This window comes from Xiphophorus hellerii, chromosome 13, assembly GCF_003331165.1.
Source record: "Xiphophorus hellerii strain 12219 chromosome 13, Xiphophorus_hellerii-4.1, whole genome shotgun sequence".
Classification (NCBI taxonomy): Eukaryota; Metazoa; Chordata; class Actinopteri; order Cyprinodontiformes; family Poeciliidae; genus Xiphophorus; species Xiphophorus hellerii.
This window is the reverse complement of record NC_045684.1, coordinates 29169913-29618266: the sequence shown is the minus strand read 5'-3', so window position 1 is coordinate 29618266 and position 448354 is coordinate 29169913. Positions and strand designations below refer to the sequence as shown.

At 40.1% G+C, this 448354-nt stretch overlaps 6 protein-coding genes and 3 long non-coding RNA genes across 13 annotated transcripts; 4 read left to right on the top strand and 5 right to left on the bottom strand.

Annotated features, from left to right (window-relative positions):
- The first annotated feature begins 1213 nt into the window (after positions 1 to 1213).
- khdrbs3 (KH domain containing, RNA binding, signal transduction associated 3) lies at positions 1214 to 75565 on the top strand. The gene is made up of 8 exons (XM_032581507.1): positions 1214 to 1228; positions 1773 to 1889; positions 10940 to 11086; positions 13784 to 13923; positions 36544 to 36724; positions 54040 to 54122; positions 68985 to 69037; positions 74189 to 75565. The coding sequence occupies exons 1-8, from the start codon at positions 1214 to 1216 to the stop codon at positions 74278 to 74280; spliced, it is 828 nt and encodes a 275-aa protein (XP_032437398.1). The 3' UTR covers positions 74281 to 75565.
- Positions 75566 to 77062: 1497 nt separating this feature from the next.
- Positions 77063 to 82535, top strand: LOC116731342 (uncharacterized). The gene is made up of 3 exons (XR_004341578.1): positions 77063 to 77610; positions 78673 to 78727; positions 79625 to 82535. It is a non-coding gene; the product is annotated as an uncharacterized LOC116731342 (long non-coding RNA).
- An 85351-nt stretch (positions 82536 to 167886) lies between these two features.
- LOC116731845 (uncharacterized) lies at positions 167887 to 168325 on the top strand. The gene is made up of 2 exons (XR_004341642.1): positions 167887 to 167986; positions 168232 to 168325. It is a non-coding gene; the product is annotated as an uncharacterized LOC116731845 (long non-coding RNA).
- Positions 168326 to 194165: 25840 nt separating this feature from the next.
- fam135b (family with sequence similarity 135 member B) lies at positions 194166 to 259794 on the bottom strand. The gene is made up of 20 exons (XM_032581133.1): positions 259385 to 259794; positions 247371 to 247467; positions 241172 to 241251; positions 231929 to 232068; positions 229397 to 229467; positions 229099 to 229272; positions 227265 to 227391; positions 216846 to 217005; positions 215143 to 215192; positions 212898 to 213053; positions 211245 to 211318; positions 211010 to 211164; positions 209086 to 210934; positions 206688 to 206854; positions 206503 to 206594; positions 206305 to 206402; positions 203627 to 203778; positions 201301 to 201411; positions 200593 to 200706; positions 194166 to 199159 (listed from the first exon to the last, which is right to left on the bottom strand). Exons 2-20 carry the CDS (start codon positions 247445 to 247447, stop codon positions 198954 to 198956), a joined length of 4053 nt encoding a protein of 1350 aa, XP_032437024.1. The 5' UTR covers positions 247448 to 247467; positions 259385 to 259794; the 3' UTR covers positions 194166 to 198953.
- A 4702-nt stretch (positions 259795 to 264496) lies between these two features.
- On the top strand, positions 264497 to 297760 carry col9a1c (collagen, type IX, alpha 1c). Of its 2 annotated transcripts, XM_032581001.1 has the most exons (38): positions 264497 to 264694; positions 269965 to 270050; positions 271804 to 271875; positions 272293 to 272422; positions 275877 to 276273; positions 276686 to 276766; positions 278481 to 278498; positions 281746 to 281835; positions 281920 to 281955; positions 283121 to 283192; positions 283473 to 283517; positions 283619 to 283654; positions 283740 to 283763; positions 283871 to 283924; positions 286003 to 286074; positions 287539 to 287577; positions 287758 to 287814; positions 289364 to 289417; positions 289501 to 289554; positions 289652 to 289705; positions 289772 to 289825; positions 289904 to 289957; positions 290051 to 290104; positions 290188 to 290241; positions 291047 to 291100; positions 291693 to 291737; positions 291888 to 291941; positions 292038 to 292091; positions 292333 to 292386; positions 293158 to 293229; positions 293324 to 293359; positions 293443 to 293487; positions 293574 to 293606; positions 293852 to 293998; positions 295178 to 295232; positions 295323 to 295517; positions 296014 to 296100; positions 297074 to 297760. In XM_032581001.1, the coding sequence occupies exons 1-38, from the start codon at positions 264666 to 264668 to the stop codon at positions 297277 to 297279; spliced, it is 2853 nt and encodes a 950-aa protein (XP_032436892.1). In that variant the 5' UTR covers positions 264497 to 264665; the 3' UTR covers positions 297280 to 297760. The 2 variants fall into 2 exon arrangements, with proteins under 2 accessions (XP_032436892.1, XP_032436893.1); XM_032581002.1 differs by lacking the exon at positions 278481 to 278498.
- Positions 297761 to 298385: 625 nt separating this feature from the next.
- col22a1 (collagen, type XXII, alpha 1) lies at positions 298386 to 370624 on the bottom strand. 3 transcript variants are annotated; one of them, XM_032580998.1, is made up of 65 exons: positions 370303 to 370624; positions 363654 to 363795; positions 362992 to 363558; positions 356941 to 357021; positions 347240 to 347351; positions 345764 to 345887; positions 345351 to 345626; positions 345174 to 345254; positions 344236 to 344352; positions 344087 to 344131; positions 343922 to 343984; positions 343648 to 343686; positions 341586 to 341639; positions 341430 to 341483; positions 341278 to 341331; positions 339842 to 339895; positions 339712 to 339756; positions 337147 to 337200; positions 337000 to 337053; positions 336474 to 336509; positions 333845 to 333874; positions 332837 to 332890; positions 332674 to 332727; positions 330206 to 330259; positions 328020 to 328073; positions 327852 to 327905; positions 327687 to 327740; positions 327196 to 327249; positions 327018 to 327062; positions 326861 to 326923; positions 325524 to 325577; positions 325373 to 325414; positions 325251 to 325283; positions 325109 to 325162; positions 321772 to 321825; positions 321643 to 321696; positions 321501 to 321554; positions 321365 to 321418; positions 320820 to 320924; positions 317761 to 317805; positions 316138 to 316215; positions 316016 to 316051; positions 315886 to 315939; positions 315677 to 315721; positions 314537 to 314572; positions 314330 to 314443; positions 313376 to 313429; positions 313157 to 313210; positions 311722 to 311775; positions 311511 to 311564; positions 311297 to 311350; positions 311151 to 311204; positions 310972 to 311025; positions 310850 to 310894; positions 308813 to 308866; positions 307617 to 307670; positions 307427 to 307480; positions 305554 to 305625; positions 305431 to 305466; positions 305295 to 305339; positions 302752 to 302931; positions 302572 to 302638; positions 302276 to 302458; positions 301341 to 301418; positions 298386 to 301255 (listed from the first exon to the last, which is right to left on the bottom strand). In XM_032580998.1, exons 2-65 carry the CDS (start codon positions 363742 to 363744, stop codon positions 301065 to 301067), a joined length of 4866 nt encoding a protein of 1621 aa, XP_032436889.1. In that variant the 5' UTR covers positions 363745 to 363795; positions 370303 to 370624; the 3' UTR covers positions 298386 to 301064. The 3 variants fall into 3 exon arrangements, with proteins under 3 accessions (XP_032436889.1, XP_032436890.1, XP_032436891.1); XM_032580999.1 differs by lacking the exons at positions 343648 to 343686; positions 343922 to 343984; positions 344087 to 344131 and having other exon boundaries at positions 370303 to 370621; XM_032581000.1 differs by lacking the exons at positions 341586 to 341639; positions 343648 to 343686; positions 343922 to 343984; positions 344087 to 344131 and having other exon boundaries at positions 370303 to 370618.
- A 6409-nt stretch (positions 370625 to 377033) lies between these two features.
- LOC116730673 (uncharacterized) lies at positions 377034 to 382321 on the bottom strand. Its single transcript, XM_032580037.1, has 2 exons — positions 379516 to 382321; positions 377034 to 378566 (listed from the first exon to the last, which is right to left on the bottom strand). Exons 1-2 carry the CDS (start codon positions 379555 to 379557, stop codon positions 377472 to 377474), a joined length of 1137 nt encoding a protein of 378 aa, XP_032435928.1. The 5' UTR covers positions 379558 to 382321; the 3' UTR covers positions 377034 to 377471.
- An 11506-nt stretch (positions 382322 to 393827) lies between these two features.
- Positions 393828 to 441763, bottom strand: kcnk9 (potassium channel, subfamily K, member 9). Of its 2 annotated transcripts, XM_032581668.1 has the most exons (3): positions 440719 to 441763; positions 439988 to 440631; positions 393828 to 395027 (listed from the first exon to the last, which is right to left on the bottom strand). In XM_032581668.1, exons 2-3 carry the CDS (start codon positions 440547 to 440549, stop codon positions 394144 to 394146), a joined length of 1446 nt encoding a protein of 481 aa, XP_032437559.1. In that variant the 5' UTR covers positions 440550 to 440631; positions 440719 to 441763; the 3' UTR covers positions 393828 to 394143. The 2 variants fall into 2 exon arrangements, with proteins under 2 accessions (XP_032437559.1, XP_032437557.1); XM_032581666.1 differs by having other exon boundaries at positions 439988 to 441763.
- On the bottom strand, positions 398664 to 415570 carry LOC116731816 (uncharacterized). The gene is made up of 4 exons (XR_004341637.1): positions 414784 to 415570; positions 410699 to 410702; positions 409669 to 409674; positions 398664 to 398673 (listed from the first exon to the last, which is right to left on the bottom strand). It is a non-coding gene; the product is annotated as an uncharacterized LOC116731816 (long non-coding RNA).
- Positions 441764 to 448354: the final 6591 nt, after the last annotated feature.

Below are 448354 nucleotides of genomic sequence, written 5' to 3'. Positions count from 1 at the left end.
TTCACTTTCAACATCAAGTTTGAAGTATGAAAAAGCTTTTTCATAACATAGATATTTATGATCTTTTTTTTCATGTCATTACCCTCCTTGATAAGCAAGAATCAAGAAGAAAAATGTTCTTGTTTGTTGTACCGAAGTGAGAAAATGAAGCTGGAAGATATTAAGCAAAAGCTAAAAACAGGGAAAGTTACAATAATCAGTCTGCAGAGAGCTGGTAAAAGTTTCAAATAATATGTCGGTTTACGTCGGGCTTGGGTCGCTAGATTTAGTCGGGTTGGATTGGGGTCAGATGTTTGGTCAGGTTGGATTTATTTTAGGACCAATCAAAACTAATGTTTACAGCTGAGATGTTGCAGCATCTGGAAGTCACTATGACTGTGTCTCCGTTCTGTCCGTTGTAATAATTTGAAACATAGATTCAGTTTGAAGTTTCCTTGTAGCTGATGAGCTTCAGGTGGAGTTTGGCCGTACACAGAGGCAGGTCTGCTCATCAACCACCCGCCTAGGGAGCCCAACATCTTTTTACTCCAGGTTTCAACCGATAACAAAACGCTGACTCAGATTGTTTGCAGGAGCTGCTCTGAGACAGTCCTAAGAAAATGTTACTTTTTATCTAACCTCAAGAAAATGATCTTATTCATTGATTATCCTCAAAGAACAGTTTCTGACAACAAAATAATAGTAATTTTTAAAAAGTTAATTTCAAAACCTTTTAATATAAATTTGTTGCATTTACTTACTGACCAAAACTGGACCCAGTTATTCATGATTTTGATTTCTTTAGTCTCAAAATGTCCTGAAAGCTGTTATTAAATGTTGAATGTTTTCATATATGGAATAATTCATAATGAGCAAATGACAACAAAAGACGATGTTTTGAACTGTTTCTCACAAAAAAAAGTGATTGGACTACACATGCTACGTCTTCTACAACAAAAGACGGTTCTTACACAGATTGTTATTGCTTGTGTTGCAAAGTGCCGCTGGCATAAATTATAGATCCTGTAGAGACGTTTTAAAATGATTAGGTTTTTAAAACTAGTTTGAGTCGATGTATTAAAGTGGGTTAGACCAAAACAGGTGACTTGGTGCCTGTACTTAATTATGCTGCTGCAGTGCAAGTTATTTTCTCCGTGGGGAGATTTGTCTTGGATCCCCATAATTCCCAGGCCCCAAAACAAAATGGAGAAAAAAACAAGGAAACACAGGTAACATGGTCTCCAGTCAGGTTCATATTCAGTGTGTTTTTAACGTACTTTATCTCTCGGAACAATGTCCCCACACTCCTTGATGAGCCGTTTCCAAACGCTTTCCTTTTTTTTTTGTCCTGGTTTCTGCTTCCCAGGTAGCAGCCAGACTTCTTTGTAAGTGAGAAACACTGCTGGGAATATAACGAGCTGAAAATGTTTCAGTTTTCCTCACAGTGTCTTTTCACAGTCTTGGAAAGTCCTTTTTGAAAACCTAATGCAATCAATGATCTTCAGGAGTCATCGAATTAGTTTTTAATCTCCTAGAGCTTTAGTGAACAAACGTAGAAAGTCATAAGTAGTCCATTTGTCATGTTCGGAACACGCAAAACAGGACAAGCAGATGAAAAGTTTTCATTAGGATCAGTCTTTTTAAAAAATCTTTAGCCACATTTGACAGACAGAAGACAAATCTTTGCTTTGTTTTTATCTCAGACACACAGACTCTGATCCCAGTTCTCACTTCTTTCTTTTTCTCCCCTCCTTCTTTCTTTCTTCCTCTCTTTCTCTCTCTCTCTGTTGCAGTTTAACTTTGTCGGCAAGCTCCTTGGGCCACGCGGGAACTCGTTAAAGAGACTACAAGAGGACACCCTCACAAAGATGTCGATTCTCGGAAAAGGATCCATGAGAGACAAAGAGAAGGTAACCCTGAAGTGTGGTATTTCATTTTTGCTTTGACTCTTTCACCTGTACATTTCATTTCGTGCTCTGTTACCCACTTTTACCAAGGTTTGAAGGTGAGATGACTTTATGCTGTTAACTTGCTTTCCCTCAAGAGGTCTTTTTTTCTCCTTTCCAGTAAGATATAAGCTTTCCAGCACAGCTTTTTTTGGGTATATCATGCTTGTCTTCACCCTTGAAATTATACAGTAAAACATCAAGTTATGAATTCTAAAAGGTTAGATTTTGTCCTTTTCTCTGTAAAGAAATGCTCTTTGGGAAAAGACGACTGCTCATAAACCGTATGAACAATCATAGCATAATTTAAGGTTAGGTATGACATTTCTGTAAAGAGAGAGCCAATACTGATGTTTCTCAATAATATCCAACTCCAAACTTTAAATATGTTCAAAATATACCTTAAATACTCTTTATCCCACTGCACACGGACTTCACAAAGTGGAGCACATCAACAGGGCGTGATGTTCTACAAAAATGTCTAATAAACTGAAATATACAAGATAAGAAACGGTTTGACAGCAGCAAAGCAATTACCAAGTATTCACATCTGAACTGCTGAATTGGAAAATATAATTAGTTCAGAAATAAAACATCAAATTCAAGTCTGTTTCTCCAGACTCTCTCTCAAAAATATTGAGCTTATCAAAAGAACTCTCTCTAACTTACTTAGTCGGTAAATTTTTTTTAAATGAAGTCAAGTCCGGTTTATTTCTATATTAAATTTCAGCAGCAAGTGCTTTACATCATAAAAAGATGTTACCAATTATTAAACAAGCAAATAACATTACACTTTGTCAAATGTCATCATCAAAATCATCAAGCAAATACACATTAAATATGTTGACAAATTTTCCACTTTCTACTAATCGAAGAGTTTTAGCCTTGATTTAAAGCAACTCAGTGTTTCAGCTGTCTTACAGTTTTCTGGAAGTTTGTTCCAGATTTGTGGTACTTAGAAGCTGAATGCTGCTTCTGTGTGTTTGGTTCTGATTCTGGGTATGTAGAGTAAACTTACAGCAACAACAGCTAAAATGTCAACCAATCAACTCGTAGCAACTGTTACAAGTCAACTTTAATATTTTCTTAATTTGCAATTCTTAATGAGAAATTGGTCTCAAGTAAATTTTAGGTCAGTATCTTTTAAATTCTGACACAGAGCATAGTGAAAATGAGCCTAATTAAGTTCAAATTAGATACTACGAAAACTTTAATAAACTTCCCCCTTAATCTTCCTTATCTCTCAAGTCTGGGTTGTCTTTCATTTTCCCTCCGTAACTTGAAAGGAGCTGTTCTCAACGCGTCCTCCTCTCATCTCCACGTCGCCGGTCACCTCGGCGCCTCAGATTTTGCTTGATTGACGGCTCTCAGGATCCATCGGCTGCATGTTAAGAGTTTTGCCAAAAAACTGTTCCAGCTTAAAAACAACATTTCAAAAGTTTATGGAAATGAGAAGGATCCCGGGGATCACCAAACGCACTCGAGATCCTTCAAAGCCAAGCGCTCCATCACAGAGCAAAGCGCACGCAGTCAGCTCGGATACACAAAAACAACACATTACCTTGACTGATGTTTTTTTGTTGTTGTTGTTTTTATGTGAATTCAGACTGGGGAAGATCTTCTTTAGCACCGAGACGATAGATATTAGCCTGAAATTTCAAACCCAAACCAGCTGAGTGACTTCCATCATCTGCCATCATGTCGGCACATGAAGGAAAGATACAAACGGCGCCAACAGCGGATCTTTAGCTGCAAAATTGATTGCTCTTCAAACGATCTAACTGGGAATAAATCGACTTCCCTTTGCTTGTCGGCGTCTCCCCTCAATACCCGACGTTCTGTCAGGAGTGATTTGCCATCATACAGCGCATTCATTCTGATTATGCCTATCAATAGTCTGATAGCAGATGAGATGTGTGACGATGGTACATGGGCCCTTCTTTTTCGAGCTTTGCTTCTGCAAGATTTACGGCCGTCGTCAGCCACCCTCCCTCTGTGCAGTCGCCGTTTTTTTGGGTGGGGGGAAGCTGAGTGATGCCTCTGCTTTATGTTCGGCTGGTTTACACGCCGTCTGTTTTGCAGCGTCGCAGCGTGTGCCCTTGTAGTTTTCAGCTCATACCACTTCCAGCTGAGGTTAGGAAACTGGGCCACTGCAGAGCAAAGGAAGCACTCAAAGGCTTTTTTAGATGCAAGGCCGTCTGAAAGTGCAGAAAACCTAAGCAAGACTGTTGCTTTGTGAGCTTCTCCTGACTTAAATACTTTAATTATGAATTCTTAGAGTCTACCACTTTTCTGGGTTGTTATTGACTGGTTGAAAAGAGCTAAATGACAGTTTTCACCCTGTGAATCCCATTAGGAGGAAATATAATTGCAGTCTGACTCCTTAAAGGCACAGCACTGTATTGTTCTGCACATTCCCTTTTGAGCTCTTACATGCCAGAGACAATTGCTCGATATAATTGCGCAAATATTTACCGCTGAGAGACCTTGTTGGTGCGGTGGCACGCCGAGGTCTAACGGCTCGTAGATGCGGTCTCCCCGCCGCGTTATGGCGGCTCAATAGTCCTGCCACTTCCAGAGCAGGGTGATATAACGGCTCTCTTGTTAGAAACATGATTAACTCGTCCGTTTCCCCTTCCTCGGGAGCTGTGCTCCCTCTTTAATTTCTCCCGGAAAGATAAAACAACTTAATTTCTTTGTTTCATTTTCAGCAAGTCCTGTGTCTGGTTTAATTTGCAAGGTGTTTCTTTTGGAGAATTACCTCCTGCGTTTGGTAGAAGTGTCCCAGAAATCAGAGGGAGTCGTGCTGTGCGCCGTATGGTGTCAAATAAAAACTGAATTAGTTTATTATTTGACAACTCATGGGATTCTCCAGGTTAGAGTCATATGCAACAGGAAGACAGTTTCTTTGTTTTTTCTTTAGCAGAAATCTTGAATAAACACATACCACATGTAGTAGTAGTTTTTTAGACTGTTGTCAGTTCTACTTTTCAGACATTAACACAACAAGCTGAGGATTTTAAAATGACTTTAAAGGAATGACATGATGAACATATTTAACCTGTACCGTAGAAATTCTTAGTAACTTAACTTGATTTCAGACAAGCTATTAACTATACTATTACGAACACTGAACAGATATCTCATTGTTGTATGACATCATGTCACCGTGACACGTCTAAGCCCTGGGTGTGTTAGCCTTCAGACTTGTAATGGGAACTCATTACTGGTCCAAGCAAGTTAAAAGACTCACACTCGCATCATCCACTACATCAGGGGTGACTAGAGTGAGGCTGGATTTTTGTGGCCCTGACTGCAATTTGAGAATGAATGAAACAAATCCCCCAGCACCAGTATTTGATGCAAATGGAAACTTTATTTTATTTAAAGGCAAAATTATCACCGGAAACTTGGTCGTAGTAGGTGCAACAAACATTTACACACCTTTGTATCTCTTTTTAAGTTCATTGTAAATATTTTTTTTTACCTATTCACACCACAAAAACATAAAATCTTACCAAGTATTTTTGCCTAGTTTCTTGTGCAAATATCTCATTACACTGTAAATAAGACAATAACAAACTTACAAGTAACTTTTCTGTCAGGTATAGGAGCTTGTTTTGAGTCAGTAACTCTTGAATATTGATAAAAAATCTAGTTCCACTTGCAGACTATTTCACTTCTAACATGGGTAAAAAAAACTTTTTAGTGAAATTATCTGCAAGCGAAACACTTACTTTTTCATCAGTATTAAGGAATCACTGACTTAAACAAACTCTTACATCTTGCTGGAAAGTGACCTGTAGGTTTGTTTTCGTCTTACTTAAAGATATTTGCACTAGAAACTAGACAAAATACTTGGTAAGATTTTTTATTTGCAGTGCAGTGAGCTTTACTCAGAAACAGACCTTGATAAACTTTTAATTTATTTATTGAACTTGGCTTAATTTAGCCTTTTCAATGAAAGGTGCTGACCCAAATCCCATTTTAATTGCTGAAAATAAACACTTTTTTTTTTTTTCAAACAAAGGAAATTGGATGTCTGTCTTTTAATAAGAAAAATGTGGAAACCATTTTAACGTTTTAGGTCTGGCATAATTTGAATGAATTTGTTAAATTAAAAATTCACATGATTTGTTTATTGTAATTATGTATTTTCAACTCAGATTAAATTTTTCCATCTAAATCTGCATGTTTGGTTAACTTTTCTTTGATGTGATCACAAATCACTGGAGTCAAATATAAATGGCGCAGGCAGCATCTTATAAGTTGATGTTTTTTTTTTCTTTTCCTAGTAAATTAAATGTCGGATTTGAAGCTCTGAGTTACTTTGCTTAGGTTTGATGTGATTTTACGCTACAATTGAAGCTGAATTAAATTTGTAGACTTTAAAGCTGCTACCAGGTCTGTTGTGATTGAGAAAGACAATCAGTCGTCATATAAATGATTGCAGCTGAACATATCCGTCATTTGTCTGTTATTTCTTTTGCCATCGGTGCAAAATTACTTCTTCACGCCTGTCAAAGTTTCTCATCTGCATTTCTATTCGATAGATTTAAGAAAAGGTGAACTAGGTATTGGGCAGGGTGAATTACTGGAGGTAATGTCACATCTGTATTTTCAGTCCAACTTTTAGGTCCAGTGCAACGAAACAAATGCATGTTTTAATGCTTTGTTCTTTCACATATATTCCCCTCTGACCTGCGGCTAATTGTACAAACCAGAAATGTGTGTGGAGACTTTTTGTAACAAACCCATGTGGCTCTACGCTCTTGTTGGATCAGTTATAGCTGAAATCACTCTAACAAAAAGAATGCAGATGAAAAAGAGCACTTTAAAGTTTTCAAAGAAAGTCTGACAACATGGTGGCACAGCTGCACACTTCAAACTGGAGCCTATGAAAAGATCTGATGAGGGCAGTTTTGATTGATCTGGTTTTGAAGACTTTTAAATCTCCTCACAGTTTATTTTTTTGGTATTATTTTCATTTTTGTCATGTTACAGTTATAATAAATGTTCTTTTTTTACTGTAATTACATAAAAGACTGGTTCAACACAGTGCTTAATTGGAAGTCCTAGGAAAAGCAGGTTTTATGTCTTGCCATAGAGTCTGGATTTTGACCTGGACTGTGTTTGATGCCAACTCATTCCAGGCTAGGTGGAAAAAACCTTTATGCTTGGCACTATAGGTGTTAAGGCACATGCAATAAGAAGGCGAGAAACGTCACAGCTTTTACTATGCTTGATTATGGTCCCCAACGATCCCCTGTATTTACAGTTTTTTGGTCTTAAATTTTATTCAATTTAAGACCGAAAAGGTCTTAAAAAGTCTTCAATTTGACTTGCAATTACTCTGCTTTAAATGTTTTCATCAAACACATTTCAGTGGAGCTCGGGATGTGTGTAGAGTCAATAACTTCTTCCCAGTTTCCTGATAAAAGCGTTCCAGAAGTGGTCAGAACGGGGCTTATACTGTGCTGTGGTGTGTTAATTTTCTGCCACACTTTGTGTTTAACCTGACGGTTGAATTTGATTTTAGTCTTACCTGACCAGAGCACAATATCCTATTTGTTTGCCATGTCAACGACATGAAGCTTTGCAAGCTGCATATCACCTGTGGCTGGTCTATCTTCACTAGTAAACAGACAGGTTGCAAGGACATCCAATTAATGCCTTAGCACCAAGATAAAGAACCACTGATGTTGTACCAACCTTCCAGACCACTCAGATCTACTGGTTCTGGTTCTGCTCAGCATCCCCAGAACCAAACATGGAGAAGGAGCATTCAGCTTCTATGCACCACAAATCTGGAACAAACTTTCAGAAAAACCGCTGAAACACTGAGTTCCTTCATATCAAGGCTGAAAACCCACCTGCTTAGAGTTATCATTTATTCATAACTGGAGCATTTATCAATATATTTGATGTGTAGCTGCTTGATGATTTTGATGATAGGATTTGACAAAATGTAATGTTCACTGATTTATTGTTTCATAATTGGTTTTTGTGTTATGTGTTTATGACTTAAAGTATTTTGAACTGATTTCAACTTGAACTTGATTTGACTTGGCAAACTTTACCAGGACCAAAAAAAAAAAAAAACAGAAAAGAAATTGTATGTATTCTATGCACTTGATCTTGAATAACGTGGCTCAGTACAGTAGGTCTGCAGTAGAACCATCGTCTATCACGGATATGGTAATAAAAATATCCATCATTAAATTCCAGTTAAATCCTTAAAGCGTAACATGATTCATTTCCTCAAAGCTCTGGCTACAGGAGCTCTGCAGTGCATCCAGAGCGCTCTAGTGCCCCGTTTCCAGGGTGAACAGCTTTTCATAAGCAGATTTACAGGAAAAAAAGTAAGCAGAAGGAAGATGCTGCCAGTAGATAAGAAAAATAGACAGCTGTAATCCCTTCCCATAGGCTGCTTAGCTCTGGACACTAGATGATGGATCACTCTTATCAGAACCGAGAGAGTCCTCAGCATGTATGAAATCTTCTTACAGAATAACATGTAAATAATATTGGCACATTTTGTTTCATCCCCATTATTCCACTTTGCTGATCACTGATCCACACATTCAGACAATATCAACGAAGCATTGGGTGAAATAAAAAGCCGTTAAATTCCTCAATTGTCCTCATATGTATATTTTCTAGTTGAAAGAACTTGATAAAGATTGCTTTTCCTATATTTGTTCATGCAAATGCAGCACAGATTACATAAAAAAACATAAAAGGGAAGAGAGGAGACAGATTTCTGAGCAGTTGTCTCTTTCCAGCACCGCGCTCACACTCCCCATTCCACACCGACATGCACGGCTACAGCGCAGAGGAGCCCTGCATTCGTAAAAGCACTGATTTATGGGGGGAATTAACATATCATTAACATACCACTGGCTCTCTGAAAAGAAGGTTATTTATAATTAGGTGACATCAGAGATACGGGTTAGAATGCTGGTGGATGGGAGGGAGGGGGAAGGGGTCTTTGCTGCCACCGGAAAGACCCCAGAGAAGATTCGTTCCCTGTTTTTGTTAAAATTGAAAAACTGGGACAGCAAACCTGTTTCATTTGTGTAATGTAGGGCTTTTTGCTGTCCTATTTCTCACCATCAACAACATAACAAAGGACTGCATCTGGTGAGCATGAGTGACCTGTGGAGACCCACCGTGTTGCAGCCTAAATTCATCTCAAAGGATCAAGTCTGGATTTATTTGTGTTTTTTTTTTAGCCACACAAAATGACTTATTTACTTAATTTTACTTATTTTTTAAATTACATATATATTGCCTTATAATAAAACACAAATAAATTCTGCAGTACCTTGAGGGAGTACCGTTTGAAGTTTAACACTGTAAAAACACAAAATCTTACTAAGTATTTTTGGTCTGGTTTCTAGTGCAAATATGTTAATACACCTGAAATGAGACAAGACTAATTAACAAGTAACTTTTCAGCAATATATAAGAGCTTGTTTTAAGTGAATATTTCCTTAATATTGATCTTAAAAAGTACTAGTTCCACTGCAGATCATTTCACTTATAAGACTTAGGTGAAATGATTTGCCTGTGGTGTTTTTTCATTAATATTACAGAATTATTTACTTAAAACAAGCTCCTTTATTTTGCTCAAATGCTACTTGTAAATTAGTTTTGTCTTATTTAAAGTGTACTAAGATGTTTGCACTAGAAACCAGTCTAAAAATACTTGGTAAGATTTTAAGTTTTTGCAGTGACATTTTATCATGTTGCCACAAGAAATCAAACATTTTGCTTATTGGGGTTTTATTGTAATAGAGCAACACAAAGCAGTGGATTATTTTAAAATAGAAGGAAAATGAAAGGTTTCTAAAGGCGGCACAAATAAGTGTGTTTTGCACTTGTATTGAGTGAATACTTTGTAGAGCCACCTTTTACTGCAGACACAGATACAAGGCTTTTTGGATATGAGTCATAGTTTGAGAATTACATTTTTGTTCATGATATTTTCCAAAGCTCAATCAGATTTTATCTTCATCAAATCTTTTGCCAGAGACTTTATTTTCAGCTTCCGTATGTTTAGAGTTGTCTACATTTAACTCAGTCCATAAACTTTGAGCAGCGTTCCTGGGGGATGAACACTTGTCACACGTTGCATGTCACACTGTAAATAAACAAATATAGCCAGATTTCTATCTAATGTTGAAAACTATTTAAGGATTTTCTATCACTTTATAATTATACACTAATGGTTGTTATCTACCATACAAAATTCTAAAACATGCAGTATTTGTAGTAGTTATATGATGAAATCTATAAAAGACCCGAGATTACATCTGGAAGTCACTGTAAATAATGTAACCCTGTCTAACTTTAATTTAGGGCTCAATAAGCTACTTTTGACTGTTTTCAGCCAAACTCCTGTGAGACCGCATTCGTTCAAACTGTCTCAGGAAACAAAACAAAGAAGCGACAGCTCTTTCTTTTCCACGTTAAGGATTTTTTTTTAATGACTACCCTCTTAAGACACTGATTTTTGGGGGGTGAGAATCAATATTGTAGCCTAGTATATTTAAATCAGTGCATTCCTTTTCTCACAGAGCGACTTAATTTATTTTAATGAAGTTCGAGCGATTTCAAAGACAGATGGACTGAAATGCGGCAAACAGAGTAGATATCTTGGTGAAGGGTATGCAAGCATGTACTTTACCTCCTCACCACGATCCGTTGTGAGGTGAGGAGGCTTTGTGACGACGACAAGCAATCAGTTAAACATGACAGATGCAATTGAAAAGCTGTTAAGGTCTGCCTGTTTGCAGAAGTTTGCCACAACACACATCAGTATTTTTGCTGTCGCTCATGTAACTGCAACACATCAAGCCTCATTAGAGAAAACTGACCGTAGATCCTTTTTTATTATTAAATATTTCCGTGTGGCACTTTTTACATACTGTTTGTAAGTCCAAGAATTTGCTCCATTAAATCCTTTTTTAACATTACTTTTTACACTAAATAATGTCACGTTCCATCAGGAAGAAGAGCTACGGCAGAGCGGCGAGGCCAAATATCACCATCTGAACGAAGACTTACATGTCCTCATCGAGGTATTCGCCCCGCCAGCTGAGGCCTATGCCAGGATGGGCCACGCTCTAGAAGAGATCAAGAAGTTTCTCATTCCAGTATGTTCTCGTCACTATATCTAAAACACACACTTCTGTTTTAATTTTTCCTCTTCTCAACAATCTTATACCTAACTTCTTCCAATTAACTAATTTGCAGTTGATTGATTTGAATGATTTCTTTCAGTTAGTCCTTGTGTGTATATGTTATTGTTTTTATTCATGATGGGGACCAACCCCTGAGAGTGCATAACAGGGACCTCTCATAAAAATGGGGACAAAATGCCAGTCCTGATGTTTTCATAGTGACTTTTAAGTTTGGGTGTAACAAAATCTCACAGTACAAGATTTTATGATATTATGTGTCATCATATCTCTTGTTGAGGTGAAATCTGCCTCATGAAGAGCTGTCTAGTAGCTGTCAGCAAGTGACTTTGTCTTTTCAAATAAGGTTAAGCTGTTATTATGATTCCCTAGTAAATCCTTTGTCCCTATACAATGTGTCTATGTTTGAGCCTCTTGTTTAAAGTAAAACAGGAAGTAGTTCTTCAGCTGAATTGTTATGTTGACTAAAATCATCCTCTGTTCTGGCTAGATTACAATTCTCTGTCCACCACTTTTAATTGGTGTATCTGCATTTTGGTTACATGGAAGGAAAAAAACGATTGAATATTAATGGCTTGTAAACGCTGGCAGAGCACTAACGCCGAGTGATGGTCATTTTGTTCCTTTGCCATTTTGGTTTATTCATACCTAACTTCTTCCAGTACCAAGTGAACACCGTGGGGCATTTCACAGCTGTTGCTACTATTGGTTTTATAGTTATGTAATATTATTTATTCATGTTCTTCTGTAACAAAATAGGTTTTCATAGCTGCAATAAGTATCCCTGAACGAAAGAGCTATTTTGGTTTGGTTCTGGGCCATAACGATGTTTTTCGTCACAGTCAACTGACCCAAATATGGATCAAAGGCAAATGAATACAAATAGGCCATAATACATTCAGTTAAGTGATTTTTGTCCTTTCTATGATAAATTAATTCCGTAATTCATAAAAACCCTTGACCTACAAAGAAGAATTAGTACATGGATACAAAATGGTTCAACATGGCTGTAGAAAAGGACAAGATGGTAGTGAGTAGTAAATTGGCGTATAAAAAGATGATGGGGCACACTGACTTGGAACCACAGAGACTGGTGTGTCAATTCTCACAGTGCAAAGTTATTTTCCTGATGTATTAACACATTTATGAAATCAAGTTTTATAATATTTTTGTTTTGTTCATTAATCATTATTTGTTACCTGGTTGCCTTTGCCCTTTATTCCAGTCTATCTTTTGTCATTTTTGCCTCGTTATTGTTGTCATGGCCTGTCCTAATTGCTGCTTGCGTGGTTGTTAAGAAGTTAATTCTGCAGCAAAATGGATGAATATTACATTCCCCCACTTTTGGGTAGAGCAATTCTGCAACAAATACTGTAAAGTTAGGGACACACACACACATACACTAGGAGACTGCATTGATTTCCTTTCATTTAAGTTGCTTAATTTATGCCTATCCCTACAAGTTCCTTTACCCCAAGTCATTGGGGTATCAGTATCAGTTTATTGCTAACTCTAACCTAATCTTAAACTTAACTGAGCTCTTATACTCAACTCAAAAATGGGGACCGCATTGAAAGAGTACTTTGTCCCCGATAAGACATATTCATATTTAGAAGGTGTGTAAATTTATCAGAAAATGTCCTAAATACACAACATACGTACACACACGCACTGCAAAATATTTTATCATCTTTGGAACTTGCTACCTATGCCAAATGAATGCTAAGTAATCTTACCTGCATATAATTACATCAAATTCAAATCCGAAACACGCAAACTGTGTGCAGTTAAGGTTTGATCACCTTAACTGCACAGTTTGAAATTTCAAACCTGCAATCAAAATTTTTATTTATTTATACTTTTAAAAACATTGATTCAGACAGGCATGAGAACATGAAGATATGACCTAAGCGAACTTTCCATAGGCTGGATGTATTGTCACATTCCTAATTTTATGGTTTCAAGATCAGCTTATTGATTGATGATCATTAGGCATTCACTTAGTAAATTAGCCAAGTTAGCATAGGGAGCTAATAAACATGCTGTGTCACTTGAGGATTGCCATGAAGACAGAGAATTGTCATCAGGAAAGATTGACAGTAGAGTGCAGATGTAAGACTCGGAGAGCAGGAGGGAACCTCTTTTCCTGGGACAACCTCTCTTTGTCAGCCACCTCAGAATGGAACTTATTTACTCTTCCTCTATTTATTATTGATGATGTCTCTCATGCTCAGAGCTATAATAATTGGCATACCTTCATTTATTATCCTGCAGACCCCACCGACGACCTGTCCTCTGTTGCTACTTGTCTCTGTCCCCCCAAAAAACCCATCTATTGAAAAATGACAACTGTATTTTGTGATTAAAGACCTCTTTTAATGATAATTAATGTGTTCTAGTTTAGAGGGGCAAAACAACAGTGTGAAAAGATGAAGCTAAATGGGGTCCTAAGGTTTTATCAGCAGGAGATCTGAATGTTTTGCTGCTTCAGGAACAGCAGTCACGGCAGTACTGTAAAGTACATTAATTAGATATTCCCAGAGCTGTAGCCCTGGAGATAAAGGACGTAATTTAATACAGTGTAATTGAAAGCGAGTCTGTTGCCGTCACTGTGTGTGTGCGTGATTATGTGTGGCTCTCTTGTGTGTGCAGGACTACAATGATGAGATCAGACAAGCCCAGCTGCAGGAGCTCACATACCTGAACGGCGGCTCTGAGGATGCCAAGGTGCCATCGGTCAGGGGCAAGTCGGCAGCCCGTGGCAGGGGGACACCTGTTCCAGGGCCTCCAAGGTAACCTGTTCCAAATGTGCATCTGGATGCATGTTCTCCTGGCTTCTGCTGGGAAATGTGTTTTATTTACAATTAAGGAGCTACTGGGAAACACAAGTTGATGTGCTGAGCTTTATGCGAATGGATAATAGAACCACAGTTACATCCTTTGTTCTTCACAAAAATGTAAACACAATATAAAGTATCTGAAATGATCTGTACATATATTCTTTCATAAGTTGTGTATGAATCTATTATGCTGTAAATCTGAACATATATTAAATCATTTGATTGAATAATTTTTCACTTCCTGAGGACAGAAGCAGGAAAGCCATTAAAAGGTGAATCGGAAAGTGGAGTATTAATGGATGCCACACTTTTTTGATTATTTACTAAATGTTGTGAAAAAATACAAAATATTTTCCTCCCACTTTGTACTTATGTGTTACTTGCATTGTTGTGCCACAAGAAATCCCACTAAACTTACGTCATTGGAAGTGTAAATACATTTGCTGGGCACTAAAAGGCAATGTTGTACAAATGTTTTTCTGTTTTATTTGGATGTAAAATAAGTGCCAGACTTAGAAATAATCAAGATTATGAATTTTTTTTACAGAAATGTATAAATCCTGGATTTAAGCACATTTCTGTATCCTCACTCCCATACTTAAGTTCTAGCTGCACTAAATTTCTGGAATTGTTGCAATTGTTTGGTTATATTTCTTTTACCTAGGGCAGTAATAAAAGCAAAGGTACGGCTGTCATCCAGCCTTCCCTTGCATAAAATTTCCAAAATTTTACTCACAGATTTTTTTTCCCCAATTACATCTGATTTTGTTTATTTCTACAAAGGCACATTTACTTGTGTGTTTGGAGGGGGAAACGTTTCTTGAATAAGAGACAGTAAAAGTTTATATGTTAACTGCGGTCCTAATACTTACAGCATATATATATATATATATATATATATATATATATATATATATATATATATATATATTTACGTATATATTTTCAAGTCAAGTTTGAAAATGCAGTGGAATAGAACTACCTTTACTGCACAAATGAAATCCACTACAATCCAATCAATTTTCTTTAGAAGATGCCAATTTGTCAGTAGAGCCCTTAGTATTTCTCCATTCTCTCATGTTCCTTTTTCATGATGTTTCCAATATTGGCAACAATGTCCAGCTGGACATATATACATGTATATATTATAAATTACAAGAGAATGAGGAATGTTTATGCTCTCATATAGACAGTGTTGGGTTGTGAGTCTGTGATTCCCATAAACTGTTTTTGTGCTACAATTCATGTCTGAACATATCAATATTCATCAGTCTGACAGACAACACATTTAGTCTTTGTTTCACAAATTCATATGCATCATGTGGAGTCCCATCGTGAAAATACGCTCAAAATTCTTGTGTAAAATAATTATTCTGTCCATCTACGTTTCTGTTTTTCTGACATTTGACTTGCTGTGTTTCTGTGAATATGAAATAATTTGATCTCTGCAAGTTCATAATGGATATTTTAAAAATGACTCCATGATCCCTATACCAAGCCATCAATAATGCCAGTCTAAATTGAGAAAGAAGTGTCTTTAATTGAAAAAACCGGCTAAAAAAACATTGAGACAAAGGGTTGTCTGCAGTGTTGTATAGTAACGAAGTAAAAATACTTCACTACTTTACTTAAGTATATTTTGGAGTACTTCATACTTTCCTCGAGTATGAAAATTTTTGATGACTTTCACTTTTACTTCACTATATTTCCGAACTTAATTGCGTACTTTTACTCCGATACATTTTCAATGTGTGGTTTAGTTACTCGTTACAAAAAAGCGCGAGAGAGAAACGCAAGTGTTTTGACCCCACCTACTGATTAGCAAGTAGGCTACCGAACAAAGTCCGTAGCCTGGGCTTGTTCATCACCTCCAATAGGATACACCTGTTTCGCTTCTCCCATTGTTGGGGAAATCAGAAATCCTTACAGCGGGTGGGAGGGAGGGACGAACAGAGAAGGGTGCTGCCCGCACTGACGCGGCTCAGGGATTACGTGACACGCAGCGCCGTGCCCTATAATGCACTGTAAGCTATGTAATGTGTTTGAGGCAGTTGACCAAAATCCCGGACAATTTTTAAATTCCCCCCGGACATCTTTTTAGGTCTGAAAAGTAGGACATGTCCGGGAAAAAGAGGACGTCTGGTCACCCTAGTTCAATGGGGGACAGAAGCCATAGCGATAGCAATTTAGACTAAATTTAACGAATATAGGAAAGGCATGCAAGTTCAAAACCACAAACCATTAACATGTGCTACTCTTTAAAACTGGAACAATTTATTAGCAGGTTTCATTTTGCCTGCACTTGGTTGGGTACATTATTTTAAGTTTATTTGACAAGTTTACCAAAATATAAGAAATGTCATTCAAACTTGCCTTGTTTTACTTTTTACTTGTACTTTTCATTACATTACTTGAGTACATCCATTTTTACAGTAATTTCCATACTTAAGTACAAGAAGTTTCAGATACTTTAAGACTTTTACTCAAGTAACATTTCAGTCAGTGACTTCGACTTTTACCAAAGTCGTATTTTGGAGAGGTACTTGTACTTTTACTTGACTCTGAGATTTCAGTACTTTATACAACACTGGTTGTCTGTTTAGAGCAATGTCGGAAGCAGTTTCACATATATCACAATAATGAATGACATCAAACAGCTTTCTCTGAAAGGCAGAAAGATGAGCAGTGTTGTTTTAGACTGTGCTGACTGGGTGCAGATTTCAGCAGGATTCACAAAGAGGATGTAGGTGGCACAGATGATTGGCACGCATCAAAACAAAAACTCTGCTGCAAACATTTAAAACTGGACTGTGACGCTTTCGCATTGGTGCCACTTCATTAAATTTATTATTTAATAAATTCAGGCAATGAGTTCTGTTCTGAACAAACCCTGAACATATGGTTTTACATAAAAGTGAGAGTGAAAGCAAATTTCCTTAACAAGCTGTACGGGACCCTGAGATTATTAATTTTGGGTCCCTGCTGTGGTCAGCTGTTGAACACGCTACATCTAAGATATCTGCTGCTGATGATCTACTTTCAGTTGCTACACTAAAGAAAAATAAGAGAAGAGGCATTTATTAATGAGCTTACAGCAGAACTAGCCTACAAATACTTTTATTATCAAACTATTTCATAAGGCTGTTGCATTGACTTTCATGCAAATCACATTAATGACAAAAAATGATCAAATAATTGAACTTGGTCTCTGCTCATATCCAATATGTGTGCATAAACTTTAAAATATGGCAGTTGTATTAAAGTAAAACAATTAAAATGTTTTCCTCAAGTAAATAAAGATTCCTTATATTTCAAATTAATGGATAGCCATTTGCTTGTAGAAATGGTGACAGTCGTTTAAAAAAATCGTAGCCTACATATACATTTCAATGGACAAATAGACAATGCTAATTAAACATATTGAATACATACAATAATATAAAGGGATACATTTTGGCATTTCAACAGCTTGAGGCAGAAAGTTTTAAAGCATGCTGGTGGATCTGCTCCTAATGTTATGATGTTAGGCTTTATAGTTGTAGTTAAGAAAGTTCCTGGGTTGGATGTGATATTCAGAGTGATGCTCCTGGACTGTGGGGTAGCTCACTGCAATGACCCTTTCATTTCCCCTCATCATGCTCAGCAGGGCCCCTTTTCTCTGCCATATTAAAGTTGGCATTATTACATAAACACATTCTTAACAATAGATCTGTAAATCTTGTGTGGAGTTTGGAAGGGAATTTCAATTTCTCAGAAAGTGGTGTTCCCTGACCAGGTGCAGTTATCAGACATCTGCTGTTTGAGGAACTTAAGCCTGTCCACTCTCTCTCTTACACACAAGTACTTTGTGCTAAAGGACATCTGCTCTTAGCATCCAGAGTGTAATGCTCATCTAATGTGTTTTTTCCACACTGAGAGAGGACCATGTTGATGACTCCATGCCAGTTTTCTAACTGTTTAATTTCCTCCCTGTACATTGATTAATAATTTCCAGAAATGGTGCGTTCACATCAAACATGTTTTGAGCCTCTGGTTTACATTCAAAGTCTATGTGGAGGTGCGTTGAGGGCGTGTTGCGGCGCGATTTGAACCGTTTGGAGCGTTTGACACGTCAAGAGCGTCCAACGCATCTGACAAAACAACATCTAGAGCGTTTTTGACACATCTGACGCGCCTCCACGTAGACTTTGAATGCAAACCAGACGCGCCTGACTCTTGAAACGCTAGGTGTAGAGCAAAGTGGCAGAGCCTCACCTGTCATAATGGAAAAATATGGGATCACCTGGGATTGAGAAACCTCTGGCTAACTGCACTGACTGTCATTCTATGAGAGCATGTTCCTTCTTTCTGTATGTCGCCAATAAAATGGTTAAAAAACATTTAATATATGAACTGATTTTCCATAATTTAGCTTATATAATATAATGTACAGTGTTTTGTCACCAAATGTGTGTGTAACGCGTTTCGTGTGCTGAGGAGCGATCAGAAACGGCAGCGAACAGATTCCAGGTGAGGCAGGCAGTTCTCTTGCCTCATGGCAGGGGGCGCTCATGATCCCAGACATTGTGACCCCACAACTGCAGAGTAAGAGACAGTAACATGGAGCTAGCCATACAGTAAAGTCAAGTGCAGTGATATATTTATAGTTTTCTCCTATTTATAGTTCTCTCCACAGCAATCACTTATCAATAATCGCAAAATAAACATTAAGCCTAAAACCATACTACTGCAACAGACTGAATGTTCTGCTTGTCAGTTGCTATAGTAACGAGTTTGTGTGTAGCCTGGCCAATGCAGAGAGCAAGAAAGACGTGGTTTTGAGCTGCATGGTTTTTCCCTTTGCATTATTAACGAAATTAATAATGCCTAAATTTCCATGTTTTCATTGAGTTAACGGAATTATTCTACGGCGGCAGCGCGGCTAAGGATAGCATATAAAAGAATTGTCTTTTTGCCCTCCAACGTTGTCCGCAGGCGCGAAATTTCCTTATGTAAACAATAACATGCAGGTGGTCTACATTTGTATATCTGATTATGATTGTGTCAGTGCCTCATCAGCTTTGTACCTCACCGCACGTCACTGGAGTGAGTACGTGGTGATTTGCCTAGTCCACCTCTGATATTTCAATCTGGAGAGACTCACAAGGAGAAGAAAATAGCAGTTAAAAAGATTTAATGGTACAATTTCTTTGGCGCTCGGACCCGGCAGAAGACCGTGAGCCGAGGATCGCCGTGAGCAGGCGGTCTGCTCGGCGAGCTCGGGATAGTCTTCCCCCCCGGGACCGAAACTGGTGGTGGAGCGGAGCTTGGAGAGGAAGAGCACAAGGGATCCTGGAGGACGACCCTCATGGTAAAGGTGGAGAAGGGGAGGAGGTGGGTCGAAGCACGGCTGACGAGCAGGAAGACCCCAGGGTAGCTTGGACTTTTGAAGGTGTCTTTGGACGACGATTGGCTGGAGCGGCGTGAAGCTCCGGTCCGGATTGGCTGCGGTCGGGCGTAGTGATTAGATGATGTGGTGAAGCTGGTCGAGTCTCCCAGTTTGAATTTTCGCCAAGGCTCCATTTCAATCTGGAGAGACTCACACGGAGAAGAAAATAGCAGTTAAAAAGATTTAATGGTACAATTTCTTTGGCGCTCGGACCCGGCAGAAGACCGTGAGCCGAGGATCGCCGTGAGCAGGCGGTCTGCTCGGCGAGCTCGGGATAGTCTTCCCCCCAAAAGAGGGAGCCGGGCCGAGGCCTGGCTGGCCTGCAGTCGGATGACTGATAGGCGCACCACGTTGGTTGGGGCCTGCAGTCTGACGAGACTGATAGGCGTCGGTTGGGCCTGCAGTCTGACGAGACTGATAGGCGTCGGTTGGGGCCTGCAGCTCGGCGAGACTGATAGGCGTCAGTCGGGGCCTGCAGTCGACGGGACTGATAGGCGTCGGTAGGGCCTGCAGCTCGGCGAGACTGATAGGCGTCAGTCGGGGCCTGCAGTCGACGGGACTGATAGGCGTCGGTAGGGCCTGCAGCTTGGCGAGACTGATAGGCGTCGGTCGGGCCTGCAATCTGACAGGACTGATAGGTGTCGGTAGGGCCTGCAGTCTGACGGGACTGATAGGCGTCGGTAGGGCCTGCAGCCTGACGAGACTGATAGGCGTGGGTCGGGGCCTGCAGTCTGCCGAACTGATAGGCGTCAGTCGGGGCCTGCAGTCTGACGAGACTGATAGGCGTCGGTAGGGCCTGCAGCTTGGCGAGACTGATAGGCGTCGGTCGGGCCTGCAATCTGACAGGACTGATAGGTGTCGGTAGGGCCTGCAGTCTGACGGGACTGATAGGCGTCGGCAGGGCCTGCAGCCTGACGAGACTGATAGGCGTGGGTCGGGGCCTGCAGTCTGCCGAACTGATAGGCGTCAGTCGGGGCCTGCAGTCTGACGAGACTGATAGGCGATAGAGCCCGCACGCTGGCGGGACTGATGGCGAAGCAGCGTGATGGACTGCGAGGCCAAGCCGGCAGGGCTGAGGGCCTGTTGGGCCCTGCTAGCTTCCCTAGGTGTGAAATAAATGTTAGAGGTGACTAGGCCTGTCACGATAGCAAATTTTGCTGAGCGATTAATTGTCTCAAAAAATTATTGCGATAAACGATAATATTGTCTGAAGACCTTTTTACACTGATTTAATGGAAATGACGTAATAATGCATGCGATTTCCTGCCAAAGATAGATACACTTTATTTTCAAAAGAATATTTAACACTGGAGCTGATAAACTAAATAAACAAAACAACCAAAAATAAAATGGATTCTCAGTCTCCATTAACAAAAAATGTACTTGATAAAAACTAAACAACATAAAGCCAAAGTGGAAATAAATACTGCATTCAACCCAAAGAGTGCAGATTATGAAGTCTGTATATTATGTTGCCCTTCAGTAATAATTAGATTTAAATAGAGAAGATGGGCACATCGACTACCTGATGCAATAGTTCACACTACAAGGTTTTTTGCTCCTATTTTTCCCCTTATGACAATCTTAGAACGTTGGTCTTTCTAAGATTGTGTGGTGTGTTACGGTAGATCGTCGTTGCCGCTCCGATCTAAATCAGGGTTTTTCCCCGACTGGGATCTTAACGCAGCCTGTTGAATGTGACAGGCAGCCAATCAGAAAGCGCGGATTCTCCTCCGTGTTTTCTGAGGGGAAATTACGTCGGGGAATCCCAAACAGCTGACACGGCGAAACGAAGTCCAGCGGACATTGGAGATAATACGTGGAAACAACATTAATGTTTATTCAACATGCAAAGAATATAGAAATGACAAGGGGAGGAGTTGGAGCGAAATTGCTACTGCAGTTGATAAACCCGGTAACTTTTCAGCTGTTCTTCGTTAACGTGACGTAAATAGGTTCTAATGATTTTCATTCAGTCAGGACTTTACGCTGACACTAGCCACATGCATTGCAGGTAGATTGTAGTAAAGCATTGATTAATGCCTGGTTTTAAAATTAGTTCACTGAACTTGTAGCCATTATTTTGTGCCCATTGTTGGACACCACACGGCAGGAACGAACCCGATCGAACCGTTATAGCTAGGATTTCTGTCGGCTAATGTGTGGCCTGTCAGGTTTTGAAAATGGGCCGACAATCGGCCGACAGCTCTAAGATCGTGTAGTGTGCGCTGGGCTTTACACTAAGGAAATGAGGAAGGGAGGAGTCAGTGAGAGCACCGGAGTTGAGCCTTTTTTCATTCGGCGTCATCAACAGAAAGAGAAAAAGGTCGGGAGAGACGATAATGCCGATGATTGAAATGACGTTATTAAAAATGAGGATCATTAATGCTAGCTTTGGACAAAACGTTTGGCTCTTTTCCTCTTTAATCTTGCCCGGGATCTTCCGAGTCCTTGGCGAGTGACGCTCTCCGTGCAGCGACGTGCAGCGACCGCGTGCTGGTAAAACGAAACAACACAACGTGTTGACGTCACAGATCACAGAGTTTAATCTCATACAAAGCAATGAACAACAAAGCTGCAGAGGAACAGAGATATGCATTTTCTCATAAAAATAAGACACACAAGGGAAGACAAACGAACATAAAGACAGACAAAGGCGCCCAACTTGGAGAGAAAAAGATGGAAAAAAAAACTTCTCTCTTTTTCTTAACACGGAATCTTAAAGTAAAAAGGTGTTTCCCTATTTAATATATGCAGGCAAGGCGTTCCGTTCTTTGACCAATCAGAAACTCCCTCAACACCCAGAGATCCTGGGACTCCCCCTATCTCAGCTCCGATGTCTGGCTTTTATCTAAGTCAAAGGGCGGACGACTTCGTCCTGGGCCGCGCCAGGTACGGGGAGAGGCGCCAAAGAGTCTGTAACTCCTATCAGAGTGTAAATTTTATAGCTTTGTGTCTGTCAGCGGGGGAGGAAAAAAGGCCCTGCTTTGGCCTGCTTCTTCAGCTGAATTCCCAAATGTTCAACAGAAAACTATTCTAAATTAAAGTGTTGGCTATACCTTTACACATGTCGTGGATTAGCTATATTAAGCACCAAACAATAATTATTTTCTTTACAGTTCCCCCTTTTGAGGTCTTCAAAAAGACCTCAATAAAAATTGATTAAGCCTTCTAATGCAGAACCAAAACTATGTATTAAAAAAATAAAACAAAACAAAAAATAGAAAACAAAAGGTTGACGTAGCCTAATTATATACAGTTCCCCCTTTTCAAACAAAACCCAAGGGTAAAAACGACTTATCCTTACAGAAATATAAAATCATAAAACAAAAACACAGGATAAACAAAACCCAAAATGCACAATGAAAAATGAAAAAATAAAACAGGGACATACATAGTAAAATTAGTAAGAAATGCTCTGCAACTTAAAAGACAACATTCACCACCCAAGTCCAACCTGTCAAATGAGAAAGACACAAAATTACAATCTGTTGCTCGTCTTTTTCTGTTTTTTTTTTTTTTAAATGTCCATCGACAGTCTCTTAAAAAATATGAAGTCTTCGTCAGGAAATGTTCAAAAAAAATGCGCGCAAAAAACGAAACGAAAGTCCTTTTCAAAGTTCCCAACGAACGAAAAACACGCAATAAAAATTAATGTCGATGATGATCCTCTTGTAGCCTGATCTTCTTCGACTGGAAACCTCAAGAAACGACCTGTCACAGGTCATTAAACAGACATTTTGTGTTCAACATGAATTTCATTAGCATCAGAAACACAATTACCACATTCTTTAATATCATCTTCATTACAGTCAGCATAATCAAACGATGGTTTCACCTAAAAATGAATTTGTTTTGTTATTTTCCATCCAGGGAAATTATTTTAATCCTTTTTATCAAAGAACGCAGACTTTGAAGGAGACCACATCCGCAGGGCACCAGGAAACCAGCTGCAAAACTATAATGACAAAACAGAGATCAGATTTATCCAAAGGCATCATTCATTTGTGTAATTCAACACAAACATCTTCAATTCACTTTGTGTTCAAGTGAATCCTCCAACGCTCGTGGCTCTGTGGCTGTTATCTTCGAAATAAGTGTGAAGCCGCTTCTCCAAGCAGCCCCACCCCCGCCTCGCATGACACAGCTTGTATGACAGATTCCAGAGTCCTGGAGCTCCGAGCTCCAGGGCAGTCTGTGTGCAAAACCATGAGCAACACATCACGTGAAACCTTATCTCCTACTCTGTCCAGTTCTGTTCATAAAATGGTGGATGTGATCCCTTCAATTTACGTTTCTATTATAATATACTATAGCTCCTAACCGATGGAAAACACCAAAACCCTGTAATCATTTGCTTCAAAAGACATGTTTCCAAAGTAACATGTTCCCAGAATGTTAAACATATGCAGATCTTTTCTTAAACCAATCTTGTAAAAATAGGATTAAACAAACGAAACAAAACAATCACAAAAACTTAAAAATGTAGTTGTAAAGCTTACATGTACCACCAAAAAATGAATAACAATGTGAATTAAACAGTCCAGTTTAAATTACTTTCATAGAACAAACTAGATCTTATTGGTTATCTGTGTAAATCATTTTACATGCGTTCCTTAAACAAAATTCAAAAGTTAGACTTGGAGAAATTATAATGAAACAAATCCAGACATTTTCAAAATACACCAATTGTACCTAGGGTTATACTTGTCGTCGAATTTAAAGTTTTATTCAAAATCGTTTTAAATGGATGTAAATCAAAACAAAAATCAAGTTTAGAAAAATCATTATAATCCCACCTGTGTACGTTTCCTGATTAATGATAACTTTAATCAATGACAGATTCTTCAAAACATTTCTTAAAACATTCATGCTCCATTAAATTAATGCTCTGAAAATGGCTGACACAATAATATTTTAATTTCTATAATTATTTTCCCAAGTTAATTAACCAAAATATGCTTCATTTTCACTATAAATTTATCTATTTTCTCAAAATATGTTAGCCCATTGTCAGAAAATGTTTTAATGGAGAACAACTCAAATCCATTTAAAATAAGCACATATCAGACATATTCTTCAAAAGTTTTGTTTAAGTAATATAAGTGTTTCAGTAATCTAATTAAGTAATATAAAAATAACCCATAACATATTCTCCCTCTGTATGATACATTACTGGCTAATGTATCATCAGTACCTAATATGTTAACTAACGATGTTGATTAAACGGGGTCATTATTTTACTGAGAAATTCTACCCAATACCGCCCCGTCCTAACAGGCAAACTGTCAAAACAAACAGAACAATTTATTATAGCATGCTTTAAACCTTCAAGATTACTATTTTCAAAAAAAAAAAAAAAAAAAAACATTTCACATTACAGTTTTAAAGCTCAGTATTCAATTTCACTCTCATGTTATCAAATAATTCGTCGTAGAAACTTCTCAAAAATTTTCAGCAATGTTTGACAAAACGTGTATACCAATTAAAAACTCAGTGAAGGTTATGCATAAACCAGCCAGAGAGACGTTGAAAGAGAAAAAATATAGTCTTAGTTAAGAAAATGTAAAAATGATAAATTTCGAAAAATACTGGTCAGAATATAACCAAATCTACAAATGAAAGAAATTAAACTAAAGACCAAAGTTCCCTATCCCCTGGTGAACGGGTCCAGAGGAAACTGATAACTCAAAAAAAAAAAAAAAAAAAAGTAATTTGTTATATTTAACAAAATAGACAAAGAACTGACACAAATAGCCAAATAAAAAGTCAGACTAATGAAAAGAAATTTAAAGATAAAATCCTAAACTACTCACTACTACAATTGTAACTTATATTCAGACAGTTTATCAGGAGGTATTTTAAACAATGGGGGAGAAAATCACGTGCCTTACAGCTGCTCGTTCTCCCTTGCTGAACTTCTGTGAGCAGAGGTTGCTTTGTACTTAAAAACGTGGTTTGCAAAGAGGCTTCACATGTTAATTAGTTGAATCTAGTGGGGGTAGAAGTTACAGCACAGGTCTGTGCCCCCCCCTTTTTGCGGAGCTGCTGCAAGGGGGCTGCTGCAAGTCCCCTAATCTACATTATTCTCTAAAAAAGTTCCACCAAATCCTCTTTGATTAACCCATAAGTTATTTCTAACTTAATATTATCCTTCAACAACAAATTTCGTAAATTTTAGCAAAATTTTCTATATTAAATCAATTTCTATTTAACAAGAGAGTGACTTCTAATTTATTCTGTCTAATTATCAGTAAGTCCTGTAGATTCAACAATATTTTATCTATCGTAAAGTTTTGGTCAGTTTGAAAAAGACTGATTGTGAAAATATCTAGAGTCAGTTGTATATTGCAGTTTGTTGTTATCTGAACAATTACCTCTTACAGTTAGAGCCTGTTTCTCTAAAAATCTTCGTTTTTTTTTTTTCTTATCCTCAACTCATGAAAAAAATCCTATTTTACTCATTGTATGTTATTCCATTTTCCTACTACCTTCACAGCCTTAGAAGGAATAATTAACATTATATCCACTATTCAGTTCTCAAGTCTATATAAATTTTTATTTAATTTATTTCATAGCTGTACCTAATCAGTTATGTATTTATCTATTTATCCATTCAGCATATTTATGTATTTAACTATTAATTTGCCAAGACAGCATTTCTAGAATCCTCTGTGACCTAATTTTCTTGGCTTATTCTTTCTTTCGTTATTTATTTATTCATTTATTTAACCGTAGAACCCATATTGTAATTTCAATTCGTTCAGATAATGTATTTTATCAAGATTCTATCCTTTAATCACCTTCCAAACTGTACACTGCAGGTCACACTTACTGCTGTTATTGTTTAATTTTAAGAAGTTAGTTCAATTTAACACAGAGGATGTTTGTAAAAACTAGAAATTTTGCACCATCAAACAGCACTGAGAAAAATTCAGTATTTATATGACATAAAATACCAAATGGTATTTTATCTCCAATCACACACTCTGTCAAACCAACATGAATTATAACACAAACAAAAACACACAACACATTACAGAAAACACAAAACACACACATCTGGCCAGGTTTTATAGTCAGTCAAAATTTCATCAGTCCCCAAGTGTCAGTCTGTGGTCATTATTCTATCAAATTTAACTGTAATTTTTATCAAATTTACTGAAATTTATATCAAATTTACTGAAGCTTCAGGAATTGTCCAATGTTTTATTAACATATTTTCATGTGTCAATTTAATTAATTTTAAAGTCCAATCGTCAGGAACCTTTTAATTCCCCGTGCACGTTTAAAAAGAGAGACATCTCAAAGTTATGTAAAAATCAAACCACAACCAATAATTTTGTTTTCTGGTACCAGTGTTATGTACTGAACTCCTATTTATTTTATTTAGTTATTTATGTTTTAAACTAAACAACCACGTTTTCGCCATCGTTCTACTTTCCCCGTTAAGACGAACCCCGACCATAAAATAGCGTATAGCACGTGTCGCAACTCAGTGTCCATAATAACTTCACAATAAAACGCAGCAAAATCAACTCAAATTCACACAAGCAGCGCTTTTCAAACAGCTTAACACTCCGCTCAAACACACAGCCAGCCCGAACTCGCGCACGCGCACACACACGGCCACACACACACGCAGATACACACGCACAGACACATACAGAGACACACATACACAGTTACAAACAAACGTAAGAGACAAACGGGGGAATTAAAAATAAAATGCCGGCTTCAAAAACGCATCCATTTTCCAACTTGCAAAGTTAGTCCTCTGAGTGATACAACTCGAAACCCAATATAAGTCCAACAGAGCGATTCAGCTCGAGTCCAATATAAGTCCTATTTCAAGAGCGATTCAACCCCTTTTTCAATGTTTGACCAGAGAAAAATTAATTTAACATACTTTTCAAGATTTAACCGATGAATAGAGCGATTCAACGCGAAACCCAATATAAGTCCAATAAAGCGATTCAGCTTGATTCCAATATAAGTCCTATAGAGCGATTCAACTCCTTTTCAATGTTTCACCAGAGAAAAATTAATTTAACATACTTTTCTAGATTTAACCGATATAGGCCAATATAAGTCCGCTGGAGCTGAGTCAAATCTCCGGGCCGATTCAAGCCCACACTAAATTTCATGCACTTAAAAATTCATTATTTCAGAGGCACAAGAACGAATCCTCAGGGCTAAAGAAGACAATTAACAAACCCAGCAATTCCGACAGAGGCTACGTAAACTCCTACTGTCTCGACCAGCCACGATCACTTGTAGTGTGCACGTTCCGTCCAATTAGTAAACAACAGACTCTTTTAAAAACAATCTGTATTCTCCTGCAGCTGCGAGACTCTGCGTGGCTGCGCACAACAAAAGAGTAATTAAAAAACGTCTTACCGCACGAGCCGAACGGATCGATCGGGGAGAGACCGCCACCCGCCAAGATTCCAGAACCGGACGAAGCCCCCAAATATTAAAAATGAGGATCATTAATGCTAGCTTTGGACAAAACGTTTGGCTCTTTTCCTCTTTAATCTTGCCCGGGATCTTCCGAGTCCTTGGCGAGTGACGCTCTCCGTGCAGCGACGTGCAGCGACCGCGTGCTGGTAAAACGAAACAACACAACGTGTTGACGTCACAGATCACAGAGTTTAATCTCATACAAAGCAATGAACAACAAAGCTGCAGAGGAACAGAGATATGCATTTTCTCATAAAAATAAGACACACAAGGGAAGACAAACGAACATAAAGACAGACAAAGGCGCCCAACTTGGAGAGAAAAAGATGGAAAAAAAACTTCTCTCTTTTTCTTAACACGGAATCTTAAAGTAAAAAGGTGTTTCCCTATTTAATATATGCAGGCAAGGCGTTCCGTTCTTTGACCAATCAGAAACTCCCTCAACACCCAGAGATCCTGGGACTCCCCCTATCTCAGCTCCGATGTCTGGCTTTTATCTAAGTCAAAGGGCGGACGACTTCGTCCTGGGCCGCGCCAGGTACGGGGAGAGGCGCCAAAGAGTCTGTAACTCCTATCAGAGTGTAAATTTTATAGCTTTGTGTCTGTCAGCGGGGGAGGAAAAAAGGCCCTGCTTTGGCCTGCTTCTTCAGCTGAATTCCCAAATGTTCAACAGAAAACTATTCTAAATTAAAGTGTTGGCTATACCTTTACACATGTCGTGGATTAGCTATATTAAGCACCAAACAATAATTATTTTCTTTACAACGTCGATAGTTTTAATTTATCGTACGATTAATCGATTTATCGTTTATCGCGACAGGCCTAGAGGTGACTGTAGCGGCCTCTCGGAATGGACAGCCAGACGCAGGGAGTTCCGAACGGGTGCAGTTTAATCTTGACCTTTCTTGTCAGACACCGTGAAAACTGTAGCATAAATAAAGGATACGAAATGTATAAATAAACATAAATGTTCACAAAACACAATTGCGCACATTCCTACCTCATTCTGCTTTCCAAGAGCGCTATTTTACAAATTTTCTTTTCTTTTTCTTCAGGCTCTTCTGCGTGGTTAGCGAAACAGGAAGTGCCTAACGCAAAATACGCAAAGAAGAAATCTACCGCTCTTCAAAATAAAGCACAAATCAACCACTAAGTGTCGCTGTGGGACCAATGAACAAAAAGAAGAATTTCACCATTTAGTAGCTATTTACGGTGACTAGGGCTCCACCACCAGTTATTTGGAGAGATGCTCACCTGCAGACATTGCACGTGGAGCTTCGAGCACAGCTGAAAGATTTGGTAGGATATAGGATGAGAAGGCCGGGGATGACCAGCGGCCGAGCTGAAGGAGAGAAGCTGAAGGGACGCCTGACGATGGCGATGTGGCAACGCCTATTCTAAAAGAATGGCCCGAGAAGTGGCAAGGGGGAAGATCTCAGCTGAGATCAGTCTGAGGTGGCAGATGAACCAGGCAGCGGTTGTAGTGGTCAGGGAAGAATTTAGTATTGGAGTTAGATAGTCTCTAACAGATTGAATACTTTAGATGCAGATGTGAACTCACTCCGTATCAGAAATCCATAGAAGGCTAGGAGGAAAGCGCATGAGTGGAGCTCTGATGTAGGGGACGAAGGCACCGGATTGGTGTGCAGTGATGAGATTCCCAAGTGATGGGAATGAGATGGGTTTCCAGCTATCAGGATTAGAGGAGCTATGCTTAGAAATCCCTTGAGAAGGAATTCACAGCGGGGTTCGACTAGACTAGATGACCAGACTAGACTAGATGATGTGCTAGGTTGCTAAAGCTTAGCGTGAAAGTTGCTTCCAGCGAGCAGACTGCGGATGTAGGAAAGAACTGAAGAAGGGAAGCTGTAGGAATGCTTTGCATGGAGGCAGATGTGGGAGTTATAACTGGACCTGGAGGGGCAGACTGGCTGCCTGTGATCTGCTGTAATATGATTAAGTTGTACGGATATACGAATCCTGCTTAACTAATTAATTAATTAATGCAACTACGGATGAATGCATGGATGTAATTCTCGAAATCCTGGAGTGTTTTTATCTTATGCTGGGGGCAATGAGACGAAGTTGGATCGCTAAATAATAGCGGCCTGTAAATCCCCCAAAAGCTCTTTAGAGAACGCAAGGAAAAGGGTAGAATAAGTCAGGATTCCTACTGCGCGGTAGACTAGAGCACGTACACGAGACCGAGAGTCGACGTCGGGCCGGAGTTTAGTTTCCTGCCAATGAAGATCGCCATACGTCCTGCTCCAACGGGTGGTAGCGACCGACAGAAGGGGATTACCGAAACGCTTTTAGGTAATCGGCCACATAACAGGGAAGTTAGATCTTCGTAAGCTGTATTGCCAGCGACTGTCCGGCTTGGTGGTAAGCAGTCGGATTATCGGGGAACGGGAGGCTTGTTTTATACGAGCGAGCTTTGTGGTCGGCTACGACTAGCTCCAGCGGTAATTACTGACCATTCATTTACCAGAAGAACGTTGGCTGGTTTTATCCCGTCGCGTGTATCAAACTGACGGCTGTACAGATGACGCTGACCACCTAGCGCGCATGTCTGCGTACTTACAGTGTGTATGCCTCCTTGATATGGGTCGGAACCAATGGATGACGAGGAAAGAAAGCTGTCAGAGTGAGCGGCGTTGTGAACTATGAATCACTTGAAAAAGGACTCGTGAAGTTCGGATCGCTGTGCAGGTGAAGCTGACTGTTCGAGGGTGGAGGTTAAGATTGACGACTGGGAAGTACGCAGATGAGATCCGGTCTGCTGGCTGCAATGAAGCTGCAAAATTAGAGAGCCTACGAGCGGCTTCTGATGATCAGACTACTCGGGGTGCGACATTGGCCCGACTGAGGGGGAAGGAGAACCACCCTCCCCGCTTTGTGCACCAGGAGCGGCCCCGTGATTGATGGAGCTGCTAAGGTGTGTGTGCGTGACTGTTTCTCCCCGTGTATGTCGGCTGCCTGAGTGGCTTGTGTTCCTGACTGCTCAACTGAGATCGTCAAGCCATCTACGGTCAATGGCTGGGATTGCGGTTGTTGTGGATGCTGGACCTACTAATGAAGCCATTCGTGTGTTCCTGCAGCGTTGTTACGCTTCCACCTGGTTCACCAGATGATAAGCGCCGATCTAGGTAGGCTGCGTCTCTGCTCTCGGGTAATTTACCTGCTGGGTCCATAGTTAAGGTATTTTCTCTTTCAGACACCTGATGACTGCACCATTTTGGAGCTGCAGCGCTCGGACGCTCTGTGTGGATGGGCTGCTTGAATGGATCTGGAGTAGAAGGGGCAGTTGGGTGGGCGGCACAGCTTTTTTTTTTTTTTTTTTTTTTTAACCAGAAAAGAGGAATTGTAAATAAAAGATTGCCCATAACTCCGTTTGTTTTCAGGTGCGTTTTATATGGAACTTTAGGCAGATCCCCTCTACTAGTCATGAAAAGCTTAAAGAAAATGGTGCTGCGATTAGGAGACCAGCGGCCGCTGGGGCGGAGGCCAGAATGAGCTGAAATGCAAACTGGAACTACTGACAGAATTTGGAGCGATCTTAGCAACAGAGGGAAGAGAGGGCTACGGCGGCCTGAGCGGGGAACTAACGGAACGAGCTAGTCGCGACCCTGGAAATGCCAAGACCGACCGGTGATAGGAGGCGTGGTAAACGTGAGTTAAAGGCACTGGTACGCTGACAGAGACGTAAAGCGAAGGGAGAATGAACAAGTCAGGAGCAGATACGTCTTACCTAGACGACGCCCAATGGGCGCAGATGAAGCTGCGGGTTGATGAGGCTGACAAGCCAGCTGCGAGCCGAGATAGGTGGAGGTGGGCGTAGCGGTCTGATGCGACGTTCTGTCGGAGGTGAACTGGGAGAGACGATCGGGCAACGGATCGAGTCCATGGTGGGACGAGCAGGAAGAGCCGACGTGCGTCGGTGCAGCCACGGCGGATCGTGGAGACAACCAGCGCTTGCTGCGGGGGACAGCGCCAATGAGCCGCAGCAGCCTATGGTGAGCCGGAGCGGGGAACCGGGCAGATAGCGGAGGACTGCGACGTCAACGAGGGGAGGACGGAAAATTCCGGCTCGTCGTCGCCGATGGAGGCCGAAGGAAGGCGTGATGAGGGCGGTTAGATTGGTGAGGAGTAGCGGGGAGTCGACAGGAGCGCAGCCGGCCGGTGAGGGACACTCCCTGGATCTGGGCGGACGGAAGGCAGCTGAAACTTGTTGACTGAATGTCGGAGAGGTAGGAGAAGCGTTCACGTAGGTTCGAAGCACGGCTGACGAGCAGGAAGACCCCAGGGTAGCTCGGACTTTTGAAGGTGTCTTTGGACGACGATTGGCTGGAGCGGCGTGAAGCTCCGGTCCGGATTGGCTGCGGTCGGGCGTAGTGATTAGATGATGTGGTGAAGCTGGTCGAGTCTCCCAGTTTGAATTTTCGCCAAGGCTCCATATTATTCTGTGATGGAATGGTGACATGCTCTTTATCAGTGACAGCTAAGGAACAAAAATCACTCATTTATTGTGTAAATAAATGAAAAAATTGCATAGAAGGTTTCTCTCGTAAGTAGTATGAACAGCAGTTGACTGAGGACAAAACCATTAGGGACACCAATGCTCAGATTGACGGAGTTGGAGATGTTCTTTCCATTTGAGGTGACTTTGTGATCTCGTAGTCAGAAAGTTTCAAATCCAGAGCAAAGTGCCAATGTTCAGGTCCAGCTTGTCGTGTTTCTCTGTTGGTCCATGTGGAATGGTGGCTTTAGACATTTTCACACCCGTTGCTTTAGACAAAATCAAAGGAAATAAGGCACAATTGATCAAAAGAGTTTCACTAACCAAATTAAAGAAACTAAAACACTGAAATATAGATGTAATTGAGAAAAGAATTGCCAAAAAAAAGTCTAATTTTAAAATACTGAACAGTTTGCCAGGTGCTTGATTTTGTTTTTTGCTGTGATTCTTAACAGAGAGTTGGTATTTTCAAAATGAAGGATAGTATGTTTGACTTATTGATTGATTGCGTTCGCCTTTCTGTTGGGGATATCTGGTAATGTGTTTCCCCTCACCAAACACCACAATTTAATGATTTCTGTTTACCTACCTGCTGTATCAATTAATCATAGACGCAGCAACAAACAAAACACTGGCTTGTTAGCAACAGGAGCTGTAAAACCATAATCTGGAACAGAACTATGAACAGTCACACTGATATAGATGCTGCAAAGTTCTCGATGACTTGAGTGGGCAGATTAATTTAACAATCTTCCGTCATGTGGGAGGTTTTGTATGTGTGAGAAATGATTCACTCTTCCTATATGTTTTGGCATCCAACCGTCACCTCCTTCACCACTTGAGCTGAGACTCAATATAAAGTCAAAATGTTAACATTCCTGGAATGTCTTCCCAATTATGCCTATTTGCAAAAGTATCATTTTTTTCTATGCTGCGCATTATTGTATAGTGAAAGAATTTTTTTTTTTACAAATAATCTGAAAGGCATGAATTTTTATGTATGTTCAACCCTCTATACTTTGTTACCCTTAAAATATATTATGTAGCTCTTTCAGCCCACCGCACTGAACCCCATTGAAAACCTCCTGGTTGTTCCACCAAATACTGATTTCTGCAATTCTCATGTTTTAGTTAAAAAGAAACCTTAATAAACAGCTGATTATACTAAGTTAGAAAACTATCCTGCGTTTGCATGAATTTAAAACAGTTCTCTGTGGGTTTTGACCCTCTCACATCTTAATGTATCCATGGTAATTCCGGATTCTGTAAGCAGTCTCACAATTTTACTGTTGTCTGTGTTGCTGCTGTGCTTTGAAGAAGTAAAAAACTAATAATAAGGGTTTGTTTACTCTTCTTGGTTATGAAAGAAACTTCTCCCTCATACGATAGATTTAGAGATAAGCAAGGTCACTAAGACGGCCCGCTCTGAGTTACAGCACAAGTGGCAGTGTTTTGAATTATGCTGTAATTAGCATTCACCATGCCTAATTTAAGTGTTATAACTCTGTGGTCCTGCAGGCTCCCATGCAGGAAGTTTTCACGCTCACTAATGCACAATTTCGATCAAACGAGAGCTCGGAATGCAGACTTTGTCATCTCTGCCCTTCTTCCCTGGGCTGTGACTTGCTTTTAAAGAGGAGCTGCTACTTTTCTTAACCACATCTCCCGCCGTCCCCGTTAGACATTTCATCAGAGTTTTTCTCTATCTTGATGTAGCTCTTCCTAGCCCAAATCTGGGATCTTTCACCCCAGATGCATGGAGAGCAGCTGAAAACATAGAAAGCAATTTGTCTAGATGGCAACCTTGGTGGTTTTTTGCTGCTGCTTCAGATCAGATGATTGCTTTCAAAAGACAGCTGAGGCAAAGAGCTCATGCAACGTTTTAATAAACCACAAGGTCAGGAGTCCGAAAAGAGCAGTTTGCATTTGCTGTTCTCTTCCTTAAAAGTGCAGGCTAGTCTGGGCTGCTTAATTTGTTTAAGAGACTGTGCCCAGGAGTGACATTCTTTTGTTTACTAAAATAATGAAGACAGAAAAATACTGATGGTTATAAAAAAGAATTCACCCCCTTACAGATTTGTCTTTTGTTTTTCTTTTTTTTATACTTGGCTCGTCCAGGTCATCAAACAAATTAAACAAGTGTGCTGTGCTTGAGGCTACAAGCTGATAGCTGAAACAGCAGTACAGCAACAAACCATTATGCCATCGATCAAATGTCAGTTTTTCTCCAAATATAATGGAACAGTTCCTGTTATATCTCGTAAGTCCATAGAACACTTTTACAAAAGTCCTGTTTCACATGCATCATGTGGTGCATGATAACTTTATGTTATCATGCAGGTTCTACTTAAGAGGATTTCTTTATTCTCCAGGTCGGGCAGTAATCTGTGGGTTGTGAAATTGAACTCAATTTCCCCAAAAATTAGGTTAGTTGCAATTAATTAAGGATTTGACATACAGAAATTACTTTTTCACATAGAGCCAGGTTCATTATGTTGGATTTTTTAAAATTATTAATAAATGATATTATGTTAAACCTGCTCTCTATATTTACTCGATCTATCTTTGTTTGATATTTCTAATTTGTCTGATATTTTCAATTTAAGACAAAATGTCCACAAAAATACCGAAAATCAGCAAAAGAGGGAATGTAAAATAGGCCAAATTCTCATTTTTAGTATTGTATTTGAATATATGAAGCATTAATTAGTTCTGATATTGATGCCTTTTTAAATTACTTTCCAACACTGAAGGCTTTTTACATGAGATGCAGACAAAAAGGACCGAACATAAAGCATATAGAAATAACAGTTTTTTTCCCCCATCTACATTTTTCTTAATAGACAGGAGAGCAATTCAGCCACAAGACATGGCGGCTTTTGAGTAATGGATATGACTCACTTTTTCTCGACTGGAGGAACATGCCCTCCGCCTGCGCTGTTCCTTTCTCTCCTCCTACACCTATAACCTGCCTGCCGACCGTATCATATTCATCGCTTCTGGATTTAGTCGAGTCGTTCCGGCCAAAGCAGGAAATCACTAACATGAGTGGAAGTAGAAGAGGCAGCAAAGGCAGCAAAATGGATAAATTAGAGAATGTCCTTGAGAATATGTGGGACGCAGTGGGTATTTCATTTTGAAGATGTGCTAATTATAACTATAACTTTTAATGTCTTGGATACCATGTTAAGATCCCTTCGAATCATTGACATCTCTGGTAAAGACGTGTAAACAGTCTTGAAATAAATGTTTTCCTCAAGGCGGTAGTACATTCTGACAGAAAACACATTTTTTAACTTAGTATATTTATTTAGTGAGGGGGAAAAAAACACATGTCAAGAAATATTTGTTTTTCACACCCAAATATTGTGGTTATTGTGGTTCCAATAAACACTTAAAATTTAAAACTACTAAATTTAACATGTTTTATTCTAAATTTTTCCGTAGCTCTTCATTTGAAAGCCAAAGTAAGCATATATATGTACGGCTACTATGTAAAATGCTATTATTTCAATAATAATTTCCATTTCAAATGACTAATAAATATGTTTATATGTAGCTCACACCATTCATTTTTGTTTTCAGTTTTGCCCAAGTACCATGATTTTCTAACCTTTTCACAAGGTTATCATACCCCAAAAATGTCACACTCACCCATGGACTGTTCACACTCTAGATGTGGATATGTGTGGTTCATAGCTTTTATTCTTGTCAATTGTCTGTAGAATAAAATTATTGTTTTAAACAATATACACTGATGTGCTTCTTGGCCAAGTCTCCTTTGAAAAACAAACTTCATCTCAAGGGACTTGCTGGTTAAGGTTAATTAAGTAAAAAAATTTAAAACATATTGTTTCTGTTTCCTGGACTTGCTAGGATCTAAGATTAATTTCCCCACAGTCTTGTTAGGAACATTCATAGTTGTGCCACTTGTAATTTGTTAAAAACAATTAACTCCTAATATGAGATTATTTTTTCTGAGTAAAGGTTGAATTTTTGTGCCACTGCATTAAAAGAGGAATTCACCACGGTGCTGCAGATTAATGTGGAAGCTTCTGTTTGCTTCCTCCTCTCTCCAGTAGTTCAGAGTATATCATCTCTCTGATCTGACATCTTTAATTTCTTTATTCAAACACGGGAGGATTTCTGCCTGTCTTGTCAGGAGTCGTGGAGGAGTTCCACCGCTGCATGCAGCAGTTCCCCGAGGAGCGGCGCCCCGAGGATCTCCGCCCAGCCGGGCCCCATCCTCCAGAGGAAGAGGGGTCCAAAGAGCCAGAGGCGCCCCACCTGCTGCTGGCTACAGGGCAGCTCCACCCATAGTGCAGGACACATACGGTGAATATGTAAGTATTCTGACAGTCAAAATAATCTCTGATTTTGGATAATAGCTGCTAATTCTACTTTAGTGCTATCACTCATCACTAAAGTAGTGCATAGTAGTATCAGTTCTTATTTATGATGGTGAATTAAAGCCATTGTAGCCTTTAAAGCCATTAAAGCCTTTTTTTCATTGTAGATAGAAAAAAAGGAGTAAATTTCGGCCAAAAAACTCTGAAATTTCTGAGCTCCAAAAGTTTATAATTTCCAAGTAAAATCTCAGATGTTTTGAGATTAATCTCAGAAATTCTTTAGAAATATCTTGAAAATGTATGGATTTCAAAAGTTACAAACTTTTTAGAAAAGAAAATCTGAAATTTTAAGATTAACCTCAAAAACTTTCCAGAAAAATCTTGGAAACCTGTAAAGTCCTTGATTTTTCAAACTCAGAAATTTCCGAGTTTTTTTTTTTTCTGGAAAATTTTTGATATTAAAATAAGAAGTTTCAGAGTTTGTTTGTTTGTTTTCTCAGGAAAATTTTATCTTGTCAAACTCAGAACTTTTCAAATTTTTCTAGAAAATTTTTGAGTTTCTTGGCAGAAATTCACAGCTTTTTTTCTCTCTCTACAATGGCCCTAGTACACCGTCACACCTCTTCCATTGCTGTTAAAAATTTTTCCAAAAACTCTTTTTGGGTACCAACAGAGACCATGTTACAGTCAACATCATCATTTGCATATCCTACACATATGTAAAGATATGTTTAGCTTCTCTTTCTTGTCATAGCATCATTGCAGTGTCATGTAAGTGAACCAAAGCATTAGTTTGTTGCTCTGATACCTTGCTGATGATTTTGATGCTGGAGGTGATTTATTGTGGAAACTACCATACTACATACATCGCATTATGAGAAACCATGTCTGTGTAATGTGGGTGAAAGGTTTTCTGTAGGTTATCTATTATGAGCCAGACAGAGGTCAATTTAAAAGGCGCAGGCCCCCAAACGCATCACCATATTTCACTTATTGTCCTGTTGGGTAAAACGTGTTGCATAAAGAACGTGTCGGTGGTTTTTGTGGCCGCCGTGGCGATGCGGCCTTGCACCTTACCTGCCCTCTCCTGTGAACCCGTCAGCAACACAAACAGTCTGCACTGTCAGGACAAGTTCCCTGGAGAAGCTGGCACCAGCGCAGCACATTTAGCAGACAGGAGGGAGAGAGGAGGTGGCCGGCGCTGGGAAATTGCCCCGGCAGCCCAAACCTAACCACATGTGACAGGTTTATTCAAAGGGTTGTGATTCAAATGCGTAGAGGTCATAGGGAACGACTCCAGGACCAGCTGTTTGCCATCATTGTCACAGTTGTAAACTGCATCCCCCTGACACCTGCACCTGTGTGTCTGCTTGGGGGGGGACAGACCCCCGCCCTCCCCCAAAACATCTGCCACATGATAAATCTCACCACATCACTGCAAATTACTTGCTGAATGAGTTGTTTTGTGCTGTATGAATACATCACTGTCTGAGGACAAGGGCTCTCCATCATATGAAGACAAATAGACTCTTCCTGAGATGCTGCTTTATTCCCCTTCCATCCTTGATTTGTCAAAGCCTAATAGCTGCTCTCATACTTATTGCTCTCATTCTTTTTTTTTTGCTGCACAGTGTCATCAAATACAAATTCTCATAATCATGTGAAAGTGCCTTTTTCATCTTAAAGCTGCAGTATGTGACCTTTATTAAAAAAAAATGTTTCTTACGCACTTCTCACACCCTCCATCTTCCTCTCTGCTGGGCTGCAGCTGATTCACCACAACATAGAGTACCATGAAAGCTAAAGCTAGTTAGCATAGCCACCGGTGGCGGTGAATAAACTGTTTAAGCTGTTTCTCTACCATTAGCACATTGAGAAGCATACTCGAGCATAATTGACAACATTAAGACCCTCCTCCTCTCTCTGATTGGTTATTTCTGACTGAGAGATACATTCCTGCACTGGGAGGAGTGGGAGCAGCTCCTGCTTTTAGAAAGAAAGTGAGAACAGATATAGTTGTGTAATTTATTAAGTCATCTTGCTTGAGAAAAGAGATTTATTTATCTTGTGTTGGTAAAATTTAAATGAAATGTGGAGCATAAATGCAACAAAAAGCCTCATGTTGGGTGAATATTTTTGGTACGCATTCTAGATGGGTTTGAGTTTATTAATTCACTTAAATTCAGTCAGATGTTATTATGCTGTGATCCAGACTTGGAGGCTCCCATGAGTCTACAGTGGTTAACTGTGAGTGCAGCCAAATCTCATTTAATGTAATTCATTAGGTGCTTGAGATCTCTGTCTTACCTGCTGCTAATCCTGTTGAAGAAGGATTAAACATGATGTAATTCTCATTTTGGAAATTAGGCTGCATGACATATTACCTGTACAGCTGTCAATATAGGACACGATGTAAGGGAGCTTCATAGCAGGAGCAGAGGCTATCTGTAATAGAGTAGGTGTAATTTGTTTTTTGTTTGTTTGTTTGTTTGTTTGTTTTTGTTCACATGGAAGCTTAATTCCTCAGAGTGAGAAAACCGAGAAGTGTGTGACACATGTGGGCTGCGATTGTTTATGCTAAATCCTCCAGATATGGTAATCCTCTGTAAGAGTTACGAAAATTTGTTTGTCATTGGGGCATAAATCCATTACTCCCCCTGAAGCTCTTTCCACCAATGCTCCTGTTCTGCACAGATCCCAACATTGTTAATTGAATTCATCTCTCAGCGACATTGCTCTTGATGCCATTTTAATCTATATTGGAAGTAATGGTTAGGAAAATATGTTAGATAGTGTAATGAAGAAGCTGCAGCCAGTGGGTGTGGGAGCAAGACCAGCCAGTGAAGATAAGACTTAAACCTTTTTAAAATGGACAAAAGCTGGTGATTTGTAAAAACTGCTGAAAGGAAATAATTATTTTTTTAGCAAGAGTTTCTACTAGAGCTTAGCCACTTCAACAATTTCCTAATGCTTTCATTATAGATCTTTTTAGTACAAATTCATGTTGATGAATCAGCCATGAAATGTGAAAGGATATTCTCAGGATTTTCAGTTTCGCTCCAGGAGTGAGCAATGACAACCTAAATTGTAATAAAAAAACAAGTTGGAATATACATTTTCTTTATACATGTGATAAATCTTTACCCTTGTTGACCTAACCTTAGCCTCACTTTGGATGCGAGACAGCTTAATATTTATCTTGCCTGCCTCCAAATTGTATTTTACACTTTCTACCAATGTGACAGACTCATTGACCAGCCTGCTCTGCTGTTCCAAAGTGTCGAAACCATTGTAAACGGCTTTAGTTGGCCTAATACTTGTTCTCCTTAGGTCATAAGGCTTCTCTCTGTGATCCTGCTGGGGTAAGCCATTTCTTGATTGGACTCTTGGCCAGTTTTCTTGACCAAACACTTATTTATTCACTAGTGAAATGAAAGTTACTTGTTCATGATTAGAGACGGACTTGGAACCAACATGGTGGCTACCTAGTTCAGACTGTTGAAAGAAAGTCAAGGCTGAAGGCATTATGATCTTCTATAGAGATCTGTCTAACTTTGTTATGCTACATTTGGTGAGAAAAACTAAGAACTATGACAATCTTTGTCCAAAAAAAAGGACTTTGCTCTTCTACAGACTAATATAATCAAGAGTTTGATTCATGCAATCAACCACAATGTTAAATTACTTTCTTAATGCTAGAAAACTCTGGGCAGTCTGGACACTGACAGAGGATTTGTGGGGTGTCTTTGATTGCTTTGTGCTAAGTGGTTGCTATTAGGTCCTGTAGTTGAATTTGTGGTGTATTCTCTAAGTCAGGTTGACTTGTGGAGGGTTTTTTTTGCTGGTCGGAACATATTGTATAGCATAAGCAGTGTTATTGAGTGTACCTGTTAGGGATTAGACTGCTAAGGCTGCATATCAAAGGTCAGTTAGAGCCATCATAATGTTACGTGACTTACACGTGAGTTTTATCGGATTGCCTTAAAGTTATGGATTGTAATCCCAGTAGAAAACCAACTTTCCACCAAATTTTAGTTTTCTGTTAATACTTAGCAACACATTCTTTGCCAATAGAATAGGGATCTTTGCCCCTGATTGTTCCTCCTACAGTTTCTCTAGATGAGGTTTCTCTAACTCTAGTTCTCAAGAGTCAATGAACTGCAACTTTTAGACACACCTTTGCCCCAACAATCAGAATTAATAGACTCTCCTGCCATTAGGTTCTGCAGAAGTCTGAGTATTTTGCTAAAATACAAGAAAAGTTATCTGCCATTCTCAGCATGTTATTATCTGCATCAGGGTCTGGCAGATAACCTATTTCCCAGATTAGACCGACCCTGAAAGCTCATCAGGTGGTTCTGCTCTCCTTGCACCTGCGGACTGTGCTTCTGCTCCTGCTGTCTTTGCTGTGTATGTTCAGCAAATCCCTCCTTGCCCTTGGCTTTATGCTTGTTACGAGTGTGTATCTAGTGGCTGAGCAGGAATCAGAAAACTAAAAGGTCTTGCTAAACCCCCTCACTACCAATCAGTGTCGGCTCTATAAAGAATGTACTTCACAGATTGACAAGTATGATCCAAAGGACTTTTGATCTCATCACACCACAGTATAGTTCCAGATAAAGCTCCTAAATCTTGACAACCTACAGTTTCCGATTAGACACTACTTTTCTGGCAGGAACATGTCTAATGGCTGTCACAGAGACCCCAAAACCTTGGGTCCTACACTAGCTTTATTTGTAACAGTTAGACCCTTTTAAATTTTCTAATACTTCTTCCAACTGCCTAATTTAATCTATGCACAGGTGTTAGTAGGAATGCTCTTTCAGCATTGACTATGTCAGCTTGGCTAGCCCGCAGGCCTCCCTAAAGATTCACAACACAAGACAGAAGGTGATGATTGATGCCTTTCAGTGTGCAGATGCGTTTCCGCAGGGCTAATTCATTAATGACATGGATTAATACTTGGCAGACATCAGGAGACTTTATTTACAACGCAGCTAACATCAAAAGCAAAAGGCAGTAAAATAGCAGGAGGAAAGACATTTGTCAAGCATTATGCAAGGAAGCGATATTTCAGCTTGATGCATGGGCTTTTTGGCCTCCGCGGTCTCTTGGCGTGGGTATTATTTCTACCCTTACAGCAGGAAAGCTCAAGCAAATTCCAGCCTGTTCAGCTTTTTGAAATGCATTGCCAAGACGAGCCGAATAAATGACACGTAGATACTGTGGGGAAAATGTAGATCAAGATTGATGGCTGAGGCAAGAAACTGCTGGATTATTTGTTCTCCACAGAGCAGTATCTCATGGGGGTTGTCCTGCCCTTGTCCTTAAGTAGCTAAGAGCTCTGTTTAGCAGAGCTGTAGCGAGTTAAGACATTTCTCTTTGCGCAGATGGTGTCATTATTTAGTCATCTGGGACGTACAGCTCTCTCCTTCTCCTTTTCATTTGATTAATTTGCTCACTTTGTTTGCAATTGAACCCCCCCCGTCTTCCCTTTTTGAGCTTTTATCACCGACTACCAAGCATGTGCAGTTCATAATAATACATCTATGATGTGAGAACAGTGAGTTGCTGAACTCATTTGGATTTAGCACAGGCCACAGGGAGCAAATCCGGCGCCTGAAAAGCCTGCGCCGAGTGTCAGTGGCATCCTATCTGTTACAGCGGTATTGTAGCGCACAGTGGAGCGGCTGTGATACTGCTGTTGTAACATGCGGTGCCAGACCCTCTGCTAGTCTTCAGCGGCCTCAGAGGCCAGTCCTTATCTTTTAACAACACGCCTCTCAGCCATGCTCTGGCATACAAATGAAAGAGTCACTTAGGGGCTGCTCTCCTTCTCCCCTTTCCTTCTCATCAACCCCTTTCACTGTCACAATAATCCTCTTTAGTGCTGGAAACACTTTGCTGTTGCTCTGAGATATTTTGAGTAAATGGTGTCCAAATGCAAACACATCAGATGCTATAATAACTCGGCTCGCGCCGCGGCTGCTGTCTGCGCTCTATTTTAAAACGGGCTTTTTCCAAGCCGCGGATAGGCGAAGAAAAACTTTGAATGTGCCACTGTGATTTATAAACCAGCCATGTGTCTCTGCTCAGCTTGCTTGTAACTCAATTATAGAGTAGCTGCTCACACAAATGGCAATAACATGCCATTGTTAAAGTTTAATGTGGCACTTAATGCAAGCTACCCTCTTCCAATGCAACTGGACAGAATTCAGATTGAGTAACCAGTGAGATGAAAAGAGCGCTTGGATACCAGTAATGAACCTCGGCTTGCACTAAAAATTTATTAGGATGTCTACCTGCCTAACCAACACTTGAATAGCTTGTGTCGGCCATGTTTAAATGGCATATGCATTGAGGAATACGGCAATATCCTATTATACTACAATACAATATTGTTCAAATAAATCTTAATCCCTTATAGCCTGAAGTCATTTATGCTTTTATAAAAAAATAAAATGTAAGCATGTTAAAAATTGGCATATGGGCATAACGGTAAGTAAACAAACCTTACAGTCTCAAAGACATAGATTATTATTTTATTTATGATGACATGTTTATTTTCAGTCCATAACAGTTTATAATCACAGTATTTCAAATGCAACTTAATGGGCTCGACACATCGCTCCCTTTCCATGCATTTCCTGTGGAACTCGTGCGATGAGGCGACAATCGCTTGCCCTGCTCCAGCCAATCAACCAGCGAGATTCATTCATGTAAAATTTGTGCACATGCAGGCTAGCAACATGACAGAGAAGTTAAAAATTGTTCAGCTTTTGTTGCCATTGCGTCCCAAGTGTTGGGATAATAGTGGAATAATCCCAACCAAGAGTTGTTCACACTCTGGCCGCTAGATGGTGGCAGACTAATCCCGATCCAAACCTTGTTGTGTATATACTTCTGTGGACTCCCAGTATTTGCGGAGGTTAAGATCCACAAACACTCATAAATAGTTAAACTCTCAATACCTGAGATTTCCTCTAAAACCTGCCTGTTTTAATAGTTAAAACACCAAATACATTTTAATATGCATATATTCACACAGTGGAAACCATCTTAGCAACACCATAGATGCTAATTGAGGATCAGTGGCAAGACTAACAGAATGGCTTTCAGAGACACTCCAATCACTTAAACTCAGTTGTTTTTTTTTGTAGGCCAGTCGCAGGATAGTTGTGGTTGTGTCAACGTAAAAATAAATTCATGCAGTGTGAATTCTTTTGCAATGCGCCGTAGGATAGAATTCATGCATTCCTCTTCTTTAACAAGCATTAGTGAAACGGTGACCTGAGTTCAGCTGGCTTGTGGTTTTCTTATTTATTTCTTTTACTGCTTTTGAGTAAAATTGGACACATTTGTAAAAGCTGAGTAACCTCGCTTCAACATTGATATTAGAAGTTGACTGAATCCGGAGACTGGAGGTTCTATCACTCACATGTTGGCTGGGTAAGTCAATGACACGTATGGCCTCATTGACTTTTAAGGTGCTAACAACCCTACAGGAGGCAAATTAAACTATAAATCCCAACCAGACCTAAAAAGAAGGCCTTATAAACGACTGTAGGAATGTAAAGAATAGAAAACATTAAAGAACTTAAGTTAATATTGCCCAGTTTAGCTCAATGGGTTACGTCTACCAGTTGGAAATTCATTGTGGATGTCTTTAACTACCAAAATGCCTTGCTAATGTTGAGATAAAATTATATTCTCATCTCGTAATGTTAACTAAACTCATGTCAAAATTCTGGACTGTGGCTTGTTATGGAATATAAATCCACCCTGTAGCAGTAAAAACTTGTTTTTGTTGTGTCATGTGTAAGTGATTCTGATTTGCTCATGTTCTTATACCCAGCTATGAAGATGTGTGCTTGCACCTCTACGGTTGTTGATGTGAGACCCAGACTAACCTCATAAAACCTAGACGTACACATGAAAGCTGGCGGATGATGTTTGCTGTCTTAATCTTCACTCCTGTCCTCATGTCAAAGTGTCCTTGAGAAAAACGGCGAACCTCAATAACCCGGGGCTTCTGCAGTGTTGTGTGTGGCAGCTTGCCACCAAACACAGTAAGCGTGTCACTGAATGGATAAATGAAATGCTAATCTAAATGGTCTTTGTGTAAAAGCCCTACAGAAATACATTGCAGCTTATCCTGTATAGAAGAAATTCCCTAACTCTCACTTTTAAGGAGAAACATGTGTTTAATCAATTGTAGAACATGGCTATAAATTAAAAAAATAATTTTAAATGTCAAGATTAAGTTGCAAAAATCCCTTCAATATGAATTAAACCTTGTAAAAAGTATTTACACCCCTTGAACTTTCTCATTTTGTCACTTTTCAACCACATATTTCAATGTATCATGCATCTGGAAAGTATCTGGAAAGCTCTGTGGGTAGAGTAATCATCTTGTGATTGGAAGACTGTAGGTTCCATTCCATGTTCCACATGTTGATGTGCCCCTGAGCAAGGCACTTAACCTCAAACTGCCTACTGATCTGCATATCAGTGTGTAAATGTGTGAGTGTTTTTGAGTTTGAATGGGTGAATGTGACTCTAGTGTAAATCACTTCGAGTGGTCAAAATGATCGGAAAAGCGCTATATGAGTTCAGTCCATTTACTTCACTTTTTCCACATTTTGTAATGTTACAACCTTATTCCAAATTTTATTCAATTAACCTTTCCTCAAAATTCTACACACAAATACGTACTTCTGTATGACAATGTGGGAAAAGTTTGATTGCTTCAACATCAAGATGTTGTTTTAGGCAGTCATTTGAGTTTTAGTCTCAGTCTTAGTGTTTTGGATGACAAAATAACTATTAGTTTTAGTCAGTGTTAATCATTTCTAGATGGGATAGTTTTAGTACAATTTTGGTCGGCAAAAACTTCATAAAGTTGGTTCAGAAGCGAGTATTAAACTTTGCAACTTAAACTTAGAGTGGTTCTGAATCCACTCCTTTGAAATCTTGGTTATGTGTTCTGGGTCATTGTCCGGCTAAAAAATGAACCGTCGCCACACTTTGAGGTCAAGAATGTACCTCAACAGGTTTTAAACCAGGATGCTATTGCATCCAGCTTTCCTTCTATCCCAACTTGTCTGCCAGTTCCTGTAAAACATCCCCATAGCATGAACTGCCACCATCGTGCTTCACCATGGGGATGGTATTGGCCTGGCGATGAGCCATGCCTGGTCTCCTCCAAACATGACACCAAAGAATTCAATCTTTGTCTCATCAGACCAAAGTATCTTGTTTCTCCTGGCCTGAGAATCCTTCAAGACAAACTCCAGATGGTCTGCCATGTACCTTTTATTGGGGAGTGTCTTCCATCTGGCCACTCTATCACACAGGTAGATTGGTGCGTTGGTTGTCCTTCTGGAAGATTCTCCTCTCTCTGCAAAGGAAAGCCAGAGGTTGGACAGAGTGACCATTGGGTTCTTGGTCACCTCCCTGACTATGACCTGTATCCTTTTTCACCTTAAAGTTGTCTGCTACTTTGTGGTGGTCTGTAAAAAAAATCAAATTAAACTAAAATTTGTGGCTGTGATGTGTCATAATGGAAGAAAGGAACTATTCTATATAGTATATTATAGAAATCGAGTACCTAAAGGTTAACACAAATATGAACGAAAATGGTGTTTTTATTACCTTTCCTTTAAACATTTTCCTCTTAATGATGCTGTCATTATACGAAACAAGAAAAGTTTGTGTTGTGACAATACACACTATTTCAGTAAATTACAAAGACATTGCTCGCTGCACAGGAATGTAATAACGCACATATGAAACAGTCACATTTGATTAGGTTTGTGTGTTTTTTTCTGCTGCTGTAGGAAATTGATTTCATCGCGTCCAATTTAAAATCAAATGAAAGCCGGCAGTTTGAAGGCGTAGAAACTCTACCTTTGTTGCAGGACCCCTGCTGGATCCTCGCCGATGACCTGATACTCGGACCACAAACTTGAAATAGCGTGCCATTAGAGCTGAGATGAAGGTTCCTGATACGAGTAGCTCAGGTTGGTGGACTGACTTCAGCCCACGCAGCTCATTATTTTTAATTAGCCCCACCTTTTCAGCTCGTCCGTTTTTATGACAGAGCGTCATTAAGCACCCGAACGCTGACTTTTAAATACAATCAGACGTTTGATGTTGAGTTTAACACATCAACTGACGTACGTCTGCAGCCAAGAAGCACGGATGTTAAACTTTGAGATTGTCTTTGTAAAGTTTGCTCTCACTTATTGTTTGGACAGACTGGAAACTTCATATGTTGTCACTAATTGTCTGTCTTAAAGCCTTTTTATGTAAGGATAAGGTAATGAAGCAGAAAAACTTTTACATCTAATGAGCTGTAGAAACCTGACATTACTGCTGCATTTTTCTAAAGTAGACTATTTCCAAACAGAAGTTTGGCCACACAACAAACCTTTCAAGGCTCGCTGGTCAATTGTGAGTGATTTTTGTGCTAGTTATTCACTGACTTGCTTATTTAGCAGATACTAGAACTTTTATTATATTGATAATTTATATATAGGTGAGTATTTTACGCATATGTTGCCTATAAATAAATATAGAATAGCAATGGGCCTATTGTTTGATCCAAAATGTTTTGAAACAATGACTCATGGAAGTTTTAAAATTCAGATTTTTGGACTTCCTTCCTAAAATAATGCTATTGCTAAGATTAGCACTATTTTAGAAAGAGAGTTGTTTTTTGTTTGGTTGTTGATTATGTTTGTCCTCTGTAATATTGTCACAGCTAGAGACCCTAGTTTTTACATTTTTGTTTTTTTTGTTAAAGGCACACAGAGGTTCAGTATCGGCTTTGTTGTCTGGAAAATGTAATTAAAAAACAAAATATGCCTACAGTAACACAACCTTACTTCTTATTCAGCCTCTGTGATTCCTATCTTTCAGTATTCACAGCCACGCTTGTTGGTTCCAGGCTGCACAAGGTATTGTATAATAGAGCTGACTTTAAAACAGATTGAAACAAGGCACTTTTTAAAGGAGATAAATAACACCAGGCATACCTTTGACAAAAACACACATTTTAATTCCACATGGAATTACATTTCTGACATGAGACGACAGATTTGAACCATTTTTCAGTTTGATATTTTGTAGCATTTTGTTGTAATTTCTACATCAGAAATATCTGCTGTTACCTCTACTTAGAGAACATCTTCTGCAAACTTAATGCATCTGAAGCCGATTCCAGTGGATTGTTAATGGTTTTGATTTAACATGCATTTTGGCACATTTATGGTGTTGTTCTTCACAGCCTCAACTGTAGTTCATACTGTACAGTTAGAATCGAATACAAACACACAGCCACACACACACACACACAACACACATATAATGGAAGCGATTGAAGGTCATACAAAAACAGGTTATTATTACATCAATTTAGCCTGCCTACTTTGATTCTGGATTTAATAAAGTGAATCACAAAATCTCCAGATAGACTTTTTGTAGAGCAAATCTACACTGGCATATCTACCAACCATCTTGTCTATGTGGTATACCTGAAATTCCAAAAGGCAGGACATGTAAGAAAGGGAAAAAAAGCTGCATATGACAAATGTTCTTCACTTAGGTTATGTTTCTGCCACCAGTTGTTGAAAATAGTCAAATGATTCTGTAGACAACATCTTCCATGTTGATAACGCAAAGGCTCTCAAAAAGACCTACTATATGTGAAACCTCACGCCAGCCTTTATTTTGACCAATCCAACACTAAGCTCTTCTAAGACAACATGGTTAAAGTGTGGATTTTAATACTTCTGTCATGAAATGCGGTGGTGTTGGTGGTGAGGCAGATGCAGCGGACCCAGGTTAGATGAATGATGAAGATTTTAATAATAAATAAGTCCAACAACGAGCAGCAGGCACAGGGAAACACTGACGACGAACAGACTAGACATTGACGCAAAATTGACGAAACATAGACGAGGACCCGACGAGGAACAAGGAACACAGGTGGAGTTAAATACACGGGAGGGTAATCACAAAACGAGACACACCTGGGAACAATCAAGGGGAGGACAGGACAACGAAGAGACTCAAGGACACAAAAAACTCTAACTAAACACGGAAAAACACAGATCCTGACAGTACCCCCCCCTCAAGGGCGGCTACCAGACGCCCAAAAAAAAAAAAAAAAAAAAAAAAACCACAACAAGGGTGGGCGGAGGGGCGCCGGATGGGGGGCCAGAGTCCAGAAAAAACAAAAACACAACAAGGGTGGGCGGAGGGGCGCTGGACGGGGGGCCAGAGTCCAGAAAAACAAAAAACTACCCACAGGGTGGGCGGAGGCAAAGGAGGCAGGAACCACGGAGGTGGTCCGGCGGTCGTCCGCGGCGGCAGGAACCACGGAGGCGGTCCGGCGGCCGTCCGCGGCGCTGGAGGCGGGAACCACGGAGGCGGTCCGGCGGCCGTCCGCGGCGCTGGAGGCGGGAACCACGGAGGCGGTCCGGCGGCCGTCCGCGGCGCTGGAGGCGGGAACCACGGAGGCCGTCCGGCAGCCGTCCGCGGCGCTGGAGGCGGGAACTACGGAGGCAGTCCGGCGGCCGTCCGCGGCGCTGGAGGCGGGAACCACGGAGGCGGTCCGGCGGCCGTCCGCGGCGCTGGAGGCGGGAACCACGGAGGCCGTCCGGCGGCCGTCCGCGGCGCTGGAGGCGGGAACTACGGAGGCCGTCCAGAGACGGCGACGACGAGCCCCCCGAGGCAGGGTCTCTGGTGGAGCACAGGGGGTCTCGGTCGAAACGCTGGGGGTCTCGGTCTCGGGTGGAACGCAGGGAGTCTCGGTCTCGGGTGGAACGCAGGGAGTCTCGGTCTCGGGTGGAACGCAGGGAGTCTCGGTCTCGGGTGGAACGCAGGAGGTCAGGGTCTCAGGAGGAACGCAGGAGGTCAGGGTCTCAGGAGGAACGCAGGAGGTCAGGGTCTCAGGAGGAACGCAGGAGGTCAGGGTCTCAGGAGGAACGCAGGAGGTCAGGGTCTCAGGAGGAACGCAGGAGGTCAGGGTCTCAGGAGGAACGCAGAAGGTCAGGGTCTCAGGAGGAACGCAGAAGGTCAGGGTCTCAGGAGGAACGCAGAAGGTCAGGGTCTCAGGAGGAACGCAGAGGGTCTCGGGAGTCGGGGTCTCGGAGGGAACGTAGAGGGTCTCGGGAGTCGGGGTCTCGGTAGGAACACAGGGAGTCTCTGGAGGAACACAGGGAGTCTGAGTCGGAGCGCTGGGGGTCTGGGTCTCGGACGGAACACTGGGAGTCTCTGGAGGAACACAGGGAGTCTGAGTCGGAGCGCTGGGGGTCTGGGTCTCGGAAGGAACACTGGGAGTCTCGGAAGGAACACTGGGAGTCTCGGAAGGAACGCCGGCTGGAACGCCGGCTGATTCGGCCTCGGGTGCGCCGGCTGGAACGCCGGCTGATTCGGCCTCGGGTGCGCCGGCTGGAACGCCGGCTGATTCGGCCTCGGGTGCGCCGGCTGGAACGCCGGCTGACTCGGCCTCGGGTGCGCCGGAGCGAAGCCTTGGAACCGGCTGCGGAGGCGAGCCGCAGCGAAGCCTTGGAACCGGCCGCGGAGGCGAGCCGCAGCGAAGCCTTGGAACCGGCCGCGGAGGCGAGCCGCAGCGAAGCCTTGGAACCGGCCGCGGAGGCGAGCCGCAGCGAAGCCTTGGAACCGGCCGCGGGGGCGAGCCGCAGCGAAGCCTTGGAACCGGCCGCGGGGGCGAGCCGCAGCGAAGCCTTGGAACCGGCCGCGGGGGCGAGCCGCAGCGAAGCCTTGGAAACGGCTGCGGAGGTGAGCCGGAGCGAAGCCTGGGAAACGGCTGCGGGTCCGGAAAGCGACGAGGGGCCGGGTGCACCGGCGACTCACGTCGTTGTCTCCGAGCGGGCAGCGGAGGTGGCGGCTCCGGAAAGCGACGAGGGGCCGGGTGCACCGGCGGCTCACGTCGCTGTCTCCGATATGGCAGCGGAGGTGACGGATCCGGAAGGCGACGAGGGGCCGGGTCCACCGGCGGCTCACGTCGCTGTCTCCGGGCTGACCGTGGAGGTGGCGGCTCCGGAAAGCGACGAGGGACCGGGTCTGCCGGCGGCTCACGTCGCTGTCTCCGAGCGGGCAGCGGAGGTGGCGGCTCCGGAAAGCGACGAGGGGCCGGCTCCACCGGCGGCTCAGGTCGCTGGCTTCCCGGACGGAGGTATCGACGGGGGCCATATCCGGGGGGTGCCAACACCAGTCTTGTCCCCCGGAATAGCTCCCGCTGCAGGTCGGCGAGGGCTTCAGCCAGCTCCCTGTCCTCCCTGCCGGACCTCCGCCTCGGGCCGCTCTGCCCTTTAGGAGGTAACCTCCTGAATGCTGGGTCCATGTTAGCAGCCTCACCGATCGGTATGGTCGGGTCCTTCTGTCATGAAATGCGGTGGTGTTGGTGGTGAGGCAGATGCAGCGGACCCAGGTTAGATGAATGATGAAGATTTTAATAATAAATAAGTCCAACAACGAGCAGCAGGCACAGGGAAACACTGACGACGAACAGACTAGACATTGACGCAAAATTGACGAAACATAGACGAGGACCCGACGAGGAACAAGGAACACAGGTGGAGTTAAATACACGGGAGGGTAATCACAAAACGAGACACACCTGGGAACAATCAAGGGGAGGACAGGACAACGAAGAGACTCAAGGACACAAAAAACTCTAACTAAACACGGAAAAACACAGATCCTGACAACTTCAAAGTCATACTTGAATGGATAAGGTTCTGAACATAAAAATCAATCAGTTTTTAGAAAAATCTCCAATATCACCGTCGAGAAATTGAAAAAGGAAGTTCACAATCAACTTTAATACAGTTTAGAAGTATGACTTGTAAATGTTGACTTTATGACCAACTCTTGAGTCAAAATGAAAACTTTACATATAGCTAACACTAGCATAACAAACTACTTGGCATGTAAAAGGTGAAAGCTTGATTGAACAAAGTCATTCTCTAATGAGAACAAGCTTCATTAACACAACCTTTTGATATTGATATTGTTATACAGCATCATCTTATCATGTCTTCAGAGGAACAGATTCAGTAAACTCTGAAGAGGTTGTTTACTTCAAAATGGTGATCACGATATGTTGAAAGGAGGCTACATTTTTCACCAAATGTTTGATTAAACTACTTTTTTTTCTGAAAAAGACTCAGGCACACCTATTTGGTAACAATATTTGGAATTATGTACATTGTAAAAGTAAAAAAAAAGACATAAATAAATCATCTAGTGACTTCCCAAAGCAAACTACCCAGTACGACTGCCAAGTCATTTTAACTGGTTTCTAGGTAACAGACTACATGAGGAGAGCGGCCATCTTCCTCTCCAATTTGAAAAACAATATCTGAGCAACTGTTGAACCAAGTCAGACTACATCCGGGTTCCACACACTCAATTTTTAGAGGATTAAAGATAAAAGACTGGATTCAAATGCCTTCATTTGCCAAGTGCATGTTTCTAATCAGGAATTAGAACCTTTGTAATAAGTGAGTGATGAACAGTTTCTCCTTCTCGCTAAATCTTATAGATATTTGCTTTGAGGATACAAATAAGGGACAGATGGAATTAGCCTAGAAATGAGAGCGGGGTGGGGTATGAGAAATGTGTCGCTAGTATTCGACATCTTTTTGTGGAACATAAGTCCCATTTATCCCAAATTACAGCGGGCGCGTGGCTGGCTTACTTTGATGCTCTTTTTGTTTGAGTGCAAAGGGATGAGGGTGACTGTAAAAAACACAAGCAGATCTTTAAGACTTGTCTTTTGAGGTGTTGGTGTAACGTAGACCCAGGGACACTGGCAGCTTTTCTAACAATGCTTTATATATATATATATATATATATATATATATATATATATATATATATATATATATATATATATATATATATACCCCCAAACTGGACCAATGGCTACAACAGATCCCAGGAACAACATCAGACATCTCAGTCCAGAAATGTGCAGTCCTTGGCACAGCCAAGATACTGCGCAGAACCCTCAAGCTCCCAGGCCTCTGGTAGAGGACCCGAGCTCAGAGGATAAGAACCACCCGCGGTGGGTGAGAAGGGAATTTTTTTTATTTTTTTTATATATATATATACAGTACAGACCAAAAGTTTGGACACACCTTTTAATTCAATGAGTTTCCTTTATTTTCATGACTATTGACATTGTAGATTCACACTGAAGGCATCAAAACTATGAATAACACATGTGGAAATATGCACTAAACAAAAAAGTGTAAAACAACTGAAAATAGCCCTTATATTCTAGTTTCTTCAAAGTAGCAACCTTTTGCTGTGATTACTGCTTTGCACACACTCTGCATTTTCTTGATGAGCTTCAACAGGTAGTCACCTGAAATGGTTTTCACTTCATAGGTGTGCCCTGTCAGGTTAATAAGTGGGATTTCTTGCCTTATAAATAGTCATGAAAATAAAAAAACCCATTGAATTAGAAGGTGTGTCCAAACTTTTGATCTGTATTGTATATATATAGACTCATTCTTCCTTAATTCCCAGGTAATTAGCTCTAACAATCTTCCTATCAGCTATCTGAGTAGCAGTAATACCCCTGGTGAAGAAAAAGAAAAAGCATCCCCACAGCATGATGTTACCACCACCGTGTTTCACCAAGGTGTTGGCGTACAGTTACATTTCCACCACACACCAAATATTCAGAGCAAAAATAGAATTTTTTTAGCAGAGCTCCTTCTCCTGCATGTGTCACATTGTTTCACACACATAACCCTTGCCTTCAGATTCTCCACAACTTTATCCCTGATCTGTCTGCTGCGTTGCTTCATGATGTGTTTTGTTCACAAGTGTTCTCCAAAAAGCCTCCAACACCTTCACAGAACAGCTATGCTTATAATCAGCGTTACATTAAAAGTAGAATTAGATGGGGCGTGCTGTGGTGGCGCAGGGGGTTAGCACGCCCCACGTTTGGAGGCCTTAGTCCTCGATGCGGACGTCGCGGGTTCGACTCCCGGTCCCGACGACCTTTGCCGCATGTCTTCTCCTCGCCCTCCTTCCTGTCTGCCAACTGTCGAAAAAATACGAGCCACTAGTGCCGCAAAAACTCTTCGGAGAAAAAAAAAAAAAAGTAGAATTAGATGCTAAGTGACACAGCTGTTCATGTACCACCGCTGTCACTTCTTTTCACTCAGATGGTGATTTGAGCTTCTTTTCAAATCTTGGTTGCTGTTTTCTTCTTCTTTGCACTTCTTCTAACTAGATCAACGTTGTTTCTGTTAACTCAGGATTATGACGACGGCTACGGAACCGCTTACGATGACCAAGGGTACGAGTCTTACGACAACAGCTACAGTAATCAAGGACAAAAGTAAGTTGCTGCATTTTTTTAAATCAAATTATCTTCATTATAATTTGTTCTGAGGATGTACAGTTAAGTCAAAATTATTCACACTTCTGGTGGATTTTGATTTATTCAACAAAGAGGTTTGCATCTGAAAGAAAATTAGACAACAAAAAAAATTTGCAAAAGGGGCTTAAATTAAAAAAAGTTTATATTTTATTGAAAATGGCATACCAACAATCATTCTTACCCTTTTTAATACTTAATAGAAAACTCTACAGTTGTCAAACTTTTTCTGAATAGCTTGTATTCATGTTTTAAATGGTATATTAATGAATTTAGCTTTGGTGATCAGCTTTAGCTGGAAGGCCTCTTTGCCATCACCCTAATCAGGTTCAAGTAAATAATCCTACTGGGTCAGCTCCAAAATGTTAAAATTCCTTCCTTAGATCTCTGCATTTTTAAATAAATCCTGCATCAAATATCAGATAACTTGTTCGACCTCTATTCAGTCAACATGATTTCAACTATAGAACTTTTTACCTGCAAAGGCATTTTTGCAAAAGAAGAATTTTGGCTGCACAATGACAGATTGATGCAATTTCCGAGCAAAGAATGGAAATGAAAACTGGCTTTTATATGTTAGAAAGAAAACATAAGACATCTGGCAGCAAAACTATACAATAAAATAGTCAGTTCTGTCAAAGTTATGAAGCTGTTAAAAAGGATTTAAAATTGGAAATCTAAATTACGGTTTCTTCCAGTCGATGCTGAAGCACTTTATACCTGCCAGCCGCAGTGCAGATAAAAAAGGAAAGGTAAAAAAAACAACTTTAAAATCACCTGCCTCTTGACTTTCACCTAAAAAATATTTGGTTTTATTGAGACCCAAAGTTTCCCACTGCTGTTAATGTCATAGCATGTACCACATCTTGTGCTGCACTGCCAAATACAACAGTTACCTGAGGTATTCCAGCTAATAATAACAATAATAATAATGATAATAATTAATAATAATACATTTAACTTGTATAGCTTTCCTAAACACCTTACAAGAATCAAGTAAAATTACAAACAGAACACCAAATACACCAAACAGTCATAAATGGAGGACAGAAAAGTCGTTCTGTGTTTTTAGATGTGATTTGAATGTTGATAGGTTTTTTTTTTTTTTTTTTTTTTTTTTTTTGTTTTCAATTTTTTTCTCCGAAGAGTTTTTGCGGCGCTAGTGGCTCGTATTTTTTAGACAGTAGGCAGACAGGAAGAAGGGAAGAGGAGAGGGGGGAAGACATGCGGCAAAGGTCGTCGGGACCGGGAGTCGAACCCGCGACGTCTGCGTCTAGGACTAAGGCCTCCAAACGTGGGGCGTGCTAACCCCCTGCGCACCACAGCACGGCCCGTTGATAGGTTTGTACAGTCAAGGTCCCGGCCAAAATGTGAACCAGAAACCTTCTATCCTTCAGACAGCAGAGCCACCAAAACCTGACTTCTAACGCTAATTTTGTGTCATGGTCTGTATATTTGGCCTTTTAAAAGAAATGGCATTAACTTTTTCACATTTCTTCCACATTAAAGTCACAGACATTGTTCTATTTCCTTAAGAATTTACTGCATCGTTGTGAAATGGAAGAAACAAGATGGTTTTGAAATTCTTTTGCTTCTAAAAATGACAATTTAAATATGCCATCCATTTGTTTTAACCCTCCCTAAGTAAACATCGTTAAGTCCGGTTTCTTCTGGAAAACCACAAACATAACTTTTTATGGCCTCATTCATGCCACTCCTTTCTGAAATACACAAGCCACATCCAAACAGTTGTTAGCATACGTTGCTATACGTTTTGATTGTAGCCAGTAGACAGATTTAATCATCATCTTTAACCGTACCCAGAAGTCATATTTTGTCCTCTAAGCTGTCACATAAAACCCCAATTAAATGTATTGAAGTTTATGGTTGTAATGTGACAAAATGTGAAACATTAAAAGAACATAGCTAATTCTGCTAAGAACCACATAACCCCACGTCCAGCAGATTTGGATTTCCTAAATTCACGGTTGTTTTTTTTTCCCACTCTGATTTTATATGAGGTTATTTTTTTGTTTTGTTTTCTTTTCCTCTGTGCATTAACTTCTGTCTTAAGAGTTTCTAAACAGCCTAAAGGCACGCACTGAATCCTCATTTCGGTATACTTATGTGTCTCAAAGGATGAAGTGTTTTATTGCAGATCAGTTTAGGGCAGGGAGCTTTATTCATTCATGGCATTTAGCCTCGTGTGAATAACAATGATCACCTAACGTTGATATTTTAAATATAGTTTCAAGACTGTTAAAGAAAACCCAATAGAAGTCAGTTGGTGACATACAGGAACTACATATGTGTCGTTTTGGGTGAAGTTATTTGGAGTTTTAGTCATTTGTTTTCATCAGCTCACAAAATAGATGTTCACAAGTTCTTAAGTCTTTGAGAGATAAGTGCAAGTCAAGTCTTTTAAAAACATTCTAAAATTGGATTTATGACACTTAGTCAAGCTAAAACACTGAACTGCTGCTGAACACTTTTTTTTTCTTTAGCCTAAATTTGCAAATAAACACTGTAGATTTTTTTTTACTCTGGCTTTTTAAATAACTTCTCTAAATTATGTGTGAAAATTAATACAATATATCATTGAAACCACTAAAAACATCCATATTTATTTACCTTCAAAGAAAAATTATAGATTAACTTAAAATCAGTTAATCCTGTATGTTATTCTGAATGAATAAAACAGGAAGTGGTTTTATTTTCGGAGAACAGGGAGGATCCGTCGAGAAACTTTACGGAAAACCCATACTTTCATATTGTTACCGTGACAACCAGTCATTAGTATACCCTACAGTGACTTAAATAGGGAAACATTAATTATCTAGTCAGATGATCAACACTTAGCAGCTCACGTTCACCCCTGATTACGTGAGATAAAGACTGTTCATTGGACTCCCAGAGCCAAAGTCCTAGTCAAATCAGAAATCCTTGTTTTAGGAGCAAGTCAGAGTCACAGATTTTATCTCTCAATAAAAAGTGAAATCTCATATTGTCATCTCACACATCTGAGAAAGAAAGAGGTTCAAAAAGTTGAGCTTTGTTGCTACCAAGAAGCTAAACTTTGAATTAAAAAAAAAATCTAAGTCAGTGATGTAGTCACGGCTCGGCTCCTTCTCACTGCATCTCATTGTGATCAAAATATCTTAACTTGAATCACATTTAAATGATCTGACTTGAGTTGTATTGTGCTTACCGTGTTTGGCATGTCATTGTGAAATAAACTACCACAATGGGATGCGGTTGCTTTTAACACAGGGCCGTACGCTGCTAAAAGCAGAATATCGATCTGTCTTATAACCATGCAGCTATCACACTCTCCAAGCCGCACAAGGTCAGAGGCTTTTGTCTCTTACTGTATTCTATCAGCACACAATGTGCTGGACATTAACGCACGCCGGTCTATAGGACCCCAAAGAGAAGAATGCTCGTTGCCACATTTATAATGTAAAAAAATAAAATAAAAAATACACCTGAATTGGGAGCAGCTGGTTTAAAAGAAAAAAAAAAAGGCTCCAGGAGGAAAACGGCAACATCATTCTGTCGCTCTGGCTTTTGTTGAGGAGGGTGGTCGATGTTTGCTTTTGTAGAGGTGTCAGGTTGTATGTCACCCAGGCTTCATCCATCTTTTCTGCCATCTCTCTTTTTTTTCTTGTGGTCAATATCACAAACACACACACACACACACGCACCCATGCAGCCTTCCGCCTCCCCAATCAGCGAACTTTTTTTTTTTTATCTCAGAAGTGTCGTCGTTGGGTTGTGGTGAGGAGGGAGAACTCTGTTCCGCCTCGGGACTCGGCGGCTATTTTCCTTTTTAAAAACGAATAACGACGGGGGCTGCCTCGGTTGCCAGGTTGGGTGAGCATGCGGGAGGAAAAAAAAAAAGAGAGTCTGTCATGTAGATGCTGGAGGCTGGGTGGACTTAAAGAGATTTTCATGTCTGTTGTCTGGCGGGAGACGAAGCGACTAATAGGGCGCAGACATAGAGGCTTCTGCCTCCAGAGACGGCTGATTCACTTCCTTCTTCTCTTATTTGTGTCCTTTATCCTGGATTTGCTTGGAAAGCTACTGTTACTGCGGGCTGACATTGAGCATGTGCGCTTCGGAGGCTTCGTGCAGTTTTGATGAGTCGAGATGGAGTGATCACATTACCTTTGTTTACCCATGAACCCATGAACACAAGACATTTCTAAACCTATAAGCGGTGCCATTTATTAATATTGTAAAACATGCTAGTTGTGCCATACAGAGACGTTAAAAAGTATTTGCTCCCTGACAGGTTTCTTCTGATTTTGTATTTATATTTGATTAAAAAAAATACCCCAAAATCAATTTTAAAAAGCTGTTTTTGAATAATGATTTTATTTATTCAAAGCACAAACCTATCTAAACTAACTTTGATTTGTGTGAAAAAGGTAACTACAACACTACATAGTTCCCTCTGCGTTTTCTGAGCCGTTCACTTTCTGGAGTGAGTCAGATTGTTGCCCGACTGCATAACCTAACTGTGCCTAAGTTTGAGCTCACTAATTAATGGACAGATTTCCTTTCCCAAGGTTTTTCTGTACAGGGAATTATCAATTATCTCAAGTTGCGCCTGAAGGCGCAAAGTAGTTCACCATTACACCAAAACACCAAAACAGATTTGGTTTGACTGCTGATTTTATGTTTTTCGCCTCTCAAAAGTTCTACTTTTGTCTTGTCAACCCACTGAACATTTTCCTGAAATTCTTTAGAAATCATTAAGATGTTGACCTTTGTGTGCTGTTTGAACTGAAGTGATTTTCACATTTGAATTTTCACACATGCTCCACTTTTGCCTCCTATTTTTTTATTATTGTTGAATTAAAAATACTGAAGTCAGTTGCTATGTTTCTGTCCAATAGTCAGGCGAATTTTGAACAATCTTTTAAAATGGGGCAAGAAAAGAAAACGTGAACAAGGCGTGTTTGGAATATAAATGCACCAATCTGATATTAGTATCTGCATCTTAAATTTAGAATTCCTAATTGCATTTTCTGAACCATTTGAAAGAAGGTTTGTTGCAGTTTATTTTCATGTTTGACCATTCACGAAATGGTCAAACATTTCATGAATGTTCTAGTCAACATTATGTTTTTGTCAATTTCCTTATTATTGATTTAACATTGGCTGTTCTACTATTAATTGCACAGACTTAACAAATTAAAGTTGTTTTTACGTTTGACCAAGCTTGTGAAGCTATTGTTGTGTTGAAGTGCTGTACTGGTGCTGAGTTATCAAACTAATTTGTACTTCAATACAAGTCTCTGTAGCTTAAAAAAAATATCTAACTCTATCTGTTTTTCTGCATTGGATCAGTGTCGGCCGATGCTAAACCTCAGAAATCTGTATCAGAAGTGAAAAAAGTGGATCGGTGCATCCCTAGATAAAACATAGCACAATCTAAAAGTGGAAATATGCATTTTCATGGCAGTATACTTGATGGAAATAGTGTTTTTGTCTATAATTCTATTAAAGACTGAACTTTGAATCCCTATAGATACAGTTATATATTCACAGCTTTGTGACGGACAAAGATAGACGTCATTTTCTCTCCAAGCCCAAGCACAGTCATAGCAGGTCCCATCTGCAGCAGGGCCCAGAGGAGAGTATATATATATATATATAGATATATATATATATATATCTATATATATATATATATATGTATATATATGTGTGTATGTGGGGGTGTGTTGGGGTGTGTAGGTGAGAGTGTGTTTTGGTGTGTGTGTATATGTATGTGGACTTGAAGTCTCCTAACAATGTTTCTGGCAGCCTAAGGAGCTCCCAGTCACCAGCCTGAGCTCCTGACTGCGTGGCAGGATTTCACTTGCCGCAGGATAACAAGCTGAACAATTTACAGTCTCTCTGTCATGGTATTACCCTGGTGGCTCCCGCCAGGAGCAGGCCTGCCTTTTGTGAGCAGGAAGGAAAAAGGAGAAGGCTGAAGGCTCGCAGGCTCCCCAACTGGTTTTGATGCCGCACCAGATACGATAATTAACTGGAAAAACATTTGTGTTGATGTAAGGAAAGCAGCTGCAGAAGGGTGATGTGTCGTTCATTGCAGATCTTCAGTACAATCCTGCTGCATATGGTGAGGCATTATCTTACTTAGATCTATTGATTCAGCATAGCAGAAATGCATTTCATAGATTTTTATCCACTATTGTGCCTAAAAATGTCGACAACTGATTCCTTGTTTTCCACACACATTGTTGGTGCTCAGTGCTCATCTGACCGTTTTCACTCTGGGAATGAAATATACCTAATATATTCTATAATTACCTGAAAAATGGTCATTTATATTTTGTTTTGTGTATATATTAATTTTGTCTGATTAACAGATTACAAATTAAAAGCAAACTATCAGAGATATACAAAAATGCTATTTAGGGTTTGACAGCTTTGAAGAAACTTCCAGAAGTTTTGGCACCTATTTACTGATTTGTTACCACAATAATGTATACCACTTTTTCTGCATACAGTAATAGACTAATAACTTCTTCTGTTTGGATAGCAGATTTTGCTTTGCTCAATGTACATTAGAAATTTGAAGTACAGGTTTTGTTTTCTTGATCTCATTTAGTTCACTGGAAGATTTAACTTTCTCTTTCTTTTATATCAGAAAGGAGCTACTGTATATCCCTTTAACATGACCTATTCACAACTATAAAACATAATTTAACGTTGATATTTGCTCAATGTTTTTTTTTTCCAGTGGAAGAATAGAAGGTTCAATTGTCTACCATTGAACACACCGTTAAAAATTTTATATTAAAATATGCATGAAAGCAACTTTTTATTAGATTAGCTTCTGAATTAGCTGATTAGCTTCTAAATGGATGTTCATGCAATCAAGTTTAGAGTTTATGGAGTCAATCTATGAAATGAAAGTAACAACTGGGGTGTGGCTGTTGTTTTACCCACCAGCCATTGCATTGGAGTCAAAACTGTGTAAATGTTTATTATTATTATTATTCACTAAAAATACAGCTGAAATGAGAAGTTTAAGTACACCTTTTCAACTTTTGAAGCCCAATAAGTTTTGATTGTTCCCCCTGTCATTTGCTCATTTAGGACATATTTTTGTGTGTGGATTAGAATAAATCATAGGATCTTTGCATAACCTACAAAATCAGGTTATAAGTTGTTCAGCACTCTAATAAGATGCACTCTAAATGCCTAATATGAAGATCAGTCGTTTTCAGGGCAGTGGATATGATTTTGGTTTGGTGTTGTGATTGTTTTATTTGAGACAAAGTATTGCCATGAGCACATTTATGTTTTATGTACATTTTGTTGGGTTCTTTCAAAGCATGTGAAATGGTGTTTCAAGAAGACACCCACAGAAAGATGTCTACCGATGTACGAATGTATAAGCACAGGACCTGTTGACTAGCAACATCCAGTTTTTTATGGATTTTCTTGGGGGGGGGGATAAATAAAAGGACTGACCAGCCTTCAGACATTACAGTAAGACCTCAAGAAATTGAGTCGACGCCTTTAAAATATTCCATTTCCTTTCAAATACCTCCCATCAATATTTATATCTAGTGTCACACTCTTGTGAAATAAACATCCTATGAATTTTCCAATAAATAAACACTCCTGTCTGTAGAATCCCTTCTCACAACAGACCTGGAATGCATCGTGTATGCGATTCATCATCGGTGCACACAGTGTCATGTTATACAGCACGTCTATTGCACATTTTCCAACTGTGATAATGGTAAAATGATATCCTCTGCTTTTAACATTTAAAAAACGTTCTACGACACATCACTGTCTGAAGAGGCATGAGGAACAAACCCTGACAAATGAAACGAGACAAAGTATGCACTGCACTGTATACATGGTGTCAAACAGAACAGCCAAGCTTGAGTCATTTAGACGTAATTAAATCTGAAAGGCAAATAAGGCCCTCGCAACATTAAGACATGAGACTTGAGCTTACAGGCTCCTTTTAGACGCCCTAAAGACATTTCACGACATTTCCATTTTTCAGAAGAGCGCCGGCGCCTCGGGGAATCTCTCAGAACGTTACCGCGGCGTGACAGCCGTGGCAGGCAGACCAAGAGCTTCCACATCGCATCCTCATCTCACTGTGCTCATAGACGAAAGTCGTATATTTGGGAGAAGCAGCAGAGAGTTTCGGTTCGGCGTAACCAATCAGGTTCTAAGGTCAAGCAGGCTGGAGGGCGGTCTCTGGTGTAGAGAGCATCTTTAATTTTATTAGCAAAGATGAAGGGAGGATGCCTCTTCTGGGAGGCAGCGGCGGCAAAGGACACTTGAAGAGGTCAAGATGAGGGGACCTCTCAAAGCACAGGGGCGATCAAAGCATTATTTCATACTTCACGCTTTAAAAGATTCCTCATGGATCTTGCTTTGCGATGCTACCCTGCAGGCTGCATCTCAGAGGTCCACAGGCAATGTTTTATAAAAGAAAGATGAATCATGCAGAAACATTAGTAAACCCTGGTGCAGGAGACGTGCGCAGAGGGGAGTGGCATGGTTTCCTAACTTTCATCATGTAGCACATTGGAATCACCTCCAAAACAAGCAGCGCTGCCAAAACAAAGCTCCTGTAATGTCGTTTTTTCCTTCCTGCTGTTCCGAACAGGGCGGGTGATAATACGTTTTTCTGAAAGCAGAGGATCTGAGGTGAAGAGCATGATCCGTCTTGTATGCGTATTGCTTTCTTTGTTTTATAATGTTCAGCGGGAAATGCAGTTGTGTTGGTGGGTTTGCAGGTTTGTGGGATTTCTGCACTTTTTTATATTTTCAAAACGGTGTTAGTCATTTTGTTCCTTCGCCCTTTTGCTGTTTTGGCCATTTTGTACCTCAGTTTTCTTGGTACAGAAAGCACCCAAAAAGTAGGATGTTTTATAGCAACCAATTATTATCCACAAGGACAACATTTCATTAAAACGCATGGGTCATTTTTATTATTTTTTTGTACTTACAGTCTGCCTGGTCTTCTGAGAATGAGCACTGAAAATAGTGTTCAAAATAAAAGCTCACAGCTTTCTAAAGGTTGAAAATAAAGCTAGACCACAACTAATCATTTTAGTTTTTGTTTTGTTTTTTTGGTTGTCCAATGTTAAAGTTCAATTTCATTACACTCAAAAAAAACAACAAGAAGAAAGCACAAAGGAACAAACAGTCAACAAAATGCCAAACATAAAAAAGTAATAAAACAAATTAGAAGGCATTAGAATTCAAATAAAATCAAAAGAATTAAAGTAGAAATAAAACACTTATTATTATTTAAGTGTTTAAGTGAAATTATTTCAACTTAAGCCAAATTTCTTTGCTATGATACAAACATTTTGGCAGAAAAATGCTAGCTATAGAACGGTAGCACTTACTGATTTGACTGACCCAGATTCTAAAAGTTAATTATCTGTTTGTTTGACCTATTAATAAACTGATGTATTTTAAAGTTTATTCTCTCCTTTTGTTTTAATGTTGCATCAAAGGACCTCTCACTAATGTCTCCGGTTTGAGGCTTTTCCTGTCACTCAGGCGCAAAACAGAAATGTCAGTGATAAAACAACTGAAGTCTTTGTAGTGTTTTACTGCGGCATCAATAACACAGTTTAATCGTTTTGCTTTTTTTATTTCTTTCAATCTTGTCACTTTAGGATGGACCTTTTCAATCTTGCTTCTGACGCCCTCGTGGTGCCTTCACACACATTGTGTTTTCAAGGTGGACAGCTCCTAAGGATGAATGATGGGTGTTGTGTGTGGGGGTAATTAGCCAGTCTGAGGTGACGGAGTCAGATGTACATAACTCTGTAAATTACATCTGCATGGAGAACAAGACGAGTCCCCTGATCTCCCAGTTTCATTGGCAGAGGGAGTCTTTTTCCCCCTTTCAGAATGGATTTCATTAAGTTTCCAAAAAAAAACTTGAAATTACACAATTCTTCTAGACAAAGATGGAAGGGAGACTTATTTTGGAAAGTCAATTCATTTGCAATAGGCCATTTTGTCCCTCTTTGTGTCTCTCCAGTAGGGGGTCAGTGCTGGAGACAGCCCGGCAATCAGCCAGCACACCGAGCAATCACCAGTGTATCCATAACGAAGGTTTTCTTTGGAAATTACATGCGCTTCATTTCAGGCAAAATTGTGAGGGGAATAAACTGTAGCATTCTTTCTCTTTTTTTGCCTCTTTCTATTTCCCATTGTAATGTTATCTGTGGCAGAAATCACTGAGCTGGTATAATCAGAGCATTCAGTGTGGGGCAGTTTTCGTTAGCATTTTACTACTCCAACATTTCTGCCAAGAATGAATAGAGAAAAAAAATATATGATCACACAGGAAGCGTCAAGGAGATATTTTTGGCTTCAGGATTCATGGGGATGAAGAGTGTGTAAAAATGCAGAAAATGGGTTAACAGAATAGAAGCTGCTCTCGCTGTTTTAGACCAATCCTACATTACACCTGAAGCCTCCTGTAAATGTCCTGCTAGATTTCTTCAGATTTCTCACAGAGGACTGGAAGAGTAATGAGGATGTTAGAAAGCAAAGTCCATGAGGGATGTGCTCTACATCATTGAGATTTAATGCCGCCATCTGTTTCATGGCGCCCTCCAACAGCAACATCAGGGCTTCAGATGAAGCATTTACGCGGATGACAGATGCGTTACCTGAGGAAAAGTTGGCCTGGACTTAACACGTCTGACGCACATTTCTAATAGGTTTCAGCTTTTTATTCGTTGTGCTGGTTTTGACCAATCTTTTTTCCTTTTTCTTGGCCTGGGGAGACACAAAGCAGCGGACTCCTTCTGGTAATGAATGTCAAATCAAAAGCTGACATATTTAGAAAGGCAAAGCTCTTTCACACCTATCACAGGATGATATCTCTCCTGAGATCCACCACAGGCGTCTCTCCTTACACAAGTCCATGCTGCCGGCTGTACTCCCTTAACTTACATGTTGATTCATCTATACTGCATTGTGTAATGTATGAGAGCGAGACATTTAGGTGATCAAGACCATTTATTTCTTTAAATTTTTTGTGTTATTTGTGGGTATGCGCACATACAGTATTTGCTAGTTTGTTTTGCTTGTCGAGGTTATTTGTACCAGAGTATTTTTTGCCAGTGGATCGATGACGAGAGGTGGCCAGGTGTTCTGGCAGTAGTTTCTTTCAATAAAAAAACAGCAAAACTAAAAATGTATGCAAATGACTTTGAGTTTGCAAAGGAGAAACTCAGTATCACAAGTTCATTGTGAATGATGGAAGGACTGAGCAGGAAAATGAAGGACTGTCTTCTGTCACCGGGTCTAGCATGGTGAAGAGAAAACGGAATCAATTGGTGAAGTTCTTGATTTCCCAGTCTGTCTGTTTTACACCTCACATATGGAGCATAAGACATCATAAGTCATTGCCTTATGACTGAAAGAACAAGATCATTGATACAGGAGGGTTAATTGAGCTTTCGACATAGGGTAGCTGAACTCAAACATGTAGATAAAGAGTTCTTAAAGTGGAGAGGATAGCCCAGGTTTGTCTTGGGTTCTCAGACAAATAATGAAGCTGAGTTAGCTTGCTTCGCTATATTAGCTTGCTGTTTTGCTGTATTTCTCTGCGGCCTATCTCAAAGTAAGATGTATTTACATTTTTATCAACCATTTTAAAATTAGAATAGCATCAGACACAAAGTGAACGACAAAACATACTTTCCTAAGCAGAAACAACATCTGATATGGTTTGAGCAGCTAAGTGTACAGCAGGTTCTCAAATTAGACTGTAAGCTTTCAGCTTCCCAAAGCAGGATTTTCCAGGACTCCTTGACCTTCAGGATTCACCTCACAACTTCTAATTGAAAGGAGAAAGTGGCTACGGCGAGAAGTTATGTCGCAATATTGACAAAATGTCCCCTCAGAAATTAGAGGGGCCCAACAGCTTCTGCTGTTCACTTTCTTGATGGTTAGAATACGTCCACGCCTGACGCTCCCAGCACAGCCATTACTGACATTTCAACATGCAGGTGGAAAAAAATGATTTCCTCACAGGAAGTTAGGCTCTGTTTCTAAACACGGCAAAATAAATGATGTACAAATGGCAGTGTGGTGCAGCATTGTGGTTTGGATTGCAAAATCTGGATCTCTATATTATAGCTTTATAGAACGTGACAGAGCTGTAGTATAGAGGAAAGCTGAGAATTCTCCAATACGTGTGTGCAAGCACCTGTGAATTTCAACAAATTGATTTACTGTCGCTCATGAAGATGATGCTCATTTTAATGACTACTCTGGAATTTACTCCATTTTAGCTGAATGTGAGATCTAATTGTTGAGCATCCTGTCAGGTCTCGTCTCTGGGTGAGCAGTGTGATGAGCTGAAACACACATTTACATGTTTCTCCATCTCTACCTCTCCTGTCTCTTAAAGGAGCCTCGGGAGCTGGTCTTGTTTTTCACGATGATACCTTGGCAGGAGAACAGCACTCTGTTTTTACTTGATTCACATCGTTAGTCCTTGAGTTTAGTGACTTCGTACTTATGTAGGATCTTGCATTATAAGTTATTGAAAGATGACAAAAACCCCTGCTGTTTTATGGTGTTATTTGGTGCTGAGATTGTTTTTATTTAGCTAAACAAATGTTGGAACCAATGTGGTGATTTTGCCCTCATTTGGTTCCCACTGCTGCCATTTTGTTCCATCTTAATCCCTTTCGAACCTGTGAACTCATGTACTGAAGCATTGGGTGTACCTTTGTCTCTATTTCATGAATAAGGATGGTAGATTAAAATGAAATGCTCAAATCTCATATGTGATTTCACGAGGGAGCAGCATCAGAGCAAATGACTTAAAGAAGCTTCACAATCTGCTAATGAAGGCTGGTTTTGTTCTGGTTTTCTGCTCTGGACATTTTTTCCAAATGAAAAATATTACAGACAATCCAGAGCTCATCCTCTTCATGAGAATGTTATACAAAGACCGTGTGTCAGTCAGAGGCTTCTTCAGAACTTCTGTAACACTGGATGCTACAGGAAAGCTGTGATGCTGCCCACAGCCATGAGAGTCTACAAAAATTCAAAGAAAATGTTATGACTTAGTGCATGTTATGCTCTAATTCCCCTTTGGGATTAATAAAGTATTTCATATACTGTATGTGTTGAATTAAATTGTATATCATTATTTTATATTACATTTAGTTGATTGTGATTCTGATACCTGTTTGGACTAGTTAGCTCTTGACTAGTTTGAAAAAATGACCCCTGATTGCACAGAAATAACTCCTGTTGGTAGATTTGAGTTATTTGAGTCACATGACTGCATTTCAGTTCAACAGTCTGAAACAGAAACAAGAGACTGGCATTAAAAAGGTGAACAAAACGTCCCACAGTCAAGTAACAATGAACATTTAGCGAGCAAGAAATACTTAAATTACAAAAGTACAAAGTGTCCAGCACTTAGGTGTTTGTTCAACTGTAATTTTTAATACATAAACTTTAGATGAGTTAAATGTCGGTTCCAAAAAAATAACTCAATGGCATATTTCCGCAAATACCAACATGTGAAACACGGCTGTCATGAAAAATGCCTTCACTTTGTTGTTCGTTGGTTAGAAAATGTTAATTTGTTTTACAATAACTGATATTATGTTTTGTCAAATACTAGGAGTTCACCAATTGAAATTTTCTCGCTGATTGCCAATGATCGATCTGTAAAATGCCTGACCTGCTGATTCTGATTTTGGCCGACTCTAATTTCTTTTGTCTGAAACGTTGCTAACTCACCCACTGAGTCGCTAAAACTTGGGTGACTATTGTTAACCTTCAGCAGAGGAAAGTGGTTGATTTTTAGACATTTCTGATGTAGATAAGATCGCTGGAAAAGATCGGCTTTACGTGTAAGCATCGGCTTATCACCGATCTCCCAATATTAAGGAAATCTGGGTCGACAAATTGCCTAGTCAATAAACCAGTGCACCCCAATTTATTTAAAATTATTTCACCCCATTTATTTCACTTATGACGTTCAGATGACGTTCAATTCTCACACACGTATTTCCCAATTTAAAAAAAAAAAACTGCAGGAGAAAAGCAGCTTCTCTTCAGCCTCTTATTGCGGTTTGGCCTTTCAGGTTCACAGTCCTAAAAACAGCTACTTAACCGTGGAGGGAGGAGAAAAAACTAATAATTTGTTAGTTCTGCGGTGTCACAGCTGTCACCTCTTTGCCCTCAGCAGTCAGCCGGTGTCGACTTGGCGTTTGGGGGGTTTGAATGACGCTTTCAGCTCTCTAATCTGGGGAGCAGAGAGGTGCTGCTATCGCTGACAGTGTGACTGACAGGCAGGCGGAGAGGACCCAGCTGTGATGGCTGCTGTCGGCTCAGTGGCAGCCTTATGATGAATTGCCTCTCCTGAATGATAGCGCTGTTACCGAGTGATGTCGACGCAGGATTGTTCTGTCACCGCCTCACCGACGACCGCAAAAATGAAAAAATAAAATAAACAAGCAGAGAAATAAACCGCTATGCAACTCGTGCCCCATCTTTTTTTTTTTACTTTTATATAAATGTTGCCACGCCTCATACATCTCCATAAGTAGCAATATGGAAGTAGAAGCGTATGGGGGAGGAAATTGTCTTGTACGTTTACAAAGTTTTAAGTGATGTAAAGTATTTCTTTTTTTTTTTATACAGCCGCACAATTAATTATCCTCATAGTAAGAGAAGCTGAAAATTATTTGCAGAATAATGCAATATATTACATTTGTTCTGCGCCCTATTTCCTGCTATTCACCTTCATTTTCTGTCCGCTTCCAGCTCAGATGACTACTATGAATATGGACACAGCGGGGAGTCATATGAGTCGTACGGTGAGTCGCAGATCTCCTTTTCCACTGTATATACACATAACAAATATATATATAGTGTCAATTGTCAGAACAATATCTCTTTTTATTTCCTCACTCTAGTTTACTGGCTTTATCTCAGTTGCCATAGCACCTGGCTAATGGAGTGCTGTTTCAGACACATTCAGACTGAGCGTGTTTAAAAGTCATTTGTCACTAATCAGAACCTCTTCAGCTCATTTAGATAATTAGGTGGAAGCAGTGTTGCTCGAAATTAAAAACAATTACCAAGAGTGGAGGCTTAAGGTGCAGGAGTGTATATTTATAACCGCCGCGTTGTAAATATTGACTGACATTTCTTGCATCACTCCAGCGTCTCTTCTGAGAATTGTTTTGGGGGGAAACACGTGAGATAGGCCAAATCACTTCTCTTACCTGCAGAAGATTTCCAGGGGTTAAATGCTGATTCCCCCCCCCCCTCAGCTCTGTAGAGGAAAACGTCAAAACAAGACAAAAATAGAGGATAACCTTTACATCATCCCTAATCCTTCTGCAGCTACACAAGGAAATAAAGGAGCAGAGTTTACTGCTTTGTAGTAGGTGTTTATATTTCTTTGCAAAAGGATTTTTACCCATTGGGCTTTTTTATATTTTGTCTTGTTGGAGCATTTTCTTCTACGAGTAAAAAAATTGAAAAGTGTGGAGTGTAGAACTTTTATTCCTGAGTCAATGTTTTTGCAAAACTACTTCCACTGCAAATTCAACTTCAAGTGTTTATGTTTTTGTATAGGTCTGTATCAGTCTGGCAATTCTTAAGAAAATAAAGATTTCACCTGATTTTCTGTGTAAAACAAATCCAGCTCAGTTAGATTGGATAGAGAGTCTTATTAAATTCAAGCCTGTCTTCTGATTTAGGTCCGGTCTTTGATTGAACCATTTAAATACATGGATATATTTTGGTCTCCACCGTTCTGTTATACAGTTCCTATAGAAAATATTCACCTCTTTGGATGTTTTACCCTTTTTATTATTTTTATCATATCTTTTTTTCTTTGACAAAAGAAAAAAATTGTCAAAGTTAAGCTAATTTTTACCAACACAGTTACTGCACTCAGGTGATCTATGCTCATAATGAGACTAGTAGCACCAACTGACTGGACTGGACCTCTATTGAATTAAATCAGTCACTTTAAAGATGGAAAAAAAATATCTTGTTAGATATTTTTATTTAACTGTCATTACTGCAACATTTGTGGCAGGCTGTGTTGTGGTAAACCGGCTGTAGTGTAGCAGAGAACAAGTGGGACTCGGTGAGCACAAGAGTGGTTGGCAGAGCTAAGACCCGCCTCCTGGCTCTGATTGGTTGCTTCTGACTGAGCGATGGATTTATGTAGTTAGCGATGGGAGACGGCAGAGGAGTTTAATTGTTTTCACAGATTATCTGTCTTGTCATGTCCCAATGTGATGATAATTTTAACAAATATGTCAAAAATTTTATAAAAGCTGCATAATGTAGCTTTAATTACTATATTTGGATTCTGAATATTAGAATTTAACATGGTTTCAGGACAGTATTAACACTATATGCCTGTTTGGTACACAGTTTTGACATTGGCTGGTCAAACACAACTAAAGTGCCAGATTTGGCCTGTGGGTGGGCCAAAGGCCAATTTTTGTTTTATGTGGACGGCTTTTCTCCTTTATTTTATGCAAAGCTGCTTCTGCTTCACTGCCATTTACATTCCCCAATGTTCCCAGCCAAAAACCTGAATATCACTTCATTACCGCCACGCCGGTTTCAACCTAATTTTCTGGACAAAATGAATACTTTAATAAACTTCTTCTCGCTTCTGATTTGGAACGATCAACTCAGAGGCGAGTTTGGACCAGCTGCACTTTCTTCAAACTTCTGGCAGAGCACAGCCTCCCCGAGGCAGTGTTCAGCAAACCTATGTCAGCTTTCTGACATGATCGGTAAGATGCGGGCCAAGGTCAGATCTGCTGCCGACTGCATCCATATCACAGCGGAATTACAGCGCTGTAACCGCGCAGCTGTGGAGCAGCAGGTCGATGCATCTTTTATGTTGTGCTGTACATCTGGCCTTAGTGTGAACTTGACTTGTTTTGGAAGCTGCTTGTAGTGAGTGCAGCCTAATTCTCTAACACTGCATTATTGCAACGCCGTGTTGACGTTCCGTCCTGATCCAGCTCTTAAATTGGATTATTGAAATGTATTATTCATGATACGGGATGCAAAAAAAGACAAATGTTTCAATTAAACAGATGCCAAGGCTGAGGGATGCTTTCAGTGTCAGCAGGATTAGACAAAACCTACATGGCCAAGTTTAATTTAAAAAAAAGGTAGGATGGTGGAACATAATGTCTGCCAAAAGTATTCATACCCCTCCAATTTTATTCACATTACAACAAATTTTCAATATATGTTATTGAAACTTTATGTGACAGACCAACACAAAGCCACTCTTAGAATAAAATTGTCCCTCACTGGGGAAACCTGTCAGATGGGTAATCTGAAGCATGTAGATCTACACTAAAATTAAAGCACAAAAAAAACAAACGTAATTTACAGCACAAAATCTACTAGGTGTGCACAGACCTGTTATAACAAATTTTGTTGGATGATAAACAAAATTTGTTAGAACAGATGTGGGGAAAAACCCCAGCAGAGCAAGCAGTGAAAAAAAAACGGTGTAAACAGGGATGTTCATTAACAGCAAGAATGTTATTTAAATTTAAAAAATGGAGCAAATAACAGCAGGGATGTGAAGACTTAAAGAGTTTGTTGGGAGCCATGATGGTTGTAGTCCTTCGTCCCAGTTGCTGGGAGGAAGGACCTACGATGATGCTCCTTTGTACACTTAGGATGCAGCTCATGTTTGTGAAGTAAATTTAAAAAAGTTTTTCAATTAGATATTACAAATATGAAAAAGGCATTCCAGCATAAATACAGTTTGATCTAAAGTGTTTTGTTGTAGTTCTGACGGTGTGTTTAGGGTTGTTGAAGAAAAACTCATTCCACAGCAGGGTGCCGTCATGCTTCTGTCTGGCATGTAGAACAAAAAGCTTCCTGGCTAATGAGAGCACAGTTTCCTCCATGCTGCGTTCATTTAGCCGTCAGTTTATAACTAACGTTCCTGTACATTTGTAGTTGATACATCCATAAAACATCTCCGTGTTTCACAGTAGGAAAGGTTTGCTTTTTCTCAAATATCTTGTTGACTCATTATCGAATGTAGAGATTATAGTTGGTTATAATGTTTGACTTTGGTCTCCTTATTCAAAATAACTGTGTCCCTAAAGTTTGGAGTGTCTTCACGCTTTTTTTTTTCTGAAAAGTGTCCAAAACCAGATATTATGGCAGGTTATGTGATTTTCGTACTGAGAATGATGTACTCACAGATGGACTGTATTTACTAGTTACAAAGCAAATGTTGGAATCCAAGAAAAGAGAGACTAAATATCAGTACAAGTAGATTTTTTTTTAACTCTTAAAATAATACAGGAACATTTAATAAATTATTGAAAATGTAATTATTTCAGCAACTCCATCACTAAGTGAAACACAATCTATAGATGAATTAGACAAGCATGATGGTTTAGCACCTTTATTTCTCTTTATTATGATGATTTTCTACTTACATCTATTGAAAACACAGTTCAAAATTAGGATATTACATGAGACCAATAAAAATCTATTTTTGATAAAAGTATGTTTAATACTTGCTTTAAAGTGAATTTCAAAAAGTACTTTTAATCTGATAAATGAGACTGTTAGGGACATATATTCTAATTTATCAAATATGAATTTATAATTTTCTGTCCACCTACCAGTTACAGTCTTCTTTTTGTTGATTGTAACAGGACATGAATACATTAGAAATGTGTTGTATATAGCAACAAAGCGTACTGTATATATTTGGTTGTGAATTTGTTTAGATGAGAAGCTGGAATTGAATCCGGAGAGGACAGTGGAATTCACTTCAACTTTACAGAAACTCCTTTAATTGGGTCGAGCTTCTGCTGGAAGTTTGTTGAAATTCGCCCTTTGTATGTTTGGTTGTAAGCCTCCTGACAAACAGAGCAATGACACTAAAAGCCGACCTCCAACTTAGCTCAGCGTTAGCCGGGTAAAACCGCCAGTGATCCATGACGCGTATTCCTTTTTGCTTTTCACGCGTTTATTCCACGAACGTGCTTTCAGAGGCAAGTCAGAGCCATTAAAACTTTCTCAACTTTTCTGACTGTGCCAGTGAAAGAACTAAGCACCCTCTACTTATTAGACTGATGCCGACCTGCGAACATGAAACACTAATAATAATAATCATCATCATCATCATGCTGCGCGGGTCACACAGACAGGAAGGCAGCAGCTCAGAGAAAGCAGATAAACAACACTGACGGGCTTTCTTGTTCTCAAAACACAAGGTTACCTTGGTGTGTTTCTTCAAAGTGAGTGTCAGTGGAAGGGTGACAGGTTTAATTAAGGGGTATTGGCTATGTGCTGGCAACAGAGAGCCTCCACACTGGAAAAAAAAAAGAAAAAGAGAGAGAAGCAGCCTTTGTTAGCTCCAGCTCCGGGGAAGTCTCAGCGCTGGCTGGAGATCAGACAAAGGGTGCCGTCAATGGCAGCACTTTCACATTGATGCTAGCAGGGGGGGGCGAGCAAGACCTGATTTGAGCTAATGGTAATTGTGACCTTTTTCTCTGGGAGACACTAAACGGGCCCTTTTCAAGTAGCCATTTGATCCTCAAATTCAATTAATCTGGATGAATTCTTCCAGGGGAAAGCTCTGATAGAGCAGGAGCTTTTTGTTTTTACAGGCAGATCCAAATTCCTGCTTCAACGTCAGCAGGAGATCCTTTACTGAACACCTCCGATAGGTCAGGGAAAGTTTGGAAAAGCTTTTCATCTGATTTAACTATTTAGTAGGAGAAAGAATGGGATATTTGTCTTATTTCAAGTGTGTCACTAGAAAGTAGATACTTGGTTAGATCGTGTTTTTTTTGGGGGGGGGGGGGGTTTGCATTGTACGTAATTTTTACATGGAAAAATATTTAGGAAGTATTTGCTGCGTCTGCATGTGTCGCTTCAATTAAAGTGTGGCGCCTCTAATCGCTCTCCGTCTGTTTATCCTGTGTTCTCCCCCTGATCAGGTCAGGAAGAGTGGGCAAACAGTCGCGGCAAGGCTCCGTCGGTGCGGACGACCAAGGGAGCGTACAGGGATCAGCCATACTCCAGATACTGAACTGTTTTTACGAGCCGCACCTCCTTCCCCCCGATGCCCATGGCGGTTTCAACCCAAGTAATGGATTTTTTTATGGACGCTCCCATATTTTTAGAATTGAAAACCGAATCCGCGACGTAACACAAAAACAAAACGCTGAACTGAAAGTATTATAACATGAAAATCATGCTCTTGACTTGGAAAAGAAATAAACCATAAAGCAGTTTAGGTAAGCTATCTGCCCTCTCTGCAGTAGAATCGACAGAAAGTTAAGGCTAAAAAGAAAAAAAAGACTCCATAGTACATTAAGTTTCTCTCTCAGCTATGTGATTGTGAAGAATGACATTGTAACAGGCTATTTTACTTGGTAATGATTAGTGAGCCACTGTAAGCTGTTGGATACAATGCTTCCACACAGCTGCCAGCGCAACTTAATTTATCACCCTCTATTCTTTAGACCTCTGAAATGTTAGTAGATTAGTTTCTAGGAAAGTGCAGTAGATACTTTCTCCTGAAGGATAATTGGTGAACTTTGTGTCCCTTGTAAATGAAACATTTGCAAACTGAAAAAAAGAAGAGATAAGTCATTCTGTATACACATTGTATTGCTGTTTCTTCCTCTTTTTTTAATGTAAAACAACAGTCCAGTTAGTGTTAAAGGGCTTATAGAAGCATGGTGTGCAACTGTGGACGTTACCAGCTGTTTAAAGAAGCCTGTGTAGTTGTGATCATTGGTTTTGCCCCCAAACATCTCCTTAAGTCCATTCAGAAATAGCTGCGCCTGCTTTCTGTACGCTGATCCACCGTAGCTGCCAGACGCTTTGGGAGTTTTCAAATGTCTGCCTTTCTTTTTAGATGCTCCTGGTTTTTATGTTTTTTGAGAATATAAAACGTGATACGTGCTGGTAAAAAGTTTACATTCCCTCATCTTAGGCATGAATGTCCTCTAAACTATGATGAATTTGAATCAGTCTTTCTCTGGGGTGTAATGAGGATACAACATGATTTTGAGGATGCAAAAGTTTGAGTTTGTTAATGGATTTACTCCAAACTAGATCAAAAGTTATACATTCAGGCTCAGATGGTTACAGATACTTCCTGTAATTTGGTTACATTTAGATTTACAGGTGGTAAAGAACATATAGATATTCTGCCACGATTCTGCCTGGACTGGTAGGTTTCTGGCACGAGGTAGTGGTACACTGGGTGACCTTGTGACCTTTACTGCATGTCTTCTTCCCTTTCTCTCTCTGCCCATTTCCTGTTTGATTACTACAAGTAAAGATCATTAGTGCCACAAAAAAAAGAAAAGAAAAAATTTCATAGATTTCTTTGACTGACCTGGCTTTCAAGCACAGTCTGCAAATCATGAATAGGGAAAGGTCAGGGACATGTTAGCCTACTTTATCAGTTCCAAAATATGTTTTGATGTGTGTTTGGGTTCATTGACCTGCTGGAACATGATGTTGTGCAAGAAAAACACCACGTATATGGGTTTTAGAGCAGCTGCTAGATTATAAGATTTGTTTTCTTCACAAGACTCAAGAACATTCTCCTTATCTCAGCTAATGTTTAACACCTAAGTACAGGTCCTGACTCCTGACAACAGATATTTTCTATGTAGCAAACAAGAACAATTCAGACAATAGCTGATGTTCACAATACCAAGATTTGACTAGTAAACAGCAAAAATGTTTGTGTAATTTCCTGACTTTTGGAGATTTGTTCTGCTGTGCTGATTGACTCTGTGAGGTTTGGTTCAGCATAAAAAAGTGTTATCATGCATTTGTATGATTCACACCCAATAGTCTGGTAGATTTGTCTTGATTGGGGACCAAAGTTGCAACATTTGTTCCATTTTCAGCTGATGAACCACTGAGCCAAACGACATGAAAAGCTCTGAAGAAGACACTGAGCGCAACTGCTTGCTTCAAGAAATGTAAATAAAAATGGAGTGGCAGATTTTAATGGTCATAGGATTTCTCTTTTGTCTTTTAAAGAACACAAACTATTTCTCCCTCAAGCGTTAGACTCACACATTTGTTTTGGTGGTATTTGCCCAGAATGCCCTGTGTTATAGTCCGCTCCCTGCTTTTGGAGCAGTCTCTGGTCCACTTGGCGTTCGCATATGCATTCAAACCGAACAGAGACCTAGGTTTGTAGGTAGACCTGAGTTCATTTGCTTTTTTGATCCGCATCAGAGTTTGATTACGCATTCCCACCTCCTCAAATGAACCAGACTTTCTGGGCAAACAAACTAGAATTTGATTAATGCAGATTAATCAGAGGTAGTTTGAATGCACCCTATGTCTTAATAAGTAATACTGAACCAACAGCGTGTCTAATAAGTTTTAACCATCTGATCAAGCAGCTCCTGACAGATGGAAGAATGTTAATTTGGATGTTCAAGAACATTATGAAGCCAATAATGCATTATAATCTGATGGAACATTAATGTCCACAATGAAGGCTATTCTATCATGAACTTGTAACAGAAGATTCACTTCACAGTTGGCCATATGGACAAGACAAAGGCTGTCTGGAGAAATGTTTGATGGATAATAAGAAGTATGTTTGGAAGAGTCAATGTGATTCATTTAAAACAAAGAAAACTTCACTACTGGGTTAGGGTTAGGGTTCCCAAACTACTGTTGCTGTTGCGTTGTACAGATTATGTGGAATAATGACGACTAAACACTTCTGACAAGTTCTTCAGTTTCACCTCAGCTGCTACATACTTGAAACTTGGTTTCAAGTATGTATGAAACCAAGTTTCATACATAAGGAAAGTATCACCTTTCCACCTATTGGTTGTTGGAACAGGACAATAATCCAAACAGCTATTAAGCTTTGTTTTGGTCCCAACCTTTACCGCATTGAAGTTGATTTATGAAATGTGCTTAAAGGCCAGGGCAGGGCAGGGCAATGAGGGTAATCAGAATGAATTCAACCAATTTAGGCAGAATTAGGCCAGAAGCTTGGCCACGAAACTGTGTAGTTCCTCTTCCACTTGCTATGACACATTTAACCAAATCTAAAGGGAGTGTATGGATATAATTAAGCTTTTATGGGTAACTTTAATCACACGTGGATGAGGGAAATTTATATTTGTGTTCCCAATCCTTCCCAAAACTCAGTGAAGTTGCAATTATCCTCATTACAACCAGTCAAAAAGAGCAGGCAAAAGTAATCACAGTTACGACGTTCATGTACATAATCGGTGTGTGAAAACTTTTGACCAGAACCTTACCGTTACCTTTCTCCACACTTGTTTTTGAGTTTCAGTCTCATCATCCACCTTTCCACCTATCCTCCTGGAGATATGTTCAACTCTATGGATTGTGAGCTTATGTAAGCCCTTTAATAATTCTTTCTTTGTTGATGCTAATAAACATTTTGAAAGAAAACCCTGGTGTTGAGGAGAATAATTACGCACCGCTAAATGCGCTTTATAATTTAAACTAAACCCAACAAAAACCCCTGATGTTTGAAACATTTGCACCACAGAAAAGCTCAAAATGAACTAAATGGATCTTTTACGCCTTGATAACATTGCAAAAGCTTAAACCGTCACATGTTCCAGATTCTGAATTTAACACAAATATCAAGATGACATGACCAGAAGTCCAAAATGGCCGCTGGCGACCTTGCAGACGGTCTTGGTCATCTGATAACGTTTTGCACCGATTTGGATTCAAACATTTTCATAGCACCGTCTTCCACCGAGACGCAGAGGATTTAAGCGATAACAACTCTTGAAACCCGTATTTGCTGATACGATTTGATGCGCCTGATTGCGTCACGCATCATCAGTGAACGCACAATAACGTCTGAGTGTTTACTCCCCGACAGACACGGCTCATCTAAAGCCTGCACGACCTGCCACGCAAAAAAAAAAAAAAAATGGAGGATTGGTGGGGTAGATTTCTCTCTCTCTTTCTTGTCTTCCTGTTTTTGCTCTTCCTGCTTATGTGACCCTCTCCCAGTCGCTTTAAAGATCCTGCCTTTACCCCGCACGTTAAATTGAACCCCAGCTGACCTCCGCAGAGAGAGGACGGCAGTAGCTGTTTAAAAAGACCGCCGCCCCACAAGGTAAACACCCTAACCCGGTTTAACCTCACCCCCCTCAACATAGTTACTCATAAACAAATTCTAAACTTCAATGAAATGTTTTCCTGTAACTTTTTGAAGTTCGTAATCCAGTCACGAAGCTAGAATTAATTAGATTTCTGACAAAAACAAGCTAAAAGATGTTAAATACCTTTAATATCTCAACAAACTGTGAAATCATTTTGTTCTAAGATATTAATAAAACACACAATTGTTTTGTTAACTGGACTAAAAACATGGTTTGTGCTTTCTGATGTTGGCTGAAAACGATATTGCTCATGGCGTTTATGTTTTTCCTTCCAGGCTGAGGTCAGAGCTGAACACCGCTGTCTGTCCAAACACGTTCCTACTGCTGAAGGTGATTTGTTAGCTGCACTGTGCATCATTTGTGGGTTTGGGCTGGTAGAAACTTTGGTGATTTAACACCTTTTAGCTAATCTAGCACAGTGTTTCTGTGTTACAGTATGAAAAGGGAAAAATTTAATAAATCCAAACTATCCCTTTAAAGACATACTATGGAGAAAATTGAGGCAGTTCTTTGGAATTTAAACAGGATGTACGTCGGAGCGAGTCCACGGACATTTTGTTCCTGTGCACTTCATGTTAACTGCTTTTGATGATGTACTGGAAGTTAAATTGGTGTGAAATGAAGGTAAAAAATATCATGTTTTGATCTTCAAAGTAAGACTCCTTTAAAAGTTTCGGAGATGAAATGAGCTATAACTTCAACCGTCACCCAGAGATTTAATATAAACTATAGATTTTAATCAAGAAAAAAAGACAGGATTTGAATTTTTTTAAACAGTTTAAAGTATGTTTGTAAAAGATGGCAGATAAGGATCTAATACAGTGATACCTTCCATTTAGCAACCTTAAGAGTGCTAAATACAACAAATCAAATATTAATGTGACTTTGAGGCGACCTGGCTTTTTCCAAATGGATGTTTAAAGCTTAGAAATATTTTCCCACAACTTTTGAAATCCTTCCGAAGCTCGACCTTCATCCCCTCCATCCCCCACAGTAGCTTTCCACAATGTCCTCAGGGGGATTCTGGACTCTTTGCCTCTATGTGCAAATGCAATTACTGTGTGAGAACCTTCTGTGTTATCTGAACCACAACAGGGTCTCCAACATTGTGAAGATGACACCCTCCACTTGCATTAAGTGAAGAAATGCAATGCCTGACTGATTGCATTAGCTAAAAACATGAGAAAAAGTCTCACAGCGTTCTCTGTCTTTGTTTTGTCTTCACAGGATTAAAGAACAATGGACGCGTCTTTCCAGAAGCATTGTCCGAACGAATCGGCGTCCAAATTCACAGATCTTTGTTTGACCATTTGTTGCTTTTTTAAAAACATTTACAATGTGGACTGTGGTCATTATTTCATGGCTTCGGAAAAAGATGGAAAGTGACTTGTTTGGAGACACAGAAAACAGGGTTGGAAGCTACATCACATGCATCGCACCTCGTCGTTCTCCAGAGAAAAGAGCAAAAAAAAAGCCGTGAATGGGCTTCAGCGTCCGCCGGGACTCACAGAAGAAAAACTCTTTCAGAGCATCATTGACTCTCCGTAACTTCTTCACACACGCAGAACTGTTCTGGATCGACTGCGAGCCTGAACCCGTCTCTCCCGTTTGCGGTAGAGAAGATGTGTGAAACTTTTATGGTAGACGTCAACCATTGCCTGCCTGGATGGATGAGTTTGTGAATAATGCAGCATGCCAAGGGAGGAACGTCGTCATCCTAAAGGGATTTCTGTTTTTCTCTCATTGTTGTCAATAATTTCAATCCGGTGTGCCCGAATGAATTAACAACTCAAAAAGTGCCTTTCTGTGACAGTTTTAGACATTTTTGAGCTAAAATTCAGCTGCCAGACTAGCTAACTGTTTTCTTTTCTACTGTGTGTCACCACGATGTTAGAGACTCCTTTCCGTCCTCACAGACGACGGCGCCCCGTTGCAGATGCGTCGCTTAATCACGCTCCACTTCGGTGGATATTCCAATTCTGAAATAGCTTTTCCGCCGATGCAGAGCGTGCTCCGTAAGTCCAGATGGACTCATCCCTATTCCACACACTTGTAAGTTCTCAAAGGCAGACAATAGTTTTCCATTAGAGGAAGCGATTGTCGGCGGAGCCCCGGGCACAGCCTCAGACAATAACACGGCGACCCAAAGCTCACATGTCAGCCTGCCGGAGTCAACTCTCATCACCTCCAGGGACTGATTCCCACTCTGAAGTGGCTTAAAGACACAGGCTTATCTGAAAGTAAGCTTGTCCGAGTTAATAGAGAAAGAACAGCTTATTTGATTAAGAATGCATACAAAGGAGGATGTAGTGATCTGTGGCTAGGAGACGAGTCAATTTCAGCTCCAGAGTACAAATCAATGTGTCTCTAACAGACCATAAGACTGCTTAGCTCAGCAATGAAATTAGACTGAGGCGAAATACTAAAGCAGTGATGAACTTGTGAATAAGGGACAACTTTTGCTGAAGATGTTACATTGCCCTGTTGCGATGGTGTTTGCTTGTTTTCTTTACGATTGTGAGTCATATATGAACTCATCTTTACTTCACCATTGCCATGCTGTTTAGTCATGTTCATAAGGGCCATCTTCAGCTGGAATCATTGCTGTATAGCTAACAATTAATCTGACTTGACTTAACAGATACGTAATCCTCCGATTGCTAGGTTCCATTAGGTTCCTCTACTGCAGGGTTTCATTTTGGACCATATCTAGATCGCACATGTTTTCAAATTGATGAAAAATGTAAAGCAAACTGTTCAATCATTAAAGTGGTAGTATTATCTATTTTCCAGGCATATAATGCCATTTTATAGCACAATCAAATAACAATGTTAACTTCAGTTTTTATAAATATGCTGTATGTATCAAATATGACTTAAAAGAAATTTGACTTTGCATTTCAATGCGTTGAAGTTTCCAGTAGGAACGAATAATGAGAACAGACGGACAGATAAGACACGAACAATATATTAGCACTGCAAGTTATTCAGATACTGAAGGAAGCAGAAAGCAACACTGTAACAGCCAATGGTGGGACGTCTAGCAGTACGTGGAGATACGTCACGATCACAGAGAACTTTGTCAGTAGTAACTGGACCTGGTACTGCGGACCATGCAGTACAAGTTCTGAAGAGATAAAAAGAAATCCTAAAAAGACACATCTCGTCCTGTCTTGTTCTCTTGAACGCAATATCGTGTCTCATCTTGTGAGTTTTAGGTATCGTTACACCTCTAATGTTCGTAGATAAGTGTAATACTAAACTATAGGTGTAACCGATAGACCCAAACCGCCAGGAATACAAAGAAAGATTTCATTTTGGCACTTTCAGCTACAGAGTGCATTATAAGCATGGCGGCCATATTTGATTTATGATCAAATGTTCAAGTTTTTCTGACATGAATATTTTAAAGTTCCTACTTCCATGGGGAAATAACACTTCCATAAAAGTGCCAATTTTTCTGATTTTTGTTGTAAAAATGCATCATGTCATAAAGATAGAAAGTTGAGGCTCATCCAGGTTAACACCTCGCAAATCACACACACTCTCAAACCCATGGCAACAAACAGGATTATGTGGGTCACATTAATGTATGATTATTACATTAATCGATTTAGTAATTTGTTTTCAGATAATTCTTAATATGTACGGGGGAGACTGCAAATCACAGAGTGGATTTTGTTCCAGGATAAGACGAAAAGAAAACCACTGCTGTATTTTAATTCTCTGACTTTTCCTTTGAGTCAGGCTCTAAAGCAGACACCTCCTGCGTTTTGGGCTGTAATTAACCAGAAATCTGTTCATCAGGCTGAGATTCAAACGCGGGTAATCGATGGTGAATCCATGTTGAAAGCCGGCGCCAACGTGAGCGCAGGTCAGCATGTGCTGCCTCCAAAGTGGCAGCTGAGATTGAGAGGGATCGATCACTACTGGACTTCTAGTCAACAGGCCCGATCAATGGCAGCAGCACAGAACACGGGTATCTGTTCAGCTCATACTTGATACCATTGAACAATTCCTGATTTTTCTGGGAAATAAGTTGTTTTTTTCTCCACAGCTCAAATCAAAAAAGTGCAGAAAGTGAATACATATGTATCAGAATAGAGACATTACAATAAAGCTGTGTATGCCAAGTCTATGATTAGATATCTCTGAATCGTTCATATAATGTGCTGTCTAAGCTTTGAAAATATATTTTGCTTGTTGATGTGTTTTAGAAGTAATAAAGTTTTCATGCCCGCTGATTAAAAAGTAACATTGTTCTGATAGCGGTGTGTCACAATGGGGAGCAAATAATAATAATAATAATAATAATAATAAGGACTTTTCCTGTGTATTGAATTATTGGGCTCTGACACTTCTTAACGAAAGTCTGCACTAAATATAACAGCAGTTGATGTGTTTTCTCTCACTTCAAACCCCCTCTGCCGCATTGATATTATTTACCTTGATATGCCCTTGGAATAATAGTTGCAGATCAAATGAGTTTGTGTAGCTGAAGCTGCCTCCGTCTTCAACCTTTTAAATATTGCATGTTCTCCCTCCGCCCGCCGCCTTGGATGCGTTCCTCTCCTCATGTAAATGCTGCCGTTTCTTTACGGGCTTTTCTTCTTCTTCTTCTCTCTGGAGGCTTCCATCCTCCAGGCCGTTCCGCTTTGATGGGTTTTTTTTTCCTCGGCCGTGTGAAATTCAAGATTAAAGTCTGTCTGTCGGTGCCCCCGCTGCAGATATAAACAAAAACAGACACAAAAAGTGTTGTTTTGCTTTTGCTAGAGAAAGCAGTTATTACTGACTTAGAAATTAAGAATTTATTTACATCTTGAAGCCGCTGGATAACTTCATTTCACCAGTTTCGTGTCTTTAACGGCTCGGGAAACGGCACGGCTTCAGTCGGTTGCAGGCTTTTGTTCTCCAGCTCTTAAACAGTAAACAGTCCTCTGGGCTCATAAAGGCTTACCTTCGGATTGTAGATCTCAAGTGAGGGTATAACCTGCTATATACTTGTGCTAAAGCTACTCTCAGGCTCAAGAAGCACTTACGAGCCCAGTTGATGTTCTGATGTGTTAAGAAGAAAAGCTGGGTACAGTTTGCTCTTTATTCCAGTCATAAAAGCAGAGTTGTAGAGCTTTCTGTGGAACAGAGCCTGTCGGCTTTACGTCCTACCACTGAGGGTGTGCACATTAAAAAACTCAGCAGAACTGTTAACCATGATTTTGAACTAGTATGTGGGCATTTCTTCTGGTCGTCTTCCAGTAGCTACAGGCTAACGATTGTCCAGAAACAGCTGTAGCTTGATTCTCTTTACTGCGGTGGCCCTGAGGTGGAAACCCTTTCAGCAAATGGAAAGCACAACTACAAATTACAAAAGCACTACAACATTAACAAAATGAAAGAGGTATGTCCCTGTGGGAGACGTAAGAAATAGCTGATTGGACTGCAGCTCGTTTTAATTTTGAACCAGAAGTTACTCTGGTGTGCTTCGTTTTAATGAGAAGCAAAGCAAGCGGGACTACGGTCACGTCGCCATGTTTTGCCCAAACTGTGGGAAAGAGCTGGTTGAGCCGTCACCAAACTTTTGTAGCAGTTGTGGCAAGAGGCTTTGGATCACCGAGAACATTCATGTTTTTAAAAAACACGTTAAAGCCAGAATAACTTCTGGTTCAAAAGTAAAAAGGAGCTGTGGTCCAATCAGCGATTTCTTAGGTCTCTCACTGGGAAATACCTCTTCCGTTATGTTAATGTAGTGCTTTTGTAATTTGTAATTGTGCTTTCAATTTGCTGAAGTGGTTTACACCTCAGGGCCACCGTACTTTACCCTTGGTTAACTTCTTCATCTCACAATGATGTTTATTGGAAACAGAATCAAGAGTAAACGAGGCAAGTGTGAAATATAGAATAAAAAATGCCCTACAGTTGGTGTCAGCTTGTCCTAAATGGGCCTATAACCTGTCGAACCTTTTTTTTTTAAATATCTCCTGATATCCAGTTGGCATGTAAACACATTAACAGAGTTTCTTAAAAGATCTAAATTCATTTCACTAGATATTCTGACTGCATGTGGACACAAGGTGGAAATTCAAAAGAAAAATCTTAGTGTGGACATGAGCAAATTAAAGAACTGCCCATTTTTTAGGAAGTATTAAAGCTAATTCTGATTGAGATTCTTTTATTGATATTAGAAGATTAGCGACATGTGAGCATACGAACAAATCTGTTGCCACTCTACTTTCAGCACGCTACCATCCTTAAATGAAGAACACCGAAGTGTGAAGACTTACCGCTACAGTAATGTGCTTTGGCCAGATGGGGCTGAGAGCTTTTGGGCAACAAACACTCCAGGTAGATTTGGTTGGAAACAAACTAAAGATATCTGAGAAAAACACCTCATGTCGGCTTTTAAGCAGGGCATGAGGGCGCACCCTACTGAGAGCCTGAGCAGGCTAAAGAGAAGAGAGAATAAAAGCGCGATGCTGTTCTAACAGTGGCACCAGCAGCAGTGAATTACATGAATCACTCCAGCTAACAACCCAGAGCCTACCTATTACTGCCACTTACAATATCAACATAATGGCACACTTTGAATGGTCCAGCCTTAATGACTTGTTGTTGTGCCCAGTAGTAGCTCAGCGCAGACACACAACTTCAGTTCAATGTTAAAAGGCAATAAATAGTCGGGACAGTAGGTTTAAAGCCAGCCAAGGAGCTGAAGAGGGTCGACAGATCTCCGCTCCCAAGAAGGAGCGGTGTCATGTTCCGTGTTTTTCTGTGTGTTTATTTAGAGTTTCCTGTGTCTCCATGTTGTCCTGTTCTCCCTTTGATTACTCCCAGGTGTTTCTCATTCCCTGATTACCTCCTGTGTATTTAGTGTCACCTGTATGTCTGTGTGTTTGTCGGGTCCTCGTCTCATGTGCTCTCAGTCCTTCGTGTGTCCATTCAATAATCAGTTGCTACCGGCGTTGAGCCCTGGCTTCCGCTCAGTCGTGCTGCCTGTATTTTTGGACTTGTTTTGGACTGTTTAGACTTTATTCCACATTAAAAACCTTCATTATTCATCTTCCTGGGTCTACAGCGTCTGCCTCACCACCTCTACACCACACTTTCTGACAAGCGGCTCATATCGGATGAGGAGCGCATCGTCCGACCAGCACTGACGACTCCCATCAGAAAGCTGGACATTTACGATTTAGCCTCCGAGCTCTTCTAAATCTACCAGTGTTACAGTTAACGAGGAGCGCTGAGGAAATTGGGACTTTTGTCGTAAATTACTACATTTAAAAGGTCAGCCAAAGGCCATGGATAATGTCTGCATTAACACACCCCTCCTTCCATCAGTACAGAGGAAACATTTTATGGTTGGGGGGGCTTTTGGGATACTCTAGTTTGAGGAAAGCTGTGCTAGCAGTCATTGCTCCTGGATACCATCTAATTACAAGCTAGCGTAAATCATAAGCCATGCATGCACACACCTATTTAGACTTCATTACCCTAATTTATATAATGTTTAATTCAGAGATCTAGCTGCAGAATGTGTTTAAAAAAAAAACCATGTACAGTAGATGGTAAGAACATGCAACTTTTCTGAGAAAGACCCCAGCCGAGAGATCCAATGGAAGTCTGGCTGTGAGGCAACAAAGGTCAGTAAAATCACCTTTTCACAGCAATTACAGCAGCAATTCTTCGAGGGTACTGTACGTCCATACCAGCGTCGCACATCTAGAGACTGATATTTTTGCCATTCTTAGCTCAACTTAAGTCAGATTAGCAGGAGAGTATACTGTATATGAACAGTACATTTTTAAGTCTTGCCACCCTACTGGGTCATTCTGACATGAATATGCTTTGATTTACATGAACCGTTCCATTGAAACTCTGATTGCATGGTTGGACCTTGTCCTTCTGAAAAGTGAACCTCAACGTCACTCAAGTTTTGATTGGTTTACTTCCGGGATTGTTCTGTATTTACCTCCTTCTATCAACACCAATGGGAAGAAATCATCAGCACGCCAAACTTGGCCTTGAGAACTATTATTTTCCCCCATGTTCCTACAGCTGCATAGTTATTACTTTGTGTTGGTCAATATGATAACGGGGGTCAAACGGGACAGAATTGGACCTTCCAACAAAATCAAATTATGGTCAAGGTTTTACATTACTTTTTCAAAATAGGTCTGTTTGTGAATGAAAACATAGGCTTCATAATTTAGCATACAATTGTTTTTTATTTTGTTATTACTTGCCATTGTAATAGTGAGAAAACAAGACCTTGACCTTTCTATGGGTGCAAACATTTTTTGTTTTTCAAACGATGCTAGTTTTAAAACAATATATTTTAGTGAAACTATGCAGATCTTTTCCCAGCAGAGCGTTCTGTGAGTTAAAGCTCGGAGGGTCCAGTGGGATGAGGAGAAGTGCCGACCTGTTTCTTTTCTCTGTGCGGTCAGCCGTTTCTGCTGATCGGAGCGGCGGGTTCTGATTCTGTCTCAGGATTCGGGTTGATCCCCCTGGAGCCCAGCTGAACACGCCTCAGCGTTTCATCATCTCATCTTATACTGATTTAGCCGTTAGTGCTGCTCTCCTAGCTGGACCTCCTGACCTCTGGAGGTCACCTTCTTTTTTTTTGCAGTGACGACGAAAGGCTAACATCCCTGCTGTCTCCCGAACCTCATTCTTTTTTTTCTTTACTTTTTCCTTGTTATTTCTGCTCAGACTGATAATGCTGAGTAGATGATAAATTAAAACATAAAATAATGCAGCTGGTGTTTACTTTGACCTAAAAAAAAATCTGTCCAGTCAGACACAGTTTTGTTCCCCCAACAACACACCTGACCTACATTTAGGACCTTGACTGCTGCCTGGTGCTAAAACTGTTAGCAGTGCTGCTTTGTAGCAAGAAGGTCCTGGGTTCAATCCCCAACCTGGAGATTTCTGTGTGGTTTCTGCATGTGTGGCTTCGTTCTGGGTACTCCAGCTTCCTACTTGCTAAATTGCCCTGAGGAATGAGTTAAACCTTGGATGAGGTTTCTTTATAAGCCTTTATAAGCGTGCCGCGCTAACAAATCTAAAGTAACTTTAATCATCATTGTTACTATGGGAACGTGTTGTCACGTCACAACAAACCTGCGTATTTCATTGAGATTTTAAGTGCCAGACCCACAGAACGTAAGAACCTGTCTAAATTTTTTATTATAAAACCTATATCAATAACTATGAATGTTGTCACTTATTTAAGTATTACCATGTTGAATAAATTAGAATGTGTTGCAATTAGGATCATTTGTCAGATTATAAATGCCATGAACGTAACAACTTTTAAGCGGGTAAGCACACGTGGTTTTCATTAAACCCGTGTTTCTGAATTATTATGTACTAGTTTGATGTAATATTTAATGCTGGCTCTAAGCAGAAAATTCTCATAATTCATTCTTTAAATGTTCACGAGCAAAGGTTTACCACTGTCCCACTTTTAGAATGGAGTTGTTTTAAAATGTAGAAGTTCATTTTGTTCTCTGTTAGACGGATAGCCACCAATGAAGAGTGGATATAAACTTATTATATTCTGATAACACAACCTCATTCCAATACCTCGCACTGTCTCTTTAAGAACTCACTACAGTGTGATCTGGGTTACCTGGTAGGACATACTAGCCAGATTTCTTCCACTTCCAGGGTTCTGTTAGACTCTGGCATCAGCAGCCATAAAAACGCTGATATTCGCTGGGGGTTAACACGTAGTTCCAGCAGGTCACTTTTCATTCACAATTTCACTCCCACCTGACAGCAGAAACATGAACACATGCGAACGAGAGTAGCAAGTGAGAACTTGGTGTCGGGGCAGCTAACGTAGAAAAAACGCTGATTAAAGAATCAGATAATGAACCTGAGATTTTATGCCTGCATAATTCCTCCTTTAAAATGATCTTGCAGTGGATTAAAAGGTCGCAGTACAAATAAACTCCTTATAGATGATGAGATTCGTACAGGTCAGATTTAGGCCAAAACCAAAGCGGTCATTCAGTTTTAGTTTTAGTTTTAGCGGCCCCCTGTCCGTGGGAGTGAGGAAGTGACATTAACCAGCCTCCACCTGGAAACAACGCTGTGATGTTAATTTGTCACAAAGCTTTGTACACACGCGTCCCTGTGGGAAACGGTACCAGGCCTCCCCCGCCGCGCCGCGCTCTGCAGCCGTCACCGTTTAATAAATCACTCAGGGAAAAAAATAAACTAAACCATCACATCTCCAGGGTAACCTGAGACAAGAAATCTTCCTCCAGACTTGCAGGGAGGGTCACGTTCAAACACGAGCCTGTGAAATTAGCTTCTTTTTTTTTTTTCGGTTTTACCCAAACATTATTCACGGCGAACAAAAATAGTTTTTTTCCCACAGTGACATCCCTTAACAATACACCAGGGTGCCAGACGCCACACTTAGTGTCTCCAGGTACAACTCCCTGGTAATTTTACTCGGTTTGTTTTGTTTCTCGGATGCTTTGACAGCTCGGGGAATTAAGGCACAATTTTCCCCAACACCGTAGGCCTTTTCACTTCAAACAAGTCCGAACAACAAGAGGTACAATTTAACCACACCGCTGCGAAAAAAAAAAGAAAATCCAGCTTGCAAATGATGCAAAGTGTCAACAAAGTGGGTCTGCCATACTTTTTAAATCGGAGCGGTAATTTCTCTGAGCAAAAAGCAACTCTCACTTTCTCTGGTAGTTCTAGAACCTTCTGTCTGCCTGTCTTGGTCCAGTCAAATCAACGAAAAGGAGGAAAAAAGGAAAGAAAACCATTTGATTGTTTCATAAAGGCGATGTTTGTGTCGGGGCCAGCTCCGTGTCATGGTGGCAATCTGTGTAACATTTTCAACATGGCAGTGGTCAGAGCTCAGCGCTGTCACACATAAAGGTTAAACAGGAAGGAAGATGGACGTTCTCGCCTTCCTGGAATAAATATGTCAGATGATAAAACAGGAAATATGAGACAACCATTGATTTTTGTGACATTTATAATGTTTATTTAAATGTTTTGGGATAGAAAGGACATATTCAGCACAAAACAAACACAGTCAGACCATTAGTATTCATAGACATTAGGTACCACAGCTGCTGATTTTAACTGTTTAAATATTAAATATATTTATATACGGTAATACACACAATGAAATCCATATTAGCACTACTGCAGAAGCTAATATCTACAGTTTCCTTCATTTTGGCTCTTTGAGGTACAGCCAATCTGCATCAAGGAAAATAAGTGGTGCTCCTGGATTGGCTGCTTTGCAAACTCCAGCCTATAGTGTGTCTGGTAGCATTGCGCCGAGGTGATTCATCTTCCCAAGCTGCATTTTCTTTTGATTATTTTACATACAGTATGTTCTGTAAAAACATATGTATAGGTGAATTTTTCACAAATAATTTGGAGTTAAATTTTACAAAACAATCTGTGTAAAAGGTGGGAGTTCACTATGGTAAGGATGCATTCACACCAACCCTGTTTAATCCACTTTAATCGAACTCTGGTTCATTTGCATAGAAGGTTTTGATTGGGGAAGTGTGAGTTCGCAATCAAACTCCAGTGCAAATCAAAAAAGGAAACTCTTATCTGGATAAAAATGTAAGTCTGGGTTCGGTTGAAGTTGACTGTGGTGCGATTGAAATGCGTATGTGGATGGTAAGCAGATCACAGACAACTCCAAAAGCAGAAAGTGGACTATAGCGCAGGTCATTCTGGGTCAATGTGACCAAAACAAAGACATGACTATAGAGCAAGTGGGAGAAAAGACTTGTAGTCTTTTACCAAAGACAAAAGAAAAATCCTACAACCACTAAAATCTGATGCTACTTTATGTTTGTTTTCATTCCGAGGAGAAGGAATTTTCACTCAGCCCCTTTTTCAGAGGTTTTTATGTCGCTTCCTTCACTGGTTCTTGGTGCAGCGCCCCCACAGGCGAGGAGGTGAACACGTTTTTCAAAGGGACATTTGTTTTTGACAAAACCTCATTCAAAATATAAAAATGAAAACCAATCATTTAAAATCTAATTTACAGTATGTACAGAATGACATCTTGGAATTGCATCCAAAGCTTCTTGCATGTCTGTAAAATATGTACTACAGTATCAAACATTACAAAATCTGTTTCCGGAACATTCTGTTAATTAAAGGTATTCTCTAACAGGAGAAAAAATAGTGTGATAGAGAATGCAGTCAGAGATCAGATTGGTAATATTCTCCACTTGAACTCCAGCAGCAGAGTGCCAGGCTCTGAAATCATCTGAATAGTTTTCTGCTTTTCAGTGGAGAAAAACAGACAGTCGAGCACTAACTTTACAAAAGAGAGGAGAGAAAGAAAAAAAAAACTGAACTATGTTCCTTTATTCTTTGATATCAGCGGCTGTAGCCTGAAACTGGTTGGGAGTCAGTAGACGAGCGTTGAAGACGGCATGTCTGACTGAAGGCGCTTTCTGGGAGAGGCGGTTGTGTGAAGCGTAACCCGCAGGAGATGGGAGCTCTGGCAATATGTGATCTCGGAGCGAAGCGGGCCGAGTTCTGCTCTGCGGTGGTCCGACTTGATTCCAACACATTTATGATGGAACGGAGAGGAAAACCAAATGAGAAAACATGTAAATTCATCAGGGGGAGGAACTCCGAACCAGTCTTCCTCTCATTCTCCTCCGTAGCCGTTCATCAGGAGACACGGATGCTTTTTTCCTCTTCATTTTCTCTATGCACCAGAGGGTTAATGTTTTGGTCAAACAAAGAGGTTGCCACTTCAACATCATGACGCCCGAGTACAACATGTCTTCTCTCTCAGCCTCATCACCTGCAAACTGCTTCCTCTGCCAGGATGTTGCCTCTATCCTTCTCAAACTAAGGAATTGTTCTACAAGATGCACCTTTTTTCCAGTAATCTTTTCTCCAGCAGGAAGGTTCCTGTGCCTCGCGTGATCCCTACGAAATTGGATTCCACAAAAATGCAATTACTATTAATGCCAAAGAAACAATTGACTTCCCTCAGATCTAATTAGATATCACAAAAAGAGCAAAATTGCCGGCGAACAAAGACTGACGGGGGATCAGACCCACAGAGAGTCTATCCAAGGAGGTTTGTGTCCGGGCTGAATAAGAGCCAGTCGGAGGGATTTGATTGGACCGCTACCGTCTGTCGGTAATGAGAGCTTTGTCTTCTTCTCCATGTATGGGAAGTGGGCTTTAGAGCAGATCAAGTTCAATTCCCTCATCTTCTGTCAAACAAAAGGAAAATGAGCAAAGAGGATGGCCGAGGGTTTGAAAACGCCAATTAAAAGAAGTCAAAGTGATCCGATTCAAGGTTTGTTAGTGGCGGCGGGGTTCTGCTGGTGGGGGCTCACCATTGATAGATAGGATTGGACATCACGTCACATATTGCTTCGCATTGAGTCAGGAGTTTTTATGGTCAGGAAAATAACCCAAAGAATCTGACAAAGGAACAAAGTGGTTAATCGTCAACACTACGACCCCGAAGCGTCCACCGAATCGGCGCCTATGGCGGGAACTCTGACGCCAATGCCTCGTGTTTGGCAAAGCCCCCTTTCCCCCCCACTGCAGACTGGCCTGCTGGTTAATCACTACAGGACTCCAGCAGAAACGCGCCGTGAGACGGAAAGCGCTCTGCCAGGACAAACGCAGGAATAACAATGAAGCTTTCCCAGCATGTCGGCTCCGCTTTTAACCTTCATCGCTGAAATGTTTCGCGATGCCATTTGGCTGCCTTTAGTGCTGTCCTGCATCACTGAGTGAGTGCTTGAAAATGCCAATCGGGTTGAGGGTGGCATGGGGTCGGGGGGTGGGGGATGTGGCAGGTGTGTGTGCAGGTTGTGTGTGAGCGGCTGGGCTCGGAAGGCAGACACACAACCAGAGCTCCAGGCCAAGCAATTACAGAGCGGTTCTGTATTGATCGGAAACCTCTCGGACACATGATGACCGTCTCGTCTGGCCTCAAAACTCCAACCACGTTCCGCCTTTTTGACTCGCACTGTTCCTAACCTGACCTCCTAGCTGACTTTAGAAAGCATTAGCATGAGTCCTGAAGGGGCTGCCGGAGAGGCAGGCTGGTATCAGGCTGCCTATATTTGGTGGCGGAGCGACGAGGCCACAAGCTGTCCCTACCAGGATGCTTTCACACCGGATAATTGACAGCACAGATTCTCACTCCTTCGCGCTGCCAGACTGCTGGCCATAATTCAACTTGGGACTCGCTCATTAACATAGGTTGGGAAGGTGCTGTCAGCCAAGTGCCCTGCCATCATGGACATGATGTTACATATACTGTGAGCAGCATAAACTGTATTTTCAGTCGGTGCACCATAAATGAGCTGTCGAATGACGAGTTAAACAGCCAGAAGCAGACGGAGCCTCTAATTAGGCCACTGCGTGCTTCCTGTAATTATCCATACCTTAAAAGATCAGGTTTATGGCACAAAGTTACAATATCCATGTTTCTGTCGACAGTTTTTGCCGTGCTCGTTTTGAAGCATCATATTAGAAAAACTGCGAATGGCATTTTGAAGTCTTGCGTTAGGAAAGGCTGAACGGAGATGGCAGAAATTCAAAATACCTGCCTTATTTTTGCCACCGAGGTTTTACGCTCGCTTGAGGAGGTTTTATGGAGTTTCTGAAAAAGAAATAATGTGGCAAAGTGGAGATGAAAACACATTTGCAAATTGAGTTCTGGCGTAGCAAACGTTCCCCTCCAGCACAGAGGGGAGGACTGTAGCCTAGAGTGGCCAGGTGAGAGGCACCGCAGGCTGGGATGGGAGAAGTGGAACAGATCCATCGTCTGGAGAGTCTGTGTCTTATCACAAGCACCAAACTCAGAAACATTTTTTAAAGCCCAACCCTCCAGTCAAGAGGTTTAGAGGTCTCCATTTTCCTGAGATGTGTTGTAAGTGGTAGTTTGACGAAATGACAGTTTCCATGGCCTGGTGGATTCGCTCCAAAGCAGAAGACAGACACACGCCTGAATGTTTAGGGTTTTTTTTCCTTTTTTGCGACATTTTAAAAGTTTGCTCAAAATTCGTAAGACAATTGGATGTAAACATAACTAATGCCACATATTTTTGTAGAAGTGTCAGATTGTACTGTATGTGAAACTAATTTATTTGCTTTCATTTAGAAATAAGAGTAAAATTCTGTTTATTATTGTGCTTTAATATCAACTTCCCAATGGGACTATAGGTGGAAATTTGCCACTTGGTTATAATCTCATATGTACAATAATACATATGGTTCCATTTAAAAAATAATAATAATTAAACTATAGAGTTGTGTATATCACACACTGTGATATCATTGATCATTTAAAAAACCCAAAACAAAACATGCTCTTTCTTCCATATACAACTGTTTCATTTTGAAATTATCTTGCAACTTTTTGTCTTTCTACATTTTGAGGTGTGAATAACTGTAGAAACAATGATCCTGTAAAGCAGAACATTTGTAAATGTGCAAGTACATTTTCAACGTATGTAAAAAATTATTTTTAAAAAATCCAAATCACCGAAAATAGCAACAGGCAACTGAAAATAAGTTCCAGAATATCCGGTTGTTGCGTCGCTCGAGAAGTTTTGAAATAATTTCAAACAGAAAAATGTAAGCAAAATCTTTACAGTTATTTCTTAAGCATCACCTGTTGAGCGTTTACTTGGACGGGGCTTCCAGGCAACAAAGCAGCAGGCAGCATTTGGTTTTCTAATGCTCTGGGATTCTCTGGACCTAAAAATCCAGAATGAGGCGATCAGCAGTCTGGATTTGATCTGGATTGAAGCTTCAGATGATCTGACACCTGTTGTGTGGCTGGTGGGGGTTTTCTCCTGGAGAGAACAGGTGATAAGAATTAAAGGAGCTCAGGTGAGCATGGTTAGCTGATTGAGAAGTCTTGGGTAGGAAGAGCAGAGAGAAACTGAAAGCAATTCAGAGAAACTTAATCCATGTCTCTGGATATCTTTAGCCTCCTTTCTGCTGCTGCAGACCAAATCAGGAGCCCAAACGGAGTTTTTAATGTAAGGCAGCTGACACAGTTAGAAAAAAAGAAAAAAAATTAGATAAATCCTTGGTCTTTAACTTTTTTTTCACTTTTGTAAACAAATTCCCAAAATATCCTAATCCACTCCTTGTCTACAACCTTGTGCTAACAAGGTTTGTACACACGTTTATTAAAGCAGCAAAGCTAAGACTTGACTTCTGCTAGTGAGAAAATACTTTCCTGCTTACAGATTATTTCTTGTTACAAGAAATTAATAATGAGTCAAACTAACCAACCTGACCTTGTTGACAGTAGTAAGGGTTTGTCAACAAGGGACAAACCCTTGTTGAATTATAAATAAATTTTAGTTAACCCCACTTTTAGGAAAGTTTGACTTTAATTTGCACAGCCATGTCCTGGCAGCTCCCAGAGCTGCATGATACAAAAATCACATATGGAGCATTCACACCAGCTCCTTTTAGTTTGCTTTGACCAAACTCTTCAAAGTCCGGTTCGTTTGTGTGTGTGAATATGTAATCAAACTAAAACAAAATTGAACTCTGGTCTGCCTAGAACCCTCGTACTGCGTTCGGTAGACGTGAACGTGGTACAAATGCGTATGTGAACACCAAACTGACTGGAGACCACTCCAAAAGCAGGAAGTGAACTAAAGCGCAGGGCATTCTGGGTAAATACAACCAAAACAAACGTGCGTGTCTAGTGCCAGCTGGAGAAATCACTTTCGACCTTTTTACCAACAAGAGAAATCCTTTGACCACTAAAATCTGACACCACTCCATTTTTGTTTACATCTCATGAAGAAGGAAGTTGTGTTCTGTTTCTTCTTCAGAGTTCAGTTTTTGGGTCGTTTCCTTCAGTGGTTCTGGGCGCAGCGCCACCACAGGTGAGGAGAGGAACAGGTTTTTCAAAGGCTTTTTCTTGAGGAAACTTAAGGAGGTTGTGAGAAACAAAGTCAGTGGAATCTACCAGCATGTAGAGCATTTCTTTGAAAATCCTCCAATGTGCAATTAAACAATTACGCAAAGAGGATTATGGGTGAAAACTCCTCCACAGACTCATGACAGTTATTGTTGCCAAGGGTGACACAGCTGGTCAATAGCTTTGGGGGGGAAGCCAGTTTGACACACGGCCAGGTTGGGTTTGATAGATTAATATGTGAAAATTGTTATTTGATAAATGCTTTTCGTTTTGTACGTATTTGCAATCTTTAGCTTTTTAATTTTTAATGATTTGAAACTTATAGTCGTGACAAAAAAAAAGAACAACTTGTCACAGCAGTGGAGAAATAATTAACAAGTAAGACTGAGTCGAAATGCGACCTCCTTTTTCTCACCACCAACCACGCCACAAGCCCAAGTCTGTTGCTATGGCAGCATCAGATGAAAGTTTGACAAGGATGGCATACATTTTTAAAGCTCTTATTGGCAATGCCTCAAAGGTAGCACCTCCTGCTGCCCTCCCCTTCAGCTGCTGTTCAGACACATCAATGTCAGGCCGCCGGCTCCCTGGAGGAAGGCTGCGGCGGCAGGGGCCGGCTGCGACTCCAGAGCCTAATTGGGGCCCGAGGACGGCTCCCTCTGCTGCTGCAGCTGTGCTGCTGCTGGCTCGCAGTGCCATCACAACCTCTGTGACTAGCCAGAGGTCAGGGGGTCTGCGGGTGGCTGCCCCGCCAGAGGACGATCGGACCGGGATGGCAGCGCCGTCCTTCAGACCGCATGAAGGCTGACTGACGCCCTCAGCTGCTCAGTCAGCTTCTGGTGCAGAACATTTCAGCAGAACGGCAGCTGGTGGAGACCGGGCTCCCCGCTGGAACAGCGGAACCATGATACACCTCCTTGATGGAAGCAGATCAACTCGAGGCCAAGAGGCGAAAAGTCATCTCAGTTTTTGTTCAGACGGGATTTATAGGAATTATTCTGATCAAGTAAACTAAAGAAACTCAGGGGGTTTGGAGGCTGAACCTTTTTTTATATTTGGGATCATTTACATCAACCTTAGTCTGGTCACTAGCTTATGCAGCTCGGAAAAAAAGAGAGACTGAACCCCATTGAAAAGCTCCTGGTTATTTCACCAAGAATTGATTTCTGAACTCTGTTTGTTTGTTTCTAAATGAATATGAACTTGTTTTTTGTTTGTTTGTTTTTTTGCATTACTTGAAAACACTGCATCTTTTTCATTATTTTGACCGTTATTTTCATTATTTCTAATTTTCTGCAAATAAGTACAAAATATTTGCTTGGAATTTCAGAAACATGTTGGCAGTAGTTCATAGAATAAAAGAACAATGTTCATTTTACTCAAACATAAACATATAAAAAGTAAAATCAGAGAAACCGATCATTTTAAGTGCTCTCTTCATTTTTTCCAGAGCTGTATTTCAGAGTGTTTTGCATCACTTCAAATAACCAGAATGAGTGTAAACATAACAATTCAATAAATAATATACCATGTCATTAAACAGTTTCTAGTGGAGCCATAAAATGGATTTTATTTTGTTGTACAATAACTAATTTTTCTTTTTTTACAAATTACTTCTAGACAACTGTTCAGCAAAAACAAAAAAAAAACCAACTGTGTTTTCCAGTAACCTTGAAAAGAGAACGCTAATATTTACAGCAAAAGCTCTAGAACTGAATGTTTGTTCCAGAATCCATGTTTCTTTATTAATATTTTTTGGAAAATACTGAGAAAATTATTTTTTTGTCTTTTTATTTTAAATGCTGAAAATAGAAATGAAATAGTAATTTAAAAAAAAAATGATAACAAATTTCCTACAGTAAATATTTATCTAAATTTATAAGTTGCCTTCTTATCAAAGAATGGTGACATTAGAGACCTTCAATGACTTTTATTTGTGAATGCTGCAGACTCCTGCTCCAGATGCAACACATTTCTTGCAGTTCTAAGCAAAATGGGGGGAAAAAATTACTCAAGAACTGGAAGAATAAAACGAGCACGAATATAATTTATTTGTAATGTATTTGTGAATAACATAAATCTGACTAAAATGCATTAATATCTTTGATAGACTAATATTAGATAAAAAAAAAACAAACAAAAAACTCCATTTCTGTAGTTCAGAGTTTACTACTGAGAGCTTATTGTAGTGAGACTCTGGAGGCCATTGGCTGGTATCAATATGGATATATGATATTATATACTGTATATGACTCACTAAAACTGAAAACTCATCTTTCTTTGCTTGAGCTTCCGTTTTGTCTCCGTTTCCATTTGCTGTTCTTGAGTGTCGGTGAGTTTAAAGCGGGTCTAGATGTTCTGCTGGAAGCTGCAGCGTTGTGGCCAGAAGCAACAAGTTTACTTCTAAACCCTGCAGTTAAAATGACATTAGTCTGAAAACCGTATTTTTTTACTTTAAAACATGTCGGGGCTCCAGGCCTGCAGGGCAAACAAAACAAGTCTGCAGTCCTCTGCAGCGCCGACTCCCGTCTGCATTCACACACGTCAGCGTCCAACAGCAAACACTGAGCGCCGTGGTAACGACACTTCCGTCTCATTAGTCTTTCTGATTCAACAATTAACATTAATTCATGTCATGCCAATATGATAAGGTGGAGGAAATTGTTCTGGGAAGAGCTGCTGCTGATGTGTCAGTATGTGAATGTTGGTGGTTATGTTTTCATTACTCTTAGCTTCCTACGTTTCGCTCCTCTGATTCAGTCTAAGGGAGCAAAATGTGTTTTTATATTTGAATCTCCTGAAACATCAAGTCAACACAAATTAGTTTGGCTTCTTGATTTCTTGTTTTTTCTTAGATTTTTTATTTTTCTCTACAATTCTGATATTTAAATATCATGGCCGTCGATGGGCAGCCGTCACGACCAACTCTTGTTAGTCTATGTTTGGCTTTTATCTATTTCACAGAGAAAACCTCAAATGTTTAATAGCATGAAACATTACAGGAGCAGCATTCTGTATTTTTCAGCCACATACTGCTATTTTACAGCACAATCAAGTAACTATGTTAACTTCGGCTGTTAAAATATATCATATATCAGTTCAGCTGAGTTACAGTTCCATCAGATGTTTGCTAATTGCTGCTGGCTAGTCTGAAGGAGCTGAATGGGGGAATCTTAAGGGAGGGCTGCTCTGTGGGGTGAAAGCTTGGAAACTTGGAAACTGCAGCTCTGAGGAGGAGCTAGGTCCACCAAGCATTTTGCACAGCTGAATGGTTGCCATGGAGATTAAAGGATTTCTCAAACATGGATGAAAGAATCAAGGCAACACTCCAGGTATGTTTGTGATGACGGAATAACATTATAATATAATGTAACACTAAAAAAAGTCAATTTTACATAATAATGCCCCTTTACATGACTACAAACTGTTGTAATAAATTTTTTTTTTACCCCTCCAGCGGGTCTTTTTGTGGGCTCTAGTGTCCCTTAAGTGACAGTAGGCTGACAGGAAACAGGGAAGGAGAGGGGGGAAGACATGCAGCAAATGTCGTCGGGTCCGGGAGTCGAACCCCCGACGGCCACGTCGAGGACTCAAGGCCTCCAAATACGGGTCGCGCTAACCACTACGCCACCACGGCACGCCCCATAATAAATGTTTTTTGTATAGATATATAGACATAGATATGTAGATGAGAACATGTCATCTTGAACCAGAGTGTGATGTTCTATTGCTCTAAATGGAAAATGTGTTACTTTGACAAAGACATCCTGTTTCTCCAGAATATTCAGAATCACAGTGTGGCCACTTTTTGGCAACACAGAAAATGAAAGGAAGGCACACTTTTACTTGTTTTTTTTTCTTTTTTAAGTTTTGTAGATGTTGTGTTCCCTGTTTCCATCCCACTGCCTGTTTTTTGTAAGCTACATAACAACATGGGTCTGGGATCTGATTTTCTTCGGGTTCTGGTACAACCTGTGACGTCGGTTGTTAAGGTTCTCTCCTCCTGGCTGAATTCAGAGAAATGGATAAATTAAAGAAATTTCCTCAACAACAGCAAGAGTAAGCATTAGAAAAATCAACTACGAAACTTTTTTTTCTTAACTTTGTTCCCGTTTACGGACTCTCCTGAACACAGAGCCGCTGTGTGTTGCCTCTCTGTTTCCCTCAGATAAGGTCAGGTCCAGAGATCTGCGAGCCGTTTCTGCTCAGAGTTGATCCATGACGTCCTCCTGGGTAAACCGGCTTCAGGTTTCATGTCTGGGTGCAGAGCCAGAGAGTCGCCTGACCTCATCTGGCCTCACCTCTCTGAGATCCCAACAAATAACAGTCACAGTCCTGGTTTTCTTCTGTGAGCTTTAAACATTTCCCAGACACAATACGTTTGCACTTCAGGAGTTTAAAGGACCAAGGTTTTGTTTATTGAAATGTTTTTTTAATAGTCTGTGGTTTTTCCCAAACAGATGGAATGAGACTGAAATACAACCAGAGAGTTTAGGCCTCAACTTTTTAACAAAGATAAATAATATTGAAAAACAGAAAAAGGTCTGGGACTGATTCATTATTTAAAATATTTCCTTAGGTTGGGGTTTAGCAGATTTGTAATTATTAGAAAAATTATTTTAAAGGGGCAGTGTTATGTAAAATGTATTTTTTGTCAGCTTTACATCATGTTTTAACGTTATTCTCTCATCAAACACACACCTGGAGTGTTGCCTTCATCCTTTTATGCATGTTTGTTTATTAACACATACATTATATATTCATATTTGATGTATTGCAATATATGGAAAGCAGCAATCATTTGTACATTTTGCAACATATTTCAATTTATTACACAAATATATAATACATTGTGTAATACATGTATAATTCAATGTATTTACAACATATAATAGATTAGAAAATATGTTGGGAAAGTAATATATTAGAATAAATTACAATACATTTCCAGTAATACATTGGAATGTTTTCCTTTTGTAAAGGATGGAGAGGAAGAAGAAGACAGGTGAGGTGAGATCTGACTGAGGGGGAGGTTCAGTTAAGGGCCACATGAGAATTTTTTTTTTTTTTTTTGTCTACAACAGGAAAGTTTTTGGCCATTTTTGCCCCCTGGCATTATGGTTAGAATGGTTGCTAGGCAGCAGCATAGAGGAATCTGTTCAGGTAGAAAAGGCCTAGCTGTGAAAGTCACTCTTCACTGTTGGGTATAGATGGTGGATGATTTAATCTTTTCTTAGTCTCTCACATCTCACTGCAAATCAAAAACTTGAGTAAACTGCGGACCATCCTGTGGATTCTCCACTTTATGTGAAAATCTGTGAAGTTGATCCACCTGCTCAACATAATGGCTGTTTATCAGAAAACGCCACAGGTTTACGTCTCTGCTCGACTGGATGGAAAAGTTAAATAAAAGCGAGGGTCAGAGTCGTTTGGTGACAATTTAACGGTTCTTGCCGCATCGATCGCTGGGTTTACAGAGTCCATGAGCCAGATCAATGCGGGCTGGCGATCACATCCGTCATAATCCTCCGCGGCTCGCAGACACACAAATCTGCCGGCGTGCTAGGCGGTTGTAAACAACATGGATTCCCCTAAACAAAGTGTCAATAAGAAGATAAACCTGAAGACGACGCTTCGGCTGCTCATTTATTCCGGGGCTGGAAACCGAGCTGAGCCTTCCACTTACAGGCCGTGATTACTCCATTGACTGGGTGCAGGAGAGGGGCCGTGATTTATTTTTTGTTTATTCAAATAAACATTGTCACCGCAGCGGTCTATGACAAACAATCTATTGAACTGCTGTTATATTAAACAAGTTATTCCTCAGACACCTTTCTTTTCTGTTTGTTCAGATGAGGCTGGTGAAGCGAACACCAAATGCGTTCCACGGTTCCATGGATGAACTCAGCTTCACCCCAACAGCAAATGCTGGAATTATCAAACAAATGCTCTTTATTTGTTATTTCTGTATTCATTTACTTGAATGTGCAGTTTAGCTACAGACTCATCACTTAATGTGACATTTATGCCACAGCTAACATAGCAGGGATATTCGCCTTCAGGTAGGCAAAACACTCTTATCTGATGTTTTTGTGGTTCATCTTTTTATCTATAGGCCAATTTATTGTCGTAATTGGCCAATAAGTTTCAACATTTGTTCCATTTTCAGCTGGTGTGGTTCACTTTCACACTTCACTGTGTCAAACGAATCATAACATTTGAAAAGCTGTTCTGCTCCTCACCTGTGGAGGCGCTGCACCAGGAACCACTGAAGAAAACAGCACAAAAATCTGTGAAGAAGAGAGTGAGTGCCACTTGTTTCTTCGCGTCAGAGTTTAGTGGTTGTAGGACTTCTTCCTTTGTCTTTGGTAAAAACAACATTTTTCTCCCACCACTAAGACGCCTGTTTGTTTTGGTTATGTTTACCCAGAATCCCCTGCATTATACTATATTTCCTGCTTTTGGAGTGGTCTCTGACTCCTTTGGCATACACGTCTGAATTTGAACCGATACTTAGCTTTGTAGACGAACCAGAGTTTGCTCTCCAAATGAGTCTGACGTTTTAGGTAAACAAACTAGAGTTTGATTAAACAGGACTGGTGTGAATTCACCCATAAAGCCAGAAAAGATAAATACATTTTTGGGATGTTATGTTAAAATTGGGAAATATATTGTACTTATCTAGGATGCAGCATTAGCAGTGGGCTGGTTTAGATCATCTTTTTCTGGCAGGTTCCAGGTCAGCTTTGGTCAAGATCAATCTTCTCACACCGTCGTTAGTTGTGGAGTGCCACAAGGCTTAGGGTCACTTGGGTCACTAATACACACATTTCATCAGCTATAATGCCGACATGTACGCTTCAATGTGGCAGAATTAAGAGTTCTGCAAAGAGCAGGCCAGATTTTCTCCTTAACGATGCAAAAGACTCGTTCAGTTATCTCAAATCCATAGGGATTAGGTTTAAAGGCTGCTACCTTTTCATAAAGCGCAGGCATGTGTCAGACTTGTTCTGCATAAGGTCGGGTCCTGAAGACCCGAAATCAGAATCAGAAATCAGAATACCTGTCTCAACGTTTTCTGTTTTGAAAACAGCAGTATGTAACTTTTCTAAAAATAAAAATGTTTTTTAGATATTTGTTTAAACTGTCACCATGTTCTGACATTATGGTAAGAAACAGATAGTCTGCGACAAAAATCGAGCTCCTCTGCAGATTCTTCCTGATGGCAAACAACGTCATAAATGCTAATGCTAGTTAGCATGGCCTCCGATGATGGCAGATAAGCGGTTTTCCTGTAAGCGGTTTAGCTTCTCCTCTGTTAACTCATTTAGCAGCGCTTACAAGACTGATTGACAGCACTAAGCCCCACCTCCTGGCTCTGATTGGTTGTTTTTGATCGGGAGCGGTTCATTTATTCAGATGGCAATAACAGTACAGGCAAAAAAGGCGGAGGATATTATACTGTCACAACATAGTGACAGTTTCAATAAATATGTAAAAAAAAAAGAAACTAAAACATTTTTTTAACAAACGTTACATACTGCAGGTTTTATGTGAAAAAGTGGCTGTCGATGTGGGATGGATCTGAAAGCTGACAGTGAGAGTTCCTTCCTGGTTCCAAACGTTGGCAGGTAAGATATTTACGGCTAGCAACGAATCCTTTAACGTGAGTCTTAACTTTCACAGAAAACCACATAAAATTTTCTTGCAGATTTTATTTCCTCTGTTTTATGCTGTTTGTCTTTTTCCAAGTGAAAGTGTAATTCCCACAAAAAATGTATAAATATTAAAACCGCCTTCCTTCATGTGCGGCAAAGGGCTTAATGGCGGAGCAAGCAGGCATCTGAGAGGAGACATTATCATCCAGGAGGACGAAGGAACCATTAGAACCTGATTAGGTGGAGGAGAGCCGGACGGAAATCACTCCGGAATCGTTTTTTTAAACCGTTAATTAGCGGTTCTGTCGGTGCGCTTCATTCTGCGGGGATGACTAATGCGCCGCGCTCTCCCACTGCTCCTCATGACCAGTTGCTACATCGCTGTCACATTTGCATATGCAGCTCTGACGGCAAAGAAAAACCCAACCGCCTATTAACGCGCGCCGCGGCCTCCGTCTGAAACCAGACGACGTGAAGCTAACAAGATGGCCGGATAGAATCAGTAATTGGCTGATTGTGACACGACTTACAGTAAGTTATGCTGACATGCCAGTGAATACGGAAGGGGAGAATGTATCAGTTTGCACCTCTAATGCTGCTCTGAAACCTAACGGAGGTCGTATCAAACTACCAGCTCGGATTTAACTGAAGGCTGAAGAACAGCCTGTTTCACAACCTCTCTTCCAAATAAACAAATCCCCTCTGGGCGACAGCTAAGTCATGAGCCCAAGAAGGGTTTCTGAAGAGCTGCTCAGCAGCCTAGTTCCAGTGAAATTATAGTTTGACCTCAAATGCACCTCACTTTTACCGCTGCCCAAATATTTGATGGAGAATTTGTGGCAGATGGGATCCGGGCTGCCCTGGTGGGGCTCATTTCATGTCTGAAAAAGGTTCTCACTGATGTGTGTTTTGCTTCATCATTTTCTGTAATTTTTTTTTCCACAGTATGTTTCACTTTTATTAAATTCTATTAAAATTCCTTCCCATCTCTCCCTGCTGCAGCTTTCTTTAGCATTTTTTCCCCGAATACTGTGGAGTTGGTTTGGTAGCTATGTGGGAGATGAAGGAACTCCAAAGGAGGTGAACAGGATTACTGATGACATAAAGTGGAGATATGTGGAAAAACAAGGCAAATATGAACAAATTTACCAAGAGGTGAGTATTTTGTAATGGACAAGGACTTTTCCAAATATTATTCCAGCCAAATTACATAAGAGCGTCACACTGATGAGGAATTCTTACTGTAACTTTGCACTAAGTGTGGTTCCAAAGAAAAAAATGTTAATTGATACAATATCAAAGGTTTTAATAAACCACATCACAGTTTACCACAGGGTAAGTTAGGCTTGTTACAAAAGTCAATTCAACTGATCAATTTCAGTTTTTCTTTCATTTTGAATTGATAGATTACAACAATTGGTTACATTTAGTAATCTCTCTGCTAGACAGCTAATTAGCTACGCACAGCTAATAATGGGACTTTCTCCCTTTGAGTCCTGCTTTGCTTTGTTCTGACTGGCTCCTGCTTGACCGCTGGCGATAATAAGTCAGCAAACCCACAGCATATCGATTACTGACCAAATCAGACATGTGGGCAGTGATCTAACAGTCTGGAAGCCGGCTCTGATTTATCCTCCACAATTACACTGACTCAGAAACATGGAAATGTTTTTGTTATTATTACTGCTTAGCCATTGATATTGATACCTGTATGCAGATGTTTTTTGACAAAAATGACTTGGCCGCACATATTTTTTCAATAAATACAAAACAAGGAAACTTGAACACAGTTATAAAAAATTTTTGTGAAGTCAAAAAAATGCCAAAAAATATTGATTGTATGAAACCATGTTTTCACTCCAGTTATAGGGTGTAAAGGAAACTCAGAACAGATTTTGGACGCCATTCTCCTTAGAAGACTCATAAATACACAATGTAACCCTGAACTGTTCAGACTGAGTAATGTACAAAATGCGACGGCATTAAAATTTAGATTTCACATCAGATTACAGCAGATCTGACAGTAAAATCTAACTAAAAAAAACAAAAAACAATTCTAAGTGAGTATGTGTCTCCACTAGCCTGAAGCTGCATTTAAACTAAATTAAAATAACTATGATGATGAAAACCCCCCAGAATGTTGTTGGCTATGTGTGACAGCTAGCTCACAAATTGTTCTGAGTTTTCTCAAAACTTCCGTTGCTTTGTGTGTGTATGTGTGTTGCTGAGGGGAGAGGTAGAGGAGTCATGTTGGGCAAAATTACATAGATGTGGAGCGACGATAATATAAGCTTTTAAAGCCAGAAATGCTGCCTTGTACCACACACAGTATTCTGTAGAAGAAAAAAAGGATTTCAGAAGGACTTTCTTTAGTGCAGAGGAAAAAGGGCCGGTTCTCTAGCATCACATTTTCTTAAACATTTTTTGAAAATGTGCATTTTTATATTTTCGAGCTTACATCGTTAAGCATAGTGATTAATCATAATTAATCGCAGCGCTAGACTGTGATTAATCCGATTAAATCAACTAACATTATATTATATTATATTCATTTATGTGCCTGGATGTTGTCTGTTTTCTGTATGGGATCAATTACCGTACTGACATTTATTTAGTCATCTTAAGTACCTTAAATAAAGATTTAAAGGGGCAGTATCACATAAAAATTACCTTTTTGAGCATTACATCATGTAATAAGTTATTCCCTCATCAAAGCATACCTACAGTGTTGCCTTGATTATTCCATTCTTATTTGAGAAATACTTTAACCTCCATGGCAACCATTCAGCAGAGCAAAACACCTGTTTGGACATAGCTCCGCCTTCGATGACGAAGCTCCTCCTTGGAGTTGCATTTTCAAAACTTCCAATCTTCTGCCTCACAGAGCAGCCCTCCCCCACTCAGCTCCTTCAGACTAGCCAGCAGCAATTAGCAAACACCTGAGCTCATTATGCTTGCTACTTCTGACTGTATTGCTGGTAAAAACCTCAAAGGGTTAATAGAGGAGCCATTTTGTGATGACTTCCTGATTGTGGAGTTTCAGAAAGAGCAGGAGCTTTCAAAGAGACAGAGACCCAATTTCAAGGCATTAAGTTATGAAGTCGAATTTCTTTTAAGTCATATTTGATATTGAAAGTAACACATTCACTTGATTGTGTTATAAATTGGCGCTATGTGCCTGGAAAATACATTAATACTGCCCCTTTAAACACATTATACGCAGAATATGAACATATTTAGCTGTTCAGGGAATAAGCTCACTGTGACAATAGACAGACTGACCCCTGAACAAACCCTGCACAGCCACAATTGATCTCTCGTGTTTCGCCTCTGGGCTTGCATATCCGGCCCCACCTGTGAGGCTCCTCCCACACAGAGACAGCTTTATTATGACCCAGAGAGCCGTTGGAGAGAAGCCGGCTGCTTGCACACCCAGGCAGAGCCGGCGGCCCTGCAGACGAAACACGCAGCCTGAATACCTTCCATCGCCGCCTCAACAAAACCCTCTAATCCCAAACTCACCTCCCCCTTTAATATGGAAGGCATGCGCTACAATACGTTCGTGGTGCTATGACGGTAGCGAGAGATTTATGACACACAACAGGCTATTAAGGAGCTGTATGTGGTGAGGTAATCAGGGGGGGAAATGGGGTGGAAATTCTCTTCTTCATGCCACATTGATTCATCCTTCAGTGGGAGAAACCTCCCCATTATGCACACCTCATCGAAAAAAAAAGGGAAAAAAAAAAAGAGGGCCTGAGGATGATCACTGCAGACCTGCAGCGCAACTGATCCCAGGTTGCCTGGAAGGTCAACAAAGTTCCTCCCTGCAGCATGTGGGCTCTCAGGAGGATGACAGAGCGGCTTGATGCATGGACTGTTGGTAATAACGCTGCACTAGCAGAGGCTGCCAGACGCACCGAGGTGGATTTACACCCCATGTGTTCATGGAGAGCAGACCGGACTCGCAGCGAAACGTTGTGTTTACAGTTAACAGAGCAGACAGTAAGACCAGTGCTAGGTTCTGCTACGGAAGTAGAGAAATGTGTAAGTGTATTAATGACCACAGACCAGAAAATAAATTTAAACTGCCGGCTTATTATTTGTTGAAAAGAAACAGCAATATTACAAACAGTTGACGTACAATGACACAAAATTCAATCCAAAATAGTTTCCCTGTTTCTTTCAGAATATTTTATTTAATCCCTGTTTGAAATTTAAACCTAATGTTAGGTATTAAAGGATACTATTTATTTAAACCAAGGTTATAGTTCTATTTAAGTTCAAGATGATACTGTTGATCTATTTAATTTACAGTTTGTTTTCAATCTTTTTAAATCTATTTTAATTATTTAGTGTTCTTTATTAGAAGTTAAGGTTTTTTAATTTTCTGTTTTAACCATTTCTTGTTTCTATTATAACCCAACAGACAATTTTATATTCCACACACTAACAATGGATATTGAATGTGGTTTGAGAAGAAAAAAACCCCAATAAAACACAACAGAAACAATCCAGCAAAAGACTGAATAACTTGTGCTTCAAATCAGTGTCTTTCCTCTCTGATGATCCTGAAGGGTTAATTAATCCAGTTTCTCTGAATCCACGGCTTTTTTGTTGCAGGAAATCATGGGCAGGTCATACTAGTTTGGATGATTCGCAATGTCCAGCAGAGGGCGCAGCTCCTGCTAGACGGCAGTTACAGGGATCCTGGGTTACGGCTCGCCGTCTTGTTTCTCACTAGCCGAATCCAGCAGAACCTTAAAGGCCTGGCTTAATAACCAACAAAGCATAACAACAATTCTTTTAACTTTGCTTTGTACTGAATAAAGTAATATACTTTACCCACGTTTTATGGGGTTCCACTTGGTCTGGACGACACGGCTGAAAAACGTATCATGATATGAATGTTTTGTATCAGTTGATATTGATCATTTCTGATTAGTTTTTTACTTTTCAATATCTGACATACTGCCAAGCTAGTTGTGAGACCTTCCCTGTTTTATCTGCGCCATTTTTTTTATTTTTTATTTTTAAGCAGTTATGAGGCATGGCTGCAAAACATGAAACTGCTACTGCGCACTCAGCAGGTTGTTGCTAGGTAAGCAAGGAGTGAGTGAGTGAGTTGATGCCTCACACCTACTGTAGCTTAGCTAGGGGAGTGGTTACAGCCTTTCCTCTGCCTACATCTCCCAGAATGCTGTGTGGCTCTGGACGGGAGTTCAGTGAAATAATTGAATATTCTGTCTATCAGACGTATTATCTATTACCTATTATCTGTTGATATCAATCCCTTATCTATCACTGGTTTATTGTTTAGGTTCCACTGAAAAGGACTGAAATATCCAGAGAACCTGAAGGCAGAGATGTTTACATAAAGTCGATTTTAAAGGAAGGAGATCAACAACAGGAGAAAAATGTCTTGTAAATAAAAAAATTGGCCAGTGGAGCTAGTACTTTCTTTAAAAGAATCAATATTAAGGAAATACTGACTTAAAACAAGCTCCCATATCTTGCTGAAAAGCTGCTTGTGAGAGAATTTTGTGTTATTTCAAGAATACTAAGCCAGATCTTTAATGTGGTGTGAGTCCTAATTGGACAGGAACTGAACCTCCTCCTATCTTTTACTTGTTTGTCTAAATGTTTCCGGTACGCCATGCAGAGCGAAGGATAATGGCTCGGCGATGGCAGCGGACAGGTTTTGCTGCAGGAGATGATGTAAAAGGCTGTGCTGATTGGCCGAAGGTTACCCTGAGCCGACACCAAACACATTTCATCACAAAGTTTTAAGGTCAGAGGACGAATCTGTGAGAAGAAACACAGATTAAGAAAGTAAGAAATACAAAAATGAAGAAAATATTTCTACTGTCTGTTCACATTATGATGTTGGCAGAATGACAGATAGAGATCTGTCATTCACCTCACCATCCAGAGGTGAGGTGAAGTGAATGAATGATGACAGATTGATGGAAAGAAGTACAAGGACACATTTTGATTTTAAGGATTTTTCTTATTTTACAGTCATCTACTGTTTTGTTTCATTTTTCCCCTCAACATGTACAGACATTAATCCAGCAATTCACTTTCTCCCTTCCCAGGGTACAAAATGTTCTTTTCCATCAGTTATCTAAAAGTGCCCGAAGTCTTTCGTTCTGCCTTTGTACAGTATAGTGTTTAACAGAGACTGTCTGCAAGCTGGAGTCCTGTTAAATTACAGCCTGCAGAGAGTCGGGTCTCTAAACCACCGGGGAGCCTTACAGCTCCAGAGCAGCTTAGCCAGAGACATTCTGTGCTTTTTATTATTTACAAAAAAATAAAATAACATTTTTTTACCAATTCTCTGTACTGTTAAAATGACACAAAAAGAAAAACAGTATCTTCCCGATTTAAAATGACAGAATATCCAACAGCTTTAAGCAATTTGTTGCAAAGTAAGATGAGGAAAATAAATAAATACAATAAAAAAAAAAAAACAGTAGTAGACACGTGATTGTTTCTGGTAGCATAATTCTAATTAAGCTGTTGGGGGTAAAGGCGTAGCATCATGTAAAAATCAACTTTTTTTGCTATTTCCTCATCAAAGACATACCTGGAGTGTTGCTTTGGTTGTTTCATGAAATCCTTTAATCTCCATGGCAATCATTCAGCTGTGAAAACGCCTGGGTGGGCCTAGCCCCGCCTTTAAGGATGTAGCTCCTCCTCAGAGCTGCAGTTTCCAAGCTTTCGTCTCACAGAGCAGCCCTTCCCCCTGCGATTCCTCCACTCAGCTCCTTCAGACTAGCCAGCAGCAATTAGCAAACACCTGGTGGAACTGAGCATCTGCTGAGCTCATTATATGAGCTACTGCTCAGTGAAACTTTGGCAAAAACGTCATTAAAAGGTTAATAGAGGAGCCATGTTGTGATGACTTCCTGAAGGCGGAGTTTCAGAAAGAGCAGGGGTTTCTTAAAGAGACAGGGGCTCAATTTCAAGGCGTTACATTACGAAGTCAATTTTCTTTTAAGTCATATTTGATATAAACAATATTTTTTATAAAACCGAAGTTATCATAGTTACCTAATTGTGCTTTAAAATGGCAGTATATGACTGCAAAATATATAATTCTACCCCTTTGTAGTGGCTCTGTGTCAATAACAACCCACTCATGCAAAGAAATCAACTCAAATAAGATTATATAGTATTTGTAATAAAACTGCACATGGAACGAGCATTTGTCATGCTTCCTGAAATGTAATCAATAGCAGAGATTCCATTTTTGTTCCATATGGAGAAACCTGTGTATATGGCTGCACAGTGGCGCAGTTGGTAGCTCTGTTGCCTTGCAGCAAGAAGGTCCTGGGTTTGATTCCCGGCCTGGGGTCTTTCTGCACGGAGTTTGCATGTTCCCCCTGTGCATGCTGGGTTTTCTCCGGGTTCTCCGGCTCCCTCCCACAGTCCAAAAACATGACTGTCAGGTTAATTAGTCTCTCTAAATTCTCCCTAGGTGTCAGTGTGTGTCCATGGTGTCCTGTCCGTCTCTGTGTTGCCCTGAGACAGACTGGTGTCCTGTCCAGGGTGACCCCGCCTCTCGCCCGGAACGTAGCTGGAGATAGACACCAGCACTCCTCCCGACCCCATTGGGGACAAGGGTGTTAGAAAATGGTTGGATGGAGAAACAAATTTTTTAACGTCAGTTTCCACATAAACTGTTGTCAAGTTATCCAGGTTAGCACTGCTATACTCTCTGATTTCATCTTCTTCCTTTAGATTTTCAGCTGGATTCAAATCTTCTGATTGAAGAACTTTATTTTCTCCTTCCCTAGCTGATCTCTCCATCCTCGTTTCATCTTCAGACTTTAATCAAGATGTCCATGCTCATTTCTCAATTCATCATTTCTCCTGCTTTAAGTCTATAACTTCAGATTTGGCCGTGGTCTGTATTCTTGGAGTATTTTACAGGCTGTTCCAAGTGATTCACATTAAACTTTTAAAAAGCTTCAACATGCTTTTTCTGGCACAGTGATCTCTCCAGATCCGGGGCTTTTGGAAGGTCTCTGCGGGGGGTCCTTGATTTTGGACAACTGTTCTTATTATTCTTTTGACTCAGAAATCTCGTGCGGAGCTCGTGCTCATGGTGATTTACATTAAAATTCAACTTTCAAATTTCAACCTGTGGTACATAGCCCCAAACGTGTTCAGTGGAACCTTTAGAAGTTTGGAAAAAATATATATATCAGTAAATGGAACCTTGAACACGTTTCGCAGTTCAGTTCAGTTAAAAATACCTAATTTGTCCCAGAGTGACATTAAATGTTGTAACTCAAACTATCAAATTTTCTTTAAAGAGTTGCTGTAGATGGTGACTGCTGTAAGCAGTCTGTGTTACACTGCCTCTGACTGAAGACTCTCCTGTTTCTGCTGAATTCTAGTTGCTGCATTTCCATTACAAATGTGCTCAAAACTTTGTCCATATTGCAAGTTAACCATCGCAATTGCAAAATTGCGATGGTTCTGTTAAATAAAACTTGCAGTTAAATTCACAGGTGAATAAGTCTGTTCACACGGTGAGTCATTAAAAAAAACACACTGCGCCATCATCATCCTACCACTTCTTGTCGTTTTCTTCTTCTTCATGGTTTCTGCCAGTAGTAACATCCGGTTGTTGAGCGTGTGACAAAAAATGCGTGTGATGAGAAACAAATGTGTTTCCTTTGCTGTTTTGCAAAACAAACCAATTGTGATCCGGCCAAAATAACATCCACCTCGCCTTAGTGGCAAAACTTCTCATCAAAATTGCCGTGTTTCTGAAACGCTAATTTATTTTCAAAATGTCAAATTGGATGGAACTGATGGGTCTGATGGGAAACTGAACGGAAAACTCAAACCTCCTGGAGAATTACAGCCTGCTCAGTCCTTGGATGTGTTCAGGTTCACCTCCGAATCTCAAGTCCAACTTCTTGATTCTATATTTCTACTTTCACTTCTTCTCCCCCTGTTGAAAGTAATATTGGACATTTTTCTTCTGAAACCTAGATTCACCTGCTTTGTTTTGTTTGCATTCAAGATGACATGAGTTTTCTCACACCAAATCACTGCTGCTCCTGTCTGGCAACACCAGCAATAATGTTTGGGAACTTCTTGTTCTTTAGTTTGGTAATGAAAACTCCACTTATAGGGCATTAATATTAATATGGTGCTGTATTATTTTCTAAATATTGACAGATTTTTGCTCATCTTTTGGCCTCCCGAGCCATCTTCAGTAATCCTCAGCTGTGCAATTCCCCTTTAGTGCAAATAACTGAACTTATCAACTAATCTGTTTTGAGAATTTGTGAACTGCTTTGGTGGTTTACTGACATCTGGTGTGACTTTCATTTCAAAAGACCTCTTAGAAATGTATTTACTGTGACAAATGATGTGTTCAATCCTTAATTCCCCAGCTATATCTAATTACGTAGAAGTATGCGAGGAAAAAATATAGAACTTCTTTGGGAACTCTGAACTTTAAATTACCGTCTGGGAGATATGTCCTCATAACAAAATGAAATAATCCCAAAGTAACACGTGGAAAGTGGTAATATCTCATAATGATTCTGTTTGAAAATGTCACAATATAAATTGTGGCTCAGGTCTGATCTTGCTGTTTCCAAAAAGTTGGCTTGTTTTACAAGATTTGAAAGATAAAATGGAATGAATACAGCATTGACCTTACCACTGAGTTAATTAGAGCGCCGTCTGGTTCTGGTTAGTTATGATATAAATATATCATGGTTCTCTTTAAAGTATAATTGCATTAATGCAACAGTTTTTTTTAGATAAATAAAACAATCATGAAAATTATGTTTGTTTTTTACAAACATATCATATATACAGACACACTTTCTCATTGAATTCAATGAGAAGGTGTGTCCAAACTTTTGGTCTGTACTGTATATGGATATATACAGTATATATATATATATAGCAGTATATACTGTATACTGCTATAGGGATATATATATACACTGCTCAAAAAAATAAAGGGAACACTCAAATAACACATCCTAGATCTGAATGAAAGAAATATTCTCATTGAATACTTTGTTCTGTACAAAGTTGAATGTGCTGACAACAAAATCACACAAAAATCATCAATGGAAATCAAATTTATTAACCAATGGAGGCCTGGATTTGGAGCCACACACAAAATTAAAGTGAAATAACACTACACGCTGATCCAACTTTAATGTAATGTCCTTAAAACAAGTCAAAATGAGGCTCAGTATTGTGTGTGGCCTCCACGTGCCTGTATGACCTCCCTACAACGCCTGGGCATGCTCCTGATGAGGTGGCGGATGGTCTCCTGAGGGATCTCCTCCCAGACCTGGACTAAAGCATCCGCCAACTCCTGGACAGTCTGTGGTGCATCGTGACGTTGGTGGATGGAGCGAGACATGATGTCCCAGATGTGCTCAATCGGATTCAGGTCTGGGGAACGGGCTGGCCAGTCCATAGCTTCAATGCCTTCATCTTGCAGGAACTGCTGACACACTCCAGCCACATGAGGTCTAGCATTGTCCTGCATTAGGAGGAACCCAGGGCCAACCGCACCAGCATATGGTCTCACAAGGGGTCTGAGGATCTCATCTCGGTACCTAATGGCAGTCAGGCTACCTCTAGTGAGCACATGGAGGGCTGTGCGGCCCTCCAAAGAAATGCCACCCCACACCATTACTGACCCACTGCCAAACCGGTCATGCTGAAGGATGTTGCAGGCAGCAGACCGCTCTCCACGGCGTCTCCAGACTCTGTCACGTCTGTCACATGTGCTCAGTGTGAACCTGCTTTCATCTGTGAAGAGCACAAGGCGCCAGTGGCGAATTTGCCAATCCTGGTGTTCTCTGGCAAATGCCAAGCGTCCTGCACGGTGTTGGGCTGTGAGCACAACCCCCATCTGTGGACGTCGGGCCCTCATACCATCCTCATGGAGTTGGTTTCTAACCGTTTGTGCAGACACATGCACATTTGTGGCCTGCTGGAGGTCATTTTGCAGGGCTCTGGCAGTGTTCCTCCTGTTCCTTCTTGCACAAAGGCGGAGGTAGCGGTCCTGCTGCTGGGTTGTTGCCCTCCTACGGCCTCCTCCACGTCTCCTGGTGTACTGGCCTGTCTCCTGGTAGCGCCTCCAGCCTCTGGACACTACGCTGACAGACACAGCAAACCTTCTTGCCACAGCTCGCATTGTGCCATCCTGGATGAGCTGCACTACCTGAGCCACTTGTGTGGGTTGTGGAGTCCGTCTCATGCTACCACGAGTGTGAAAGCACCACCAACATTCAAAACTGACCAAAACATCAGCCAGACAGCATAGGTACTGAGAAGTGGTCTGTGGTCCCAACTGCAGAACCACTCCTTTATTGAGTGTGTCTTGCTAATTGCCAATAATTTCCACCTGTTGTCTATTCCATTTGCACAACAGCAGGTGAAATTGATTGTCAATCAGTGTTGCTTCCTAAGTGGACAGTTTGATTTCACAGAAGTTTGATTTACTTGGAGTTATATTGTGTTGTTTAAGTGTTCCCTTTATTTTTTTGAGCAGTGTATATATCCCTATAGCCTAAGAAAAATTACAAAACGTTTCAGAAGCTTTTAAAGGTTAGAGTTAATCTTCTTTTATGTTGTGTGATTTGAAAAAGTCTCAGGAAAAAGATAAATGACAGAAATTAAATAAAATATATTTTACATTCAAACTCTGCTGGTACTGAATCAGAAAGCTGAGCCTGACAGCATGGTTTACAGGTCTGAATATACAATAAAAAAAAATAACATTATTATAATCATAATACATTTTATTTGTTTGACGCTCTTTTAAACACTCCGATACTTTACGGGAATAAAGTAAAAATGCAAACAAGAGCAAATATATTACACAGAAATATAAAAGGAGACTAAACACAGAGCATGTAAAAATAAAATTTGAACAGGTCTGTATTGTTGAATGTACACAAATAATTTTAAGGTTAGTGTGATAAGATTTAGTTCTGCAGACATGAACTTAAATTATATGTCCATTTCTCCAGGCATGAACCTATAATGTCTGCAGGGCCAGCCTACGGAATAAGCAAACTAAGCAGCCGCTTAGGGCCCCAAAGTCACTAAGGGGCCCCCTCAGTGGAGCTGATTTTTTAATTTTTTTTTAGTAATAATTTCTATGTCATTATAATATTAAAAACACATAATTTCACTATGAAGTGATTTGTTTTTACAATAATATATATTTGATAATGTATGTAGAAATTATTTTATGGATAAAAAGAAAAACAAATGCTCTTGGTGGCCCCTGGTGGCCGCGGTAGGTACCGCATGCTTCACCGGTAACATGAGCATCTAAACGTCCAAAGCTCCGGTCAGAAGATTAATAAGCAAAACTATGTCTCAAAAAAGGACTGACCCTTCAGGGAGGGAGAAAAGAAAGAAGAATAGAAAAAAAGCCAAGATAAAGGTTTGTTTTAATTAGTAATGTAATGTGAAAGATTTGTAAAGCTGCTAATAGAAAATTAGCTTGATAGCGACCTGGACCGGTCCAGTTCAACAGCCAAACATTTATGCTAGGGTCTTTGTGTTTGTGTGAAACCGAGTTTAAACTTTAAATGAGTTGATTCTCATGGTGGCTCTGGATATTTCTGAGGTATTTTGGCTTCAAAACGGCGTTTGATAAAGTTTGATAACGATAATTAAAACTTCTCAATGTTTGACATTGTCTAGCAAAATGTTTTTACGTCAGGCTACATGGCTGCTACATCGACGAGCTGCTATGCTGTAGTTGGGGACATGTTTGCTGCTGAGTAAAATCATTTTGTGGCTCAAACAAACATTATTTTTACATCAACTTCTAAGTTATGTGAAACTTCTGTTAAAATCATTTGAAGGCTCAGAATCAGTCCAGTACCGGTACCGGTCCACATTCTCAGGGGAGAAAGACTCACCTGGTATAAATGACTTTTTTTAGCTATTGGAGTAATGCTGAAGAGACATTTATTTAATCAAAGAATGTCATGAATATGTGTGTAGGGCTGCACCACTTGCAGTTTTCTGGCCGATCCCTGGTTACCCATCTTTAAAGAGCCTGATCTGCCGATTTTGATTTTTTGTCTGAAATTTCGCTAAATATAGCAAGAAAGTCAGTGAGTTGGCAACAGTGGGGCGAATATTGTTAACTGTAAACTCAGACCTGACCTGGTGGGTCGGTCTGTCAGTCAAATCTCTCACTGCAGAGCAGAAGACGACAGAGGCTGATTTTTAAACCTTTGCTGACGAAGATAAGATTAGGGGATAAGTTGGGCTTCACATGTAAATATCGGCCGATCACGATCCCCCAAAATTAAGAAAATCGGCGCCCAGAAATCAACTGGTTGATAAATCAGTTGGCCAATAAATGTATCCTATATTATACATGTATATAATGTAAACAGCTCTGTCAGAGATGCAATAAGTTCATAGCAGGTGTGTGAATGATCTAATGATTGGACAGCTGACAGCAGCCAGTCACATTGTTAGTAGAACTAGAGGGCCCCAAAACCACATTTCGCTTAGGGCCCCATGGAGGCTTGGACCAGCCTTGAACTATAGGTTCATGTCTGCATGAACTAAATCATGTCTTCATATTTAGTTCTGCAGACATGAACCTAAATTATGCATCAACTCCGACAGTTAAGTCTGAAAAACATTTTAAAAACATGTTCTTTGAATTTAGCAAGTGAAGATTCGTTCTACAAGACGAACTTCCTGGGTTTTTTCCCTGGGTGCGATTTCAGCTCCTTCCATGTTTGACTGACTCCATTTGCAGCACATCCTCTCAGTGCAGAGCTGCAGCATTAAATCCACTTTTTTCCCCATTTCACTCAAACTCTCAGGCTACTGGTAAAAACCCTCCGGCCTCTCATACATTCTGTCCTCTCTTTGATTTGACATTTTCGTTTTATTATGTTTTGCCAGTGGGCCCCTCTGCGCTGCCATGACGGGGCCCGACGTGGAGCTCTAAGACTGGTGCAACGTGGCCCTCCAGCTCATCACTGGCCAACACTCAGAGCAGACTGGCCCCGCTGCGGTCAAGGTTACGATGCGGTGAAAACCACTGGCTCCACGCTCTGGGCCACCGCCGGGTAATTTCAGGGCAGCTCTGCTCTGTCCCAAATGCCTAACATGCCATTTAGAATCGGACTGAAAATCCCCAGATGGGTCAGAAAGTGAAACGCGATGCCAGCTGGGAACAAAAGTGACAGATTCCGACAAAAAAAGAAAAAGTTCCATCGTTGACGTTCTGGTTTAGATCAGCCAGCTTAATTTCAACGACCATTGTTTAGTTCGTGTGTAGTTGGAAGCCAAAGTGTCTAATTAATTAGACAGAAAAAAGAGCAAAAGCTCTCTTCAAAGCCAGTGTTTTTAATTAATACAGGAGAATTAGGAGAGAGGCACCGGGAGCATTATTGATCTTTTACCACTTTTAATTAACTGAGTGAGTTATTTAGGCTGCTGTTTTACTTTGCTTAAAGCTGATTATCTATGTAGTGCAACAGCTGATGCGCCTCAACCCCCTATGTGTTTTTATGACATAAAATGCTTTTTAAATTTTATTTAAGAAAAATAAAATTTAAAAACCACGTGTTGATACGCCTTTACATTAACCGGTTAAATTCATTCTTAGGATAAAATGTCTACGATCTGAACAACTTTAAATTAAACCATTTAGTGAATCAGGAATCTGAATCTGAACCAGGCGGATGCAGGACAAAAACATAAAAACGGTTTTCTGCAAAGTTACTTGAAAGACAAACTAATTCCAAGTTGAGCTTACAGAGTTCTTCTTCTGCTGCTGCTTGTTCTTCTTCTTGAGTTTTATTTCCGGTGGGCAAACAAACGTTAGGTAAAGCTACTGTCAGGATCTGTGTTTTTCCGTGTTTAGTTAGAGTTTTTTGTGTCCTTGAGTCTCTTCGTTGTCCTGTCCTCCCCTTGATTGTTCCCAGGTGTGTCTCGTTCTGTGATTACCCTCCCGTGTATTTAACTCCACCTGTGTTCCTTGTTCCTCGTCGGGTCCTCGTCAATGTTAGCGTCTATGTCAACGTCAATGTCCAGTCTAGTCGTCCTCAGTGTTTCCCTGTGCCTGCTGCTTGTTACTGGGCTTATTTACCATTAAAATAATCATTTTCATCATACCTGGGTCTACAGCGTCTGCCTCACCACTCCACCACACCGCTTCATGACAGAAGGACCCGACCAGAGAGAACGGTGAGGCACGCTATTTTTATTTTTCTTTCATCATGGACCCAACGGAGTTAAAGGAGCTAACAGATACCATCGGCGAGTATGAGGAGGCAATGGCCAAACCATACGCTGCCTGCAGACGGCTCGGTTTCGCCATCCGCTTGGGAATGCTGCTGGACTACTGGGTTCCTCGTTTTCCGCACCCGGGGTTGGTGGAGTTGCAGAGGGAGGCAGAATGGGAGCGTATGGCGGCTCTAGCCGTCATGGCTGGCGAACCTCTGCCTCCCAAGCCGCAAAGTTTCTCCGCCAGCCCAGATCCCGCTCCAGTTCCGGGACCAGCACCTCCTGCCGGCGTTCCAGCCGGCGCACCCGAGGCCGTTTCTGCCGGCGTTCCAGCCGGCGCACCCGAGGCCGTTTCTGCCGGCGTTCCAGCCGGCGCACCCGAGGCCGTTTCTGCCGGCGTTCCAGCCGGCGCACCCGAGGCCGTTTCTGCCGGCGTTCCAGCCGGCGCACCCGAGGCCGAATCAGCCGGCGTTCCAGCCGGCGCACCCGAGGCCGAATCAGCCGGCGTTCCAGCCGGCGCACCCGAGGCCGAATCAGCCGGCGTTCCAGCCGGCGCACCCGAGGCCGAATCAGCCGGCGTTCCAGCCGGCGCACCCGAGGCCGAATCAGCCGGCGTTTCAGCCGGCGCACCCGAGGCCGAATCAGCCGGCGTTCCAGCCGGCGCACCCGAGGCCGAATCAGCCGGCGTTCCAGCCGGCGCACCCGAGGCCGAAGCAGCCGGCGCACCGGCCGGCGCACCAGAGACTGAGACTCCCTGTGTTCCTAACGAGACTCCCTGCGTTCCTCCTGAGACCCTGACCTCCTGCGTTCCTCCTGAGACCCTGACCTCCTGCGTTCCTCCTGAGACCCTGACCTCCTGCGTTCCACCCGAGACCGAGACTCCCTGCGTTCCACCCGAGACCGAGACTCCCTGCGTTCCACCCGAGACCGAGACTCCCTGCGTTCCACCCGAGACCGAGACTCCCTGCGTTCCACCCGAGACCGAGACTCCCTGCGTTCCACCCGAGACCGAGACCCCCAGCGTTCCACCCGAGACCCCCTGTGCTCCACCAGAGACCCTGCCTCGGGGGGCTCGTCGTCGCCGTCTGTGGGCGGCCCCCGGGACTCATCGCCACCTCCAGCGCCGCGGACGGCCGCCGGACCGCCTCCGTGGTTCCCGCCTCCAGCGCCGCGGACGGCCGCCGGACCGCCTCCGTGGTTCCCGCCTCCAGCGCCGCGGACGGCCGCCGGACCGCCTCCGTGGTTCCCGCCTCCAGCGCCGCGGACGGCCGCCGGACCGCCTCCGTGGTTCCCGCCTCCAGCGCCGCGGACGGCCGCCGGACTGCCTCCGTGGTTCCCGCCTCCGGGGTTCCCGTCTCCGTGGTTCCCGCCTCCAGCGCCGCGGACGGCCGCCGGACCGCCTCCGTGGTTCCCGCCTCCAGCGCCGCGGACGGCCGCCGGACTGCCTCCGTGGTTCCCGCCTCCGGGGTTCCCGTCTCCGTGGTTCCCGCCTCCAGCGCCGCGGACGACCGCCGGACCACCTCCGTGGTTCCTGCCTCCTTTGCCTCCGCCCACCCTGTGGGTAGTTTTTTGTTTGTTTATGGACTCTTGGCCCTTCTTGTGTTTCCGCCCACGATGGTGGGTAGTTTTTTGTTTTTCTGGACTCTGGCCCCCCGTCCAGCGCCCCTCCGCCCACCCTTGTTGTGTTTTTGTTTTTTCTGGACTCTGGCCCCCCATCCGGCGCCCCTCCGCCCACCCTTGTTGTGGTTTTTTTTTTGGGCGTCTGGTAGCCGCCCTTGAGGGGGGGGTACTGTCAGGATCTGTGTTTTTCCGTGTTTAGTTAGAGTTTTTTGTGTCCTTGAGTCTCTTCGTTGTCCTGTCCTCCCCTTGATTGTTCCCAGGTGTGTCTCGTTCTGTGATTACCCTCCCGTGTATTTAACTCCACCTGTGTTCCTTGTTCCTCGTCGGGTCCTCGTCAATGTTAGCGTCTATGTCAACGTCAATGTCCAGTCTAGTCGTCCTCAGTGTTTCCCTGTGCCTGCTGCTTGTTACTGGGCTTATTTACCATTAAAATAATCATTTTCATCATACCTGGGTCTACAGCGTCTGCCTCACCACTCCACCACACCGCTTCATGACAGCTTCTTAGTGGAGTGACATGACATAACCAAAAATCTAACAAAAAAAAAGAAATTTGATCTTTTTATGCAGTTAAAAAGTGAACGGTAAATTTATGAAACTCATGTAACCCACGTGACTTGACCCTGTTTTTGTTACGTCCTACTTTGAAAGAAAATGATTTCGGCGGCACACCATATCACTTCCTCCTGCTCACCCTGGCTGTGCTCAGACTATGTTACTGTTTGCTAAACAACTTCGGCAAGATGAACAGTCATTGAAATTCAAAACTATTCAATCTTCTAATCGACGGTGAGTTGCCCATTTGTTTTAAAATACTGTCAGTTGCTGCGCTAACACCATAGCAACGATTACAGCATTTAAAATGCATAAATGCAAGACTTCATAGAGCTAACAGCTATTTTGGCTAGCGTTTTACCCTTGTCAATACGACCTTGTCAATCGTGTATTTATTTGGTATCTTAATAAATGTACTTGATAAGTAAGCCGAATTAAAGGTCATACATATTATAATTAGGACATTTTTGGTTTCATATATTTGTACTACTTTATGGTATTTTTCTTACTTTTTGACAAACTGCTTCAGCAGCAATGCGTTTTTTTTACTGATTGAATGAATCAGTAGCGACAATTTTTGGACCTGTTGCGCAACTATTATTTAAGTTGAATGTTTTATTCCTTTGTTAGCCTTAAAGCTAACTGACTTTGAGAAAACATTTTTGAAAATTCACCTTAGTTGACATAAGTCAAATGTTTATGAAATGTAGCATTTATTATAAGTTTTTTTTTTAATGGTTACAAACCATTGAAGCTAAAGCTAATCTACATACGGCCAACATTGTGGTAGGAAATCAACTTCTTTATTGGGTTTGCTCTGAATACTTTGAACAGTTTTCCCACTTGGTCGGACATTTTGGAACAGTTTCCCCATAGAACATTGATTACTGCTCATCTGACGGCACCGAATAACCAGCAATCACACAATAAAGACCAGTTGTGGTGCTTCTGTTGAAGAGAGCAGCATGATACTGCTGAACACGAAGCCCGATCTGCATTTGTAGTCATGCTCTTTGTGCCTCTCCTGCTGAGACTCGCCTCTGTTTTAGGAGCCAACAGTCAGTGTTGAACCAAAAGCATGAAAACAGCTGGACTCAGAGGGTGGGTTACTGCCAAGCTGGAGGGTGGGGGGGAAAGACATGACTGAATCGTTCATAGTCACTGACTTTTCTTCTGCTTACAAGGACTGGGAGAAATAAAAGACCATAAAGTGAAACCCCGCTTGCAGAACATATGCAGGCGTCGCTGCAAAAACAAAACGCTACGAAACTGTCATTGTCATGTGTAAGAGATATCATTTTATTATTCACAGTCCTTAAACTTTGTCATACTTGCCAAAAGAAGTGCTCACATGTGAATTCTTTGAAAGAAATTAATTCACCTGATTGTAAATGCATACAATTTTGCGAGAGTTGAGGACAAGGATATGTGATTAAAGTCAGATCAGAAATATCTGGTTATGGGTTTGGTGTTTGCAGTCTGCTGGTGATAGCGCGGAGGATATCGCAGGCAGCAGCAGCAGCAATAACCCAGGAGGAGACTTACACAGTTATTGCGATTATATGAGAACTTGAGAGGTAAATATTACGGCCTCATGCTAACAGCTAGCAGGTCAATGTCCTTACTGGAGATTGTTACAAGTTCACACAAGTTTGTAATTGCTGTGTTTCCATTAAATAAGAAATTAAATTTAAAATACATGTGAATAAGCTAGTTCAAGGCATTGGAAATCATGGAAGTGATGGATGTAAACAGTTACATGAGACATTTTCATAATTCAGCCATCAGAGGAGATGTTGACATCTTATTCAGGTATTGGAGCGACGGACTTCTTATACTTGGAAGCGACTACGTATTCGGCGCTTTGGGGCTGTTGTACACTGGAATTTTGCAGAAGAATTATGGATTCAACACGTTGGAATTACACACAACTTTTTACGAACTGTGATACGTCATCCTCCTACTACTTCCTGCCTTCTTTGTCCTCTTCGTCGGTAGTAACATCCGGCTGTTGATCACATGACTCGTGTGATGTAAAAATAGTGTTTTGATACGGCTGAAAACCTCCTCATCCCGGCACAAAAACAGCTCCTGATAGTTAAATGCCCGGTTCTCCTCGCCTCTCCTTTTCTCTCTCCCTGATTCTGTCGGCCGGGAGTCCAGATTTAGCGCAGTCAGCCATGTCTCAGTCAAGCAGATCAGGGGCACTCATGCTACTCTGCCTGTCGTCCGTTTGATGGCGGGTTAGAGCTGCCAACTCATCCAATCCGTTGGGAAGAGATCTCGCGTTTCCCTCCATGATGGACGGGATGACAGGTCTGTACATCTGGGGGATTGTGGTTTGCTAGGTGGGATTCGGCACAATGGAGGTTTTGTAGAGCATGGACAACAAGGAGAAGATTCTATGGCTCAGGTTATGCTGGAGGGACTACATGACCCCTTTAGGGTGGACAGCGCCTTGGGGGTCCCTCAGAATAAGCTAGAGAGTGTTGCATGTGAGAGGGATCTCACATGAACCTGATTCCCTCGTGAGAATATTTTAGATTAGTAAAAGAGAATGGATGGTAAACATTAGGAGTTTGTTTGAATGTGACAGCTCTGAATGTTTCATTAAAGTTGCAATAAAGAGACAAGTAGCAACTGCAGTAGAATCGCTTCTTAGAGACTCACATGGAAAAAGACATGGGTATAAATAAATTCTGAACAATAGTTTAGTGAAACTCAAATAAAATGCTGAAATATTCTGAAATGTTCAAATTATAGAGAACTAAGAGTTTTCTCTCAATATGCTACCCTACAACGACGAGAGAAATGTGTACTAAACGTATAGTAAACGGGGTGCACCGATAAATTGGGCTCGATTTTCTTAATTTTGGGAGATTGGTGATCGGCCAAGATTGGTATGTGAAGCCGATCTGATTTGCAGATCTTATCCATCTCAGCAAATGTCTAAAAATCAACCACTGTCCTCTTCTGCTCTGCCGTGAGTGCTTTGACCGTTGGCCCTGAACACCAGGTCACGACTGCACGTTCACAGTTAACAACAGTCACCCCACTGTTGCCAAGTCAGCAACTTTCTTGCTATTTTTAGCAGGATTTCAGACAGAAAAATTGAGAGTTGGCAGGTCAGGCTTTTTAAAGATCAGCTGGAAAACTACAATCATGCACCCCTGATAATGAACAGATTTTTGCTCATTTGTTTTATTTTTTACAAAGGAATTGTTTTAGGAGGAAAATGTTTTCTGACTCAGTTTTGATCAGTTAAAATAACCAAGTAAATACATAACATCATGGTGTTTTAAAACCGCTTATTAAAGCAAAACCCTTCCTGTTACGGACCACACTCAGTATACAACCCCTGTACATCTCTGTATAGCAACACTGCATCTTCTAAGCTGTCAGACTCACAGATGAGTTCTCAATTATACGCGGCGAGGAGCCATATATGGTAACCCGACATGCTCCTCCTGACCCTCTCAGCTCCGTAGATTGGTTATTGATCCTGCTCTTCGTACGCATATTGCCACATGCACTTTTTCCTCCACAGCCAAGCTTTTATGTGGAGACGGCCCGACCGTGGAGGAGTTTCTTGTTACGTGAAAAATGCTGAACGGCATGAGCGGTGTCACCTTCGACTGCCTGTCCCCTCCTATAAATAATGATTCTTCTTCAGAGGACCCGTCAGCTTAGTTTTGTGGGACAATATTTACGAAAGCATTTATTATTTATTTATTTTCCCAATTCAGTAGATGAACAATTTTCATCATCTGACGCAGCCTTTTGACTCCTCTCTGACGGTTAGAGTGGACGTGCGGCGCTAATCCTCTGCAAACAAAACGATCAATAAACAGGATAAAGGTGCTCTAATCAATCTATGCTGTTTCGTATCAGTCGTGTCACTGGAGAGACGTCTGTTGGATTTAAAGTACACTGTACACTGCCAAAATATGACATCTTACCAAGTCATTTTGGTCCAGTTTCTAGTGCAAATATCTCAGTTCACTTGAAATAAAACAAAACTAACTTATAAGTAGCTTTTCAGCAAGTAATAGGATGTTTTTTTAAGTCAATAATTCCTTAATATTAATGAAAAAGTATTCGTTCCACTGGCAGATTATTTCAATTATAACAGAGGAAATCTGCCAATTGAACTAATATTTTTTCATTAATATTACTTAAGAATTAGTTAGGTCTTATTTCAAGTGTGCTAAGGTGTTTGCACTAGGAACTGGACCAAAAATGACTTGGTAAGATTTTGTGTTTTTGCAGTGCAGAAACCAGTTTTTAGTTTATTGTCCTTTATTACATTTAAAATAACCCAAAATATGACATTTTAACACTAATACTTTCCTTCCAACTGCCCAGTCAATAGTATGAAAAAAACACTTTATAAAGCAGGAATGGAAGTCTTGCAAATTTACATCTGGACATAAATAATAAGAATGGGAAAGAAAATTTTTTCTTGTTTTTTTTTTTTTTTTTTTAAGTTTTTTACTCTCATAATAAACATTGTTTTCCAAAAAGAAAAGAAATTTAATCACAGCAAAAATAATTTCAATTAGCACTTTTAAGGGATTTATTTTAAGGGATTTAAAAAACCTTCTTAAAATAATTAATTGAACATTATTCGTTAACAACACGATTATAGAAACTGTTTTCACACACTTTGCCTGTTTTTGACACAAACCCATGAAAACATCAAAAAGGTCCGACTTCACAAAGGCAAGTGGCCCACATAATCATGACAGGTTCAGTTTTCTTGAGGAAGATTCGTTAGAATACCTTCAAGTTGTAATGTGACAAGATGTGGGAAGGTTTAACGCAGGTCCTTTTATTCGACTCAGTTTTAGTCTTCTACTTTGGTTTTTCATGTAGGAAAGAATCATTTAATCCCGATTTGTAATGCTTAGTTATTGCTTGTTCTTCTGTTTTGAGCCTTGATTCTGATACACTTGTTAATGCGACAGCAGTTTAATGGAGTGCAACTTTATTTCACTTTTCTTTTCTGACTGAACCCGACAGAAGCTGTAAGACTGCATGTGAGTTTATGTACTCTAACATTTTAATATTCTTCCTTTGAACTGCGCTCTCTGCATGCATTACATTAGAGGATGAAATGCATGGTGATTTTATCTAGAAGTGGCTCAAATGAAGATCTGAGTGAAACTTGTAAGTAGCTGGACTTTTTGATATGCATGAAATCGTATTAATATGGAAGTGTTGGGATCATGCTGAACAGCAGAGGGGCTTTCGCTTTCACCTCAGCTGCTCCAAAACAGGCTGAAGGGCAGAAATACAGTTTAAGTCTAATATTACATAAACTGTCAAAAATAAAATAAATAGACAGACTAAACTTTTCTTGCTATAGGTCTTCTATGATTACCAAAAATATTCCAGTTTGCTATAAAAACAACTTAAGAATTTCAAGAAAGCAACAAGTCCATCATTAAAAAAAAGTATATACTGTATATATACTGTATATATACTATATAATACCCACCTTGGTATATAATATATATATATATATATATATATATATATATATATACACTAAAATTATGCAACTTTGTAAAAATTAAAAACTATATATTTTTAACAAATAGACAACCAAAAAGAGTTTGTTTTTTTTGTCAGTGTGAGAAATAGATTAAATGGTGACCTTACCAGCATACAAATTATTAAAAAAGAGGATAATTTAATGCTAGCTTTGGACAAAACGTTTGGCTCCTTCTTCCTCTTTAATTTTTCCCGGGATCCTCGACGAGTGGCGGCGTCGTGCTAAAGTGAAACAACAACAAAGCGTGTTGACGTCACAGATCACAGAGTTTAATCTCATACAAAGCAATCGACAACAAAGCTGCAGAGGAACAGAGATATGCATTTTTCTCATAAAAATAAAGACACACAAGGGGAAGACAAACAAACATAAAACAAAGACAAAAAAAGGCAAAAATTAGCGGCCGCTCTCTCTCTATTTTCTTTCCTAACACGGAATCTTAAACTAAAGAGGTGTTTCCCTATTTAATATATGCAGTCAAGGCGTTCCGTTCTTTGACCAATTAGAAACTCCGTAGGGACTCAGAGAAACTTGGAACTCCCTGATTTACGGCAAAGATGTCTGGTTTTTGTCTAAGTAAAAGGGCGGACCACTTAGTGCTCATCTCTGTCTGATACGGGGAGATCCCTGGTGCCAAAAAGTCTCTTCCCCCATCGGAATGTTACTTTTATTGCTCTGTGTGTCAACGGGGGAGGAAAAGGGCCCTGCTTGTCTGATGCCTGCTTATTCAGCTCCTTACCGCACCTCAGACGAAACCTGTTCCAATAAGAGTGCTAAATATAACTTTACACATGTCGTAAGATTAACTGTATTAAGCACTAAAATTAATCATTTTTCCTTAACAAAATATAAACCAGTTTAAAAAACTGTACAAAAATGAGCTGACTGGAAAATATATTGTACAGGATAAGTGCCTCAAAGGGCAAAATTGCTACTTTTGATCTTAATAATGTAACTGTAATTGTATTTAACGATAAATAATTGTATAATCAAGGATCAGAATAGGAAGATTAAGAGTTATTTGTTGATGTGTATGACATGGGCAGGAGATCATAAGATCTTTTAATTTTTCTAAATGCTCCTTTTTGAGCAATTTGTGTAAAATTCCATGTCAGTCGTCAATTCTGCTTTACTTTTTTTTATCATCAGTTCGAAATAAATAAGTATCTCTCACTATACCAGCATTGATCAAATATAAATTTGTCGAGGGAAAAAAGAGGTTGTGTCATTTTATGCACCGAATGTAAATATGTGGCTCCAGCTGCATGTGAGTATAATCAACAGTCAGGAGACAAAAAACAAAAAACTGGTTCTTGGATATGCTTGATGCCCTCAGGTAATGAGTGAGCACAGATACAAAGGAAGTAGCTCTCTCACCTTGCCTATGTGGGTGTTTGGTTTTTGTTGCTTTGTTTTGAGCTCAGATGCTCATACATCATTCATCTCTCCTCCCTGACAGGCAGCCAGCTGTGTCCGTGTCAGTGTTCTGTCAGAACAGCCGCGCTCTTCAATCAATCATCTGATTACCCATTCCAGCGTTTTCAAAGATGAAAATGACGAGCGGAAATGAAAAAAAATTTAAAAATGCCAACGTAGGCGGGATTACCCGGCGATGAAGGTTTCCACTCCTCCCCACCCTCCCCAAGGAGACAGGGGGGTAAAACATCTCCTAGTTACCGACACATAATTGGGTTGATGTGACACCTCGCCGTGGACCCTGTGCTCTGTTTATCGGAGCCTCTCCAGGAGCGCCGGCGATGAGGCGAGGCATCGACTCGTGTCTTTCGCTGTTGTACAACAGAAATCAATGATTCGTAAACGGAGCTCGTTGACCCGGAACGCGCCGGTTGTCGCTGGGCTGCCAGATAGGCACCCGCTTGCCGCTGCCGCCGCCGCATTCGACATGATTATGCACAACCAGATGATCAGCGAAGCCATTTAGTTGAATGAAAAGAACGCCCGCTCAGGAGCCTTGACAGCATTCGGTAATTACTTGATCTCGCCGTCATGGCCTTTGGTAGCGCATGGGGCGGTGAATCCAGAGCTCTACATCCCCCGTGTGAAGTTTCATACTGAGCTGCTGCCCGTGCTTTGCAGAGCCCAACTCACTGTAACTGACAGACCTGTGCATTCACACAAACACACGGCTCCTTTCTTTCTGTCTCAGAAACCCTGAAGGAGCAGGGGTCTGGCAAACGCCGCTCCACGTTGAAAGGGATTAGAAAGATTTGTAAGTGCTCAAGCTGACTCCTTCATGTCAGGACTGTAGCAGCAGCTTGAGGGCTGCAGAAAGTTTGCTTTTTTTCTCTCTCTCCATTTCCAAATGTTGAAAGATTTTTCGTTTTTCCCCTTTTCCTTTGCTTTTTTATTTTATTTTATTTAGTGAAGCTTTTCTTAGCCATCCTGCTGAGGCTAATGTGCAGGACAGAAACATGGTTTTGAAACCCTCCCGGCCGTATCATTCTTCTGGAAGTGTAGAGCTGCATTTGCTCTCATTGGAGGATCATTTTCTCTGTGGGTTTATGATGGCGTTAAGGAGCCTCACCTGCTGTAAAGTGGCTGCGCTTTGAGAAAGAGAGTCTGTTTCATTCTGACTGTAATATCCCTCCCTGAGGAACCCGGGGTCAGTTACAGCTGAGGAGCGTTTTGCAGAGATCAGATGCAACGCTGGGATGTAACCAATAATTTGCATGCGTTTCATTTTTGATGGAAATTTTAAAATCTTGAACGTTTTCACAATATTTACGTTTTTTGCGATGAACCTTTTATAAAGATGTATTTTTTGATCAAATTACAGCATATCTCACGTTTAACACAGCAGATAGAAGCCATTTTATCCTCCATATGGAATCTGTTCAGAGAGGTGTGACAAAGGTCATTGTTGAAATGGCTTCTATGTTTTGAAAGACAACCAAAAAGCCAATAATTAACTTAGTTTTCTTTCCTTTGCTATGAAATATTAGCTCCTTTAAATTAGTAAAGAATTTTAATGGCTTATATTTGATACCCTCCGAAGTTCCTTTTCTAATGAACAGAACTTTGAATTTTTTCTTGCCGCTCTGACACTTAAATGCTTCGGATTATTAAACAAACTTTAACACAAGCAAAAAATAATTGCATTTTTAAATTGTGAAAATACTTACTGAAAGGTACTCAAACTTATACGCAAGTTTATATTGTATTTGACAGTTGATGAACCATAACAAGACGGTTTCTCAAGAAGGTTTGAGAAACCTTGTTATAATAAGTTTTATACGTCATTATGATGTGAAACTATCTTGTTTTATACTTCTCCTGAATTAATTGTTTCTGGCAGTTAAACGCTTCCGTAGAAACCAACTGGCACCAATGTGAAAATCACTTTTTGTAATGTGTCGTATTTAATTTGATGTACAAATATCAGCATCAAAGAAACATCATACTAACAGTAAAACATGGTGTTTTCAGGACTTTGACTTACTGTTGATAAAATTACGATGGAAAATTAAATTCTGCTCTAAACCATAAAATCTTGTTTGAGAATGTCTCCAGCTGCATTTTCATCACGAATGTCAAATGAGCGTAGAATTTTGTCAATATTCCACTAATGTTGAAAAAACACAATGTTGCAATTGCAGTATTCCCATTAAATGAGAAGCTAAATTAAAATCACTTGTGAATAACTTTGCTCATGCAGTAAGTCATCAAAAAACATGGCCGCTGTCATCTGTTAAAAAAGAGGATCAATTTAATGCTAGCTTTGGACAAAACGTTTGGCTCCTGCTTCCTCTTTTTTAATTTTGCCCGGGATCTTCGAGCGGGGTTCTCCGTGAGCGTCCTGCAACCGCGTGCTGCTAAAACGAAACAACAACAAAACGTGTTGACGTCACAGATCACGGAGTTTAATCTCATACAAAGCAATCGACAACAAAGCTGCAGAGGAACAGAGATATGCATTTTCTCATGAAAATAAAAACACACAAGGGAAGACAAACGAACACAGAGACAGACAAAGGCGCCCACGTGGAGTAAAAAGATGGAAAAAACTCTCTCACCCCTCTCCGGTGCTGCCCTGAAATTTTAACCAAAGAGGCGTTTCCCTATTTAATATATGCAAAGAAGGCGTTCTGCTCTTCGACCAATTAGAACTCCCTCAGGCCCCCAAAGAAAGTTGTGACTTCCTGATTTATAGCAAAGGTGTCTGTTTTTTATCTAAGCAAAGGCGGACCACTTCGTGCCCATCTCCATCCGACCCGGGCCGAGAGGCGCCAAGAAGTCTCTGACCCCTTTCGGACTGTAAATTTTATTGCTCTGTGTGTCAGCGGGGGAGGAAAAGGCCCTGCTTTATCTGCTATTGTCAGTTCCCACATGTTCCACAGAAAACTGTTCCAAAGTATTGGCTATACCTTTACACATGTCATATATTAGCTGTATTAAACACCAAAAATAATCATTTTCCTTTACACATCCTCGTACCACTTCCTGTCACCTTCTTCTTCATGGTTCGCGCCAGTGGCAACATCCTATTGTTGATCATGTGACTCGTGATGCGAAAAAAGTGTTTCATTGCAGTTTTGCAAGATAAAGCAATTTTGATCCAGCAATTTCGTGTTTCTATTAAGTGATTTTTTTTTCAAAATGTCATGCAATTAAATGCAATTATACAGTCAATGAAAACGCAGCTGCCGTCACGCTATCAGTTAGCAACCTTAATCTTAAATGCAAGTTCACCTTTAATTGAATCAAAAAGAGAATGTTTGGAATGACCTAATCAAAGTACTTCCCTTAATCTTATTGACGTGCTGTGGCATGACTTGAAATGAGTATCTGGTGCTTAAAGACACTCAACTGTGGTTAAATTTTAAATATTTTTAGAATGCGTGGCCCGAAATTTGTCCACAATGTGGTTGTTCTAGGAGAAAATCACATTTTCAGATAGGAACAAATTATTTTAGAAAGGGGTTTCCCTTAATAATACATTTTATTCATCATTATTTGTCTGACATTAAAATTTATTTGATGATCTGAAACATTTGAGCATGACAGAAAGAAAAAAGAAGTCCATAAGAGGGAAATAGTTTTTCGCAGAACTTAAGATACATTACAAAAACAAAATCTATGTTTTGTCTAGTTTCCAGTGCAAATATCTTTTTACACTTAGAATAAGACAAAACTAACTTACAAGTAACTTTTCAGCAAGATATTGGAGCTTGGTTTAGTTAACAACTTAATATTGATGAAAAAGTACTAGTTCCACTGGCAGATTATTTCACAGATAAAAACACATTTTTCCCATTGCTAAAAAGTTACTTGTAACTTAGTTTTGTCTTATTTCAAGTGTAAGATAGTTGTACTAGAAAAAAAACCAAGAATACTTGCTAAAATTGAGTGTTTTTGCAGCCTGAAGTTCTGTTTCAGGTTTTCTCTGGTTTTAAACTTTTCAAAAACACACATCCTGAAACTATTAGCATTGATCAAAAATATTTCTGAATTAAGAAAAAAAAAATTGTTACAGCACGAAAAGTGGGAGCGGGGCAGGGAATCAATCTCACAGAAGCAAAAAAAAATGCTACATTTATCCTGACTGAAAGCATTCTTCATCCTAAATAAAATGATTATATGTGCACCCAAGAAAAGCTATTTGTTTCCCCCCCTCCCCCTCCACCCTCTGTCCCTCTAATGGTTTATAGCCGTTGCTCTTTCCAGCCAGTGATCACAACCTTCAATTTCATACGGGGCACCGCGCGATGACACAAGCTGTATGAATAGCAGTGGTCAGGCACATCCCATCCACTGTTTCATTATTCATTGTTCTCATTTTCCTTCAGAGTTTCATTTCTTTTAGGAAGTCATCTAGAAAGCATTGAAAGCTTATTTCCTGCAGGACAGTGGAGCGAGGGGCTTGTGGATCCACAGGGGCGGGTGTGGAAATTGAGCAAATGGAGCAGGCGAAAACAAAAAAGAAAAGTAAGCAGCTACCATTCAACTTGCTTGAATGTTCCATTGATAGAAATCGCTGCATGTTTTTGTTGACCGTAGATGCTTATTTATTTCAGCCCCTTTTAACCTGTTTTATAACTATCTTTACGTTCCCGTCTGAAAATAATTCAGATTTTTTCTCTCTTATATTTTTTGAAAAGAATGAGAAATAGGATTGGTAATAATATGTAGGCTTGGTCAGCATGCTCTTTTTGTGATTGCCTTTGAATAGCTGCAGCGCGTTGTACACAAAGGCTGCTGCGAAGCGGGAAACTTCCTTCACTTTGCAAGGAAAGAATGCACCAGAAAACAGCACCTTACACGGGGCGCTGTAATATTTTTGTCATTTTGTGTGTTCCCTCAATTTACACCCAATACTGAATGCTTCGGAATTGATCAGGAACAGAAAAAAAAAGCGACTGTAACATTCAATTTAGTTAAGCATTCAGACCCCTTTGACATTTATGTCAGCTCTGGGGATTCATCGCTTCACAATTCTGTGCGTCTCTGCCTAATTTGAATTTATTGAGAGCAATTAAGTGCTTAGCACTGTCACCTTAAACCTCAGAGTTTTCATGTTCTTCTTCCTGTGCGGGTTTTACTACTTTCTCCTGGAGTCTCCTTGTTTCTTCCACCTGAACGACATTGCAAAGAGACGCATGATTTGTTAATCTGGGGTTCTGAACTGACAGCAGGTATTGCTCTGAATATACATAGGCTCTCTGTCAATCTGTTGGTGCAGTGGAAAGTTTATATTGTATCTTATCCACAGTACAACACCTGATGTTGACTCATAGATGGATATTCAAGGCGTCATGGATTATGGAGTGGTGTCAATCACCAGAAGTCATTGGGGAACCCTGGACATACTGAGTAGCAGCTGTCACTTTAAAGGCAGTATTATGTTTCCCAGACATATAGTGCCATTTTATAGCACAGACAGGTAACTATGTTAACTTCAGTTATGAAAGATTTGCTATATATAGCGAACGTGACAAAAGAAATCTTACTTCGTAATTTAACGCTCCTTAAATACTCCTGCTCTTTCTGAAACTCTGCCTTTAGGAATTCATCACAAAAATGGCTCCTCTATTAATCTTTTTTTTTTAAATTACCACCTTTTCCCTGAGAAGTAGCTCCTGTAATGAGCTCAGCAGATCAGCAGTTCCACCACATTTTTGCTAATTGCTGCTGGCTAGTCTGAAGGAGTGGAGGAATTGTGGGGAAGGGCTACTCTGTGATGTTGGAAACAGTAGCTCAGAAAAGGAGCTTCCTCCTCGTAGCAGCGCTAGGTTCATCCAGGTGTTTTGCACAGCTGAATGGTTGCCATGGAGATTAAAGGATTTCTCAAATATGCATAAAAGAATCATCAAAAACATACACTCAAAGTGTAGTTTTGATGAGGGAATAACATTATAACATGATGTAAAACTCAAACAAGTTTTATGTAACACCGTCCCTTTCAACCTGCTGTATGTAACTTTTTTATAAGAAATATTTTTCTATGTATTTGTTTACGTTGTCGCCATGTTGTGACAGTGTGGTACGAGCCAGCAGGAGGGTCTTAGAGCTGTGCAATCACCCTGAGATTGCTAAGGCTAGTTAGTATAGATGCCGATGATGGCGGATAAACTGTTTTTTTTGTGACTGAACTTTTGTTTTTCACCATTAGCACTTTTAACGGCGCGTACATGAGGTTAACTGACAGCACTAAGACCCTCCTCCTGGCTCTGATTGGTTGTTTTCGGTCAGGAGTGATGCGTTTCTTCAGACAGCAATAATAGCTGAGGGATTACATGAATGAGATTAATCTTTTCATGGATTATCTGTCTCATATTACACTGTCAGGACATCGAGGCAGCTTTAACAAAAACTTTTCTTTTTATTCTTTTTATAAAAGTTAAATACTGCTGCAAGCACAACTGCAGCCAAAAAGCTCCCGTATCATCACATCCTGTATGTTTTATTGCAGTCATGCACCATTCCACCATGAATGCTGATTTTACAAGTTTTCTGTATCTATTAAGTATATGTCCTCCCCTTTTTAAATCACCTTCCCTAACAGCCTTCACCATCAAGTCCCCGAAGCAAATCAAACCGCAAATCTGTGCTCAAAAAGGCAGAAGGGGGGAAATAAAAATAATGATAAAAAAAAGAATGATAGAGATACAAATAGCTGGAGCTGTCATATAGTAGGACATATTCCTAAGGAGTGTATTGATCTGTCAAAAACGAGTCAAACTTCACTGCGTTCAGATCTGCACCATCTGGCACATTCTAGATGGGTAGATGGATCCGATGCGTATTGTGGTGCCATCGCATGCATCAAAGTGATGCTGAAGCAAAGGCAGCACAGTGGCCGATACCCCCTCACATGCCAGCTTTTGGCTGGTGAACCAGGCAACGCCAAGGCTCTAATATCAATCAAAGTCACATTGAAAACAATCAACTGATACGATACACCCCGCACAGGCTGCAGGACTGAGATTGGAGGAAGAGGTCGCTAACTTGCACATGGAATCAGATCCATTATTACCCCTTCAGAGCATGTCACCTGCCATTCCACTCCACTTCCAATATTGATCATTTCACACCACATTTAGAGAAAATTCCACCCAAGGTGACACTGGAAAACACTCGGGAGAGAGAGAGAGAGAGAAACAGAGGGAAAGGAGGGGGAACAAATCCGGTCCTTTTTTGCAAATGAGCTCTTAGATGAGTTAATTTAATCCCCGGACAAAACAAATTAGAGCTAAGATGTATCATGTTCCGTGCCAAGTCCTAATGGCCTCATCGTTTCTGAGGTGCCATGCGAGAACGCGAGGGTCCCCTGGTGTTCACAAAAACCGGTACAGTGCTTTCTGATCCATTAGTCACACATCTCAATTTAATGGCTACCCCACAAACGGAAAGTTAAAAAAACAAAACAAAACAACTCTCTCGCTGTTTTTCCCTGGGCAATGTCAAACTGCACAAACTTCATTCTATTAAGCCGCGAGCTGTCACTGCCAATTGTGGAAATTGGACTTCTTTCGCTGGTCGGACGTCTTGTGCTGTCTGAACGCAAATGTGTTGGAGAGTCTGTCTTCTTGACAGAATTGATGTTGGTTAGCCCAATGGATCATCCAAGTAAAACAAGATCATAAACAGTATTTCCCACAGAAACATTTCAACTTGAAGCTTGCTTTTGCTTTGATGTTTAATACATCAGATTGACTTGGATAGCGCAACAATATGAAAATGTACAGTATGAATGAAACATAAAATCAATGCATTTCCAGTAAACTTAGGGTTCTGCTACTTTCTATTAAAGATGTCCTAGTGATGTACAGTAACTGTATTTATCAAAGCTGTCCACCCCAAGAAGTCTTTGTAGATAGGTACATCTGAAATTTCCTTTTTGTGTTCAAACTTGTTTTTTTCCCCTTTTTGTAGTAAACAAGTCAACAATCATCATGTGTTCATATTCTAATTTGCTCTCTTTTCAGAGGAGTCCAGTTCTTGAATCTTGTTCTGCCAGAAACCAAAGAAAAACCTCTCTCTCCATCCATGGTTTACTTGAAACTCGGTTATTCTACCAAACAGGTAGGAACCTCAGAGTTCTTGTTGTACCTGTACCTTAGGGACATAAATATCAGGTGTTGTTCCTGGTGTCTTTTCACAGTTTACAGGCCCAATGATCCAGTGACCACTCATACCTTGACTTTCCACAGCTTCTTTATTTCCTCCTTTAGCCCAATTTCAAGGCATCAGATTCAGCTACGATGCAAAGTCAACTTTCTTTTAAGATGTTGATAAACACATCTTCATATTGGCTGAAGGTAACAGTCACTTGATTGTGGTATAAAATGGCACTATGTGCCTGGAAAATACTAGGGTCAAGACTTGAAACATTTTTTCATATAAAGGTTCCGTTCAGAACATTTGTATTCACATGTTTAAAGTAAGTCTGTAAAGGTGACGCACAAAGCGACATCCACACACAGTGACGGACGACAAAGCCGCTTCTCTTGACCCACTGGGGGTTTGTTTTTGTTTCACAAAACGACTTTGGGGCAAAATGATGTGTTAATCAAGATAAACACATTAATTTTAGGCCTGAATTATATGCAAAATTTCTAAGAAGTGTACTTGAACATTGAGTCATGTATACATTTTATCTTTTTCAACTTTAGCATATTGAGGTTGGGTATTTTACAAAAAAAATTATTCAAGTACTCTATATTGCAAGTGTATATATATAATATAAACTATCAAACCTACAGCATGTATGGCCTTCATCTCCACCTTAAGCTTCAGGCGAGAATTCTCAAATAGATGCTTCACACCTCAGCCTTCTCAAAATGTCACCGTCTGACAACGTTAAGCAGCTTTCAGTATCCTTTTTCTGAACCGAGGTGACACCTGTCATCTTGATTAAAGACATAACTCAGTGTCTCATATTCTAAAAATATGCTGAATGAACGTAACTGCTGCTTCCCAGGATCTATAATTAATGTGGTCATATCCAGCGCTGGGAGAGGAAATCTGATGTCTCCTCCCCCACCGTCTCTCCCCAGCCTTGAATGATTCCTGAGAGAACGGCGAGCTGCAAAGGCATAAACATGACTGTGATATCAAAACTTCCCCATCTCTGTCATTAGTGTTCTGACAGCTGCCTGCACTAATTAGCTATCAAAGATCTCCTTCTTCTCCAGCAGCAGCTAACACCAGTTCAGTACCATCGCAGCTGTCAGAGTGCGTTCTTGTTGCTGGTTATGTCTGCTTGCAAAGGGTAAATATGTACTGCGGTTAAAGGCAAATGAGATCAAATTTTGAATTTTTCGGACAGGTTTTTTTTTTTGTGATATAGAGAAAAGTAAGTATGTATTCAAGTATAAAAATAAATGTGCGCATAAGGCAGCTGGATGGTGAAGAAATGTGCTAGTTAGCTCATTTCCTAAGCAAATAAGCTGACCGTGAGATCGCCTGAGTACACCACATACATGTGTAACACAGTTTCCACCAAAGGTAAAACTAGTGACTGCAAAGTCTTCAGCTATCCAGTGAGGATGAAGAGGTCAGGATGATTGTTGTCCATCTGCAGTGGTGTGGAGACTCAACAAACCAGCAACACACACAGGGATTTAAAGGATTTTCATTGTCATTGTTTGTGTTTCACCACAAATGACAGGGGCTGCGTTTACGTTACAAATGTGTGCAATACTTTGTCAATAATCAGCTTAAAAAATAAAAATAAAATAAAGAGAAACGCAATTTCGCAATTGTGGTGTTTCCAATAAATCGGAAACGCAATTAAAATCCCACGCAAATATGTCTGTTCATGCGATAGGTCATCAAAAAACATGCCATGTCGTGGACCTCCATCTACTTCCTGTCATCGTCCTCTTCTTCGTGGTTTGCGCCAGTGGCAGTGTCCGGTTGTTGATCATGTGAAAAAACTGTTACACAATGCAGCTTTAAAACCACATAATTAGCTCTCCCCAAAACACAGAGGACAGCTAACTCAGAATAACAGTCCAAGCCTTTCAAACAATGATAGGTTTACTTAAATATTGTCATTCCCTTTGCGGATCATCACCGTTCTTACCGGGGCTGTGAACTTTTCCAGAGAAGGTCCCTGTCTGGAACGTAGACCTTATCTTAGACATGATAGATACAGCTCATCGTTGCTCGGCGGGGACGAATGACGCCACTCAGTCTGAGTCTGAAATCATCTTGTTAGGTGGGCAACAGGTGGTGATTTACCTAACTTGATTTGCTTGTTTAAAGCCTGCAAGTGTCTCCTCACCATCCATCACTACAGGATGGGCTGGAGAGCTGAAGGATATTAAATCAGTGGCAACTCAGCTGCTTGGCTTCCTAGACCTTTGCTATTGCCTCCCATCTTAAGAACTGCCACTCTCCATAAAGCTAACCCGCAGATAATCCGATCAATTATGTAAACAGTGAATAATAGATATGCTTCGGCATAAATATCTTATAAGTGCACCACCCTGACAGAGAGGCTCCGTTGTAACCACTGTAGTCTGGTTTGCTGCTATCAAAGGCAGATATCAATCTTTGATTCCTCCAATCTTCCGGTCAATACAGCTGTAAGAATCTCAACGTTTACAGCTTTCCACATTTTCCACTAAGCACTATATAATGCACCTGTTGTAGCTAATGTGTTCTGTTTATGTTGTTTGCTGTCAAGATGCACACCACCCCTCTGTTTTATAATCTCAGGCTGCAAACAGGCATCAGTGCAATTATTAGATGGGAGACTTAATGTCCCCCTTGGTCCTCTATTATTATTATATGTTTCCTCCCAGGTTGAAATGCTTTTAGACTTGGCACATTGCAATGTGTTGACAAAAAAGCCCATGAGAGCTTAAGGGCACACAAATAGATAGTAAACCCATAAAGTATCGTACAACAAATAGTGTAAAATGCTCTTGCTAAGGATTTTTGGTGCATTTCTGCTGGTTTTCAGCAGGTGGTGATTAATAAATACATGCTAATAAACTGAAAGTGCATGTTAAAACACAATACAAGTCCCCTGGTTTTGTCTTTATGGTGTGTCCTTTATTTAATTCAGATGTATACTAAAAAATAAAACATGAGCTGCAAATATTTATTTATTAGATTTATTTGGACGTCATTACAATTTATGGCACAACAAAAGGTTCTATTACAACATTTATATTAGGAAACTAGATCTGGTGGACTCCTGAATTACCTGGGTCAATAATTCTGATCCTTGTAGTGACTTAAGAAACATAAGTCAGATGCTTCTTTAACGCCTCAACTCAAACTGTGTAGATGTAAAGAAACCCATATCTGAAAATGACTAAAGAATCTTATGTGATGTAGCTGAGGCCTTGTTCTGTAGGTGAATCTCAGTTGTTCCCTGTGATGAGAATCTGAGTAGTCAAAATTTTATTGGCAGCAGATAGCAGAGCAATCTCACTTTTGAGAAAAGAATTAACAGTTGTTGGTAAATGGCCTGTATTTGTTCATTGTTTATCAAGTCCAGAGGACTGTGAAGCACTTCACACCACATTCATTGAAATTGATTCAAAAAACTGCAATGGGAACACATTTTTTGTATCACAAGTGACGTGATCAACCTTTCAGAAGTTACTACTGGCGAAAATGACTAAGGCAGGAAGTGGTAGGAGGATTATGGTTTGTTTTTGGGGATTTTTCGGACAATGTGCAGCTGGCTCCATCAGAGCTCTCGCAGCATCATACAGTTCATAAAACGTTGTGTCATTAAACGTGTTGAATCCATAACTCTTCTGTAAAATCACTGACTACAGTTTCTGCAAAACGGCGCATACATAGCCACTCCCAAGTGTATGGGCTTGTCTCTCCAAAGCCCGATAAGTCGCCGACGTCTCCTCTGATGGCTGATAGCTGAGCTCTAACGCCATGGGTAATTTATGAATATATCTCATGCAACTGTTTACATCCATTGCTATCATGTTATTTATTTAGTTATTGTGTGAACAAGCTTATTCATGTGTGATTTTCACTTCATTTTTATTTAATGGAAACACAACTGTGGAATAGTTTTATTATTTTATTTTTATTTTTTTGTCATTAGCAAAATATAGACCAAGATTTGTGCACATTTGTAATGGAAATGCAGCTACTGACACACTGATGGTGGCAATCTACTGGACAGTAGCCATAACAGTCTGACACTAGTAGGCTCGGCAGGTGAAGTGTCTTTCCCAAGGACACAACAAAGGAGATGAACGGAGCAGGCAACCCACTGATTAAAGGACGAACTACTTCCATCGCCACCATTGTCTATACAGGGATGAGCAGTCCCAGTCCGCGAGGGCCGGTGTCCTGCAACTTTTTGGTGTGCCTGACCTCATTATTTGATTCAGTTGTGCTGAAGCACAGACTCCAGTCCTCAACGACTGGAGTGGATTGGAGTTGAAGACACCTGGTCTATACCATTGTCAATAGTCACTTGTCCTTGCAAAACTACGTAATCAGTCTTTGGTTAAGAGGCAAAGTGCGCCCTGGACTGGTGACTAGTCCATCACAGGGCTACATAGGGACACACAGGGCAAATATCAACACACTCATACTTAAGGACACTGTAGAGCAACCAATTGACTCAAGAGTCCTTTTTGTAGACTGTGGAAGGAAGCCGGAATACCCAAAGAGAACCTTTGCGTGCACAGGGAGAGCGTGCAAAGTCTATGCAGAAAGCTCTCAGGCCCGGAGTAAAACCCAAGACCTTCTTGCTGCATGGCAACAGTTCTACCAACTGCATCACTAATTAAGACAACAAAAACATTCAGCTTTTATCGCAGCTTACCTGAGATTGTGTTTAGTAAACGTAACCTGCATCTCTAACCTGTTACACATTATCCAAAAAAGTCATTTTTACAGAAGGGGAAATGTTTAAGGTACTCAGTCTGATGGAAAAGCATAATTTTTTAACGACAGCTTAAATCCACTTTGAGGAGAAAACATGTGCTTGGAGTAAATGCTGATCTTTTTTTTTTTGATACATTTCAGTTTTTTTTCCCCTCTGCAGCTGAGACTCGTATCAAGGCATTCTGCCATAAAAAGTTTCAGCCGACAGTTCTGGAGTCAAGACTTTGATATATGTGCTTTCACTCCAGCATTCCTCACCTCTAATGAGATTACTTAGCAGGCTTAGTGACTGGCAGAGGAGTTTAGCTGCAGGTAGATGATCAAGAATATGCATGTCTTGTTGTAATTAGACTGCGTATACCACACAGACCAGTTAGGTTTTATTAAGACTAATCTGTATCTAAACACATAGAAATGCCTTACCTTTCTGAACCTTTGATTTCCTGACCTGGAGACTTTCCTAATTAGTCCATTTTTTTTAACGTTTTGCCCTTTACTTAGTCAAAGAGATATTTGAATCTGTTTTCTATAGACAGTATCATTCCTATTGAGTGGTTAATATATTTGTAATACAGTTTCGAAAAGGCCACTCGTGTTATATTTGGCTTGTTCATCTTTACAAATCAGATAAACCTCAGTCAGATTAGCCAGAGAGCATCTGTGAACAGCAATTTTCAAGTCCTCCCATAGATTCTTCAGTCGTATTTAGGTCCAGACTATCACATAAATAACCTTTACCTTAATCATTCCATTGTAACTCTGATTGTATGTTTAGAGGTTGAACCTGTAGTGGCTAACCCTACCCTAATCATTTCAAAGTATGGTTAGTAGTGAATTTCATCATGTATACTTGTCGAGCAAACTGAAAGCAGCTTTAACAATAGATCCTACCCAACATTTTCTTTCTATAAAACAGCAGTACATGCTCCTCTAAGCATTGAACACGTGCTACAAATGTGTCTGGTCGTCTGCTACCCAGAGATTTGGCTCCAGTTGAACAGCAATCATGGATGAATGAGGAATGGGAAGCAATTTAGCCTTCAGTTACTGACGAGGAATGGTAGTCTAAAAGGAGCAGTGTTTTATTTTCTCTATGAAATTACAGGGTTATGTGGCATCTCCTTTATGTATGAAAATAATAAGCCAGATGCGTGTTTGACAACATCTTGCTACCCTACAGGTGAAATTTATTGCCATAGCATGTTCCAAGGGGAAATATATCAATTGCAAACAGTTTTTTTATTTTCCAAACTAATGTGAAAGAGATTCTGCTTTTACACACAGCCCCCCCCAAAGGCATCACTCAACTATTTTCTTTGAGAGCCAAAAAGAAAAGTCTATTGAAGTCTGTGAGGGCATTTTACTTCTCTCTACGTTCTAACACCAGATCCCGCAGATGTGCAGCTCTGCTTAACATGTGCAGTCGAATGGCATACCTTTTATTTATTTATTTTTGGGGGGTGAAACTAAAAGCCATCACACTCCGATGTAAGATGACACAGTCCTCATTTGCTTCAGAGGTGAGAAAATCTCAGGGCCACGGTGCTACGTGACCTTGGCAGTTTTCTCCCCAGGGTGAAGTGAATTAATAGCTGACCTTTAGATTCCATCCTCTGTTATATCCTCTAGTTTTTTTCCCCCTCTTTGCGTTGTACTCAGAAAATATGTTTGCTTTTTTATGCCATCATCCAAGTTAAAGAGGGTTTCCATGACAAGACAGATCTGTCCTGCCTAGCTAGCTGTAGGCTCACAAGCAGATTTGCTTGTGAAGAGAGAACTGACCAAAGATAAGAGCTTGCTTGTTAATTTGTGACCAAACCTTTGCTAGTGAGCATGAGCCTATTGGCAGAAAGAACAAGCAGCCAAAACTAGCTTTCTCCACAGCCATGCTTCCATCAACGTTTTTTATGTGCATATTACAGTATTGCATTAGAAAAGGTTGATGAAAATGGCAAAATTCAAAATAACTTCCTCAGTTTCGCAAATAAGTTTTTTTTGCTTGAGGTGGTTTTTGTCTTTTCTGAAAGGAAATTTTATTGTATTTGCTGAATAAATTCTGCAAATACATGGCGAACTTTCTGATCCATTGGTGGGTCTGTGTTTTACTAGAGGCAAATTTCAGCACAGAGGAGAGGACTGCAGTCTATAGAGTGGCCGGCCAGAGGCACTCTCTGCTGGGAAGGGATTGGTGGAATGCTCCCATCCACTCCAAAATATTTCAAAGTTCGAACGTCCTGCATGGACTGGTCCCTGCTAGTTCGCAACCTCTACATCTTGTTTATTCAAGTCATCTGTAACGTCAACATCTAGCGGAATTACGCTTTGCACAACCTGGATGATTCCCTCTAAAGCAGTAGATGGAAACACGCCTAGTTTCCATTTTCTTTCTGATAAACCCTAAGAAGTTCAGAGTAGGAGTCATTGATGGTGGTATGGGTATTTGGTAAGAATGCACTCTGGACTATTTCCATTACTATGGAGGATAATTTATGTTCCACTGGGAGGAAACCTCAGGGCAGTCTCTGATTTTTCCCTGCTAAGATTATGTCTCACAGCTGGTCTGGAAGCACCTTGTAGTCATCTGGAGAGGAAGCAGGAGGGATAGCTCTGCCAAAGCAGTTGCCTCTGCAACAGTCTATATTTTCTAATGGATTGATATTGCAGGTGAAACAAATTTTAAAACCAATCATGGATTTGTTTTTTTCCAAAACCAAATTGGTGATCAAGAACCTTAACTCAGTAGGTGTGGCTTGCAGCGCATGGCCTCCTGGATTAGGTGTTGATGCGTTCTTGGAGTTAATTAGTCTGACAGCGAGTGGCAGGAAAGTTTGCCATTGTTCCATATTTTCTTTCTTTGTGGATAATGCGTCTCACTTTTGTTTACTGGATTGCCGAAGCATTAGCGATGGCCTTTGTTACCAGATGTGTAGATGTCAAAGGCTTTGTTTCTCGTCCGTTGTTGAATTTCTGTACCTCGTACCAAGAGGTATTCCTCTTACGATCTTTTAGCCTATGTCAGGTTGTCAGACTAGTTCTACTTGGAGTAATTGGTTTGGATTTATTAAAATGGAACCATCATTTAGGAACAGCTCTCCATGACTACATAGTAGGGTCATTGTAGATTTTGCAGAGTAAATGTCTGACAAAAAACTAAGAAATTTGAGATTAACCTCTGTAATTTCCTACAAAAAAATGAGATTTTCAAGAGTTTCGAAAGTTGAAAAATATCCAACTTTTAAAAATCAGAAAATTTCCAAAAGCCACAAATTTTTTTTTACTTTTCAAGCTCAGAGATTTCCAAGTTTCTGCTAAAGAATTTCTGAGATTAATTTCAAAATGTTATTTCTTTTTTTTTTTTTTTTTACAAATTTGACTTTTCAAACTCAGAAAGTTTCAAGTTTTGTGGTGGAAATTTACTACATTTTTTTTTCTATCTGCAATGATCCTACAATACACCGTTGTAGCTTTCTGCTCACAAGTCACCTAATTCGACGATTTCTTTGGTCATCCGAAACCCTTGAGTGTTAGAAAAACCGCAAAAACAAAAGAAATCTATAAGAGGGGCAATTATGTTTTCACAACACTGTGTGGAAAGAACAAAAAAAAAGCAACAGAGATGATCAAGTCTGAGTGAGTTCACTGTAAAGAACCCTGCAGAGGTGCAGGAAATGGTGGGATTACAAATGTGTTGGCAAAAAAGAAATCTTTCTTACACAAGGACGTGAGCTGGGGCTCTGGGACGGCGACAAGGCGGCCTCGTTTTATCTATAATGCATGAACTCAGGTTTTATACCAGGTCTTAGTGTTTTACAGAGATGATTTATAAGGAACCTGATGTACGGTGTGAGCATGTTTCCCTTACAAACCGAAGGTCAGCTGTGCTTGAGCCAATGTCACCTCGTTCTGTCTCAAAAATATACGTCTATATGGAGCGTTTTAAAACCTTAGTGCAAGAGCAGCATTACCATGGAAACCATTGATGATACATGCATATAACCAACACAAGATTAGATTTAAAGATGGATGGGCGATATGTAATCAGAAAAATTTACCATTTTGCTGCTACCATTTTTATTTTTCACATCATATTTTGTGGCTTCTCTCTCCGACCATTAACATTTCATACCAGAAAAACATTTCTCTGAAAAAAAAACCAAACATGTTTATTGGTGTGAATAATGCATGCGGTGAGCATATTCTCAGTGCACACTGTTCCTCTCGTCAACATTCAACATCTGTTAAAGAAAAAGACATCTGAATTCTTCAAAAGTGGCATTTGACCTACCGAGACACCTCTCAACGCTGCTCATGTCCGACTGCTTGAACTGCGGGGGAGTCGACGTCAAAAACGCAGCGCAAGCTTGTTTCTGCTTCTTGTTTCATGAGAGTAGAGTCTGCTGCGGCTCCTATGGGCTGCAATGAATCCATGCTGTGGGCATCAATCATGGTTTGTTTCACATGGGCAAACGGTAAGGAGTGGGAAATTGCAACTTTCAACCTCAGCTAAATTCTATAAAACCCTTCACAACATGTTTCTCATTCACTCATTTATACAAGTCATTTACTGTGGATCTGCTGCACATGGTTCTGAGCCGCTGCTTGGTGAAATCTCAGCTTCGGTCTTGCCCGATGGCACTTCTGCACAGTAAAGGGGTAACATTTATAATGACTGTTTCAAACCCAGCGCTGGATCAGGGTATTATAAAATTATAAGGAGTCCCTGACTAAACTAAAGTCCATACATATTACTATTGTAATTTCCATAGCCAACTTGTATGCACATTGATGTATTGCTCAGCAATCAAAGTTTTTACCTTCACAATAATATTCACAGTAAAAGCTGCAGTAAGTAACTTTTTGTAAAACAAAAAAAAAAGTTTTTTACATATTTGTTAAAATTATAATTGTTGTTACAGTATAATATGACAATCTGTGAAAAAAATGGAGCTCCTCTGCCTTTCCCAGTGCTCCCAGTGCTAACTTCAGAAATACACCAGGACGAGGGTCTTAGCTCTCACCCCATCATGCTTGCTCTTCGCTGAGCTACAGCTGGTTCCCCACAACATAGCCTGCCATAAAATGCAAATGCTAGTAAGCATAGCCTCCCATGACGGTGGATAAACGGTTAGCTTTTTCTCTGTCATTAGCACATAGAGTAGTGTACAGCAGATTGATTGAGAGCATTCAGACCCTCCATGACTCTGTTTTTGTTTTTGTCCATTTAGATTGGTAATGTGGATCGTATTAAAAAAAAAAAGTTATAACTTAAAATCTTGATGTTTCATGTGGACTATAAGGTTAGAAACCAAATTCTAAGAGCTCTTTGAAAATCAATTAAAAGTTAATAAAAGCATCAGTCAAATAATTTTTTTGTTTTAGTTAACATTAATTGCATATATGTGGTTAAGTATGCAATTAAGTGTACTATATACTATTGTTTTTCTCTTACGCTATTTATACAGTACTTTGGTCAGGTGTTAGTCATTAGTGCTATAGAAAAAGAAAGTGGTATGGAATAGTATTGCATGGCATGCTATCTTATGCTGTAGCTATTTAGCAATATGTAGTGACTTTATTAGTGTAGAGGATGTAGCACCAGTGGACCAGTTCAACTGAAGTCAAAGTGCCACTTTAATGAACCAACAAAATGATTTTTTAAAAGGTTTTGTTCCAGCACGAGGAACTAAAACCACGATGAAACCCGTTACGAGCTGAATAAATCAACAAGTCGTATCAAAACACAGAGACAACATGCCAGCATTATTAGTAGACTGCTCTGAGTAAAACCAGGGTGCCCTGGAGCTAAAAGGGAGTTTATTGAAGGCTGTAACTATTTCTATAGCTTCACATATACGCTTAGAAACATAACACAGAAAATCTAAGGTAAGCAAGCTCAGTGCTACACAATCATAATGATAATGTGACTTGTGATACTGATATGTTGTGGGTTATTTCCTAGTAGATGCATTACGCTCATTTGGTGTGGTGTTAGACTGCAACTCTGTGTCAATAAACGGCTAATCACAAATGACTTTGTTTTGTTTCCATGACAACAAACTTTGGTCAGGTCATCCCTAGCATTTATAGCTTACAGCTTTTCATTTATATTTTTCTAGTCGTCACAACACGAGCTACAAGCAGTTTTCCATTTTCACACACCTGCAGTAATATCAATTCCACGTACGCCCATGCATGATGGGTCAATCAATAACATGCTCAAGTGTCAGTGCTCCAAAAAAAGCCTTTCAACACGTAGAGAGCAAAAAACAAAAGAAAACGTGCAATCGAACATGCAATCTCCTGAACCGCAGCCACCACGCTTACAGAGGGGGCGGGAATCAAACATCCAAACTTGCAATTATTTGACAACCTGCTCTACTACCTGATCATTAGTGCTCCAATGCCCACACTTCAGTATACTTGGATTCTTCCAAGAACCAAGAAACACCAAGAGGGGAAGGGGGGGAAAATCAATACGGACCCTTCACATTCTAGACATAACCTTTCTCAACTCCTCCCCTCAAGGAGCCACAGCAGAGCGCTGGGCGTAAAAGCCGACAGATAACCAGAGAAGTTCCTTTGCTCTTGATTTACATCAACCACATACCTGAATTTTAGGTCAGGAATATAGATTTTATAAAGTGGATATGAAAATTAAAATCAGTTAAGTAAATTATTAGAAACCATTAATAGGGATTTATAGTGTGTGATTAGAAAGAAGTTAAGTGACCACTGCCTTACCAAGGTTTCTTACAGGTTTTTATAACTGCTTGTCAATAGTCTCTTACATGTTACCAGCTTAATGAGAACATTTTTTATAAGTCCTTTTATCAGGTTTGTCTTGTAAGGGATATCAACATTTATTCCCTATACTGTCTCTGCATGTCCCAGCTTGACGACTACATTTATTAAGTTTATCTGTCTTTATAAGAACATAAATGTAGCTATGAACAAAAAGTACATACAGAACTGAGAACTCTTTACAGCTGTGCGGTTCAAAAATATTATTTGGTTTATTTTGGTAATCTAGCTCTGGAATCAGTTAAATAAGGACCAGCAAAACAGGATTGGTTTGTAAGTTTGACTAGGGATGTAAAAATACATCTAGCTAAAAATGACAAGATGGTACATAATGACTGAGTTATCTAAAACATGTACGGCCCCCCTGGGGACAGGATGAACTCCTGAGCCACCATCACCCATGATGGGTTAATTCAGTACAAATTAAAAAATACTTTCTTGATCCCAAAGGGAAATTAAATGTTGTTGTAACTCATTTAATTAGAGTTATTGTAGCTGGTGATGGCTGTCGGCAAGAAAGACCTCCAAAAGTGATCAATGTCACACTGAGGCTACTAAAAAGAGGATTGAAAGGGGGAAAGAAATCTTAATTGGGTTACTAAATATGTAATAATTGGGTTAAAGCTAATTTTATTTAAAGTTAAATTTGGCATTAAAATCATTCTGATTCAAATAAAAAAGGACTACAACCTCACAAAGTCTGAAGTCTTTCATTGATAAACAATGATTAATGCTAACTTTATGTCCAATTTTAACGTCGGCACTAAGTCTTGATAACTTGGTAGATAGAAAGCTGCTGTTGGCTTAAATGAATAACCTAATTTTCAACCTAAAGTCATTGACTTATCCCACTCGTGACATTATCATACAAAATCATTTTAAGTTTAAATATGCACTAGAAATTATTAGAAAAAACATGAAACAACCTGATCATCTCTGGAATGACCTGTATTCATAATTTAGGTTAGCCAACAAATCTATCAAGCACTAACTTGATTTAACTTGAAAAGATTACATTAAATTATGTTAAACAAACTTGTCACATAGTGTGTCTTTTAACTCAACCCACTGACAATAATACTATACAGAATCATTTTACCATCTCATACTATGCAAGAGTTTAATTGAAGTCCAGTTAGGTCACAGAGCAGTTCAAAATTAATGAATGCTAGCGCTCCACTTAGTCCTTTTTCTAACAACAACCTGGTCAAATTTTCTGACCCAACATCTGATTCATAAACAGCCCAGCTGCTTTTTGAGTGTCAAATTCTGAGTCCAATGTCTGTTTCAAATTGGTTGACAAGAGACAAAGAGGAGCATAATGTATTCACATTTGTTTACATCTCTGGCAAGCGTTTAGCTTAATGGCTCTGAGCGACAAAACCTCGGATTTGCTTCTTTTTTCTTTTTTTCCCCTTCCTTTCTTTCTCTTTGACAGTTGGGGCTCCTGTCGGCCAATTCTCGGGCCATAATGCTTCTGCCACTCACAACACCGATTCAATTTACTCTCATTTCCCGCTGTCTGCATGCCAGGGCCAATAAAAAGAATCGCATCAACCTGATGGGACGTGTTTCCCCGGCATAAAAGAAGCATCGCTAACTGACGCTGCGTCAGCTGGGAACAAAACGACACGCCGAAGCTGTCAGGTTTTATACGACGAGACATGAGAATACACGACAGGCTGCGGCATTTATGTTTGTGCGGTATCATGGAGTGGATGCCGTGGAAACACATTTCAGACATTTTTACAGCGCGCTGTGGTAGTTTCTGACGTCTCCTTCACGTTAACGACACACTGAGTCCACACTGTAAATATTTAACCTGTACGGTTTGCTTATTTTATTATTAATTTAAACCGACACCGAAGTGGTTAATGGTTTGTCAGAATTGATGTTAAATTGGGAAACCTGAGGTTAAACTGAGTTTACCCAAAGGAATAAATGGTGTTTTTTCCAAAGTAATATCTAATTTATTGTCTTTACTTAGCAGCTGTTATATAAAGTCATGCTTTATTACACCCTCTGAAATCCCACAGCTCTGTTTAATTCAACTTCTTTGTTTTTCACCTCTCCTTCCTGCCCTGCTGGAAGCTTCTCTTTTTTTTCCCCTCCCAGAAAAATTCGTACCCACTTTGCTAAAGATGTTTCAGAACGGTCTCACCTGGGAAATAGTTTGGCCTTTCAAAGAAAAACTAGTGCAGGGGTGTGTGTGTGTGTGTGTGTGTCCCCACGTTCACCACACCACAGGATCATTTGCATAACGCTCCCGAGAGCAGAGTGGGGTTCTGAATAGTCCGAGGTCCTGCTCAATAAAGAATACGGTAAGTGAAGTGTGAAATAAGGCAGCAGATGGGGGACCTTGTTCACTTGCGCTGGTGGAGACGGCGATAAAACTGGGGCAGGGATCTTGTTGCTGTCGTAGCCGAGGCACCAGGAGCACAAACAGAGCAAATATGAGAAATTCCTCTACAGCAAACAATTTAGACGGCAACTCAAATCTCAATAAAGGTACAGAAAAGGGGCTCTGTCACATAAACAGTACCTGGAAAGGTTACATTTAACAGGACATTGAATTGTAACAGTAACAGTACTAGTAATAGCTAGCTAGATAGATAGATAGATAGATAGACTCTTCGTTGAGATGGCAACTTTTTCTTTTTATAACCTGACGGAAATGAATCATGACTGTCGACGCAGTGTCAGCATGATTCACTGTTAATGAGCTCCATAATTATGTCTGCCGCTACAGGTAAACTGTCTGCTCTGACATGTTAATAGAAGCAAAAATGTACTCTAGTGTTTATGTGTGTGTTCCATAACTTGTAAATAAATGATTTAGTAAGCCTAGAAGTTAAGTGCTTTGATTTTCTGTGTAAAGAGTACAAGGAAAACATATTTTAGAGACCGTTGTCTTGGAAATGATCTATAGTAGCTAGATAGCAATTCTTGTGCTAGCTTTGTATGTTCTAGTAAACTAGCTTGTCACAGGCTTCTGCTCTGGTCTTCGTGTAGTCTCTGGATTTGATTTATGCTGGATTTAATGTTATTATGTCATTTGTTGGCTTTATTTTAAATGCATGTTGAAAATTTGATGTTTTAAAGTTTACCTTAGCATTCAGGCTAGTCTCCCAGGGTTAGCCTGAATGCTAAGAACAGTAAAAAAAGTGTCCAAATATGATTTAGATGGCAAGGGTGCTGTAACATAACCTGACAAAAAGCATGTAACATTGACCATCCTTTTTCTTCGGATGTCCTGACCGGAAACGATGGCAGCTGTGGGTAAGAGGCGTCGTGTCACTTCCTGTTTGACAGTTGTACACACAGTGGAATTGGTTGGTCTGGCTGATTCTCTCAATCTGATCCAGATTCTCTTTACTGTAATACTACACAGTTATTCTAACACTTCAGTAGGTTTTAAAGTTTTCTGTTGCTGTACGTCCTGATGGTACCGGACATACAATTTGAAACACCTTTGTGTTTCAAAATGTTTTTTTGCTAGTTTTAAAGGTTGCTAGCACAGCAGTAGATCAAGCACTACAATGACCATAGCTGCATTTCCATTACAATGTGCGCAAATCTTTCCTGCTGATGTCGACAAAACCATTTCACGACTGAAGCGTTTCCATTAAATAAGAGATTAAATTAAAAATTACACATAAACTCGTTCACGCGATAAGTCATTAAAAATCATGGTAGTGGCTGATGTACCGACGAGATTTTACAGAAGAGCTATAGATGCAACGCATTCAAATGACTCCTAACTTTTTAACTGCGATGCTGTGATAGCTCTGGTGAAGCCAGCTGCACATTGTCCAAAACACCAAAAACAAACCATCATTTTCCTGCCACTTCCTGTCGTCGTCTTCTTTGTGGTTTTTGCCAGTAATAGCATCCGACTCTTGATCATGTGAGACGTGATGCAAAAAAAAAGTGTTTCCATTGCAGTTTTGCAAAATACATCTATTTTAATACATCTGAAAAATACATGTTTTGTTAGCTTTGATATAGAAAAAAATATATAAAAATTTTAAACAATAAATGTGACAAGAAGTAAGAGTAGCAGTAGACATATGTAAAGGGGCAAACACTTTTCCACAACACTGCAGATGAGCCCTTATCCACAGCTTTCAATTCAGTAGATCTTTAGATTCACTGAAGAAATGAAGACCTTTTAGATATGTGTATAAATCTGATATCTCACTGAAAGATAACAAAAATCCAGTTTCTCTGACACAATGAGTTCAAATTAGGTGCCGTTATTAATAAAGAGAGGGGATGGGAAACAAAGGGACCTGAAAGTCTTAATAATGACTCAGGAGCCATTATATCATTAGACCACATACATACTCTATAAATGAAAATTAAGATCCCCCGTCATCTGGTCTTTGAGCGGAGAGAAAAAGAGGTGGATTTTTCCAACAATGCGGTAGTGCCAGGCACCACTCTGTAATTAGAGAGTCACTGGTATCAATCACCCTGCAGTGGCAGGCTAATTTTTCCATCATCAATTACCTTGGAACATTTTGGACGCCGATCAGACGAGACCCGTCTTAAACCCTCTGCCTGGCTGTCACCGACACTAATGGAATTTTAAATCTTCCCTCACAGTGGAGTTCTGCTTAAGTGCAAGTCCCAATTATGGGGAGAGTAATTTAGCTAATCTACTTGAAAAGACACGATAGGCTGCAATCAATATCAAAATATGTCCCCTGCTTAGTGGCATGCAATTTCCTTCAATTCCAACACACCGGGTTTCCATATCCGAGGTCTGTGTTTACTAAAGCACGGCGACTTACCGTTACCTCCCAAAAGAACAGGGGACGAATGCTATGTTATGGCTTTTGTTATGGTAGTTTTTGCCTTGACCTGTGGCGCAAATATGCAAATGGCTTCAAATGAATCAGCTTTATATTTGCTCATATCATGCATGGCAAGATGGACAGAAATATTTTTACGGTGCTTTATCTCAAATCCTGGTGGCTAACTCCCCATTCCTGGTTTAAAGTATGCAGGTACATTATGCATTTATTTATTTCAAAAAGGTTTTTGAAAACAAGAAACCAGTAGAACAAGAGAAAACATGCATACGTATCCAAAAACAAAAATAATTAGCTTACCGCTACTTTTCTGTCTGAAAAGGAGTAGAAAGAAGTGAACACATATTTAAGCCACACCTCGTATATCAATTTATTGAAGTAAATCACCTATCAACTCAGTTATTATCTATTTGTATTTAAAAATCATGTCGTAGTATTCTTGTGCCTGTTCAACCTACTATGCTAAAGAACCAACAAATAAGTTACATTACACAAAAACAAAAATGATTTCAATTTGACTCTCATAACAAGGCAAGAAAACCTACTGACTCATAATAATAATAGTAATAATGATGGTAAATAATAATCGGCTGTACAGCATCAGAATAATTACCAACTCCTTGCCAACAGATATCATATAATATACTTGCATAATCTGAGTTATATAGCAAATGTATCTTAAAAAAAATGACAGTAAAATAACAATAATAATTTATTAATAATGGTAATGGTAACCTAGAAACAAGGAAGGTTGTGAAAAAGTTTGCCACTTTTTTTCTGAAAGGTTTGGTAATATCAGATTGAAGAAAATAGAACTCATGATTAGAAGTGAAAGTAAGACGATTTTAAGTCAATAATTTTTTAATATCAATAAGATAAAGTATTAGTTCCACTGGCATATTATTTCACTTATAAGACAACAACTGATTCATGTTATAAGTGGAATAATCTGCCAGTATAACTAGTACTTTTTCATCCGTATTCAACGATTGACTTAAAACAAGCTCTTATATCTTGCTGAAAGTTACTTGTAAGTTAGTCTTTTTTGAATTGTGATAATATATTTGCACTAGAAAATATACAGAAAATACTCGGTAAGATTTTATGCTATTGCAGTGTGTGTGAAGAAATCTTTCTCTCAGAATTACATCAGTTTCTTGGGCACCTTATGGTTAATAATATGTTGTCTTTCTCCTTTGACTGGTTCGTTGTTTGGTCAGTTCATCCAAAGAATCGTTAGAAGTCACTTTAATGAATTTCTTCAGTTTCTTCAGCTTGAACTGCAAACAGAACAAGGTACGACTGCCTTAGGACAGTCTGGATTTAAGAGCATAACGAGACAGGGACAGGACCGAGAAAAAAGGAAGCAAGAAATTTCCACTTTTGAATGTTGCTTATGTTGCTCTTTTGGTAATGAATTCTGTGCACAGAAAATCAATAAGGTCCAACAAATGGTTCTTTAATAGTTGATAATATTTTTAATAAGTCATTATTGTAAACCGAAGACACGTAATTTAAGGTATTTTAGGCTTATGATTCAGATGATAATAAGAGACTTAAAAAAGACCAAGGAACAGGCATTCGAGAAACTGGAAAGTGTTGGTGATTTAAAGGACCACAGGAAAAACTGGCCTAGAGGAGATGGACAGTTAAAGAACTGCTGAGAAGGAAATGAATCTGACTGACTTTAAACTTCTGGGGAAGGTGGATGAGTGACATGCGGATCCAGCCGGACTAATTGGTCCAATGCAGTGCCGTTGGGAGAAAACCTGAAGAGAGAACCTGAGTGAAAATGACTAAACACAGAAGATGAACAAAGAAGGCACAAAAGAGTCAAACTGAATTAAAAGCTAAAGATTAAAAAGAAAATCAGGGGTGATTTTTTTAGTTTCCTAAAACAGAGTGGATTGAAGGAGGAGATTGATGGACTGATTAGAGCCTCATCTGCAGTAATGGTGACACAACCATGGCTCGTCATGGTGACCCCCCCCAGCTGAGTCAAAAACTAAACTGTTCATCAGTCTGTGACTGAGCTGACCTGTTTCCTCTGATCTCGAATAGGTGGAAGACAATGAGTGAATGGACTTCAACAATTTACTGACCTTACCAATATACGCTTAATTCATATTTTATGTGAATGGAAAATTGCATAATTTTTTTGTCCAGGAGATTATTGCTATAGATTTTACAATAAGAAACCATGACAACTTTAACAAAAACATATCCGACCTCTTAAATTCGTGTGTGTGTCCCAGGTAACTATTTTGAGAGAAATTAAATCGGTTGGTTGCACGTCTAAGTTGGCTGTGTGTCGTGTCATGAACTTTGCAACCTTACCCTCGTCTTGAGAAATTCCATTTCATATCATTGCATCCATAATTTACAACTCTTCACTGTGAAATATATAGGCTTCTATGTTGGGTAGCTATAATTTTCCCTATTTTTCAATATGCCAAGCTCCAGTAGAGCCTTTCCCTATGAATAGAAGCAGTCACATTATCTCTCATCTCTATTTCTGGTCTCTTTACAAATTTACCATCAGACCCTTTTGATTGAATGTGCGAGTGAATCTCTGTCTCCACTGGATTTTGACATTTGTGATCAATAACCTCAGATAATGACTTTATGTATTTATACATAAATGTTCTCAGCTGAGCCTCCAATTAATTACTCTTCTCTAATCTTTCTGCCTTGTGCCAGATTTGTAATCTTCTCTGAAGATGTAAAAAAAACAAACAAAAGAGAACTATAAAAATACTGCCTCGGGCAGCGCAAGTTAAAATGTGACCCGTCTGTTTGCTTTGTGGAGGGAGATGCCATTTACCTCTGTGGGGGAATCCTGAGCTGTGTTTACATGGGCCAAGTAAATTAGACTCTGGCTTCACTTCTGCTCAGGTCTTCAGGTTAAGTTTTTATTTGAATATTTAATCCTCTGTCAGAGGATATCTGTACCAGAATGAATAAAGAAGTAAAGTTGACATTTTTCTGGCTGTGTATTACAGTAATAAGACGTTTCTTACACCCTGTGAGTAGAAGTACACATGAAAGCAGATGTTTTACTTTTAGTATATTTTTCCAGCTTCATTAGAATATAACGGTCCAACAGAAACCTATTAGTTTTTATTAAGAAATGTTGTTTTTATTGAATATCTTCACCAAATGAAGATATTCATTTGGTGAATATCAAATGAATATTCATTTGATATTCAAATGAATATCAAATGAATATTTGCTACTTTATTGTCTACTTTGACTGATGTCAAAGTAGATCAGGGGTCTCAAACTCCAGTCCTGGAGGGCCACTGCCCTGCAACTTTTAGATGTGTCTCTGCTGCACCACCTGAATAGAATAATTAGGTCATTAAGGCTCTGGAGAACTGATCTACACAAGGAGGAGGTCATTAAGCCATTTCATTCCAGTGTTTTGTACCTGTGACACATCTAAAAACTGCAGGACTGGAGTTTGACACCTGTGAAGTAGATTCATGTATTGTGTGCCGAGAGAAAGCTAGCAAAAGACTGGATAGAAAACTAGCGATGGACGAGATGGCGAGCTAGCGATAAGACTAAATTGCTGGTTAGCTAGCGATAGACTAGATATATTATGTTGTGTGCAAGAAAAAGTAAAACTTCTTCAGAGCACCTATGTAGGTGGGCGAGAGGTATAAAGCTTTTATTAGTAAAAACGTTTAGAAAACCATAAACTATTTTTCCACCCCTTCACAAATATGCAATAACCTATCACATAAAAACCTACATTAAATGCATTTCAGTTGGTGCTTGCGACATAGCAAAATGTGGAAAAGATCAAGGGACATGAATCGTATTACAAGACATTGTTAATGTTTAATTCATTTACAAAGAAGTGGTGCTAAAGAAAATAATAGTTAAATTTGCCTGAGCAACACTTCCTGCTTTAATGGATTCTTCTGCCTGAGGGGGAATGCATAACAAGCTGTAAACAGTGAAGGAGTTTTATTTCTGGCCGCTTCATGAACACGACACACAATATCCTGTGCTCCAGCTGGCCAATAAATTGGCTGGACTGCTGCTTGGGTCTGTGCAGTGGATGTAGTGGAACAAAAAAAATTCACAAAAACATAGAGCTTGAGCTCTATCTTGCTAACTGGATTCCTTTTGAAAGAACTGATAATTTGGTCCAGACTTGACAAAAATAAGCTTAGAAATCAGGTAATTTATTCAATTCAATCATAAGAAAAAAAAACTTCAAACAAAACACTTTATTTATCCCAAAGGGACATTAAATGTTATAACTCATATCAAGAGTCGTTGTGTTTGGTGATAGGAAGAATGTCCAGTAGAAGTCAGTCTTGCAACGAATCTGAAGAGTCCTCTGACTGAAGACTGCTGCTGCTGTACGACAGCCTCATTGACCAACGCCATGCTAACGGTATGCAATGACAGAGTGACAACAATGCCTTGTTGCCACGGTTAAGTATCATAACAACGAAGTAAAAGATGAAGAGCAAAAATCCTTCCAGCTGTACAGCATCCAAAACTAAAAATAAGAAGTAATTGTCCAAACATGCAATTCCTCAATCAGAAAAATATGAATAAAAATCGACAAAAAGACAAATCACAACTACAATGACAAAGGTTCTCCAACGCGCTGCCACCATGAGCGGCCAATTATAGATTAGAAAGCCCACTAAAGGGGGCGCCATAGAACCTGAGGAGAGGGTGATCATAGAGGCATTAGGAAATAGACATATGTTTTATACTTTTACAAAATCATGCATGAAATGATCAAAAACCTTGGTGGAAAGTTTAGTCGAACAACATTGTTAGAAACAAAGCTGCCTTTAGTCCAAATTCACTGGTGCATTCTTTAGTAAAACAACCTGTAGTGAGTGTTGTGCAAATTCACCTCAACAAGGACTGGTCCTAAATTCATTCCAGCTGCTTAAGATAAAATAATTCATGTTCATTGTTTGCTGTCTGAATATGTTAAAGTACTAGCATATGTACTACCAGATGTGTCACTTATTAAAAACGGAAATAAATAGCAAATGACCCACATCTGTGTAATGCTTTATCAAGTCTGAGGACTCTACAGCACTTAACACTACATTCAATAGCTTAATAATCTCAGCAGGTGTTTGCCAATTGCTGCCGCTTCGTGCCATTCCCCTGGACAATAAATCAATAATATATATTGTGGTAGACATGTGATCAATATCAATCGTTAATACATCTGATAGAATATTCAATATATAGAATATTCACTGAGCTCCATAACGGCTTAAAAATAAGCAATGGTATGGAATGAAAACTGTGGATAAACAGGAAAGGTTTCTCAGTACTTCAGTTATTTAAAACAAGACTAAGAGTAATCAATAATTATCGCCATCGACAATTCAGTTAATATTGACTGATATGAAACGTTTATTGGGATAAGTCTTTCAGGCATATTGTCCAGCCTTAATTTCACATTTCAAGTAATATTTCCCGATCATAATCTGCTCGTACTGAAAACATGTATATTTACACTTCATACCAAATATGACATTCCTTTGTCAAGAAAAAAAAATGATTGTGAAGAAACGATCATATGTTCAAGGTCAGGGTAGTGACTGGAGAGACCCAAAATGCAGACCTTCACCTTTTTGATGATATCGCAGAAACACGGCAGATGTGGAAGGACAAGAACACCAAAACCATTCAAATGACACAAAAATGGTGCTTTCCATTAGAAACAAAGCAAACTGGCCGTGATAAGATTTCAGAGGACATGTAGAAAGGCGGCAGTCAGCTGGATGAGATAAGTATTCTGGGGTGGTTCAGGTAGGGGGGAACGTTGATTGGGCTCAGAGCAGCAGCACTCTAAAGGAACACATCTGCCCCTGGGGTTCCTGCTGGGATTAACCCGTCCTTGATAACAGGAATGAAATTTATTCTAATCTCCTTATCTTTTTCCAACTCCATTTGGATGTATGAAAGACACATTTTCTCCTTCATACACATGAGAGGAAATCCACAGAGTCAACAGCAGCATGTTTAACGTTGTGATTGAAAACACACATGTAGGAGTACATCAGCTTTACAAAGTGCATACATGGGGTGAAGATGAAAGACATTGTATGTTCTTCATGGTGGAGAACCTTATGGACTAAGCTTTGGAAGAGATTTTATAGGTAACTGAGTTAAGCTGTGCAAATGTGCAAGGATTTAATAAAAAAAAAAAAAAAAGTTGTACTGAAAAAGTTAATTCTGATTAAAAGTAAGAAGACCCTAGGGTGTGTTCCAATCAAGACACCAATATTTTTGCCATCTAAGGGCGTTAGGAAGAAGACTCAAAGTAGTTTGAGTTTCCAGTCAACATGGGGTTTTTTTATCTGGGGAAACATTGAACCATATTCCTAGAGACATTTCTTGGAAATGGGATGTTGTTGGGAATATGGGGAGCCATGGCTGTTTGTTAGGGTTACACAATAACAGAAGCAAGAGCTGTCTTTACATTCTTGACACAAAGTCAGGATTGTCCCTGTTGCCAGGTTATTTGGTCAGAGGTCAGTTTCTGCCTCAAATCAAATATTCAAGTATCTTGTGTAATTAGTGATGAAATAGTAGAGCAGGACACTGATAGATACAGAAATACAAGCGCCCGTCTCCCAGGAGTTCGCCTAGGAATCAGCGCCCGTCTCCGTTGTGTCCTTGGGCAAAACACTTCACTCGCCTTGCCTGCTGGTGGTGGTCCAAGGGCCCGGTGGCGCCGGTCTCGCTTCTGTCAGACTGCCCCAGGGCAGCTGTGGCTACAGGGTAGCTTATAACCATCTCCATTTGAATGTGTGTGAATATAGTGTGAAATGCTTTGGGGTTCCCTAGACTTGATTTGCTTTACAAGCAAATCTGCATCGTCAACAATATCGTACAGTTCTGGTCCAACCAAATAGCTCATCACACTGGATTGCTGGAATGTTGTCATGCTAGCCTTAGTCATTTCCTTTGAACCAGTTGAATGAGTAATGAATTGAAGTTATTACGAAGTGGGACTCAGCAAAGACTTTGCACAAGAGTCTTGTAATGTGTTGCATCATCCGACATGCTGCTCACAGAGGCTACTGAGTTGTCCAGTCAGAGGTAACAGGTATTCAGATCAAAGTGATACATTTGGGCTTGTTTTTTCCAGTTTAACTTCTTACAACTTCACATGTGAGTCAATAAAATTAAAGTTTCAAAATGTCTTCTTAATTTCCCCACTGAGAGACACTAACGTTGGGTTGCCACCGAGAACAATCGAAATGAAAATCTTTATTATATGTAAAAAGTCATTAATGCACAGTGCTTGCCGTCACCGTCTCCATTATTCCATTAACGAGACTTCTGCGGCCTTTCGCATTAAACCGTCAGCCGGCGCGAAGGCAGAACCTCGCCATGACCTCCCCGTATTAGAATTAATGAGATATTTAGACTGTGATTCTCGTTCCTCGCTGCCCTAAGGGGATACATGATTATCCCAAGTTTTGCGGTGCATCTGTGTCTATTAATTTCCCCCCTGACACTAAGTAGGCAGGCGCGTACTCAGCAGACATTCTGCTCACATGTAGCTTAGCTTTCAGCTGCGCGGTGTGGGTCAAGAGGTAGTTTGGTAAAACTGAAGGGATCCGCTGAACTGACAGGCCTTTTGACTTCCCTGCACCCGAATAATACGACTTCTAAATGGCTTAATTAGAAAACTCTCATCTCTCCCTTTGAGAAATGGGTCTTCTGGATGTCCTCCAGGCCTCCTTCCATCGTGACAGCACCACAGCAGGTTATGTTTTCAAGTTGCTCTGGAGAAAAACAGAGAAACTTATTCTCACTCTTTTACTTACAATCAAGAATGTAAAAGACACACTGATCAGGTCATTGTTCAGATCAAAATGGTGGACTGTGAAGAATGACGAACCTTAGTTTTGTTTCTTTTTTACCCCTAAGAAATGGGTAACAGTTTATTTTGCCCGACTTCTGCTTCCACAGCAGAAACATCATTTTGGTAAAAGCGCTTCTTTCGCATCATATGAGTCATGTGACTCATTTATACATTTATCGTGTGAACAAATGTATTCACATGTGATTTTAATTGCATTTCTTATTTAATGGAAACAACACAATTGCAAAATTGTATGTTTTTTTTTTAACTTGGCGAATAATCAACAAAGTTTTGCCATCATCTGCAATGAAAACACAGCTATAATTGTGTGACAAAACGACTCTATATCCTGGAAAATACACAATCCTGCCCCTTTAAGAGCCATTAAAGGAAAAGTTATCTCTGATTAATGTTTGAAAAGCCTCACTCTAATACCAACTGTAGCATTTTGCACATTTCGGTTATTAGGAAATATGTATATGTTTGCATTACATTTTTACAATATTTGTGTAAAAAATATATTAATAATACCCAATATATTAATCATTATTTATGCTTAATATATTTTATCTGACATCACCCTGTCAACTGTGTGTGTCTTTCTAAATATATTATTCAGCTTCCACTTTTATTAAAGAAGGCAAGAAATAATATTGAGAACTTGGTCGCTTTTTTGTTTGTCTAACAATATCTGGGTAAATAATAAGAAATATCTCTTTGGAGTTTTGGAGTTAAACAATCTCAGTGTGGATTTCCCTGTAGATTCAGTTCATTTGATAAAGCGGAGAAACACCACAGAGCTGAAAAACAGAACACCGAAAAAAATAATTAGAGAAAGAACTTCATGGTTGGCAGCTGCAGGTTCTTCAGTAATTTATTGTTTTTGATTTTAGTTTTTTTTTAATTGCATTTTGTTGTGGAAAGTGTGAAAGAGAACCACATATTTTCCAAACTGATACAAATACATCTAAAAATATAAAACTTGTGCTTTTTGGTCATTTTGTCAACATTTTCTGCAATTAAATCCATGACAAACGGCAGAAAATCTGCTTTTGTTTTTATCTTTATATGTAAAAACATTACTGTGGATTCTCTGGTTTTCACAGAGGCCTTTTTAAAATGATTACAACTGACTATTTTAATTTCTCAAACACCGCATATCTTATCTGGCATCACATTCCACTCAAATTTAGATCTAACTATACTTAACCACAAATAGGCAGGGATCAGCTGGTTTGGTATTTTCTATGCCTCTTTTTCATCAGAGACAATATAATATAATTGACCCAAATAAAACGGCTGTAAATCAGAGTCACAATGACCTCTGCTTTTGTTTTGTCACTAACATGCCATCCTACATGTTTTGGAAAAGCATTGGAAACGTGGATAGTCTGTTTATTAGACACAAAAGCCAAAAGCAAACAACAACGCTGGAGGCTGAAGCATGAAATCGGAGCGCGTCCGAAGCAAACAAGCAGTTCAATATTGTTCTGCGAGTGTCTGGCTCACAGCAGGACAGCCCAGAATCGAACAGCAACAAAAAGCTATTGAGTTTTGCATGAGTGGCATAAATTGTTCTGCGCATTATTCACCTCCTAAATATTCTCTCTTGCCCTCTGCGGATCTAAAAGCTGCTGGTGTTTCTGCTACAGAGTGACAAGTTAGACTAACAGGAGCAGGTTGGTACTTTCATTTTTGATATGTAAGTGTAACACAATTCAATTTGAATTCAATAAATGGTATTTTGGCTTCATGGCTCTAATTTGTCATTTGGTTTTATCTCTTTGTAAAATGTAGCCATTGTTGAAACTCTCCAAATCAGCGTTTATACACCTTAAAATGAAGGCATTATTACTCTACAAGTCCCAAATATCAGAAAGTGTGAATCAGCAATCCAGAATCTTGACATGAATGATTCATAATTTTTTATTTATTTCTTTTAATTTTCTCAGGAAAGCCCCTTAAATCTGACTAAAGCCTACCACCAGAGACACTTGGCTAGTTTTAAGAAAACTGGCAGGTTAGCTCTCACAAAGGAGAATTAGGGCCACGGCAAGAAAATTGTAAAAAAAAATATATAATTACAGAAATAAAGTCATAAAAGTAAGACAATAAAGTCAATATTACGAGAATAAAATCAAGATATTGAGATTTTATTCTGATTATTTCGCCTTTATTATTGTAGTATTACAAATTTATAATCATTATTTTGAATTTACTCTCATACAACTTTATTCTAGTAATGAATTATTCTCACATCATAACTATTTTCATTATTTCAACGTTATCCTATTGACTTTATTTTTATTTCGACTTTATTCTCGTATGGGTTTATTCTTGTAATTTTATAACGTTATTTTTGCAATTTTATCTAATTATTAATTTTTGTTCTTATTATGGCCCTAATACATTGCCATATCAACAATTCTCAACCCAACAAACTTAAATCTTCATCCCTTGGATGCACCTACGATCAAGAATGAGTCAACAACCAATCGGTGCTTTTGTTGACAGATTTCACTTTGATAAGTTTCAGGGCATTCAGCAAAAAAAAAAAAAAGTCTTATTGGGAATAAGAGCTGAATCCATAATTTAATTATTTAATGTACCTTGAAACCTTATAATCTCAATTTGGTCCATGGTGTTAAGAAATATAGACTTTTGACGTTGTGCCACTAAAGTTGGGAAAGAGGAAATAAATACTACATCAATACATACAGACATAAGATAATGTTAGTATGTGCAATGGGGGAACCAGTTCTAAATCTTCTAACAGGGAGAAGCAAAGGCCACACAAAGTACAGCGACTGTGATCACTAAACACAGCTGTGACAAATAGCTCTGACAGTCCTGAACCAACCGCATGGCAACCCGCCAGGTCCGAGTGTCAAATCGTCTCGGACTGATAGCCAGTCTGAGACGTAACGTTGTCAAAAAAAAAGAAGAGAGTCCGGGTTCAGAGGCTGTAGGATAAATACCACCTTTCTTCTTTTAATTGAGTTCAAATACATTCCAGCTGACTGACCAAAGTGTTTCCAGTAATTTAACAGTCTCACAAAGTCCAACATCATTGTACAATAGTAGCAAGACTTAGAGGAAATATTGTTCGGTACTGATTTTAAAAACTGGCTTAATATATTGAGCAAAACATCATGTGAATTAGACTTGATTGAGTTACACTAAATAGTTTTACTGCAGGTAGCTCTTCTGTTGAAAGCACTCAGTCACAGTAGATTAAGAACCCTGTAATTTCTAGGACCTCTAGATTATCCTTTTAGAAAGACACCAGAATTCAGCAAATTTGAAAATCTAATTGCCAAATTGTTGTTGTTTTTTTCTGTCCCAACATTGTTTTCAACACTAATCTGGACCCTCGGCTTTGGAGGACCGATTGATTCCTGGAGGCGCAGACTCTATTAAAGTTTTAAATCTTACCCAGTTTCAAACGTTTAGCTGTGACGCATGTAATGCACCAGGTCGACTCTATGAAGCTTACCGGAAACCTTAGCAACAGTACACTGTAAGCAACCATCATCTATCGCGAAGATAGAAGTGCTGAGCAGAACGAGGAGTTTGTTGATGTTGATTCGGTTTTTTCATGCCGTTCAGAACTGTTCAAAACAATTGAATCGTTCGTGAATCTCACTCTCTGAATTGCACTTAGAAGTGAGTGCGTGCATGCGCGTTGGCATATGGGTGTGTGTGTGTGTGTGTGTGGGTGTGTGTTTGTGTGTGTGTGTGTGTTTGTCCCGTGCGTCTTTGTCTTGTCCTGGGACAGACTGGCGACCTGTCCAGACTTTACCCCAAACCTCCTCAACTGCAGTTGGATAAAGGAGAGACTGTTAAAGCTCACAAGCAGTAAAAATAATTGGCAAGGTTAATGAATGAAAACATGGTGTACATTTGGCCCATACAGCTAGTCATTACTGGCTTCATTAGTTACCTTTACGGTAATTGCGTCTCACGTAAGTCTGATTTACTCATTCAACTGTTTTAAATTGCAAGCATTAAAAGTCCACTACCATTCTCATACTTTCCACTTCACACACCCAGCTTCATCTCAAGTAGAATCAAAGAAAATTATGTCATGCATTATGAAAATAGTCACCCTTCCTTTGCAGCAAAGTGATTTTAAAAGCTACCTTTCCCTTTTGCATTGTCACAGTACGACGGCAATGACTTCAAAATCTGCAGTGGAACGGAAGATGCCAAGTCCATTAAGTGTTTGCAGCTTCTTTTAAGAAGAGACAAAATCCAGCAGTGTTTGATGTCTAAATGTGTTCATTTTAAAGCTGGATTTTCCCATTTTGATACAGAAATATCACTGATATTTCATTCAAACTAATCAGGAGATGTGGGTTCACCAAGAACCCACAGAATAAAAAAGAGACAGTATACCTTTCACAAGGACCTTGATACCTAGAAAAAAATGTCAGTTACTCTAAACGTTAACTAAAAGTGCAAAAAGGTTAACTGGTTAAAAAAAACTGACATAAGATTTTACTCTCTTGTTCTTGGATGTTCCACCCCTAACAAAACGGCAAAGGAGAAGGGTTAAGAAAGGTACAGACCGTCTGAACTAACAAAAACGTGGTAGACCAAAGGGACCACAACAAACTTCCATGTTTTTTCCCAAGGTGTCAGCCGACATTGTGCGATGTGAACTTCCCGTCATTACTACCAGGACATTCTAAAATTTGGCGTAAACACCTTAGAATAGCGTGGTACAATGCACTGATGTTCTTGACTAAGCATGTTGCATGTCCGTGTTTATTGGATTGACCCGTTTCTAGCAAGTCTGGCAACCAACCAGTTGAACATTTTACTGCGAAAACACCTGCAGCTACAGATTCTAACATCCGAGTTAATCTGAGAGGTGAAAACCTGACACGCTAAATATCCGCCGCATGACTAAGCTTCAGCTCCCAGAGGGAAGCAAGCGTTTGAGGTCAAGCTTTACCTACCTGGCTGATTTTTCCGGGGGATTTTTTTGTTGTTTATTTTTCCCTAGCTTGGATTAGACTCGGCTGCAGACATCACTCACAGGCACTTTGAAAAGACAACTGCCAAGATGTGAATATTGCATCCCACACTTTGCTTTCTGGGCCGATTTCTCTGCTGACATTATCAGCAGAGAAGACAAGAACACACAGCAGTTCTTTCTAACAGGCACTTAGAGCGCTCACCTAAAATGACACTGTAGGGGTCAAAGGCAGTAAGAAAGGCAGCAGAAAGTGTTCTGGCTATCGGTAAGTGATGCCGTTATGTGGACATTCACAGAGTGCAGCAGGCGGAACCTTCATCGGCCGAAGCAACAGTTAGAGAAGTGAGCACACACAGACAAGGGTACCTTACAAGCGTAACAGAAGCTGGAGTCGATGCAAGTCGCTGTGTGGAGTCATTCATGAAAAAGGCTTCTTTCAGCCAATACTGTTTTGGCCTCTGTACACACTCAGCATGCTGAACAGAAGAGCATTAAAGTCTCATCAAAGACAAAAACAATTACTTCAAATCCACATATTACATGGTTTTCAAAACAACAACATATAGGCCAACATACCAGCTGTGTTTCCATTACAAATTTGTGCAAAACTTTGCTGATATTGCGCCAGTTTCTAACAACCATTCACAGAGTGCATGGCTGCAGCGTTTCCTCTAATTGAGAAACACAATTAAAATCACACGTGAATAAGTTTGTTCACCTCACTAGTCATTGAAAAAACATGCTGCTCCATTATCCTCCAACTACTTCCTTTCTTCTTCGTGGTTTGCACCAGCGGCAACGTCACTCATGCAACTCGTGGGATGCGAAAACCAGTATTTCTGTTGCAATTTTGCGAAATAAACCAAAAAAATACAAAAACCCATCTTGTCCTAACTTTTTATTGAACAACTTGAGTTTTTTCGAAATTGCTGTTTTTCCATTGAGTGAATGTATTTATTCAAAATGTCAAATTGTGCAATCATATACCGTGACAGCAGCTGGTTGGAAAAAAACCAATCTTAAATATTTTATAGCTCTGTTCCTCTGCCTGGTATTCCTAAGGATGAAAGAATGAAAAGCTTAGAGGGGCAGTACTATGTGTTATCCACTCACATAGTGAACTATCAAGTAATTATGTCGAGTTATGGAGATGCTGTAGAAATGTAACATAACTTAAAAGGGTCAACTTACATATTTATAATTGGTTGTTTATTTGAGCAAATGACAGGTGATTATGACCTTGTTTTAGTTAAGTAAGGTTAGAAAATGTATATTTTGGGCTAATTACACGTTCAACCAATCGACTATTGTTTGCTATTGTAGTGGCAGTTTTCTTTCTTTAGCATAAAATGCTTGAATTCCTCTTAATCCTCCATCAACAGATATTCGTTTGGTGTGAAGTTTGAGGTACGCAATTTATCTACCGTATCATCAGTGAATCTGTAGTCAGTCTCATGGTCTCTATAAAAAGGCAGTGGACACACAATAATCTGAATTACTGAAGCCTGACTCAACATAGCTGCACCTCAGGAGCCTCAGGTTTGGCCTTTGTGAATCTGATAAAGCCAGGATGAAGTGATGGTGCTATGTCAAGTCTGGCTTTATCTCTTTCTGGATTTCTGAGTCCTACTTTTGTGAACCAGCCCTCTGGCAAATCAAATCTAAAGACAAGAAATAAACCTAATCTAAACTAAACCTGGACAGAACTAAAAGTGCAACAGAAACAAGGCTGATCTAATAAAACAATAACTGGGTTTCTAAAACCCAGAAAAAACTACAAGACAACAAGATCCTGACACCAACAGCTTTTTGCTTTGTTTCTAATTCTCCCACATATGTACAACTTAAGTTGTTTATTGTCTAAAAGGCGAAGCAGTTATTGGGTTGGATAGAAAAAAACTAAACAAATTGCAGCAAAATGGCCAACTTAAGAGAAGGTCACATTAGCATACGGTTTCCTTCAGTTGACTCTTAAAGTAGGAATCTATTCCCACAGATGACAGAAACATACTGGGCTGCTGCTAACATCTGACCAGTTCCAATTAAGCTAATCATACATTCCAGCCATTGTACTTATTGGGGAGGATCATGTCCCATTATAAATATTCTCTTCTCTATCCAGGCACTCAGAGATTCCCTGTAGGGTTAAAGAGTAAGTGATTAATTTGATTGGCTTTCCCCTCTGGCAGTACAGCCACAGACTTGGCGCGAGCGTTCTCATTGTGCCGAACAGATGGGAGCTGTCGTTGAACTACTGATGAAATATTATGCAAGTACAATCTCGCCTCCAAGCAGAAGCCCAAAAACATCATACACTTTTTTTTTCTTGTTCCTTTCTTTCGAGCATCAGCTCTAAATGCTGTCATTTTCCTAATGACCAAATATTTTAATTACTTTACATCATCTTAATCCCTGCTGTGCATTCAGAAACAGCTGGATGAATACAAGATAAGGGTAACGCGAGAACCTTAACGATGTAGTGATAGCGAAGCAAACAGAGTTATATAGTGAAGTAAATAAACTACTTTTTTTTTCTTTTACTTAAATTTGTGGTCAAACAAAAAATAAGTACCTTCCAAGAAGTTGCATAGTTATTTCAGCAGGACTATCTGTCATATTTCATAAATCCATATAAATATCAGAAACTAAAGTAAGTGAAAATAGGCTGCAATTCAATGTTTTTATATAGAAAGTAAACTGCAAATTGAATCGAAGCATTTTTATCTTTATATATTATTGAAATACTTCATCTTGAGACAAAAAAACCCCTGTAACCCAAACTGTTTGGAGAGACAAAATGGCAGAATGTTGGTACAGAATGGAGATAGGAATTGGAAACCAGGATTGGTAAAATCCAAATTAAAGTCTGGTGTGAACACCGACTGGACCAAGCCACCTTCAGTTGTACGTTTTACCTGATAGACTTAGATACACTACCTGAATCTATTAGACATTAAACCACTGTTTTTATTGGCTTGTTAAAATCCAGTAACACTTTAATTTGTAGGTTGTGTGTTTTTTTTCTGATTGGTTTATCTTGTATGATTTGTTTGGTTTCCACTTTGTTGCTCTCCGCCTCGTTTGTGTTTCCTGGGCTTCCGTAGTCTATTCCAGCCCTCGTAGCTCCTCCCCTTTTCCCTCAGAGCGTTGTTCCGCGCTGCTGTGGGTCAGTCAGAGGAAAGTTCGCTGCTGAGATATGTTTGTTTTTCTGTATGGATGTTGTTCATGTTGAGGGCTTTACCATATGTTGTTTATTATTGTTTGTTAGTGTGTTATTTTGCAGTTTTGACCGTCATTGTGGGTTTTTTTTATAAACAGTTTTATTATAATTTCCTTTTCATTTTGGTGCGAACGACCGGTGCTAGTCCAGCACAGCTCGGTTGAACATTGTTTTTATTTCCACATTTTTAGAGCCGGAGTGCAGGGAGAAGGAGTTGAGGAGGTTGTTCATTTGTTTTTCCTTCTTCCCCCAGAATAAAAAAATAAAATATCTGGTTGAGACCCACCTGAACGACTTCTGAGACTCATTGATGCCACCTGTTACATGTGCTCTCCGAACATAGGAATTGTTCATGTGGAGACATTTCTTTTAATGAGAAATATTATGCCATCTTGATATTCTAAAATCTTAGAGTTACATCCATGGTATCCATGCCTCTCACTTCCTGGTAAAAGTTTGTCATTTACCAAGAACAACATGTTACATTCACTATTTTTATTCTCGCTGAAGCAGATTGCATAACTAATTCACAATGAAGCACATAAACTGAACAGAAATCTTAACGTATTATTTTGTTTTATTTAGTAAAGACACAGAAAGGCTTTATAGTGAAGTTTTATTGAGTATAAATGTAGGACATCCTCAAATAAATGTTTGATTTGTGCTTTTAAATATTAAATAGGGAGACACTACATCTACTTAGAACTTGATTTGGTTGCCTTTACTACATCCTCATGTTTACCATTTTGTGCTTTATATTTTCACTAAATATAGTATGCAAATTAGCAACATGACAACTTCAATGTAAAGCAGCGATGGCGAGAAAGAGAGACACCTTCGTCTGTGCGTATCCCATTAATCTTATTTTAGCCCTGTTCTCGTTCATACTGTTAAATATGCATTAAGAAAGAATGGAGTCATTGAGTATATTTGGCGTATAAAAGATATGGGCTCATCATTAAAAATCCATGTAAGCCCTTTAAAGCTGAGGAGAGGTGATTTCATGCTTGGCTAGGTGCTACCCTCGACTGCCACAATACAAAAAAAAAAACCCGGCACCCACCGGAGAACACGGTCCGCATCAGACAGTGACGTCCTTGGTTGTTCCCCCTCCCGTCCGTCCGCCGGGCCGCCAGCCCCCTCTCCCCTCCTCCCCGCCATCCCCACGCGTGGCTCGCCCGGCGATGGATGCGGTGTCTGAACTAATGGAGCAGGGAGAACAGGCGCTGCCTCTGACTGGGAGGAGGTGGAGGAGAGATCAGGGTGCTCTTGAAGCACCGCTTGAGCCGTGTGCGCTCCAACCGCGGTTCTCTGTCGTCCCGCTACTTTTGGACGATGGAGTAAAATTCACCGGGGAGGGATAGGTGTCGGAACCCGGAGAGGCTCCTCTTGGGGGAGTGTTTGAGCGGAAGTTTTTAAAAGCACCCCCACTCCCTTTGCCTCTTTTGTTTACATGCGACTTCGCTGCTCATTCATCAAGCCGTTGCTGGAAATATGCTGCTAAATCCACCTAATGATACAAATGTGCCAAAAGAGTCCCCCTAAAGAGCATCTGCAGCTCCGGAACCATAAAAACATTTTCCCTCTGATTAATGTGGTATTCTTAGACTCATGGCTCTCCTTAGCAGACCACCAGACGAGATGTTCAATCAAGTATGCATGACTTGACCTTAATGGATTTTTCACTGGGAGGCTTGGGTTGGTTATTAGAGAACCAGCTCATGTGGAACAACCTTGTCCCCCTGGGAGGGGAATTACACCAGTTCAGAGGAAACCCACATTATGGCATGAGGAGGGAAAAAAAGGGGGGAAAGTGCCATTTTCTCTGCTCTCATACATCGTTTTAGTTTAAAATGTGCCAACCGGGTGATCTAGTAAGAAAACATACCCCCTCCTGCTTGAATCTACATTCCTTGTCCTTTCTGTTTACTTAAGAGTTCCAGCTGTTCCTACTTATTACTTTCAAACTCATCCGTTTCTCACAATAAAATCTCCAGTTTTGGACGAGCTTGTGCTCGCCTTGATTGACAGGAACAGTGCTGGAAGGAGCTGGATCACAATCACTTTCTCGAATCAAATCAGTTTCATCCCACGCTTCGCTAAATTGATGACCATCCCCGCAACGCCAAGCTAGAGCTCTGATCATCAGGCTCTGTTTACCCCCTTCCAATTCGTGCTCATCAGTAAATAAGCAAACAAAGTGGTCCGGTGTTGAATTAATTTCCTCCTCCAGCTGTGTGCTCTAATTGGGATAATAAGCCCAAAGGTTATCAGCGCTCCGCCAGCCATTATTCAAGCACCTTGCAAACGCTCCGCCCTCCCTCCCCTTGGTTTGATCTGCATGGAAGCACGTCTGTGTTAGCATGTGGAAGTCTTTGAAGGCACACAGTGCCAATTTATAGCACAATCAAGTAACTATGTTGACCTCAGTTGTTAAAAAATGCTGTTTATATCAAATATGGACTACATTGTAATTTAAAGCATTAAAATTGGGCCTCTGTCTCTTTAAAAACTCCTACTCTTTCTGGAACTTTGCTTTCAGGAAGTCATCACAACATGGCTTCTGTTTAAAGCCTTTCACAACATTTTTACCAGAGTTGCCCTGAGAAGTAACTCCTGACATGAGCTTTGCAGATGTGCGGTTCTGTCAGGTGTTTGCTAATTGCTGCTGGCTAGTCTGAAGGAGCTGAATGGGGGAGTCACAGGGGAGGGCTGCTCTGTGAGGTAGAAGATTGTAAGCTTGAAAACTGCAACTTTGAGGAGGAGCTTCATCCTCGAAGGCGGGGCTAGGTCCACCAAGGCGTTTTGCACAGCTGAATGGTTGCCATCGGAGACAAGGATTTCTCAAACCTGCATGAAACAATCAAAGCAACATTACATTATTTATGTTTTTAAAGAGGGAATAACATTATAACATGATGTAAAGGTCAAAAATTTACATTTTTGGGGGCGTGCTGTGGTGGTGTAGGGGTTAGCGCGACCCACATTTGGAGGCCTTGAGTCCTCGACGCGGCCGTCGCAGGTTTGATTCCTGGACCCGGCGACATTTGCCGCATGTCTTCCCCCCTCTCCTTCCCCCTTTCCTGTCAGCCTACTGTCATATAAGGGACACTAGAGCCCACAAAAGACCCCCTGGAGGGGGGAAAAAAAGTAAATTTGACATAATACTGCCCCATTAAAACAATGCAAGAACAAAATCTTTGAATTAGCTTAGGTGAAAACCAGCCGGACGTTAGTGAAATCAGTTAAGCTCACTTTATAAACAGTTTGTCACCCAAAGAAGGTGCAGCAGTCACTTCAATTTGTTGAGCGACATGTAAGAAATCATGGATATCCAGTTCATTGTGTGACACCTGGATTCCAAGAAAAGGAATTTCCAAATTCATCCTTCATGCAGCGAGGCTTGTCATTATGCTAAAATGTTTCAAACCCAGTACAGACCCACTCATTGAATTAGAATATTATTGAAAAGTTAATTTATTTCAGTAGTTCAGTTCATTAAGTGAAACACATTATGTAGATTAATTAGACTGATGTTTTCAAGCCTTTATTTCTGGTAATTATCTGGAACAAAATGTTTAAGATTAAAATATTACATCAGACCAAATGAATAAAAGCCTTGCATTTTTACAGAAGCATGTAGACTTTTTTCATATACCTGCATTTTCAGCCTGGTGTATAGAAATTAGGCAGATCGTCTTAAAAACATCTTAAAGGTGCATCTTAAAGGCAGGGTTACGTAAAAGCTACTTTTTTTTTAGTTTAGTTTCCCTCAAGGAAAATATACCTGGAGTGTTGTCTTGATTAGTTCATACATGTGGTTCACAGAGTAGCTCCTTCAGACTAGCAATTAGCAAACACCTGGCAGAATTGCACATCTGCTGAGCTCCTTATAGGAGCCGCTTCTCAGAGCAACACTGGTAAAAACGTTGTTAAAGGGTTAATAGAGGAGAAATGTTGTGATGACTTCCTGAAGGCGGAGTTTCAGAGAGCAGGAGTTTCTTTAAGAGACAGAGACCCAATTTCAAGAAATTAAAGTACAAAGTTACATTTCTTTTTAGACATGTTTGCTATCGACGGTATTTTTGTCCCATTTTAAAAAGTAAACAGGAGATTTTACAGTTTTCTATGAAGTGTAGTAGAACTTTTGTTTGTGTTGGGAAGAGTTTAGATCAAGTGCAGAGTAAACTTTTTATTTTTGTTTTTCCAAAATTTTGGAGTTCACCTATCTAAATTGAATTTGAAATAAATTCTCTAACCCCAAACTAAGCAATTCTTTGTTATGAACATGTTAGCCGTGTCTCATGTTGTACTTGCTGTTTCTCAGAAGCGCTAACGACAGCACATCTGTTTTCCGCTAACAGGATAAGAGACCACCCAGAATGAGGTGCATGATTTATGAAAAGAATATGAGCTCGCTCACATTACATGATCCAGATCAGAGACATGGCATCCCCCCCCCCCTCCTCGTGTCACTGTAATTATGCACCACAGTGGTGCCAATGCATTTAAAGCAGCCGCATTATTACAGCAGACACCAGACTCGTCTCTTCATCTCTTATTCCACACGAGGCAATTTTCCAAGGCTTCCCCGGACGGTTGTCGATTCGAAGCAAAATGGAAATTAGATTCAGTCGGGCCGGTTCTCAAATTAATATCTGCATGTCGCGTATGCCGGACAGCTGTTTGAAAGCCTCGAAATAAAGTACGGGGGTCTTGGTCTCATCTGTCCGACAAAAGTGGAGGGAAAAATACATGTTGCACAGAATTCTTTTCTCTTTTTTTTTTCTCTCCTCAGACGGACAACAAAAACATCCTGGATGGCTTTTACGGAGCCATTTATTCCACTTTAACATCTCCCACACTTTCAGGGGTCACCGAGGTCGCGTTAAAAGCGGCCATTAGCGCGGCTTTCAGAGACGAGGACCTCTTGTGCGGAGAGCTTTCTTCATCTGATCCCGCTGTCTGAATGCGGAGGCCTCAAACCCAGAACCAAACGTGTCATTATAGGGTTCAATGAGAATGCCTCCAAATAAGTGTCCTCAACCTTTTAGAAACGCATTAACGCCACAAACACCAAGCGCATTTGCTTTGTTTACGTTCTGCTCCGTGTAATTTCTGTTTTTATTATCGTTTTGCCGTCGTGATAAGCAACGGCACGTGCGTCGCGTTCTTGCCGCGACACTTGAGCGTACCTTCTGCACGCGGTCGTTCCTCTTCCTTCTTTTTGCCTCGGTTTTCTTGTTTGTTGTGTTGGAGTCCATTTGTGGTCAATGTCTTTGCTTAAAAGCCTGTGATGAATAGGAGGGACTGATGGTGACCGACGTGTAGTAATGGGATCTTCAATAGCTTCGTGGATATATAATTGTTGCTCCAAGTGATGTTTGTGGTACAACATCACATTTACTTAAAAGAAAACGAACTATATATACACTAAAAGCTGCCCTGTGTTCCACAACTCTGGCTCAGGCTTCAGCTACTAAAGCGTTGCTAAATTTCCACGGTGTCATTTTACACAGGGTGTCAGAGCATTCTTAAAAAGTCTTTAAATGAATGTATCTAAAATTAAGAATTTAAAATGTCTTACATTTATTTTAAAATGATGGGGCGGTATTATGTTTTCCACACAATTTAGAAAACATAATACTGTGCTAACTCTTATTTGATAGCAAAATCAAGTAACTGTTAACTTCAGTGGTTAAACAAAATGTCAGTGGTTAAAAAAAAAAAATCATACTTATGTAAAGTATGACTTAAAAGAAGTTTTATTTAATAATTTATCACCTTGAAATTGAGCCTCTGTCGCTTTAAAAACTCCAGCTTTTTCTGAAACGCTGCCTTCAGGAAGTCATCAGCCATCAGAATGTTTCTCTTTCTCCAGGACTTTTCAGTCAGGTAAAAGTTTGAGTTGTGCTCAGACATCTTCATGGCGTTCTGTGACTCAGGCGGTTAGTTACTGCTATCATACCCTTGCTAGCTAGCTTGTTTGTCATCTACTATGTGTAAGTGCAATTTATAGCCAGTTGGCTGGACAACGCTTGTCTTCGCCTCAGGCACATTTCTGTTACTATCCCATATGTCACTTGTGTTCATAAAAGCCTGGCGCTACGGGAGTTAAAAATGTTTACGCAGTGTGAGATGCACAGAACTGCTGCCAAAAGCCAGAAACTACATAGTTTTGATCCACTGATGTGGCTAAAGCTCTGCGGGTAATGGTTGGTCTTGCTACTAGCATTGCTAGCACTGATCTAAGAGCAACACAAACTGAAGTTGGAGGTTTAATGTATTTTAAAAAATGGTGGTCAAGCTCCAGTTTGACTTATTGAAGAAATTATGTTTCAACAAAGCAACGCATTAGACAGCAGCCTGGTAATGCACCATGCCTATATGAAAAGCAAATCAAGAACACACAGAAAACAAAGTTACTGACATCAACATCAATCTGCCAAGGGTATGAGTAATTTTGGGCTTAACTGTATCAGTGTTGAGAGGGTACAAAAAAGTATTTCTAGGGCAATGAGACTCCATTTAAGCACAGCGAGAGTCCTTATCCACAAGTGGAGAAATCATGAACCAGTGGTAAACCTTTGCAGAAGTGGCCAAGCTACCAGAATTACTCCAAAAGTGCTTCATTCCTCAACCAAGGGTCACAAAACAACAACATCTGAGTCACTGCCGTTTCTCGTTGTTCATGACTGAACAACGAGAAAGTAACTGGGTAGAAGAGAGTTGTAAAGCAGAAAAATAAATAAATAAATCACTGCTGACCAAAAACACAAAATATCTCACATTAAGCCTCTAAAAAAATGGGTTTCTTCAAATCATAAAGTTTGAATCCACAAATTCAATTCTCAAGACGATAACCCTGAAGGAGAATGTTCCTCCATCCGTTTGCAACCTTGAGCTGAGGCACACTTGGCTTGTCCACCGTGAAGTCCACCTCTAAACGGCTGCTAAGAACATTACAAAAACTCCCCAACTAAATGAGGGTTTTGAAGTGGCCTATTCAAACCATAATCTTATTTAATCTGACTTTAAAGCAAGAGTATGTAAGTTTTTTGAAAAAATACACATTTGTTAAGGCCATCACTGTTGTGACGATATGTTATGAGACAAATAATCTGAGAGAAAATATCTGCCAAAATTCTACCACAGCGACATCAATGACAGCCAGGTGTATGAAACATTAATGGCAGCTGTTGTACAACTAGGTGTTACGTTTAGAGGGCAATTACTTTTCCACATATGGCCATGTTGGTTTGGATAGCTTTTTTTCCACGATAGATGAAATTCTCATTTGAAACTTTCTTAGGTATTATTTGATAATAGAATTTATTTGATGATGTGAAACATTTAAAGTACAGCGTAAGTCTGTAAAAAGGGCACCAATACTTTTCCAGGGTTCTGTATATTATCTGTCAGCTTGGGTTTACTGTTGTGCCTCTGGTTTTGCAGTGATGAAAGACTCTTCGACACAATCACTGGAAAAGATTTGATACCTTTTAGCTTTGATTTATTATCTACCGTCCCGCGTAACTGTACCTACATTTGAAAGGTACATATTGTTCACGGCCCCACCTATCGATTTTTCTGCAGTTTAATGGATGGCTTTGTTTAGCAGTGAGAAAGTGAACAATTTTGCCCCCAGTAGCGAGCTGTTTAACCATCCCAAATCTATATTTCATTAAAACGATGACACGTCGCACCCCTCGCTCCTCTCCTAACTCCTGTTCTATTGATCTCCATGAGCTTGGGCCTGGCAGAGAGCAATAAATCCTCTCAGGATTGGTCTTTTAAAAAAGAAAAAAAAGTCACCTTTCATTATACATGTAATGAAGCGCCAGCATTACTCTGACAAGCATTGTGCCATGAATCTCTACCACAAAAAACAAGTATTATAGGGCAATTTTATCTGTATATAATTGGAATGTAAAGCGTGTGGACGGTAAATACAGCCTGTTCTCTCCTGACATAATGCATGTGCTCAAGCTGAAGTATCAATCTCACTTAACTGTTCATAGCTTTCCTATTTTTTTTTCTTTCTGTTGACAAAAGCAAGGAGTTGATTTTCTTAATGTCTCTCCACTTGCACACTTTCTCTTTTACTGCGGTGAATAAATACAGATTAAGTTTGCGCCCAATAAGCTCTCGCTGTTCGATAATTCATGAAAGAGATTACCTTTATCGTCCCGAAGCACCCGAAGAAGGCGCCGGATGATTTCAGTGTCTTAATTCGTCTGGATTTCCATCTCACAAACAAACCAGATGAGTGTATCTGAGCAGTTCAAAACGGAGCAAAGGGAATGATTCAATCATGGAAACCTGTTGGGTTCCCATCTGTCTGTGTCTGGAGGGTAAACACACATGACATTCGGTGATGACCTTATCCCTTCTATTAGGCTGCCTGTTCACTGACAGAGATGGATAAGTGGAGGTTTTCTCATTTCATCATGTACAGCAGAGCTGGTTAACAAGGTGTCCTTGTTACTGTAGATCAGAGCCTAAACTCTCATCTACATGTTCCACTGGGACTGACGTATGCAAGAGGAACTGGTTTGTTTGCTCAAATAAAGAGCGCTTATTATCTGCCCACTAAATGTGTCAAGTAAATGCCGCAATCATTTCCTAATGTGGAGTTGGTCTGACCACTTCTCTCTGAGCAGCATCTTTTCTCCATCCCTCATCCTGGTCTCCTGGTTCTAATCACATCCGTTGAAGTGAACACTTAGTTCACACCTAGTTTATACTTGCTGTTGCCTGCCCTTGTGAATTGAGACTTGCTCCAGAAGAGCATCCACTTTGGGCCGTTTCAGAGTGGCGTGACTTGGCTTGTCGCTTCAGCCATTCGTACACACAGAGTCTGGTAGAGTCGGTTCAATTGGGGACCAAAGTTGCAACATTTGTTATATTTTCAACTGGACTGCTTACGTTGCACTGTCAACTGAACCAAACCCTTTGAAAAGCTTGTTTACCCCGTCGTCTGTGGAAGAACTGCTAAAGGAAACGACACGAAAATCTCTGAAGAAGACACTGAGATAAACTTCCTTAATTATGTAATGTAAACAACAATGGAGTGGCGTGAGATTTTTGCGGTTGTAGGATTTCTCTTGTTGTTGATAAGACCACAAGTTTTTTTCCCTTTTGCATTAGACACAGGCATTTGTTTTGGTTATATTTACCCAGAATGCCCTGCGCTATTGTCTGTCTCCTGCTTGTGGAGTGGTTCTTAGTCCCCTCCGCATTCACTTTAACCAAATCAAGCAGATCAGAGTTTGATGATGCCAGTGGATCCCAAAGATTTTCTGGCCCCCCCTTTTTATTATAATAAAATCCCCTCCCCGCGATTATGCATTCACATCTCCTCTCAACAAAAAAAAAGAACCAGACTTGTAACAAAATGGTTTAGATCAAAGCAAAGCCAGGTGTTATATATATATATACATATATATATATATACAGACATAGCCCAGTCAAAGCACAGATCTCAATCTAGTTGAAGACTTGAATAAGACCAAAAATGTCTGGGCCAACTTTTTGTCACAGTCCAGCTCTAGATGAAGACAGTTTTGTGGCAGAACAACATACGACAGTGAACTGTTACGCACTGAAAGTCTCTGAGTAATTAAGAAAACTCTGAAGACGGAACTTGATGGATGGGTGACCTCTAGGAAGTGCTATGCATAAATGTCTCAGCTACATGCTAATCAGGATTAGCAACTACGGTTTTTGGTTTTGAGTGGCACACTAATGAAATAAACAACCGTACATAACAGAACATTTACACAAGGAGCCACCCAGACTTACGGATCATCCATCACTCGTCGGTCCGGGCAGATGGCAGCTCATACCCAGCTGGGTTCTGTTGGAGGTTTCTTTCTGTTAAAAGCTCCTTTCCATTGTTGTAATGTATTGATGCTTTAAGATTTGCGTCTTCGGCCACAAGCCAGTTGAATTCCTCTGCTTGAAGGCCCCAACATACTTCATCCAAAGCCAGTCAAAGCTCAGTCATGTGGGGGCGTGCCGTGGTGGCGTAGCGGTTGGCGTGACCCGTATTTGGAGGTCTTCAGTTCTCGACGCGGCCGTCACGGGTTCGACTCCCGGACCCGACAACATTTGCCGCATGTCTTCCTCCCTCTCCTTCCCCGTTTCCTGTCAGCCTATTATCATATAAGGGACACTAGAGCCCACAAAAAGACCCCCTGGAGGGGTAAAAAAAAAAAAAAAAAAGCTCAGTCATGTGGTTCCGGTCATCCCAGATCACCTGGGGTAACCCCTCCCACTTCAGTATATTTCATGCCGCTACCTGCTGGGTTTCCCCCTCCCTCACTGCATCCTCAGTTTTGCTTTTAGGAGACGATCAGGTAGCTAGTGCCACACATTTCTGCCCTCTTCTGTGATAATGTTACAATTTCCACCCAGGAGTTTTTAGCCATTTTCCAGTCGCTGAAGAATGCAGACAAAATGTATATATTTCATCACTGCATCAAATAAGAAGTATCCAGGTCTCCTGCATAAAGCAGAATAGTGGAAGTGGACTAGCTGAAGAGAAGTATCAACATTACTGTCTAACCTCATTTCCACATAAAACACAACAACAAACTTCTGGCCAATCACACAACACTTCGCACAGAGCTAGTTTGACCTGGTTGTGATATCGATGCTTCTCTCATCGGGCAGCTGCGTCTCTGTGAACAAAATCACGTCATTTTCATCCCACCTCCACGTCAAGGAGAGTCGATTTCGGCACTTCTGATGAAGTACGTCGGGACCTAAAGGCAACAACTGAACCGACAGGCGATAGGAGTCCAACTATTACACTGCAGTCTGATGTAGTGTTAACACCATTGCTGTGATGTAACATGAAAAACATCATGTGCATGTGGCGGTTTTTACTTGCAGCAGACTTTGATGTATAGATAAACAAGGCATTGTTGCTCTCAACCCGAGTTCGGTTTTCTAGAGATTAGATTTTTCTTTATTCTGCTCATTTTCTCTGCAGGCACAACCCAGCCGCAGTCTTTTCAGCCATGTTCAGTGTCCTGCCCAAGGACGTATTGACAGACGGAGGAACTGAGTATTCACACACTGACCTTCTGATCGCCAAACACCTGAGCCAACACAACCCCACCCCCAGCTCCGTTGTGTGATGGCCAAGGTTACCGTGACTGATTCTCTTCTTCTTCTTCTTCTTCTTCTTCTTCTGCAGGCTCCTTAAGCTCCCTGAATGATAAATATCCCTCTGATGTCAGTTCATAGACTCCCGGCCCCCGGGAGAAATCGCAGCAGTGCCCGCGCCTCCACCTGAAACCCTGGCTTTGATTACAGGAAAGAGCAGGTGTGAATTAAGCGACAGCTACTGGACGACTTCCTGTGCATAAATGCATTTTGATTCTGGGCAAACATTGCCCTCCTTTGGCCCTCATTATGCAAACGAGGGGATTGTATTGTAGGGGAAGGCTAGGTATGGAGGGTGATGGAGATCTGTTTGCAGGAGGATTTTGTGCAGCCTGGCAGTCATATGCTGTTGATTAATGGACTAATGGACAGGCAGCCGGGTGGGGTGAAGTAATTTCATACCAATCACTATTCATTACTTAATGAGAGTTGATGACTTGGGGCTCTCTCTCCAGCTCAAACGGGAAGCAAAAGGCAAAGTTGATGAATCATAATAAAAGAATCATATCATTATTTGCCTCTTTAAATTCATCGGGTCCTAGGGAGCGTAATTAAAAGGCACAGAGGAGAAACATGGGCTTTTTTCTCCCTCAGATAAATAATCATTTTTAACAAAATAACAGGAGTTTTGTTTACAGCTGGGTTTGTCTCAAAGCTGTAGACCTTTGAGACAAACCCCACATTTCACTCACGAGCTGCTTCTTCACCAACTTTAATGTAGATGAACCAGAAAGAGAGGTTTTAATGATTTTTGCTTAATTAAATTTTGAAGAATTTGATTTTAATGAGAAGTTAATTCTACGGTTTGTGCAGTTGCTAATGAGAGGACTGTAACCTTAAAATAACCATACGAGGCGACATTTATTTAAGCTACAAGAACTAGCAGCTTGGAAGACAAGTGGAGTCCAAACAATATTCTGCTGCATAATGGTCCAATCAGAAGTATGGTGGCATATTAGGGCCGATGTAGGTAGAAAGAAAGAGGAGTACAATTCTGACAAAAAACTGAGATTTTCTAGAAACACTAAAAAAAAATACAGAAAAGTTTTTCTAGCAAAAATTCAATCTCCGACATTTTCAAGTTTTCTTCCAGATTTTTTTTTTAGATTAATCTAAAAATGTCTGAGTTTTTTAAGGAAAACTTACCCCTCCATTATTTTTCTATCTGCAGTTAGATAGAAAGCAGTTCTATCTAACTGCAGATAGAACAAGCTAAATTTGCCCCTTAGCAGGCAAATTTAGCCTGCTAAGGGGCAAATGTAGCCTTAGTTTGCCCAGGACGTTTGATCTTAGGAACTTTTTAGAAAAGTTCACATCCAGCTTTTTTGCTTTTTCTGTGATATCATAAGCAGAAATCTCAACAATTTTTTTATCAGGATTTTGCATAACATACCAACATAAAGCATGTAATAACGGTACAGTGGACGGAAATGAATATATTTTATTTGGGCTTTTTAAAAATAAAAATCAGTGGTTGTTGACTTATCGCATGTATTGAAGTGCATTTAGTTAGTATGAATATGGTTGGATTTTTATTTCTCTTCTCTGTTATACATATATCTTGTTTTTTATCTTGTGCTGTATGATATTTTTTTGTATGACTTTTTAGTTTTCTGAACAGGCCGTTATTGAAAACTTTAACTTAGCAGGTTAGTAAGGGTTAAAATAAAAAGAAAAAGGATCAAGATGTATGAGTTATTTTGAAAGGCTTATTTACTCACTATTAATATTTCTACCATATCACTACATTGTTACTGGAGGAGTAAACAGTTCTCACTTTGACATTAAAGTGTTTTTGTTTTTCTTGGCAAAAAAGCCACATTCTGTTGATTATGATTGATTTGTTAAAGCAAATCCAGGGGAGTGAATACTTTTTATAGGCACCATTATATAACATTCCATAGTCCATATAAATGAACTAATTTTAAGCTTGTCTTGCTCCTCAACAATGTGTTTTAGTTTATTGACTTACCTGACATGTCATCACCAGGTGAAGCAGTTTGTTTTGGGGGTTTTTTCCTCTGCTGACTTTCCTTGATGAGTTGTCAAAAGTGTTTGAGCCCAAAGTTGTGATCCATGTCTGGAGATATTCCTCTGGTAAACATCTAATTAAACATGCTCTCTCCTTTTCTTCAGTGTTGATCTATTAACACTGAGCAGGTGCTGTTGGAGATGTGAGACGCGTGCAGTGATGAAAACTGGTTAAAGAAAGAGAAGGGTGCTGGGCTTATTCCTGTTTTTTAAGAGGTTCTGAGCTGAATAGTGCATTTTGCATTCAGTAGATTGCTTTGTCTTTACACAGGTTAGTGTTCAACAAATATTAAAGCTAACAATGCCAGAGTAATTTAGTAAAAGTATAAACTCTCAAATATAACAATATATTCTGAGAATTTTTTCTCTCGCTTCCGAAAACCAGATTTTTCTTTTTATTTCAAATGATTTTATTGATTGCCATTCGGGCGGAAGTGCTGTGCTCAGCATGAACCAGTCAAATTCTTTATAGAAAGTCATGAATTACTGCTTTTTAAAACCGCAGTAAAAGCCGTTTACGTCAAAAGAAAACGTTTAAAACGGTGTCCGATCCAAATGGAATGGAAATTTGGTAAACAGAACCATTGAGCTCAAAGCACCACTTGCTACTATTTCTCAGTGCGAGTTTTTTTTGTTTAACATTTAGTCTTCATTTTGTTCTTTATGTGGCTGCGGCCAAATCGCTGAGCCGCATCTGAACGCAGCAAAAGTTTGCAGACTGCCTCGAACACACATTTTCAAACACTTCCAGCTTGACTCGCCTTCAGAGTTTCACTCCTTAAGAAAATAATCTGTCAGATTGAATCAAAACGCTTCAGAACTCACATCAGAATCCGGTGATCCTTCTGCTCAGCTTGGTGTTTATGCTGTTGACTGCTAATTTCCTTTCAGTTCCTCTCTCCAAAATCTTGCAGAATGTGGTCAAACTCAATTTGCTGGAAAGTTTAAAAATCCAACTCCATTGATCTGCGCCCGTGGTCTGGTTAAAACCAGACCCTTTTCTACACTTCACTTTGTCCAGACTCCCTGGGCCATCGGCTATTGTTGAAGTTTAAAATTTTACCCAACTGCTAACGTTTGCCCATGACCTTTGATGTTAGGAAGTTTTTCGGAAATGGCCTGCAGCGTGAACAACCGTCCTTCACTGCGAAGAAAGAAGATCCAAGCCGAACCAGTCGGCTGTTAATGTTAGTTCAATATTTGGAGGCGTGGCCAAAACAGACTGAACAACTTCCTTCACTTTCTCCGCTGCCATTGCTAAAACAACAGAGAAACTACAATTGTAAAATGACGCAGAAAATTTGTATCGTCGTTCACAACTTCTGTTCCCGTACCCTGATTGGTAGAAATGCTACCAGAGGAATCCAAGTCAATGGAAGAAATTCTACATAGCGCACTAGCAGGAGATGCATAGGAAAGCGCTGGCAAGACTACTGCCCACCATGTTCCAGGCTCTGCTGAATCCTGACTCAATCTTCCAAGATGAACACTTTTATTTCCCGTACTTTGTTTTGCTCTGGTTGACATTAAAATGTAATCCCGTCAGTCAGAAAGCCTCGCAGCTCCTTTTTATTAAAACCATTTCCAACCAAAACCAACGTCAGCGTTTGGCGTCCTGTGTTGAAATTTTCACGAACACTCTGGATCACTTTTCTGACCTGCCTAACAGTTTTCACTTTCATCCTCTGCTGTTCTCTCACTTCGCGCTATCTCACGTGGCTATGCATAATGAAGCTGGGAGTGGTCGCTGCAGGCTGCCGTACCCGCTCCCTGTCAGACTGCATGATGTGGGCTCACACCAGATTTCGGCGAGTCGCTGCGCTCTGTGAGGGGGTTCAACGAGGCGTGGGCTCTACAGGCCGATGCAGCGGAACGCCACCATCATGTCTTTCCTCTTTTTTGCATTCATGGAAGATGCCTGCTACTCTGTCCATGCTGGAATCCCGGCTGGATGTCTGCATGGAAACGAACTCTGGCCTCATGTTTCCACAAACGAAAAATAACATCTACATTTTGACCCAATATTTCAATTTGATGGCTCAGTAAGGCATTTCCCTCTGGAAATGGACACAGAATTCAACAGTTCTCCTCTCAGTCCGGAGGCGTTGCACCGTTTTCAGTTTCTACCCTTACTCCACATGGGCCATCGATGAAACGGCACGGTGGCTTTTAAAAATGAGCTCAGAATCATATTACTTCTTTATTTTCATTAACAGGCTTCTTCTCCCTCGCAGTCTGCAACAGAGAAAACTACGTCTTCACTAAATGAGAAGGGTGAATAGCCAACTCCTCAATTCAATTCTAAAATTTAATCAAGTTGCCAATTAACTGTACCGTCTTGGGAGACTACATGTTTAGAATTGATGGGTCCCAGTTGCTCCTCTTCCTCGTTAATGAGACTGCAAGGCGGGCGAACTCTTCAGAGGATGACCTTCAGCTACTAATCTGCTAATTAACTTTGAATTAGACTTCAATGATTAGATATTTACCTGCACATGCTAAACTAAATATTTGCAGATTGATGTTGAAAGCATAAATAAAGATGAGCGAGTCTGTGTCCTGTGTCCTGTTGTTGCAGCTGTCGGCCCTGAAACACCGGGAGAACTTCTGCTCACCCGTCTGATTTGTCTCTCAATCCAACAGTCTACCTGCGATCTCTGATTGGTCTGAAACCAAATCTAGAGAGAGAATTAAAATCTTCATAAAAATGTTTTGAAGATGTTCTGTGATCCATCCATCGTGTTCCTCGCGCTCAAAATCCGATCGCAGCGACAAGTCAGCACACACAGACATGAGTACGGTATTAAAGGGGCAGTATCATGTATTTTCCAGGCATATACTATCATTTTATAAAAAAATATCAAGTAACTATGCCACCTTAAGTTTTTATAATAATGTTCTATATGTAAAATATGACTTAAAAAAATTTTACTTTGCAATTTAATGTCTTGAAATTGGGCCTCTGTCTCTTTAAGAAACTCCTGCTTTTTCTTAACCTCTGCCTTCAGGAAGTCACAACACGGCTCCTCCATTAACCATTTAACAACATTTTTACCAGCGTTTCACTGAGAAGTAGCTCCTATATTGAGCTCAGCAGGCGTTTGCTAATTGCTCCTGGCTAGTCTGAAGGAGCTGAGTGGAGGTGCAGTGGGGGAGTGGTGTTCTGTGAGGTTGCCACGGGAGATGTAAGGATTTTTTTAAACATGCATTTTAATGAGGGAATAATGTCATAACATGATGTAAAGCTCAAAAACGTCGATTATACTCAATACCGGCCCTTTAAGAAAAAAATGTGTGGCACAGGATGCAGCACCACGGAAAGTGCTGTACTAAGTATGCCGGGCCAGAGACGATGTGATCCGGTAAGCAGATACAGTCGGGTTACACTTAACTTTCGGCCCTGTGACGGACTGGGCCCTTCTAATGTTGCTTCTGAGACCAGAAGCAACATTAGAGGGTAAAATCTTTGGCATTTTCATTTTAATCTTCAGTCATACATGATCTTTTTCAGCTAGAGACAAGTTTGAACTCTGAGATAAGTTTCACTTATTTGTTATCCTCATCCTGTAACACAGCCCTCAAAGAAAACAGTCCTACGTTGTGTTTGTTCATACCTTTGAAATTCAAATCTCCTCCCCTTCTCTCTTGTCTTCCTTGCATTATTATGAATTCTTCTGAACCAATGAATCGACTGACGCCTCATGATCGTGACTTGTGCATTCTTTGTTTGCAGGTGGAGCAGACCTGATCTACTGACACGCACTACCTTTATGGATTTCATGCCATGTCTGGCACCGGGCAGTAACGCCAGATGCTTCGGGGGTTTTGATGAGGTGTGTGAATGAGACGGAGAGTTTAAAGGTGACTCAGCGCCTCGGGCTGGAAGTCGTGTTTGCCAAACTATTTCAAGGGTTTCCAAAGAAATTCATTGTCCTGAAGGGAAAGGATGCTGCTGCCTGCGAGGCGCAGGGATTCCTAGAAAGGTGCATTTACTTTGACTTCCCCAGCACCACTCATGAAGAAAGGCTAGATTTAAACCAGGGCTGTTTTATACATTTATAACTAAAGCATTTTACCTTCTTAGTCTAAATGTGCAGCAGGTATCACAGCTTTACTTTGTCACGTAGCAAAAACCACAAACCAAAACCTGAAGGAACAAGAATCACGACAGACATGGCACCACAAATCACCACTGACTGTGGAAAATTCACACACTGGACACCAAGCAACATGGATTCTGCATCTTTCACTCTGTTCTCATTTTCCAAGACCTTGAGTTCTGGATTTTTGCTATTCATAAGCTACAATCATCAAAATGACAAGAAACAAAGGCTTGCAGTCAATCTATGCAACACAGTTGTCCCGGTATTCTATATATTTTTTTATTATTTTGTATGAACTTGAGTTAAGTTCTTCTCATAATCTATCGGGGTAAATGTCCCTGTTTTGGAGCTGTAACAGGTTCAGATCTGTTTACAGGAATCACATTTGTGTGGACAGTGACGGATGTAGCAAGCAGTGGAAACTTCCTCTGTCCAAAGAGGTCAGGACTCTCTGCGGGGAAGGTAAATTCTTCCTTACCAAATTTGCTCATGCATATCTTTATGGACCTTGCTACGTACATTGTGTTACAGTCATCTTACAACCGCATGGGCCCATCCCTAAAACTGCTCCCTCAAAACTTATTGGCATGAAAGCCTCCAGAGTCTTTGGGCAGGCTTAGGCATACAGACGTCCTTTGCCAAGTCTACTGCCTGGAAAACGACCTCACGCCACAACGATTCCCTCTGTACCGAACGTTGCACTTGACACGTTCCACAAATGTCGGCCAAACATTTGTGGGGTTCCAAATGTTTGGCCGAATATTTTGCTCTTACTTTGTGACTTTAGGATGTTTATGGATGGAGAGCAGGACCAAAGAGCAGAGAGAAAAACAGGACATCAAACCATCTCTTCTGTCATCATACCCAAGGATCATACTGCTCCTTACTCCAACGTCTTTCTAACCAAACAGCCAGACAGAAATTTAAAGAGGAACGGCAAACGCAAACGGAAACCATCTGATTTGATGGCTAGAGGACAGTCAGACACCATCATATGTAAAGATGCCTTATCTTATCCTGATCTGGAATATGAATGAATGCAGCAGTGATAACAGATTGGGATGCATTTCGGAAAAGCACACCATATGCACTTGTCAGTGAGTGGATAATCCTGAGATACGGGGGGGGGGGGGGGGGGGGGGGGGGATCAAGGTTAATCTGTAGTTATAAATGAGACGGATTGGGAACATATCAAGAAGTCTCTCTCGCTTCAGCATGTTTGCGCTTTTTGCTAGTGCAGCACATTTAAAGTTGAAGGGCGAAAGTCACGATGACTTACTCGGGAAGCACTGACATTCTTTTCCCTTCACCTTTGCTTCACGGCTTCTCCCGTCCGTGATAGAGTGGACCTCTGCCAGGATCATCTATCATTACGCGGGATTACCATTTCTTTGCATGCAGAGATCTCGTGGGATTACAACGGAGATTACTTAACATTTTTAAAACCCACTCCGTCAGATCTGGCTTTATCTCTCCCGTCCGGCGGTTTGCGGTAATGTGCTGAGTCTCCATTCTCCGTGCTCCCGCCTGGGTCGAGCCGAACGCGTGCGTGCCCTTCGCTTCCCCAGCTACATTTGTTCAGCCAAATGAGCAATACGTTCTTCACTCTTTACGTTTTCTGATACCAATTAGCTAAACAGGCTTTAAATTTCCCCAAAGACTCGCTTGTTCTCTGCTCGAAAGGCTTTGAAGAGCTGAGGGCGCTGCGGCGCGCAGGAAACGGCAGGGTTTTTTTTTTTTAAAAAAAACACTGCTGGGAGCCCAAATGAGTAACTGTGGAATCCACGTTCTGACTGTATCGCCACTAGAGGATTAGAAATTAAAATATACAATACAAATAGAAAGAAGTTCATCAGCTGGACCCACTTACCCATACGGGCCGTGAAGGGGGTTAGGATCCAGAACACAGACAGAAGAACGAAATGAGATATGCGAATCTTTTCAGAATATGTAAAGCTACTTCAGTGGATATTTGTACAATAGCTATTTGTTATTTCAACTGCATCATGTTGCTTATTTTTAAGTGGCTTCTGAAGGTTACAATCAATTTGGCAAATCTACAAAGGGCCCAAGTATTTCAGGAATTTTGAAAACCAGGAGTCATTTATTTTCCACTTCACAATTTCATGCTACTTTGTTCGTGTGAAATACAAATGAAACACAAGGGAAGGAGGAATAAAGTTACTTCCTGTCCACCTGTAACCCCACCATGTTTTCCACTTTCTCTCAAGACTGCAGTGAGTTATCACTTCCATCTACATGTAACGTCATGTGGGTGAAAATGGACAATTGTCATGTTACAGCATGATCACCAGCATCACTTGTATCATCCCGAAAATGACCAGCTGGAAGACATCAACAAGAAGCAGAACTTACTGGAAAAAACAGAGATAAGGATGGGATTTCAATGGGAGCCAGATGTTTCTGCATTTAACATCTTTAAAATCGGTTTTGACTGAGCTTCGTCTTGTGACGCTGCAGGAGATTCTGGCCGTAACGTAGTTTGTGATTGTCATCAACTTCACGTGTTGGTTGTTTCTGAGAATGACTGGAGGAACTACCGCACAACGAGATGCAGACGAAGCAAATGTCCTGCATTTTTTTTATTCCTTTGAAAAAAGATGGAGCCTGGTTCTGTGTTGTTGACGTGTTGGAGGCGTGAGCAGCCTCACATGTTGCCTCAGCAGTCAGAGTCTCCAGATCAATAGCCACGCAGACCTCCGGACACTTTGGTGGATTATTCCTGCACGGCTCTTCTCGTTACGGCGCCTCTGACCTGCAGCTTTACATCAGATTAATTCACCACTGCACATTATGCAGTATAACAGCTGAATCGTAATTTAAAGAGCACTGCAGGGTTCTCATATTGACAAAATGGCCTCGTTGCGGAGTCTTTAAGTAAGGATGGTGTGTGTCGAGAGAGCAGAGTGTGGCAGCACCATCTGCTGGACAAAGACAAAAACACGTGCATTTGAAGAATCTTTTTGTTTAGAATACAGTTCCTTAAACATATTCATCCCACATGAAGTTTTCCATATTCTACCGCTTTATGAAACACAATCTTCACTGTATTATGCTTTGATTTGCTGTATTAGACCAAAACAAGGTCTTTTATGATTGTGATGTGGATGCACGTCATTTGACTCATGAACAAGTCTGACTTGAACCACCTGCATGTGTATACATATTGCATATTTTTCTACTTTTGTTGTGTTTTCTTAGTTTTATTTCTTTATTTCCGCACCTTTATATCAAAGCAATTTCCTAACCTGTAAACTTGTTCACTGCCAAGGACAATAAAGTGAATCTGATTCTGATATGTCAGATAAAAATCTGCTTTTATTTTATGCCTTGTTTACTTTGATATCTTGTGATAATATCCAAAAACTCTAAATTCAATCCTAAAGTATATTATTAATAAATGCATTGTAGTCTAGTGTTTCTCATCTTGTCATGATTTCCCTCCTGCCATATTTCCTTCTTCGTCTCTGTTCTCTCTGCTGCCTATATAAATTCTCTCTCTGTCGTCTCTGTCGTCTTTCCTCCACATTGTTGCAGTTCTTGTCTGAGTTCCTGATCGTCTACCTGACCCGTTTCTACCGCCAGCCCACCTGTCTGCTCCTTCACCTTCACCTGGACGTTGATTACCTCCTCACATTCTGGATTTGTTCCTTCCGGTCAACCCTCGTTGTTGTTGACTTGGACCGTTCACTAGAACCACTGAGCTTTTGGACAAAGCAACCTCTCTGCCTCCCAATGGGGAAACCTCAACATTTGATTTTTGCGACCAGGGTTACCCGGCCAGTACCCGGGTTACAGGGTAACCAACTGACCCGGCTACCAGAGTGTCTGCTCTCGGTGACATCGTTGTCCCCAGTTTAAAGTTTGTAGAGTGTTCACCTCTACACTGTCCTGTGGGTGAAACAATCCCTGGTAAACAGAAACCTTCCACTCCTAATCCGTTACGTCTCCACGGAGTCAAGATTGTCGAAGTTTGAGAGGATTTCCTGAGGAATCACCTCTGCCGGGTAAACCACCACTTCCTGTTTCCGCAACACTTCCTGTTTCTTATTCCAGCCACTTACCTTCCTGGACTTTTCACAGACGTTGACCTCACAGCTAAACTGAAGAAGAAAAGCTGCCGTTCTTCCAGCACATTCTAGCTTTTGTAAATGAACTTGCTTGACCTTTTCTTGGTTTTGGACAACTGATGGCTCATTAACAGGCTTTTGCTAAACTACAATCTGAAGCAGGGAAGCATCAGATTATTGATTGCATGAAGCAGTAATCAATAGTCCGGCGTGCAGAATGTAATGGACGCCTTGTTTATTCAGTACAGCTCATTGCAAAAATGATTTATGCATAACAGAAACCTGCTATGCTAACATGAGTTTGTAGACCTTTATTGTTACACCCTGGACCAGACTTAAGAAAACAGCATACAGGGGCAATTGCTCAGGGACATCTACTGTAAGAATGTTTTGTGGGTACGGCAACAAAACTGGCTCAAACACTCCTAAATCTATCCTTGTTGCATCCTTCTTCATCATCCTTCATTAGTATTATCTGTTATGTTGGACAATGAAACTGAAACACCTGGTTTTAGACCACAATAACTTATTAGTATGGTGTAGGGCCTCCTTTTGCGGCCAATACAGCGTCAATTCGTCTTGGGAATGACATATACAAGTCCTGCACAGTGGTCAGAGGGATTTTAAGCCATTCTTCTTGCAGGATAGTGGCCAGGTCACGACGTGATGCTGGTGGAGGAAAATGTTTCCTGACTCGCTCCTCCAAAACACCCCAAAGTGGCTCAATAATATTTAGATCTGGTGACTGTGCAGGACATGGGAGATGTTCAACTTCACTTTCATGTTCATCAAACCAATCTTTCACCAGTCTTGCTGTGTGTATTGGTGCATTGTCATCCTGATACACGGCACCTCCTTCAGGATACAATGTTTGAACCATTGGATGCACATGGTCCTCCAGAATGGTTCGGTAGTCCTTGGCAGTGACGCGCCCATCTAGCACAAGTATGGGGTCAAGGGAATGCCATGATATGGCAGCCCAAACCATCACTGATCCACCCCCATGCTTCACTCTGGGCATGCAACAGTCTGGGTGGTACGCTTCTTTGGGGCTTCTCCACACCGTAACTCTCCCGGATGTGGGGAAAACAGTAAAGGTGGACTCATCAGAGAACAATACATGTTTCACATTGTCCACAGCCCAAGATTTGCGCTCCTTGCACCATTGAAACCGACGTTTGGCATTGGCACGAGTGACCAAAGGTTTGGCTATAGCAGCCCGGCCGTGTATATTGACCCTGTGGAGCTCCCGACGGACAGTTTTGGTGGAAACAGGAGAATTGAGGTGCACATTTAATTCTGCCGTGATTTGGGCAGCCGTGGTTTTATGTTTTTTGGATACAATCCGGGTTAGCACCCGAACATCCCTTTCAGACAGCTTCCTCTTGCGTCCACAGTTAATCCTGTTGGATGTGGTTCGTCCTTCTTGGTGGTATGCTGACATTACCCTGGATACCGTGGCTCTTGATACATCACAAAGACTTGCTGTCTTGGTCACAGATGCGCCAGCAAGACGTGCACCAACAATTTGTCCTCTTTTGAACTCTGGTATGTCACCCATAATGTTGTGTGCATTGCAATATTTTGAGCAAAACTGGGCTCTTACCCTGCTAATTGGACCTTCACACTCTGCTCTTATTGGTTCAATGTGCAATTAATGAAGATTGGCCACCAGGCTGGTCCAATTTAGACATGAAACCTCCCACACTAAAATGAGAGGTGTTTCAGTTTCATTGTCCAACCCCTGTATCATTACCTGGACTGTTGCCTGAATTGTTCTTGGCTGTTTGAGAAATCCTTAAGCTTCACATGCAACTTCCCCTCTCAGCTCCTTCAGACTAGCCAGCAGCAATTAGCAACACTTGACATCAACACTGCATATCAGCTGAGCTCATTATAGCAGCTACTTCTCAGAGCAACGCTGGTAAAAACATTGTTAAAGTGTTAATAGAGGAGCCATGCTGTGATGACGGAGTTTCAGAGAGAGCAAGAGCTTTTAAAGAGACAGGCCAAATTTCAAGGCATTAAATCAGGAACTAAAAATTCTTTAAAGTCATATTTGATATATATGTGGCATTTTTACAACATCTGAAGGTAACATATAGTTACTGGATTGTGCTATAAATTACTATATTCTGAAAAATGCATAATACATCCTCTTTAAAGCAATGAATTAGGTTAATTAGCTTCATAAAAGTTTTGTTCTAATTTTGAAAACGCATAATAGATTTTTTTTTTTCTGCTGGAAATGAAGCGTGCTATATAAGCAAGAGCCATCAGTGCCAATGAAGTGAGCCTATTTTTAGATGTCTGCTTTGTATTTGATTGACAGGAAATTGGACAGACGCTTATTGAAGCCTTTTGGTTCCTATTTCCACCTCCCTCTTTCTCTTTCTCTCTCTCTTTCTCTCTCCGTCTCTATCAAGGCCACTCTGTTTTGGAGCTTGAAGTTAAAAGGACTCCTTTCCTCTGCTGTCTGCTCTACATAATAACACACCACACTTGTTTTATTTTTTTTATTTTTGAAAGCATGTACTTTGCGCAAACCATTAGCGTTCTCGTCTCGAATACGCCGCTTCAAAGAAACACCTTTTAAAGTAAAAATGGCCGCAACAAAAACCACTCTTCCCCCTCGCCCCTCCTTTGCAGGAACAACTAAACAGACGCAGACAGATATGACTCAAAGAAGTTCAGCTCCGAGCTCCTTTGTCTTCCCCGATGTTTAGGTGTGAAATCCTGCGTCATGGGAGATAATGAGACCATGAGAGATCCTATTACCTTCCAGCAGCAGACAGTTTCACGGCGGCAATAATTACTCCCAGTGGCGGCAAGCTTATTGACGGCGCCTGCCCAGAGCATCACTCTGGGACTAATGGTTTCCATCCCTCACAAGGCAAACAGAAGAACGAACACCGCCTCAATCAGCGGCGAGAGACTTAATGACAAAATGCATTTTTCCTACCAAAGCGGAGCGACACTTGTAGAACAAAGATGCACTCTTGTTTGACCTGCAAACAAGACTGCGCTTTTCTTTTTTATATATGTATTTCAGCTAGGATTTCACTGCATTTGACGATAACCGGATGTGACCGAGCGACTCGCTGTTAACTTGAAGTGAATAAAAGCCAGCTCTCTGCTGAGGTCGGTGGTGACAAAGTGATGTCTGGAGGCTCAGGGCGTAGGAAAAAATGAGCGCCATTGATTTCAGGTAAAGGAAGGAAGGAGGGAGGAAAAACACAAGGAGAGGGACTCTGACAAACCCCGGTTGGCTCGTGTGTTCAACATGTGGTGACAAATCGGCCACAGAATGAGAAAGAACACCCAGAAATCAAATTGAGTATGGATTGTTTGAGGGCTTGGATTTATGGCTCCTGAGTATAACGAACATGGAAGTCATAATACGATGCAGTTCAGATTGGGTGTCGGTGGAGAACTGCCACTAGGTTTCGTGTGACTGGCGACTGAAGGACGACACAAAAGACAAGTCGCTGTTGTCCCACAACAGTAGAATATTACAGCTGAGAAAAATCTGGCCTCTGAAGGGCAGGGAAAAGTCACATACTGTGTCAACTAAAAGGGTCGTATTATGTAAAATTAACACCAAGTTATGTTATTCTCTCATCAAAACACTACCTGGAGTGTTGCTTTGATTCTTTTACGCATGTTTGAGGAATCCTATAATCTCCCATGGCAACCATTCAGCTGTGCAAAAATGCATTGGTGGAATCTAGCGCAACATTCGCGACACATCTCCTCCTCTGAGCTGCAGTATTCAATTTTCCAAGCTTTCACCTCACAGAGCAGCCTTCCCCCATCCTGCTCCTTCAGACTAGCCAGCAGCAATTAGCAAACACCTGGAAACACTTCAGCATCTGTGGAGCTCATGATACAAGCTACTTCTCAGTAGCTGCGTTTCCTGCAGCAGACATTTGTGAAATCTTGTCAATATTCCGCGGATGTTGAAAAAAACAATTTTACAATTGCGGTGTTTCTATCAAATATGAAACACAATTAAAATCACTCAATAAGTTTGTTCACATAAGTCATTAAAAAAACAAGCCATGCCATGTCCGGTGGTCGTCTTTGTGGTTGGTGACAGTCACATTTGATCGTGTGACTTATATAATGTGAAAACATTTTCTATTGTAATTTTGCAAAATAAGCCAAAACTTTATCAAAAAACAATAGTTTTTCAAAACTGGCATGTTCTCACCGAGTGAATTTCTTTTCAAAATGTCAACTTATGCAATTATATGGTCAAAAGAAGCACTGCTGAAAAGCGAGGATGTTAACGGGTTATAGAGGAGTCATGTTGTGATGACTTCCTGAAGGCGGAGTTTGAGGAAGAGCAGGAGTTTCTTAAAGAGACAGAGACCCAATTTCAAGGCGTTAAAGAAATGCGATATATGTGTGAGAAATGAAGAAAATGCTATTTCATTAATGAAATGAAGAAAATTGAAAACATAAGCTCACTGTTACATTCTGGACTGTGTTGCCAGAGACATGAACATTGATTTTCCCATGATGCCACACTAGCAAGTCATCTGAGATGTGTACAATCCACACAAGACCTCAGACGTTGTTACGTAGCCATTCACATATTAAAAGGTAATTATTGGCTGATTAATTTTTTTAATTTACCATCACTTGTGGTAATTTTGCTCAAAATTGTAGAATTACATGCGTTATAAAGGGAAGTTAAATGAAGACTCAGGAAGGCAAAAATAAACGGAATGCAAAAGGAATACTTTTTATTTCTAACTTCATTGGATAATACTATGATATATATACATATATATAGTATTTTTAATTTGATACATAGAACACAAGCTACTTCAGAGTACATACAGTATGGTCAGCAACATATAAAAATATTTCAGTAATATTGGCACAGATGTAGTACTAGTTAAGGTACAATACATGTATGTAAGTAAGAGGAAATCAATGGAAGTTCCTCAAAGTGACTTCAAACTTTTTTACATTCAGTTCAAACACAGGAAAGGTAGCCGAGCAACGGTGTAGAGAACACATAAATAATTCACGCACTCCAGTAAAGGGCGACTGAATACAGAGAGGCTCAAGTCACATAGTTCTGAAGGTTGACAGAGAAACTAAAAAGGACGAGCTGGGTTTGGGGAACCCCTCAAAATGTACCATTAGCAACATCAGCACACTCTTTTACAGCTACTGAGCTGTACGTAACAAACACTGTTTTCCACTGTCTGATCGGACTTCAAAACTATAAATGTCATTTTGTAATTCTTGTGACAATTCACCCTTCCAACAGAGCAGGAAACCATTTTGTAGCTAACTTTGAAGGGCACACTCAACCCTTTTTTTCTCTGCATTTATTCTTAGTGGCCAAACACGGGAGACCTGTAACACACACAGGCTCGAGCCTCATCCAGACAAAGCGTGTGTATCGGGGTGTGTGAGTAGCAAAATGAGGCGTGGCAGCTTTGCGTTGTGGCGTTTTGAAGACAGTCTCTGCTTCAAAACTACGGCCATGTGACCAGCTGCGTTTCCATTGACAGTAAAATTGCTCAAATTGGAATTACGCAAATAAATTTGCTTAATAGAAACATGGCAATTCAGAAAAACTTGTGTTCCTCAATAAGTTTTTGCGCTAAGATCAGGTGGTTTTTTTCTGTTGTATCAAAATTTTTCGGATCACACGAGTCACGTGATCAACAACCAGATGTTACAAAGATAACGACAGAACAGAGGAGGAGGATGATGCTTAACTTTTGTTTTTTTCAGACATCCGTGTCATTCTGCAACATGTCGACTACAATTTCCCCAAAACGCCTCACACATACCCGCTCCCAAGTAGGCGGGGTTTGTTGCTCCAGCACCTGAATAAGACGTCTCCTCTGATTGGCTGATCAGCGCTGAATTATGAATACATCTCATGTAAATGTTTACATCTGTCGCAGCCAAGATTTTTGAAAACTTGTCGTGTGAACACGTGTGATTTTGATTTCATTTATTATTTAATGGAAACGCCAATTGTGGAATTGTGTTTTCGACATTATTGTAGACACAGATTTGCGCACATTTGTAATGGAAACACAGCTAGTGACCATCACTGCTTACAATGTAACAGCTTTCCCAACAAAAAAAAAACACTCTGTCAAGTTATCAGTTGTTCTGCAAGACAGCGAACATTTTGATAACGAGACGACGGCCGAACAGATGAGACCAGACTTTACCTCTCACAATAAGCCCACGACACGACCTTCAGACCAAAAGAAGCAAGTGCAATTTTCTAACAGTAACCACACACACAAAAAGCTGTTTGTATTTTTTTTAAGCTAGTAGAGGTTGATTCAAGGTTGTCACTAAAGTGCACTTGCCAACAAACCAGTGCAAAGGTTAAAATATAGCTCTCTGTATGTACAGAAATACATTACGCAGCAGATCCATGTCACGCAGCGCTGCTGGATATGAAATGCCTAAGGAAACGTTTCCAGTTTCGGAAAATGTAAACGCAACAAGATGGACGGGAGTTTTCACAAAACCCCTTGAAAACCACATCATGCAGTGTGCATGTAGCAAAGAAATCAAAAAAAATATCTCTCATTATGCTGATGACATTTTGATACGCATCATGATGATTTCGAAAACAACGGAGGTAAATCGTGGCAGTTCATTCAAAATCATTTAAATTTCCTGAAAAATGACAGCACTGAAATGCTAATCTACCCTTATTAAAAATCTGTGGCTGTCAAAGGAGGATTTTAATCGAGACATTAAAAAATGGCTCATTAGGAAAACGATGGCTATTGGACCACAATGTTGTAGTAATTTGTCATGTTTCTGTCTCTCATTATATAAGCTTGATTATATTAGTGAGCCTGTTTACTGTTTGTCTCATAACTAATAGAGATCCTTCACAATAGGTTGATCTCATAGCTTGGGGTAGTCATGCTTCCACAAATAATTGGACTAAATAATCAGCTCAACTGCCTGACCGAGCCTCAGTAGCTACCAGATGGACAAAATCATTTAGATAAATACTGGAAGAGTAAATGCACAAAGCAGCATATTTTTGATAAAAGTATTTCAGAACCAAACCGAAAAACTGTCAAAAGTTTTTCTGATTTTTGGTTTTTAAGTGAAGCCGCCAGCATGTTGATCATAGTGAATCTTATGGTGCCATATTAGGGCGGAAAAAATAATTTACAAAAAAAATAAAATTAAATTTTTAGAAAAAAAAAAGGAAATATCTGAGTTTAAAAAGTCAAATATTTCCAAACGTATAAAGTTTTAGGCTTTTGAACATCCAATTTTTTTTTTCTAGAAAATGTCTGAAATTGTCTTCCAAATTTCTGAGGTTTTTTTATCCACAGTGACCCCAATATGTTGTCATTGAATCTAGCTAAAGATCACATATTGGCTGGTCGGAAAAATGTAATCATTTAGAATTTTACAAGACATGAAAACACTTTCTGGGCTAACAAGTAACACTAGTGGGTGCCAGTAGCATTGGACTCTAATGGTATGTCCTGACACTTGGGTTGTACCCAGCCTTTTTTTGTAGAAACGTGTTTCTAGACTTCTTGCCCTATGACTACAGGGAATGTTCTGTTGTTGGTGTAGGTTTCTGTACAAAAAACAAGTGGTACAAGCTAAACCCAAAGCTGCAGGGTAGAATCTGAAAGCTGGTTTGTTTTTACAAGCATATTCATTGTTTAATATAAACACAGAGGGAACATTTATTGCAAAATGTTACGCTTTCAAAACAGCCTAAAAGTCACACTTCTGAGGTCAACACCTGTTGTTGGAGTTGTACAGTAACTCATAACTAAAATACCTCTAGAATGCAGTCTGTTCAGATTTAATACTTCTTCATGTATTACCTTCCTATATCTAATGTTTTGTTTTTTCTCATCCAGAATTCTTGAAGTAATCTGATGGATGCATTCAATCTGTGTTATAAGCTTCAGTTTGTTCATGTCGATGACAAACCGTCCACATGCACCAGGATGGAGTACCACAGAGTTTAGAGTTTGGATCACTTGCACATATAAATAATCCACATGGTCAAAGTATCACAACATGGGATAAGGTCCCATCGTTATGCTGATGATACTCAGCTATACATATCTATAAATCCTGATTAATCCAACCAGATGGACTACAGGCATATCCTCATGATGTAAAACCCTGAATTATTTTCACCACCTGCTTTTAGATTAATCTGTCTGAAGTTGTCGTCATCGGACCAGAGCTATAGAAAGACAAAGTCACTTAATATGGATGGTGTTTAAGAAGCATAAATCCCATATTGTAACAGACTTTCTTTCATCTCTGGATAGACTCAGAAATATCCTGCTTCAGAGTGGAGAAAAATTAAGTCCCTGCATTTACTGGATGCTTCACTTACTTTGAGGAAGTGCAAAAATTTAGTAAAAAAAATAAATAAATAAATACTCCAAGCTTATCCAAAAACAGATCAAGTTCAGGTTCTTTTGTTTGTGTTACCCAAAACTTTTTTGGGCCTTTGTTTCTAAAATGTTGAGTGTAACACCTGCACACCGTCGCTAAATGATTATGTCGCTAAGCAAGGACGTCATCATCTAGCCAAACCTGGAAACTTTGTATTATGTTACTCCTTTGTAATTTTGTTTTAAACATTTTTAAATGGGCAGCTATTTATAAATGTGACTTCGAGAAAGGTTGCTAGTACTTCGTTATTAGTGCTTAGTGTTTTCAGTGGCTTTGTTGGCTGGTGTGGGTTTTGATAGCTAATTAGAATCAGCTGATTGCAGATGCTGATTAGAAAATGCAAAAAGTCTTTAGAAATATAAAATAATTCACTTTTCACTTAATATTTAGACAACTGAGCTAAATGGATATGAATGAAGTCAATTTTCAGCTACACCCCGTTCCACCTCTCCCCACATGGGACAACGTCAGTGGAGTTCACACAAAGACACAGAAGTTCACATTTAGAAGAACTACTTACACCGTAGATACGTAAAAATAAATCATCTTAAACAATATATCTCTTTTGTATAAAGGAAGAACTGTTTCCTGTACAACAATATACTCCATGTACAATCATAGGGTTAAATGCCGCACATCTATTGCATTGGTTCTACAGACGGTGTGAAGAATAACATCGGTGTGACTCCTACTGAAAGAATTCATCAACCAGCAAATGCAGAATGTTCTAAATGAGGTCTAAAGGGAAAGCAGGGAACACCGTTAGCTTCTGCTTGTGTTTCTGGCTGAGAGCGTACTCATAAGGCAGACAAAACATCCTCCGTTTTTCTCTTCATCGCCCTCAGATGTTTCGTGTTGGATAAGCTACAAATCACACTCATCTGAGTTTTCAACAGGAACAGTCATGACACACTAATTCTTTCAGGACGATGGCTAACGAGCCTAAAAGGTAGGATTTACAGAGCTGACTTTTTTTTTTTACATTCGTAACATGGACTGTACAGAGTAATGAGAAAACTTAGACTCTCCACTCGGTTCTGGTGAGCTGTGGCTGCACTGCCTCTATTTGAAGTAGTTGAGCCCCGCCACCAGGAAGAACTTCTCCAGGAAGAGCTCAGAGTCCAGGACGGCGATGTGGGCAGCGCGGCCGATCAGGGTGTTGGCCGTGTTTGGCAGGGCGTGGAACACGTTCTGCCGGATCAGGCGGCACTCCGTGGCCTCCACCACTGGCTGCAGGAGGTTGTTGATCATCTCGGTGTAAACGGGCCCTTCAGGACAAAATGAGGGAAGATACAGTGAGACAGTATGAAAGAATAAGAGATTGTCTTAAAAAAAAAGTGTGTTATGGACTTAATGGTATTTTTTTGGTTGTGAAAAGTAAATCACACCAGTCCGGTTTACAAATTCTAGTTTGTTTGTCTAGAGAGTCTGGTTCGTTTAGGGAGGTGTGAATGTGAAATCGAACTGTGATACAGAGCAAGAAAAGCTCATTCTAGTCTGAAAAAACCTCAGTCTTGGTTTGACTGAAATGAACTCTGGTGAGTTATGAATGCATATGTGAAAGCAGGAAGCATTCTGGGTAACGTTTGTGTCTAGCCTGGCCAGGGCCTTCATGTGCTTTTCCACTGTCTTCATATCTCGCTTGCAGCTCAGTCTTAGTCTCAGTCTCTCTTTGACTTGAATTCCTCCAGTAGTTTTTCTTTTCTTTTTTAAAGAGCTCCACAGTTGTGAGACACAAAAGTGGGTTGTGAGAGGGGGGAGACATGCAGCAAAGGTCATCAGGTCAGGACGCGAACCAGTGACAGCCGCGTTGAGGACAAAGGTCTCCACACATGGGTCAGCTTTACCCCTGCACAACCGCCACGCCCCTTCTGGTAAAATGTCTACCGGGCCAATCAGAGAATAGAAAGAGAAGCTGTGAACGATGAAGTGGATTTTCTGTTTTCTGTCTGTAAGTTTTGTGATGGCAGTGGAGGAAGCGAAGGAAGCCTTTCAGTCCGTGTTGGCCGCGCCTCCAACATTAACATTATCAGCCGACTGGTTCGGCTCAGCACTTCTCTCTGCAGGGGAGGACGTAACGAGAAAATTGTTCAATTTCCGGTAAGCACCGGTAATTTTCCAGTAATGAACCAGTTCAACGCTTCGTAGCGTTGAACTGGTTCATTACATACGTCACGGACAAACATCAGGGATTGGGTAAAATTTAAACCTTCAACAAGGTCCAAGCCTCCGGGAAGCAATTGTTTGTCACAGCCGAGAACCCGGGACAACAGGCTGATTTTTTTTTTTTGCATGTCTGGTGCCAGTGGGAGAAACGGCTCATGGTCTTTCACCAAAGACTAAAGAGAGACCCTAAAAGCACGAAGATCTGACGCCACTCCATTTTTGTTTTTATTTCGTGAAGAAGGAAGTTGCACTCAGTGTCTTCTTCAGACACTTCCTTTTGATTTTTTTTTTTTTTAGTTTACAGTGTTTGGCCCAAGATAAAATTCTGGATTTATAACCCTATGTTAGCAAAATTAGACAAAATGACAACACGTTTGTAATGTTGCCTCTGGTGTTCCAAAGGTGCCCTTCTGTTCCACTTGAGGACCTGACCTCAAAATGTCAGCATCCACCACTGAGCTGCAGAATATCATAAAAGACACAACCGTTGATAATTCCAAGTTTTTTGGAATCCCCCAAAATCTACAGTCCTGACCTGTGGTCCTGTCTTTCAGGGCAGTCGTGCACATCTCTATCCTGGCTGAGTGGAACGGAACGTATCGGTCCTGCGGAGACGCCACCAACACCACATTCTTGAAGTACTGCAGCCCTAAAAGCCCACCAAAAAACCAAAACAACAAAAGACCGAAAACAGAACAAACCGAATGAGACTGCTGCTTGTTTGAGAGAAAGAGAGGCAGGAGATGGAGGAAGGGGAAGAAATCAGTTGTAAAACACAGAGTACAATCATCAAACACAATGACAGGCTTGATATGATAAAGCTGTGTGTTGTTGGGGTTTTTTTCCCTTTGGTCTCCTGTTGGCGTGCTTTTAAGAGAGTTCACTGCTGAGTTACCAATGACAGGGTTTTGGATCATTTTGTCAGCCTGCTGCAGCTCTAGTGGAGAAGTGAAAGAGAGGGGAGTGGAGTGGAGTGGGGGTTCAGTGTTTCAGGCTCATCTTCTTCATGCCTGTGTGACAAACGGCTGCTTTGTTCCGCGCTCACAGTAGGGAGGCCTCTCTCAGTTTGCTGGTGGAGGGTTTTCGGGCGTGCGTGTATGTGTGACCGAGCTGACACATGGAAATTTGACAAACAAAAAAGACGAGATGACAACTCCCCCCCATGAATATTTGAACAGAGGGCCTTTCAAGTCGCAGCCTGTAAAGCGAGGCCGTCGGCTTGCTGCCTTTGTTCACGTCGTACCTGGTTTCTGACTCAGGAGGTAGAGGAAGGTTTTCCGCGGATCAACATGATCTCTGAAAGTGAGCTGCAGCAAGGATCCCGACTTCTTCAGCTTCTGCATTAACCACAGACCTAAGAAATACACACACACACACACACGCACACACACCCCCCCGCCCACACAGAAAGAGAGAAAGAGTTGGGGGAAAATCATTTTTGCAATTTTAGAAATGACAATGTCAAACTTACGCAATATGTAGTCATTTCCATTTTGTGTGTACATGAGTATGATTGACAGCGCTAAGACCCTCCCCCTGGCTCTGATTGGTTGTTTATGACCACAGGTTGGAGGCTGAGGATCTCAGGTTTTTTGGGGTTTTTTTACAGATTACATTTTTCATGATGATGATACTGTCAGAACATAGTGACAGTTTTAGTAGCAAATATATATAAAAAAATAAATAAATAGAGAAACATTGGTATGTGCAATGTACCAATGCATATACCATTGGTACATTGGTACTTTCCCGTTGGTACCAATGTGCCAATGGTACCGGGAAATAAAAGTTCTTTTTTTTTTTCCTGGAATAGATTAAATTCAGCTCAATGTGAACCAGATTTATTCAGAAACTTGGAAAAGCCAAAACCGGTTTGTATCCAAGCACCAGAGCTGTCCGGTCTGGAAAATATACGTTTTTAAATGTGATTCTGTTGCTAAAAATGTTGACATTTCCGTTAACCCATACTGTTCAAATTGTTGTTTTTTCCAGTAAAACAAATCTCTACCATTCTCTCACCTGCTTAACAAACATGTCAGGTTTGAACATCCTAAGCAGTCAGAGTTCACCCAACCGGATAAATACTATCAATACTGCGTCCAATCAGGCCAAAGCCATTATGGTATTACCATGACGATTGCAATACCATCCATTTATTGTGACAATGAATGAACTTATGAAACCTTGTATTTTTTTGTTGTTGTTTTCTAACAGTATTGGTCAAAAACAATACATGTTTTGCCCATATGGACCAGTATGATTGAGAAGAAGACAAACAAGTGATCTCATGAAGACAAAGTGTTTTTCCAACCATCAGTCGATCATTAATGAAGGAACATCTTGTGACGGATTTAGTTTGTTCTGCTGTAAACAGGTGGTCACATAAAAGGTTAGTACGCATAAAATATCCTAAAATGCATCATTAAGCAGATTTATTTAGTTGCTTTTTCAAAACGTCTTGGTTCAGCCCTCTCTGCTGTTATAAGTTAGACTCGCACCCACATTTCAAGGTCAAGCATCAAAACCACAACTTCCAGAGAAAAAAGGTTTTAGATTGGTCTTAGAGTAGAGAAAGCAATCAATCAGAAAATCAGAGTTGGCCGAAAAACCAAAACCAGGGCTGGCCGAGGCAAAAGTTAACTTTTGCTGCGTTGGAAAATCTAAAAGGCCTCGAGAGTGCAATTTTCCGATCTTACGGAAAAGATCCTTGTGATGCCACATAATGAGGAGGTTGTGTTCGAGATGTTGCCACAGGTGAACCTGTTTAACTCACATGATGTGAATTTTAATGAATACAGAAGATAACATTAATTGGGATTTTAAGCTGATTAAAGTGTATGTCAACTTCTAAATTTGAAAAAAAAGAGTAAAAAATAATTTATTTAATCAGTAATATATTGTGTCATTTAGCGAACAAATGTAACTTTGATAATCTAATCTTACCAAGTATTCTGGTCTAGTTAGCAACCTTGAAATAAGAGAAAACTTAAGTAACTTATCGTCAAGATATAGGAGCTTGTCATGAGTCAATATTTATTTAATATTGTCAAAAAAAAGTGGTACATTATTCCATTTATAAAATAAAGAGAATGCCTTGTAAGTACAATAATCTGCGAGAGGAACTAGTACTTGTTATCAATATTAAGAAATTATTTGCTGAAAACAAGCACCTACATCTTGCTGAAACGTTACTTCTGAATTGGTTTTGTCTTATTTCAAGTGCACTAAGATGTTTTCACCAGAAACTAGACCAAAAATACTTTGTAAGATTTTGTGTTTTAGCAGTGAACTGACCTAAAACAGGACAAGTTTGGTCTGATTGATAGTGAGACCGTGGGAAAGAAAATGATTGTCCTTTTAAATGGAGATTGTAAACATAGTTTTACATTTGAAATTGGTTCACTTTTTCTTTTAGTTAACTGACATATATATATATATATATATATATATATATATATATATATATATATATATATATATATATTAATAGTTGAAATATGAAAAATATTTGAAAAATGGTCATGGTTCTTGGAACGTAGGTTTCTCCCAGAGCAGATTGGTGGCCTGACCTGTGCTGACCAAGGCGCTGTTGTTGTACAGCGTTCCCAGGTGTGGACCAGACAGAGAGAGGAAGGTGTGCAGCCTGGGCAGGTAGCAGCGGAAGCGAGGCCTGGTCAGCACTGACCGGATGATGACGTTGCCCAGGGAGTGGCCGATGAAGCTGCAAGTAAAAGTTGCTTGGTCAAACGTTTACTCAAAGTACTGAAGTACTTACTTTTGAAACACTTGAGTATCAAAGGTGTAACTGAAACCACCAGAGGTATTCATGGATAGAACCACTCTGCTACAAAAAAAGTCTACACCACCGATAAAAACTTCAGCATAGAAATGCAATTAAAAAATAATAGCTATTTTCATTACTAAAGAAAAGAAAGAAAAAAACACACAGCCGCCCCAAAAAAAGACACAGGAGAGACGTGTTTTCCTCCCCACAAACAGCAACACTGGTAACTAAAAGTAATACCATAGCACAGCAAGTGGCCAATCGCGTTTCCAACAGCAGACGACGACAGCAATTATAGATAGAAAAAATGAAGTCAATTTCCTCCTAACAGCTCGGAAATCTCTAGATTCATTTCTGAATCTCTGAAGAAAAAAAATCTCCAGTTTTTTTCTACAAAATTTGAGATTAATCTAAAAACGTCTGAGATTTTTTGGTGAAAATGTACTCCTCCACTGATCTGCAATGGCCCTGGTACGCCGTGGTACTATGCTGAGCCAAAAGGAACGAGTAACAAAACGCTTCCTAGAAAGTCAAAAGTCCAGAATTCATCTGTGAAATGTAGCGGAGGGAAAGTCTCAAGTTCCCCTAAAAGTGAATACTCAAGTAAAGATACTCAAAACATGTACGTTAAGTACTACAGTACTCCGTCACCGTCCGCCACTGCTTCAGTGGAGTCAGAGGATTTATTTTCCGCAGCTCACTTTCACGAGTCGGTTTTTCATGTTTAGCCGCAGCGCTAGCACCGTTCTGAGAACCATGAGGAATCTGATCCATTTTTATTCTAAAAACGTAATGAAACTTTGACCAAAGAAAAAATAAAGATTTAAGTGAAGTTCATGGTTCTGTGAACCCGCTCCAGGAGCTCGACACGTCAGCAACTGGTAACGCAGAACGTTCTCAAAGCGACTGACAACTTAACCGTTCTCAGCCAGAGGACATGCGAGCCAACAGCAGTGGGAAGCGTTAGCTTCATCAAGCTGTTTCTGTTGCTTAGTTTAATTAGTGTATTGCCGCGGCTCAGCCCACCATCCCTCATCGAGACGCCAGCTCGCTCTCATCTGTCTCCCTGCTAACTGAACACAGAGGTATAACGCTGAAAGAAGCAGATGCTGTTGAGGCAGTCCGCTGCTTTTTTGGCTTTGATGCTCGCTCTCAGGAGAATACGTCACAATGAAGGAGAGTTGGAGAAACTTGGGTGGAAACTCGCAACAAAGAAACAAATTGGCACATTGGGGGCAATTAAGTGAGAAGATGAATAGCTTAATTTGATTAGAGCTCGGCAGCAACGTGCTGCATAGAGGAACGCGGCCTATCACGTGAAAGTCAGAGGCTTATTGGCAACGTATGATAAGAGCTTGTCATCCTTTTTCTGTCATGTCCTCATGCCATGGCAATACATTATCACAAATTCAACAATTCTGTTCGTTTTAAGGTCTTGTTGAGAGTCAAAGTAGGACTCTGCTGCCATCTGCTGGCCAAACTGTGTGCTGCGGTGGGCTGGGTTAAGTTATCGAGGGATTTTGTTAGTAATGTGGTTTACAGATGCAGTCCTATGTGGTCGAGTGAAGTGAAGGGAAAATAATAAACGGTTGTTTTAATTTACCAATAGAAATCTGAATAATGCTCTTAAATCTTTACTCTAAAATCCAGTTCAACCAAATACCTTGAGAAGTCACCTAAAGACAGATTTCTCTAGCAGTCGAAGTAGAGTTGTTCAGAATTAATACGAAGTGAGAGCCAGCCTAATGCAGGAAAAAAAACCCACATATTTCTCACACTATGTAGATGACTGAGCAAAGAAGGTATACTAGACTGCAAAAACACAAAACCTTACTGAGTATTTTTGGTTCAGTTTCTAGTGAAAATACCTTAGGACAGTAGAAATAAGAGACAACTAACTTAGAAGTAGCTTTTCAGCAAGAATTACAAACTCATTTTAAGTCAATAATTTCTTAATGTTGATAAAAAAAGTAGTTCTATTGGCAAATTATTTCACCTATAACAAGACATTTTTCCAGTGTTATAAGAGAAACAGTCTACCAATGGAACTTGTGCTTAATATTCATCAATATTAAGAAATTACTGATTGATTAATCAATAATTGTGGATGATGATGATCTCCCATATCAGTTAGTCTTAAAACGAATCTGAAGAAGCCTTTGCCTGTAGACACTGTTGCTCTATGACAGCTTTATGACTGTCTCGACATGCTAACAGTTCAATATCCACTTAGCATAAACAATATTTCAAAGTAACATGTCCAGGATGACCAGGATGACAATTTTTAGCAAGAAGTGCTAATCCTCCTCATTTGCTTTTGCTGCCCCTTGGAATTAGAAGGTGGTGACTCTACCACTGAAAAAAATGTACCTTTTACAGTTTTTTAAGTGTAAAAAAGTATTTAAAAACCACATAAAAGACATAATCTCTCATTTCCTTGTCACACTCCTTTAAGCCACTGACCTTATCCTGCCAATAGTGAGATTGTACAGCTGGATGTGCTGAATGATCTCATCCAGGAGTCGATCTGTCATGGTGTCGAAATCTGCAAACGTGTCGGCCTGTGGCAAAAGACATGGCAGAATAAACCGATCTGCAAATCGGCTTGAGGAGCTTTCACGTGCGACATCCGGTTTGCTTCCCTCATTGTCTAAAACGCACCTGATTCCGTTCAGACATTAGGAAGTCGAGCCTGGATCCCGGCAGGCCCAGTTCAATGAACGTCTTGACCAGTCGGAGGTCCGCGCTGTTGCCTGCAGGGAAAGAAATTCAGCTCAGGGACTTGAAGAGGGCTGTCTGCTAGTGAGGTACATGTTCTCAGAAAATGAAGGAGAAAGATGTCTCACCGTCAAGACCGTGGACACACACCACGAGATGTATCCCGTCTTCAAACTCCTCGTCGTCCTCCTCAGGAGGGAAGTAGGGCAGATCTGACGCCAGGAGAGGAAGATCGCTGTACAAGCTGGCCTGGAACTTCAACTCTTTCAGAAGCTCCTCTTTGGCTTTGTAGAAACTGGAGAAAAGGGGGATGGAATTTGGTAGGAGAAAAAGGAGTCGCCCCAAGAAGTTGCGATACTGCGATCACAACTATTAACGCAAATTCACCAATCATTCGCAAGTTTTTGCGGTCGTGCAGTCATTGCGACTTTTCCACAAATCTAACCAATCACCTTTAAGTCTGTTTCCTTGTTCTTCTGACCAATCCCTGCCACTCAGCTGAATTTTGACCAATCCCTTATGCCCCCTTCTAATTGAACTTTCTGTTAACTGAATATGCAATTCTTCTTTTGCACTTTGACCCCTCCTCAAAGGGCAATGCTTCTCAGGGCAACCCTTAATATAAAGCGCCCCTTTATGTAAAGGGTGCTTGAAATTATATTATTTCAAGTATATTAAAATCTTTTTGCAGCAATTTCAACTTTTTACATAAGACAAAAGGAAAGCTTAAAGAAATTTTCTACTTTGACCACAATGTTTTGAAAAAGGTGTTGCGAAATCAGTAAAATTAGGTTGCAATGATCACAAAAAGCCATCATAATATTCTGGAGGGACTGATTATTTCTATTCTCTAAGCAAATTTAAAAGTAAAAACAATGTTAGCTTCTAACTAAACTTCTTGAATTTAAGTTTTAAAAGTGGAAGGTACAAGCTCTGACATGAAACTATTGGTTATTAGAGCTGATCAAAACCAAGCCTTGTTTTCATCGTCTCTGTTTAGGCTCACATTGAGCAGAAGAAGCTGTAGACTGTGAAAGCCCAGCTTTCAAATAATGATTGGAGACAAAATGAAGACAGGAATTTTCAAACCTATAAAACTGTCACAAGATGGTGTTTGGAGGAAACGTTTTTTTAAACTTTCTCTCAAACTGCGAGAGAAAACCGCTCTAAATTTTGCTACTGAACTGGCAGCACAGTCGTATTGCCCACAAAGCAAAGCTTCTAAGCAAAATTCTCACATTCCCAAGTAAGCTCCTTGAAGTTTGGCCCTGTCATCCCGCCAGGTTACAGACTTTAGCCGAGCGAGAGTCAAAACAAATCCGATTGCTCTTCCTAAACTCCTCGCTAATCATGGAGGATTGGCCTGCGCACTCTTTGATGTGATTTAATACACTCAGAAGGCATTCCTCCCAACCGCCATCTTCAAATTTGGCCTCACTTCCTTCTGTTGTGTTAGACTTTCCAGGTGGGCGTAACTGTCAGCTGCTGTAAGCGGATGCCAGCCTCCTTCTGCTGCACATCTTATGAATTCAGTTCTGGTCTTTGAAGTCAGACATTCTGAATTTCCTTCTGGACAACAAATTAGCAATGCAATGAGAGAAACACTAGCCACAACAATATCTTGTAGAAAAACCAATTGTCTATGCAATTACAGCTACAAGTCTTTTGGAGTATGTCTACATTTAAATTGCACATTGAGAGTCATTTTTGTCTATTGTTCCTTGCAAAATAGCTTATGTGGTTCATCCTTGTCACTCCATAGATTGTAAATGGACATAAATATTTCTTTAAATATTGTTCGTGGCTGGCTTCATAGCAAGTGAATTAATTTCCATTCTGACACATGATGTTTCAACTAAGGCAGGTTATAGTATTCTGACCATTAACAGTATAAACTGTTGAGCTTCCATCACAAATTGCAAAAAAAGAAAAAAAAGAAGCTGATATTGAATTGATAAGGTTTGTAAAATCCAATTGGTTAAAATGATGTATTGCATATAATATGAAGAAATTAACGGTTAAAGTATGTCAGGTTTGAAGAACATCAAATAATCTGGCATTGATATGACAGATTTGGGCAGATGGAAGATTTGTTTCTTCGTAGTTTAAAATGTAAATGTTGCATTAAAGTGAGAAAACGTGTACATTTGTTATGCTAATATACATATTTTGCTTGGAATTTTGTACTTTATAGGAATGAGGCAGACACTATGCTGATCTAGTCTGTACACAGTTCAGAGAGTTATCTACCGACAACACATTTATATAGAAAAATTTATTTATTTATTTTTTTATTTGTAAACTAGTTAAACAGCAATACATGATTTATTCTAGATAAAAAATAAGAATATCTGCAAAACGCCCACCAGGTTTAAAAAGGCTTAATGTGGGTAAAGGTTTGAACATTGTATTGTTTTCCAGCTACCTAAATAAAACAACTCTGAACTATCATGTTGTGTTCCACATCTGCTCTTTTGGTAAGATTCAAAATTCAAATTTCTAACACCGTCAGAGATGAAAACTCACCTCAGCATCCGTTCATTGGTCTCCTCATCCGTGGCCAAGGGGCTGAGCGAAGATGAGGAGATGATACCGAAGGAGCCCAGAGGCTGATGGGTAATAGGCGAGGAAGCCTGGCGAGCAGATATGCCGCTGACGGAGGGGGAGTCTCTAAGGACGGATGAAAACGGCAGGCAAGTCGGGGCGCAGGACACAGACATGTTCACCACCTCCACCATCTTCTTATTCACAAAGGCCAGCCCGGAGTTAGGAATTTTTGAGGCCTTGGTCTGGCTTTCCAAAGGGTCTTTGTCACTGATTGATGTGCCGCTGAGGTTAGGGGGCGACGTTATTTCCATGGCCCTCAGCCCTGTGAGGTCACTGGGCCTGACGGCGATCCTGTTGGTAAGATCGTTGGACTGTGAGCTTTTCAGGGGCATGTGTGGGGAATCCAGATGTCTATCCTCGACGCCTCTCTGCTCACTCTGGTGGAAACTCTGGCAATCATCTCCGCAGCTACTGCTGCCCTGCTCTGCTGCACTTTTACACACACATGGTTTGCTTCCACATCTATAGGGAGCTACTTCCGATTCGAGGAGATGCACATCTTCCACTGAAGCGCTCTCTCCATTCATGTGTGTTTGACGGTTCTTTTCATCCCCCCGGTTGCCACTTGCCGCTACGAAAAGCCTCTCTATGGAGTTTTGGGAAAGTAACACGTCAGACACGCCACTTAAGACCAACTTTCTTCCACAGGTCTCTGACAAATCCTGCTGAGAGTTTGAATTTTCTGAGCCCACGCTCCTACCAGTCTGGTCAGTGTTTAGGCTTAGCTGAGACAACTCAGATTGTTCTGAATCCATGTTCAAAATGCCCAAATCCTGCTGACACACTGAGCTTGTCCTGTCTTTTTCCAAACCGATTAAAATATGATCTTCCTCCACATCTTCTGGGCTGCTTATTTGTGGTGCAGAGACAGACTTAGTCAGTTTGCTGAGTTTCCGATTTTGCTGGTCCTCCTCGTAGGGCAGGGAGCTAATCGAGGTGAGAGAGGCCTCTATGCCTCCACTTGGAAGGCTGCCATTGCTCCCCATCCGCAGGCCTTCCAGACAGCTGCGATGGACTGGGTGGTCCAACACGATTTGTTTCGGGATCTCCCGCTCACTAGAGAAATCTAGAGAAGGTCGTCCCCGAAGCACAACTTCCATGGGCCACGCCACCGAGCTAGGCTCGCTCTCGATACCCGAGTCTGAGATTACGGACGACGAGCGCTTCATGATCTTTGAGCTTACCAAGCCTCCACGATGAGTCGTTTCTTTCCTGAGGTCTCCAGGGAATGGAGGCAAAGCAGGACTCACGCTGTTGGGGGGAACATCTTCGCTGTCGTCATCCATCGAGTGATTTAAAGGCATAGCGACATCACTGTCCTCTTCTGTGTTTTCTTGTTCAGTGGTTGTGCTAAGGTTGTTACCATCACAAGGTACAGAGAAGTTTTCTCTTCCATTGAGAACAGGAGACTCTTTACCACTGTTGGTACAATCAGAGGAAAGAACAAGAGCTCCCTCTCCAGTAGATGGATCTGTAGGAAAGGGTTCATCAGCAATGCCAAGACTTTCTGCTGGTTCCTTCAACTTCTGATCGTCAACCATGGAATCTTCTGTATCGTGCTCAGTCTGGATGATGTTCTGGGTATCTGTTACATCATTTTGCCTTTGATCCGCTTTAACTGCGACATGCATGGGAGTGTCCATGCATTCTTCACTGTCCAAGGAATGCCGGGATAATGCTGGTGATTTGGCTTCCTGGCTGCTATGAAGAATCCGTTTGGTGGAGAATTCTTTGGTGGTTTCAAGTATTGGCACATGCGATACCGTTTCTGGGAGAACAAGCAAAGTGCAGTTATGACAGAATCAGCAACAAGGCTGGCGTACGTCTGCAGAGCTTTTGCTACCTGTCTGCAGAAACTCTGCATATCTGTCCTCAAAGATGATGGGCAGGCTGTTCCAGTCTCCATCGATGTCCAGGCACTCGACGGGCAAAGGAGGCATTTTGGTCAAGTAGTCAGAGCTCCGCACTTCTGCAGCTATCTGGCCGTGTCTGTTGATTCTAAATGAGGAGGAATAATACTATAAATTCAACACTTTTCAACTGAAACGTAGTAACTTTCTAAAAGGACAGAGACTCACAGTTCTTCCTGAAACGTCAAACAGATCTCTTTCGGGTGTTCGGTGAAGAAATATGCCTCTGAGAATCTTCTCACCTGACATTTCCAAACACATGGGAAAAAAAAGAAAAAGAAACATTTTCACCTCAGTAAGACTCCGCTTTACCGTAATTAGCACAAGAGCTGGTAAAAATAGAAAGCTGAGTAAAATTCAAGCCCTGACAGCCAGCGCATTGGAGCAAATCAACACTTTCTCCAATTAGAAATGCGTCAGCCCAAACAATAAGTGAGCATGACATGCAGATCACCGGGAACACAGTTTCTTGTGTATTTCCTTCGACAGTAATTAGAAAATACTGTAAGTGTTAATTGAAACCCTACCTCTCCCAGAGAGAAGAGGCATGACAGTGTTTTTTCTCAGGGTAATTTAATACAGAGGAAAACGTGTTCATTATTTTCAGTTAAATGAGACAAAACAGTGCAGCAAAATCAAGTCCTGAGAGCTACCCTACAGTGAAGAGCATAGTGTTCATATTATACAGACCAGCTATCGGATAGAAATGACTCTGGAAACCAAATTAGCCTGCTCACATGGGCTTATGCTCCTGGGTACCAGCTGGTTTTGGATTTTCCACTTCCACAGAAATAGCAGTAGTTGAACCTTTTCCACTGCAACCAAGAGCTTTCTGTTACATCAGGCTTTCAAGAACAACTCTTGCTTTTTATTTTACATTACATCTCACTATATTGTTGTAGCATGGAGTTGTTTCTGTGACCAAGGAATGCCTTAGTTTTGGTCAAGAACTCAAACCTGTTTAATTTTCTGTTAAACTGATCCTTAAGTCCCGTTACTTGAGAACTAACCTGGGAATTTAATCTTACTGTAGAGTAGCGCTCCGCCTGCCCCACCTGTTGCTGTACACTGCCAACATTTCCCATACCATCACACTGGCTTCCATTTACACATTGAAGGAGGACATGTTGCTATAGAAACATACGGCTCTCTCATCGCCTTGCATCAATGAATCTGTCGATTATTCTGATTAATCGGATAAAAAAAATGCCACATTCTACAAATGTTTTTAGTTAATCACTTAAGCATTTTTATACAATATTAGAAGTACATTAAAAGATACTGTGAAAAAAATAATTCAATTCCTTTTTCAAATAAGAAAATAAAAATTTGAATGCCTAAAATAGCAATCCTTTAGTGAATTTGAACCGGGTGAAGCTAAAATTATGCCACTTGCAGAGTTTTAGCCAAAACATATTTACTGAAAAAAAAATCCTCATATATGAAATGCAAAATATATATATATTTTTTACAGATTTAGCTTATTCGCTACTTTGAATATGTCGGGGGGGCTTTTTTTTTCACCAGAAAATTTACTATTTTTGAGTCAGTATAATACAGACTCCAGTTAACAATAATCGATTACTAAATTAGTTGATGACTATTTCAATAATTCATTAATCATGACTAATACGATTAATCGTTTCAGCCATAATATTGCAACACATTTCACACAGTAGCATACACAATTTGGGATCCAGATTACCCAGGCTGGGTAGTTTTTACTTTCTCAAACGGAAACTGCATCTGACACTTCATGTATACCAAACAAATTCAATAAATGTTAATATTATTGACTATTTCTCTTTGCTTGTGACTCACCCTAAGTGTGTGATGTTCCTGAGTCAGATAGGACAGGATGTAGGGGTTGAGCACAGCTGTCTCCAGGAAACGGCTCCACAGCGCAGCCAGCTGGGAGCAGAGCTGGCTCACGTCCCTGCTGATCTGTTCGGCTACCTTCTCATGGCCTTCCTGCAGCTGAGAAACGCACATTCAGCTAATGAGAAACGGAATGAGCAGGGAATTCACAAGCAACACAGCTTGAACCACTTCATTTCAAGAGCTCACACCTACCACCGCTGTACTTCCTTTAATAAAACTTGCTAAAGACATTATGTTGTTCCAGAAGTTTGTAGTTGGGTCAAAGAGATTATGATGTAAATTATAGCACTTTATGTTCTTCAGAGCATGAAGTGAACTCAAGAAACGTCTTTAAAGTCAAAGTCCTGTGGCTTTAAGTGTATATATGGTGCACCATATTACTGTAAAAATATTTCAAGTCTAGATACAAGCTTACAAATGTGCAAAATTTCCCCTCAGGTTGCATGTTTTCAATATTTCCCATACCCACTTGAATTTCAGGACTCTTTTACAACTCTTTTAAACCTTTTAAACCAATTATTCTCAAAATGTTACCCATTTTCAAGACTTGAATGAACACACCATATGTTTTGTTTTCATATGTCACATCATATGTTTTCGACTTTGGACTTCCCATTTGTACAACAAAGAAACAATATGTAGCAAAATCAGAGACTGAGGCGTTTGCTGTTTGTGAGTCTCAAACCAACTAGAGGGAAATGAAGATGTGTGACACAGACTGAGCGACAGTCGTCAATGATTAACGTTAGCTTCAGCAAGTTTTTCACGTGTTTAGCGGTTTAGTGTTAGCACCTGCTATATTTTTTAAAGATGTTAAGCTGTTGAGATTTAGTTTCTGCTCATTTTTGGTTATGTGCTTAGAGGTTTAGCGCTAGCGAGGCTAAGACTAGTGGTTTATTTAGCTAACTGTTTAGCTGTCCATCTGGCAATAAATATATTCTCCAATACCGCCATGGTGGCTGTGATGGACCGAGTTAAAAACAGGAGGAGTCAAAGGACATATTAGAAAAATAGGGTTTTTTATTTTAACCCAAAGATTATAAATAACAAAAGATAAACTGAGCTCATAAAAGAGGTCAAAGAAACAAAACTGAACTCAGGCAAAACATGTAAACAAACTGGCTGCACAAACAAACATAACTGACCTAACAAAGAAATGACACACAGGGGTTTATATACTGGCTGATCAGACCAATTAAGACACAATAGGGTAACTAAACAGAATACAATTACAAATAACACAAAACAAATAATAGTACAGCTAAGTTTGGCTAAACTAAAGACCCAAAACTGAAAATCAAAAATATTAAACTTTAAATACTAATATTTACTTAAATACAAAACTTATCTAAAGAAAGAAACTACAAATTCCCCCTGCCAGCAGGAACTAGTGGTGCAGTCCAATCAGCATGTAAGCCTGCTGAGCCCTGGCCCCCATCCTTTGTCTGGCAACTCCAAGGCAGGTAAGTACCGGTGGGAAACAAACAGAATTAATCTTAAGCAAACAAAATTAACTTTAAGTTGATATAAATACATATGCTAACTAAATGTGCGCGCTAACAAATAGAACAAATGCATTCAAATCAACTAATAAATGTTTTTATTGAAACTAAAATGTTGTTGTGTTTATATGAAAAAATAAACTGTGCATAAAAAAAGAGTTACCGACATCAGAGTGTGGCCATGGATTTGGCCATCACAGTGGCCATTTTGAAAAATAGCAGCCAGAAAAAGGATACAGACGATCAAGAAAATTTGCATGATTTCTATGGTTCAACTACAGTATGTAAGCTATGATTTGACAGTAAACACAATCTAATTGGCAATTTTAGAGTAAAAATAAATTTTTTCATGGCAGCCATTTTTTGCCATCAAAAGTATTCAACTGTGATACATACTGGCAGTTTTAGTGCAAAATGTATTTATTTATTTCTTTCTTCAGTGGCTAATGTTGTTTTTTTTTAAAGGCAAGCTTCTGGAAACACCTGCTCCCAGTTAGGTTGTTGATTCACATGTAAAAGATTTTGCTGAAATATTCAATCATCTGCCGCACTATTATACCAAAATCTAAATGAAAACCAGAGGGTTAATGCTATTCGTAATAAGATGACTTACACTTGCAAATACCATCAAAATTAAATATGTCTGAAAATGTAAATGTATTTTTTTTTCTCCACAAACTTACCTGTAACTCTATGGAGAGCTGGTTTAGAATTTCATCTACAGGCAGCAACTCTGTGGAGGAGAAGATATTTGCACAGCTTAGTGCAAAGACTATTTGTCTGTGTGCCACAAAGTAAGACAGATTTACTTGACATTTCTCTATAGAAAGGCATTAAGCTATTTTAATATAAGCCAAATAACTTCTATTTCACTTTTGTTATAGTGGCTGTTTCAACATCTTAATGTCTGGTTTCTAGTTTAATAAAGTTCATTATTGTGTCATTTGAACACAGTTCCTGTATTTTCTCCTAAAGCTTCAGACTGACAATGTTCCTGAACTATCCGAAGTGTTGAAGCAGCTGGTGAACTCTAACCATCGTCCAAAACTGATGATCCACATGAAGTGTTTGTAAATCATATGGTATCATACAATCAAGGCAGTTTTCTTATTTTAATTCCAGAGCACTACCACAAAAATACAACGCAAGGTCAGGAAACCAAAATACTGCAAATTACAGAAAACATATTCAACATTTACTTCCACTTTTGTTTCACCACAAACCACAAACTCAGGATCTTTTCTCTTCATTTATTGTTATTATGCAATAATTTCTGAAATACACTGCAAAAAAAAAAAAAAAAGGTTTTGGGACCAGAACATGAATGATCGAATTAAAAAGGTTCAATAAACATACTTCTACCCAGAACATGAGGAGTTCTGGGTAGAAAATGAAGAAAAAGAAGGTTTTTTTTTTTTATATCTTAAACACAAAATGTATATATACAGTATATATATTTTTTGGGGGGGTAAATTCGAATAACTAAAAACGAATAGAATTGTAATAACTGTAATAACACAACAAACATGTTAAACATTTACTTTAAAGAGGCAGTATTATGTAAAATTGACTTTTATGAGCTTTGCATCATGTTATATAGTTATTCCCTCATCAAAAACAAACCTGGAGTGTTGCCTTGATTCTTTCATGCATGTTTGAGGAATGTACTCTAGGGAGATCCCATAGCAACCACTCAGCTGTGCCAAACGGCTGGGTGGGCCTAGTACTGCCTTCGAGGCAGTGCTGAGTTTCCAGTTTCCCAGGTTTTGCTTCACAGAGCAGCCCTCCCCCTCTCAGCTCCTTCAGACTAGCCAGCGGTAATTAGCAACACCTGATGGAACTCAGCATCTGCTGAGCTCATTACAGAAGCTACTGCTGTGTGCAATGCTGGTAAAAATGTTAAAAGGTTAATAGAGGAGCCATGTTCTGATGACATACTGAAGGAGGCATTTCAGAAGTTTCTTAAAGAGTCAGAGGCTCAACTTCATGGCGTTAACTTTGGAAGTAAAAATTCTTTTAAGTCAGTGTTTCTCAACTCTGGTCCTCAAGGCACACTGTCCTACATGTTTTAGAGGTTTCCCTGCTTTAATGTGCCTGATTCAACTGATTGCAGTTCAATAAACGCCTGTTAGTCAGTCATCAATTGAAATCAGCTGGACTGCAGCAAGGAAATACCTAAGACATGCAGGGCAGTGTGCCTTGAGGACCAGGGTTGGGAAACACTGTTTAAAGTTATATTTGATATATGTAGCATTTTTATAACAACTGCAGGTAACATAGTTACTTGATTATTAAATGGCGCTACGTGCCAGGAAAACACATAACACTGCCCCTTTAAAAGAAAGCAACAAACCTGGGTAAGCTCTGATTATAGTCAAAGCATCACCTGACTCCAGTGGAACCAGCTGCAGCTGCGGGATCTCCTGCCTCAGCGAGCTGCAGTAGGCATGCAGCCCTCTGTGCGCGGCCAGCAGGAGGCGACAGAGCCTCCGGTGCCACGTATGAGCTCTCTGCAGGCAGTTTTCACTGGGCACATAAAAGCTTCCCTGGGGATATAAAGCACAGCACAGAAAATGTGAGCCGCTGCGCGTTCAGCATTCACCTCCTAACGACGGACACGTTCACAGCCTTACAAGCTCCGCTGCAGCGTCCTGCAGTCAGCAGTTACCACCATCCTGTTTTCGGCACCAAGCGCAGTCACATTCATTGTTTGGAGCACAAATGGAAACAAATGGGCCTTAAACACTCGGTGTGCCGTAAAAGCAGATCGATACATTTACATTTCAGTGGCATGTCTCCTCAGAGAGTTCCCTTTGTTGCTTTTAAAAGGTTGCCGGCATGACGACTCCAAGTCACTGCTTGTTTAAGGGAAGAGGAATAATAGTAGTGGGTACAGCTGGTAAAAAGAAAAAAAATACAATTTAAAATAATATTAGCTAAAACTGAGAAATTTTGTTTGTAACAAGGAGAGAAATCCAGAGATTTCTCCTAGATTTTCTCTCTGACCTGTAGTGTAGACTTTATTCCACCAGATGGCGACCTAACAGAGCAATAAAACTGCTCTGTGTGCCTCACCAGAGGAATTCACAGCATGTATTGACTGTCGATGAGTTTTGATACATCAGAGCCTGACGGGCAAAATTGCTTTATTATTTTTTACATTTTACTTGCAGCCCGACTACAAAAGCTTTCATACTTTATTTTACAAACACAAAATTTAATGTACGTCACTGAGATTTAATGTGACTGACCCTTCAGCAGCTCCTTTTCCTCCCAGCATCTCAATAAGTACACCGTAGTTGCAAAGGTGTTTTTTAAATTTTTATTTTTACATATTTACACCTAAAAATAACAGCATACGTCTGTATTATGTCCCTTTAACTCTGTAATTCTTAAATAATTTCAACTGAAACCAAAGTTAGTGATCACCTAACGGGTGACTAGAGTCAACCTGCATATAATGCAAACTCAGAATAACTTCCACCAGGTCTGTGAAGGCCTCAGAGGTGGCCAGTGAAAGTACTTAAGTAGATATTCAGGTATCTGTACTTTACTTGGGTATTTATTTTTCTAAGAAATTTTTACTTATTCTCCTTATATTTCAAGAGAAATATCTGAACCTACTACTCCTTAAAATCTTGGAAATGCCTCGTTATTTCCATGATGAAAACATTATAACGTAAAGGTTGAAGCAAAAGAGGAAAAATATACCAGCGCGGACAGAAAGCATTTTGCATCATTGAAAGTAAAAGTTATTTTATTTTTATTTTGTACTCAAGTGCAGTTAAAAGCCCATATTTTTACCTTTACTTAAAAAAAATTGGTACAATCTGTACTTCTACCAGAATTTTTTTTTCATACAAGTACAGTATCTGTACTTCTGCTTAAGTAGAGAATGTGAATACTTTTGACTCCTTTGGTTAGACAACACTGGTGAACAAACATCATCCACTCTCTTCCTGAAGGCCAAGGAACAGAGTGGGCAGGAGTTTTAGCAGAGGTAGGTTATAAAACAACCCAAACTTTAAACACAGTTACATTCATCATCAGAAAAGGGGAAGTGTATTGAACAGTTGTAAGCCTACTGAGGCATGTCCACTGAATCTGTCTGGTCAAGTAAGGAGAGCAATAATCAGAGAAGCAGCCAAGAGGCCAATGGATGCAGAATCCATCATCTGCATCCATAAATCATGTGGACGCAGGAGTTCGATGACTTTGCTCTGTACCATCAGGATTTCTTGAATCGCTATTAAAGGTGACCTCCATAGAATAGCAGTAGGTAATTTGGGGTAATGTAGAACTGCTGCAATCAATCAATCAATCAATCAAATTTTATTTGTATAGCACATTTCAGCAGCAGGGCATTTCAAAGTGCTTTACATCATTACAAACACAGAAACACAATGCAACATAGAATCAATAATCAAAACACAGCATTAAGTCAAGTTCCATCAATAAATTTGTAATTGATTACGTTTCAAATACAATCCTAAACAGGTGGGTTTTTAGTTGAGATTTGTTTGTTCCAAATTTGTGGTGCATAGATGCTGAAAGCTGCTTCTCCTCATTTGGTTCTGGTTCTGGGGATGCAGAGCAGAACCAGAACCTGAGAGGTCTGGAAGGTTGATACAACAACAGCAGATCTTTAATGTATTGTGGTGCTAAGCCATTCAGTGATTTATAAACTAACAACAGTATTTTAAAGTCTATTCTTTGAGCTACAGGGAGCCAGTGGAGGGACTTTAAAACTGGTGTTATGTGCTCTATCTTCCTGGTTTTAGTGAGAACGCCAGCAGCAGCATTCTGGATCAGCTGCAGCTGTTTGATTGATTTGTTGGACAGACCTGTGAAGACGCTGTTGCAATAATCAATACGACTGAAGATGAAGGCATGGATGAGTTTCTCTAGATCTGGCTGAGACATTAGTCCTTTAATCCTGGAAATGTTCTTCAGGTGATAGAAGGCCGACTTTGTAACTGTCTTTATGTGGCTCTGGAGGTTCAGGTCAGAGTCCATCACTACTCCCAGGTTTCGGGCTGATCGCTGGTTTTTAGTTGTAATAACTGAAGCTGTGCGTTGACTCTAGATCTATAACTCTAGATCTATAACTCTAGATCCATAGCTCTAGATTGTTCCTCTTTAGGTCCAAAAATAATAACTTCAGTTTTGTTTCTGTTCAGCTGGAGAAAGTTTTGGCACATCCACACATTTATCTGCTCTAAGCATCTGTTCAGTGATTGGATGGGGTCAAAGGTCACCTGGTGACATCGTAATGTAGAGCTGTGTGTCATCTGCATAGTTATGGTAGCTAATATTTCCTGTTATAACCTGAGCTAGTGGGAGCATATAAATATTGAATAAGAGGGGTCCTAGGATTGAACCTTGGTGTACCCCACATGTGACCTTTGACCTCTTTGATGAAAAGTTTTCAATTGAAACAAATAAATCCCTGTTCTTTATGTAGGATTCAAACCAGTAAAGAACTGGATCGGAGAGTCCGACCCAACTCTCCAGTCGATTCAGTAATATGTCATGGTCAACACTGAGGTCCAACAGAACCAGCACTGTGGTTCTGCCACAGTCCGTATTTATATGGATGTCATTGAACACTTTTACGAGGGCGGTCTCTGTGCTGTGGTGAGCATGAAAACCAGACTGGAAGGAGTCAAAGCGGTTGGTTATAGTTAGGAAGCTAGTTAATTGTTTACACACAGCTTTTCTATAACTTTGCTGATGAATGGGAGGTCAGAGGTCAAAGGTCGGCCTGTAATTCTGCAGTAGTAATTTGTCCAGATTGTTCTTTTTTATCAGTGGTTTGATTACTGCTGTTTTCAAAGCCTGGGGGAAAACGCCTGAAGAGAGCCATGAGTTACTATTTGGATCAGATCATTAGCAATAACAGGCAGGACTTTCTTAAAGAAATGTGTGGGTAAGAGCGACCCAAAGTTCAGGTTGGAGAAGATATTAATGTATTTGTGTTGAATTCTACAAATCTGACCTTTATGGGAGAGTGGGCAGAAGGTCATTGCTCAAACAAAGCCATAAGGAGTCTTGTTTGCTCTTCGCCATAAACCATGTAGGAGACACAACAAAAATGTGTGACATGAGATAAAAGCTGAACTTCTGGGCCTACATGCAAAGCATTTTGTGTGGTCGAAACCTAACAATGATCAGATCATCTCAAAAGCAAAATATAGTTTTATTTATGTGGAACATTTCAGCAACAAGTCAGTTCAAAGTGTTTTACATGACAAAACCATAACAATAAACAAACACAAAGCATTACACCATTACACCGTAGTGTCAAAATAAAGAGAAGTAAACAAAAAGTTGTAATCCAGATTAGAATTTGTTTCTAAAAGTGTTTTTAGCCTCGATTTAAAGGAACTTCATGTTTCAGTGGTTTTGTAGTTTTCTGGAGGTTTGTTCCTGATTAGAAGAACAAAAATTAAATGCTGCTTTCCCAAGTTTAGTTCTAATTCTGTGGATGCAGAAAAGACTAGAAGATTTGAGTGGTTGGAAGTTTGACATGAAATCTTCCATTTAATGTAGGGTCGGATAGCAGCCTAAGCAGAGAAACCCAGGCTCCCGAAACATAGTCCCTCCAATGGAAGACTCAGTGTGTGCTGGGTTTGGACATTTGGGTTTCCTGCTGGTGGGAAACCCAACCTCACCTGGTGAGGTCCAGAACATCCAGGAGATGTCATAACAAGATGCCACCTACTGAGATTCTCACCTAATTCTACGGAAGAGCCCAGACAACCTGAGGAGGAGTCTCATTTCGGCTGCTTGTGTCCGTGATATCGCTCTTTCAGTCACTACCCAGAACTCATGACCACAGATGAGTCTAAGAATGTAGACAACACAGCTTGAAGAAAACCTGTCAGAGGCTGTGCAACACTGAAGACTGGGGTAGAAGTTAACCTTTCATGTTGGAAGAAGCTGGTCTGGTCTAATGAGACCAAAATGGTCTCAGTCTGGCCAACATGCATAATACTAATTGAGGAGGCAAAAACAAACCACATTGTCCATAAAGTGAAACATGGTCATGCTTTTACTGCCCTCCAGCCACCTTGATTGCTCTAAATGTATTTTACAGAGTATAATGAGCAAGTGTTTCAGTGTCCAGAGGTAGAAAACGTCACCAAAAGAGTTGCATAGACTGATTTGAAAACAAATCAGCACCACACTTCATTTTAACTTCAGTTTCTATTTTGAAACCATACTCTATTCTTCCACTTATGAGCCACTTCATGGCAAAAACACAAACTCTTACCAAGAAATTTTGGTCTAGTTTGAAGTGCAAATATCTTGGTACACTAGAAATAAGACAAACAAACCTACTACTACAACTTTTTAGAAAGATGTAGTCATTTGTTTTAAGCCAATAATTCATTAATATTGATGAAAAAGTACTAGTTCCCCACTGGAAGAGCATTTGACTTAAACAGTGGGGCAAAAAAGTATTTAGTCAGCCACCAATTGTGCAAGTTCTCCCACTTAAAAAGATGAGAGAGGCCTGTAATGTTCATCATAGATATACCTCAACTATGAGAGACAAAAGGAGAAAAAAAGATCCAGAAAATCACATTGTCTGATTTTTAAAGAATTTACTTGCAAAATATGGTGGAAAATAAGTATTTAGTCAGCTACAAACAAGCAAGATTTCTGGCTCTCACAGACCTGTAACTTCTTCTGTAAGAGGCTCCTCTGTCCTCCACTCGTTACCTGTATTAATGGCACCTGTTTGAACCCATTATCAGTCCACAACCTCAAACAGTCACACTCTAAACTCCACCATGGCCAAAACTAGAGAGCTGTCAAAGGACACCCGAAACAAAATTATAGACCTGCACCAGGCTGGGAAGACTGAATCTGCAATAGGTAAACAGCTTGGTGTGAAGAAATCAACTGTGGGATCAATTATTAGAAAATGGAACACATACAAGACCACTAATAATCTCCTTTGATCTGGGGCTCCACGCAAGATCTCACCCCGTGGGGTCAAAATGATCACAAGAACGGTGAGCAAAAATCCCAGAACCACACGGGGGAACCTAGTGAATGACCTGCAGAGAGCTGGGACCAAAGTAACAAAGGCTACCATCAGTAACACACTACGCCGCCGGGGACTCAAATCCTGCAGTGCCAGACGTGTCCCCCTGCTTAAGCCAGTACATGTCAAGGCCCGTCTCAAGTTTGCTAGAGAGCATTTGGATGATCCAGAAGATGACTGGGAGAATATCATATGGTCAGATGAAACCAAAATAGAACTTTTTGGTACAAACTCTACTCGTCGTGTTTGGAGGAGAGAGAATGCTGAGTTGCATCCAAAGAACACCATACCTACTGTGAAGCATGGGGGTGGAAACATCATGCTTTGGGGCTGTTTTTCTGCTAAGGGACCAGGACGACTGATCCATGTAAAGGAAAGAATGAATGGGGCCATGTATCGTCAAAGTTTGAGTGAAAACCTCCTTCCATCAGCAAGGTCTTTGAAGATGAAACGTGGCTGGGTCTTTCAGCATGACAATGATCCCAAACACACCGAAGGAGTGGCTTCGTAAGAAGCATTTCAAGGTCCTGGAGTGGCCTAGCCAGTCTCCAGATCTCAACCCCATAGAAAATCTTAGGAGGGAGTTGAAAGTCCGTGTTGCCCAGCGACAGCCCCAGAACATCACTGCTCTAGAGGAGATCTACATGGAGGAATGGGCCAAAATACCAGCAACAGTGTGTGAAAACCTTGTGAAGACTTACAGAAAACGTTTGATCTCTGTCATTGCCAACAAAGGGTATATAACAAAATATTGAGATGAACTTTTGTTATTGACCAAATACTTATTTTCCACCATATTTTGCAAATAAATTCTTTAAAAATCAGACAATGTGATTTTCTGGATTTTTTTTTCTCCTTTTGTCATAGTTGAGGTACAAGGGTTGGACAATGAAACTGAAACACCTGGTTTTAGACCACAATAACTTATTAGTATGGTGTAGGGCCTCCTTTTGCGGCCAATACAGCGTCAATTCGTCTTGGGAATGACATATACAAGTCCTGCACAGTGGTCAGAGGGATTTTAAGCCATTCTTCTTGCAGGATAGTGGCCAGGTCACGACGTGATGCTGGTGGAGGAAAATGTTTCCTGACTCGCTCCTCCAAAACACCCCAAAGTGGCTCAATAATATTTAGATCTGGTGACTGTGCAGGCCATGGGAGATGTTCAACTTCACTTTCATGTTCATCAAACCAATCTTTCACCAGTCTTGCTGTGTGTATTGGTGCATTGTCATCCTGATACACAGCACCTCCTTCAGGATACAATGTTTGAACCAGAATGGTTCGGTAGTCCTTGGCAGTGACGCGCCCATCTAGCACAAGTATGGGGCCAAGGGAATGCCATGATATGGCAGCCCAAACCATCACTGATCCACCCCCATGCTTCACTCTGGGCATGCAACAGTCTGGGTGGTACGCTTCTTTGGGGCTTCTCCACACCGTAACTCTCCCGGATGTGGGGAAAACAGTAAAGGTGGACTCATCAGAGAACAATACATGTTTCACATTGTCCACAGCCCAAGATTTGCGCTCCTTGCACCATTGAAACCGACGTTTGGCATTGGCACGAGTGACCAAAGGTTTGGCTATAGCAGCCCGGCCGTGTATATTGACCCTGTGGAGCTCCCGACGGACAGTTTTGGTGGAAACAGGAGAATTGAGGTGCACATTTAATTCTGCCGTGATTTGGGCAGCCGTGGTTTTATGTTTTTTGGATACAATCCGGGTTAGCACCCGAACATCCCTTTCAGACAGCTTCCTCTTGCGTCCACAGTTAATCCTGTTGGATGTGGTTCGTCCTTCTTGGTGGTATGCTGACATTACCCTGGATACCGTGGCTCTTGATACATCACAAAGACTTGCTGTCTTGGTCACAGATGCGCCAGCAAGACGTGCACCAACAATTTGTCCTCTTTTGAACTCTGGTATGTCACCCATAATGTTGTGTGCATTGCAATATTTTGAGCAAAACTGGGCTCTTACCCTGCTAATTGGACCTTCACACTCTGCTCTTATTGGTTCAATGTGCAATTAATGAAGATTGGCCACCAGGCTGGTCCAATTTAGACATGAAACCTCCCACACTAAAATGAGAGGTGTTTCAGTTTCATTGTCCAACCCCTGTATATCTATGATGAACATTACAGGCCTCTCTCATCTTTTTAAGTGGGAGAACTTGCACAATTGGTGGCTGACTAAATACTTTTTTACCCCACTGTAGTAAGATATTTTCCCTCATGTTATAAGAGAAATAATCTACCAATGGAATAAGTACTTTTTCATCAATGTTAAGGAATTATTGGCTTAAAACAAGCGCCTTCATCTTGCTGACACATTACTTTTAAGTTAATTTTGTCTTATTTCAAGTCTACTAAGATATTTGACTGGAAACTAGAGCAAAAATACTTCAAATTAAATGTTTTTGCAGTGAATTTGCGTTGATAAAATTTCAATAAAAAGTTTCTGGTTGTAAGTGTAAAAAAGCTCAGTGGATTTCAATGGACAGTCCCAGGTTCTCCCTTAAAAGCTAATGGATCAACACAACAGCCACCATAATGCAAAGCCGGGAGATCGGTGTCTTCCATTTGTGGAGTTCTTCCCAAGGCCGTAATGTTTTGACAGCGCCGCTGCGGCTCGGCTCTGGGACTGACGGAGGATGTACTGTAATTTGCCCCGAGCGAGTCAACTCACCCGCCCTGTCATCATACATGTGTGTGCTCTGTAATTCCAGCTGCGCATCACACCCGAACCAGGAAGGAACATCTGTATGTTTACTTTCATATTTCTTTGTAGCTTTCTAAATGCCTGCTAGGATCAGATGGAGAATGAGAGACAAAGAAAAACAGCCACTTTTTTTCAGATGAACTAGTCATATTACAAGCGTAAGATGCACCACATGTCCCTTGATATTTCAGTTTTGGCTTTATTCTTCTTACTTTACTTTAATAATATAAATGATTATTTCAGATACAGAAATCCGCTGTTTCCAAGCCCATTTGGTACTTTGGTTCATGTTTTTAGCATTGTATGTAAAAAAGAGCTGCTGAAATTCTGATGACATTATGGTTTAATTTTATTCAGCCAAAGAAATCTGAAACACATGACGGTTTCCTCCAGAAAGAGCAGGGAATAATTACAGGACAGAGCCCGTGTTAAGAGGGAAAGTGATAAAAATCGTGGCTGCGGGTTAAAGAGCTCAAAAATAAATAAAGGATGAGGGAGGAGCCAAAGTTCTGAACACATTTCACCTGCAGGTATGTGGTACGTGGCGCTTGTGAGCATAACTCGCTGCTTTGATCAAACCAAACCCCCCAGTGTGGCTTAACCAGACCTTATTAAAGCGCCCAGCTGGAGGTGGGGGCGGGGGGTTAATAGGGTGAGGCGGGGGGCTAGCTCTGGTGCTCATTAGGATTTACAGTGCAGGCTGTGATGTCCGCATGGGGGAAAAAAATGCTACCTGTAGCTTTACAACTGTACTTTGGAATAATTAGAGAACATGCAACATACTAAGAAAACTACAATATGATTTCATATCTGAGCTTGTTGCATGTTCTCGTTTCTAAATTCTGCTAACAAGAGCAGAACGGCTTGATGAGCATTACCGTAGGAACCAGAAAGTCATTTGATAATGTCTAATTATTGATCAAACTCGAAGTTTGCCGATATATGCAATGAAAATCAACAACAACTAAACAAAAAAATGTAACAAGTATCTGTTTACATAATTATTTGTCACTTGTGACCAAGAGACGTTTTCAATTTGTTAAATTACAGCAATCTCTGCAAGTCCTGAAGAGGCCATGCAAAGATGCCGTCCTAAAATACCCAAGTGACGAAAAGAACGTGGTTTCATATTAAGTTAACAATAAGAAAGTAACTGTAACCCTACCCATTTAAAATTTAGTTTTGTTTTCTTGCACAACACAAAAAAAATTCTAATTCTTCTATTGTTTCGAAAATCTCCAAATCCCATCACATTAAAGTGGATGCACTGCACCAGTTACATTTTCTAATGAAAATCTAACTGATAATGCCTCTTGACAATAGATGACAAGTATAGTGGAATAAGGTATTCTTTTGTCATTACTTTTGCCTTGGTAGTCTTTAATGCCATCGACGTTTTTTAGCAAATCTTGTGGGCCAATGAGTGAAACACCATTAAACGTCCGGAGAACAACGCTGCTTCTGCCATGTGGCTTGACAACACAATGTATGACCAAACCTGTTATACCTAAGGTTTTTTTATTGCCATAGTGTGTGGTCTGTCCAGTTACCAACCAGGAAGTAGGCAACTAGACTGCATAATTGCTATAGATACAGCAAGTGTATAAAAATTTTAAATATTCACAGCAGACATGTGCCACAGAAGCCTGTCACACTACTGCATGCTCCCCGTTGATGGCTACCATCAGTTTCAGATGGCCATGCATGCATGCTGAGACATGTGGGTTACTCTAACATTATGCTCAGACACATTGCTCCACAGTGGTAATCACTCAGTCGAACTTCAGAGCCCAAGCAATAGCAGATTCAGAGGAGGAAACCGGAGCAGAATATGTAATCTAAATCAGGATGATGCACTCAAGTCAGAAACCAAGTTCCAAAACTGTCACGTTTATGTCATTGTTAGGCATTTTGTTTAATGCCTTTAAAAGAGACAGGCAGTGGAATACCTAGCAGACTGGGGACGACATGTTGTGTTGAGTGAGACAAAATTAGCTTTGACTTTTCTGCGAAAGGTAAACATACCTCAGAGATGACAGGCTTGCAGTAGCCAGCTCCGAACACCAGGTTCTCCACAGACACAGCAGACGGGTCGCTCACGCTCTCAGGCGAGCCTTTCCCCAGCCAGGTGCCCTTCCCCGTGCGCGCAAAGCTGGGGAGGGAAGGGAGCGGACACATGAATGGACCGGCAGTGGGTGTGTACGTGTGTGTGTGTTTGTTTGTAATACATTGTGGGGACCATTTTCCTGACACATACTACATTGAGGGGACCCACTGCTCCTTGTAGGGACCCACAAGGAGAAACACTGTTTTTTCAGGGGTTAGATTTAGGACTAAGGTGTGAATTGAGTTTTGATTAGAGTTAGGTATGTAATGGTTAGGGTTAGGTTAAGGGTAAAGTTTAGACTGTAGAAATGAATGGAAGTCAATGGAAAGTCCCCACAAAGATAGCCACGTAAACATGTAAGTGTTTGTGCGCGCGTGTGTGTGTGTGTGTTTTGGAAGAAGCAAACATAATGATATTGTTTCTGATTAGATAAACTTCAAATTCAGTACCCTGCCATCTGCATTTTAAGCATTTCACTTCTAAAATCATCTTGTGCCAGCATGCCTGCTTCCATTATCAATTCCTCTATTGGTTGGCACAAGAAATCTGAATTTTAACTCCTTTAAACCCCCGAATGTCATTTCTGTTAAGAACTTATTAGTTTTTTTATAGCTGTCATACAGGAATCCTGTTTGGGTTCTCAAACCCAATTTCTTTGGTGTCTTTAACAGAAAATACAAAGAAACATAGCATAATTCTACAATTTACAAGGTCGGCTGCCCATTACTAACTCACTGTTTACATCCAAAAGGAGACAGATTGTGACCACTTGACATCACACTGCTGAGTGGTACTTATCTCACTGCTCATGTGTAGCTTTCTGTCTAGCAGCTGTACCTTCAAAAACAGATACAGTAGGTGACAGGAGACTTCATCACATTAAAACATACGCAGTGACCAAAATGACTGAAGCACTCGACCAAATGTGATCTGAATGTATTTGAGTGATGAGGAGTAAACAAGCAATGGAGCTGGCAGTACGGATGAACTGGTGTTCTCTTGTCGGTGGCGTGTGACGATCCTTTGAGAAAGGGTGTGAGCAGTAATTTGGTGAGGAACGGACTGAGACAGTGGTTGCTGGTTGGTCCACACTTGGTTAAAACTAGGCTGAAATGAGGTCACTGAAATATTAAACTTGTGAAAGATGGGGGTGGCTGGCCAAGCAACACCTTAAAACCCATCAGAACTCCTAAAATCACTACAAGAGGTGACCTCCAGGTTTGCTAATGATGCTCTTTTGTATTAATTTAGAACTATGATTTGTGGTTGAACCTGGAACACCTGCTTCCTGTGCGGCGCATCGTTCCAAAAGCAGCCATCCCTTCCTTGGCGTTAATGACACCGTATGCTGTAGTCTGGCAAGAACCAAACACTAAGACTAAGACTGACAATACTATTGGTGTGGTCTCTCCTGTCTTCCTGGTTTCCAGACATTCCAACTGGTTCCAATGTTAAACCAACCCACATGCTGAGCAATTGTCCAAACCCAAAATGCTGCTCGCTTCAGACTCCATCAGGCAGTGCAGGCTGACGCCTTTTTATGAGGGAACCCCAACGCCCAGTCACCTTCACTTCCTGCTTAGACTAACTGTTGGATGCTTGGTCACGACCTCTGGTGATGGCTCCACTGAAATAACACCTCTGTGCTTATGAAATCATTTACATACCCACTGTCGGCTCAAATCGTGAGAGTCCATTTTTGCTTTTGTTGCACTTTTTGTAAAATGTTTGCAAACCGTAATTAAACTCTACCTGATTAGCGGTTGGTGTAAGGCAACCAGTGAGGCGTGCACGGAGACAGAAATGACAGACAAGTGGAAGTAGTCAAACATGACGGGGACGTGATGGTGAAGGCCTCGCCGCGGATGGAAGTGGAGCCTCAGAGTCCGACTGCTGATCAACGGGACTGTCACTATCTCTGCCAACCTGGAGAGATTATAGATGGTGGACGGAGTAGAAGGGAACAAAAAATATTTCAGTATTTAATACTTTTCTTAGCCCGCTATCACCAAAAACCACAAGTTTTAACCAAGTAAACAGAAAAACCTACTGTTGCTCATTGTCTGTGAAGTGAAGATCCAACTTCAACTGGAAGTCCACCTCACTCAAGGCTTCCTCCAACTGCAAAACCCACAAAATGATATTCATGCATGATGTCACTCAATCATGAGACATAATGAATAAATTATTTGTTATCAAGTTGACCACCATGATTGCACCTTTTTTACTTAACACAAAGAAACGTGCCTTTCTGGTTGGCCAAACTTGCTTTGTCACATCAGGTGAAGGCATTTATTGTTTCATTTATCATTTATTGTGATGAATTTCATACAGAGGCTGATGTTTTCAGCTTTTTTTTCTAAAAATTATGATTTTCCGCTAGATTATAAAAACACATTTAAGATTAGAATATTACATTAGACCAATAAAAAAATATATTTTTAATACAGAAATGTGGGTTTAATTAAATATAAGTTTAGTACGTGACTAAAGGTTAATATTTTCAAAACGCATCAATTTCAATTGGAACGCCTATTCTAATTCATTAAATATGACTGTATTTAGAGGTAACACAGTAAATACACTCCTTCACAATTACATTGTGTTGGCCTAATATATAAAATGTTAAATAAAAAACTGTTTCTACAGTGAACAAACTATTATAGTATAGTATCAACTATGGAAGTAGCACTACTTTAAAGAAAAAAAAGGTTTTTCTTGTTTGTATCTCAGCACAGTAAAAGTACAAATGTTTTCCGTTGTGCCTAACATCGAAGGTTAGATTGATCAAGCGTACGTTCGTGTGTCCGCAGGGGAAATGAAGGGCTATTTGTGTCTGTGCTCTCTGTGGCTGTGAGCAGCAGATGACCCCCGGAAGGTTAATGAGTGGGAAGCTCTCAGGAGGTCCCTTACACGTATCTGAACCTCCACTTAAACTTCCACATTTGATGAAATCTCCTAAAATTAGAAGTGTTTCAAGAGAACCAGGGAAGCTGTATCAATCATGGAAGGAAAGGGTTAATGCGCCAGCAGCGGGGGATCTAACGGATGATTAGATCTAAGTAGCACCTAGCTGCCCTGGCTGTCACAGAAGATGGCTACCTTCTCTCAAACGCGGGCCGGGTTCGATCCTCCAGGATGAACCCCCGGTGAAAACGGAAAGGACAGCACATCGATAGCTGTCGGCCAGGTTTACACAGATGGTCATTTGAGCCGTATCGGCCATTCTGGGACACGGACAATTAACATGCATGTCAGCTGAAGGGTATCACTTCCAGGAGGCAGATCGCTGAACCCACTGATCCTCGAAGTGGGTGATGGGTCTCTTAGTAATAATAAAGGGCAGCGCTCATTTAGACAGCAGATTAGCTTTGATAGCCTGCAGCTTTGCTGTGCTTTTCCCCAGTATTGACTTCCTCCCTCTAATTTCATCATCATAACAATTAAAGTCAAAATATTTTGAAGGATTTTATGTTTGACAATTAATCACTATGATAGTAGGTTCAGATCCAACCTTAAGTATGTCATGATAATCACATTAATTATTACTGCACATCACTTTTTAAAAAGATAACCCACCAATCAGTTTGCTGATCTTAATCCAGTACAAGGACCTTCATTTCTATTTACACAACAAGAAGCTATTTATCTTTAGTGATGCTTTCATTGCCACATCAATAACTAATCACATTTTTTAACGGCATTCTCTTTTTTCAGTGTATCTCTATAGTGCTGTGCTTTGTTGTTGTATTTCTCTGTTTGTTACATTTAGCACATTTTAATATTGGACAAATATACTTACAATACAGAAATCTGTTTTCAAAATAATAATTTTTTTTCAATGGACATAAGCTATTCAGACCAATTAATTGTCCCCCTTATTAAATAATTTAACTATCGCTGGCCACACTCATTCCCGAGTACTTGCTGCTACAAAAACTCACACAGGAGCTGATCTGACATCATGAAGCGAGTCAAATGAGCTCAAATATGAAAAAAAACACACAAATCTAAAGAAATCCAGAAACAGATACGAAACGAAGTCACTGGCAAAGTGTTTAAATGCAGTTCTGAGAAATACACTAATATAAAAAATAAACCTTTCCATTGAAAAATGTGAGTTTTTACGAAATTGCTGAGTTTCTATTAAAATAATTTATTTTCGTAAAGCCGATTTGAACAATTTTAAGGTGAATGGAAACGCAGATTGTGATAAAATCCTGTAATTAGTGTGTCAGGCTGAAAGACATTTCTATTGTAACATTTACTGCTACACCCTAAGTGGAATGTAAACGGAAGAAAGCCTTTGTGGCCTAATGAGGACACAGTAGAAAGCACCGTTAGTGAATACTAACTGTATTTGTTCCTTCATCACAATGTTAAGCAGGAGTCCACTGAAAGCTGAAGAACATTTAATAATGACTTTTTAATGTTTTCTCAGGACCACAGGGTCCGACTGAGGAAGAAAACTACGATGTAATTGTTTTAACTGCTGTGCTGTATATATTCACCATTTAAAATTCTACTTTAACTGGAAAATTAAGTGGTTTTTGTACAGATAATATCACCCAGTGTGACTCACCCTTTCTCCATCCAGTAGTAGGTGGACTTTGAAGATCATGCAGTCGTTGACATCAATCTCCTCGTTTCTGTAGAGGATCTGAACTATCCGGCTGAAGACGCTGCCGTCGTACACCCCCGTGGAGCTGAAGCTGCACTCTCCTGGTGTAGGACACAACCAAACGGCACAATAATTAGCAGCTTACTGCTGCAGGATAATTGTTAGCTCGCTCAAGGGCAACTGTCAGTGTGCACAGTTCACATTTTACATATTAGAAATGTACCGATCAGCCCTGTTACAACTAACTAGTTGTAAAAAAGATGGCAGAATATTTCATTTATAATCTGCCAAAGTTTATTGAAAGGTCATTTTGTACAAAATACTGTCCAAATGGTGTCTCCTTTTGCTTTAAACTAGAAGTCTTATGTGTTTTCCAGGCACATAGCGCCGTTTTATAGAACAATTATGTCACTATGGTATTATCAGTTGTTCTAAAAATATGCTCTATATATCAAATAAGTCTTAAAATAAATATGACTTTGCAATTTAACGCCTTGAAATTGGCAAACATTTTGGGAGTCAGAAATTTAACACGCATGTCAATTAAAGCACATCAATTCCAGGAGGCAGATCGTTGAACCCGGTTGAAATTGGGCCTCAGTCTCTTTAAAATTCCTGCTCTTTCTGAATCTCCGCCTTCAGGAAGTCATCACAACCCTTTAACAACGTTTTTACCAGCGTTGCACTGAGCAGTAGCTCCTATAATGAGCTCAGCAGATGCCCAGATTCACCAGGTGTTTGCTAATAGCTGCTGGCTAGTCTGAAGGAGCTGAAAGGGGGAGTTGCGGGGGAGGGCTGCTCTGTGAGGCGGAAACTTGTAAACTGCAGCTCTGAGGAGGAGCTTTGTCCTCGAAGGCGAAGCTAGGTCCACCAAGTTGTTTTGCCATGGAGATTAAAGGATTTCTCAAAAAAAATCAAAGCAGCACTCCAGGTCGGTTTTTGATGAGGGGATACAATTATAACATACCGTCCCTTTAAACTGATCTTATATTTGACATTTCTGATAACACTGTTGCTGTTTACATCTTTTCCTTCTCAACTCCAGCTGAAGAAAGAAAAAAAAACCTTGCTTCCAGCTGTGAGTCTCAGTAATCCCCCCGCTGAGCTTTTGCCCTTTTCCGTCCCGTTCTCACTCTGCCCCTCTCCGCAGGCCTCCTCTCCACAAAGCCTGTCGCTTTACCTGCAGCATCAAGCAGCGCGAGTCAGGAGCATTGATGTGCAGCAGCGCCGCATGTCAAAGACTCTGTGGTCGTGTCAAAGCTGAGAATTCAGCTCTGTCACTGCAGTGGAGATTTTCTGAAATGTCTTCTTTTTTTCAGAATCTATGACTTTTTTTTCCCCTAGTGCTTCTTCTGTGCACTTGATGAAATTCTTTTCATTAATGCACTAAATGCTAATCTCACACATTCCATTCGCTGAGGGGTGAGTGAGTCTTGATCTACATTATCTGCTGAGGAAAAAAGCAGATTTTCTCTTGATACAAGAGAACATGGAGGACCTTAGCACAGAGACCAAGTGGAAAAATGACACTTTAATGTGTGAAAAAAATTTACAGCATACAGCTGTAAGAAATAAAGGAGCCAGTGAGAAATAAAGCAACCTAAAGACGTTAAATACTGCGAAAGAGGGACCAGAGGAGCTAATTACAGGTGAGTAGGTGCAGCTGAGGAAGGGAGCAGGTAGAGGCAACATACCTGCTCCCTTCTGATTGACAGAGGGAAAACGAGGAATGAGTCTGGAACTGAAATCTAAACAATAAAAACAGGAAGCAACAAAACTAAAACACAAATAATGAGACTGACGGAACTAACACGAGGACAAAGCTAAGTTTTAGAACCACAAAATACTGAAAAAACTAAACTAAACAAAAAAAACCCCAAAAAACTAATAAAGAAATTGATTTTATTTACAAAAGCCCATAAAGGTCAAGAAAAAAACATTTCTGATGGGAAAATACTGAGGAATTTTAATTCCACTTCAAAAAAAAAACTATCCCTTTAACCGTTTCCCTCAAAAGAAATTATTAGGTATTAAATAAATAAATGTATTAGTATTGAGAGAGCAAAAGAGACACTGTACTCCGTTACTATGTATGCTTAAGTTAATAGGAAGTGAAGCTAGTGACTTCATGCTTATTTTATCTGGAGCTGGTGTGGTTTTACTTTAGCAGAAAATACGTCTATATTCACTGCAAAAAGACAAAATCTTATCATTATTTTATTGTTTTTGGCCTGGTTTCTAATGCAGATATCTCAGTACACTTGAAATAAGACAAAACTTTAAGTTACAAGTAACTTGTCAGCAACTTTAATATTGATGAAAAAGTGTCAGATAACTTCACTTATATCGAGACATTTTCCTCATGTAATAAGTGAAATAATCGGACACTTTTTTCATCAATGTCAAGGATTTACCTAAAACAAGCACATGTGTGTTGCTGAAAAGTCACTTGTAAGTTTTTTTTGTCTTATTTCAAGTTTACCAATATATGTGAACTAAAAACTAGAGCAAAAAATTTTACTTTGTAATATTTTGTGTTTTTGCAGTGCGACTCTTCGGTTACTCAACGAATTGGACTCCTGCAGATGTGGATCCTGGAACGCGTCAGGCAGCACTTGACAGGGCTGATGGGGGTCACACTGGGGGCTTCCATGAGGCTGAGTGGTAGGATTACGCAAGAGGCGGCCATGTTGGGCCGACAGATGGCCCGATTCTGAAACCAACGGGTAAGCCAGGACACCCACACACACTCGGTTGGAGCCTTTGATCATCCGAAGCGAAGCGAGGGTCGACGCATCGTGTGCCAAGCGTGACAGGAAGCCGTGACATCAGTGGACGTGTTCCAGAGACAAGGATCACAATCCTACTGTCAAAATAAATGCGTAGGCTCGCTGTCGGCTGCGCCATCAGCCGGAGCATGATGGAGCTGCTACTTCAGCTGGGTGGGCTTGATTTGGTTTTATCACGATATTTTGTGGTGTTATTGTGATAACAATAAAAATGTTCATAAGAACTATCTATTACCTCTTTTTTCCTGTAACTGTATGGATGTGACTGTATGAAACGGCAATCAAAGGCCCACAAGGACAAACACTGCTCTTGAAAAAACAACTTGAAATACGCTTCTTTAGCATGTCAGTCACATGAAGAAGTATGATTTGTATCACCAAACTGCACAGTGTTTCTGTATTTAACCATATTTTTAAAGTTTATTGATATTCTCACTGTGGAAATATAAGTAAAACAATCCCAACAGCAGAGCCAATTCTGATGGGTTTTAAACAAACATATTTGGAATTTATCATGACAACGACAAATCAGAAATTCTTGTCATGGTAAGAAATTTATCTTAATAAATGATAAATGATAAACGATAAACGATGCAATAAATAATCAGGCCTTGACCAAAATAAACATCGTCATGGCAATTTCCACCTTCAATGTGATCCATTACCTGTTCAGCTTAATTGTAAAACCAAAAAAGTAAAGAAAAACTTTCTCTTTTTGAAAGACTAAGGGAGAGTTAGGTATTTTTTCATTGATCTGATGTAATATTCCAATCTTACATGTTGTGTTTTCAAGTGAAAAAGCCTCATAATTAAGAGAAATGAAGACTTGAAAACATTGATTTGTGTGCAATTCATTTATATGATATGTTAGTGAGTTACTGAAATAAAAGGATTTAAAGTTTAAGAGTGTAAACAACTTTCCAAACACATGGGTTCAGGTTATTATTTTTTATTTATCTTAATTTGTCTCACATTTGTGTTTGAAAAATAACTTAAATTTTAACGGGGATGAGTGAAGATTTTATATCCACTCTACCTTCCCTTCAATGCTCTGCAAATCCTGATCCCATCAAACCATGATTCTGGTTCTGAGTACTGCGTTGTGATTTATTTTTACAGCAGTTGGAAATGTTGGCACGTTTGTTTCCGCGCTACCATCAAACCCGGCCGGGTTCTGACGGTTCAGCTTCCCACTGCTCTAAAAGGCTCCGAGGACGCGGCGCGCGACGTTAAAAACCAGTCAGCGATTCTCCACTGGAAATAATCTCCTTACAGCCGCCGGCAGACTCTTCACCTACAGCCGCTCTTTATTACGCCAATGCAAGGAAAACACCCAGTCCGTCCTAGGAGAGGTAGCGCATCACTTACTATTTAAACACTCGATACCCTGGTGAACACAAATCAAATGACTCGGTAGTGGAAAAAAATAAATCCTTCACACAAAATCCCTCTTTTTTCTTTTTACCCCCCAGAAACATCACGCTGGATTATTTCCGGTGTGAGTGTGGATGCTTAATCCATTTCCGTGGCTGGAGAGCCGATTGGTGCATTTAAGTTCAGAATTCAGCGTGAGAGGCGTGCGCTGCCTAATGCGTGACCTTGTGTGGGGATCTGTGGAGGAGAGGACGGCTGCAGCCTTCCCTCTGATCCTTACTGGAACACAAGCTGCTGTAGTGGATGTGAAAAACATGCTGATTTAAGAGAAATAAAAAAAACCTTAGTCCATTTACTCAGACCTACTTGATTTTGCGACCAGATGACGATCGATTTTTTTTTTTTTTACACCAACAATATGTCAGGATGACTTATTACCTGAATGTGCAGCTTCCCCTGAGTGCCAGCTCATTCTGTAGCTGTTCTTTCTGCTACTACTGCCACGTTTCGGCAGAAGGAAATGCAGCTTTCAGATAAACATAAACAGGATTTCAGGTTTATTAAAATAGATTTATTGCTATAATGATTTTTGTCGAAATGAGGGTAGGTGGAATTTTTCAAATTTACAATCATCAGTTATGATGTAATTAGTAGTTTTAAGATCTTATTTATTGTGTCGGATTTCAGAAAGGAGAAATCAATTACATATTACATATTGATACTTGTAATAAAATCATCTGCCTGCATTGTAAATTGTAACATTGTATTTAGTTGAAAAAGATGAGTGAATATAACTTGACTTTGATCAAGGCTTTGCTAGCATTCTATGAAACTAAGTCCAGTGAATTTTTGGGTATATTGTGAATCACAATGTTGACTTAGAAAAAAATAATGAAGTGGATTAAACTTGTTGGGTTGTTTGTGTGTGTGTGTGTGGGTGTGTGTGTGTGTGTTTTTTACATAGTTATACTAAGGACTTGATTTCAATAAGTTGAAGGCCTTTTGAGGTAAAAACATTTTAAAAATTACCTTTGATAATTTGAAGAAATGTGAAAGTATGTGTGAGAGTGCATTGTGTCACCAGTAGCAGCAATTAATTAAACCACTTTTTTATTTGTCAGAAAGTTTGTTTTAAAGGTAGACTCAAAAGCTTCATCTATGTCGGGTGTCAAACTCATTTTCATTTTGAGCCATATTAAAAATCTGAATGCTCTTAAAGGGCCGGTTACGCCAGAATATATTGATAAAACCCATTAAACTCTTAAAATATTAATAAACAGCTCTTTGTTTCTGCATTCAATAAGTGTTTCTTAAAATTAAATTATATTTAACATCTTTCCACACTGATCAGTCTCTCCAGGATTTTGTGAATGTTTTTTGTAATTTTTGCTTTAAAAATTACAGATTTTATGGTGCTGATTTAGAAATGTTTGCAAGGAACTTTTACAATACTTGCGCTAATGTATGATATTAAAAGTCACATTTTACTACTTGCTGTATTGATCACACCCTATAACTTGACATCAAGTAAAGGTGAGGCAGCACTGACTTAAACCCAATGTTTTTGTATTAATTTTGAGAAACATTTGCAGTAAAATCAGAAAAAATATTGATTTTGTGTGAATTTTGCTTATTTGCGAACAACTGGAGGAACCTCTTGATGTAATTTGCAGTATAGAGGACCCCATAAAAGCTGCAGAGGGCCAGATTTGGCCCACGGGCCTTCTGTTTGATACATTGTTTTACAAGATTTGAAGTTTACATTTTTGAAAAACCTGGATTTATTTTTCACCTGCTATCTTGTTTGACAAATGTGTCACGTCTTCTATTTATTTATTTCAACGTTAAGATGAAATATTATAGCCAGACCATTATTTTTTGTTTTATTACGAGAAAGCAGTCCCAGTATTAGGAGAACTCGGTAATACTTTTATGAAAACTCAACGCAAAAAATAACTAAAACTTATGATGGGGAATGTTGAGCATGTTGTGAAGTTTTATAAATAAGAAAATACTTCATCTTTTAACACATTAGTGTCAAATTAACTCTTTATCAGTAGAGTGTATTTTTGAAAGTCACATCAGAAGCTTTTTCCTCATTAAAATTACTTAATTTTAAGGCGTTATGGTAAAATTGCATCTTTTTTGTGCTAATATTATGGCAATATTCTTGTAATGAAATACAAATTCTTATGTAAAGGATGACTGAAATAAACTGAACAAAAAAAACAAGAATTTAATATGGAGTAAATTAACTTTATTATTGTTTTCAGCGTTCCTCCTCCTGTTGAATCGTTCCCTCATTCTCTACATGGAGTACTTTCTTTTTTCTCTACATCTTCGCTGCAGATCCTCTCCTTCCTGTTTGCCTTCTGTCTCGCAATAGTGCGAGAAAATTTGTGCCGCTTGTTAAAGATGCTGCGCCTTGTTGTGCAATTTATCTCAGAGGATTTCAGATTTAGTTGTAATTTTTAACATTTTTTTGAGTGATATTTCTCCAGTAAAAGTCTTTTTCTGCAAAATGAACATTTTGTTGATTAAACTATAATAACCCTAACCTTCCTTGTGTTTACAAACTAGACGACAACCCAACAAATAAATCCTTTGAAATTTAAAATATTTCATGATAGCATCCTTTCTAGAGAGATTAGAGAGATTTCCACATCTCCAAAAATGCCAATATTGTAAAATTTAAATGATTTATTTGTTGTAGTACAGTGTAAATTACATCTATTTCATGGTAATTGTAAACCGTTTTAATTATAAATCTGATTTAAAAAATTTGTTCTTTTCTATTAAACTGTCACTTATACATTCAAAAAGACCAGGAGTTAATCTATTTCATTAGATCAACCTTATTTATACCAGAGACACAGAATATGGGTTTATTTTTTTAATATACTTATTAATCACACATCACACACACACAGGAGTTCGGAGAGGCCATGGAGAAAGACTTCCGTACGGCTTCGAGGCGATTCTGGTCCACCATCCGGCGTCTCAGGGGGGGAAGCAGTACGGCACCAACACTGTTTATAGTGGGGATGGTGTGCTGCTGACCTCTACTCGGGACGTTGTGGGCCGGTGGGCAGAGTACTTCGAAGACCTCCTCAATCCCACCAACATGCCTTCCATTGAAGAAGCTGAGTCTGGGGACTCTGGGTTGGGCTCTCCAATCTCTGGGGACGAGGTCGCCGAGGTGGTTAAGAAGCTCCTCGGTGGCAAGGCTCCGGCGGTGGATGAGATCCGCCCGGAGTTCCTTAAGGCTCTGGATGTTGTAGGGTTGTGTTGGCTGACCCGACTCTGCAATATTGCATGGACATCGGGGGCAGTTCTCCTGGATTGGCAGACTGGGGTGGTGGTCCCCCTGTTCAAAGAGGGGGACCGGAGGGTGTGCTCCAATTATAGAGGGGTCACACTCTTAAGCCTCCCTGGCAAGGTCTATTCAGGGGTCCTGGAGAGGAGGGTCCGTCAGATAGTCGAACCTCGGATTCAGGAAGAGCAGTGTGGTTTTCGTCCTGGTCGTGGAACACTGGACCAGCTCTACACCCGCAGCAGTGTCCTGGAGGGTGCATGGGAGTTCGCCCAACCAGTCTACATGTGTTTTGTGGACTTGGAGAAGGCGTTCGACCGTGTCCCTCGGGGAGCCCTGTGGGGGGTTCTCCGGGAGTATGGGGTACCGGGCCCTTTGATACGGGCTGTCAGGTCCCTGTATGACCGGTGTCAGAGTCTGGTCCGCATTGCCGGCAGTAAGTCGGGCTCGTTTCCAGTGAGAGTTGGACTCCGCCAGGGCTGCCCTTTGTCAACGATTCTGTTCATCACTTTCATGGACAGAATTTCTAGGCGCAGCCAAGGTGTTGAGGGGATCCGATTTGGTGGCCTTAGGATCTCATCTCTGCTTTTTGCAGACGATGTGGTCCTTCTGGCTTCATCGGGTCGTGATCTGCAGCTCTCGCTGGAGCGGTTCGCAGCCGAGTGTGAAGCGGCCGGGATGAGGATCAGTGCCTCCAAATCCGAGGCCATCATGATCTTGAGCCGGAAAAGGGTAGAGTGCCTTCTCCGGGTCAGGGGGGTGTCCTGCCCCAGGTGGAGGAGTTCAAGTATCTCGGGATCTTGTTCACAAATGGGGGAAGAAGGGAGCGGGAGATCGACAGGCGGATTGGTGCAGCGTCTGCCGGCAAGCGGGCGCTGTACCGGTCCGTCGTGGTGAAGAGAGAGCTGAGCCAAAAAGCGAAGCTCTCGATTTACCGGTCGATCTACGTTCCCACCCTCATCTATGGTCATGAGCTTTGGGTCATGACCGAAAGAACGAGATCGCAGATAGCGGCCGAAATGGGTTTTCTCCGCAGGGTGGCTGGGCTCTCCCTTAGAGATAGGGTGAGAAGCTCAGAGCCACAGACCAAAAGTTTGGACACACAGTTGTGTCCAAACTTTTGGTCTGTACTGTACATATATACACACACACACATATATGTGTGTGTGATTATCTATCTATCTATCTATCTATCTATCTATCTATCTATCTATCTATCTATCTATCTATCTATGTAGTCAGTTCAACAAAAATGAGCCTATATTTCAAAGCTGACAGCTTGTCAGCTTTTTTTCCACACAAATCTGTACCATGAGTAAGTTGTATGTTCATTTCCATAACAACCCCACTGAAAAGTCACTTTAGAAAATGCCAACCAAACACAAAATTAAACCAGGAAGAGAGAATGTCAACTCAAAGGCAGCTAGCATTACTGCCATGCAGTACAAAGCTATGTTAGTTAGCTAAATACCCAAAATGAGACACAGAACACTAAAGAACCTTAAAAATGTTCAAAACAACTCACAAGTAATATACAATTATCAGCACCAACAGGTTCAAACCAGCTTAATCCTTTTTGTTGTCTCTATTAAGCAAAACTATTACAAATATCAAACTGGGAGCTAACTCAGAGAGCATCCCTCATGTGTGTGAGGGAGGGTGTGTGTGCGTGCAGGGGTGCGCACGCATGTGTGCATGTGAAGAGAAAAGTACAAAATGTTGGCTCACCTGCATTGTCAGTTGTTGTCACGGTCAACCTGTGGGGAACTCGAGGTGAGACTTTCAGTGCTGCTCGTATCTGGTAGAAGCTGAGAAGACACAAAAACCCGACAGTTAAAAATACATTAAAAACAGACCTAGACGCTTCCTTTTGATAAGGAACACCAAGAATTGTCCCAGTTTTCAACTAACATTTTACATACAAATTTATGTAGATTTTGGTAGTAAAAAAAAGCTGAAAACTACCTTTGCTTTTTTTTTTTTGGCTAGAGTGGCATTTAGCTGAATGCTAACCCTCTGGCCCTCTGAAATGCTGGATTCAGCCATATTCCAGCTTCAAAATGTGAAGTAGTACCAATAATGTGGAGTGTGATATACTTCTCCATTTTTGATACTGGATTTAGAATATTTCAGTATCAAAAATGTGAAATTTGGTGAGAATGTGGGTTATTGAAGTGGGACACTGTAGCATCTAAGACACAATCAAGCTAAGACATGGATTGGAGAAATAGACTAATACATTAGCTTACTTTACTTTTTTTCTTTTCTACAGAGAGCTTAAATTCAACTTAAAAATTGAATTATATTATTATATTATATTATTATTATATTAGACATGTCATTATGTACCATTTCTCTTACATCCAGAAATCTGAATGTAAGAGAAAGCCTGTTATTTCATTTAATGTTTCATTTGTGTGCTAACTGCTAAAAAAAAAAAAAAAAAAGTTAATGCTTTTAATTATAGACACCCTGATAAGTGTTTAAAAGGGCTGAATGTAACATTTAGATTTTGTTTACATGATATTATGAAAATATAAAAAATTCAACTGCAGTCAACCTAATATTACCCTAACCCTACTCCTTAAACACTTCCACGGTTTGATAGATTACAATTCCAAAGTTTTATATATTTCATTTGATTTTATGAGACATATCAGTAGGAAGTAATAGAATAATTCTGAAGAGGAAGAATGAAGACACTTTTTTGTTTTACAAATAGAAATCTTTTGAACATTTGTATCCAGCCCCATGAGTCAACACTAACTATACTGCAAGTACAGTCTTTTGAGTGCGTCTCTGCACATGTACACTGTGTGCTCACTAATTAGGGAAGTAAATACCTGAACATTCTCTGTTAGATTGTAATTTGGGCCCCATCCACGAAGCGTTAATTATTTGCAGGCTAAATACAAACATCTACAGATAACAGTGTAACAGGAATATGTACCGATGATTACTTATGAACCTTTAGTTCACCAGAAACACAGATGGAATACTATTGTTGCTGTTCCAGCAACAAAAGACAAACAAAAAATAAATCTGACGATGGTGGATGTTTTGCCAATTTTTAATTTAGTTGCATGGAAATGCAATTTGTAATTTACTTTCGCAAAAAAAAGAAGAAAAAGAAAGTTAAAAATGAAAGCCCTTGTAAAACATTTTCTGTTTCTTAAACAAAACCTTCACCAAACACTGATTATGACTCCATGCCTTGTCTATAATTAACATATATTGATTGATTTTTTCACAGTTCTTTATGATATGGACACACTAATCATGTGATCTTGCAATGATGATAAACCTGCAACATGTTATGTTGGGATGATTGACATCAAGCTCATCTAAACCCTGTTTCAGTTGGATTTGCTCTTTGACCTGGTGCATGCTAATTACTGTTCCTAATAAAGGTTAATGACAATTTATGTTGGATTATATATATTTCAGGACTACAACACCAGTGTAGTCCTGCAATGTGAAAGAATTAACAGGTGGCAATTTATCAGATGCATACTTTTTAAATTATTATTCTGCAGCCATAACAAAGTTTTATTTGCAAAGCAGCTGTACTAGATATTTAGGTCAATGTTTGGAAGAAACCTCTGAAACTCTGTCATAGTATTCAAACTTCTTAGAACCACGGTAGATTTTTTTTTTCAACTTTAAGCCTGGAAATGTGAACTTAGCGCTTAATTACATAACCAATTCAACCAGTCTCCTGTGTTTATGACAAAATCTGTTCTTATGTTTACGTCAAAAAACAAGAAAGTGAAAAAAAAAAAATAATCCAAGCCCTGATGTGGCACTAAAAAAATCATGGTAATACTTTGTATTTACTGTTGTGGTGCTTGTTAGGCCAGTTACAGTAAGCAACAAATCAATTAATCGCATGATAAAATAAAGTGAACGATAATTTCCAGGTGCACTCTGGTTTGATTTTGTCACGTCGCTCTGTTTCTATCAAAGAAACAGAGCAAATTTGTAAGTTTTGTATTGCTCACATTACTAACATGCTATTTAAGTAGCCTGATTTTACGAGCCAGCTCAGTGAAAGATATTTCTCTGGTATTTTAAATGAATGTAGGTGTGGCAGTATGTATTTTCTTTACAGAGTTAATATCTGCTTTAATTCAAACTCCAACAATCGATGCTTGGAACTAACTGAAATATGAAAACTTGTATTTTTCAGACAGGTCGGGTGAGGTCGGTCTGTCTCTGGACACAGACATGGCTTCACTGTTTGGTAGAGCAGTAGAGAATGTCAGTCTGGAATAAATTTGGACAGATTTTCATGGCCACGTCAATTCACTGTCTGCTGCACTAAATTTCATTGAATTCTATTATCATTCAGTCAACTCAATTATAATTTATAGGTGTCAGTTTCCCTTTTATCAGTGCAATTCTGAACTGTAAATTCTGAAAGATCTGCAATAATGTCTTCTGATAGGTATTTTCCTTTCGAACCTAAATAAAAGAAAGAATCTCTAACATCTTCCTATCATTTTTTACTAACCAGGTGAAATTTTGTTTTACCAGGATTTTAAAAACAACCAGCATAAAGGCACAACATTAACTGAACATCTTCAATGCCCTTCAGTCCTGAAGAGGGATTAGGATTAATGCTGTAATTTCTGTTCCACAGTACAAAGACTCGAAACATCTGAGACTCAAACATTACTATTCTGCAACCCACCAGAGCTCAGCCTTGCTGACACTCTTCTCTGCTATCTGAGGGAAGGAGGCAGACTGTGGGAGCAGAAATATTAGTTCACTAAATCGTGACGAGCTTGAAGCTTGAGCATTTTTAATTTGGACTTGAAAAATCTACTTCGCTGAAGCCACAAGCCAGTGGAACTTTTTTTTTTAATCTTCTTACAGATGCGTCGTGCTGCGATTAACAATGCCTTTTTTTATCTAATAAAATACCAGAGAAAGAAAATGAAAACTTGCTCTGTTGTCATTTCGTTTGCTTTCACCTGAACCAGTTTGTATGTAATTTTTTTTGTTGGATGTGCTGTAAATTAAAGAGCTGCTCCGATTAACTGACTATAAGGAAGTTCAAGGATGCATTCATATGCACATTTAAAATACTTTCTCAATGCTTGATGTAAACGCAACATGCAGAAATTGACAGGTTTTAGATGTTTAGAAGGTCAAAGGTCAACCTAACATCCTGGTTGTCAACAGAAAACCGCTTATGCAGAGGATTTGTGCTCTGAGCGATGTCATGCATTATTTTTTTATTTTACATTATATTTGGAGTCCCTAGTTGCACTTTGTGAACCATTTGAAGGAGGTTTTGTTGCAGTTTATGTTTACATGTTTAACCAAAGTAGTTAACCTATAGTTTGTCAGTTTCAGCTTTTTAACTATTTATTTTACATTGATTGTTTTACTCCTAACTGCACTGACTGAATAAATTAAAGCTGTGTTGTTTTTACATGTTTGACAAAGCATGTGAAGCTACTGGTGGATTTAAATGTACAAGTTCAGCATTATTAAATAAATGTATAATTTACTACATTTATGTTCGTTTAAAGAAAAGAATCATTTTAAGTCTATTCAGCAGTTTTTCTGCAGCGTATCAGTATCAGCTGATACCAAACCTCAGCTATCGGTATCAGAAGAGAGAGAAAGTGAATCGGTGCAGCCATAGTTTGAACAGAAGCCATTAAGTTTTCCATATTTAAAGAACAAGAATGTTAGTTGACAGATTTTCCTATATCAATAATGTTTCACCTGACATTCCTTTATTTTATTTGTATTCTCTTCATTAACAGATCCACAGAAAATTCTGTTGTTGACATGAGTTTGGCAGTTTACAGCCAAATCAGCCCGGATCAGCAACAATGTTTCAAACTGGAAAATCTTTTCTTTTTATGATCAATAAACACATCATACTAAGTATAGATACACATTTGCTTTAACATCTGTTATCAGACATTAATACTGTCATTTTCAACATATCATAATAATCAAAATTTTTGGTTCAAATTTTCACAATTGTCCCAGCAGCAACAAGCTGCCCTAAAAGTTGCTGTCAGTATCTACTGCTATATGACTCACACAGGTACGCAGACATTGAGAAGGTGATCCATTCGTTTATATAAGCTAGAGCAGATGGTGGGCAGATGGTAGATGTTTAATGCATGAATACCTCAGTCATATCTGGAGCTGCTGCAAACCCATGTTTGATATCTTCCATACATAACTCAACACAATTCAGCTACATTTCATTAAGTCTGCAAATTCAGAAAGAGAGAATCCGCTTCCCCTGTGTGGAGGTTCCTCCATCTTTTCCCCAGTGTTAGTATTTATTTAAATGTTTTCACATAATATATTTAGAATTTCTCACACAATACATTTATAATTTCACTCTTTTTGTGGTGGTTATGGCATTAGGTTGTTTACTATTATGGGTGCACACATTTAGTAAACACCTTGTTTATTTCAATCATCTACTTTTTTTTTTTTTTGCAGAGTTTGAAGGACTGGCTGGGGGAGAGGACTGGTTGAAAGGCAAACCAGGAAGTGGAACAAACCATCAGGCTGCTGGAAGCAGGACCTGATGTCGAATAATCTGCCTCTCTCTACTAATAGCATAACTAACTGTTAAAACATTTCTGGTGATAGGTTGTTTTGTTTTTTACAGTTGTGTTGTAGTCAGAATTAGTTGTTTGTGTTTATGCATTGTTTGTGTTTGTTCTCTCCCACCCCTCCTGGTTTGTGTAGGCCAGCCTTTGTGTATAAATTCCCCTGTGTGTTCATTGTGTGGGTCAGTTTTGGTTCGTTATCCTGAGTGAGGTATGCTTTAGTTGATTTCTTTTGGGCCCATTTTGCTATATTTTTTTAGATTTGGTGTTGGAAGTCTTTTGTGAAGAATTTTTGGAAAAATAAATAGAAAATATTTTTTTATATATGCCTTTGTCCTTGTGCCTTACCGGTCGGACCGTAACACCCTGGAATTCAACAAATCTGCTTTTAGTTAGAAATTTTTCTCTTTCTTGGCACAAGCCATCTAACTTATTAGCGTGTTTCTCTTGCAGAGCAGCTCAGACATGGCCATGAAGTGCAGCACGTTTGTGACATCAGACACACAGTTCTACCTTGAAACGGTGGAATTTGATTCTAAGAAATCAGACCAGAAGAATCTCATTGTGACTCATACCGATTTAATAAATACAGACATGGAGCCACTAAGAATTACTCATCCAAATCTTTACATACAAATACAATTTATTTGTGTTTTCGTCATTAGCAGAGTTATAGAAGAGTTATAGAAATAAAAGCAAAACACTGCTTATAAATGACCAATGCATCCAAAAGGTTTTTAAGTTTTTATTCCTTTGGTTCCCATTAGACAGAAAACTGAAGCATTCTGTGTTGCTAAGCCAACTAGCCACCAATAAATAACTACTGTATGTTTATTAGTGAGACATGCTGATGGTGTTCTAATTAAATCCACACATTTTCACCTAAACATGCTGGCAGCCGAATGTTCAGAGACTCCCTTGAAGAAACATTATGTTGTGCCTATTTAAAGCAAAAAAGAAAATTGAAATACACAGAAAAAATGAGCAGGTTATCCATAATGTCCATGAAATCTTGTTTACATGTGGCCAAAGCCAGTTGCTATTAGGTTCGCAGTGGAACAAAGGAGTCTTTGCGAGGTCTTTGTAGGCAAGAACCTCTTGCAATTTTTGGTTTCTTCTTATTCGGCAGAACTAAAACCCTCAAACCTAATCTTAAACCGCAAGCCACGTTAATCACCTCCATTATGTGAGTTATAGCCATTTGACCAGCCAGTTGGTAACTTTTACCACTGTAGAAATGAAAATAAACTGTTAGCATTCTTGTAGTGTGTGTCGTTTCACAACTAGTTAGGTGTTCTGACACATTTAAAAGGCAACAGCCAGAATCCACTCACCCCCTCTGAAACAGATCCACATTGTGAAACTTGTGCAGTTCTACAGAAAACTCCAGCGTTCCCTGTACTTCAGACATGATACAGTCCCACTCATCACCTGAGAAGAGAAGAACGGGACACAGATCAGACAAACAGCAAAAGTAGAGAATGACTGACGGCACTTCTAAAATTAGTTTGCTTCATTACGTCTTCAGTCATCTGAGGTGGTGTGACTCAGACCATCCATCGCGGGGGAATGAGAAGAACTACGTGAGCCCAAGATAGACACCTTGCTCTTAATGTAGCACTGATTATTACTTCTGGGATGAGATTTAATTATTTCTGTCAGGAAGAACGGATGTGTGTGCTTGGCAGCTTCTCTGTGTTGTGTTCATAATGGAAGATAGGCATCAAAGAACGTCAGCCGTTTGCAAATGTGGTAATGACATCGCTTTCTTTTCTAGATATGACTAAACAAATGAGTGACTGAAAGAAGGACTTATTCATAAAGCCTTATTCGCAGACACAGAAAAGTGGAGGGATTTGTTGGTTCATTTCCATCTTGCTGAAATAGTGCCTCATTTCTTTGGAAAAGTAATTCAGTTAAAAGCAGTTGTGTATCTGCATGCAGGCTGTATCCGATGCTTTTGACACAGAGCTGTAAAGCCTGAATGCAGCTGCTCAGAAAACGGAAACCCTAACCCTGGTGTTAAGGTAAGGCCACATCAAATTTGGAGACTCTGATCCCAATAACATCCACTTTATTATAAAACATGTTGATTGTTTAGTAACAAGAAAGTTTTACATCTGGACCAGTGGCATCGTGTCATGTTGCCATGCTGTGCCCCGGAGAGCGACCCATTCGTTTAAATTCCAGAGCATGGCATGGTTTCTGCGGGAAAAAAATAAGACTATTGTGGCTACTTCCTTGTCGCTATCTCCATTCTGGAGCTAGCTCCTGATTGGACTAGACATCGGCCACTGAGCGAGCGGCGCTGGCAAATGAGAAGTAGGCTACTCAGTTGCGTTAGCTGTGGAGAGGCTGGTCCCCCACTGGATTGCCTTCGTCCTCTTCAGGTCATTAGAATGGCTAGGCTAGCATTAGCCTGCTGAATGGGAAGCTTCAATTGGAAGCCATATTTAGCTCTGTATAATACAGTATGTTTACACTTGGTGTCACCTTGGATTACAGTAAACTCGATCAAAAGAACGCATGTCAATGGATCTAATATATGTAGCATATACATGTCATACGCAGTTGATATATGTAGCATTAGTATAGGCATGCCAATACTAATGCTAGCCTATCCAACACTAAAGATAGCCTAACAAATGCTAAACCTAGCCTATATGAAGCTAATGCCAGCCTATACAACTCTAATGGCCAGCAGAGGAAGAAGGCACTCCAGTGGATGAAGCCAGTTGCTTCACCTTAACAAAAATAGGTGAAGCAACCAATCAAATGCTAATGCTAGCCAACTTGTGCTAATGGCCAGCAGAGGAAGAAGGCAATTCAGTGGGTGACTAGTCAAGGAATCACAGACACTAGCCTCTCCAAAGCTAACACAAGAGGGAGTTTTTTCCATTTGCTATCATTAATCAAATCAGTAACTAACTTTGGAATGGATATAGGAAGGGATTGGAGTAGCTGAATTCAATCAATTTTAGAGGTAAGAACATACAGACATGTAGCACGTCACATTCTGAAGCGCAGCTGATTCATATTAATCCCTTAATAGCCCTTGAATTTGTAGATTTACATCATCTGACTGAGAGAAATAACGACAAACACTCAATGTGCTTAACAGAATGACGCCACTGAGAAGTCAGTGTACTTGGGATCATTACTCCCTGTGGAAAACTAACCACAATTTTGTTTAGCAGTACACCTTGTCTTCAACTCTTATACCTCACACACAACAGCATCTAGAGAACGTACACACTGAAAGCTGAGCTCCAACCAGCCTACGCTGACAGTGTTTACAACAAAGACTATCAAATAACCTCTCATTGAACGCTGTGAAATGCAATCCACACAAATACGGTAGGATGGGGTTAGCGTTCCTGCATCAGGCTACGAAAACAGACAAGGGGAGTCATAAGTCGAAAGGAAGCGGCACATAATAACATACCAATAAAGATAAATATAGTCCCGGCAGTGGAATACCTCACTAAAGTATAGCTGTGCTCAGAGAGCTGATCTTCAGATGAGACGATTTGTTTTACTTCACCAGAGATTTGTCATAATGAAGGGGCTTTACTGTACAACAGCATCAACACCTGGCTTTTTCAGCATCAACGAGGTGCTTCACAAAACACTTTACACCAGCGCTAACAGCTAGTCAAAATATTAAAGCCTACATTAAGATCATTCAGTGATTTCATTCGCACAGCAAAAATCTTATGAGATAAGTAACGGGAGAGACGACAGATCTATTGCCTTGAAGGTTTGGAGCAGGATGACAACGTCACTGTTTCACAAAATATGTACAAGAATGATGTTTTTGAACTTGTCTGCAGTTCTGTTCTTTAAAGAGTAAAAGAAGTTTAACAACAAGCATATCTGTCTTAAAGAGACTCTTGTGCAGCAACAGATGTGGGAGGAGGCACACTGTATCGTTGTACAATTCACACAGCAGAAGCCAACTCCAATTTATGGTGGAAGATATTAGCATGAAATTGCAGACAAAAGTCCTTCTGCAGCATTAATTCAAAGTTTTCTTAGATGATATTGACCCGTCTTGTTCTCAGTTTTGTGTATCATTAAACTCCTAGTCAGGGTCATCGTTACGATTCACAGAGAATTATTTCTATTTTCGTTCTCAGATGTAAATTTAATTTTGTCCTACAAGATAACCTGACCTAACCTGGTTTTTATGTCTTTCTTGGTTAACCCAATACCAACTCAACCCAATGCCTCAAAATATTATATTACTCAAACCACAGCGTGTAAGCTTTGATGTTTCTATTGCAAGTTAGATGATTGTAAGCAAAATCTGAAAATGTGCCTATTGCACAGAGGCTGTTTTTGCACAACACGCAGAACACAATATCTCTAAATGACCAATTTAATTAATCTGTGGTTGATACTAACGTCTGCTAGTTATTTTCAATTCTCACTTTAGAGTATGAACACACCTTAGGGTAAGCTCTGCTAGGTCACAAAGGAAGATGCAAGATTAGCTTTTACAGTGTTTAAAAATTAATTAAAGGACAAAAAACCTGTTGTCGGTCATTTGCAAGGAAACTGTATCACCTACATGTCAAGATATACTGTATGTGGTTCAATCAGGCTGCGAGAGAAAAAGAGAAATAAACTTTCAGTAGAAAACAAGGCTGAAAAGATTACAGTCAAATTGCTTTTGTTTACCATTTTGAAACTTCAACTTTGGTTAAGGAGTACGTTTGATTTGAAAAGGCATTTGGAAATCTCAGTCCATGTAAGAATCTATGTTCTCAATGAAATACACATGCAGACTGTTGTTTTAGTAATGCTACTCCTGCTAACTACGCTGGAATTAAAAGATACTCTATCTTTTTTTCTTTGGTTTTGAAATGGTAAAAACAATTTTTACACTAATCAGCTACAACATAGAATGATGTAATGTCATCTATTCACCAAAAAACACTAGTTTACTGCTTTTATATTTTCTCCTCACATAATTAATATATAGAAATTGACCATGACCAGTTAGGCAGAAGCTTTACAAAAAATAGAGACACTATAAATTGATAAAAAAAATACTGATTTCTGCATCTCCAAATTAAATAGGTAATATACGTAGGTAAAACACCAGGTTTCACAGCGGTCATCGACCACAACCATCTACAAATAGCTAAAATACATAATTACTTGAAACTCCCAATAAAAAGCCTTATAACTACCTACTTCAATAGTTTAAACACCAAACATATCTTATAATCCATCAACACGCAGTGAAAACCGCACAACCGCAGAAGTTAATCTCTAAGGTCTTTCTTATTTCCTCTCTTGGAGTGTACATTCAATCTGTGCCAAGGAGAATATGGTGCTCAATGATTGGCTGATTTGTCAACACCAACCAATAGCATGTCAGGTAGCATTGTGGCGAGGTATTTCAGCTTCCCAACCTGTACTTCCTTTTAAAAGATATGCTCTATGAGCATGTCTTTGTGAATAGGCAATCGTTTGGAGTTACACAGACAAACACAGAATACCACAGAACGGAGGAATCCACGAACACTGAACTGCATAGGCCAGAGTCAACGGTAGACAACTAGAGGCACGAAGGGCAAACTGCAACCATTTCCCTTTCTCTAAAATATAGGATGGCTAAATCGCAAGAGGTGCATCCTACGACGTTGACTGTGGGTTTTTTCTCTTCCTTTTGCCAAAAGATTACCATATGTATCATTGTGATGTCTTGACAAACAGGTTAAGAATCTTCATAAACACCACACAGACATCTTGGAAATTACGTCTGAAAGTCAAACCTTCACCCAAGACCCAGAGTCGGCATCAGAGAGCACTGCATCATTGAAGCACAAACAGTCCCGTTCTCGCAAAACATAAAACAACATAAAACATTTTATGTTGAAGCCGGTCACCGCTAGGTTTGGCCGGAGGCCAGAGCTGTGCTCCCTGCTTCTGCTGAGTCAGCAGGCTGCTTGTGACAGCTGTAATGTCCCCAACCGTCACCAGATTGTTTAACGAGGGTATGTTTCCTCGTTGTTGATTTGATGTAGGCCTCCCTAATTGCTTTCCCGATCCACTGAGCTACACTGTAAACTAGCAGCCGGGGTTATCAGCTAGCTGCAGACACCAATTCATTATAAGGAGGGCCTCACTTCTGTCGCAGTATGTTAGCTTGGCAGTAAAGAAGGAGAATGTACCCTGTGTACTTTGTTGAATATTGAGGCTTACAGCCCTGGGGACCAACGGCAAGATAGTGTCGTCCCCCCAAACCGAAGAAAGGACAAGAGGACATAGGCGGATATAATAATTGAAGGGAGGAAATATGTTGGGAATATATCTATAAATTAATCAAATCAAATCATGCACAGCTCAAGCAGCCTCCAGAGAATATGTTTATCATTCCAGGAGGACACACTGTGCTTCCTTTCATGCTGGATGAAGATGGCAGCGGTAAAACTCATCAAACTGAACCGTGGCGCAAGACCTTTGTCTTTACATGTGTCATATTTGCGATACATTTAACAAATCTATAGGTCTATAGAAATATATAGAGAAAATGTATCAATACTGCAACAATGTGCTAGCAGCACCTTCTTTGTGAAACATGGTTGAACTTTTAAAGTTTGTTTTATTCAAAAGAAAATGCAGTATTTCCTTTTTTTTTCCTTTTTTGAATACTTAATTCATTTTTGATGTACTAAACAGAACATTCATAAAGGATAACCTGAACTTTTACACCTCTTTTGTAAGGCAGGTTGGGAAGAAAGCAAAAAACAAAAAAGGAAAAAAACCCAACAACAATGATACTTTTTACAGTGTAGCTCAGTGGATCAACTTTAAACTGCATATAAAGTCCATCTGAATAGACAATCAAGCATAAATAGGATGGTGAGGTGTCATGAGAGTCCTTTCTGCAGATTGATGTGATCCAGAAATGGCTGCCAAATCTGATGGAATCTATTTAATGTCCCTGATATTGCTAAAGATTTTGGAAGTACAAGTTATTATTTGTAACTGTTATCACACCTTTAATTTATTCTTAAATCTACTTTTAAATAATAGCTTGTTTTAGTTCAGTTATGCATGCACTCTCTATATCTATATCTATATCTCTATATCTATGACGACTTTCTTCTGGGGAATCCAAAGAAAGTCAATCGAAAGTTTGAGGGGAACTTTAGGGTTTTTCCCTCAAAAACTCTAAAGTTTGCATGAATAGTGTCTTTAAGAAGTTTTCACATCCCAATTTCTGAGGTATGTGTACCTCACATAATGTAATTGAGCCCCTTTGACTCTAAAACTGCCAAATAAAATTCAGAAATCCAAGCATAACACGTACGGTAACTCTTAGGGAGCTCTGGAGATGGAATCTGCTAACAGGATCATTATCAGTTCTGCACTGCATAAATTATGGGAACTCCCCCCCAAGAAATGTCATTAGTAGTTTGCATGGAAATAATAAACCTGTGGTAGAGAGTGTTATGGTTTAGTGAAACCAAAATGAAACTTTTTGATGAGATGCAGCTAACTGCATTGAACCTGAACCCGCCACCCCAACTGATGAAATAAGGTGGTGGCATCATAATTACTGTAAATATAATGTCACTAGACTTAGAGTTTTACATTTTCTAATGAGTCTGGATTGTATTTAGTTGACTGATCAAAGCCTAACTAAATGCCTTTACGCTGAAGCAGGTTGAGATTTATGAAGTGTTTATTTTATTTATAAAAAAAAACAAAGTCCCATCCAGCGATTCTAGTCACATGGTCCTGAGCTGCAGGAAGTCATGTCTTGTCCAAACTGTACACTACTAAAATGTAGTGTGCAGTAAATAATGATTAAAAAATACATAATACAATACTCGAAACCAGTGACGTACGATCAGGGGAGGCAGAGCCTCACCTGTCATCATGGAAGAATAATATAATAAGATCATTTATATTGCTATTTTCATCCTGTGTTTTGTACTGTGAAGTATTTATTTTTCATTTAGCTTTACCAATTTTGATTATTTTTTCTTCAAAATCGCTGAATCTTTGCATTTTACCATTCACATGCTCAGAAGCGCAGCAGGTGAGGCAGCAGCGAGCTGAGCCTCACCTGGGATTGATCAACCTCTTGCTAACTGCGCTAACAGCACTAAAAAAAAAAAAGCTAACCAGAACACATCAAATTAGCTTCATTACCTTTTAGCCTCTCTTTGTCATTGAATATATTTAACAGTAAAACAATAATGTCAGCCTTTTGACACAAAATTGGAAATATTTCAAGTTTAAATAAATACACTTCTTTCACAGATAGTAATGCCAAATGCTAAATGTACTAACTGTGCTAACACTTCTAGTAGTGCTAATAACTGATAAAAGCAGTTAAACACAGTTTCAGAAAAGGCACTACCATGTTTTAGGCTTCATTTTACTGAAATAGAAAAACTGCTAATTAATTGATGGCATATTAGATATGAGATATTAATAAATAAATAAAAATACATCTTTCTCTTTTATGATGTTAGATTGGGGATTTGCCTTCCCTTTGCAGTAACAAAGGGAAGACACCTAATGTCCTAATGACTTCAATTCAATTCAATTCAAAATTCAAAAATACTTTATTAATTCTAAAGTGAAATTAAATTTAATTCCAAAGGGAAATTAAATAATAGGACCTGGTTGGGGCCTTCAGCTATTTAACACAATTAGTATCAGTTTAGTCAAAAGCCATATATCGACAAAATAAGCAACATTTTCGATTTAAAAACCTATTAATTAAATAAATAGACATATGAGCTCAACAACAAAGATATTATTTGTTTTTAATTTGTTAGTTATGTTATTCCACCAGCAGATTGGCTTGGCCAGGGAAGTGACATTAGTATTGGGGACATTTGTGCTGCTGAAACATGTTTAGCATTGAGATGCTATTTTAGGTTTGAATAGCTTTGGCGACAGGCACAGTGTTCACACAACAATAGTCCTTTTCAGTGTCCTATCAGATTGTTTTTGAATCAAAAATGAACCCCCAGTGGCCGAAGGGAAGTGGCTCTGTCGTCCATCGTGGTTGTTAGAGGACATTGCTGGTGCGTCAGATTTACGGGAGTACCAGAAACACGGTAATACAAAAGTTCCGATCAGAATGTGAAAAGATAAAAACTGATTACATTGTTAACACATTATTATCTATGTAATTAATTAATCAAAACTTCAGTTCTTGATGGATGTACCAATATCAATGGTGGAAATGGAAATCCTGTGTGAGTTTTTTTTTAGAACATGTTTGCATCACAAGAACAAAATTTATGCTAAACATGCATTCTAGATCTGAAATCGTCAGTAGTGGCAGGTGTACATTAGATTTCAGGTTCAGATAGGAACCTTTTAGAGGATTGTTTCACCTGTAATGAATGCTAATTATAGATTTATGATAGAAGTAATACTACTTCTATCATAAATGAGACCTGCTTCAGCAGCATGCTGTCCCATAAAATCCCTCTCCACTTTGAGCATGAGCAACCCTTTCTGCAGAAATCCAAGTTGTTTTGTAGCTCCGACACAAAATCTGCACAACCTGCAGCCTGACTAATGCTCCCATTCTGCTTTTTGTGCACTTTTAAAAGCTCAATCTTTCTGTTTTTCTTCTCCTTGCAGCAAATCATTAAACAGTAATCATTACAAAACAGCCATCTGGTGTCTGATTACTTTTTAACGCATGCCACACACACAGACACATGCGGCCGCAGACAACCCGGCATTCCTGTGGGTCTCGAGGTCGCAGCAACTCTTAATTCCACCACTTTAGAGGAAATAAAAAATAAAACAAAGAAACAATTCTGGCTGCCCTCCACCTCCAACGGTGGCATCGGCTCAGCTGGAAATGTCTGGACGCGCTGAAGGATGGGGATGTGACGTGTGTTTCCAGCGGTCGAACTGGGGAACAGCTACATTTCGCGGCCATTATCACTTGAAGCAGCCGAACGTGAACGCAGCTCAGAGAGGCCAGAAATTAATCTGCGGCAGCATTAATCCATTCATTAACGTCCCAAACCCTCTGCCAGCACGGCTAAACAGACAGAGGGCCGTCGCTAAAAATAGCACGAATCGGCAGAGGCCACCGGCTCCTCTCTCAAAACGAGACCTTTTTTTACATTTTCTCCGTTTAATTTTAACACGACGACAAGGAGGAGGAGACCGACAGAGGATGTGCTGGAAGCAGAGAGAGAGGGAGAGAGAGAGAGAGAGAGAGAGAGGCCTCAATAGAAACCTTGTGAGCCCGGCCCCTGCAATCATGTGATGGCATAATCTAGCACTTTCTGAAATCCTCTGCGGTGTGTGTTATGCTGTGTGTTGGTAAATTACAACCAAATCCCCGCGACCGGAGCTGGGCTGGAGTTGAACTGAGAGGTCGAGTTAGAGGAGGATGTGACCCGGGTCTTTACGGTCTCCACTAGAAATTAAAACATGATCAAAAGAGTTTATCGTGCAACAACAAAAAAAGAAAAAAGAAGGGCTTTGTAAAAATAGAGAGCTACATTTGTTAGCTCGGAGGCATGTTGTGTTCCCTGGGGAGCTGCATGTGATCGCCGTTTATTTTCACAACTCTGAGTCACTAGGAACTTATTTGTGCAAGAAAAAAAAATCAAAGTGTCTTCCATCTGTGTGTGCACTCTTCCAAGAAGATTTTTTTTTTCTTTCTTGCATTACCTGCTTTATAATGATTCAGCACAATACTCAACAACAACAACAAAAAAAGAGTCAATAACGTTACGCCGCTCCAATGCTCTTTAAAAGGACTGCCCAGCAAATTCTGCCTTGACTGCATTTCAGCTGATGACGTCCAAAGATTAGCTTGTTTTAGTAAACAGTATGGCGGCAGAGCGACTTCGGCCATCTGAGTTGGATATGGAGTTGAACAGAAATGCTGGACGTATTTGGAGCTTTTTTTTCTGCTCAACACCAGATTGGTGCCCCTCTTGTAAATACCGTAATCTGCTTGCATCACCTCAAATAGCTATGTGACTTGCCATTACACTGGTGCTTTGTGCAGTCTGAAATCATAATGCTTTAGCAAGGAACGTCTGTGTTTCTGGACGCCAGGCAATCCAATTTCTTTCCTTACTAACTGGTTGGACTGGAATCATCAAGTCTGACTGGTTACAGTGGAAGTAGTGGTCGATGCACCAGTTCTGCAGGAATTATTACTGAGACCTAAACATTTATCCATCCATTGTCTTTACTAAGGTTGATATGGCAGAAAAACGTATCACAATATAAGCACTTCAAAACTATCGATATCCATAATTATTGATTAGTCTTTTGTCTTAAATATCCAAGATATTACCAATCAAGTGATGTGACCTTTCCTCTTTTATCCACAATTTTCTCTTGAGATGTTGTACTCATTTTCTCCTTCCACTCCTGTGAACTGCAAAGACTCAGCACGCACTATCTGTGGACAGTTGATAGTTCACAGTCAAGTGTACCGATTGGCTAAATTTCCCATGATAAATTAGTTCATTTCCCACAATTCAAATGGATACTAGGAAATTTGATGAGCTAGTTTGGCAATAAGCCCGGTTTCTTAAACATCCACCGCACAACTGTCAGTGTGGCATAGAGAGCGGCAGTCACACTACGCAGTCTTGAGACTGATTGTGTTGATTCTCAACATTCTCAGTGTCACAAGAAAAAAAACTCAACGTGTCTTCCATCCGTTCCAAGTCAGTGAGCTACCGAGTACGCGTCCACAGTCACAAAAACCTTCCTTTGTACGGACGTGTGCGGTGGATGTCCACCTTGAGTACGCCTGGATCTCCAAGGAGGGAAATACACCTGAAAATGTTGGGGCAACATGAAACTGTAACTGCGTATTTTAGAGAACAAATTTTCACATGCTAGCTAAAGAGTAAGTGAGTTAACTGAATCCTCCAACCTTTCTTAGCTGGCCGTGAGAGATTGAGACTTTGATGTTGATATTTTTCTCTGCCTACATCCCCTAGAATGCCGTGCAGTTCAGAATTCAGTGAAATGATCAAAATTCAACCTGACATATTTTTAATTGATAGCTGATCACTTATCGTCATAGATACAGTTATTGTTTTAACGCTCTGCCCTGGTTTATGCCCATTTAACCCAAAAGGGTCGCGTGAGGCCTAGTGCACCTATCGCCTATGTCACTGGGCGAGAGGCAGGGTAGACCCTGGATACGTTGCTAGTTCAAAGCGCACCAGTCTTCTAACATTGTGTTTCCAGCCTGACTCAGTACGTTTGGAACCCCAGCAAAGTAAGTTCTAAAAAAAAAAAAGGACTGATGACATTTAACCATTTCTGGTGGAAAACCTTTTACTAATGGAAAACCACCATCACCCTCCCAGCAGAGCAATGCTGGACCAACAGAAACACACAACTTGTAGATAGACCAGTTAACCTAATAGTCATGTTTTTGTTTTGGACTGTGGGAAAACGGTAAAGAACCCATGGACACACAGAGAACATGCAAACTCAATGAGGAAAACCCCCAAGTGAGGTTTTGAACCCAGGACCTTCTTGCTTTAAGGCAACAGTGCTACCACCTATTCCACCGTTGAGCCTGAGTTCAAAGTAATCTTAAGACTTACAGGGCAGAACAGCATGGACTTGTCAAGGTCTTGAGTATCAAACTGGGAATGCCTTCCTTCATCCAGATGACCAGCTTTGCCAGGCTACAAGTAATTGGAAAAGGAGCAATTTGATTGTAAATATCTCAAATGAATGAGAAACAAGAAAAATACAAAACATCATATTTATATGAATTCTGATCAGTTGCCTTTTGTGGTGTAATTAGAACCATGTTTACAGAGAGGAGATATTATCTTTATTTTTTTTTTAAAGTAGAGCAAAACAGACAAAGAATAGACAAATTGACCAAGACATATTACAAGACAAGCGATATCTAACATGACTTTGACCGAGTTCCCAGAAAGGTCTGGCCTGTCCTTTAACAGGAATCAGCCCGTCTTCGGCTGTGTTGACAGACTGGAACAAAGATACAGCTCCTGACCTTTGTCTTTGTTTGCAGTAGTCACCACGGTTCTGTTTTATATGACAGCATCAGAGGGAGAAAGTCAAAGTGGACAGTACACACACTGTGCTGAACTCTGACCCATACTTTCACTTCTTTACAATCAAATTACAGTCCCTTGCTGCACTTTATCACCTCAATAACACAGCTTTTACTTTCAAACTTATGCATATATATTCCATAACATCTCCCTTCGTTTTGATAATGAAACATGTTCCCTAAACGTCCAGGCAGGAAGCATCCTGCAAGGACAGCAGGAAGAACAGCGAGAGGAGGACGAGGGTGTCACAGAGAAAGAGGCAGCCTCACCTTAGCAGCGATGTGGTGTGATGTCCGCAGAGGGTTCGGCTCCAGCTCCGATCCTTAAACGGAGTAAAAATCGGTCTGTTTGCGGGCGGACGGACGGATGCAATGTTTATATCCCAGCTTCTCGTGCTTCTGATGCTGCTGCTGCTGTTGCCATGGTTATACATTCACCCAGACCCTGTGTGTTCTGCCGCCCCTCTCTGCCGCGCTTCAACTCTCTCTCTCTCTCTCTCTCTCTCTCAATTTGGGAAAGTGCGGCAACGTCGCTGCGCGCGCGCGCTCACTCCCTGCGTTCATCGCCAGCTTTTCTTCTCCCTCTCATTCCAAACGGAGCGCGTGCTGGTCGGGGAACCTCATCGTTAGTAGCGCGCGAGGCTCCCTCTGATTGAGAGTCCCTCTTGATGCTCGAGGATGTGCGCGTCCGGCAGGTCTGCGAGCTGACGTGACGTCAGAGCCTCCCCCACCACCACCTTTGAAGCACAAGCGAAGCGTGCACGCGGAAATGACCACGCCACAATCAGAAACAAAAGGAGGAGCGTTGCACAAACGAAATCGAGGGTGTCACGTGACTTGGATGCTGTGACAGGTTGAAGGGAAGCAATTAAGAAGGAAAGTTGTGAAAAGAGAAAAGTCATGATCAGTGGATGAAGACATTGCTGAGAAGAAAGTTGCTAAACTCGCAGAGGTTAGCAAAATTATCCAGGGTCCAGGACTAGCATTCCCCCCGCAGTAGTACATTAATTATAATTTAAAACAACTTTTATAAATTCACTCAGCTTATCTTTATTTATTCATTTATCTAAATATTTACTTAGCTCTTTGCATATTGACTTTTTACTTATTTACAAAGCGGCTCCTATAAAAGTACTGAAGACATATCTTTTATTTATTTAGTTAGCTATTCACTTAGTTACATACCTAAACTATTTATATATCTATTTACTAGCTGCTTACTTAGCTAAGCTATTTGCTTATCTATTTACTATCTATCTAGTATGTTATTTACTTAGCTATTGACTTACTTAGCTAGTTACTTATTTGCTTACTTTTTCACTAATTTACTTATTTACTTTACTTACTAGTTAACTACCAATTTATTTAGGGATTCTACTAGGATCTATCCATGTGGGTCAATTTATTTGGACATAATAAAAGCAACATAGCCGCTATTTGTTTCTGACAATCAGGTAGCAGTGCATTCAAGATGCCATCTGTCATGCTTAAATGACTCCTCTCAGACGAATCACTTGTCACATAAATGGGAAAAAGGAGGATTATGTAATAAATGAATATAAATGTTCATGACATTTATGAAGCTGCTGGCTGTGGCTACAGTGGGTCTGTTTCCGGCGCTGCTTTTTCCCCCCTCATCGAGGTCTTTTTCATCTCTCGTTCTGCTGAATAATGCTCCTCTTTGTTTGTTCTCAGACTCTCCTTCTGCTTAAACACACAAAGTCAACAGCTGCTTTTCTCTCATGGCACTTTTGAGAGATTTTGTTTTGTTTTGTTTTCTCCTCTCAGCTGCCAAGATCAGAACAACTACCGTATGTAGTCTGAGGTGCAAGCTGGCAGAAACTTCAGGCGTTGCACAGAAAGGTCGCTAATGAAACCCCAGTTCCATTAGTGACACTGCAACCTACACTGCTGCTTCATGCAAAACTCAGTTTTGTTGGGTTTCAAAGTTTGCTTTTTTAAATTTTATTTCTTCATTGTGCTTATTTATTCTTTAAAAATAAATCAATGCTTACCTTTCAAATAAATAAAATTTTATTGTTAAGTTTAATGCAAACTAAGTTCTTTCTTACAATGCATTTCTTTATTAATTCAATCATTGATTAAGTGCATTAATTTATTTTTTGTTAAATGTAATTATTTAGGGCTGAACAGCAGCGCACCAACAGTTGCCTAGCAGCAAGAGATTCTTGGGTCTGGGTCAGGAGTGGACTGGTATGGTGTCTTAGTTACTAGGACTTTCCCCGGTGGGCTGGTGGTTTAACCCGTGGATGAGCTGTTGTGCTCACTCAAAGTGAACGGAAAGAAGGTAGAGTTGTTTGAAAGGTAAAAGTTTGTTGTTGTTTTTTAGGCTACGGACACCGTGTTAGCTAGCACTCACTAGCACTGAGTTATCTGGGCAAACTCTGAGAAACGAAGAAAAAAAAATCTAATTAACTTTGTATTTTTTTTATTATTATAACTACTCATTCACTACTCAGGCTTACAGCTCTTGTTTGTCCAAAACTAAAGTGGCTGCTACGCGCTGTTCTAAATTTAGTGGTTTGTCGTCATGTGCGATCAGTACCATGACCGCGGGGAGATGGGCTCCAGCCCCACTGTGACCCCGCATGGTCAAGAAGGTACACCGGTGGATGGTTGTAATTATTTATGAATGTCTTTCTCAAACATATTCATTGTTACAGTATGTTGTACACCACACAACATGAGCTGTGCTGTCGTTGAAGCCATTTATATGCTCCGTAGTTCAACACAGTTTGAAAGTAAACATTTCTCTTCAGGTTCCTGTACCTCCTCAACCATTTGTACTGCATCCTTAAGACCATAACTCACATTTCCACATTTTTACTTCGCCTGGAGGGTTGACCGTGGGTCACAAGAGTTTGAATCATGGGGGAAGCCTCGTGAAGGAACATTCGCAAACTGTTTTCTCCCCGTCTCAGTGAGAGAGATGCAGGCGCTCTTAATTATCTGGGTTAGAAACATGAGCTCACTCTCTGACTGTATCAGCTTTCCCGTTGGGGTGTACCTTTACAAACGGCCCACTCTCACTCTGTAACATGATTTTGACATTCACCGGTTAAAACTGCAGGATGAAACTTTTATTTTTAAAAAATATATATATAATTTTTTTTTTTTTTACATGTTTGTCAAAAGTGTCACAATGTTGTGACAGTATGGTAGGAGACAGACAATCTGTGAAAGGATGGATCTCCTCCACCTCCTCCCTGATTTTCATTTGAAGAGATTCACCTCGACCCCAATGATGAATGAAAACCTTGGACTTCGTGTTCCCTCGCCCGGATGCGGGTCACCGGGGCCCCACTCTGGAGCCAGGCCTGGAGGGGGGGCACGATGGCGAGCGCCTAGTGGCCGGGCTTTTACCCATGGAGCCCGGCCGGGCTCAGCCCGAAGAGGAAACATGGGCCCCCCCTCCCATGGGCCCACCACCCGTGGGAGGGGCCAAAGGGGTCGGGTGCATTGTGTGATGAGTGGCGGCCAATGGAGGGGACCCTGGCGGTCCGATCCTCGGTTGCAGAAGCTGGCTCTTGGGACGTGGAATGTCACCTCTCTGGTGGGGAAGGAGCCGGAGCTAGTGTGTGAGGTCGAGAGGTTCCGGCTAGAAATAGTCGGTCTCACCTCGACGCATGGCTCTGGTTCTGGAACCAGTCTCCTTGAGAGAGGCTGGACATACTTCCACTCTGGAGTTGCCCAAGGTGAGAGGCGTCGGGCAGGAGTGGGCATACTTGTTGCTCCCCATCTCGGCGCCTGTAGGTTGGGGTTTACCCCGGTGAACGAGAGGGTAGCCTCCCTCCGCCTACGGGTGGGGGAACGGGTCCTGACTGTCGTTTGTGCTTACGGGCCGAACGACAGTTCAGATTACCCACCCTTTTTGGAGTCCTTAGAGGGGGTACTGGAGAGTGCTCCTCCTGGGGACTCCCTTGTTCTGCTGGGGGACTTCAACGCTCACGTGGGCAATGACAGTGAGACCTGGAGGGGCGTGGTTGGGGGGAACGGTCCGCCCGATCTGAACTAGAGCGGTGTTCTGTTGTTGGACTTCTGTGCTCGTCATGGACACGCTGGAGGGACTATGTCTCTCGGCTGGCCTGGGAACGCCTCGGGATTCCCCCGGAAGAGCTGGAAGAAGTGGCCGGGGAGAGGGAAGTCTGGGCCTCCCTTCTGAAGCTGCTACCCCCGACCCCGGATAAGCGGAAGAAGATGGATGGATGGATGGAGATTCACCTCTCCTGTCCAAAATCAACCAATCAAAGCCAGGAGGAGGGCCTTAGCGCTGTCAATCACCTTTGTGTACACACTGCTAAATGTGCAAATGGTGGAAAAACAACTTCCCGATCCAGGAAAACCATGGCCATACTAACTAGCCTTATCATTTCTGGCAAACTCTTCAATGGGGAATATGCTGTAGCGTAGCAGACAGCAAGGGGAAGGAGTGAATGGGGGTTGTGAGCAGTGGTTATGCAAGGGTGACCCACCTCCTGGCTCTGATTGGTTGTTCCTACTTATTACTGGTCGGCAGAGGAGCTTGATTTTTTCACAGATCATATTTCTCACATCATACTGTCACAACATAGTGACAGTTTCAACAAATACTTGAAAAAAAACATGTTTTTTTAATAAAAGTTACATACTGCAGCATTAATATGAGCATCAAGGTCTCAGTTGATTTTGATGTCATTTGATTCCTACTAGAATTCATTTCCCTCCCTTTCAAGCAAAAAACAACGTCAGAGAAATTAATATCTGAATGCGGTTCCCGCTCTTCAACGCGGCTTCTGTAGAAGTACTGACATATCTTTAAAAAGAAAGAAAAAACAAAACACGGAAGATTTTCTTGCGAGAATTGTCAGAATGGCTGTAAATGCCGGAGAAATATCATAGCATTAAGGAATCTCACAGAACATTTTCCGTTAGGACGTGACGTTCCTCTTAGAAGCCTGCCTGTGGTCGTCGTTTCACGTTCTCAGATCTTCTAGAGAGCAGATCAAACGCCGCAGGATCAATTACACGACCTGCAGCGTACAGAAGCAGCGTGTCTTGTCTCCTCTAGGCATCTTCAGATAATAACAAGGCTTTCCTTGTGCCAACACCACCAGCTAACATTCTTCTGCTTCACTGTTCAGCATACGTGATTATGAAATCCGCTCCTTCCTTACGGAGAGGACTATTATCTAGATAATTATGCATGTGGGGGATGTGTTATTAGGAGAAACTTAATGGCGCTCCTATAAAAAGTCTTTGGGGCTTCTGCAACTTTTTTACGTGTTGGTAATAAAACCCAAGTCGCCACCTCCTAAAGAGCTCCTGGCCAATGGGAAACCACTGAACAAACTTTTATGTGGCCTCTAAAAATGCTTGAACATCCCCTGCACCACTTCTGTCAGCCAGTCCTCATCATGCGCAGGTAGGACCAGCTTCAGGGAGGGGGATTTTATTTTTTTTGACATCTGCAGCTCCTTCAGTTCCTCGCACCTTACATCCCAGAGAGCGTCCGTGCCAAGACCGACCATCCCTGTTTCAGAAAATTGGAAGCATGGCCTTCCGCTGCTCTGCTTCGAAGAGGTAAGTATCTCATGCTGAACTTCTACCTCACAATCTCTTCTAGTAACAACTCCTGGTTCTAGAAATTGTCTGGTAGCAACAGTTACTCTTCTGTTGTTGCCAAAACTAAAAAAAGATTCAGCTAACATCTTAGAATATCTGTCCATACCTTTTTATTGTAATCATTGCTAAGCAGTGTCATGTCTGACTCCATAAGGAATTCTAAATATTGGTTAAGGTTGGACAGAAATTATGCCTGGGGGGTTGGGTTGTTCTCAAACTTGAAGGAGCAACAAAGGGGCATCCCAGAGTTGGTGTCAGTAAGTGGAAAGTACCTCACACTTTCAGTGATGCCAGGAAATTATGTAAAGGGTAAATGTTAGGCAGTAGAGGTGTAACTAATTTCTCCTGATAAGGTGAGACAAGACACTTCCACAAATCAAGCAAAGGCTTCACTAATGATAAACTGTTTTAAAGAATCTGTAAACAGTGCTATTACACAAGAGTTTTTGCAAATTCTTTCTGTTCTCCATTAATGCAGTTAGCTGTATGAATTAATAAAATGATTTTTTATAAAAGCATCTCTCTATAGTATCTTAAGTCTGAATAGTTCAATTAAACAACCAGATGACAACTGTAGCATGATTCTATTTCCTGTCTTTTTTAAGGATAACAGGCCAGCTATGGCCAAATGTACAACATTATTGCTCTCCACAGCAGTTGTACAGTAAAAAAAGGGACAAATCATGAAAGAGAAACAAACTTCAATTTTGCTAGTAATCCAAACAGAAGTAAATCTCTGGAAGATGCTGATAATTGATTACAAATAGGTTTCTTGGAGACATTAGTGATGATCCAGTGTCATGCTGACCTGGGATGAGATGGTGAATATTGGTTCCATGGAGGTCTACTTGTTTCTGCTTCTTTAAGACCGTGTCATAGGGCAACGAGTCTGAGACAGAAACCTTGACATCCTTCATAACAGCAACACTTTCCTGCTCAATCTGGATTGTCAAACTGACAACAGTAGGGACATTAAGTCCCCACAGCAATTTCTGGGTCTCCTTTGGGATTGCCTGTTATTGAGGAACGCCTCCTGGGTGCCTCCCGTTGGAGATGTCTAGATGAGGAGGTGGAGCAGCTGCTCCCATTAGACTACAGAGCTTCTCACCTCATCTTAAAGCTCATTGACAAAGGTCAGGTCAGCTTCTTGTAACAATCCCATCCCATAAAGCCATAGGTGAGGGTCAGAAGGTCAAACAAAAACTTCACTTTCTGGTTCAGGTCTTTCATCACCACAATAGACTAAAGTAGCACCCACTACTGCAGACTCGATCTGTCTACTGTTTCATCCAACCATCATTTGAGAGAAAGACACCAAGATAATTAAGATACTTAAACTCCTCTGCTGTTGGCAGAGATTGACCCCCAATCTGAACGGAGCATTCCAACGTTTTTGGGTCACTATAAAGGCAGTTGGGATGATATGTCAGGTACAGTGCCTCCTGTTGGTGGTGTGTACACAGGTTGCTGGACCCCATAGTTGAAGACCTGGCCCTGTAACCAAGGCTTGCCGCTACAAAGAGGTCCTGATATCTCTACTTATAGTCTTGGCACCTCTGGGGTTAATCTTGAAGTCACCACATCCATACCTAATAGGTTCATCCAATGTTCTGGATGAATGCTGGCTGAAAATCAATGTTCCAAGTTCCCCGGATAACTTGTTTTGTAGAGTTATTGGAAAACCTCCACCAAAGGAATGTAGCTAACTAACAATAGCTGCACTTCTATTACAAATGTGCGTAATACTTTGTCAATATTCCAATCTTGAAAAAACACAATGTCACAAGTGTGGTGATTCCATTAAACAACAAATGCCACACAATCACATGTAAATAAGTTTGTTCACGTGTTGTCATTGGAAAAACATGCCGCATCATCAACATCAACTTCCTACTACTTCGTCTTTGTATTTTCCACCACCAGTACTAACATCCGATTGGTGATCACGTGACTTGTGTGATACAAAAAAGTGTTTCCACTTCAGTTTTGTGAAATATACCAATTTTGACATGGCCGAAAAACCATCTCATCCACGTGCAAAAACGTTTCATTGAAAAAGGTGTTTTTTGTTTTTGTTTTTTTTCAAAACTGGTGCATTTCCATTTAGTAAATTTATTTTCGTAATTCCAATTTGCGCAATTTTATGGTAAATGGAAACCCAGTCATTATTCAAGGGGTTAGGTTAGATATGTACAGTATGTATGTATGTCAATATGTCTACTTGTGCAACTGATCAGCAAATATATTCAGGATAACTTTTTGGTCAACTAGATTTTCTTTTCAGTTTATTTGAATTCCAAATTCCCACACCAAAAACTCTTAGTATCAAATAAATGCCACAATTACGGTAATTAGATTTTTGACCTGCAAAAAATAGGATTTACATGGAAATGCCTGATAATAAACAACCGATACAGTAAATGGGCCAGCTTTGTCACATTTAAAAAATAATGTGACAAAGCTGTACCTGCTATACCTGATTTATTACTGTTTGTACTTTGAGGTCATTAGACATTTCAAAAGTTGAATACCAATAAAACTCTGCCAGATTCAAGAATCGAGCTCTTTAGTGATTATCATATGGCAATTAAGTAAAATAAATTTGTTAAAACTTAATTACATTAAGTAAGATATGTAAACACTAATATAAAATGTATTTTTATGCTTTACCTGTAGCAAAACTTAAGCATATTCTTGCTGAACTATACATTTTTGAGAGCATAGGAGACGGGTCCATATAAGAAGCTGGACAGTCTTGCAAGCTTAAGATGTGTTCTTGTTACATCACACCTCATTGAAATAACTAAATCATTTCCTCAGCCTGTTCCCCTGGCTCGGCAGTAGCCTGCTAACGACCAATTTATTTAAATTGGCTGGATTCAAGCAAGGAAATATCTTAAACATGTACAACACTGGCCCTTGAGGACCCAAATTACCAGACTTACACTTATATATATTGTGCTTTGAAGAAAGATTGGGATTGAAGGCAGACAGCCCTCCCACTGGGTTTCTGAAGATGTTCTTTTAAGGTGTACAGCAAAACAACTCCACCTCTCAAGAGACCCCAGTGACTTACCCTTTAGTCATTCTGATGACACTTCACTCACACACCATTCACATCTCTTCTTTTCCTCAAGCAAACATGAAGCTAATGTTTCATACTGTGGAGATGGGCTGCACCCACTACAACACCTCCCTACTTCTTCTATTTCTCACACTGACAAGCTGCAATTTCAGCCTTTGGAAAGGAGTTGTCGCTATTAAAGTCGGCCTTCCTGATGATGGGTTCGGATGAGTGCAGAGAGCTGTCAAAAATCAAGACAGAAAGGCTGAAAGGAAGCTAAAGCAAGACGGTGTCGGAGTGATGATCGAATGCTACACAAACATATGTTTATTGCCAAGAAAAATTACACAGGAAAGCCGTGTGACTATTCCTGTTTTTTTTGCCCCCCATTCACCCTTACCTATATATCGACTTACTTGTCTCAAACTATTTTCAACTTAAACGATGAAGTACAATATTGTTGATTATGTAAGGGATTGGTTAAAGTAAGAAAAGTCAGTGTTAACCCTTTAACATTTGAAATGTTTAGGTTAGATTTTTAACCCGTGGAATTCAAGAATAACAACTGTATTGGACAGAATTATTTCTTTAACAAAACATGAAAGGACCGAGACGTCATGGACTGAAATTGACTTGCCACTGTTACTTTGAGCCACCAAGCAAGCTGGTCAAAGTCCTTAACGGCTGGCCAATGTGCAGGCTAAAATGCTTTGCTGTTTGAGTGAATGATGTAGCCGGCCAAGCAAAATAAGGCAGACCACAGCATCCTCCATTTTTATTTTGTAACCAGGTTGCTGTGTATTGCAGACTTCTGCCCAGGTCCCTCTTGAAAACGAGATCTAGATCTCAACGGGGTTTACCTGGTTAAACAAAGGACCAGGTAAACCCTTTGTTTAACCATTTATGTTTAAATAAAAATAAATAATTAATAAATAAAACTCGCTGGACAGATCCTGTGTTGATCTGCCACAAGACAGATCATGAGGAAGTTTTTGACTTTCTTGAAAAGTCAAGAAATGACTCAGAGCATACCAAATTTGGTTGATCTAACTGTAGTGCTGTCACATGTAGTAGAGCCCTCTTTGGGTCTTCACAACAGTATTTGTGCAGTCTTCATTGCTCCCCATCAAAATGCCATATAAATCCTTGTGGTTTTCTGAAGTACTGCTGCTGTAAAAGTCTTCCTCACTATCTTGACCGCAAAAGTCATTATGCGGCCATGTTTCCCTTAATATGCTGGCCGTCACACAGGAGAGTGTCATTTCCATGTCTCTTTCATATTTTTGTACTTTTTCTTCAAAAAACAGGAGTTCTAACTGTTCTGCTTTCTAAATACTCAAAACATCAACATGAGATGCATGGTGGCCTAAATGTAATGTATTTTCCTCACAGACAACCTGTTAGAGCAATATATTTTTTAATCTAATAAGTGGTGTAATGCTTGAAACTGTTATTGTACTATTACTAACTACTGCTGATATTTGTGCTGTCTCCATTTTGAGTTTCAGTTGTACAACACAAACATCTCTAGCAGCTAACGCTAGCTTACTTTTTAGGAGCAATAATCTTGTCGATGATTCTTTCATTGTGAGTTTGTTTACGTTCCGTCATTTTTTAAGCTAGCAAGGATGGCTAAAGTAATGACGCTGGCTTAAAGAAAGCTAGCATCCTCGCTAGCTGAAGTTAAGGTAATGTTGTTAGGTTAAAGAAAGAAAGGAGTGAAAGAAAAACACAACTACAGAAACGGGTGATCGATACATCCAAGTTTATTTTAGTTCAAATTATACAAATAACTGGCATGCCTTTCATTTTTATAACTAACCTGTTAAAAATGCAGTTTGCTCTTTGTTTCTTGTCCAAATCTCTAGCTAGGCTCATTTTCATAACGCTTAGTTAACCGATTTTTAAAAATGATATCTTCATGTGACATTTAATGTTTCAATAACATTTGTTTGATTTCTTTCCATTTCCTGGAGTCAAAGGCAGCACAGTTTAAGCAATGGTAGGAATTCTTTCTTTTACGTGCCAAGACTGAGTACCAAGGTCACTGGCTAAGTGCTGCGTGACACTCCTGCGGAGTTTTATCGATTCAGATAAAAGGGAAAATGTCAAACAGAGTGAGACACATGACCGAATACTGATTTTCACTACCGTTCCTCAACAGAAAGCAACAATGCCATCCATCAGTGTCGACACACTCCCTCCTGTGTGTGGCTCTTCTTTCCCACCTCGCTGCACCAGCTCTTGGACGTGAGTACAGCCTCCTTCTCTGAAAATCCTCCTGAAGTGCACATCATGCAAACTCCAGAGTTTCTGTGAGCAAAAACCCAACAGGGAAAGGTAAAACCAGCATCCGCGCAGAGCAGCACTGCTAGGTCTATCTCATTATTCGAGGACGCAAGGGCCAGAAATAGCAGACAGTGTGCTGCTCTGTGTCACAGCATTAAATCAGATTAATCCTCCACTCTGATAATCACAGCATTCCCTTTCTCTGCTCTCGTTTCGAGGCTTGACAAATCCAACATGGACGCGACTAGAGCGCCACGCGCGGCAATGCATTGCGGAATCCGCCTCATTATTCCGGCACGCACACGAAACACGCGCACACGCCGACGCATGTGCAGTCCCAGCCGCGGTTCATCTCCACCTCATTGCGCTAATGACTGGTTCTCTGCGCGTAATGTTGCGGCAGGCAGTAACTTTTAACAACTTGAGGCTAACATGCTCAGTCAGTTTTAAGTGTTTTGCGGTGGTAAATATGGGATTATAAATACCGCTTCACCGGTTTATCTCGTTTCTCAGCAGTTTGTGTGGGACGTAGGAAGGGCTTCCAGATGTGTTGTTTTCATGCTGATAGTTGTTAACGAGCTGACTCAGAGTGCTGACTTGATGAGCCCCTCTGGCTGCTCCCGTCCTCGGGTTATACCCCGCTCCCCTCCCCACAACAGGCCTTCATTCAAAAAAAAAAAAAAAGCCAATCTGCACCAGAAAAGGTTTAAAGAGAAAGACAGAGATAGGACTAGAGGAGAGACAGGATGGAGTCAACATCCCAAAAGTCTGTTCCTATACAGAAAGAGGAAAAAAAACAAAACCAGGAAACCATAGCAACAAACAAAATATGCAACAATTATAACATCAATAAAAAACAGCTGATTATAAGCATGCGGGCATATTCAATCAGGAAGGTTTTAATGATTCTTGCTTTTCTCTTAAAGTCAATGCTAGGCAGACATAATGAACCCAGTCTCACCAGTTAGCTTCACCATTATAGCATCTACCATCATCATCATTTCACTCAACTCCAGAGAAGGCAGGTAAGGCAGAAATCCCACTGATCAGTAGTTAGCATAGTTTGAGGACAGGATACAAGCAACAAACTGTGATAGCAAATAGGTGACACAAACAGAGTACTACATTTTCTTGATTTATAAGTGGAGAAAAGGCTTGGAAACCCAACCAGATGGAAAAGCCAAACAGGAATATTAACAGATTCAAGTTCTTAAGATGATTCTTGTGATCTTGTTTGCTTCACCTCCCCCATCTATAGCTTTACCCACAGCTTGGGAATGATTGGACTCAAACTTTGGTCTCACGTAAATTTGAAGCCGTTGCAACTCAAAAGGAGCCGTAATACTTCAGTATGTCTACTGAAATGTTGAAAAAGTGGCTTCTGTTTGCTAATACCAGCTTGCTTCCTGTTCAACTTGTACATCCACAGAAGCAGAATCAGTCGTCTTTTTTTTTATTCAGTATGCTTTTGTGAAATTTTCCAGATTTGTTAGTGAAAAACACCCAAAAAAGAAAAAAAAATTTTTTTTTTTTTAAAGTTCTGTAACAGAGCCTTGCATTAAAATTGCAAACCAGTGCATTTTGATGGGAATCCCCTTTGACATGAAAGACTTTGCCTTTCATTTAGCTGTCTCCTGGAATCAAATGTGATATTTGTCAAACTCATTTATGAACAAGACCAATGTCCTCACTGTCTTCCTGTTTGTGCCGTCAGAATTAGACCTGAGCCGACTGGATGGCGACACCGTCTGCCCACCGATAAGAAACGGACAAGATGACCTTCCAGGTAAAAAAAAAAGAAAAAACAAGAAGGAATGCAGTAGGCAAAGAAAAAGCAGGTAATTTAATCACTGAGCGATGGATGGCTGGGTTGCATTCAAGGGAATCTAAACTTTCCACTTGAGTTTTACAGAATCTTTGTGAACAGCTCAGCAAGCCTGCAACTGCTCACTGCAGCAGTAATGACTTTTCCAAAACATCTGTACGCAATTGCTTGGTGGTTTCATTAAGGAGCTTAGTAAGGCCACGCTTTCTGGATATAACAGGAAACATAAGCCGTTTTTTACACACCATCTCCACTTTTGAACTGAAAACCAAAAATAACGCAAATGCGGAGATAGCATCTTCGCTCTCTCCGGCAGCAAAGACATCTCAAATTCCTGACATACCCCTTCCCTCCCTGGCCCCCTTCTCCTCTCGACAGGTTTCGATCTGATAACCCAGTTCCAGCTGGACGCGATTCCCCTGAAAGGTGTGAGGAAGGTGGACGGCTCCACGCCCCTCCAGGTGGCCTACCGTCTCGACCGGGAGGCTAACTTTCAAATTCCGACCCTGTAAGTACAGTACGGGAGGCTTCGGAGGAAGACATGAAACCGCACGAAACGTGGAGCGCGCCGCAGCGGCCTCCTGATGCAGGTGGTGCATTATTACAGGCGCAGATGTTACAGTGTGCCGAGCAGCATGTAATTGGTGGGGGCCACAAAAAAAAAAACATGCCCAGACGTTTCTTGGCCTTCCTCACACACATGCACAGCAACGCAGAATGGTTGTGTGTGTGTGTGTGTGTGTGTTCTCCTTGCTTGCCTTTGCGGTGATAAATTAGCTTATGGCGCTTGCTGAAGGTTTTGGAATAAAAAATGAAATAAATCTGGTTTCCTCTGCAGGCTGTAATTAAAGGTTTGCTTTGCCATCCTGAGTGAGCCTGCTCTGCTATCCTAAGGCCAAGTTGAAGGGAGAAGCTGTTATTCAGAAGATTTGTCATTCTCATATATATATACTGTATATACTCAATTTAAAAGAAAAATTAATAATAAATGTACAATTTCCTCTCTATGAAGTTAGACGACATTCAAACTTTTCATCATTTTAAGCATTGAAGTTTTTACACTATTGTGTATTGTGTAATTCTTGCATCTTTCAAAGTTCCTATTCCTCTTAGTTCCTCAAAGTTCCTCTTAATTTGATACCCCTAAATGAAATTTAAGGCAATTTGCTTGTACATAATTTCATTTCTGAATAAAGATTCTCAGAGAACGTTGCTAATCAAACAATGTCGAAAACACAACAAAACAGAGCCGATAAGTCAGAGAGAAAGTTAGCAAGAAGACTAAAGCCGGGTTAGGTAATGAACACATACTAACAAATGAAAATGGAACGACAACTCCAAACGTATCAAGATACAATTGTCCCACTCAACTAGTCAGGAAAGGAAAATTAAGGTTAGGTTTAGGGAAAACTAATGAGAAACGAGGCCCTTGGTAAATCTGGAGGAACTTCAGAGATCCGGTGGAAGATTCTGCCAACAGAATTAGTATTAGTACTGTTAGTAAATGGTATGTGGACTGAATTTATGAACAACTTGTTTATTCATACCGTCCATTTAAAGTGTTTTCCACTAGCCAATCTGGGGTTCAGTGCCTTGCCTGGGGGAACGCCCCCATGTGGCAGGTGGAAGCTGGGACTGCGAGACGACCACTCTTCCCGCAGAGGCCTTGTACTTTGCAGTCCACAAAACCAGCCTAAATTATATAGAACAAGTTATACTATTTGGACAAAAGAACTTTACTGACAACCCTGGTTAAGTTGTGAAATCAAGATTTTTTTTTCCAGATAAAATCTTGTTTCCATTACAAAGACTGTGAAAATCATTCATGCTTTTATTACAACACTCTTAGATTACTGCAATTCATTGTATGAACCATGGATCAATCTTCCCTACAGCATCTCCAAAGTGATTCAAAATACTGTAGTCCGACTTTTAACAGGAACACGGAAACAAGAAAATATAACGGCAGTTATAAGGGCTGCTTGTATATTATCGGACTGATTCTTTTAATAGTTTTAAAAGGTTTAGCCCCGGCTTATCTTCAGGCTCTTCTCTATGTCTGTTCGTGATCCAAATAAATAACAGTTTTTATAGGTTCCAAGAACCAGACTTACGAGTAGAGGTGATCGTACCTTCGCTCTTGCTACTTCTAACTTATGGAAAAACCTACATTTTCACATTAGAGCGTCTTAAAATCCATTTCTATTCAATGACCCGACATTGTAACTTATATTTTTCAACTGTTGTGTTTTATTGTTGAGTCTTATTTTATTGTGGTTTTGTGATCCTTGGTGCAGTCACAAGCTGTTTTATATAGTGCTTTATTACTAAATTGACAATATATTGTGGGGTGGAAGATGCCCCAGAAAACACTAAAATTAAAATCTGGTCAATCTGGTAAATATGCAAAACACCATACAGCGCTCGTGCTCTTCATCCAATCTGACTGAGCTTGAACTATGTAGCAGAGAGAAACTGGTAAAAACTTGTGTCCCTAAATGTCAAGAGGCTATGACACACTTTTCAAAAATAAGAGTACTTTCTGTTCTACGTACTTTGAAACAATGCAGTACTTTCCGATGCCTCATCTATTAAAACCCCAAAAACATACACTGAAATTTGGGCTGTAATGTAGCAAAAAGGCAAAATTCAAGGGGTGCCAATACTTTTACATACCTATGCAAATTTTTAGCTTGCGGTTTTTGTGCTCCATTTAGTTTCAACTAGCTGATTTCTGAACATAGACCTGCTTCCTGGACCGAGTATACATCGAAGGGTTTAGCAACGTTACATAACCAAGGTTGCCTTCGGTGTTTCCCAGAGTGCCTGTGCCGCTCTGTTTGGACTAATGTTAGTTTCTGTATGCCAGCTTTACTTAACAGGCTGTTACGCAAGTCACTGGCACCCCTCACCAATGCCACTCAGGCCCGGTGCCTTGAATGCAAATACCTCATCGTTATTCGCCGCAAAGTGTAGTGGTACAGGCAATGCCTCCTTAGCTTAGACTGTTCTCCTTCTCTCATCGACTGCGGGGTAAGAAGCCCCGTATGCTTCCAGACTTTCTGACCTGAGGCAACAGTTGGTAGAGAAGTTTTCATTCATTTTATTAGGCTACAGGAAACCCCTTCTTTTATTGCCTCGCCTCGTTCATTTATGACTCAGCAGAAGTTCAGTTGCAGTGGCCATTCATAAATTTACCACCTTCTGAGAAGTTGGCTTGTCAAAAACACAAGAGTTCCTGACTGTTAACCAGGTCTGCATGATGTGACTGATTTAAACACCAACGCTCTATTTCTAACTTTTCTTTGAATCTCAAAGACAGAGATGACAGGGCTCAAAGTTATTTGGATCAAAGTCTTGTGCTTGGTAGTTTTGCTGAGATGTACTCGTTTTGAGGTCATGAATTTATGCTGACATTAAAGACTTTGTGAGTTGTGACACCACCGGGTACCTTTGAGTACCATTCATTAAAAAAAGTCTCCAGGTGCATTTCCATTACAAATGTGTGCAAAACTTTGTAAATATTCTGCTAATGTCAAACTATTTTGCAATTGTAGTGTACCCATTTAATAAGAAACACAATTAAAAACATGTGAATATGTGTGTTACCTCGAAAAGTCATTAAAAATCATGCAGCGCCATCATCCTCCTACTACTTCCTGTCATTTTGTTCTTTGTGGTTTCCACCAGAGGCAACATCTGGTTGTTGATCACCAGATGTTGCCTCGTGTGATGCAAAAAAAGTGTTTCTATTGCAGCTTTGCAAAATAAATCAATTTTGGTATGGTCAAAAAATAGTCCCCCCTCATCATAGCGCCAAAACTTCTGATTGAAAAACAAGTTTTATTTGAAATTGGCTTGTTCCCATTAACCAAATTTATTTTCAAAATGTCAAATTGCGCAATTACATGGTTAAGGGAAACCCAGCGACTGTCTCTTGATCTCTTCACCTCGATCTGCAGGCTTAACTTTCCTCGGGGTTTCCCGGATGAGTACTCCTTCATGACCACCTTTCGCATGATCAAGAACACGGTCAGCAAGGTGTGGAACGTCTGGCAAATAGTGGACGAAGACGGCCACAAGCAGGCTGGCCTCAGGCTAAACGGTGACCAGCAGGCCCTGGAGTACTTCCTGATGGGCGCGGATGGGAACCTGCAGACCGTCACCTTCCCCGGCCTGTCCGTCCTCTTCAACACCAAGTGGCACAAGGTGATGATCGGCGTCGAGCGCGACCAGGTCACGCTGTATGTGGACTGCCAACCTGTGGATCAGAAACCCATCAAGGGCAAAGGACCCATCAACACAGAAGGAGACACGCTTATTGGCAGGCTGGATGCTGACCCTGATGCCTCTGTTGTGGTAAGCCCCAGACGGAGACCAATGCGCGCTGCGTCTAATCGAGTGCCCTGGCTCCGCTCTCAAGCATTGTCAGGAAAACGGCTCTTTCTGTGAACAAATGCATTCAGCTTTATGTGCAAGCTGAGCTGTGCTATAATTTCTAAAGTGCTGCTGTCACAGCAAAACTGCTCAGCTGGGTTCCAGACAGTAGAAATGGAGGGAAATAACTTAATCCCTGCCAAGAACTGCATGAGTAGGAAATCAGGAGTCCCTCAACAAAAGACTACCGATTCTGAACTGAAAAGAAATAACCATCATTATGAATGATCTCATTACCCTTCTTTATCGTTACAAAATTACCTGTCATCTAACTTTGGACATTCTGTAACATTAACATCTTTGGTTTTTGTTTTTTTGTTGTTGTTTTTTTCAGTTTGAGCTCCAGTGGATGTTAATCCACTGCGATCCAAAGAGAGCCCAGAGAGAGAGCTGCAATGAGCTTCCTGCCGCCGAGGTACGGTAACAAGGACTCAGGTCTGCTCAGCTCCACACTCACACAGGCAGCACCGGCAACAGTCAGGTGGAGATAAAGATTCTCAGTTCTACAAGATGCAGAGGTTGAAAGTGATCGCGTAGAGACTTGTGACACAATGCTAGTTGTAAAGTTCAAACCTGACTCTGGGACATAGTCAGAAGTAAAGATGTATCTTTATGGATGAGTACAAGATCACCCTTTCAATATCAGTAAAGAAAACTTTTTGCATCTCATTATTTTTGAAAAGTGGACCTAAGCTGACCTGCCAAGAACAAATTTAGCTCTAATCCAAATGTCAGCGTTAGCTTACTAGCATTGTGCTGCTTTTCATTCGACCACAAAGTCAAAATTTGAATCCAAGATAGATGACCACTTCTGGTTAAAAAAGGTAGAGCTTACTCAAACTGGATGTTTTTTTTTTTTCTGGAATGCCTGGACTACTGTAACTAAACCTTACATTTAGCTATATAGATTGGAGAAATTCCACAATTATTCCAAAACTTATACAACCAATTATAGTTTCTAAAATTTAATGAAGTTATTTCATGTTTCATTATTTTGACCCAAAACACATAATTCAAATCCAGTTCAAGTCCAAAATCATTGTCATTCATGTTATTTTTCATTCTAATAAGTGTATGCACTGTAATTCCATTCCAGTTACAATTCAGAAAACCAGTAAGATTTACAAGTTGTAAATCTTACAGCTAAGATTTGCTAACAGTGATTAGAAACACAAGCTAATATTAAAATCGCCCTCCTCATTGTGCTTTCAAGCACTATAGCAACATGTAAAGTTTAGAAAATTAGATGTGTATCCCTGATTTATTGGGATACAAGTAGACAGCAATTCAAATAAAAATACTTTAGCTCTAGCAAATACATCTACTATATTATGACATTGCATTGAAAGACTAGGTTTGTTAAAAACCTCCGTCTTTGAGGGTCGTTGTGTTTAATTATTATCAAACAAGAAATTCCGACTTGAGATTACGACCCTCAGGATGCCGATCTGATGAATTACACTTCATCTCTTAAGGATCACAAATCAGATGAACAACTTGAAAATGCAATAATTTGCTGCTCCACCTCTCTCTCCCCTCCATCATCTCGATCATAGATGAAGATAAATGTCATCATAAATATAGTTTCAATTATGTACCATTTGAGAATTTCATTTTTTTATTTCAGTAGCGTCCTCAAAAGACACAAACACACACATGTGCGGACACCCACACCCACACACACACACACAAAGCAATATAGCGTTTATGACATTTATGATTAAATAATGATATCTTTTATTTCTCTGTGGATAAAGAACAGCTATTAAGATGTCTGCTTCCTATACACTGACGTAGCTCGCAGTGAAAATGCCACTCTGCCGTCTCACATTTCATCACGTCTGCGGCATTATGAATCAGGACGGCCATAAATCCATTTTATTCTGTCACACATAAATGTAAATGACTGCAGCCTTAATAGACCAAAACGACCAGTCCAGACGCGCTCTGCTAGCTTTCAGGCTAACATGGGGATTGTAGATGTAGCCTTTGGTGTTTTTAAACGACAGCATGATAATTATTACTCACCACTATGAATATGAACACATGCGCTTCTGCTGACACTTTGGTGAAGGTGATGGACTTCTTCGACTAACTTTCCTTTTATCTGATTTCTCTTGCTTCTGCAGATGTTTGCCAATGCTGAGGTATTTATTTTTTCTACACTTCCTTCTTTTTGCTTGGGATTTAAAACCGGTCAGCTGTTTTGTTTTGTTTTTGTTTTCTTTTTGGTGCTATGGTTGCCTAATCGCCTTGTTTTTTCAATTTGGTGCCTCTCTGTTTCAGCATTACTCACCTTTAATATAATCTGATGATAGCATAACTTGTAAATATTTTTAATGAGCTGACATAAGGTGGAAGCAGCTCTTAAAGGTATACACACCCCTGTTAAAGTGGCAGGTAAAAACGAGACCATAATGAGATATTTCTGTTTTACACATTTATAGAAGAAAAAATAATAAAAATGCAACAACCTGGTTGGAAAAGTGTTTCTGGAGCACCTTTTGACTCAATTTTAGCATTCAGTCTTATTTAATGGGAATCTATCAGTATCATACATTGTCACTTTCCTAAAACAATGGCCTACGTCATTTTTTTGCCAAAAGTGATTTTTTTGCAAGACATCACCCCTTTTTTATTGCCATAAAATAACTGGGGGGGGGGATCACTTTTGAAAAGGCAAAAAAATGGCCATTATTTTAGGAAGGTGACAATATGTTGACTTAAGTTCTATCAGGGTCTTAAAAGTTCCCCACATCTATCAGTTATAGTGAGGAAATCTCCAGTCCACAAAATTCTTAAAGGTCCACTACTACGCTTTCTTTAAGCTATGGCATAGGTCTGTGAGTTGTACAAAACACATTCGTTACATTTACTACACAAAATTATTCTCAGATATTTAAATTTCACTCATTCAGTTCCGTCTGTTTTGAGCTCATTTAGTAATGCGAAGTTTTAGGGCTACGTCACCATTATGCAAATAAGATGCTGCTGGCCACGCCCTCCTAGCTCAGCGTTTCCGTTAGCATCTCTCTTGTCAAGTCTCCCGTTTTGGCCGGGAGACGACCGTCCCTTTCCCACCGTAAATTCCCTGTATTCTCCAATCCAAAGCCTGACAGCTATGCACGTCAGACACGTGAAAATAGCTACAAACAGAAGCTCAGTGGTACAAACATACATCTGCGACCCCAAAGCGGACACAGAAGAAGAAGTGGAGCCTCCTGAACAACCATCAAGCCAGCAATAACCAGCAAAGGATTAAAAAACACTGCGGATCTGACTCATGTTTATATCGTTATTAATTCAAAATCTGGAGATTCTGCTTCTCTTCTGGGCTGCGTGCCGTGCTGTGATGTCCAGCAGGATATCGGGAGAAAACTATTTTTTGTTTTGTTTTTGGCAAATACGGCCCTTTTTTAAAATGTATATTTGCGAGGTTAGACGAGAAACACCTCTTTCGACATTAAAAACTAAAAATATAACAATAAATGCGCAGACATTGTAGATAACAGCTCAGACAGAGGACTAGTGGTTAGCAGCTATTGTTCAGCGTTAGCTTATGCTAAATGACGAATCAGGTTCAGCTGAACGACACATAAAACATAAAACATGAATATGTACTTCCATGGCCATTATCTGCAGATTTGTGACAAACAGTAGCAGCAGAACCTTCTTTCAGTCCAAGTCTTTTAGTAAATCCTGCCATGTTCTGTTTTCAGAGGACTCCTTTCTAAACTGCAACTTTCTGTGGCTGTATTGCAAAGACACTGCAAGCAAAAATAAAAGGAAGCCACGGCACTCAGCTGTGTTCTCTGTGATTGGGAGAAAATGCCGACAGCAAAACATTTTCCTTTTCCAGTATCCATAGCGGAACATATTTAGCTTATTTTGTAACAAAGTGGGAGGAGCTCCACTTGGGTTGCCAGGTGAGGGCCTGGCCATGGCTAGGGGTTGCTAGTTAGCACGAGGTAGCTAAATGGAAGCACAGAAACATGGAAAAAGTGAATTTTGCATAACAGTGGACCTTTAAGAAATCACAGATTTAATTTTAAACTTAAATATGGCACAAGTAGGTTTTGGATGTACGCTTGGACTCACTGTGTTTCTGTAATCCCTATTTATCTTAAGTTTTCCTCTCAAAGGTTTGTGACAAAGTCAACTAATATTTGGAGCAATCCTTAAACCACAACTTTTTTTCGTTGGAAGAAAAGAATTTTATCTAGCAACCCTAAACTTTAGTCCAAACATGTGGATAGGACACCTGAGTGAAGTCTGACTCCCCCACCCCGTCCAGCTGCTTCAACTGAAACGAAATTGGTGTCAAACATTTTCCTTTGTGTTGCTATCATTTTGAAGACGTTGATAGTTGTTTCCAGGGGTCACCAAAGGTCAACCAGCGAGCCCACCTTTACAACATAAAAATAAAAATACCGTGCCAGTCAACTGTTTTTTTGTGTGTGTGTGCCGCTAGCAATTTAAAGATAATAATAAATCTTTATTGATGGCGGCACAAACAAAAAGAAATGTAGCACGATGTCGATTGACGCCATGTTTTGTTTGATTTTGTAAATGTGAACTGGCTGATTGACCTTTGGTGACCTCTGGGAACATTTGCTAATATCTTTCAAAATGAAAGGGGCACAAAGGAAAGTTTTTGCTGCACAAAAACGAAATCATTTGACACCAGTTTCACAAATCGCTGGAGCTCCTTTCCTCCCAGTGTTAGTCCGTCTCTCCAGCTACCAGTTGGTTGAACTCAGGGGGAAAATGTCGGCGTAGAAGACGAAGCAACATGGTGGATGCTTGTTTTTAACGCTGTATTGTGGACTGTACTAAACTCTTCCTTAAACCTAACAAGGTAGCTCTACTAAACCTAACAAAGAACCTAAAACTCAAAGCAGATATTAATAATGACCTAAACCATAATTGATGAGCTTTAACAAAACAGCAACATTTGATTCCCTAACAATGGAGCTATTTAATACATTTCTAAGAGTTTCATACAATTCAATCATTTCTTTCTATTAGATTTAATAAATATTTTATTTTATTTATTTATTTCCTTTATTTAACCAGGTAAACCCCGTTGAGATCTAGATCTCATTTTCAAGAGGGACCTGGGCAGAAGTCTGCAATACACAGCAACCTGGTTACAAAATAAAACTAATTAATACATGTAAAACAATAGAAAGCAATTTAAAAGCAGTGAAATATGGCACACGGTTAGTAAAAACTACCCAATTGTTTCTCGTTTATTGATCACTTCAAACTGATTTGAGACACACACATACATATATATATTTTTTTTTTTATTATTTTTTTTTTTTAACTTAATAACTAAAGTAACAGTTGCCCTTGTGACACATTTTCAGACTATTCTTTTTTTCCTCTCAGCCTGACAAATCTCTTCAAGGTCCACCAGGTCCCTCTGGCCCCGAGGGGCCCCGAGGGGCCCCAGGAGAAAGTGGCAGGGATGGAAGAGATGTAAGCATGTCTTCCTTGTGTCGAGACATTATTCAGAGGACATGTCCTCCCATGTTTTTTCTGACCATGTCTTTGTCCCTCCAGGGTTTTCCAGGGACTCCAGGGATTCCAGGTGCTGCTGTAAGTCCAGAGTATAAAATTGTTTATTGACAAAATTCTTTTCTTGAGGGCTATTCACGCATCTTTGCGTATGTTTGACAAAACACCTCAGAAAAACTGTTCACATTGCATTTTTTCCCCTAAGCTATTAGAACGTTCGTGAGCATATTTTTCAAGCAGAAATTTTTTCATCAGGTGGTTTCCTTGTCAGGCTAGCCATGATGCTACTCTCCTAAAAGATCTCTTTTTGTATGTCCATGGAATATATTTAGGATAAAAATTATTGTTTATGCAGACACAAATACAAACCAAACACCTTGTCACTACTAAATGAGTTCCTAACCGAAGTAGCTCATTATAGGAGCAAAGCTGGTAAAAATGTTGCTAAAGTTAATAGAGGAGCCATGTCGCGATGACTTCCTCTTTTAGAAAGAGCAGGAGTTTCTTAAAGATACAGAGACCCAATTTCAAGGTGTTAAATTAACAAAGTCAGATTTCTTTTAAGTCTTTCTTTTTATTTTATATATACAGTATTTTTATAACAACTCAAGTTACTTGATTGTGCTATAAAATGATACTATGTGCCTAGAAAACATAATACTGCCCTTTGAGTTCAAAAGTTGACTTAGACTTAGTACTGTTTGATCTATGCAGACAACATGTCTACTGAGATTATTAAGTTTCACTGAAGTGAACGCTGAATGTGTTTGTTTCCACTTATTTTGAACAAAAATGGATGCAACATGGGAAAATGTCTTATAAGTGGGAAAAAAAATCTGTAGATTTTATTCACATTAAGGCATTATTGACTTAGAACAAGCTCCTATGTCTTACTGAAAAGTTATGTTTTAAGTTAGTTTAGTCTCATCTCAAGTGTCCTAAGATATTTGCATGTAGAAATTTGACCAAAAATACTTGGTAAGATTGTGTGTTTATGCTGTGTGTGTTTGCCTGGATGCACATTTTCATAGCTTCTCTTATTTCAAATTCAGCGTGTGTGAATAAAAATAACCGGTACTGTTATCAGCATAAGACTCCATCAGCATGAGCTCCTACAAACCGAGCACACCCCACCTTCCATTGATTAAATGTTTACCAGCTCTGCCTTTCTGTATCTTAGCAACGGTGCCGGCAGATGCAGGAAGCAGATAGCGCTGTTTTTATCCTTGTTCTCTCTGTTTGCCAGGGCAGCAAAGGGGAGAAGGGGGAGATCGGTCTTCCAGGACAGAGAGGCCTCCCCGGTCTTCCAGGATCTCCTGTAAGAAACACACACACTCCACACTCACACACACACCCCCTCACTTCATGTACCTGTCTGGATTCTTCTCTCTGTGTGGGATCAAATGAAAGTAGTGAAACTCAGCAGTAAAGAAGTTTCTTACTTTAGACTCCAGATCACGTTTGTCTAAAACTCGGGAGGAGTGGAACGTCTTTTTCTGGTTTTTGCGTGTGCAGAATGTGTGAGTGAGAGTGTGTGGTACGGCGCAGTGAAAGGAACAGCAATATTGATGTGTGTGTTTTCTTTTTGCCGTCTGCAGGGCCCTATTGGTCCACTGGGTCCCAGAGGAGCTGTAGGAGAAAGAGTGAGTCAGCAATTAAATCATCTAAACATCAATTAGAAGAAAAACATTGAGTTTAATTTTTTTTGTACAGAGTTGCTGATTCCTCATTGGTTTATTTGTAGGGTCTGCCTGGCTTTCCCGGACCCCCAGGTCCTCCTGTAAGTGGGAAACACTTGACCCGTGTTCAGAGCTTACACACTGTGGATCTCCATTATGACTTCTTTGTGTTCTCATCTTCCACAGGGCCCAGCAAGCGAAGGACCCGCCGTACGTATTCAGTTTATCATTTCAGTCCAGTCATGAAACCTAATTTGAGATTACATCTTCGTATCTTTCTAGTAGCGGTTCCTTTGCGTTACCTGATGTGTTTTCAGGGTCAACCAGGAAAGCCAGGAACCCCAGGAGATGAAGGAAACATCGGACCTGAGGTCAGATTTTCACTCTAATTGTATCTTGTGAACAAAATCCATGTTAGTCCTAACCTGACTGTTTCATCCTCAGACTTTACTCTGTCTGACCAAGTGACCAAGTTGTAGGTTTACAAACCTGACAAAGTCGTTTCAGGCCTAACCCTAACAGAGTAGACATAGAAACATTAGGGTTATGGTCCAGACTGCCGGTTTGGACTACATCTCAAAGGAATGACCAGGGAAATGCTTAATTTAATATTTACCCATTTTTTTTAACCATATAAATCCACTTGCAGTTCACTGGGATAGATTTAAAAAAAATAAAGAAAGACAGAACAGTTAGAGACACCATACAAACTTTTTCTATTATACACTGCCTGGCCAAAAAAAAAGTCGCCACCAAAAAATGGTCACACTCTCTAATATTTTGTTGGACCGCCTTTAGCTTTGATTACAGCCTGCATTCGCTGTGGCATTGTTTCAATAAGCTTCTGCAGTGTCACAAGATTTATTTCCATCCAGTGTTGCATTAATCTTTCACCAAGATCTTGTATTGATGATGGGAGAGTCTGACCACTGCGCAAAGCCTTCTCCAGCACATCCCAAAGATTCTCAATGGGGTTAAGGTCTGGACTCTGTGGTGGCCAATCCATGTGTGAAAAAGATGTCTCATGCTCCCTGAACCACTCTTTCACAATGTGAGCCCCATGAATCCTGGCATTGTCATCTTGGAATATGCCCGTTCCATTTGGGAAGACAAAATCCATTGATGGAATAACCTGGTCATTCAGTATATTCAGGTAGTCAGCTGACCTCATTCTTTGGGCACACAATGTTGCTGAACCTAGACCTGACCAACTGCAGCAACCCCAGATCATAGCACTGCCCCCACAGGCTTGTACAGTAGGCACTAGGCATGATGGGTGCATCACTTCACCTGCCTCTCTTCTTACCCTGATGCGCCCATCACTCTGGAACAGGGTAAATCTGGACTCATCAGACCACATGACCCTCTTCCATTCCTCCAGAGTCCAATCTTTATGCTCCCTAGCAAACTGAAGCCTTTTTTTCTGGTTAGCCTTACTGATTAGAGGTTTTCTTACGGCTACACAGCTGTTCAATCCCAACCCCTTGAGTTCCCTTCGCATTGTGCGTGTGGAAATGCTTTTGCGTTCACAATTAAACATACTCCTGAGTTCTGCTGTTGCTTTTCTTCGATTTGATTTGACCAAACGTTTAAGTAATCGCCGATCACGATCATTCAGGATTTTTTTCCGACCACATTTCTTCCTGGAAGACGATGGTTCCCCACCATCCTTCCAGTTTTTAATGATGCGTTGGACAGTTCTTAACCCAATTCTAGTAGTTTCTGCAATCTCCTTAGATGTTTTCTCTGCTTGATGCATGCCAATGATTTGACCCTTCTTAAACAGACTAACGTCTTTTCCACGACCACAGGATGTGTCTTTTGCCATGGTTGTTTAAGAAATGAGGAGTTACTCATTGCATCAGCTGGGGTTAAATAACTTGTTGCCAGCTGAAAGATAATCGCCTATGCAGTACTTATCCAATAGGAGGCTTGTACCTATTTGCTTAGTTAAATCCAGGTGGCGACTTTTTTTTTGGCCAGGCAGTGTATTTGTCACCTGTCGGTAGAATATAAAACAAGTTAAAACTGTTCAAGTCGGGGCCTGCCGTGGTGGCGTAGTGGTTAGCGCGACCCATGTTTGGAGGCCTCGAGTCCTCAACGCAGCCGTCGGGGGTTCGACTCCCGGACCCGACGACATTTGCCGCATGTCTTTCCCCGTTTCCTGTCAGCCTACTATCATATAAAGGACACTAGAGCCCACAAAAAGACCCCTGGAGGGGTAAAAAACAAAACAAAAAACTGTTCAAGTTAATTTATGCAGCACATTTCAGCTGCATGGCAAATAAGAAAAAAAGAAACAAAAAGTCAGACCAGTTCAGTTGGTCAGATTAACTTCTGACCAGAATTTGCGACATTATCTTGTTGACAGTACAGCAAAAAAAGTTTTTTGTTGTTGTTGACATGTTATGATTTTTTTTTCCTCACCATGTTTGGTTGGAAACTGCAGGGCCCACCTGGACCCAGAGGGGGCATTGGCACTCCAGGGCTTCCTGGGCCCCCTGGTCCACCGGGGCCTGTGGTAAGAACCAAATCTAACCCATGTCGGGTTTTGCATCAAATAATCCTGTTTTCCAGCTGACATATTTTAGATTTATTGTGTTGGATTTTTCTTTTCAACCTTCCTTACTTCTAATTTGGGATTATAAATGCTGATTGTCAACCTTGGCTGACTGTGTAGGGCAATCGGGCTGCTAAAGTTGCTAAAAACAACAACAACAACAACAACGGTTTAATTAGGAGATTTTGAGAGAGAGTACATGTTGTTTGTGTTCTGTGAAAAGTCAAAAGTACGGAGCCCTGTAAGGGACATGGGGAATTTTTTTTTTCTTTTGCGTTACCTCACAAAGGTATCACACTCACTGGCAGTAAAAACTATGTTCTCAACTATGTTCAAATACACCTGGTCTGTTTTACAGTCGCAGTGACAAATGTACATTTAAAATTGGACACGTGTGTACAACTTTAAACAGCCTCAGTGAAAACGGGCAAAAGTATTGTGAGGGACGACAAAACATAGGGCAAGAGAACACATAGAACAGTAAGCTAACAAAAGTATTGCAAGGAAACAGATGTTTTGTGAGGGAATGTACACACACTGGATGTACACACACAGGATGTACACACACTGGATGTACACACACTGAATGTACACACACTGAATGTACACACACTGGATGTACACACACTGGATGTACACACACTGGATGTACACACACTGAATGTACACACACAGGATGTACACACACAGGATGTACACACACTGAATGTACACACACTGGATGTACACACACAGGATGTACACACACTGAATGTACACGCACAGGATGTACACACACTGAATGTACACACACTGAATGTACACACACTGGATGTACACACACTGGATGTACACACACTGAATGTACACGCACAGGATGTACACACACTGGATGTACACACACTGAATGTACACACACTGAATGTACACACACTGAATGTACACACAGTGAGGGAATGCAAACTTATTGCGAAGGAACGCAGAAGAAAACAAATTGCCATGTCCCTTAAAAGGCTCCGTAGAAAAGGCCATGCATTTTCATTCATAGCCTATTGCAAGCATAATAAGGCAGTCACAAATAAATATGTCCAGTTATTAAAATCCCTACCTGATCTGAAATGTTTTGGTTTGGTGAAAGTTTTAGCCTGAAACTTAGCATCACAAATACAAACCAACTCATTCTGTACTGTAGGAAGTTCTTTACCCAGCCAAGGTTGACAGACCGTTTACCTTTAACTGGTGCTCTAATAATAATAATAAATAATAATCTGTCTTCCTTCTTTAAATAATTGGTTCACGTCTTTAGGAAGACGTGAACCGTCTTTGTGTGTCAGGATGTTAGGATGTTGCATGCAGTGTTTCCTTTTCACACGTTCCCGTTGGGGTTTCATGTGGTGTGCTCATGAGAACTGAGGCCGCTCTAGATGTCGCTCTGCTGTCTTCTAGGGACCGCCCGGTGCCAACAGTGAGGGGAGTGGGGAAGCTGTGAGTGTCTCACTGTCTAACACACAGCCAAATGGTTCCTGGATGCATGACAATTAGAGTGGTGGCAGCATATCTTCCATCAGGATGAGTCACTGCAGTGGAAGTGGATGTGCAGCTTTGTGACAGAAACCCGTCTCTCTCTCTCTCTCTCTCTCTCTCTCTCTCTCTCTGTGTTTACAGTGTCCTGCCGCCTGTCCTGCTGGACCTCAGGGACTGCATGGAGTGCCAGGGATGAAGGTGAGGAAGGTTAAGAAGGTCAAACAGGACGGAAGCATTTAAAATGGTTTCCTTCTCAGAAATGATGCAGTGATTTTGTGCAGCACAACTCAATTCAGTTTAATACAGTTTTAGTCAAAACGATCCAGTGCGATTCAGCTTGTTTATGCAGTTTCATCAATTTACAACAAATGATCACTTTACCAACTAATGAGTCCAGTTCACAAGGTCAAACTAAGTCCACATCCGATTCAGATCAGATCGTTTGGTCACAAGCGCCCCCGCCAGGCCAGAGGTTTATTCCATGTAGTATATTGTATGTAGCTGCATTTCCAGTAACCATAAAATTGCACAAATTAGAAATACGAAAAATAAATTTGCCTAATGGAAACATTTAGAAAAAAAACCGGACATTTTTTCAATAAAAAGTTTTTGTGCTAAGCTGAGGTGTTCTTCCAGCCGCATGGAAACACTTTGTTCTCATCACGAGAGTCACAATATCAACAGCCGGATGTTACTACTGACAGAAACAACGAAGAAGACGATAGGAAGTGGTTGGGGTTTTTTTCCAACTAAAAAAGAAAAAAAAAGACAATATAGAAAATAAAAAAAAAGGTGAAGCAGACATTCCCACTTTAAACATGGTGTGAAACTGTATGTATACTTTATTCCATAATTGAACTTGAAATGCTATGTGGCCAAAAAAACGATAAAGTGAGACCAGCCAATTATTTGGCTAGGAGGATTATGGTTTGTTCCAGCAGATCTGTCACAGCATCACAGTTCATCAAAAGTTGTGTTGAATCCAAAACTCTTCTGTAAAATCACCGACTACTGTTTCCCCAAAGCGGCGCATACGTAGCCACTCCAAAGTAGGCAGGGCTTGTCGCCTCAATAAGAAGCTGACGTCTCCTCTGATTGGCTGATAGATGATTAGTGTATGAATACATCTCATGTAACTGTTTACATCCGACTCTGCCATGACTTGTAATGACTTAAACAAGCTAATTCATGTTATTTTAATTTTGTTTCTTATATAATGGAAATCATGAAATTGTATGTCCCCCCCCCCCACATTAGCAGAACATAGACGAGGATTTGTAACAGAAATTCAGCTTATTTTGGCACACAAATATTTATTTTCCTCCAATGCCTTGTAGGATGGTATCAGAAACTGACCCGGCTTCTACTCACCCAAACATCTAATCATTGGTCCGCCTATTTCATTTGTACAACTATCAATCAGTTGGTGACAGATGACTGAAGTGAAGAGTCAACTGCACACTGTTTTAGAAGGATGGTCCTAGCGCCGCTAATCAAGCCCATGTATGCGCCGGTCAATAAATCCTCATGATTTTGATGATTCCTGCACTCTCTTTGATCAGTCGGTCCACCAGTAGACAGTTTTAGATTGATGGGTGATCCATAAGGAAATCATTTCTACCTTATTGGACTTTTTCAAGAATCATCGACATGACTGCAGCCTCGTGGGCATTTCGTTCTTCAGGTTGATTTAAAAAAACGTATTTTCTTAATAAATAATTCTGCCTTTCCTTTTTTTTTCCTTTAGGGACACAAAGGACTCCCAGGTGAGCCTGGAAAAGACGGAGAGCCTGGAGAGAAGGTACGACGTGAATAACTGTTTGTATAAACGACTTCATGTAAGTCTAGTGCTGTTGTAGTTTAATTATCATTTTATTTTTAAAGGGTCAAACTGGAGAAACAGGTCCTCAGGGTCCGCCAGGTCGCATGGGAGATGATGTAGGGAAAAAATATTGAAAAATATATCATGATATAATGTAATAATATCATGAAATTATACACAGCAGACTAACGATGTAACTATTTGTTGTTTTAGGGGCAAAGAGGACCATTTGGAGCCCCAGGGACCCCCGGAGAAAAAGGAGACAGAGTGGGTTTGTAGCTGATGACTCAGATTTGTCTCCATCGATGTGACCTGACTCCCATCTTTTCACAGGGTGCTCCTGGCTACAACGGTGTCCCCGGACCCACCGGCCCACCCGGAGCTCCTGTAGGCATTCTGACCTCCTGTCACCTCCTGTAAGACGTGAAAGGTCAACATCTGTAGCTGACGGGTCTCTGTTTTCAGGGTGTGGAAGGGGTCCGAGGGCGGCAGGGGGTGCCAGGGCCGAAGGGCGACAATGTGAGTCCTGAAGTTTAGCTCAGAGAAAAAGAAAAAAAAAACTGTCTGAAAGGGTAAAAAAAAAAAAGTTTGATATTTAAATATTTCATTAAGGGAGCTGTGGGACCTCAAGGACAGGCTGGTGTCAAAGGAGAAAAGGGAGAAGTTGTAAGTATGTTAATATTTGAGTCTATTTGTTCAGCTTGGTCATTTTAATTCATATTTCTTACTGACCTGTCATGGCACCACAGGGCGAGCCTGGTGGAGACGGGATGGATGGACTTCCTGGAGATAACGGCACCAAGGTATCTGAAGTCTAGATACCTGTTTTGCATACGCTGAAGCAGAACTATCGTTGGTGTAATCCATGCATCACATTTTGACCCCCCGCCCAAAAAAAGACTTTCATTTTAGGAGATACAGCCACCTTTTCCTCAGTCGTAAACATTTACTTTTCCACTTTCTTTCCAAAAGGTTTCATTTTAGAGGGAAATCAGTGTTTCATGTTTGAGGACGAACCAGTGAACTCATCAGACCCTTTTAGTTGTTAAATCTCCCCGTCACACAAATTGTTTATTCAATTTCTACGCAGCTTAAACCAGATGTTTACATACCGCAAATAAAAACACACAACCACCATTGTGTTCATATGTACATGTGATATTGCTACAAAATTTGAGTTTTATCCAAATACTGTAAAAAATTACAGCATAAATATGATACTTAATATTACTTAGATAGATGCTTTGTCTGCACCAGTTATGATTCACTCACCTTTGCATTCCAAATGCTTGAAGAAACTCACATGGGCGGAAGGAGTCTTTTGAGTAATTCAGCTGACTGAGCCTTGAACATATTGGAAAACGTTCATAAAAGTAAAAAAAAGACTCAGCAGGACTTTAGCATAATATAACTCTTAAAGTTTTGCTCCTTTGATCCCAATAAACATATACATAGGTCTGACCTACATACCAAAATAAGAGACAGCAACTGTTAAGCAATTCTGAAACTCGAAATGATACGATTCAAACATTTCAATAGAGATGTCCAGAGCCTTCATGTAAAGTGATCGACTAAATGCTCATTGGTACTTGCTGATGTTTTCAACAGGGAGAGCCTGGCGCACCAGGAGACGTTGGTCTTAGAGGGATTGTTGGTATACCAGTGAGTAAACATTCATTACATTTTGTTTTCATCGCCATATAGTTTCTGATTTTAATCCAACGTTTGAGGATGGTGTTACTTTCAAAGCTCGTGGTAATTATGAATAGGTTCTATATGCGTTTCTTCACTGCAGTGTTTTTTCGGCATCATTTCATAACCCTGCCATTTTATGGGCACAGGCATTATAATAGATGTAATTATCTGCTTGTAAACATATGCCAGAGGGTAAAAACCTACACTCCAACCACTTCCTGTCATTTTTGTCGTCTTTTCTGCCGGTTGTGACCACGTGATTCGTCTGATGTTAAAAAAAAAAAAAAAGTGTCTCCGTTAGCTTTTTATGAAATACAGCGATTTACACGGTGCTGAAAATTCACTTTCATCATGACCTATCATGTGAACAAACTTATTAATGTGTGATTTTAGTTGCTCACTTAATGGAAACGCTGCAATTGCAAAATTGTGCTTGTTCCACATTAGTGGAATATCAAAGTTTTGTGCACATTTGTAATGGAAATGCAGCTGATGTTTGTTCCCATCGAGACAAGACTAAACAAGTGAAATTTCTTTTTGTACAATGTCTTGATCTTAGGGGTTGCCAGGGAAACAGGGAGTAGCTGGACCCTCTGGAGAAAAGGTAAATGAATTAATCATCTTTTTCATAAAGCGTGTTATCGCAACCAGAATTTCATACTTACCACGCCATCCAAACTCGTCCTTGAGGTTTTAGCTAACAGAAGAGAGAGTATGTCAGGCTAACTCGGAGTCATTTCTACTGTGGACTTAGGGCGAGACCGGTTCTGAGGGACCCATGGGGCCAGTTGGACTTCCAGGAAAAACTGTGAGAAACAGTGTTAATTATAACAGACTAAATATGGAAACAGATTTATTCATCTATTATTTTATGTCTGCAAACTGATTCTTTGTTTTGTTGCAGGGGGGGCCTGGAAAAGACGGAGCGGATGGGAAACCAGGAGACAAAGGATCCACTGTGGGTTTTCTTTCTCCCCTGTTCATTTCATGTTTTTCAGTTTCCCCAATAGGTTAAAATTGCTCATTTTTATGCATACTTCAAGTTTATTAAGTTTTTGAGCCAAAAGCAATTGTCCAGTGTGTTGGACAATAGGGATTTATTCTGTTCCACACAATTCCATTCTGTTCTATTTCCTATCAGTAATGCTAAAAGGATTTGTGAAGTGCAGATAACAGTTGAGTTGTGTTTCGAAACGCAGGGCGAAACAGGAAAACAAGGGCCAGTGGGGGTTGCAGGTCCACAAGGAATTCAGGTGAGACGGGTGTCATTTCAGACCATCTCTTTAGGTGACGGTGTGTTTTTGCTGCTACATTGTGTAGACATCAACACAATGATAACAGTTTGAACGCTGGTCATTTTCACCCCTTCCCCATACCTTAGTTTTCAGAATTAGCTTTTGGAGGTATGAAATGGAACTGTTTGTAATATTGTACCAAATGTCAATTCGTATCTGCCTGTAACAATACTGCCAGTCTTCAGAATATTATAAAGTAAAATGATCTATCTATCTATCTATCTATCTATCTATCTATCTATCTATCTATCTATCTATCTATCTATCTATCTATCTATCTATCTATCTAGTTAGTTAGTTCCCTAGCTAACTAGCTCAATAGCTAGCTCACTATCTCGACTAGCTAGTTAATTCACTATCTTGGCTAGCTAGCTAGCTCACTACCTAGCTAGCTAGATAGTGGGAGACTATCTAGCTAGCTAGCTCAATATCTAGCTAGGCTAGCTCACTATACACCTAGCTAGCTCATTACTATCTATCAAGCTAGTTCTCTGTAAATACATATCTTGATACAGTATACATTCCAAATAGTGAATTGAGTTGAAGAAACAAACATTGTAATAATTTTCTAATTTGTTTAATAGAACTGTGCTGTGTGTGAAATACTGGTAATGTAGCTTAGTTACACTTTTAATTAGTACGAAAGCACTATTGTCTTCTAAATGGATCCTATCACTCATCCCATACCGTATGTTTCCTGTACAGTTATTCTGAATTTTAATTTACCAGGGTGTCAAAGGAGATAAAGGTGCCACTGGAGCCAAAGGGTTCAAAGGTCATACGGGGTACAAAGGTGACCAGGTAGGAGAAACAACAATCTTTCTTTGAGGTACTCCAAAAATCCTGAACAGAAGCGCATTCAGCTGCACATTATCACTTGGATTTTATTTTCTAGGGACCAACTGGGCCAGTAGGGCCAAAAGGAAGTCAGGTAAGGGCCATTACGATATAGTCTCTGTGAATGCTCTTTCTGGTATTTAGTTTCACGTTCATCATGTGGCCTTTTCAAAACAGGGTGACCCAGGTACAGCAGGAGACCCTGGTGTAAAGGGAGATCAGGTATTATCCAGATACATTTTTAATAGATGTTCACTGTAGATGCTGTTGGGAACTAAAAGAAGACTTTGTGTTTGGGTGTGTTTCAGGGCCCTCCGGGTGTTACTGGCATCAAAGGAGAGGTGAGTAGAATTAATGTTTAATGAAAATGTTACCTGGTGAGCTTTTGATATGGAATGAATTTACCCAATAATTGCAATGTTTAACAGTCAAACATTTACAACATTCCAAAGTCCTTTTACTGATGTTATACCGTCTATGGAAAGCAGACTGGTTTATAGTAAAAGGAACAATCTTACCTTAAAGGCAATAACATTTACTGCTTTCAGAAGTACAGCTGACTTACGGCTTTATGTTTCCACACCAGCGCGGGGAAAAAGGTCAAAGAGGCGCCACAGGAGCCGAGGGGAGACCCGGTCAGCCGGGACATGAGGGTGTTACGGGTCCTATGGGAGCACGAGGACTGGAGGGAGATCCGGGCATTCCAGGACCGCCAGGTCCCAGAGGGTTACCTGTAAGTCATTTATACAACTTATAGTTACTGATTTTTTAATCTTCAAGAGCTAAGTTCTTTCATACATTTTTAAATAAATAGATAAATAAAGGGACAAGATATTCCAATCAAACAGCGCGTTTGATGGCGGATAGATGTTGCTGTAGGTATTGTAAAGTTTTCTACAAGTGCATTGCTTGTCATATATTTGTGATTCTCTACACTAAAGAGAGATTTTTAAATCAAATACAAGCTGATAAAATAACAGCTGGTAAAGAGAAGGTGGTAAACTAACAGGTAATAAAATAAAATGTAGTAAAATGAAAGGTGAGGACAGGAGTTTGAGGCCACTGCCAGGTCAGAACGTACCTAGATCAATAAATTGAGAATGTAGCTTTTTAACTTTCTCAAACAGCAAACACACTACTAGGCCCCAAACCTCCTATCCGTGGACTTGGAAAAGGTCATCTCCAGGTCCATGGTCCTGCAAGGAGCTTTGATCCAAGACTTGCAGGAGCTAACTGGCTCTGGGCCACTCCAGTGCATGAATGGTCTCCTATGTGTTTTCAGACACCAACATAAACTCATCGTCTGCTATAAAGCAAACCCTGAGAAGTTGAAGTTCTTAACCCGACACTCTTCTCTCGATGAGTACGGCCTGAAATCATGTTAAAGAGCACCCCAAAGAGGAACCGACCAGACCCCGGTAGATTCCAACTCTCAACAGGGACTGGTTGATTTTGTGAGAATGCAAATAAAACTCTAGTTTTGTATATGCAAGGATCGGATAGCCCTTAAAACCAAATCAGGAGTTCCATACATCTTCGGCTGCAACCCTTAAAAATGACTCAAGGTACTTGGACGTATGTCACCAGAACCAAAAAACTCCCATGATCCCCTCAGCAGTTCAGTGAGGGAAATTATCTGGTCCATAGTTCAATGGCCAGAACAGAACTGACCCTGTGCTTCCATGACAGGTTGGAGCTTCCTGTCTAACACCCTGTCCTTAGCAGAGGGTGGTACCAATGTACCAATGTCTGGTATTCTGACCCAAGAGCATCTTCTCAAATTAGAATTTAGACTTACCTCTGAATTGGGGCAAAAGACTTGAAACCTGACTTGTGAATGTCTCTGCAACACAAACATAAGGTTAATTGAAAATCTTTGGTTAAACTCACCACTGGTCGCTTCATTTCACAGGGCCCGAAAGTGGGTGATGAAAAGCTTCGAGAAATGTGCTCAGCAGTCGTTGAAGGTGGGATTTGTTCATTTCTTACCTGCATAAAATAAATATCCTGTAATTAACAGATGAAGAAGGTGAACCATTTATTCTTTGTCCGTGTAGAACAATTAGAGGAGTTTATGAAAGAGCTCTTGAGGAGGCCAGCAGCCCTCAGTGCTCCTGGTGCACCCGGACCAGCTGGACCTGCAGGACCGCCGGGACCAGCTGGGGCTGCGGGGGCAGCAGGCGTTCCAGGTCCGACGGGTCCAAAAGGTCACCCAGGCTTCTTTGGCCTTCCAGGTGCACCTGGAACGAAAGGTCAGTGCAGAATTCACAACCCATCCTTCTCATCTTGTACAATGAACTACTAAGACACATTCAGGTCTCTTACCGTTTACCAGCACAGTTCCTGCTGTGGTAAATCCACATTCTCCTCAATTCTCTTTCTTTCCATCTTTGCTTCTAATGCTCTGGTTACCTTTGAGAACTACACCAAATGGGAATTTCTTAAAAAGACCCCTTGTACTTTGATAAAGCAAAACATAATAAGCTACATAAAGATGTAGCTTATTATATAGTTAATAAGCTACATAAAGAAATCTTGTTCAGAGGAAATACAACAAAGAGTAATAGTAGAGTTTTTCCATGTCTGTCCTCCAGCCCAGGTCAAGTCTCCATAGTACGGACCTTAAACTCAAACAGTGTTTTGTCGTCCAATGGGTGCTGGTTGACTTCATCAAAGTCAGCTACCCGTCCACTTGATCAACTTAGGCTTTTTTGTGTCATCTAATCTAAGTGTTGCTCCACTCTGCAGGTGAAGCTGGGCAAAAGGGAGACAAAGGAGACAAGGGAGAGGATGGAGTGGGAACCAAAGGAAGTCCAGGAGTACCAGGTGTACCAGGTGAGACTGGTTTCTTGACAGAAAACTGTGTCACTCAATGAAACAGTGCTGCTGAGATGGTGCAAGATGTTTAAAAATGTTAAACCTTATTTTTGAAATAAGGTTTAAACAGAGTCCAGCTTTGTGTAATTTACCTGTCAAAGGTACTAAAACATACTCATTGCATATTGATTGTGTTTTTGTTGTTGGTAGATCAGCAGTATGAAGGTGCATAAAGTAACGTGGAACTGAAACAATGCCTGGGTTTCAACGTTTTTTAAATTGAAACCCTCTGTACTGTGATGCCCTAAATAAAGTCCAGTACAACCAAATGGTTTCGGAAGTCACCCAAATATTAAGCAGAGTCCAACTTTGTGTAATTTAACTCCAGACATGGAACAGACTAAACTAGAGATATTCTCTTCAAAGATGTACAAAGCTGTCACCCCAAAAGTGGAGGTGGTTCTAGACCAGATTTACTGAGGCGGGGGGCCGGAGTGTTTGAGGCCCCTGCCACAGATAGAGGTCAGAGAGAAAACAAAAAAAAAAACAAAGGTAATATTTTATGAATATAATATAGCTGCAGTTCATTCATATAATAAAGTAGCAAATATATAAAAATATTTTTATAAAAATATAAATTAAAAAATGATAAACATTCTTTTACAAACGTTTTTATATAGTTAGCACAGGGAGCTCCATTTTTTTTCATAGATTGTCTGCCTCATACTATATTGTCACAACGTAATGACAGCTTCAACAAATATGTAAAAACATATTTTTCAATAAGTAAAATCACACACTGCACCTTTAAATGAGCCAAAGAGTCACGTATGGCTCTGGAGATGCAGGCAGCAGAGTGTTGCTTTGTTTTGGTCTAGAATCTACACCGTTTTAACGCTTCTGGTTGTAATGTGACATTTTTGCAAAGTATCCATTGCATCGAAAATCATAGATTCCACATTGCTCAATTATTTATTTTTTTTATGTCCAGGTGCACCGGGTCTTCCTGGCGTTGGAAAAGATGGCAAAAATGGCGAGCGTGGTGAAGCAGGAAGTCCAGGCGTCCCAGGACCCGCCGGTCCGAGGGGACCCTCAGGACCGCCCGGTCTGTGCGACCCATCTACTTGTTTAAGCAGACTTCCACCTCTCTACATGGTCAGTGGAAAGAAATCGTCCTCCTCACACAAAACCCATTGAGACGCCCAAAGCTCAGTGGTCCGGACCTCATCCAGACAGCGGCCATGTGTCGGGACTCCTCACAAACCCAGGCTGTGCGCTTTGTTTTTTGGGAGTCTCGGCCATGACTCAAAGAGACACGGAGAAAAACAGAGGTGGGAGTGGGAGGGGGATAACTGCACAAAAACTGTAAAGACAACCTAGTTTTAATGTTTTCAGAGGGTGATAAATCCTTCCACAGTTGCTGAGCAGCTTCTGGGTCTGACTGCCGGCCTGAAGGCCTGTGGCACAAACACCAGCAATAACTATCGACCTCTGACATTCAGCCATTCAGTAAAGACTTGTCGAGACATTTAAAAATCTATTATTTCCACTCCTTCATGTGCGTTGGCCCGTTCAGAAGCTCTGGAAAAGATATTCCTCAACTCTGTGCTCCCATTGATTTGTTTGGCCAGCTGTGTCGTCTTTTTGAAACGTCGGAATAAAAGTGTTACGTTCTGAGTGTTTGCACAGTAACAAATTCAAACAGCCAACCTGTGTGCTTTGCAGGATTGTGCTCTCTTAGACGGAGCCGGTTATGATCCGTTTAGGATGAACATGCCCCCACAATCTCAACATTAAAATGGTTTTGTGTTAAAAAAAACAAAAAAAAACGAGGTCTCTGGATTGTTATAGATATGCTGTCAGTTCAGGATGGGATTAGATAGTTGCCTGGTTACAAAGCAGAGCTGACATCATCTTCTCTTCCCTCTTGTTTGCACATGAAGAATACATTTACTGATCAAATATGACCTTTAAGGAGTCTGCTGGAGGGAAGCAAGCTTGGCAGCCGTTCCAAGGACATCCCTTCAAAGTTTAACAGTTGGCAGTGTGACTCAGCAACAATGAATTCAACATGGAAGCTCAGATTGGGAGGAGTGATAGGGCTCAGCATTAAAAAGAAAAAATAACAAACAGGTGCTCGATTTCCATCTCTGACATGATGAACAATTAAAGAACTTTTGAAAAGAGATATAATAGCGATAGCGATGTAATCTATCGCTATTATATCTCAAAAGTACATGGAGCTTTTGACCATGTACAAGAAAAAAAAGAGAACCACTCAAAAACCACAGCAGAAGCTCATGTTACAAAATGAATTATGTTCCAGTCTTTATTATACACTACAGTACAGTTTACAGCTGTCTTCTGATAATTACATTATGCTACTATTTCAAAATATCTTAGCACCAGTTTATAAGGAGAATGGGAAAATGTAATGCAATAGAACACAAAAATATATTTTTCCAAATTAGGAATAATTTAACAGTATAACTTAAAGTTTTGCTTTTGGGAAATGCCGATGTTAGCATCTAGAAAGTGGTAATACTTTGTGGTTTTCTACTGTTTACAGCTGCTTCTCTGTAAACAGTAGACAGAGAAGCAGCTGTTGATATCTAATTGAAATAGCAAGTCACTGCAAACTCATGTACTGTATGTCTGACTTCTCCTATATTTAAAACGTCTTTATTACCTTTCATAGAAGAAAGACTTTATCCACATCAGCTAGCTAGCATTTACAGCTGCTATCCATGAGCTACTCTGAAGGCAACATCAATCTCATTTATTAGTTAAAAAAAAAACATCAAATGAAACTAACCATTAAAATGTAAAGACAAAGATAAATCTTGGTATCATAGTTTGCTTAGGTTAACAAACTATGATAGTTTGCTAAGGAAGCTAAACCTGCTACCTTAGCCTGGTGCAGTAGTAGGTTTAAAGCAAGCTACTTTAAGCTAATACTGTGAGCTAGCTGAACTCCAAACCTTGTTAAGAAAAGCTTATAAAAATGAAAGTCTGAATAAATGTTTGATGAAGCCTTTGAGAGTAAAATTTTTTTTTGATCAAACTTTGGTATTTGGCTAGCAACCTAGCTTTCATTGCAGAAGAAACCATATGGAGAAAATACAGAAACATGAGAATCACTTTTTAAAACTGGCAAGATAACGGTAGTTTCGTTAGGATACAAATTAAAAGGAAAACTGTACAAAGTAAGTTGGTGAAGTAAGACTGACATTTCTTGCCTCAGTTATTCCTATTTTGGAACAATTCAGTATTTAAAAGATGACTAACATTTAAACTCAGTTTATTCAGTCAAGGTTAACAATTAACTTTGACTGAATAAACGGAGACAAACAGTTTATTCAGTCCTGGCTGTTTTTGTGTTAGGGGTTTGTTATGTGATGACTCGGCCGGGTTAGGCTGTAGAAAATGAATAGAAGTCAATGTAAAGGCCCCACAAGACACAGAAACTTGACTGTGTGTGCGTGTGTTTGTATATGTGTGTGTGTCCTTTCTGACATGTCATTTGAGTCTGGGAGCATTTCATAGGCTGGGCGTTCAGTCAGTCCAACTGCATGTACAGGCAAAAATCACACTTTTCTGTGTGACATACAGTTCAGCCACTTCCTCTCAAAAAACAGTTTGGGAACATTTTTATGCATTGACATCTGTGGTGTCGCATAGCACCTTCTGTTCTGCGCCACCAAACCACTCAAAATGCAAAGGAGGGAGATTCTGAACGGTTAATTGGCAGGTTAATGTTTCCAGGTTGTACTGATGCAGTGATGGAATGTACTGCTAATGGTGTTTCATTTCAAAAATCCTCAGATTCTTGTTCCCATGTGTGGCATATTTTTAGCTTAGAGGGACACTTCAGAAACATGCTATATCACTTCTGCTGCCATCGTCAGGAAAAGTCGCAATGTAACACCAGACTGCAGACGTATCCTGTGAAATCCGGGGGCCTCGGAGCTGCGTTTTTACATTCTTAAGTCTCTACTTCTTTACATCTCAGGCTAGATTTACATATATTCAAAAGGTGTGACGCGCAATGAGTCATTTTGCTAAAACTATTCATTACGTTTTAAATGAGATGTTCACCAGGAGCAGAAAGCTCTTACGGCAAAAGTGTTTCTTCAAACTACTGGAGCAAGGCTTGAGGGAAATTGAGCTTTCACTAAAGACATTAAAAAGTGAAACAGCTCTTCAATTCTGAATTCTGAATAATCAAAGCACCAAGTTGAGACACCTGATAGGTTTCAGCTAAACTCACCCACAGCCCACAGATTGAGAAACGGGGAACGTGAGTCAAGAAACCTTTTAAGAAAAGCAAACACCTCCATAAATCTGCATGCCAGACAGGTCAACAGACACTTCTAGGGCGAGTAAAAGTAAAACACAATCATTCCGATCAAATGGCTGTATGTGCAGCTGTGAAGGTTTCTAGAATACACACGAGGAGACTTAATAACGCTGCTGCTGGCATCGAGACGAGGAGCGTACAAGTCACTCTCCGCCCACGCACGATTGCTTCTGGTGTTTGCTTCATACCGTCTGCACCCACCTTCAGCAGCAGAAAGAGACAGAACTTCCATGTCTGAGTAAGCACCATCTGACTGGTGGAAGACCCATGGCAAGAGATATACATAGCAAGCAGTGAGTGACGCGGCGTAGCGTGGGCTGCGGACAGAAAAACCCTGAAAAAAAGCGTGAAGCGTCAACTTTATCGTCCCCTATATGTTACAGAGAGAGAGAAAAAATTGGTTAGTTGCCCTCTTTGCCCCTGATTTGAAGTGTTCCATGTTGCCCCTCCTCCCCTTCCAATCCCGAAGCCTGAAGGAAATGAAGAATCTGACCGGCAGCACCTGTTGCTTCAGTCCTCTGTAGCGAGGTTGATTTGAATGGAAAAATAAAATGTTCTTGATTTCATATGACTGAACAAAGTTCATAAGTACAGTCACATTCTGTGAGTCTCCATCTCCTTGTTACCCCTTTATGTTTTTGGTGTGGGGTCTCTGGGCCAGGCTGGCGTAGTAGGCGCATTGGCTGGGGTCGCATTGGCCGGGGGGCCCCGGAGGTCCAGGTTGACCGTGTGGCCCGGGGTTTCCTGGCTCTCCCTGGGCTCCAACCTGACCAGGGCTTCCGTCTTTGCCGTATCCCGGTAGACCGGCTGGACCTGGAGCAACGATAGGAGGAATTGTACTCAATACTGGAACAGAACTCCTGAGAATGAGATGAGAAGTTAGGGATCTGGACCTTACCTATGGGGCCGACAGGGCCCTGCTCCCCTCTCTCACCGACACCAGGTTCTCCTTTCTCTCCCCTTGCTCCTTTATCACCTAAAAAAAGGAATAACTTTTTCAATGACTGTGTTTAAATTACTAATATGCCCAAACTTTTTTTGTAGAAAAAAAACAATTTTCTAATTGTGGTGTTTCCGTTAACTCTCTTAAGAGACGAGGCAGATTGGACCCCACAAGATTTTTACCCAATGCGCGGTCCGGCAAGGTTTCACTGGCCCAACCTGCGATTTTACAAGGTTTTTTTGTGTGTGTGGTTTCGGGAACTGACAGCCGGACAGGTGGACAGCCCCGCTGCTTCTTTGATATCCGACCGTGACTTTTGCTGCACTCCTCCTGTGCATCACACTAAGACCGCAGAACACTTAAATAAGAAATGCATGTTAATAGGTTTGTTCACGCGATAAGTGGATAAAAAATTGTGCCGCGCCTTCGTCCTCTAATTTCTACCTGTTGTTTCCTTCTCTGTTGTTTGCAACGGTGTTTCCATTTGTGGTTTTATGAAATAAACTAATTTCAATATGGAAAACAAACAAGCCAAACTTCTCACCTCAGTGTCAAAACTGCTCATAGAAAAACAAGCTTTTTCTTTTTTAAATTGTCATGTTTCATTTAAGCAAATTTCTTTTAGAAATGTCACATTGCGCATTTATATGGTCAATGGAAACCCAGCTAATGTTGCGTAACGATTCCAAACTCATCAAGTGATTGCTGCTTTATGGAAATGAACAAAACCACAGGCAACGGCTGTGGCTTGAAAGCTTCAAAAGGTTGTTTATAAGGCGCCAGAGACTTCAGGCAGAGATTACCTCAGCGGTCAGCGTTACAAGTATTACTGTTTCGGACTGTGTGTATGTAGGAAGGCCGTAAATGCAATACTTATGGCACTTGCTTACCCTTAGGACCCATGGGTCCCCTGGGTCCTTCTCCACCATTTTGTCCAGGTATACCTGGCTCTCCAGGTGAACCTTGTCGTCCAGGGCTGCCTTCTTTACCTGGAGGGCCTGGAGGTCCAGGACGTCCTGCTGTGCTCTTTACATGTGCGGGCTGGATCTGAGCCATGAGGTAAGCCATTTTGGCTAAAGAGAAAAAGCAGAGTGAGCAATTTCCTAAATTCTACTAAAAGATAAAAAGTAAAAAGGCATTAATTAGCTCCCAATGTCTAACGTCGACAAAATAATTGCTTCCTTACCTTCTAATTGTTTGGCCAGTTCCTCCTGGACAAGCCTCCTCATCTGCTCCAGTGACACTGACTCGCCCTGAGGCAGCAGAGATGCTAATGAGTCACTCAGTTGTTAACGCAATTTGGGATTTTTACTTCCATTTCGCTTCCTGGTGAAATTCAGTATATATTTCTATAGACATGACTCACTCTGGGTCCTGGGAGACCAGGGTTTCCTGAAGGTCCCTGAGGCCCCGGGGCTCCGATTTCACCTGGTGGTCCTGACATTCCCATTATCCCTGTGTGGCCCTTTCTACCTGGGGGACCGGGATTTCCAGGCATGCCAGGATCTCCAGTCTGTCCTTTTTCTCCTTTTGTACCGGGGTCTCCCTGATTTATAAAATAACAGTTATTAGTAAGTGGTTCAAGTTCAAACACCTCTTAAAATTACATATTACAGAAGTGAAGGTAGAGAAATATGTCAGCGTTTGGTTTCAGAATCTGTGTTTGTAGAAAAAGTCTAGATAATGGATACTTAGGTTTCTTAAATTAGCTCCATGAAGCATTAGCCTTTATATTTGGTTATCATCCTACAGCTGATATTTTGGGGTCGGTCAGGAGGTTTGAAGTTATGAATATTTTACATAAAGTATATAGAAGTCTTTCAATAGCAAGCCTGCCACTTATTTCTATGTATCGCACTACGCAGCATGAGCAAGACTTTTTCTTGGTTTTATCCTTGAATGAAATCTCTGAATTTTGATAATTTTAGATCCCCCCAAGCCTTATGAGCAAACTCACCAAATTTCAAGTCAGTTGATCAAACCCTGTAGGAGGAGTTCGATCAAATCCATAGGTGATAAACATCAAAAAACGGGACCAAAATCCCACATGGCTAACTTCCTGTTTGTTGTGGAGCAACAAGAACAGTGGTGCAAGAGAGATTTGTTTAAATCTGGAGAAGTTCTGTAAGTGTACCAAATCTCATACCTCTACTATGACGTAAGCTAAGTGAGAAGGGTGCTATGAAAAATTACGGGCGGCACTGTTCAGCTATTTCTGTATCAAATTTCACAAAACCATTTAACATTTAACTACTGAAATGCCCACATAACTGATTTGTATTCAAAACTTGGTGTTTTTTTTGTATATGTTTAGAGCTTCATATATATTTTTCCTCCATTATTTTCAGGAATAATAATAAACACTCGAGTTATCAGAGGCTTTCGCACCACTTTTGCTGCTCAGGGCAAATTCATTTTCCAGTTAAGGGCTAGCTAGCTAGCTACAAACCCTCAATACTGCATTGTTTCTATTTAGATAGCAGTTCATGGTTATTAATGCTGATGACTTTAATGATATGTCTCTTTAACTAGCAATATGCTAGTGAAAAAGAGCATGTAGCTATAAACATTTTTCAATTTTCATAGCTACATTATGAAAATTTATGATTTATTGAAAAATAAATTGTATTTCCAAAGATTCTCATTACAACGGGTAATGAAAATAACACATAATATTAGGTTCACAAGGACCAAGAATTTAATATGTCTGAGAGAAATAGAAATCATAATTCAAATGGTTTTATAGAATCTGTATTCAAATTAGAATAATTCAGCCCAAGTTTGATGAGTTTATATACTGTGGTCTTCATGCTCATCTTAACCTCAGTTGGTGTATTAAAAGAGAATGTTTTGTGTCCCCTTCTGCTGACTGATACCTTTGAATAATGACATCACTTGATCTTTAGAAACCTCTGTGTCCAAAGCTAAAATCTGTTTTAACCTAGTTTCAGCTTGGATTTTAGAAGGTCTTCAATACAAAATGCATATTTTTACAAAGGTGTGCAGGCTTTTTCTTCCATCCAGTGTGTGATCTATGGCATTTGCTATTGTAATATATACACAAGTTACAAAAACAAGCCACGCCCACATAGCACACAGCATAAAGTTAGGCTATCCTCTAAATTCCATCGCTTATCATAATTTATTATTTGTTCAACACAAAAAAATAATGCTCCCAACTATTGTTTTCCCACTGAGGAGGCTTTGTGTGCTTTTTCTTCCACCGTGTATTCTTCTATATCTGGGCGATGCCTGAGTCAGGATTTTCAAAGCTGACTCAGAGTCAGCATCTTGGACCGATTCATCTCGTCTGTGCGTGGGGCGGTGTGGGAGTTTTGTCGTCCACTCTAAGAATGTCTTACGGTCGTTTTCACACAGAACTGCCTCTGATTTCCAGTCTGTGTCGGGGTAAATGTCCCTAAAAGTTTAGATCCTGTTTTACTCGCCCTTGCTCTCGTTAGCTGCTCCTCCATTACAGATGAGCGCAAAACTTTGTCAATACTTTACTAATGTTGAAAAAAAACACAGTTTTGCAAGTTTCCATTAAATAAGAACCACAATTAAAATCCCACATGTAATAAGTTTGCTCATGAGATAAGTCGTTAAATTAAAAAGACATGCTGCACCCTTGTCCTCCAACTACTTCCTATTATCCTTTTCTTCATGGTTTGCTCCAATGGCAACATCCGGTTGTTGATCATGTGACTTGTTGATCACACATCATGTGTGATGTGAAAAACGGCAGTTCTGGGAGATAATCCAATTTTGATACGACTAAAAAACCCCTCCTCATTCTAGCGCCAATTTTTTTTAGTTTTTTTTTAATTGTTGGGTTTCCATTAAGTGAATTTTTAAAAGAAATGTTAGATTGTACAATTATATGGTCAATGGAAACATAGCCGTTCTTACCTTATCTCCTCTAAGGCCTCGATCTCCAAGTCGACCTGGCATTCCCTGTAAAACACAGCAGACAAGCAGATATATGAGCGGACTATCCAGAGGACATTTTTCATTCTTTAATGTAGTTCTCATTAGGAATCCTGACCTGTTTTCCTTCAGGGCCAATGGGACCCGGTGGACCCTGATAATCAGAACAAAAAGTGTGATTAATCATAAATTGTTGGTTTCTGCCAACCTAAGATAAAGTCAATACTAATCCGGAACTCACCGCAGGTCCTTTGGGCCCGCTGAAACCTGGTAACCCGGGGTTACCTGGTTCTCCCTTGTCTCCTCTCTGACCCTGTTGAACAGCAGAGACGCGGCTGTCCGTCACATGGCTCACATGTACAATATTGTACTTGTGTTCAAAAAGGATTCAGTGAGATTACGCCTTAGCTACACTCAGCTATACCCCGGATAAAAAAAAAAAAAAATCTCAGGAGAAAATCCTCTGGCCAGCGCTCAGAGATTAAAACTCATATTTACAGACACCATGCAGAGCCGAGGACAAGCTAGTGGTCTTTCTATCCAGGGACAGTCACTCACTTTCTAGTCATTTCCCAGTCAGTAATGCTGGAGTGACTTAAAGGACCAGCACTATGTGTTTTCCAGCCACATAGTGCTGTTTTATAACACAATCAAGTAACTATGTTGGCTTCATTTGTTATAACAATGTCAAATATGACTTAAAAGAAATTTGACTTTGCAATTTAACACCTTGAAATTGGGTCTCTGCCTCTTTAAAAACTCCTGCTCTTTCTGAAACTCCACCTTCAGGAAGTCATTATGATTAATCAGGTTGTTTGTGGTTGTTTCAGGCCTTTCAGAAACAGAGACAAATGTGGAATTGTAAACCCCTTATGGACAGTTCTGTTTTACAAAGAATAAAAAATATTTGCAACTTTTATTTAAATCAAACTTTAGCAAACTGTGAAGAAAAGGAACAACAGAGTTGAATAATTAACCTTTGAAAACATCTTTTTTAAATATTCGTCCATGTGATGAGGTCTTAATAATAACTGTGTGAAATGTTTCCTGTTGCGATACACATACTGAGGTCTAAGGATTCCAAGTGAGAATTTTCATGTCTGTATCAAGACTTTATTTATGCTGCGACACACAAAATCCCACATGCATACATAGATTTCACCTTATCGAATGATTCTGACTAGATGCGCAACCCACACAACATGGCAACTCCTTCACAACTGTGTCTCATATTTCTTATTTTTTTCTAAGACATGTAGAGTATCTGCTGCAGCAGAGGTTGTGTTATTTCTGTTTTTCAGCTACTTTAAAGGGGTAGTAATATGTGCTCTCCAGGCCTGTAGTGTCATCTTATAGCACAATCAAGTAAGTATGGTACCTTCATTTGTTATAAAAATGCTGTTTATATCAAATATGACTTAAAAGAAATTTGACTTCCTAATTAACATCTTGAAATTTGGCCTCTGTCCCTTTAAGAAACTCCTGCTCTTTCTGAAACTTCAGGAAGTCATCACAACATGGCTCCTCCATTAACTCTTCAACATCGTTTTTACCAGCTGAGAAGTAGCAGAAGAAATTCAACCAAGTGTTTGCTAATTGCTGCTGGCTAGTCTGAAGGAGCTGAGCCGGGCTCTGTGAGGCAGAAACTCAAAAAGCTTGGAAACTGAATGGTTGCCATGGAGATGAGAGGATTTCTCAAACATGCATGAAAGGATCAGAGCAACACTCTGAATCAGAATATAGTTTATTGAGCCCAAAGGGGACATTGCTTATTTGTTGACAAGCTACTCCCATCCAAAGTGTTTAATATTGCCAAATATAAATATAACCATTAGTGATATCAAATTTAGAACATGCATACAATTATAAGTCATTTAAATACGACCTGAATATAAAAGAAATTCAAACAGCAACAACAACAAAAACAGGCATGTTGGTTTTTATCTGGCCTGATCAACATGAAGTAAACGTTTGATTTGTTGATAACATTTTGGATGATGGTTCAACTTTGTTCTGGATAACAAAGATTTTCTTGTCTTCTAAATTATTTGCAACGTTTATGAAGCGCACCAGAACACAAATGTCTGCCGCTGAAGCTGTAGGAAGTTACTCACCGGCGTTCCAGGGAGTCCTGATTTTCCAGACGGTCCCGGCTCGCCCGGCTTACCCTGGAGTGTAAAAATGAAAACACAAGTGAAGCCGACGGTGATGAAGAGCTGGAGAAATGACCTGAGTGTCAGTTGTTACGACCCTGATCTATCAGTCTGCTTGACTCTGTTGCCGTCGTCTGCATCAAACACTCACCGGCTCTCCTCTTGGTCCAAGAAGTCCCTCGGGGCCAGGAGGCCCTTTGGGGCCCTGCAAAACAACCATCAATGTTTTCAATATGTCCTGCTTTTTAATATCATCCTTTCATTAATGTGAAAACCTCTATGCTTCAAGTTTTAATGACATACTTGTCCAAAAGAATATTGCGTGTCTCCAGCCTAGGGGTTCTTGTGGAACCATGAACAATTGGTCTGTAGTGGGTTAAAATGATGTGATGCAGAAAATCCTCTGTACAGTTTAGATGGATAATAAAATGGGAAGTGTTCACCAGAGGTATTGTATCTTATGTTTTGAGATTTTTTTGTGTTCTCTTTCTGCTTTAAGTAATTGGGAGTCTGGAAGAGTTGGCGAACATTTCCCTTTGTTGTGTTCAGAATTTTGATGAGTTCTGATGATCCGCCCTCATCTTTGCTGGCCTGGCATTTGCTGTCCCAATTAGTTTCTTTCATTAGATTAAAGTGGATTGAAAAAGTATTCACATCCCTGAGGCTGTTTCACATTTTGGCAAATGTCAGTTTGTTTTTCTTTTCTTTTCTTTTTTTTTTGATGGGGGGGTTGGATGTTATTTATTGGACCAACACAACGTAGTGCATGTATGTACAATTCACTACGTTTCCAGAACCACCTTCACCTGCAGTTTCATCTATTTTGTCTTTTGATGTTTACCTCTACCGGTTTGCACAACTGGGCATTATTAGCTCATCCACACTCAAGTAGATTGGACGAGTAGTGCCTGGGAACATCAATTTTCAAGAGTGGTCACAGATTCAGGTCTGTACTTTGACTGGGCCACTGCATGATCGACATGAGGGGTCGATGTAACGACAGCGACATGAGCGATTGCCGATACATCTTCACCCAGGAGGAGTTGCTGCAGGTAAACAACTCGATGCAATGTGCTGGGTTTCCTGAGACAGAAACTTTTTAATTAATTTGAAAAACAAACTGAGTGTAATGCACTGATTGATAACTAGGATTAATTGCAATGGATTGAAATTACTTTTTTGTGTGTAAAATGCCTCGAGACGACATTTCCTGTGAATTGGCACTTTATAAATGAACTGAATTGAAAAGGTGTATTGATTTTTTTGTCTGCAGCACATTGTATACAAGTTCTGTGTGTGTATGTGAATAACTTTAACACCAGCTCTACTGAACAAAATTTTCCAAACCTCCTTTCCAGGTTTGCCGTCACGTCCTGCCGACCCGGGTTTCCCATCCTCTCCCTGTGCGGTACAGAAGGAAAAACACACAGTGAGGAACAAAAACTAGCTATAACAGTTACAGAACAGCAGCTATACAAAATAAATCATTATTTACCTGAAAGCTATAATGAAACCTCAAGCCAAGTCCACACTACTGAACATTACCTATTAAATTTTGCCTTCAGGGTGATAATGTGCAGAGATTTCACCTCACTGACGGTTAACGGCAGCAGCTAAGCAGTGCAGTGTCTATAACAACGCTTTGCACCGTCTCTAATAAGATATTTGCAGTGCGGCCTGGCGAGGCCCACTGTGGGGCCCACTGTGGGGCCCGCTGCGGGGCCCGCAGCCTGGCCGCCGCCCTGCCGCTCCCTGAGAATCTGTCAGTAATGAGCCATGCCATTGTTCATGTCTCTGTGGCTCCAAGCTTCCTGCTGGGGTGTGCTGAGCTGTGTTAGTGGCAAACCAGCAGGTGTGCTGCTCCTTCTAAAGGAGGGGTGTGTGCGTGTGTGTGTGTGTGTGTTGGGGGTGGGGGTGAGTGTGTGGGGGTGTGTGAAGAAAAAGAGCAGGTGTCTGACACAGTGTAGCCTGACATCACAGTGCTGCACAGGCTATTCCTGGCTTTAAAACTTTGAATAGGGGCGTGCCGTGGTGGCGTAGGGGTTAGCGTGACCCGTATTTAAAGGCCTTGAGTCCTCGACGTCCAGCCGTCGCGGGTTCGACTCCCGGACCCGGCGATATTTGTCGCATGTCTTCCCCCCTCTCCTTCCCTGTTTCCTGTGAGCCTACTGTCAGATAAGGGACACTAGAGCCCACAAAAGACCCCCTAGAGGGGTAAAAAAAAAAACTTTGAATAGGCTGTAATCTCCTGGGGACACAACTTTAACAATAGTGAGAAACAACAGAGACACTGTATTTCCATTACAAATGTGGGCAAATCTTCATCCATGTTCTGCTAATGTCGAAAAAAAAACAACAACACAACTTTGCAATTGCAATGTTTCCATTAATTAAGAAAGGAAATTAAAATCACATGTGATTTACGTGATAAGTCATTAAGAATCATGGCAGCGAAGGAGGTAAACGGTTACATATCAATATGGTGTTAGAGCGACAAACCCATTTAGAAGCGGTTACGTATGCTGTGGTTTGGGGAAGTTGTAATCAGTGATTTTACAGAGGAGTTATAGATTCAACACATTGGAATGATACACAACTTTTATTAAATGTATGATGCTGTGAAGGTTCTGGTGGAGCCAGCCGAATATTGTCTGAAAAATCAAACCACTTCCTGTCTTTTTTTCTTTGTGGTTTTCTCCAGTAGTAACATCCGGCTGTTGATCATGTGACTCGTGTGATGTAAAAAAAAGTGTTTCCATTGCAGTTTTGCAAAATATATCTGTTTTGGTATGGCCGAAAAACAACCTTATCCTAGCGCAAAAAGGTTTTTACCAAAAAATGTGCATGTTTTTTTTTAAATTGGTGTGTTTCCATGAAGAGTTTTTACTTTCAGAATTTTTATTTGCGCAGTTCGACAGTTATTGGAAACTGAGCTAGTGCTAACTACTGTTATAGTTCTAAAGTCATAAAGCTCATTTAAAAAGCTGGAATATCCAAACTAGCAGCTAAATGTGTTCCAAATATATTTTTTTACTACAAGTAATTTGGATAAACATGAAGCTTTATAAAGATAATATGACTAAGCAAGTTCTGCATTCTTTGTATTTTTCCAGTGGATCTTTAACCAAATATTATTTGGAGTATATGGACATATTTAGTCTTCATGGTTAAATAAAATTCACAACAAATCCATATTTAAAGCAAACCTCTACATCAAATTGTTGGTTTTACATTTAATTTCATTTGCTTATGGTGTAATTATGTTTGAACAAAAAAGAAAGGCTTGAGTGCTTCATCAAAAGGCCAAAAGTAATGTTCATAGTGCTGTCCTGTGCAGTATGTTCATTTTCATTTTAAGATCTGCACATGAAAAACAACTTTTACCTTTTCTCCTGGAGGTCCAGGCTCTCCTCTGTGGCCCTTGAAGCCCTGGGATGAAGCGGAGCGTTAGTCGTTTGGCACTCTGGAACTTCTTCTATCAAATCCGATTAGTGTTGCTTACTTACAGGGAGTCCCCGGACTCCAGGGTTTCCTGGAGGTCCAGGTTCACCTTGCTTCCCCTGGAAGGAAAGAAACAAATGATAGAAATGGTGTCAGTAGAGTTTTACGGCTGTGTACACAATCTAGGCCGTGTTTTATAGACGTATTATACCAGATGTTCGTTGGGTTAGTTTTGCCTACTTACAGGTTCTCCTGATTCACCTGGTCTGCCATCTTTTCCCATTTTTCCGGGCTGACCCTGCATGTTTACAAAAATGGTCATTTAGCATCTTCAACTAGTGCAAAATATTTTGTCAGAACACAACACATGAAAATGTTCTTTTCCCTTACTATCAAGCCGGGAAGACCCGGTGGTCCTTGGATTCCTTTGAGTCCCTCTTTGCCCTGGAGAAAACAAACACGCCGTGGTCACCAGAGAAAAACAAGACATGATTAATAGCTGCTATTACTGCGCGTGCTGGCTGACCTACATGCTAGAGGCTGCACAAAATGACATATGGGAAATGAACATTCTGAGAGGAGAGTACAGCAAATGCAGCCTGACCTTTTCTCCAGGAGGGCCTGGGGGTCCAACTTGGCCAGGTTGGCCGTCGTTACCCTAAAGAATAAAGATGTAGTGTCAGTGAAGATCAACAGAAATAGAAAACCACGCTGTAGCACAAAATAAATGTGGCCTATTTGCAAAAAAATCCCAAATGTGCATGTTCTGTAAATACTGATCACTATTTATAAAAAAAAAAAAAAAAGCTGCTTACAGGAGCACCCATTAATCCTGCAGGACCTGGATGGCCTGGCGGTCCTGGATGGCCCTGTGATGAAAGCAGCGATGGTTAAAACACAGCTACCCACTTCAGCTGTAGTGCCTTAGAAAAGTATTCACAACTTTCTAACTTTTCCACAATTTGCTACAATTACAAAACATCAAGGTCTTGGAATTTTACGTGAGAGATCAACTTCATGTAGAGCATGACTGTCAAGCAGAAAGGAAATGACAACATGATGTTTACCTTTTCATACAAATAAAATCCATAAATCCCATCTCACCAATCCAATCTGTCTTCAGAAGTCACCTAATTAGTAACACCTATGTGTTTAAGTTCATAACGGGCAAAGAACACACCATAAAAATCAAGGAACACATGGGGATTAGGTTACAAAACAATATGCCATTCTCCTGCATCTCTAAGATAAGTCTGTCTACTAAAGCTAACAGCCTTAGCTATTAGCTTTGGGATGTAGAGCTTCTCTAAACTTTAGTAGAAGCTTAGAGACGCAATCAAATGGTTCATGGTGCACTCCACAAATCTGGCATTTGTGAAAGATAAGCAGATTGTTGAAATTAATCCATTAAAAGGCCTGTTAATTATTGGTCAATACGGTCTGCTGTTATAGCTGCTCTGGTCAGATGAGATCAATGTAATTAAAAATGAGTACTTCACACAGTCTCCACTGTGGCACCATCATCCCTTAGGGATAGGTTTTATCAGGGAAAGATGGATGCATCTAAAACGTAAGAAATTCTACAAGAAAACCCATTAGAAGACTCGTCTAATTGAACAGTACCCCCAATTACAAGCAGAGCTACGGTATATATATTAGGACAAACATATTCATGTTTTAAAATGGCCCGGTCAAAGTCCAAACTAAAAACATATTGAGAATGAATACATCTACATGTACAGTACAAAGCTGATGGAGACTGTCAAAGATTTGATTTTAGATTGTTCTGTACTTATTCACTCACACTTCTGCACAGTTTGTCCTTGAATGAATTTCACATTGTCTTCTGTAAATCTCTCTACTGTAATACAGAACAAGCAACCCTTTGCGCTACACTTTACTTTCTCTGTGACAATCTGTGTTGCCACTACCTTGAAGTACAAGCAGGTGTTCATTCTCTACTCAGACAGAGCAAACTCACATGTCTGCCATATTGCCATGTGCAGTTTGGTCTGACATTGTTGTTTTCAATAAAGAGAAAGAAATATCACCCAAAAGTCTTTCAGCTTTGGTTGCAGCAAAATAGAGTTCAGACTCAGTGGAGTGAACACAAAGGCAGTCCGCATTTTATTATTGTAAAAAAAGAAGAAGCATGTTTTCTGTCCACTTCACAGTTATGCAATACTTTGCTTTGTTCTACCAGTTAACCCCCCCAAAAAGACAATATGTGAGAACTCATGACGAATATACCTTTTCTCCTTTGTCTCCAGGACCTCCAGGAGGTCCTTGATCCCCTTTTATGCCCTGTGGAGAAACAAAAAGGCTTAAAAATTGCTGAAAAAGGAATATGTTAAGTTTTGCTAGAGATCTTGACACCTAGTCACCTAGTATATGAATTTTCCGATTTATGATTAACTTGTTAGGTTCTCCCATTGGAGCAATAAGACTGAGGCCACTGAGTAAACTTACCTTCACGCCATCACCTCCAGGAGGCCCCTGAGGTCCGGATGGTCCAGGGGGCCCCTGTAATAGCACAGAAAGCCATCAGTCTCTACCCAGGCAGACATTGCAGAGCACCACTGGTGGGTTCTAATAGTTCACCGTTGCCCCCCACAGGAAGCGCGGCTAATGATGCAGACAGAGCCTTGCCATCCGTCACAGCTACGGTGACGAATGATGCCAAAGCTCGGACCTCATTCGTCACAAAGGGTGAATTTAGTGAAGACACATTTATAACACAACTCTTAAAGATGTGAAAAGGTACTATAATAGACTTTATAGTCAGCTATAAAGCTGACTATAAAGTCTCAGCTGCAGCTGATCCAGAATGCTGCTGCTGGCGTTCTCACTAAAACCAGGAAGATAGAGCACATAACACCAGTTTTAAAGTCCCTCCACTGGCTCCCTGTAGCTCAAAGAATAGACTTTAAAATACTGTTGTTAGTTTATAAATCACTGAACGGCTTAGCACCACAATACATTAAAGATCTGCTGTTGTTGTATCAACCTTCCAGACCTCTCAGGTTCTGGTTCTGGTTCTGCTCTGCATCCCCAGAACCAGAACCAAACGAGGAGAAGCAGCTTTCAGCATCTATGCACCACAAATCTGGAACAAACTTCCAGAAAACTGTAAAACAGCTGAAACACTGACTTCTTTTAAATCTCAACTAAAAACCCACCTGTTTAGGATTGTATTTGAAATGTAATCAATTACAAATTTATTGATGGAACTTGATTTAATGCTTTGTTTTGATTATTGATTCTATGTTGCATTGTGTTTCTGTGTTTGTAATGATGTAAAGCACTTTGAAATGTCTTGCTGCTGAAATGTGCTATACAAATAAAATTTGATTGATTGATTGACTTTAAATCGCCAGGGAGAACTTTAGAATAATGAGACCAGGGTAATGGCTTTGTTCTTACCGTATATCCATCTTGACCATTTTTTCCAGGAGGTCCCTGGTGTCCTTTATCTCCTGGGACTCCTGGTAGTCCGGGCGGTCCAGGTGGACCTGCGGGGCAGTCTGAGCAAATATCCTAAAGATGCCACAGACAGGTTTGTGATGAAGTGGTTGGCCAGGGAATCCATGTGAATTCTTTTCTCACTAATGTGGCAGAGAATCTCCTTACCTTCAGATTTAAGTCGGATAGATCTGCTGATTTTCCCTGAGAGGCAGCAAAAAGAAAACAGTCATCAACAAAACAAGATTAAAGGCTGAATTCAGTGGGAATATTTATACTTCTAATAATTGTTTAGGGATAAAAATTATGCTTTTATCAGTACTAACCAGAAAGATGCTTTAGCAATAAGCAAGTAAACTCAGTTTTTCTGTCTCAGATGATCATGCAAATGATTTTATAAAACAAAGTTTTGAAAAAAGGATTTTGTTCAAGGAGGAAAGAAAAGTTGGCCAAACAAACCTGGCCCCAAGTGGGAAAAGTAATCAATCGCCTTTTTAGATCATGAATCAATTGCAACACCATTTTTGAGAAAGTGTAAAGCTGACTTTAATTTCATTAATGTCAGCCTTCACAGTTGACAGTCCAGTAGACGTGGTTCTATTGGGAACCAAAATTACAACATTGTTAAATTTTCAGCTGGTGAGGTTTAGGGTTAGTTAGGATAATTTTGTAAAATGTTTTTGGTCTGATTGCGCATTCATACCTCCCCAAATAAACCGGCACCTGAACTATAGTTGGACTAAAACTGACTAAAGAGGGCTGGTGTGAATGCAGCCTAAATTGGACCACTTGAAGTAGGCCATGATATCTCCAAAAACAAAACATCATTCACCAGTCTAAAGAAATTCAACATTTACTTGTTCCTTTAACTTTGTGACAAACTGATTGACGGACAGACACAACTTTTAAACAATGGAATATAGAATAAAGTCTAGAAATATAATTTTTTTATATTATTGTTTTCTTTTTTGTCCCTATTTACAACCTTTAGAAAATACTTACATTTATTTCTATACTGTCCCGAATGTGTAGAAACCATGATTCAGAGTTGAACCACCCAAAATAAGGTTACATCATAGAGCTAACCAGCTAAAACAAGAGAATGTTACTCTGCTCAGCAAGGAAAGACCTGGGAGCCCAAAAAGGGCGAAATGGGAAATGCTGTACCGGTCTTCCCCGGATGATAGGAGTTTTACTCTCTCTAAAGAAAAAGCTAGATGATACTCGAGTCACAGCTCTTTGAGCTCTAAAATGAGAAAACCTACAGATTGAGTCATGAGTGCAAAAGCACTTAACATGCAAACTCACAGGCTCTCCTTGAGATCCCTTTTCTCCTGGCCTTCCTGGTAAACCCTTAGTTTGGAGCAAAAGCAAAAAGTTACATTTTTAATTAAGGGTTATCTGGAAATGACCAAAAAAAAGAAAAAATCATCCACCAAATTCAAAAAAACCAGACATGTTAGATCAAAACAAAATTTCTGCATTATTCTTTAGTTACTCATTAGAGTTAAACTTACATTGTGCCCTGCTGGACCTTGAGCACCTGCAACTCCTGGTTGGCCTCTCAACCCCTGAAAGACAGACGCACAAACTGAAGATAGACAGCAGAAAGACATATTCTGTAATCTTCATCTAGTGAATAACTACCGCATGTCCTGGTTCCCCATTTTTCCCTGGAGGCCCCTGCAGAGACAAACATAGTGACATATGGATCTCTGCGATTCAGTCCACTGAAGGTGAATCATTTCGGCCCAGAATCATGTTCTCACCGGAGGTCCCTCTTTCCCTTCCCCTGGAGAGCCCCTGTCCCCAGGTAATCCAGGGGGTCCGCGTTGCCCAGGTGGGCCCTAAGGAAAAAATAAATATTATATTTTATGTTTGGTTAGCAATGATAAAATACCACAGTACATTTAATGTGGACCTGAAGACCAACCCTTACTCACCAGAAGAGGAAATATACCTATGATTATTTGATAAGTTTACCAAAATAAGCTTTTCTTGCTGTAGACATGTAGGCTACTTGATTGTCCACCAGGTGGTGCTGTAAGCTACACCTTTGGTGTAGAAGTTGCTACTCCAGGAAAAACATTCAAAACGAACTTTTTCCGGTAAAAGATGGATGTTCAAATTACCATCGAACACCCACCGAGAGGCGGCACAGAGATGTAAAAAGATATTTCAGTTGAAAATATCTGTTTTCTACAACATATTGATAAATGTCGGATTCTTCAGGGCACCGAGTGAGAATGAAGCTTTCAGTGATACACAGGACGGCTAAGCTAAATTTAGCAAAGTAGTTTTGTTTGATCACTTTGAGCTGCTGAGCTCCATCCCTCATGGAAGATGCTGGATGAGGAAATGTTTGGAAGCCTCAGCGTTACTGTAGGTTTCTACTTTCACAAAAGAGTATGCATTTTTTTTAAATGCTAGCTAAGCTAACTGCTGAGATGCCAAATATGCTAGGTGCTAAACAAAGTTTAATATGAACCCTATATCTACATTGTTTCGAGATTAAATAAAGTACAACAAAATACTCTGGATGCTGTTCTTATGTAATAGTTTTGGCAAAAACTAGAATCACCAGGTGAAATATTTTATCAGTAAATCTCTATTTTTTTCCCACCCATGCTGGGTTTTTTTTTTTTATGTGAGGTTTAGTTTCTGCAAGTATTAAAATCAGACTTTTAATACTCTGCCAATAAAGTCATAATCTTATCAGAAGTTGTAAAATTACGAGAAAAAGTCATTTTAATGAGATCAAAACCGTTACTGATGATAATCTGGTGCTAAAGTCATTTGTAAAACCGACACCAAAGAATAATTACACAGCTACATTAACATTTTATTTTTAGTTATTTTCTATGGAAAATTTCCCATAAAGACACAAGTTCATTCTCCAAATATACATCTTTATTATGGTAATATTATGACTTTATTTTTGTAGTATAAATATTGCTTTATTATTACAACAACAGTGACATAATATGACTTTATTACTATGACTTTATTCTCGTAATATCACTTTGTTCTAATATTACTATCACCTTATTCTGGTAATATTGTGACTTTAATCTCACATAATTAAGACTGTTCTTGTATTATTTTGAGTTTACTGTCATACAACTTTAATTTCTTAATACTATGACTTTCCTCTCATATCACTTCATTCTCATTTTCTCATTCTTGTAATACTATCACTTTATTATTATTATTATTATTATTCTCATAATATTATGACTTTACTCTCCAAATGAGCCTGGCCCTAACGTTCAGTTGTACGTTTCCTCATTGAGACTAAATATTCAGTTTCCACATAGAAGGAATACGGGTGTGGGTGAAAAAGTTGCTGCTCTTGAAAACTTAATTAACAAAATGTTTTTAAATCACTATACCTTGACTCCAGGTAGCCCTTGATTCCCTGGTGGTCCCGGCTCTCCCTGTAGGGTCACAAATAAAAACAATCAAACTGTTTGCACTTACTAAATTACTTTTTCTTCTTTTTCTTTTTTTTTTTAAATCAATAACTTGAGCTTGTTGCCAAAATTTCGTCAGGCGTGTTGCTCCAGCGGGGCCTCCTGGCAGCGCCTGGCAACAGTAAAACAACAGAAGTGCTGCAGGCCGCAGTTGTTGTGCTCCTGCGCTGGTTTAATGCGATGCGTCCTTCCTGTTTGCGCCTTGTCAGCAGGACAGACGCATGTCTGAGGAACGTGTTGTGGTGTGCAACTAAATCTGCCACTTAGGCTCGTTTTCTGCAGAGACAGATGTTTGTGTTACTGTGTGGCTCGACAAGCAGAGCCGCAGATGTTTACAGGGAGGAAACATGTGGAACACAAAAGGTTCAGAAGTGCAGCATGAAACATTTTGACTTAATTTGACTGTGGATTAATGTTCAGATCTTAAACTTATTTAAAGAAATAGCTGAGTTGTTTGCCTTATTATTATTATTTATTATTTATTTTGAAAAATACTTTTTAACATTAAAAACTCAAAGTTAATACATTCCCTTGCAAAATTCTTCACATCCCTTCATATTTATCACACTTTTTTATTTCCACATGTTTTATTAGGATTTCCTAACGCAGACGAAAACAAGGTAGCATTTAATTGGTTTTCAATTTTTTGTATATACATGGTGGACCCAAAGTCTATTCGCAAAAGAAAATACGCGACTAAATTATTTGCGCAAAAATCCACCTAGTTGTGGATTTTTTTCTAAATATTCCAAAGAAAACGGAGCCGAAGCTGAAACACCTAGCCACAATGCTAACTGCCACACTTCTAGCTGGCATTTGCTAAGAGCCGATCCAGGAGTGCCATTTATTGACGCCAACTGGCCATTCATCCAAGATTGGAAATACAGAAGACTGTAGATGCTAGCTTCTGTGGTAGCACTAAGATTGTGCTACTATTGTGTGTATTATTAAATATTAAGATAAATTTGGTGTTTGAATTATGAAAATAGACAGCTACTGTATATGTCTTTAGAGGGGGTCTCAAGTTTTTTTTAGACTTAATTGTGGTTGACTGTGGTCAGCTTCCCTGTAATACCTTCAGGAAAGCATCTCTATATGATGGTGCTACCAATATGTGAACCATGTGCAGATGATGTGTTCAGGGACATGTGTAACGTTGGTTTTCTACCACACGACACTCTTCATATGGGCCAAAAAGTTTATTTTTCATCAGAACAACTAAGTCCTTGGACTGTAAGCTTGGACCTAATTTCATTTTATTTTATTATTGACTCTCTAAGTAGTAAACTACAATTATACTGAGATTCAGCCGAACACAGGTAAAGATGTCAGATTAACATCTGAACACAAACACTCGTCACACTTTTCTTTGCACAATAATACAATTTTACTAACTATCCTGTGTTGGTCTACCACAAAGAAAAAGCCCAATAAATGATATTAAAACTTTGTGGTTGTGATATGTTTATGACTGGGACCTTGACGCATTTAATTTTTAGGAATTGTTTGCATACATTATCAAATTTAACACAATTTCTCGCACTCCAGCCGGGAACTTTTGTGTTTTGTTTCCGGTACGGCTGTAAATCTGACGCACAAGCAACATCCGCTAACAACAACAATGGATGACAAAGCTGCTTCTCTTTAGCCCACTAGCAGCTCATTTATTCAATAATTTAGCAGCAACAGGGTTTTTGAATTGAACCTGATGCCTACTTTGTAAATATATGGTTTAATAATTACTGTTAACTCGATTTTAATCGGGTCCCACCACTAGATATGATGCGTGCAACTTCAAGGTGTGTGAATACTTTGCCAGAGAACCGTAACTGTGATAAGTCAGAATATTCACTTCAGAGATTTCAGCAAACAAAGATAAATATGTGAAGGCTGGATTTAAATAAAGTTTAATGGCCTTTTATAACCAAAAGCTTTTCATTTCTACACAAGCATGTCTGACTTCATGTCCATGCTTTCATTAAGGCATTATATATAAAACAGCAAATAAATGCTGGATGACTCAGCATAACTGAGGCAACACAAAAATAATAAACATCCACTGATATGTGTGAAGGTGGTGAAACCTGAGGATTAGAAGGACCTATAAAAATGTCAGTCATGACCAGCAACTTGACGTCAACGTGCTGGTGAAAACATGGTTTTTATTTTTCTAGTTTTTTATTGCACAGAGCAGCTGAACCCTCCCAGTCAGCTGACTGGTGAAAGAAATGAAATAGAGTTAATCACAGGGCTGTAATTAATCACAATATTGTAATCGAAAACCATACAAAATAAGCAAAATGTTCAATTTAAAAACTCTTTTTGCTACTAACTTATTGAATGAACAGACATATGAGCTAATGTAGAGTCGTGATAGTGAAGCAGAGGGGTGGGAATCGATTGACGTGGACCAGAGTACGGAAGTCAATTTTGCTCTTCACAAAAAAAACTTCCAGAAAAGTACAATGTAAGAAAAATTTAAAGAAAAGCAATTAATTGTACAAACATTTCTGTGAGCTCTAAAACGCATTTTTACCGTGATTTGACAGTTCATCATGTTTCATTTACTCACATTTCTGCTAATCTAAAACTGAAATTTAAGGTTCTTCGGAAGAGCTCCTGGAACACTCACAAACATTTCTATAGATTAAAAACTGAAATTTTATGTATTTTTACCATGTACCTCACATTGATATAAAGTAGAAAACTCGAAAAGCTGTAAACTGGAAAACCTGTTCAAACTTAACAGAAAATTACCTCACGTTTCTACGGTACATTCACCCTTTTTTTACAGTGTACATTTACTACACTGTATAAATATTGTTGGAGAAAAAGCACAGATATGCCAGGATATCTGCTGCAAAACACTCTTGAAACACTTGAAAGAGGAACATCTTGTTGTGATTATTATTAAAAGATTAGCAACTAAACAGATTTAAAGAGTGAAAAAAATGACATAAATGAATTAATAATCTTACGTTTTGGCCATCTTTGCCCTTCCCAGGTGCTCCAGGAGGTCCGATGATACCAGGCTCTCCTGGTGGGCCTCGGGAACCAGATTGTCCTGGTTTACCTTGCTCTCCCTATTCCAAACAGTTGAATCAAAAGAAGAAGCAAAGTTACTGTCTGCTGTGAGCTCTTACAGGGAATCAGGTGCTCCAGATCTATTTATTGCATTGCATTATGAATTCAGTGCGATTTCCACTCCTTTCCCAGCCGATTTCATCTCTGATGACTGATTTTCATTCCTGACTCAAAGTTTGAGAGCCAAACTGTGACATCCACTAAGGGATAACACACATCACAGCAGGTGAAATGAGAAACTGGAACATGATGTTGTAGTTTTAATGTCACAGAAGAACCCGGAGGGACAGTAAATGCTTTATAAAACAAAAAGAGAGCAAACTGTGGACGTGTTCTGCGTCGCTAACGTGAAAAATCCTCCCCGCTGCTGATGTGGTGAAACAAATTCAAGGACTGGCAGAGAAACAGAGGACATCCAGCCCAGACACAACACACTCACCTTATCTCCTCTCTGTCCGGCTGGACCCGGAGGCCCAATGATGCCTGGAATACCCTGTAAAAAAATGGGTTGTTTCAAACTGAATCGATTTTCATGTTGGAAAAGAGATTTGGAGTAAATGTAAAAAGCTATTTACCACACTTCCTGGTGCACCGCGTGGTCCCTGGGATCCTGCCGCACCAGGTGGACCCTGGGAATAAGCATAAAAGTGATGACTATATGATTAGAGCGCAGTTTATTTCTCAATGTAAGACTTATTTTAGAAAAAAACAGCTTACAGGGTCTCCTACACGGCCAATCTCCCCTGTGAGTCCGGTGTCACCCTTTGGACCCTAGAAAACCCCAAAAACTAATGAGAAACAATTCATACAAAATGATGGAGCTATATAAAAATACGGGGTTCTTACAGTTGGTCCTAGTTGTCCTTGGAAACCTTGTTCTCCAGGTAAGCCTCTTGGACCCTGAAGGGAAACATCGTATTTTAGCAGATCTGCATTGTAAGAATTACAGTAGCTCTAAATAAAAGGCATTCAGGGTCTTATATATGGAGAGAGAATGGTGCCAATTTTTTTTAACAAATGAATGACATTTAAATAACTATTTCATAAGTTATTTATTTATTGTACTTTGGCACTCTTCACTCTCCATACAGCAAAGGAACACGGAGTAATTGATTAAATCTTGAAATAAATATATGTCATTTTTAAACAAAATCCAAACATTTAATAGAGGCACATATAATTAATTCAAAATATAACAAATTAATTCTGCATTGTCATCTGTTTAAATTAGTAATGACCCGTTTAAATAATGATTTCACAAGTTATATTTTTGTAATTTGGCTATTTTGACCTGCCATACTCAAAAACTTTTGCTGCTTTTCATCCACACCTAAATACAAACTGTAATATCATACAAATATAACCAAATACAACACAATAATATGCTCTTTTCAAATGATGATTTTTTTTCCTTATTGAGAGAACAATCTAAACAAACAAAACTATCTGCAAAAGTTTTCACCCCCTACACCTGAAAACTGCCTGCGCCGCCCTGGGTGACGACTGCCGCCATCAGGTGTTGGGAAAACTGAAGTATCACACTGGGTCAATCTTCGCCTACTCTTTCTTCCAGAATTGGTTCATTTCTACCAAACTGGAGGGATTTTTCTGAGTGTGAAGGACGTGTTGAAGGTCATTCGACAAGACCTCAGTGGGATTAAAGTCCAGACTGACTAGTGGAGTCCAAAACCTTCGTCCAGGTCATTTTTGAGCCAGGTGCCATCTCATGACAAAAAGCGATTTGGTTGCTTCAGTCCGTGGGATATTTTCATCCAGATATGTTTTCAGGTAAATCTGAGAAGGACCTCTGTGTTCTTTCCAGTCAGCAGGGACTTTGGCCCTGGAACTTCCTCAGTAATATCGGATCTCCTTCTTGTTGAATCAAGATACCGACCTTACTGAGGACAGCTTTATTTTTCCACTTTTTGCATGACTGCATTTAAAATAAGTTAGGATACTGTGGGAAAGCCCAATATTTTTGGTCACTCATTTCAGCAAGTGAAACTCACTGACTCTATGGCTTTGTTACATAGAGAGTGAAATATTTAAAGCCGTTATTTCTTGTAATTTTGATGATTATAGGATTATAATCATGAAGAAAAGCCAAAATCCATGTCTCAGAAACTTTAAATATTAATATGAAGTTGAATATGGGCAGCTCATGGTGTCACACCTTAATCAGCTAATTGACTCAAAACACCTGCAAAGTTTCCTGAGTCTTTAAACTACATTTCCATTACAAATATCTTGCTGATATTACGCTAATGCTGAAAAAATAAAATTTTGCAGTTGTGGTTTTTCCATTGGATAAGAAAAACAATGAAAATCACACATGAATAAGTTTGATAAGTCATTAAAAAACACGCCTCGCCATGATCCTCCAACTACTTCTTTTTGCCAATAAAACACAAAGAAGTTTTATTGACAGTTTATTGGAAGTTTTATTTAGTCACATGTTGACCGTGTAACTTGTGTGAAGTGAAACAGGTTTTTCCATTGCAGTTTTGCGATATAAACCAATTTTTATAAAGCCAAAAAAAAAAATAAAATAAAATACCTCAACCTAGTGACAAAACTTTTTTTTTAAATTGCCATGTTTCCACTTAAATATATTTTCAAAATTGCACAATTATATGGTCAATGATTCAGTAGAACACGGTGTTACTTCTGGGAAAGACGGCTGACTGAGCTGTCATTAAAGGTCATTGCTAAAGAAGCTGGTTTTCACAGAAAGCTGCATCCAGGCATATTCACAGAAAGTTCAGTGGAAGTAAAACAAGTGGTAGGAAAATGTGGACCTTGGTAGGAAAAGGATAACCTTGAGAGGATTGTGAAATAAAATCCGTCTGGGGGAACTTAATGAGGAGTGGACTGAGTCAGAGGTGAGAAAATGACCTGGACTGTTGCTCAGTGGTTCAAAGTTCCCTTTTCAGATGAAAGTAAAGTTTGCATTTGATTTGGAAATCAGTGTCCCAGAATCTGGAGGGGAAGATGAGAGGCACCAGAAGCAATGGTCCAGATGACCTTTTGACCTCTATGGATCTAACCTGAACTTCCATTCCATCTCAGTAGAACCACGCCGTAATTCATGCCAAGTTAGACCCAACCAAATACTGAGTGCAGAGATATGAATACACTTTTCACAAGCTCAACATTTCTGATTGAAATGTCCTTTTTTAAAAATCAATCTTCTCTCATATTCCAAGTCGCTGAGGCAGGGAGTTTGGAGCTTTCATTCTGTGAGTCAAAAATCAACAGAATTACAAGAAATAAAGGCTTGAAATATTTATCTCTATGTGTAATAAATCCATATTATATTTGAGTTTTGCTTTCTGAAATGAGTCACAGAAAATCTACCTCTTGGAGTAACTTCAGTAAGTCTCCCAGCTAAGACTTTATAACCCTTTGCAGACTGATGAATGTCAATAAACTTTTTATCTTGAATTTCTTAATTCGAGGGCATAATGACTTACTTTTCAAGGCCGTTTAACCAACTTCATGTTGTCGATTTGAGTCGTTTCCTGGCCGTAAAGGTCAAAGAGTAATTAGCTCCAGGTGTTACTAGAGGAATTGAACTTCGCGTTCCAAAAATTAGAGCCAGAAATTGTTGGTTTTTTCTCCTTAATAAATGAAATCATCAATCTAAAAATGTTTTCATACTCATTTGAGTATATATATATATATACTGCATATATATATATATATATATATATATATATATATATACCAAAGAAAAGAAAGAAAAGGAAATCTGTAAGGTTGATAAATAATGTTTCTCACTGATATGTAATTAATGTAATCTACTACAAAGTATAGTGATTAACACAGGTACAATTTGTTTACAGTATTTTATATTAAAGCTCCACTAATAGTGATGTGTTAAGCTGACATAATATACAAACTAATTAACTGGACAGCACATGATGTCCTGAACAGCTTCCAGGCTGCTGAGTCGTGACAATTTTATATGTTGAAGAAAAATCTCTCTGCGACAGACTGGCGACCTGTCCAGGGTGACCCCGCCTCCCGACCCCAGTAGGGACAAGGATGTTAGAAAATGGATGGATGGATGGATAGAGAAAAATCTCTGCTGACATCTAGTGGATATGTGAGCACATTGCCAGCTGTGCTTTTTACTATTTTCTTAGAGGGAAAAAAAAAGTGAAAAGAAAGAAAGCATCACCAATTCTCCTGGTTTTCCTTGGTCCCCTTTCTCCCCCTTCTCTCCCGGCTTCCCCTGTGAGGCAAGAGAGCTGAACATTAGTTTAAAATTGCAGCACAAAGTTAAAGCAGAGAAGTGTTTTTAAGTGTAAGTGTCTACTCACCGGCTCGCCAGGCTCTGGGATGACATTAGCGACCTGTCAACACAACGCATCACAGAATATGGTAACTTAAACTGCAGAAGAGGCTTGAACTGCACATGGAAAACGGCTGGTGGTCGACTTACGTTTCCTGGAACTCCAGGGAGTCCCCGTTGTCCAACTTCACCCTGAGGCGAGAGACGGCACGTTCACAGAGTCCGCATGCTAACTACCTCAGTGTAGCCACTACAAAGCAACATCCACAGCGGCCATCTTGTAGTGTTTCCCAACATTTACCTTGTCACCCTTTTCACCTTTTGGCCCAAATGGTCCCTCTGTTCCTCTTTCTCCCTTTATTAAGAAAAGAAGAGACAAATAACTGAGTTTCCACACATTTCTGGCACATCAGTTTCAAATGTACAAAAGGGAAATTTAAACATTTTCATTTTATTGTCAAAAATAACTTTTCTGTGTTACAGCTAGAAACAATGTTTACAATACGACTTCAATTGAATTCACAAATCGATATGATGTGACATCACACATCTAACCCAACCATTTACATCAATCAGCCCCAAGGAATAGAAATGGTACTCCTAGATTGGCTGCTTGGCAAATACCAGCCAGTAGCACATCAAGTAGCATAATACGCAGGTTATTTAAGGTTCCCAAGCTGTATTTTACTTCAAATATTTTAGATGTGCTCTACGAAAAAGTCTGCAAAATGGCAAATTTCTGTGAACATTAGGATTCACGTTCCACAAAAAAGTCTGAATACTGAAACACAAATACCAAACCACAAACAGGCAATAGTCTACTCTACTACCTGCTGTTTTTGGGCTGCCCTTACCTTACTCGTATTTGGATGAAATTCAGTAATAAATAATATGCAAGGTAAAAGCAAATGTATTATGGTGCAGCAGTCAACAGCAGTGAACCAGCACAGGTGGTATGTTCTGTTCCATTACGTCTGTGCTCCAAACTGGGAGTAATGATAATGGAAAGCCAAACTTAAATCAACTGCTATAATTGGTGTTTTTAGGCTAGTTGCTGTTAGCATCATAACTTCTGTTAGACTTAGACTTAGACTTGTACTTTATTGATCCTTTGGGAAGACTCCCTCAGGAAATTGAAGTTACCAGCAGCTCCCAGGCAAAACACAAAGTTAACACACAGTAAGCAAAAGTGCAAAAGAATACAAAATACAAATTAAATACTAAGGTACACACCAAATGTGAGTAACCAAAACCTTAAATTATGCAAGAAAAACCTTAAATTATGCAAGAAACAAGGAATAAGAATATAGAATATAAGAATATAAGTAAATATAAATACAACACAAAAAAAAATATAAGAATTTGACGGATAGATTGACCAGTGATATCGTATTGCACTATGTGGTTTGACCTGATAAGTATGGAGAAAAATACAAGGGGTCACTACTCCTTCCACCCTCTGTCCTGTGTCACCTCCCCCCCCAATGAGGAATTGTACAGTCTGAAGGCATGGGGGACAAAAGAGTTCTTACGTATTATCACAAGTAATTTTCCACCTAATACTGCAGATAATTTGTCTAGGTTTGGACAAAAGGTCTTTCATTCAGTTCCAATCATTATTTTGGTGTTAATTCCTACCGGAGTCCCTCTGTCTCCTTGTGCTCCATCAGCACCTGGTTGACCGGGGGCCCCAGCTTCTCCCTGTTAAGAAATTTACATGACATTAGAAAGCACACTTTCTGTTTCAATGAAAGTATCTCATTGAAGTCCTAAATAAGAAAGGGTCTGAACTTACCCTCTCCCCTGGAGGACCTCTTGGTCCAGGAGGCCCTTCATCACCCTGCAGATAAGAGACATAGCCACCAAAATGTCAGCTTTGCACATGGAGACGACATATGCCACCTCCTGGGGTCACACGTAATGTGGTTTCCCTCGGTCTATGTGTGTCCCAGGGTTAGATGAAGCAGTGGTACCTTAGGTCCAGGCTTTCCAGGAAAACCGTCTGCTCCCCGTTCTCCTCTGGGCCCCTTCGAGGACAAAAGATCAACATTAAGAGAGCACCCATTTAATCGCAAAAAGCTCTTTACAAATGATAGACAATATGCCACACGTAAGTTCGGATTAAAAATACGCTGATCAAATGCTTCACTTTCGGAAAAGCCTTTGCCCTATGCAGATTTCACGTTTTTGCTTTTCTGTGACATTGAAATGTTTAAAAAACGAAAGAAATCTGACAGTCACAAGTTGACAGTTCTTATGTTTGTGCTCTGATTTTCACCCTCAAAAGCTTTAATGGCTATTTTTTTGAGTGTTTCCATCGTTTGGCCATCAGGTTTGGGTCTTAAGCTTGCTGAACTGTTTATAGATTACAAAATGGATCAAAATGAATATCAAGAAGTAGATATGACACAATTGTGATCAGCTGTTTGAGGGTTAAAAGAGGAATTTTGAGGCTTGTACTGACCACAGAGCCATCAGTGCCAGCAAGACCATCCAGGCCATCCTTCCCAGGCATTCCCTTAAAAGAGCATGAGATAAATGGTTACAGTAGCTGACGACAAACTCCAACTCTTTAGTAAAGGTTAAAAAAACAGAATGACACGTTTTTAGGATTACAAATTGAACTCACAGGTTTTCCTGGCTCTCCTGGTTTACCCGGAAATCCTAGTTCACCAGGTAGACCCTGGGGAAACACAAAGGAGGTACTTTAGTGTCTATCAGTTGTGGCCTATACATGTTTATTTCCATAACAATTTCAGAAGGCAATGTTGAGCACTGATTTTAGCTCATCACTCACAGGCTGTCCCATGTGTCCCGGTCCCCCCGGTGGACCCGGCGGACCGAGCGGACCCTTAAAAAGAAGAAGAAGAAATAAAAAACATTGTTTGAATTGATATTTCATCATGTACCTAACCATTAAAAGTGATTTTTGTTATTACAATATTGAAAAACAAATATAACTCCCAACAATTATTCAGGTATAGATTATTGAGGAATAGAAAGTAGACCCCAGGTGTGTAGCTTTCATGTTTCAGGACAAAAAGATATCCTGGCTTGTATCAAGTTGTAGAATAATAATAATAAATCTGGCCTAATGGGTGTAAAACACAACAGAGTTATTACTCCATATGGCACCAATGCGACACTTTGATCATTCTTGGTTGAACACCTACTGTGTTTAGTAACATTTAGAATCCAAAGAGCATTTTCTTTTGTCTCGAATAAACATACATGAGCCTTAAAAATAGTTATATTCCAGTTTATCTCATAAACTGTAGCATGTATTTTCTTTATGTTTATGCAGCCATGAATATATTTTAATCACTTTTATAAACAGGGTGAATACATTTCTCTGAGCTGAATTCTCCATATTTTAAGGCTTAGAGCCTAAAAAGAATATCTTACATCACTAGTTTCATTTTCTTGAGGAAACTGTACATATTCTATTGTGGAAATAAATGTACAGCATGTATTGCTTTTAAACAGAAAATTGTTACATTTTTTTCTCTATTGTTCTTATGCTATGTATTGTTTGATTTCGATTTTATTAATGTTAGATTTAAAAACAAAGTTATTAAGAGTCCCAGAGAAGGGTCTGAAGACCACAGGTTGAAGACCCATGACAGATATGTTCATGTTCCCTCATAGAAATGCAAAACAAAATCAATGACAACAAAGATCCTGCATCTACAAGGCAAATCATCATCCCTCCACCACCATGCTTTACCTAACCCTAACAGATAGAAAGTGCATGTGAAATAAGAATAAAAAAAAGCATACAGCTCTGCCTTTAGGCAAAACATCTTTTCTTTGGTCTAAGTGAACATTACCATAGGGTTCTTGTGGTTTATTCAAATGTAGCTTTCAAAACCTGGAAATATTTCTATTTTTTTTCCCAATGAAAAGCAGTGTTTTTCTGACAGACTTTCCAAACAAACCACATCTTTTAAGCCTTGTTCTAATGCTCCGGTCATGAATTTTAACATTTACCATGCTAACCAATAGAGTGTCAGACAGAGTGCTTGGCTCTCTTTTGCTTATAATGTTTTTAATAGATTGCTCACACTGATGATGATGAATTTTTCAGCTGCCTTGGCTGTCCTACAGTAATACCTTTCTAAATGACAGCATTAATAAGTGGGAAATGTGAGAGCTACTCGTAGCCTGGGTACGAGTAGCGCTGATAAGCCACTAGAGGGCGGCAGGTAGCAGATTTTCCTGCTTGGTTAATCTTGGCCGATGTTTCTACCTGCAAATAAATATAGCACATAATCTGGCACAATTCGCTGCTTATATATTTTTGTCTATGTTCCACTTATTGAAGCAAAGTGTCAATAGATCAAACGTGTTGCAGCTATTTATTTAATTAACATGAATTTCTCTTCATTCCCTATAAAACAGTCTGCTACTGATGGTCCAAATGCTACTAACAGAAGTTTAGCTAACCTTAGCATTTAAGCCAGTTTTAGTTTAATGAACAAATGCAGTAATTCATACTAAACATAGTGAGTCAATGTTAGTTAACATGCTAGCGACATGCTACTGACAGCACTTTAGCTAACCTTAACAAGTAAGTCAGCATTAGGTACTTGAAGAAGCTTTGACATAACTGTGTAACACCAATTAATTTTATGGGATTATAAAACAGGGAAGACTCGATTTATTGTGGATTAAAGTGACACTGATTTATGAACATCAACTTTTTAGAGAGAGCATCAACGCCAGCCAGATAAAATAAAATGCACCTGATCTTTATGGACTAAAAGGGTTTATCATATCAAATTCTTTGTAAACCATTAGCATAAACTAAAAAAAAAGAGACAGTAGCAGGATATGAAGTAAACAAAACTTTGTACACATCCATATAATAAAATGTAGGTGTTAACAGGTCCATTGTGACTGTTCTGTAATTCCTAAAGTTATTTTATCACATTTGTTATAGAAGGAAAGAAATTTGTGTAATAAGAAGGATTTTGTTCCTACTGGAGGTCCAGGAAGGCCGTCAATTCCCGGCAGTCCATTTTCACCTTTCTTTCCCTGAAAAGAAACAGTTTGGATGAATAAAATTGAATTAAAAAAGAACAGCAGTGAGCACTTTGAAACATAACTCCCGCCTCAAACCACATAGGGAACCCTATGCAACTGTTTTTCTGTGGGAATTTAGGAAACCACTTCTGAAGAAAGCTGCTTTCATTCAAGAGCCATGAAACCCGGAACAGTTTAATACAGAATATCGAGAAGTTTATATGACACCTACAAGTTTGTCCAATTACATCAAAGTTGGGGTTTTCTGTGTGAGGTGTGGTTGTTTTCTCTGTGCCACACAAGATTGACTACATGCAACTTGCTGAGTACTTTTTATAAGAAAACTTTTAAAAAAATGTAATGATGAACAGAGCTTAATGTACTGTTTGGTAATTAGGATCAACTGGAATCTATGTATGATTGAATTTAAATTACTTTTTTGGCAAACTGCCTCAAAGTTGTGAATTAGAGCTATAGAAATAAACTGAATAGAATTGAGTTGAATATTGCAAAAGCCGATGATGGCTATATCTATGGTAAAATAATTTGCGAACAAACCAAAAAGGAAATCAGTGTAAACTCGTTTAATTTTCTTCCTCTAACTGGAAAGTTTGTTTTGAGACCTTTTCACCCCAAAATAAGCAATAAAAGTATGAATGATTCACGCTGATATTGTATCGGGTCAATATCAGCATTGTCCAATACTCAAAGCGGTGATACCGATATCGTATTGGAAATGAAAAAGGTTTTTCCTTTTACTCTTTCAAGTGTTAAAACTACTCAATGCCTTATCAAAATAATTAAATTAACACAAAGTTTGAGAAGTACCAAATAGACTGGGAAAAGTGATGATTTAATTTTGCCAATTTTGATGTGTACATAATACACAATGATTCCAGGTGGAGTTTTCACTCATCGCAGCAGGTAACTTAGCTAATTATTGAATGCGGTTTTGTGACATTAACCAACATTTCTCACCTAATGTGTTTTTCACATTAAGCATTTTAGAATATCCAACTACCAGTACTAGATGTGGTGACCTATGACATGTTTTCATTTTCTGCACAGCCTCTCAATATAATAACAAAACACCACATTAAGGTTGTTTTATTATCAATTTAACATGGGATGTCTTGATGGGATCAAAGCAAAGCCTCTCTGGAACTTGGACTGTCCAACTGAGCAGCTGAGGAGTTTCATTCCAACACCCTGTTACTGATGAGTCAAGTGCTCATAACAGGGTCCTTATGTCTTAATTTCCCTCCCACAACATCAGAAATGATCTTGTATGTCATTTAAACATCTAATTTCATCAGTTAAAGGTTGTATTCTTGCATATTAAGAGTTACATGTTTTTTAAAAGAGCGATAATCATTTTTAGCTTAAAATGAGCAATTATCTGGCTTGCTTTGCAGATTCAGGGACGTGCAGATTTTATTTCAAAATGTTTTTTTGTTTTTTTTTTCCCCACACAGAGCTAACGCACAAAATTGTCTTTTCATGGTGAGCTCACAAAATAATTCTTGTGTGTTTTAATATTTTTCATATTAAGAAGGTCACTGATTGAAAGTTTTATAAGACTGGAGAAAGAAAATATTGGATATTTTGTTTGGCTTAACATGCAAACCAGTTTTTAGTTGTCACAAACTCCCTGTAAATACATCAATGTACACAGTTATAGCTGATTAAAATATTCTAATGTGTCTTGATATATATGGGCTTTTTCTTCTCATAGAAGTTTAAAGGACCTTTGTTAAGAGCACCAACAACACTCCATGCCATAACAGTATATAACAGTTGTATTAGTTGTTCCTGAATGCCTTAAACCTTAGCTAAGTTTCCTTCAGGACTGCTTTAGCGCTACATGTTTTCTGGTTTGATCCTTCCTTCCATCTCCAGCTGAATAAGAAAATTTTAACTTTGACACAGCACATTTAACTATGTAACAACCTAGCTACTATTATGTAACAATAAAGTAACTACTATATAACAACATAGATACCACTATGTAACAACATACAGTAGATACCACTATGCAACAGCATAATTGCTACTATGTAAGAACATAGTAACTTTGTAGTAACAGTAATAACATTTCTATATAATGTAGTAATAATTATGTAATAACATAGTAATAACAATGTTACATGATAACACTCGTGTGGTTCATTGATACTTCTGCAGAATTCTGTCTATATTACATTTGTCAGTCTTGCTGATATTGCTAATATGCTGAAAAATATACATTTGATTTTTTGTGAAGTCTATGTTGTGGATTTACCTGCAAATCTAAAACGTTAACCCTTGTGATGCCTTTTCCTAATACACAATGCAGACACCTCGATCCAGAAAAGATTTATGTCTGCATGTGCAAGTAGCTTATACTACCAGATTAGCCACATTCAAGTTCTGGGTCAAAGTCTTACCATTTGGCCAGGATCGCCGTGCTCACCAGGCAGACCCGGTGGACCAGCAGGACCCTGAGAAACAAATTATTAGTCAAAGTTAATACAGCCTGAGTGGGATATAAAGTCAAATAGTCTTTTTTCCCTTGACATCACAAGTCAGAAGCTTAAAAGTAATTCTTACAGCTGGTCCTGGTCGACCGTCTGCTCCAGGAGGCCCAGCAGGTCCAGGCTCTCCCTGGAACAAGAGCAACATAGGGAGTATGAGCTATAATAGAGAATTATAAAAACATAAACTAAGGTGGTAGAGTGTTACAGGCTACTGTCTGGTCCCAGACTTCAGAAAATGCCACTTTAGAGTTTGTGATGGTACCCAATGCTAATCTTAGGTAGCAGGTATTTGGTTTTATTGACTTAATAAGTCCTGCATAAAACTCATTTGGAATAGCACGGAAGATAAGTTCTTTACCAGCTATTGTCTCATCAGTAGAGACATACTTGCAAAAGGTTAAAGCAATACCAATAATCATCAGCTACCATATGCAAATTTATTATAATCCCACTACAAAGTGATATTTTTTTGTATTTTATGTTTATTCTTCTGTCTTATTTTTCATTTGCCTTAAAGTTTTGACAGCCACTCGGGCTCAGAATTAGTTTTGCTCATTTTTAAATAAAATTTCAAAGAGTATTAGAACATCTCCAATGTTTGTGCAGTTTTATTTTTATGTACTGTAAATGATGTCGTAAAATCCACAAATACACATACATATTTCTAATTTTTGGTTACATCTTTCCATAATTACCCTAACTCAGTTGCACATTCTTTTGTATGTTATTTTTGATAACTGCTCAATATTTCATGTTAGAATTTTGTCCTTACTGTACAGTACATTATTCTTAATGTTGTTTTTCATATATATTTTAATATTGTTATTTTTGTGTGTGCCCAACATTATGCTTTATATGATCCTCTTCATATTCACAAGAAAAAAACATTACTCTAAAAGACATTAGCTTTATTTGTTGTGACATGACTATGCTATTTATTATTAATAATAATTAAGCATGGAAATCTGCTAGAACGCACAATGAAGTGGATGCTGGTGACAAAAATACCACATAAAAATAATAATATCTGTGTTCATGAGCCAAATAATTGAAATATGCTTCTTGGCAAATAGTAACTTACCCTTTCACCTCGTAGGCCTTCTTGCTGCGCCTTTAATAGTAAATAAAAAGTAAATAAATTATCAGAACATTTCAGGTAATGGTTACTTTTACATTTAAAAAACATTAATATGCCAGAAAAGCCGGACAACTCACTGATGTGATGATATAAGTGGAAGCTTTAAAGTTGCAGTATGTAACTTTTATTAAAAAATATTTTTACATATTTGTAAAAACTGTCATCATGTCCTGACAGTATAATATCAGACAGATAATCTATGAAAAGATCGATCTCCTTCACCTCCTATCTGAGCAGCTATTGCTGTATGAAGAGATGCACCATTCCTGACCAAAAACAACCAATCAGAGCCAGGAGGAGGGTCTTAGCGCTGTCAATAAACCTTATGTACTTGCTGTTAAATGTGCTAATAGCAGAGGAACAGCACCATTACAGGAAAACCATTTACCTGGCATCATTAGTGGTTAACAAGATTTAGCATTCACAACAGGCTCTGCTAGCTGCAGCGTAGCAAAGCACAAGGGAAGGGGGAGCAAAATGGGAGATGAGAGTCACTACACAGAGTGTAATTGACAGCGCTAAGCCACGCCTCCTAGCTCTGATTGGTTGTTTCTAGTTATAACTGAGAGAATCCAGAGAAACTATTGTATTTTGCAGATTATCTGTCTCATATTACACTGTCACAACATAGAGATAGTTTCAACGTGTAAAAATTTCTTTTTTTTAAAAGTTACTGCAGCTTTAATTACAACTATTTCAGTCTTCTGATTATAAATATATATGTATATCAAGCTTTTTTAAATTTCTCCTTGATCCTTATCAGAAAGTGGGTAGAGCACTGACTGCTCAGAACTATTCCACAAAACCCCACTTAAAAAAAGCCCTCTGGATTATTCCTTTAAGCCAGCCTTTTTATTACAGCGGACCGGTCAAGACTTGGCAATTTTGCTGCGGCCCGGGACCGTCAGATAATGCTTCTGCATGATGGCGTTCCAGCTAAAGCCTTTTTTTTTTTGCGGCGTGTATTCTTTGCAACAGTAGGCAGACAGGAAAGAGGGCGAGGAGAGGGGCGAGAACATGCGGCAAAGGTCGCCGGGCCCGGGAGTCGAACCTGCGACGTCCGCATTGAGAACTAAGGCCTCCAAACATGGGGCGTGCTAACCCCCTGCACCACCACAGCACGCCCCCTTTACAACAATCTTACAACGTCCTGCGGTGAGTGGTGTGTTGGATATGCCCTAACTAAAATCGGGCATATTCAACATTGTCTTGGCCCGATTTTTGCAGCCTGTGGGTTTTTTCCCTGACTGGGAGCGAGAACGCAGCCTGTTGAATGTGACAGGTAGCCAATCAGAAAGCGCGATGACGTAAGAACAGAGGGGAATCCCAAACAGTTGACATGGCAACTGAGAATCCGGTCGACATCGGAGGTGATATGTGGAAATGTTTATTACTATATGTAAAGGTCATTTTATATATGTTTATTATATGTGGTTATGTTTATTCCGTTAAAAATGTTAACCACGAACAAACACAACTCACCTCCAAATCATAATGCAGCAAATCGAGCGGCTGCTCCCGCCATCTTTTATCAAACGCCTTTTCTTTTTGTTACGTCTTTTATCGCTTAAAATGAGCCACAAACTATCACTACTGTTTGATTATTCTAAATTCACGTTTGGTATGTTGGGGGTTTTACTGGATTTTCTTCTGGAATCGGTTGGTGTGTTGCTCCTGCCGTGTGGTTGGACACACGAACCAACCGAACCTGTTGGACTTTTATCGGCTCGTGTCGTGTGTGGTCACAAAATCGTCCGACAATCCTTAAATCCTGCCGTGTGAACCAGACCTAAAACTCACAAGCTCTACTCCTTTCGTCTCTCCACTGCCCTAATGCTCTCTGACTCGGGTCGCTATGGTAATGTTTACATATCTCTTCAAAGTAAGATACAGATGCGCCACAAAAACGAACATTTTACTTTCGTGAAAATTTTAACTCACGATAACGACTAATGGAGCCCTGAGCTTGTTTCTCTGCAACCAGACGGTCCATCTGGGAGAGATGAGAGAGACCCGAAGTGATGCACAGGGTTCTTGGTCTCTACGTGGCGAAGCAATTTGAAGCTTCATTGCCTCACTAACGAGCCGGTCATCATATCATGCAGAGCTTGGACTGTGGGAATCACCTGCCGGGATAAATCCATTTTCCTGTCTCTTCTCTGGGCCTTTTCCCCTTCAAAGAAACTTTTCAAAGAATCTGATCTGTTTCTTACTCATTTTGCTGCTTGTGGCTCAATGTTGGCGCGCAAGACGTAACCGAGAGAGTCCAGTTAAATGATTTTCAAAATAAAAGCTCCTCTAGACTCACATAACACATAAAACAGAAATATTTAATTGTTTCTTACGCGGCCCGGTACCAATTGGTCCACGGACCGGTACCGGTCCGCGGCCCGGGGATTGGGGACCACTGGTTTAAGCAATAACTCAAGCACTCTCAAAGCTTAACCAGACTAAATTAAATGTCAATCAGAGTTCTACTTCACCTTTGAAATGTGTTACTCCAAATTGTTCACCACTGCAAACTGTTAATAACTTCAGCCGTTTTTACTTTTTCTACTTTGTTGATACTCACCACATCCCCAGGTAATCCAGGAAGTCCTCTCTCCCCCTGTGGCAGAGTTCACACAAGAACAAACATCATCAGGATGAAAATACCCTCATATGTGATAATAACACAGCTGCTACCGTAATCCATAAAATGAGTCATGTTTAACTGTGTGCTTATTGTAAGCCAAAGCAAAATGGAACTTGTGGTTGACGTACCCTTGCGGGACTGTCTATGCGCGCCTTCTGATGTGTACGTACAGCAGGGTGGGTGTGGTGTTACAAGCAAATGTGCATCACTGGGAGAATCATCAAAGCCAGTAATTACAGACAGACGAAATGAACTCCGCTTTTTATTTTCTTAGACAAACAGAGCGAGACGGGTTTGATGGTGCAACGAGGAGACTGAGGAATGTCTGGTGAGAGCAGACTGTAAGCTTGGGAAGCCTTGGAAGATATCCAGCGTAAATCAGTCATATCAGCTCAACTTGTTGACATTATGTTCATGACAGTATCCTCTTTTCCTTGGAGTGGCAGCGGGAAGGTGTGCAAACCTTGTTGCCTTTGATTCCGTTTGGTCCAGGTGCTCCAGTCAGTCCTCTCAGGCCCTGAGGGACAAAAGAAAGAAAGAAAACAAAATCAGAAAATTTAAATTAAAGTCTCCTTGTAAAAACCAAACCTTGATCACTGATAAAACTCACATCTTTTCCAGGTAGTCCGGATTTTCCTGGCAATCCGTCTACACCCGGAAGACCCTAAAATGTAAACAGGTTTGTGTCAAATGTTTTCAAGCAGAGGTAGGAGAAAATAGTTTGATTTATTTAATCATTAAAAACGCAGCAAAAGAAAATCCAGGAGCCTCTGTTTCCAGGAACTACTGTTGAACTAATACAGCCAGAGTACATCAATATGCAAGAAGATACCCCACAGGAAACTGTATTTTCTATAATATGTCTGCAGGTCACTGAGGCTGCAGGACAGCGAGAGAGAGCAGGACTTTCAACAGATAACACAAAGGCTGAATGTTGCTCTGCAGGTTTGTATATTCCTTTTTAGCTTTCAACTTGGCAGGTTATTGGTATTCTCAGAGTTGCAGTAAGGATCTACTTTACTTAGTGAATTCCCACAAGAGATCTATGTTTTAGTAATGGGAGTTGTGCTGTCTGTGCTCATTGCTAGTATAAGCTAGTAGCTAAAACCAGTTTAAAATGTGAGTCCCATAATAATTGTTCCTTTTTTTTCTTTATGTAAAACTACTGCTAGCTACTGCTTTCTCACAAAATGAGGCAATGACATCTCTGGCCCTAATATTTTTTAAAAAGAACAAAAAAAGGCTTGCAACTCTTAGCCAAAATGCTAACTTCAGTTTAATTGCTAAGCTGCTTTGCTGACATATTAGAAACTATTGCCGATATAATCATTGCTAAAGTAAGGTAATAAATCATTAATATGCTAGCAGTAGCTAACAAGTAAGTATTATTATTAGACAATCAGTTGTGCTAAGCTAGCAGAATGTTATTTGCGATAAATGTCTTGAATCTTTTCTTATTTTGCATCTAATACCTTCTTTGGTGCTTCAGTTTGGTGCTCATTTCCTTCCTTCTAAAACTGTACTCATTTGATGGAACGCACCCACAGTAGAAATAAAATAAAAATATCTGTAATATTAAAAAAAATAATTTCTCAGGGCAGAAAAAGTCCTTGTAGTGTTATTTGCATGTTCTCTTCTGGCTACTGTGTTATGTTTTTATGGTGTAAAGCACTTTGAACTGCCTTGTTGCTGAAATGTGCTCTACAAATAAACTTAACTGGACTTCTTATGTCACGGTTTTTAAAGAGAAATTAGAAGGGATATTATTAAAGCTGACAATAAAACCAATTGTAAATAGTCCAAAGTTTCTCTTTGAAGTTTTAAGTTCTGATTCCAAAGTTACATTTGTGAATCTGTATTGTAAAAGTCATACAATATTGTTTTAGTTTGGATTTATTGATAGATAACTCTGATGATTTTACTGCACAATGCAGGAAAAGACAGCTATGTACCTTTCATCTGTTTTTGAGAACTTTACATTTAATTTTACTCCAAACATTGTTTTAAGACAAATCCGTGTTGAGATTGTGAAAAAATAAAAAACAGTAGATGAAAAGCATTTTATAGAATTTGGAAGTACATAAAAGCAGATAATCTGCTAAAAACAGCGTCAAAGTGTTTCACCGATAAAAACTGGTGATCAAAAATTGGCCAATAGAATCTCAGATCAGTGCAATCCCTGGTCATTCAGGGTCCTGAAACTAAAATTATGTGTGATCTGAAGGGCGGAGTTGGAAAAATGTCAAAGTGGAGAAAAAAAGTTGAACAAAATCCAAGTGGCTGTTAGGTTTTTATGGGAAGAAAAGTGTAATCAAAACAAGGTTAGGATCATTCCTAATGAGTACATAATGTTTCCAGGAACAAAGTGGGAGTCATTAATCTGAACTAATATGTGTGGCAAAAACACATTTCTTCGTTTCAAACATCAGCTGCATGTGTCTTAAAAACCGCTTGTTTCCTTTATCACTTTACAGAGGAAAGTATTTTTCCAGTAACTTTCACCAACAGGAAATTATTCAATGACTGACTGTTTGGCTCACAGACAAATTTTAACCTGGCAGCTGTAAGGTTCCCAAACCTTTTAAACAGCATCCTGCAATATGGCAAAGCAATCAGTGTTGTAATTCTGACCTCTTAGCATCCTATAGAAGTGATTGTTATAAATTGCTCGTATGCATTTTGCTAAATGATAAAAAAAAAGAACATTTTGACGGACAAAAATAGCGTACCTAAGGACTTTTGAGAGGACATTTTTACTAGCAACCTGAAGTGAAATCTAATATCCCAACATATGCAACATACACAGAAAGTTTTTCAAGGAAAGCTTCAGACATCAACAAAGCTCCAAACACCCCCACAGTATTCCAGACAGGAAGCATGGAGAGTGAATCAAGTGAACTCCATCTGTTTGCACAATTACGCCCCTCAGTTCTTCAATTCCTCCGAGGAGAAAGAAAAAAAAACATGATCTCACCTTCTCAGAAAGTTCCGTCTCTTATCAGGAATTAGAGTTTGGTGGAGGTAAAAACCTAAAATCACGGTTTTAATATCAAGACATGCTGGGGATAGCTGCACTGTGAGGATGAGGGTTTTCTCTGGTGTCCGTTGGAAACGTGAAGAATATGAGGGAAGTGAAGGTTCTGCTTTTAAAAAGTTTGGACCCATGTTAACTTACACCAGCTCCTGGAGTTCCTTTTTCTCCTTTCACACCAGAATCTCCCTAAAACGAAACACGTAGATGGTTTTCAGCTAAAGTACATTTATCAGTAACTATTTATCTGATGGAGGTGAGGCACGTTACTCACAGAGACGCCTTTCGGTCCGGGCGCACCTGGAATTCCTGCATCTCCTTGGATTCCCTGAAGAACATAAAATGAACAATTATATTTGCTGGACTTATGAAGTCACTGTCATTGCAATTTACTCTGGTGACTGACTGAAAACGGCTGAAAGAAAGTTTAGACCCTATGGCAAAATAAAACTCGCCTTGAGCTGCAAAGAATTTTCCAAATATGAATGATATCAAATGTTTCATAAAAGCTAGCAAAAGTAAACTAAACTGTATTTCTATTTTCAGATTGTAGAACAAACTGAATCATCTATTGCAATAAACAAAACATTTTTCAAGAAGGATGTGAGCATTTTCTGTAAATATGGAGAATTAAGAAAGATAAGTAGCATAGTTTGAAGTAGGGATGCACCAATCCACTTTTTTCACTTTTTGATAAAGATACCAATATTGATGTCTGAGGTTTAGTATCTGTCATGAAGTGGTGGGGTAGGGTGGTGAGGAAGACGCAGATGACCCAGGTGAGATGATTGATGGTTGTTTTAATAATAAATAAACGTCAAAACAGTCCAAAACTAGTCCAAAAACACAGGCAGCACGACTGAGCGGAAGCCAGGGCTCAACGCCGGTAGCAACTGAATTTACGACTGGACACACGAAGGACTGAGAGCACATTAGACGAGGACCCGACAAAGACACAGACATACAGGTGACACTAAATACACAGGAGGTAATCAGGGAATGAGAAACACCTGGGAGTAATCAAAGGGAGACAGGACAACATGGAGACACAGAGACACAGGAAACTCTAAATAAACACACAGAAAAACACAGAACATGACAGTATCGGCCGATTCGATACAGAAAGACTGTTCTGGATTTACTTAAAATGTTTCTTTTTTTAAACGCAGACATAAATGTATTGAATTAAACATATATTTGATAACTCTGCTCCAGTACATCACACGTAAATCCACCAATACCTTCATAAGCCTGATCAAACATGTAAAAACAACTTTAATTTGTTCAGTCTCTGAAATTAGTAGTAGAGCAGTCAATGTAAAATAAATAAAGAAACTGAAACTGACAAAAACAATAGGTTGACTACTTTGGTTAAACATGTAACAAATAAACAGCAACAAACCTTTCAAATGGTTCAGAAATGCAACTACGAATTCTAAATATAATGTAAAATAAATAATACAGCACGAGACCACAAAGCATTGAATTAAACAGAATATATCTGCCCTTATTGATCAGGCACAGAATGCTTTTCAATATAATGACAGATACAGATATTCATTTTAGATCGGTGCATTCCTAGTTTTACTTGTAAAAGCTTGTCGATTGTCCTATCAAAAACCAATTTGGAATGAAACTGTGACCTCAGAAATAGGAACCAAATGGAATCTTGAGATAGTAAAAGATTCCTAACGCTAACAGATTACCTACCTTCTGCCCGGCTGGACCCGCTAACCCTGCAGCACCGGCCCTGCCTGCTTCGCCCTAAACACAAAAATCAAATACATTCTTAAAGCATATTCTAAAAGCTTGTACTTTTTTTTTTTTTTTAAACCAGGATTTAAAAGCGGTCTACATCTTACTTTGTCCCCTTTGTCACCAGTTAGACCATCAATACCAGGAACACCACCTGTGCCCTGCGGAACGAAAACGGATGTGTATTTATTACCAGACCACAACTTTTTAAGCCTCGGAGTGAATAATAACAAAATAAGGCCTCCATATCTCCAGGTCCACACCTTCTCTCCCTTTTGTCCAGGAGAACCTGTTAACCCTATAGAGCCTCTATCACCCTGGAAACAGAAAATAACAGTTCAGACAGATCGTTCAGTCAGACACAGGCATGCAGACCAAGGCGAACCGTCGGGAACTCGATCTGCTAGTATCACAGGCAACTGAAGAAGTTAGAAACACATACATGAGGTAAACAGATCACACAGGAGAACGGGGAGTAAAACACACAAAGTCACACGAAGACAAACAAAACACTTTTGAGTAAAGGTTGGACGGCCAGAATGTGTTAAAAGCTTGACCGAGACCCACTGTGGTCTGGTCACACGTTCGAACCCAAGACTCAAGGAACAATAGCTCTCCATTGTCCTCGCAGAGATGCATTGTGGGATTGCTCGCTGATGTCACCTTCTGCTCCAGAGGAATTTCAAAAAGCGAGACCGGGTGAGAGTTAATGGCTCCCAAATTACACGGTACACCATGCGTCTTACCACGCCGCAAGACTTCCCTCTGCTCCATAAACCGCTTTACAAGTCACAGAAGGTTACCCTTTAATTATTTCAGGCTCATATTAACATACGGCACTTATTTTAATCGCCGAGATTCAAAGACGTGAGCAACGGGACGTCATCTGCAGCAGGGAATCACCTGCAGCAGGTGGCTGCAGGTCCAATTGGAGGCAATCAAAGTGAAGCCAATTCACTTTCAAACCCGAGTTAATAAACACGAAAAACCGTGGCTCGCACGTCAGAGGCGCCGCATGTCATGAGTTTAATTTTTGTTTTTTCTTTCCCCTTTCTTTTCTTTTTTTAGAAAAGTTTGCAGAAGCAAATTGCAACGTTCTCGTAGAAAAAAAGCGAAGACAGATGGTGAAGCAGAATGTAACGAATAAACGCATTAAAATTTGATTTAATGCACTGCTGTCAAAGCAGTAAAGTTTTCCCAACAGGAAGGACGGATAAAAACGGGAATCAAAAGATATGTTTCTTTTCCCGCAGCAAGTTAACTTTTATGTGATATAAAGTAGAGCAGAATTGTGAAATTGAAGGAAATTGATCAAAGTTTTTCTTCTTTTTTTGTTCCCCCAGAGGAATCTGAACATGTGCAGTTTTGCTCATCAGCTCCAACTCTGTCAAATATGATGCAGAGCATCTGTAGAAAATCTCAATGGGATTTAGGTCTGGGCTTTGACTAGGCCAGGGCTCCAGTAGGTTTTCTGGACCTTCCACAATGGCTCTTAATAGCCTCAACCAAAATTGAAGAAGAAACAGTTAATGTTTTTAAACACAGATATAATAACAAATGCCATTTGCTAACCGTTGTTTTTTTGTTAGTTTTTTTTTTTTTTCTAAAACACAGCAAAAAAACAAAAATCTTATCAAATATTTTGGGTCTAGTTTTTAATGCAAATCTCTTAGTGCACTTAAAATAAGACAAAACTAACTTACAAATAACTTTTCAGAAAGATATAGGAGTTTAAATCTATACTATAATGAAAAGAATTGTAGTTATAACAAAGGAAAATATCTTATCAAAATCAGGGACTAAATTTCCTACTTTTTATAATCTCCAAAGATATGACTGCTTATGGCATTTTAGTCTTACTGCTGATATCAGGGATGTTTCAGACACATGCTGTTCTATTTATGTTTTATAAATTTTGTACTAAATCTCGTTTTTATGAGGAGTTTAATGTTTAATGTCTATTTAGAAGCTGATTGCAGCATGGCAATAAATGTCATTTAAATGGAGCTGAATACAAAAGCTACACATGTGATTTTCTGTCAACTTCACAGTAATGCAGCACTTGGTCTATCACATAAAATTCCATTGAAAGACATTGAAGTTTGTTTCTGTTTTTTGTTTACATGGGACATATGTATATATAAAAATACATATACACTCACTAAAACACTAAAAAGCATGTCAGGAAGAGCTGGTAGAAAAAATAGATATTGGAAAGTTTTTGTCCACATGCATTTTAAATATGTAAGACTCAGACATACACATATACTGTATGTGTTAGAATAAAACCCATGCTCAGTCTGCATGCCAGACCAGTTCACTTACCTTCTCCCCTCTGTCACCTCTGACAGAGGATAGTTTGCCCTGCAAATAATTAATCGATAAGGATCAATTATTATCGAGGCTGAAAGAGAAGAGGAACAGTTGGAAGGCATGCAGTGTGGAACAACTTCAATTTGCCCTACATTTTTCAGGACAGCAACACGAATCTGAAGCTGTCATTTTATCGAACGATATCACTTCAAGTCTAGCTGTTTTTTTTCATTTGAAAAAATATATAAATGCAGAAGTGAAAGTGCACACTTTTAAATTTTCATACAGATTCTCCTCTTTCCCCTTTGATGCCCGGCGGCCCGATGGCACCCTTAGGGCCAAAGTCACCCTGAAAAAGGTAGGCACATTCACACCGTAAGCATCTGAATGGACATAACGACGCCTGTTGTTGTGTCTCACATTAGACTATGATACTGCGGCGAGAGATGACCTTGTCACCCTTTAGACCAGGAAGACCGCGCACTCCGACGTCTCCCTGTGGGGAATAAAAACGCTGCGGTCTTCTGAAATCTTTCAAATAAAGGATTCCCTCTTAAGCATGGCGACTACAGACGGAGATAAAGCGGGGCGTTGCGTTACCTTGGCCCCCGGAGGGCAGGAGCAGTTTGCCTGAGGACCTCTTTGCTGCTCTGCACTAGTAGGTGTCGGTGTGGGGATCCACACAGGGGGGGGCTCGGTCACGACCTTTTTAGGGCACTGAAAGGATAGAACTGATTACAGTTTGTGGCAACTTATACCAAGACATTGAATGTTGTCAGTAGCAAGTTGATGCTTCTGCACAGGAAGCATCAGCTTCTTTTCTATAATATTTTGGAAATCAAGTGGTTTTGGATGTTGTTCCATATCTACAGCAATTGTATCTTTAAAACTAACAGCTCTTTCACAGTGGTGCCCCCAAGGTGGGAACAAGGGGGCCACAGGCCCCTCTTTAAAGATCTTGGCACCGGACCTCCAGGTCACAGAAAGGTATACAGACTCATTTTCTCCAATCAGGACATAAAAATAAAACCTAATAAATGAATAAAGACATTTATGAAATTCAACATAAAATACAAAAATGCTTACATGAGGTGTCACAATCTGGTGTGTCAGGGTACAGTTAAATGGTAATTTTCAAATGACTTTTATAAAATTAAATAAACTTCTCATAGAATGGAAAGTAATGCTGATTTTGTTTTCATTTTAAGGAATTGGTTATGAAAAGATTATGACCACAGACGGGCACTTGTTTATGTTCAGGAACCTGATATGATTTCTGGGCATGGCTTTTAATACCGGACAAACCCCCAGGTAATTTATTGCATCACTCATCAGCATTATTAAATGAATTACAAATTGGGGGGTTTGAGAACAATTGGTTAACTTTTTTTGAAGTTCAAAGGATTTCTCAAACATGCATGAAAGAATCAAGGCAACACTCCAGGATGGCTGGCCATTATACCATGATGTGAAGCTCCCTTTAAAACAGAATCCCTACAATAGTGACCCAGTGTGTGTCTACAGGGAATTCTACTCACCGGCCCGGTGGGCAGATCACAGCAGGTTTCCAGTTCTGCTTGTTTGGAATCACAGTAAATCATCATCCTTTGGAGGTCAAACTGCTCAAACACACACAAACCGTTAATCGGATCAACCTTTAGGAAACAGAAAGCCTGCGGAGAACTAAGATTTTACAAATAGAGGTGGGTACGCACGTCTATGGGAACGCTGTCATACAGTCTCTTGCCAATCACCGTCTTCCCCTGAATGTCTATGTCTTCCCGGTCTTCGATTGGCAGAGTCTGGATGTGTTTGCAGTCCAGGTACAGGGCGACAGACTTTGCCTCCACGCTGAGGCCGATCTTGTGCCAGTTGCGGTCAAAAAGGTTGTCGACTTCGGGATTCTTGAACACAGCTCTGACGGCGTCTTTCGTCAACCCAACTGCGTTGTACTCCACGGCTTTGTTCTCACCGTCCAGACGGATGGACACCTGGAAGGTACGAGGAAAGAAACGGTAGTTCAAACAGAATCAGCAACAGGTTTCTCAAGGCCTGATTTCTATCCCTCTAAATTGGGTAAAGTCATTGTACGTTGAGATGTTATAGTATTTAAACTTGGTGGACCAACCTGTGGAATTCCATATTTGTCAAAAATCTGCCAGAGGTACCAGTCTTCCCGTCTTGAGGTTTTCCTGAATTTGAAGGTTGTCACAAAGGCGTATTCATCTGGTAAACCCTGAGCAAACACATCCCTGCAAAATAAAGCAATACAGTTAATACTTTCCTTTGGGCCTGTGTATACTGCCTATTAGATTTCTATGTGTAAAAACCCACAGTGTACACTGTGTTTACAGTAAGAAAGCAGAAGATTCTCTCTGCTTCAAGTTCTCACTGACTACAGTTAGAAGCTTAATTTGAATTTCCAGAAAAAACTAAATAGTAAGTCATATTTTGCATACAGATTAGCTTTACTACCCTTTAGCATTTTATATCTAGTGTTGCTTCATTTGAGAAAAATATCAGAATCATTATTGGAGACAGTCTTTGTGCTTAGCCATTCTTGAGATGCCATCTTGTTGCCTGCTGTTATCTGTAGCTGCGTCTCCACTGGCCATCTAATCGCGCAATTTGACATTTTGAAAATAAATGTAATTAACGGAAACATGCCAATTTCAAAAGAACTCTCATTTGAGGATAAGTCTTAGTGCTAGAATGAGGTGGTTATTTGGCCATAATAAAATTTGCTTATTTGGCAAAATTGCAATGAAAATCACTAAATCAACAAGAAGGCGACAGGAAGTATGTTTTTTCTACATTAGCGGGATATTGACAACGTTTTGTGCACATTTGCTATGGAAACGCAGCTTGTGTGCAACATAAAGCTTAGCTGGTTACAAACTGGTCGTTTAGGTCAGTAGCTGTCATAGCATCTTCATTTTGTTGGACCCAACAAATCGTTTTTGAAAATTCTTTGTGATAAAATCTTTGCAGTATCTCAAACAAGTTTTCTTCCAGCACATCTAGCTACAGAGCTCAGGAAGAATCTCTACTAAACACATAATCCCTATCAATGGTAGTTTGTGTAGTTCTTCAAATATGTCTAATTCTTACTAGAGAGCTGCACAACACTTCTTGACGTCTAAATAAAAGAAGCATGCACAAAAATGTAAACAAAAGAGCATTATAAATGGTTTGCAACTCATGTAATTCATAAGAGTTAATGGTTTCATACATGGACAGCTCTTATGGCCAAGATAGTTAAGAGTCTTTCAAAATAAAAGTCTAACAAATACCAAGCACTACAAAAACTACCACATCAAAGTGTGGGGCATATAGTGAGACTTTTGTTTTGAAGATCTCACCATGGGTCAAACAATAACTAACTCTTTCAGGTGACACAATTTATGAACCACTATTTTCTTTTCCTGCTTTTGCAAAACAGGAAAAGCCAGTATGTTGAATATTTCTTAATAAAAACATCTGAAGCTGAGAGACATAAAAACAATCTGCCTGTCCTTCATCAGTTAGTCTTCCAGTGTGATGTTTTCTCTAGTTTTGACAGAAATCTGAAGCACACTGATTAGTTCGGGCGGAGCTCACTCACTCTGTTTGCTGGACTATCGGCATCGTCCCGAGGCGAACATATGAACTCTGGCCTTCGTCGACTCTGGTCCCCAGGATGTCTTTCACGTTGAAGTACTCCATCAGGTCAAACCCTGCAACATCACAATCACATCATCCAGTTGGACTTGAGGCATTCTTCCAAATCTCACACACGCATCCACAAGTTTGTGTCATTTGTACCTTTAGGAAAAAACCTGCACTGACTTTCATTTTCAACCATCCAGATTCAGATTAACGACACATACTTACATTTTAAGGCTGTTTTAAAGCTCACCCAAAAAAAGCACATAATTTGAAATCATCATTCTGTTCACTCCACAGTTTAATGCCGATAACTCTAAAGAATATTCAAATATTAACAAAGCTTGTAAATTACACATGGATGCTTGAAGATGTGAATTGTTATAACGATCATGCATTGGGAACATATTCTGATTTATAAGTGAGAATTAATTTGTAAATGTAATAAAAATTTTATTTAATGTATTATTTTTTGAAAAGTTCACTCACATATAACTTGGTTTTAGCTGTGACTGAATTGTTATTTTGCATGCTTGAAGGTCATTTTTGAGGGAGATCATTCGAAAAGTAAACTATAATCAGGTTCTAGCAGCACAAATTTGACTTTTTGCATAATAAACCGTGATTTAGTTTCTTTAGTTTCTACATTTTGAATCTGTGTGAATCTTAACTTAAATCATTTCTGAATTCCAGAAGGAAAACGTCTGTTCAATGCTTTGCACATTATTTGCAGTGTTGTTATATGTACAATATATTTAAATTTTATAGTGTTACTTTGAAGAAAAACTTTATTAGTTGCACCATGATATCCCACCGTTTTAATAAGCCTAATAGGTTTTTAACTTAACCAATATGTCAACAGTTGTTTTATTCACATTTCCCCATATTTCTGAGAGAATGTGACAAATAGAGCATTATCAAGGAGGACTGTGTAATATGCACAACTTTTACATTTATTAAAGCTTTTATTTTCAAAAATATTTCAATAGTTTTAGCCATTTTATACAGTATCTAATATATGCAATATGAGGCTTCATTATTCAAAAACACTGTCCCAGTACATTAGAAAATGCTTTGTTCCCCTTACAGTCTTGACAAGGGAAGTCCTAAAGAGATAGGAAAACCCAGAAACACACACACACTCACCCCCCACACACACACACTCCAATGAACACAAACATCTCCTGAGTATTGAGGCTGAGTTACAATTTTGGATTTGTCAGTGTTTAGTGTTTGAACTGGGTCAGAACCACCACACCCTGCAGCTACTGTGTTTGTGGCCTGTTTTTCGGGGCGGGGGAGAGTGGGGGAGCTGAAATCACCGCTTCAGCAGCTGAACAGCTGGAAAATCGAGCCGTTTGTTGTGGAGCTGCGATGTTTGTTGGGTTTGATGCCAGAAAGAAAAATAACCAATACCCGCTGCTGGCCAGGCCCTCTGCGCGTCTGCGTTACTCTTCATGATTTCGAGCAGAGCAACCGCAGCCCACATTTAGGCGGCTTGGAAAAGGCCACTCCCTTGAAAAGCAAACAAATGCCATAGCCATGGAGATGCCAACGTTCGGAGGGGTTTCACTTGCGCTCGGCCGCCAGGTTTTGCAGCGCAGTGAGCGCTCATAGCAGGTGGCAGTGTAGTATAAAGCGAGTGAGAACAGCAAGACATTAGCTGCTCTGGGTGATGGGGGGGAAAGGCTGGACGTATTCCTGCAGAGCTTGGTGATGGGACACAAGGCTTAAAGAGGGATTATTTACACCCTGGTGGGGCTAGCAACAGTCAATAATGTTCAAAACAAAGACCTGAAGGAATCAAGCAGACCAGATTCTGCCAGATTCATACACTCTTCTAGATCTATGATGATTACCATGTTAGAATATTTAATGGGAACATTTCTCACATCTGTTTGTGGGAAATATCCCTTTACTTTGATCTGAGGAGTTCAGTGTTGTGACAAATGGGTGGAACCCTTAAAGATTGCTTCTGTTCTTGCTCATCTCACACTTACAGTAGATGTTTCAGACAAAAATTGGCAAGAGAGCCTGAGTAAATACGAAAGGCAGTTTTTTTTAAGCATATGATTTTGCCTAGATCAAGCTGGCCTTGTGAAAATATGATTGCACCGCTTGTTAAATAACTTAATAACTAAGTTCGGTCCGCAAGCCACATCCAAGGATAATTACTGGACCTGAAGATTTAATCATCTAAAGCGAACGTGACTGACAAAAATAGGCTACGAGGTCACAAACAGCAGCATGTCTTCCCCTAACTCACAGATATCCAACATATGAGAAACAGACAGAGTTACAAAGGCATTTTTAAAACTTTAGAACTCCAAGGAGCCACATTAGCTGTGTTTCCATTAACCACAGAATTGCGTAAAATATATTTAGCAAAACTGCAATGGGAACCCTTTTTTCACATCACACGAGTCGTGATCAACAGCCGGATGTTACTTCTGGCAAAAACAACAAAGAAGACGGTAGGAAGTAGAAATTGATGATGGTTTGTTTTTGTCTTTTTTTGTCAGACAATGTGCATCTGGCTCCACCAGAGCTCTCACAGTATGACATTCATTCATTCACAAAAAGTTGTGCGTCATTCCAACGTGTTGAGTCCATAGCCCTTCTGTAAAATCGCCGACAAGTTTCCTCAAAACGCTGCATACGTACCCGCTCTCAAGTAGGCGGGGCTTGTTGCTATGTAAGACGCTGACATCTTCTCTGATGGCTGATAGATGATGAGCAATAGCACCGTGACTGAATTATCAATATATCTCATGTAACTGTTTATATCTTTCGGCTTGATAGCAGTTGCTGTTGCAAAAAACAACCGATTTTTTTTTAATGATTATTTTAAAAAGTGCAACATACATAAATTAAAAACTATATAAGTTAATCTATATGTAAATGTACCAGTGTTTATCAGTGGTCCATGTTTTTGATGTAAAGAAAAAAAAAGTCCTACTCAGTTTATCTTTGTTTGAAAATTAGACATATAAGTGTGACAAGAAAATAGGAATTATTAAACTGACTCAAGGTCTCCACTTTATGCTGTTCCTCAACATTGCACTGGTAAACATTTTAACTTTATGTTGTTATTATTACCAAGCATGCTGGAGTATGAAGCATCTTGGAGTCAGAAGTGAAACCTGCTAAAACATTATTACTGGCTTTGTTTTGCCAAAAATATTTCTAGTTTTTAAAGTTGCACAGCTAATCTTGCTATGTGTAGCTCATTTTTACAGGGTCAAAGGTGAGGGGTTAGAGTTCACTAGTTTAAACTGACCTTAACCTCTGAAGTCAAAATAGAGACGACCAATATTAAGCAGGCTGTTGAACCTGAACAGTTAAATTCTCAAGGACATTTTGTTATTATACATTGTAAAGGTATTCAAACAGTTGAATTTTCCACTTTAGGGTTGGAGTTGTGGTTTGTGATTGATGAATCAATGTGTATGTGACTGACCAGGACGAACATTTTATGAATAAAACTGTTTTTGTACTTTAATGTAATACAATACATAATGTAATGTTATTTCTACTGGCTAAATGACATGTACTCAGTATCAGTATTGGCAATATGAGCAATGTATTTACACAGTGTCGGATCAATTCTAAAATATGCAGAATTTCCCACCTCTTGTTTCCAGGTATGTAAATAACTGTTTTCTTGCAGTCACATTTTTGCAGGTTGTCAGTTGCTAAACAAACGCACGCAGCTGAGAATTCTTCCTGCTTTTTTTTTTCTTCTTTTAATTCTGTCACCACACCGGTGGGGCGCACATTTGCTCAGCGTAGCGTTATGGTGGCTCTGAAGCTCACAGCTGTAATTTGGACTGGCAGCTGACAGAGTATATAATCAGCCCCCCCAAAAAAGCTATTTTGGACCGCCGAGAACAACCAACGGGGCGATCTGTGGCGAGAGCCAGATGAGTTCAGGGACTGGGAAAAGGCGAACACACACACACACACCCACACACACACGCACACACACACCCGCACGCACACACTCCTTTGATCGGAGCAGATGGCAGCACTTGTGCGGGAGACGGGGAGCTCACAGAGACTAACGCTCCGGCTCAGTATCCTGAGGGGTCAGATGGGCCTGTCTGACTGAAACCACAGGTCTGCTGGCTGTCAAGTCCTAATCAGTAGGAAATGTCTTCACATGTATGACACACTGGAAGGAGCGCCGTCTGTGTAACTGGAAGGGGGGAGAGCTGCCAAAACACTATTTGTCTGGTACGACTCTGCATGTTATGTGTCTGCATAGCTACAACCCCGAAAAGAAGCACTTTGCTCACGCAGCTCCAACAGTGCAGGCTTTGTAGTTTTGTCAAGGAGCCGCGGCAGAAAAAGACGGACGGGAAAATCCCGGACGTCTTTGTCCTCTCGGACGGCCTCAAACCTCAGGCTGAGTTTGATACCATCCTGTCCACAGAGGGAGCCACATGGAGGTTTCGGCTCCCAGTGTGACAAAGCTGTCTGCGCTGCACTGCACTGTGGGTACGAGAAATCAAAATCTTCTCTTTGCTTTTCTTAGCTACGAGTATCGAAACGGCCTTGGAAAAGATGAGAAAAGCAGTGAAGAATGAAGCAGCTTCCATTTGTCCCATTTTGTCAGGTCACAACTACAACTTTGTGTTTACTTTTTATGAAATAAATAAAGACTGATCACGATAGGTTTTCACAAATAAAAACCAGCGGCATGCGTTTGTGTTCCACTGAGTTACTGCTTTGTTAAAATACATTTACAAACCTAGACACTGAAATGAATGGGGTGCCGTTTGTAAAGTTTTACAGACAAAATGAACAACTTTGGGGGTTTTCTAGCCTGAAATTAAAAAAAAAAAATTGTTCATCATGTTCAAATACATTTATAATTTTTTACAAACTAAATATTAGTTTTGAGGCAAATATTTCACCTACAAACCAAATATTTTGCTCTGAAGCAAATATTTAGTTTGCAATTTAACTTAATTACTTTATTGTTTCCTTAGGCTGGAAATAAGTGTTTACTTAGTAATTAAATGTTCAGTTTGTAAAAGCAACATTTTGTTTCCTGCTAATTTTAATTCTGAGCTAAATATTTAGCTAACAAACTAAAGCACTTGAATACAGCTAGTTCACAACCAAATATTTAGTTGGAAACTAAATGTTTAGTTTCCAACTAAATTTTAATTAAATATTTACGTTGTAAACTAACTTGTTTAGTTTGTTAACTAACAAGTTAGTTTAGGCTGGAAAATAAGTATTTGCTTTGGAACTAAATATTTACTTAAAGTAAAGTTGGTCTACTGAATAAAATACCAAAAAATATATCAGTTTTATGACAAAATTCCATTGCCGTGTCCGGCCTCTCGCTGCATTCCCATTTAGTCCATGTTCTATTCCTGCTGGATCCTGTGCAGGGACACAGAGCGCTGGCTCTGGCATTCAAAGTGCAAAAGGTGAGGTAAATCTAAAAGTAAATCAGAGAGGGAAATTAACTGACAATACAGGATTTGGAGACCATTCAGGAAGTTGGAGTAGCAGGTGAAAACAGACTTTAGCTGGTAGAACATGTAAACTCTGTCGAAAAAAGAACCAGGCAGGGATTTAAACTCAGTGCAAGAAGGCACTAAAGGTAGAATAATTACAAATGTCTGCTGTGTATATTGAAAAACGTGTCTGCTTTAACCTCAGGAAACAAAAGATTTTCTCGTCCAATATCTTCGCAGGAGCAAAGCTGAAATTAAAGATCTCAGAGGAGTTGGTAAATGGATGAAAAAGGGGCCGCTTCCAGAACATTGTACCGAGCGCCACATCTACCATACTTGTCAAAACAGCGATTTATCAACAAAAAAAAAGTTTGCTGTAATTCTTTTTGCATCCAAGCGGAAAAGCAAAACCACATAATTAGCACTCACCCAGTGGCAAGAATGTGAGAATGTGACCGAGAGTGCAAAGTGATTCTGTCCTTCCTGATCATGAGCCCAAATCATCAGCGGACTGAAACATCGCTTACACTTCGCAGAGTAGCTTCAGGGGAAACTCAAACTTTCTTTTATAAAAGTTTAAAAAACTATTTGTTTCTAACATATTACCTTCAAATGTGTCTCTATGTGGATAATTATGAGTTGTGGAACTCATTTTGGGGATTCTGGGTAGAATTAGCTACTTACAGCAAAAAAGCTACTTATTTTCTTAAGTAGGTAACACGGCTGCCTTGTAACAGAGCGTGTTTCTCTGTATCTTTGATGCTTATTCATGTTGTTTCTATGACTGTTGCTGTTTCCACCCACCACCCTAACACAGGCAAGTCAGTTCAACTGGAGACCTTTAAAATGCCCATGGGAGCAATGTGTTTGGTTGGCAACTTGTTCAAGATGCACGCTCTCTGTGCCTCTGGATCAGGACAACACAATCTCGTCTTTGGCAAGTCCACACTGATCTAGATTTAGAAAACTAGCAAAATGTCTTAGCCGATATTGAGGATAGACGAGTCAATCGAATGCATCAACATCTGAGGAACACTGCTCCCAGGTCTCTGACGTCTTAATCCTTGTTCTTGGATGTAGCATGCGTCCAAACTAGTCGTGCCTGTGCATCTGTTTTTTCTCTTAAGATGATGAATGTGAGTGGGAGACAGACAGGAACTCCAATCCCCCAGAAGGCCCTCTTGTGAAAACATCAGACATTTCAGGATAAGCACTATTCAAGACCTCTGAGAACAACCTGAAACACTCAAGTCTCTGACTGCATGAAATAAAACCATCAACTGCCTTTTGTCTGACATGCTTCAGTTGGAAATAGAGTGGCTAAAGCAATTGCAGCTGCTGTTCCTGATTGACTGACAGATGCTTGCACAGACCTGCTTGAATGATTTCCCTTCGTCTCACTGTTCTGCTGATAAAAACTGGAAAACAGCCAATTAGTGGAGTATCAACATTAAGGTCTAAAGAAGATGTCAACGCCAGCATTGTTAGCGGATGTAACGGAACACAAAACCTCCAAAGCACTTGGTAAGCACCTGGGCACTACAGCCAGAACTCTGAAGGACCAAGGTAGGGAGGGCTCACTACCATCCCACCTGGTGAAGTCAGTCCTGAGAGGTCAAGAGGGAAGATTGGCCATCAGACCCCAGAGAAGCCCCTGCAGTCCAAAGCCAGTCCAGCACACCCCAAGGAGCTACAGACCACCATACTGGATTTCTTAAGCCATTGCCTTTCTAAGCCACTTGATTCTCATCTCCCTTTAGTGCTCCATCTGGACTTTCTCCCATTGACTTGGATTCCTTTGGCAGAATTTCAACTGAGCCAGACAGTATACAGAAGGAGTTGTGAATGATGACTTATGCGCTGTTTTAGGATTGTAATGTGCCTGTAGTTTTAGCAATGGCAGCAGAGGAAGTGAATGAAGCCGTTCAGTCCATGTTGGCCACGCTTCCAAATGTTGAATTAACATTAAAAGACAACTGGTTCAGCTCAGCACTTCTCTCTTTCCAGTGGAGGATGGTTGTCTACAGTTTCCGGTAAAATTTGTAGCGTCAAACTGGTGCATTACATAGATCTTGGGGAAACGTTAGCAACTGGGTCAAGTTTAAAACTTCAACAAAGGTCACACTTCCAGGAAGCTATCGTTTCTCAATAGCCGAGAACCCAGACCCTCTGGACGAAGTGAACCATAGAAAGAAAGTAAGTACAAGTAAAATCTAATGCAGTACAATGAAATGATAATCTGGTCTCATAAACACAATAATATCTCACCAATAAGCAGTATTTCATGCTTTCTTTAGAAGTATTCAGTACAGCCAGATGTCTTTTTAGGAAAGAAGCTGTTTGGAAAGACAGATCAAGGGGATTTATGATGATTACTTTGGTGTTGATGTGTGTACCAGTTTCTTGAGCAAACATTTATGAAAATAGTAACAAAAAGGAACATTATCTCACAGAAGTCTGTGAAACCGTCATAAAAAGGACTGACTTCTAGCTATGCCTGGTGAAAACCACGCACTAAAGCCTGGAGCGGATTGACAAAAATAAAATGTCCTATGACCAATACAGCAAGTACTACTCAACATACTTCACAGTCAATATTCACTTTTACTTAAGACTCTATTCGTTGAGATTTCAGCATTTGAAGTCATCTGGTTTGTTAGGAAAACATCACACCTACTTATAAAAGTGAGTAAGCACGCAGAAGGAATGGTAGACCAGTCAGGAACATGTATGTTGACTCAATTTGAAAACACCTAAAATCTCTAGAACCAGATGGCACAATTGGTGGAATGAACAGTAATAATGTTGTCAGGGAGTCAAAACATCAAAGTCACCAAATGTCTTGGTCAGCATTACTATAGCTTGAATACATTTGATAGAGGTTGTTGTTTTAGTTGGACTGGGATGATAAATTGACTATAGTATTATCTGTATGCCTCACGTGTCAATCACAGCCTCATGTGATCTGTATCAAACATGGCAAACATGCAGGTAATCCTGGCTAATGCTACGGCCAGAGACCTCAAATTTTCAGACACTCCAATCAGCCCCTGATAATAGATTGTTATATTGTTATATCACGGCACCATTTAAGCCTTCTGCTGCTCAGTCTAGACATGCCAACGTCTTCTATACCAAAGATTTTTCTTCTGGGTGCCTGCACCACTTTTTTCAATCAGAAATAATCTTCTCATCAAGTGGTGAGTCTGGCTTAATATAAAGCTCAGAAAAAGTTGTACTAAACTACAGCGACTCTCTGACTAAAATGCTTAACAAATTGATTGATTGATTGATTGATTGATTGATTGATTGAGTTGCTGGTAAATTAAAAGCTATTGCCGTTGTCTGTTCAATAAAAACAATAAATGATGATGGAAGTAAGATATAGTGAATTATTTGCACAAGAAACTACACACACAAAAGAAATACTTGATCAGATTTGGTGCTTTTGCAGTGCAACCCCCCCCCCACACACACACACACCCACACGCACACCTAATTTCTAGTTATATATATATATATATATCATTACATTTCATTTGCAAATACCACTGTGCTGTTGGGAGCTAAACTCTTCTACCAGCTTGATATTTTTGAAAAGCAGTCAGGTGCTGGCAATGGCTTCATATTGCCAGATGTATATCTCCTTCATAGATAAAAAAAAAAAAGCCATACATTTCCTGTTACCATGAATTTACCATTTTGATGCTGAAGCAGTTTTGAAAATCCTTTTGATAAATATTCATGAAGAGCAAATAGATGAAAACAAAGATCTGCACAGAACATTGGTCGAAACACGTGCATTAAAAAAAATACAAATGTGATCTGCAAAGGTGGGCTGACACAAATCCACTTTGTTTTGCAAATGCATACTTTTTTTTTAACTTTTTTTTTTGATGGCAGTTTTAAACGAGACAGAAAATGAATGTGCCAGAGAGGTAACACCTTCCAAGTCATGAATAAAAGCAATTTACTCTCCAATCAGATAGCAAAAGGGGGAAAATTGCAAGAGCTGACTGCATCTATGCATAAAAGAAATGCATTTTTTTCTCTCTAAACGCATAAAAAAAGAAAGCCCAAAGTGGGAGTGCAGGAAATGTTTTGAAAAATGAAGAGTTGACTCTGAGGTTGACTTATACTGCCAGCCGTCCTTGTTGCCGCTGGGAAAGCTGCAGTTTGCACATACCTGGAACCTCTTCAAGACCATAACTGGTGCTGTTGGGCTTGAAGCGATCAGGTTGAACCTTCATCTTTGGACACAGGACATCTGGGAAGAAAAGACAAGTGTCAGGCAAAATGTGTCTTTCATGTTGCCTTACATGCAGAATTTATCTTGCTGAACTTGAACTGTCTGCTATTTCTGTTAAAACTGTATGTAAATTTATGTAACCAATAGAAATGGGCAAATTGCTCCAAAATATCAATAATATCAATAATCGGTATCAACCCTGAATTGATATTACAGAGTTGATAGACTCAATCATCTACTAGAAATATAAATAGTAGCTTCCATCTTCTAGTGGAAGTATCGATAGTATAAATATCAATCTTATAGTAGATCGATAGGTCTATCAATCTAGTATAAGATCTATACCAGTATTGATCTTATGCATTACTTTAGTTTTAGATTGCCTCTTGAAATTTTGTTTTATTTTTTGTATTGTAGTTCATCAATAGTACCTCCAAAAAGATTTTGTCTCGCTTTGCTCTCAAATGAGAATTTCTTCGCAGTTTACTTAAGAAAAATACACACAAATCATGTTAACATGTTATTAAAGTACCGATAAACTTTATTCAAATTCTAACATTGGACAAACCACCTCAAAACACCTAAAGGTCAGAAGTTTTATAATATATCAAACTTAAATAAAAGTATCGGTATTGGCGATACAGGCCCTGTATTTATGTGGTATTGAATTGATAAAGTATGAAGTACCGCACAACTATAATGACTAACAAAAAGTAGGGTGTGAGTATGAAATTGAGCAAAAACTATCATGTACTTTTGGGAATGAAAATATAAAAATCTTCAGTTAATTTGTATCCAAGCACCTTTCTTTTGATTCTCCTACATGAAATCCAGCTCGACTGACTGAATCCATTAGTAACAGATGGTTAGTAAGCAACGCCTCAGCGGTCTGTCAGAGGTTGTTAGTGAACAAAGAGCATCATGAAGACAAAGAAACACAGCAGACAGGTTAGACCAAAGTTTGTTGATTATGCCTGAAATTTGCATTCGACTGCTGACTCAGCATTGGCCCAAAACTGCTGGTTTATTTTTTAGCCTGAGTGGACTGTATTGATTGGAGAATTTGAAAAATCCCATATGAATGTCTGCATATGGGTTGAAAACAAAAACCACTTTTCAGACTTTTAATAATTGAAAGAAAACTATCTGACTTTCCTTCTAATGTAAAAATATGCTCTCCTGATTGGATGAAATCCCAATAAAATAAACTGAAATGGGACAAAGGGGTGTAAAAACTTTTGCAGGCAATATAAGACTAATGGTAAACATACTGTATGTCTTTATATTTGTAAATAAATATTTATATCTTGTAGAGCACTTCTGGATAGATGCAAACTACATCTCGTTGCTTGTACTTGTGACAGTGCAATGACAATAAAGTTGAATTCTATTCTAATTTTAGGTTGTTTGTTCTTTTGTTTCTTTTGAAGACAGCCACCTACAAAGTTCCTGCGTGCTGAAACACAGTAGCAGAAGTCCAAGGTGTGGCCCGGGGCCACTTGCGACCCTTGAAATGTTTCTGTGTGGCCCTTGTTCACAATTCAAAAAACAGCACACATCTATTTCACCAGGGTGTTGATCGTAACACACTTGAAACAAATCAAAGTGAAATTTTCTTTGATAAAAAAGAGGCAGATACATTCAAATAATCCTAAAAAGTAAACTTAATCAGCAACACAAACGATTCATCTTTTAATGTTAACATTTTCTGTTAACATTAAAAGATTTTTATTTTAATTTGATAGCACTTAGCACCACTAACATCCAGTAACTTTTACTTGAAAGTAGAATCAGGCACACCTATAGAGTAAACAAATAAGAACTTTAAAAAAAGTAACTTATTGCATGTTCTTGTAGCCTACCATACATCTAAAATGATTTAAAGATACTTTCTGTACAGAAATTAATTAAGGTTTTGTGCATTATTATTTATTACTTTTGCACTTTTTATAACAAAAGAAACATAATTTGGCAAAAGGTTTGGACCCCCCAGCTGTTGTAACTGCTGTCAGACTGTTTAAGTAGGAATGATGTAAGGAGTGGTGTGTGAGCTGAACAGAGCTGGTGCAGACACACTTCCCTCTCGCTCAGTTTCCTGTTTGATGTCCAGACGCAGACCTGGTTGAAGAAAAGGGCAGCTGTGTCGGTGGGGAGGATGGGGGGGTGGAATGGGGTGTGGTGGGTTCCACTTCCACACTGGAAACAGCGAGTTTCATATTTCCACACACGTATATTTTAGCAGCGGTGGCGACAGGGAAAGGAAACACCTTCGGGTTAAGTTGTTTTTGGCAGAAGAAATCCTTCTATTGGAGTAGAGAGTTTTTTGAGAATGGAATTATATATTGTTTTATGAATTGGCCTGTGGATATATTTAATTTTGTTCAAAAAGCCTAGAAGCCAAGAACATTTTAAATGAAGTAGCAAAGAATCTGGTATAGTACATGCAATTGCATGTACTAAAAAAAAAAGAAGAAATCTACATCTTCTAATTAGAAGATGTAGATTTCTTCTTTTTTTTTTCTTAAGTGCCATCCAAAAAAATTGCAAATAAAAACAAAAATATAGAGCACTCCACACCAAAGCAATACAGGAAGTATGACACACAGGTCTTTGCTTGCTCATCAACTAGGCTTTGAAAATATTCATGGTATTCTAGTAAACTGTCTTATCAGCAGAGTATGGAAAGACAAAAAAGCCAATATCTGTGTGTTGTGCAGTACCTAATCTAATGCCACAGCCTTTACATATCCTATAAGACTCTATGCTAAATATGCCACCAGACACTTAGGAAGCGTCACCTGGTGTTGAGAGTTAGCAATGTAAGTAGTGAGTAGATAACATTTTAATTATTTATACTTTCTACATTTGCAGAAGATATTCAGTTCTTCTATAAAAAGCCAGCAAAATTTGTTATTCTGTTATGCTAGTTATGAAGAGTGTGCATAAAGAGTGGTCCGACTCGTTGATGTTTTTATTTATTATTATTTACCACCTTATTCCCAGTGAATGCATTCATATTTATGAGGATCATCTGCAGAGATCATATCTGGTGGGCCATCTGGACCAAAACGGTGTGGGCCAAATTTCTGTCCCGGTCCATACCCATCTCAATCTAACGTGGTACAAGCGTCCAAATGAAATTCTCCTTTCCATAATTAATAGCTGAAAAACCTGCCGTTACAAGCATCTGCAAAATATGTGCCATGAAAACCTGCCATTTTCTAGAATCACAGCTCCAAAAAGTCTCCGTGTCATAAAAAGCTCTGGAGGTTGATTCTGAGGACAATTTGGCTTGTTGTGTTTTTGTGGCGTACAAAAACTAAGAGGGTACCCGACGTGAAAACCAGAGCAGCTGGTTTATCCGTTTGGCATCTCAATTTCTAAAAGTTACTTTACAAACATTTGATGCCGGACTGAAGGCTGCCACTGTATTCAAGTCAAAATGTCACGTCTACCTGAAGTTTTCTAAGCGACAATGGAAGGCCTACCAAAGTATATGTGTTTATAATGTCAGCGCCAGCAGGTAGACCAAGAATGGCCACTCTCTGGATAAAGTGACTTGCGTCACACTCCCTTAAAGATGATGTTGCTTGCTGATGTTGCTTGCTGAGTCTGAATCTTAAAATGCTAAATAACAGAGCAACTCCCTGCAGCTGTGGTACTGAAGGTATAATTTGGGGATGTGAGTGCGAGCTATATTTGAAGCAATGTAAAACCTGCCTTTGCCTTACCATTACCGTCCTACAGCCAATATTTTCCCTTTCTCTTTTTGCTGCCGCAGGTTTCGATAAGCTTCTAATTATTTGTGCCCTTTGATCGTTTCGTCTAAACACTCTCAGAACGTGAGTTTTTTTTCCACTCAAGGTCACACTTCCAAACTTACCAGCTTAAGACGTCAAATGCTCTAAAGAGTCACTGGAGGACAAACAATGTCCGTTTTTAAACGTATAGTTTAAAAGGCGAATGCGTTTCACATCTATCCGAGTATTGGGCGCCGGGCCAACGTGAAACATTGGAGCTGTAATTTTCTGGGTGAAAATAACTGGCACTGCCCAGTGAACCACTCGCACTGACCACGGATGTACATGGAGGTCCATTTGCAGCAATTTCTTAAATTGGACAAAACAAGTTTAAGCTTTTTTTCTTTCTCACTAAATGCAGTCTTTGGTTTTTTCAAGGTTTTCTACATCAAAATATACAACCTACATTTCTCGTCGAAAAGAGAAAATGTACTGACTTAACACAAAGTCGGAGGTAATTGGCTTTCAAATAAAGATTCAAGATTCAAACCTTTAAAACCTGCAGGAGTGTAAAAACCAGCCGCTATATTTTAAGAAGTAATTCTTTGCAGGGAAGTTTTTTTACATCTACCTAGTCAAAATGAACAACGTATTGTCTTTCTTGTTTGTGGTCTTGGAGTTATCAGGTTAATTTCTTTCTATTTACTCTTAATTTAGCAATAAGCAAACAGAATGCAGTAACAAAATTTCAACAAAAGTAGGTTTGTACCAATTAAAACAACACCAACAAACCATCTCTGAAACCACTGTAACTTTTGAATAATAATATTCAAAGAGAAGTTAGTTATTTACAGAAAATAAGGAAAAGATTGGGATTCTTGACATGAGGCTCTGGTAGAAGGTTATAAGCAGTAAATCTTTTAGCACCAGTAAATAACTCTTAGGGAATTCATGTAGTTTATATCCAGAGTAGCTAGCTAACAGCTAGCTTGAGAAGAACCAGTACAAAACAATTCAATCTACACAACATCACAGTGGTGGCAAGGTTACTTGTATTTACAATAAAAAATAAAACAAATCATAAATTACACAGGAAATGTAAGTAGGCGCAAGTGAGCCAAAAATGGATTTCATATATCAAACACAAAACAGAACTTGTAAAGAGTTTTAAAGAGTTTACAAGTTCACAGAACAAATTTTGCAGGAAGATGGTTGGTGCCACACTGCCTACCACCCTTCTTCCTTCACACAGATAATAATCTACATCTTCAAAAATAAATATGATTGTAAAAGACATCACTTGTTAATGTGTGTCCAGAGAGAGCAACTATGTACAAAATTAAAGCACTTCTTTACGTTTCAATAACAATTCTTGGCTAATTTTTCACTTAGGATAGGTCTCACTGACTGTGACCAATAGTGGCAAATATTATAGCATCATATATATATATATATATATATATATATATATATATATATATATATAATATTTTGGTGCAAAGTCTGGGATTACTGTTAGCGTGACCCAACCAGGTGCTCTGTCTTTCCTATCCAGTCTGAGTGGGTTTTAAAGCTAAGCTGCTGAAATAAAAATAGTAGCTACACGTTGCCTCTCAGCAACCAACAAGAATAATAATAAAATAAAAAATAGGCCATGCCTTTAGGTCGTGAAACAAAAACAAATATGGAAAAGGAACTTAAAGAGAGAAATTCCTTGCTCCATTATACAGATGAGACAACTATTAAGCTGTTAGAGAGTGCATTTTTAACCCCAAATTAGGTGATTTATGAGAGTGTGTGAACTACTTTCTAAGCCTGTGTGCATGTGTTGAAAGAATTTCCTCAGCACAATAGTGGAAAAGCCGCTGAGGTTTTAAGAGGAGAGGCTTTCCAGTGCTGAACGCCTCTGCTCTGAGGCAGCAGTCAAGATGGCAGCGACACCACAGACATGTCTTGTTGGGAAACTATTATTTAAAACTCCTTTTTTAAAGAGTCTCCCCTCACTGGCTCCGTGTTAGACCAAAAGTTGATAACACCGGGTGCCTGAGCAACTCTCTGAAGTTGGGGTGGGGTTTGGTGGTTAGGGTCGCTCCAGCGCAGTGGTTAAAGGTTAAAATAAAGGGACCAGTTGAATAAATGCAACGTTTAGCTTGAGGTTGACTCTCCATTGTGGGTTTTCAGAAAGAGGCCATGCAGCAGACAGGGTTAGTAGCTAATGTGTTTAAAAACAGTCTGATGGGTGACTTACTTTCGCACAGCCTCCTCCTCAGCCTGCCTCGGATTTTATCAATGGCGTTGAAGTCGGTCACGTGAAAGACGTGGGCATTTTTAGGCTCTGCCGCGATTTCCTCCAGCTCTTCCTTCTGAGCCTCCCCGATGCCCACGGCGAACATCCGGATGCCAGCTCTGGCGGCTGCCTTGGAAGGTTCCAGAACATAATCCTGACTTCGGCCGTCCGTTAGCAAGATGGCCACCTTCTGAAAGCCGCTCTCAGCCGGCCTCGCGCCGTTCCGCTCCGTGAAGATGTTCGTGGTGGTGTAGCTGATAGCGTCCCCGGTCATGGTGTTCCCCCCGAGGTAGCGCATGTTACGGGCAGCTCGCTTCACGTCTTCCAGGGTCCTGTATCGCCCCAGGGTGAACTCCGGGGTCGACCTGTCACTGTAGCGAACCACTGCCACTCTCGTCTTGTCGGGCGCTACGTCAAAAGACTCTACCAAGTTGGCTACCCATTGCCTAATTTTCTCAAAATTTTCCTTTCCCACACTGTATGAGGTATCCAGAATAAACGCCAGGTCGTAGTGGACATTCTTACAACCTGCAACAGACAGAAACATGGGGATTCAGTTACGTGTAGTTGGGACAGATTAAACTTCCTATCTGGGTATGAATATTTCATGCTGATGGTTTTACCTGCCCTTTGTGCATCCACTCTTTCCCGGGAAAGAGAAAAAGCCAGGACAAAGCAGACCAGGGTGATCCTAAATCCCAGTCGGAATTCCATGTGGGCCTTGTCTTGGGTCTGATTTGTTCAGATTATTACCACCATCAAGCTCTGGAAAATTCAGTGGAGACATCAGGCAATACAGCATACCCTCAAAGTATTGACAGTGCTTCACTTCTCCCACTTTTTGTTATGTTACAGCTCTATTCTAAATTCTATTAATCTCTTCTTGTAAGAAAAATATTCCATTGTGACAATGTATTGTTTTTTGATTTGCAATGTCATGTCTCATCAGTCCACAGGACTTTTTCCAAAAAGTCTCAAGGATCATCAAGATGTCTTTGTCACTTTGCTAAATTTGAAGATACAGCCTTGGAACTCTATTAATTAAGGATGTAATTTTCCTCTTCTTGTTGAACACTGACTTTGAATGAGGCAAATGATGCCTATAGTGCTTTTGATGTTTCTCTGTGATCTTTTATATTCTTCTGGGTGCTTTATTTAAAATTACTCTTGCAGTAAATTTGGTACACTGTGCATTGGTGGGAAGGGCCATTACTGCTCCATGTGTGGATGATGATGTTACTTGGTTTCCTTGAATTGTAAAGCTGTAGAAATGACTTGGTAACCCTTTCTATAATTCTTGGTGACTGTTTTTCATCTGTTGCTGAATGTGTTTAGATCAAATCTGTCAAAGGGCAAATGCTTGTTCAAAGCATAGTACCTCCTGTGGAGTTGGAAGATTGTTGTGAATTAAAAAGTTTCTGTAGCCATTGGATTCACATCCCAACTACAACAAGAGCCTTGCAGAAAACCAATTTAAAATTGTATTAACACTCTGTGCATTTAAAGACACTTGCCCTCCTGGCTTCATCTCATGGCAAACGTTTCCTCCAGCCCCATATATCTCTGGTATGAAGCTTGGCAGGAAATGTTCTTCATTCTCCGAACATGATAATTGAAAGCTAAGACTGAAATAAACATTTCTTTGGAGGAACAAGTGAACTCTCCGTCCAGAGAAAATTGGACTGACTGAGGATGGTTGAAACTTGATGCCAAACTATGTCTTTCTATCCACCCACAAGACTAAAACAGAAGAATGAAGAGTTAGTGAGGTTTGCTGATGTTGCACGATCGGATTATTTTTAACACCAGACAAAGACATCTGTTGGACGATGAGAGTCAATCTGGTCCTGTTTTGGTCATCAAGTAGATCTTTTTTTTTTTTTTTTTATTGGGCTGGCTGTTGTGCCTTAATGACACTGACAGAATCCCAACATCTAAACACATCTCAATTCTCCACTGTAGTCCATAATTTGTAGCGTTTGCTGTTGCTGAGGGTCTAACATGTGACTGACTCTAGCCTAAACATGGGCTCATCCCGACAGGAACGCTGTCTCGTTGTGGGGGGTTGTCTGGGGGAAGCTTTGGAAAGTTTGAGTTATTGGTCAAGTCGGAAAGAAGTAGTCCCCGATGAGCTGAAAAGCTTTTTACCATCTTCCACCTTGTTTCAGTACAGTAAGATATTTCCACTGAACACATTGTTTGTTCATTTATTTTCCAGAGGAAACGCAACCAAAACTATCTGCTTGCCACAGAAATAAAAAAAGAAGAAAATATGTATTCTGTTGTTCCTTAGTACAATGCTAGTGCACTAAAAGATGCTACTGAATGAAGCCATCTTAACTTTATGGGTTGGAGGACACTATTCATGTCATAATGAGAAACTTTCTCGTTTTGACAAACTTTATGTCTCACTAACACGAGAGCTTCTCGTCGTAACGAGATATAAAACTCATTAAAACAAAACGTTTTCCAGAGTGACATTTCATTAAACCAACATTAAACAAGAAAGGTCATAATAAAAAAACAGCAACACCTTTGAGTGTTGTCTTGAAAATAAAAAACAAAAAAAACGAAGTGAGAAGATAGTCAGAGGGGCACCCTCTATGACTTTTTAAGAAGTCAAAATCTGAAAACGTATTTCCGCACTGAGGAGTGACAGGTAATTTAATGAGATACTGCTCCTGTATTTATTTCCTAGCTCTGGCAGATAAACATAGAGAACCCGATGGTGTAAGGTGTATAGTGGTAACCAGTACTCCACCATTCAATGGAGGTTGCCATAGAAGGGATTCCACAAGATCCATCTCTAGTGTACTTTAGACTCCTTAGGTTTGATAGATTCATATTTTTCTCCCGTCACGTTTTATTGGACAAGCGTCTATTCAGCTAAATGCTAATGTTACTTTTTCAATGTTTGCATTAATTTCACACCTGCAGATGATTGTTTCTTATCCTGCTAGCAACATTTTAACATAACCTGCATCATCCACATGAGTTGAATCTTATGGTGAACTTGATATTTGGTGTTTTTAATTTCCAAGACTTCTCAAAGAACAAAACTAAGTGTCTTTTAACAGTGGTGTACATTTGTATATGTCCCCATGCATAAATGCTGATAGAAGCTGAAGCTATCGTTGCAATTTTAGCTGCAGGCCTTTTGACCTAGCCTCTCCCAGCTTTTTCTTATATTGGATTATATTAGAGGGAGAACATCTCTGAACATTTTCAAGTCTTTCTTCTTTATCAAATTTAGGTGTGGACTTTGGGCCACTTTAACCCTCCTGTTATGTTCGTTTCTAGGGTACAGCAAAAATGTTCGTGGGTCAATTTGACCCAGGGAGTGTTTAATCATGCAATAGTGTCAGAAACCAAAAAATTCCTCCAAAACATTTTTGTATCTGATTATTAACTCCAATACTAACCATTTCAATCAATATTTGTGCAATGATGTTTTATTATTTCTCAGAAATTAAGGATCAATGACGACAACCTGCTCATTTACTCATTTGGACATAAAAAATGGAATTTAGATTTTTAATGTCCACTGAAAAAAACCTAGACACAAAAAAACAATAATTTCCTTGAAGTTGACCTTTGGTAAATTATTTTATATTATACTTTTTTTTTTTTACCAAAGGGTGATCTTTATAATTGAACTTGAGACACACATACTGTTCTGGGTCAAATTGACCCGCTGATTAAAATCAAGATAAATGAGTCATGCAGAGAGTATTTATGTTTTTCTCCACTTCTGCTGAGTGTCACTCAGAGTGGGTGGAGTTTGTCCACAGGAACAGAAAAGATTCCCGTCAAAGGTTGTGTGAACACCTGCTTTCTCGCAGTTTCCTAGTGAAGTAAAGAGAATAGTGAGAAAGTGGGCTTGTGTGTGTGTGGTTGCGTGTGTTTGTGTGTGAGTGTGTGTGTGGTGAAATATGGTTCATAACTGCAAGGAAACATATAGAATTGGACATTATAAAATCTTTTTTTGCACTTTAACCTGACTGCCGGGTCAAATTGACCCGAACAGTATCGATGTAAAAAGTAGACCTAGGGTTTGGTACAAATGTGTAACATGAATAAATTTTCAACTTATGTCTAGAGTGCACCTATTAAGACAAATAGAAAACGTTTCATGCAAAAGAAATGCTTCTATTTTTTTTTTTTTAATTTGTAAATTTTAAAACGGGTCAATTTGACCCGGAACATAACAGGAGGGTTAAGACATAAATATGATTTGACGTAAAACATTACATTGTAGCTCTGGGTGGATGTTGAGAGTTGTCCTGTTTGAAGACGAACCTGCACTCCAGTTTCAAGTCTCTGAGATTTCTTCCATATACTTAGCCCCATTCATTTTTGTCATAAACATCTCCCATGCAGCGTTAACTGTGACAGAGCATAACATTTTCAGCATATTATTTTGCCTAAATTTCTTGCTATTATTTTAGTCCTCCTAATTTAGATTTAATGTAGTTATTTTAGTTTTTTGTCTAATTTTAGTTTATCCAATTTACTGCAAACGTATTTGGCAAAAATGTGATTTTTTGAAGGAATGTATTTTTGAAGGATTTTTATATCTTTTAGGGAAATAAGTTGTATATATGGAGATAACATATTTATCCTCAGATAGAAGTGAATTAAAGGAACATTCTTTACCGTACTCAGATGATCGTTTGTTGTTTTTAACAACTTTATTTGGATTTGCTCTTTTGGTGAAGCTTAAAAAGTCATAATAATGCTATTTTTTATTTATTTATTACAAATATTAGATGTAAATTATTGCAACTCATTTTGTCCACATTTAGATTTGGTTAGGTTTCATCTCCGTTGTTAGTTGAGAAAAATTTTCTATCATTTTTGACAACACAGTTTTAGTTCTTTGGTTTGTTTTTGTTCTCTTTTTCTTACATAAACAACATAAAATTTTATTTCTGTCTCATCTGCCCAGTGCATTGATATGTCTCGTGTGCCCTGCATTCATTTTCACAAACGACTGAAATTCTTACAAATTCTGGTTTTCTCTGTACCGTCTTTTTCTTTCGCAACTCTTTCGTGAAGGCCAGATTTGTTGTGTGGACAAGGAGTAGTTGTTTGTTCCTCTGTTAATACTCTGCTTAAATTACACACATGCAGCTGATTAGGTGACCAGGCAATTTGTTTCACAGGATTTTAGTCAGAGCTGCCAGAGAAAAGAGGATTTAAAGCAAATTTATGCCACACTTTTCAGATATCTTACCCAATTTTCTACTTAGCATTAGTTTACAACATACAGTGGAAACAAAAGGTTCAGGGGTTTTGTGGTGACGATGTGACAAAAGGTCAAAAGGGCCACAATTCTGTTTTGGTAGCACTATGCTAATGCTCCAAGGTTATTAAAGACCACAGAATTACTTAGAATGGAGTATTAAGCAAAATGGGGTATAGAGAGGGAGGGAGAGAGGGGATTGCCATAGTACCCTACTGTCTATGACTGTGCCTATGTTAGAAGGCGGAATAGTGAAGGCATTATGAACTTTTGGGAAAGCAAAGGCTTTCAGTCTCCAGATACTAATTTTCTTATCTGATTCCACTTAGGGTTATTTCTGTTTCTTGCTTTCCCTGTTGCTATTTATGAGCAGATTAGGTATGTGAGCTGAACTGCTCCAAACATCCCGAGTTAGGATGAATGTTAAAATCTGGAAAATGAACTCTGAACAGATGTCAGTAAAGGAGAAGAAAATGCAGCATTCATGCTTTCCACCATGCTGCCCTCCATGTGCTCTCTGGGAAAAGTGATCATTCTTTTTTGCTCGTTCTTTTTTTTTTCTTGTTTAGATCAAGTTTACAAATCAAAGCTTTATGTTAAAGAAAATGGAAATAATAGGTATTGCCTGAACCATTCGAATGTTAAATGAATCTTATTTGTCAATCTTTTGGATATAATAAAGATTTTGTAAATGTGAAAATGTGTATTTTTTGTGGGGGCGTGTTTGTGTGTGTGTGTGTGTGTGTGTGGAAGTGAGGTTTATGTATTTCTAGAATTTGTATCTCTAATTTCCAACTGAATCTAATCAAATGTGGTCCATGGCCTTAAAAGTGTTGAAATAACCCTTTAAACAGAAATCTCAAATCAGATACAGACTTTAGCCTCACAATAAAGGCTTTAGTCTTCAGCCATGTTTTCTTACATTCTGTCTGTCTAGACATGTTAAGAAGCAAAAGACACCTTATTTTGTTTTGGGGTTTTTTAAATGTTTTTGAGTTCTCATGCCCCCTTTGATATGACACTCTGAGCAGAGAGCCATATCACTTGCAACATAACCTGCTGTGGTTCTAATACAGAACCTCGCACTAGCAGATTTACTCTGAAGGAAGTTGGATGTACTGGGTTTTATTTATTACAGAGGAAAGAATACACGTGAATGCCGCACTTTACAGATTTAAATATATATATATATGTGTGTACACACTAGTATATATTGTTCTCTCTCATAAAATCCACTAAAACTAAAATGTAATTATACTATATTATATGGGAGGGTTGTAGCGTCATAAAATTGTGGGGGGGGGGGGGGAACTTAACAGCAGCTAGCTATTTAGCCAACTGCTGAACAAATCTGTCCTCCCTGGCTCTTCCACTGGAGTTATTCTCCATTTTTATGTGCAGATAAACCATCTGAGGTAACTGCTGCTGCTGTGAACCTGAGTCCAGTTTCCTCAACAAAAACCAAAAAAAAAAAAACCTGCCTCGTCTGTGTCATCAGGCTGGTTTCCAGTTCCTCCCTCAGCGGCAGACCTGAGACCTGCAGCTTAGATGTCTATAACAGAAGCGCTGCGTTCATCATTCTTCGGATGTGAGAAACAAAACTTTCTGGAGTTTCTTTTTTTCGTATTGTTTTTTTTGTTTCTCTTTTGTGCCACAGTCTCCTCGGACTGTGCCACAAATTATGAAATTAGTTTTAAAGTCACAGGAGCTGCAAAATAACATCCAACGGCCAGGAGACAACAATTTAAAAAAGATTTATCCCACTGTTCAACATTAAACAAATGTCATAGCTTTGTAGAAGAACAAAACAGTATCATATTGTCACCTTCCTAAAATAATGCCACAAGTAATTTTTTTCTGCCAAAAGGTTTTTTTTTTCTTGCAAAAATCACCTTATTTATTTTTTGTCAAAACATGATTGATGCAAAAAAAAGAGAGAAAAAAAAACAACATAAATTTTGGCAACAATTGACTTATGCCGTCATTTTAGGAAAGTGAAAATGTCTACTTTTTTTTCTTTTTCTTACCTGGCCGGTGAGTCAGTTTCACTGGAGGAGTCTCTATCTCTCTCTCTCTCTCTCTCTGCCTCCAGCGCTCACACTCTGGATCAGCAGGGCGGCAGCATCATTATAAGGGGATAATAATCCACAAACAGGTTCCCCCTCCTGGCAGGCACCGCAAATCAAGATGAGCCCCCGTTCCTTATCCCGGGTCGCCGGTCCAGTGCACAGAGTTCTGAAGTAGTGTTTGGTAGGTGATCTCCGGCAACCTTTCAGACGGCTGGTCGGAGTGGGAGGGAACAGCAGGAGGTGGGGAGGGGAGGGGGCAGAAAGAAAGTGTAGGGTTTCACTTGGGAGACGAGGTGGCTTCTGCTGTTCTCCACCGCCTGTGGCCTGCTCATGAAAAAAAAAAAAAACAGGCTGAGAGGCGCAGCCAAATTTAGAGCCAACTTTTTTGGATATTTTTGTCTTTTTTTTCTCTCTCTCTCTCTCTTTCTCTTTCTTTCTGCCCAGCCAAAGACGAGGTGCAGCATCTCGGTAACGGCCTCTTGGTGTCCAGCCCCTGCCGCTGTGAAGGCTGCATAAAAGCCGCCCTGGGTCTGGTGGTGGGCCGGGCTGCCTTGGTTTCTGCCCGGCCACACGCTTGCGGAGACGGGTTTTATTTAGACTGAGGAAAATAATCACAGAACGCTCCTGCTTGCACCTTTGTGTCGGACGCACCAGTTCAGATGCTCTTGTGTTGCGCCTTCATTCCAGTCGGATCAAGGCCAGTTGATTTGTAAAGCACATTTTGTCAAAAGCCATCTTCAAAAATCATCAAGAACAACTAAACTGATCAATGTTCTAGTTGTTATTAATGACAGGCAGCTCTGAACAGGTGGGAGTTTAGCCTTGATTTTGAGAAGGTCAGTGTTTCGACCGTTTTGCAGTTTTCTTGAAGTTTGTTCCAGATAAGTGGAGCATAGAAAATTACTATATCATCACCTTCCTAATGTAATGTTCAAAAGCACTTTTCACAAAACATGCATTAGGCCATAATTTCAAGAAGATGTTGATATAGTATAAAATTATATATTGCAAGATTGTAAAATTTTTCTCTTTTCCACACCTCATATGTTACAACCGCAGTAAAAAAACAAAACAGATTTTTTTACATATTTGTTGAAGCTATCACTATGTCATGACAATATGAGATAAATACTCTGTGGGGAAAAAGAGGATCTACTCTGCCTTCTCCCATGCTAACTAGAAACAACCAATCAGAGCCAGGAGGCTGGTCTCTGGTCATTACCCCACCTTTCTCTCTGATAAGTTGCAGCTTCTGTTTGATAGCAGAGCCTACCGTGAAGGCTAAAGCTGGTTAGCATGGCATGGCCTCGGATGACGGCACATAAATGGTACCTGTAATGGTAAGTTGTTTCTCCATCATTAGCACATTTAGGAGCAAGTACATGAGTTTGATTGACATCCCTAAGACCGTCCTCCTGGCTCTGATTGGTTGATGCATTTTTTTCTGATGGCAATAGCAACTCAGGGAGAAGGTGGAGGAGATCAATCTTTTCACAGATTATTTGTCACAACACAGTGACAGTTTTAACAAATATGATTTTTTTCACATTACATACTGCAGCCTTTTTTTCTTCTTTTATTTCAACCCTCCTGTTTTGATGCTTATTCAGCATACACCCGTCCACCTGGCAACATGTTTAACTTCAAATTTGACATTTTTTAATGAAAAAAAATGTCAAAAAAAACCCTCCTGTTAGTTGATAAAAGTTTTTGCTGCTAGTATGAGCAGCAAAAACTTTAACAATATCAATAGTTGTTTATTTTGCAAACCTGCAACAGAAACCCTTTTTTCACATCACACGAGTCACACGATCAACCGGATGTTGCCACTGGCGCAAAAAACTAAGAAGACGACAACAGGAAGTAGTTGGAGGATTATGGCGTGGCATGTTACTTATTGCATGAACAAACTTAATCACATGCGACTTTAATCGTGTTTGTCAAATGGGAACACTGCAAATGCAACCCCCAACATTAGCACAAAGTTTTGCGTACGTTTGTAATGGAAACGCAGCTACTGAATGTATTTACATGGTTTCCTGGACAAAAGTTGACTTCAAAGAGCAGCCATGATTTCCTTTCAGACATCCTCTTTCTCCTCTGCAATCTCAAAAGGGCTTCTGTTGCTCAGAAAACCTCTTTAAAGTTGTTGTTTGGTGCTTTTGCAATAACTGACATGCACGCCAATCTTATGCAGGGAACCAAAATGTACTAAAACACAGTGTCAATATGTGGAAGTCATGGACAACAAACAAGATGGCCATTACGTCCGGGGCTATTTGCAGTGTCTTTGTAGCCAAGGAGCTGAAGCGCATGCCAGGCTATGTATAGGCTCAGCGTAGAGCGGATGGGAAGCGGGCTGATGGTTCGGGGCAGATGTACGATGTGAGTGATTGTGTACGTCTGAGGAACCGTCTGTCGCTGTGTGCGAGAGGGTCTGAAAAGGTGACCAGAAGGCGGGTGAGCGTGGGGCTGCGGGCGCCAGGTAGCGTTGGAAAAAGCCATCTGCTACCTGACTGACAGCCAGCTTCAAACCTCCCACGTCAGATGGGCAATCTTCTACCAGAATATGGTCGGATCATCATGTGTGAAAGTGCTGAAGCCAAATCTTTAAAAAGGTACAGTAGAACCGTCACCATGCCTGAGGAGTAGTTTTAACAAACCTGTTCTGGGAAAAAGAGAAAGATTTCACTGTGTGATATGACATTCTGAATATGGTTTTAAAAAAAAACCACATCAAAACTATACTAGGTGTGAGATAACTAGTTAGTCTACAGCTGAAAAAAATAATCAGTGTAAAAACCTGCATTCTCTCTTACAAACAGCAGAGGGCAACACTTCTAGTTCTAATCCAAAGTTTAAAGGGGCAGTATTATGTATTTTCCAGGAACATAGTGGCATTTTATAGCAAAATCACGTAACTATGTTACAATTAGTTGTTACAAAAATGCTGAATATATCAAATATGACTTGAACGAAATTTGACTTCCTAATTTAACGTCTTGAAATTGGATGTCTGTCTCTTTAAGAACTCCTGCTCTTTCTGAAACTCCGCCTTCAGGAAGTCTTTACTCTTTTTTTTATCAGCAATTCACTGAGAAGTAGCTCATATAATAAGCTCAGCAGATGGGCAGTTCCACCAGGTGTTTACCAATTGCTGCTGACTAGTCTGAAGGAGCTGAGTGGGGGAGGGTTCTTTGGAGGAGCTGCATATTGATGGCTTGGCCAGGTCCACCAAGGCATTTTGCTCAGCTGAATGATTACCATGTAGATTAAAGGATTTCTCAAATATGCCTGAAAGAATATTGGATTTCAAGATGGACATGTTTTTGCATTTTATGTCCAATATCATAAAAAATAATGAGATTATATATATTTTTTATTTTACTGCATGAAATTAATTTGGAATTTATTACTGTTGGTTTTTGTAACCCAGGGTAAAAACTGCCCTTAATCCCACCTTTGCTGCTCCATTGGTTAGAGTGACAGTCACTCACACAGTGCAATCAGCCAATCACTGCATCTGGAGCGGTTATTCAGGCCTGCTCCAGGTTTATGCTTCCAAACAATTAGTTCATCTCTTTGTTTATTCTGCACTTTTAAAACTCACAATATAAAAATCGTTCTCCAGCTTCCTCCCACAGCCCAAAAACATGACTGTTGTGTGTCCTGTCTGTCTCTGTGTTGCCCTGAGACAGACTGTCCAGAGTGACCCCACCTCTTGCCCGGAACGTTAGCTGGAGATTGACCCCACTAGGGACAAGAAAATGGATGGATAAACACAATGTTGTTTTGTTTGTTTAGCATGTTGGTGGTGGTAGCCAATGCTAATTGTTTGATTATCAATTGTCACATGATCTAACTTCTTAAATTCAATATATGTGTTTAAGATAATGAGATAAATGCTGATATCTTTATTTTGTCTGAAAGATTAGATTGTGGATATAACTGCATTTATTTCTGTATATAATAACTGAAACAAGTCTAGTTAATTAGCAGGCTGGTAATTTACTGGTCCTGTTTATTTCAATGCAGGCCAGGTGACCCTTTTTAGGGTTAAAGGAAGGCGAGCTTCTGACCACTGGCTGGGGCCAGGAGAACCTGAAATTCACTCCTTACTGGTCTGGTAGGAGGCTGATGGTCTGTAGCTTTTCCCCCATACAGACACACAATTCATTATTCATCTCTTCTCCATTGGAAACAAATTGCACTTGGACATTTTAACCTCAAATATCTAGACAATCAAACCATGGACTTTTTAAATGTGTGTCAGTCAGACATTGTGCTGACTGGTGGGGAAATTTAGGACTTTTGTGCACATTTATATAGAAGATCTACTGCAGTACTGTGTGTGTGTGGGTATATATATATATATATATATATATATATATATATATATATATATACACATACATACAGTACAGACCAAAAGTTTGGACACACCTTTCTAATTCAATGGGTTTTTTTATTTTCATGACTATTTATAAGGCAAGAAATCCCACTTATTAACCTGACAGGGCACACCTATGAAGTGAAACCATTTCAGGTGACTACCTGTTGAAGCTCATCAAGAAAATGCAGAGTGTGTGCAAAGCAGTAATCACAGCAAAAGGTTGCTACTTTGAAGAAACTAGAATATAAGGGGTATTTTCAGTTGTTTTACACTTTTTTGTTTAGTGCATATTTCCACATGTGTTATTCATAGTTTTGATGCCTTCAGTGTGAATCTACAATGTCAATAGTCATGAAAATAAAGGAAACTCATTGAATTAAAAGGTGTGTCCAAACTTTTGGTCTGTACTATATATATATATATATATATATATATATATATATATATATAGTATTTATTTTTTGGGTTCTATGTATGTTTTGTGTCTTGTGGTGGTCATTTTAATTTTCCATTCTATAAAATACATGGTATTGAAAGCAGGTATTCTTTTGTATTGTTTTTATTGATTACTGACAACAGCTCCAGTAGATGAATTTAGTCTTCTGATATCATATGCCACCTCGTCCCTTAGTACATTAAGTAGTGCTACATTTTATTTCCTGAACCAGAGGCATTACGAAATAGTCCCAATTAGTTATTGAAGAAAAATTCCAGTTCTTGATCTAAAGGTTCATGTTTCATCTGCAAATAATTTGACACTTTCAAAGGTAAAATTCACATGAGTTCAAAAGCAGGAAGTCAAGTACAAGTTGAATAAATTACATAGAAATGTTAACATCACCATCAAAAAAGGAGAGAGAAAACTGAAAAAGGAGAAAACTGAAAAACCCAGAAGGTTTTCATGTCATATCTAGAAGGGCCGCCAGGGGGCGTGAGGGGCGACATAACAAATGGAGCTATAAAGCTGCATGATGAAATTACTGGAGCGTCTGACAAGCAGTCATAACTGTGAAGGAGAAGGTTGCTGAACACAAAGTAGCAGAAGCAGCAGAGCAAAGGTCTCCAGACTTTGTCATATAGGACAAAATTATTAAATCAAAATATAGATGCAGGTAAAAAAAAAAAAAAGAAAGAAAAAAGAATGCTGTAATCACAAAAAAAAATCACCTTTTTTTGCCTGAACAACAATAAACCAAGCATACAGTGTGTCAGTCAAACAAATTAAGTAGCCAGATTGTTGTGTAGGAATGTGACATTTAAACCACTGTATTACCAAAACTTTTAAAAAGGGGATTCTTTTTGTTTCTTTGTGAAAAGAAATGCAACCAGTTCTTTCTTTTCTCACCAAAATGAAAAGAATTGGGATTGCTTATTCTTTGAAATTGCTTGCTGTATTTAGCCACGTGTAGAAAAATGTGTTGGAAACAGATTTGGTTTCGACAAAGTCTGCTTTTGAGTAAACGTGGCAAATGGACAAATGCGGTTATATTTACAATCAAATTAACGTGAGAAGATTTTCTGGAGACCCAAATTCGTATCATTCTTAAATTGTGGCTGGGGGGGCCAAACAATTATTTCAGGAGCCTCAAATGTCATCTTGGTCAGGGGCGTGCTGTGGTGGCGCAGGGGGTTAGCACGCCCCACGTTTGGAGGCCTTAGTCCTCGACGCGGACGTCGCGGGTTCGACTCCCGGTCCCTTTGCCGCATGTCTTCCCCCCTCTCCTCACCCTCCTTCCTGTCTGCCTACTGTCGAAAAAATACGAGCCACTAGTGCCGCAAAAACTCTTCGGAGAAAAAAAAAAAGTCATCTTGGTCAATGACAAAACAGGTGGCTGGTTGCATTGTACAATCATGAGCTTAGTATAGGAACTGAAGGCCACCTGGAGGCGCTAAAATGTCAAGCCATCCCACACAATGTTGTAGAAGTTTGGTGATATATGCAAATGCTTTTGCTTTCAAAATGAATATTAGAATGTAGACCAGATCAACTTGATCTCATTTATTGCATGACCCGCGTTTGACAAATGGACAGCTGAACAGACTAAAATTGTCTTTGCCAGTTTATAAAGGAGGGTTGTCAGTTGCAGAAAAATTGCCAAAGTTCAGTAATGGATGTTCCAGACAATGCATAGTGATATCTGATGAGGTCATACAATAAGTTAATATTTTGAGATGCACTTTAAGTGACAGACACATCAGCGATTTCTGGAGTAGAAACTCTTGCACGTTTGATTCAAACAGAATCAGATTGCCACTTTGCAGTTGTAGTGTATTTTTATTTTTTCAAAAAGGGTTACATATTTTTGACACTCTTACCTCGTTAAAATATATTAATCATGCCATTTCCAGTTAAAAAAAAATACTGCAAAATTTTACATCAGTCAGTCAACATCCTCAGTACCTCCACGGTTCAGATCCTACCCCTCAGGATATATTTTCCTCCTTAGAGGAAAAATCTCTGCTGTGTCATTCTGTTGGATCGCTGCTGTATCACACCCTGTGTGATGTATCAGAAGCCTCGCTCCGTGCCAGGGCTGCCTAAGCTAATTAAGTCAGTCTCGTCAGCAGAGGCTTTGCAAATAAGACTATGCATAACTTAAAGCAAACCTGGCATATGCGTCTCTCACTGCTAATTCACTTTCTGTATTAAAGTTTGGAACATTATAAACTGTAATCTGAACAAAATATTTGACTCACTATCTAAGGAATTGGCAACTTCCATGCTGAACTTTCACTACACTTTCAGAGCCTCACCAGGAAAGGCATTCTTCTGCTTCATGATCAAGGGAATTTTCCTCTTTGCCTTCCAGCTGTTGGAAATTGCTTCCCTGTTTCCACCTTCGTCCGACTGTCTGTCCAAGATGTATCTTGCGGATTGCTTCCCGCCTCCCTCTCGGTGGCCCTTCTTGGCGCTTCCCTGCTCGCGTGACGTTGCGAGAGTGCAGGGATCTTTGAAGTTCTCTCCAGCATGCGGTTGGCCTCTACAAGCCCACTCCGCCTGCTGCCCTTTGCCTCGGACACCTTGGGCAAGCTTGCCTCCATCTGTGCATAATCCCCCGGTTGACGTGTTGGCTTGGCACTGATCCTCTTCGAGGCGTTGCTCTCTCCTCAGCCTCGGCCGCCTTCTCTCTACCTCGAACTGGAGGGCATTTGGGTTCTTGCGTGACGCCTCTCCGTCGCATGCGGCCTGAGCCTTAATTCTGGCAGCAGGTAGAGGAGGGGCAGGCTTGCCGGAGAGGGACGCTGGGATCCCTCGATGTGTGATGTCTCGCAATTGCCTCTCTCCGCTCTTCTCCACTGGGTTAGAGCATGTTGGCTGCGGTCTATGGGATTTCTGTTGTGCTTGAGTCACGACTGGCATGGTTGAAGCAGAAAGACCCTCGACTGCTTTCACAATCTTCTGCCTCATTATCGGTTTTGGCTTCCTCATGATGTTCTCCTTCAGCATCATGTCGAACTTACAGTCGGCAAGTTTGGCGTCTTGTTGGATCAAGTGAAGTTTTTTCCTCTGTGCCTCTCTTACCTCCTCTGGGAGCTCCAGAGGGGTGAGCTTGAGGGGTCGCCTGGGGGGCTGGTCCTCAGCCAGCCTCTCCAAGTCATGCCTGGGAGACTTAAGCACCAGTGAGCCCAGCTGTGCCATGCCCTCCTGGGTTGGTGAGGATGCCATAAGCTGACCCAGTGACTCTTGTCCATGTGTGCCTGACATATGGAGGCCAGGTGTATTCGAGTTGAGGCTGTTTTTAGTTGCGCGTTTGATGCTCTGAACAGACAGATGCAACATGGCATTTTTATCATGGGTGGTTAACATTTCCTCTTGTTGCACAGGTTCCTAAACGAACGAGACATTGTGGACTCAAATTAGACCTTAAATGGAAAATACCATTTAACTTAATCAACTATGAGAGAATCAGTTTATTCAGAACATAAAGTTATAAATCTTTACACTGGGTGGGTTAATTGATTATTATTTTCCCTGGAATCAGAAATTAGCGACAGACAGGGCACCACCAGTAATTTTCCTGGGTGAAACACATACTGAGAGCAGAATGTGTAAAGCATTTCACTCAGAATTGCATGTAATTTCATAGATTTTTAGACTGATTTATCTTTGCGTTGGTTGGTTACTTAATGCTTTACATGGAAATCTCTTTGTAAGTTTTACATGGTGTGGTGTTGCATCCTCTCCAACCACCAAATAACTACTCTGTATGTACAGTGAACGAAGACAACAAGAAAGTTATCTATTGTTGGCAAGATATTGACTCCTTGACTCAGTTGCATATTAGATTTTATAATAGATATTAATCACTCTTTTTCTCACTACAGAGCCACAAGATAATCAAAAACACAAAAACAATCCCCTTACAAGGCTAAGTATTAAATATAAAATACGTAACTGCTTGTATTTGTAATAAAAAAAAAAAATTGAAGGTAGGTTTGTTGTATTAGGTATAATGAAAAGAAAATTCACCTAGAGCTAAAAATAACTCTCCAAAGTTGATAGAATCTGTTGCAAACGACAATGATAACTTTGTTTACATCCATAAACTTTGCTCAGTCACTGCTGGCTACTTCATTTCCCCAGATATCAGCCATCAACTACAAGACTAAAATCCAGATCACTGAAACTATTACTTTCATATTTATGTAAGAAAATATATTTTTCACTCGGAACAATGCTGCTGCAGCTGTTCCAAGGCAACTAGTAATGCTAACAACTTTTACTTTCTTCGACAGTTTAACAAAATGCAAACGAGTCTCTGGTATTGTGTACTCACGGATTTGATGAACAGGTCTTGTCTGAATTTTTGCTGAATCATATCTTCTCTGGCCTTAACAACAATGTTGCCGCTCTCCCTCTGTTTGTTTGGCGCGTGCCGTTAGCAGCGCGGTTTTAATGGGATTATGCAGATTAGGGTCACGCGGCGGCTCTGTGATCTCCAGTTTAGCACCGGGCGGGTCGCGCGCTCGTGCCGAGGCCTTTGTTGAGAAGAGTTCAGCTTCATTACCCGCAGTGGGACTGGAGACTAATATGAAAAGGACGGGAACCAGCTGTTTAAATGACAGCGAATTTACCAAGACAGCATACATGTTTTTTTGGTGCTTCATTGGCCACTAGATGGTGCCAGAGATTTCCTCTGCGTGCTCCTGTTCGCCAGCGGTGGGGTTGTGTGTTACCTCATCGTCTCTTCACATGTAACAGCCAGCGGTGGGGGAGCTGAAGCAGAACAGCAACGCCCTGGTGTGTCTGTGTGTGTGCGTGTGTGTGTGTGTGTGTGTGTGTTGGTGTGTGTGTGTGTGTGTGGGGGGGGGTGTTTAAAACCCCGACTGCGAGATTTATTCCCGGGTATTAGTATGTCTTAGAAGAAAAGGTACAGTTTCAGCCAGCATTTGCTGTTGGTTCAAGCATTTCATTCATATTCCTAATACTGATAATAACATTTTTTATATATATATATTTTTATGTCCTTCGCCAAGCCGTGCTGTCCCAGGGAGGCAGCCAATTGTTACAAATTCCCTCCGCAGCTAGGCAACGAGCTTGAAATGTACCACTAGTCTCTCTTTCTCTAGTGAGAAAGACGAGACAGAGTCCGGCAGCAGATGGTTTGACCCCCACAGAGCCCTGATCTGAGCATCATGAAGTCAGTCTGGGATTACATAAAGGAAAAGTTTTTACACAGAACTGTGATCAGATCACCAAAAGCCTTCCAACGAGCCACAGGACGTGGCTCAGATCTTAAAAAGTGGGGGTTTTTCTGGCTGCTGCTGCGTTAGGGTCAACTTTTACATAAAACTGCTTCGTGCAACACATTGTTACAACAAAACAAGAATACAAGACCTGCAAGAATTTTCACACCAAGAAAACATGTCACTTTACAACCACAAACTGCTACAAACGAGTAAGTAATTATGAACGAGAGGCACAGTTATATGCGATTCTTTTTTCTTTCTTTGTTTCTGCTGCAATTACGACTTCAGGACCACTGACAGATGTTCGTACCTGCTTTGCACATCTGGAGACGGCTTGTTCTTTACAAAATATGTCAACCTGAGTCAGACTCCTTGGAGAGAATTTTCAAACAGATTTTCATCAACTGAGTATCTTTCCCTCATCCATAAATCAAATTTGTGGATGTCGGGACTAATAGTTGCTTCCACCTGAGCTGTGTTTTTCTGTAGCTCCTCTAGCGTCACCACTGGCTGCTACTCGGTACTCTACGAGATGTTCATAGCTTTAGAGGGGCAGTATTATGTGACATCGGCTTTTTTTCAAATTGTGATGCCTTATAATAATATTGGCATCATATTATAAGGTTATTCCTTCATCTAAAACAGACCTGGAGTAAAACAGACCTGGAGTAAAACAGACCTGGAGTAAAACAGACCTGGAGTAAAACAGACCTGGAGTAAAACAGACCTGGAGTAAAACAGACCTGGAGTAAAACAGACCTGGAGTAAAACAGACCTGGAGTGCTGCCTTGATTCTTTCATTCACAAATCTGGGAGTACAAACCAACCTGTTTAGAGTTGCATTTGAACCATAATAAATTAAACGCTGACCAACATTTTACTGATTTTCTCAATCATTGACTGTGTGGTATCTTATATGACTTTGTATTTTTGCGTTTTTATGACATAAACCATCTTGAACTGCGTTGTTGCTGAAAAGTGCTATACAAATATACTTGATTGATTGGTGTTTGAGAAATCAATTCATCTCCCACAACAAACATTCAGCTGTGCAAAACACAGCAACCCTCTATCGCCACCTCACAGAGCTATAAAATGGCACTACGTGCCTGGAAGATACATATTACTGCCCCTTTGAATAATGTTTTTTTTAATGCTATTCTGTATTCGTGCAGTAATGTTAGTCACTGTGGTGACGCTGTTTCTTCACTACAGTGGACCTCTGGTAATGGTGGTGGTTAAGAACCACAACCTGAGACCTCCCCCTCTAAAAACGCACAAACCTAATGGTTCAATGACCAAATATTAATATTCCCTGATACACACAGTGGAAACTATCTTAACACTGCAGCAGATGCTAGCATCTTTTTTTTTATTTCTGCTCCAGGTTGTGACAAAGTGTAGAGAGCTTGTGCTGCAGTGTCCAGTTAGTTACTTTTTCTATCAATTTATTCGCCACTTGTCCACTAAACATATTTCCAATTTATTTCATCTTTTTGTCTTTGGCCATGATGCTGTAACGTAGACATTGCTGTTGTAACTTTGCCTGGAATGCTATCCCACCTTTGTTTGTGGTAGCAGTATGTTACAGTTTACATCTGTAATTATGTAATAATAACAGCTGCTTTTGGTCATCTTAAAAAATGACTGCAAAGATCTAAATTTAGTACAAATTCTGTAAATGAACCCAATCTACTGAAGGACTCCTATACCACGCCATATTACGGCCACTTTAAATAGTCTTTTTTTTTATCTGTAAATTTCTGCCGAACACTCAAAGACATATTAAAGGAAAACCCCTGAAATTTCTGAGCCCCAAAAATCTAAAATTTGAGAGAGGAAAAAATCCCCCTGGAAATTGTGAGATTACTCTTAACAAATTTTTCAAGAAAAAAGACTTCAGTTTCTAGAGTCAAACATTTTCAACTTTTAAAAATGTTTGGAGTCGATTTTCAGATTCAAAAAGTATGGGGGGATTTTTTCTAGAAATTCTTTTGGGATTCATCTCAACTTCAGAGATTTTTCTAGCAATTTTCTGACTTTTCAAAGTCAGGAAGGACCTCGTTTTGTCTCAGAAACTTTCTGAGATTGAGCTCAAATTTTCTGAGTTTTTTTTCTTGGCAGAAATGTACAACTTTCCCCCTTCCCCATCTACAACGACGCTAACACGCCGTCGTACTGCTAACCTTCATACCAGCTAAACTGAAGATGAATGTGCTGCATATGCCTGTCAGATGGATGTCCTCAATACGGCCTGCAATCACATGGTGTTAAACTTTGATCAGATTCTGCTCCAGGCTGTCATTTGTCAGCCTAAATATGTGCAGATGGGTGAGATACGGCGCTGATGTGATGTGTGCTGGCTGCAGGAATATCTACAGATCTTCATCACGCTCCGGCAGCTCCGGCACTTTCCCATCGGCCCACGTTACAGTAAAAAGAGGGAAAGTGGTGCAGAGAGTTTTTTGTTTTTTTGCGCAGTGAGACTTTTACTCGGCGTGTTCCCCATCATCCAGAAAGACTGGGTCGGTTTAAAAATCCTTCTTTTTCTTTAGTCTTGATCGTTCCATGGCAAACAGCAGCACAACACCTGCTTATTGTCGAGCTTCATCATATCTCTGCCTCAGTGGAGACGATCCTCCGCGCGGCAACTTGGCTCTTCTTACACGATCATTTAAGATGCAAAATTACAGGCAAGCGAAGGCCTCAACGCCCCTCTGCCACGGCTCTTATTGTGCTGCCGTCTGAGTTGCCTGATGCTCACGGCTGACAGTATAATTACTGCCGTGTGGGAAGGGATAAAACGGGATGCTGAGGCTCATCCTGCCATCGAAACATCCAGCTGCACGGCTCGGACCACTGAGAGAGGAGGAGGAGGAGGAGGAGGAGGAGGAGGAGGAGGAGGAGGAGGAGGAGGAGGAGGAGGAGAAGGCAAAGCAGCAACTTACAGCAACTCTTGACCCTTTTTTATTAAAATAAAATGAACAGGACAAAAAATAATAATTTTGTCGCCAATACAATGGTTAATTAGGGATTTTTATTATTTTTTTTCTATAGGACGGTTACAGTTTTGCCAAAAAAACTCAGGAAATCTGAGCTCCGTTTTAGAAATTGTCTTGAAAAAAAACGTGGAAACGTCCCGAGTTTCAAAAACGCGGAAAACGTCGACGTTTGGAAGCGTTGAGAAGTAGAACATTTTCTACCTTTGAAATATTGACGAAAAAAGTTCTTGTTCCATTAGCAGATAACTTCACTTACTAGAAGACATTTGTCCATGTTATGAGTGAAATAATGTGCCGATGGAACAAGAACGTTTTCATAAATATCAAGGAATTAGTGACTTAAAACAAGCTCCACCGTCTTACTGAGAAGCTACTTGTAAGTTAGTTTTATTTTATCTCAAGGCTACAAAGATATTTGCACAAGAAACCAAACCAAAAGTACATGGTGAGATTTTGCATTCTCACACACATCATCAAAACAAAATGTGCCAAAATCATGTTTAATGTGCCAGACATGTGTCACGTGAAATCAATGTTCTCTTCTCACATCTGATTTATGATAGTTAATGTAGCATCTAGCTCTTCTTACATCTATGCCCACTAGCAACTAGAAAATATTTATATGGATGGTAGAATAATAAGATTTTTATCCCACTGGGGTAAAAAGCACAGATCAGCTGTAAACATGCATCCAACTGGAAATGCTAACAGTAGCCTATAGTGTGATGTGACAATTAAGGTTCACATCTAACTTTTTACTTCGTTAAGCCACACTGAAGTCTTCACTAAACTGCGGTTTGAAAGTAACCGTGGTGTCAATAAGTGGATAAAGAAAAAGAAAAAACACACAGATCTTATTTGGTTAGAATGTCCAGGTTTTGACCCCGTTGTGAACTGACCGCCATTTCCTGCTGCACTGGGAATCTTCATGTCTTTAAACACTGAGCTTCAGCTATTAATGTCAGCAGCAGCAAAGGCGCTACAGAGGGTTGGGTCACACTTCAAGTTTGGAGTTGAAAGAGAAAAACTTCTCATGGAATAACCTTGATGAACAAGTCAAGCTGTTTTTACAGTTAATAACTGCTGATATTAGCAGGAGAAGATAGTTTTGCAATTGTATATAGGCAGTAAGGTCTGGGTTAACGTCTGGTGAACTGCTGAGGGTTTTTATGTCTAGACTTGTATTAATTTTTGAAGGCAGCCTCTGCACAGCGAAGCTCTGAGTGTCTCTTTGTATTCATCACCTGCAGCTGGTGCAGTTCAGCCTTTAAGCCTCAAAAGTACTTAGAAAAACTGAGGAATACAGTAAAGCAGTTCAGTTTTCATTGCTGAATTTGAAAAAATGTCATTCAGTCCACAGAGCGGGAGACAAAACTGATATTTCAATAATGTGGTAATAGTTTACTACCAAATCCTTATAATAAATCTTTCAATCACCTGTTTAGAGCTGGGTTTGAATGACAATGACTGGAACACTGATGGAAACATCTGATGTATATTTGATAGCTGATGGAACTCGACAAAATGTAATGTCTATAGCTTGTTTTGTGATTGGTTACTGTGTGATGGTTTTATGGTGTTTAAAGCACTTTGTTGCTGGAATGACTTTCATTTTAAAAAGCCAGCGCTGGCCGATGTGAGTCATTTACAACAAGACAGAGGGCTTCAGAAGGAGGCTCATTATTTTATTCAAGTGTGTTATAGCATCACCTGGGCCAGTCAACCCAGTGAGTCACCCACACCAAATCACACACACACACACCCACACACACACACACACACACACTCAACGAGAAAAAGAAGGAACAGAAAAGCAAACGGAGGGGGAAAAAAATAAAATAAAATTTGTAATATATTCATTTCCCTTCGAAGGAATCTCAACAATCTCCATGTTTGTCTTGAGCGGAGAGGCAACCGATATCGGTGTGTATCTGTACAGACATCAGTTTCAAGATTGTGACAGAGAATTTAAAAAACTCATTGTTAAACATGGATTGGGAAAAAAAAGGGGGGGGGCCAGTAAAACCGGCGGGAATCTATTCGTCGTTCGCGCCGCTTGACGCCACGTGGCAAAGGACACGAGGACAGCAATAAATAAAAAAACAAGGCAGTTTGTTGGGAACGACCGGCGCGCGTGGGCGTTCCTCTTTTCCCCATCTGTGTTGGAGAGCAACATTCAGCGGAGGACCATCGGTGTGACATGTGGCATGATGGCTGACCGATCTGAGTAATGAGCGGCCATGTAGGAGGACATGAAAAACAATCTACATCATAAAGAGGCCATTCGTTTCCTTTGTTAAAAAAAAGAAACAACAACAAAGATTTATTATGGCTGATATATTCCCCTAGAATTCAACTTGGAGTAATTTCACTGAAGTAAATTAAAAGCAAATGACACCTTTAATGTAAATGCACACTCAACTCCCATCGGTCTGGTTGAAATTATAATTTCAGATTATGACAATTTGATACGTTCAGTTGACATTTTTAGTGGTTATAATGGACCTGGTAATTCATTGAAGTAGTACTGTAAAAAAAAAAAAACACACCTGTAAACACATTAAAGGCAGAAAAACTGAGATGATTGATGGTAGAAAAGGTTTTGAAAGGCCAGTAGTTTCTCCAACTTCCCTTAAAAGATTCACTTTACGTTTTATGAGACTCACAAATGAACCCATGAAGTGAAAAGTGAAGATAGTTTCATATTTTTTCTAATCCTTGCGCCAGACAATATTCCTCTTACTGAAAATCAAAAACGTAAATGATATTAAGAAATTTTCTTCTAGTTTTGTGCTCAATGATGAGATGAACATAAAGTTTTATATCATTGTTTTATTCCTTCATAAACCTTAATTAGTTGAAACTTTAGCCCTCAAGGCATCATTTCATTGACTTTACAATTTTTACCTTTAGGTCCCAAAATCCCTGATTTATTTAACATTTTTTTGAAGTAGACAAACAGAAAATACGGGACATTTTCCAAAAAATAAACACCAAGTGAAATATTTTGGACGTGGGTGTTACACCCATTGATCAAAAATGAGTAACATGGATTTTGATGCATTTTTATTTTTTGGAGTAATGAGAATTAGAATATCCGAAGCTGGACAGTCACATGGTCTAGGAACCTCAGAATCGGACCTAACTTTCGCAGAGCACCTGCTGTCACCTGTTCCTCAGAACAGGCCACGGCGTTCGGCGTACGCATGTAGGAGACTAAACGGCAAAGGAGAGGGAACCGCGGCCTTCTGCAGTCCATGCTGGTGGACAACAACTCTGTTATTTCCATCCAGAAGATTTTTAGTTTTTTGACAATCTTTTGAGGTTTTTTGTGAATAATCATGCAAAAGTACGTCATACCTCACCGTACCTGATAAACGTTCACCAAAAGTATTCATGTCGCATGCGGAGTAGTCAATGCAAAACATCAAACAGAACGCCCCAGTTGCAGAAACTTGAATAACGATCATAAATTTGCTTAATGGAAACGTGGCAATTTTGAAAAAACTCACATTTTTTGATGGAAAAAAAAAAGAGTTTGTGCTAGAATGGGGTGGTTTTGCAGCCATACCGAAATTGGTTTATTTTGCAAAACTGCAATGGAAACACTTGTATTACATCACGCGAGTCACATGATCAACAACCAGCCGTTGTCACTGGCACAAACCACGAAGAAGAAGACGACAATACAGGAAGTAGATGGAGGATGAAGAGCGGCCTTTTTTTAATGGCTCATCATGTGAACAAACATATTCGCGTGTGATTTTAATTTAGTTTCTCAATTATCAAAAATATCCATATAAAATATCGCAATTCCAAAATTGTGTTTTTCCGACAATAGCCGCATATCGACTTCGTTCTGACCACATTTGGGATGGAAACGCAGCTGCTGAGGGCCAACGTCTTCGCTTCAGATGGAAAACGGGAGAGCCAAGAGTAAAGTTTGCTCTGGCCAACGCATTTCTGAATTCACCAGAAACTCAGGCTCTCCTGTATCAACCACGACTTCTTAACCTTGACTAGTTTTTAGGAGACACTGCCCACATGGGATCCCAAAAACAAGTTGGAAGGGCCGTGGAAAACAGAAAGACACCAGTGTTTTCCACGAGAACACACTTCTCCATTCTTCCAGTTAGAGAGCGTATGCTCTCCATGCCTGCGGAGTGTTTGACGGGGCGCTGCACCGTATCGGCTCTGAGGAGCTTTCTCAAGGTTTGGTTTGTTTTCTGCACATCTTCTCCTTCACACTCCACTCCAATTTCTGCCTAGCAAAATGTCAAATAAAGGCAACCGGTGGTACATATTGCACCCGAGGCAGTGGGACGTCGGGCGGTTGTGGTTGACGGATGATTAAAAATGTGGAAAAAGAAAAATAAAACTCTAAGGGTAAAAAGAAAAATAACTACCTTCAAAACCTTGCTGCAGTCAGTAAGATTTTTCTTGATTCTTGTTTTGTTTTTAAACTATATATTCAGTATATTTATTTGAAATTGCACAATTTCGGTCTAACCCACTGCATCCGAGTTCATTTGCTCCAATCTCAACATCTCATCTGTCAGGGCGAGTGTTGATTTTTTATTTATTTATTTTTTTTACATATGCTGATTATTAACATAAAAATAGAATATTGGATGTAATGCAAATTTTACGTTTCATAAATAATAATAAAAAAAGCCTTTTTATTTATTTATTTATTTTGTAAATTTACTTCCATGATCCAGAAAATGACTTATGCATACGCTTTGTTCAGTTTGGAGTTGTAATAATTAAAGCTTCATTCTTTATCCCAGCTGATTATATGTACTGACTGCTTATTTTGAAAGCCAGCGTGTGAATCCAGTGTTGTTAGCGTCAAGTAAAAGTAGTAAACAGACCTCAGAAAATAAAACCCAAGTTGTTGTAAAGTGAAAACATCTCCTAAATTAATACAAAAACATTTTTCCTAAATACTGTGAAAAGTAATAATGTCTAGCTTGATTTATTAGCAGACAAGGACACACTGCTGAGGAGGGTCAGTGGAGAACTGAATGTTAATATTCATGTAGGTCTCTATCTGAGCTCAGGTTTTCTAACCCGCCATGTTGAAACGAGTCAACTTGCCTAAAAACACTCCGCTGTTGTTTCGTCAAGGTACGCATGCTTGTATGAAAAACACAGACACTGTCCATTCTTGGCAAAAGAAAATGGAATTCTTTCTTTTGGTATCCCAAATGTTGCTATAAATAACTGTAGTTGTAGTAATGGAAACGATGCCTGTCAGGCCTGAACCTCTGGTTACATTTCTCACAACTGACTGTGATCCGAGGCCTTTGACTATTCGTCCAAACAAGAGTTCTGCTCGACTCGTTTGATATGGTCAACTCGCCGAGAAATGAACTGGACTCCTGTTAAAAACCATGTGACGATAACACCCTAACTTGAAGGTCTAGAAGGTTTTCCAAAAATGCCAGCAAATTTTAAATAGGTTTTAAAGACAGACAGGCACAGTGCTCCCAAAAGCATCCGTACGCCCTTAAACTTTTTACGTTTTGTCATATTCCAACAAACCTCTGTGTATTTCAGTAGCCCACCATAAGTAGCGCATAAATGTCAATTGGAAATTGTCATTCTCGTGTCGTAACCAGCTTCCAACCTGTTTTTTGGGGTTTTTTTACCATGCATTTAGCTCCATACATCCACTCTACTGAAGAGCTGATTTTGCTGCCACTACGTGTCACCATTAGTCTCACCTTACGTTACATTTTCTTCCACATGTTTCCCGTGTCCTCTATTGCGACAAACTATAAGTGGCCGTTTTCTTTCCTGCTACTGTCCATAAAGTTGCCAATGACAGTTGTGCTGCTTACTGATTTTCTGTTAGGAGTAACGAAATAAGCATTTGTTTGCCACCATCATCAGGTTTTGTTTTTTGGGGGAATGAAATTCCAATAAGCTTGAACTTGTAATCTGACAAAATGCAAATAGCTAAAAAGGTATGAATGCTTTTGATGGGCACTGTTGATCTCTGACAACAGTACGTTTCCTTTTCCTTTCTACTTCAATTCTCTCTTGAATTTGCATTTAGGGCTGGAATCCAAACAGATTCCTGGAGTGGATTCTCTGCATCACTCGCTGCACAGGCCTCGGCAAACAAAAGGAGAAATTTCCCCGTCGCCTGATGTGGGTCTCATATTTATACAGACACATCGTGTAGTTTAGTTTGGCTGATGCGCTTTGCACTTATGGGTCTACGTTTGTGCCAAGAACAAAAGAAATTCAGTCAAACCCGAGAACAATCCTGTGTGATTTGCTTGAATGGGAACACTAGGAAGGAAGGGACTCGTTCTGTGGACTTTGGCAAAAGAAATGCAAACCATTTCTCTGTTAAAGATTCATCATCATAAGGAAAATTATTGAACCGTTCCACACATCAAGTTCATGCACTTTCAACTCTTTTCAGCCTAAAAACAACCTGTGTCCCCTTCCATCTTCTGATATTTTACACACAGAAAAAGGATCATCCTGCTGCTATTAAGCCTTCCCTCATCTGCCGTCTTCGGCCGACACTTCGTATTAACGTGTTTCAGTGCCGATGTTTTCATCACGTTTCCTTAACGGCTCCAAAGTGCGTTCAGACCTGAGGAGTTGTCTGTTTGGATCGGCCCGCTTCCCCGTCAGCACCAACGGCTCTGCTTTCTGCGCCGTTACATCCGAGCAGCTGGACTCGGACTCGGCTCCCTGGGAATGTGGCTCTTATTGTGAAGGGTCCAGAAGACTTGGATATACGAGTTAATTACACTTTGGTTAAAAAAAAGAAAGAAAGAGAAAAATCCACTTCATGCCATCTTGCAAGAGGCTTATGTTTTCTTTCCACAAAGATTCACTGATCCGTTTTCTACAAACGTCCGTCTATCTTGTTCGTGTTAATAAAATTGTCATTTAAAAAAAAAATCTATTATTGAGAAGATAAAATTAAAAAAAAGGCACAAAAAGTTTATTTTAAAAATGCTTAAAAATATACATGTGTAATGTTTGTGGCCGTCAAGTGTTTGGAATTCAACCATTTTTTTAGGGTTGTAAAGGTGCTGGAGTCACGTTGGTTAAAAATCAAACCACTGTACAAACATTTACTGTCCATTTCTGGGTTCTCATTTGAACACAGAGATTCAAGATTTTTTTCTTTTCTTTTTTTAGTGGATAAATACTGAAAAGAAATTTGCGTTTCAAATTTGTAGTAGTTTATAAATCACCTTTTCAAACAACATCTAGAACCTACAGTTCTGGCAAGGAGATTACACATTCAGCTTACATGTGAATGCAAGATTAATTTGGGGTTCTGATATTGTTTTAACGACTCCTTTTCCCCCCCAAATTGGACAGATTAAACAACACACCACATCAGTCCAAGAATGTCTTTAAAGGGGGAGTAAAATGAGTTTTCCAGCCATAGTGCCATTGTATAGCACAATCAAGTAATTATGTTACCTTCAGCTGATATAAAAACCTTGTATATATCAAATATGCCTTAAAAGAAATGTTACTCTAACGCCTGGAAATTGGGCCTCTGTCTCTTTAAAAACTGCTCATTTCTCCTCTATTAACCCTTTGACAACGATTTTACCAGCGTTGCTCTGAGCAGTAGCTCCTATAATGAGCTCAGCAGACGCCCAGATTCACCAGGTGTTTGCTAATTGATGCTGGCTAGTCTGAAGGAGCTAGTCGGAGAGTCACAAGGGAGGCAGGAGCTCTGAAACTTGGAAATTGCAGTTCTGAAGAGGAGCTGCGCCTCAAAGGCGGAGCTATGACCACCCAGGCATTTAGCACAGGTGGATGGTTGCTATGGGAGATTTCTAAAACATGCATGAAAGAATCAAAGCAGTATTCTAGAGGGAATAACATTATAACATGATGCAAGGCTCAAAAAAGTCAATGTTACATAATACTGGCCCTTTAAAATAATTTCAGTTATTTGTGCTGTAGTGCTGACACCCTTGTAGAGAGAAAAAAATAATAATTAAATGCATAATTAAAATCCTTTCATTTTTATGACGTTTATCGCTAGAGAATGTTTTTAGTCACAAATGTAGCTCTAGAGAATTTTTTGCAGTTCGGTTCTGTTTTCAGGTTTTTTTGTGGGCGTTCTAAAACTGTGCATCAGAAAGGTTGGCACCATTGGCTCTTTTTGAAAAATTGTGTTTCTGCAAAGTGGCTCTCGCTGTTGCTTGGGTTGGTTTTCTTTTTTCTTTTTTTCCTAAATGGAGATCATTAGCATGAGAGCAGATGGAAAGGTTTCAAATTGATTTGCTTTACAGCTGGATGGAAACACAGTACATGAATTTATATTGAAGGTGAGATTTAGTCGAGGCTGAAACATACATCAGGAAAAAAAAGCTCAGAGTCTATCGTGACACGTCAACCATCCTAAGGCATTTATTTATTCTTCGCACCCACTTAATCTTTTAAAACAAAAAAACTGCTGGGTTATTACTTTCACCAAAATGCTGAATTGATGTTGTTTGGCAAAACCTCTGACTTAATATTAAACCATTCTTCACAAAGTGCCAGTATGAACATAAAATAACATCCTGACTGGTCTGATTGGACCTATTCATCAGGTTGAAATAAGACATGACAGAGCTGCTTAATAATGTTATTCCTGTCAGTGTGTAGTGTTCATGGCTTTAGTTCACACTAGAGAACAAGTTTCCTCCCTTGAGGCTTCATTAGCCTTCACTAGCAAAGTAGCTAGCAGGAGCTGGTGCTAGCTAGGTTCAAAATTCACACCTTGACCAAAGAATTGGTTGAAAAGCCAAAATAGAAAGGCAATAGTTCAAACTGGAAAGCAAATTTGTTCATTTAAGATTTTTTTTTTTTAGCTTTAACTAGCTACGTTGCTAGCACAAGCTAGTGGTAGCTGAGTTCAAGATTCACACCTTGACCAAAGAATTGGGCGTAAAGCCAAAATAGGAAGGCAATATTCTAGAAAATATTACATACTGAGTATTAACTTTGTAACCCAAATTGAACTGATTGTCAATAAAAGTCTCATTAAACACAAACCTTTCCAATTTGGGCCATTTCATACACAGGTTTTAATGTATGAACTGCTGCAGTCTGCCAATGAGATTTTTGAAGAGCGTTTGTGGCAGTTAATATTTTATGCTTCTTCAGGCAGAACAAATGTGAAAATCTGGATCCACTTTAGAAACTTTTTTTCCACCCATTTTCACGAGTATAAGAAAATATCCAACCAAAAGCAACAGAAATAAACACTGTTAAGTACATGTATAAACTACCGAAATGACAAAATGTTAGGCATAGTGGTATAAACTAGTGTTACAAACACAAATGCAGGTTGAAATTGGTGAAAGGGCAAAATGACCTCAAGCTTTTTTTACCCAAACACATAGTTTTCAATCAGCTCACTGCTAGCCTAGACATTAGACATTAGTGAGTAACCCGTTTAAGGGAGTTGACAACCTAACCCGGTTTGATGGATCGAATCCATAATTTGTCGCTGTGGTGTGAACTCAAATAAGACCTGAATTGATTCATATTTGATCCATGAGAAAGTTTTTTTGGGAAAAAAAAATCCAAATTGGGTTTTCTTTAATTCAGGAGTTTTCTAGTTTTATGGGAACCCATAACAAACAGCCAATAAACAACCTCCAACTCACACTTGGGTATTAATTTGAGCTAAACTAAACCGACATGCATGTTTTTGGACTTTGACTGGAAGTGGAAGTACATCATGCCAACCTATGCATTCAAGGTGCGGACCTCCAGCAAGCCAAGATCTGAAACCAAGGCTTTCAAGCTTTGAGCCAATAGCCAATATGGTACTAAATATTCATTAAGATGTTATGAATGTCTGTGAAATAATAATAATAATAATAATAATAATAATAATAATAAAAATCAACTGTTCTGATGGGGAGAAACTAGAAAACTGTCAAAATGTTGTTGTGGTTCCCTTCTGGTCACTATGTAGGTCAAAAGGCTACAGGTGAAGTTAAAGCTATTGAGTTTCAACTCAGTGTTTGTAGATCAGCAGGAAGTATCAATACCAGCAGTATGATCCTTTGATTCACACACAAAAGACACTTACACAGAAACCATGGGGAAAAAAAGACTAAAGGTCACAAACCCATGGCGCACTACTAAGGAAATGACATCCAAGTCACATGCTAATATTGGCAACAATATTTTGGCTTAACGTGAGGTGAAACCATTAGAGTAAATGATTGCTTTATAGAAAATAATACCTGATGCTTTAGATCATTCTTGAATTCTCTGTCTGCAGCGAGGCAATGGGATAATACATAACAAATATCTCTTCAAGTTAAAGTGAAACAAGCAAACTCCCTTTGAAAAATAGCATTTCTCCCCATGTGCATTCACTGAGTACGTGACCAAAGTTCATGTATTCATTTTATTGTGTAAATCTGTAATAAGTAAGGTCTTGTAGTTTGTGTCGCGTCTCTTTAAATTAAGTAATTCTTGAAAAAATAGACATCCATGCTTCATGCTTTGCATCCTGTTCGGGTCCAGTCTTGCTGTTCCGCCCAGTCTCTCTTATCCGTTCGCAGCAAGTACGTACAACCAAACTCGTGGAAGTGGGGGCAGGGAAGGTAAAAGGTGCTAAAATAAAAATCTTGGTGAAGAGCAGCATTGAAAATGTTTGACCTTGTGTATAAAACGTGACCAACTCACTGGTCCGGCGAGCGCCGAGTCTCAGATGGACTTCCTCCTCCTCATGAGCTGGTGATTGTCCGTGAAGCTGTGAAGGCCGGGAGAAACTGAACTGACGGGCGACGGGAGGAGGCTGTTCTTCAAGGTGCTGGGCGAGATCTCCTCGATCCTGTAGGAGACCGACCGAAAGTACTGACTGGGGTTCAGCTGCGAGCCGAAGGAGTTCTGATGCGAAAAGGCACAACCCAGGCCTCCGATCCCGCCTCCAGAGCTGCCGTAGTCGTGCGAACGGTAGTGCATGCACGGGCACACCGACTGCAGGTCCGACACCTCCGTCCTGTACGGCTCCCGCCGCCGCCGGTTCCTCTGCAGCGACTCGTCCTGGATGTGGATGATCATGCTGTTGCGGTTGCCGGCGAGTGAGGCACGTTCCTCGGCGTCCCGCCGCTCGTCCTCGCTGTTCATAGTCAGGAAGCGGAGAACCACCAGGTTGAGGAATGCGCCGATGACCGTCAGACCCACCAGGATATACATGAAGCTAAAGGCCACGTACAGGGGCTTCTTCTGGAGGGCCCGGTTCTTTTGAAGGGCCACGAAGTCTCCGAAGCCTATTGTCGTTAGCGTGATGAAACAGTAATAGTACGACTGGAAGAAGCTCCAGTCCTCGTAGTGGGAGAACGCGGCGGCGCCGATGCACAGCGTGCCGATGCAGGAGAAAAATCCCACCGTCACCATGTTCTCCATGGACACATCTGTGATGCGCATTCCGCAGCACTTCTTGATGCGTTTCAGGAGGTACTTGACGAACGTGTTCATCCTCTCGCCCAGGCTCTGGAACATGACGAGGGTCAAAGGGATTCCGAGGACGGCGTAAAACATGCAGAAGGCCTTCCCCGCATCGGTCCCAGGCGCTGCATGCCCATAGCCTGAGAACAACAATAAAAAAAAATTAAAAAAAGAAGAGAAAAATTAGCAATGCAAACAGACTTAACTTGCCGCACCTTGCGAAGGTCTATAACCCTTCGGAGAACCACAGATGCTTTCACAATTTTCCATGACAGACCAATAGAAACAGAAAACGCACAACAAGGAAAACAAAACATGACTTTCAACTTTCTATGCTTAGAAAGTAGAAAGTTGAACCACCAGGTGGACATAAAGTCCACCAGGTGTGGACTTTATGTCAAAGGTCAGAAATTCCCTGGTCCAGAAAACCATAGGGAGGCAGGTAATTGCAAGCCAAGTGGGCAAAATGGCAAACCCAGGTGATGGAAAAACTGGCATTGAGCAAAAATCAAGATGAGATCGACATCCACTGTCAGTTTGCAGGAATTTAATTTCTTTCTATTTGGGAAAAATGTGACAGTCAGAGTGCAAATGAATGGGATTTCTTAGCCAAATGGTTACCGGCCCCTAATCCTAATCCTAACCTGTAACCCTCGTTTCTTTTTTTTAAAACACATAAAGACCTAAAACCTCAAATAAATAAAACCTCACATAGTGCCACCAACTGCACTCTAAAATCACAGAGTCAGTACATAGAGTTGGTGGACATCCATTCACAAGTCTTGCAAAGGATTCTCAGTTTATTTGGACTTTGACTGGACCATTTTTGCCCCATTAAATTTACTTTGACATAAGTGAATCCATTGCGATTCCATTATAACAGCATTATGCAGTCACCACCGTGTTTCACAGTGGAGATGGGATGTTCAAGGTGTCATGCAGGGTTACTGTGGTGTTCATAACATTTTGCAAGTTGGTGACAAAGTGTAAGCCTGGTCTCGTGTAACCAGAGCACCTTTAGCAACATGAATGCTGTGGAGCTTCTTTTCAATGGTAGCTTTCTTGTCTCCAGGTTTACAGAATGCCCAACTACTGCAACAGTTGTCCAGTGAACAGACATTTCCACCTGAGCTGAGTTTTCTGCAATGTTTTGATGTTGGGGATGCTTTCTTAAACAATTTCAAATGACAAATTCAAATTTAGGAAAATGTTTCACAACCTCACCCTGTTTCTCCTCCATCAAATCAGTCAAAATCACCCAGATTTAAGTTTGAATTACACACAGCTGCACGTTAACAACTAAACTGGTGACTTATGAAGGTAACCGGTTGCACCCGGATGTATTTTAGTGGTATTATAGTGAAAGAGGCTGAAGAGATTTTTACCTAACTTTGTAAAAAAAAGTTTAAAAACCATACTATGCACTACTTCCTGCTGGTCTGTCACATAAAATCCAAGTAAAACACAGTGAAGTTTGTGGTTACAATGTGACAAAGCGCTAAGAATTCAAGGAATTTGAATTTTTTTTTTTTTTATGGTTTTGAAGCTGCAGTCACCTGAGGTGAACTATAATTTGTCTACTTTACTTTCCGACCCCAAACCAGCTTTTGTTTACAAACAGGCCCATATAGAAAATCTCAGTAAGAGTCTGTGAGCGCTGCCAGGTGAAGTATTGAATAAGGTGGCCGCCACAGAAATGTGCCTGCTCATTAATCTTATTTGGGGCCCAACATTAAAGTGAAGGGGTGTCCCATTAGTCAGACGTTTCCGGTGAGGCAGAGGAGTTTGGAGCAGGGATTGAGAAAGAGTCATAGAGGGAATAGAGGGAACGCCAGTAAAGCTTTTAGCTTAATTAGACTTTATATTTAGACCCCAAGCTGCTGACTCACACGCAATACTTTGGAAAACCAACCTGTGGGGTTAACAATGGAAGTCATTCACTATGTTTTGATTCAATTTTCAAAACGCAAGTGATTCTGTGCATATCTCATCTTATGTACAAAGTCCCTTGAGAGATTACGATATGAATAAGAGCTATGGTTCTTAAGCAGTCATATCGATCATCTCTCTTTACGGAGCACCGTTGCTGCCAACGTTGAAACTCAAGTCGTAGCCAAGAAACGCCACCTGTCAGTTGGCAGATCGTCACTCCATGAAAGCACTCTCTGTGGCAGACGTCAGATTTTTTTTTGGAAAACAGCGAGGCAATATTAGGAAACATATTTATTTAAATGTCCTGGATAAGATCTGTGGTTTCTGCTCTCAGATATTCATTCTGTTTTTTTCTCATCAGGCCTTCTGCCCACTCATGTATTTGCTAGTTATGCCCTTTCAGAAGAGAGAGCTGGACCAGGAACAGCTTCGCTTAATTCATGTTTGCACGCACGCTGCAGATTAATTGAAGCCGAATATTCTGTTTGAATTATTTCTCAAAACATTTCCAAAGTAGATGCATCTGACAAGCTAAGCTGCTGCTTTACTGAGACATCTTACAGCTGGTAAAATGTGAACAATAATTTGTCTAAGACAAGTAAAAAGAGGCTGTATTTCAGTAGCTAACGTCTCTATAAAAATATTCACCCTTTGGATGTCTCACCCTGTTCCATATCAATCATGATCAGCAAAATTTGTCAGTTTTGAGAAAGAAAAAACACCAAAAGGAAAAGTGATTTCCACAAAGTGACAAAAATATTTTACATATAACGTGATTGCATAAGTATTCACCAGTTTTAAAGTGACTCAACAGAGGTCCAGCCAATTGGTGGTTTTCATCTCACCATGATTGAAAGGAGATCACCTGCGTGCAGTGTGTCTCAAATACATGTTTTTGTTAAGAAAGCAACTGTTTGTTGATTATGATTGAATTGTAAAAACAATGAAAAGGATCAAAATAACCAAAGGGGGTTTATACTTTTTATAAGCACTGTACATGGGAAAAGTTCATTGCATTCATCCAATGAATTAAACCCAACATGAATAAACATTTTCTATCATTTATTCGCGTAAGATAAAGCCAGGTTTCATATATTAGGTTTAATTTATTGGTTTCTTTTAGAAATGTTTAATCACATTTCATCATTTTTCCTGTCATGGTCGTACGCTGCGTCACACTGTGATTTTATATTTCTCCTTCACACATCAAATTCCACCATTTTAGGGTGAGCTGCTGTAAAAAAGCGGGTGAGTTGCCAGGCATGCTGACCAATCCAAATTAAGGTTTTTAGCAGGACACAGAAGCTGTTTAAATATTTATCAGAAGTTTATAGAGACCAAATTTGCATTGGAAAATCAATATCGGGGATTAATCCAAAGATGCTACAATGTAAAGGTGCTAATATGTTTATGAAGCGCTGAGTTTTTTAAATGACCCGGTTTGCACTAGCAGTTCATTATTTCATGCTACAGCCAGGCTGAAGCAGGGATAAAACTCTGATACAATCAGACCAATGGAAACCAACAACAGGACAGGTTTTTTGTTTTGGGTTTTTTTTGCTGGAAAGGGACAATTATCCTTACTGATCGTATCTCAGGCCAAACTTCGGAACTAAAGAAGCCGCTTAATTCACTGACCAATCTGCTGCACAGATCTGGTGCTGGTTTACCACTCGGAGCGCAAATGAAAATGGAAAAAACCTTATCTACATGACAAAACACGTCAATACGAAGCCCAGGGTAATCGGGCCTGTTGCTGTTTGCACCAAACCTGATTAAAGGAACGACGCTTTTCAGGTTCTCTACCAGAAATCATACAGTTTTGTTGTTCCTGTGAAACTGTAGGTGTCTTTACTTTTTTTATATGAAAATAAACAAGTAGAATCAATAAAGACAACATGGCTGAGGAAAGGGAAAGTCCTGTAAATAATAAAAACTCTGCAACTCCAGCTAACTCAAATTGTACTTCAGATTTTTACAACTAACTCAGACCTCATGTATTTAGATGTGTTTTTCTCCAGACAATATCTACACTAGATTGCATATTTTCAACTTTCCTTTGAAAGTTAGAAATCTTTTAGATGTTAAAAATTTTATTTAGAGGTGGGGGTAGTCATTTATCTTAATGCTTATTATCTACTGTGATAATGTTCTAATAAGAATTTAGATTTATTGTTGTAAATAAATTCCAATTAACAATATTTAAAACAGCTCCAAATTGTCCACATTGTTAGTTTCACTATGTTCTTCTCTGTTTTTTCATTCAGGTCATTAATAAATTTGAAAATATGATTAAATGCAGTTATTGTGTGCTTTTCAGTGACTCCAGTCACACTTCTTTTCTTCTGTGACTGCTGTCCTACCATGTGTACCATTTGTTTCAAGAGCAGTATTTGTGTTTGTGTTATTCACTGACAGCCATGAAATAACATAAAATATAAGTAATAAATAGTTATTTTCGTCACTTTTATAATTATCATAACAGTACCACAAAACTTTGTGTTAAAATTTAAAGTCCATACAGTATTTCCCAGCTCTATTTAAAGGTCCCACTAAACTTTCACTTCTAAACACTTTTAACCTGGAAATCTGGAAACAACCCACATATAGACGAGAACAGTATGTTTTGGTAAACTAAAAAAAGAGAGAGAGAGAAAATCTGCACAGGACAGGTTGCAGAACTACAGAAATTGACATAGTAGGTCTGCTGGGCCCATGGGTGGCGCTGTAGCCCACCAGAGAATGAAGCAATAAACACTGAACAGCCCATGTTTGCTAAATCATCTCTGTGGACAGGATATGAGATTATCATTTCAATGTATTTCAGTCTAAATAGAAGCTCAGAGAAAATGTTCCTCTGTCTTGTAATGACTGTCTGGAACATTAATCAGACACAACAACAGCAGATTTTCCCAACATAAACAGAAAAAAAAGAAAAATCAGGATAAATATATTGAGAACAATAGCACTGCAGATTGGGGAACGGGAATAATGTCTCTGAAGAATCAAACTACGATGAATACTCAGGAGTTGTGAAGTCATTCTGTACATCATGCCTCTCTCTAAAATTCGTCAAGTTTCAAGTACGATATGCTCTTGAACAGAGTAAGTATTTATCACACGTTGACTTTTTTCATTCTTTTCCTCCTTGCCAGCACATAATTTCAATGTTGAAAACACAACTCATATTTGGTATGCCGTTTTGTTTCTTTACTTTAGAAGAGATTCTTTCACATTAAGGATAGATTTTGTTTTTCTTTGTCAAACCAGCAATTCAAGATACATTCTTTTGAAGCATGTCGAATATATAATGTGCTGCACAGGGAGAGTGTCTTACTCAAACAGTGTGATCTACTGCTCTACACAGCCAGGATATTGACCTGCACTGGTGCAAGACAAATAAATCTGACGGAGCTTTATATTGGCAGCGCTGCACGGAGAAATCGACAGGTGAGCGTAGGATTTTCAGCATGATTCGCCCTGACAGGCGTTCAGCTGGACACTGAGAATCAGCAAACACACTGCAGCAGAGAACTAGCAGGTCACGCTAAAAACAACTCTAGTCAGGACGGATGCTGCTAGTCAGTGAAGAAGTCTCTGTGTTAGCTACTTTCAGTTTGAGAAGGTATTTAACGTAACTTTATTTTCTACAACATGTACATCCATGGAGCTCCTTCAGGCTGCCACAAAGCAAGAGAGAGCAGACCTTTAGGAGATAACAGAAAAGCTGAACAGTTGCAACAAAGTTGCCACATCTTTTTGAGTTTTTAAGTTTGTATTTAATGAAATAGAGTTGGAAACGCTGGCATCCTGTTGAAAATATCCAGGTCAGTGTTAGCTATGCTAACTGATCATAAGAGATGCTAAAGACTCTTTAAAGGTCAACTCCTTACATCTCCAATAAGTACATTTTATAAAAAAATTTTTTACTACATATTTGTTGAAGCCATCGCAATGTTTACAGTTTGATATGAGACAGATAATCTGTGAAAAAGAAATTAAGCTCCACTGCTATCTCCCAGTGCTAACCAGAAACAACCAATCAGAGGCAGGAGGTGGGTCTTAGTGCTGTCAAACAACCTCCGTGTGGTGTTGCTCACCCCGCTCTCCGCTTCCCCCACTTTATCTCTGCTATGGTGCGGCTTCTTCCTGATAGCAGAATGCTAAGGCTACTCAGCAAAGCCACCTGTAAGTTGTTTCTCTGCCACAAGCACATTGAGCAGTGAGTACATGAAGTCATAGTATGTGGAATACTGCATCACACGGCGTGGTTGCTAGGAGTGGTTCCTCACTGAGATGGGAATTTCCGTCATTTCTCAGCACCTGAATGAATCCCTCTGAAGCTAGCTCTGCTTGGCAGGAATCTTTAGGCTAAGACTGGAACGCTCTGAGAGGACTCTGAGAATCTCTGTGACTGCTGGCCTTGGTCTTTCCAATCTGTGACAACTTTAAAAGTCATATGTGTCTCCAGCTTCAGTCATGGCAGCAAAAAGAAGTGAAATAATGCTGAATTCTACCTCTGCTTCTTCTTAGATTTTCCTCTAATTCAGGCATTAGCAGAGGGTATCTACAGAGATAACATCAATATGCAAAGGGTATTGTAAAAAAGGCTTTTAGCATCAAATAAGGCAGATTATACTTGCATTTAGGTACATATTTGTATAGCCATCTCTCCTTCCATCTTTCCATCATAACCTAAAAAAGCAAGTTAATCTATATTTTTTTCTTATTGCATTAATTTCTTCTTGGCGAGCAATTAGAATGTAATGAATTACAGGCGCAGCTGTGACAAGATGAAAGCTTTTATTTTATTTGCAGCGCCGCTCTGCGCAGACAGATTACCCCAGGTCTAATCAGCAGCTCATCTTTAAGGATTGCCTTTCCCACTCCAGGACATTATACCAACTGAATTTTGGTCATTTTGAGCTTTCCCAGAGCAGGCCTCTGCCGCTGCAATCACATCAGAGTATATTGGGTGCTTACTCAACAAGCCGCTATGAGAACGGCCATGAGGCTGCGTCTTACACGCCGCAGTTTGGTCGAGATTTTTGAAGCTGTTTACTTCTGGCAGCATTTTAAAGTCAAAAGTCGTTACCTCTATCCGATGAGACCCAGGCAGGAAGTCATAAAAGGGAAAAAAAAAAAGAAAGGAGAGTTCTTTACAGCAACAACACGATAAACACGAGAACATTGCCTGGGAGGTTCACGGACACTCACATGACCTGTAGAATACCTTTTGATGTCATTCCATGTGACATTTACGGCATCGAACAATGTCCACTTGTGTGCCATCTACCACTGATCTAATTCACTGAGAGAAAAACTTTCATGAAAAGCTTTTCAGTCGTTATCTTGTAAAAGCTGGTGAGTTCGGACACATTATACACCTCCGGTCACCGGAGTAGTAGATTACGGGAGAAAACTACAAGTCCCAAAGTGGTGTAAACTGTGCCACCTCTTTGGAGTATTCCTTTGATGTCATTGATGGGATGTGTTGTTCCTGCCTCGGCGCTGAACTGTGTAATCTGTTTGCCCGGTTATAATGCCTCTATTATCTCCTGTTGTCTTGGGAACAGACATATTTGCTGCTCCACGCGGAGCCCCGCCACGCACAGGTGCTTCTGCGCTATGTGTGCACAGGTGAACACTGGTGTTTGTGGAGAACGGCTGAAAGGGAATAATGCTCCCTGGCGAATGATGAAAAGCGCAAGACGAAGCCTCTGACTCAAGATGCATCCTTGGGAAAACGAAATAAACCCTGCAAAATCAGAAAGAGACCAAGAAAAGATGTGAAGTATTCTCTATTTGAAGCCTCCAACAAGCAAGATGTGCTGATTGGTTCAAAAAAAAGTCTTAGCAGTTAGAACCACAAAGTGTCTCTGCAATAAAAGAACTGCTTATAAATTATTAATTGTGTTAAATTAAGCTCTCTTATAAGTTGGTAGAAAACAGAAGCTGTGGCAGAGTGACTGATAAGATACAAATGATTTGCTGTGAAAATAACACAAAGTGGATAACAGACGCCAGCGCCTGGGTCAGAGGGTCATTTTAAATTTTAATGAACGTTTTACATTGGGACTGGAGAACATTTTAAATATCCAAACTAAACATACAAAATTACAGAAACAACAAATAAACAACAACAAATGAAGTTGCAAAAGGACAACATTGTCCTTTTAAAAAATGGCTGGTTGAGACCACTAGGCTAAAGACCAGTGTTTGGTAGAAAGAGAGAAAAAAAGAGAAACAATGAATCAATCAAAATGATTGCGCTGATTTTAATTTATCATGCAATTAATTGATTTACTGTTTATTGTGACAGACCTAGTTGTTACTGGAGAAAAAACACGAAGAAGGTGACAGGAAGCAGCAGGAGGGTGACGGTTTGTTTGTGATTTTTCAGACAATGTGCAGCTGGCTCCAGGAGAGCTCTCACAGCATCACAGTTCATATAAAGTTGTGTCAATCCAACCTATCTAATGGAAACACAGCAATTACAAAATTATGTTGTTTTGGAATCAGCAGAATATCAACAAAGATTTACTCATATTTGTAATGGTACCGTAGCTAGTGAAAACGTACCCGTAATGCTGTTTCTCCTCTAAATGAAGTCGCTAAAGGAGATACTCATGCAATTAACTTCACTTTTTTGTTCAACATAGAATTTCCTCCTTAATCTGGATTCTGTTTTTTTTTGTCTGTCTGCTCTGTCCCATTCGGTTGCAGCAGATGACGGCTCACGCTGAGCCAATTGCTACATGCATCCTCAGAATGACAGATAGCTGTAAAGTCAGTGACTCGCTGCAATCTGCTGAATTTGTTTCGACAACAGACTTTTTCTCAGTTGACATAATGAACTGATCTTCAGTGCGTCGTTTTATCACCAAGATTAAAATGGAATGTGTCCAATTTGAAGCAGACAGCGTGATCGGTTTAAACTGTTTATGTATTTCAGTAAATAAATTGGATCAGTTTGTCTCGTAAAGCGCCGCGAGGCGATGTTTATTCTGATTTGGCTTTATATTAAAAACTGAATTGAACTGAATGCTTTAAGCAAGTTTATTGTGTCAGTGTGCATCTGCTTAACTGTTAGAACAAACCCAAGTGGGAAGTGTGATAATGCATCCGCACAGTGGCAGACCCTGAAAATAGTGTGGCCGTCATTTGAAGTAGGAGGAGGTACAATCTGTTGCTTTATAAACTTTTAATGTTACAATTTGGATTTGTTAAATGAGTGTTGCATCTCATAAAAAAACTATACATATATACTGTATATACAGTATATATATATATCTATATATATACAGTATATATATATATATATATATATATATATATATATATATATATATATAGTAAACAAGCCTGTCACATGGTCATTACTTGGTACATTGGGATGATTGGATCATTTTATAAAAGTCTTGCAGGTTTGGAAACAATGGTCCCAAGAGAAAATGTCCAGTCAGCTATCAATTGTAGATAAATATCTGCTCTTAGAAATTTGTTCTCATTTTTAAAGAACCACCATTTTCTTTCTATTTGAGGATTTAAAGTACAGACAAACATATAACTTTAGCTAAAAGATGAATTATCTCTTCTATGGGATGAAAATTGATGGAAAAAAAGCAACTCCCACATAGGTCCCACATAATTCCCAACAAACAGATCTAAAAACAAACCACTGGTATTTGTAGCGTCTTTCTCTGTAGAATTTCAATTTAAATATTGCAGGAAAAAACCCCTGGTAAAATCCGTTTGTCATTATATCTACATTTAAAAACGCTACTTGGTTCTTTATAGCTTTTAGCCAAAGTTGTTAAGAGCCATTGTGGTTCACACCCCTGGAACAGACGACAACGCATTATTGATGTCAGAGATCAGCACAGAATGGATGAAACAGAAAAATGTTTCCTGGTCCATGGAGTCTGAAATTCTGTGTCCAATTACAAGATTCCAATTGGCAGTAACAACATAAAGTCATGGATCCATCTTTCCTTGTACCAATGGTTGCAGCTAGCTAGTGGTGTTGTATCATGACCTGGGGAAACTTCTACCCATCAGTCGAAGCTGCTCTCAATTTCTAAGTACACTTGCATAGACCAATATTTACTAAACCACAGTTATCAAATAAATTCCTAATTCACTACATTTATGTCTGTGTTTAAAAAACAGTTTTACATCAATTCAGCTCCTTTTCTCTGTACCTGATCGTATCGACTGATGCTACACCTCAGATATAATCATATTAATCATAAAGTGGATCAAAATGTCTAAGAAATCTTTGTGACACTCCGTTGAATCTGTGGCATGAAGAATTAATAAAATTCTGAAGACATAAAGGAGATTCACCTCAAGGTTTTCCTATTAAAGTGGCTTGATTGTTTTTGGTTCAGTCTGCCAGGTTGTAGAGAACTCACACACTCCCATAGCTTTTCGTAGTTTAATCTAAGTGGTCCTCTAATGCTTGAGCATTTGTGAATTACATTATAACTTGCATGACTCAGCCTTTGTTTGGCTTTACTCCACTTTACTATGACTTATTTTGAATGGCTGCCCACATCCACAGTGTGAGTTCCATAGGTCTGTGCAAGATTGAGTCATTGTTGCTCCAATTTAAAACTCACACAGCAAGTAGCCTAAATCCAATTTTAAAAAAATATGTCATTATTTATTCTCTAGTTATATAATCAACATTGCATATCTTCTGCGCTACAAAAAAATTGAGCCACATAAAATGAACTGACAGACCCAGAAGAGTACACATTTATTTGTGTGCTTAGCACACATATGATGAAATCTGATTCTATCATTGGTAACCTGATAAAACATTCCTGATACAGTTCCTAATATGCTAAAAATTCCAATTAATTAGAAATATGGATCTTCATTATAATGTTCCTGTAACAATTTAAAAGTTAACCCATATAAATGAACAAGAACACATGAAATACTATTTCTGGTAGGGAATAAATTATAACACTCACTTAAAATAGCTTAAACACAAATACTCACATGAATTCTGGTGCATACATTAGAACACCACTACTCAGTATTTAGAAAGAGGATCGTGTCATTGTCATAACTTCAGACATTTAGTTTGTGGTGCTGTTGACATGAGAGTGAACACTATGGTTAGAGCTAAAAAGACTCCATGCACTTTGCAGAAAATGCTTTCTAAATAAAATGATTCCATTCATGCACCCTCAGGACCCTAATGTGGTTATTGGGTGAGAGGCACAGTACAGCGCCACTGTGCAGCCCCTAAACATAACCCCAACCCCAAAAGAGTACTTCTCCTCGTGAGAAACAGGCGTTAGTCCCCACAACTTAGTATGCGTTATGAAAACAGCCCTTACAATGTATCAAATAAAAGGCCACTTACCGCGAGTAACATCCAGTTCAATCAGTAGCCTTCAAAGATGCAGCATCATAAAGACTTATGAATATGACAGACAAGGTAATTATAGCGTTAGAAAACAATGCCTCTAGTTTTCAACATCTCTTAGAGGCACCTTTGAAATGAAAAAATAGAGTGGTACAACTCAAAACCTACCATGACATGGCTGACCACCTACAGTAGAATGAAACACTGGGTAAGGAAAGCATTCAAGAGGTTCATGGTAGCTCAGAGGGAACTGGAGAGATCCACAGTTTAGGTGGAATAACCCATTACCAGGACAACTATTGGTTGTTCACTACAAATCTTTGTGGAAGAGTGGTAAGAAGAAAGGCATTGGCTGACTTGTTTTCAAGTTGCCATAAACTAGCAAAAGCAATGTCTCAAAGGAACCAAAGCATCCCACCTTTGTTTACCCATCCTGTGCATGTGTGCATTGGTTGATGCTGTAGAAAAAAGTCCAAAACAAATTCTAATAGAACAGAAGTAATGCTTGTGGTAACTGGGAATGTAATTATGGAGTGAAAATGATAGAAAAAGGAATGAATTAAACCAAAACACAAATCATTTGATCCTCTAAGCACACCACTTAACAAACATACCATTATCAGACACTGAATCAGCCGAGTAAATCAACTCTCCCCGTAGTCTTCATTTATTTTCTGGTTGCACAAACATGCATCATCCATAATTCATAACACTATCAAGGTAGTCCCTCATTAGCAGCCGTGCATAGGCTGGGAAGTTGCTCTAGTTTTGAGCAGTTTCCTTAGCCAACGCCTTTGACTTGTTTGATCCGCAAGTTAATCGGCTTCAAATTGTGCCAGCGGCCCTTGGCGGCATTAATTGCCACAGGTCTGGGCATTTTAATGAAGGTCTGGAAGCATAGAGGTGTTTTGTTTCGCTCTCTACCTGAACCTTTATCATCAGTAAGATCTTAATGCGGCAGCACTTAGACAACCTTTTATTATCTATGTTTTCCTGCAAATTTTCTAATGTTATAGTACAATAATGTTTATGGAGTTCCAACAGCTAGTCATCTTAACTCTATTGTTAAAGGAAAAATGTCAAACGGGCCAGTCTACACTGACAAATAAGGCAAATCCAACAATATAAAACATGCCTGCCAGCAGGTTTAAAAAGATCACATTTACATATTAAGTGCCTTATCCATTGCTTTTATTCTTAGACCTGAAGTCAGTGAATAGCATAGCAAAATGTCAGAGTAAGATAAAATCCACGGCAAACCTTCAAATGATCATTTATTATATAATTTGCTTCATGAATGAGTGTTTTGCAACTCCAATTATGTCTTAGTTTTGCATTTAACAAAATGTGTGGCTGTGTGGTGTGAGTGTGAGGTCGTGTTGCTAAATGCTCCCTCTAGTGAAGAGAGCCTGATCTGGATGAAGGTAAATGCTTTGAGCTTGATAATCTTTAAAGACGTTTTGGAGCGAGAAAAGAAGCAGTTCTAAGCTGTGATTCCATTACAAATGTAGACAAAACATTGTCAATATTCTGCTAGTCAAAAAAAGAAAATTTAAAATTGCATTGTTTACATTAAATAAGAAATGCAATTACAATCACGTGATTAAGTTTGTTCAAGTGATAAGTTGTTGAAAACAGGGTCCTGTTTTTTTTTCTTCAGGGTTTGCACCTGTGGGAATGTCCGGTTGTTAATCATGTGACTCGTATGATGCAAAAGAGAAGTGTTTCCATTGCAGTTTTGCAAAATAAACTAATTTCAATATGGCAAAAAAACCACCACATGCTAGCACCAAAACTTTCGTCGAAAAACAAAGCGTTTCTTTTAAACTCGCGTTTCCATTAAATGAATTTATTTTAAGATAGGCTGGGTTTTTTTTGACTGCATCAAAAGTAGTGATGCAGTAGAAAAACATTTTTCCGCATCATACGAGTCCCGTGAACAACCACCGGATGTTACTACTGGGGGAAAAGACAAAGAAGACGACAGGAAGTGGTAGGAGGATGATGGCGCCACATGTTTTTTTAAATGACTTATCGCGTGAACAAACTTATCAAGGTGTTATTTTGATTGAGTTTCTCATTTAATGGCAACACCACAATTGCATTAGTGAAATACCGTCAAAGTTTTGAGCATATTTATAATGGAAACAAGGTTAAAGTTTCCTAACAAAAACAAAAGGACCAAACCGTTTTTTTAACATTTCTGGACTACATTTGACCATCTCTAGTTCAAAAACCGTAATAATTGGACTGATAAAATCTGGACTGATAATAAAATGTAGCTTGAGATTGCTGAAAATTTTATTTCATTTGTGAAAACACAAATGAACAGCATTTTCATTGTTTTCTAGGTGTCTTTTTTTCTTTTTTTTTACATGAAGGCCATGTTAGAATTAGACAAATATAAAAGTCGTAGAAGCTGGGCTGATATTTTCTAAAATATTCTCAACAATGTTATCCAGCCTCCTACCTGTGGTGTCCTGTTTCTGAGTCCTCACTAGTGGTGACACATTTATAAACATGTCAAGCTTTTCTTATGAGAAATGTGCCTACATAACAATAAAATGGTGAATTTGTTGGCGTCTTTCATCAGTCAATTATATTGATTTGGCTTTTTTTAGGGAAAGAAATAAAGAATTAATGACAAGCCGGAAAATGCTGAGTCGCAGGCAACAGGCTGTGCACTTCCTGCTTCTCGTCAAAGTAACAAGCTCCTCTCAATGTGCCAGGTTGTTTGCAGTCTCGTGCTGTGTGCAGCATAAAATCAATGTGGTTTGCAGAATGATGCAAAGAGGCCAATTATTCCCCCAACTCTTCTGGTACAATGACAATCATTTGCTATGCTGCCAAACAACAGTCCCGCAATTATTTTTAAACTCAATTTTACCACCAGTAATGTCATGTGTTATCAAATAAATGAGAATGGAGACTGTGGGTCTATACAAAGACAAATCACATGATAAAATCAGCAAGGCAGTATAGAATTTGAGACCTGAGAAAAACCTGGTTGAATTGAAAAACAACCTAATGCTGCAGTTGCTTTTCAATTAATTTCCTCTCGGGAAGTATTTTCTCTCTTGGGAAGTACTTTCTCCTCTGTAAAAGTGTCTTCAAAGTGCAAACACATTAATATACACGAGTTTAGAAAAAAAAAAAGGATTTTAAGGTCACGGTTTGAAAACTAGAAGAATAAACACAATCAAATCCTTATGCATAGAACCGTTTATTCTTTGTTTGCCAACCAGAAAATGGGAAAACAGCTTGATTAAGAAACACAAATGGACGCTTACTGAATCAGCGTTCAGCAAGGTCGAGCCAGCCACATCCTGCTTTTAAAGAATGTGGAAGATTATCTTGCTTGATGGAAACCCCATCCCAAATCACTAATGGGATGGGTAGTGTTAGTAAAAATCATGGTTTTGATCCCAAGCAAACCATAATCTCACTTGTTTAGTTCTCTGGACTCCTCCCTTCCTATTTTTTTTCTAGTGTTGAAAGAGAAGATTAAAGATAAAAGACTAGATTTGTTTAACTTTCATTAGTGCTTCTTAGTCAACAGGCTAATAAAGCTAAGATTTTTAAAACATAGCTGTCTAGATGAGCCCTGGCTAGACATAGAGCAGACACTACACAATAACAAAGACATAAAGATATAACTTTTATCAGCTCAAACATAAAACATATACATGTTTTATGTTGATATTAATGGAAGCATTAATATCAGCTCCTCTTTGATGGCATGGTGGGAATTCCTAAAAGTGACAGAAGCCCAAATTTACAATTAATACACCGCAAAGTCTTACATAGAGTACACTGTAGGTCACCAGAGGTTTGGGATGTGTGTTGCACTGATTTACAATTAATGCAGGTTATTAATTAGTTCTTATAGGCAATTGTTTATTATTTTGTGAACTGTAGACACTTTTTTGAATGTGAGTGAGACATAACGTTCTGTCAATTTCTTGGTTGTGTGCATAAACTGTGTGTTAGATAATGGCATTTACGCTAACAGCAGAAACGAGATGCCTGTCTGTTATCATTTTAGTGTGCAGACATGCGTAAACACTGATATTTGGGAATTTATTATTTTGGCTTTAGTATTTAGTTTTTTCTTTCATTTAATGACATTGAGCAATATGTATTATTTTTGTCTCATTCTATCAAACTGTTGCATAAGAGCAGCAACTTAAAATCACTTGTGATTCTGTCTCCTCTATTTACCATGAGTTTAGTTATCTAGCTAAACACATACATCTAGCGATGTGTTTAGCTTTATATGTTTCGCTAGCTGTCTAACTAAACACATAGACAACTACCTATGTCAACTAGCTAAACAAATAGCTAGCTGTTTAGCTAAACACATAGACAACTAGCTACTGTATGTTAACTAGTTAAACACATAACTAACTGTCTATATGTTTAGCTAGTCCTTTATATATTTTGCTAGCTGTCTGACTAAACACAGACAACTACCTATGTTAACTAGTTAAACACATAGCTAGTTGTCTGTGTGTTTAGCTAGCTGTCTAGCTAAACAGTATTTTTTTTTACTAGCTGTCTGGCTAAGCAAAGACAACTAGCCATGTTTTAAGCTAGTTGTCTAGTTGAACACATAGACTGCTAAACACATAGACAACTAGTTATGTTTTTAGTTAGTTGTTTTCTACAATGACACTAAGTGTACAAAGAGGATGTGGTAGAGTCAGTTTCTCATTGCGTCTTTCAATGCCATTGAAGTTAAACCAATAGGGGAATTCTAATTGTAATCCAAGACAGATGAGAATGTGAAATAGCTGGCTATTAAAATAAATGCTTTATGTCTTCACTGTTAGTAAATGCCACTTCCATATACTCTGCTGATTAACATTTCCAACACAATGCACAATAGCATTGACTGACCAGTCAGCCAGGACCTGTTCAGATGGCTCCGATAGCCCCGGCATTACAATTCGGAGCGATAGCGCTCTAAAGTGCTGCTGCTGTTCACCAACAGAAAGTCATCGAATGCAATTTTATTCAGAATGTCAGTTGTGTTTTGCAGCTCAAAGCTCTGGCTGAATTATTTATTTTTCCAATTCCTCGCTGTGTTTTCTTGCTCTCTTTGTTCGGGAGGTCTCTAAGCTAAGCCGCTGCAGACGGAGCCCGGGGATTGGCCCGGCGTTTTGGGTGTTATAAAGCTTGTTTTAAATGTCCTCAGCAAAGTCTGACTGAAATGTCCACTTCTCTGTTTATCTCCCTACTACTTTTGACTGTGTAATATGCATTCAGCCAGACACACACGCACACACCCAGCTTCACAGACAGGACCCAGGGGCCAACCTATCCTCTGAAAACTACTAATCAACAATGAGTCACCCAGCAGCTTATCAGATACTCTTTTGTAACGCTGATGTTCAGTTTTTGGGTTTTTTCAGACATGTTGCAGCCTGGGACTAATTTCAGAGATAAAACAGGGTAGACAGGTATTAACAAGGATGACTCATGTTTCTGCAACCTTAAACGCCGATCAAAACTCTGTGCTTCATTTGAAGAATCTTTCACTAATTTTCTCCTTATTAAATGCACACTGTGAAGCGTCTTTGAGGTTTTACATTGAAGGACAAAGTGTCCCCCCCCAGCAGCCTCATCCCCAGACATGAGCATATGCAGTTTGCTTCAAGACATGACGGCACTTTTAGTGGGACAAATCTGGTAAAAAGCAACAGCTGTGCTTGATTCAAAAACTTAATTAGTACTGAGAAGTGAACAGATGGCTAATACAAAACTGAACATGTTTTATTGTGTTATTAGTCTTGATAAAAGTTAGAGGTAAATTAAAAATTTCCTCTCTGGTAAAATTAGGGCAGTATTTGTTTATGGTGGGGCAACGTTGGCAATAAAGGAATCAGATAGAGAAACTTAGAACTGGGCAAACCCAATGAACTGAGCGTTCATAGAAATGAGTTAAAAATATGACAGTCTCTTAATCTACCTTGCAAAAGGCTTTTAAAACCAGATATGATTTTCATTGGGGCCTGCCATAGCAATGCATAGGGAGAGCAGGTCAGTCACTGCTCTCCCTATGCATTGCTATGGCAGCCACCTATTGTTCTACACCTCAAAATAACTGCTGCTTCCTACTAACGTTAATGTGGTTCGTACCGCTGCGTGTCCCCTCACAATATATATATCAAAACGTGCGGCTCAATCCCGTGAGGGGAGCTATTACTTTTGTTGGTATTTCGAGCAACTGTGGCGACATAATTAACAAAAAACGAGACAAATTTAACTCAAAACAAAAGTCTGACACAAACAGTGTCCGTTAGACTCAAAATAGATATCATTTAGTCTGCCTCTCTGAGCTGCTCCTTAGAACCACAGTGATGGCAGAACGTCAGAACTACAGACATGGTGGAACAACTGCTATAAACTCATTGCATCTCTGAATGGTGCTGTTTATGTTATATCTTATATGCATATCATCAAGTGGTGGCAAAAGCAACAAAAAGCTACTATGCTCTGGACTTAAGATGGAGTACATGCACACATATTCATGACATACTTTGATAAAACTAATTTATCTTCAGTGTGAAAAATTAGCTTTATACCAGGTGAGTCTCTTTCACCTGAGAATGTGAATACTGGGCTGATTCTGTGCCTTCAAATCATTTTAACAATACTCCTGGAGAAGATTCATAACTTATAACTCTGAAACAGGAACAGGTCTGAAAAACAGACTGTGTGCTACACTCAAGAGAGAGATTCATTTGATGCATCAAAAAGTGATGTCATCACTGCTGATGTCAGTGTGACCAGTAGAACTGAACATTTTAATGGTGCATTCACATCAAACACGTTTTGAGAGTCAGGCGAGTCTGGTTTATATTCAAAGTTTATGTGGCATGTTGGATGCGCTAGATGTGTCAAACGCTCCAAATGATTCAAATTGCGCCGCACTAGACGCTCGAAGTGCGACGCAATAGCCCTCAACGCGCCTCCACATAGACTTTGAATACAAACCAGAAGCGCCTGACGCTCAAAACGCATTTGGTGTGAACGCACCATTATATGTCCAGTGTCACATCATGTCCATCATATTAGGACCAAAGCCCGGTCCTAATATGATTGACTCATTGCTTTGGGTCAGGGGCAACATTTAGAGATAAGATGCAAGTTAAGTTTTAGATAGGGTTAGGGTTAGGAATAGACTAGTATTGGTTGGGGAAAATGTGTGGATTAGGCAAAATCACAGCTACTAAAATGAAGGAAAATCAATGCAAAGTTCTAAAATGGGTCGAAATAGTTTGGACAAACCTGTACAGCATTTTGTTTTCTAAATCATATAAATAAACAATGATTATATAATGTTAGGTTTTATTTCTGCCAATTGCGTAGCTTCAGTACACTAGTAGTCTAACAATGTGTTGAATGTGCTAAGACACATTCAAAACCTATCAGAACCAAAAGTTTGCCTTTTGGTTCTGATTGGTTGTATCTGGACAGTAGCAGAGCCAGATGCATTTTCACAGATTCTCTCTTTCATATTCTACTGTCAGACACTTTTAACAAATATTCATCCATCCATCATCTAACACACTTATCCTTGCACACACACATTCACACCTTAGGACAATTTCGAGAGATCAATTAATCATGAGAAATTTTACCTGCTGCAGCATAGGAAAGTTTTAATAATGTTTCTTATGGTGTTTTGAACTCTGAAACTGATCTTGTGTTTTCTCCATTGATTTTGGAGTAAGGAGTTTTATTTGCGTCAAGGCCTGTGTCTGTTTTTGTTTTCCAAATTTGTGTAAAGCCTCGAATTTCCATAAGGCCCAGTTTTAGCAAAATCTGGTTTGAATTTAAAAAATAATAAAGTTCATGAAGTGGCTGCAGCAACTGTGTTTTATCATGTTTGGGCCAGAAATAAATTTCTATAAGACAAAATAAAATATCTGGGTTTATTTAGTCCATCAGAACCAGAACCTCGAGGTTCTACGTTGCTGAGTGTCGCTGCAAATCAGCAGAGAAATGACCGCAGCTGCTGCGCTAAAGACCCTAATACGGATAATCTCCCCCACTGGACTAGAACCGAACCGAATCACACATGAACCTGGTATAGAGAGCAAGTTGCCACTGGAAAGTGTAGTAAGATGCCTTGTGGAGCTCAGTAACTGTTGTGCTGTTCTCTAATAATCAGACCAAGTTTCATCTGTGGCTGCAGCAGCAAGTGTGTTTTGAACGTGATCCAGAAACACAAAGGCAGAGTTTCTGTGACAAGCGGTAGTTGTCTTCGCCTACCGACAGATAAGGAAACAAAAAGAATTTGGCTAAAACTTCTAAACTTGAAGAGAGAACCCAAAATGCTTTACGTGCTCGTTTCATTGTGTGGATAAAAAGCCAACGGAAGAAAACCCGCATCCGTATCCAAAGCAACCGAGTCAGTGAAGTAGCTAACTATGCTAGTAGCTAACTATGCTAGTGCGGGTTATTTGCGGCCATTTCTTCAGGTCGCCATCCCTCCCCGCAAGGGCTGTAGGTAGCGGTAAAACAATGTTGCTGCATTTAAGATGTTTTTAGCGAGTTGCTAACATGTAAACCACATATGTCAGAGTCAAGGCCCGCGGGCCACATCCGGCCCGCGAGAAGGTTTTTTACGGCCCCTGGAATGATCTTGATTTATTATTAGAACCGGCCCGCAGACCGCAGTAAGCCGGCACCCCGTCTGAAAAAAAAATACCTTCCTTATTTGAACTGTAAGTAGTTCTTTAAATGTTCTGTGAGATGATGTACTTACCCATGTATCCATAACAACCGGAACTTTCAATATCCACCAAGTTATTGCCGAAATATACCATCTATTAAAGGAGTGCCCCCCGGATTAATTACACTCTCTGCAGCTGCGAAGTTACAGTATTAACCCGATACTTGCTGGAAAGTGCAACGTCTCCCCTTTCAGAAACCATTGGAATTTTTCCACTTAGCGCTACGTGTGGCGGAATTACGGTACTGCAAATTTAGATGTGTCGCCGGCGACACGTGTAGAAGGGATTTATTAGCACAGCAGTCGTCAGCATAACTGTAAAATTAACTTTCAGATACCCATCAAAAATGGCAAAAAGGAAGGTGGACACTGAGAACCGGGGGTTTCAAACAAGGTGGGAGTCTGAGTATATGTTCACGGAGGTAGCTGGAAAACCTGTGTGTCTTCTGTGTGGAGAAAGTGTGGCGGTACTGAAAGAGTATAATCTGAGACGACATTATGAAACGAAACACGCGGACAAAAACAAGAATATGGACATGGAACAAAGGCTACAGAAGGCCGAGGAATTAAAACGAGGCCTCAAATCTCGACAGGCTCTGTTCAAAAAAGCCAAATCACAAGGCCAGTTTTATTTTGGCAGAAGAGATCGCTAAATCAGCCCGGCCATTTACGGAGGGGGATTTCATCAAAAACTGTATGATTAAAGTTTGTGACGAAGTTTGCCCAGAAAAAAGGCAACTCTTTTTAAATGTGAGTCTGAGCAGAAACACCATTGCCGAGCGAGTAGTCCAGTTGTCCATCAATCTAAAAGAGCAGCTTGTGAAAAAGGGAAAAGATTTCATCGCATATTCCTTGGCTGTGGATGAGAGCGCCGACATTTCTGACATTGCCCAGTTGTCAATTTTCATCCGCGGAGTGGACTCCAGCCTAAGCGTGACAGAGGAGTTGTTGGCTTTACGTCCTATGCATGGCACAACTACGGGGCATGATTTGTATGAAGAGGTGTCAAGATGTGTAAATGAGATAGAGCTGCCTTGGGAAAAACTCGTGGGTTTGACACCAAGTATCACCCTCAACCTCAAACAAGTGAACATTACTGTGCAATCACATATTTAGAGTTTTTACTCAGTTCAAGTTTAAAAGTTAAAGTTTAATATTTGTTTTCACTGCATGTTACTTCTCCTTGATGAAAGTGCTGTTTTTGATTAATAGATTTTTGCACTTTATTTTATTGTATTTCAATCCAATTATATTTTAAAAATATTTCAGTTGTGTCTGTTGAAAATTAAAGATTACTGACAGAGCCATAAGAAAATATTGCTTTATTTATCTGATCATATTGGAATATATTTGTTAGGTTTTCAGTAGGTTCAATTAGGTTCACTAGACCAGTGGTTCTCAAACTTTTTTCAGTGATGTACCCCCTTAAAAATATATTTTTAGTCAAGTACCCCCTGACACGGGCAAAACATTTTTGGAATTAAAAAGAGGTACAGTGCTGTAAAATCACTGTCTGATTTATTAAAGCCAAGCAACTTATATCAGTGAACCTGACAAATACATCCCTATTGCAAACATTGCATGGTTAAACAAAAAAGAAAAACAGAAGACGGTGACCTGGTGGTATAAAACCAGTCAAACCGTTTTATTTTAAAAGATATTGAAACTAAATACTGAATATAAAATTCAGTGCATGAACACACATTTATATTTTATCGAACTTTTTACAAAATAATTTTTCCCAAGACTTATTATGAGGAGCCTACTGATTTTTTAAAGATATTTTGAAAAGCTTCACGTACCCCCTGCAGTACCTCCACGTACCCCCAGGGGTACACGTACCCCCATTTGAGAACCACTGCACTAGACTATATGCGTCATTTAAAAAAATTTCAATGAACATTCGATCAGTCCGGCCCTCGGCTTGTAGCTAAATTTTTTATTTGGCCCTCCGTCCATTTGACTTTGACACCCCTGATGTAAACAAATGGCGGTTCCGATTTTTGGAGGAAGTCACGCCCATAAATCACGCAAAGCCTCATGGGGGCTAGAGGAGGGCTGAGCAGGCAGTTAAAAACTACAGTGATGGTGGAACACTGTGTTACTAGGCTGAGATGGCGTTTAAAAATATAGAAATAGCTCCTTGATAGAACTACACACACAGACCAAGCACTCACTAAGGCTGTTGGTAGAGTTAGAAGACCAAACTGCAAAACACAAAATCTTATTAAGTAATTTTGGTCTAGTTTCTTGTGCAAATATCTCAGTACACTTAAGTCGAAACTAATTTACAAGAAATTTTTCAGCATAATATAGGAGCTTTTTCTAAGTCAATAATACCTTAATATTCTTAAAAAAGTACTTGTTCCAGTGCCAGATTATTTCACTTATAGCAAGATCTTTTCTCCATGTTATAACTGAAATAACCTGCCAGGGGAACTAGCACTTTTTCATCAGTAATTATTGACTTTAAAACAAACTGCTGTATCTTGCTGAAAAGTTACTTATAAGTTTAATTTTGCCTTATTTCAAGTACACTAATATATTTGTACAAGAAAGTATACTGAAAATACTCTGTGCAAGACTTTCCAGTGCAAGATTTCAAGTTCAAGTTTAAATAACATTAACATTAACAAGAGCTGTAGGCTCTTAGTCACCTACAGCTTGCAGTGTTGCACAGGGACAAATTTATGTTTAGAAATTCTTGCACTTTATCCTTTATTTTCAGTAATTGGTCAAGTGAATTACTAAATTCTAAAAGATCCTAAAAAATAGAGAAGTTACAGTTTCAAATTTGATTGACAATGTTTAGGGAAAGTTTGCAAACTGTTAAGAGCCAATATTGTACCAAGGTACCAAATAGACCTCTGCCAGAGTTTTGGAGGCAGACACAAGATATTTAGGGGTTTTTTCCGACTTTTTTCCTTTTTCCAAGAGTTGTCCTACCACAATGACAGATTTATATAGATAGCAGGCACAGTTGGCTGGTCTGGCTAGAACTTGCCTTTTCAATTCTCACCCACAGCCAGAGCCTTAATAGCTTGTTACTTCTCTATAGGTCAGAGTTACAGGATGTGCTGCTGTCCTTTCAGAGGACAGGGTTTTTAAAACTGCTCTATTCTTTCAAAAGTCTTTGAAGAATTGATAAAAGTTTTTAAAAAAATCTGTCGCCCAGTGACACCTGGAGAAACACAAGCGACCAGAAACGAGGAGTGACTGCAGAAAAATAAGGTCCCCTTAACATCATCCATGAGTAATGCCCGGTAGTTACTTCTGCCTCTGACATTTCTATTTATAATTACAGATGTAACCGAATTTAAATTAAAAACTGAAGTCTATAGCACATCAAATCATACTGTTTGTAGATAGTTTTTTTTATAAAGAATAGTGTCCCTACTACAGCTGAAATGTCACTCACAGGAAGAAGCCATTAGTCAAAAATCCACATTTAAAGCCACTTTAAGCATGCTCACGGGAACAAATATCTTAATTTGTGAGAGTACATAACCTATGGTCCAATAAAACTACCATCAAAGCTTGCTACATTCAGAGGGAAAAGAGGCAAGCGTGCAATATGCACCATCCAACTGTCAGGAACATGGGTAACAGTAACATACTAGTAGAGGATACTAGGATACCTAAAATGTCTCAACCAAGTCAGAAATGCAGTATTTTTCTGAATTTGACCCTTAATAAAACTATTTTAAAACTGTTTTCTTTCCCTCTCTTGTTCTCACCACAGTTAGCAAACAGAAATCCTTTTTTGTAATCCTAACTGACCTTAAAGGTGAAAGATGTCAGAGACTAAGAAAAACATGAGATTTTTTTCCAGGGTATTTAAATGTCTGGTTTTCAGCCATTCCTCTTTAATGTGACATTGCTGAATGTTGTGCATTTAGTATTGAATGCTTATTTTGTCCATTTTGTCGCATTTGGACCCAACACTCCTGGGTTGCCAGGACCATTTACCAACAGAAAAGGGATTATTGAACATAAATGACTGGAATTACGAAATAATTACAATTACAACACCTAAATTACTCCCAGTAATGCACCACAGTACATCATACACCACCCAAACTACGCGCTCCACCGCCATTACATCACACTCATCCATTATTACCTCATGGGGTTCAGACTTACCCAGTTCACTAAGGAAGCCACACTAAACTCCTGTGAAAAATCCCCATAGTGCCCCGCTTCTCCATCCTACCCATCATCCTCAGGCATGGCGTTCACTAGCAAAGGGGCTTAAAAGCATCAATTATGAATAAGAGAAAACATCTCAGTGCTGTACCCAGCTCAGCTCATTATAGTGAACTTCTTTCTATTCTGTTGTACAAATTACCCCTCTGCCTCCACTATGTGATGTCAATTAAACCTCTGCAGTGAGCATCAGCATAAACGCATTTAACACTGTGTGGTTACCCTCAACCAGGGCTGGAATTACTGAAAAATAACGTATGAGACGCATCTGACTGGACTGTGAGCTGTCCCGTGTGTCGCTCCGTGCCCCCCGCTCCCCAGGCCACGTCTAATGAAGACACACACGCCGCCCTGCATACAGAAATACGCCAGTTGAGTGGTGCTAAGCAACACAAATGCATCAATCAATCAATCAAATTTTATTTGTATAGCACATTTCAGCAGCAAGGCATTTCAAAGTGCTTTACATCATTACAAACACAGAAACACAATGCAACATAGAATCAATAATCAAAACACAGCATTAAGTCAGGTTCCATCAATAAATTTGTAATTGATCACATTTCAAATACAATCCTAAACAGGTGGGTTTTTAGTTGAGATTTAAAAGAAGTCAGTGTTTCAGCTGTTTTACAGTTTTCTGGAAGTTTGTTCCAAATTTGTGGTACGTAGATGCTGAAAGCTGCTTCTCCTTGTTTGGTTCTGGTTCTGGGGATGCAGAGCAGAACCAGAACCAGAACCTGAGAGGTCTGGAAGGTTGATACAACAGCAGATCTTTAATGTATTGTGGTGCTAAGCCGTTCAGTGATTTATAAACTAACAACAGTATTTTAAAGTCTATTCTTTGAGCTACAGGGAGCCAGTGGAGGGACTTTAAAACTGGTGTTATGTGCTCTATCTTTCTGGTTTCGGGTCTGATCGCTGGTTTTTAGTTGTAATAACTGAAGCTGTGCATTGACTCTAGATCAGGGGTCTCAAACTCCAGTCCTCGAGGGCCACAAACCACAGGTACAAAACACTGGAATGAAATGGCTTAATGACCTCCTCCTTGTGTAGATCAGTTCTCCAGAGCCTTGCTAACGACCTAATTATTCTATTCAGGTGGTGTAGCAGAGACACATCTAAAAGTTGCAGGACTGCAGCCCTCGAGGACTGGAGTTTGAGACCCCTGCTCTAGACCGTTCCTCTTTAGGTTCAAAAATAACTTCAGTCTTGTTTCTGTTCAGCTGGAGAAAGTTTTGGCACATCCACACATTTATCTGTTCTAAACATCCAAGCAGTGGAAATGCATGACGCCACTTGGCCTGCCGTGTCCCCTCTGCCTATCTGTCCAGCCTGTTAATAAGGATACGCTGCCTGGCGGTGAGAAGGTCATGTCTCGCTGATGCCTTCTCTTTCTTTTTGAAAGATGGAGAGATGGAGTCGACTGCTCTATGATTTTGTCGAGCCCCACGACAGCCAGGCAGGTTTAAGTTGGGACGGTAAGGAGCCTTCAGGCTCAACGCTGCAGCGTTCCTGTAGCAGACAGCTAACACTGTAAACTTAATCACTGCTTTTCACCTGCTTCCTGTACAGACACTAAACGCTTCAGTGGCTTTTATAGGACTTGGAGAATCTGCTGCAGACCCGAATATGTGTGTAAATATGAAGATTCCCAGAATCCATACATTTAAGGATCAAATGTGGTTGAAATTATATTGATTGTTTAACCAAACAGACGGTTTCAGATTGGTCCCAAATGAATTCGGCAGTATGAATTTTTCCGCATCATATCCAGTTGTAAACAGATATTTACATACGCTGATTAAAAAGACTCAAAAAAAAATTTTCCCCTTCATTGTCTAAAGTTAAATGAGACCAAACGTTTCTTGTTTTTGCTTAGCTGGAATTACCAAAATTACTTCTATTTGCTAAATGCCAGAAAATGTGACGAAAACATTTTTTTTTAATTTTCTTTTTTTTTGTAACCTTCCTGGAATTAAATAGTTTGCACACATTTGGTCAGTATGAGGAATAACTGTCTTTTGAAATGCATGATCTGAGTCAAACCTCTTGGGTTTCGTTCCACAAACGTCTGATGGGTTTACTGGTCAGAGGTTTGATCAGAGTTCACATGAGTCACACCTGAAACACGCTGCTTTCTTGACCAGCACAATGGGAAGATCAAACGAAATCAGCTGACATATCTACTTGTGTTAAATGTGAAAAAGTTACCATTTGTGAGCAAATCAAAACAAAAATCTTTTTTGAGTTAAAGTTGAGAAGCTATAATAGAAAAATGAAATAAAATTGCAAGAGGGAATCTGAAACTAAAGTATCAATCTTACTACTAAATTGGTATCAATACTATGGATCGATTTACCCACTTCTACCAAATACATTCCAAATAATTAATGTGGTTTGACATTCCTGTCCACTATTTGTGAATTTAAGCATCTGACTAAAACTGTAGACTTATAGATTTATGTAAAATGCTTAAAGTAATTTTGTTATGGGAGATTTGAGGAGCAGTTATTGTTCTACACACACAAGCTAACCCAAAGCAAAGCACACTGCATCTATCCTCCAGCAGGTTGCATGGAAACATGTCAGAATTACAGTAGCTAATCATAGAAACTGTACGATGGTGTATTAGGGCCATTGTAGATAGAAAAAAAAGAGTAAAATTCCACCAAAAAACTCAGAAGTTTTGAGATTAATCTCAGAAACATTCTAGAAAAAACATAGAAATTTCTGAGTATCAAAAGTCGAAAACCTGCAAGAAAAAAAATTACATTTTCAGGTTTATCTCAGACATTTTCAGAGGGCATCAAAAAGTGAAAGTTTGCAATAAAAATCTCAAATGTCCAATTTCCATATCAGGAATGGAAAATGTCCATTCCTGATATGGACATTTTCCATATCAGGAAAATGTCTGATATTAATCTCCAAATTTCAGAGTATAAAGTTGAACATATCTCAGAAACACTCAGAAATTTTTCAGAAAAAACTTGGAACCTTTCCAAAACCTCCAAAATTTTCAAGAGTTGAAAATTTTTGACTTTTTTTCCACGTTTTTTTTTCTAGAAAATTTCTGATTAATGTCGACCCTACTGAGTTTTTGCCAGAAATTTACTCTTCTTTTTTTTTTCTCTCCACCTACAACGGTCCTAGTGTGCCGTCCGTACAGCTCAGAACAGACCAAGTGCATAAACATTTATTATGAAACTACAGCTGACACACTGAGACCTGTAGCCCACATCCCACTAGCTTTCTTTGCTGTCTTGACTATGTTATTCTTCTGTCACTGAGCTGTCACCCTGTATATGTTTTCCTCCCTGCAGGCATACCGCATTTAGTATCAGAAACTCTACTGTGTATCAGAGACAACAGCGGACCGCACACTGAGTACAAGCCGCCGACGCTGATTTCATGCTGCTGTTCAGCGGCAATAACTCATACAGGAGGACCACACACTCCCACTCCTACTGCAGATGGAATAAAGTGGTACAGATAAGAACATGTGGGAGTGTATCACAGAGAGAATATCACTGCCAGGGCTGAATTAGCAGCAGGTGGTAGCGGCGGAGCGGCACCGGTCATCAGCTGCTGCTGTTCTGTATGTACAGAATGTAAATTACAGGATTTCATCCCAGCGGTGTTACATGTAGCTTCTTTGAGAGATCAACAAATTGAACGAGTATGTTCCGGAGCACGCTGAAAGTCCATAATAGGATGAAATTGTGAATCTCTTTGGTGCTTCAGCAGCGAGAACAAGCAGCCAGCAGTTCGGCTGGGCGCTGACTCACGCGCTCAGGCTGCAGAAAAACCGAACCGCAGCACGAGTCCAAAAGATGACGTGAGGCAAATGTCACCTCTTGAAATGTGAGGCAGTGGCTTGCAAAAGCTGCCCCACTATTTACCTCCTACATTTTATCATTACGCAAACATTAACTTTAATATATGCAACACTACTCCAAACTCTTTTCCTGCCATTTTTAATAATTCAAACACCAAAAATACCTTAATTTGCATCAACCTCGTAGTGTCTTAGCCCAACTGCTTAAGCTAATATCCACCATATTCCTCATCTCCACTCAAAAGAATCTCTGTAGAAAGAAGAGACCCTTAGCTGCCATTGCATTTGATAATCATGTTTTTTATTAGCTCTTGGAAAATCGATTCTAGATTTTCACCCAGTTTTTATTTGGCTAAATAAAGGTTATTATCTTGGGGGCACAGCCAATCAGGGCCAGAGAAGATGACTGACGCTCCTACATTGGCTGCATGTCAAGCAGCTATTTCACTTTCTCAAACTGTCATTTTTTTCTCTTGGATATTTTAGAAAATTTTTCATAAATAATTTGGAGTTATGTTCCGAAGAAAAATCTTTGAACAGATGAATCAGAAAATACTGAACAGCACACAGGCGGGTATCCATTGTATTGGGATTTTATTAGATAAACCAACGCCAATTAGGAAATATTTGTGAAAAGGGATTAGATTTGAAGATTTTTTTGAATTCTCTCAAATAAAAACATGTAGCAAACATTTATCAAACACCTTCATTTCATACCAGCTACATCCCAGTCCAACGCTCCTAAGAATGGTTGTTGTTTTGCGATTGCTATTTTTTTAATCTTCTTTTTGTCTCTGCAATGGTCAATAAGGCTCAATTTGAAAAATTAACTGATATATTCACACTTTATATATTAATCAAGCGTAACCAATTGTGTTTAGAAATAACCTAATTAGTAAAAAAAAAGGCTGATATATGTGTAATTTAATCTTCTTATGGATAAAGATGAATTATAAAGATCTCAGAAGTTTGTTAGAGAGCAAAACTGAAGAAACATCATGAAGACCAAGGAACGCAGCAGACAGGTCAGAGAGAAACAAGCTGATTGACAGCGCTAAGCCCCTCCTCCTAACTCTGATTGGTTGTTTTTGTTCAGATGGCAGTAGTTCTGGTTTCAAACACATTAGCTGAATTCTTTGTTAAGACTTTTTTGTTTCATTTCATCAAAAGACCCAATGACCAAACGGTTCAATGTAAAACAGGAAGATTTTCCTTTAAGATGAAGATGGACAGGAAAAACGAATACAGCTGTCATTTGGATAGTATGATCCTGTGTCATTTGGTTTTTTAGGGTGCGGGGGGATTCTGGGTAAAGCCACAGGGCCAAGCTGTGGTGCATGCTGGGACCTGGTGTGCACAGTTTACCCTCTGAGCAGTGATAACAGACCAGCCGGCTCCAGAGCCAGCGACTACCACAAAGAGCCTGAGCACCACAGGAAGACGCTGCCATCGATCTGTGTAGAGACCTTAATCAAGCTCCCCATAGGACCCTCCAGCATAGTAAAAATAATCTGCTTGCTACAAGGTACAGCTGGGGTGAATGCCTCCAATCATTTTTCAAAAGGAATCAGACAGAACATTAAATCTTCCTCATTTTCGGAAGAAACACAAGCGCAAGTTTGGGCCGCTTTATGAGAAATTACAGCCTAGTTGTAACAAAATGTTTATTTACACCACAGATCTGATCTCAAAAGTGGGAACCTGAAAATGAAATAAAAAGAGAGGTAAACCAGTAAGCACTCCATTAATCACAGGAGGAACTGGATAGATGCATGAAGGTAATCAAAAACTGGTGCTGAGGCAAGGACAAGAGGGGAATCTTCACCTAATTGCAAATCTAGTCTTGAAAGTGTTAAGATAGTCTATGAAAGATTTGGTCAACAGCAGTGGTCCCCAACCCCCGGGCCGCGGACCGGTACCGGTCCATGGACCAATTGGTACCGGGCCGCATAAGAAATAATAAAATATTTCCGTTTTATGTATTATTTGAGTCTGGAGGATCTTTTATTTTGAAAATCCTTTAACCGGATTCTCTCGGTTCTTGCGCGCCAACATTGAGCCACAAGCAGTAAAATGAGTAAAAAACAGATCAGATTCTTTGGAAAGTTTCTTTGTGAAGGGAAAAGGCCCAGAGAAGAGACAGGAGGATGGATTTATCCTGGTAGGTGATTCCCACAGTCCAAGCTCTGCATGATATGGTGACCGGGTGTTAATGAGGGAATGAAGCTTCAAATTGCTTCGCCACGTAGCGACCAAGAGCTCCCTGAGCATCAGCAACACTTCCGGTGTCATTGTCTCTCATCTCTCCCAGATGGACCGTCTGGTTGCAGAGAAACAAGCTCAGGGCTCCATTAGTCGTTATCGTGAGTTAAAGTTTTCACGAAAGTAAAATGTTCGTTTTTGTGGCGCATCTGTATCTTACTTTGAAGAGATATGTAAACATTACCATAGCGACCCGAGTCAGAGAGCATTAGGGCAGTGGAGAGACGAAAGGAGTAGAGCTTGTGAGTTTTAGGTCTGGTTCACACGGCAGGATTTAAGGATTGTCGGCCGATTTTGTGACCACACACGACACGAGCCGATAAAAGTCCAACAGGTTCGGTTGGTTCGTGTGTCCAACCACACGGCAGGAGCAACACACCAACCGATTCCAGAAGAAAATCCAGTAAAACCCCCAACATACCAAACGTGAATTTAGAATAATCAAACAGTAGTGATAGTTTGTGGCTCATTTTAAGCGATAAAAGACGTAACAAAAAGAAAAGGCGTTTGATAAAAGATGGCGGGAGCAGCCGCTCGATTTGCTGCTCTATGATTTGGAGGTGAGTTGTGTTTGTTCGTGGTTAACATTTTTAACGGAATAAACATAACCACATATAATAAACATGTATAAAAATGACCTTTACATATAGTAATAAACATTTCCATATATCACCTCCGATGTCGACCGGACTCTCAGTTGCCATGTCAACTGTTTGGGATTCCCCTCCATTCTTACGTCAACGCGCTTTCTGATTGGCTACATTCAACAGGCTGCGACAATTGGGCAAAAACACCAAAACAACCCCCCACCCCCCCACCCCCACCACCCCCCGCCCCACTCCGCCCCCGGGCCACAGCAAAATTGCCAAGTCTTGACCAGTCCACAGAAATAAAAAGGTTGGGGACTACTGGTCTACAGCAACTTTATTGCAACATGAATATTTAATATCGACCTTAGCAGTACCTACAGTAAATGATCTTTGCTTAGTTTGTTTTTCATTTTTTCAGAAAGACAATAGCAGCTTATGGAATTTGTTTTCACAAATAAAGGTTGAGTATTTCTTAAGCTGTGATAATCAAATGTAGTCTAGACACATTAGCACGCTGAGGAGCCTCCCTTTAGCTTAATGTCGACAAGTCTTGAATGACACTAGAAAAAAAAATAAAGTCTATCATTTACCAGCCAGCTGTTCCCCAAACATGCTTGTTGCTTGTCTGCATGCACAGTGAAAAGGCCGTTAGCATCCCCGTGTGAACACATCCCCGTACTGCTAGTGTCCCCTACTTACTGCTGAATATAGGAAGATCACGCTGTTTCACAGCCAAACAAACACAGCCACATGGGGTGACGTGCAAGTTAACCTGTGACATTGTCTTCTGTGAAAGTTTATATTGTAGAAGCAACCATAAAGACAAAAATAATATACTACTGACAGTTCACTGGTGTGTCTGGGGCTCATGATAATAGTTTACAGGGGATATGTGATACAAAATCAACTTTTTTGAGCTTTACATCATGTTATAATGTCACTCCCCGATCAAAAACATACCTGGAGTTTTTTATTCTTTTATGCATGTTAAAAGTATGAAAGCATAAAAAAGTTGTTTTTGGCACCCAGAGGTCCATTTTACAAAAGAACAACACAAAAAAAAAAGCTTTGCAATATTTAGCAGCCTGCAGTGGCTCACTTCCGCACCGCAGTGGTTTCAGTCATATGAGTGCCATTTGCTTTGCTTGATAATCACAAATGTCTTCCCTGATCAGTAGAATGCACATTTACAAAAGGTTTCTTCATTGAGAACACCTTAAATAAGACCATAAAAACCACAACATGAGCCACTAATCATTCCATTTACAGGTCTTATGCCACTCGAGGCGGCTCTTTATGAGAAGATCACTAGCATTCCAAACACACTCAGTCTTTTCGTCCGCAGCAAATTGTTGTGAACTTCTGTGTCCGTGATCTTTTAGAGATTTGTATAATCCATACTAAGTGATGGGAATGAGCAGGCGTATTGACCCCTCGCATGGATGTGCTTTCTGATGATCAAATGAGAGCGTGAACAAATCAAAGCGGCACAGTTGGAGGGAGTGAATGAGCGGCGCAGCCCTCCAGGAAAAATCAAAGGGGGATAACGTCCGTAACGGTGGCGATATTGTTCTTCTAGCTCTGCGATCAGTCACCGTCAGGATTCAGCACAGATGGACAGCAGGCTGTGTGTGCTCCTCTTCGCTCACTCAACTTATGTTCAAATATACCAGCCTGGGAAAAACCACCGTCCACAACCTGCCTGACAAACCCGGTCAGGAATCCTGTGTTTCTGATCCAATAAGAAAAGATCAACTGAGTGGAGGCAAAATGAAGGTTTCCGAAGTCGCTTGCATGTGTCAATTTATGCAGACAGTTAAATGATACCCAAAATGCTTCTGTTTTTTCCTCTTATTTCAAAAGATATCTGTAGGAATAGTTCACACAGAAACATTTTACATACAAGAACTGGTGATTCCAGGTTCTTTTGAGCCTGGAATCAAAAATAACCTCTAATTCCACACATGTGGCTCCATCAAGGCAAGAAAATAACTATTATGCAGGGTTTACCCCAGAAGACTTGTTGAGCCTGGTGGTAGTGATGCTAGAGCAGTTTTCCAACGACCCACCGTGTTTGTGAGTTAAAAAACGTTTAAAGTTGATGGCAAATTTTTTTATATCACAAGTAATTATGTTATTGGAAGACATTATTGGCAAAACCTAAACACCAAATATAAAGCCTTAGAAAAGGCAAATATATATAAAAAAACAATTTAAATAAATATAGATGTTCTAAACTAGTTGTTTCATCCTAATCAAAATATCAAACCTTTTTTTAAATGTTTTACCTGTGACTGAAGCTATAACACCGGTAAAGACAGGACGTGGTTACAGAGTTCAGGTGAGTAAAAAAAAAAAAAGACACCTGACCTCAGTGTTCACATAATGACCATACTATGTTGCTACTTCCAACAGTTTCACCAAAGAGACTCATCAACCCGTCTTTGCGTCACTGTTACTGATGAGAAAATAAAACCCTATAGTAAATAAACAAGCAATGCTTAGCCTGGTGGGGCCACAAGCAAAGCCTGGTGGCCTGCCAGGCTTATGATGAACTGTGGAAAACTTTGGTATGAGTGGTGATCCAACCCAGGTTTGGACCAATCGACTTGTTTTTTTCTGTTGCAGTTCTGGTTCTGAAAACTGACGGGTCTAGGTGATTCAGACTCTTCGTATTCATACACTCTTCAGTTCCCTTGCTTAGAGTAAAGCAGGTATAGATCCAGTTGAATGGTTTCTCACATCTTTTATGATAATTGTATTGTCGTTTCCTATATTTGTATTTATCGTTTCGCATTGATTGTATTTGACATTTGTGTAGTTAAGTCAAAGTCATAGTTAAATCCACAGTTTGTAGATTTTTTTTGTCCATTTTTGTACAGTTTGTTTATTTCCCTTGATTAATCATTACCAAGTAGATCTGAGTTTGGTTTAAAATACTTTTAAATCTTGACCTTATTGGTTCGTTGTATAAGCTTCAGTTGAAAGTCAAATTTTAGCATAAATTCTAAATGACTTTAAATAAACTCACATTTCTTTTATATACACATTGATTATTGATAGATTTGGAGACTTTCCTGCTTATCCTTGCAGAACTGCAGGGGGATGGCGTCTTTCCACATATATTTGTTACACTTTATGATAAATAATCTAAAGGGGATAGTTGTCCCCACATGTCTGTCTACTTTTTAACATGTACATACTGTACTGTATAAAAGATCAGAATGTGTATTCCTCTCCTCTTACTGCCTCATGAACTGGATTCAGGCTGGGTATGGACACCTGCAGAAAGAGCTGAACTGGACGCGATAGTCACTCACTCTGCAGTGTTATGGAAACTGGTGCTGGCACAAAAGCTGCAACAAAGGCTCAACAGCTGACTCATCCTCACAAAGCGCTTTTAGTAGAGAGAACGGGTGATGATTTCATCTGTGAGAGAGCATCATTCTCTTGAAGAGCACGGCATAATTAAAGCAATAAGTAATAATACTCAAACATAATCGAGCTACGTTTTAAAGCAAAGGTTTAGCTTCCTGGATTTTCAAAGTTTACCCAAGATTCCACTGTCTCATGCTGCATGTTTTTTTTTTCTTTGAGTTAGTGAACAAACTTATTCACAAGTGATTGTAATTGCGTTTCTAAATGAATGAGTAATTAATTACACAATTAATTACAATTGAGTAATTGTGTTTTTTGTCGACAAATAGAATAACAAAAGTTTTGTACGAATTTGCAGTGGAAACAGAACTTATAATGTAAGCTAAACAGTTTTGATTTATGTTTAATTTTTTTTCCCCCTAATATTTGTATTACCCAGTGGGAGATAGGAGGCATATTGCCCAAAACAAAAATTGTTTCTTTGTCCTCCTGATAACATAAGTCTTAAAAATCCCTTTTTTGCTTTTTTCACAAACAATATGAAGGTTTCCAGTCCAAATTCCTTAAAACAGTGAAGTGACTATTTAACTTGGTGTCAAATAGGACTTTGAATCCAAAACAAACTTAATCTTCAGTCAGTAGTAACCAATGTGCAAATTTTCCTAAGTGCAAATAGCGAAAATAATAATAATCTAGGCCTCAATCGATAGTACTCTACCCAGAATGCCCCCTTCCTTTTCCTGTACCAGCTACTATTAGCATAGCAGCATAGCTAACTGATAACAAAAAAGCATAAAAAGGAACAGCATTAGAATCATATTTTTTCTAGGCAGAATATGCTAACAAATGTTGAAAAAACAAAGCTGAATAGCACTGTTGTAAACGAATATTTTAGTAATCGAGTAATCTATCAATTATTCTTACAATTAATTGAGTAATCGGATTTTTAAAAATGTAAGTAAAACATTGATAAATCTAACATAACAGCAGTATTACTATCACATATCAACATCAGAGTCCAATTTTTCACAGTTGAGCTTCCCTAACAATAACTTTTCTGTAGTTTAGAAAATTAACTCGTAACAATAATAGCTCACTTTCTAAGTTAACCTGAACAAAAGTTATACAAAAATCTGAAATTATATTCAATACAATAATAAAGAGGCAGGCTCACAAATACGCTTATAAAAAATGTCTATAGTCCAGCTTTTGGTTTATGTATTCATCTCCAGTCAGTTTAATAGATGAACTCTCACTGTGCCCAGACATTTATAGCTTTTGTGTCCATGTTAGCGACGGGATTTGGCACCTTCGTTCGTCACACACAGAAACATCTACCAGCTACATGGCGCCACGATGAGCTCTGCCACCCATTTGTTGAGACCGGGATGATATGAAATAAATTTTCCGGTTCGTCCATAAAGCTACACTTATGTTAATTATCTAATGCGCAGCCGCCCGCAGTGTTCAGTCTATCTGCTCACTTGTTTAAATACACCTGCAGCGCTCTTCCCCGTTGTTCGCTCTGAACCGCCACCAGGCAGCACCTCTGGGAGGAGAGAAGACTACCGTACTCCGGGCATCGCGCCAGTCATTTTAAGGATTGGTCCCTGGAAAAACGACGAAGACCCAGACATTATCATCAATCAAAAAAATCCTCCTAGGCCGAACTTGAAAACTGGACGTTATGCTGCTAATCTTTGTTTTCATCAACAACTCAGGCGGAAGTGAGAGCTCCGTGCAATGCAAGTAATAACCCGGCCAGAAAACGGTGCGCTAAATAATCAAGTATAATTTAACGAAGCGTCGAGGCAGATAAATTTTCCTTGAGGAATTTTAATAATCAAGGTACTCGAATCACTCGAGGAATCGTTTCAGGCCTAGATGAATCTGAATCCCTGATTCCATACAAGTTATTGTTAGCTGTACAGCAAACGTCCAATATTCACACGTTTTAGCGACCAGAGCCACACATGAATAGCTAAACTCCATGAGACTCCTTCTAAGACTGATTACAACTGCCTATGTTAATAGGACAAACACTAAGCATACCTTGATATGGATTATCACGCACAGTGTTAACTGTCCAGCACAGAAGCTAATGTAGGCCATCTTCCTTACCGACACTATTGGAGGTACAGCCAATCAGCGCCATGGGAAATAAATGCCGCTCCTGGATTGGCTGCGTAGAATTCCACTTAGTTATTTCAACTTCCTGAATTGAATATCCTTGAGAATATTTTATATAAGTAAGTGAACACTGCTTGTGCACACTGAAGCACAAGTAGCAAATTAGAACTTTATTGTCCTCCTGAACCTTGATGAGTTTGACTGGCCTTTAAATCATCTTGTTCAATTACACAAAGAAAAATTTAATGGTTTTACTTGTGGAGCATCTTAATAGGAAAAGCTGCAAGCTACTTTTTAGAAATATCACATGTGTTGATTTTCAGTTGGTCATATACTGAGCTCAACATATCTGCGGTATATCCACATGTTGATATTTCCAGACATTTAGCAGGGATGACTTTCACCTTTTAAGCTGTCATTAGTCTCCCGGCAACACCACTCAGTGGGACGAGAGAGACAGGGGTGTGTACACACACACGCACGCACACACACCACAGAGCACCGGGGTTGCTTTTCTCCCTCGCAGCGCCGAATTCAGCGAGAACGCTACATGCTTTCATCACAAAGTATCGCACATTTGGCGCAGTTAATCCTGAGGAATAAACAGCGTTGACCCACAGGTCGGTCCAAATAAGGAGGACCCTGACAGCCAGATCGCTGCAGTTCCTGAAAACATTTCACGTCATTTAGTTTTGTCTCTGTCCAGGATGACAACATGTGTTCATCGGGTCCGTCCTCCATCTGTACATGACAGATGTTTTAATTTCTCGGTAAACGCGAAGCTTCAGACGTGCGGTTTATTAAAGAGTCGGCCTTTTCTTACTCTGTGGGAAAACACCACGATTACAGTAACGACTGCTTCAAATACTGTTATTACGGCCGTTGAATCACTGTGGATCTCCATTAGTGTCTCAGGTCCTGTTGACGCTGCGCTCACTTACTGTACATCCATCACAACCTGAACTATTGACTTCCGTCATCCAATCAGACCCATTGAGGTCCAAATTAATTAATTCCTGTTTAACTTTTTCACATTTAAACATGTTACAACCACAACCTTCAGTATGTTCTAGTCAGATTTTATATAAGAGGCCAATATAAAGTAGTTCATAATGGTAAAATGCCACAAAAGTGCTCTTGGAAAATATTATGACGTAAAAAATAATACTTATATCGTCTTCAGAGAACTTTAGCATTGTAGCATGGAAGGCTAACACTATAGTATCAGATGGACTCACATAATATGTACAGTTAAAGTCAAAGTTGTTTCAAAAATTTCCTAAGTGCTGTTAAACCAATCAATTACCATATTTTCCGGACTATAGAGCGCACCTCAATATAAGCTGCACCTACAATTTTTATATATTTTTTAAAATCTGCTGCACCGGACTATAAGCCGCTGATATCTCTGTCACTCTCGGTTTTTCACAAGAACACAGCAGAGGGCTACGTCCTTAATAAATCTGCTATTAAGGACACAGCCCTGCGTCTCCAACGCCGAACCTTGGATTCGTTCAAGCCGAGCTTACGTGCAGTGGCTATTGATCTCTATACTGCCATGTCAATAGCCCTCAACTTAAAAGCGGCATCATATGAACTTCTTCGTGTGGAGTCATAATGAGGGGGTATGTGCCTGCTACCAGCATGTACTTGTTCTAAATGAAAATTAGCCCTTTCTTCTTTGATTTCCAATTTGACTTCCATGACTCACTTCCTGCTAAAGAGCCCCCTGGTGGTTCAAGAAAAATCCACAGAAAAGCCGCACCGAGCCATAAGCCGCATGGCTCAAAGCGTGGAAAAAAAGTAGCGGCTTATAGACAGAAAAAAACAGTATTTTTTTAATGACAGCCTTTCCAAACTATGCTATGTATGCTAACTATTTTGGACTTTTTTTTTGTGCCAAGCAAGTCATGTGATCAACAACCAGATGTTTCTACTGGTGGAAAAGAAAAAGAAGACAACAGGAAGTAATAGGAGGAGGATGTTCTTTTAATGAATAATGAATGAACATATTCATGTGTTCTTATTTAATGGAAACACAGCAATGGCAAAATTGTGTTATTTTCAACATAAGTGGAATCTAGACAAAGTTTTGCACACATTTGTAACTGAAACACAGCTACTTATCTCTGTGCTTCCAGGTTAACCTGCCATTATCTGCCGTCATTCATTCTGATGAAACAAACAGGACGTAATAAACTTCTCATTTGAGTCTGTGGAGTACTCTTGTGAAATTTCACATAAATATTCTACTAATCCCTCGTATTCAACAACCTGTTGGACCTTTAATTTCTCCCCCATTAGTAGGTTATGTAACTATACTCAGGGAACAGACTGATTATGGCGAATACTGAACAGTGAATTAATTTGAAAAAAAGGCCCTCGAGGTTTTTATTAGCGATCTTATGACAGACGCACATACAGCAGAGCTCAAACTGGAAGCCAGCATGGTGCTCAGCATGCCTGGTTCTTTATCTGTGCCTCCGAGCCTCATTTCACACTTTCACACAAAATAATGATTGGGAAATCTTCTGATCGAGAAAAAGGGGACAAATCTGCTGTCCAGAGCACAGGAACTATGCTAATACATCATTCTCCCATTTCAAATAGACACTGTGTTTGAGATGGACCCTCTATTCCACAGGGATTTTTTTATAAATGAATCATTCACTGCTTAGACAAAAAATGCTGTAGCTTAAGTTGCTGAGTTTCCATTAAAAATATGTGCAAAACTTTATCAATATTCCACTAACGTAAAAAAAAGAAGTTATTTTCCAAATGTATTGTTTTCATTAAACACAATTAAAATCCCACATGAAAAAGTTTGTTCAGAAGATAAGTCTTTAAAAAACGTGGTGCGCTGTCATCCTTGTACCACTTCCTGTTGTCTTCTTTGTTATTTATTCCAGTAGTAACATCCGGTTGTTGATGTGAAAAACGGTTTCCATTTTAATTTTGCAAAATATGGTAAATGGACTGAACTTTTACAGCGCTTTTTCAATCATTTTGACCACTCAAAGCACTTTACACTAGAGTCACATTAACCCATTCACACTCACACACCGATAGGCAGATTGACAACAACCTTCAGATCACAAGATGACTTCTCGACCCACAAAGACTCAGTTGCACACAGTCACATCGAAAAACATTAATTTTGATATGACTGAAAAACCACAAAATCCTCGCACTAAAACTTAACAAAAAACATGAGCCTTTTTCTAAATTGCTACATTTCCATTAAGGGAATTTATTTTCAGAATTCCAAATAGCATAATTATATCGTCAATGGAACCACAGATAGTGTGAAAGTGGCTCTAGCTTCCTCTGTACCAGTGGGGTTCTGCTCCTGACCTCGTTGACTTCACTCTCGTGGGTTTTTTTTGTCACACAGGAGCTTGTTCATACACATTATTCCAGGAAATGTCCGCATGTGCCCTCAGCTAGACACTTCCCAAAATATGAATATTACAACAAGTTTTGCCTAGAAACAACAGAGGATCCGCCTTCACCGCGTCGAACGGTTGTCCCCGTCAAGCGTTGCCTGGTGAACGGGGAGGACGGGCCGCGGTGCCACTTCCTGTTTCCTTCAGCACCCACTCCCCTCTCTAAAGGCAGATACTTCTTATGTCCTGTTAAATATCTTATTTCCTTATTATCAGCTCAGACAATCAGAATTAGGTCCCTTCACTTTCAGAAAACAACAACTTGATGACCAAGGAAGAAAAAGATAAAACTTTTATCCATCAAAGAAAAAAAATGATGTCACAAGGCATCATACAGGAGTAAAAAAAAAAAAAAAAAAAGAGGTTTTCTAGGCGTAACACGATCAATGCTCCGAGTGAAGCAGCTTTCATTTACAACCCGCTCACACCGCTTGTTTGTGGCGGGGAACAACGAAGCGTGAACACGCTCCACCGGCTGTGAAAAAGCAAACAGGTCAGGTTTCGGACGCTGAGCTCTACTCAGCCTGCCTGGAGCCAGGGCCGCTACCAGGAAGCTTTCAAAAGGGCTGCCCTGGTGGGGGGTCACTCACAGAAAACAAAAGACAAACTATTTTAAAGAGGCAGTGTTATGCGTTTTCCAGCCATGTAGTCCCATTTTATAGCACAATCAATTAACTATGTTACATAGTAACATTAGTAACTCAATACATATCAAACATGACTTCGTAAATTTGACTTTGTAATTTAAATCCTTGAAATTGGGCCGCTGTCTTTTTAAAAACTGCTGCTCTTTCTGAAACTCCGCCTTCAGGGAGTCATCACAACCTGGCTCCTCTATTAACTCTTAAACGTTTTTTACCAGCAATTCCCTGGGAAGTAGCTCCTATATCGAGCTCAGCAGATGTACAGTTCTATCAGGTGTTTGCTAATTGCTACTCGTTAGTCTGAAGGAGCAGAGTGGGGGAGTGATGAGGAAGGAGTGCTTTCAGAGTCGGAAGTTCCAGCGGAAACTGCAGCTCAGAGGAGGAGCTGGACCTGAAGGTAGCATTAGGTCCACCCAGGCGTTATGCACAGCTGAATGGTTGCTATGGGAGATTAAAGTATTTCTCAAACATGCATTAAAGAATCAAGACAACACTTACATGGTAAATGGCCTGCATTTGTCATGCGCTTTAACAAGTCAGAGAACTCCAAAGCACTTTAAGCTGCAATCAGTCATTTACCTAGTGCTGGTTCGACAAGTCAAAAATTGTATCGATTCCAATTCAATCTGAGTTATAGTACAATGGAATCAGAGTAGACCGGTAAGTAAGAGCGGCCATCTTGCCTTGGCTAAGAGGGGAGAGCACAGGGCAGACACAAAAAACATAGAAACACTGGTTCAGGAGTTCTTTCTGCTGGGTGATATTTCCACAAAAAAAAAATGCAATTACAATATATTTTTATAAATACCTCATTAACGATAACATAGATGCCATTCCACTTTTTTTTTTTAACTTGGCCAAACAAATATGTAACTTCAAAACAGAGTTGTTGTTTATTTTCTTTCTTTTATAAACTGTCACTAGAAGACAAAATATATTAATCACAAATAAATTCATGCTAAATTTCAGTGCCTCAAAGACGACATAAAATAAATAACTAATTTTGACCAACAAAAAACAGTTTACCAAGTGTAAATAAAAATATTTAACTCCCTAACATGAAGCAGACTGCAGCGGTTCAACAGACCATTAGCTTTACAAGATGTTAAAAAATGTTTACCCCTCATTTTTTTATTAACTCAAACATTAATTTAAAAAATGTATTTTTTTTTCATTCATAATGGCTGAAAGCGCACATTATAAGCACGTCTGCTAGTCTGCTGCTAAAGACCCAGCAGAAGTGGCTAGTTACAGCTAGCTAGCTTCCTCTATGTTTCTGATTAGCGGTCATTTCCCTGCACCTTCAATAAACTGGGTGCAGACATAACAGACCAGGGCTGGTCCAAGCCTCCATGGGGCCCTAAGCGAAATGTGGTTTTGGGGCCCTCTAGTTCTACTAACAATGTGACTGGCTGCTGTCAGCTGTCCAATCATTAGATCATTCACACACCTGCTATGAACTTATTGCATCTCTGACAGAGCTGTTTACATTATATACATGTATAATATAGGATACATTTATTGGCCAACTGATTTATCAACCAGTTGATTTCTGGGCGCCGATTTTCTTAATTTTGGGGGATCGTGATCGGCCGATATTTACATGTGAAGCCCAACTTATCCCCTAATCTTATCTTCGTCAGCAAAGGTTTAAAAATCAGCCTCTGTCGTCTTCTGCTCTGCAGTGAGAGATTTGACTGACAGACCGACCCACCAGGTCAGGTCTGAGTTTACAGTTAACAATATTCGCCCCACTGTTGCCAACTCACTGACTTTCTTGCTATATTTAGCGAAATTTCAGACAAAAAATCAAAATCGGCAGATCAGGCTCTTTAAAGATGGGTAACCAGGGATCGGCCAGAAAACTGCAAGTGGTGCAGCCCTACACACATATTCATGACATTCTTTGATTAAATAAATGTCTCTTCAGCATTACTCCAATAGCTAAAAAAAGTCATTTATACCAGGTGAGTCTTTCTCCCCTGAGAATGTGGACCGGTACCGGTACTGGACTGATTCTGAGCCTTCAAATGATTTTAACAGAAGTTTCACATAACTTAGAAGTTGATGTAAAAATAATGTTTGTTTGAGCCACAAAATGATTTTACTCAGCAGCAAACATGTCCCCAACTACAGCATAGCAGCTCGTCGATGTAGCAGCCATGTAGCCTGACGTAAAAACATTTTGCTAGACAATGTCAAACATTGAGAAGTTTTAATTATCGTTATCAAACTTTATCAAACGCCGTTTTGAAGCCAAAATACCTCAGAAATATCCAGAGCCACCATGAGAATCAACTCATTTAAAGTTTAAACTCGGTTTCACACAAACACAAAGACCCTAGCATAAATGTTTGGCTGTTGAACTGGACCGGTCCAGGTCGCTATCAAGCTAATTTTCTATTAGCAGCTTTACAAATCTTTCACATTACATTACTAATTAAAACAAACCTTTATCTTGGCTTTTTTTCTATTCTTCTTTCTTTTCTCCCTCCCTGAAGGGTCAGTCCTTTTTTGAGACATAGTTTTGCTTATTAATCTTCTGACCGGAGCTTTGGACGTTTAGATGCTCATGTTACCGGTGAAGCATGCGGTACCTACCGCGGCCACCAGGGGCCACCAAGAGCATTTGTTTTTCTTTTTATCCATAAAATAATTTCTACATACATTATCAAATATATATTATTGTAAAAACAAATCACTTCATAGTGAAATTATGTGTTTTTAATATTATAATGACATAGAAATTATTACTAAAAAAAAATTAAAAAATCAGCTCCACTGAGGGGGCCCCTTAGTGACTTTGGGGCCCTAAGCGGCTGCTTAGTTTGCTTATGCCTTGGGCTGGCCCTGTAACAGACTGAAAAGTTTCCTCCTGTGTCATAAACCTCGGTGGCCCTGAACTCTGCGCTAAGCTTCAAGTTATTTACTTGCATTTGGGGAAGACGTCTGAGTATCAGAAAGTGTTTTTTCTTTTGCAAAGACTGACCTTTCTGTCTGTGAAGAGAGGAGAGCAGCAGCCTGGTAATGACGGATTCAGGAGCTACGGCGGTCAAAACACTTCGGCATATTCTTTCCTTCCCACAAGATATCAGCCAACTCTGAAATTCAGTCCAGACAGTAGAACAGCCCACCAGCGTCTTCTTTGTTTTAATGGCGGTTGGTAAAAAAATATAGGAAACATTACGTCTTGTCAGGCTTAGTTAAATAACATCATCACATGACATTGTGATATACATTTTTTCACTGTCAAAAAATCCATCGGTGTTATGGCACACCCCAATATCTGAGAATATCCTGAGTTAATAGCAGATGTGGCTTTGATTTTGTGCTCATCTAGATTAAAAAAATAAAGTGTGACTTGAGTCTAAGGGTGTAGCTCTTTCTAGACCACTTCAATCAAACTATTTGGTTTGGGAAGGTATGAACCTGTAATCCAAGTCTGATGAGGACCAAAAAAGTGAATTATGGTCTGCCTAAAAACCTAGGGTTTGGTTTGATTGAAGTGAATTCTAATGCGGTTTGAATGCATATGTGAATGCCAAGTGGACTGGAGACCGCTCTTAAAGCAGGAAGCGGACTGTTGTGCAGGGCATGATGGGTAAATACAACCCAAACAAATGCGAGAGCAAAGACAAAAGAGAAATCCCACAGGTGCTAAAATCTGACGCCACGCCATTATTGTTTACAGTTCATAGAGACGGAAGCTCGGTGTGTTCTTCAGCGCCACCACAGGCAAGGAGGGGAACAGGTTTTTTAAGGTTTTGGTTTATGTGACAGTTCAGTGTGAAAGAGAACCACAGCAGCTGAAAATGCAACAAAGGCTGACATTTTCCCACATTCAGGTGTGAAAACTCCCTGAAGTCGCAGACTTCAGAACCCATCTCTGACAGATCGTAAAGTAATGATCTGAGTCAATAAATAAATAAATGAATAAATAACTGTTGCGCATCGGTGAAGCTTGTTCCGTCCCTTCTTAAATTCACATTAAAATAATAAACTACACACGTGACTGTCTAGTCAGAAGAGAACCAGTGAGGGGACCCAGCAAATTAAGAAGCAGTTACATCAAAGCCATCGACCCCCCCTTGGTGACGCCACTGCCGGCTGCCTGCGGGCTGAATTCAGAGGAGCTGTCCGTTCAGCACCACCACATCCTGACGGGCTGGATGGAGGGAAAAACAAAAAGTTAAGCTTCTGCTCTCTCGGGCGGTGCAGTCAACGGATCTCTCGGTCCTTTGCTTTGAATGTCCCACTGCAACTACTGACCGCAAACGTTGTCCGACACGCTCAAACCTGAGACGGTTGGCAGCAACATGTTGCTCGCAAAAGAAAAAAAAAACTTGATGCAAAGATTTGTTGCCTGGGATCTCTGTGATGTGACGTGAAGTCCTACAGCCTCGATTTAATTTCATGCAAAGTCCACTGAGCAGCTGTGATAATATTATACGCACGCGAGCGCGCGCGCGCACACACACACACACACCCACACACACACACACACACACACACACACACACACACACACACACACACAGAGACTTACCTATGGTGGTTATGACCGTGATGGCAAAGTAAAAAGAGCCCGCAAATTTCCACTGCACCCCGGCCCGGTGCGGCTCGGCCTCCATGATGATGCTCTCCAGCTTGCGGTAATCGTCCTCGCTGATGTTGTACTTCCCCTGCAGCCGCTTCTCCTCGGCCTCCAGCTGCTCCTTCTCGCGCATCTCGAACTCGGACTCCAGGGCGTCGAACACGGCGGCCCCCACCAGCAGGTACGTGAACGTGCAAACGATGAGCGACAGGGTCCGCACGTTTTGCCGCTTCATGGCCAACAGGAAGCGGCGGCCGAGGGTCTCATGTCCCCTCGGGTGACCCGGGAAGGCGCAGCAGGCGTAGGGGAAGCCGCGCGGGCAGCGCCCGCCGTGGGGACGGGGAGCGCCGAAGTCCCCCGCCTTGTAGTGGTCCCGGTGGCAGAGCCCTTGATCCTGCTCCTGGTTCGCGGAGAGACACAACAGACTGCTGGATCGCCTGGACCAAGAGCCCTGTAGACGAGAGACCCTGCGCAAAACCTGCCCGAACCAAGTCCTCCCGGTGCGCAGTGCCATCAACAAGCTGCTTTTTCGGATCGCCTGTTGGTCGCTCTGTTCTCCCGCAACAAGCTGTGTGGATCCTTAAAAACGTGTCCAACTAAAAAAAAAAAAAAAAGAAATTAAAGAAAGCAGCGCTGAAATTTGTTTCTATTTCTTTCTGTTTATTCCGTGTTTCCTCGCTTACTTTGTCTGCGATCTCAATAAAAGTGTCTTAAAAATGGGCATTTTTTCCCCTCCTGGCTTTAAGTTGTTTTTCTTTACCCTGAACGCAACCTGTTCCCCCTAACCATTCTCCCTGCTGCTGAGGGGGGGAATCAGTTTACTCTGCATGAAATCCGCAAATCTTCCCCGCTTCCAGAGAGCATCATCGTCCCAAAAGTGCTGACTCTCCCAAACGACGCGAGTCGCTCTCGGAGTGGAGGAGAGAGCAGCAAGTGGGAGAAAATGTGAAAATGTAGATTTTCATGGAGTGGAAACAAACAAAAATAAAATAACGATTAAACGTACAAATTAGTTTATTGCGATTTTTTTTTTAACCAAACACTTTTTTGTAAAAGAGGAGGAGGAGAGAGAAGGAAAAAAAACCCGAACTGAACAACAGGTTCCGCGCTGACAAGCTTCCTCGGTGTTGAGTTTCAGGACGTGCCCAGGCTGGAACTGAAGAGGAAAGTACTTTCCAGGTTCGGGAAAGAAACGGGACGGACGAGGAGTGCGCGTTCGGCGTCCGCGGTGCCACTCATCCTCTGTTGCGCACATCCACAAGCTCCCGATGCCCGGACTTTGAGCTGAGCGCCTCGGCGAGTGTCCAAGGGAAAGAGAGAGAAAAAAGGAGAAGAAAATAAATAAATAAATAAATAAAAAATGGCTTTAGTTATCCTCACGCCTCACGAGCTGCTCACATTTTCACGCTCGGAGCTCCGCGTTTGAACGTTTCCATCTGATCGGCTCTGATCGGTGGGCGTCGCTCCTCCCGTCTGTGTTTCTGTTTCGAGTGTCACGATTCACGTCAGGTCTGAGCAGCTCAGGGTTTGTTTTTTGTTTTTTCTGATTTAATTTTCTTCTTTCCCCAGAGGGTGCGCGTGACCCCTCCCACTGTGCTTCCCGTCGCGTGCAGGGAGAGGGGTTCACTTGGGTTTAATTGGTCGCGCGCTGTTGTGATTCCGCAGGTGAAGATCATGAGAGCGCGCGCGCAGCCCGGGCGCTGTCCGCGGTGCTGAATAACAGACAGCAGCCCAGCGCTGTAACCCTAACCCTAACCCTAACCCAGCCTAACCCTAACCCAGCCTAACCCTAACCCTCCCAGTAAACTTGACTGTATCTTTTTTGTTTCACTAGAACTTACAGGCTGCTTTTCTGGAACTTTCCTCGAACTTCAGATGTTCTTCAGGATATTTTTTCAGGGATTTTCCTAAAATATACAAAGTAGTTTCTTACATTACATCTTTAAACTTTCTGTTTATAAAAACTGAGTTTTCTGTCCAGAAATGTAAACGTTCCTTTCTCAGAACTAACAGGGTACTTCTGATGAACTTGTAGATTAGATTTATTTATTGCCTTTATAGAACATATAGACTACTTTAGCAGAAGTTTCAGGATATTTTTCTGGGCCTTTCTTGAGTATTTTCCAACAGTTTTGCTGGTTTGTCTAGAAGTTTCTGCACATCCATGATGAGAATCTTCCCAAAGGTCCTGAACTGGAATGAGATCTGTGACTCTGGAGGCTGTCGGAGTAAAAACTGAGACCTGAGTGAAGTTGGACCCCCAACTTCTTCAAATCAGACAAAGTTGTCGTCAAACGTTTGTGCAGCAAAAAGTTTTGTTGGTGCCGCTATCATTTGAAAGATATCAAGAAATGTTTCCAGAGGTCATGAAAGGTCAACCCCCCCCCCACACCATCTTCTTCAAATCTACGTTTGTGCTATGTTTGTACAGCAAAAAAAATTTTCTTGTTTGTGCTGCTTTGGCTTTGAATATATTAATGAAAGTTTAAAGGTCAAAAGGTCAACCAGCCGCCAGACTTTTACAAAATCAAAATGACCTTTAAACTTTCATTAATATCTTCAAAGCCAGAGCAGCACAAACAACAATTTTTGATGCACAAAACAGCACAAACCTAGTCGAGTCGATTGACACCAATTTTGTCTGATTTGAAGAAGGTGTGTGTGTGTGGGGGTGTGTGTGGGTGTGTGTGTGTGTGTGTGTGTGTGTGTGTGTGAGGGGGGGACAGGAGCTGGTTAACCTTTCATGATCTCTGGAAATATTAATATCTTTAAAACGATAGCGGCACAAACAAAACTTTTTGCTGCACATACGTATCACAAACATTTGACACCAATTCTGTCTGATTTGAAGAAGGCGGGGGGTCAACCTCACTCAGGTGAAACTGAGCGCATTTTTATGTTCAAGAAAACAATTTGAGAGAATTTCAAGTGTCTGATTTGGTACTCAAAGCAGCTCTGAGAGGATTGGCTACACTATGATAACTGTTCGAACACCAGGCGGCTCAACGTGTGTCAATAAGACGACTGTCACACCGTTAAGATGAATAAATCTGTCATTTTTCACAAAACTCTGAATGCAACAACTGAACATTGAAACTGAAATCAAGACTCGACAGCAGGAAACATTGTTCCCACATTTTATTGTCCATTTTGGTGAGTTTGTATAAAAAGTAGCCACAGCTTCCAACTTGAAACAAGTAAAAGCTGTTGCTACCTACTTATTGTACAATTTTCAGTTGAATTGTACAATATAACTGTGACTTTAAAGGTGGAAAATGTTTGGAAGTGATCTCATCACCAACCTGGAACATTAATGATGATATTGTACATTGTGGATGGTTTCATGTTTCATGTTATGTGGCTCCATAATGGACAGAGCAGAAAGCTGTTTAAACAAGCATTAACTCTGATCATATTGTGGATAATAAATCATTTATGTTTCATGCAAATAAAAATCAAGAGATGGGACGGAGAGCTGCAGAACACCTGCTGGATGGAGACGGCCTTCAGCAGGTGAAGACTGAATCAACACCAGAGTTTATCTGCATTATTATTAGAGAAGAAGAACTTTAAAAAATAAAAACGGTTGGAATATATGAAACTACTAATTTATAACTTAGGGACCATTTATATATGTTTGCTTCATTTCATTCAGAAATACTTTATTCAAATAGAAATGAAATTTTGTTGTTCCAGTTGACATCATCAGCTGTTGGTTAGCCTCGCTTGCTTTTGCCGCTCCTCTATTAACCCCTTAAAGGGACAGTGTGGGAGGTGTTATGCATTTTCCGGGCACATGGTGTCATTTTATAACACTATCAAGCTACTATGTTGCCTTCAGTTGTTATAAAAATGCTGTATATATCAAACACAACTTAAAAGAACCTTGACTTAGCAGTTTGATCACTAGAAATTGGGCCTCTGTCTCTTTAAGAAGCTCCTCCTTCAGCGGAGTTGATAACTGCCATTTATAACTCATCTTAGGAGCGCTGAGCTGAAAAGCAGTTTGCATAAGGAGCTCAGCAGATGTGCTAACAGCTACTGCTGCTAGTCTGGAGGAGCTGAGTGACAGAAAACGCAAATATCCATCCATCTTCTTCCGCTTATCCAGGGTCGGGTCGCAGGGGTAGCAGCTTCAGAAGGGAGGCCCAGACTTCCCTCTCCCCGGCCACTTCTTCCAGCTCTTCCGGGGGAATCCCGAGGCGTTCCCAGTCCAGCCGAGAGACATAGTCCCTCCAGCGTGTCCTGGGTCTTCCCCGGGGCCTCCTCCTGGTGGGACGTGCCCGGAACCCATCACCAGGGAGGCGTCCAGGCGGCATCCTGACCAGATGCCCGAGCCACCTCAACTGGCTCCTCTCGATGTGAAGGAGCAGCGGCTCTACTCTGAGTCCCTCCCGGATGACTGAGCTTCTCACCCTATCTCTAAGGGAGAGCCCAGCCACCCTACGGAGAAAACCCATTTCGGCCGCTTGTATCCGCGATCTCGTTCTTTCGGCCATGACCCAAAGCTCATGACCATAGATGAGGGTGGGAACGTAGATCGACCGGTAAATCGAGAGCTTCGCTTTATGGCTCAGCTCTCTCTTCACCACGACGGACCGGTACAGCACCCGCTTGACGGCAGATGCTGCACCAATCCGCCTGTCGATCTCCCGCTCCCTTCTTCCCCCATTCGTGAACAAGATCCCGAGATACTTGAACTCCTCCACTTGGGGCAGGACACCCCCCCTGACCCGGAGAAGGCACTCTACCCTTTTCCGACTCAAGACCATGGCCTCGGATTTGGAGGCACTGATCCTCATTCCGGCCGCTTCACACTCGGCTGCGAACCGCTCCAGCGAGAGCTGCAGATCACGACCCGATGAAGCCAGAAGGACCACATCGTCTGCAAAAAGCAGAGATGAGATCCTAAGGCCACCAAATCGGATCCCCTCAACACCTTGGCTGCGCCTAGAAATTCTGTCCATGAAAGTGATGAACAGAATCGGTGACAAAGGGCAGCCCTGGCGGAGTCCAACTCTCACTGGAAACGAGCCCGACTTACTGCCGGCAATGCGGACCAGACTCTGACACCGGTCATACTGGGACCTGACAGCCCGTATCAAAGGGCCCGGTACCCCATACTCCCGGAGAACCCCCCACAGGGCTCCCCGAGGGACAAGGTCGAACGCCTTCTCCAAGTCCACAAAACACATGTAGACTGGTTGGGCGAACTCCCACGCACCCTCCAGGACCCTGCCGAGGGTGTAGAGCTGGTCCAGTGTTCCACGACCAGGACGAAAACCACACTGCTCTTCCTGAATCCGAGGTTCGACTATCCGACGGACCCTCCTCTCCAGGACCCCTGAATAGACCTTGCCAGGGAGGCTTAAGAGTGTGACCCCTCTATAATTGGAGCACACCCTCCGGTCCCCCTCTTTGAACAGGGGGACCACCACCCCAGTCTGCCAATCCAGGAGAACTGCCCCCGATGTCCATGCAATATTGCAGAGTCGGGTCAGCCAACACAACCCTACAACATCCAGAGCCTTAAGGAACTCCGGGCGGATCTCATCCACCGCCGGAGCCTTGCCACCGAGGAGCTTTTTAACCACCTCGGCGACCTCGTCCCCAGAGATTGGAGAGCCCAACCCAGAGTCCCCAGACTCAGCTTCCTCAATGGAAGGCATGTTGGTGGGATTGAGGAGGTCTTCGAAGTATTTTGCCCACCGGTCCACAACATCCCGAGTTGAGGTCAGCAGCACACCATCCCCACTATAAACAGTGTTGGTGCTGTACTGCCCCCACCACCGGAGCCAACTCACCACCAGGTAGTGGTCAGTGGACGGCTCCGCACCTCTCTTCACCCGAGTGTCCAAGACATACGGCCGCAGATCCGATGAAACGATGACAAAATTGATCATCGAACTGCGGCCTAGGGTGTCCTGATGCCAAGTGCACATATGGACACCCTTATGCCTGAACATGATGTTCGTTATGGACAATCCATGACGAGCACAGAAGTCCAACAACAGAACACCGCTCGAGTTCAGATCGGGCGGACCGTTCCTCCCAACCACACCCCTCCAGGTCTCACTGTCATTGCCCACGTGAGCGTTGAAATCCCCCAGCAGAACAAGGGAGTCCCCAGGAGGGGCACTCTCCAGTACCCCCTCTAAGGACTCTAAGAAGGGTGGGTAATCTGAACTGTCATTCGGCCCGTAAGCACAAACAACAGTCAGGACCCGTCCCCCCACCCAGAGGCAGAGGGAGGCTACCCTCTCGTTCACCGGGGTAAACCCCAACGTACCGAGATGGGGAGCAACAAGTATGCCCACTCCTGCCCGACGCCTCTCACTGTGGGCAACTCCAGAGTGGAAGTATGTCCAGTCCCTGTCAAGGAGACTGGTTCCAGAACCAGAACCGTGTGTTGAGGTGAGACCGATTATTTCTAGCCGGAACCTCTGAACCTCACACACTAGCTCCGGCTCCTTCCCCACCAGAGAGGTGACATTCCACGTCCCAAGAGCCAGCTTCTGCAACCGAGGATCGGACTGCCAGGACCTCCCTTGGCTGCCACCCATCACACACTGCACCCGACCCCTTTGGCCCCTCTCATCGGTGGTGAGACCCATGTTTCCTCTTCGGGCTGAGCCCGGCCGGGCTCCATGGGTAAAAGCCCAGCCACCAGGTGCTCGCCATCGTGCCCCCCCTCCAGGCCTGGCTCCACAGTGGGGCCCCGGTGACCCGCGTCTGGGCGAGGGAACACGAAGTCCAAAGGTCTTGTCCATCATAGGGGTCTTCGGGCTGCGCTTTGTCTGGTGCCTCACCAGAAAACGCAAATAGTAATAAAATAAATGCCAAAACTTTCTGTTTTAGTAGAAAGGTTTGATATTGACCTGAATGGTTTACTGTCTAATAATAATAACTATCATTATTACATCAGCATTATTGTATTTATGTTAGTAGCATCTTCTGCGGAAAGCTTTGCTGGAACACAGTGAACTGAACGACCCGAGCAGGAAGGACAGCAGCTTTTATGAACTTGTGCTTCACTAAATGTTCCGTTTCCTTTTTCTATATCAGCGCTGCTAATGCACCGACGTCCTTCCTTTTTCCAGAACTCCATTAAAGTCATTAAAGATTTGTTTTTTTCCTCCCCCTCTTTCTCCTCTGCCGACATCTTATCAACGTTAGGGTTGTAATAAAGAGGCGGAGGTTCGCCATCAACACGGCTGACGTCTGTTTCTTGTTTCGGTCTGCAGCTCCCACCTCCAGGACTCCTGGTGTATTTCTGGAGATGCTCAGATAGCAAAGTTTAATAATGGCAACTGTTCAGGTTCGTCTCCATGGTAATGGCGCAGAACATACAGTATGGTACTGTCAGGACACAGCGATGGCGATGTGAACCGCTTTAACATCTGGTCTGATGGTGGAGGATTCTCTACCCAATTTAAGATTTTGATATAAAACAATATTTAAAAAAAAATGATCAGAGAAATTCTTATAGGGACAGGAAAGGATTTAAACTTGGCAGCAGTGAGGCTATTTTAAGATTGCTTCTTTTAAACTGTTGAGATAATTTAGTTTTGCCGTACAAAATGACATAAAAAAAAAACTACATGAAAATATTCTGTAAATATAACCTGAATTATAGCGAACAAGGGGGGAAAAAATTAAGTTTTTATTTTTATTGGATCTTTAACTGAGAGAGTGTTTTTCATCCACATGTTAGAGTTCCTGTTGGGTTTTCTTTACATTTGGAGGAACCTTACTCTGGATCGGTGTATATTTTGCTGAAAGGGAGTGTGTGTGTAGTTACTGTGCCAGGCTCTGCTTGCAGAACCAGGGATGCCAGAGAGCCCTGCAGGTGTCAGAGCGCTCCTCTTCCTTCTGCACACACACCTCAGTCTGCTGCGCTCCTCTGATCGTCTGCATGTCGAGGTTACAGGGACGAAGAGACAGAACAGAGACGGATTTGATTGAACTCTGCTTACTTTGGAAGTTCGTTTGCATGAATATTCCTGCTGTGTGTTGGACTCTTCAGCCGCGGTCCTGGGGGGATTCCTTCTGCCCAGGTTCAGTTCGCAGTGGAAACAGCCCAAAACCACACACACACGCCTACACACACACTGTCTGTCACCACAAACTGACTGACAACCGACTCTGGTCAGAACATCGACACTGAGTACCTGATAATGAAGCGATGACGTCTGATAAGAAATCTTGTTTTTTTTTAAGTGACAGAAGAAAAGTTTTGAGAATTCAAAATATGAACAGGTAGGAGGAAGAGGAGGAAGAGGAAGTGGCTTCTGGCTGTGCTCCACTGGAGTCTGAAGC

Excerpts from the sequence above, each read along its gene's own strand:
- khdrbs3 (XM_032581507.1), top strand. Across the intron at positions 11,087-13,783 it reads TCAAGAAGTTTCTCATTCCA|GACTACAATGATGAGATCAG; the intron begins GTATGTTCTCGT and ends TTGTGTGTGCAG. Across the intron at positions 13,924-36,543 it reads CCTGTTCCAGGGCCTCCAAG|GAGTCGTGGAGGAGTTCCAC; the intron begins GTAACCTGTTCC and ends CTGTCTTGTCAG.
- fam135b (XM_032581133.1), bottom strand. The coding sequence starts at position 247,447 with ATGTCTGAAGTACAGGGAACGCTGGAGTTTTCTGTAGAACTGCACAAG. Across the intron at positions 232,069-241,171 it reads GACAACAACTGACAATGCAG|GAGAGTGCAGCTTCAGCTCC; the intron begins GTGAGCCAACAT and ends GTCCTACACCAG. Across the intron at positions 213,054-215,142 it reads AGCTCTCCATAGAGTTACAG|CTGCAGGAAGGCCATGAGAA; the intron begins GTAAGTTTGTGG and ends TGCGTTTCTCAG.
- col9a1c (XM_032581001.1), top strand. The coding sequence starts at position 264,666 with ATGGCCTTCCGCTGCTCTGCTTCGAAGAG. Across the intron at positions 289,706-289,771 it reads CCGGAGAAAAAGGAGACAGA|GGTGCTCCTGGCTACAACGG; the intron begins GTGGGTTTGTAG and ends ATCTTTTCACAG. Across the intron at positions 289,826-289,903 it reads CCGGCCCACCCGGAGCTCCT|GGTGTGGAAGGGGTCCGAGG; the intron begins GTAGGCATTCTG and ends CTCTGTTTTCAG.
- col22a1 (XM_032580998.1), bottom strand. The coding sequence starts at position 363,744 with ATGGAATTCCGACTGGGATTTAGGATCACCCTGGTCTGCTTTGTCCTG. Across the intron at positions 320,925-321,364 it reads CCGGACAGAGAGGAGATAAG|GGAGAGCAAGGTAAACCAGG; the intron begins GTGAGTGTGTTG and ends TGTTTGGAATAG. Across the intron at positions 301,419-302,275 it reads GGGACCCATGGGTCCTAAGG|GTGATAAAGGAGCAAGGGGA; the intron begins GTAAGCAAGTGC and ends TCCTTTTTTTAG.
- LOC116730673 (XM_032580037.1), bottom strand. The coding sequence starts at position 379,557 with ATGATTCAGCAAAAATTCAGACAAGACCTGTTCATCAAATCC. Across the intron at positions 378,567-379,515 it reads AAGACCTGTTCATCAAATCC|GAACCTGTGCAACAAGAGGA; the intron begins GTGAGTACACAA and ends TCGTTCGTTTAG.
- kcnk9 (XM_032581666.1), bottom strand. The coding sequence starts at position 440,549 with ATGGCACTGCGCACCGGGAGGACTTGGTTCGGGCAGGTTTTGCGCAGG. Across the intron at positions 395,028-439,987 it reads CACGGTCATAACCACCATAG|GCTATGGGCATGCAGCGCCT; the intron begins GTAAGTCTCTGT and ends TGTTGTTCTCAG.